Genomic DNA, 525,453 nt, shown 5'->3' on the forward strand with positions numbered 1-525,453 from the left:
ACAAAACATTTTCGTATCTTACGTTTTATTCGCGGGTGTTTATCTAAGTGCAATAAAAGTATTAAGATAGTATTCAAGTGGTCGAGATGAAAGTATAATTGACAAGAAAAGTGTTATCAGACATCAGTGATATCGCGGGTGTGACGACAGAGCTCGTGACAACGGACAAATAAAGAGAAGACTGAAGATTACCTACAGTTGTAATTACTTCGTTTTTTTAGCATTAGAAAAAGGTAAACAATCTTGACGTATGTTCATATTAAAAAACGTCTTTATAAAAATGAATAGGTAATTAGGTACTTAACTATTAAGTACTTATGAAAGCAAAAGACATGATTTATAATACTGTACAAAAAACAAGTCAAGTTCACTTACCTTTTTTCTAATGTTAAAAATACATAAAAAATCTAAGGGCCGGTTGTATCAAACCGTTTGTCACCGTTAAAGCGTTCGTACAATTTTATTGTATGGGAAGTTTCGTAGACGTCTGCTGCGTGAGGTTGATGTGTCGGCCAAATGTGGTTGATGCAACTGGCCCTATTTGTTTTGTTGCTATATTAATCATGTTTCTATCCCGGTTCGATATGGCCGGCCTATAACCGTCAACCACTTTGTTTTCTCTATATCGCTCAAGTATGCAATAAGTAGTTATTTGTTTTACAAGGGGACAAAGTTGTTGTTTAACCGCACGTGCCAATATTGATACCCAAAGCAAGCGAAAGATTCCAATATTGAACCGCTAGCGTAGCGAGTGGTTCAAAAAGTGGAATCTTGAGCGTTGCGAGGGTTTCAATGCACGAAGGTTAAACAAACTTTGCCGCCGAGTGAAACACAAAATTTTTCACCACACCAACAACATACTGACCTTAAAACATCAAACTAAATCAAATGCATCAATTAATTCAATATTTAGGATTAAAAATCATCATTTATAAGTAAACTACCAGCCAGCTTAAGTCAGCCAGTCAGCTACATCAAGTTAAAAATTTGTATGAAATTACTTTGCACTCTTGTGGATAAAATTCAATTTTCTGTTTTCGAATAGCAAAGAGAGCCTTTACCAGTTGGTGTGGAGAAAAAATAATTATATGTAGCGTTTCAGCGAAAAGGGACATGCTTCATACTAGGTTATAAGTTATAAGAACCTTTATATCAGTATTTGTGTTAAAATTTTATAGTTATTTGTTATACAAGGGGGCAAAGTTGTATTTTAACACACGAGAAGTAAAATACATTTGCACCCGAGTGTAATACAAAACTTTTCCCCTCACTATAGCGAGGAAATTACAACGCAAAAATTGCGTTTATCACTGCTTACAGTAGTTCCACAGGTGGTAAATCATCTTTATTACTAGATTCACCTACTTTTATAAATTTTAAAGCAGTTAATTTGACTTTATTCAAGGTCAAATTACTTTACCCACTAGTGGATAAAATGCGTTTTTACCCGCTGGTATTAAAGGACAAAACACGTGTTTCCGAGCTAGTGAGGGGAAAACATACTTATAGCTTAAAGGTTCTTGAGGCCGGATAGCCACAAATTATTTTCTCTGTATTACTCGGAAACGCCATGCGTCACGCATGATGTGCGTTTTCCTACACGAGTATGTTATTTTTTGCATCGTGTATAAATAAGAAATGCTTGGCATTTTGATATCATTATTATTGTAATTTTTAGATGTAATAGGAATCGTAATGTTTGTAAGAAGAGGGGTAAATAAATATTAAGTGGGTAGGCGTTCTAACTACCACAACACGTACAATTGTGATATTGTCGTTATTGTTTCTTTTTTATATTTATTATGAATTCAAAGGTCTTATTCTAAAATCATTCCATATAAATTATTTTGGTATTAAATTACGTGCAAGTATGAATCTCAGTTTTTGTCTATCAGTTTATTGTAGATATTTATATTGTTTAAGTGTTAATTCTTTAGAGAACATTGTATTACTATTACATAATTATAGTTAAGAAAACATTATTATTTATGTTGTACAAGTTTAAAAGATCGTAAACTGTACTAAAAATATATGCATGTACAACAGGGCTGGACCTACAAGCTAGTATAACAGTACAAGTTTTACTAATAGGAAATATGTGCCGTTATCTGGGTAAAGGGACGACTTTCGATCCGGAGGTCGCGTTTTCGAACCCCGGCTTGTACCAATGAGTTTTCGGAACTTATGTACGAAATGTCATTTGATATTTGCCAGTCGCTTTTCGGTGAAGGAAAACATCATGAGGAAACCGGGCTAATTCCAATAAGGACTAGTTACCCTTCGGGTTGGAAGGTCAGATGGCAGTCGCTTTCGTAAAAACTAGTGCCTACGCCAAATCTTGGGATTAGTTGTCAAAGCGGACCCCAGGCTCCAATGAGCCGTGGCAAGTGCCGGGATAACGCAAGGAGGATGATGATGATCTCGGTAAGCGCCATTGACAATAAGGTCCCTTTACCCAGATAACGTCACAAATTATGGCAATGTTCTGCCGCTATAGGGTAAAGTCACATCTATGAGCATCGATCCCCATTTTGTGTGTGAGAAATCGCTCGTTAGTATCAAAATGCGTTTCGTTTGACGTGTTGCTTCCCTGTCATACTCGTACTTACGTGCGAATTTACATGTGCAACAAAGAGGCAACATGTCGAACAAGGTTCGCGGTGGGCCCTCCCAACTGTCCTATATTTGGCGACATACCAACTACCTAACGCTGAATCCCCTTGCAGTTTATGTTACCTCAGTAAAGTAAAACAGATAAGTGATATTGTTTACGTTGTTTAATGTCGTCACAGTTAGACATAAATAAAAGTGGAAAATTCACCTTCTTGGTCTAAGTTTAAAATTGCCCAGATTGCTGGTGAATTTCTAAGGGTACACACGTCGCCTGAGTGTGGCTTGCCCCTAATATGACTTGGAACTTCAGCAAGCGTTTCAGAAGCATAAAACTTTTACAATAGATGTCGCTAAGATACCAAATACCTATAGGTCCATTCGCCGTATTTGTTGGCGTCTTGGTAGCTCAGATATCAGATGGTTGGGTCGAGGGTTCAAGTGTCACACAGGACGATATTTTTTATTTTTTTATTTATCTCTAAGCCGAATAACATCGTTTGCAGACGTTTATCAATCTTCGTTCTTAAATCAGTTTTTATATGTTGCAAAATTAAAATTGAATTTTTATGAATTATAATAAAGACTGTCGTGAAAGTTTTCGTATTATTTTAACACCTATTATTAATAATTCCAAATTCTTGTGTTGTTCATCATTATCGATAATTGCTGCGTAATTCGAATCCTATAGGCCACGAAGAGAGCACAACCTTTACACAGTAATCGTCAATGTATTTTCTATGGCAAATAGAGCAGGGTGTCAATAATACAGGGTTCTAAAGTGGCCTAAGATTCAAATTGATTAACCGTTCGTACTCGTAACTGGGGGCGATTTTTGAATCTCGCATACGGGATTTTGTCACTAAAATACCGGTTGGAAACGGTGACTTGCTTATTATTTTCAGTGACAATTTTTTGAATTCGTTCGAATTGGAACGTGTGAGATTCAAAAATCGGCCCGCTGAATCTAAATAATGTCGCCGTCAATATTTAGAATTTGTAAACAAACCTTGAGAAAATGTCTTTAGTTTCCATTCTAACTCATCAGATACTGGCTACATCCATGTGTTATTTAATCAATTCATCTCACATTATGATCCTCAACCTTTGATATAATAAAATTTGGGGTAAAATTATTGATATTTTATATAATAGTTTGTTTACATTGTTGACAATTTCTATTGACGGCGATTTTATGAGAAAATTCAGGTTCAAAAACAATGAAAAAGGTAAGACGGTATCTCTATTAAGTCTAGTACCTAATAGTACCTAACCACAAAGTTTAAATTTTGAAGAAAACCCCGACATTGAGGACCGATTTCCATCAAACATCCTAAGAACACCGACAAATTCATCAACTATCAAACAAAAAAAAAAACTATATTGAAATCGATTCATCCGTTCGGGAGCTACGATGCTACAGACAAATTTTATACAATTATATACACAAAACGCCAATTACCTAAGGAAAGACCTAAGCCCTCCTACGTGTATACATACAACACGGCTGGTCAACTGTACTGCCGTGAATGTGGTCTAATTTTTAAGAGCAAGTTTGGCCTGGCTAGCCACATATTTAAGAGCTCACAAGAAGGAAAACTCTTAACTGCTGAGGTCGATCGAGGTGACAATCCCACTTCTGATGTCGGATCGTGGGCGTATCATACCAGAACCGTTGTCAGGACCTTCCGTAGTTGTTTATGAGAGCTTTCAATGAAATACTATGTCCATATCATAGAATTTACTGCACAAAACCGATTACACATTGAATCATATGGTTAGTAATACATTTCGCCTATTATTTCGAGCAAACCGACGGATTAGACCGATGAATTTCCAGCAACGCAGCACTCCTCAACCATTTCCCTTGCAGATCGATTGACAGCCTCCAATCATCTGTTCATCATCTGTTTTTCGATTCTGTTCTTTTAGACAGTAGCGTCCTCTCCTCTCTGACGTTTTGGCAGAACTCAGTCGAATACCAGCCAGGTTGTGCAAAGTTGTAAAATATTTGTTTGTTTGCTCTATTTGTCAAATATAGCGTTATAAAACGTATCTAAAACCACATTTTAGTCATTCTCCGGCATATATATGTATACACGTACTCAGGTCTTTCCTTACGTACTTAATTGGCGTTTGTTGTCTAATGTCGTGAGGCGATTTTCCTCAAACAATTTAATGGATTCGAAGATGGTAGACCGCCAAGATGACCATTTAACAGGGAGCTTCTCCCAACGTGCAGGATCGATAAATTTTTAATGCGTGTCAGTGGCGGTACAGCCATATAAGCCCAAAAGCCGGGCTTGCCCTAACATTTTTAAAATCGCGCGCTAATATTAGATATTATTAAGTTCTCCATAAGTGAAGCTCACGGCCGACCGACCATACGGTACAGACCACAGCATGTTGCCATGTTTTGCCGTGGCGCTAGTGCAGCGCGGAAGAGCACGTTCACTACGTTCAGCTATATCTTGCTCGCTCGCACTCGTTGGCTTGCAATGGGGCTTGCTCTTGCATCCTTTTTTTCCTAGCTTTTAGCCTACATTCTGCCTAGCAACTTATATAACTATTTGTAGGTATATATAGAACATTTGTTCCACGATTTAAGCCGGGCTTTTGGTATGAAGTGAGGAACAAGATTGAGCGCGCGTTTGATTGACAACTTCAAGTGTATTATTATTTAGTCGAAAGTTTTATTTGCGTTAAGTGAATGTGCTCTTCTTCGTTTTCTTGTTATTAAGTGTTTAATTCGTTTAAAAATCCAATTGACAATGGATGAATTTGTTCCTTGTGACGGTGACAAATGCGTGGTACACATATTACTCGACGAAGGCAAGGTAAAGTAGTTAAATTTTGCCCAAAAACGAGACATTATTTCCGCGCGAAAACCAACGCCCGGCTTGTGTATTTCTCAGAAAAGTGCGGCGCGTAATAGAACATTTTGTAGGGCTGTGAGTTCGAAAATTGAAGATTAAGTAGTTAGATATTGCCAAAACGTACCTTTCGGCTTGCCTCACTTTGAAACCCTAGGCACGCCACTGATGCGTGTGCTATCGATTATATTATATTAGGAATGGCAGGAAGATGTGATCACTAGATAAAGTCTTTCAGATGTTTATCACCCATGTGCCAGCATGATGCCAACACGTGAACGTACTCTGGAACCGTAAACCTTGATAAAAGGATTTAGCATGTTATTTGTATTGCGCGCGGCATAAAGAAAATGTTGGCAACTCACTTGTAAATAAAGGAAAATTGACAACGAACGTTCGTCCTTTAAAATTTTATTAAGTACATTTGGGAACATTCATTTGTTTGTCAAAATAATACGTATCCTCGTAAGGCCAAATGTACATATTCTTGCAATCGAATTTGAATCTTTCATGAACCAAAAAAAGTAGAATTTCTATAGATTTTTGAAACAAACGAAATTCGTACCAATTTACTTATAGAACAAGGTTCAAATTCAAAAGGGGAAAACTAACTATGGTGTGTATATGTATAATGAGGCTTTATGCAATAAATAATAAATAAAATCATTTATTTCGGATAACAAGACCCATTACAATCACAATATTTACAAAATCAAAAATCTATTAATAAAATTCAACAGCACTCGTATTGTCCATCCATGTGCAATTGTGCATGGCAGTCCACTTATCAACTATTGGACTATGGAAATCATCAATAAGGGCCCATTTAGACGGTACGAGAACTCGCATACGAGTTTTATTATTGCTGTATTTGATGGCAGTGCAAAATTGTATGTAACCTCAACAGCCCGCAATGCAACTAAAATCGCATGCGAGTTCGCACGCCGTCTAAATCAGGCCTAACGGTGTTCAGAAGGTTGCAATGCTCCAAAAGGATTTTCGAAATTTCGAATGAATAAAGTTTTTTTTTTCATAAGTTAGTCACGATGAACACACTTTACAGGTGCGTTTCACTGTTAGTCCGTTGTCACATTATCCGATCCTATATCGGATGTCGAAAGGATTTCAATGATGGGGAAATTCCAAGATGGCACCTGTAATGTATGGGATATCGGTCCGACATCCGATATCCCATATATAAGCCTCTACTCATACATGGGAAAGCGTAGTATATAGTCCCTTCACTAGCTAATACTATCAGCCTACGCAGTTTGCGTAATACAATACAAGTATTACAACATACATACATACATAGATACATATAATCACGCCTGTATCCCATAAAGGGGTAGGCAGAACACATGAACTACTAAGCTTCAGTGCCACTCTTGGCAAAAAGGTTTTTTTTTATGAAATAGGCAGCAAACGAGCAGACGGGTTGAAAGAAATCACACGCGGACAGGTTGCCAGCCTCTCGCCTACGCCACAACTTAACCCATATCCCACAGTCGACTTCTACGACACGCACAGGAAGAAAGTATTACAACATTTTCTTACATATGTCAGAGGTGTCAAAAAGATATCTGCATTTTGCACCACGCGTGTTAATTGGCATATTTCCTACATATTTTACACCACTGCCAAAACCAAATTTTAGGAATGTTTGACAGTCGTTATGTACCTAGAAAGTTCTAGAATTGTTTACTCAGCTCAACCTGGCAAATGTTAAGGCAGATACGTATTTATTAGAATTTTTCCTACATTTTCACTTACTAGTGGGAGCTACGGACAAAAGTCGGACCACTACAAGGTTGTATGCCAAAGTGCTATAATAATATGTGCAAAGTGATAGTATGAAGGTTAGAATCAAATGTGTACTTTTATTGGGTTCAGAACTAGGATTTGGATTAAATATTGACCTTAAACTTTTAATGAAATCCGAATAAGTACTTACTCCTATCAGGAACCTTTGTGAAAAGTTACTATGCCCAGTGTCTGCGCTTGTAGTCCATATGTAGCGTTTTTCCTCTACGAATATAAATACCGCTTAATATTTTGAAGGTAGAAGCCAGTGAATGTGTTCAAACTGAGTTATAATAAAAAGCAACCCTAACCTCAGCAAAATTACAGAACACCATTTATATTCATGTTATGTTTATTGAGTTTTATCCGACAATTTCGTTGAAGGTTGGCGGACACTCGAAAGTTTTTACCTTTAAGTTAGCCTTTCATTCATCATCAATATCATCATCCTCCTTGCGTTATCCCGGCATTTGCCGCGGCTCATGGGAGCCTGGGTAACTAGGCCTTATTGGAATTAGTCGGGTTTCCTCACGATGTTTTGCTTCACCGAAAAGCGACTGGCAAATATCAAATGACATTTCGCACATAAGTTCCGAAAAACTCGTCGGCATATTTACCTCTATAGAATACTACGTAGATATTGTCAAATTGCTAACTCGCAAAAATTCGTAGCATATAATAATTTACATTTTTATTTCGTACAATACAGTTCGTGTTCTTTCACTTATCTAGTTCTATATACTTAATTTATTTTCAACAAACCACATTGTATATTCCAGCATCAACTCACTTATTGCTTTGGATTTCAAGTCCAAATTTAAATATTTTTGTTCGTGACGATGTCTAGTTAACTATGCTGTGTTAACTCATTGTAAAGATTCACGTGCTAGTGCCAGAATGAGAACTAAACTCACGAAAATTGGTAATGAAAAACATTTATATTTAACAACACTTTTTCTGGGGTTTTAGGGACCTGTGTTCCAGCAGTATTTTAAGTCTGTTATTCTCGGCCGACTTTGAAAATTATTATGAAATACGTAACCCTAAAAAAGAAAATTCAGCGCTTACAATTTTTTATGACAGTTTCCTTTAAGTTTAAATTACTTGTTTAAATCTATAAATAAAAGATGAGTCAGTTCAAGATCACTGTCACTGAATGCCAGTGAAAGATTGGCATTGGTCCTGTAAATGAGCAATAATATCGCCAATCTTAAAAAGAACAGAAGTGCCAACCCCTGTGTTTGTAATTTATACCTAATTTGAACTTTTGTTAAAGTCGAAAATAAAATGGCGTTGCAAATGTACTTATTGCGGTATAGTTTTGACGCGAGCGTTTTCCCGCCAACTGAGAAAACCATATATGCATGAAAACATCGCTTATCAACGCAGTCCGCGATCGCCCGGCGGGACAACCGCGCTGTGCCTCATGTTTACATAACGTTTTCAAGTTCACATAAAGTGACATTAATTATGTGATAGTTTTATAAGAAAAACCTGTGATATTGTTTTATTTTTATTTAAAGTGAAATTTTCAGTCATAAAATGGCTAAGGAGGCGTGAGTAATTTTTGATATGTATTTGTTAACTTTTTTTAATTAAGCTGGTTTTGTCAGCTTGTTTATCTAGTTGTCGGTCACTATTCTTGCTGTTTTAAACGAACTTAACTCAAATAAATATAATTTAATAAAATAACTATTAATAATCTTATATAATAAACGACATCAATCTGCAAAAGTAAACATGCATTATTAAGGTCGTAATCAAGTGTTTATTTATTTACGCAGAGTGAAGTAGCATTAAACTGTGTTTAACATGTAATAAACTCTACCAATCTTGTTTTGGGGTTAATATAGTAGATATTTATATGTAAAAGTCACGAGTAATAAGTATTTTGGCACTAGCGTTGCAAGGAGAGTCTTCCTACGCAAATTTTATTATTGTTGTATGCTTTATCTCTTCATTATCATTGCATATCCTATGCTAATGCTGGACGTAGATTTTGTTTAGTTTGGTTAGTACGTGTTCCCATTTATGAGTACTAGGTCGTACTAAATTCAGCATCAAAACAACAGTTAGTATATTTTATAGGTCATAATTACGATTAACATTGACAATAAAACACCAACAACAATAAACCAAAAAAAGGTTTGACGACTATAAAGCAACTTATAACTTTACATATATTTAAAATTGCAAACGAGACTTAACGAGACTATAACTATGTTTTTAACACAAATCTCCGACGTTAAGATTAAGTCCAGTTTGCAATTTTAAATATGCGTACAAATCGAAATCGTGAAAGTTTAATTCAGCTTACGAGTATACTTAGTATATTAGTTATAAATTATAATGGTCTCATCGGAAGAACAGCGCTAGAAGTTACTAGCAACATTATGACTTAAGATGAGATTATTTCTAGGCACTTCATTACGTCCATTACGTACGTACATTAGTTAGGTATGTGTTGATAAATAAAAAATAACTATTCTAATTCTATCTTGTTCAAAAATAGTGTATAACACGTTAGCTTATCACCTATCAGTGAGTACCGCTGCAGTGACGATTGTTTACATTATTCATTATTCAGTTGTTTCTGTAGTTGTACGGTAACCGCTGATTATATCGTTCTAATTCAATTATTCCGATTCGCACACTGTCATCTGGTTTATTCATTTGCGTTTTACGTAGTTCACCTTGGAAACTTTATATTTAATAGCCAAATGGTAATAGTTGACAAAGTATTGTTGAAAAAATCTTACACATCTCTTCCTATATTATGCTAAAAAATAGAAATGCATGAAAACTGTGAATTTCACGAAATTTATTCAAGAAAACTATTAAAAACTATGTGTACCTATGGTCGTACAAAAACTATTATATGCAACGGTGTTTAACTGAGTCAAAAAATACTCGTGGCGTCTTAATAACAATTTTCGGCTTCGCCTCAAATTGTTACCCACGCCACCCGTCTTTTTGACCTCCTTTAAACGCCTGTTGCATAAAATACCTACAATAAGTTCCATATATGAATAGTAGAATGCTTTTACCGGGATTCAGTTCGCCCAAACCCAAAACAAAACCTGTGCCGACGGCTTCATAGGGTCACTTAGTCACTACCGATCATCCCACACCCGTCAACTTGTCAGTGCAAAGTCTCTTGTTAACTAAAAGGTTATTTTAGGGTTTCCCAAAACCTATAGCCGCGGAATCGGCTCTATAGCCGTCGTCGTCGCTGAACGCATGCGTATTGCGTAGGCATGTTCATACTAACGAGCGAGTTTTGGCCGATTCGCGATTCGACGGCGCCGGCGGATTTGGGGAGATCCTTAATTTCTCCGAGACCGCGAGCAAATCGTCCTTGAAATTTTAATTATCTGTAAATAGTAACAGTTTCAATCCATGTTAAAAAGGTTCTTTGTCAAGCACGGGGAAGGAAAATTAAGTTTTCCTAGTGACAAAGCTACTCGCCAGGCGAGACGTGTGTGCGCGAAGGGTAAGGTCGCGGATCTGGAAATGCGCCAGCGCAACCTTTGCGTCTTCAGGTCAGAACGATGTCAATAACCTTCTGGGAGTGTTTGAGACAAAAGGAAAACTTTATGATTGAGACAAATATACTAAAATTATTGTGTAAATAATTAGAACAGAGGAGTCAAAGATAGGTGCGCATTTTGTTATTCGTTTGGTTTAAGTGTAGGTAAATAATTGTCGTATTCTTGCATTTGTTTTTAAACAAATGCTATTCACGTACATATACCTCAGTACGATTATATTCGTATTAATTTTAAAGTTAGTAATATAATAATACTAGCTTTTGCCCTCGGCTTCGCTCGCGTTAGAAAGAGACAAAAAGTTGCCTATGTCACTCTCCATCCCTTCAACTATCTCCTCTTAAAAAATCACGTCAATTCGTCGCTTCGTTTTGCTGTGAAAGACGGACAAACAAACAGACACACACACTTTCCCATTTATAATATTAGTATGGATTACTAATGCGCGAAGGTGGAAATTATTATTAATTAATTTGACTCTAAATCAAACACGCATGAAATAAAACTATGAAAACGGATTATATCGCGTATAATTAATTTATGCCGACGTTTGGGTTGTATTACAAATTAATTATACGCGATATAATCCATTCTCATAGTTTTATTTCCTATGTGTTCGATTTAGACATGGCTTCAATTTTATTCAAAAACAATTTCTACCTCCGCGGCCATTATCCGAAACGAATTAAAAATGAGCTACAATTAAATGCAAAAGCTTTGATGCTAAACGAAACGACGCTTTGACGAAAAAGTCCCGAGTTTCTCAAAACGCGCGAGTTCAAAGTCCCGCGGGTCCCTGCCAAATTTCCGAGATAATTATATCGGGTTGCACGCGTCTGTCGCGTGTCTCTGCGTGGGGATTGCACTTCACTACAACTATTTATAAATCCTAATCTGTGTTTGTCAATTTGTTAGGTCGAGAACTGTAGTATCGTTTAATCTAATAGGAACCCAGTACTGCAGTTACAGAGGTCAGATTAAAAAGAAGTCACGCTAGCATACCTAAATACTTCCTATGAATACACATAGCATTAGTAAGTAGTACTCGTAGTACATTTGTAGGATAATCCCTTCCTTTGAGTTCCTATGAGTTACCTACAGCTAGAATTTGGGAGCATCGTAAAAATAAAATGCATGATGCTAACTTATTGTATAATAAGGTACAGCGGGGACAAATCTCGACTGGGGGGCAATTGTAATTAATCACTTTTTTCCATTATTACACTATAATGTTGAGTTCTACATGTATCCACTGAACACGCCTACCATATATAACCGGTGGATACTCTATTTAATAATGCAAACATGGAAAAAATGGACCAGTTATATTTGCCCCCCAGTCGAGATTTGCCCCGCTGTACCTTATTTATGGGAACTGCAAGTCGACGTTGAAGTGGGGTTGCAGTCATCGGCCCTTACTCAGTCAACCAGTTTACAAGTAAACTTTAAAATATATTTAGAACCATGGCACATACATTGGTTGGTACAGAGATTTCCCGGTCATCTGATTCCAAAAATTCAGCCGCACTCTTTTCAGTATCAGTAATGTATCTGCGAGATGACATGACGCATATAAATAAATGCTACGCCCACATCCTAATTCATCATAACATCATTTAGGTACTGACAGTTCGTTCAGCTCTGTCTGCCCTGTCTGGAGTAATAATGAAATTCCAGTTTCGCTATTAAACTCGGATTAAAACGAGAGCAAATACGTCATTCAACAGACGTGCCATTTCTTTTACAAATAGGCAAGTTCAAACAATGTTCTGCAGCTGTGTAAAACTCCGGCGAATCACATGATTTCAGTAAATATTAATAAATTGTAAAACATATGTTTGGCTGGTTCAATAGCATGCGTAGTTACGTAATTTGCTAGAAACTAAACCTTATTTTATTCCTATGTTGGTTTTAAAATTCGTCCGATAGAGGCGTAAGTATGGAAGAAAAAGACACTGCCGACCTCAAGTAATTGGGACAAGACAAGAGCGAGCGAATGATGATGTTGGTTTTAAACGACAGATGTCGTAGATGCATGAGGCCTAATAATTGGTGAGCTTAAGATAAGTATCAATCGCTGATTGTATATCTCAATGACGTCTTCATCACTAGGTTTAATGATGACAGAGGAATCGCACTTAACATTATCACATACCTTCTCAAGATATGGGCTCGTTAAGACATTAGCTTATAGCTGCATTATCTATCTTCAGTTATTAGATTTTTATCGCAATCTCTTTAACAAGTACCTATAGATAGTCCAATGCAAAAATATATAGGTAAGTATATCGAAAAAATCGTTTGATTAAACATGGTGCAACGCTCTTATTACTCTGGATGATCGTAACTTTAATTATGGGAAATATAAGCTTATACGATTATAAATATAAAATACTAGCTTTTGCCCGCGGCTTCGCTCGCGTTAGAAAGAGACAAAAGTAGCCTATGGCACTTTTCCATCCCTTCAAATCAATTAGTCGCTCCGTTTTGCCGTGAAAGACGGACAAACAAACAGACACACACACTTTCCCATTTATAATATTAGTATGGACATAGGTTTATTTCACGGACCATCTGACCTAAGTATTACTCATATAATATGAATAATACAAATATAACATAGTCATAATCATGAATGATATCATGCTTTCTGGGGATGGTGTCCTAGCACCCCTGCGTGTGTTTAACTAATACCTACTAATAATACGTAATAATACCGACGACTACAAAAACTACATAGTAGAAAAAAATTAACTTACCTGCGAAACTTGGATTATCTGTACCATCTGTATGCGTTGCTAATTACTATCCGTGCGCCCTTGTTCTATAAGCATGTGTAGTTGTGTACATAAAGCTTAAACGTTATAAAGAAAATAACTTAATTGTTTGTCCTATCTCGACTCATTCAACCTGTCATATTTCTAATCTAATTCAAAACAAACACATTGTTATTTTTATTATCTATCACGCCTCACGAATGTAGCTGTCATGTGCTAACAGACGACAGACATTTTTTGATCATCGTTGTTCCTTATATCTCGGGTATAGGGTTTATTGTGAGTTTACAGATAGTAGGTAGTAACATGGCGGTAGACTCGTTGAGTTTGTATTTTTATCAGAGATAACAGTTGTGACGGAAATGCCATCACACTTACTGGTAGTTTAAGTCTGTGCATTACGTATATGCGGGGTGTATTAAAGACTAACAGATAGGTACTTTATTCTTTTTGGTCGTTAGGTTTTTTATCAATTTATCATTTATTTTGATACAAAAATAAAGTATGTGTATAAAATAAAAACCTAATGAATAGAGTACAGCTAGCAGCAGTCATGTCAGAGACACAAAGAAAGACAGGGAATATCGACGCATATCTTATCTTATCCAATACTGCCATCGGCATCTGCATCAGACTCTTGATCTTACCCAATTTCCGAGTCCCTTCTCTTAATTTCAGTTCCTTGAGTTGAAAATGTTGAAACTCATACTTAGTATTAAATAAACCACAAATACATATAAAAATCACAATATAATTTTAAATTATGGCTTAGGCCCTGTACCAGTTGCAGTCGCCACGTCTGTAAAGCCCCTTGTAGTTTCTTTTAAATGGAAAAATACCTAGATGTCATGTCATACACATCTGTGATGTAACTGAAAATTAAAAAACATCGCTTAGAGATAAGGTTCAAATTAGCATGGCAAAAAATACAGTGCAGTCAAAATACCATCAAAATACGAAAAAGCATATGTCAATGTCAATATCACTGCCGTATGCCGTATTTCAGGCCATAAGGGCTGTTTTCTCAAATATGAAAAAATCTCAAAAGCAGAACTTTAAATAGTATTTTATGCAACAGGCGTTTAAAGGAGATCAAAAAAGACGAGTGGCGTGGGTAACAATTTGAGGCGAAGCCGAAAATTGTTATTAAGACGCCACGAGTATTTTTTGACTCAGTTAAACACCGTTGCATACAATACTTTTTCTACGACCATGCACTTAGTTTTTAATAGGTTTCTCGAATAACTTTCGTGAAATTCACACTGTTTCCTGTATTTTGACGCAAAGGTTTGCACTGTCAGCTCAGCTGCCCAAAGCCTTCCCGCGCACGCGCGCCGTATCGTTATAAGGCGTTGCCATGGTTACAGAACAATGCGTTTTCAGTTTTTTCGATACTGCGCGCATGCGCGGAAAGCCGGCGGACACTGGCTTTGGGGAATAGACTTTTATGTAGGGTTTTAAAGATCTATGCACGACCCTGTAAATGACGAATAATAGTTCGGGAGTAGAAAAAAGACTTTCTAGGAAAATTATTTTGAACTTGATAGGTAGAACAATTTTTAAAAGTTGTACAAAAAAAATCTGAACTAAGTTTGTAACTATATGAAAAGCATTTTTTATCTTAGATTGCATATTTTATATACATATTATCGTAACGAATTTTCTTTCAAATAAAAAGAGAATTATTAGAATAGGTTGACGGTGTCTACCGTAAACTGGGGTTACATTGACCAATTTGGGAATTTAAACGTAACGTAACTAAGGAAGAAAAAAAATGGGACCATCAACTTTTTCAGTCTTTTCCTGCTAAAAAGCTAACAAGGTAACAAAATAAGTGATATCAGGATTATTGTTTTCTGTCACAATGCCTGCACGTATGAAATGTTTCTTTTTAACCCAGTGGTTGACTGGTAGAGAATGCCTTAAGGCATTATGTCCACCATTTGTACTTATTTTTTTATGTGCAATAAGGAATAAATAAATAAATAAAATAATGTACGCAGAAAAAAAACGATGTGATCAAACATAAACTGACATTGGGGTTACTTTGATACACTATATATTTTTTTTAATGATAATCGAATGTAATCCCTTACAAAAGTATTTTATGTCAAGAAAAGATAAAAAAAAATGGTTCGCAGTCAAATATTACAACTCTTTAACGCTATTTTGGGGTTACTTTGATCAAGAATAAAAATTAACATCTTCGAAAAACCAACTTTTTTTGCAATTATTTCAATATTTATCACAAGAAGCGATCAAATTATCAGCCTCAACAAGTACCGTGACAAAATCAGACAATAATTAACTATGTGTCATTATGGTCAATGTTACCCCATGCAAGTGATCAAAGACACCCCACAGAGTAAATCATTACTTAGTAGTAAATACCTAGTTTGACTTTATGATACAAAATTCAATACAATGGTATAGCTAAACACATTTCTGGCAACCTAATATTCACTGTGAACCTTTTACTTTAATACCCACTACGTTAGTTTATAAGTTTATTTAAACATGAAAAATAGCAATAAACTATGCTTATATTTTGACACGTTATCCGCACTGCCCACGACCATACTTACTTATTCACCGCGTCAGAGCACCATCTAACTATAAAGGTTGGTTAAGGGTTATCATAATATGTGTAGATTTCATTACCGACCACTCATAACATATTTAATCCTTATTTTTTGGTAAAATAAATATAATACGCTCGTGACAGGTCATATTTTGTTCGCAATCCGAAAGAGTCAACCCTTTTCCCTATTCACCCCCTTCCCGACCCTATTCACTCCAACGTTAGGATGAGCGAAAATTACTAAATAAAACGACATATTTTCAAAGACAAACCGAAGTTCACACTGCCGGAAGATTTTTTTGTGTAAAAAATTAGCATGGCACATATAAAAAAACGGCTATCGACGTTCAAAAGTCGGTTTTGGCCCAATTCACCATAAATTACGTTAGTTATACCCGTTCCGACCCCATGAACCCAAAATCTTCAGAAAACGATGTACTATGTAGCCCAATTTTATTTGGTATTTTGGAGGTAACTAGTAAAAATAATTTAGTTTTACAATTGTGCGAAAATAAATTCTCATCTGGCCGGTTTTTTTAACCTGGCCTGGTGGCCTAGTGGTAATAACGTTAGCTGCGTAAGCTGAAGACCCGGATTCGATTCCCGGCTCAGCCACCGTGGGCCTTGTCGTTTTTTCTTTCGTGTATGATATCTATTTCAATATATGTATGTATGTATGTGAACACTTTATTGTACATAAGACAAGTTAGGACATAAAAATACAGTATAGTTATGATGTACAAAGGCGAACTTATCCCTATAAGGGATCTCTTCCAACCTTTGAGCGAATTGAAAATGTATTATTTATATAAACTTGAAAAAGAACAAATCAAAAATGATTCAATAAAATAATTTTATTTCTTCCCTAGTTGTATAGTTTCATACTTATGATTTTTATTTTAAAGTAATCCGTCTATATTATAGCAACCATGGGTGATTTTTGCGGACTTAAGTAGAAACGTGGAGGTAGACAGAAGTGTGATTAACATTTCTAAGTGTTAATTTCTTGTATCTAGTCTAACTACGAAGCAATACATTGACGTATAAATTGCGTCCATATACAGAGAGGTCATTCATAAAAATACCACTTTAGGTAAGTTATTGTATACAATGTGACAATCATTGACCACACATCCCAATTCACCCCTCTTCCGACCCTAATCAGCCCCTTCGTAAACCTATTCACCCCCTTTGCGACCCGATTCCCCCATTCCTGATCCCATTCACCCCTCAGGCCGCGGATATTTATTCATCCCGTAAAAATTCCCCAACACAGTTGCATCGCTTTCTTCATGAAAACCATTATAAAAATGAAAATATGTCTTATGATTTTCTGTTATACATAAACTTTAGAAGTGTATACACATTCAAAAGGATAATGAACGATTAAAATGAGTAAAAATCCAATAAATTTGAACGTCAACTTTGACAGACATGAAACTGTAAATAAAAATGTGTGGCTTGCACATTTTCACTGTAATTTTAAATATGTAACACATTTTTTTTAGTAACATATTGTGTATAATACTTTTCATTCAACAGATAACTGTTATTGGCCTAAGACTATGTAAAAATACCTATGTAAGTTGAATATTTACGGCTGTTGTCCTAAATACCAATAATAATAATAAAAAAAAACATAATATATTATTTTCCTACTTTGATTGCGGAAAATAGAAGGAATATGTCAAGAAATATAATAACATTATATACCCCCGGAACCCTTTTCGCCCCAAATTACGGTATTTATTAAATTGTCAAGAGTGAACAGGCATCTTCCGGGCGAGCTCACTCCATCGTAGGCCACGTCTTTGCCTTTGGCTAGTCTGTGGTCAAGAGTAAGCCCATTTATAATTTAAAAAAAAAACCGGCCAAGAGCGTGTCGGGCCACGCTCAGTGTTAGTCTAGAGCCAATTTGGCCACAAGTCGTCTCCTTCACGATTTTCGTCGACATCTCTTCTAAATACCTAAAACAGGTATGGATATGTTCCTCGTTCTCTCCAGATTACGAATTGACCTGTTTTAGTTTAAGGAGGGGGGGACGGGTCGAGAAAAAGGGGGGGAAAGATGGCGACCGACCATCATAGATATTTATTCACATCTCGAGTCCTATGGCACCAATCTGTTCGTGCGAGGTGTCATTTGAAAGCTTATTAAACCTACTTTAATTGTTTTCAAATAACTATGCTCATAAAAGTAACGGTTTAGGAAATATTTGAAAATATGTGTTTTTTTATCGCGCATGAATTGCACAAGTACTAGTAAAAAATACGTCTAACTCAATAAACAATAACTTTACCGCAATTGATGTTATTATAAAATTTTCGCGTCTATTCATGCTCTTTCTAAAAATATAAGTTTCATTGGTATATGATTATATATAACCATGTAATTAAGAATTTTGTTTGGCAGGGGTTATCCTACAGGTCGCATAAACGGGCGCTGACCGTAGTAAAGTATTAAATATTTTTGAGGTCTTATTTTACGGATCCATATGTGAGAGGTATCGTTTGAAAGATAATTAAACCTACTATAATTGTTTACACATAACTATAGTATTAAAGGTAGCTGTTTACATAATATTTGAAAATATGTGTTTTTTATCGGGCATGAATCGCACAAGTACTGGTAAAAAAATGCTTCTAAGTCAATAAACAATAACGTTACCGCAATTGATGTTATTATAAAATTTACGCGACTATTCATGAGCTTTCTAAAAATATAAGTTTTATTGGTAAGTGATAATATAACCATGAAATTACGAATTTTGTTTCGTAGTGGTCACTCCGCCGGTCGCATAAAAATGAGCGCTGACCGTAGTAAAGTATTCAATATTTTTAAGTTCTTATTTTACAGATCCATATGTAAGAGGTATCATTTGAAAGAAAATTAAACATACTATAATTATTTTTGAATAACTATAGTTATAAAGGTAGCTGTTTACAAAATATTTGAAAACATGAGTTTTTTTTTCGAGCACGAGTTGCACATATACAGATAAAAAATGCTTCTAACTTAATAAACCATAACTTTACCGCAATTAATGTTCGTACAAAATTTACGCGAAATTTCATGCGCTTTCTAAAAATATAAGTTTTATTGATGTATGATAATATATGACCAAGTAATTACGAATTTGGTTTAGCAGGTGTCACTGCGCCCTGTCACGATATTGGGTGCTGACTGACGTCGCCAAATTTTCTACGTTACTCTGATCCTATTTTACTGATAAATTTGTGAGAGGTATCATTTGAAAGCATATTATGCGTACTATCTTTATTTCTAATATTTCATGTCGAAACTGTAGAAGTTTACAAAATATTTGATTAGTAATATGTGTATTTTACTGTGCATGAACAGCATTGGCATTGATAAGACACGCTTCTAGGTCAATAAATTATAGTTTTCCGCAATTGAAATAATAACAAAATAAACAGAAAATGTATCACTTACACAAAAAATAAGTTTGGTTTGTATTGCATAAACAATTAATTTGAATTTGTTCAGCTCACCTACTGCGCACCGTCATATAAATGGATGTCCACCGTCGTTGCCTTTTTTCATGATTTTTCAGATTTTATTTCACTAATCGTATATTCATAATAAATATAATCTATCACGTATCGAATTTACTTACTTGATCAGTAAAATAAAATCTGTAAAATGATGAAAAAATTAAGGCAACGGCGGTGGACATCCGTTTATATGACGATTGACCGTGCGCAGTGGGTATGGTGGACAAATTAACATTAATTGTTTAAGCAAATCTAACAAAACTCATTTTTTGTAAAGGCCATACATTTTGCGGTTCATTTCGTTATTATATCAATTGCGGAAAAATATAATTTATTGAGCTAGAAGCATGTTTCACTCGTATCAGTGCGAATGCTATTCATATACAGTAAAAATACACATATTGTCAAATATTTTGTAAACTTCTACAATTACGACTAAAATTATTAAAAAGTAACGATAGTACGCATAATATGCTTTCAAATGATACCTCTCACAAATTGATCGCTAACATAGGATCTGAGAAATACATAAAATTAGGCGACGGTTAGCACCTATTTACGTCACGGGGGTGCAGTGACACCTGCAAACCAAATTCGTAATTACTTGGTTGTATAATATCATACATCAATAAAACTTATATTTTTAGAAAGCATATCATAACATTATTTGCGGTAAAGTTATTGTTTATTGGTCATGCACCAAGATACAATCTTAAAAATTATGAAAACGGCAACGAAAATGGTCATCCATGTATATGACGGTGCGCAGTGAGTATGATGGATAAATTAACATTAATTCTTTATGCAATACTGACAAAACTTATTATTTGAAAAGGTCATACATTTCGCCGTTTATTTTGTTATTAACTATATCAATTGCGGAAAAAAATATAATTCATTGAGCTAGAAGCATGTTTTACTCACATCGGTTCCAATGCATATTTTCAAATATTTTGTTAGCTACTATAGTTACAACTAAAATTATTGAGAACTAATGATAGTACGCATAATATGCTTTCAAAAGATTCCTGTTAAATAAAATAGGATCTGAAAAATATAGAAAATTTGGCGACGGTCAGCATCCATACGTGGCCGGGCGCTGTGGCCCCTACTTAACCCTATTTGTAATTACTTGGTTATATAATATCATACACCAATAAAACTTATGTTATTAGAAAGCGCACGAAATTCCGCGTAAATCTCATACTAACATCAATTCCGGAAAAGTTGTTGTTTATTGATTAAGAACCATTTTTTACCAGTAGGTACTTGTGCGACATGGTCTATAAAACACATATTTTCAAATATTTTCTAAACAGCTACCTTTATGACTATAGTTATTTATAAAAAAATATAGTAGGTTTAATTAGCTTTGAAACGATAGCTCTCGCATATGGATCCGTAAAATAGGACCTCTAAAATATTGAATACTTTACTACGGTCAGCGCCCATTTCTGCGACCGGGCAGAGTGACTTCTGCTAAACCAAATTCGTAATTACATGGTTATATATTATCATATACCAATGAAACTTATATTTTTAGAAAGATCATGAATAGACGCAAAAATTTTATAATAACATCAATTGCGGTAAAGTTATTGTTTATTGAGTTAGACGCATTTTTTCTAGTACTTGTGCAATTCATGCGCGATAAAAAAAACACATATTTTCAAATATTTCGTAAACGGTTACTTTTAAGAGTATAGTTATTTAAAAACAATTAAAGTAGGTTTAATAAGCTTTCAAACGACACCTTGCACGAACAGATTGGTGCCATAGGACTCGAGATGTGAATAAATATCTATGATGGTGGGCCGCCATCTTTCTCCCCCTTTTTCTCAACCCGTCCCCCCCTTCTTAAACTAAAACAGGTCAATTCGTAATCTGGAGATAACGAGGAACACATCCATACCTGTTTTAAGTATTTAGAAGAGATGTCGACGACTTTTTGTAAAATAGGTCGTTTGGTCCCTGACTATGTAGGGTTCCGTAGTTTTCCGTATTTTTCTCAAAAACTAATACTGAACCTATCAAGTTCAAAACAATTTTCCTAGAAAGTTTTTATAAAGTTCTACTATTGTGATTTTTTTCATATTTTTTGAACGTAGGGTTCAAAAGTTAGAGGGGGGGGACGCACTTTTTTTTCCTTTACAAGCGATTATTTCCGAAACTATTAATATTATCAAAAAACGATCTTAGTAAACCCTTTTTCATTTTTAAATACCTATCCAACAATATATCACACGTCGGGGTTGGAATTAAAAAAAATCTCAGCCCCCACCCTAATAAAACATTTTTTTTCATTTTTTATTTTTGCACTTTGTTGGCGTGATTGATATACATATTGGTACCAAATTTCAGCTTTCTAGTGCTTACGGTTACTGAGATTATCCGCGGACGGACGGACTAGGGTTGTAAATAGAAAAAAAACCAAATGTTTTTTTTTTCAGAATTATGAAAAAAAACATGAAAAAAAACCGAGCACCTTGGTTTTTTTTCTAAATATGGTTTTTTTTTTCAGATAAACAAATAATACGACAATAACGGTTTTTCGTGAGTTGTAACGTGTTTCAATAACAATAACGTACATTTTAATTCAGTATACAAACGTTTATTGGGGAATCCCCGATGCGGCGTGTAGCGTGGAGAGGCGGTGGTGTTGCCAACAGTAAATAGTGATAACTACAAACTACAGATTTCGTAAATGTTACTTTTATAAGACCAGAAATTAAAGTTATTTGATTAAATTCGTTTAATAATTAACATTAAGTCTAAAAAACCGTATAAAAGTATTAACTACTTTGCAAATTTTGAGATTTCGTACTTTAGAAAAAAAACATACTCCAGAAAAAAAACTGTTTTTTTTCACGGTTTTTTTTCATGTTTTTTTTCAAGCCAGAAAAAAAAACCGTTTTTTTACAACCCTAGGACGGACGGACGGACGGACGGACAGACAGACATGGCGAAACTATAAGGGTTCCTAGTTGACTACGGAACCCTAAAAATTGTCATTATGTAAAATCTCGGAAACTACGAAACCCTACATTGACGCGCTCTTGGTCGATTTTTCGTCTTAATGCTATGTAAGAGATAATAAAAAATTACACCTCCCAATTTATAATAAGTTTTTTTGCAAAAAAAATATTTTCACCACACCAACTGGTAAAGGCATTCTTTGCTATTCGAAAACAGATAGCAAAATTGCATTTTATCCACAAGGGGGCAAAGTAATTTCATGCAAATTTTAACCCGATGTCTTAATATGTCTGCTAGATTTTACCCTATAAATGATGATTTTGAATCAAAAATATTGAATAAATTGATGAATTTGATTTGTTTTGATGTTTTATAGTCAGTATTTTGTTCGTGTTGGTGTGGTGAAAAATTTTGTGTTTCACTCGGTGGCAAAGTTTGTTTAACCTTCGTGCCTTGATACCCTCGCAACGCTCAAGATTCCACTTTTTGAACCACTCGCTACGCTCGCGGTTCAATATTGGAATCTTTCGCTTGCTCAGGTATCAATATTGGCACGTGCGGTTAAACAACTACTTTGCCCCTTGTAAAACAAATAACTATTATTGCTCTCCGAGACATTTTTAAAAACCCCTGACTCAATGGGTATACGACGTTTCATAACAGAGTTCCTATGATCACCTTTCTGCTCCATCATCAGATTAGCTCCATGATACCATAATATTGCATTGTCACTTGATTTACATAGGTGTGCAAAATTTCAGCTCAATTGGAAACCGGAAAGTGGGTCAAATTTAGCTTCTACGTTTTGACTCAAACTAACATACCTACTAACAAGGCAAGTTGAATAAAAGCTTGTATAAAGGCTCGTTTTCGTGAACTGTCAAATCACCTCATACAATTTACGGCTGTAAGGCAACCAGGTAGGGTTTATTATTGCACTTTAATTACATATTAATGATTTCTAGCCCGTAAGATATATATTTGATTTAACAATGGATAGATATTTATGCGGGTGAAAGTGTAATTTAGGTTTTTATAAAGAATCAAATATTTTTAAGCGACCCGATCAGATATGTATGCGGATAAGGACCCTCCCACATCTACCGTCTTGCGATCGTAGCGTCGGGCCAACTGTATGGTTAAGCCGCGCTGACGCGGCGTCTTTTTCCATACAGTTGGCCCGACGCTATACGCTCGCGAGACGCTAGAAAGAGAGACGATGTTTTTGCCGGTCACGGAGCATCACAAATTTTTGCCGGGAACATGTCGTCATATACTTATGTTATGGCCCACTATAGAAAATCAGATATTTTTGCACGGCTGTTCATAGTCATTTATGCTGGTCACCAGCTGGTGTTCCATGAATATTTGGTTTAGTTGAGTGGAGAAGTGCCATTCAAAACAAGCGCTTTGTAAACAACGATGTATTTAGGTGATTTATAATTATTATTGTTTTTTAACTTACGGTTACGTGTTCGCGGTATGCACAGAGTAAATCTTTAATGAAATTGAGTCATTTTTTTTATATACACAATTAAATTTGAACCAGAATCACTATACCTATACCCGCTCGCATTCCCCTTTTTTCTATTCTAAGTAAGAATCGATTAATACGTATCTGAATATGTATGAATAAATTAAATTGTAATTGTTTACATACAATGCTGTGAAGTTTGGTTGACAAAATTTGACGTAGGTACTGTCATATATATTTTTAAAATGACGTACTGTTAATACCAGCGTAATGAAAATGTATTCCAATGAGTAAATCAAAACATTAAACTTTTTTCAATTTAACCGAACTAGAATGAAATCATTTATACTCATTCGGTTGTGTTCGTTATTTTCTTTGATAATGTGATATATTTTTATTTATTTTTTATGCACAAGCCATGCACCTTTAAATTTTAAATGAGATTGGATCTCCACCTGACATATTTGATTTACCCTATTTATTTTGAGCACAGTTTTACACTGGTATGGTTTTTCGTGTACGTACACTATTTTCTGTCAAAATATTTGTCAAATTTAATTGTCAACGCGGAGCGACCGGCGACACGTCTGCCTCCGACGAGCCGCTCACGGCATCTAATCGAAAGGAGAATTCTGACAGCAATGGCGAATGTATGGAAATTTTACGATAGTTTAAATTTAAGGTAAAATTTCTTTGTTGCCTTTGAGAGGAAAAATATAAAAAACCTCAAAACTTCTAGTCCATTTATCTGGCTTTTAGAATCACTTAATGTTATAACTAAAGTATTGAATTTTTTTAACAAAGTTTACTAAACGGCGACATACGTTTTTCTCATTTTAGGTCAACTTTTCCATTTATTTTATTTCATTTCATTTAGAATTAGCAGCATTTGTTAAACGAATGTTTTCGATTTAATAGGTTACAGTGGTAAAACAGTAAATAGTGTAGTAAGACTGCTCCTTTTCGCATATAATGTAAGTAGTTTTTTATCAATAAACATATATTTTTTTATTTCGATAATGCATTTATGTTATTGTTACCTGACTGCCGAGTAAGGGAGGTTATTGTATATTTTTTTAATAAGGTAGTGCTCAATTGTTTACCTATGGTTTATGTACAAAATCTTAACTCATTCCCTTTTACTTAAAAAATCCCTAATAGTTAGCTCCCATATAACCATAATCGGTCGCCGTTCCTACGCAAATCCTCCTATTTTGTGTACACACAGGTCTTCGGGTCTCAATGCTTAGTCGCAGTACGGTCGACGTTTAGTCGCGGCGACCCAAATGGGGACGATTGGTAACAGGCACAAATGGTCACAGAAGTGACAGAAGTGTGCACTACGCGTGCACACATTGTTACCGTTTGGCGACTACTTTCCCAAAATCATTCGTTCATTTCATTCTTTTCAAATGGCGACTGTCAGAGACGTCAAAGTAAAAAAGAAATAAAATCATTTGACATTAAAATGTAATGGCGTAAGAATTTGTTAAAGATAAATATTGTTTGCATTTGTAATATAATGTGGGCTAATTACCATGGCCAATTAAATTGCTCGAGTGATTTCATAAAATAAGTCTAAATTTATCAACGCGCCATCAATTTACCTCAGTTTAACTAGTAATAATATTATTGACTACTCGGTGTTTGCGTGTTATGTATATTGATTGGTGAAGTTTTAGTGCTCTGGTGCATATACTATACTGAAATAATAAAAATAATGCCTAGAAAACCAATAAAGTTGTTAAAATATGGATTAAGACGGTATTATTCCATGTAAAAAACAGTCGCCAAACGGTCACCAAACGGTCAACAAACGGTCGCAAAATGGTCGCAGCGTACACGCGTGACCGAAAGCAGAATGGCTTCTTGTATTCATTTTTTTCAGGTATCCTCAAACTTTATAAACAATTAAATATGCCGTCGTACTCAGTTGCCCTCACTAAAGAAGATTAAAAAAAAATTGTAACGTGCGTACCGAGCTGCTGGGTTGTAAAGGATCGGGGATCATATTATTATGGTCTTCTATAGAGCAACTAGTATTGTGCGGCATTTCACAATTGACACTTGTTGAAGTAGTCTTCATTAATATTACTATCAACATTCATTTCAGCGATCTGTACTTCTTTTGTCAAGATTTTTGTATAGATAAGTGTCTACAAATTTGTAATGTTAAAGAGACATAAATAAAACGTAGTAGAGTAAATAATGTGTTTTTTTGTAACCCAAACAAAATACTTGTAGATACGAGTGCGGAAAAGAGGAAAATCGATACGAGTAGCAATAAATTAATACACGAACGAAGGGAGTGTTTTAAATCGACACGAGTTGCGAATGTCCTTTTCGCACGTGTATCGTACGACGATTTTCAGTGCCTAAATCTAAGCTAAGAGTTTCGACCAGACAAGAAATGAATCATTGCTTGATTTGCTCGCACTACTGCGTTAAAAAAAAGCAGCATCTGTACTGAAAAAAACTATCATTGCGCAACAGAAATTCTATTAATATCACAGTAAATACTCTATTTCATTTGATTCCTACTTTTATTGTGTAAAGCAACACTACACTTCATTTTTATCAATAAGAATTAAAAATTATATATTTAATACATTAAGTAACTATAAAGTGCTTATCTATTTGTATTATCATTCTGCATTTTTCTCAACTTTCCCACATTTCTATAAAATGTCGAAGAGTGCTTAAATGGTCGTCGTCGTTTATTATTATTTAATTCGCTCATATTTAAATGATTCAAAGCAACCAGTCCACAACTTCACAAGACAGTTTGAGAAACCTTCGTATTTCAGATTGTCATTTGCGGATACAGTGGTTTAGGAGCAGTTCGGTAATCAGACCTACACATGTGTGTACAAATTCTGTCAATGTCACTGTCAGAAACCGTTCTGACAGTGACAATGACAGCCACAAATTCGTCCACATGTTGTTACCGTTATGTGTGCAAACGTCGACTAATAAAGTGTCGTTAAAAGTCATTCTGACAGTGACATTGACAGCCACAAATTCGTACACATTTTGTTACCGTAACGAGTGCACACGACGACTGCATTTTGTTATTGTATCAATACGGTCGCATTGTTTGCACGCCGTTACCACGCGTTATGTCACATTTGACAGTTAGTTACTGATTTGAAGATTTTGCGACTGAAATGGTTGTATGGGAGATACTTACAGGTCCTTTCCACATACTCAACGCTTTTTGTTAAGTACTTATCCGTTGTTAACCTAACCCCCATGTTGTTATTAGTTTACTACTAGTAGTATGTTTTATCTTAACTTTTTTAATCATACTCGCTGTGCCCAATAATTAAATCAGTAAGTAAACTTTTAATGAAGTTTCAAACCGCTACTTATATATTATTCATTAATTTAAAACTATTAAGATACAGTTACTTATTTTTCCGCTTTACTTCTATAGAATCCGTTGAAAGTGTTATCTTTTAGAAGAACCAAATCAAAACGGATAAATTGACCTACATAATGAACTAAATTGATTCTTCTCCACGCCTTGGCATTGGGTAATTACTAATAATACTTACCTATTCAGAACACGATTTGGACACGAGTACATACTAATAAAATTATATGAATATCCTAATGACAAGAAATATAATAGTTACCACCATCGAAGATAGACTTGAAAGAGCAATTTGTAACAAGTAGGCTTCATCTTGGTTTACCCTGGATTTACCCTGCTAAAGACTTAACTTAGTAGTTAATCCTGGAAATCTTTTTCGTGTCGATTTAAAACACTCCCTTCGGTCGTGTTTTAATTTATCGCACGCTCGTTTCAAACTTGCTCTTTTCCGCACTTGTATCGTTATATACTTACTGTATTCAATTACATAAAATCCAAATATTCACTTTGTAATAATTATGTTATCGTTGACGTAATTAAATCTGTGAGATAATCAATCATGTATATAGTCTGCTGAAAGCTTATCTCAAGCGTTCTGCCAACATTGTATATTTTAGTTTAGGAGATCGAACAGACCATGAACAGACTCAAACACGTCCGACTTCCGCATAGATGTTTCGTAATTCGATGAAGGGAGTCTTCATGTAAGTACTTATTGGGATATTTTAACGAAAAACGGGGAACGTGATATGTTATAGACACTGTGAAACATTACAGACAGATCAATATATACTAAACTTAGCAATTGGTAAATGAATTACCTACTTAGGTATTTTGAGATTGTGTTGAACATAAATAATAATAATAAAATAATAAGGCTGTTTAAATATCAATACACACGTGTCAAATGTATTTCTTTATCGCGTTGCCGATATACCTACATATAATTATTTACAATAAACATATAACATTTTATGTGTTTCTAACTTTAATGATATATAATGACATAATCTAGGTAATAATCAGGTTAAAAGGTTAATAAAAATACAAAATAGAAACTGTATTTAGCTGATAATAATACAACAGTATTACAACAGTAATACAACAGTACAACAGATAACAATCTGCGCTGATAACCTTTTTATCTAAACGCAGATATATTCAATTAAAACATTCTATATACTTACTGGAATAAAATGGATGATGGTAGTAGGCTTGAAATTAAGTAGGTACTCGTATGTCTATGTACATACCTAAATCTGCATGAGAGAGCAATTTATCATACATACCCTATGTACATAAATATACTGTAGGTATGTTACAAAAAACTGTCTAACTACTCTAACCAATACCCATCATTCATTATGTTGAATAGTGCGGGCAGAATTATTAGGTAACTATTTACCTATTTGCAATATATTCTGTGTCTGGAGCGTTGTGAGGGTTTCAAGGAACAAAGGTTAAACAAACTTTGCTACCGAGTGAAACATTTTTCACCACACCAACATGAATAAAATACCTACTAATTTTAAAACATCAAACTAAATCAAATCCATCAATCTATTAAACACCTATTTATGATTCAAAATCATCATTTATAGGTAAAATCCAATTTAAGACATCAAGTTAAGATTTGTATATCATTCCTTTGCACTCATGTGGATAAAGTGCAATTTTGCTATCCCATTTCGAATAATCAAGAGAGATATTACCAGTTGGTGTGGTGAAAATGGGTCTCTATTGGTTCCCATAATTTTTTTAGTCCGATTTTTACAATCCATAACGTTGTTAGTCATAATTTTTAATAGTCTTATTATCATTAGTCATAAAGTTGAATGTCAGAAATTGGAGGTCAGATTTTTGCAAGTCATCATTATTGTTAGTCATAAACATTGTTTGGCATAATAATCAAATTGCATTTTGTATTATGGACATAATGTTGAAAGCAATAAACATGTTTGTCATAATTGTCGTAAAGTATATTTTCGCAAGTAATAATGATTACTGTCCACATTAACTTTAATAATAACATTCAATGGGATCTATATTATTTTTCATTATAAGGAACACAAGGTAACTAACGAACCTACCCGAGAAATGAAAATTTTCTCGTTGGGCTCACTGATTTTCCCGCCATTTCGTCTTTTACATGTTATGTGTTTAATTTTTTCATGTCGCTTTTAAGAATATTAGGCCCCACCAGCGATTCGACGGGCTCCTATTTCTGCTCTGAATGACACAAGGTAACTAACGAACCTACCCGAGAAATGAAAATTTTCTCGTTGGGCTCACTGATTTTCCCGCCATTTCGTCTTTTACATGTTATGTGATTAATTTTTTCATGTTGCTTTTAAAAGTATTAGGCCCCGCCAGCGATTCGACGGAGCCTCGCTATGCGGGGCTCCTATTTTTGCTCTGAATGACACAAGGTAACTAGCGAACCTAGCTGAGAAATGAGGATTAAAATACTCAATGAGCTCACTGATTTTCCCGCCATTTCTTCCTTTGCATGCTGATTTTTGTAGTATTTGGCTTCGTCAACGGTTCTAATGGACGCGAGGTAAATGCGGACTACCAATAAAGTCATAAGGTATAATGTATCGATTGTCCACATTTTCGTTAGTCATAATTTGGTTTTTCTCAAAAACGCGTAACTTTTCAGGATTGCCATAAAACAAACCTAACCTAACCTATCTATAGGTGACCCTAATGAAACCGTTTCAGAATTATGACTAATGATAATCTGGCTAACAAAGGGATCCGTTTTAAATGTTATATTCATCAACTTTCGTGATTCTAAGATTATAGTATTCTATAATATGGGTTGTTAACGTTAGAACTATTAAACGTTATTCGTAACAAAGATTATGACTTATGAGGTTTATGCCTTAAAACTGTATGCAGAAAAATCAGTAGGGCTTCAAAAAATATGCCTAGTAATATTTCTGGATAATTATTGTTATGCCTTTCAATTTTATACTCATCAACTTTATGACTTTTAAGGTTATGGCATCCAATATTATGGGTTGTTAATGTTAGTACCATTAAGCATTATTCGTAACAAAAATTATGACTAGTGATGTTTATGACCACAAAATATATGAATAACAACTTATGACTAACGAAATTCTGACCAAAAAGTTTATGGGAAAGAAAGGGGCCCCGGTGAAAATACAATTTGAATGGCAACCTGCACAATCTTCACATCCGGAAGTTTCGTGGATCATTCACAGCGGCATGTGATTCGAGTCACATGTTGCGTGAAATTTACATATCCGAGAAATCATGTGATCAGATCACTAATTACAATAATCTCCTTTTTTATTGCAAAACATGTATTTCATTAAAATATCCGTAAGATACGGCAATAAGTGATTTTTCACATTATCCAATCCAATATCGGATGTGAGACAGATTATCCTGATACATAATAATATGGTCTGTGTCAGTCAGGTAACAATAAACATAGGTAAGGTGCATTAGGGTAATTCAAAAAGTCGTCTAATTACGAAAGTCGCATAAAAATCACCATTATTTCCATCATATCAAGATTCCCCTTTCGGAATTACCAGAGCATTTCTGTCATTCGGAATTACCCTAATGCACCTTACCTACAATTAATGTATAACGATAATCCGTTTCTCGGCAACTATTACGAATATTATAATCACGTGTTATACATATATTATAGTATAATAAATAACTTGATAAACTTAATGGAGCGTTTATAAAGGATTATTGTTTCTTTAATCATATTAGGTGGTTAATAACATAGTTTAGAATATGTTTCTTATAGTAAAATTACTATCGGAAATCTCCATTCACATCCTTTTTAGATTTACTATATACATAGATAACTGATATGTTTTTCCATTGTATTTTCGGAAGCATTTTTGCATTACTTAAGTGAACCTCAGTACTTTTCAGACTAAAATAGCATAGAGAAAATACGACGGAAAACATGCACGCACATGTAATATGCACTCCATCTGTAGCTAGGAAAGCTATCAGCTACTGGACCTATGTATCAGCACAATTTTCTTTTCCCCTCACTAGCTCGGAAACACGTGTTTTGTCCTTTAATACCAGCGGGTAAAAACGCATTTTATCCACTAGTGGGTAAAGTAATTTGACCTTGAATAAAGTCAAATTAACTGCTTTAAAATTGATTAAAGTAGGTGAATCTAGTAATAAAGATGATTTACCACCTGTGGAACTACTGGAAGCAGTGATAAACGCATTTTTTGCATTGTAGTTTCCTCGCTATAGTGAGGGGAAAAGTTTTGTGTTACACTCGGGTGCAAATGTATTTTACTTCTCGTGTGTTAAAAAACTCGCAAGTTCAGGATTCTATTCTCGAACCACTCGCTTCGCTCGTGGTTCAACTATAGAATCCTTTCACTTGCTCGTTTTTCAATTCCACACTCGGCGTTAAAATACAACTTTGCCCCCTTGTATAACAAATAACTATTTCCCCTCACTAGCTCGGAAACACGTGTTTTGTCCTTTAATACCAGCGGGTAAAAACGCATTTTATCCACTAGTGGGTAAAGTAATTTGACCTTGAATAAAGTCAAATTAACTGCTTTAAAATTGATTAAAGTAGGTGAATCTAGTAATAAAGATGATTTACCACCTGTGGAACTACTGGAAGCAGTGATAAACGCATTTTTTGCATTGTAGTTTCCTCGCTATAGTGAGGGGAAAAGTTTTGTGTTACACTCGGGTGCAAATGTATTTTACTTCTCGTGTGTTAAAAAACTCGCAAGTTCAGGATTCTATTCTCGAACCACTCGCTTCGCTCGTGGTTCAACTATAGAATCCTTTCACTTGCTCGTTTTTCAATTCCACACTCGGCGTTAAAATACAACTTTGCCCCCTTGTATAACAAATAACTATTATTTCGTTGACTATTCTCCCTTAAACTATACCCCCTAAATGTTAACTTTTCCGTGTCTACTTGCTTTTTCTCTTATTTATGTCTTCTTGATCAACTGCCAGGTGGAGCGACAAATCGTCACTGCCTTCCTATGGTTCCTTGGAGTAAGTGCTACTTACTTCTATTTTGTTTTGGGGATGTGTTGTAGTTCTATGTCGGTGTTGGGATGGATGTAGTAAAACAGGTTCGAGTCAGTGATCGATATTATACCTATAGATAGACAGAGAAAAACCACTTTTCACAAACAACGGTTCCCTGATTTTTGGCAAACTGGACCTTATCGTGGGTGTGAATATGCTTTATTGGGAACCTACGCATGGCATGAGAATTTGATTGCACGTTGGGTTTGGGTTTGGCTGTTTGGTGGTAGGTATTTATTATCTGTCTCATAAGTCGTAACGTAAGTGTAAGCTGTTGCTTTTAACGTTATTTTCAAGGAATCTTAATATTGATAAACTATAGCTACCGCCTTTGGAGAACGTTTTGGAGATCGCATCAGAGTGACCACTTACAAATGTATTAAGTATTGCAATCTTAGATCTAGCACCTCTTTAGAAGCGAAAAAAATCATATTTAATTACTTAAGTTCCCTAAATTATGCCGAGACAGAAGCTATATTGAACCATGTATGTTAGTCCTAGTGTTTTTCTTGTGTATCTTTTCTAATGTCATGGCAATATTTCATGATTGTTATTGTTAAGTAGTTTTAAGTTTCTTAAACCAAAAGCTGGATTTTATGTTTTTGTAACTTTATTTCTGTTATTAAATTGTAACTGGTACCCCGCGATACAGGCAAAGCCTAGTGCGGGGAGTCGGGAACCCCTGCTGCACTATGTAATTTACTTTTCTGGAAATAAAGATTTTATTTTATTTTATATAGATTTTGTATATAGCTTTACGAATGTTTGGTTAAACGCAACGCTTAAAATTCCGATTACGAAAATTAGCCGCATGATCAGGATTCTAAAACCAGACGTAACCGGCATGGTCCAGTTTTAGTATTCCTAATGGCTGACTTACGGTAATTGGAAATAATGACGGCTTCGGAATTCAATGTCCTTCATTATATGTAGGAGTGGTCAATTTGAACAGGTACTTTGGTATCTTAACATTAGCTGGTTTTCAATGTACCTTGATAGTTTTAATAATAAATATTACCAAGCGGAACCCACGGTAATGTGATAACTGAATGGCATTGAATGAGCAATGCATAATTCTGCTGAAAAGGGTCTTATGACTCTATGCAAAAGAAGCATGAGGACTAAGGACCTTTCTCTACTGGAAAGTCCTCCCTGTCATTTCTGCAAATCATATTCCTGAATACTGCCGTTTTTATCGTCAAAACAGTTACCTACCATCAAATGCTGTAACTTTGCCCACCCTGCCCAACATTGCCTGGTAATACGATGAGTTGTCGTTCATTAATCATTAGTACTTTTAATGTTGCTGTTGGTTAAAAGTCAGCATATGACAAATTGAAACAGCTAACTCGTAAATAGATTAGCTAGTAAATAAAATTACCATAAAATTATGAGTTGAAGGGAATATTCCGATAGAATATAAAGTGTGCCACGGTCGAAATTTAATTAAGTAAATAATGATTGATAAGAAACTGAATTATGCAGTTTAGTTACTTACATTGTTGTCTGTTCTGGAAAGTTCTACGGTCCTACCGATGTGTACCTATAAATAATTAAACAGTTTAAATTTTGAGTTAGTTTTACTGAAACTCAATGACACGCTTTATTTCCTTCGTACTAGCACAGTATAATAAAAGAGTACTATCGTACAGTATGGCCACTTTCGCTCCCCGCTGTAAGTGCCGCCCACTCCCTCTCGGTTACCTCACAGTTACCGCCTGTCAAAAACGCGAACAGTCGGCCTGTCATATTTCACTCAATTACAAGCATAGTAGTATACGTTTCTCCTACACGAGCTTAGACTCTTTCATATATTTGATCGCCAGTGTCCGAGGTGTAGTACTAGTAAAAACACATCGTACCTGGTGAGGTTTATTTAAAGGTAAAGATTCTGATGAAAATCGTGCCTTAAATTTTATGAAATACTCTCTTTATCGGAAAATTATTCCTATAATGAATACTTACATATTTATAGGTATTTATATAACCGCCTCTTTTATTTATTCGTTTTGCGTGCTTCAATAAACCCAAAAAGTACCCTATATTGATTTGTGAAAAATGAATTTTTGATTTGATCAATATCGATATCGATCAAGTCGATACAAAAAAAATAGGTATGTTAGGTTATTATAAAAGGGCTCACTCTTGGCCCCCACAGACTAGCCAAAGGCAAAGACGTGGCCTACGATGGAGTGAACTCGCGCAGAAGATGCCTGCAATTACTTTTTAAATAATCAGCGGTATCTTAATTATGTCCAATGAACAATGATGTACAATACCGAAATACGTCAATGGGAAGATATCTCACTGGGTGGTGCCGCACCTTCAGGTCACGAGACTGCCCCGTTTATGACCTATCAATTTGCCCCAAATGGTGAAAATGACATACGTTACATAATTAATATTATTTTTCTTAAGACGGTACAGGAGGAGTCAATTCTCTATACAAACGCTTTCGACTATTTCCTCCCTGGTTTTTGACGATAGAGCAATGTTTTTTTTTTCAACATAGATTATTATTATTTTTATCTGTGTCGGACCGTTTTGATTTTTTTGATATTCTTATTTTTAAAGTCGCTAGAGCCCATCAAAAATTTCCAAAAACGGCCTTATTGATTATGGCGCAAAAAAAGGCGTGGTATTTAAAATTGGTAATAATAAGCAAAAAAAAACTAAACGGCCCGACACAGATTATTTCATTGTTATTCAGATTCTCAAATTTCGTTACGATTGATTAAGTTTTGAAGGAGGAAACAGTCGAGAGCGAAACTTCGATTTTGAAGATTTTTTTGCAATATCTTTTAACTGAGTTGTTCTGAATGGTCAATTTTTTTTTTGATAAAACTAGTTAATGACACTAGTATATTTTACTAAAATTCCCAAATTGAAACTTTCCAATTATTTTTTTTAACACTTTATTGTACATAAGACAAGTTAAGGACATAGAAATACAGTATAGTTATGGTGTGCAAAGGCGAACTTATCCCTATAAGGGATCTCTTCCAGTCAACCTTCGCTTCGTCCATTTTAGTATTTTCGCTCCTGTAGCGTATTAACAGGGTGTTGTTTACTGGATGTCCACTATTAAAGTAGGTAATATTTTTATCTTGAAAACCATGTCATGTTACGGTCAAATTCGCATAATGTGATAGACTGATAGTTGTTAATTCACCCCTTTTCGTTTTGGCGTCGGTTTTAGGGACACCCTATATATTAGCGACCTGCCGGGCCGTGCCGGCGTAGCCGAATGGCAATCGTCGATACATTCTTATGGAAACGTTATGTGTTTAGTATGCATTCACCCGTAGGTTTTATCACTTTAACTATGCAATGACAATAATCAATAATTACTTGTCAATAGGTCATCTGGGTATAACGACTATTTTTTTAAAGAAACATAGAGGTAAGGTTGTTTGGGCGTAGCGGGGTCTCTCAGGGCATGTCAAGGTCTTGTCCAATTATTATTTTCCTCGCCATCAAAGAAATAAAAGAAAAAAAATTATAACGTACAGTTTCTTCAAGACTAGTTTTGGAACGCTGGTCCAATTATTCCGACCAAGTGAGGCCTACCATGAGGTAAAATTTTCCACTATTCCTTTAACAAATTATATTACCAACAAAATACGTGCTTTCTCGGTGCCTTTCCTTTCATATTTCCGGAAATAACGTACGTACAGACTACAATAGATTGATAAGAGCGTCTGTATTTGTATTGGGATAGCTAAAAATTACAGTTCATATGCACATGTAGGTAAATAAGATTGATGGTATAATACAGGAAGCAAACTAGGTACTTCGTAAGATATTAGCTGCCTAGTTCAGTAAAATACAGAATACCCAAATGGATTTAAAAAAATGTCCTATTTCAAAACTAAATAAATGAAGAACGTTAGACCTAAACTGTAGTACCTATTGGTTACTGTTTCAATCCAGATCAAGTGTCATTAGTTAAGGAAAGGATCAGGATGATAACCATAAGGATGGAATCCACATTATATAAAATCTCTTAGCTGTTTTTAAGATGACTTCTTTCCTTTCAGAAACGACACCACTCCATTCGTCTACAATGGCACAACCACGCCCGTCATCTCCAAAACCCCGCTACCTCAGAAGCCTAACAACAGCAAAGCTGGCAGAGGCAAGGCCCTCAGACAAATACTAGCGTCCCTGGTGGCAAATCTGGGAACTATTAATACTGGCATGGCGTTTGGGTTCTCCGCTACAGTGCTGCCACAGTTGAAGAGCAATGAATCTAGTATACATATCACAGAAACTGAAGCCAGTTGGATTGGTAAGTTTACAGCCCGTGAGTTATTTTCTCGTCACACAATTTAAACGACATCAAAGTAATTATATTTATATCGGCATATCATATACATATGACTGTTACACAAAATCTTTCAAAAATTTCTCCCGAGTGATGACGGATTAAGAATTTCACCACCCTTTTTCCTCCCGGGGGTCCCGTAGAAGTCCCGACGAGGCGATGGGCTGGAAACCTGTCACTATCCCAATTTCGTTTTCTTTCGACTCCATAACTGCCAATAGTGGCATTGAAACTTTCAGTTTAGTGTGTCTGCCTACCCCGTTTGGGAACACAGGCGAGAAGTTTATGTATATATTTTGATTGCAGCTAGTCTCAGCGCGGCTGGTACGCCCGTGGGCTGCCTTCTGAGCGGCTACCTGATGGATGTAATCGGCCGCCGTCTGACACTCCTCATCACTGAAGGTGCCGCTCATCCTAGGCTGGTTACTCATCGCGTTTGCTTCCAACATCCCCATGATATATATCGGTAAGTATATTGTCCATATCATTATAGTTAGTCTATCGCCCATGGGCTCTCTGGCCGCTGGATAATTGGGTGTAAGCTTTTGTTGAAAGAGCGAAATTTTGCCTCTCAACATTTGCAATTACGATAGATGAATGAAAGTACTAGTATAGACGTTCGATTAAATAGTAAAATACTAGTAGTCCTCTGAAACATAGTTTTCCCTTTTTTAACCCCCGACGCTATAACGACGGGGTGTTATAAGTTTGACGTGTCTGTCTGTCTGTCTGTCTGTCTGTCTGTCTGTCTGTCTGTCTGTCTGTCTGTCTGTCTGTCTGTCTGTCTGTGTGTGTGTCTGTCTGTGTGTCTGTCTGTGGCATCGTAGCTCCTGAACGGATGAACCGATTTCCATTTAGTTTTTTTTATTTGAAATCTGTGTTAGTCGGGAGTGTTCTTAGCCATGTTTCATGAAAATCGGTCCACTAGGTCGTGGTCGGGGGTTTTTTCAAAATTATAATTTTGTGGTTAGGTTATATTCGAGTGGTTTAGGTTACAGAATATAAGCAACACATTTTTTTATATGGATTATTCCTTTATTATTGTGAGATGAAATGTCAGGGACATTGTACCATTTGTACCGGCAATCCAAAAATGTGGGACATGTGGGTTCATGGTTCAAGTCCCACAATTCGCTAGAGTTCATCAATATAGATTGATTTTTTTCATTGTGATTGACATCTGTGTTTGTGTACATTTCATAAGAGGCGTACTTATTTCCGATACGCTCTATTATTGATAATTTGAAATCAATATAGAACCACAGAATATATAATAGTACAAGTACAGAAGGCCTACTGCTTTGATGTTCACGAAATGCCGCCTTTTTAAATGCCTACAAATTTTTTACAAAGAAACCAGCCGCACGTGCGCATCGTCGGATGATAGGGTTGCCTATGGATTAAAACGAATTAATTACTTAGATAAAATTGTATACTATTATATTTAAGTCTTGGGTACTTTCTAGGTATATATACAGTATTTTGGTTTAAGTTCCAACATCACAAGCCTTACTGAACTTTTCCGTGGGACTTAATCAATAGTAGATCTGTGTAAGAATGTCCTATGGTACATAGTTTATTCATGATGTCTATTTAACTTAGCATTGTTAGCCATTCCACACGCGGACATCGCATATGAACCTTAAAAAAAATTCGTTACGTAAAATAACAATAGAAAGTGCGAACGTGCGTTCTGTAGAACGCGCGCCACCCCTGATTAGGCCGCGAACTCGCGGCCGCCGGCATGTACTTGTAGCACGGCGATAGAATCGCGGAGTGAGCCGCCCCTGATAGAACATGATTCGTAGCTACAGAACTCGTATCGTGGAAATTCAAGAGAGCCGATAATGCAACGAAAGTCGCTATTTCGCGGATTTCAAGTTTATTTAACCACGATTTATTGTACTACTTATGTGGATTTGAAGAAAACATACCCACGTGTAATCTTGTAAAGTGTTGGATAATGCAAATACATTTGGCAATGGTTATCGTGGAGTCTGGTCTTTGGTATATTCGGATTTGGATTTACCTACATTTACTGAAATCGATTCTGTATTATGGACTACTTTATAATAAAGATGCATAGGTACTTGTATAGAAAAAAAAACTGTAAAAAAACACATAAATAAAACATTCAACTATGATAGGCTGATAGCGTATCTTCTGAAATCACAGAATATTAAATACTGTGGGTCTAGTGAAAAAGGTTATAACTCAAATTGACTCAGTGAAAGTCCCACCTCGGACTTGTGACTTTTTTCACCGAGTCAATTTGAGTTATACCCTTTTTCACTAGACTCACAGTTATAATATAATTTATAATAGTAGGTACCTAAAAGTACTATACCGGCATTAAAACTCGGGGGACGAAAGCGGCTGGTAAAAGGTTGAAACCTAGAGTAAATTACATGGTTCAGATGACAGAGAAAGGAGTAAAGGGGTAACAAACAACATTTTATTCCCCAGGCAGGCTGATGATAGGCCTCGGGTCCGGGATGGTGGGCGCCCCGGCACGGGTCTACACGTGCGAAGTCTCGCAGCCGCATCTCCGAGGCATGCTGGGGGCGCTGGCCTCTGTCGGGGTCTCCACGGGTGTCTTAATATCGGTAGGTACCTATTTACTGCTTCATCATCCTCCTTGCGTTATCCAGGCATTTTCCGCGGCTCATGGGAGCCTGGAGTCCGCTGTGACAAATAATCCCAAGATTTGGCATAGGCACTAGTTCTACGAAAGCGACTGCCATCTGACCTTCCCACACAAAGGGTAACTAGGCCTTATTAGAATTAGTCCGGTTTCCTCACGATGTTTTCCTTCACCGAAAAGCGACTGGCAAATACCAAATGACATTTCGCACATAAGTTCCGAAAAACTCATTGGTACGAGCCGGGGTTCGAACCCGCGACCTCCGGATTGAAAGTCGCACGCTCTTACCGCTAGGCCACCAGCGCTTATTACCTATTTACTGCTTATTTTATAAACAATAATCAATATACTACCTCTTTTCCTCCCGTAGGTTTTGTGGCTTGCCATCTGTAACTCAGACTTTTCCGAGATTTTCTTTTAAGATAACACGTAGACTAGTCTTATCTAACCTTTAGTAAGTATATAGTACCTACGAGTCTACGAATGGCACGATTTATTGTATAATTCCGATAATGAACACCCCATACACAGATCGTGATCTCGAACAAAAACGTCACAGAAACGCTAATTGTTCAACAAAACTACATCTGTTTTCATAATCGCCACGATATTGTGCACAATGGGCACGCCCACAAAACGGCTTTGTGTACATGCTAATGAAAATAGGTACAATGCTTGAATGTAGATCATCTTCGTAACGATGTGGTTAATAAACTTTTCAGTTCCGTTGAGTTACGGATATTCGGCCTTTTGTTATTGACATAGGCTTTTTTTCTATATTTTTGGGTAATTTCCTTAAATAGTTGAGTCATTTTTCGACGAAGGCTAAGGCTATTATGACGGCGGCGGAAAATAACCGTAATGACCATAGATTAAATAAAATCTCTTTTCCCCTCACTAGCTCGGAAACACGTGTTTTGTCCTTTAATACCAGCGGGTAAAAACGCATTTTATCCACTAGTGGGTAAAGTAATTTGACCTTGAATAAAGTCAAATTAACTGCTTTAAAATTGATAAAAGTAGGTGAATCTAGTAATATAGATGATTTACCTATCTGTGGAACTACTGGAAGCAATGATAAACGCATTTTTTGCGTTATAGTTTCCTCGCTATAGTGAGGTGAAAAGTTTTGTGTTACACTCGGGTGCAAATGTATTTTACTTCTCGTGTGTTAAAAAACTCGCAAGTTCAGGATTCTATTCTCGAACACTCGCTTCGCTCGTGGTTCAACTATAGAATCCTTTCACTTGCTCGTTTTTCAATTCCACACTCGGCGTTAAAATACAACTTTGCCCCCTTGTATAACAAATAACTATTTCTCTGGTAATGACGAACATTGAAATTGTTACGTTATGGCGTAGAGATGGGTAGTGAGTAAATACTCAAGAGTAAATATCGAGTAAATACTCAGTATTTACTCAAAATACCCGTATTTACTCGTTTTTACTCAAATTGGTGGGTATAAACTATTTAGCGTGCTGAAATGGAAATACAAATTAGAAATATTGGTGTATTTTAATATCGGCTACTAAGTTAAGTAATCAAATTTATATGAATTTTATTTTAAAGACGTGCTCTCCATACATGTAACTATTTTTCACAAAAATAAAATTCAGAAATTACCAGTGTGTTATACATCATCTGATAGGTCTTTAAAAATTAATTGAATGTTTCTAAAAAAGTTTTTTAATAATATGAACAGTTTTGGAATAAAACGATAATTAAGGCCGAAATAATGTTTATACCTTTATAACTTTCGAATTCGTTGATGGAAAAATATCCAGAAACCGTCAAATGATTGCCCATATAATACAAAACACAAAACTAGTACTTTAAATGTCATCAGCTGAACCATTTTTGAGTTTTCTTTAGAAAACCCTTAATAAAAGGTCGTAAGTGCCACATTAACAATCACTTCCGAACGTCATGCCGTTATCTAGAACATCAATTTAATTTAAGTCTCATACTTTTACTGTAAATACCTGCTTTTTTAAAACAAAACTGCTAACTAAACATTATCACTATTTTTTTCTCACAATGATTACCTCTTTTTCGACAAACTAAGACTCCCATAAGCTTCTAATAATATAAATATCATTTAAACATGTCCACACAGTTAAAATAAACACGACTAAGTACTTAAATCTCATTTTTTAAATTATTTTTAGGTAACAGTTTCTACTCACCCAAATGAGTAAATACGAGTATTTACTCGGTGCTTTGAGTAAATTACGGGTAAATACTCAGTATTTACTCACCCCTACCCATCTCTAGTTATGGGAAATTAAAACTTTAAGCTTTTTGATTTATTTGAACAGCGTAGTGGCATGTCAAAGTACTGGCTAAATTAATCTCGACTGACCATTTTGTTCGAAAATAACTTACCGAGAGAAACAGAAATATTTTTTCATATAGGTACCTAATACAGTGCCGTCAAATGCTGCAACTTTGCCTACCCTGCCTAACATTGCCTGGGTGCTAAATATGCTATATGCTATATTTTATATATATATATATATAAAATGCTAGTTCTAATCAAAATAGGTGTCTAAATCGAAGTCTTGGGAGATAGTGACCGCCTTTATAAAAAGCTTACTATAAACGGTTTTCGGCAACAAATCACAATTTTTTTAGCAAGGCAAAGTTGGCTTATAAAAATACAATTTTAAGGCTCTATTCTTAGCAATATGCTGTTTACAACGCTACTCACGCGGAATTACAAATACCTTATATAATACCCGAACGTATTTTTGGCTCTATTTTTAGCAAAGATGGATGATTTAGATAGGTACTGCCCAAGAAACCGTAGAAACGTAGTATACGTTGTTTACAACTCCACTCACGTGAAGTCACAAGTACCTTACATAAACTAGTAATCGAACGTTTGTAGGCCCATCCATTAGATTGTCATCCTATTGTTGGTTCAAGGAAAACTACCTTTACCTTAAAAATAAGATTCATGTTCAAGGCCAATTGTACGCTTCCGTAATTAAACTTTTTATGTAACATTTACCAGCTAAGTTATTTTATTAAGTATGCTAAAACTTTTTTTGTACTCTCACCACACACAAACAAAATTACTATGCTTATTTGTTAAGTTAATAAAAAGTATACAAGGTTCCGTTATATTGATAGCTTAAGTAGCTTAACCTACCTACCTACCCCTACCACCTGGTATTAACATTGTTTTTCAATAGATCTCTTGTATTGTTTTTAGATTCGTATGTGATGTGCAGTCACCAGTATTAATATGTGATGATTTCTGGACCTTGTCACTTTAACGTCGTGTTTCAAATGTCATACGAAATTGTAAAATAATTAACAGCGACAAGGTACAGAAATCATCACTTATTTATGCCGGTGACTGTGTGCCTCACCTAAATTAAAATTAGAATGAGTTGCGTGCATTTGACTTACCTATTTAAACTCAAGATTCTAATTGTATATGGATAGAATATGTCCTATCAGCTGCAAAAGTGCATGGAAAAATTATGAATGAATTCATTGATAAATTCGCCATCCACTTTTGCAGCTGATAGTACCTACTATTCAGAAGATATATTCTGCGATGTTATTAGTATTGCGAACAAGCGAAGATCGACCTTCGTATGTTTAGGTATATTGAGGCAAAGTTTTACACATATTTTCTTCACGAGAAACATGCTAATTTCCTTTGCGTAATGCTGTAAATCCTAGATAAGTATATTTTTATTTACTGTTTTTCACACGCAGTTAGGGCTTGCAATATCGGACGGTTTTCAATTCCGGAACTGGTTTTCGAGATTGGACTTCAATTCCGGAATTCCGGAACTAGTTCCGGAATTGAACAATTTTTTTTGGTTTGGTTTTCTGGTGGATTTTTGATGAAATAATACAATTTTAAACTGAAATTTGTTATAAATCGACGTTTAAGACAATAACTCCATACCTGAAAGGCGTATAACACTGAAATTTTCATTTTAGTAATTTTACAGGAAAGCCCATTTTGCGTCAAAATCGGTCTTGCAAGGTATTTCGAACTACAGTTAACGATACAAACGAGGTTTTAGTGCCAGTTTTCTGATAGTGGTCAACGTTAAAGTTATTTTTTATCCATTGAGCATCGAAATAATATAAAAATAATAATTTACCTACAAGAATTGCATAACGTCTTGTTCACATAACTGTAATAAAAGAAATATTGAATTACCTTTATCAGACTCGAGTAGGGACAAAAGATATCCAAGCTAGCCCAAAAAGACAGATTTTATGATTTATTCCTAGGTACCTACATGTACCTACACTTTAATTTTTTGTAAAAAAATAAATCATTCTTTTATATACATCATTTTCCATACATTTGCTTCTCACATCTTTTGATTTTGTGGTAAGTGATAATAGACTTAGATAGAGTTTAGTAAAATATGCACACGTCTTTGTGAAAAGTGTATAAAGTAACTACGACGTTATGCTTGTGAATGAATCTAATACTAAGTACTACGATTTGCTTCTGAACTTAAGACTTTATGCCTAAAATATTCAGTGCTATGAGAAAACAAGTAAAATTATGAGTTTATGCCGCTTTAATACCGATTAATTTAGATTATTACTGAAATTTAAGTTCGATCTAATAAATTGAGCATAAATAACGACAATAAAATAACAATATTAATAATGTACCTAATGTTATTTATGTTTAATTGTCCTTCAGTATTCGAGCATAACACTCAACTCCCGGCTAGTAATTTTAAATCATCACAAAACAAAACTTTATACAACAAATATTTACTTTAAAATGATTATATATTTCACTTATTAGCTAAAACAATTGAGAGCAAAACCAGAAAGTGACAATGGTATAATATTAGCGGGTTAAAACTACACTATCTCGCTCTAACTAGCCCTGGATGCAACCCTTTGGTCATAAAATAGGCACTACCTGAATCCGAGGAGTGTCTAACTTAATGAATTTACATATCTTTTATAGACGCGGTGGTAGTTTTGTAAAATAACCAGGCTGATATTACACGTTTTCGTTCAAAAATATATCTTTTTTCAATTCCGGAATTTTCGAGATTATGCGTTTCAATTCCGGAACTGTAATATCGGAAAAATTGTCCGAAATTCCGGAATTTCGAGATTCCGGAATTCCGGAATGCAAGCCCTACACGCAGTTCAAGATTATCTATTTAGCGAGAAAATAATAAAGACTTAATTTTATATGTTGTGTTAAAATGCAAATTAATACATACAAGGTTAAAGTGAATACATAAAGGGATCAAAACACATTCAGTGTTGTCAAGTTTATTTACCATTCTACCTACGTTATCTGTTATACTCGTATGTCAAGGATCTTGTCTCGATAATGAGACTTTAATTGTAATATGTTTACAATGCATATTATATTCCAAAAGTGCTCATTATATATGGGAAGAAAGTGATACATTTCCGCACGCGGATAGATTTGCATAATAATTTTCTGCACACAAACTACGCTGCAAATGTTTAATGTTGTATAATATTTATGTAGGATAACCTAACCACAAAATTAAAATTTTGAAAAAACCCCCGACTGCGATATAATAGACCGATTTTCATGAAACATGGCTAAGAACACTCCCGACTAACTCAGCTTTCAGACAAAAAAAAATCTACATCGGTTCATCCGTTCGGGAGCTACGATGCCACAGACAGACACACACACAGACAGACAAACAGACAGACAGACAGACAGACACGTCAAACTTATAACACCCCGTCGTTTTTGCGTCGGGGGTTAAAAAAGGCCCACTCCGCTGTTGTAGGTATTATATTTTTATATTGTTTCAATTGATTTCGTAGGTATTTTGTTCACTAACCCAATCTAGGAATTTTAATTGTACAATTTTACTGTCTCTGGAGTATAAAAAAATGTATTTGTGTGAGGTTTGATTTAGACGGCGTGCGAACTCGCATGCGATTTTATTTACAATACGGGCTGTTGAGGTTACATACAATTTTGCACAGCCATCAAATACCGCAATGTAATAAAACTCGTATGCGAGTTCTTGTACCGTCTAAATGAGCCCAAATCTCATCCTGTATAATCACAGGTTGCAACAAAATAATAGATACTAAATAGAACGTAACGTTTTCCTATTTAATCAATTCTAATGCTAATTGGATGACGTAGCATTCAGTATACAAAAATAATTAGTATAGACCTATAAAATAAAATTTGTCGCACACGTAAGCAAACAAAATCGTGTAAATGTTGTTGCTGAACTCTACAAACAGGGTATTCGTGATAACAACATTATGTGATTGTATTGGCTGTGATTACTAAAATATATATTATTATTAACAAGTCAGTCCGTCAATAGCAGACTATATTCAAAGAACGTAAACTCACACACCTCCCGAAAAGGTGGCCCACCATGCACTTTTCCATAATAGTACGAAGTAGATATTAAGCTGTTGTTTGCTAATGTAAAATACCCATCAATAATGGACGGTGATGCCATTATGGACAAAAAAACACAAATCCTTAAAAAAAAACAATCCTTTTGTTAAAATAACGCAAAGTAATTTTATTTGAGCTATATAAAATTGACTCATTGAGTATCAGTTGGCTTTAAAAGTAAAATTTTAAGCTTATTTCACTGTCCATAATGGGGGATCCAATACTGGAGAACTGCCATCCATAACTGGAGCAGAAAACACTTCGTTTTAATTTTTTAATTATGAGGAAACCAATAGCAATATCTATTCTGCAATATGCTTGAAATGTAAAAGAAGGAAGTTTTAACACGCTTAGCGGTAGAATTTTTATGTATCAGTGAAATATCAAAAATAGGCATTTTTTTTCTTAAACTGTCCATGATTGGGTCCGTTACCTTAGGGGGCATAGACTATTGGCAGCATGGCTAGGCATCCCGGATTGGGAATGCATTCGCATTGTGCGAGGCCATATGATGGAGATGAAAGTTTATCGATTCTGGATCGTTACGAGTGTCTTTTAATCAAACTGCCAAGGCCATGGCTTATATTAGAACTCTATTAAATAGGTACTACACAAGTACTCATTGATGATTTTGCCTATTTCCTACTTCTTGGAAATTCAACTTCTTATTTTTGTTTAACTGCAATAAAGATAATATGGTTATTTGCGCTGAATTTTGTCTGGTGTGATAATGTGTCCTCGTTTTCTTTCGCTTTTGGTGTCAATATCGAATTCCTGAAGTTAATTTTTGTAGGTAATAATTAGCTCGCCCCTATGAAAGATCGTATCCCTATGTACAATTGTACAGTCATGTGTAAAAATATGGGTGTACACCGTGTACACATCTTACTCAAAAATATGTCCCATAACATGTTAGTCCGGTGTAATAAGAGCGTTTAGTACCATATTTATGAGACGTATTTTTCGATACATATTTTTGCACTTGACTGTACAGTGAGCTGCAAAAGTGCATGGCGAATTTAGCAATGAATTCATTCATAATTTCTCCATGCAATTTCGCAGCTCATTGTACTTACTTATACTTACTTTGTTGCTGCGATGACCCAAAATGAGTCTTTGCCTCCACCTTAGGTACCTACCCACTTAGGTACCTTATGGAAAAAGTACATTACTTAGCCGACAATATTCACCAATTCCTTACACCATTCCAGTACGTGATCGGCAGCATGACGACGTGGAACATCCTGGCCGGCGTGAGCGCCATCGTGCCCATGCTGTCACTCCTCGGCATGCTGCTGCTACCAGAAACACCCAACTACCTGCTCTCTCACGGCAAGAGAGATCGAGCTGAAAGTTCGCTTGTGAAGTTACGTGGGTCGACTTGTGACATCGATGAGGAGATACAGAGGATGATCATATTCAAGAGAAGAACCATGTTGAACCGTAAGTTGTTTTACTGTAAAACCATAGAACATGCTGCCAGAGATTCCCGACTAGTTGATCTCCAATGGCAAGAGGGATCGCGCTGAGAGCTCGCTTGCGGAGCTACGTGGATCTACTTGTAACGTCGATGAGGAGATACAGAGGATGATAATCTTCAAGGAAAAGAATCATGTTGAACCGTAAGTTACTTTACTATCTAACCATTTAACATAATGCCAGAAACTCCCGACTAGTTGATCTCCAATGGCAAGACGGATCGCGCTGAGAGCTCGCTTGCCGAGCTACGTGGGTCGACTTGCGACATCGATGAGGAGATTCAACGGATGATCATATTCAAAGAGAAGAACCATGTTGAACCGTAAGTTGTTTTAATGTAAAACCATAGAACATGCTGCCAGATACTCCCGACTAGTTATCTCCAATGGCAAGACGGATCGCGCTGAGAGCTCGCTTGCCGAGCTACGTGGGTCGACTTGCGATATCGATGAGGAGATTCAACGGATGATCATATTCAAAGAGAAGAAGCATGTTGAACCGTAAGTTGTTTTACTGTAAAACCATAGAACATGCTGCCAGAGACTCCCGACTAGTTATCTCCAATGGCAAGACGGATCGCGATGAGAGCTCGCTTGCCGAGCTACGTGGGTCTACTTGTGACGTCGATGAGGAGATACAAAAGATGATCATCTTTAAGGAGAAGAACCATGTAGAACCGTATTTTACTATCTAACACCTGTACTTGCTTTCTCACATCAAGAAAGATCACGCTGAGAGCTAGTTTGAGAAGCTGCCTGGGTCTACATGGGTAAGGAAATACAGAGAATGATCACGTTCGAGATGCACCACAATATACCGTAAGTGATACTTGAATTTTAACTATGGAATATGCAGAAAAAGACGTTAATTTTCAGCTCATTAATCTAGGCCGTATCCAGAGCTCGCTATGAAAGCTGCAAAGGTCCATCTTTGGTGGCAAAGTGATGCAATGGATCCATCACTCTGAAAGATCAAACTGCGGAAAATACAGTTACGGGAAATAGCGAAATACACAATGATCATAACCGTGACCATGGAACGAATTGTGATTGTCTTGTCTCCATAGTGCGTTATCAGCTGCCTTTGTTTTGCATAATTTATGTACGCACGGGACACCTGATTAAATATGGGCACCTACACAAGCCGTATCACAAATTGAGTAAATGTTAACGGACTATAATTTATAGTCAGCTTATTGCAGAACGTTACGTCCTTCAATCTCAACCATGTCTCAATTTTTTTTCTGTCTCATCTTATTGAAATCAGTTCTCAAGTGGCAACTGGCATTTTGGTATTTCAGGTTGCGGGGTGTGAAAGAGTACATCAAGGCGCTTCTGTCCCCATCTGCCTTGAAGCCGTTCGCAATCCTGGCCGTCTATTTCTTCATCTACCAGTGGTGCGGCGTCAACACCATCACCTTCTTCGCCGTTGAAGTTTTTAGGGTAATTACTAATTTGTATATCAACTGCTGTCTGTTGTCTGCCCTAAAGCCGTTCGCTATTCTTTCCGTCTACTTCTCCATAAGTACCTATAACAGTAATGCGGCGTCAACATCATCACTTTCTTCTTAGTTGAAGTCTAGGGTAATAGCCGTTAAATTCCTGCAATAACATATCGTTTAAAATAGTGACACTGGCATAATTGTCACTGCTAAATTTCTGACCTACCTTTTAAGCTGTAATGCTTATATGTGATTGTGGATACTCAATGTATTTCCATAAAATCCGATACTTTCCGAAATCATCAACTATTATTAGGGTTTTTTTAAATGGTATTAGCGTAAAACTAATATTATAATTTGTGATTGCAGGCGTCAGGCGCAAGTAAGGAGAATCAGTATTGGCTGACGATAGCCATGGGCGTAGTGCGGCTCATATTCACGGTGATCGGCTGCATACTGTGTCGGCACTGCGGACGGCGCCCGCTAACTTTCGTCTCAGGTAAAGAATACCGTTTCTAACCACCCAGGCAATCATGGTCGCGAGATAAACAATAAGACATCGGGCCGTCCCTATCGCACTTACAAATAGTGCGATAAGGGCGGCCTGCTGTTTTATCATTTATCGCGCGACCATACTTGCCTGCCTAAGGTCCTAACCAAACTTGAAGAAAAGGTCATCCTCCCGAAACACAGAGAACCTCCTATAGAGTAGCATTCTTGTATATTTTGTTCGCGATACGAGTCACCAGTGCCAGGGGTGCGAGGAGCGGGCGGGGAATGTGTTAAGCGCGCTATGATTGGCCGTTTCAAGGACGGCGGGCAGTCGCGCCAGATGAAAGGGACTGTCCCTCTACTGACGCGTAAGTGGCCAATGTAAGTTGACCTATGCCGGCTCTGAATAAATTATAAATATGACTTTTATGTGGAATGTAATGACGTCTGTTTTTCAATTTGAGCTTCTTGTTACCTTTCCACACCATTTCACACTACAGGTGGACATCTTTAAGACATCAAAATACCCTTTTTCAATTTTTTTACTGCGAAAAACACGCGCTGCTTTTGGGGTCTGTTACTTGGTCGCTACTGATCGGGCACGGCGAGCGCCCGCGCTTATATCAGTGCAAATACTAGGAAGGCTGGCGACCGCGAGTCGTCTTGTAATGGATGTCTATAGGGGTTGGTCTGTGTCCCGAAAGAATAAATTTGGTAACTCAATGTATGCTTCTTTGGGACATCGAGCATATCACAATGAATCGATCAGGCACTATATTAAGTACCAGCTAGGGATCATATACCCTAATGCACAAACTCTCACAAAAATATCTGTTTCGTAGCTATCTACCTCTATCACTCTTGCGCATTGGCATGACAGAGCCAGACTGTATTTCTGTCAGCGTCCAACGTCGACGATTGCCATTCGGCTACGCCGGCAGGTGCTTTCTCCCGCCCTAGTCTATACTTGCAGTCGCGATTGATGTATGAGTTCGCGCGCGAGAACGCTAGGTGTGCTAAGACTGCTAAGCTGCCTTTAACTACCTCAAAATACATTTTTGTAATAGCGATCTATATAAATATTTACCTGTTGTGTTTAGCGGTGGGCTGCGGATGTACGATGATCGTCCTAGCAGTCTACATGTACTTCGTCGAGCAGTGGAATCAAGCCGGCGTCCCACCGATGTACGCCTGGGTCCCAGTGGCAGCCATATTTGTGTTCATGATATCCTGTACCTTGGGATATCTCATCGTGCCTTGGATAATGATTGGAGAAGTGTATCCCACGCAGGTGTGTACTCGTTTCTTCATAATGTTATTTTCAACTTGAGTATTTTTGTCTTTTAATTTGGTCCTTCGAACCGGATCCATCGTCTGGTTTTCTTTAATAGTTATTTGTTATACAAGGGGGCAAAGTTGTATTTTAACGCCGAGTGTGGAATTGAAAAACGAGCAAGTGAAAGGAGTCTATAGTTGAACCACGAGCGAAGCGAGTGGTTCGAGAATAGAATCCTGAACTTGCGAGTTTTTTAACACACGAGAAGTAAAATACATATGCACCCGAGTGTAACACAAAACTTTTCCCTTCACTATAGCGAGGAAACTACAACGCAAAAAATGCGTTTATCACTGCTTCCAGTAGTTCCACAGGTGGTAAATCATCTTTATTACTAGATTCACCTACTTTTGTCAATTTTAAAGCGGTTATTTTGTCTTTATTCAAGGTCAAATTACTTTACCCACTAGTGGATAAAATGCGTTTTTACCCGCTGGTATTAAAGGACAAAACACGTGTTTCTGAGCTAGTGAGGGGAAAATTACTATTACTGCTATATCTAGACTACGTAAAATTTGCACTGACCTGGCTATGATAATGTAAAAGTCTGTCATACTTGTTACACTCACTTTCGCACCAGCACTGTTTACGTAGCCAAATGCAGAAACGCTCACGATAATATAATTATCGCAGCTAGCTATCTCTATCGCTATTCCGTATTGGCACGACAGGTTGTCTAGCGTCAACGATTGTCATTTGACCTGTCTTATTTTTTTACCTGATATTAACCATACCTAAAGAATAACAAAAGTTGTCCTTTTCGGCCAATTTGTAAATATGTTCCGTACATTTCAGGTGCGTGGAATAGTGGGTGGCATGACGACGACAGCGGCGCACTTGTCCGTGTTCTCAGTGGTCAAAACATTCCCGTTCCTCAAGGACGCGCTCAACTACTATGGAGCCTTTGCAGTCTACGGCGCCATGTCTATTGGCGGTGAGTTTGTAACTATTTACGATACCTACCTACAAAATTATAGTACACTCAGTCACTCACGCTCATGAAGTGGACAACGGTAGGTATCTAAACTTTTCACTCGTTCATTAAGTCAAGACTTTGCCGTTGTTCAAAGATGCGCTCAACTACTATAACGCTTTTGCCGTCTACGGCGCCATGTCTATTGGCGGTGAGTTTTCTGAACACTCTAAATTTAAACAACTAAATGACAAAATACATCCCCTAAGAACAATTGAAATTATTTTCGTATAAGATATTTTAATTGTATTTTTAAGTAGTCACACTACTCGAACGAGCGTCCTCCGTTTACCGGACGGATGCCTAAACCGCTCGGCCATCGGATCACGAAGGCAAGGGTCGAAAATTCCAAGTATATGACATTTCCGGAGGCTCGTGGCGCCCTCTGCCATCCCTGAGGTAGAACAATATGGTTTCAATTTGACAAAATACATGTAAAGTATACTCTCGAAGACAAGACTAAAGTGGCACATCCGCCTGTGTGCTCTGTCGCCAAGACATCCTAGTTCCTCAAGATCGCGTTCAACTACCTACTTGTGAAGTATCTATACACAACCTTTTCTCCAGAAACACCTTGGGCACTGGTCCCACCGCGAGCTAGTGAACTATGAGCTATCGGCTATAAAAACGAACAAAAGATAATCACTCCCGTGTAAATAAAAGAGACACGGCGATGTTCATAGTTACTCGCCCAGTCAATATCGCCGTGTCTCTTTTATTTGCACGGGAGTGCTTTTCTTTTGTTTGTTTTTATTGCCGATAGCTCATAGCTTACTAGCTCGCGGTGGGACCAGTGCCATAAGTAGTTGTTTCTACAGCGCCAATGTCCAAGTATGGAATGCTGTCCATTGTCCAAAGTAACATTCACTCTTTCAAATAAACGTTTTGGCGTGTCAATATTTATGTTTATGAGTGTTTAAATATTGGGTTCAAAAGGTTAAATAGATGTATCGTCAGCAATTGAGCAGCTACAATTATTTTTCATTATAGGTGCCTATAGTAAACAATCACAGTGATGGCTATCTGCGTAGATGTATTAATAGGAAATGCGTACACCGAACATCACTGACGTAGATGTCAAGATAAAGTTTTGATCCCCAAATAAATTTTCAAGAGTGGATATCTCGAAAACTGTACAAGATATCGAAAATCTTTATAGAAACAAACTTCATGTGACTAAGATGGATAGTTTCCAAGATTTAACTAAAAACAGGAAATGAGAGACCTTCAAACCCCCGCCCCCCGCCAGTTCAAAGGGTAGGGCCGTGATATTTTGATATGTTTAGCTCCGTACTAGTCTAAACAAAGTTATAATGCCAAAAGTTTTGTTCCAAGCATTTGCTCTACCCCTTTTAACGATCCTTCATTTCCTGACCTGTCGGTATTAGTTAGATCGTATCTTGGCTATTTCATAATTTACACGTTTATTTCAGGTATCGCCTTCTTCTACATCTTCCTCCCTGAAACGAAAGGGCGCACCCTTCAGGAAATCGAAGACTACTTCTGCGGGAGAACTAAAACTCTCAAGCAACCAAACAAAACCGATGGCGCGTGATCAATGAGTAGCGCGTGACAAATATCTTATACATAGGTAAAATGCATTTCGTACGGTTTTTAGAGTCTACTCGCATACTAGTTTATTAATTGTGGCCTTAAGAAACCTACTAGTGCAACTAACGGTACAGGGTGGCTAGCCGAATGGCACAATCGCTCACGAAACGCTCACGAAACGAAGCGCTAGTAGATATCTATCTCTATCGCGCTTGCGTATTGGCGCGACAGAGCCAGCGGCGTATCGCTTTCGTTTGGCGTCGGAGAAATGCCATTCGGCTACGGGGCCTGGGTGGCTAGCCGAATGGCACTATCGCTCACGAAACGCTCACGAAACGAAGCGCTAGTAGATATCTATCTCTATCGCGCTTGCGTATTGGCGCGACAGAGCCAGCGGCGTATCGCTTTCGTTTGGCGTCGGAGAAATGCCATTCGGCTACGGGGCCAGGTCTGCAAAGGGTAGATAACTAAAAGGGTAATCTACGAAACGTTTAGTGCGTTTTTACATTATCCGATCCGATATCGGATGTAGGACTGATAAACTTATGTTCAAAGTTCGTCTTTGATTTTAGCCTTTGACATCCTTCCTACATCCGATAATGTGAAAATGCTCTTAAGTACGTAAGAATGAATGCCCACGAATTGAGATTTGTACCTTTTTTTATTTCACCTCAGTTATGTTCTAGAAGAAGGAAAGTTTTAAAAAGTTTGCTAGACTTGATGTTATTCTATGCATTTGTCAAATGATTAAAATGCACCAGCAATTTTAAAGGTCAAAATCAATCAACAGCCGATACAACGAATTCTAAGTGAAGTACTTATAATGTTAAGTACCTAATATCCACAAAATTATCTGATTCAGTCGGTAGCTGTTTTAAATTAATGGAGAAGAAGTACGAATGAAAATTTCACTGTGCCTTTAACACAAATCACACAAATGCCTCAGATACGTAAAGTAAGATCAACCGACATAAATGCGTCTGTTGGGTTAAATAAGTCTTGTGATGTGAATTTAAGATATCTTTTAACTAAACTAACTAAACGAAACATATTAGAACCATTATAGCCGGTTATAACACAGAATATATAATAGTACAAGTAATAGTGGTTGTAATATTCAAAGTTTGATGACCAAACTTTGAACATAGTTAGATGGTAACAATAAATCTAAAATGCGCCGTTTAGAAGATTCAAAAGACGCAATTACCCCACCAGACGGAATTATTCTGGTCTACTTAACGTTTAATACCTATTGTTGATAGCATAGAAGAAAAAGAGATGTAAGCAAGTATTATTATAGAAATACGTTTGAGTAGTCACTAGTCTAGTCTACTGGTACATCTTGAGTAGAGTTAGCAGAAATGTGCCATTACACAAATATTTTATGAAATTGTTATTTACAGCGTGTATTTGATTTGATATTAATGATAATAATTATGATACCGACGTGGTACATATTTCACACAGGGGCCCATCCACACTTCCATAATAATTTAAAAACGTTGACTTTACCTACACAACATCATAAATGATTCCTTACGATGTTAACTACGACATAGTTCAATTGTTTGCTGTAGTTCCCGCCCGAAATACACGCTGTATCTGTACGAGTATATTTTTTTACTAATTTTAACTAATTATTTAATTTTACACCAGTGTACATATTAGTATTAAAGAAAGTTTCAATGCATTCGAAAAAACTAAATGAGGAATGGAATCGTTAGCAGGTGCATATCGAATATTTTGGAAAATTATAACTTGAAATAATATACAATAGTAGATACATATATCGCGTACAAAAAGCCACTGAATTTCTATTCCATAAACTTACTTTACTTCAACAAACTTACCTATATGTAAAAGAAAAATATTAAAATGGTGCTTAAACATAATATTGTTAAGTTGTAGAATGCATTTTGTTGTAAATAAGAGCTTTGAAAGTATTTTGTGAAAATTATACAAGTATAAATAATAGGTAGTTAATTAATTGTAAATAAACTATTGTTATAATATTATTGAATCATTGTTGTATTATTACCCGACTACGGCAACGCAAAAGGAGGGTTATGATTTTGACCGGTATGTATGTGGGTATGTGTGTATGTATAAAGGTATACCTTTATAATTGTGGCATACGACCACGGTTATCTTCGGAATCTCTGCAAGTATATATAAAATTTACAAACTCATTATAACATTGAATTAACGTATTGAAAAGAATGCACATCTGTGAATATCATGCATGATAATTTCATAAACTAATTCTATCTTGTTTCATACTTTTTAGAGCACATTTTATAGTAGTCGGGTTTTAGTTTTTGAACTTATTTTTTATTTTACCTCCTAATCATACCTATTCATAATTATGTTAACATATATATGCTTTCATTCGGATAATTGACCACGGCGCGTAGACAAGCGGCCATTCGTTCACGCCCCTTAGCAAATCGTAGTTATTTATCTCTCTCCATCGATGTTCCGTGTTAGTGCGACACGAAGAGGTAACTAATGCAATAGGTTTCAAAGACTGGCCGCCGAGGAGGTGGCGTTTGCAAATATCTAACGTATCCATCTTAGCCGCCTCTTAACCTCGGAGTGTTTCACCCTCCCCCCCACTCTCAACCCTTCACACTGAACTTACTGACAAGACGAAGAAAACTCACCACCTTACAGACACTGACATACAAAAACAACCCTAACTCTAAAAAGAGTGAAAGACCTGACCCCCTTAAGGGATTAGGCATACCCCACCCCTTTTTCTCCCCGTGATGTCCCGATTCCGGGACATCACGGCGTCCGATTTGCGGATAGGATAGAGGATCCCTCTAAAATCCCAATTCTCATACAAAAAAAAATAAATGCAATAGGTACCATATTCAGAATAAACGAATGACCACTCCTCTATATGCCCAGGCGATCCAATTTAAGAATGTCAATACCTTTAAAAGAAAGGCACACTGGGGAGGGGAGTCTGTGCCCCCTGAAGCGAGAAGAGACGCACGCCTCTGTGGACGAGAGATCCTTTCTAATAGAGATGGGCCGAATATGGACTTTGCCGAATACGAATATTCGGCCGAACATTCGGTTCAGCTAAAAAAAAAAACTATAAAATGATTGATAATGGTTACATATGTTTAGTAGAACTACATATGTTATTACGATTTAGTGAATTTAACTAAAACTTAGTTAAAACAACTCTAAACTCTTCTCAACTCTTAAACTACGGTTTTTCCAACTTTGTATTTGTATTTTGACGCATAGGCAATTATCTCTTTCTAATAGTAGTTTCTTAGAAAGCTACTAAAATAGGAGCTTATTATCCAAAGGAATACGTAAGATCTTCATTATTTTTTTACTTTGTTTATTCGGTAAATATTCGGCAAAGCAACCGAATTATTCGGCCGAATACGAACATTGAAAAACTTGCCGAATATTCGGCCCATCTCTACTTTCTAATGTCTCGCATAGAACTGTTCAGCCATGACCGCAAGTTTGGGTCGTTATCGGGACGTTGCTTATAACATCCGAAACAGATTATATCGCATTACGAAATTACGATGTACAATAGTACCTTAATGCACCACGGTAAACATTGCAACTTCGAGCAAACAGTGCCGTTACGAACAATCCCTTATCAGTAGTTGACGGAAAGCGCCATTGTTCACATGGGACTCCACTTTTACTGTTTACTGGTCCTTACGTGGACGGTAGCGTATGCTGCAGTGCCGTCGTATTTGAAGAATTTAGATCTAGACCATGGGTATAAATCGGGTAAGTTTATACTAATATTTTCTGGATTAAGATACCTATACGCAATTTTCGAATTAATAAAAATCAAATGAGTAGTACCTACATACGAGTATTAAAATGACAGGAATAGTTTAAGCCTAGGTAAACCATTCTTTGAGTCGCACTTACATTGTCCACAACTTCAGTCAAGTCAATTATTTATTTAGTTAATGTAAACTTCTGCAACCGATGGTAGTAAGCTCAGAATAAATTCAAAAGTGGAAAAGATACTGCCTTGGGGGTCGACACTCCAGCGCTCTACTAGGTACCTGATTAACGGTAGAAAGTCTCGTTTGCCAGGAATGACCCTTGGTGGCTTAGTTGGTAGAGAGCTGTCGTATCAATCCATAGGTCGTGAGTTAGTCTCACCCAAGCCAGTAAGGATGCTGATGCGCAATAAAGTTTATCTCACGTGAATTTCGCAATAAGATGTCAACTCAAAAATTTGACGATTAAAGTTGACATTTTATTGCAAAATTCATGTGGGAGATAACACATTATTGCGTATCAGCATTCATTATTGTTCTACTTAAATATCCACTGATGTCTTCAAGGTACCCTATTCTGATTTTAAATTTAACTTCCTCAGTATGGAAACCGTCCAAAGGTCAAAACCCTTCAGGCATAGAGTTCGGCGAGATCTCCCGCGGCTCGCTGCTCAAGATCATGGCGGAGTTCGCGCAGAACGTGGAGCAGCGGCTGCGCCCGCGCCAGCAGGGCGTGAGGTTTGACGCGCACTTCGCTAATAACAAGTATACTAGGCCGTACATATACCCGAGGTTCGGCAGGAAATAAAAGCTTCGCTTTTTGTTTTTCCTTGGGTAGATTTAAATTTTGGTCCATCTTATTATTTATTCGAGATTCGGCGACTATTAGTCATGATATATACCTTGAACCCTACTCCTATCCCTTAAGCCCTTAAACTTAAGCAGAAAATTCCACACTCGCGTTTGCGGCGTCGCGCCGTGATTCGCGCGCACAGTTTGGAGCGGGCTTTAGATACCGTACCCGAGGTTCGGCAGGAATAATATGAATAACCTAATACATGATTATAAAAAAAATGCTATTTTCATTTTTCCTCAGGTAGGTATTGTATTATATACATTTGTAGGTTTTGGTCCTTCTTTATAGTCGAGAATCATTCTCTATTCGTCATTACATCTCTTTGATCCCTACTCCAATAGGTACCTAGTATTTTCTGAATTCCGACTATATGGTCGCAATATAAGTACCTAGTAAGTACCGAAGGCACAGCTCTTCCTTTCTTCCTTAGATCATGACGGAGTTCGCGCAGAACGTGGAGTAACGGCTGCGCCCGCGCCAACGGGGCGTGCGGTCGACGCGCACTTCGCTAATAACAAGTATACTAGGCCGTACATATTATTATACCCCAGATTCGGCAGGAACGGCGGGAGTTAATGAATTGAAGCAAAATCATAGTTTATTTTTTATTTTTCGAAGGCACAGCTACATTTAGTCAAGTAGACTCTGTAAATATTGTTAAAACATTCAAGTCACTCAATTTAAAGAAAACGGAAGACTTATGGGGAACATCAGTTAAAGTAATTAGTCATGTCATAGATATAATAGCACCTTACTTGGCCGTAATATATAATATTTCAATTTCACAAGGCACCTTTCCAGATCTTATGAAATGTAGCAAAGTCATACCGCTTTTTAAATCGGGTGATTCGAGTGATATAACCAATTTCCGTCCCATATCAATACTTCCTGTACTAAGTAAAGTCTTTGAGAAGCTAATGTTAAATGATCTACTGGGACACTTCAACAGACATAGATTACTTACAAGCAAACAGTTCGGTTTCACAAGGGGCCGTTCCACGACCGATGCTGCTTCGGTACTCATTAAACATATATATAATTTTTGGGAAAATTCTTGTGATGCAATTGGCATATTTTGTGATCTTTCAAAAGCCTTTGATTGTGTGGATCATGGAACGCTCATTTTGAAATTAGAACACTATGGTTTGTCTATAAATGCCCTAAACTTTATGTCTTCTTACCTTAGCAATAGAACACAAACAGTAGTTGTTAACAAAACTCGCTCTAGCGGGACTGTAGTCCAATTAGGAGTGCCACAAGGCTCAATTTTAGGTCCATTCCTGTTTTTGGTTTATATAAATGATTTGCCATGTATAGTGAAAAACTTTTGTGAAATAGTACTTTTTGCTGATGATACATCACTGCTTTTTAATGTTGACCGAAAATCTACGGATTACAATGTAATTAATAGCACGTTAGCTGATGTACTGCAGTGGTTTACTGTCAACAATTTACTTCTTAATTCTAAGAAAACCAAATGTATTCGATTTTCTCTGCCGAATGTTAAACCAATCGATACAAAAATACTTTTGAATGATGAATGCTTAGAGATGGTAGATACAACACTGTTTCTTGGTTTAACATTGGACAAAAATCTACAATGGAGTCCTCATATAAAGAAACTAGCAAGCAAATTAAGTTCAGCCGCATACGCCGTTAGGAGAATCAGGCAACTGACTAATGTTGAGACAGCTCGCCTAGTGTATCATAGTTATTTTCACAGTGTAATGTCATACGGTATTCTGGTTTGGGGCAAAGCAGCTGACATACAGACTATCTTTGTATTACAAAAGAGAGCCATTCGTTCTATTTACAACTTAGGAACACGTGAATCAGTAAGAGAACTCTTCAAAGAAATTAATATCTTAACTGTAGCTTCCCAATACATTTATGATAGTATAATTTATGTTGTTAAGAATTTAGACTGTTTCACTAAGAATTCTGATATCCATAATTATAACACTAGAAACAAAAATAAGCTTGCCATAAAGAAGTTTCGTGTCCGTAAAGTACAGAAGTCATTTGTTGGGCAATGCATTCATTTTTATAATAAGTTACCTGACACTGCTTTGAGATTGAGCTTCCCAGCTCTTAAGAACTACTTAAAAAAATCATTGATGTTAAAGGCTTATTACAGAGTCGAGGACTATTTGACAGACAAACATGCATGGCCCGAACCAGAAACTACAAAAAACGAATAGCAATTAAAATAATTGTATTATGTATAGAGGACACAGTTCAGATAAGAAAGCACATCAAATATTTTATATTTTATGTTGTGTAGGTAAATTACATATTTAATGATATTGAGATTCATATTATCTTTTTCTTCTATGACAATTTGATATGTTTTCTCTGAAGAAGAACGACGTATTATTAAGCAATAATATAATTTATTGAAATTGATTTCCATAGAGTACCTAGTCTGTTCATATTCTTTGATGAATACTTTTGCATGTTAAATTGTATGTTGTTATTTAATGCATGTTAATTATAAGATGTAATGTTTTGAAAAGAAGTTGCCCGCCGAGTTTCTTGCCGGTCCCATAGTGGATACCCCCCTCCCAACTGAGGGGGGACTGAAATCTTCTCGAGGCTGAGGCGTTAGGGTTAGAGCCGGCGTAGCTTTATTTGACGTTCATATGCGCATTGTAATATGCCTACTTGAAAAATAAATATTTCATTTTCATTTTCATTTTCATTTTCATTTTTTTTCATTAAGTCATATTTATACCTTTTTATGTGTTGGTCCATCTTATTGTTTCTGCGGATCGGAGACAGATTCTGCGACAGTGTCATACGTCATGATTAATGATATCTCTTTTAATCCCTACTCCTATATCCCTTAAAAATACATATTTTATCCCTTAAATAGCGCAAAAGAAGGAAGTTAGGTACGAGTATTTTCTGAATCCCGAGTTCCCGAGTAGGTAAGTAGTTAGGTAGGTATATCGCCGCAGTGTACGAGTAAATACCGAAGGCTCAGCTCTTACTTATTCCGGAACACCTCAATGTGGATCCTCTCATCTTGAGCGTGCAGCAATACTGGTGAGTTGAGTATCGGGGTGAAGTTGATGACAGGGATGCCTTGCTGACGCACGAAATACGCGTCCATGGTGAAAATATTTAATAAAGTAGGTATATGTCAATGTCCCTAAATGTTACCAACAGCTTCTACCACCTTCTCCATTATAGCAATTCGTCGTCGGAAAACCTCAACGTGAATCCTCTCATCATGAGCGTGCAGTAATACTGCCGAGTTGAGTATCGTGGTAGACTTGATGACAGGGATATGCCTTGCTGACGAAGTATCTGGTCCCTAAATGTTGGCAACAGCTTCCAACACCTTCTCCATAATAATCATTCCTCGTCGAAACACCTCAACATGGATTCTCTTATCATGAGCGTGGAGCAATACTGGTGAGTTGAGTATCGGGGTAAAGTTGATGACAGGTATGCTTGGCTGACAATGATGACGCACGAAGCGCGAGTCCGAGGTGGGAGTTTAGATACCATTTATTTTTACTGAAGTAGGTAATACCTATTTAATAAAATAATTACATTCTTGTCCTTAAATGTTTGCAACAGCTTCCACCACCTTTTCCATTATAGCAATCCCTCTTCGGAACACTTCAACATGGATCCTCTCATCATGAGCGTGCAGCAATACTGGTGAGTTGAGTATCGGGGTAAAGTTGATGACAGGGATGCCTTGCTGACGCACGAAGCGCGCGTCCGTGGTGCCGGGGCAGATCCTGCAGTGGATGTCGTAGCCTCTGGAATGAAAACCAATCAGACATAAGAGCAGTTAGTATTATACAGTCTTAAGACAAATATATGTTAGGTCAACCGAAGTATTTTGCATCTGGTGGGTTAAATGCGTCTTTTGAAGATAGGTATACTTAAACGGAACACATTACAACACTCTACGTTAGAAGTATGGTAACAAAACTTATGGGTATTTTAGTTCTAAAATTAGTATTAAATAGAAATTGGGTTTAAAAATAACTTCTGTCCATGTTTTTCATATAATTATCTGATGCTTTATTTCGTGCATGGTATACAATATTTTATTTTAACTACAGTCAAGTTCCCTTTTTAACCCCCGACGCAAAAACGAAGGGGTGTTATAAGTTTGACGTGTCTGTCTGTCTGTCTGTCCGTCTGTCTGTCTGTCTGTCTGTCTGTCTGTTTGTCTGTCTGTGTGTGTGTCTGTCTGTGGCATCGTAGCTCCCGAACGGATGTACCGATTTTGATTTAGTTTTTTTTGTCTGAAAGCTGAGTTAGTCAGGAGTGTTCTTAGCCATGTTTCATGAAAATCGGTCCACTATGTCACGGTCGGGGGTTTTTTCAAAATTTTAATTTTGTGGTTAGGTTATACAGTATTGTGTTCCTGCCGATGCCGATGAGTGAGATTGCTAGAGCTCATCGAAAGTGCCGAGTGTAAGGGTCGGCAACGCGCATGCAACACGGGAGTTGCAGGCACCTGTAGTATACGGAGACTGCTATATGACTGCCATAAGGCGAGCCGTAGGCATTAGAGGTACTAACCACCGATATAGAAAAAAATCTCTCAGTCAGCTTACTGCTAAACACCTAAGTACGAGTACAATACAATACCCATACAACATTTAAAAGGTACAGGCTAGTGAACTTACATTTCTCTAACTGCACCAAGAAGAGCTGTCCAAAACTGATTGGATTCGTCAATGTTTGTGATCTCGACCGAGGCGTTATTCCCGACATACTCGAAGGTAACATCCTCACCCGCTTCTCTACACCAATTCCTGATCTGTTTATTGGAAAACAAAAATCAGTATCATCTATATATAAGGCATCTAGACGAAAAGAGACAGAAAAAAGAAAATTTTAAACGGAACATAAGATTTCCTATTCAAATAAAAATTGTCCGAATATTTTGACACTGGCAAACAAACCAATAAAATAATGCCAAAAATCCATATCGAAATTGGAAAACGGATTACAATCTAAGAGCAGTTTCACACTGCGTTAGATCCGAATCCGATCCAAGTCCCTGAATATAAAATCCGTCACAGCCGTAGAACTATTTATTTACGCACAACGCATCCGTGAAAATAAGATCCGGATCGGATTCGAATTGCATGGAGTGCGAAACTGCTCTAAGGGGGAAAAATGCATCGAATGCTAGTAGATACTACTAATTACCATATTGTCAAAATCGTCGTGGTCAATTGTGGGCGGTATTCTGACATCAAAATAAAGACTAAGGCTCTCTGGTAACACGTTGATTTGAACGCCACCCTGAAACCAACGGGGAAGTTCTGGATATAGGCATAATGTCTACTAATTATCTCAAATTTTATTGTATCAGATGGGTTTAATACATTTTTAAGATAATAGTTGGTTCAAAAAGTGGAATATTGAGCGTTGAAACCCTTCAAGGCACGAAGATTAAGCAAACTTTGTCGCCGAGTGAAACACAAAATTTTTCACCACACCAAAACGAACAATATTTTTACTGACTATAAAACATCCAATTAAATCTAATCTATCAATTTGTTCAATATTTATGATTCAAAATAATCATTTATAGGTAAATGATATCAGATACCTCAAATAATCAAGTTAAAATTTGTATGAAATTACCTACTTTGCACTCTTGTGGATAAAATGCAATGCAGTTGGTGTGGTGAAAATATATTTGCAATAGGTATAAATAACACTTTAAGTTCCTGCGTTTAATAAATTTATAAGGCATAACGCGCCTAGAGACTACCAGTTGAGAATATTTGCAGGGTGCATAAAATAGGAGTTAGGTACTCATAAGTTGTAAAACGTTAGTTCGTTATTGTTTCGAAAGTTATTTCGCTGAGTAATCAGTAATCTTTATTGCTCAGCTATAAAACCCTGTAGGGCACTGCAATATAACTTAAATCTAACTTAACTTCTGAGCATCTGAGACAGATCTGATAATGCTTGGGTAAAAGAAATTAACAATAATAAAAAAATCAATAGGTATAAAATTATTCACTAATTAGTACCCTCCTAAGTTAGTTAAATAAATGAGGCAGCACTTAGGTAAGTATCATAATTCATAATTCATAATTCATTTATTTGCATAAGATAGTGTGCATGCAGGTTTACATATTTTTACATAAAAGTGAGTATCAACTACCTCGTCGCAAAGTGACATGCAAATGATGATCTTAATCTATAATATATACAAGTCATTTTTTCAGTTCACCAATTAGAGTAATATTTATACAGTATCGGAATAATCACGTAAATTAAAATATTATACCTATAGCAAATCATACATAAAAACAGCAATTGGAGTAAAAAGTCAATTCCAAAACATGATCATAAATAAAATTAAAATACCTAATAATTATTTTCATTAATGCAATCGAAAGTAAAATGTCAAAAATTTAAAATCTAGAGCAATATATAAACCTTTATGAAATGCTTGTAGGCAATTTCTCAATTTCCTTAGGTATCTGGTTGTAAATTTTGCTAAGCATATAATATGAGTTTTTCTTAAAAATTTGTAATTTTGCTACAGGTAAATTTAATGGTTTATGTGTAATTGTACGTTTATTCTCATTATTCATTGTAAGTAAGAATTTTATTTTCGCAAAATATTGGCTTACAAGATTCCAGTGGGTGAAGACCCCAAATTGCTCTTATGCATCTTTTTTGGGCTATAAAGGCCTTAAGGGCGTCTGGTGAGTTTCCCCATAAAACTAATCCATATCTTAGCGCTGAACACACGTAACTATGGTATACCAACAGAGCAGTTTCATGTGATGAAATATGTTTCATTTTCTTAAGCGCGTAGTTGAATCTATTCACCTTCGAACATACTGTCTTGATATGTTCCTCCCAATCACAGTTTTCATCGACCTTTAAACCCAAGAACATGGTGGTGTTAACTTGTTTGACACAGTTTCATTATACATTATGTTTAACTTTTTGTCTTTGCTTTGCTTGGTACGAAACTTAATATAATTTGTTTTGTCCATATTAATTTTTAAGTTATTAACAGTTAACCACGCCACAGCGTCGGCTAAAGCAGTATTTATATCTCGTTCATATGTCATAGGATCAGTACACTCAACTAATATAGTGGTATCGTCAGCAAATAAAATAGTCGGGAATCGTATTGCTTGAGGCAAATCGTTTATGTAAAGGAGAAATAATAATGGTCCCATTATACTACCCTGAGGCACCCCTGTTCTATGATGTCTGGCTAACGATACATAATTCTCAAATGTTTTCGAAGCTTCATTAAATTGAGCTATATCCATATAATATACACATAACTTACTTAATAACTACCTACAATGGAATAGTAACTTACCTACCACACATTCTTATCTTACCTCAATCTGAGTTAAATTGATGGTGACCAAGTCGCCGACCCATCCGCCTCGTGCTTGTTTTTGCATTTCTCCTGCTCTATACATCATAAATCTGTCCAACACGAAATGAAGCTAAAAGGAAAACAAAACATTAGGTAATAGTACATTACATCAGAGGCCGGGAAAATGAGGATTTCCGGCCAAGTGGGTATATAGGCTAGGGATACGAGGCCGGGAATCTGTTTTCACGCCGAGGCATGTATAGTGCTTTTCTCAAACATACAATGAAATAAAAAAAATGCTCTAAAGGACAATATTTTATAAAAAAAAGTTACTTTGCAGGCCTAGGCCTAAAAAATAATATGAAATCCCTTTACAGTCCTCTCGAGTTGTTGCGCCCAAAAAGCGATACTTCCCAGCCCATTTTAAGGAACGTAAAGACAATATTTCATTGCATGTTTGAGAAAAAGATATTTTCAAATAACTCTATGTATGTATATATTTGTACCTATAACCACAATAGGTATTAAAATCTTGAAAAAAAAAACCCGACATAGTGGACCGATTTTCATGAAACATGGCTAAGAACACTCCCGACTAACTCAGCTTCCAAACAAAATAAAAACTAAATATAAATCCGTACGGGAGCTACGATGCCACAGACAGACACACACACAGACAGATCGAGAGACAGACAGACAAACAGATAGATACGTCAAACTTATAACACCCCTTCGTTTTTGCGTCGGGGGTTAAAAATTACAAGAAAAACAAATGACAATCACATATTTCATCCGTCATTTTCACAGGCACATCTAACACAGCCATCCCTTTCTACCCGTGGGTGTAGTAGGAATCGACTTTGAGCTATGGGTTAAATTGTGTGTTCAACCTGTCACTGCAATATGACAATTTCTTTTACTTTCAACCCCGTAGTTGTTAAAAAAACCGGCCAACAGCGTGTCGGGCCACGCTCAGTGTAGGGTTCCGTAGTTTCCCGTATTTTATATTTTTTAAACTAATTGTTCAAAAGTTAGAGGGTCATTTTTAAATACCTATCCAACAATATATCGCACGTTATCGTTGAAATGAAATAAAAAACACTCCCACTTTACGTGCATGGTACCCTAATAAAACATTTTTTTCTACTTTTTATTTTTGCACTTTGTCGGCGTGATTGATATACTATACCAGTACGATTGGTACCAAATTTCAGCTTTCCAGTCACTGACGTCTTTTTGACGGACGGACAGACAGACATGGCGAAACTATAAGGGTTCCAAGTTGACTACGGAACCCTAAAAAGGCACCGAAATTTAAGCAATTTCACGTACTATAAATACCTAACATTTTTAGAAATACAAAAGTTTGTGTAGAGGTATGTGTGTATTTTTATTACCTTTTCCCCTGCTGTGTTAGGCTGAAGTAACGAACCATGTCCAGGCTTTCCTCTGCAGGTTACTTTCAACTCTGGAATATTCATTAAGTTGTATTATTCCTAAGGCCACTGATTAGATGATTATTTTAGGGGAATAACTAAGGACCAGTTGCATCAACGCCATCAACCACAGTTAACAGACACATCAACGTAACGAAGCAGAAGTGGAAATTCCCGTCAATACATGCGAACTAAGATTCGGTAACGAATGGTTTGTGGTTTTATGCAGTGCAACTGACCACAACACTCAAGGGCCTGAGACATATTTAAAATCACAGGCAAGTAACAACTTCAGGGGGGCTACCAAGAAGTGCTAAAGCCGTTCAGTTTAGGTTAAGAGAGAGGGACGGAGCTATGGAACTGCTATTCGTCCCTCTCTCAACCTAAACTGAACGCCGCCATCTGACACGCTCGGCCGCCATACAAATAGATGAACTTGTTTCTTCTATCCATCTAAATCTAAAGCAACCGACCCAAAATCGTGTGATATTGCCGCAGTACTCGTAGGTACAGTCAACCAATTGGAACCCTAGGCCACTCTAGAACCATGCCAAAATGACAAGCAATGAGAGATTTCTTACAATCTGATTTATAACGTGACTATGACATAGTTCTACGGTGGCCTAGGGTTCCAATTGGTTGACTGTACGTGTCATAATAGGCTAGTTTCCTGTACTTAAAATAAAATATTTTATGCAGTGCACGAAATAAAGCACCACATAATTAGAAGAAAAATATGGATAGTGGTTACGTTTAAACATAATTTCTATTTAATAAGTCAAAGTCGCGTCACAATTTCATAGTAATTCCATATTAGCAAATCGTTTTGCAGTTCTTAAAAAGAAGCTAATTTGACTAGTAGGAAACTAGCCTATTATGAAGTCGCACAATTTCGCTGTGCTATGTACACATAATTACATAATGTAGTGTATGCCTTTGAGAGGTCATAAAAATAAAATAAACACCGAAAACAATAAATACTATGCAGTATTTGTTCTCACAGCATTTGCTGCATAACAAACAACGATGTGACATCTGACATTTTTCTACTTAATGCAATTTTATTTTCCTACTAATGTTGTAAGTTATTTTAAAGCAAGTTCCTCATGGATTAACATCTCGACAGCCGAGCGCTGTGCTGACAGGTGTTTCTATTGCTAAATAAGTACATAAATAATTGTTATCTAGGTCTTACTCATACTTAGTTTAATTTTTCCTAAGTTTTGTCAACTCAACACATTATGTCAACTCGACTCATACGAATGTGATATCAAATGGGTCACAGACACAGAAAAAGGCCCAAAACTTTACTTAAAAGGTAGACTGTGTTGTGTTAAAATTCAATGCTTCAATTCCGGCAAGATCCAGCAGCGGGCCGTGGTTTCGACATCAACTGAAAAGAATTTCCTTTTCCCCATTTCGAGAAAAGACCACATACTTATTTTAACTGCCCCAAATTCCAGTCTAAAGCCCACTTGCACCAACCACTTAACTCAGGGTTAGTGGGCTGTCAACTGTCAAATGCGGTTAAAGATCTTTATTCCCAAAAAGAATTTACAAACTTCACTTACTTGAGAATACAATTTATCGTTAGTCTTATAGACTAACGTGCATTTAAAGTAGGTAGGTTTACAAAAATTACTCAATTATTAAGGAATATTTTTTCTGGTTTAAGACATTTATTATCTCATAAAGAATTTACAAAATACGCTTACATGAGATGTTAATTTTATATAAGTAAAGATATTTTTCCCCTCACTAGCTCGAAAACACGTGTTTTGTCCTTTAATACCAGCGGGTAAAAACGCATTTTATCCACTAGTGGGTAAAGTAATTTGACTTTGAATAAAGTCAAATTAACTGCTTTAAAATTGATAAAAGTAGGTGAATCTAGTAATAAAGATGATTTACCACCTGTGGAACTACTGGAAGCAGTGATAAATTCATTTTTTGCGTTGTAGTTTCCTCGCTATAGTAAGGGGAAAAGTTTTGTGTTACACTCGGGTGCAAATGTATTTTACTTCTCGTGTGTTAAAAAACTCGCAAGTTCAGGATTCTATTCTCGAACCACTCGCTTCGCTCGTGGTTCAACTATAGAATCCTTTCACTTGCTCGTATTTCAATTCCACACTCGGCGTTAAAATACAACTTTGCCCCCTTGTATAACAAATAACTATTATGGCTAGCGTGCAGTTCATACATAATACATATTTAGGTTTACAAAGGTTTGCAAGTTATTATTTGTTAACTACTAGTTACAATTTTGCATGCATGGCAAAAAAAGTGGGTAGAAATCGTTAATATAATGAACAGCGGCTTAGAAACAAGTTATTTTGACCGTTCTGTTCAGATTCGTCGCAGCGTAGATAACAAACAAGCAAGAATACGAATGTTAACGAGTTATTGGCTACGTGCACGACAATTACGCCCACTACCATGTGAACTGGAAGTGGAAAATGTCAAAAAATTACATGTAAACAAACATTATATTTTAACGATTTTTCGTTAATTTTAAATAAATCGAATAACAAGAGCTACTATTTCAAGTGTAATTTAGGTAGATAGATTATAAAGACATGGATATAATACCAAAAATCAGTTTCCAAAGCATTACTCACGGTATAAACTTCCAACCCCAGACTACAGAAAGAGTCAATAAATTGGTGCTGGCAGGGCATATAAGGAATCTTGAAGAACATAGGAGTAATGGTACAAGTTCTTCGAGCTAGTGATATGGTATTCGCTAAACCTCCGTCCCGTTAATGCCATATAAAACAAATCTAAAAGTAAGTACCCAGTCATGTCCGCGGCCGCAGAAATTTCCGACACGGGCCTATTCCCAGGCTAGGCCTGAATCTTTAAGCATAATCTTTTACGGTAGGAAAAATACTAACAGCGTATTGAACAATATTAGGTAAACAAAGCTTAAATATAATTTATTATAATGGTTTGTTTTGACATGTCACTTACGTTTTCTTTTCACCGTAGCTATCCATTTAGTTCTTTGATCCAATTTCCAGTGTGCTCTAAGAAACGCTTAGAACGTGCAACGACCATTTATGCCATTATTTTTACAATTAACAACGAAACAACATTGATGCCCCATATCAAACATTACACATTGTATTATACTTTATGAGTTTTGATAGATGACAACCACAATCAGTGTCGATTTTGACCACCGCAAGCACTGCGATCGCTTTGCTTACCCCCTCCATGCACTTCGCACGAAGCCAATAATGAATGCGATGTCAGTGGATGCGGACAATAAAATTAACGTGCAGACAATGTAGTAACCTATTAAAATAATCTAAGCTAAACAAACATTTCTTTTGTTATAATTTGTGTAGAAATAATAAGTTAGTAGCCGGCTCGCATAACTCAACTTTTATTATATTTTTTATATACAAATTCCATATAAAATGGTGGGTTAACCCTCCATTTTCTTTGGTGCAAGTGGCCCTAAGTGAATTTTCACATTATTTATCCGATCCGATGAACGGCTGTATCAAACCGTCTATCATTGTAAAAGCGTTTGCTAAAATATCGAATGGGACGTTGCACCTCTGTTGCGTGTCGTCGATGTGTCTGTTACCTGGGATTGAGGCATCTGGCCCTAATTAAATATCAATGAAAAACAAAAGCAATTGACAATGTGGCACCTCTTATGTGACTTACGTCGATTGGTTTTTTCCCCATTGAAAGCTTGAATCACCTTCGAGTTCGTAGTCGGGCAGCTTTCGTCGAGTCCAAACCCCACGTTCAAGGCTTTAAACTGCTCCGACTGAGCAAACGCTTTCATCCCATGCTCTCCACCAATCTCTTCGTCTAAAAAACAGAAACAATGGTAAATGGCGTTATTCCGGAAGCATTGTGCATTTTTCCGAGCTTTTGAACCACTTTGACTTTGCTAGCAATATTTTTAAGTGAATTCCGTAAGACTCGTAAGAGTCATACGAAACGCACAATTTAAGTAGAAGTCGCTGATTTCTACCAGAAAAAGGTATTGGAAAAGCTCGGAAAATTAGTTTTCTCTGGACTTAGCTTTTTTTTATTATTGTCACTATGTTCGAAGGTGTCAATGTTCTTCCGGGAAAGTACAGACACACTTTAGGAATTACCTCTTATTAGTTTCCCCGATTATTATATTATTTATTATGGAGCATTGATTGTAAATACACATTTTCCCTTGATAACATAATATGATTACAAAGAAAAAAAAATACTTTGGGATTTTAAACGTGCTTTCTTACCAGGAACAAAAGATACGTGGACAGTTCTCTTCAACCTGACGCCAGCTGCCTTCAGTCTCCGCACAGCCTCCAGGTGGAACATCCCCACACTCTTCATATCCTGGGTGCCGCGGGCGTAGATGTAACCCTCTTCGGATATTTTAGCTTCAAAGGGTGGATGAGTCCAGCATTCCTAGAAGAAGAATGCATCCCAAAATCATGGAGAACATAACTAAGATTTGCTGTAAAGCAATAGGTAAACAAAAAACTCATGTCTATTAATTAGTTGTCTCAATACTGAAGATCGAAACGTCATGTCTGAGTTAAAAAAGCTAGTAGCTAAAGCAATGTGCGAACTCAAATGACTGACTGAATGTCTTTACCATAGATTTACTGAAGATCTATTGACTAATTAATTTGTATTTAGTCCGTATGTCGCCGCCTGGGAGAAAAATCTCCAGCTTATGGGCCATTTTTTTACGCGATTAATACTCAGAATCGCGAGGTCTTTCGATCCTGGTAGGAGAAAAAAATGTCCCAAGATTTCCATACATTTTTTGGAACCTTCCAATCCGTTACCGCCATACAAAATGTATGAAAAATGGTAACGGAATGGGAAAAAAACACTTTTTTTCTCCTATTAGAATTGAAAGAACTCGCGATTATGAGTGGAAACCACATAAAAATTTCCAAATCCAAAAAAATAAGTGGGGTGGACAACTCTGAAAAAAATGGCCCTTATCCGACTGCTGCCGGATACCAGGCCGGCAGTATGCAATGAGGTACGTTACGACCAACTTCTGAAAAAGCCCACCTCATAAACAGACTCGATGTCCATGTATTAGTTGAGCACTGACTCGGGACCCCAGTGTCAGCTCGTGGACCACCGCCAGCAGGTGGAGCTCGCTGGCTTGCCGATTCAGAAATATCCCGCTGTGCAGAGTTGACTAACATGGCCGGCAGCTGTTGTGTCCGAGTCGTCTTACCTTGCAATGTGTCGTTACGGCGACCGAAAAAAATTGTATATACCTCATAAACAGGGACGACGTCCATATGTGAATTGAGGAGTATGGCCGGGAGCCGTGGGTCTTTGCCCTCCCATGTGATCACCACCACGGGTTTCCCCGGTACCAGCTCGTGAGCCACCATGGGCAGATCGAGCTCGTTGGCTTGCCGCTTCAGAAATTCCACACAACCATCTGCAAAAGATACAGGAACTTAGGCTGAGTATTTTTAGTTTCAGCAGAAAGTAGGAAATTATACAAGTTATGCAGGGTACCAGTTTACCGCAACTCGTTATCATTATGATTATTTCTATACTTATAACTTAAGCTATTGTGATATTTGTGATAAATAAAAGTAAGGTTAGAGAAGGCTGGCAGTCTATTTTTAAAAGCTAACATTATCGAACTAAAATACATTAAGTAACGAATTTATAAATAGCCTAAATATATAAAAGAAGAAACTGACGGACTGACTGACATATCAACGCACAGCCAAAACCGCTGGACTTAGAGATTCCAAATTTGGCACGTAGATTCCTTATGGGGTATAGAGGAGCACTAAGAAAGGATTTTTCAAAATTCACATCTTAAGGGGGTGTAATGGGGGACCCAAGGTTCAACGTTTGAATATGATTACTTTTATTACGCGGGCGAAGCCGCGGGAAAAAGCTAGTAGTAATATGTAGCAACAGGTAATGCAACATATTAAGTACAGTGTCTTCTTGTTTGTTTGTATAAGTTATTACTTATTGTTATTACCTATGCTGAAGTATACTTAGGTATTTTAATTAGTCGTACCTAATTATCCAACTTTTTTTTTAAATTATATACCTACATACTTAAGTTTCTCACCGTAGTTGACATCCGGGTGCACGCTAGGTATCTTCAAATATTCCCTGAATCGCTGTATAGCTTCATCGTTCTCCCACGAGTCCATTGCTCATTCAACGTGCGCACTCTATCCCAGACAGTAAACAACTGATCAACCGTATCTGTCACACTAATGCAGGTTTGTTTACATACCTACACTTAGTTATCATTATCGGCCGACGAATGAAATTACCGCAGAATTAGTGATAATTGTGATAAGACCTTAATCTTATTTGTTATTTGACATTCACCATTTGTCAATATTGCGGTAGCTAGGTCGGTACAAGATTTATATGTAATTGATAAGATATGTAGTTTAGAGACTTATAGTGTAGAGATGTAGCTTAACCCATTAACGGCTGATTTTTTTTCATGTCGCCGATTTTGATAATTTTTAAATATATTACTATATTTCTCTCCAGGATCAGAGACCGAAAGTTAAAATTTAAATCGGACCAATAGTTTTGGAGAAAAATACTGATGCCGTATGGCACCTCTAGCCTTGTACCGTGTCAACAATTACAAGTTGTTATTTTTTAAATATTTATGTAACTTGTAAGTTTTACGTACATTAAGGATAAAGGCCTAAATCGTACTGGCAACTACGTTATCTGGATTGTTTTTTACACTATTATAAGACCCATCTAGGAGGTACACCCTCAGCGCATGGTACCAGAGAATGACTGATTGTTTAGGTAGATTCCAGACATAGCCAACTGCTTTATATTGATCGCACTAATTTTGTTCTAAACCGTTTGTGAAACAGTCTGAATATATCTGTATATTATTAGTAACCACTAAGTGACCAAAATCTTCATCACAATGTAGCATTGACATCCTAATTGTTCTATAATGGCTAAAAACGAGGTATATGAAGCTCCGGTGTAAGGTTATACTATATGAAGCTTTTAATTAAATTGATACCGGTATTGAGATTTCTTAGCTGTAAAAAGCATCATCCTACCACGCCATCATCCTATCTTAATCTCAACCAGTGTTGTTAGAAATTAATTTATAACCAAGTGGGTTAAACCTTGATATACTGTATGGGAAAGAGGACCAACATAGATGTTATAACTCAAAACCTTACTTTTCTTGAAGCAATTTCACTAGATATGTTGAAATAGGACAATAATAGTCTAAAACTAATCAAAACGCTAAAACATAAGAGGAATTAAAACATAATACACGTAATATTATATCATTTGAAAAGACAACATACTCGGCTACTGATGCCGTACGGCATCGGCAAATTTTGCCGTGCTATACACGGAAAGTGAAATTAAAATTTAATAGTTTTTGAGTACCATCGGATCAATAATATATACCAAAATAGAATAAAATGCATTTAAATTATACTTTACTAGAAATAAAACCATTTTTGACCATTTTCCTCAGACCGAACATGAAGAATTTGCCCATTTTTAGATGCTATATTTTTGGGTACTCGAAATTAGTAGATATAATCCAAATTGCTACAATATATGTGGTTATAGTGATAACTGGTACCCTTAGGTATCTAATTCATCAAAAATCTGTTTAGTTTTTCAATAATTGTAACCTTAGCGAAATACTAAGCACAGGAAAAGCGATGCCGTATGGCACCGCTAGCCGTTAATGGGTTAATCAAATAGGACGTAGAATTTTTGAAGCCTACTAAATCTTGTGTACCTAATAGATATCCAATGTACAAGGTAAATTTGGTAATGTTTTCTTTCGACACCTATCATTGTGATGGATATATGTAATGTATGCATAGTGTGAAGTCCGACTGAAATCTAATTCACGTCGTCATTGCAGACTAGCCCACTAAATCATCAACTATCAAGCTGCCATAACGCGCGATCACTAGATATTAACGCACTAAATACTAATCCTGATATCAGATAAATTTAACAACACTACTTAAAATTTGCCAAGCGACCGCCAGTTGCTTGTAAAGGAACGTCGCCATACGAAATCCGCGGGAAGCCCTCCTACGCGCGCCTTTCAAAAATCCGCGCATATCGAGTTGCGTTCCATACCGCGGTCGGTCGCGCACCTTTCGCTGCACGTGCCATTATATCTTAAAAAAAAACTTTTAAAATATTCGAATCATAAACAGGTGTTCGTTTTTCAAATTGGTTGTGTGTGTGTGCATTTAAAATGGTTAGAAAAATCAGTGCGCTCGTCTGCTGCCTCTGCGTGTTTGGAATATCGCTTAGTGATAGCGCGATTTCGGCTGAAAGTGTAAGTTTTAAAGTAACGTGTTTTTGTATCGGTACATGAGCAGAAAAAATAAAACTGTCTTCTGTAGCAGAATGTTCAGGTTAGGTTTATACCCACTGCAGCCTAATAATTACTGTTTGTTACTTTACCTACTGGAGCCTAATTAGGTACTGTTTGTGATTAACATTCATCGCTTATAATCAGCGCCAAGATATTGTGGACAATGTGGACATCTTATATCGACACACTTTGGAAACAAAATAAAAATAATTAAACGCGTTTAAGAAGCAACCAGCTAGCAGCTTATGAAAAATATTAGATTATAAACTTCCAATATTAATCTACTATTTCAGTCCAGGGGTTGGTCACTTTAGGTTCAGATTCATTTTTGGTAAACAGCTTAATTCAGAAGTAGTACCTAACGTGTTATTTTGTACTTAAACACGCCTTATATTGTACCTTTTGATAGTTTTGATAAACTTAAATCCTTAAGACTAGATCTCGGGCCTTTGTTAGGCGTATAGAAAACTGCTCTAGTTTCTACGCCCGTTTCTAGTGTGCGACCTTGAAAGTGAGACAACTTAATTGTGACGCATGCTCATACACACAGTACGTGAGATAGTTAGAAAAACACTAGAAAGCTATTAATAGCAATCATAATAGCACATGCAGTGCATTAAAAATAGATCGTTTTCTAAAAACCTTAAAATAGAACAATATGTTCTAGGTACTTAAGAAATTTTGGATGGATTATAGGCATAAATCATAAATAGGGGTGCGCCAAAGTTCATATAAAATTGTTATACAGATTATTGGTAGTCCGAAAATGTTTCTCATAAAATTTTACATTATAACGATCATTATTTATAACAATTTTATGTTAATAACTATCGTAACTTCGAATGACTTATGTTCATAATGTCATTCATCATAAATACGTTTTATACTAATGTTTATGTTTATATACTTATTGATCATAACGATTGCGAGTAATATAATTTATCGTTATATTATTGTTAACAGAACAGACATCACATGTGACAGTCCAGTTAGGTGCGACGACGAGCGTAGCGAGGAGGAGCGTGTTAGGTTGACCGTGAGCGAACCAGAAACGAATTTTTAATGTAAATTGTATATGTCACTGTAAAAGCTTCAATCGCGCTTCTATAAATGGCACAAGTTTTTCATAGAACTTCCCCAAAACTTTTTAAATAATTTTATGATGAATGATTTTCCTAAACACAAAATTATGAATGTTATTAAATATTTGTATAGAATTTATGATTAAAAATTTTCGATTAAATGATTATTATGAACAGTGATAGTAGTACTATTGATAATAATGAAACAAAATTATGATAAATAAAATTATGAGAAATGATCATTCGGAGCACAAATCGGTATAAACAATAATTTTATAACAAATAATTTTATATGAGCCAATATGGACCCCATAAATAGATACCTAAGGAAATATATTTTTGTACCACTAAACAGGAATCCAATTTAAAAATGCAGACTTTCAATGAAAAAAAAGTAGCTTACGATATTTTCCAAACAACCTTAGGTATTTTATTAATGATGGTTTTTTTGTGGGTTGTTCCCAAGATTTAAATCAATAGGATAGATTAACGATTAATGAAAACAACATTTTACCATGGAACTCAATCAACTTTTATACTAAGTAAGATCTTAATGACTGTTAATAAAATTGAATTGTGTTCTTAATGAATAAAAAATGACTTACTTAAAACATTACCATTACAAGAAACGTATAAGCTGTTGGAGCGTAACTACGGAAGGTTGTTTACACTTTTTATCAGCTTCTTGTGACAAATGGCTGTTTTTTAGCTCGGAAATTCAATGTCAATGTTAAATAATGAATTTAAACAGGTATAACTTTAAACTCGGTTCAACTCAATTGTTATTTTTGGTACCCTTTAAGAAATAATAATTAATACATATATTAATCGACACAGTAGTTGTTTTGATTCTTTTTTACATTATTTTTCTCTAAACCTAAGACAAAGTTAAATAATATCAAAGAAAGGTAGATAAATCTATATTGTACTGATTTTTAAAAATGATGTGAATTGTGAGCTTGAACTAAAACATGTATTGGAAATTGGAAATCATTTCATAATCATTTTTATCATAAGGTAACGGACCCAATCATGGACAGTTTAAGAATAATTTTCGCCTGTTTTTGATATTTCACTGATAAATGTAAAAATTCTACCGCTAAGCGTGTTAAATCTTGAATGTTCTATCCTTCTTTGATATTTCAAGCGTATTGCAGAATAGATACTCCCATTGGTTTCTTCATAGTTAACAAATTAAAACTAGGTGTTTTTTCTCCAATTATGGACGGCAGTTCTCCAGTAATGGATCCCCCATTATGGACAGTGAAATAAGTTTAAAATTTTACTTTTAAAGCCAACTGATACTCAATGAGTCAATTTTATATACCCCAAATAAAATTAGTTTGGGTTATTTTATCATAGGATCGTTTCTTATAAATTTTGGTTTTGTAAATTGTTCCTTGTCCATCATAGGAGGTACGCAGTTTTTCGGTTCCAGTAATGGACACTCGCAAAATAACGCTATTTCTTTATATCTTTGGAGCAACAAACTAGTATGTTTTATACCTTATCTCATGCTTAATGCAGTAAGTAAAACTCATTCAAGTTTACACCGAGTATTATTTTTTTATTATTTTATACATGAACTCAACTTTCTTAGCAACATTACTAAGAATTCGTCTTCATATTTTTTTCAGTAAACTGGTGAATTTTATCTTGTCGCCAAATCCTTCAGAAATAACCGAATTAATTGAAACTTCGAAATGAAACAGCTCTACAACTCTAGTTTATGGTACATAGCCATCAGTTTTTAAAAACTAATTTAAGATACTTATTTTGAAGGATTTGTGTTTTTTTGTCCATAATGGCATCACCGTCCATTATGGGGTATGTTACCTTAGTCATCATGCCAATCAACCATTAAACTCATTAAGCATTTTTAATTCATGTACAATACTTTGTACAAGTTTTACGCAACTGATAACCAGTACACAAACGCAAAGTCAGGTGTACCCAACAATTGGTGCGTGGAAACAAACTCGAGAGAAAGTGAGCGCGATTCGTCGCGGTGCGTTTGGCGTATGCCGTATGCTAATTATAGTCGCGACGTGTTTTAGTGTTTAGAGCCGACAGCTTAATGACGTTTACATTTTTCGCTCTGTTTTCATTCTCTGCTTAACTAGCTATAAACAAACTGATATACCTGGCAAAATCCTTGTGACAGTATATTTTGTATGGAAGAGAAATGACAAAATATTTAGGATGTTTTTGAACTATAGGAGATTAATTTGTTTAAAAATGTAATATCGAAATTATAAAATCACAATATTTAGATTATTTAGCTACTCACAATCTCATAATAATAATTAACCTCATTGACTAAGTAAAATATATCTATCACAGGCTTAAATAAAATTTAGCACACATATTGTTTAACCTTTATAAAACGGAACTGTTATTCCTTAGGCGGAAGTTTTTCCGAGAAAGTTGCATATTTATATTTAATAATGATTAGTAGGTAAGCGGACGAGATCATCGTAACAAAAGCTAATATTGCCAAATGTTAAGCGGTATAACTCCATTATGTAAATTCTAAATACATAGCATTTATTATTGCTAATAATAATTTCCACAGCGAGGCTCAATACGTTGCACAATTTCTCGCTTCAGCGACGCTACCAGCCTATAATTTTGTGGTAACGCGCGAATAAGGTAATCATTAATAGTGGGTAACCAAACGTAATGAGCAATTTCACTGGCGACGAAAATGTTGCCGATCCCTGATGTAACGCGGGAAGCTTACGTAAAGGGTTAATCAATCATAACTTGGGATAACAAATTTTATATTTGTAGCTTTTATTTTTAAATGTCGTGTTGTCTTTATGTAATTACATCTTGCATGTTAAATTGACTCACTAGTCACTATCCAGTATCTAATGAGCTGGAATTCGGGATACGTAATAAATTGTAGGACAATGTAACATCACAATATCAATTGATTCGATGATGGAGAAAGGAGGTGGCAATAGGAACTCTGTAAAATATCGCCATATCGCCACCCCATTGCATATGGGGTTCATTGAATTGTTTCGATGAGTGATGAGCATGTATAACGAAAAGTACAGACAGAGACAAGTTTCACAATATTTCACCCCGACTGTACTTTTCAGACTTGTTACTTTTCGGGGCAAAGGGGCAAGGTCAAAAAATCCTTAAAATCATCCTACGCCTTCAACAGACGCCACCTAAACGATTGTATTAAAATGAAATATTTTGACACAATAGTACATTACGATACATACATACAATCACGCCTGTATCCCATAAAGGGGTAGGCAGAGCACATGAAACTACTAAAGCTTCAGTGCCACTCTTGGCAAATACGGGGTTGAAAGAAAACGAAACTGTGGCACGATACGATACAAGTGCGTAAAAAAGGAAGTTCGAAACGAGTCGCGATAGATTAAAACACGACCGAAGGGAGAGTTTTAAATCGACACGAGTTACGAATTTCCTTTTCGCACGTGTATCGTACGACGTTTTTCAGTACAGATGAGCCTCCGAAGTTTCGACCTGGCATATAATGAACCACTTCTCGTACTAGTGCGTAGAAAAAACACCATCTGTACTGAAAAACATATTTTCTCAAACATGCAATGAAATATTGTCTTTACGTTCCTTAAAATGGGCTGGGAAGTATCGCTTTTTGGGCGCAACAACTCGAGAGGACTGTAAAGGGATTTCATAATATTTTTCAGGCCTAGGCCTGCAAAGTAACTTTTTTTTTATAAAATATTGTCCTTTAGAGCATTTTTTTTTATTTCATTGTATGTTTGAGAAAAGCACTATACATGCCTCGGCGTGAAAACGGATTCCCGGCCTCGTATCCCTATCCGGCCTCGCTCGCACGCTCGCTCGGCCGTATATACCCACTTGGCCGGAAATCCTCATTTTCCCGGCCTCTGATGTAATGTACTATTTTATACAAGATGGCAGAAGAAACTGTCAAAGGAGTACGTGGCCACTTCGCCTACACAAGCCCATGTATAGTCCGGCGAGGCTGCACCCACCTCCGGCCGTGGTGACTCACTTCCACAAATTATCTCGTCACAAAGCATATTACCTAGTAACTTTGCTTCCAAATAGTGATAGCTATAGAGCTATATAAATGCCTAACCACAAAATTTTAATTTTGAAAAAGCTTTTCACCGATTTCCATCAAACATAGGGCTAAGAATACTTCCCGACTAATTCGGCTTTCAAACAAAACAAATAAAATATAAATCCGTTCATCCGTTCGGGAGCTACAATGTCAAAGACAGACAGACAGACACGTCCAACTTATAACACCCCGTCGTTTTTGCGGCGGGGGTTAAAAACAATTGAATATAGTTCGTGTGATTTTCTGTCCCCATAGTGAAGCATAGCATAGAACCCAAGCCATAAAGAAACTTACTTATACAGTATAACTTACAATTATAAGTAAGTTTCTAACAAACAAATTTAATATGACATTGATGCAGAATGTGGTTTGTTTACTATTGTGCTAATGCCAATGGCACCCACCAAGTATACGGTAAAAAAATCCAATCGTACTTAATAATAATATGTTCATGTAAATAAATAATTTACTAATTAATTAGGTGTGCAATTCCCGAAAAATTTGTACATTTGGATCACGTCTCCGATTTTGATAAAAATTGGTAGGCTGATAGAGTCCATGATGCTCAGCAAGATCCACTAGGTTTCCCAAAATGTCCTATGTAGTTTGTATGAAATATGAAATGAAATGTATGAACTTTTTTGTTACCAGATTTCTATACATTTTCGGTAACAAAAAAGGAAAGTTTCATACAATCAACCTAGGACATTTTGGGAAACCTATAGTGGATCTTGCTCAGCATCATGGACTCTATCAGCCTACCAATTTTTATCCAAATCGGAGACGTGATCCAAATGTACAAACTTTACGGGAATTGCTCAGGTATTGATTTGATGTTTCGATGAAAAATGATCTTAGTAGTTTGTGTATAATTAGTACTTATGTGTTATGCACCTAAGTACAGTCGACCAAAAATGTAGTTTACCACTCTACGGTTGAGGTTCGTTTGAACGTCATGAGACAACAAGGTCGATTTCCGATTGCAATAATATTATGTCAGTGATAATTGCTCTCTCTATATATGATATTTACGTCACGCCATGTGTGTCAACCTTAGCGATCGTTAGAGCTCACAGAAACATTTGTCAAAACTGGTAGACCACTTTCTTGGCCCACTGTACCTAACAAGTGTCGTGTCGAAACAGGGACAATTGATGTAAAATATTACCTAGGCTTTACTAATTAACTTATTAATTATTTTATAGGACTATTAAAAAATGACAAAGGTTGGCTAGGCTTTATAAATTCATAATTTTGAAACACTGCTTGCACGTAAATAGGCAGCCTAACCCGCTGCTTTAGCAATATCGCCATCCTCAGAGGGCTTTCCACATCTTTGCCAACCAGTTTCACCTTTCCTGACACCCGGGATGGTATTTAGTACGTCCACGACTTATGTAAGTGGTTGCATACCAGTAATCAGTATGTTTGGACTTCATTGAGTAAACAAACATAAAAGATAAAACTACATAAAAGACAAATACTTATAAGTAGGTAATCAATTAATCACGAATATTTGTTTACATTTATTGTATTGTTTAAAAGGTAAAATACTACCTCTACTTGGTGTAAGAACTAAGAGCGCTGAAAAACGTGTAGGTACGTAAGGTACCAGTGCTGGGCACAGTGTCCCAATAGATGCCACTTTCAATCTTAAGTAACTATCAATAAATGTGTGTTTTGAGCACTGTCACTTTTACCTTTATTATTTTATTGGTATTTTGTTATATCTTCTAGGATATTATACTAACTGCTACCACACCTAATTGATACCTACACAAAAAGTTTCAATTGAGATGTACATTTTTAAGTATAACTTTTATTTATGTTTTGGGATGATAGGTACCTATAAAACTTTAAGCAATCAACTTTTTTGTAGCCGGGAAAACCAAGCGACTTAAATTAAGTAATATAGATTTTTAGTACTATCTACCTATGTACCTATTGTTCTTACTCTTTTTGCGGTATTTACGGTTGTTCTGTACAATACTTATGTACCTAATTAGCATGATTCCCACATGATTTTACGACTCATGGAAAGCAGCTTTATCACTCGCCTACGATATGGCGAAAGTAGGACCACTGCTAAAAACTTTGGAGTTGCAGAAATCGAGGCAAAGAGGTCTTAGTGTTATATTATCACGAATTGAGATCATACCTACACCAGTAGGTATAGCTAATACACGACAAAAAGGGAAATGTTTAATGATATTTGGTAGATTGCATTGGCTATTTGAGTATAGATATCTTTGCTAGATGATCGTATACGTTCTCCTCAAGTACTACATACAGCTAGCAATCTTGAGAAGAATTAGTAGATGGTAAGTAATACCACACTGTTGTCAACAACACGGAAGTATAGGTCAACAATCAATAAAGTTAGATGTAACGCAATATGCATCAATTTTACGTGTCATTGAGTCTTTATTTACCCATAAACCTATTTATTTCAGCTTTGTACCTGTTTGAATTGGTACCTTACAAACATTGAAGTTTATTTTAGTTTAGCTCTCATCCTTAACTTGACTTAACAAAAACCGTTCAATATTCAGCGCACTCTTCTTCAATAGTGTTAGCAATACTTCCAATATTGTTTGCTATTATGGCAGGTCTGGGTCAGCCCCGGTTGCGAAAGCCCACATTCTCAAGTGGAGTGCCTAGCAATAGGGCTAACTAGTGTTTACTGCTTTACCTAACTGGCTAAATTATATGTGGCTATGGCGTGTCTGTTTAGAAAAAAAAAGTATACCTACAGCGCACTCTTCTTCGATAGTATTAGCAATACTTCCAATATTTGGCTATGGCAGGTCTAGTCTAGGTCAGCTTGGGTTGCAAAAGCATTCTCAAGTGGAGTGCCTGTTGCAACCGGGCTGGCCAGTGTTTGCCGCTTTACCTAACTGGCTAAATTATAGGTTGCTAAGGCGTGCCTGTTTACTATGCTATTTCGTGGTTCTACATTTTATAATGCAAGCAACCTGTTTTGGGTGAGAATTTTTATTTTAACATAGGTATGTCAGCATATAGCATCCAATACGAGTTAACCTGACCAGTCATAGTAGGTACATATAAATCTAGGGCCCGTAGTTAGGTAACTACTTATATATTTAAAATCTGCATAACAAACATGTTTTCTTTTGTTTCCTCAAGTTCTCTCAATCTAATGTAATGTTATGCAGGCAAAATATTTATTATCACATCTAAACTTACGATCAGAAGGTTAGACATAATCTCGAGCCGTTACTTAATACTTAGCTATTGTTTTAGTAGTTGCAGTGAGTATAAGACACAATGGGAAGACAGGTGGTCATTGTGCGCCCAATCTCCCATGCTAGATTGAATCGTAAACAAAACGGATATAGCTGTACAAACTTCCTAGGTATCAACGAATATTTCCGGAAGTCATTTTAAAGAAATTCCAGAAAGCCAAAAAAAAAAGAAAATTCAAAAAGCTAAAAATGAAAAAAAAAAAGAAAGAATTTCATTAAATAATTTGTAATAGTGGGTGAACACATAGGTAGCCTACTTTGAGATGTTTGCCTTTACTTATTATAAAAAAAAAATCTTCTTCATATTCTTTTTATACTGCCATTTTACACTCTCTAAATACCTTCCTGAACTTGTTCAAAGTACGCCAGTATTTAATGGGCTATATTTAAATTGCAAACTTTTATTCCAATCTAAAATTCATTAAGAAGTCGTTTATAAATTTCACATACCTAATTAGGAGATGGGAAAGGTCAAGGAGCATTTCCACATATTTGCAAGTTTACTAGATCAAATTAATGCGAATAAATTAACAAACTGCTCTTTAAAAACTATATCAATATCTAATATGCTAACCATTCAATATTTATGAATGTTATCAAAATTCACTAGCATTTCCACATATTTGCAAGTTTACTAGATCAAATTAATGCGAATAAATTAACAAACTGCTCTTTAAAAACTATATCAATATCTAATATGCTAACCATTCAATATTTATGAATGTTATCAAAATTCACTAACTAAAAATCTCTGTCACGTGAGGACGAGACTTGAGGTCACTTTCTGCAAATTATATAGCTGTCAAACACTGGGACGCTTGTTTTAACGCTCTATCTACATTTTTCACCAATTTAACCCTTTTAAGTCTATAGCCGTCGCCACATAAGCGTTAACTGCCTGTGCTTTCATTGTCGTTGCCTCGTTGCTCGCTTGAAAGGGATAAATAAAATGGTATATTTTCATTTTCAGTTTTCATGCATAAAATTTGTCATGTAAATGCTGAATAAACATTTTTTACGCTTTTATATTTTTATTATATTTTAAAAAAATTTTACGCAAAATTTATTTTATAAATTTCATAAATTTGTATTAATTAATAGGTCAATTAGGTATTGTATAATCATTTTTTAACGTTTACAGGAAACGAGATGCCGGAACCCACCAACGGCACCGCAAAAGATCGAGCGAGTCATCACGCTGTGCCAAGATGAAATCAAGCTCTCTATCCTCAGAGGTGAGGATAACTACGATTTTAATGTTTACAATCTTGTAAGGTGAGGTGCCAGTGCTCGACACTCTAATGTCCAATAGATGACACCCTTCTGTCACATTTATTGACAATGACTTAATTGCAAGTGGCATCTGCTGAGACGCTGTCGAGCACTGGTTACTACTTTTATCTTACGTTCTAGAGTAGACATTCATAACTTGCAACGGTAAACACAACTGCAAAATAGTTCGTATCAGTTCGTTCAAAAAATATCAGTTTTAAAATATTAAAAACATATTACCACCGGTGCGGTGCAAGTTTGTTGCGCTGGTCTAATAACTCTAATTAATTAATAGACTAGCTACTAAATCAATTTGTCTTATAATTCACTCCGATACTTACAGAAACTTTAGGTATTAAGTGCACAAGTACAAGTATTATTGTGGGTACATAAACCTACCGTATAGCAAAATATATATTGTACACTTAAAATGCCGTGTCGTTATAGTACCTAAGCAAAATAAAAATAAAAAACTTTTTTTGTTTAATATTGGGCAAGATTCTAAGATTCATATAATTGTAGGTACTATTTACATCTATGAATAAACAGTAACAATCTCATAAAAATATGTGTTGCCATTTTATGTTTTTATTGCAGCCAATTAAAATGAAAACAACATTAAAATAAATGCGAAGGTAAAAAAAATCTTGCGAAAATACAGAAATCGAGAGTGGATGTTGCTTCAACTTCAAGAATACGAAATGGTGTAAAAGTAAGAGTAACATGACGTGAACTTGGACAAGTAACCTTAGCGTCCGATAATCAGGTACAAGGTAAGCGTAGAATGCGTTTAGACTTCATTCGCATCTGAATATGCTAAGTGTTGGACTACGATTAGGGTAAGGACGCTAGTCATGAAACTTCCAAAAGAAAAGGAGTAATGATAATTAATTGATTTAATTTACACCGCTTTGCACGTTAAAATAAAAGTTGGATGTTCTATTATTCTTTCAAATTTTCGGCGTTTTTCATTTAAAAAAATACTGCAACTGGTTTAATTAGTAGATTTAAACAAAGGACTCTCGTATTTTTCAAGCATGAGCCCACATATTTTACAAAATTTATGTATTGTCCACCATTCCATTATAGGTACCTACTACGCCCATCACAGGAGCCTTTACTGTTCATTGTAAAAGATGACTATTCCTCCGAGCATCTATGTATATTCATACATGAATAGTGATGTTGTCCGAGTTGTTCCTTATTAACTAACATCTTTATTCGCTATTGATCTTTACGCTCAAGGTTTCTAGGTAACATTACATAGGTAATTCTAGCGTAGGTATGGATCCTAGATCACGAACCGATTTTAATAATGATTTCATTTTTTGCACAAGCTTTTATCGCCGACTGTACCTTTCAACAGTCAGCTACTGCTCTCCGAGACATTTCTAAAAACCCCATACTCGATGGGGATATTGGGGATACGACGTTTCATAACAGAGTTTCTATGACCACCTTTCTGCTCCATCATCATCATCAGCTCCATGATACCATAATATTGCATTGTCACGTGATTTACATATTTGTGCTAAATTTCAGCTCAATCGGAAACCGGGAAGTGGGTCAAATTTAGCTTCTACGTTTGGGTCAAAACCCAAACTAACATACCTACTACTTACTAACAAGGCAAGTTGAATAAAAGCTTGTAAAAATATGATTGATTCTCCCTTTCCTCTGCTATGGTATTTGAATGCTTATCAATTGACGGGTCGGTATGACGAGAACACAGTATAAAACCTATTCTTGTTCCTATTAATTTAGACAATAACTGCTTTGAAATGCCAACCAGAAATATTAAGGATGTACCTTTATAAGTGCACATCGAATTTAACTATATACTTACTTACCTAGAACCCACAACCCACAAGGTTAATTCCGCATGTTGAATGGAAGTGAAGTGTGAAGTAGACAACTTATAATATCTACGTAGGAGGTCGAATTTCTGAAGTCATAAGTTAAGTAGGTACTCTTCCTATAACAAGATGTTCAGTTTATTAAATTATCAAAGTAGTGAATTTTTATAGTATTTTATGCAACTGGCGTTAAAAGTGAGGTCAAAAAAGACGAGTGGCGTGATCGTGAGTAACAATTTGAGGCGAAGCCGAAAATTAACAAATTTCGGCTCGTTCTACGCCTCAAACTCATAGAGGCGCCACGAGTATTTTTGACTCAGTTAAACACCGTTGCATACAATACTTTTTCTACTACCATGCACTTATTTTTTAATAGTTTCCTAGAATAACTTTCGTGAAATTCGCACTGTTTCCTGTATTTTGTCGCTCGCACACCCCCGCGCCGCTGCCAGCCCCCGGCGCCCCGCGCACCCCCGCTATATCCATTAAAGGCTTCCTAACAATACTTTAAGAACTATATCGTATGCGTGGGTGCGCGGGGCGCCGGGCCCCGGCTGGCATCTTTTATGTAGAGTTTTAAAGATCTATGCACGACACTATAAATGACGAATAACACTATGGGAGTAGAAAAAAATGTTTATAATTTTGAAATGTTTATAATTTTTCAGCCGGATTCATTTTAATTAAATTGGGTATATATTAGGTATATAGGTATGCTTCGATTCTTACATGTTTTTTTTTAATTTACTTTACATATCGATGAAAAATAGTATAAGTATACATACTGCATACCATTCAATAAGTAGTAGGTAATTGTTACTAAAATTGCACGTTATAACAATATTATAGATACACCAAAACATTCAAACCCCTTGACCCCCTCCCTCCCCCTCCGTTATATACATCCCTGTTCGACATCATTAATAACTTTTCTAAATATAGATATTATAATAATAAAGATACCTATTTCGCGGCTATTAGAAATGTCTAAGTTTAATTGTTTATTCTATGTTTAGTCACACATCTTTTTATAATAAAGATTATTTCGAGCTTACAGAATTGTTTATTCTATGTTTAGTCTTTTTTTTGTTAGGGATAGACTTTTGAGATATAAGAGATAGAGATATTGCTTCCAAGTACAAATAAAATTTACATTAAAATGGTAACATGGACCCTAGTAGGGTATTGCAAAATCAGTTACAAACTTAAAACTAGATTGACCCGCTACTTTTGATGAGTGTACGATTTCGGCATATACAGAGTGGGGCCTGTAACAAAGGCGAAGAATTGAACTGTAGGCTGTAGGCTATTCTCCTTATCAACATTTGTTCAGTTCAGTGACTTTTAAAAATTATGAAGTCTTTAAATTTTTAATTATTCATACAAAATAAATATTAGCTTCAATGTACGCCATTATTGTTGTCATTGACATTGTCTGTCACACTTTAGACTTAACAGAATTCGCAATACATTATCTCTTAGAAAAAACTTTCAAGGGTGATAAAAATCAAAATACAAGTTATTTTTAAAAGCCGCCGAACAAATGTTGATCAGTATTCTTCGCCTTTGTTACAGGCCCCACTCTGTATATTCTGTGATTTCGGTTATTGTTGTACAGACAAAACGTAATATAGCACGATCTAAAAAAACGCAATATCACGTCGATCTGTCGAGTTACGTATGATTGCGCCCGTTACTTTCACCGGTGAGCGACCTTGTCCGCGCCGGAACCTGGCTCACCTTCGGAGTTCGGACTATAGCACTAGCACTATCATAGTGCCCTATTTTTTATACTACGTCGGTGGCCAACAGGCATACGGTCCGCCTGATGGAAAGCGTTCACCGTCACCTATGGACGCCTGCAACTCAAGGAGTGTCACGTGCGCGTTGCCAACCCATTAGAAGCTTGTACACTACTTTTTGCTGTGTTAAGTACACAGCAAAAAAGAGTGTACAAGTTCTAAGTTTATGTCATACAATTTTCCATACAACTATATTTTCAGTACAGATGGCGTTTTTTTTACGCACTAGTGCGAGAAGTGGTTCATTATATGCCAGGTCGAAACTTCGGAGGCTCATCTGTACTGAAAAACGTCGTACGATACACGTGCGAAAAGGAAATTCGTAACTCGTGTCGATTTAAAACACTCCCTTCGGTCGTGTTTAAATTTATCGCCACTCGTTTCGAACTTCCTTTTTTACGCACTTGTATCGTAATGTACTATTTCAGCACATATGGTGCTTTTTTTACGCACTAGTGCGAGAAGTGGTTCATTTCTGGTGTAGCCGAATGGCATTTCTACGACGCGAAACGAAAACGAAACGCCGCGAAAGATAGTCTGGCTCTGTCGTGCTGATACGCAAGGGCGATAGAGATAGATATCTACGAGCGTTTCGTTTCGTGAGCGTTTGTGCCATTCGGCTACGCACCCAGGTCGAAACTTCGGAGGGCCATCAGGGTGGCTAGCCGAATGGCACAATCGCTCACGAAACGAAGCGCTAGTAGATATCTATCTCTATCGCGCTTGCGTATTGGCGCGACAGAGCCAGCGGCGTATCGCTTTCGTTTGGCGTCGGAGAAATGCCATTCGGCTACGGGGCCTGAACTGAAAAACGTCGTACAATTCACGTGCAAAAAGGAAGTTCGTTACTCGTGTAGATTTAAAACACTCCCTTCGGTTCGCGTCGTAATTTATCACCACTCGTTTCGAACTTCCTTTTTTCCCGCACTTGTATCGTAATGTACTATCGGCTGTAAAAGTACATGGAGAAATTATGAATGAATTCATTGATAAATTCGCCACGCACTTTTGCAGCTGATAGTACTATTTCAACCTAGCTACCCGTACTACAAGTAAAATAGGTATAAGCGTGTGGTAAGAGAAGTGGGGTAAACATTAATGATATTTCTATTTTATATAGAGCCGTTACTAATACTTACGAGTTTGTTTTTCTAGTCTTTTGGCTGATGATTTAATTTAAGTACTTAACTACGATAATTACCTAAGGAATTTTAAACATAAGCATAGTATATTCGCGAAATTGTCATTTTTCGGTCGCGAAGTACTTACACGCGGCGCGTCGTATTACATGTACGGTCAACCAAGAAAGTGGTTTACCACTTTTCGACTCTTTTTTAAACAAAAAGGTTGAAAAGTGGTAAACCATTTTTTGTCTGACTGAACGTACTATCTTTTTTTTAGTATTTTTCTGACTATGATTATAATATTAACAATAATTTATCATATGAATCAGCGAAGAGTCTCGACCAACATCTTAAGAGACTCGCTAGGTGGCTGGATCAAGGGCCAGATGCAGAAGGCGGTGATCTTGGACACAGCGCGGATAGTCCGACGGTTCCTCTCTCTGCAGCCCTAACCACCGGCAGCTTGGGTCCTGCCCCGCTGCTGGCGGCACCTTGGGTTAGGTTTTTTATAATGCGTTTAATATGTTTTATATTGTTTTGTAAGTGTTTTTTTTTTTATTTTACTTTTATACTCATCTTGTAAAAAACCTAGCCTATAAATAAATGTCTAATAATTTATCACAATATCCGAATAAGCGTTGTTACGCAATATCAGTATTGCGTTACTAACAGTCGTACATTATGATTATTCGTGTTAATTATACTTTACGTAGACGTTCGTAGAAAAAATGGTTCAAACTTTTTTTTTCCTTTCAACAGCTTTATGAGCAATCATTTTATTGGGTTGGTAAGAAAGTAATGAGCGATCGATTGAATTCCACATAAAATTTTTGAGAGAGTTCTAGAATCTTCTATGGTCGAAAGTATATAAAGGGCGAGTCGCACAGTTTCTCGTCAGTCATTCACTAGCTGTCGCCGAGCTAATATAAGGAAGAAAATGGACGAATTAAAAGTGCATGTAAGGCATTGCTTACTATATGAATTTCAGTCTGGCCAGTCAGCCGCCGAAGCAGTGCGTAATATATGTCAGCGTGTTGCTCCTGAAGTTGTGTCTGAGGCCACGGTGAAACGATGGTTCCAGCGGTTTCGTAGTGGCGACTTTTCATTATCAGATCAACCTAAGTCTGGTCGACCGGTGAAGATTGATGTAGCCAAATTAAAAACCTTAATTGAAGGAGATCCGAGGCTAACGAGTCGTACTCTTGCTACCGAGTTAGGCTGCTCTCATGTCACCATAGAAACACATTTACACGAGTTGGGAAAAAACTACAAATACAGTGTTTGGATACCGCACGAACTTGATAGAGATCAACTAAACCGCCGTGCCGATATCTGCATACAACTTCCGTCTTTTCGCCGCACATTCAACTGGTTGGACCATCTTATCACTGGAGATGAAAAATGGGTCTTATATATAAATCACACACGCAAACGTCAGTGGCTAGCTCCAAACGAAAAAGGAATAGAGGCACCAAAAACAGAGCCTCACCCGAAAAAAGTTATGCTGTCCGTTTGGTGGGATATTCATGGTATTATTCACTGGGAACTCCTACCAAGTGGAATGACTGTTACCGCATCAGTATACTGTAATCAGCTTGAAAATTTAAACCAAAAAGTCTGTCAGAATCGTCCACAGCATGCTAAAGTTTTTTCTTACACGACAATGCTCGCCCACACATTGCAAAAGTGACTCGGCTAAAGCTATTGGAGCTAGGTTGGAAAGTGATACCTCATCCACCGTACTCTCCAGACTTGGCACCTACGGATTACGCATTGTTCAGATCGCTAAGCAATGCCTTGAATGAAAAAAAGTTCGATGATCAAGCCCATCTACGACAGTACATAGCTGAGTTTTTTGAATCTAAACCTAAGAACTTCTTCGCCGATGCTATTCATTTCTTTACCAGAACGATGGAGACAAGTAGTAGATAACGAAGGCCGTTATATTTTTGATAAATGATTAAAATAATAAATTAAATAAAAATTACAATATTGGTTATGATTCGCTCATTACTTTCTTACCAACCCAATAGTTTTTGTGCCTTTTTGCATTGTATTCAATTCATATTCAGTTATTGCCTATTTGAGGACTTTACGATCTCGTTCTGTTTGCCACTGTAGGCAATGGGCAATTTATTATAATTATAGGGCATAAAACGAATTTAAATTAATTTACTGTAGGGGATTTAAGGATAAGGTCAGGGGTTTTATATGATGATGCGCCTTATACTTACGAGAAAACAAACAAGGTAGGTAGTTTATCTTCACTAACTTTTATTATAATTAATTATAGTTCTTCACAATGGTTAGCAAATGGAGCAAATTTCATGTTCATTGTTCATAAAAATAATGATACCTCTATTTTAAAACAATTACTCAAGTTCTTTTAACTATTACTTCTTTATGGGATATCATTACGTCCCATAGTTAAGTTACGCTCATTATACCAATACGACTTTCGTTTAAAAACAGTTAATTACGAAAGGGACGGATATTGCGCGTCGCGGTACATTTCTAGAGGCTGGGCAGACTTTATTGGCAATAAGTTCAGTTTAGCAACTTCCCAAACCAACCTAGCGAAGTGGTGAACCAACGAGGGAAGCATACGCAAGCATCCTGTAATACTTGTTGTCGGCCTACTGGTAGATTGTTCTGATAGCTTCTAATAGGATCAAACATAGACGGTGAAGCAAATATTGGTACTAAAAAACGCGGCAAAAATAAAATGTAGCAGCGAAGGTTTGTTATCCCACAGAAGAATTTAATCCCGTGCCTGTTTTAAGCACTGGTTCCACAAGCGACGAGCTACCGACGATAGAAACGAACAAAGATAGAGCGACTACCTTTTGTTCTTTCTAAGGGCTGGTTTTTCAATCGCCAGATAAATAATATCTGTCAGATAAATGTTAGCTGTCATTGTCGTTTATACGTGTGATGAAAAGGATAGTGATAACTTTATCTGGTAGATATATTTATCTGACGACTGAAAAACCGGCGCTTAGTATAATGTAAATAAAAGAATACGAGATGATAGCGCGAGAGAGTTATAGTTCGTCGGCGAACGAGATTTGCTTGACCGGACTTGAGCTTAAGATTTAATAAAAAAAAACAAATATTTTTATATTAAATCTTAAGCTCAATGGGTTTTAAACCCATGCCCATTCCACATATCAAATTAATAATTTTAACTTGAACAAAAATGCTGTAATAGTCGTAAGCAGCAATTTATTGTGAGCTAAGTCATAACCACCTATTATACACACAGCACACAACTTTTGCAGCACATCTATTTACATACATACATACAATCACGCCTGTATCCCATAAAGGTGTAGGCAGAGCTTATGAAACTACTAAAGCTTCAGTGCCACTCTTGGCAAATAAGGGGTTGAAAGAAAACGAAACTGTGACATTGCAGTAACAGGTTGCCAGCCTCTCGCCTACGCCACAATTTAACAGCAGCAATTTATTGTAAGCTAAGTCATAACAACCTATTATACACACAGCACTTTCAATCCAGAAGTCGCGGGTGCAATCCTAATAGGTCCTTAAGGACTCTATTAACCCTCTAGGATGGAAGGTCTGAAGGCATCTATTATATTCCTTGACAAAAACGCTGTGATATCGATAGGAAGAAGAAGAAGATGACACATTTCCGGTCCACTAGTTTTTCCTTCGATTGCGCGCACCGTACATGTTCTTTGCTTGTTCCTAGCTGATAAGGCACACGGCACACGAACCAACCGCAACACTTGATTGGGCATCGCATGCTCGCTGCAACGGCAGTTATGCAACCGGCATATGGGTCACTAGGCATTGCACTCCGAAACTACATGAATTATCATGTCACTTTAGTGTTGCAGTGTTGGATGTTTATAGATTTGGTTTAGTGTTGTGTAAATAGTACAGAGCAGACGCAATAAAAATAAGTCATTAACTTAGACAGTTTCATTAGAACCACTCGCGCGTTCTAGGGTTTACTAACTATCTAGGCACTAGGGTATAAACACACACAACTCTGAGATAGTACTTAACCTTTATGGGATCAAGACAACACACCTAGGTCCAGGTTAGTAACTAAATCCAAAAGTTCAGATTACCAAAGGCCATTATTACAGGTAGATTATTACGAAAAGAGACGACCATTGTCTTACTAAAATGAATATATAGAGTAGGTACCTACTTACCTATAATGGATATTACACGTAACTTTTTTCATCTCCTACCTAGAATAAATGTGCCAATGCTCGACAGTGTTCCAGTAAATGCCAATTTCAATTGACTTAAGCGGTGTCATCCATTGGGCATTCGCGTTACATGGATTATTCCGTCATAGAAATTAAAGAAAATAAATATGGTTACTGCAATAACTAAACCCGTATTATCCATTACATTATTCATGGCATCCATGGATTTCATCTTGCGGTAACTGCATAACAGACGACCCAACCGCTTTACATAACCAAGTACGCAATACCTTCTGTAGAATCGTCGCAATGTTTTTAACAATGGCAATTAAATAATATTAAGGGATATTACGTGCTAATTGTGGCCCGGCCGGCGGACCGTTGTCGCAACGATAACGAGTTCGCGGCCGCTGCCTTTTTCGGCACAGTGTTGTGCATGACCTTTATAATTATGATTGGATAGTTTTTCCAATGGGAACATACCTTATCGAAAAAAAAAACTTGCACAAGTAAGTGTGGAAGTAAAATAAGGTGCACCATTATTTCCATTATATCAAGATTCCCCTTTCGAAACTTACCCGAGCATTTCTGTGAACCGAAATTACACCAATGCACCTTATTGCTAAGGAGAGACCGATTTAAAGACTCGAGTTTGCAATATTCTTAAAGTTTAATCAATATTATACTAGAAATTTCTTAACTCCCTAGGGAAAACGATTTTTCTGTAACTCCGGCGACTTGGCACGGCTCCCTTACTTATTCGTGACGTGAAGAATGTTTGTAAGTATGTTTAGTTTGTACCCATTGAAGCAGCAATTCAACTCGCTTGGTGGTTTGTTATGTTAGGTATGTCGTCCATGCATCTCTCCGACATTGTCAATAGTGACACTGATCAATTGTCCCCTGGTGAAATACCAATTTATTTTGACTCTCTATCTTCGCGTTCCATAGTAACAAATTAAAAGAGCCCAAACTTATATGACTATCGTGACTCGTTCACCCTTCTTGGCTTAAAAGCATCCCACATGAGTCAAGCGTGATCTCAGACGATACAGTTAGATCAGCAGCGACCTTCCTTATTTAGCCTAGCAGCCTCAAAGCCTTGTGCCCAAATTGGTGTGGGTTGTAGATCTTAAACGAGCCGTCAGTAAAATATCTCAACACAGTATTTTTCGACAATTATCTACTGTCAACTGAAGGGTATACCTTCGTTGTGTGTTTTGTTTTTTTTCTTGAAGTGAAACTTTTAATTGGACTTTCAACTGACAGCTTTCAACGCTCACTGACAGCGTTATACTTATAACGCTCAGTGTTGCCAACTCGAAGCTTCCACACACTATTTTTTATACCACATGATGGCAAACTAGCGCACCGGTCTGCCGGATGGTAAGCATTCATCGTAGCCTATGGACGCCTGTAACCTCATATATGTGACATGCGCGTCGCTTACCCTTTGGAATAATAATAGTTTAGTAGATATCCTGTAGCATGTTGAAAGTCTCTCATTTCTGTATTTACATGAAGTTTTTGGTATGTTTTTTGAAATGTATGAAAATATGCCACAGAAAAAAAAAATTCTAGCACTACAGGAATTACACGAACGTCGAAATCGTAAAATGTTTACATATCTTAGCATTGCAGCCCGGTTAAATGAAGTTAAACCGTATTCTAAGGTTAGCTGGAAGAGATCCCTTAAAGGGATAAGCTCGCCTTTGTACATAACCATTATAATTATTCACTGTACTTGTAATTTGTTCTGTGCAATAAAGTGTTTACTAACTTAACTACTACTACTACCGTTGGTATACCGCCCGCTCCAAATTTAAAGTTCGGAAGTTCTTCACCTTGTTAAAGTCGTTATGCTTTTGCAATTTACCACATGTTGTACGATTAAAACACCTAATAATGCAAAGTGAACTTTGAAACACTCTACAAGATCGATTTAAGATCTATGTACGACAAGTGAGTATGTCGCTGTTGGACAAAAACCCTCTAAAGCCTCTAGAAACGCAGAACGCATTAAAAAGTCTAAAATATATTTAATATTAGTAATAAACATCTGTTCAACCTCAAAACATTCTCGAAAAAAGATTTACGTACGATTAGTATGTCACTAGTGGTATAAGAAACGCCATGAAGCCTCCAGAAACAATCGAAAGTGAGCGCACAGTATGCCGCGGTCGTGACGAATATGCCCTAGTTGCACTGTAGATGTAGTGCTGCATTATTGACCACTTAAGCCGTGCAACTTGAATGTTACTGAGCTAACGACCGTGCCGCGATGTAGATACTTGTTCAGCAAAGCTAAATGAGTTGACCGGGCTAGTCGAGGTTTAAAAGCTTTATTTTATAATACCTACGTAAATGCGTAGAATAAAGGTATAGTCATCACCTACATACTTTGAGCATTAAAATTAATCGATAGATGGATGGGCTGTCAGTGACTTTATCATTGTAGATAGATAATCTTTTTTTTTTTTTTTTTTTACTACGTCGGTGGCAAACAAGTATACGGCGTCGGTAGTAGTAATCTTCTCTTTTCCTATACACTGGTACAATTTACATGGTAAAGTTTAGTGGCAAATATGTATATGGAAAAAACTATGAAAATATTTATTAAAAAAAAAAACAACTTGCGTTCTGACTCTGACGATATAGCCGTGCCCCAGTATGTCATACTGAATTGGATTACTAAATTTTTTTTATACTACGTCGGTAGCAAACAAGCATACAGTCCGCCTGATGGAAAGCGGTTACCGTAACCTATGGACGCCTGCAACTCAAGGAGTGTCACATACGCGTTGCCAACCCATTAGAAACTTGTAAACTCCCTGTGATAATAAAACATGTACGTACGTACGCACTTAAATACATACATATTTAGATCTAGACGGCATAGTTTATTAGGCGCAGGGCCTGCACTCATAAATAGTGTGATGCCATAAACTTGTCTTGCAACATGATTGATTTTATGTTTTTCATCGCAGGATTCGCAAACGACTAGCATAAATCAGAAAAACCGAGCATATTCGAGTTAGCTCGTGTTCTTTTAATTATTGTCATCTCTTAGTACGATTTATGACTACTTTCGCAGAAAAATACGACGTTAAATCCTAAAAAATATATACAACAGTTTTATGGTAAGACGCATTTGGGATTTATTGTATCTAATGGGCACCCCGAACTAGGCACTTGATACATACTATACCAGTATCACTAGTGTCTATTTTGCAACTGAAGTTCACATTTAAAATAATGCCAACACAAATGGCAAAAGTAAACCAAACAAGACTATAGTAGTCGTAAATTTTGGTTGAGTAACGAACGGGCATTCGGGCGTACAATTTTAATTGAAATCATAAAATTTTACGAACCTAAGAAATATAAGTTTAATTTATATCTACTTAAGTACTTAACATCGACTAACCGTGAAAATTAACTACCTGACATAACGCCACGTAAATTTTATGTATTTTACAATACTACGTGTTAAGACGTTCGGGCCTTATTCATTATCCGGAGCCATGTCAGCACTACACTTGATTTTAGTAGTAGTAGTAGTAGTAGTAGTAGCTTTATTGTACAAAAACACATTAAAAATAACCTACATTGAGACTACAATTACATTGATTCTATCAAATCTTTATTTGATCAACTGCTGATTTAATTAGAAACATAACTAAATAAACCAACTAATGGATAATTGTTTGAGTCATGATATTCAGTCAACAGAAGATCTGACGATTCGTTATTTTAGCCCCAATTATAGCCTGTTTAAGTTACCATTACTTATCAATTACAGAGTGTAGGCAGTTTCCTAGAGCGCCAACTTACATAGAAAACATTACTCATGAACATTTTTTTTAATTTCAGAGGCCCTGGACGTGATAAAGGAGGAACACACGATGCCAGCGCAGAAGCGGCGCAACAAGCGAGACGTCCCTTTCACGCACGACGAGAAACGGATCGCAGGGGTAAGGTTCAACCAGTTAACAATTACGGTGCTCCCACACTGGCTGTTATAAATGTTATATAACATGGTGTGACAGGGACATCGCGATGGCATTGAAATGACGCTGTCCTTGTCACACAATGTTATAAAACATAAACAGTCAATTTATATTAAGCACCATTCGATTCACCAGTACACTGGCGCCTCCCGAGCGTCGGCGCCTAGGCAACTCTTTGGCTAACTACTCGATTCTTCTCTTCTTTGACGCAACCGTTCAGTGACGCTGTTTCAGAGGTTCTGGTTCTGGAGGTGATAAAGGGAGAGCACGTGATGCCGCCTACACGATTTTATGTTATTGCTAGTCATATATTATGTACCTACCTCAAGTGGGATTGGGCAGGATTGGGCAGGACACATCTGTCGGATGCATCCAGACAGATGGGCCAAAATTGCGACCGAATGGGCACCACCAATTACTACCCGAGGCCGAGGTAGGCCAAAGATGAGATGGCGGAAAGACCTGCACTGGAAGCATGGTCGCGCTATAGACGATAAAATATCAGGCCGTCACTATCAGGCACTATCTGTAAGTGCGATAGGGACGGCCTGCTATTTTATCGTCCATCGCGCGACCATGCTTCCCGTGCTGGACTCATTTTGTGCAAACATGCACAAAGCCGTGACGAATGGCGAAAAACAGGGGAGGGCTTTGTCCAGCAGTGGGACACATTATAGATTACAAAAAATGTACCTACTTAATTGGAAAATTAGTATGAGCTCTGAGAAGAATTTAGCATTTATACAGCTAGAAGCGCTGGATATTTGGACTGGACTTGGTTATGATTTGTATGTAAATACTTTATATATCGGTACGTTGACAATAGTCGAGCCAAGCAAACATCTACGACGGTCTCAAGATAAGTTGTAAAAGAAAGAAAGCGTGCATTTATAATTGATGTTGCACCACGTTAAAAAGCGAAAGTAATCGAGTTGGTAATCAATCGTATCTATCTATCGAACAAGTTTATAACTTGTTTGCAAGAATAAGTACTTAAATAGCTTATATTTATTTTTAAACGTTTGCAATAGTTGTGAATGAAAACGTAAGTTATAAACAGTGATCGGACTTTTATAGCGTCACTTCTACTTACACAATGTACATTATTCGGAAAACTTCATATATACGGTTCCAATAGTCCGATCGCTGCTGGTTTTTATTATTATTATTTATATAATTATTTATATATGATTGACACAGTCCTATTTGATACATATTGATATCTAATATTAGAAGGAATAATTAAACCAAGGATGATTTATAAAGGATTGACAATGTTCATACTAAGCATTATCGTACCTCCATTTATTATCGCTATCTATTAAATACTATCATAACTACACTGATGAGGCCTGCAAATTTCTTTTTTTTTTAAATGTGTATCTAGTACATGTATTGACGTGATATCATGTAATTTTTTCAAAAGTAAATAAATTAAAAACACGTAAAAATATTTGGGGAAATATGATTTTTGCCACTTCCAGGCTGCGAAACAGCGCCATCTAGGTTTATTCATAAATGGCCCATACATTTCAGGGGTACCCTTTTTTGTATGAGATTGTTAATCCCGGTATATTATCGTCCTTGATCAAAGTATCCATTCTTAAAAATTGAGTAACATGAAACTTTTCTTTCTTATTTCTGGTAATTTATTTATCAATTTATTTTTTCAGTGCCTTCTACAATGCGTGTACCGGAAGGTGAAAGCTGTAAGTATCTGTTTTATATTATATTAATTACATTGAGATTATAGATAGACCCCGTTCATAAATTGATTATCGTAGTTAAATTACGGCAATTAATAATTATGTACTTGGCTAAATTATATCATTCTGACGCGTGCCCGTCGGTCAGCGCAATTAAGTCAATTATGATCATAATATGGTGCTAAATAAAACATAACGATTTAATCACACAGGTTAATAGAAATATTACCAACACGTTAAGAGGGGCACTGAAACTTGAGCAATTTCATGTGCTGTGTTACCCCGTTTGGGAGTACAAGCACGTATTAATAGCAAATTAGGACACATATTGTAGTAAGGGATAAAAAAAAACAAATGGGAATACGACAATACACGGTCATAATAACACAGCAAAAGGGAGTGTACAAGTTTCTAATGGGGTGGCAACGCGCATGTGACACTGTTTGAGTTGCAGGCGTCCATAGGTTACGGTGACCGCTTTACATCAGGCGGACCGTATACTTGTTTGCCACCGACGTAGTATAAAAAAAAATACCTACATAAATTGACTGTCTTGTTTACTGATATAATTGGATCTCAAGATTTTCAAAGAGTACTTAGTATTTAAAGTAATAGATAGATAGATAGATAGAATACTCTTTATTGGCACACCTCAGCAAGAGATACAGAAAAAAGATACAGCGGAGACAAAACAAATGATTATAAATAGAGGCAGACAACAGGCGGTCTTATCGCTAAAGAGCGATCTCTACCAGACAACCCGCGAGAGTAATTTACGAGTAGATCCTATTGATTCGACTGTAAGAAATAAAATACAAAAGTTACGATATCAATAATATTTTTGCACTATAAAATGCGTTCCACTGGAAAGACCTTGTTTATTTATTGTGGTTGAAAAAACCCTGCAGACGTAAATATAAAAGTCATAAACATTCTCCATTCTTGGCATTTGCGTTTTATTTGACCACTTTGATTGTATATGCAGTTAAAAAAACGACTCAATTTAAAGACCACCGCAGTTCAGTGTTATAATGTCCATCGTAAAACTCTTATGATAGGCATATTTTACAAATAGGTAGGTACTTAATCACTTCTATTTATATTTATTAATTTGAAAATAAACTGCGTACCTCATCTGGGTCTGGGATATTCAGAACTTTTATGAGGTATTTTAGAGGTACGACATCATGGGAACAAGTTTTGTGCATTGTATTTCAAAATAATTATGTTAACATTTAACTTTTGCTTAAGCACGTAAACTGAAGCTGCTTAGGTACGAAAAAAGGCCCTTTAACGCTTGGAGCCAGGATAACAACCCAAAGTATCAAATATTTTGCTATATCGAAGCCTTATAAATTTAAACGACGGTTAATTCCGTTTGTACCTTTTTGGTACGGAACCCTAAAAATGTAAAAAGGGTCACTCAAAAAGATTGCTCGTTTTTCGAAAATTCATTAGTCAGACATGACCGTGCGCGCTCAATGACAGTGCTCTTCGCTTCGTTATGGAGCGAAACATGTAGATCAATCTTCGACTACACGTACCACGCACACACGCACAAGGCTACACGTACGTGTGCGTGTATATGTACGTACGTACGTATACGTGAGCTTTACCTTTAAATAGAATAACAATACAGGAATAAGTCCAGTCAGTGTCCACTTTAAGATTACGTCCGATGTCACTTTTAAACCGTAGGCTTTTTGAAGTCTAACAGTAGTATGGGCTAGCCTAGGGATTGGACATCAGATTCCCTTGTAGGTTTATAACCTACCGACTGCGCCATGTAAGATTGTATGTTACATGTTTGTAACTAAGCCCCCCCCCCTTTATATTCCAGGTGGACGGCTATGGTTTCCCAACCCTAGAGGGCCTCGTGGGCCTGTACTCTGATGGCGTGAACGAGCGCGGCTACTTCATGGCGGTGCTTGAAGCCTCCAGAGAGTGCCTCATGAAGAACCACGACAAGTTCTCCAGGACCGTGCCCATGGGTAAGATTACTACAGGGCGCTACTAGTCTAGTGTTCGATAATTTGCAAAGAAGCCTGGTGGTAGTCTATTCTGATGGCGTGAACGAGCGCGGCTACTTCATGGCGGTGCGCGAGGTACCTCATGAAGAACCATGACAAGTTCTCCAGGACCGTACCCATGAGTAAGCTTGCTACTTGCGTATAGGGAGCTATTAAGGCCACTACGGCCACTAGTACTTGTAGGAATAGGAGAACTAGAGTCACTAACCAGGCATTCAATAAAGTACAAAGACCTCATGTTATCGCGAAAGCAAAAAGCAGCCAATCGTATCACACTGGTATCACATCCGTCACGGATGAAGTCACCACTAACACAGATAAAGGATGTGGGGCAGGGCTTCACTTTTGCCGACGAGTCCATCTCCAGGCACGCTGTTAATGCAGTGAAAGACCCTCCTCACCCAAAATGAGGGCCGTTTCGACTGTTTTGATCCATTAAGGGTAGCGTGGTCATCCTAGCAGCTAACACTCGATTTCTATTGTGATCATCTCTATTATCAGTCGGATCAGTCCCGTGAAATTCTCTTTGTGACAACTATCTGATTCTTTTCTAACAGTGCCTTATGTACCAACTTTCTGAATATTCATTTTTTTATTAACTTCAGTTTATTACTTATTTCATTTATTTTCATTTCATTTATTTTATTTATTATTTCTCCAGACAACGGGCGTAACTGCGACATATCGTTCGACATCTTCGAGTGCATATCGGACCGCATCGGCGACTACTGCGGGAATTCCGGGCTCTGAACCGAGACGAACAACACCATATCTTAGTTCCACTACACACTAGTGTCTCTAGCGTCCACGTCTAAACAACTATGGTATGTGGCGGAAGCTTGACGCAATGTTGGCGACGCCATTTTGTATTGCTACAGTCTGAGTTTAAAATAGTAGGCAGAATTACAAAAGTGGCGATATTGTGTAGCGGTTCCATTTTCCTACAATTATAATTGTTTTTAAGAGACGACACTACAGTGTCACTTCACTACTTTTTGATTCCTATAGTTTTTTGTCGCCGACGCAGACGCTGCAAAACTAGCATGTGGTGTGACTTTTAAAGCTTTATTTTACTTTTATGACTGTACTTTCTACTACGTTTTACTTTATTTTGCAATGATAAGAGTAACTGACTCTGTCCCAGTTGCAAAACTGTCTCAAACTTTAACAATAAGTAAAGAGAGAAAGGTTGTGTTTGTTTGCAAATCGCGCGCAGTTTATCATACAAAATTACTTGCTACTTTTACTTCCTTGCAAAAATATAGTAGTCGTCAAGAACTGCAGGCTAATTTAAGTTACCACTTATTTCATAAGAGAATGTGATAAGAACAGTGTACATAGTGATAAAACTTAATTTTACTAAATTCTAATGCTCAATAACATAGCTTATAAACTAATAAAACTCGATTTGATGCACTTCTGTGCTAAATATTAAGTACATATTTTTTCCAAATTTTAAGTGAATTTTATTAAAATGCAAATAAATAATTTTAAGTATTCAAATTACTTTGCTCGCTCACTGCCGTTTATGTTGTGATTAGTTGAATAAGACCACGATAGGTACTTTAAATGTGCTTTAAAAAAATCTTGTGTCAGTTTTGCACTGTAGATAATGTTATGAAATAATTGGCTTAATAACGAACTGATAGAATAATTAATTCATAAGTGTAACCTAATAAATGTAATAAATTGTATATATGATAAGTATTTGTTTTATTTTATGTAGCTTTTTCCATTTTGTCGCCAGGACTTTTATCAAACGCAACAACGCCCTGTGCTTTTAAATAAATTTTCAGCACAAGAACTGGTAAAGGCTCTCTTGATCCTTTTGAAACGAATAAGAAAATTGTATTTTATCCTCAAGAGTTCAAAGTATTTTCATACAAATTTTAACATGTTGCCTAAAGTCTTTTTAGTTGATGATTTTCAATCATAAATATTTAAGTAATATTTTTTTTTTTAACAGATGAACCATAATTTATTATAGGACCAAGTTACACAGAAACTTATATAACATATCTATAAAATATTTGTTTATAATATCTAATCTATACGTATACGTGGGAGGGCAGCACCGTAGTCAAAGCCGAGCCATCGGGTGATGGCCTTGAAGCGGTGGCGTGTGCCTCGGATGCACATGCTGGTCGCGCGTATTACAGCAATGTTGATGCGTGCACGAAGCCAGCCTAGTCGAATACTAGAATATAGTCGATAATGAACGGCTCCAACGTTCAGAAATGGTTTCGGCCATGTGTTTCACAAAATTTGACATTTGTGGTGCGTAAACTCCGTCTACTGAAATTACGAGTAGAGTAAAGGTTGTGTGTTGCATTTCGCAGGCGTTGTTGTATTTCCTTTGTTTTTCGGTTTCGGCTGTTTTCAAGACGGATGAGACGGGTTGTGAGATGTAAGAAGGAGCGTCGGTGTCAACAACACGGATGTCAAAAAGCGCCTCCCTCTGAGCGTCCCATACCCCACGGCAGGATAGGTCTGCGCGTATTAAGTAATAAATTAACGAATTTTATTTAGTTTCATGATAAAGTTATAATATTGTTTCTCGTGTTGGTGTGGTAAAAAATGTGTTTCACTCGGTAACAAAATGTGTTTAACCTACGTCCCTTAATTGAAACCCTCGCAACGCTCAAGATATTTTGAACGACTCGTTACGCTCGCAAATTACCTAATATTGGAATCTTTTGCTTGCTCGGGTATCAACAGTAACAAGTTTGCCCCCTAGCATGTAAAAAAATACCTATTTTAGCACACCAACTGGTAAAAGGTTCTCTATACATCCCTATACAGCTAATGAGAAAGTTGCATTTTACCCACAAGAGTGCAGGTAATTTCATAAAAATTTTGACTTGATGTCCGAAACTGGTAAAAATTAACAGCGCCCCCAACCGATTGCTTACTATCAAGGATGATTTATAAAGGATTGACAATGTTCATACTAGGCATCGTACCTCCATTTGTTAGCGCCATCTATTAAATGTTCATTATTTCTCGGTAAATTCTGTACGTAAATGTTAAGTTGTACAGTATTCCTACATGTGGCAATAAATATTATTCTATTTATTTTTTATTTTTAAACTTTCATAACGCCGCTGATGAGGCCTATAATTTTTTTTTAAATGTGTAGGTATTGACATATATCATGATATTAAAATAAGAAATATGTAATTTGTTCTTATAATAATTATATTAAAAACACGCAAACATATTTGGGGAAACAACGCCATCTAGGTTTATCCCTAAAAATCCCATAGATTTTAGGGGTACACTTTTTTATATTATATGAGATTATCAGTCCCGGTACTCCCGGTATAATATCGTCCTTGCTTACTATATATAATCAAAAATTATACATAACTAGCTTTTACCCGCGGCTTCGCCCGCGTAATAAAAGTATTCTTATTGAAACGTTTACAAAAAATAAGATTTTCATTTGGATCCGTAGGTTTCTTTGTAAATACATCATCACCATTCCCTTGCCCTTTTCACATTATTTGGGGTCGGCGCAGCAGATCATCTTCCTCCATTTCTCTCTATCAACCGTCATTTCCATACTAATACCTTTCACTCTCATATCGTTGTTCACACATTCCATCCATCTTTTTTTAGGCCTTCCACTACCATTGTATCCATCCACTTTCATATTTACCACTCGTTTTATAACATTGCTTTCATCCCTCCGCATTACATGCCCATACCATGCTAATCTACTTCCTCTCAATTTCTCTGTCACTGGTGCTACTTTCAGGCTTCCTCTTATATACTCATTCCGAATCCTATCCAGTCTTGTCACACCACACATCCAAATACATCTGTCCGCGATTATTTCGATTAAGGTAAAGCGGGGCAATTCTCGACTGGGGGACCATTGTAACTGATCTATTTGCTGTACGGTCCGGTTTTGGCTGACTGTACCTTACAATGAAATGAAATGAAATGAAATGAAATATTTATTTTCCAAGTAGGCATATTACAATGCGCTTATGAACGTCAAATAAAACTACGCCGGCTCTAACCCTACGCCTCAGCCTCGAGAAGATTTCAGTCCCCCCTCAGTTGGAGGAGGGTATCCACTATGGGACCGGCAAGAAACTCGGCGGGCCACTTCTTTTCACATATTACTATTGTTTTTAAATAAATTCTTGCAATGATTGTAGAATTGTTACACAGCGACCACAGCGTAGGTAGTAGGTACGAATATGTATGTCAGTTTAATATGTAGTTATACGCGATTAAGTCCCGGTTTTTAAAAATAAAAATAATTAGGTACGAATATGTATGTATTTTAAATATATAAATATTTATACCGGGGGAAACTTCATACAACCCACATAGCCAGTATCTCGACGCTATGGTCGGTAGGGTAAAAAGTACTTCCTTGCATTATCGCTTAATTTTTTTTCCATTTTGCTTATACTTATTGCAAACGTAAACATATAAAAGGCAAGCAAAACAACGATCTTCTCACAGCACATTGAATGTAATAGTTATTAGGGATGCAGGATACTCGCCGATGCCTACTTACTAATCCCTTCCCACTGAGCCACCTGCATTTTACACTGCCTAGATATCGATTGCAGACCGATTATTCCGACCCCAATCCCTATTCTTATCCCCGTTCCTATCTCTATCTTTGTCCCCGTCCCCGTCCCGTCCCTGTCGCAGTCCCTCCCCTATCCCGATCCCGATCCCGATCCCGATCCCTATCCCTATCCCGATCCCGATCCCGATCCCGATCCCTATCCCGATCCCTATCGCTATCCCTATCCCTATCCCTATCCCGATCCCGATCCCGATCCCTATCCCGATCTCGATCCCGATCCCGATCCCTATCCCTATCCCGATCCCTATCCCTATCCCTAACCCTATCCCGTTCCTGTGCCCGTCCCTGTCCCTGTCCCTGTCCCTGTCCCTGTCCCTGTCCCTGGACCTGTCCCTGTCCTTGCCCCTGTCAAATTATCATGCTAGGAGGTGAACTTTGAGAAATCCTTTCTTAGTGCTCCTCTAAGGAACTTCCGTGTCAATTTGAAATCTCTTGAACCAGAAGTAAAGCTATACTTATGGCTATTTTGGATATTTTAACCCCATTGCACAACAACAGGGGAGAAAATTTCTTTTCCACCTCATTAGATTTTAAAATAGTTGTATTTATCGTGATCAGCGACCCGATAAACCATAAAAACGATACACATATTGTGTTTTTGACTTTAGGGGTCAAATTTTCAAAAATCCTGAAACATGTATTTAGTCATATGTCTTTAGGAATCCTCCTGTGAAGTTTCGAATAAAATAGTCAAACTAATCTTGTTTCCCCATACAAACTTTGAACCCCCATTTCACCCTTTTAAGAGGATAATTTTGAAAAATCCTTTCTTAGTGCTCCTCTACGCCATATAAGGAACCTGTGTGCCAAATTTGAATTGTCTAGGACCAGCGGTTTCGGCTGTGTGTTGATATGTCAATCAGTCAGTCAATATCTTCTTTTATATATTCAAACCCCATTGCACCACAACAGGGGAGAAGGTAATTCACTTCCGCCTCGTTAGATTTTAAAAACGTTGTATTTATCGTGATCAGCGACCCGATAAACCATAAAAACGATACCCATATTGATTTTTTGACTTTATCACCCCCTTTTCACCCTTTTAGGGATTAAATTTTCAAAAAACCTGAAACACGTATTCAGTCATATGTCTTAAGGAATCTTCCTGTGAAGTTTCGAATAAAATAGTCAAACTAATCTTGCTTCCCCATACAAACTTTGAACCCCCATTTGACCCCCTTAGGAAGTGAATTTTGGAAAATCCTTTCTTAGTGCTCCTGAGACACTATATAAGGAACCTACTTGCCAAATTTGAAATCTCTAGGACCAGCGGTTTCGGCTGTGTATTGATATGTCAGTCAGTCAGTCAATATCTTCTTTTATATATTTTTTTGATATTTAAACCCCATTGCACCACAAAAGGGGAGAAGGTATTTAACTTCCGCCTCGTTAGATTTTAAAAACGTTGTATTTATCGTGATCAGCCACCCGATAAACCATAAAAACGATACCCATATTGATTTTTTGACTTTATCACCCCCTTTTCACCCTTTTAGGGATTAAATTTTCAAAAAACCTAAAACACGTATTCAGTCATATGTCTTAAGGAATCTTCCTGTGAAGTTTCGAATAAAATAGTCAAACTAATCTTGTTTCCCCATACAAACTTTGAACCCCCATTTGACCCCCTTAGGAGGTGAATTTTGGAAAATCCTTTCTTAGTGCTCCTCTACACTATATAAGGAACCTACGTGCCAAATTTGAAATCTCTAGGACCAGCGGTTTCGGCTGTGCGTTGATATGTCAGTCAGTCAGTCAGTCAGTCAGTCAGTCAGTCAGTCAGTCAGTCAGTCAGTCAGTCAGTCAGTCAGTCAGTCAGTCAGTCAGTCAGTCAGTCAGTCAGCTTCTTCTTTTATATATTTAGATATACATTTTCCGTCACGATTAGGCTATCTAGTGTGGTATTCTAAAGTAAAGTAAATATTTATTGCGAACCATGGTATTACAATTGGTGTTACAATATTTATAAAAAGTTTCAAATGGACTCCGTGGGGTGTAGCAAAGTCCTAAAATGTCAAGCTCACGATAGAGGCTCTGGACTGGCCCTCCTTTTGTTTTACTTTATCAAAAGTTACCGTATACTGGAGCCTACTAAAAATAATATCATATCAGTGAAATCAAGTTATTTGGCGAGCTGCGCAGTATTAACCATCAGGCGTTGTAGTATAGGGTGTTATGTTTTTATTCAGTATGTGCACGACTAGTGCTGCACTCACTTTGTGGGCTATTCTATGTTAAATCTTATGGAGTTAAAAACATAAGAATATATAAGAACCTAAAAAGTACCTAGTGACTTCATGACTATAAGGATTTTTGATGTAACTTCTAAGGGAAGCGGGAGGGTCATAACTTTATCTTGCTGCTAGGTCAAGTGTAGGTAGGTACCTAATGCTATTAATGTTTAGTATATTATTGATGCTGAATTATTTTTTTATGGCATAAGTAATACATATTATAAATATAAAATTACTTATAATTTCATCTCGCCTTTTTTACTTATAATTTAAATTATAAATTTGATCTCGCCTTTTTTTTTTCAAATTACTCTTTACGCTGCGATCGATCAAAACAGTTAGATCGCGATCGCGAACCCGAATCCCGAAAAAGGACTTAGGATACTTTTTACAATAAAGAAGTAAAGGCTGGTGTCGAACTTTTATGTGTGCTTCAACCTTTAATGAAAAATACTACTTAAAAACCAAATTCTAATCCACGTTACAAACTGTTATTTTATTACGTACGTAATAACTTCATTTTTTTATTAATCTACGTAGCTATGCAGATGACATATGGGTTTTCCTAATTAGAATGATTGTGGTTGGGTTTTAAAACATATCTTTAAGTAAGTAGGTGGTCCATTAATTTTACGACTAGTAGTTGCCCACTACTTGAAGCCACCTCAACAAATATATGTATGTAGGTATGTTTAATTAATTGTCACAGTAAATCCGAATCTACAAATCCGAACGTTCTTTTACTGCATTTTCTTCTTCGCTGGATTGATTATATTAAAAAAAGAACGTTTCGCCGATATACCTTTTGAACTGACGCATGAATCGCATGATAGACCCACACATTAGTTTTGCAATACGCCTGTTTGACGACTGAACATTTTATCACTGTAAAAACTCTCCGAAAAACTCGTATGGCCGTTTGGATGGAAACTTTTTAACTCTTTTATGAGTTGAAATTACCCGCCAATTGAAATTGCACCCTGTACTTTACCCACTTTTCATTAAAAGGGCTCTACGTTTTGGCTCCGGCTCCCCGCACGCCCCCCAAAGGTCCGAAATGCCTTTCTTCCGTATTGGGAATGACCACAGAAACATTTATTACATGTAGGTACTTATTCGAAGAAGAGAACCTACGCAGCTCCCTCGTGGGTATTGAAAAGGAGTCTAACATGTCAAGAGTTGGTCAAAGGCGCCTAGCCTTCAGAGATAATACACTAGAGAAATTTCGACGGGTACCTCGGCGGTCGGGGTGGTGTAGCGGTCCAACACGTCAGCCGCGTTAGCTGGAGACCCGGGTTCGTTTCCCGGCTTCGCCACCAGTGGGCTTGATCGCTTTTTCTTTAGTGTATGGTATCTATTTCAGTTTATAATTTATATATATAGTAGTGTTATTACTTAAAAAAACAAATCAAAAAATATTCAATAAAATAATTTGATTTGTTCCCTACATCGATGTCAAGAATTTGTCAAAATACTTGAATCCGTCACAAGTTCACATACGTACTCGTAAAGCACCTCCGCGGACAACTTCCTAGTCATAAAACACAAATACAAAGCGCACACAACGATCACAATCTGTCCGTCTGTTTGTCCCACGACCTCACTTACCTACTATATTCAATTGTCTGTTATGGACATGATAAGGTTCACCTCTATGTCATTAATTACTCATAGTATGTTTCTAATTAAGTAAATACGTTGGTAAAATCCGGGATCGGCAATAAAAGACAAGGCTCGGTCGTTCTCATATGAAATTAGCAAAAACCGGCCAAGAGCGTGTCGGGCCACGCTCAGTGTAGGGTTCCGTAGTTTTCCGTATTTTTCTCAAAAACTACTGAACCTATCAAGTTCAAAACAATTTTCTTAGAAAGTCTTTATAAAGTTCTACTTTTGTGATTTTTTTCATATTTTTTAAGCATATGGTTCAAAAGTTAGAGGGGGGGGACGCACTTTTTTTTCCTTTATCAGCGATTATTTCCGAAAATATTAATATTATCAAAAAACGATCTTAGTAAACCCTTATTCATTTTTAAATACCTATCCAACAATATATCACACGTTGTGGTCGGAATGAAAAAAAATATCAGCCCCCACTTTACATGTAGGGGGGGTACCCTAATAAAACATTTTTTTCCATTTTTTTTTGCACTTTGTCGGCGTGATTGATATACATATTGGTACCAAATTTCAGCTTTCTAGTGCTAACGGTTACTGAGATTATCCGCGGACGGACGGACGGACGGACGGACAGACAGACATGGCGAAACTATAAGGGTTCCTAGTTGACTACGGAACCCTAAAAAGTAGCAAATATTTACGAATATGTGCTTAAGCACTGCACACTGGTCCGTAACTTTTGATAGGACTACGAGCCACACAAAATCTTTTATAAAGGGACGCAATCGTTTATTTCAAGTTTAAAATATTCGCAAGGGGTCCGTTTCATGCAAAGTTCATTTCTTGCCGATGGCAATTAATTAAACTATGCAAATGAAATGATTTACTTAACAAGTGAATAACACCTACATATTATCTGTGGGTAAAACTTGTCCTACCATTACACATTTTTGGAAGCAATCGAAAGTTTTATTCGTTCATCTGATTTCCTATAACTAAATTTCTAGTAGGGTACTCAAATTCCGCTAGAGCCCGACCAGCCTGTCAGACCCGACCACGCTATACAACCTGTTTAAATTTTCTCTTACGTGAAAAGCATAAAACAAAAATAAAGCCGCATTTAGCTTAACAGATAATGCTGAGTCGACGCAAACGAGCATAGTCGGCCCCTATGGCGTTGATAAATATTTACTTCTAAGTATAACTCCTAGCTACCTAATATCTGGTTAAAATATGCATAAAGTATGCATGTCATAAATAACCAGTGATGTGCGCAGTAGCAGAGGTACTCGCGCGGGGCACTCACCGGAAAGATGCCGGAACGGCGATGCCCTTCGCCCTCCAATGCATTGTACCCTCCGTCCCCGCGGGGACCGTGTAAGAAAATAAAATTTTAACCGATATTGGGACAAAATATAAACTCGTATAACATAGCAAATGCTACCGTACATGTCCCACGCGTATTTGCGAGTCCTGCGGACCATAAAGATTACATCAAAGCGTGAAAATGTATTTTCTTCAATAACCATGTTAAGAAGTTTGAAAATCTATGTATGTAAGTATAGTTAGGCCTGATTAGCAGGAGGTTTGGTTTGGATTGTATTCCCTTAGATTTACAATAGCTTAGAATACAATCACGCCCTTAATGGGCTTCTTCATATTTGCTGCTGGTTCCAAGCTCGCTTATTCCGGCACTGATCGCATAAATACGAGTACATAGCGGATTGAATTCAACAGTCTGATATTTCAGGGAATACCGAAGCGAAGCATAATATAGGTAGAAGCGCTCACATGAAGGGAATTGAAAAATAACACGTTCACTGTCCAGTGCCCCCGGTAGGTACATATACATAGGTTACAGCACGTCTTATTACGAATCCGTAAGATTTCAGTTCAGAGCAGGAAAGTGAACGTAATAATTGACAACATTTCATATTTTTGAGTACTACTTTTTATTGTTTGGTTTGAAAGAACTCAATACTAAAATATACACGTATTTTTTTATTTTTCCAAAAACTGCTATTTTAATGAGAAATTCCCTTTTTATTACTGCTTCGAGCAGAAAGAGCGTAAGTTACAAACGTCAAGACACAGCTTCGTGACGTCACATGTGTTGTTTCATACACCTAAGAAAACGACAAAATCATTCCTAAAAAAAAAGTTTTAACAGTCAGCTTAAACAGTCTGGTATGTCTGACTGTCAAGTGTCACTGTCAACCACTAGTGAATGACTACGAATCATAGACTAAGCCATGATTTTTTTAATATCTTTGCTACGAACTGTGATAAGTTTCACTGTCAAACTCAAGTGACATCCCAACTGGAAGATTTTTTTGATATAGTGGCAGCTCTAAATCAGCTATTTGACGTCACTTCCCCTTTAAACTATTTTTAAGATTTTTTATACTAAAAATGCGGAAAAAAAATTAAAAAAATGATTTATGTGATCTACAAGCGTATATCTCGAAATGGTTTTCGATTTAGGGACATTGAAAATTTTGAAACGTTGTCAATTGTAGTTTTCCTCTGCAAGTATATTTGGCGTTTCTGGCGATATTTGTAATATACTGTTACATGTATACATTTTCAGGCCCCGTAGACGAATGGCATTTCCGCAACGCCAAACGCCGCAGAAATGAAGTCTGGCTCTGTCGCGCGAATAAGCAAATACAAGAGCGATAGAGATAGATTGCATTTGACAGAAATGCCAGTCGGCTACGGGGCTAGGTGTCAGCATTTAGCATATAGCCTGTAGATATTTTTACACTCACTCGTAGGTACTCCTTTAAGTAGGTACCTACATTTAGATTTCGGGTCAGTTATTGGGCCGCTAATAACCAGACGCTTCATTCATTTTCCCAAGGCTTTATAAAAATAACGAGATCCTTTCGTTTCGCCGCCTTAAAACAATAATGATTACAACGTTAAATGGGAAACGATTTATCATTTTTCAATCGTAGCTCATATTTGTATGGGGTTGTATGAAGCAACTTCCTCCGAAGGCAGATGTATGTAGTTACTCCCCATTCAATGTTAAACTAACTGCTGAACGGTTCGCTGGCTGCCGTATCACGTACTTTAATTCAATACAAGTTTGGGATCGACCTATTGACCTCAATTGGCAGCACACACTTGTAGAGCACTAACAAGTAAGTAGTAGTAGTACCTACGACCAAATATAAGACAAAGATTGCAAAAATATGGATGGATCCCTTCATATACTGCCGAGCTAAACTGCACATCACATCAACAGAATGAGTAGGTCCAGTATAAATAAAATACGAATAGATTAACTTTTTGTTAAAAAATATTTCAAAAATTATAGGCACCCGATGTTCTGCAAGTAGACAGCAAGTACCTACAGAGTAGTGTAACAGGTACCTGTACCTACAAGTAGGAAAGGAAGCTTCATGGCTAACATAAGTAGCCTCTTTGCAGATTGTATCATGAAGTAATTAATTCTAAATTGTGCTAAACAAATGAATAGTTCCACTTAACCATTCCCGTATATCATTAGCCCATCGTTCAGCAAAAACAAATAATATAAAGTCCGTTAAAACATAAACCCTGATGGTGCGTCACTCACCATCAGAGTGGCGCAATTGTCTTGTTTGTTACAACTTTCCTATCACAACATCTTCGGTAAAACACAACTAATATATCGCGGCGTTAAACAATGGTTTAGATGGAAGGACACATGCAAATGAACTGACTTGGCCACCAGCGTAGCTTGAGCTCTGGACCATCTTCCGAGTTTGCGTTTCGGCCAAAGGTGTGTGGCAAGGGATGTGTTTTTAAAAACCAAAACAATCACTCGATTTGTTTTCCTAGGTCAGAATACAGTAACTCGACTTCTCTGTCGTTTCACTCTTGACAAGGGTTGTAGTGGCTCCCGCATGTATAGCAGAGGCGGACACAGCTATTGGCGCTATCTATAAACACTTTCTGTTGGAAGATTTCCTGGCATAGTCAGATACGCGCTCACTTACTGCAGATTCTACTTAGTCAGTCCAGGGCATAGGTGACACATACCGCGTGATCTGGCAGGCAAGCATGGTCGTGCGATAAATGATAAAACATCAGGCCGTCTCTATCGCACTTAAAAGTAGTGTGAAAAGGACGGCCTGACGATATATAAGTTTATCGCGCGCCATGTCACGCCCTCGCAGACAAAGAGTGAAGAACTTTGGACCAGGCTACTGGTGCCAAAGGACTTCAGTGAGCTACCCACAAGCCTCATCATCCTATGCGTGGAGGTGGTCGAGAAGCTCCTGAATAGCTGAAGGATCTTAGGATCGTAGGGGGTGATTGCACAAAAGATCCCGATGGGTCGAAGTGTATCCGTAAGGGCCCCCGCAATTTTAAGATAAGATAAGATCGCGCGACCATGCTATCGGTTCTGGTTCCATCCACCCACCGCTGCACGACTCGTCGTCCTATGAAGCCGCTGTTTCGACGCATTAATTCGATTGATTCTTAAAAACACATACCTCGTAACACATCTTTCTTCTTTTTCGTCAAAACGGAGCATAGACGTGGGTTCTTCACCACAGTCGAAGAGGTCGAGGGGCCTAAACAAGTGGTCGTTCAGTTGGCATGGCGGCGGTCGGTACAATTCGACACTGCCTCTATAATTCGAGATGATCGCACCGGAACGAGCTTCGGTTTCACTGTTTCCACTGCACCTGGTAGTTAAACATCGAGTTATTTATTATTTTGAATCGTATGATTCTAAAAAGGAAAATCGTCTCATTTTCTTAAGGATCCAACCATCATTTAGCAGCCATCGTACATAGAATATGATGAAAGTAATCTCAATTATTTCATATGGTCAGATCAATATAGGTAGTACTTAGAATGAAATTTTCTCATCTGTACCAATAAAAATATGCATTAAATAAATCATACGGCATCCCGTGTTCCTTCCTGAATTATGAAATGGAGATGGTCCCTACTGCTAAAAAACCTATAATGCTAGTTTGGTATACCTGAATCTAAAATTAACAAATTCCTTCCAACGTCAAATACAATATATTATGTATTACACAGGATGAAACAAAAGGACCGTTCAAATTTTGCGTAGTGACTGTTGATGTGATAATGAACAACTTTTATTATGGGACAATGCTGTACTGTAATCACCAAAAAAAATTGGCTTTTCCATAGAAATAAGCGGTATCATGACAGTCGAAATGTAATATGAAACTGATGAAACAGCCAAATTTTTTTTTGCGATTTCAGCATTGGTCCCATAAAAGTTGTTTATTATGACCTCAAAAGTCACTATGCAAAGTTTGAACAGTCTTTTTTATTTCACCGTATATATTATGTTTACATGGTGATATTGCTGGGTAGGAAAAAAGGTATGTAAACATTATTCTAGCGATATGCGAACTCAGATAGCCAAATTCTCTCGTAAGTCAATGGAGCCGCGCGCCCAACCTCCATCGGATTTGGCCGTTTATGCCAGTATTGTGCACAGACGAGGAAGCGAACAAACGCAGGAAGCTGATATTAATTAACACGATAATGAATACCGGCCGAAGGCAGTCATCGCGGTCCTTGAGTGATAGCGATCAGGTAATGATCTATTGTTTATGAATCACGGTAATGATGCGTGAAGGTGGAAAGCGTTTCAATTTTTCAGGAATGCCTAAAATTTTAGTATTCTTAATATTTGCCACTGATTATCTTAGTATGAAAAGAATCCCAACTTATTTTACTGGATTCCGTTTAATTTTTAAGCATCTGTAGAAAACAAAGAGATTAATTTTAATGTGTTATCTCGGAATTCGTAATAAACCGATAAAAAAAAGATATATCGTTCAGCAGCGTAGTCCGCCATGGTCTAATGTTGTCCCATTTCATTCAACACTTTTGGGAACACGGGCGATGAGCTTTAAATTTGAAATTGACACTTGTATGAATTTGAAGTCGGTGCCCGTAACATGCATGATTGGCGCATGATTGGGAATTCAGACATGAATGAGGATTGAACGTTGTACTCGTATTCGTGTGACAGTAATCTACAAGTTACAACGCATTGCATACGTGTCATTTATTTCAAGGAAATTAATAGGGAAAGCTCCCCCACCAATGATGTAGCACTATAGCTTAGCAGATATCATTCAAATCCATACCATACTAATATTATAAATGGGAAAGTGTGTGTGTCTGTTTGTTTGTCCATCTTTCACGGCAAAACGGAGCGAAGTATTGACGTGATTTTTTAAATGGAGATAGTTGAAGGATGGAGAGTGACATAGGCTAATTTTTGTCTCTTTCTAACGAGAGCGAAGCCGCGAGCAAAAGCTATTATTACATAAAGTGGTCCTCTCTTAGGAAACCGTATTGCAACGAAAAATAAAATGTTGACGGTTCTTAGATACCGGGATCCGTTTCTCGAAAGGTACAAGCCTTGTATTATTACAAGGTGATTACAAGAGTGCGAACTGTCAAATCGTATGGGTTGTCATGGAAACACACTTGTAATTCAAGGCTTGTACCTTTCGAGAAACGGGCCACTGGTCCTATATCGTAACTTTTTGCTGATCCGGACTTACGACGACGACTACAAAACATTTAATCGGATTGAGAATCCGCTTATCAATTTCGTGAAGCCTGTTAAATTACAAAATAACAAAATGACTAGTTAGGTTACCTATGTTATTTACTAGGTTAACCGAGTAATTAGTCTAAATTTTCTGTTCCTGGTTGAGACGGAACACAGGATGCCATGGTCCTCGCCTATTAGCGCTGCATCTCAGCTTAGAGCTGGCGCAGGCTCGCGCACACTTCAAGCTATTTTTTTGTACGAGATGTCTGTGCTCGTATGTGCTATAATTGAATTCAAATTAGTTTTCGAACTCGTATCGTAATTTACATTAAGGTTAGACAACATAAATCAGCAAATTTAACATTTTTAAACTAATTAGACAAGTTGTGGGATATACCTATTATGAGAATCCTACATCACCTACATAGGTAGGTATCTTACAGTGGCGGAGCGTCAATACAACTCGATTCCCAACGGGTTCCCTAAAATTCTCTAGTATCTGTAGAAGTCCATACAAAGCAGATTCCAAAAACCCCTCCGGCAACCAACGAAAATTTTCACGCCCCGCCACTGGTATCTTATTTCAATAAAATCACAAATTAACCTATTAGGTATATAGGCGGTTCTCAGTTTCTCAAAATAAGGTCAAGTCTAAAATTAATTAAAATGGACGACGCACGAACGCCACGAATGTTCATAATAATAGTTAGATTTACGACTAGTCTGTCTTCATTTTATATCATTTTTAATATTTTTATATACGGCAGAATCTAGTGATCTTTAACTTATGACTTAGCATTTAAACTAATGATGCTTTATTTGATTATAAGTCATTATTTTGACTTTTATCGTGCTAGTTATGACGACTGACCATTCTTTTCTCGAAGCAGTTCGGGCTGTTTTCGACTCCCTTTATTTTCTTTCTCGATAAAACTAGAAGTCTGAATTTTCAGTAACCAAGCAGATCCAGGTATGGTTGCAGGCACTGCGTAAATTGCGTTGCTATTAAAATGATTTTTTATTCTAATAGGTACAGTCAAAGTCAAACAATTTGAATCCAAAGCCACTGCAAAATCTTTCCACAGTAAATGTCGAAGTGACTTCTATGACAAACGCAGCACGGTGTCAATAAGACAGGGTTCTAGAGAGGCCTAAGTTTTAAATTGGTAGACCGTACCTATTAAGCACCGACTTTAGGTTAATTTAATCGCGTAATTCTGTAAATCTCATGAGTACTCTAAGAATAAACGTACTGTGTCTTCGGAAAGCTGCATTGCTTGTAGTGCTTCGCAGGCTCAATATTAATAACAATGACGTCCGGGCGTTTTCACGCGGCGCGCCTCCGACCGCGCTCGTTTTGACCGCGGTATATAAGACCGCCTTTGTTTTTTACCTCCATAGTCAAACCCAATCCTCACACAGTCAACTGTGCAATGAGATATTAAAAAAAAAAAAAAAAAGTTCAAACTTCACGTAGGGTGAAGTGTTGCCATGTCTTGGAAAGTGTTTTGTGTGTTGTGTGTGTGTGGGCTAGCCCGGACTCAGGTGATCCCGGGGAAGTCCCGGACGAACGAGGGGGATTACAATACAGTGAATACTGATGGATCCTTTGATTTCGGGTGAGTGCTTTGAAACCGATTTGTGCACGAGAGCTTTAGAGATTACTTAGTGCAGGTTGATTAATCCGATTAACTACGATTGTGTAGATTGATACCAATTGTTTGTTGTGTTTTGATAGTTACCTATATTATATGAGCTTAACTTGAAAACTTCGATAAATATATAATTACCATTGTTTTTCTTACTTAATACCAAAATCGCAAAGCTGACAGATGAATACCTAAGTTTGAAGTTAAAGCGATATTTATTTTATGATATTGATGAATATAACTAGATAAGGTGATGTCAATATTACTTTTAGTCCTGAATATTACTTTAAGAAACGAGATAATATTGTCATAGTAAAAAAAAGTTATCCATACTTCAATTTGATACCTACTTAACGTGCTTTTTGCGACTTATAACTTCAAAATAATTTGTAAGTACTAAAAACCAGACTTTTCACTAAAATGCCTGTATAATATAAAATCCAAATATTTAGAAGAAATTGAAATGAAAAATACAACACGTATGAAATTACACCTGAAAATATTTCACAGATGTCGCATTGCCTTGCCTTAGAAACTTTAATCAATTTTATATAACAATTTCGATTGTATCACACAAACTATAATTATTTCATATGACTTAGTGCAAAGGTCACATCTTTAACCCGTTATGAAACGACAGATACGCGAATAAGGACCGGGGCAGCAGCTACCACCTAGCGCACGGTAACGCCAACAAGGTGGTGGGCGGGCGCTTCGGCGCTGTAGATCCGGCGTCCGGGACCGTCAAGGAGACCGTCTACACCGCCGGGCCTAGAGGGTGAGTCTACAATGAGTGAGGACCGGGGCAAGTCCCACCTGGCGCATGGTAACGCCAGCTTGTTGGCGCTTCGGCGCTGTAGATCCGGCGTCCGGGACCGTCAAGGAGACCGTCTACACCGCCGGGCCTAGAGGGTGAGTCTACAATGAGTGAGGACCGGGGCAAGTCCCACCTGGCGCATGGTAACGCCAGCTTGTTGGCGCTTCGGCGCTGTAGATCCGGCGTCCGGGACCGTCAAGGAGACCGTCTACACCGCCGGGCCTAGAGGGTGAGTCTACAATGAGTGAGGACCGGGGCAAGTCCCACCTGGCGCATGGTAACGCCAGCTTGTTGGCGCTTCGGCGCTGTAGATCCGGCGTCCGGGACCGTCAAGGAGACCGTCTACACCGCCGGGCCTAGAGGGTGAGTCTACAATGAGTGAGGACCGGGGCAAGTCCCACCTGCCACCTGGTAACGCCAGCTTGTTGGCGCTTCGGCGCTGTAGATCCGGCGTCCGGGACCGTCAAGGAGACCGTCTACACCGCCGGACCTAGAGGGTAAGTCTACAATGAGTGAGGACCGGGGCAAGTCCCACCTGGCGCATGGTAACGCCAGCTTGTTGACGCTTCGGCGCTGTAGATCCGGCGTCCGGCACCGTCAAGGAGACCGTCTACACCGCCGGACCTAGAGGGTGAGTCTATAATGAGTGAGGACCGGGGCAAGTCCCACCTGGCACATGATAACGCCAGCTTGTTGGCGCTTCGGCGCTGTAGATCCGGCGTCCGGCACCGTCAAGGAGACCGTCTACACCGCCGGGCGTAGAGGGTGAGTCTCAAGACGACTGATGAGTACCTAAGGACCGGGCGTGATAAGTACGAGTATAGGGTACATATTTAATTACTTATTTTTATATATTTAATTGCTTACTTACTTAAAAATATTATAAGCGGGTTACTCAAGTATTAAGTCAAAAGAACACTCGACGCTCACAGTATGCGTTGTGCTCTCGACGCGTAGAGGCGGAGTCGCTACTCTTGAAAAAGATCCTCGGAAATAGATCGAAACATGTCGAGCGTTATATCGACTTAATACGTGAGTAACCCGCTTAAAATATTTTTAACTATGTCTGAGTCTCACGGGAGTTTCATAAGTACTTAATTACTTATCAAGTGAGATCAGACTGATAATGAGGAGCTATTCAAACCTACCAAAATTTATCAATATCTATTATGATTTGAGACTTACATTTTAATTGATAACGCATAATACACAGGTGTAGATAGATCTCTCTATCATACATCTCGTGCACGGCAAGGTCAGGTGCACTAGAGCGTGCGGAAAGCGCCGTGAGTAAAAGGTGCATGAACCATACCATCTTGCTACAACTTCATTGTTATCGGAACATACCTATATGGAAATATAGGTATCCATCTAAGAAAGTAAACGAGAACTCTTTGCCAACGAATGAATGGCAGCATCAAGTAGTCTAAAAGTAAATAGTATTTTAATTAATCGTGATATAAAACTACTATCGTGATCTTGGAAATTGTAAAGTCTGGTCGTTATTTTATCAATTAACCCTAAATAACAAAAATAAAAAATTAGAATTCTCTCAATAGGTCCTACAAAAGACATCAACGCGCAAATATCCATTAAATAGTAGCGCGTTTATGTCTTTTTCTCCTGACCGCTACATGTAACTAGTGAAATCCATTATTACATCATTCTCCCATAGATTTCGGGCGAAAGGTCCCAACGTGCATCGCAAGATGGACCTGGACCAGCGGCCGCGCGGGCCTATAGGCAACAAGGACGACCCCTACTTCGACCCTAACGAGGACCCCAGCTACGCGTTCAAGTTTGATACACGAACCTACTCCAAGAATGAGAACGCTGACTCAAGGGGAGATGTTAAAGGTATTACTTAAAATGCCCATGTCTACATTTTTCTTTTACTCAGTGTCCGGTGTGCGTTGCGAGAAAAAATATAATATAATAACTTAATCAGTGCCCTCGCCTAAGACTGACCTCTTCAGGGATAAATCACGCGGAAGGAATTTTCTAAATAAAATACGTATTTCATGACGGATCACTGAGTTAGGAACTGAAGTATTACATAAATAATTCAGAGGTCAGTCAAGTCAGATCCTGAACTTTAATTAAATCCAAGTGAGATAGATTGAACTTAGCACCCACGTAGAACGCAATTTATTTTGTCGACGACGCATGGAACATATGAGGTACCTATATTATCATTTACAAAATTTATTTCAATATGTACAAATATCTGTTAGTTACTTTTAGCAAAATAAAAGTACCTGCTTTAATTACTTATACATCCTTTATGTCTACTTTAGGTAGTAGGTATTGTTCGCTCCGATTACTCTAAAGTGTTAAAATGAAAATGAAAATGAAATATTTATTTTTCAAGTAGGCATATTACAATGCGCATATGAACGTCAAATAAAGCTACGCCGGCTCTAACCCTACGCCTCAGCCTCGAGAAGATTTCAGTCCCCCCTCAGTTGGGAGGGGGGTATCCACTATGGGACCGGCAAGAAACTCGGCGGGCAACTTCTTTTCAAAACATTACATCTTATAATTAACATGCATTAAATAACAACATACAATTTAACATGCAAAAGTATTCATCAAAGAATATGAACAGACTAGGTACTCTATGGAAATCAATTTCAATAAATTATATTATTGCTTAATGATACGTCGTTCTTCTTCAGAGAAAACATATCAAATTGTCATAGAAGAAAAAGATAATATGAATCTCAATATCATTAAATATGTAATTTACCTACACAACATAAAATATAAAATATTTGATGTGCTTTCTTATCTGAACTGTGTCCTCTATACATAATACAATTATTTTAATTGCTATTCGTTTTTTGTAGTTTCTGGTTCGGGCCATGCATGTTTGTCTGTCAAATAGTCCTCAACTCTGTAATAAGCCTTTAACATCAATGATTTTTTTAAGTAGTTCTTAAGAGCTGGGAGGGGTAATCTCAAAGCAGTGTCAGGTAACTTATTATAAAAATGAATGCATTGCCCAACAAATGACTTCTGTACTTTACGGACACGAAACTTCTTTATGGCAAGCTTATTTTTGTTTCTAGTGTTATAATTATGGATATCAGAATTCTTAGTGAAACAGTCTAAATTCTTAACAACATAAATTATACTATCATAAATGTATTGGGAAGCTACAGTTAAGATATTAATTCCTTTGAAGAGTTCTCTTACTGATTCACGTGTTCCTAAGTTGTAAATAGAAACACAAACTCACCACAATATTCCACACAGGACACTACTCGTACGTAGACGACGTCGGGGAACGACACGACGTGTCATACATCGCAGGGCGCGACACCGGGTTCCACGTGTCATCGGCTCATCCGGATAGCCCCAATTTGATCGGATCGCCGTTCCATAGAGCCCCGCTTGTAAGAGGAGAGACCAGGCCTAGAGGACGGACGGCGGTGCAACGAGGGCTGGATGGATCCTATAGGTATAACACATCTGTCAGAATTAGTAAAGTGTAGATGGCCGGGTGAGAAACCGGCTTACACGTGTCGTCGGCTCATCCGGACAGTCCCAACTTGATCGGTTCGCCGTTCCATAGGGCCCCACTTGTAAAGAGGAGAGACGAGACCAAGAGGACACACAGCTGTGCAACGAGGGTTGGATGGATCCCACAGGTATGAAAGTTGAGTTAGAGTGATTCCCGCTTCCATGTGTCGTCAGCTCATCCAAACAGCCCAAACTTGTTCGGCTTAACGTTACTTCGAGCCCCACTTTAACTCTTTTGCGCACTTGTATCGTGATATACTATTTTGAATGGTTGCAGATTTATATCAGCGGGCCCCGATCAAAGGCGAACGGAGAGCAGCGATTCGCAAGGCAATGTCCGAGGCTCCTACACTTTTTTGGACGACAAAGGAGTGCAAAGGTAATCCATACAACTTAGTACCATATCAGGATAAATCGTGAGAGATTCAGAAGGTCTAACACAGGGTTGAAATTCTTTACATATAGATAAAATATCTTAGATCCATCGAAAATACAACTTTATAAAATTAAGATCGTCGAGGCAAACATCGTGTCGCATTGTTTGACGCGAGACAAATGTAATCAAGCTAACAATATGTATAATCAATTCACAGTAAGCTACAATAAAGTGATATAGCCGTGCCGAAGTACATTCCAAACTAAACCCGAACTATGCATTGCCCCTAAGGACCGATTGGTGATACGTTATAGTATGCACGAAACGTTATTAGCCCACTGTGACTATTAATGCACACTTAATCATTTAGGTAACAGTTATAATTTAGCACTGAATATTCATACATGTCCAGCGTCCTTATAACTAAACTGCATAATTATGTCGGCTTCAATTTTAAATTTAAGCCTTGATAAGTTTACACTGACAAATACATAAGTAAGCACCATAGAAGCACCTTACTTGTAGCACTTTTTATAAACACGATTCTCCCTCTCTTCAGCCTGATTCTACCCTTCGGGTGTAGGCCTCCTTTAACATGCGCCACTCGTCACGGTTTTGTGCGATCTGGAGCCAATTCTTCCCAGCAGTCCTTTTGATATCGTCCGCCCAACGCATCTGCGGTATTTTTGACGACGCTCGTCTCCCCTGGTCGCCATTCAAGTAATCTTTTATTCCCAGAGTTTTTTACGTGCTATATGGCCAGCCCATTCCCACTTCAATATAATTATGTAGCTACGCGTTTTATCACATCAGTGACTTTGCTGTCTCAGCCACCTGTTCGTTTTACGATCTCTTAATGTGACTCCAACCAGTCTTCTTTCTATCGCCCGCTGGGCAACACTATACTTGTGTAGTATTTCCTTAGTGAATCCGTAGTGATAGTACTCTTTATTATACTGTGCCGTGGTCCAACCCAACTTATCTACGTCACTCGGTAGCTCCCAAAAGATAATCTAAGAATTTTTTGTTCGCTCACTGTACTTCATTTCATGTTGTGAGGGCATTAAAGTTTCTTTTCATCATTTACATAGTAAGTATGACTTCTTATATAATATTTTCCAGGACAGTAAACTACATAGCCGGTCCAGGCATCGGTTACCGCATAGTGAAGAGCAACAAGGACCCGTACATCCCCGCCTACTTCCCCACCATTCCGAGCGCCTACGACTCCGACTTCGTAAGCGCGGGAGCTACTGGATTCTCACCAGACGACACTGGAGTCGGCGATATCTTCCAAGGTATACCAGCTACATACTTACTCTACTAGCCAAGTTTAAAGAGCAACAAAGACCGCTATATCGTCGCCTACTTTTCTACTATTCCGAGCGCGCACGACTCCCGACTTCGTAAGCGCGGGAGCCACTGGCTTCTCACCAGACGACACTGGAGTCGGCGATATCTTCCAAGGTATACCAGCTACATACTTGCTCTACTAGCCAGGTTTGGATAGAATGCTACATCCATCTTAAAGAGCAACAAGGACAGCTACATCTCGCCTTCTTTTCTACTATCCCGAACGCGCACGACTCTCGACTTCGTAAGCGCGGGCGCCACTGGCTTCTCACCAGACGACACTGGAGTCGGCGATATCTTCCAAGGTATACCAGCTACATACTTACTCTACTAGCCAGGTTTGGATAGAATGCCGACATCCATCTTAAAGAGCAACACGGACAGCTACATCTCGCCTTCTTTTCTACTATCCCGAGCGCGCACGACTCCGACTTCGTAAGCGTGATAGAGCCATAGATTCTCACCAGACGACACTGGAGTAGGCGATATCTTCCAAGGTATACCAGCTACATATTTACTCTACTAGCCAGGCTTGGATAGACTACCGCATAGTGAAGAGCGACAAGGACAGCTACATCCCCGCCTACTTTTCCACCATCCCATATAATTGTATAAAATATAGGTACGACAATAGGTAGGTGTATTTATATTTCGTTACTAACTTCACCTTTTACATGTTCTTATTGAATTGATCACTTACACATCTAAGTTCGGTAGTAGATTTTTCAGTAGATACGAAAATGTCTACAAATCAAACGGTGCCTTGTGTCGAACACTTAATGGAAAATATTAATATTGTTTCAGGTCCAGACGCTACAGCGGCTTCAGGCCACGTAAAGCCTTCGCCGTTCGATAAAGACAAGCCTGGCAAACCCAGCAAAAAGCCCATCAAGCCCACTAGACCCACTGGCTACACCGACGACGACGATGTCACCGGAGATGGCGATTATTCCCAGTCCTATAATGGGGATGACGACAACCAAGCCCCCTTTGACAAAGGCAGCGACGACGGTTCTTACACCCAAGACGGGAGTAACCAAGGCAGTGGCAACAAGGGCCCATACAACCAAGGCAGTGGGAGCAAAGGCCCTTTTAACCAAGGAAGCGGCTCAGGCAGTCAAGGCTCTTACAACCAAGGAGGCAGCAGCAAACCTCCTTTTAACCAAGGAAGTAATCAAGGTTCAGGAGGCAGTGGCGGAGGCCAAAGCGGCAGCGGCGAAGACTACGGCTTCGATGGGTTCGGGGACAAGCCCACCAAAGGAACAGGTGATGATGATGAATAGATGGCGAGGAGATATTACTGATCTTGTCTGATTTTTCAAACTGACAGAAATATTCAGACCACCGAAAAGTGAATCAAATTTTACTTATCACTTTCTTGTTCACTTATTTTAGTATAATCTATTTACCATTTTCTACAATTCTGGTTAAATCTTGGAGACCTTGTATTTAAAGTTCATTTTGTCTTTTGTCTATAAAAGAGATCATGAGCGACACGTACAATCACAGCAAACTAGCAAGATCAATCCAATCCGCTTATTCACATTCGATAGAAGAGTGCACTGGACCCCTATATATATCGCTTGATCGCAATAAACTTTATTCACGACCGATCTGGTTTTTATTACACCACACCTTCCGGCACCAGCACAAGCAATGCACAGCACGGACTTTAGAACTGATTACAAATTCCAGGCAAACCGGGGCGGCCAACGAGCAAGCCTTATAAACCGACGAAGAAACCTTATGTGCCACTAAAACCTTTCCAGCCGACGAACGATAGCGACAGGGACGATTACGACGCCGGGAAAGGCGATAAAGACGGTCCGCTGTACGGTATAGGATTCAATATCCACCACACTAAACCGGGGACCACCATAATTAGGAACATAGGGCAGGACTACTTCGGAGTCCCGCCGGGAGTGTCGGTCCGCGCGCACGTACAGAGCATCGACTTGTACCCGTACGAATCCAAACCCATCTCGCCGTCCGAAGCTATAGAAAAAGACAAGACGTAAAACTATTTGATAAATTATTGTCTACTAATATAAATTATTGTTACAACTGGCTATTCGAACATTTCGAAGACAACATTTGTATTAAACACACATGTATAAAAAATCACCTCGTACTTAGTTAATAAAGATTTCAAACCTTTGTAACTTTTTTGTTTGACTGGGTTGTTCTGTCAACACTATCCACATTTCAAGTAATCTGCAATTTTAACATAATAATAACACCCAATCGGTTTGATTTTTTAAAAATTTATTCGATTAACACGACTGTAAATATTTAACAAAATGCAAAATAGTAACTGTTACAAGGAGTCAGTACTAGCCTACAATCGGAAATCGGGAGAAAATCACAATTAATATATGTTCTTTTAAAACATGGCATGTTATGATCGTACTAATTAAATAATGAATTAGACATATGCAAGTACAAAGAAAATATATATTTTTATATACTTAACATTTTACATCTACTACACAGGACAGAAAACATCAATTTTAAACTATTTTATAATCTATGCTCAGGTTAGTATATCAATTAGAACATACAATACAATGATTGAGCAAATGCCCCCGATTTCAAATATGTAGGCTTTGACAAAGTTGTTAACTGATACCACCACATGTCTTCACTCCGTAAATAACAATTATACAATGATACTTAGTTTGCAAGAAGGCGTAACAAAGTTAACAAGAAATGTATTAGTTGGAAGGTTAAATTTTGGCAATTTTTACTAGTGAATATTAACAGGAAAGTTAGTATCTTGTTAAATTATTAGGCTAAGTAGGTATATAATTAATTATTAGTATCTAACTACTCGATTGTGAGATTGATCAAAACGGTATGTAATATATTATCAAATTAGAAAATATACTTTTTTTTTTTTTATTAAAAGTAGCTTATTTTTATTTCAAATTAACAATGTGTTTGTATACTTTTAGATTTCTAGGTTAATCAATAAAGTAGGTACATTTTTAGTGCAAGGAGTGTATATTTTTTGACTTATTAAAAATACATAAGAAATATAAACTAAAAAATAATATAAAGGCATACAATTAAATAAAGTAAATGAGATTTTTTTACATTGTCAGATTCGTTTTAAAAGAAATAAAATATAAATATCTACCGCACCCAATCACTCCCGAACTTAAAAAAACTACATAATTGGTATTTGCGACTACATAACAAATCTTGTTAGAGTTAACTTTCTAAAACTATTGCACACTATTGTAGACCTCCAAAAATAACAGGCCGATAATGTTTCCAACTCAAACACTTGTTTAAATTCGTAAATACAAAATTATTCAACCTTTCCGAATATAAACATTTGAACTACAGTAAATAAACTATAGTCACATCAACTGAAGCTTGGCTCCATCTTATTCGTTATTATATAAAATTCTATACCTAGGTTAGATAGAAAAAGATTCTAAAAGGCAAATTCGCAAATCACAAGAGAAAGCTAACTAGGTTGAGCGAAGAACGTGTGTGTGCGAGCTTACAGCTAGTTTTTAATACGAGTACAGTATATTACATGACGGGGTTTAGGCCCGAGCAGCTCCAGACAGACTTGTGCTGTTCTGGAACGTTCTCCGTTTTATATGGGGAATTCTCTCGCTCAAGAAAATGTTGTAGTACATCACAACTATAGCTCCAATAACTGGAGCGAGTCTTATGTGAGAATATTGTTCCATCATGAGTATAACAACGAGTGTGTTGCAGAATTCATTCAAATACCTTTATTGCAACATTCGAGACTAGTTTTAAAATGCACAAACGTTTGTTAATACTCACGGAGAAGTAAGTCTTAGTCTATGTGCGTGTTCTTATCTGAGCGACACCTTACTTGATGAAATCAGCGCGTAAAGAAAAGAGTCGTTGAATATAAGTATCTATTTTATTCTCTGACTATTCTCTTTCCGCTGAGACTCTAATTACTCTAATGTGAGGAGGTCGCCATAGGGTCCGTCTAAATCTGTACAAAATTGCTAAAATGGGTACCTACTACTTATGGAAATACGTTCATTACATACGATTTGTGCGTAGGTAGTAGCTAAATCAATCGTTCGTAATGGTCCTGGAAACATCATTTCATCTATGATGAAGCCAAAATATGATTCCTAAATTTATAATGAATAAGCTTGTGTATAAAAAATGTAAGTTGGTATATAGAGGGCATTCTAATGTGTTAGTGTAAGAAGCCATCGCAACTGGAAATAAATAATTTTCTTCTATTTATTAAAAATTCAAATACAATGTTTAAAGTTAACCCGCGACTTGATACACTAATGACTAAATGAGTCCGCTACGAAATACGGACAATAGTATGGACTGAAAAATGTATTTTTTACATTTACTTCACAGCCATTATTTAACCTACGGCGTGTTTTATTTTATAAAACTGGCTTTAAAGACACAATTAGTCCGACAAGTTACAGGTCTACCACTTAAAAAGATTACAAAATATAAATGATACACTCACTTACAAAAAAAAAATAGGCATTGACTACTCATACATTTTTTTTATTTTGCGCCATTTACTAGCGACAAAGTGGTTTGTTGTTGGTTACAAATTCAGTTAAGTGGTAGACCAATAAATATAAGCTTTTACTTCCGCGCGTATCATTTCCGTCGCGAAAGGAGGGAAATATAAGAATGTCAATTGAAAAACCAAATTATTTCCTAAGTAGTCCTTATACACTCCGGCGTCCGTGCTTGAAAGTTACTGGCAATCAGAATAAACACCAGCGTGAATCGACTTCATAAATGTTAGTAGACCTTAGCATTTTAGACGCACGAAACACAAAATAGTTTTTATAAAACTTTTAATTATACATTTTATATTATTTTATATTACCTAATTTTATAATTTAAATTTAATCATTCAATATTTTTAATAAACACTAAAAAGCTCCTTTTTATAAAATCAAGCATAACATGTACAAACTAATTTTGCGCGAATATTACAATCATCGATTCTTATTACATTAACAATATTTTTTTCGTAGGTCAAGGTGTCTTCACATGACTTAAAACATTGTCAATAAATGGTTCGATAGTTTTTGTAAGTCATGTGAATGAACCGTAAATTGTTCAGAACAGTATGGCAAGGGTCCTACATTTCGAGTACCAAAAAACATAGGAAGGTACTCAGATTATTATTTAAGGACTAGAATTCGATAACTTCACTAGCTACGTTAGTATGATAGAGTTGACTCAAGGAGACGAGAATTATAACTATTGGCACTGATTCAAAGTATGCCCTTTAATGGTTTGTGATGTGAACAATATTAGGATAAATATTTATTGCAACATTTTTCTGTTTAAATTCATGGTTGAGATTAAAAGATTTCACTAATAAAAGGTAATTCTAAAGGTTAATGTTTAAATAATGTAACTTAATTTAAAATAGGAAACAATTTCTGAGCATGTGAAACTAATTCGAAATACATATTTTTTCCTAGAATATTTCTATACATTAGGTAACGGGCGCCAACCAAATGATTTTTACGTCAGTTCCTGTATTACATTCATATACCTTAAGTCGTTACATTGTTCCGAAGTTCAATGTATTCACAATGTGCACATTAACTTTACACAAAGACGTCATTTAGTAAAGATCGCATTGACGATAGTCAGTAAAGGCAAAGGCCTTTGCAAATAAAATAATGGTCACTGTCGATCGTTTCGAGTTATCAAAAAGCAATAATCCAACGTGTACTTTATCGTTATACTTTGTTGCGAGTAATTGTTAATTGTAGAAGAGGTGTAAAAATAAGTTGTACCGCTTCTGTCAGAATAACTAGTCTAATAGTTTAGTGGTAACCGAAGTAGCCACATAATTATGGAGGGTAGAAGTAAAGAGATCACTCCGCGTATGAAAGAGCTTCTGCCGAAAATACGTTAAGTAGGCACCACAATTCCAAGAATGTTTGAAAGCGTACTTTACACTGTCGATAACGGCTAAGTGCCTCGCATGCCCCATAGCTTCTATAGCGCCACTCGAGAGATTTGAAACTGTTATTTATGGATGACAGTTGGGAACTTTTGCAACAGTTTTCCCATAAGATTTTCTCCTTTACTCTACCCTCTATACGCATGATTTATGATGCCGCACGGCGTTTCAGCAGCCAAATTAAAAAGGCTTGTTTAAGTGTTATTCGGACCAATCACGCGGAGCGATCCGCGCAACTAATTTGTATGAAGTTGTCGTCCGCGCGGCGCAGACCTGTCCGCTTTACTATAAAACGCTTCCTGAACTTAATACCTATTAGTCCGGTGCGGATTGCGCCGCGTGGTCGGTCCACGTGACGCTAAATCAGCCAAAGTTACAATTACCAATCTTCCACAATCAACTAACCATCGCCCTATAATAAAAGTACATATTACGTACGCGAGCGCCGCGCGAGGGTGAGCCAATATTACGTGATCTTCATCTTCTTGCCGGTCTCCTCGAGCATGTCCTTGATCTTGGTGAGCGGCGAGCGCTTGGCCGCGGCGTGCGCGTGCGGCTTCGGCGCGATGTGGATGTGGAGCGGGTCGTGCAGCCGAGCTAGGTCCTTCTGCAGCTTGTCTATCTGTAAGGCGGACGAAGACCGTTTTAAACATTCTTCTTCTTATAGTCGCTCCCTCATGGCTGAGCATTGTGACTAACAGTGAGCGGCCTTGCAAGGGAGGCCTTAGTGCACGTTTATATTGGGCGTGCAGCAGGGCGGAGCGAGCGGCAAGTCAAACAATTGAAGCTCATACAAGTGTCCTGAGTCGACGCTGCATAGGTTAGATGCACGCTCGCCCGCCCCGCCGAACGCTCCGCAACGAGCGCCCAGTCACATTAGTAGAGTTGGAACAAAATGAGACTCAAAGAAATCAACGTTACATGAGTCTATGTAACCGAAAGAATTGACAACACCGCTTCTTAAAAACGGAGATGTCAATCTAAGTATACCCTCCAGTCACAGTCGAAAGTTTACGACATGTCAAGATTCCGTGCCATCAGCCTGTTTTGAGCGGTGTGGTCGAACCTTAACTCTAAACTGACTTTGTAGTGAAACTGTCCTAATTATTTTCATAGGTAGCACTCAATATCTTATAAACTCAGTGCAGAGATATCTTGGACTAATCCTATGTAAGTATACCTATAATAATAAATAAAGGTTCCAGTCGTGTTTATTTTTTTCTTTCCTGAACAAGGTTACATGTAATATACGCATTTACGGTTGGCTAAACTTTTTGATGTTAAGATGGAAAAACAAACCAATTTAATATACCCATCGGCAATATTAGCTTTCTTTATTGAAATGTAATTTATCTTCACTTTGTGTAAGGTTACAAGATTGCTTACCTCATCTTTCAGATGATTGTACTGGTTGATGTCCAGCCCGATCTTTTTCGCCTTTTTGTGCAACGTCAGCAGGTGTTGCCTATCTTTCACATCGGGTAATATGTATTCCTGAAATCAAAAAGCGATAAACATATAAATAAACCCGATAAAACAAACCTTCATGTACCAACTGAGGGAGGGTCTAAGGGCAAGACAAATACGTTTGTATTAGTCACGTAAATAGACAATTTAAATTAAGCGTCTGTGCAAATTAAATTTAGAATGAATGTGGGAAGATAATTATTTTCTTCTTTATTGGAACCTCACGTGACATTAAATTAATCTGGGAAGAGATGGATTGAAAATGGAACTTGGGAGATACTGTAGCAATCTAATTTAAACTTGGAAATGAAAATTATCTTTCCAGGGCCGCTGTCATGAAATTGAAATGTCGGCGATTGATTAAGGCTTCAGTCCCAAAATTAAGAATTTGTTTGCTGCCAGAGATTGCGTCTTAACTGCGATAAGATAAGAGGTTTTAGACTATAGAAAATCCATTTAAAAGTTTAACATACATTGATAGGTCAATCTTGCAATTCGGGTGATCACTAATGGCACTGTTAATTGAATTGAATGAGATAGCAAAGTCTTACCTGCGAGATGCCAATGGATTTTTGCCAAAAGCGCATCAGTAGCGTTGCTACTGCTGTCGACAACGCAAGGCCACTAACAGTCAAACAAAATTCGATCGATTGGTAATACTAACAAACTTTGTGTAAAGTTATGCGTTTAACTACTTTTACAATAACGTCAATAACGCACCTGTTTCGTTAACACGAAGTAAGCATAAGCGGCCATTGCTGTCCCGTAGGTAATGAAGTACGTTACAGGCTCCATGATGTCTCAGGAGTACTCCCACCAGGTAAGCCGGGCTAGCACGGCACGGCCTTGAGACCGGTCACATCAGAGCGGTCACTTCAACAAAAGCCCACCTGTTTCGTTAACACGAAGTAAGCAAAAGCGGCCATTGCTGTCCCGTAGGTAACGAAGTACGTTACAGGCTCCATGATGTCCCAGGAGTATTCCTACCAAGTGAGCCGGGCTATCACGCCCATGAGACCAACTCACATCAGAGCAGTCACTTCAACAAAAACCCACCTGTTTCGTTAACACGAAGTAAGCATAAGCGGCCATCGCTGTCCCGTAGGTAACGAAGTACGTTACAGGCTCCATAATGTCCCAGGAGTACTCCCACCAGGTGAGCCGGGCTAGCACGCCGAACTGAACGCCCATGAGACCGAGCCCGACCCACGTCAGCGCAGAGGTGCGCCGGGTCGTCTCCACTTCTAGGCTTAGCCGCTTCTGTAAGTTAAAGAAGTAAAATAAAAAAAATGACAATTAAGTATAACGAACCACCTGTTCTACCCCACACACTATGTTAAACTTCGGGTGAAACACAAGTTCTAATGGAAAAGTTTGTGCATTAAGTTGTATCGCGGCAAGTTTTCCTTTGTCTTGTTGTGAGATATGAATTATAAACATATGTTGCCTGACTTGCATGTCTTAAAAATATGAAGAGCAAATTATTTAATTAATTTAGGTACTACTTATGCTTCTTGTTCAACATAATTATGCTTAAGGACGGGTTATTTTATCTGGCTTGTGACGAAGAAACAAGGCTTAGTAGCCTGTTAAGAAAAGTATTTGAATTAGTAGGTATGTTTTCATTTCTTTGAACCACTCCTAGAAGAAACTATAAGCTAATGTGGTCACCTCCTCTAGTGGCTGTATTTCCGCAGTGAGCTTCTCGAGTTGCGCACGAATCTCCCTCTCTTTACGGATCTGGTGCTCGCGCACGTTGAGAGCCTCATACAGTTGGTTCACCAGGTTCCGAACGTCGCTCAGCTGAGTTATCTCTTCCGTGCTTAGCCGCTCCTGAAAGATAACATTTTATGAACATCGCCAAGAAGGATTTAGTAAGTTGACCATTGGCGCCAAAGTGGGTTACTAAAGAAAGATGCAACTGAGATAAAATAAAGTCAAAAAGCTATCAGTTTATAAACGAAATACCTATATATTATATCATCATGTGGATGCATTTAAAAGTACCTAACACTATTTTTTTATGATATAGAAGCTAAACAGCCGCTGACGGACAACTGCAGCACCAGAGTGGGTTTGCTTTGCCTTCTAGATGTTCCCATTTTTCTATAAATTCTTTACTTTTATGATTTGAAGGTCAATAATAGGTACCAGGCCGGAAAAAACTGCAGGCGATAGTTCATATGCTATCGCATTACTGCTTACTGCTATATATCATAATCTATTTATAATATTACTTAGTCGAATTACGTCTTCAATGGCAAGACAATTATACAAAAAATGACAATGTCTGTGTTTTAACTGAACAACCCTCGGGAAATATTAAAGAACGACAATAATGAATGAAATCGCAGTTGACAAAGACTAACTCCATACCCTCAAAGCGAGAAATGTCTCCGCGCCCGTCGATTGAGCAAACTCGCGACACAATTATGTAAATGCGCCAAGTGGATTACCTCTATTCGCGGACTGTAAAACTCCCATAAATGATTCACCCCCATTAACAAAATCTTCCCTCTCAATACCAAAAAGTTCGTTCATAAGCTAATGGTCTTAAAGACTTAGATTGATGACCCAATTGCCCAGATTGGCGAGCCGCAGAATATACTTTTTAACTTGTTATTAAATTAAGTAGAAACTCACCAGGCGGAAATTTAAAAATATTTGTCGAGTAATTCTGTTTTTGCGCACGGGTCAGATAACTGTGGCACGTTCTCGTTTAGTTATGATTTATGGAGGTAATAAAGTATCAGATTCACCGGCAAGTGAAAATGTTTTAGAGCTGGAGTGTAGTCAGAATCTAGACTGAAGAATTGAAGGCACTTAACTACCGTTAATTTTGTGAGCGTCAGAATGGCGGGTGTACATCAAGCAATCCTGGTGTGGTATACGTCAGGAGTTAGTGCTAGCAATGTGCCAAATGTGCGCTAAAATTCGAGCAATGTGCTCTTTGAACTCCAGAGATATTTAAGAAATTAATGACACCCGCCATTCTGACGTCAGGTTGGCGTTCCAGTTCTAGCTAATGGCTCCTTACTCGAGGGTGAAAGTACTGCCTAAGGTTAGTGCTCGCAATGTGCTTCCACATGTATGAAACACACACTAATTCATAGAGCCGTTGAAGAGTAATATGGGATTGAATAAATATATCTATAACGCCTGCTGAAATAAAATAGCAATGTTCATTGCCTGCAATGCAGCATTAACATGCAGGCGCTTTTCACAAAAAAGTGATACTCATAGATATATTTATTCAATCCCATATTACTCTTCAACGGTTCTCTGAATTAGTTTGTGTTTCATACATGTGGAAGCACATTGCGAGCACTAACCTCAGGCAGTACTTTCACTCTTGAGTAGGCAGCTATTAGCTAGAACTGAAAGTACACCCGCCAACCTGACGTCAGAATGGCGGGTGTCATTAGTTTCTTAAATATCTCTGGAGTTCAAAGAGCACATTGCTCGAATTTTGGCGCACATTTGGCACATTGCTAGCACTAACTCCTGACGTATACCACACCAGGATTGCTTGATGTACACCCGCCATTCTGACGCTCACTTAATTTTTACCCTATTTACCCTAGAATGCACAAAAAATAAAGACATTAGTCCCATTATGCCGTTTGACCTAACCCCAAAACAAAGAAAACAAGTTTAATAAACATTTTAATTTAATGTATAATAAAAATAGAGAGTTTCCACTCAAAATACCTTCGGGTTGCGTGTGTTTAAAGAAAATTACTTGAAAAGTGACTAATATCAAAAACTATGGTATTCTGTTTTAAAATGTTATTTTAAATCTTAATGTAAATATAGTTATAAGTTTTGTAAATATAGTTGTAAGGTCATTAAATTTGTATGTCTGTAATAGGCTGAAAGTGGAGATACTTTTATAGAATAAGATCTTTTATGTACACCCATTTTTTTGACAAATAAATATTTCATTTCATTTCATTTCATTTGTCGTGAACACTGTTTTTGACTGCATAATTTAGAACCATGCCCTAACAACATTTTACGTACCTATTCTAAATGTAATTAAGAACTGCAATACCTCTTTGAGAACTTTGAAATTATCATTTCAGTAGAAATCCTTTCATATTACAATTTTAAGCAATGCGCTTGGTACCTAACGGAGAGTCGCTAAATATGTTACAAATACAAATTAATTTCAGTTGTAACAATGCACCGGTTAATTTTCTATTTTAATTTAAGACGTCTGGATCAAAATTTTCCTATTATTATTCATTGTTAGGCTACAGATAGCGGGTCCAGAGTTTCTTGAAAGTAATTAAAACCATCATTGTTCTTGATGGATGCATCGGGTTTGTCCATGCATAAGCGATAATTGCTAAACCATCAGGCGATTCGCACTTTCGTTTTATTTTGATGCCCAATGCACCTTATTCTTATTTCTTTTTCACATACTGCCCGGTAGGCGTTAGGATTCATAAGCTTGGTACGAAATGCTTAATACTGCCGAAACTACAAAATACTGCCAAGTTTAGGACAGGCAGAAATGTTGTGCACGAGGTATGTTTGCGCAAACATTATAAAGTTATTTGAATATGCAAAGTTCGTTCGCAAGCACTGGCGGTGCAGTCATCCACAGCTGCTGCCTGATATTAAACATCTTTATACTGACATTGATGTCTGAAATGGCATCAAAACAACGTACAACGTACCATATTCAAAGTATAACTTCTGATCAACATCCGTTACCTCATTCATAGTCTCTACCGTGAGATTTTGAAGTTTCAGAAAACGTAAACGTCATGGTAAATGTATTGTAATTTATAAATTCTATTAGGAAAGTATTTAACTTTTTGGGGGCGCTATTCTGTATCCCCATTAAAAAAACCGAGACGTCGAAATCGTCAAATTGTCATGGCGCTCATAGTATATTCACCAAAAGTATTGTGTCAATAATATAAGAATTGAGAAACATAATTATCGTGATATCTAATAAATATACATAGGTATATTTATTAGATAACGACCTACCAAGCTGATTCAAATATTTTATTTTCAGTAAATCAAAACGCGCGAGCACAGTCATTTTGGGAATCTCAATAAAATTTGTCAACATTTTCCCTTCACATCGTAAAAGGTTTTATTTTCTAGCTGAAAATCAGGCCCAACAGATAGAGACCATTACTAACTCAGGCAGTCCTAAGCCGCAAGATTATGACTAAAGACATTCCCGGTTATAAGGCGTACCAAAGAGCTGTCATTTCGAGACCCTAGTATAAAATTTGATTAAATTTTCAGCGAAGCCGCGGTGGCGGTGTGAAGCCAGCCATCCATTTTTTAAGGCGGTCCGTGTTGTGGCGCCGTGCATATTTGATACCAGCTTAATTGGCGACTGACGCGACATTAAGCCCCCCGCTTAGTGGCTTAAAATGGATACTGCGCTTCAAACTGTAAAATAAAACCAGCGATATTGCTTTTAGAAACATTAATTAGCTCATTAGACATATATTGACCGGGATATAGACCGTGATTACCTTTTTGATTTTTCCCGGTCAATATAAGTCTTCACGGTCTATATCCCGGTCAATATAAGTCTAATGAAAATAACCGTGAATCATTCAAAACTCTTATTAATTAGCTCGTTAAAATTTAAATACAGCTGAAGAATATTTTACACTTAGGTCATATTTAACAGGGACAATGGGCATGCTTTTAACATAGTGTTTTCAAACTGTGAGTCCCGAGCCCCTAGAGGGAAGGCGAAGCCTTTACCAGATCTAGTGCGTATATAAGCGAATTAAATTCGAGTCATGACAAAGAATTAAAAACACTACTCTAAAGAAATAGCAAATTCACTGCCAAGAATGCCAAGTGCTAGCAAATCGCTACACGGGCGGCGGGCGCCCAGTTCGTTTCGTTAAGCCATAAGCTCAAAACGAGGATAGCTCGATGGTTAGCGACTGAGCGAGACTTTTCGTTATATACGGACTTTCATATGACATGTAGTTGATGTAGTTTTTGCTCGTAGCGTGTAGAAAACGTTCTGGCACAAAACGGATATCGGACAACTTTGATTGTTCACATGTGATATGTGACCAAGGGCACACTCTCGTACATAATATAAAATTTCATGACACGTCGTGTTTACTTCCCAGCACTCTTTCTCACGCAGCTTTGTCAACGTGATTCATTAACACAAAAGACGTATTTCACAAAATTTACATATATTTGCATACCGGCGCCTTGCCAAATGAATACTTCAATTCGCACGTAATCACATTATTGCCAATTTCCATGTACAGGCGACAAGCTTTTAATGATGAAATGAATAGGGTATTTTGTTAACTGACGTCATTCCTAACCTTCGCTATTATTGTTCAAAGACTGTGATTATAAAGAAATAAAACATATGCATTTAACAGATATTTTGATGAGAACTTAAAACATAAGTAGGTAACATAGATAGAGACACTTTAACAAAGTAACCAAGTTTATATGACTGAAACAGGATTGGGTGTCGCTTAGACACTTGGCTATTCATAGAAAACCTTCCAAAAAGGGTTGAGTCGAATAAACAATGAAAGATCTCTGTAACATGCGGGCCATGCGGCGCACAATCTCAAATCCAATTTCTGGTCTAAACTAACTCTAAGCCTAGCTATGTTTGAGTCAGGAACAAATTAGATTATCTATGAATGGTAAATGATACTATAGTAGATATAAACCTATAATTTATAGTGATTCATGACAGAGTTTAGAAAGGAGACTACCATATTTTAATATCTCAGGTGAAATGTAATATAGCCGTGAAAAAAATATTTGTACAGCATAAAAATGGCAGAGGGCAGTATAAAAATGAATATGAAAACAATGTATGTTCATGGAATTACAATCTAATAAAACAGCACAAAAAGTAAAATATTTAATGGAACGAACCAAAATAAAATTAAAATCATTTGCATGTGAAAAGGTTGAGTAAACAACACCGGTTGGTTTTTGATTTTATCATTCGCTACATCAACATTTGTCTGGGCATTTTTAAATTAATTAATGTTCACAGATATTCATAATTCTTTTAAATACGGTTAGCAATTTACATTTGTGACTTTCTGTAAACCCTCCTTTATACTTCGGAATAAAGTAGGTATGTAATGTAAATAAATTGTAGTAGCAATAGCAACTAAAGCACTATTTTATTACCATTCATCAACAAATGAATTAATTAAATGATTCACGTATTATTTAATAAATTGTACCAGTATTCCCGTGCACATGCCTATTGCCTACGCCGCAATTAACTATGAATATCCCTAATGAAGTGCGATTCCAACTCGCGGTTAACCCACGCTCACGTGCGCAGTACATTACAAGCACCCAGTCCCTTTGAAACTTCATACAACTAATTATAGTTATTATGTACGTTGTAGCTGTCGCCGACAAAACATGTACTTATACTCTTAGTAAAGAATACCTTTTCATTCTTTAGGTACAATGCTAAACACTTAGACAAGCTTTGCATACAGTGATTCTAGAGGACATAGATAAAATAGATAAGAATTTCACGGGACGGGAAGTGAGATGGCAACCCGTATTCCACATACGTGAATACGTGCTTTACTAAGTAGTTATAAATAGGTGATTAAAATTGCCATCGGTTAAAAGTAATAAATTTAAAATGGCTAGCCGAAAAAAAAGGGCGGCAATAAAAATAGAAAGCGGGCTGTTTCCCATTCTCGGATTGCTCAATATTTTAGTTAAAAGATATTCTATAGAAATTTAAAAACAAAACCCATTATAAGATTTATTTATGAGTTTACTGGTACAACAGAAAAACCGCTATCGCACAATGCACAGTACGCCAAACCTATAACGTAATCATACTCTAATATGGTATATTATTCCATACAAAGTCTACTCTCCTTGGTAAACTGTTTCCAGGACATCTGGAGCCCATGTGTCGAGGCATTTGACCATGACCGTATCATTCGTTGCAAAAGTGACAGCGGGGGTCCCTCAAGCCCCTGACCACGCCGAGCGAGACAACGTGCACCGCTGCAGTAAGAGAGAGCGAGACAGCGCACCAATCAGAGCCTTGGAAGGGATAAGGTCCCATAGAGAAAGCGTGGGCGCAATTGGATAATTGTAGCGACGAAATCCTTATATCATTGTTAATAAAGTTGATATTAGCGTAACTAGAAATAAGTTGGGTTTGCAGGGACTCCAGTTGGGATGAAGGCCGGGAGTTGAGGACACTCTGATTTTTGACTCCAAGAAAGATCCAAGTCTTTCCAGCTTTGGTTAAATTTGTTCCCTGATCATATATATTTGTAATAATTGTTAAATATTAATTTAGTAGTTATAGTAGAAAATAAAGCCAGTGGTTCCGGATCCGGCGATAAACCAGCTAAGTACCTCTTTTATGCAAACAGCGTCTCAAGTTGTATTTTAAGTAACACAACATAAATATTTAATTATCTTTGTCAAGTGCAAGGCAAGTTCAATTCTTGCGTTATAATCTGGATTTATTGTTGGGACAGATTCTATAACCTTGTAACGGATATTTAGTATTAACAGTACTAAAGTAACTGCAAAATGCTTCTTCAGTTTCTTTCAGCTTTGTGTTACATATCTTGTATGACACTTTATTGATAAATATTAGTGCGAGTTCAAGCCTCGCCCTTATGTTAAATATTATGGTCTATAACATTTCTTGAAACCAGGATTCGAGCTCCTGATATATTTTTTTTATGTAAATCCCGAAAGTGATTGAAGTGAGACGACTGATATTTTATTGTTATATCCTACGGATTAACTAACATGTTCATTTATTATAACTCAAACTGTGTCTAGAGTAATCTGTCTTGGAAATTCTGTTATTACAATTCCTGACGAATTATTGTATTGTTGTATCAAATAGAGCCTATAGATGTTATGTAGACATTGTATGTAGACGTTACATTAATAAGGCGAAGTAAGGGTTTTAGCGGGTTTTCCCTTACTTCATGAGCCATTGATTTAATATATTGTCCCCGCAAAGGTATGGGCTATAGGTTGACTTGTATTGTATACACTTTTGTCTTATAATTTATATAAATATTTCAAGTGATGAAGGCCTAAATTGTTTGCCTCAAGTACGTATTTCTGTAGTGTATTCAAGTTTGCATTCATAGATGTTTGATTCAATTTTATATAACGAATGCCTTATAGATTTCTTTGATAGGAACGCCTATACCTTAATAAATTTGCGATAATATATTTCAATTTTATAAATCGCCATGTGCCTTTCCTTACAACTACCCCATATAGTAGCTCAGACTCCTTAGATTCATCTACACCTTAACCAATCTAATTTATTTAATTCTCTAAAGCCTTCAGCATGGTATTTTAGGTCCCCCAATACCATTACAGAAGGAAGGATACAGAACTAGACATAAATAGAAACAAGATAACACGAAATAAACTACCTATTAATATTTGCGAAGGTGTTCATTGAAGGTTTTTTATGCCGGCAAATTCTTTAGACCAAACTCATTACCGTTAACAAGGAAGATTAAATGAAATTTCAGCTCCAAGTTGAATACTTGAGGCAAAAATATAACATCAAATTAACATGAAATATCTTACAATAGCTTTAAGTATAAATAATTCTATATTCGATCTGTTGGTGTTTGAATTTTGATGAAATTCAACGAAACTATTGTAAGCATATAGAGATCGCCCGCGCGGCTCATGTACCTCAGTGAGCGTTATTGGAAATCAGTACATATACTTATTTGATATCAGGCTAGAGGTTCAACCAAAAAAATCTTGTATTTTTTAAAGTACAATTTATACACACGCTCTTGTTTATAATTTTGTTGAAATACCTAAAGGTGTCCCGACTACCCTGAACTGACTGATGTCCAGAATTTAATTTCAACATTATTAAAAAAGTTAATTTTAGTATATAGCCAAACAGCTTTAAGTGAGCTGAAAGTTATTTAAATGCATAATTAAGTCCTTTTTACGATGCTGTAATATTTTTATAATGTCACAGTTTCGTAGAGTTTGATTAAAGTTTGGTCATACTTTTTAAATTGGATTAGTTCTTTACACTTTTCTTCGCTTTTTATTATAATCTGTGCATACCTATTAACTTTCTGAGTATAATTTTATTTCTCATTCAAGAGATAACTTTTAACAGTATGTCGACTGATATAGGAAACACTGTAGAGCAGCGGAACATAATGTAAGCCATCAATAAAAAAAACCTACATCGCGACATGCCGGATTTTTATGATGATTGATGATGGAAGGGTCATTCACATCAATTAGGTTTATACCTCACTGGTGAAGTAGGTACACCTACGCAATGTTACGTGAACGTGACATACCCCTAGGTCTTATTTTTGGTTAACGTTCAGCATAAAAAGTTAGTCCTTTTTTATTAGTCTTTGTAACAAAATACCCACTCATACTTATGAAAACAAGCGGTTATTAATTTGTTGATTAAATGAATATTCTTACCGGTGGGCAGTCACGCTAAGACTGTTATTCAAGTGACATGGAATAATGATTGAAATCGATTAAACGCGCAACGGCGTTGAGCATATATTATATTACCATTAGAACGGAACTGCTGAAAGAAAACCATCACCCATGTTCAATAAGCCTCGACGCGAACGAGCCAACACTACCAACAGTCATGCTCAAGTGGAGCCCAAACTATCGGAACGTATTAACCGACCAATCAACTAATGTATATGTAGAGTACTGTGGTGCATGCAAATCGGGTTGAACATAGTTTGGCCGTGCATTGTGGTTGACACTGGGCGGTAATTTGGATGTCGAATCGATTGAAAGCCAATTCGTGAATGCGTTTTGATGTAATTGGGCCTGCATTGAATAGGAATTAGGCTAACATAATAGATGACAAAAATGTAGCAAATAAACCTGGAATATGCAGGCTCTAGAGTGGACCCCACAAGACAAGAGAGGATCGGGCCGTACTAAACAATCTTGGCAGTGCTAAGTGGCATCCTAGTTGATGGCAATCGGGGCTATCGGACTATCATGGCCGTAGGTAGAGCACGTAACCCAAGCCAGAACAAGATGTCGACACACTGGACACCTTTTGTCCTACTTAGGGGACCTAAGGGCAGTATGTTTGTCTAAAGTCTGACCTGCGAGGGGCTCTTGACGTAGTACTCGGTGTCGTTGATGATGAGCCGGAAGTCGTTCTCGAGCAGCGACTCGACGGTGTCGCTGGACGCGATGCGCACGCGCTCGTCTGCCGCCAGCGCCGTGGCTCGCTCCACGCCGCGGTCTTCTGCTTTGACCTGGGATTAAATAAAACATGTCACTATTATTTTCTGTCTTCCAACAAAGTAATTTTTGTTTACTAAGTAAGATTTGATTTAGGTACAACTGGAAGTGGGTACAAAGTCTACATACCCACCTGTAAGTCACCGATTTTGAACACACATCGAGCAGTCCCAAGTCTGCAAGCAACAGGTGTCAACTGTCGACATCAGCGATGGGCTACACACCTGCTCAAGAAGGTCGCCGACGGTCTGCGAGACGGGCCGCAGCGTGAAGCGGCATCGCTCGCGGCGCGACGGCAGCGGCACCGTGATCACGGGAAGTCCGCGCCGGTATGTTACCGTCACATCTGAAACAAACATGTTCTACGTTACTCACTTCATTCGTTTGTCTTACAAACTACAAAGGTATAAAGACAAAAGGCGACCTAAAAAGGTGAGAAAAGAATTATAAATTGGAATCCTGACTCTAGTGAGTATTATATATGTACTTTGATCCCAACTTTCACAAAGGTCTATAATTTACGACCTGGCATCGGATCCCGTAACCATAACGTAAACAAAGATAAAGCGCCCCAGCAGAACACTAATCAGCATACACTTGAATTGGAACTGCAGCCATTTCTGCAATGGCAGACCGTGAATCAAAACGTTCACAAAAAGGCTGGCGTGGCGCCGAGGGAAAATATTGCTTGTATGAATTATTACACAGTTTTAATGGAATTATTTTGAATGACAAGTATTTAACTAGGGTTTAATTACATTTTTCAACGGTAGGTACGAAATCTCACTGTCTAGGTCTACATAACGTTATGATTTGTGATTAAATGCGTTACTCAGGCAATGGTAAGTACCTAAGTACATAATACTTAATGTAGTTTACCAACAGCAGGCGAGCACAAGATGCGTTTTATTTGCGTAACATCGAGAGTTTCAAGAATATATATTAATAGTTCGGTCAGACTAAATAAGGCACACTGGCGTAGGATCAAGAACGTCCCGAATATCATAAACATGTTACATTTCGAGTATATCAGTAAGCCTACTGTTTCGTCTTGCTCGCTTCTCAATACTGCTCACAAGCAAATTGTTTCATCAAGCCGCGGACGCACCCTGATTGTCTCGCTCCACTTCGCTCACCAGTTTCTCCACCACTTATGCTAATATGCACCTTACCCGCTCGCAACAACCGCCATAATCACCCATTCATGTACACAGACAGTTTTGAATGGAAACAATTAAAGATTTACGCTATTTCTGATGTGATAAGATACCGCTACATGTGGTGAAACAGGGACATAAATGAGAAAGTACAGTGTACAGTGTGTCAATTATATATTTTACGAGAGACAACAAAGACGATGTGATCACGATTCTTATTCAGTAAAAAGTGCTCTTAGTTGTTTAATTAAAGAGAAAAACTGGCATTAATGAAAAAGTCAGGCAGTTGCATTCATTTTAAGTCCTGGATTTAACAGTATAAATGATGAAAGGAATATTAAAGTTCTATTGTGATTCGTACGTAATATCAACATTTCTTTGCATTCCACATTTCACACATGTGCTCGGGCGCTTCCGATTTACATATATTACCACGCCCCAGGAAATACAATAGTTGCCTTCACTACTGTTCAATCAAGAATGAAATAAGTATTTACTACCTACAGGAAAATATATATATGCTGTTTTCAGATTAAATATGTACTTCATGCTAAACGTAATAGCATTTTATGAAAATGTCAGAAAGAGACAAAAAGTAGCCTATGTCACTCTCCATCCTTTCAACTATCTCCACTTAAAAAATAACGTCAATTCGTCGCTCCGTTTTGCCGTGAAAGCCGGACAAACAAACAGACACACACACTTTCCCATTTATATTATTAGTATGGATTCCGTACTAGCTTCTGACCGCGACTTCGTCAGATGATTATGAGTGATAAAAATTTTCCTACGTCTCTTCGGGCTTTAAACAATCTCCATAAAAAAATTCACCTTAATCAGTTCAGCTGCACAGTGATACCTTTTTTTTCAACAGTGATACCTAACTTGTGCATATAAAAATACTCGTACTTACGACATCCCATCACCAGAATGTGCCAGGAGGTCAATATTTGGACAATAGGTAAATCTGCAATAAACAAACGCACACGTATGTCAGTGTTCGAACAACGCCCGCGGCTCGCATATCGCAGCGTTAGCACTAAACACAATTCTCTGGCTGTGTCACGAAATAGTGAAGTGTTTTTTTTATAAAAACAAACCCACTGCGAATAAACTGAATTGAAAATTTTGCTAGTCTCAAACAAAATCAGGAAATGCTACATAAAATATTATTTAAATACTCATGATACGACGCCGACGGCTAAGCTAAGATTTGTATTCTTATAAACTTTTGGAAATAAACATTATTTCCGTTTAAAATTCAATTGAAGTTGTCGCTTATTCTTACTAGGTTAATTTTATATTTCCACTAAATCCCTAATTTTAAATTCCCCCTTCGTCTAAAAATAAAATAGAAACTACTCAGAAAAGTCTCACTTAAATTTTAATGCTACTGATGCGTGGATGAGGATGTAAAATATTTAACGGATCTATATACCAGAAGACGTTTCACCTTCTCTACAGTATCCGCTATTGCTGTGCCCGTTTAATAGTTTTTATCTGTGAAATGCTTAGACTAACGGCAGGTCTATGGCTATAATTTCCAGCCCTTTGTGAGTGAGTAAGTATAACTAGTACCTATTTACGCTAGACTTTGCCACGCCTTGGTAGTCTTGCTACGCCGCGCGCGCGAGCGCAACGGAGGCGCGCAAGCGCTTAGATCGCGCTGTAATTGCCCTGTCACTTTCCTAATTATCATCGCACGTTTCTCCGCAATCTTTGATTGATAATTAACACATACTTTGTTACTTTTTTCAAATTATAACGATGGCATTGGCAGATTTGATGTTCTTACTTTTTTAACATCTGATGGAGTGCAAATGTCTATTAAGAGAGACACGATATACAAGTCGAACACGAGATCTAAATTAGTAGCTCTATGCACGCAAAATGAACATAATAAAAATTAACTGTATAAATAACTTTTAAACAAATAATGACTGTATTTCAATAAGAATCTGATATATTTTGCGATCGCACAAGAAATAATTTGACAATGTTTCCATTTCAGCCGTGAGATGCCGATTTTTGACCAGCTGTTTGTTTACTCCAATGTTCGGAATTTGTGCGAATACCTAGTGATCGAATCGAGCAGGGGTTAATGTATAACCTCTGTGAAAGCTCCAGTTCCATAATTGATACCAAATTATACTGTTTTGCTCTTTTCCGCCCTTAATGATCGTTCAAGTATCATCAGCAATGTCAACTTTGTCAAAAATTAAGAAAAGTTAAATTTGCCCATTTTGTTGATGAATTGAGATTTTATTAAGTTTTATTTCGTCATTAAGGTTCTCTAGTATCTATATTTTCTTAATTATAACAATTATCCTGTATATATCTTACGAAAGTCGAAAAAAAATTTGCTGTGGCATTGTACAAAGTTGACGGGATTTATTTAATAAAAAAAACTGTCCGTCCTTTTTTCATTTTCCATATCTCCCAGCCGTGATCGGCACTCGTTTATCATTGTACTAAATGTTAAAGTGATGCTAAAAAACGTAACTTTCGCTTTCACCTGTCTTAAATAGCAGAAATCTTCGCTTTAGATAACATCTCGTAACGTTACGCACTTGTATACTTAAATAATTGTTTTGCCTCATACTTTAGAAACTATTTCTATTGCACGTGCCATGATAGCAAGTACTTTGATTATCACATCACAAATGATCAATCAAAACTTGAAAAAAGTGTTTAAACAGTAAAGGAACATTTAGGTTTTTATATGCCGTCGATGGCAAACAATATCCTATAGGCAAAACTATATCCGCGTACAGTACAGCGGGGCAAATCCCGACTGGGGGGCATTTGTGCGTTGTGATATCGTTCCTATATTCGATAATATGAAAATAGTCTTACTCACCAACAGGAATGCAATATGAGTAGAATCTAGTGTTATTTGGCTGCGGTATTCTGTAAAGTTCATAGTAAATACATTTGCTATTTGCCCGCCAAACAAAGTACTTATCAACCACCAAAACTTTCTACAATATGCTCACCAGCTGGTTCTCACGTCGACATTTCTGGTCGAAAGAATTTAATTTAGTTGAACGATTTGAACAATCACAGACGATTCGCGTGTGGATAACCACAAAGCACGCTATTGTAAGCATGTTCCACAAGTTCCGCTGAAATTGTCCTTTGTTAAGAAATCTTGTTTGACAGTTCATTACGGACGACTATCGTTTAAATATCTTTCACGAGTTTATCTATTCGTTCGGATATTCGTACAAATTGTTAGTGACATTCAAGCTGGCCAAATATATCGTAACACACTTCAATAAATCCACCACAATTATGAATCAAGTTTGTTGTGCCCCGATATAAATGTGTTGTTTAACTTGTGTTTTTGGCTGAATGACTACCCAGTGAATTTGGTTATTTTGCCCGACAAGTCCGTCCTCAAAAAAGGGTAAGGGTCTTTTTTATTAAATCTATTAAATTCCACGTAACAAAATATGAATTTTAAAAAATACCTCCCCGTCTCTAAAATGTCAAACGCTCTAAATCGCGATACGAAGTTCCAATATCCGGCTAGAGAAGCTCGAGGTTGAGCTAATAGAAATTCTCAAAAGTTCAATATTATTCCCACCGCCCTCATAAAAACTTAAGTACCGTGCCTGTAATTCACAAAAGACTGAAAACAACATAGTGATATTGCAGTAAGGAGGGCTGGCAACCAAATAAATCTCTTATTAAATTCAAAGATTAAAAAAAATGACATTGTACAAATTTTACTAGCTATCGTTAAGAAAATGGTATAAGTATAATAAATATATATATATATATATATATATATTTTTATACAATAACCAACGTATTTCTATCAGTAGAGTAGTAGGTATATATTAAGAACCGAGGATAAACAGAAGTTCGTAGTCACACTCTTCTACAAAGCGAATCTGCTACAAGCGAGGTGCTACCAAATCGTTGTCATTGAATGAGTTAATAAAACATCTAGCAAGCAAAGATAGAAAAAGCTAATCTCTGCCTTTAAATGTAAAGCAGGCATCGTTAATCTTGTTAAGCAGAAAATTAAAGCCATTTTTCAATACTGCGGTGAACATTCGTCACGGGAACTAATATGGAGGGGGAGGGAGGTCTGAACCGATGAATCGGCTTTGCAAAACCGATAGCCAAATCATTTAGCTAATTCGATGTAATCTGAATGAAATCTAAACTAATCTCTCAAGGAAAATGCATGTATTTTTTTTTTATTGAAACGGTTTGGGAAAATTGTTCACTTTCACAATACAGTGACATTTTCCGTGATTTGTTCGATGTCGAGTAACGTATTAAAAAGTTATGGTAACTACATACATTTAATGAGAGTGAGGTATTGGTATTATCAAACAAGATATCCATTGGGATCTTCAAAGGCAGCTTAACGGAAATTGAATAGCTAGACTAGCTTTGTGAGATCTAATTTAGTCGTCGGGCGTTAGTACTACTAAAACTCTATAATATTAACTGAAAATTTAATGAACTAGGTATCTAGCCAATGTCTCAATTGCTGACGTTTTGTATGTGTTTAGTAGCTACCTCTCATCGCTATTCTTTAATGGCGCGACGAAACATGACTGCGTTTCGATTGCCTCAAATATAACCTAACCACAAAATTAAAATTTTGAAAAAACCCCCGACCGCGACACAGTGGACCGATTTTCATGAAACATGTCTAAGAACACTCCCGAGTAACTCAGCTTTCAAACAAAAAAAACTAAATCGAAATTGGTTCATCCGTTCGGGAGCTACGATGCCACAGACAGACACACACACAGACAGACAGACAGACAGACAGACAGACAGACAGACAGACAGACAGACAGACAGACAGACAGACAGACAGACAGACGGACAGACAGACAGACAGACAGACAGACACGTCAAACTTATAACACCCCGTCGTTCTTGCGTCGGGGGTTAACACTTTCGCTACCAAGAACCCGACTGTCGGGCACACCGCTCGTAGAAGCGTAGCCGATTACATGGGTTTCCCCGTATGTAGCGAAAATGTCGTAGCGCCGCGTAGAGCCCGGTTTCGAAAGTGTTAAAAAATAAGGTGAAGGAAATCCTAGGTCATAGCGTAAACGATTGTCACTTGTATTGCCGACTGCTCGGACAATATGTTAAAACAATTGACATAATATTTTCTAGTCAGACTGAGTTATCGAAGCATTATTACTAAGTCATGACGATAATAAATTATACACAAAAGCCTTGATATACGCAGACAGGTCAAAGTGTATGAAGAAATTACAACCTTTGAAAATACATAGGAAGTTACTGTAGGTATAATATTATAAAAAGGTACAATATTTTTAGCTTTAATTGAAGCGGTTTCCTAATAGTTTTTATTACATTAACTGCGAATTTAACTAATCTAAACTGTATAATTTTGTTAAAAATTAAACAACATATATTGAGAATACCAACGTGCATCATCTACACTGAAAGTCATTATTAATACGTATGTGGATTTCCTCAAAACCTGTAAAAAGTAGTTTCTAGAAATATTTTAAAGGTGTAGGAACAGCAGCAAACATTTATCAACGCTCACGCCAGTTCTTTTCGAGTGAAGCAAGATTGATTCTCATACAGCGCCGTATCCCAGCTCAGAGTTTGTGAAAGAACTCGAGACTTTTCAAAAGGATACGTACACCCCGCTGAATTGAATATGAACGCACTAGAGATCCAACTATGAATAACATCGTGTTATATCTACAGATACTTTGGTATTCCTGTCTTTCAAGATTACGTACTAAATGTTAACAGTCACAATAGGTATCAGTTATATCAGGGCGTTTTAAATAAATTTTAATTGAAATAGGAGAGAAAAAATAAATAGGTAAGAAGTATTGGACAAAATCGGACCAAGGACACAAATACTACCTATTTAAACTTGGACGGACTTCTCCAGAAGAGCTCTATTGAGTACATTCTCGTACAAACCTACCTAAGTACTTGCACAAACAACACAATTAGTCAACCAATCACCGACGAGTAACTTCGAAGCTTCCCGTAGTTAATAAGTACAATTTGGCCAATCTTTTAGCGATAAAAGATAGGTCACATTTTGACCTTTATTATTTTACCGAACTTCAAATTAGTTTGTTCCTAAAGATTATTATTTTAGCAGTATAATATTCTAAATAATATTATTGCTTTTTGTAAACTACCTACGAATTCCGTTCAAGGTTAATTCCGCAAGTCCTAAATCAAGATCATGTTACAAAGTCCTAATCCAGCAAAATCACGGGCAACTAACAAGGATATCCGATATCAGGGATCGCAAACTGTCGGTTCGGGTATCGGTGATATCACGACGCCCGTATTGTGGGCTAGGCGGCTGTGACAGCCCGTTACTATGAATGAAAATGGATTCACGTCTCTCGACTAACAAGACAGGATCATGTCCAGACGGGTTCATGTATCATTCTAGCGATATACCTAAGTAGACGTAAGTATATGAACGTGAGATATTATGAAAAGCACTTCTGTTTAAACACGAATAATATAAAATCAACAGTGACATGATGTTTCAGGAGCTGTAATTTAGATGACAGGTATTTATCAAAACTGTAACTGAAAAGTAAAAATACATTTGAATCTTAGATTTTGACATTTTTAAACACGTTACTCGATAGCGTAAACTCTATCCACTATATCAAGTTACACTGTTTACTTTTTTCCCTCTTGGTCTGTCACACTTTAGCATCACCCCGGGGGATAAAGGTCGTGGTATGTAGCTCCTGCGGACGCGAGAAACATTTCTCAGCGATATAACTAAATAAGTAAAGGTACACTGAATATTCCGACATAATATGTGACATCAGCATGCAACCATGCTACGAATGTAGCAGACAGCGCTACGGACAGATGGCGAAAGGAGCAGAAGTAGCTAAACTAACGGAGTGTTCAAAATGATCTGTACATAATTGCACCGACATAGACAACTATGTATTCATATCCATCTGACATTAATGAAGACTCTAACGTAGCTTGGTGCGACTCTACTATGGAGAGTAAGCACGAGTGAATTTCTGTTTAAAAGTGTATCAAACTTGTTTAATATTCTTCTAAGCACTACTCGTCCGCGTTATTGCAACTAAACTGCTGCCTCCCAAGTATATTTTCACAAACACACTGTAATATCACAGTCTGTTCATTTTCTTCATGAGCAGGGTCCTAATACAAGTTGTTTCAACCCTTGACACAACACTTGTACATGCTTGTACCACATTTGTAAACTGAATATTGTATCAAGCGTAAGCAATATTCACCGGTACACGAAAGATAACCAAAAGCTGCCGGGCGCAATTTATGTTACGTTTAACATTATGCAGGAAGTTATCAACAATGGTATGATATCCTTGCTGATCCATATAGCATGTTATCTTATAAGTTAGTGTTAAGTAAGAAAACATTGTTACTATGCCCTTACAAGGTTCATGTGGATCTGTAATAATCTTAAGAACTGTATAGGTACCTACTAACATGAATGCAATAAACAAATTGAAACTTGAAACTCGAAACATATGGAGGATCATGCAGTATGTACATCAAACTAAATATGATATATCTGGCGGTCTAGCCAATATGACAAAACGCTTGCGATACGATAAGAAACCGTTCGGTGTTTTCCATTATTAGTTCGCTACGAGGCTACGAACTTGGTAAGTTCATCTAAAAATCTTAATATAATAACGACAGAGGTCTTGACAAATTACTCACATAAAATTGATATAGAGGTGAAGATTGATTGTTATAAAAACCTTTTCCTCCAAGTGACGGACAAGAACATCGATCACTGGACACGGTCTTCGCTGATAAAATATTGTCTTGTCCCAATATTGACAAATCCCTGCTATGTACTAAGCGTTCACGCGTGTTGTTTCAAGCAATAAACAATCAGTAGGCTTTTACGGTGTAACGTTTCTTTTTCTTTATGTGAGGAATTTATGGGCTATAAAACTAGAACGGGAAAAGGGGCATTAGTGTTGTTTTAACGGAAAAACATTTATGAGTTTTAAAAAGCATCAGGTACGGACTAGCATAGAGTTACAGGTAGTAGACGAGGTATGTGTAAAAAAACTTCGGTTTATAAACGGTAGTTCTGGTTGACAAAACTAAGAATACTTATGGCGTCATATAACGGTTTCAGTTCACCTCTTCTACAATCAATGGCAGTTTCATAAAGAACGTAAACAAGTTATATAGTTAGGTACTTATATTTCCACCGAGTAGTGGTGCAGTCTCGGAAAATTGCATAATTTAATTTAAAACATGCCAATATAAAATTGTTTAATTTTAAATGTATAAAAGTTTACGGACCAAGTTAAAACTTACAAAATAACTGTAATGAAGAAGACATCGTCCGCGAGCACTTTAGTTGTCTTCGCGTCTTCGCTACTCCCTAGCTGGTTAATTAAGCCCATTTGTCAAATAAATAGCTTTTTGGGATAGACTTTTATCACTAGCAACCTGCCCCGACTTCGCACTGGTTACACAACTTAACAAATTTTACACCTGAAACTTATTTCAGGATACTCTACTGATATGTGGAAACCACCTTTTAGTATACGGCAAAAATAAAAACATCCGCGGGACGTACCCCATTATTTTATAATATATTGTAGTAATATTTAGAGATGAATGTGTGGATATAATTGTATTTAAAATCCATATCTGCCTAATGAAACGACTGAAATATAATTAAACTATGTACAATTATTTCGGCTCATTAACACGTCTGTGTTTTGTATGGAAAATATATTGTCAAGTATGATTGATTGGCACACAAGTAATTAATAGCAATGATAACGCGCAACGAATACATTTATGAAAATTAATCAACAATCTGATCAGTAGGGCTAAGATGGACGGCTGTCGTATCATTTTTCACCATGTCTATCACGCTCTAACAAGTATGTAAGTGCGAAAGTGACACATAATATGACAAGTGACAAAAACACGACTATGATACGACCACTGATTCATTGTTCTTGATACTTGCGATATATACATAAGCATCGACAGTTTGATGACACCACACAACACAAGCCTGCTGGGAGATAATTAACGCTTCAGCCGAATTATAATATGAATTGTGTGGTCGATTATAGCAATTACAAATTCTGTTTCATCAACCAATTGTTGTATAATATTTTAGGATTTTTTATATTTATATTTTTTACTTAAAACGTTACAGCGAATATTCAATTTAAAATCTTTCACAACTTTTCTCAGAAATCATTATTTCTCGCCCGTACTGAATATCCACATCGTAACATACACAACCTAAACGAGAAAAGTTTAGCTCGTTCCCCCTATAAGCCTACCAGGTTTATATTGAAATGTTACAAAACATGAGTTTTCATAATGCTCACATTCACTACACTTGACCTTTTTTAAGTAAAAATATTTGTCCATTCATTACATTACATAAGTAGGTATTATAAATTTAATTGCAGTGAACATTATCTAAAAATATTTTTTTTTTGTTTGAATAAGCCTACTACTCATAAGTTATATCAAAATAACCAGCATTTGTTTACATGTTAGCAGTTCGTAAAAAATAAACTGTCAAACAACTTTGTACAGTCAACAGACTAGGCCTTTTTAAATTAACTTCCCCGACGAATACACTGTCCCGACAATTCTATTCTATCCCGCCGCGGCTAGCTCTGGAGATAAATTGGTAGTTTTTGTCAAGCTACAAATGCAATCTGAGTTCGAACTTATAATAAATAAATAAATAAAAATCATTTATTTCGGACCACAAAATCCATACAAGGTTAATACTTAAACCTAATACTACCACTATGTTAATTTCCTTAGTGCCTAATTACTATACATATACTATTTTTCAAAATTGGCTAGGGAGAGGTGCAGGTTCGACCAGTGTTGCATATAGCGACTATCAAGCCGGCCCGCTATCGCACCCAGGATACCGTTGCTGCTGCCAAACACTCTGCTACGCGTTGCTGCGGCACGCTTTCTTAATGTGGCATAGAAACCGTCTACTTGAGCGTCCGCAAACATACCAGACGCGCTACAGAAGCGTGGCAGCCGCAACAGCACCCTGAAGGCGTTGTTATACTGGACCCGTAGAGCACTGATCGAGCTTTGCGAATAGTTAGCCCATAGGCTGCAAGTATACAGAGAAGTACAATAGGCTCTAAAAAGCGTTATTTTCACCTGCGCTGTGCATCCTCTGAACCTATGTGCTATCATATTCGCCCTTATCGCCAGCGCCCTACGCTCCCTATCTATGTCTGCGTCATCACGCAGATTTTCATTTACAATATGGCCAAGATACTTGACACAAGTCACTCTTTTAAGGGGTGTCCCATTCAGATACAATGGTGGTACAAAAGATGGACATTTTGACCCTGATTTAAAAACCATAAGTTCACTCTTGAGAGCATTATATTTGAGGCCATGATTACAAGCATATCTCTCACATACTTTAAGCAACATTTCAAGTCCACAAGGCGAGGGACTGAGCAACACCATGTCGTCCGCATAACTAATATTATTCATACAGACACCACTTATATGACAGCCGACATGCATGCTGCTCAGTTCCTCGATGAGCGCGTTGACGTACAGGTTGAAGAGCTTCGGAGATGATCTCCCGCCCTGTCTCACTCCGCATTCCAACCTGTACTCCTCCGACACTTCCTTGCCCCATCGGACAACATTAACTTGAGACAAGTACCAACTCCTAAGTATATGCAGGATGTCCTTCGGGACCCCGGACGTTTCTAACTTGGCCCACAGTAGATTGTAATTAACAAGATCAAACGCTTTGGAGAGGTCCAGGAAACATGCATATACAGGCGTCTTCCTATTGGTATAATATTCAACGGTGTGCTTGAGGCTAAGTATTGCGCTTTCAGTAGATAGTTTGGGTCGAAAACCAAACTGCGCATCACTGATCTGTATGTATCTATCTAACTCAGCATCGAGCACCGCATCAAACACCTTAGCCACGGCCGTTGCTAGAGAAATGGGCCTATAGTTGGCCAACTTAGCTATATCGCCTGTTTTATTTTTTACAATGGGAACAACCACAGTGCGAATCATATCAGGTGGTAGGTAAGCATGGCTGATACATAGTGAAAAGAGCATTGCAAGGACCCTGGGCAGATGGGGCCCGGCATGTTGCAGGTGCTCAATGCTAAGCCCATCATGCCCAGGGGACTTGCCGCCCTTCATATTCTGAATTATTTTAGTTATTTGATTTGCAGTAATTTTAGTCGTACACACAAACCCATGTGCCCTAACCACCTCACTGCTGATCTCAGTACTAAGGGCAGACTTGACAGAAAAATGATTCTTAAACAAATTAGCTATATTAACAGGATTGGTCTCATTATCAATACTCACAGAGAGCCCAGGCCTGTGATTTAATCTGTTTGTACATTTCCAAAAGTTGCGAAAATCATTTTTACCATGAAAAGAGGCCAGCCGGTCCATTTTAATTTGGTCCTGATGTTGCTGGCACCATTTTAATCTGGCTTTAAAAACTTTGCGACTCACAGACATGGAATCATACAACTGACCCGAACGGGGTTTCCCGCTAGCTACCCATATTTGAAATCTATGCCTGGCCTCTCTGTGAGCCTCACTCACATGTTTATTCCATCCCATAATTTGTTTATTCTTCCTATTACATGGTTTGTTACTACATGAAACAGAAGCAGAACTAAGGGCACAAATTATATCATTATACATCATAGAAATTACATCCTTATGAGAATTATTATTACTTTCATAACAACAGCTGTCAGCACACTCTCTAAGCTGTGTAGGGAAGTCAATAGCTTTTAACAATTCATTACATTTATTTTTATAATTAATAATATCATTTGGTTGTTTGTCACCCCAGAATACTTTAGACCTGTCAAAATTACAATTATATGTTTTATAGTGGGTCACATCCAAGTTGCATTCTATCACTAGAGGATAGTGGTCTGACCAGTAAACATTATACAAAACACACACTTTGGATATAGTAGACCAGGCCGCCTGAGTCACCACACAGTGGTCTAACCAGCGCTCACACCCATGACTGTCACACCTAGATTAACTAGCATACGAATAGGTATGCCTAAACAGGTGTCGACGAAAATACGCTAAATTTATTGTTATAAGTCAACCCTCACGCCGTCGTCTTACAATTGAAACTAATAAATGCAATGCTTAGGTATACCTCTCGTCGGCATATACCTCTATTTGAACGCCGTGCGGCACACGTGTGACCGATTTTAGTATGCAAAATTTTATTAAGATTACGGCGTTCAACGGGTAAGGTCGTTGGTTTTAATTATCAAAGTATTTCATGAAATACCCTAAAATATGACACACTGTTACACGGTACAGCTGTTTCGGTGATAAAAGAGGAAGACTTCGACACATTCGGGCATGCCAGGACTGCCAAGTCTTCATTGACATTGATGGCTCCATTCTGAGGAATCCACTTAAAGCCGGAGAATGCCCGTCGCGTGGCGAAATGAGCTTTTTTAATACGCTAGAGTATGTGCAATTTTGCAGGTGACAGCAATTTAATGCGAGTTGCTCGAGAAAAAATATTTTGAGCGATGTAGGTACCTAAATCACTTACGCGGCAAAATTCTCAATCCCAATTCCCAAATAACCTGCATTTTCGTACCTTAGCTGGCTTAGGTATTTCAATGACAATGATCATCACCTTTTGATATTTTATATTTAATTGTTAAATTGTCGATTGTTTTGAATTGACTAAATTACATCAAGTTTATACTTTTATAAGGCAGAACATTAATTGTGCTGATTGTGCATAATTATTAAAACAAACACAGTCAAGAGTGTCCATCTTTGGCCACGTCTTTGCCTTTGGCTAGTCTGTGGCCAAGAGGAAGCCCATTTATAATTAAAAAAAACATTTTCAAATATTCCTCTTCAAAAAATAGTTAATTAGTTAAGTGTAAGTGTCAGCGTGTCTCTTTAGCAAATTAGTTAAATTCTAGATGATTACATTAAGGAAAGCCTTAATGGATCGTCCGAGGCAAAGTTTTAGCTATGGTGAGCTACAGAGTCTGCAAATATTTGTTTTTCTCTTACCAAAGTATACAGACTGTCGAGCAACTAAAAAAGATCACTGTTTATCTGTATAATGAATGACATTTCAGTGCTTTTCAATGTCCAGTATTGTGTATTTAAACATTTCAAAACTGGAAAATTACTGCATTGGGTGAGATTTGAACTCACGGCATCTGGATGAAGATCGAGTTCAAGACTCACCCAAGGCATTAATTTATTAATTTTCCACTTCTAAGCTTCTGGCATCGCTTGCAGATTTAGAAGTCATCATTCGCCTGCCCTTATCCCTGCGGGTCGGCGCAGCATGTCTTCCGCTTCCATACCTCCCTATCGTCCGTCATCTCATCATTCACTTGCTTTCGCTTCATATCATCTCTCACACAATCTATCCACCTTTTCCTCGGTTTTCCCTCCCGTTACTTCCTTCCACATTCATTCGCAATGTTCTTTCTCGTCACATGACTTTCATGCCTAGGATTTAGAAGTAAATAACGAATTGCCGTCCGAAGAGTCATCGCCGGGCCCCTATGCCACGTTAGGTTTGGTTAGGATTTTCATTCACTAAATAAACTGAATAAAAAAATCTAACAATGGTACATGAAAGGAAATGTCGCTAAGTACTTAAGTGTTTTTGCTGCCATGCGATTTATCTCGCAAAGCTCCGTAACACCACTCGTCTGATAAGTGTTTGAAATGCTCTTTCAGTAAATATTTTAAGCGGATTTCACTTTTGTTTTCGCCTAAATATATCTCTTCAAGGTAAGATGTATACGGGTGTTTTCTTTGTATACCTACAAACTGAATGTAATATTCTAAAGGTTTGATTGAAAATTTATTGTAATACACGTTTGTAGATACAAAACAACGATGATAAAGCACATTCTTGTTTATTTTTGAGTTTTTGACTAGTCTATCAATTTTATAATTGGATTCGATCACTGAAGATGTTACTGCTGATGAACCGTAATAATTCCTGTTCAAAAATATATTGTCAGGCATTGTATGAAAGAGGACAGTCGCTTACGCTCCGTGGCGAACGAAACGCAACTCTGCTACTAAAATGGAAGAGTGATAGAGATAACTCAGATACCTACGCTACCGAGCGAGATTAATTGGCCACTTGTCTACTCCACGTGGGCATAAACCATATTACAGTCTGACCAAAAAGAGTAAAAATTAAAAAGTGGTATCGTAGTGTTGTCCCGTTTCACACATATTGATTTGAAAGGGATGACACTACAATGTTGCCACTTTTTAATTTCTACTATTTTTGGTCAGTCTGTACAGCTTGGCAAAGAGTAGAAATTGAAGTTTTTTATCATAGCAACACTTAACTGTTCACATTCAAAAGTGTCAAAATAGTTGCCACATGCAAAACGATTTACATAGACGGTGGCGCCCTATTATTTTCTACTTTTTTTTTTGCCAGGCTGTCAAGCATAAGCTTGGCAACTTCAAGGATAAGTACGACCTCGGTATGAAATCGGAAGTAGCGACTTGCAGACTTGCATTGTCCCGTGCCCATCGATCAGCGCCCCTTCCGCGGCGTTTTCCATTGGGAAAGCAGAGGCGTAATTAGTAGAAACGAGAGCGAAGCGATTTCCGAGGCGGAGCGGCAATTAGCGCCGGCGGTGCAAGCCGCAGGAGACTGCGAGTGTACGACGGATGCGCCAAATGGACATTTCTTAAGTCGTTCTCGAGTTCTTGTAGAGATATTAAGGATTTGACAAACAGACCGACGGGCGAACGGTTTATTTCTACTTAGAAAATCCGGTCTAGTGCCAGATACTTAGTTTAAATCGTGAAAAAATAAACATGAATTATTTATGATCAAAAAGTATACCCGTACCAGACAGGTTTACTTCGAAGTCGGATAAAAATGAAAAGCAATAGTGTCGTAGAAACATTCACAATCTTCAAATTATTTGTGATAGGTATCTACCCTATACTAGTAAAATGAATTCATTCGACACCAATAGTTAGAAAAAAAATAGGAAATCTTGGAGGGCTGCCTTTTCTAAACATGTTTTGTCGTCGTCAAGGGTCGTCAATTTAGTAGGTAGCATCTTCTACCACAAGAGACATGTAAGTACTTCAGCCATGTAGATAGAGAAAATAACGAAACATCGAAAGAAAAGATATCGAAACGTGCGTGTCGCAATAAAGTTCATAATATGCTTTCATGCATAAATAAATTATCCCATTTTGATTAAACTGTCTTCATATTTCACCATTAAAGTATGTGATTTAACAGTTTCTAGTCAGCTTCAAGCAACATCTTAATTTATGGATTTACATGATGAAAATGGCAAAAAAACTTGTCTGTCAACGTTATTATCGCTTCAGATCTCTCGGTACTTGCGCCAACAATTAAGAATGTAAGGCGGGCGCGGGCTGCGCTTGCGACGGTACGCTTCACATTCGCGTCGCGAACCGCCCGGGAACAACGCGGCGGAGAAAACCTCGACACCCTGATCTTTCTAACCCTTCAATTCCAAATTCAAAGTGACTTGAAAACTAAACTGTACACAGGCCGAAGAAGCTTATTTTTTTTGACACGGTGTTTTTGTTGCGTGGGTGTCGCAGGTGGCCTGTGTTAGTGACGGTGTGTGCTGTGGTATGGGGTAAGATGGGGGCGGGGCATAGTGCGGAGGTCGAGGGCGGCGCGTACGCATCCGACCCGCCGGCCCACGACCGCAGGAAAAGCTACAGCAGAAGGCGAAGGTAAGTTTAAATATAACCGTTATAACATGAAATAGCATGAAAAGACAAATAACTGAAATAACTCAAGCCTGCGCATTATACTTGGATAAAATTCATCTCTCAGATTTAGCGCTTTTGCTATGTAAGTCGCGTTATCTCTACACACTTACACAAACAAAAAAGATACAGACGCTTATATCTGAAGACGCTTTTATGCTCATAATATTACAGTCGTGTTCAAATATTTTTGCTCAAGAGTGCAGTGTAGATGTATTTGACTGAAGGCGACTAAATTAAGAAAAATGTAATACGGCAGATGTTCATTTCAGATTTTCAAGCAATGCTTCTCAATTGAATCATAATGACGCAATACTCGTGTAGTTAATCTTCGAGATACTTACTTATTGACCTCTACTATGACTTCATGATTAATAGCTGCATGAAGCATCATAATTCATGTTAAGTTTAAGGGCTACGAATTGATATGCCAAGTTTCCAGGGCAGTCTGTTGACAATATACACAGCCAATAAACACAGGAGGCATATGTAAAGACTGTACACAGACATACATACAGTCATGATGCCTGTTGTGAGGAGGGATAGTTTTCTAACACAGATTTCCACTTTCAACGATCAGGCCATTCCTTTTCCGGTAACCTTATTTTCATAATCATTACAATTGACCGCGGCGTTGCAATGCCAAAATCAACCCGGACTCATAATGTAAAAAACAGCACTTGATAAATATCGAGAAAACTATAAATGAGTATTTAGGGGAATTCCGTGACTGGTTAAAATAATCAAACAGCTGATTTTCACGTAAAATTACCATACAGATAAAAATGTACCTTTCGCCAACCGATTACATTAAGAAAGTAGCATAATGCGCAGTGTCGATCGACACAGATTACCCCGCTGGCCGCTGCGCATAACAATGACAAGAAACGTGGAGCGTCTGCCGTGACGACTCCGTATGTTTTCACTTTGAAGAAATAGCTTTCGACCGTTATGTATTATGTATCTTTACTAAACTAAATGTAACCGTGTTCGGAAAAGGGGCGTTAGATGAGCGGTCAGCTGTTGAAAATTCGATAAGTACCTAACTTTTCCATGTCTGAAAACTGAAGTTAACTTTATGCGGACTCCAACCTTCTCCACTTTTTTATACACGTCGAAAACATGACTGTGAAGGCAAGAACAAGGAAATCGATTAATATATTCGAAATGTGATGCTGGCGGAGAATGCTACATACCGGGCCGACGCACAAACGAATCAATACTTAATCAGCTGAAACGGGAAGTCAAGAATCGTGGAATGTATTGGACCCCATACATTTCACGACTCGAATTTCCGAACAGACTCTATGATTTGCACACAGTACAGACCCTTTAGTACCTACAGATTTTTCAAATACGGTGCTAGACGGGAAAATATTCTGGAGTCACAGTCAAGTGAGTCAAGGCATATAGCATATGTAGGACCTAAAACTCAGGCTTGCCTGCAAATACAGGAGGATAAGAGTATGTATCTATGCATATCTACATGATATCGTTAGTTTGTCATAGGTTCGTCATAGTAGTTTTAAATAAGTATATAGTCAAGTATAGGTATCTTTTTTTTACCTTATTATTTATGAATATAATATATATCTAATGAAATAATATAATACACGCGGATAACATGAACATCATGCACGCGATATTAATATTTATTTATCTACTATAAAAATGTAATTAAACTATAAAATCACTTCACGTAGCATTATGTACCGCATTTAATTTGTGTCCCTCTTACGGTAGCTGACTCGTTAGAGAAAGAAAGAAGCCACGAATATCTGAAGAGCGTTGGATTCTTGAGAACATTGATTGAATGTTCTCACGCGTTACATAAATTGGGTTGCTATTTTATTGCAGTTTCCGTGTGCGATAAATATTGCGTTCACGTATTTCTATTTTTAAAGATTTTCATTGAACCCTAAAACCACCAGATATCATTCATAAAAATGTTTTATCTCCATGCGTTTGTTTATCCCTATGTCAGGTGTACGTCAAAAAGTGTACGATAAGCGGCTCATCGGGTCACAAAATGTTACAAAGGCCATTTTTATTTCACGTTTACGACTTGAGAAAGACCATGAAATTGTCTGAAAAAGGGATGAACAAAAGTGGGCTCATTTAGATCTTTTTGGTCAGCAATAAAAACTACCGTTCAAGAACATATAACTTGGATATTTGGTGGGGTACTTGTCCTGTCCCAGACCATATTGATAGTCACGCATATGCTTTCAGTAACTGTGGAATGTTCTGTGCGGAAGAAAAGAGTTATCCCAACATTCCTAACATTTCGCAACTCTTTCTTTTTTTTAGCATTGCTTTACCAGCTATTATTTTTAACCGAATAATAAACCATCGAAAAATATCAATTAGGTACCTAAGTGGCTAATGATAAACGGCAAACCGGTAGAATTAACACGTTCGCTGCGGCAAGCCAAAACCTTAACCCAAAATCTAGTGCGTTACGAGGCCCAATCCGCCCCGTAATAGTTTACACCGTAGTGCGTTACGGGTATAAAAGTGCCCCGTACGCCTAAGTCTGTTAAAAATGCTGTAAATTCCTGAAATATTAGATTTTCCAATATTTTTTTCGACTAACTGTAAGAGTATGAAATTTCCTACGTCTCATTATCCCCGCACGTGGATACGATAAAAACTCACAAAATCATATAGGAAAGAAAATACGGGGTTATTTTATCCCCGTATCGCACTAAAATTAAAAAAATACGGGTCTTAGTACACCCCGTAACGCATGTAATATATTAAGGTCGATAAATTAGTAGTGATGGGAAATAAAAATATCGATGTATATGCTGTATTAATAAAAAAAATACACATCAAAAATATGATACTTCGCACTCTTGTATTTTTGTGAAAGTAGTTAATATAATTAAGTAACAAAGATACATAAAATAAGATAAACCACCACCGTTTTTACATATTAAAAACATATATTTAATTACCTGCCTGTAATTAGATGTCAATTTGTGGTGATTTTGACGTTTATTGTGTGGGATAACCTTTGTTTTTGGAATATAGTAGTTCTAACGTGTGGTTCGAGCGCTTCATTTTTAATTTGCCGATAACAAGTATTTCAGTAAGCACTGCACTAGCGATACTGTGCCCACAACCCCGTACGGGCCAGCAAATCCTTTTACGGGGTTCACGGAGACCCGTATCGCACTAGAAGGTAATTTTTGTCCCCTGGTCGGTACGGGGTTCCTGAGACCCCGTATATAATTAATATATCAATAAATAATACTTTTGAACAGAAATCCAAATGTATATTTGTCATTTTCGTAGTTGTAAAAATGACCAAAATACAGCTTCCGCACCAGCGGAGTGAACACGATTTTTCTCACCCGCACTGAGTGATGACAGTGTACGGGGTTCAAAAACCCCCGTAACGCAGTGAACGTGTTAAAACATTTTGCTGCCTCAACAGTATGATTTGGTTACTAAAGTGTAAAGTCAAGATCGACTTCTCCAGTTCTGGGCACAATATTGCTGCAATAATAGTTTTCTGCGTGTTGCCCCGTTTAACAAGTGAGTTTGGAAACAGTTGCATTCTTTTCAAAGCTTTTATTTATCGTGATAGAGATTATCTCAGTAGACTATTATTAAATTACTTAACTGCGTTGGCGCTACTGTAATTGATACAAAGTTAGAAAATCTAAACAAGAGTAATTTGGGTTTATGGCACATGAATCTAATAAAACAGCGGATTTGCCCAACAAAACGCCTTCAAATTTCCTAACAATAAATAAGGCGAGTTTATAAATTTCAAGTTTTAATTGGGTTCCGTAAAATAGGATCACATAATTTTAAATCAAATTTCAAAAGTACTAAGGTACAAACCAAGGTTTCAGTTTTATCAGTATCCAACTATCCAGCGATGTCAATGACAATATTTCACACGCTTGGACTTCGCCGGATACCGAAGGAAGTTAGGAACATTTTGCAGTTTCATCCATAGTTCAAATCGAGAGAACTTTTAACACTTTTGATATATTTTTCTGTTATAAATTTCAACGTCAAAAGTATTGTTCCCAAAGTAGAAAATGTTAGATACTCATTCTATTTGTACTTATAACGAAATTCGAATAATTATTTGAGGTATTTCCTGTCGGAGGCCAAGATCCACTTCAAGTCGTTGCGCCACAGCAATGCAGACGAGTAAGTAGCCATTATTGGGATATTCATATTCATTTATTAAGATGCAGAAAAGACAAATTCATTTGTTTGGAAAAGTATTACCTAGCAAGGGCTCTAAACTGTTGAATTTTGCAAAAATATCTGTTACGATTTGCGACGTTAGTGCATGTTCATCAATCATGACCAAATTAAACTTAATAGTAACAATGTGCTGTAAAAATTACCACACAACTCGATATTCAACCACAAAATAAATTAGTGAATTAATGTGCTGTAAAGACTCCACAGGTTTAAATCTCTAAGGGGCTTCTAGATTTTAAACCTAGTCAGACCTATGCCAAAATACCATGAATACGAATCGACTAAGATTTATTTTGCAAACTTAGAGAATTCGTTATTTGTGTAAAAACACTGAAGCTTCAAAATAATCCAAAAGTCCTTTTCTCCAGCTGCTTCTAGTAATAAATACAACGCGGAAGCTGCAGCAAGCGCTGCATTAATGTGATGCTTAAGTACCTATACAAATATCGAGATTTGAAATCCAAGTCTTTACTTATTTCGAACTGTTTGTAGCAAATTTAAATGTCTAAATCCAGTGTTCGTTCTTTGAACTGTTAATATGTATGTAATTTTGCACGCTGTCTACTGTTGCGGCATTCTTTCTTGGACATTATGTAAACAGATGCGTATTTAGTCACTTAAACGTAATATCAAAATGGATCGATATACATACAGTATTTATCTGAGCGAAAAGCAAACACGCGTTATGTTACGAGTTTCTTACATTTTTGTCGTGTGAAGCAGAATTTTTCTATGGAAGTATCAATATTTTTTTTGCGATTTCAGTCTTGGTCCATAGCAACATTTATTCAGTGTGACCTAAACATTAAAGGGGTTTAAATGTTATCTCGTCGTTCAGATACATACTGTATATTAGGTACCTATAAGACATTTAAAGAGAAGGGATTGTCACTATCTTACATAATATAGCCAACAGATTTTTATAACCTAACATTCAAGATTATATCGCGTGTATATTACGGAACAATGTTCGTTTGTACCAAGAGAAACGTTACAATAGAACGGATGGTTAATAGATTAATGAACAAGAATTTTAACCGCAATTTCCAAACAACCAAACACTAATTAAACACAATTATTACACTGATCAAAACCAGGCCATTTTGGTGTAAAGACGGCGTAGACTTAAATCTTAGTCTGAAGCCATAATTCTTGTCGAAGAATTGATTAAACTGAGAAGACAAACCAAGCGGTAGCGGACGAACTAGAGCATATCACTAACTGGATGCGATACAGCTGGAACTCCGTTATTGGCTTTTTTACACAGCATGGAGGATGCTGGCCGGCCATAATTGCCAATTAAATAATACCATGTTTATGTAATAGCCGGCTTGTTTACCGGCCAACATGCGTAAACGATTTTATTATGCGGAAGATACGACATATATGGCAGCGGGTGAAAAAAATCACCGCCTTGTAAGGCTTAGAATGTTGGCGCAATGATGCATGAAGTCATTGTCCTAAAATGAAACAGAAGTCATACACTAAAGAAAGAATGAAGAAATATAGGCACAAGAGTGTAACTATTTCAAATGAATCAGATATACATTTCATTAATTTGTTCTCGGGGGCATTCACTCGCTAACTGCTTCCGTGCGCGCAATAGAAACGTGACAGCTCTAACGGCCTTTTGCACCTAATTTTTTGTCACCTGCTTGCGCCTTTTGGAAACACTTTGATGGTCTACCTACATACTGAGGCTTAAACTACATTATTAAGTAAACCCATAATTAAATTAATTATAGAATGCTAATCCTTTCGACATTGAAGCGCAGGTACATAATTGAACCTAATCCACGCAACATGCACGCCAACGCAACTCTTAATTGTGTGATGTCAGATTACTAATACTTTGCTAGTACAAAGGAATGCCGGCGCTTATGAAACCCTTTACCAGGCTTATACTGTGGTTCGCACTTAGCAACCCTTTCAACTTTGATATTGTGTATCGAATTCCTGAAAACCCTCTCACCTCAAAATAGTCAGCTTAATACGACAGAGTGCTGAAAATTGATTCCATCCTGCCTAACCGTTTGTCAGCAGAGCTAGCCATGCGGTGAAGCCAGTCCGTCGGTGTAGTCTTACCAAACGTCAACAATTTCGGCCGTCAGTCAGGAAAGCGGGTAGCTATGGATTCTAGTTTCAGCGTTTTGCGCCAGTCTTGTCCTACGTAACCTAAGTCATCGTCCATCTTACTTTTTACATTATTTATCTTATAAATGTCCATCTTGAAAAAAACTGATATGGTTTTTTTTAATAATCAACACTGAAACATTAATTATTTCATAAATAATATAACCCTCCACAAAATTTGAAACAACATTAAAATAGCCACATTTACCGCTCTCCCTAAAGTTTGTAAATTACTAAGCAATTCCAGTAACTTTCCGGAAATAGAGATGCGAATATTAATTCTGCCTCTACTTAAGTGGAATGGTTGTGTAATGGTAATGGCGGAAGCGTATATATTTACACGACTGCCCAAAAAAGAATACATTGTGTTACCTAACTTCGCCTATATCTTCGCTATATCACTGTTTATTTTAATGATACTGCACATTACATACTTAAGTCACAGTATAATAAAGAGCACTATAAGTACAGTATGGCCACTCCCGCTCCCCGCTGAAAGTGCCGCCCACCCGCTCTCGGTTACCTCACAGTTACCGCATGTCAAACACGCGTCGACCTGTCATATCTCACTCATACTCGTATCATGTATGAACAGAAGCATGGTACGCGTTCATCTACACGAGCTTAAGACTGTGTGCGTAGGAACGCGAAATTAATTCTCGCAACAACCATGCTACTAAATTGAGAATTCTTAGTTACTCTTCCAACCATGTAGAATATATATCAATTTTATAGCATAAATCACTCAATTTTCAGTTAATCGACCACCGTCACGATACCTAAACATTAACCGCAAATATTTTATTAAATAAAATAATAATCACTGTTTCCAGCCAGCATCGTTCATCGAGGTAACAATTTTGTTTTTCTTAATACACATTATTAATTTCAAATACAAAACAACTAAATTACAAATATTAGTATAAAATCGGCACCAGTTAATGCGATAACTAAATTATACTTATTATTACAATAAAATGTCAGCAAATATCTCGGACATTGTGAAATACTTCAATTAATAATATGTGTAAGACCAAGATTTTCACGATTATTGCTCATCGAGCGATTAGCAATTTAAATGGCGGTCAGGGAGAAAAATTTTAATAGGTGTTTTTACGCGAACGCAAGCGGCGGCGCAGATCGCCTCCGCGCAAGCTGATAACCGGCGCGTGCGCCACTGCCAGCGGACAAGTTTACCCGAGGCTTTATACATTCTGGGGTGTGAGAATTTGAGAATATGGTGTTGCAAAATTAAAAACTTCCCAAATCGGTTAAAAACTATCACAATACGTTATCAAAAGTATCATGGTGCTTGCATTGACTTGGATGCGGCAGAAGGCCTCAAACGCTACAGATACGCTAAGTAAATGGAAACGAGGGGGTCGTGGGAACTAAGGGCGCGCGGCTAATAAGAAAACTTCACGATGCGGCTCAGAGACAACATAAAAAAATTCGAGGAATGTCTTTGCAAAAAGGCTTATTTTCTATGTCAACAGGTTTTTTTTAATGTTTTCATAGAGAAATACCCCTGTTGATGAAGAGAAATAAGCCATTGTGAAAATACTCTCCCCACTTAATAAGCAATACAAAAGTAATTTAGAAGCTATATTATCTGATGTTTATGACTCATGAGCTCATGACCCAACGGCATTTCACCCGCTAACACAGGGCCGCGCCGTGCGCGGGCGCTGGACGCGTAAAAACGCGCTCAGCGGACCGTGCGCCGCTCTCGCGTTTCTCCACACTACATATTTCTCGATGACACACTACTCCAAACGGCGTCACGCCACCTCAACTACGCAACACTAAATTGCTAGTTTATAAGAAAATCACGCATTAAAGGCTAATATTAACGTTCACCCGTTATCTTACGAGATCTTTAATGAAAACGAAAAGAATGGAATTGCAGCATCAATTAGGATTGAGTCTGGCAGTTAAGTCTCGTTCGATCTATTAGTATTAAGCGAGTCTGCTTTACGGCTTCTATAACTTCAAACTTTTATGTAAAGCTGTTTTATAATTTCCATTAGGCAAACCAGTAATAATGAGAAATATCCTGGAAACCAGGAAGCGTCACGTCCATTTCACGGAAACGAGTGTAACCGCAAAATCCGCTATCAGATCATTATGGCCCCATATTAATACGAAATGCGGCTGCGGTACTGTCGGGAACAGGTGACAGGGGGCCTTATTCGACGCATATAAACGTTTCGTTCTTGGTTCGTTTCCATGACGAAACCTTTGAAGAATGCAGAATTAGGTAGGTAGTCTTTTTTCAGCAAAATACCCTATCTATTTCCTTTCATGGCTCATAGTCTTAGGAGTTAGGACGCCCTGTTTAAAGTCTTGATCCGAACAACTAACTGTACAACCAAAAAATATTTATTGTAAAAATATTGTAACTCAAATGAACTTTGTTTCATTATTACTACACATCATACAATCATCCCATAAAGGGGTAGGCAGAGCACATGAAACTAGTGAAATTACTATACGGTTTATACATTTTATAGTTTGGTTTGTTAAGACACTGGTCACCTAAAACTATGGATTGCAAATGTCTAATTATGACCCTTGTCCACGACAACTCGCGATTTCATCTCTCGCGAATCGTCAGTTTTGGCAAGTCGAATAAAGCTCCAGGAGGGAGAGACGTTCAAAGCGCTCCATTTTCTGCCGCCTCTTCACAAACTCGAGCCGAATAATTATATTTTGCTTGCCTAGGCTTCAAAGTTTCCCAGACAGCTTAATACGCTTATCTGACATCAGATAAGCCGCAATATAAATGAGGCATCAAAAATCTATACATACGAAATTGCTCCTGGCGGGACTTCGCGATCTACTTGCAGATAAGGGAAGATTGCAAATCAGCCGATATAGATATTTTCGTGGTATCAATGTTTACTAATTTAAAAAAACTATAGTTCTGAAACAGAACTTAAAAAAAACTTTTAAAGCGCAAGGTACTGCGGTCGACGCAATGTTGAAACGTTATCATTTTCCCCAAATTCCATTTTCCGTCCATCGTATGCGTTGAACGCATACAACGATCGCGCCATTAAGTAGATATGTCGCTCTTTACCTTATTATCTTGAAATGTCAACTTTGGAATGGTGGTACGTGTTAAAGTTACCGCAGCTATCTTCAATGAGCTCAGAACACGGAGTGAAGTTCTCTTAACAATGAGGGATCATAAACAAACTGAAGTTTCGAAGATCGCTGGAGGCTACGTTCCGGGAGCTATCTTTATGCACGTACCATTAAAATATACAGGGTTTAATCACTTGTAATAATTTACTGTTGAAATCATCTGCCCCGTATGTGCCCCAGAATTGCTAAAATAAAATGAACCGTCCCAAATCTCAGGGTTAATGTGAGGGGCAGTAATTTTTTCTCGCGATATCGGCGTTGCTCTCATCGTAAAAGTTGCTTATTATCATCATCCTCCTTGCGTTATCCCGTCATTTGCAACGGCTCATGGGAGCCTGGGGTCCGCTTTGACAACTAATCCCAAGATTTGGCATTAAAGTTGATCATTACGATGTATATAATCCTGTAAAAAATTGCAGATTAAATAAGCAATTTGTATCGGCGAGAGAAAAGCCACCGTTTCCTTTAAATTCCAAATTAAAACTGTGGTAAAGATTTAAACATCCATTGCAGTAAAATGCAGTGGTCAGGCGATTTACCACTGCAATCTGTGTACAAAGGATTGTAAAGCATTGTAGTGAGATTTATGGGACTTCGCGAACCGCGTATTGGGGTCAAGTGGGACCGCTCGTTATCGCCGGCGGTATGAGTGCGAGGATCGACGGTTCTCATCCCAGTGTAGTGCATATGACAAGTGCCAAAACACAAGATCGAAGTTCTGAATGTATAGAGCGTTAAATGATAACATGACGAATGATTGACTTTTATTAATACGCTAAAAACAAAAAATAACCTTTAATTTAAATTCTAATAGTTTTATTTTGTGGATTAGATGAACTGTCTACAATACTATTTCTTTTCCTAGAAATAAATTAAATTTGGTCTTAGTGTTAGCTGGCTCGTAATCAGCTGAGTTGATTCAGTCAGGACGTCGAAAAATACTATTAAATTTGATAAATGCATATGCCCAGTAACCTTCTTTGCCCAAAAGCGCTAGCCTTCAGAAAAGTTTCATATATCGACTTGGAAATATCGACCCGTTACTAGATGACCGAGCGGCCCAAGCATCTGCCACGTAAACAAAATACCCGAATGCATATCCTCAGTCCCTTAACCTCTGCCTATTTCTGATAATTCAGTCGAATTAGATGCACCTGCAAATGCCTAAACTTCTATGGGATGGCCCATGGGATCTTACGCAAATCTATATCAACATTAACATTTTCCAATGTCGCTGATTACACGAGTATGTAGTGACATTGAACTGGGTATCTGTCATGTCCTGCGAATAACAGAAATCTCTTTTACAGCAAAACACCAGTAATTTAAAATACATACAACTCTTTCATAAGCAAAACTAATAGTAAGTGTAAACGGTAAATCGTTTATCGAACACCTTTTAAGCTATCTGCTGTCGTTATAAATAAAGGCATCGCTCCGGCAAACTACTTGTATTTGCACGTAAAACAAATAAAACGGAGAGACCGTTTTATAGACGCTCGCAATATTTAAATATTTATAACAGTGAAACGTTTCGTTCTAGCGAAAAGCTATGGCAGTTTTTTAAGAAACTTGTCTAATAAATCCGCTATAAAATAATCAGCGGACGTACAGTTACCGGCATAAAGAAGTGATGATTTCTCTACCTTGTCGCTTTTAATCGTTTGTCAATTTCGTATGACATTTCAAACAAGATGTTAATATGACAACTTGACAAGGTACATAAATCATCACATATTTATGCCGGTGACTGTACCACGGTCGTGTTTTTGTCACTTTCACACTTAAAATACGTACTTGTTAGAATGTGACAGATATGATGACAAATGCTAGACAGCCATCCATGTTCGAAAGAAAGGCTAATAATAAACGAAAACATAAAATGGCATAAACATGTTTTCAGTTTATGTTCAAATTCTTATCTTGCACTGTACAACATAACTTATCGCAGCGAATACTTAACTACTGTTCTTTTTTTTTAAATTAATGGAGCTTTTAAGCATAGGTACATTTATAAATGCTTTTATTTGTTTAATATCCTCTAAATGTCTATAATCTACAGCAAATTTAATAACCAAGTGACAGCATCTTAAGAGGTCAGGGGTGGTGCATACGGTAAATACTTACTTAAATAAAATAAAATGATCATCTACTTCTAATGGGCGAGTTCTACAGAGTACGTGATGTGGACATAAGTACCTAATAAGGAACGCCATAAAGGACTTATATTAAAATTGCTCAGTCCCTGGGAATTTCTAAATATCTAGAACTCTCGCACGCACACATTTAATAATGCATAACAAACTTTAAAATGAGAAGATATTTTATTAGGTACTGAAGCTAAAAGTTCTTAACGGATGATACTGAACAAATAAAAACAATAAAATACTTCCCTGACTTTTAGTACTTTCTACCATTAATTATGAACTTGCCAGCATACTTAATTGGTTTTTCTGTCTAAACATTCATTTATTATTCACGCAAATACCTACGTAACATTCTGTTATATTTATTTACTGATCCGCATTTCACGATTAGTAAAGAATGCTAAGTTATTTTTATTTTCTCTGATCTTATGAGGCAGAATTTTCAGCATGTTTTCAGTTAGATGTTGGAAAATTGGAGAATTCAGAAATTTTGTTAGACCTGTGTTGTTTTGATTGAGTGTTTATTCTCTTTTTTCTCGAATTTACTCGTTCTTCAAAAATAAATTTGTTTTTCTTTTATAAAGCAATAACCTTTAAGTTTCTAAGTAATTTTACGTGTAGGTATAGTCAACCAATTGGAACCCTAGGTCACTCTACAACCATGTCAAAATGACAAGCAGTAAGAGATTTCTTACAATCTGACGTGTAACGTTACTATGACATGGTCCTGCAGTGGCCTAGGGTTCCAATTGGTTGACTGTACTTCTTTTACAGCCCTTTGGAAAATGTATCTGAAATGAGTGTTTTGTTGATTAAGCGTTCGGGCGTGAATCACCCATTTTATTTTACGACCTCCTTTAATGAGAGCATATGTGACATGTGATACAGCTGTGTGTGTCGCCGCAACAAGTGACGGTCGGTGACATGTGTGTCGTGTCACCACTAATGTCATAACAAATGATGTTTCAGATGATCCGATTATAACGGTTTATTGGACGACAGATAGCTAGTTTGACGTTTAGAGGTTTTCATATATTGTGACAGCTATCACTATAAAGTGACATAGAGAACGAAACGCAACCGACTCTGTCGCACTAACGCGAAAGAGTGATAATTATGACTAAAATAGATACACTCCTAAGCGATAAATCGGCACGTTGGCTAGTGTCTCCGGAACTATATGCGTTTTGAAAGCAAAATAATCATAACATTGACATGATAATATGTATAAATGAAATATAGAAAACTAGCACGCAATACTTAACAGATTAACAACTCATAAATTGAAACTAAGTGCTGTTATAAACACATTAGAACACGAGGAGTCAGCCTTTTTTATACGGTAAGTACGATCAATTATAATTCAATATTTTTTAACAGCGCATATTGTTAGACTTAATAAGATGTATTTATGAATGAAACTATCTTAAACGTATTCTAACATTAAAAATTTATTCTCGATTTTTTTCGAATCCAATATTTCATTTCATTTCATTTCATAATCATATTGTCACTGCGAAACAAATCGGCTATGCTACGCCGTAGCAACTCATTCCGTAGCAGACAATCGTCGTAGCATTTCAGACGTTCTTCGATTTACCGTTACTTTTTTAATGTAGGGCCATTCATTTTATTGATAATAAAAACCATTTTAAAATCTTACAATAAGGCCAATACGGATAAGTGTGTCTGGCCTTCACATTTGGCCTGTGTAAACAACAATCAGCGTTTATTGAGAGTTTATACGTTTGCCACTAATCGTGAGTAAGAAGTAGCAAAAGTATGAACTGGTAAAAACACCTGTGACATAAGTAATAAGGGTTCCTAGTTGACTACGGAACCCTAAAAAGGCCATCGCTTACTTTGCTGGTAAACACTGGTCTTTTTACTTTAACAGTGAATTCACAATTTAATTCCGCCAATGCATTAACCCCTCGTATGCGGCCTGTCAATTTTGATCATTGAAAAAACGACCTTGACCTTCAAAACAATATACCGTGTCTTTTTTGTTTTCCGTTAAATTCGACACGTAGCTAGGTTCATTATCAGGAACCATCCTGTATATCGCTTTTAGTTAAATTCGCAAATTTTTTTTTTCCACATTTTCATACATAATACATGAATTTATTAGTGTGAGAGACCCTTAAGAATAACATTCAAGTCAGTGTCAAGTGATTGACGGCACATGTCAAAAAAAATAACATTAGGAATTGGTAAAGGCTGTCACACACGTGTTCAGTAATTATCATTATTTTTTTAATAACTCGATGACCGTAAGAGTTAAGACGCTAGTTTCTTAGAGAAATTAATTGTATTTGATCTAAAGAACCATCCCTTAAAGTTAACGGAATTTAATAAAATCAGGGTGTAGACTAAAATTCCCACTCACGGATTTGTGTCTAAGCATACGAGGGGTTAATTAATATATATTATATGTAGTGTTTATTCATGTACTGTTATAATTTTCAGTTTTTAAAAGTATTTACAAAGAAAGAAGCATAAAACTTGTTAAAATTTCTCGGCTAATAGAAACAGGTATATTGCCTTCATTGCCATAGAAACCGACGGACCCGGATCCCTAACATTAAACAACAATGTTTGGCCGGCTTGTCCTAATTACTAATGTATACAAGGGAAAAGTTTAGGCAAGATTTATGGGACTTCGCGAACCGCGTATTGGGGTCAAGTGGGACCGCTCGTTATCGCCGGCGGTATGAGTGCGAGGATCGACGGTTCTCAATCCCAGTGTAGTGCATATGACAAGTGCCAAAACACAAGATCGAAGTTCTGAATGTATAGAGCGTTAAATGATAACATGACGAATGATTGACTTTTATTAATACGCTAAAAACAAAAAATAACCTTTAATTTAAATTCTAATAGTTTTATTTTGTGGATTAGATGAACTGTCTACAATACTATTTCTTTTCCTAGAAATAAATTAAATTTGGTCTTAGTGTTAGCTGGCTCGTAATCAGCTGAGTTGATTCAGTCAGGACGTCGAAAAATACTATTAAATTTGATAAATGCATATGCCCAGTAACCTTCTTTGCCCAAAAGCGCTAATAGCCTTCAGAAAAGTTTCATATATCTACTTGGAAATATCGACCCGTTACTAGATGACCGCGCGGCCTAAGCATCTGCCACGTAAACAAAATACCCGAATGCATATCCTCAACCATCCGAATGCATATCTAATTCGACTGAATTAGCAGAAATAGGCAGCCTAACCTCTGCCTATTTCTGCTAATTCAGTGGAATTAGATGCACCTGCAAGTGCCCAAACTCCTATGGGATGGCCCATGGTATCTTATTACGCCACTTAAATCAACATTTACATTTTCCAATGTCGCTGATTACACGAGTATGTAGTTACATTGAACTGGCTATCTGTCAGAATAACAGAAATCCTCAGCCGCACCGTAAGCATACACGCATCTCTTTTACAGCAAAACAAATACAGTAATTTAAAATACCTTTTAAGCTATCTGTAGGGCAATCATGGTCGCGCGATAAACGATAAAACATCGGCCCGTCCCTATCGCACTCTTAGTAAGTGCGATAGGGACGGTCCGATTGAAATGAGTGTTTTGTTGATTAAGCGTTCGGGCGTGAATCACCCATTTTATTTTACGACCTCCTTTAATGAGAGCATATGTGACATGTGATACAGCTGTGTGTGTCGCCGCAACAAGTGACGGTCGGTGACATGTGTGTCGTGTCACCACTAATGTCATAACAAATGATGTTTCAGATGATCCGATTATAACGGTTTATTGGACGACAGATAGCTAGTTTTACGTTTAGAGGTTTTCATATATTGTGACAGCTATCACTATAAAGTGACATAGAGAACGAAACGCAACCGACTCTGTCGCACTAACGCGAAAGAGTGATAATTATGACTAAAATAGATACACTCCTAAGCGATAAATCGGCACGTTGGCTAGTGTCTCCGGAACTATATGCGTTTTGAAAGCAAAATAATCATAACATTGACATGATAATATGTATAAATGAAATATAGAAAACTAGCACGCAATACTTAACAGATTAACAACTCATAAATTGAAACTAAGTGCTGTTATAAACACATTAGAACACGAGCAGTTAGCCTTTTTTATACGGTAAGTACGATCAATTATAATTCAAAATTTTTTAACAGCGCATATTGTTAGACTTAATAAGATGTATTTATGAATGAAACTATCTTAAACGTATTCTAACATTAAAAATTTATTCTCGATTTGTTTCGAATCCAATATTTCATTTCATTTCATTTCATAATCATATTGTCACTGCGAAACAAATCGGTTATGCTACGCCGTAGCAACTCATTCCGTAGCAGACAATCGTCGTAGCATTTCAGACGTTCTTCGATTTACCGCTACTTTTTTAATGTAGGGCCATTCATTTTATTGATAATAAAAACCATTTTAAAATCTTACAATAAGGCCAATACGGATAAGTGTGTCTGGCCTTCACATTTGGCGTGTAAACAACAATCAGCGTTTATTGAGAGTTTATACGTTTGCCACTAATCGTGAGTAAGAAGTAGCAAAAGTATGAACTGGTAAAAACACCTGTGACATAAGTAATAAGGGTTCCTAGTTGACTACGGAACCCTAAAAAGGCCATCGCTTACTTTGCTGGTAAACACTGGTCTTTTTACTTTAACAGTGAATTCACAATTTAATTCCGCCAATGCATTAACCCCTCGTATGCGGCCTGTCAATTTTGATCATTGAAAAAACGACCTTGACCTTCAAAACAATATACCGTGTTTTTTTTTGTTTTCCGTTAAATTCGACACGTAGCTAGGTTCATTATCAGGAACCATCCTGTATATCGCTTTTAGTTAAATTCGCAATTTTTTTTTTTCCACATTTTCATACATAATACATGAATTTATTAGTGTGAGAGACCCTTAAGAATAACATTCAAGTCAGTGTCAAGTGATTGACGGCACATGTCAAAAAAAATAACATTAGGAATTGGTAAAGGCTGTCACACACGTGTTCAGTAATTATCATTATTTTTTTAATAACTCGATGACCGTAAGAGTTAAGACGCTAGTTTCTTAGAGAAATTAATTGTATTTGATCTAAAGAACCATCCCTTAAAGTTAACGGAATTTAATAAAATCAGGGTGTAGACTAAAATTCCCACTCACGGATTTGTGTCTAAGCATACGAGGGGTTAATTAATATATATTATATGTAGTGTTTATTCATGTACTGTTATAATTTTCAGTTTTTACAAGTATTTACAAAGAAAGAAGCATAAAACTTGTTAAAATTTCTCGGCTAATAGAAACAGGTATATTGCCTTCATTGCCATAGAAACCGACGGACCCGGATCCCTAACATTAAACAACAATGTTTGGCCGGCTTGTCCTAATTACTAAAGTATACAAGGGAAAAGTTTAGGCAATACAACAGTGTGTTTTCCCGGAATATTAGAACGAATGTAGCTAACTTAGTATTCGTACAAATATAATTTTCAAGACTTGTGTAAATGTTCAAACTTATTTAATATTATAGAGGCTAAATAAACTTTAGTGCAGGAGATGACGGAGAGACTTTTATAAATCAACTTTTTGTGACAAAAGAACCAATTACAATACTTCTGGTATCCATAGCAAGCGGTGATCGCGTACGTTTGTCTTCTATATCATAAAAAAAATAAAAATCGGGAAAAGACACAGAAACAAATATTGTTCAATATCGAAAAAAAACAATAGAAAGGGAGCAGTCACAAAGGCTGCCGGAAGTGAAAAGATTAATTTCCCGTCTGGGTAGTCTTTTTCATTTCCTGACAAATCGAACATCTGATGATATTTCTGATATGACTTAATATATGAATCAAATAGGTAGACCCACGATTTATAATCGTTACCTAACACAAAAAAGACATTAATGACGCATCGCAAAAGTTCAACCATTTATTTGGTAAAACATCAGGGTGATCCAAGTACCAAGTAGTAGTTGTACTCATTACTCACTTCAAAATACTATCTGTAATCTACATAGGTACTTACTATAATAATTTCCCTTTAATATTGTCAAAATATACTATGACGTACATACTATTTTTATTTTATTTTATAGTTTGAAATATTTAAAAACTGACGCTATATAATCAGTAATTCTCATAATAATGACAGTGGTAACGTTTATTTTAACACACATCAAAACTGACACCGGAATTCGAACAATTTAATTAGTATTTTATATGCCCGATCTACCCGCACGATTCTGAACATATAGTAACAGTTGGAAAGCGATAAAATTTGAGTTATGTTACCACCAATAATGTGTATAGAAACCAATAATGCAATATGCTATTCAGGAATTAAATTACTGGCCGCAATTAAAGTAGTCAATAGCAATATGTATGTAAGCAAGTATAAGAAAAGTCAATTATTTTTCATCAATTACATACATGTTCTTTCAATGTTTTAATCTGTCAAAGAACTTGAACTTGTAGGTTATAGTTTTACAATTTGAGTTTTCGATATAACTGAAAAACCATGTTTTTTCTTTCTTTAACCTCCTCTTAATATTAAGGGTCGGTTGCATTGCATTACCCATAGTTAACCTTATAAGTACATAAAAGTCACGCAAAAGTCTATGGGAAATCCCATACAAAGAAATACGAACGCTAAATTCGGTAACAGACGGTTAGGTGCAACCATCCTTTAAAGTGTTCTGCGATAACTCAACAAAGGAATCACTGAATCCTAAGCTTAGCTTTTAAATTAGCTCTCTTATCTTATTATAAACACACTTGTACGTGAATTAATGCTTGACATTTGTTTTGCTCTGCCAGAACCTTTTTGTTAAGGAAAATGTGTTTTAAAAATGCTTAGTTTCCAATTTATCTAATTTGAATAAAGCTGGCTCATGACTGTCAATAACGATTGTGTACTTGGAACTTAGGTAGGTACTGGATATTGGCAAAAGTGCCAAAAGGTCACGCGTCACGCTGATATAAGCAGATTGGACCGACGCAGATATGTAACTTTATAAACAGTACTCAATACTCAGCTTGTAAACTTTATTATTTAAACTAATGACGAAATAGGTTTTCATTTTATTTTTATTATTTTATGCAGTTTGTAATAAAAAAAATGTGTTATATTATTGGATTTTCTTAATGTTAGAAAATCCAAAAATATTTGCCATTGACACCATCATTCCCCACGTCGCGTATAATTATTATGCGAAAGTGTATGCAATCAAAAAATGTTCAAGTTTTCAAACTAAAAGAACCAAAAGTTCACAAATCGATAAGAGAGCACCTGTGTCTACCTTAGACTCTAGAACTCACAACTAGTTGCCGTCGACTTAGCAGACTGCCAGTTGCCCGGCAAACTTACCTGGAAACAAATTAAGAAAGAATTAAGTCTTATTTAAAAGTTAAAGTTATGTGTCAAAACGACAAACTCAACTCCTAGCTTTGTCATGAAGTTATTGCATAATTTACACTTCTATTTAGCTACCTATTGTACTGTACCTAATAGTATATCTATCATATCAAACTAGGCATATAAATGTCTTTTCCCCTCACTAGCTCGGAAACACGTGTTTTGTCATTTAATACCAGCGGGTAAAAACGCATTTTATCCACTAGTGGGTAAAGTAATTTGACCTTGAATAAAGTCAAATTAACTGCTTTAAAATTGATAAAAGTAGGTGAATCTAGTAATAAAGATGATTTACCACCTGTGGAACTACTGGAAGCAGTGATAAACGCATTTTTTGCGTTGTAGTTTCCTCGCTATAGTGAGGGGAAAAATTTTGTGTTATACTCGGGTGCAAATGTATTTTACTTCTCGTGTGTTTTTAAAACTCGCAAGTTCAGGATTCTATTCTCGAACCACTCGCTTCGCTCGTGGTTAAATAACTATTAAGCTTCTGTACCGTTATTTGAAGCCTATTTAATATATTGAGACAGCGATACTGCTTGTAGATGCGTAGCGGTTCACAGCAGGTACCTACAGCTGAACACCTGTAAACAACTTGCAACTCCAGTTTTACGATTCAGGTTTCCCCTTCCACCAGGCGACCCGTGCCGTAGGGACGGCAACGATGTTTCATCATTGGCGTTCTGTTTGTCGGAACGTTCGGTTCACTACAAAAAATTCTTAGAATTCCTTAATTCTTGGAATTTTTTGTAAGTTTAATCAAAAATATCGTTTTAGAAAACGGTTTTACCGTTCGTTTACTATTATAAATTAAATGTTTTAGAAGCTGAGCACCTGATCGATTCACTTTGAGCGCAGCGTGTCGCGTAAGTAAGCGATTTTTTATTATTTCTTCAGTTATTTTTTACAGTGAATCGATTCGTCTTAAGCACGGAACAGGTCAAGAAAGTAAAAATTGAAAAATGATCTCCTTGTCCTCTTTGAGACTAAAACAGTCCTAATTAAAGTCGTAATTGACGCGATTAGTGTTTGTTTTGCCTTGCGACCGAAGATGAGCCTGTGCTGTGACCTGATAATTTCCGTGCGTGCCCATTGTGGTAGGTACTGTGCTGCGGGATAAAATTCCTTTACAATCTCTTTAAATAGATCGATATTCTGTAACGGAATTCAGAAATAGATCAAAAGTCGAAAGTTAAAGCCTATAGCCGCCGGACTTGGCAAGGGCGTCAATAAATATTTATTGATTCTAAGTATCATGTTGGCTTTTATATCCGATCCCTGTGCGCCTTAAAATCGACTTTCCGCTCTAAAGAAAGGTAACTAACAAACCTATATCATTAGCGTCTTTGGGGAACATGTTTGTGTAATCCGAAAAATGTTCCGTAAATAAATATGGGCAATTTTAAATGCACAGTACGGCATCGTCAGGGATACCTCTGAAAAATGTAGTTTGGTAATGTTCTTATGCCTTAATCAAATCTAAGCCGCTTGCCAGTGGAAGTAAAGGATTACAAAGTGAAACTCAGGTATGTGGAGAGTTGTATTAACTACCAAATATAAGTTCCGGTTAAAGATAATTGAGAAAATCCGCATACGAGAGAGTCACTCTTTAATCCTTAACTATAATAATAGCGTTTAATAACGCAAGGCGAGCGTATTTGATTAATTTGATTACTTGGCTGCTGCGTAAGCAGAGTAAAAGGATGCATCATTGCACTAGCTTACTAAAAACTTCTTACCTGCGCAAGGTGTGAAGAAATTTACAACCAGTATGTTTTTATTTTGTGTATAGTCCGCTTAAGGATATTAAAGGCTAGTATAATAATTATTATTCTGTGGAAGCAGGCATTAGTGGAAAAAATATCAAGTGTTAAGACGGTGTAAAAGCACTAGTCTAACACAGTAGGCAGTGACCCTGTCTGCAGAGCCTATGGTTCTGGGTTCGAATCCCAGTATGGGAATATGTTTGTGTGATGCACACAAATAGCGGGACGTAGTTGAACGAAAGAGAGCCATCCTCTGAAAATAGCCTTTTATTTGAATGGCTTTTCCCTTTTTACGTTGAGATTATATTCAAATAATTATGTTTATATGAATTGGATCTTTTTCCTTTTACTACGTCCATTTTTTCCCGAGTTACGGTTGTGTTATTATGTATTTAAGTATACATATGTCTATAATAAGAGTAATATGTCGCCTTGCTACCATAGTACAAGCCTTCCTCAGTTTTTGGCAAAATAGATTCCCCAATGTCTATTTATTTTGGTACCGATAATAAATTTCCCGCTTATTAAGGCTTATGAGTATTACTATTTATCTAGATAAAAACCAGCCGTCTGCGCAAGACGTGCATCTTCCCATTTTCATAATTCCCGCCTGCGCAAGGTGTGTGAATAATATGATTGTTAAGACAGCTGAAAATTTTGCAGTCTGCGCAAGGCTTGCAATTTTCGTGACTCAATTTCCTGCCTGCGCAAGGCGATTAAATATTTTATTTAGCCTGCTGAAAACCTGCCGCCTTCGCAAGGCGCGTGTTTACATATCCTGCGTCACAAGCAGATCAAGCAGATGTGGTATAATAGGTATAATACAATTAGCATGGTTCTAAAGCGGTTTTTGTCGGCCTACGCAAGGCGTTTTGAAACTTACGTGTGATGGAGGAAACAACACAATATGATAACGCCTCCTAAGCTTAGTACCAAGTGCTTACTTTGTTAATTACAAAGTCATTTTGACAGGGGTTATATATTTCTACTGCGGAATCACTTCCCAGTAATCATTAAATAGTCTCGAGAAGACTTGTCAAAGCGGACCCCAGGCCTTCACAGGCCGGGGCCGGGGCCAATGCCGGGATAACGCAAGGAGGATGATGATGAGTCTGGTGAAGACTAAAAAGATTATCACAGTTATTGCTGGCGACTTGATAAACGTGGTTTCTTTTTTTTGTGGAAACTTTTTCCACTATATAGTTATCTACTACATATGTTATCTTTGTCGTTAACGACGTTTGAAACACCTAGCTCACGCTGACGCGGAGTGAGTTGACACGATAATATTCAAAATTAACCACGGTTTTATCAGCCTACTTATTTAGGTTTTAAAGTGGGATTTGTGGTCATTTAATCATTTAAGTAAACCTTTTGATAGTGTTGATGCATATCAAGGCCGCAGTATTCTTTGGTTCAGGATATTAACCGTTTCCCAAACATCTTAAATGGGTTATTTATTCTATTATTTTAATCAAATAGTTATCTAGCCCGCTGGCCGCTCCGGCGCCACATGAGGCCAATAATCTAAAGATCAGATTGCTTTGGACTGTTTTAGGTCATTAATTTGTTCAGTTAAGCCCACGTGGGCTGAACACATTTTAAGGAATTGGCTATGTGGATGAAATAGCAAACATTTTTGCATAGTTTTTCGCTATGTAAGAATGCAGTTGTGATATGTTATTACATATTTTGAGGCTCCAGGAACGACCTGAACCAATGTTACAAAGAACCATTACATTAAAATGTGTTCACATCCTCATAAAGTAGCACGGGGTGACTCGTCTACTCATTATTTAGTCCGAATGAAACAATACGTATTTAAATTATGAGTTCTAGGTTAAGATTACCGCCATAACACGTTTTTAAAAATAAAAGGGGGAAAAGGACACCTACGTAAGAAGTGATGAAATGTACGGGTTAATAAACCCAACTACAAACTTAAAACGCTGTCATATTACAGTTTTTAATCTGTTTTTTAAATAAAGTAACCTCTATGGTTAATAAATATATCACATTCATGGGGTATTCGGAAAACTATTTCTCATACCTAATCATTGTTTTTGGTAACAATATTTTGCAAGATAAGTACTTGATGTGGTTTCAAAATGATTTTAATACTCATATAAAGATGGACCGTCAAAACAATTTTAAAGCTATGCCGAATAAGCCCATGACCCATGGGGTTTCATGAGTGTCTCAAAATTTTGTTTGGACCTCAGATCTCGGAACTACAGATCTAGGTACCTTAACCTCAATATCATATTCTTCATTACAAAACCAGAAGGCTACGTCATGCCATATAATGGAATGATTATATATCTTTATGCTTCCAACGAAAATCACGGGTCTTACCCGCATACATACGTATCCTTAAGGAGAAAAATATTTGATTGTAACATCTTGCGCTTTCATAAGCTGGTTACCCAAAACAAAAAGGCATTTATATACGAAGAAAATTCTATCATCAGCATTGGCTTAACATGTGTACAAATTACAAATAAAACGCTTCGCACATGTGCGTCTAGCCGCCTAGGCGTTGTTAGCCTATGCCAATCCTTGGCTTAACAGAAAGTACATACATATTGGGTAAATAACTAACAAAAAATATTAGGGAACTGGGAGAGAACTCTCCAGACAAAAAGTCTAAGGTTAAGTTGTAGCCTGTTAACCAAGGCAATTAAAAGTTGAACTGTTGTAGTACCACTACTACCAATTGCACAGGAGGTACTTTGTTTAGGACTGTATTCATACATGGATTCAATGACCTTAATACGTATACTCATAATGTATAACGAATGACTAAGTTATACTTATACAAAGCCTCAATAGTCTTGTTACTTGATATACTTACACTTCCTTCCTGGATGATAGATTCGTTTACCAAAAGAGTATCTTATGCTTAGGAGTTTTCAATGATGAAAAATTCACAAGTGTGCTTATCCTCAATATATGATAATAAGACTTTTTAGAATGATTAGATTATTTTTTTTAGCACTTACCAAACGTGCCCAGATTATTATTTCCGTTAATAAAATTGGAACCACGTTACACATGGGTTCAGTATGGGTTATACCCAAGAGGCCAAGAATATTTCCGGCATACTAGAATGCTCGGGAAAATTACTAAAATTAGATTTCATAAAACGAATTAAGTACATCACGAAAGAACCATGATTGTCGGAACATTAGTCATACCATGGGTATTAAGGTTTTCAATAGCTGCGCACATTAGTGTTATACACTTTTAAAGTTGTAGCCGATTGAGCGAAATTTTTCTTCGCTACCAAATTTTGCCATGTCATAGCCATAAGGCAGTAATTATAATATTCACTGTCTATTATGTAATGCTGTAATTGCCGGAAATAAATAGTGACTATTTGGATAAGGCATTAATGAATGGATCAGTTCCTTAACTGTTTTCTATAATATCATATGTAATAATATCATGTCATGCAAATCAATATATCAATATAATGTACCTATGTCATGTCTATTATTCTATGATACTGAAAAGAGATAAACGAGTTGCGAGGAATTTGACACACAATCCAAAACTTTTTTTTTTCGCTTATACCCTAAAAGTAATAATACTGCAATAACCCTACTTACTGGCAATTGCAGAGTCGGGGTCAAAACATTAAAAACATACTAAGTGTATTAAATTAAATATTATAATGAAATAAACGTAAACATAAGTCATGACCTGACCTTGTTAGGGGGATGAAATAAAAAAGTAACAGGTTTTTCATAATTTATTTTAATATCATTATGGGTATATACATAATAGGTATATACATAAAATTTAAAAATGTTTCAAACTTTCCTTACCGACGAATAATAAGTTACAATAGAAAAATAGGTCACTATGCACTTATCAATTCAGTCACTGCAGCTGCTGTCAGCTGCAATTCACATTCCTCCATATAGGTACACAAGGTACCTATCTGATGTGTGAAGTGCACTTGAAGTTGTTATTTCCATTGGCGATTCAATTAATCACATTGGCGTTTCTTGACCACCAGGCGAATACAGACACGTCTCAATATATTAAATAGGCTTCAAATAACGGTACAGAAGCTTAATAGCAGCGTTTTACCTTACAATAAAACGCATATTAAGCGAAATACCTTATTTGAAGCCTATATTTTTAACTACGCCTGTGGCTACAACACTCAGTTGCAATAAACCAAGGCACATTTATTTTTCCATTTGAGGGTATTTGTTGTTCGCTGCTAGTAAACAACATTTTTAGACTATTCAGTTTCGAAGATACGTCTTTATTTCAATTCACATTTGAATTCATAAATGATGCAACTGTTTGGTAAGTGGTATATTGCAACTTCGGTTAAATTAATATTTTGAGAACCAATGATGAAACATCGTTGCCGTCCCTACGGCACGGGTCGCCTGGTGGAAGGGGAAACCTGAATCGTAAAACTGGAGTTGCAAGTTGTTTACAGGTGTTCAGCTGTAGGTACCTGCTGTGAACCGCTACGCATCTACAAGCAGTATCGCTGTCTCAATATATTAAATAGGCTTCAAATAAGGTATTTCGCTTAATATGCGTTTTATTGTAAGGTAAAACGCTGCTATTATTTGAACATTTAGTAACGGATTAACAACGCATAAAAATAACAGAATCTTAATACATTGGGTTTACTATGAAACTCTCACAATATGTACATGCACTGAATGATATTCTAATATCATTCAGTGCATATAATTATTACGATAATCATGATAAAGTACTTCATGCTAAAATATAAATGCTTTTAATTCCTCTCGGTCTTTTTAAAAGGATTAAAACGTCAACGTCATGCACCAGTAACGGACGCCGTTGGACGCCGGGCGAATAATTCATTGCAACTCGGAGCACAAGCACTAAACTTATACTCGTATCACCTTTACCATGAGATTTTAACATATTTAAATTATGGATGTACTCACGTAACGCGTTTGGCGACATATTTCGAGTCATATGCAGAGCCATCATTAGGCATGAGTGTGCCCGGCCCGTGCACGGAGTCTAGCCATGATGGGCCTCCAATCTCTCTCTCCATATGACTCGAGACATATCGACAAACGCGGTATGATTTTACGTGAGTACCGATCCGTATAATGTCTCAGGAAAGTTTAACGTCTATAGCTTTTATGTGTTTAAATGCTTAATTGTAACGGGAAATTAATGTAATTTTTGGTTCCAGCAGGTTACCGTTTGGCAGCGTTGCGCGTTGTTCAATTTCTTCATTAGTGAATGTATTTTCCTTGACGTTTGCGCTATCGAGTAACGTATTCTAGAACGTCAGAAACTCATAGTACAAGCTTAGCACACGACACGAAATCCTTCATCCAGTAATTTTAACGTCAAGTTTTATAAAACACATTACGTAAATTGACTTGTAAATGTAACGTTACGTGCCTACTTAAGGCACATGCCTTAATTATGTATAGGTAATAAATAGGTATACATTCTGTATTTTCTCGTAGTAAAAGTCAGTGAATATATTCATTTAACATATAATATTTATATACTAACATTTAGTAAAAAATAGGCCAACCTACCTCTATAAATATTAGATCACCTAGTGACGTATTAAATTTTTTACAAATAGTTTCTTATGCTCACTCAATCCACACACTTTTGAAAAGCCGAATTTTGATGAAAAACATAAGATTTAGACCGCTATTATATGTGTATAGTTTAGTAAAAGTGAAATGGGAATTTGTAAAATACAAAACGAACCACTAACGTGTCAGGTTTTTTTATAATAAATTTTTGTAAGTGCTCACTCAGTCCACACGTTTTGAGAAAGTTAAAAATGTAAATATCTTACGATTTGTAGCACCTAAGACACTCGAAAGTACTTCAACATTTAGTAAAAATTTTTACTAAATATCCACCATCTAATATTTTATATTCGTTGTCTGGTTTTAAAGATATTCAGACATAACTTTTCTCATACAAATGTATCAAGTAGGGTGACTACACTATGTCGGCTCCTGATTTTCCCCACCTTCCCATTGTCATATTGAGATTGGGGAGTTTCGTTCGTTCAATTTTGATAATATTAAACTAATACCATATTAATTATCCATCTGCAAACTGTTTTTAGGTTATGTTCTTGGCCTAGTGATGATGTGTATTGTGTAATTTTTATCGACGTCAGGATAATAACCATATCGACATGCATGCATTAAAAAGGACATGAATGATAATTGGTAAGAAACAAAGAATATAATACTTCACTAGTAAGAAACCAGAACCTGGTAATCTAATCGCGCTAACAGATGAGCGTACCGGATTTGTAAGTGGGAGCGAGAAATAGTTATTCTTTTCTCGCTCCCACTTACAAATCCGGTGAACTATTATCAAAATTGAACGAAACTCCCCAATCTCAATATGACAATGGGAAGGTGGGGAAAATCAGGAGCCGACATAGTGTGGTCACCCTACTTGATACATTTGTATGAGAAAAGTTATGTCTGAATATCTTTGTTAGTATATAAATATTATATGTTAAATGAATATATTCTGTATTTCTCTTAGTGATTTCATGGTGAATTTTGAAAAGCACGGTTCTACTAAATAATTATGTGTTTACCATGAATAAACTATTGAATCTTGAATCTACTCACGCATATTTATTATGTTGCCATTAGCGACATATTTCGAATCAAATTTGGTCATAATCTCATAATTTATGCAAGCACTTCATGGTGCGTTGCAGGTCGATTAAAAAGTGGCGACACAGTAAAGTAGTGTCATCCCTTTCAAACATGTAAGAAAACGACACTTCGATATTGCCACTTTTTAATTTCTTCAATTTCTTTTCGGATTAGAACTGGTGTATTTACCATTTGGTGGTCGGGATTTAACCGCTCAGGGCTAATCACGAAACTTGGCAAACCTCTGCGGCCAGAGTGTCAAAGTGATAAACTACGATCTACGATTCCTATACAAATACAATAGGACCCAGTCGCAAGCGCTGTTTGTTTGGAAGTGTCAAACGAGCAAAGCACGACGACAGATATCCGTGGACCGATTAAACTTATTTCAGTGTTAGTTTGTGGTATGAAATGTCGCGGCTGCGTTGCCAGCCGTGTACATGCTACTGCAAAAATATGTATGCAGAAAATATGTTTCATAGAATTTATGTTGGGAAATTAAAAACTATGGGGCGTATTTTTGAATAGTTAAGTTACGTGGACCCACATATTAATTGAATAGTACCTAATATGTTATCAGTGTTATCATACATAGATCAACCTGCTGATTTTATTTGTAATATAAATTAATAATTATTTAGCTTGAAGCCCAGACTAAAACAAATCCTAGTCTCTTAAGCGATATCTGCCTAGAGTGCCTTATGGTACCTTTTCCTAATACTAAATATGTATTATCAGTTTAATTTATTTGAGTTTAAAATTAAGCGGATCAACAGAAAACTAATAAATAAATTGTGGTGCCCATGTCTCAAAAGGACATTATGCTTTGCAATAAGGATGAAAACGTCCTTATTTCACATGAAATGCTTCAAATAAATAAGCCTCTTAGGGGTGATAATAAAGGTCCTTCACGACATTTATCGATCAGGAGACCATCTTTATTGTCGTGTCCAATGAAAATGGAAAGTTCGTGTAGAATGTGGAGCACACCCATTAAACTTGTGGTTCTTGTTATCGACTAATCGCGGAACTCGCTAAGTGTTCGTATAGGTACTTAGACAGACAGGCTGGCGCCTAAGACCGCCTAGGATGTGAGCACCTACTTATAAATAAACCATCGATCTGGCTAGGTTTTTTTCAATTCAAGTCGTACTTAATTCTGCGTCCCATCCTTAATATACGCTTGATCTTTTATACTGAACATACAAGTGTTATCGACCTACTTAAATAAGTAAGGTACAGCGGGGCAAATCTCGACTGGGGGGGAAATGTAACTGGTCCATTTTTTCAATGATTGCATTATTAAATAGTGTCTACCGGTTATACATGGTAGGTGTGTTCAGATTTTTTACAATTACCTCCCAGTCGAGATTTACTCCGCTGTACCTTTTATATATTTTCCTGAATGAAAATTATTCCATTTGTCAGTTCAAAATAAACGCTCCGCCATCAAATCCCCAACACAAACGGCTTGTCTAATAAAACGGTAGATCCCGTGCGGTAAATCATCGAATTAAGACGAGGTGAAGACTCGCGGGCGCCGGGGTCGAGGTCGTGATACATAATTTGTCATTGTAGACCTCATTCTCATCGCTTACCGACGTCTGTCAGATAAATTAGGCCAGCCAGTCTAGACAATCGGACTATCTTTTGTACCAACACGCTTTGTGTCGTTCTTCTCTTCTGTATTGGTGCAACCGCACTGCAACAGTGCAGTGTCAGCTGCGGGAGTAAGCGATTGCGACATTTGCGACATTGGCTATGGGTCCGAGTCCAGACGGTTGCTAGCGAAGTTGTGGAAGAGTATTTCGGAGTTCCCTATAGCTAAGAGAAGGCGACAGAAGGGTTTATCGTTCGCCAAGGAGCGTTAGCTATTGGCGATTTGTATGTATACGGCCCTAAGATCCATCAGGCATAATCAATAAGACTATTGGAACTCCTAAGGCGAGTTGTAGGTAGGTAAGCGACAAGTGTACGAGTATCTACAGGAGCAGGACCAAGGTCGGCAACAATTAATGGCAATTAGTGACTGTCCGTCTCGTCAGTTCAAACGTACGAATAAAATCAGAAAAAAATTGTTTAGTGTAGTTCAAAGATTAAATATTCGAAGAGTTTAAGGATAAACGATTTTTATGTTAAATATCATACTCTTTGTGATCATTAATAAGAAAGAAAGAAACAAAGAAAGAAAATAAATTTATTCAGGACGTTAACAATATTCCTTATGTCTTATGATGATACACATAGATATTATATTAACGTCACTGAAAAGGTCTCCCCTCAGCACTTTGTCAAGTTGCCTTGACTACCAGGTAACTTGACTCTGGTCTTCCGTGGAAAGCAGTCCAAGCGATCGCGTCAGTACATATATAACAAAAATTAAACTAACGAGTTCTGACCCATTAGTACAACTTGCCTTGTCGCGCGCGTATCCATACATCAAGTGTCTTCTTCTTCAAGTATGGACTCGCTCGCGAAAAGGCAAGTTGTGCTAGAGGGGCTGGAAAGAGATTATAAATATTAAAATAATTACTCAGATTCAGACAGATACTGACTATTTGCAACGAGCCTACTAATAATGCTCTTTTAGTGACTAGATCTACACTTCATACTACATAGTCAGTAGACACAAAACCAACACAAACATTTACACAACAGAAAGAGGGTATTAAGTAATACAAAGGTGAACTTATTCCTAAGAGGATTATTCATTGTATCAGATCACTCGACAGAAAATCGAACGGAATTCAACCGTAATTTCCATGGACTTACCTCGTTTTAAATATTTATCTTGTTTTCAAAAAGAGATCCAAATTGCTTTTATTAACGCTTTATTTATACTCCCAGGCATCCATGCGATTAATGAGAAAAACAACGAACAAACAAGGCTAACACCATTAGTGACCCATTTTCGAACAGAGCCTCTACAAAATATTTATATACTATATTTTGCCCCCGGCTTCGCTCGCGTTAAATTCGAAAATAACGGAATGCTCTATACAAACTTCCACCCCCTATTTAAGGGAAGCGGGGGGGTTAGAAAGAGACAAAAAGTAGCCTATGTTACTCTCCGTCTCTTCAACTATCTCCACTTAAAATGTCACGTCAATTCGTCGCTCCGTTTTGCCGTGAAAGACGGACAAACAAACTGACACACACTGTCCCATTTATAATATTATAATAGTTATAGATATGGATGTACTCACGTTAATATGTCGCGATTGGCGACATATTTCGAGTCTCCACCAACCATGAGTTTTGAAGATATAAAATGCGTTACTAACTTAAGCGTCACGAAAATTTTCATACAATGTATAAAGCATACAAATCGCCCTCAAACGGTTACTTATTAGAACCAAAAATTCCGACACGTTTACGTTATCGAGAAACAAATTTAAAAACATTCCAATCCCATGGTAGAGCCTCACAACATCGGACAGAAAATCCCATTTACGCATTAGCGTAATCATATGCTGCGGCGATGGGTAGGGTACAGTCAACAACACACAGCTGTGAATACAAAATCACAAAAATATGTATACAGAACTTTATTGCCTGTACATTAAGGTGAGTATACATAGTTTTGGCACTTTGTCTGTATTCACAGCTGTGTTGACTATATTAGGGTAGCCAAGGGGTAGGCATCGTTAAGGATTGTTATCGGGCAACAACATAAAAGGGTCATGTTTTGTGAACATAATTACCAAAAATATCCGGATTGATGTTATTAAAAATAAAATGTATTTATTATTGCACATAAAAAAAGTACAATTGGCAGTAAAAATGTTTCGAGAAATTTTATATCTGAGACAAGACTTTAGTTTGATTACCTATATATTAAGCCACTTAGATATGTGAAAATAATAAATATTGCATATGTCAGTCGTCGATATTTATAGATTGCTATAATTTAAGCTCAATCGAACACTCGAATTAGGTCACCGAGACAGACAAATCTATTTAAAACACTTGTAGAGATGTGGGGTTTTAATTAAAAATTTACAAAACGAAACAGTATGACATAAATTAAAATCGAAATAAATGAAACAAGTCGTGAATATTCAAAACATCTAAAATATTAGAAAACAAATGTGTTTTTTGTATCCATTTTATTATAAGCTTTGGTATCGATGTTTGTGATCCAAACGGACGTAAGTAAGTATACAATAAAATCGATTGTAAATTCGCTTGAAAATCCCTGCCTTTTCGTTGCAAACCCCATAAAAGATTTAATGACGTATTTAATGCCTACCTCACCTGATTTTCGAGGGATATTCTAGCACTATTGGTAGTATTGGTAAATAATAAATTGAAATTTAAACGAGGACTTTATTCTGCTTGCGTATTATCAAATTTTGTCACTCAGCCAAGGCATGAATCCCATCAGAATAAAATTGAATTATCCAAGTCAAGTATGAAATGGGTATGTTAACTGAAAAGGGTCAAGATAAAACAACATTTGCAAGTAAACTGCAGAATTGGAACAAAAAAAAACAGTCCTGTGTTCGAATAAACTGTTATGATAATGCCTTATTGTAAGGGTAGGTTTTTTACTCCGCTTACAACAGTTTTATTTAAAGGTTTGCCAACTTTAGAATTGAAATCTGCTTTTAAAAGGTTGTACTTTTACATAATAATACAATACGTAAACTATACTCTTATCTAGACGTAGAAACTGCGTTATCAGATACTCACTTATTGTTGGTATGTGTAACCGCCTGGGTTGATTAACATGTAACCCCACTTAGCATTTAAAACGTATAGTGCGCCAGGTAAGTAGATGTAATATAAATATATCTCATTTTGTAATTAGACCGATTAGTAGCCATTTATAAATACCGTGGAGTATATAACAGTTCGGTGAAATTGATTAATTTGATCATATGTAGATTAACGTAGTTCCAAATGTTACAACGAGAGAAATTTTCATTGTAAAATACACAAGTTCGACTTGTTGCGGGTTTATCCGTTTGAAACAAAAGTATTTTAGTAAACGGAATAAATCACAATATTGATGATACAAGTCGCATTTGTACGAACAAGATCAAACTTGTTAAAAGATATTTGATTGAATCATTCAAACATATATGTTTGAAACAATATGTGTCATGTTGCTTTTATAAAATCGACTTGTTGATTCAAATATAATTTTGATTTAAATATTTATAGATTATAGTGTTTCAATAAAGCTGCCAAGTCCTGCAAGAAGGTTATTCAGAAAGCCCGATTCCTCCACGTTAGCCGCATTGGGACCAAACTATCCTCGTACCCGTCAGGGAGTAAGGCGTTCTGGTCGCTTGCGAAATCGGTGGAGTCGAATTTCTGTCGTCCTTCGCTACCTCCCTTGCTCAAGCCGGATGGGTCACTGGCGCACACTGCGATAGAGAAAGCAAACTTGTTTGTCTCCCTATTCGCGGAGAATTCACGTCTAGACGCTGGTACCGCTATTCCGCCCTTTTTGCCGTATTGCGGGGCTTCAATGCCCGAAATCAAAATACACCAAAAAGAGGTGTTGAAAGCGATGCGCTGCCTAGACGTCAAAAAAGCTAGTGGCCCAGACGGTATTCCAGCTATCGTGCTCAAAACATGTGCCCCAGAGTTGTCACCTGTTTTGACGCGCGCGCCTGTTTAGGCTTTCTCTCAATACGGGTTTTGTCCCCGAGACGTGGAAGCTTGCCAATGTGCAACCAGTCCCTAAGAAAGGGAGTCGTGCCGACCCATCGAATTATAGGCCCATCGCAATCACCTCCATACTCTGTAAGATTATGGAGCGTGTATTGAACACCAAGCTTCTGGCGTATCTCGAAGGTAACGATCTCCTCAGTGACCAGCAGTACGGGTTTCGTCGTAACCGCTCCACCGGGGACCTTCTGATTTACGCCACCCACCTTTGGGGTGAAGCCATCGAAAGGCATGGTGAGGCTTTGGCTGTGTCCCTCGACATTTCCAAGGCCTTCGATAGGGTTTGGCATGACAGTCTTATTGCCAAGCTTTCCGCATACGGGCTCCCTCCTGGCCTGCGCGCTTGGATCACTGATTTTCTGAGGAACCGATCCATTCGAGTAGTCGTTGACGGCTGCTCGTCCGATCTTATGGAGATTACTGCCGGGGTTCCTCAGGGGTCAGTTCTCTCCGCGACTCTCTTCTTGCTGCATATCAATGATCTGCTCAAGCCCGGTATCTTGGGGTATGCAGACGACAGCACAGTCACGGTGAGATATTTGTCCGATGCACGGGCCAGTGCCAGTGTAACCCAATCCCTTAGAGAAGGTATGTTGGAGGAAACGAACTCGACTCTGAAAGCTGTATCCGATTGGGGCCAGGCCAACTTAGTCGAGTTCAATGCCTCAAAAACGCAGGCGTGTCTCTTCTCCGCCAAACGGAGTCAGTTCACCCTGGCTCCTACTTTCCGGAATGTATCCGTGGCAGTAACGGACCGCCTAGAGTTACTCGGGCTAACGCTCAACTCAAACCTGAACTTCGGTTCTGCTATTGAGGCCAAGGCTAAAACTGCAGCAAAAAAACTTGGCATCCTTTTTAAAGTGAGGCGGTATTTCTCGTCGGAGCAACTTCTCTCCTTATACAAGGCGCAAGATCGCTCGTGTATGGAATACTGCTGCCACTTGTGGGACGGCTCTGCCAAATACCAGTTGGCAGCCTTGGACTCAATAGAACGTCGAGCTCGAAGACTCATTGGCGACGTTCCGGCAGGCAAGGCAGGATTACAAATCCTCGAGCATCGCCGTCGAGTTGCGTCCTTGTCCGTCTTCTACCGGATACATTCTGGAGAGTGTGCACAGGAACTGCATGACCTGGTTCCTCCTTCCCCGTTCCATCACCGGACAACCAGGCGCGGGGAGCGGTTTCACCCTTACGTTGTCGACCTACCTTTCATTCGCACGAAGAGGTTTGCCTCTTCTTTCCTAATGCGAACTGCTAAGGAATGGAACATGCTCCCCTCATCTGTATTCCCGGGCGAATACAATCTGGGTGAATTCAAGTCAAGAGTGAATAGGCTGTTACTGAACCAGTGAGCTACAACCTCGGCCTTGTCGTCACTTTCCATCAGGTGCGACTAAGGTCAATCACTGGCCAGTTTATAATAAAAAAAAAAAAAAAAATGACAAGTAACTTGTTGAGTGTACTAGTTACATTTAACAAAATCTAACTTGTTGTTTGAACCAAAGAGCACGGTAGGCGCTATTTTAACCAAAAAACTTGTTGAACGAATCAGAAATGGTTGTTTCTTTTTCTCGGTGTACGCTTCGACCATAATGTTAATTTGTAGCCATTTTGATGTATTAGTAACAAAAGTTCACTGTCAAGTATCATCAAGTATTTACTCACCGTGTTTTGGTACTTGCGAACGAGAAGCCAGAAACTTCCGAAGCTATCATAATAGGCTAGTTTCCTACTAGTCAAATCAGCTTCTTTTTAAGAACTGTCAAAACGATTTGCTTATATGGAAATACTATGAAATACTGAGGAGTGACGTCACGGTCAATTCATCTACTTTATATCTTTCTCTTTGACTTATTAAATACACTATAGGTTTTTTATTTATAAGTTATTTTAATTTAATCTAATGTATTTTATTTATTCCTTATTTCTAAGTTTATTTATAGTTGTTATATTGTTTGTTTTTCATTAAACTTGATTAATAATTGTATATTAACAATTGAACATCTGAATGTCAGAGTACGTCCGAATTAGCCTCGTTGTTAAAATTTTCACCATTTTAATTAAGGACACAAGCGATTTTAAGCGTCAATGTCAAAGAGTTTTGTAATTAATAATTATTCGGTTAACCGTCTCGCAAAAGGGGCACTTAACCTTTTATTTGATAAAGTATTAGATTGTTCTCAGTTTTATTTCAGTGTTATTATGAGTTGTTGTTATTAATTGGGTAGGTAAATTTACAGCGGAAAGTCTGTTTGTTTTTGCTATGTAAGTAGTGATTTGTTGGTAAATATGATGAAATATAAATACCACAACTCTGTTAACTACTTTTTTTACATTCGATATGACATGACAAATGATTTAACGGCATATTATTCTCCAACTGATTGATGGTGATGTGCTTGATCCAGTTATTATAGCGTGAGCCGAGGAATTTTAATACATTCAATAAATTCACTTCACGTCGACGCGTGAAAGGAATGACTCGATTAAAATGACAAGTTGATTTGATCCTTTGACGTAACTTTCTAATCCATTAACAGACCGTTAAATAGTATCTCTCTTTATACTTTTTTAAACCCCGACGCAAAAACGACGGGGTGTTATAAGTTTGACGTGATTTTAATTTTTGTGGTTAGGTTATTGTGATACTAACACAATGACTATCTGAAAGTTCTGTTAAATTGATAGAACAAAGTCAAGGCTCAACAGAATTAGCGAATAATTGGCGAGCCCATTGCAACGATCCCTCTGCTCTGTTTACACGGAGAGTTTACCCCTGTGCTGGCCACAATCCTGCTTGCTGCCGACGGCCTTTGCGTTGAACCCCGGACCTGATTACAATTTTTAAGCCCATCGAGTTGGGAAAACGTGGATAGGTACTAGCGATTTTGTAAGAGCTAGTTCATCTAATTTGCCAAAATGTGGAACAGCGACAAACACAATGCCTGTGAAGAAGAAATTGATGAAAGATGCAGAGATATTTTGGACAGAGAATGTGTATCCCATTAATTTTGAAAAGTGCAACTACATGTTATTAGAGTGTAATAAACATAAATTTGTCTTGATCTATATTAACATTATTACTCATTTTAGCACCCATAAGTACGTTTTCACATTATTCGATCCAATACCGGATGTTGGACCGATATCCCATACATTACAGGCGTCGTCTTGGATTTTTTCCATTGAAATCCTTCCGACATCCGATATTGGATCAGGTAATGTGAAAACAGGCTAACTCCTAGTAGTGATTCATAAGCGCACCTGCCTACAGATGAGAACTAGAGAAGGACCTGTGCCCTAAACAAATAACTTTAGATTGTTGGTTTATTGTCTGCTTTAAGTAGTTAGTGCTCAAAAAGGAAATGAGTTTGCGATGTGACGCCTACTGCTTTTCACATCACCCATTCAGAAAGGGTACTTTTCGGCCCTGTTAGGAGGGAATTAAGTGACACTTTTCTGTTCAATAACTTTGTCTGGCCTGTATAAAATATTAACGCCACGGAAAGTGTTTGCACATAAGTAATAATCAGTAATCAGTAATTCTTTATTGCTATCATAGGTACATAAGTTGTTACATTTCAGTAGGTATAGCACAGCTATGAACCCTGTAAGGGCACTGCAAATATAGTTCTTAATAACTAAAAATCTTAATACTTATAATCTTATAAATCTTAATACCTATATTGCTATGAGAACATTTTTATGTTGCAACATATTTTAATATTATGTATAAAAAAATTGTGTCGATTAAGTGCATAATATTTTTACAACAGACCTGATTCATATTTTAGTATTTTGCTTATATGATATGAAAAAAAAAGTGTCAAATGGTAGCAATAGTAGATTGTGCAACAAGGGAGAAAAATGAGATATGGGTGAATCAACTTTTTCTTGCTTTTTGCAAGAATTACCCTTACTTATTATTAGGTCTACTTTTGTGATTTTTAACCTTACCATCGTGAATAAAGATCCTTATTTCACGTATACCAATTAGGGAAAAATTTAAAAACGATTCATTTTTAATTAAAACAATATGTGACCCAGTGGAAGAGACACTTTTTTCATACAAAAGTGAGGGACAGCTATGTCCACTGGGTCACTGCTCGAAACAAAGTTATAAAATAGGAAATCCTATAATTACATGTTGTATTGCGTAGCTAGTATATTTGTCTTTAATATAATAAGTATACATTAATTAGACTAAATCCCAATTAGATTTTCTGACCACATGTAGTCGAAGTATGCGAAATTTTGCTGGCAAAGAAAAGTTGATTCACCCATATATATCTTGAGTGTAGCAAGGTATTCTTAAATTTAATCCTGAGCGTAGTGAGGGATTCAAGTGTTAAGACACAAGGTGGAATTAAATTTGCTACACATATTAACATCAACTTTTAGGAAATTTATATATAATGATATGTTATATGAACTTTTAGGAAATTTATATATAATGATATGTTATATGAACATAAAAAATGGTATGTTATGTAACCATGTAAAAAAATGTGTCCTTGAAGGGAAAAGTATCACTTTGGTCCCTAATAGCAAAGAGGAAAAGTGCCTCTTTGCACCCTCCTCGCAGTGCAGGGAAGAAAATAACCCTTTCTTTTCGAATCCCAGTCACTACACTCAGTATTCAATTACATATAGAATACTTCACTTTGTTCACAATTCCATTTATATCCTCGCTATAAATATGCAATTTTGCTCCCTCGTAACACAATCTACTATAGTGCTGTTAATCATGCTTTAACAGTATGGAGGGCCATAGAAGAATATGGAAAGCCATAGCCGACTGAATTTGATAGTAACTTGACAGTAACTCGACACACATGACACACCTACAACTCAGAAGTAAAATAAAACAACACAATAAAATAAATCAATTGTATTTTATTATAGGACATTGCAAATTATAAAAAAAAATGTATTTTACCATATTTTTCCTATTGGTCTATCCAACAAAATACACATTTTATAAAATGCCACCGTGTCAGATATTTATGGCTTTCTTTTTTATGATATTATTGCCAGCGTGTAACTGCATTTTAAGGTTGGTAAACAAGACACGGTATCTTACACTCAGGTGGTCTTCACAGCAAAATCACACTCTGGTTGGGCAGTTCCTGCCAACCTATTGAGACCAACTTTCCTTCAGCTCCTTTCTTAATATGAACAATTTTAAATCTGGGTTTTTCTGGTTGGTTTTAGAACAAGTTGGTATAAAGCATGTTTTGGGATCCTTATATCGTGTTTATGTACTTGTATTCATTATAACAAATAGTGTCCGGAACTTAAAAGCGATGATCGTCCTTATATCAAGCAAAATCAGAAGTCAGGGAGGCAAAACGGATCGTAAACAGTTCAGCAGGATCAGGTCCAGTGTTTAAAAGCAAACGTCTTCGTTAATGCAAGCAGAATCAGGTCCAGAGGTTAATATCAAAGGTCGTCGTTTTAAGCCAGTAAAATCAACGTCCGGGGTTCGAGAGCGAAGGTAGTCGTAGAAGGAGGCAAAATCAGAGGCCAGGGAGAGAAAATGAGTCGAAAACAGTAATAAATAGTTCACCAGATATGGTTATGAATTCTCCGAGAAAAATGTCAAGCTGACAATCAACTGTCAGTGTCTGTGGCCAGCACAGATTCAAAATGGAATTTTTTTAAAGACTAAGACAAATCTCATAACTGCCGAAGTGTGTCGTACGCGCAGTCGAGCAACACGTTTTTATTTTTATAAAATGTATGGTGCTACCAAAAAATCTGTAACTTTTTTCTGTAAATAGAAATGCTTATTCCTATCACCAGAAAAAATATCAGGCGATTTTAAAATTTTCAGACATCCCCCATTGCGGCCCAGTCGACACGGCGGCGCGGCGCCTACGAATGGCTTGACCACTACATTGTATCTGCTATAAATTAAAGCGTTTCTCAACCTTTAAAGAGCATTACTGTGAAGTGAACATTGTAGCAAAGCGTATACTTGTTGTTATTTTTGGTACTAATGGTTTGGCGATTCTAGGCTTCATTTTCATTTGCAGTTCGTATGAATTCGATATGGAAAGGTAGAAAAAAAATTATCACTCTGAATTGTTCAGTTCAGTTCAGTTTTAGCGCTAGAAGTCAATGTTCCTAGGATCGATAAACGCATGATTTATAGTTTTGCTATTATTGAGGTCCCAAAGGAGTAGGTACGTATATTTTTATGACCAATATGTTATACGCTCGCAGGTGGGACAAACATCTAGGAGGAACCTGACGTGCAGAATTTGATATTGCCCAAGAAAACATTTTGAGTAGGTACTAAGTATTTTTCTTATTCCGATTACATCTTAACTTATAGTAGTTTAAGTATTTACTCGTACTTCACGCTCGCAACACTTAGTTTAGACAAGTAAAACGTATAAAGGGGAGTAAGTTTCAAAAGACTCTTCGCATATTATGTAGGTAAACGTTACTGGATTAGCGCTAAATGCAATTTCCGTCTTGTTGTCGGAATTTATATTACTTTATATCGTCTTATAAAGTTTAATATGTTCCACCACCAACGTTCACAGTGTTCATACATGTTTGTATAATTGTTCGATTCTACTCCATGCAACTCGTCTGTAATTCTGTATGGATAATATGAATTTGCATACTTGCAAAGCTAAACATATATTACGTTTTAGGATTCGTAAATTGCGTAGATTAAACATTTCATAGAAAATATAACATTAACACACAATATTTTTAAAATTATAATACCGATGATTCAGACAAACCTTTAGTATCTACGCTACGCATTTGTTCCCAACGTATAACGAACAACTTATTCTCCTTGTTTCTAGAGGTTTCACCGAAAATATATCCTTTTCCGCATTGCGTCTCTATAACAAACTTTTAAGCTGTGTTTTGTCCTCTTTTCCGAGTAACATCAACGTTTTGGTGTGCCCTTTTGGTACAATAGTATTGTACACCGAATTTCAGACAACCGTTTTGTGTTCAGGGCTTTATTTGTAATATTCAAATATTATACTTAGATAGCACAAAACCCTCAACTATTAAAAAACTGTTGGGAAACCGTATACCTTATCTAGATTTAGAAGGATAAAACGATGCATAGATGAGCATCACACTCATACAATTTAAGGAAAGTAGGACGCGGTCAAACACTTGGCGGGCAGCGGTACGCATTGCAGAGATAGCGTCCTCGATGCGTTTCGCACCACTGTTCAGTCTGGAGCCAAGTATGCTAGAACAATAGATTAAACTAGAACTAGTTTGTACTGTACTGACTTTTCCATTCCGAGACAAATAAGAAATAGGTAATTCTAAAAGCCTGGAAGAAAAATCATGAACAAAAATTGGCTCCGATTTTCCAAATGACATAAATCAACAAGTACCTACCTACCTAGGCAGTAAATATTCAATAACCATCATTCGCAACAATAAGCAACATTCATTATAACCGCAATACAGAAATAATTAAATTCATGTTGGATATAATGTTAAATCAGCCGTAAACCTCAATAAAATTCGGGCAATGTAAACCGACATCTCTATATGTATACAATAAATATGTTCATATTATTTGTGAGTTTTCATGAAACGGGAAATGGAACATTTACCTTGAGGCTCCAATGATGTGGAAGGGAGTTTCGTGTAATGGCACCCTTTGTTTCACGTATGTAACAATAGGTTTAGCATATAAATATTAAATAATATGGTATACGATTAATTTCATTTGCAAGTTAACTTTACTTATACAATACGTTTGTATGATACATGACGACAAACGGCTACCAAACAAGTAACAATTTAAAATCGCCCGGAAAAACCAATGTTTACTAAAAACTGCACTGTGGAATGCATCAACTTGCATTATTTAAACAGCTAAGTTTGCTTCACAAACCCAATAGAATGTAAGGCAAAAAGTCCGCATGTTTGCGACACGGAAAATTAGCGCCATATCTCATACAAAAGCACTGTATTTTGCGTTCGAAATGGTTAACAGGAGACTAAAATGCAAAACTTGAAAGTGATTTAAGAATATTGTCGGAGAAGATTGTCATGTAGGGCAGGAACCCCTATTTTCATCACTGCTTATTGCGGTACAGACATGTTCTGGCTTTATATCACCCTCCGCAGGAGGTATATTGAAGAACCCGCTAGCAAGGGTGTGAAACAACTGACAAACTTAGCAAAAGAACACTAAACTAGAGTGCTTTATCTGAAATAAACTGAGCACTCGGTACTGACAACGTTAACACTAGAAAACACAATAACACAATTTGTTAGACGTATTTTCTTTCGCCTCGCCTTTCGACCTTGCCAATTCAATCTGGACCATTTTATAGCAAGAACCCGAATCGTGCTTCCGTGTCGAAGGACGTGACGTGACGAAGGACTTGTAAAATAAAAAATCTTATAAAAATACATGTCAAAGGAAAAATACAGTGAACGTATACAGAGTGGGGCCTGTAACAAAGGCGAAGAATTGAACTCTAGGCTATTCTCCTTATACTGATCAACATTTGTTCGGCGGCTTTTAAAAATAACTTGTATTTTGATTTTTATCACCCTTGAAAGTTTTTTCTAAGAGGTAATGTATTGCGAATTCTGTTAAGTCTAAAGTGTGACAGACAATGTCAATGACAACAATAATGGCGTACATTGAAGCAAATATTTATTTTGTATGAAAAATTAAAAATTTAAAGACTTCATAATTTTTAAAAGTCACTGAACAAATGTTGATCAGTATAAGGAGAATAGCCTACAGTTCAATTCTTCGCCTTTGTTACAGGCCCCACTCTGTATAATAAAATGTCTATAAACACGCATGCTTGCCTGCCCAATAAAGAGCAGTTTTTCCTACGATCGCTTTCGACAATAAATATGCACGTAACGTCCTTAATTTGTTTAAACTTATTTTAGCCGTTTTGTGGTAGAAATTCTTTACTACGCTTGATTATAATTCAATGTTTTTTTACCGTTTTACTGAGGAAATCTGGTTAAATGCTCGCAAGCTTCACAACAAACGGGTTGATAAACGATTTGGTCAAAAACAGCGAGGTCAATAACTAAGCCATTTTGGTAAAAAAATCGAAATGGAGAAAACAACGAGAGTTCTCTCTTAAAAAAATACTAAGTTTTCAGGCAAAATAATATGAATCAGTACCGTCAGTACGACGTATAAGTATTATATTTATGCGATTTCCGGGTCTGCCCCATAGTATTAACTCGTTACCTTAGCTATATGTTTTCCTTACGATACGTACAGCCAACTGGCCCCGTAGCCGAATGGCATTTCTCCGACGCCAAACGAAAGCGATACGCCGCTGGCTCTGTCGCGCCAATACTAAAACAATAATGCGCTACGAACCAAACAATGGCGATCAGGAAACGGTTGTTAATGAGTTAAGCAGTAAGCACTCACGTAAGCGCAATTACGACATAGATATCTACTAGCGCTTCGTTTCAGTGTGAACAGCGTTTGACATGTGGGAGCGATTGTGCCGGTATTTTCGGCTAGCATTTTCACCCTTTGATAAGTAAACTTAACAAAACTACTTGTGACGATAATGCATGATAACTATTATTCGGAACTTAAAACAATGGCGATCAGGAAACGGTTGTTAATGAGTTAAGCAGTAAGCACTCACGTAAGCGCAATTACGACAAATGTGTGACTGCTGCGATATGTCACGCTATTTGTATGGCTGCACCGAGGCGGAACAGTGTGCAACAGATATAAATGAATGACATGGAAACACATCTTGATGACAAAGGAGAGAAGTTGGAACGGATACCGCAGCAGGGCGGTACTTTTCCAAGTGTTTTCGTTCACGGGCATTTTCAGAATTTGGGACCCCCCCCCAATTAGCGTAAGTCGTTAACAAAAAATAACTCACTGTCAGTTATGTGACGATAATTACGCTCTGGTCCCAAAAACCCAACTATTATTCGTAATTAAAGGTGAAGTAGCACTAGACTAGACGGAACATACGTAGGAGTTTTGCGAGTCTCACAAAATTGCCCTCAGCATTTGTAGGTAATTCAATTAAATAGACAGTAGACCGAGTATTTACTTTCCTCCACTGATGTTTCCGCCATTTTCATTTCTCCTCGGCGTCCAAAGCGAGAGTTGCGGCACAATTACAGCTATTAAGCATAAGCTTTGAGGGCTTTGACAAATACTTCGACGGTCAAAATTTACCGAATGGAACGGGGGAGTACAACGGTCTGTTTATTGCTTAGTTTAAGAATTTTTTAAGGGTGACAATTTAACTTTAATAGCAACTGTATACTTCAAGGCGATCGTTCGTAACATACTATTTGGCATATTTAATAAATAAGGAGCACTGTACAGACAAGTGAAAAAATATATTTCGAAAAAATCGTCTCATAAATATGGTACTACGCTCTTATAATTATTACACCGGACTAAGGAGCTATGGGACATATTTTAGAGTAAGATACACACTTATGTACAAACCGAATAGAAAAGTTATTAAATCCAAATAGAATTTCTTCAAATGCTTATATCAACTCCGCTAACGACAAATCTCGACGATAGCTTAAAAAGCTCGAGCGCTCAAAAGCTCGTAGCATCCTTAAGTCGTCCTCTACGCCTCGTAGCCTGCTACGATGCGCGACGTAGCTATTCACATAGTAAGATTTACGTCAGGAATGTCGAGAGCTAAAAGTTGGTACAGCTGTGAATAACTGACTTAAACTTGGACGTAGTTACGCAGAAACGTTGCAATCCATCTGAAATTGTCATTGAAATGAAAGACTTTTGTTTTTCATACAAGGTCTAAAACTTAATGACAATTTCAAGTGGATTGGAACGTACTACGTCCACTTGTCGTTTATGCGTGTAAGCATATTTTATTGCAGTCAATATAATGGAAAACTTTACAGCATAATTTATGATACTAAAAATATTTGATATTATTTTAGCTGTGCCGGGTATTACCTGACCTTTTCGGTTACCTGGCAGCGTGTATCGAAATAGCACTAATTTATTGGATAAGGTTAATATTATATCCTCGGAATATTATAATATTTCAACGCGAACCATGAAATCTTCCTGTTTTATATTTTGTGGATATTACTTTAGGTACTTATAAGTAGCAACAGAAAGTCTTGACTGTTGGGTAAGCCCACTGCAGCTGCACCTTGTATGACTCTTAGTTTTATTAAGCATACCAAGATGTGTATACGGATTTTAATAATAACTTTAGAATTGGATCTGAATTAGGAGTGATTATTTTGAACCAAAAATGTCAGTGCTTTTAATACTGGCATATCAGATCCATATCTAACCGGACATTTTTACTATAAATGCGCTTACTCGTGGCCACAGCCGAGGCAAAGACGTGGCTAACTATGGAGCGAGCTAGCCTTAGAAAAAGCCTGCTCACCCTTGATTTGAAGGCTGCTGGGTTATATGAGCTGGGAAATATAGACGCCGGCAAGGAATTCATGTCACCACAAAGAAGTGAGGAAGAACAGTTTCGGAATGTAATAGAATAAAATAAACGTCTTATCTAAGAAACTATAGCGTTATTAAACTTCTTATTCAGTCTAGATACTAAAACTTGTCTGGAACACAAAACTATGTTCACAACTTCGCTAATTTAAAGTATAAGTAACGGGACTTATCGAATTCGTATACAATTATTCTTCTTTTTCCTATAGAGTTATCCCGACAATTTGTCACGGCTCATGAGAACCTGGGGTTCGCTTTGGCAACTAATGCCAAGATTTGGCGTAGACACTAGTTTTTATGAAAGCGATTGCTATCTGACCTTCTAACCCAGATGGTAAACTAGGGGTTATTGGAATATAAGTCAGGTTTCCTCAATGTTTTCATATAAACTAGCGAATATAAATAATAAAAATAAAATCTAACATATTAATTAAATATGTTTATGTCATTGCAAACAATTCTCTCGCACTAAATTCACAAAACCATTAAGGCGTTGATAACAACAAGATAACAGTTTTAGTTTAATGACATTCCGAAACCGGCAAGTATAGTTTCAAGAGAGCCAATAAACATTTACTGTAATAGCTGAAGTTTGGTGATTAAACTGTTAATGTATCTGATAATTGGCGTCTATGATAGGCCATAGACCATAGTTCGAAATAAATCTAAAACTAGTTTTATCAGTAAGGTCGGGATCTACTCTAGTATTTCAAACAAGTAGGTGTACTATGTGCAATTCTTTGTAACTCGTCGAGGGCCGCAAAAATGTGATACGCCCTGTTCAATGGGCTCTAAAAATAAGTTCGCAGCACTATACTGTCACAGTAAGAAACTCGTCACTTGAGTAAATAAATAACAAATGTAAAAATTTGTGTGTGTGTGGATTGAGTGAGCACCTTCCGAAAATGAAAAAAAATATGCTGATCATTTAGTAAAAGTTCTAAAACAATTGTAAAACGAATCTCTGAATTTGTAAAAAGATAAATCAAAAGATACAGCCATTAACATGTGCTCACTCAGTTCTCACAAACTACCAACGAAAACAGTGAATATATTCATTTAACATATAATATTTATATACTAACATTTAGTAAAAAATAGGCCAACCTACCTCTATAAATATTAGATCACCTAGTGACGTATTAAATTTTTTACAAATAGTTTCTTATGCTCACTCAATCCACACACTTTTGAAAAGCCGAATTTTGATGAAAAACATAAGATTTAGACCGCTATTATATGTGTATAGTTTAGTAAAAGTGAAATGGGAATTTGTAAAATACAAAACGAACCACTAACGTGTCAGGTTTTTTTATAATAAATTTTTGTAAGTGCTCACTCAGTCCACACGTTTTGAGAAAGTTAAAAATGTAAATATCTTACGATTTGTAGCACCTAAGACACTCGAAAGTACTTCAACATTTAGTAAAAATTTTTACTAAATATCCACCATCTAATATTTTATATTCGTTGTCTGGTTTTAAAGATATTCAGACATAACTTTTCTCATACAAATGTATCAAGTAGGGTGACCACACTATGTCGGCTCCTGATTTTCCCCACCTTCCCATTGTCATATTGAGATTGGGGAGTATCGTTCGTTCAATTTTGATAATATTAAACTAATACCATATTAATTATCCATCTGCAAACTGTTTTTAGGTTATGTTCTTGGCCTAGTGATGATGTGTATTGTGTAATTTTTATCGACGTCAGGATAATAACCATATCGACATGCATGCATTAAAAAGGACATGAATGATAATTGGTAAGAAACAAAGAATATAATACTTCACTAGTAAGAAACCAGAACCTGGTAATCTAATCGCGCTAACAGATGAGCGTACCGGATTTGTAAGTGGGAGCGAGAAATAGTTATTCTTTTCTCGCTCCCACTTACAAATCCGGTAAACTATTATCAAAATTGAACGATACTCCCCAATCTCAATATGACAATGGGAAGGTGGGGAAAATCAGGAGCCGACATAGTGTGGTCACCCTACTTGATACATTTGTATGAGAAAAGTTATGTCTGAATATCTTTAAAACCAGACAACGAATATAAAATATTAGATGGTGGATATTTAGTAAAAATTTTTACTAAATGTTGAAGTACTTTCGAGTGTCTTAGGTGCTACAAATCGTAAGATATTTACATTTTTAACTTTCTCAAAACGTGTGGACTGAGTGAGCACTTACAAAAATTTATTATAAAAAAACCTGACACGTTAGTGGTTCGTTTTGTATTTTACAAATTCCCATTTCACTTTTACTAAACTATACACATATAATAGCGGTCTAAATCTTATGTTTTTCATCAAAATTCGGCTTTTCAAAAGTGTGTGGATTGAGTGAGCATAAGAAACTATTTGTAAAAAATTTAATACGTCACTAGGTGATCTAATATTTATAGAGGTAGGTTGGCCTATTTTTTACTAAATGTTAGTATATAAATATTATATGTTAAATGAATATATTCACTGTTTTCGTTGGTAGTTTGTGAGAACTGAGTGAGCACATGTTAATGGCTGTATCTTTTGATTTATCTTTTTACAAATTCAGAGATTCGTTTTACAATTGTTTTAGAACTTTTACTAAATGATCAGCATATTTTTTTTCATTTTCAGAAGGTGCTCACTCAATCCACACACACACAAAAATTTGCATAGCGTCTGTGGTTTGTAGAATCATTGATACTAACGTATGCGGAATGAAATCTGGACAAAATTCAATGTTTTATAAAATTAATATAACATAGTTTATTTTTGATATCTTTCGTGATTTTAATTATGTATTGAATATCGATAAATAAAAGACTTAGTTTTCTCCAATATAAGGCTTCTAACAGAACTTGTGATACTTTATGTCCATCGGTGTCGATAAAACCAATGTTAGCATTTTTAAGGTCCAAATTTATCTTCCATATGATAACTTTTTAAAGAAGCTTCGTATGCTCGACATTTTTCACATTCTTGTCCGTAGGATCATTAGTGTTCTCAAAATAATAGTTTTCTTGTCGTGAAATTCCATTTACTCGACATATCATTCACGACAGTCATTCATAAACCCAAAAATGCAAAAACAGCTGTTTTTTACATTTTTTGACTTAACGGCGTAGCAGCATTTTCAAAGTTTTTTATTTTATTTTTGAAGACTATAGGCCTAACCTTTTTTTAATGTGTATCGATACTCATGTCTTCAAGATATTTTTTATCGCTTTCGCTGCCCCATTCGAATGCTGTCTCGAGCTCTCTGTAAGATTTTGTGCCTTAGGAGGCCGACATTTCTTTTAATCAAATCTCTCCCGGAAAACTTGCCAATGCTGTAATGTTTTCTTGAACCACGCTTTGTTGCAGTAGTTTTTGTAAAGAAAAAGGACGCAAAAATATTATAAATTGACTATTAGCTTCTAACCCTTCCTACAAAACTTTCCTCGGGCTTTGCATTCGGCCACAGAAAATTGGTATGTAGAAATTACAAACAGTTTCGCTAGGTCGTTCTTCTCGATTGACCATAATTTCGAGAAAAGGAATCCAATACTCATGAAACTTACCAGTTTAAATGACAGATATGTAAACTTTAATCTGGCATTTATACATTATTTTAGTTTATTTATTTACTTACCCTGTACGATATCAAAACTTTGTCCAGATTTCATTCCGCATACGTTAATGTGTACACACTACTACTCATACCATGTGTGTAGTGTTTGTGTTTCGGCTTTATACCGCATCCATATTGCATAATTACTAGTATCAACAATTCAGATATCCATGGTTAGTTTACACCTAATTGTTTACGATACAAACAACATTAGCAATCGAATGCTCACTTACCGGGTTGTATAATCGATTGTAACATGCAGGTAGGTAAGCGATTTTACATTAGCTCGTAGATTTGAGAGTTGAGACTACCGAAATCGCTTAATATTCAAACCACGGCTTGTCGTAAAGTTGATAAAGTGGAGACATGTCTAAACGTTACTCTCGAGATTACTAAACTGCCCCATCGATTTTAGTTTATCCCCCTTCGGTTAAGGATGAAAATTAGTACAGAAAAGGTATTGGCAACGTACGGAGTAGCTCTGATTAACAAAAATTGGTACCCCTGATACATGGAAAATTGGAAATGGAAAGTACAACATTTATGCTAGGCGGCATCTTTTGGAACTAATTCAACTCCATAAAATTGAAAATGGCCGAGATAGATCTCCAGTCAACAGTATTAATGACATAAGGACACATAGGGTCCATCATTTGTCCTCATAAATAGGGTCCGTTTGTCCTTAAAACGGTTTCTGAATTTCGGTTTCAGTGGGACGTGTTTAATGGAAATACTCAAAGTGAAGCATTCTATTTAATGTAAATAACTTGAAGCCAAACAAAACAATCAAATACGCATATTTAAGACGATACGATACAGGTCCATTCTCCATACAATATCTCTCGACTATTTCCTCCCTGGTTTTTGAAGATGATAGAGCAATGATTTTTTTGCTATTTTTATTTTAAAAGACGCTAGAGCCAATCGAAAATTCCTAAAAACGGCCTTTTTTCCATATGGCTCAAATAAAGGTGTGATACTCAAGATCGGTAACAATTAGCCAAAAAATCTAAACGGTTCAACACAGATTATTTCATTGTTATTCAGATTCTCAAATTTCGTTCCGTTTAAGTAAGTTTGGAGGAAACAGTCGAGAGCGGAACCTCGATTTTAAAGATTTTTTCGCAATATCTTTTAACTGAGTTGTTCTTAATGGACATTTTTTTTCGATAAATCTAATTAATAACTAAATTGAAAGGGGACTCCTTTCCATTTTAGTTTTCGCTCCCGTAGCGTCTTAAAAGCACTACGTTTTTCATGTACATGCAATGACACGAATAATAATTGGATTGTGTTATTTTCACGATCGTGCAGCTCGATTATTTTATGACACAAACACAAATGAAAACAACCCGGGTGGATTGAACAAATTGCATTTCACATAATGGTGTCATCTCTTTTATACTTCTATCCTTAGCCATTGTTGGAGAGGGAGCGACGTATTTGCAGTCCAAGAGGCGTTGTTAAAAACTCGTGGAAGTACATTTTCAAACAAGTTTCAATGCAATTAGCGAGCGAAAAGAGGAAACTGTTGAAACTACAGACTGTTGGGTAGAAGTGGAGGTACTTACGTACGTTTTTCAATGTAAGTTTTTGTAATATAGCGAGTTCTATGTTGTGTATTATACGTAAAGTTGGGGTCTAAAAGATCGATGCGAAATTTCATATATTCTGGTGTGACATAAGTATATAGAATAATGTCGTGATCGTCTCTAATAAATTTAATTCTAATGCCAAATACTCAATATCTAATAGTATACAGTTCAACACAAGCCTATCGTTAACTTTCTAGTTAGCCCATACACTTTGCATGTAACTTTCTAATATCCTCAAGGGCCACTTGCACCACCCGCTTAACTCAAGGTTAGTGGGCTGTCAACTGTCAAATTCCATATACAATGGTGGGTTAACCTCTGGTTAACCCTCCATTTTCGGTGGTGCAAGTGACCCCCATATAGTTTAATGTGTTTATATCCTCTAGGGCCCAGTCACGTACAAAAAGGCGAAGACCTTCCATCTAATGTCCGAGATGAGAAAAAATACAGTCCCAGTGAATCGAACATTGCTCGTGTTACTAGCGTACTATCCTTAGTAATTGGTATTCACGAAGCGGGCACGAGTGAAACGGTGACAACTTATTTTCAGGGCCGGGTGGGGGGAAAATATTTATTCCTGTTTACTTCCCAGCCTGTTCTTTAAAACAGTGTGCTTGGAGCACAGATCAATACAACAAGATGGCCCTTACAGGGCGACTCGCGGTCACCAAGCATACGACAAATCAGGTTTATAAAAGTTTGAACGCGTGCGACACCGATCAGTAGCGCCCAAGTATACGACCCGCTAACAGTGTCCGTGTCCGCTCGGGAAAAAATCTTAAATAATCAATTTTGGTTGCAAACAATGGTCTCTTACAGCATAAAGTGGTGTGGCAAGTCTTCTAACACTTCTACATGTAAAAAAGATGGAACAACATTCCACAGTTAAGTCAAATTAATTATTTTGTTGAATATTGTTTATTGTCCGCGGAGTTCATTTATACTGGTCAATATGGTTGTGCTGAGCGGCGCCGAGGCGCGTCCATCCCTCTTTACCGAGTTAACAATGTGATATGCTATCCCTTTCACGTAAACGACTAGGCATGGGGCCATGTTAGTTTATGTCTGTTGCGGGAACTTCGTACTGCCGTTCGTACCATGTGCTACCATTTTATGAAATATAAAAGAAAGCAGATTTGTAATAGTGAATAATTATCTAGAATCTGTAGAGTCTGTAGTGGTATTTAGTTCATTGATTAGTTTAGAATATTTAGTTGGTTATTTAACTTAGTAAACGTAAGTAAAAATGCACAGTTTAGTTATTAGTTACTAGAATGATTTTTATTGAGATGCTATCACAATTATCATCCTCCTTGCGTTATCCCGGCATCGGCATTCGCCACGGCTCATGGGAGCCTGGGGTCCGCTTTGGAAACTACTACCAAGATTTGGCGTAGGCACTAGTTTTATGAAAGCGACTGCCATCTGACCTTCCAACCCGAAGGGTAACTAGGCCTTATTATAATTTAATTATAATATTATAATTTGTTGCAAAACAAATTCACCACAGTACTGGTACCGGTACCATTGTCTATAATAGACATGTCCCATTCCCATCCCTACTGCTAATCATAAAGGCGCGCCATTATTTGAAACCACCAATGGCAGCACCGTGTGCGCCCGCCTCACCCCGCAAGGATTGGTGATTTGCGTCTCGAACAATATCGCTTGCATTTGGCTTCTAGTGGGGTGTTCTGTGGCTTGGAGTGAGAAACGATTAGGTAGATTTATTTTATAATGTTTTCGACGTATCCTTGCGCCGTATTTTTTAAAAGTTAGAAGAAACACATGGTATAGAGAGTATGTTCATTCCTATAGACGGATAAAGTCTAAGAAAAAAACGTACCTCAAAGCCCTAGAGAAAGAGGTACGGTGGCCTAGATGGCGTTACACCTTTGGGGAACGCTCAGCTAGATGGCGCTAATATTAATATTTGACATTTTAACTCATATCAAGCTAACAATATGGGCCAAATTGTCAAAACTGAGGTTCAAAAGTTTTAAACTTGTGTCGAGAGATGGCAATCTATGCACTGTGATAACACATTTTACTTTGACAGTAACTCTCTATAATACTCGATCCTCTGTGGTTATTATTAGCACTAATAGCAAATTAATTTCTAAAAACCAATACAAATCTGTAGAATGTAGATATATTATTCATGTTTCTGATGAAACATTATGTTTATTCCATGAAACTAACTAGAAACGAAACCGTGCACTAAACTCGACCCAAATCCAAGATTTTCTGTTAAAAACTCGTTTTTTTTTTCACCGTCCGTACGTAAGCGGCACCTGTTGTTTTAGAACACGCAAAGAATCACACGCGAGGTGCGGCGACGCCCGGCCCTCTCAGCAGGCGCTTCGTCTCGTTAGCGAGAAATAAAAATACTCGCCGGGAGTTCTGCCAAGAACGCTTTACCGACTACCGACTTATCTCCTAATCGTAATTCTACCGGCAAAAGAGCGAATTTCCTACGTAGAATTTAAAGTAGCTAGCATGAGTGTAGAAATGAAATGCATGTCACATTAGTACATTTTATTTTAGACATGGCACAGTTTTTCGACTCACACACGTATACCTAATGTACAAGTACCTTTAAAATCTATTTAATTTCATTAACTTTCATAAACGAAATATATTTCGTAATAAAAATGTGTAGATTACCTTTTTGTTGTCAAAATACTGACAACGAAAATTATGACTTTTTTTACATAAGCAATTTTTCGATAATTTATGTCAACGGCGAAATTACTTACTGATACTGTACTTTTAACACTTAAATAAAAATTTGATACAATAAATATTATAATCTAGGCAATCAAAAAAAAAAAACTAAAAATCTAAGTCTAAAGAGGGCGGGCCCCTGACGCATAGCGCCCAAGATGCTGGCAGCATTTCCTCGCTGAATCGCATTCGCAATACTTATACGTTAAACGAGGAAGCTGCTAGCTCTTTTGTCCCCCGTAGTATACTGTACTTATATTAGAAACGTATAGTTTTATCTCAATTAAAGTCATCATAAGCGACAAATGAAATTCATGACAGGTGGTTATTTCTATCGCTTATAATAAATTCTATGTTAGATCCAGCTTAAGGCTTGATTAGCCAGATAATATCTGAAGCAATGCACGTACCAAACGCAGCACGTGACTGACACTTTATTTCATTTTAGAAGAATAAAGACTAAGGAATGTTTTCAATTACCTTTTATATTACTAAATTCAGTACTTACACGCCAGATTCAGATAATGCTTGGAAGTTAACCAGATGTGGGCTAGGGTTTGCTATTTTTTTTCTCCTAATTTGACATACTTATCTGACGTCGTATTAAAAGGACAAATAGCTCACCCTTTCCGATCTCTGATAATAACAATAACTGGACATAACATAATTAGGCGTTCAGTGGTAAGCAGACACATTGTTGAGTAGGTAGGTACTTATCCAGATAAATGACAGGTATCTCAATAGATTCACCTAGTTTATTCGCATCGGGTATTCCCAAAGGCAATTTTCGTCACAAAATAACTCTTCTCGGAATTGGGCATCGGAATGTTAATGTAGATGCCTTGATGTTGAATAAAATGAATCAAGACCTTCACTTTAAATACTTTTTCTCGAAAAAAAAAAAAACAGCCTCTATCGTGATTTTTTTTACGGACAATTAATTTTATTTTTTAACCCCCGACTCAAAAACGACGGGGTGTTATAAGTTTGACGTGTCTGTCTGTTTGTTTGTCTGTCTGTGGCATGGTAGCTCCCGCACAGATGAAGCGATTTATTTTTCGATTTTTTTCTTTGAAAGCTGAATTTGTCGGGAGTGTTTATAGCCACGTTTCATGAAAATCGTTTCACTATGTCGGGGTTTTTTTTTTTTCAAAATTAAAATTTTGTGGTTAGGTTAGGTTATGGCTAAAATAGGTAACCGTCTGAGGGCGCTCTTGTCTATTAGTAGAAAAACAAATGTAATTTTCCGACATTTACACTGACGAGTAACATGTTCTAAACTGTCAAAACCTTATAGTAGAGGCTCAAGTTATTTGTCAACAAGTCTCAAAAACCTTATTTGCCAGTATCACTAAAACACATTTTATGTAAAAACACAATCACGAGCACGCTGACAATGTCGCTTGCTTGAATATATCATAAATATTCATGAGACGTCACTTTTAGTACCCCGCGCGGTTTGTTAGAAGAATGCCTCATCTTCGCTCATTTGTTATAAAATACAATAGGAGTAACGACAATTTTATAATAGTCATGCGTCAGAGCTTCAGGCCCGATTGGCCAAGCCTACTGAATGTTATCTTTACAATTTTACACGCATAATATTCAAATTATTAAAAATTGGGAAAACCATCAGTTAATTCAGCATGCACGAAAAAGTGATTTACATTTATGTTACACTCGAGCCAGGTTGAAGTGTAAATATTGAAACAACGCCCAAACAGCGCCGCAGTTTGATTTGATGTCAACATTTTTTTAGGCATTCAAAATGGAAATGAGTTTCCCATTTATTTCACATGTTGAATGTAAATACAATACAGTGACGTCAGCTAAGTCATCGCTATAGTTGTTCATTTTACTACTGTGCTAGAAAACATCATGAATAATCTAAAATCTAAACCCATTCCTACAAAATAAAATGACGCCTCTTTAGAAAGTCAAATAAAAAATTACCTGCGTTAATTCTAAAGATTTCCTTTCCGAGCGGTCTAAAGGATCATTTAGGATGAACAAAGTGTTAAAATGGGCGTTCTGTTTCTTGAACCAGAGCTTTTGAACATAACAATACAGCCAATTAAGTACAATTTAATAAGACGCGAAATGTTTCATCGCGGCCAATTTTGAAGATTAAAGCGTCCAGGCATTTATTGTTTATATTGAAGGCGCAGGAGGCTTTGTAAAATTGTTGAAAAGTATTACCGCTTTTCGCTTTTTTAGATGATGGCACAAAATGATTACAAAAAATGTATTAGCCATCTTGAAGCCTTTCTCTAAGGACTCCAGCTATTGGACTCCTCAGTATTTGATTATGTCGAACATAGGTCTAAAATAAAACGTACTTTAAAAACATGTAACAACTTATGCATGGACCTTAAAATAACGATCACGCAACCCGCTGACGCTTACCCTCAGTAAGAGGGAGAGGAGAACAACCTACTCGTACTAGACCTTCAGTCAGACTAGCTTTGTGGTCCCGAATAATACCTACCCGTTGTAACTTGTAACACTGCCGACTACACGAAACAATCTAGAGGGATTTCCTGCAAATGCCTCTTTACATCTGCTTGGAAACAATCAAGATTGAAGTACTTTATGTGGCATTAGACGCGTTTCATACACCGGAGTAATTTCATGTGAGAATTGAATATACACGAAATGTACGTTTGCGGTGCTAAATAATAACATATCTCATGATCCCTCTAGAGTTCTGCTTCTGTATTTAACGACGATTGAAAACTAGTACAAAATATATAAGATAGACTAAGCTAAGTAAACAACGATTTTGATAGGCGCCTATGAGTATATGTCATAATGTTACCATTTACCAACGGAGCTATTCAAATCGATACCAACTTGGTATGACTGTACGAGTACCTATTTCATATATATATATACCATTGCCCATTAGAAAAACTTCAACTTGTACAATGCAAATTGATTAGTTGAATTTATTTTGGTCGACGGCTGTTGAAGTCTGAAGCAATCGTCAAATAATCAGTTTCGTTTTTATTAACCGCTGGGGTTAATAATGGCTCGGAACTGGTAAAATATAACATTCTATTCATAAAATTTAGGTCGCGTAATGATTAATGAAACACGTTTCTGTAGTAAAATTAATAAAACTCTACAAAATACTAGGTACAATACATAATATGCTACTGTAAATTCATCTGTATGTGTACCTATTCACCTCAAACTCGATACCTTATAGGTATACGACCTGTTACGGAATAGTAATTATAAGAACAGTAAAGATTGTCCTATTTATCAATAATTTTATATACTACCTGAGTACCTGACTAGCAAATTGCATCACAAACCACAATGCCATGCACTATGAAATGACAGTATTTATTTTCCTTATCAACTCCACAGTTGCAAAATTTAATTTTGCATAAATAGTTCCCGATTGTGATCTTTCATTCTATCATCCATCACTTCAAGGTTTTTTCCGGTTGCATCCCCACTAACAGAAGTGAAGTCTTATAGTCTGCTTGGTTATTATTACCTAATTCCACGTTCTAGCATAGACAATAGTCTATAAAACAAATAAAATTTTTTTTATAGCGAAGAGGCTTGAATGAACACACGACCATGAGAATTCACAAACATCACATCGACGATGACAATGAGGATTTTAATGAATGACGAAATTTATTATTTGTTCCAGGTAATGGTCTCGTAAACCTTGACCTTCACTTGCACCGAACTGCAGAACGTAATGAGTAGCCGAATGTCCGGGGTCAAGTGTACAACCAGTGAGATGATTGTAAGGTACAATTTGGAATCCGACAGCAGACGACGTCTTGCTAAGATCAGCAGGGCTCGCCATGATTGGCGCGAGATAGACGTGTAGTCCTCCTTAGACTTATATTGACCGGGATATAGACCGTGATTACCTTTTTGATTTTTGTCGAGCTCCCGATATTTCGACGCAGTTGCATGCATCATGATCACGGAATCATGATCATGATGCATGCAACCGCGTCGAAATATCGGGAGCTCGACAAAAATCAAAAAGGTAATCACGGTCTATATCCCGGTCAATATAAGTCTAATGAAAATAACCGTGAATCATTCAAAACTCTTACACGTCCTCCTGTCATTTATACATTGAGAAAAAGATGAATAATGTATTTCGCGGTGAGATACTGCAGCGCCAATCATGTGATAGTTCGTCTGCGACACTGTTATTTCTATGAAGTTATAAGTGTTACGTATAAACAGTAGTGTCACTCTTTTGCATCCAACTTAGCAATCCGGTTTAAAACGGTAAGTGCGATATAACTCGAAAACTATTTAAATGCTGCTGTCGTCTGCGGTCGGGTTCGAATTTGTACCTTTACTTTACCTACCGTTGACATGAGCACGATGGGACTTTTGTATGACATGATAGACAATCTTTAAACTCAGCCAAAAACTTTTGGTAAATCTTCGAATATTTACAAAAAAAGCAAGTATAACAATTAAAGATGTTAACGCGTTTCTTTTCTAAAAATGTAGAATAATTGAGGCTAATTGCTACGAATTTGCTAATAATAGAGCTTCCCTCGCGGCTAAAATAATAAAAAGAAAACGGTCAGTTAAACCAGTTTATTCAGCTTGTAGGCCGCAGTATAAATGTTAACGATAAGGTATCACTAGTTTCGAAAATCTTAAAGAAACCGAAAGACGGTCCCTGCTAAGTTCATTTTAGATTGCTACAACGTGTACCTAAAATGTACCATGATAATGGAATATTACTTTTTATTTCAGCCGTTTAGCCATTACCGTACAAGGGACGAAAGGGTATTTATTCTCACTAAAAATAATTTATCCTCATTTGATGTGTTATGTCACTGTGATATACCAGAAAAGTACATTACAACGCTACATACCGGCCATTAAAATTAATGATGCACGGTGTATTTCACAAAAAAATCCGTAAGTCGTGCTTACAGCTTATGAGGTCGTGTTTTTACACACTGTAAGCATACATGTTGTTTTAAGATTGAGGTAGCCTCGGTAACCGAGTAATATATCCCTATTACCAACTATTAATAAGCATCACCTTATGAGAGACGGTTCGTGACCGGAAAACATCTACCTATTTACCCAGTTAGTTACAGAATGACATGAACCGTGAACGTTCTAGGCAAGTCTAATGATATCTTGTAATACGCTAGTCGACGAGAATAAAGGATCCCCAGCGGCGCTTGTACTGAAATTAATATTTATGAAACGGACAGTATATTGGATCAAACAGTTAATTAAATCCTAGTCCCTATAGATTAGCTTAGTTTATTGAATCATATACACGGTATTTGATATATAAAATAAACTTAATCAAGCAGGAATTTCCTTTGCTGTCCAGATCGATAAAAACATACCCTAATGAAAAACATAAATGAACAACAATTTTTAAATACCTATTATGAAATCTAAGCGCACGGTAGTGCGCAGGCCAAGTTCCAGCAACAGGCCTCGCGCATGCCGTGCACTATTTAAATACACGAACTGTTTTGACTCACTTTTGACCCCACTGTGCACTGCAGCTCAGTGCCTATTGCAAGTACAGAGATAATGTTTGTAGAATAGTATAATCTTTTTTTATAAAAGCACACTCAAAGATAATTTATTTATTGATAATTTCAATCCTCTGATTTAAATAATTAATAGCATTTACTTATTTGCATAAATACTAGGACGGCCGAATAAAAAAAATATTTTCCATGATTTTTGGTTGCAAAGTTGGTTTTGCGCATGTATCACTTCAGGTGTTAATAACGTTTGGTACATTATTTTACGGTAAAGAAAACCTCTGACATTGTGATATATTTTTTTAATAATTATACTGTACTGTACTTAACTTGACTTATCAATGAAATTGTGTACATCGCGTTTTATGGTTGTCATGGCCGCTATTTTTTTCGGAGGCGGCCATGATACCATGGTTTGTCACTTTCATCAACTTTCATTCATTTTTGAATATTTTATTGTGCTCCGGGGTGATTTCTGCCTTGTTGAGTTTTTGTTTTTTGTTAAATTTTTGTTTCCTGTTGAGATATCGTGTGACTAATTTAATACACATGTGCAGAAATTGCACCGGGCTGACAAATGCCATCTTTAGTGCATAAATTTGTGATTTATTTATTCATTATCTTAGGTGTAAGTAAGTTAATTATTGGAAACGTGCATGAAGGAGTTAGGCATTGTCACAAATACCCCTAATCTAAATACCAATGTCCAAGATTCATAATTTGTGGCGGACGTTGCCACTAATTATACTGATAAGATTTAAAACAAAAAAAAACACACACACACAACAGGGGAAAAAAACATCAACCACGCATCACTAGTCGCGAATTTAATCATAATTCTAAAAAGAATGTATTTATTTAAAAGGTTGACGAATCCTGAATAGTATTTTGACGGTGACATAAGTGAAATTGACAGCTATGACATTGACTTATCTGTCGTAGTTTTTTTGGACTCGAATTCCCGTGGCGAGTATACCTACGTAATCATATACTAGTACTAAAGCAGTATGCCAAATTTCATAGATAAAGTAATTTGTGGCGGACGTTGCCACTAATTATACTGATAAGATTTAAAACAAAAAAAAACACACACACAACAGGGGAAAAAAACATCAACCACGCATCACCAGTCGCGAATTTAATCATAATTCTAAAAACAATGTATTTATTTAAAAGGTTGACGAATCCTGAATAGTATTTTGACAGTGACATAAGTGAAATTGACAGCTATGGGATGATCCCGGATGACGTCCTGATGTCGGCCACGCGACTGATGCCATCGGATCCAGGAATGACGTTGACGATTCTGCCGAGCTTCCATTTCAATGGAGGCAGGTTGTCGTCCTTAATAACGACCATGGTGTCGACTGCAAGTTGACCCTTGGCTTGCCTCCATTTGGTGCGCTCCTGAAGTTCAGAAACGTATTCCTTGTACCAGCGGACCCAGTAGTGTTGTCTTAATTGCTCAATCCTCTGGTACCGTGTTAGCCTCAAAGGAGGAATCTCTGTTAGACAGGGAGTCGGAAGAGCTGTAAGTGGTCGTCCGATCAAAAAGTGACCTGGAGTGAGTGGTAACAGGTCAGAAGGATCGCTGGTTAAAGGGGTAAGAGGCCTAGAATTTAATATTGCCTCTATTTGACACAGTGTCGTATATATCTCTTGGTATGTTAAGTGACAGTTACCTAGAACTCTAACTAAATGGTGTTTGCAGGATTTCACCCCCGCTTCCCACAACCCACCGAAGTGCGCTGAATATGGTGGAATAAAGTGAAACCTAATACCGTCATTTGCTGCAGACTCAGATAACGTCTTTGCATTCGTGCTAAGGAATCTTTTTAAATCGTTATATGCCCCGACAAATTGGGTTCCATTGTCGGAGTAGATGTCAGAAGGCAGTCCGCGGCGGCTAACAAATCGCTTCAACGACGCCATATAACCTTCTGCAGTTAAGTCGCTGCATAATTCGAGGTGCACGCATTTAGTTTTAAAACACACGAAAATCACAATGTAGACTTTCATTGTTTGACTACCACGACCTTTACGAGACGCGGCCAGTATTGGACCGGCATAATCTACACCTACAACCTCGAACGGAAAGCCTGGTGTTACTCGCGGGGGAGGCAAGTTGCCCATGAGTGGCGCTATAGTCGCACCGCGCATGCGAGTGCATAGGACGCATTTGTAATACGTTGACCTAGCTTGGATACGACCACCGATTGGCCAATACGTAGATTTGATATATACTAGCATGGCTTGAGGTCCCGCGTGTAACAAAATTATATGAACCGAGTTAAAATATGTCACCGTTATAAAATGCCCTTTTGGCAAGATAGCTGGGTGCTTTTTGTCAAAGTTAAAAGGCCCATTTCTAAGTCTACCGCCTACACGCATAAGTCCTTCAGAATCCACGAAGGGATCCAGTTTTGTAAGCGGGTCTTTGGCTTTGAGCATAGTCTTATTTTTAACATCGTCATATGAGTGAAATGATTCTATTTGTGCTAATTTTACTAATGTGTTCATAGCCGTCTGTAGCTCTGTAGTGCTAAGGAACCCTGAACGTTTAACACTACCTGGTCGCGCGTTGTTAACGAACCGTAAAACGTAAGCTGTGACACGTTTAAGTTTAGTAAAATTAGAAAACTTCGTAAGTTTCAATTCTGATAAAGGTGATAGTGTGACATCGACCGCTACATGAGCCGTGATTACCTCAGCCTTAACCTCATCACTATCATTGCTCGCGTGGTGATTTTTGGGCCAGTCCTCTTCGTCATTACATAGGAATGCTGGACCATTCCACCAAATATCGGCAGCAGCAATAGACCCCGCGTCAAGTCCGCGTGAGACCAGATCGGCTGGATTGTCGTTAGTAGGTACGTGTCGCCAAGGCCAACCACCGGTGATTTCGAGTATATCAGCTACGCGATTTCGTACGAATACCTTAAGTTGGTTTGGTAGCATCCTAAGCCATCCTAAGACGATCATGGAGTCGGTCCAAAATGTGCAGCTGTCTGCTTTCATGCGAAGTGATGTTAGCGCTTTCTGGTAAAGCTGCGCTCCGATCAAAGCTCCGCACAATTCCGCACGGGGAATAGTTATCGGCCGGAGTGGCGCTACTCTACTTTTTGACATGAGTAACCGAGTAACTACTCCTGAACTAGTGATTGTGCGTACGTACAAACAAGCCCCGTACGCTGATTGAGACGCATCCGTAAAAATGTGGAATTCCACCCGCGATGCGTGAATTCCTATGACCCTACGCGGAATGCGTAAGTGGTTTAACTCTGGTAGAGACGTGGTAATATTATGCCACTTGTTATAAATCTCTTGAGGCACTTCATCATCCCAAGAGAGCTTTGAAAGCCATAAAAGCTGAAGCAGGATTTTGCCCTGTATTACAACTGGTGATAGAAGACCTAGAGGGTCGAATATCTTTGCTATCGTGGAAAGGATGTACCGCTTTGTTAACTTATCTGGGGATTTCCCTAAATCGATGGTAAAGTACAAATCGTCAGTTCCACTTGTCCAACCTAGCCCTAACGTCTTACTCTCATCCAAGTTACCCAGATTAAGGTTTGTAGAGTCATCACTATGCTCATTTATGAGTCTAGGTTGATTTGAACGCCATTTGCGTAAATGCATACCGGCACTCTTAAGTACTGCGCTAACCTGAGCTATAATACTGGCAGCCTGTAGCTCAGTATCAGACCCTGACAAAAAATCATCCATGTAAAAATCATGGGCAATGATTTCAGCTAGCTGAGGCTCTGAGCATTCCAGTGCTAACTGTTTAAGACACCTAACAGCTAAGAACGGAGCACTAGCCGTACCGTAAGTGACCGTATTTAATTGATATGTGCACAAAGGATCAGATGGATCCTTGCGAAAAAGGATTTGCTGCAAATGCCTGTCGTCAGGATGCACGACTATCCTTCTATACATTTTCTCTACGTCAGCCGTGTACACGAAGCGATATTGTCTAAAACGCAACAAGATAGCTATGAGATCATCCTGAATCGTGGGTCCCACGTGCTGAATATCGTTCAGCGTTACTCCGGTTGACGTACGCGCACTAGCGTTGAACACGACACGACACTTTGTCGTGAGGCTAGATAGCCGTAACACGCAGTGTTGAGGTAGAAAGTTTCCTACGTTTTTATCGGAAGTAACCTTGGACATGTCTCCCAAAGTCTCGTATTCATTCATAAACTCCATGTACATAGACTTCAATTGCGGCTGCCGTTCTAGTCTGCGCTCTAACGACAGAAAACATTGCCTAGCCCGCTCGTAAGAATCGCCCAACAAAGATGAAGGCTGCTTTAAAGGGTACCTAACCATAAACCTACCGTCCGGTAACCGAGAGGTGTTTTTAACAAAATGTTCCTCGCAAGCCCGTTCATCGTTGGAATAATAAGCCGTCGCGGGTTTTATTGTGGCTTCATCTAACTTCCAAAAACGCGTCAATTCGTCGTCTTGATTATTTATTTGAACAAAGTTGCAACAAATATTTTTTGAATAATAATTATCCATACTAGGACCAGACACTACCCAACCTAACTTGGTCTCGTAAACCACGGGCTTGTTTCGTCCCAATTTAATCTTGTCCCTACCTACTAATTCCCAAAAGACTTCGGCACCTAGAAGAATATCGATAGGGGCCGGCGTGTGGAACTTAGGATCCGCCAAGACTAAATGTTTAGGTATGTCCAACATTGATTCATTTACCTTATACATAGGTAAGTCGCATGTTACTTTTTGTACTACATAAAATGACCTTTTCATGGTAAAACTTTTGTCCAATAAAGATGAGAACTTAGCATTACATATTTTACCTACGTCTGACTTTATATCTTTAATGCCAGTTAAAGACGCAGCTATATCCCTAATAGGTAAGTTAAGTTTTTTACAAAAGTCAGCTCTAATAAAATTAGGTGAAGCTCCGTTGTCTAAGAATGCGCGTGCCGTATGTGGTTTACCATCACGATCATATACTTGTACTAGAGCGGTAGACAGTATGACTTGCCCTTCGCCTGACTCGACAGCCGGAAGGGCCGGCAACAACACGCCGCTACTAGCACTGCGACTGGGCCCAGGTTCATCATCGTCATGCTCACTAGGGTCGCTACTGTCGCTAGGACTCACTTCTATGACTGGCATTGCTACGGGAGCCGTCGTCGGCAACATATCTATATGTAGAAGCGAGTTGTGACGTAATGAGCATTCTTTGCACGGACCACGCCTACAATACTTTGCTATATGACCGGGTTTCAAGCAATTGAGACATACTTTCATCCCTTTAACCTTATCTGCGCGTTCTTTATTCGATAACGCGAGAAAGTCGGGGCACTCAAATAGCCAATGACCACGCTTACACAACGGACATTCATATGAAAAAAGTGGGCTACTCACAGTATTAGTTTGACGTTCATCTAGTCCTACGAAACACTTTTCCTTAACTTGTCGCACAGCGGAGCGCGCGTGCGCAGCGGAGGCAGCGCCGGCGCCAGCGGCGAGCGGCCAGGACGCGCGGCGCCCGGGCCCGTCCATCGCCATGGTTTCCAACAGATCCGCACGGTCGCTGAGGAAATGTATGATAGCATCGAAAGTAATTGTTTCGCAACTAGGCACAAACTCCTCCCACTCTCGTCTAGTAACATTGTCAAGTTTTTGACATATTATATAAACTAATAATGTATCCCAATGGGTGGTTGGTTCATCAAGGGTCGCTAACGCACGTATATTTTTACATATCGTATCTATAAGATGCCTAATAGCTGTCGGCGACTCCTTGGTAATTGGGGTTAAATTAAATATGGCCTTAATATGATTATTCACCAATAATCGCTTGTTATTGTACCTATCGCATAATAACTGCCAGGCTATTTTATAGTTACTACTAGATAAGGCTAAGGATTGTACAATTATCGCGGCGCTTCCTACTAATGAAGCCCGCAGATAATGAAACTTATTTACATCATCAATGGAGTCGTCATTATTAATTAAACTATCGAATGTGTCACGAAACTCAAGCCATGTATCATACGAGCCTCCAAACTTCGGTAAAGAAATGGTAGGTAACTTACATTTTACATGTGGATGGCGCCGCGTATTGTTGTCGGAACCCCCATCGCTAGGCGCGACCTTGGAATGCATGGTTACCAATTCCTTAGCCGCCGCGACTGACGAGTAGTATAAATCCTCGAACTCAGACCTCTCGTCTAACTGGGCCTCGTCATCCTCTGCCATGTACTCCAACTTGGTTTGAATTTCATCATACGTGTTGTAAACACATTCCAATTTAGCAATCCGAAGTTGAAGTTCCGTCACCTGAGCCGCACACAACACTTTTTCGGCTAACTCGCGTATATAACCTGAAAATTTAGTTAATCGCGACTTAATATGACCCCTTTTTTTAATTAACTCTTTCATCACGGCTTCTGACATCTTTAATTGTACTTAATATTTACCTTCTTAGCACTTAAACACTTTATTTCACCATAAACACCAGCACAATAAACCAGGAACGTAAACTTAACCACTTTCTTATGAATTTAATCCTAATTATTCCAATGTTGTTTACTTAATGCAAGCCGGCTGAGTTATGGCGATAAATACCTATGGCGGCCGGGCGTCCCGTTAGATATAGCAAAAAACGTTATCAGCGCTCGGCCGATTTACCTATGCAATTTTAAAATTGCAGATTTATTTGAGTTTTGAGTATGATTTATTTGTATAGAAATCGTAAATAGGTAACGGTTATGGATGTAAAAATAGGTATGTATTGGGTTTTAAAGGATAGGTGATTAATTGATTATCTTAATACGCTGTGTCAAATAGAAGAATGTTTTAGAAAATAGGTATTTGTAGAATTTAGGATGGTAATTAAGGAACGGACTCACTTTTAGCTCTTCTTAACCTGTTCACTCCTTATGGACGTCGTCGAATACGGAATAATTATATGGGTCGTCGTATCCGGAATATAGGTAGAACAGTTGAGCACTTCGTAGCTGGATGAAGATATAGCCGCCTCGGGATACTTCTAGCTGCACTCCTCACTGGAAAGCCGGTATGTTGGATGGGCAGGAAATATTCCACACGATGCGTTTCTCCTTTGTCTCAGCCGTAATGGAGGCCCTTGGTCCTTAATAGCTCGTAGCTCGCTGATTCCAAATTATCTGGCATCGAAGACCATTGTTGTGGATTGGAGAAGGACCAGGCAGAATAAAAAAATGTTGAAAAATATAAAAATCCTCTATTCTGCCACAAAATACAAAATAGTAAAAATAGGATATCGGTTGCTCGAATACGAGTTCAAAAACGAAAGTCACGAAGATGGCCAATGCGCAAATTAGAGCGCATATTTTAAGGCAGAGGTCGCTCCCGTCGCCGTAGTGATGGTTGAAACTTTGCGTTTAGTTCCAACAGCTATGACGTTGATTTATCTGTCGTAGTTTTTTTTGGCCTCGAATTCCCGTGGCGAGTATACCTACCTAATCATATACTAGTACTAAAGCAGTATGCCAAATTTCATAGATAAAGCTTCAGTAGATCCTGAAAAATGACCCTTGACCCTGTGAAAATAGCAAATTTTGGCACTCACTCACTGACCGGTAATCAAAACCTTTTAGCCACTTGCAACGCATTATTTTTCATGGGGCGTATTTACTCACGGTACGCATGTATTTTGTCTAGCTAATTTCTTTGAATATGTTATAAAGGAAGTAATTTCATTTTCCCCTCACCAGCTCGGAAACACGTGTTTTGTCCTTTAATACCAGCGGGTAAAAACGCATTTTATCCACTAGTGGGTAAAGTAATTTGACCTTGAATAAAGTCAAATTAACTGCTTTAAAATTGATAAAAGTAGGTGAATCTAGTAATAAAGATGATTTACCACCTGTGGAACTACTGGAAGCAGTGATAAACGCATTTTTTGCGTTGTAGTTTCCTTGCTATAGTGAGGGGAAAAGTTTTGTGTTGCACTCGGGTGCAAATGTATTTTACTTCTCGTGTGTTAAAAAACTCGCAAGTTCAGGATTCTATTCCCGAACCACTCGCTTCGCTCGTGGTTCAACTATAGAATCCTTTCACTTGCTCGTTTTTCAATTCCACACTCGGCGTTAAAATACAACTTTGCCCCCTTGTATAACAAATAACTATTCCAGCGCCTAGTTATGCCTCTATAATAAATACAATTAAAAAAAACGCTTTAAGTCAAAACACACTTAGCCGTAAGGAACTAAAGTAGTAATTCGCTCGAGAAGTGCATCGCATAATTATTCCAAGCCTCCTGGCGCTTGGGGTAATCCTCGAGATGATTTCTTAATAAAGTTTAACAGGTGTTTGTTAGTGAAGGGTTAACGAACCCTTAACAGCTTTCAAGAATTTCCGCGGAAATTTCGTGTAACTATTTCTGAGGTGCAGTTCAAAACAGAACCATCGAGTAACTAAGCGGACGAAGACTTTTAAATACTCGTTAACTTAGAATAGAAACTTAGATCCATAATAATATTATACATCGCTAGGCAAAACAGTACCTACATAAAAGATAGTTGAAGGGGTGGAACATAACTTTTTGTTTATGCATTTGATGGAGCATTCCGCCATTTTCGAAGTTAACCAGTACATAAATATATGATAACTAAGTTTATGCTTCGACTAGCCAATTATCCATTATTCATGCGATTTGAGTACACTATTATTTAATGTATTTATCAGCGTACAGCCGCATTCGGACTTTTCATTGTTGTAAAAGGTTAATAAATAGCGATTAATAGAACTTGTCATCCCCATAATTTAATTATTTATATCGTGTTAGACCCATTTTAATCACAAATGACTTTAAAGCGTAAATTATACCAACAAATAATAGTAATCCGAGACTGAATTATGTAGCCTATGTCACTCAAACTATCTCCACTTAAAAAATTACGTCAATTCGTCGCTTTTTGCCGTGAAAAACCAAATAAACAGACACAACACTTTCCCATTTATAATATTAGTATGTAGAGACAGAAAAGGTAGAGAGATAAGAAGTTTAAAGGGTTAAAGTGGAGTAGTAACTTCCAGCTTAAGTGGGTTAAGTCGTCTTTAAATGCCTATAGATTAAAGGAGCAAGCGGTTCTTTATCGGTTTTATTTCATCCCTGAAGCCAAATAAATTTCCCAAAAGTATATAAGAAGACACTGAAGAGAATTTGCGTCCCTTAAATTGCTGTGTTCGTGATTACGTTTGCAAGTTCCCGTTCAGTCTTTTATAGCCGTGCCTTCCCATGTTTGAACTGTAAAACCCGCGATGTGGAGGCTAGGAAACCAATAGCATCCAAAGACAATATTGAAAACGCGAGCCCCGGCTGTAACTCCAATTTATGAATAGACAATTTCCCGAACACGAATTCGACGGGTTGTGTCAAGAACTTGAGTCTAATTTGACGTGTAGTGCTCTGTGGTTTACGAGGCATAAAAAACCTTTTTTTTCTCGACATATACCTATTGTGAAGAGTGCCGGGAGTGTGCATTGGATAAGAGACAGGAAACAGACGTCCTTTGCCAAGCAGCAAGGACACTTTTCCAGTGTAATATTTTCATCGATTTTTTTAAGCGCACACGAATAGATCATCAACCATTTTACTACTGTATAAATACCATAATGAGAACCTCATTACAATGTTAACCGTATTAATCCCACACTGACCTTATCTGACCTGGCAGGAGATATCCCAGACGATATTATCGTAAAAGAAAGACGTGACAAGGACTGTCTATTATAGCTCTAAGCAGGATTAAACTTTTCTTTTTCGCGTTTCTGTTTTTTAAAGACTAAAGTCTGAACGACTAGCGCGTTTGCGAATTTACCTTAAATGACTTAACTGCTTTATCATCATTTTATGAAATCAGTAAGAAATAAATTTGTATCAAACCTTCGTTTCGTGCTGTACTTAAAATTAAATATTACCAGAATAATCAGGCCGTTTGCCGTATCGTTAGCGTATTTACCTGCAAAAAAAAAGAAAACACAATTTAGAAGTTAGCAAGTAAAATTATCAAGAGTTTCTTGGGATACAAACGTTTAACTTTATTTCAAGACAGTGGCGATAATTGTATACGTACAAAACAAGTAACTATACAGATAAACAAATTAATAATGTTACGATAATAGCAATGTTGTCTGTCAATCAGTTTCCGTCACTAGATAAAGCGGCAAATAGAAAAATAGCAGGCGCAAATATTTATCATTACATATTGCGCCTCTTTCTAGTGACTAACTTGTTTGAGCGGTTGTACCAAAAGGCAGTAATTATTGTAAGATTATTGTGAACATTTGTGTTATTATTATAACAATTCATGAATTAGACATTTTACTATGTTATGCTAACAAAAGTTGAATAATTACAGCTAATTTAATTTTCGACTAAACAAACCATTCAAGCTGTAGCTAGAACAAATCAAGCCAGCAGTAATAGGTCGAAATGGCCGCTTAAATTGGACAGATCTCATTTGGACCGGGCTCGCCGTAATGCACACATTTGTCCCACTTGTCGAGTACTTTGTTTATCGAGTAAAAACTAATTAACATTGACTCAATGTTTCAATCAAGTTAATTTGAAAACTTAATTAATAAACTTATAAAATACTGGAAAAACTTTGAAAATTTGGAATTTAGCTTATAAATTATAAATTTTACTTGTGCAATCAACTTCTAACATTGCGAGTTAGTTCTGATTAAAAATCTTTAAAAAACCCTAGCGGCTGAAATTATAAATGTATAAGCACAAAATGATCTTTCGAAATCAAAAAATCTGATTGATTAATATAATGAGTGAGTCACTGACAAAAACTTAACATATACTTAAGAGTTATATCCTCGTTAAGTATTTAAATAAGTCACCGAAAGTTAATGACTGCTTAGAGTAATATAATAAAACTCCCTGTACAGACACGCAATACTTACGCACGCATGATTTACTACGATTTGACTCAACACGCATGAACCGACACGCAAAGTACTCGCATGTAGGTAAACAAATCAATTTACACAACATGAATTAAAATAAAACAAATTTGAATATAATCTCTAGAGTCTTTGGGGAAATTATGATCATTGAATGAAGAACAATTTAGATTATACTCATATCGAAGCCCTCCAAAATTCGTTGGGTTTTAGTTAGGATTCGTTGAATTACGTCTGGAAGCAAATCCACCAGAAGAACAATTTAGATTAGTCATATCGAAGCCCTACAAAATTCTTTGGGTTTTATTTAGGATTCGTTGAATTACGATCCGTAGGCAAATCTATCAAGAAAATTGAACTGCGTGAGAAACGGACATTTGGGATCCCACTTAGAGATCCCAGACAGTGTACCTTCGGAATTTTGGCCTCCATTTATAATTTTTAGCAGTATACTTTCGTCGATATCGCAGCAGATGTTAACATCACCGATCATGTTATATATTGTCATAATACGTATAAAAGATTTCTCCAAATATTTTGATGTCAACTATACTTATACGGATACCTAAGGTAGTCTTCTCCGAGACCACGGAGACGCCGCTGTCCTCAAAAAGTCGAAGGTAAAGTTCAGAAATGAACTATACGTAATTAAGTACCGTGTAGTTAGTTATAATTTGACTGTGTAAAATCGTGAAATTTAAAACCAGTGTAATGTTTTTTTTACATTTTAATCGAATGGCAAATAAGACAATATCTTAACAGTGTCAGGTATACCTATTTATACTTTTATTAGTTATTCAAAAGTATCCCTTGTAATTTATTACTCATTGTTTTGGTTTTTATTTCTCATCGATTACAGCCTTGAATGAATAGTAATTGCTCACAATCTCTTGGCAAGACAATCGGCTCCAAAGAGAATATAATCACTACGTGATCGGCTCTTCCTATATTTTTTACACGTTGTGTGAAACTGATATTTAACGATAGCAAAAATTTGAGAAATTGTAGGATATTTAAGTATACACTATAACAGCTACATATATTATTAAAACATGTACTTGTACAACCATCATAGTACCTAATGTACCTATTCACTTCTCTGTGCATAAATTGAATAAAGAAGGTGATACAACAAAGACTGCAAATACGAAGAAAATGTTAAATTACGATACAAGTGTGGAAAAGAGCAAGAGAATTAAAACACGACCAAAAGGAGAGAGTATGGGCACCACCCTTATCGCAATCTAGATAAAAAGGCATGAGTTAACGGTGAGAGACAGAAAACTTAATCCAGACGAAGACGCGAGAAATTGACAGTTAGTAAATATTCGTTTGTTACCAATTTATCATTCTAATCCAAGAAAATATGCTCCAGCTATGATTGCAATCATTCATTGTTACATTCTGCTCACAAACAAACAGTGATGAATTGTTAACTACTGCTGTTTTGTTTACTGAACGGTTGCTAACTATGCATTGATGATATAACCAACACAACACACTCGATTTAAGATTAGTGTTCATATCACTGCTCTTGTTGATATACAATATAAAACGAGCGGTAGCATAGCCTGTCCGATTTATAATATCAAGTTCACCATACATGGCGAACTTGATGTTAGAAAACTGTATAAAATATTTTATAATAGTTCGGTAGTTCCACTCTATTCTTTAATAGAGCGGAAGTACAACACCAGAGAGTTTAGTACTTTAGTATAACTTGCATAGTCGCGCGCGAGTCCATACATCAAGCGCGACTTCCAAGTATGGACTTGCGGGCAAGAGTGCCAGTTGTGCTAGACCGCCTGAAGTGCTAAATTAATCTCCTTGCGTATCTATTTGCACACGACAAATTTAAAAACATAATCTGAATCCAAATTACTTCTCCAGAGTCGGAAAACCCTGATATTATTTTCGGTAAATGCTCACTGTTCAATTTACTTTTTTTAGACTTTTGAATAAAAGAGAGTTCCATGTAAGCTGACATCTGACCCGTCTAAATATTTATAATTTACAAAAGCGCTAACAAAGAAGACCAAGATTTCACTAAAGTACACCTTTACCTAACCTATTGTTTAGTAAAACGAAACTACATGCCTTGCCTAGGCATTACTTACTAAGCTAGGTCATTGACCGTCCCTGACTGCCCCGTGAATACTTATTAAAAGCTAAACCCTAGGTTTACGTTATCGGATAATGTTTTCCAACAACCTTCTAGCTCCACGATTATATCGCATCAAATTGTGTCCCCATTCAGTGCGATAGTTAGCGACTTGTTCTATTACATAAGTAAGGTACTTAAGTACTAATGCTAAAGTTGAATGGATGGTATTAAGAGCATATAAGCCCGAATAAGGAAAAGAGGGAGTGGATAAATCCAATAAAGTTCGTCGGGAATCAGTCAGTGAACATGGATTACTTTTCGGTTGTTAACGAATTCGGAATAATCCTCTTTGCTGCCGGTATTATACAAATATACACGACTTAGGTAGGTACATATATCTGCTTTCAAATATAACAAAAATACATGTAATTAAAATGAAGAAAAACATAATGCAAATAAAGGATGAACACCTTGCCAACGCAAAGTGTAATTGAGCAAGCTTCTTGTGAATAGTCATTATTATAATAAGTAAGTTAAATTTGACAGATTGCCGGTGAGATCACCGCCATTTTGTAAGCGGTGGAAAACAATTGTATAATTCCAAATATATGATTTACTTGATGATATTACTTGATCTGAACTGTTGGACACTCTTCTATCGAACGCTCCAACGCCGACAAGGCTTAGACAAAACTTAGAGTATGACGTAATTTAAAGTTTGTAAACAAGAAAATAAGGTAACGATAATGTGTTCTTTAAGTTTAAATGGGCAGTTTAAATGTAACGCACAAAGATTCGAGCATTTAACTAGTATGATGGTAATCTACCGTAATGGTCTAGCCGGTAATAATACAAACTCATTGTGTCAAGTTGTCTCAGGAATATTGCTATTTCCTAAGTTTACTCCTGGAACGTGACTTTGGCAAATATACGGAAAACGTGACACTATCCGGCAGAGGTAGGTACACTACGTACTGATATTTAATAGTTCATAGGTAAAATCGTTTCTCCTGATGATCAATGAATCATAACAGTTACATTGGTCTGTATTGACATATGTCTACATTGCTAATAATTGATGGAACATACCCATGTTCAGAGGTTATTTGCTGCAAAAATGTTAAAAGATCATGTATCTAGCCCAACATGAAGTTAGCGGCACCAACTTTATTTATTATTCTTAGATACAGGACATGAACTACCAAACTTTGTTGACATGCATCACACGAAACAGTTTACCAATGCAAATATTTTATGTAGTAACCAAATCCATGTCGCAAAAAGTTCCGGTTTCAAACAGGACCATGAATTCACAGGGCAAATGTTCACTCGTTACAGCGAAACAGGAGCCAGCTAGCCCGTGTTTGCTCCCTGCTATTGACACAGTCTGACTGAAAGTACATGGAGTAGTTTTGTTTGACTAGGGATTTTGTTTGCCTCTCTTTAATCACCGTTTCTGCCTGAAACCTTTCGGGTAGTATAGCGTGTAACAAAGTGTTCTATTTGTGTTTACGGAGTAAATCAGATTTAACTTTATGAAATTTTATAAAGTGACACGTAGGGTACATATTCAACTGCAAAATATGGACGAGAATAACAAAACAACGAATAACACAACTATCATCAGATTGAATTCAACTTCAGTTGGTTATCGGTAAATGTAGGCCAACGAACAGACTTCATTTTTAGTGTACGTGTTATTCCATATTCTATTCAAAAGTTACCGTAACTTGATAAAAGTAGAGCTACCTAGTCACCTACTTCCTTTCTTCAACTCCATTCTGACGCTCTTAAAAGCGCTTCGGCGCCAATCTACAAGTTATCATAATGATTTCGTCAGATTGCAACCATTCAAGTCATTCAACACTATAGATAACCATTAGACCGTGGAAAGCCCCGTTAGTTCCACACTTTGCCACAGCTAGCCGGCGTTGCGGCGCCACCGTCACGGATGCACGTGATGTATGCGCGCACGCAACCAAACAGACGCGCCGCCGCCGCGCGACAGCCTCCCGCATAACTGACGTTGCCTCCACACTTATCAGTACTTAACGCGAGTGACAAAAAGTGAATGGTATAATTTTAATATTTTTTGTGTCGGAGTTTCTGTGAATCGCGATGTTCCTCAAGGTAGGTTGTGTAAACAATACTTAGAGTAATCTAGTTAGGTATCAGTTGTAACGATGTTTACAAATAAAACTGGGAATAGTTGCGTGACAGACATGGTATCATAAAATAATTTGAGAATCATCCTTAAAATTAAATAATTTAACACAATTGAGTTACTTGGTGACGACTTAATATCAAAACATGACATTTACAGGATTTTATTTCTATTTTTAACGTCTTTCACTCTCAGTTTTATTTACATAGATACAGGCCCGGCCTGAATTAAAATGGAAATATTTATCTTGAAATATGTGGTAAACTTTAACTTAAGTAAATACGTACGTTAAATTACAGGTAATTTAAGGTTATTAGAATAAATTGAAGTTTGTTTAATTGTTAAATGACGTAATTCTAAACAATATAGCTAACAAATTACCGGCAAGTATTCTTCAACAATGTGTTAGGTATCTGCGGCACATGTATTATTCTGTAATTGATTACCGTGTTCGTGTGGTAACTTATAACAATAGGGAACGGATCATTGTTTGTAGGAAGGAATCTCTGCAATCTTGAATTACAAACTCTACACCAGAAATAGCAAGCAAGTTACCTTAAAGCATGCTATCCGTCTTGATATTTTTAGCAATAAGAACAATCAATCATAGCGACGATTAGTAAACTAAAGACCTACGCAATAGCCAAGACAGTCGAGTTAATTTTAAAGGTGTAAAGTAACTGCGGACAGTTTCATATCGGTCTTAGTTATCTTTGACTGATAATAGTGATAATATTTAGATGTATCTACTATCGCCGCGGGAAGCAGATATTCTCGTCGTTTATGATTAGCATAGAACTATGAGAACAACTATGAAAGAAACATAATGCATTACGAGATTTATGAGTAAATAAAGAATACCGAAATTTGGTATAAAATAACCTACCAAAATTATGATGTTTCAATATATCGACGGCCGTGATTGATAGGTTCTCCACTGATAATTAACTTAGCAAAGTCGCATAATATCGCTAATATTTCAAGAAAACCGTATTCAAAGAGCATTTTCTTACTTGTCTCAAGGATAATATCAAGGACTTGATATTTTGTCACTTGCACGTTCTACTTCCCCTGAGGAAGTCGTAATATGGAGCTAAGTGACGTGTTTTGGTTCACAATTACCTGCAAGCCCATTTCGTATGTGAACCTTCGTGTACTTGGGCATTTAATGCCCTTTTACATACTAAGTTGTGTAATTAGTAGTACGTGAGGTTCATATATAGTACAACAGAACCTTTAGAAAATCTAACAGATTACGGTGGCTTTTTGTTACTTGAATCCTAATTTTATCTAATTATGTAGCCGCTTTAACCCTTAAATGCATGAATTTTTCTTTTAAACAGATATTAATATTATGTGATAAAAAATGGCTTTCCGACTCTGGGAAAAATAATAACAAAAATATTTAAGATCGATTTTTATACTAAATCAGTGTTAAAAGTTAAATAGGCCAAAACTTATTTATATAAATATATCGTAATTGCGATAAGTTTTATACCATAGTTAATTAAAATGTGATGTAATTACTAACTATTAAAAATATTTGTATTGTATTGTATTGTATTGTATATAAATATATCGTAATTGTAAGTACACTATTTGTGAAACCTTTATGATAAAATGTTTAAACATAAACTAATTACTAACTCCGAAAAAATCAGCCTAAATCACATACTAAAAATCGCCAGCGTCCTGTTTTTTCACACTTTTCCGCCATTTCATCTAATCCTTAAATAATAAATATTATATTATTTAATTTATTTCATTGTATATTAAATAATAATAAATAATGAATAATAATTAAACAATAAATGTGATTTCGGCATATCGAGCCACGGGCCATCAAATATATGATGCATATATACATCACCATGCATTTAAGGGTTAAGGCCTTGAAGTTTTTGCAACTACCTTTTTGTGATGATTCAATATATTTTTTATATAACGTATCTTAATCTATTGGCAATCCAAATGTACATTCCTTTCAACTCGTTTTGTCAGTATTTAAACTGCAGTATTTAGGTAAAATATAACTAGTCAAGCGCAATATTGTCTTTAGAATTGACAAGGTTCTGAACGACTAATATTTACTTGAGAAGACCACAATAACATCAAGATCAATCAGCCATCTTTAGTCAGTCTTGCAGAACGTGACCAAAGTGTTTTTCTTCAAGATTGCTATACCAATATATGAAGAGTTATTACAAATAACGGATCGTCACAATTGGTCACGCTCGGGACAAATTACGTCCCGAGTAATGAATAGAGGTATTGTCTGAATACATAACAATAAACTTCATGTTATTATTTACGACATACATACGAAAGATGCCCTAGAAACGGAACACAACAATATAAAGGGCGTCTATCGGAGATTGAGAATATTAATGTGATATTTCAATTGAGATTATAGTACGTTTTTGGTCTAGTGTAAAGAACAAAGCATAAAAACGTAACAACAGCATGACTGTTCCTGACAACTACAGGCGGAATCTTTCTGAAGGTCTCAAATCTACATTTTCTGATCGAAAAACAAATAACGTTGATAGAAAATCCTAAAATGTGCAAATTTTTCCGCCAAAACAAAAGCAGTCCGGCGAAAGATCAACGTGATATAATTTCGACACCAAAACAACCGTTATCATAACACATAATCGAACACACGGGGTTTTGTCAGAAACAATGTGGCAGGAACTACGCTTTGCAAGCGGGGGGATAATGGTAGAGTCTTTGTGAGAATATTCAACTCTCTTGAATAAATGAAAGGGTTTATATTCCCTTGCGCTAAAGGGTGCCATTCGTTAGCAATTATTTATGTTAATAATTTCGTCCAGGTATTTGGACGTCATGTGCTTATCAGTCCAATTAAGTAAGCGGCTTTGCACTACTGAACTGATGAATTCATTAATAGCATCACACATATTACCATTATTATTACCTACTTATTGGATGTGAAATGTGGATGAAATTAACTTGCTTTAAAATACATAGCTGTATTATAGTTTATAATCATTATATATTAATACAATTTACATGCAAATGTTCCGTTATTGAAACTATTTGTTCAAAATGCATGAAGATCGTTTATCATATTTATTAGCATTATTACCTTCTGTACTACGAATCGTTAACTCTTTGACAGACCGAAGCTAAGCACGAAAGTGGACCAACACCTGTGCAATGTGCATTATTGCAGCATATGCTGTGTGTTAGAAGACTAATTGTTTCGTTGAGATGCACAATTTGCAAATACTCCTTGGAACATGCATCCAGCTTTCATCGTTCGTTTACATTTTTAATAGGTACAACTACAGGTTAATTTTATTTAAACTTGCTCATGTTCTTCCCGTCTCACAGATCGTAAACGTGAGCGAGATGGTTATGCGTGCTGAATGTTATCAAAATTTTGATTTGTTTTTTGCGTCCAAAAATAGCAACAAGTATACTTTATGTACAGGTTAGTAGTTTTTTTAAGAGCACTTTGTGGTATTTTTCTATCGCGAAACTCAAACCTCAGGATTATAATAGCTGAAGTCCCCTGAGAAAGGCCTGAATATTTCTAATTAAATTTATGCCAAATGTATTATGAATTTATGATCGAAGAAAAGTCAACCGGCATAAATAAGTGATGATTTCTGTACCTAGTCACTTTAACGTCGTGTTTGAAATGTCTTACGAAATTGTCAAACGATTAAAAGCGACAAGGTACAGAAATCATCACTTCTTTATGACGGTAACTGTACACATAGGTAATCACGCCTGTTGACTTGATTCGAACTAAATTCAATCACATAATAGATATGTCAGTGTCAAAAATTAAGTATTTGTTTGATAGTTCGCCCAGATCGATGTCATATCGCATTGCTTACTTAGAGTCGTGCATTCTCGAGTACCACAGAGGTTCCCATAGGCAATACAAAAGATACCGATCTACTCAGTATCGTATAAAGAGAATCGGTAAAAAAACGAAAGCTATGTTACATATTTAATTCAACGATGGTAATAAACGCATATTATATGAGCAATTTCACATTAACAAACCAAGTAAGCTCAATGAGGTATTGTGAGCAAAGTATGATATACGTATGTATATATGTGACAAATATTTATACATCGATAAATTAAAAAAAAAAACAACTGATGAATTCTACGAATTATACAAGTCGACTAAGAAATCGATTAGTCGATCGATTCTGCTTTTGCCTGATTCTTATTTCGCCATTTTTTCTTTAATAACTCCCTATCCGACTAAAGGAGAATTCGACATAAACAAGAATCTGACAAATCGGGAACTAATCAGGAAATCAACCTTCGATGTCACAGACTTTAGATATATAGATCAAATGTTGTTATACCGAGCGTTACCAGTCCGTCTCGCATCATTACATGAACGAGAATAACGTTCTACCGTCTTCTATGATGAAATTAGAATTACAAAACATTACGGGGAAACAGAGATATTTAATGATTGAAGCGTTCTTGCAGCGGTAAAGTAGGACTTATCCTGGTTAACCATAATTAAATGTCTATTGTTTAGCTCAAAACAAGGTGACAAGACATTTATTTCGATAAAATTTAGTTAATCTGTACATTTGAATGTAGACTTCCTACAAAACCGAACTTTGAAAGCAGTTTAAGGTCGAATTGTGTTGTGCCTTTCTTATGCATGGCCCCTTTCGACTATTTAGGGTTGTCACATAGTGCACGCAAAGGGACGTTAACCATCATGTTGGATGTCAATCAAAATTATTGCTACGTAGCAAGCAATGCAAGCAACCCGATCGGGAGAATGGTCGACCCCTGACTCAACTTACAATTAACGAAAAGAGCATACAAGAATTTAATGGTTCATCCTACTCAACAGCAACACGAAGATAAATTTTAAAGAGGTAACAAATAACTAGGAAGCACTTAGTCGGCACTTGGGGACAGAGGCAATGAGAAATGTGCAAAAGCATTCGAAACTCACATTTATTCTAGAATACTTGGTCGCTTGAGAGCCGTGTATCAGTGAGCTTTTAGGATTGGCAGCGCACGGACAGGCAATTGAAAGTCAACTTTTTTAGAAGACTGCTATTTTGGCGCCTGTTTTGTTAGCATTAATCTCTTACACTTCCATGCAAAAAACTAGTAGCGCTTTCATTAGGTAAGTTCCAGCGAAAGTGTAGACCTTAACGTAAAGTTAAGCACGGATTGTTCTTTTAAACTGTTCGTAAGCAAAAAATATAACAATGGAATGTTTTTCCGTAGGGGCCATTTACACGAGCGCGAAAACTGTACTTATCAATATCGGTATTAGCTTTAAAAGACTTAGGTAGGTAGCAGCAGCGGCTGGTCCATACAAGCCGATTCCCACCGGCTTGCTTAAAATTGATTACTAGTAAAGTCTTCTTCTTCTTCTTTACATCCTGTGACCCTGTGGGTGTAGGGCTCGAATCATATTTCTCCATTTACTCCGGTCTTGGGCAGTAGGTTTCTTTTTGCTCAGTGTTGCCTAGAAGAAATTTTCACCAGCCGCCACTGGTAGGTAGGTATAGATAGAGCTATGTGAATTCAAAATCTTCTCGCCTTCACACCTTCAATCAATCTTGTAATAAAAATTTTGAAATACCCCCGACCGCGACATAGTAGACCGATTTTCATGAAACATGGCTAAGAACACTTCTGACTTACTCAGCTTTCAGACAAAAAAACTAAATCCAAATCGGTCCATCCGTTCGGGAGCTACGATGCCACAGACAGACACACACACAGACAGACAGACAAACAGACAGACAGACACACACACAAACAGACACGTCAAACTTATAACACCCCGTCGTTTTTGCGTCGGGGGTTAAAAACAATATAAATCATAACACTGTTTAAAATAACCGTCATATCAAAATAGACCCCAATAAATTTTACAATGGGCAATATGACAACACGATATCACTTTCACCGTTATCGTGACTCAATTCAATGAAACAATGTTGTAAACAATCCTTAGACTAGACCTTATCACGATCGTAATGTACATAGAACGATGTGGGCGCGACGTGATATATCATGTTATAGAATGGAATGGAAAGACTCTGCAATGTGCGAGTGTGGCGAAGAAGTCCAAACTATGGAGCATATATTTCAGCGATGCCCTCTGAACTCATACTCGGGACCACCAGAAGACCTGGGTGGCTAGCCGGATGGCACAATCGCTCACGAAACGCTCACGAAACGAAGCGCTAGTAGATATCTATCTTTATCGCGCTTGCGTATTGGCGCGACAGAGCCAGCGGCGTATCGCTTTCGTTTGGCGTCGGAGAAATGCCATTCGGCTACGGGGCCTGCTGCGCCTAACACCCGACGCAATTGCGTGGCTGAGCTCACTGAATGTTGACATTTAGTTTAAATTGTAATTGTATTTTAATGTGTATTCTCTGACATTCATATAACTGCCTGCCTGTTTTTTTGTGTATGCCATACGATTAAATAAATAAATAGCATCTGAGATAAGCTTTCTATCTTTATTCATTTCTAACCCCTTTAGCGAAATCGGGCATCGAAATAAATGCCTGAGCTCTGAGTTAAACTAAATTTTCCTCAGTCACCCGTTGACCACGAATTCTGTAAAGTGTTCGAAACGTCGGGATAAATTGTACGCGATTTAATCCGTTTCCATGGTTTTATTTCATGAGTAACTATCGTGCCAACCGAAGACAAGCCAAATTTTTCTTCGCGATTTCAGCATTTGTCCCATAATGAATGTTGTTCACTACGTGTACTTAAAATACCTACAAAATCAGCCTGTATACCTTACCTATCATAGTAAACATATATTGAATGTGCTCTAATTGAAATTACCTATTTCGTTTTTTTTTTATTGGATGGGATTCCGCAGCTATTTCAATTGCTATTCCGTTTAAATACAAGACTAATCAAAATAATTTTTGTTCCTTTTTTGTAGCGTGCGCCATAAAAAGGATAGGTAGAACGGGTAATAAGAAAGCCAATATCGAATCTATTTCCTGCGCTTGACTTGCGGGACCGTTAACTTACCTAAGCTATTGAAGTTAAAGGCTTTCTTGGCATTCTTCTGGGATATTCCCTATTGATTCCTTCACGGAATAAATGCGTTTCAACTCAGCGAAGCGCCGAATACTGGATTTAGAAGGCTTGACCTATAAATATCCGGGAATTTCAAGTAGATATAAATTCTTCGTTACTTAAGTTACGTAATAGACAACTTATATTTTATTGCCTGATATCAACACGTCAGTAAGTATGTTAAATCAAAAACAGCGTGAACGTTGAAACTCCCAATATTTGGCTAACTTATACCTACTCGATATTTACTTGACTACGACATATGTATTAATACATATTATTTCGCGTGACTACGAACATATTAACAGCCTTGTAAAATCACGCTTTCGCTAAACGTTAAGCAAATTCACGACATGTTTCAAATATAGATTTCAGTGCATTTATTTGAATGACTAAAGTATATAAAAATTTAAATATGCCAAGGTTTTCGGCGCAATTTGTTATTAGTTGTCAATTCTTATCGGAGTGAAGTGGAAGTATGACTTCGTCTGTGAATCTGAACGGAATCATCAGGATATTAAATTCAATGAACAAAAAACGTAAATAAACCTTGCGCAAGTAAAGTTGACCTTAACACCGATGCTGGCTGCGACAACGTTCAAACCACTGATGCGGGCAATCGAATTCGCTGAAAGCATTAAGATCATTTCATGGATTGCTGTACAATGACGTTGACGTTTAAATTACATCGCATTACGATTAAATTGACAGTATTATACTGAATTAGTGACAGTCAGGTGTGGTTAATCAAACTGAATAGGTTTATGATCTTGGCACACGATGCAATCATATTTTAAACTATTTATTGATACAAGCAAAGTCAGACAGTTATCAACTTATCAGAAACTGCAGCGATATAAATGCCAATTTAATCGACTGGCTAAAATTTATTCATTATAGGTTACTTCTTAATTACTATGTTATCTCTTTTAAAGGTTAACGTAACAACGTCGGGCTCATTATCCACATCGTAAACTATAACGTCATTTGTAGAGCCTAAAATATAAGTAACTAGCTTTTACCCGCGGCTTCGCCCGCGTAATAAAAGTATTCTTATTGAAACGTTTACAAAAAAAATAGATTTTCATTTGGATCCGTAGGTTTCTTTGTAGGTACATCTGTCCGCGATTATTTCGATTAAGGTAAAGCGGGGCAATTTTCGACTGGGGGGCCATTGTAACTGATCTATTTGCTGTACGGTCAGCCAAGAACCTTACACTGCTTTTTGGCTGACTGTACCTTACACATATTACTATTGTTTTAAAAGAAATTCTTGCAATGATTGTAGAATTGTTACACAGCGACCACAGCGTAGGTAGTAGGTACGAATATGTATTTTACCTATATAAATATTTATACTGGGGAAACTTCATACAACCCACATAGCCAGTATCTCGACGCTATGGTCGGTAGGGTAAAAAGTACTTCCTTGCATTATTGCTTACAATTTTTTCCATTTTGCTTATACTTATTGCAAATGTAAACATATGAAAGGCAAGCAAACAACGATCTTCTTACAGCACATTGAATATAATAGTTATCACGGATGCAGGATACTCGCCAATGCCTACTTACTAATCCCTTCTCGCTGAGCCACCTGCATTTTACACTGCCTAGATAGCGATTGCCGACCGGAATAATTTCCGACCCCAATCCCTATTCTTATCCCCGTCCCTATCTCTATCCTTGTCCCCGTCCCCATCCCCGTCCCGTCCCTGTCCCCGTCCCTCCCCTATCCCTATCCCCGTCCCCGTCCCCTATTTTTATCCCTATCCCTATCCCTACCCCTACCCCTACCCCTACCCCTACCCCTACCCCTACCCCTACCCCTATCCCTATCCCTATCCCTATCCCTATCTCTATCCCTAACCCTAACCCTATCCCGTTCCCGTCCCCGTCCCCGTCCCCGTCCCCGTCCCCGTCCCCGTCCCTGTCCCTGTCCCTGTCCTTGCCTCTGTCAAATTATCATGCTAGGAGGTGAACTTTGAAAAATCCTTCCTATAAGGAACTTCCGTGTTAATTTGAAATCTTGAACCAGAAGTATAGATAAAAACTAAACCTACACTTATGGCTATTTTGGATATTTTAACCCCATTGCACAACAACAGGGGAGAAAATATCTTTTCCACCTCATTAGATTTTAAAATCGTTGTATTTATCGTGATCAGCGACCCGATAAACCATAAAAACGATACCCATATTGTGTTTTTGACTTTACCTCCTTTAGGGGTCAAATTTTCAAAAAACCTGAAACATGTATTTAGTCATATGTCTTTAGGAATCCTCCTGTGAAGTTGTCCCTGTCCCTGTCCCTGTCAAATTATCATGCTAGGAGGTGAACTTTGAAAAATCCTTCCTATAAGGAACTTCCGTGTCAATTTGAAATCTTGAACCAGAAGTATAGATAAAAACTAAACCTACACTTATGGCTATTTTGGATATTTTAACCCCATTGCACAACAACAGGGGAGAAAATATCTTTTCCACCTCATTAGATTTTAAAATCGTTGTATTTATCGTGATCAGCGACCCGATAAACCATGAAAACGATACCCATATTGTGTTTTTGACTTTACCTCCTTTAGGGGTCAAATTTTCAAAAAACCTGAAACATGTATTTAGTCATATGTCTTTAGGAATCCTCCTGTGAAGTTGTCCCTGTCCCTGTCCCTGTCCCTGTCCCTGTCAAATGATCATGCTAGGAGGTGAACTTTGAAAAATCCTTTCTTAGTGCTCCTCTTATGGCTATGTTGGATATTTTAACCCTATTGCACTACAAAAGGGAGTAAAATTTCTTTTCTACCTCATTAGATTTTAAAATCGTTGTATTTATCGTGCTCAGCGACCCGATAAACCATAAAAACGATACCCATATTGTGTTTTTGGCTTTACCCCCTTTGCACCCCTTTAGGGGTCAAATTTTCAAAAAACCTGAAACATGTATTTAGTCATATGTCTTTAGGAATCCTCCTGTGAAGTTTAGTATAAAATAGTCAAACTAATCTTGTTTCCCCATACAAACTTTGAACCCCCATTTGAGCCCCTTAGGAGGCGAATTTTAAAAAATCCTTTCATAGTGCTCCTCTACAATATATAAGGAACCTACGTGCCTAATTTGACATCTCTAGGACCAGCGGTTTCGGCTGTGCGTTGATATGTCAGTCAGTCAGTCAATATCTTCTTTTATATATATTTTTGATATTTAAACCCCATTGCACCACAACAGGGGAGAAGGTATTTCACTTCCGCCTCGTTAGATTTTAAAAACGTTGTATTTATCGTGATCAGCGACCCGATAAACCATAAAAACGATATCCATATTGATTTTTTTACTTTATCACCCCCTTTTCACCCTTTTAGGGGTTAAATTTTCAAAAAACCTGAAACACGTATTCAGTCATATGTCTTAAGGAATCTTCCTGTGAAGTTTCGAATAAAATAGTCAAACTAATCTTGTTTCCCCATACAAACTTTGAACCCCCATTTGACCCCCTTAGGATGTGAATTTTGGAAAATCCTTTCTTAGTGCTCCTCTACACTACATAAGGAACCTACGTGCCAAATTTGAAATCTCTAGGACCAGCGGTTTCGGCTGTGCGTTGATATGTCAGTCAGTCAGTCAGTCAGTCAGCTTCTTCTTTTATATATTTAGATTATACTATGTCAGCGTTCTTAATCACGTCGTTGACGTAACAGGAAGGACAAGTACCTAACTATATGGATTTTATATAGCCCTGAACCTAATACAATATTGATTTTGGTAGAACCTAGATAAACTTATATATGACACGACGTACTTAAGCTCGCGTTTAGTTAAAACATGTATGTAGCAACCGATTAACTAGATTATCTTGTAACAGTTGACATACAAGTTAACCTACATGTCGAGTTAAGAAACAGTTTAATATTAAATTAGTTTAATATAGTTCACGGAAAGTCACTGAGAAATGACATTTGTCACAAGTGCACTTTAATCTGTAGACTGGTTCTTACCGTGAAGGTTACTATTAATTACAATTTTTAAGTATTACCTACGTTTTATGGTCACGAAAATTAAGCGATCCTTTTTGAATCGCGTCATTTAATATGTAATGTAGGCATGTGCTTAGTACCACCGCCCTAGATATTTGACTTAAGGGGCTGACAACACCCAATTGCGCAAATTGATGTTACTTGCGCAGTTTTTTAAGACAAACTATTAGTTTTAGTAAGGCAAGTAAATTATATGTTATTATTCATTATATTTCAATGAACATAGCCGTACTCGATACACGATTTAATGAAATCAGGTCGATAGAAAAAAATGCAAAGAATGGGTTCTTTAATTAATTACAATAACAAAAATATAAATATTTAAAACACTAACGAAACATATTGCACAAATAATGCATCTTTCTATTTTATTTTAATATTTTTCCGTATTTTCGTACCTAACCCTCTTTTAGTGACATCGCGCTCTCACTTTCTCCCATACGAATAGACAGTGTCCGCTAGCGTCAAGGTCATTGGGTGTTGTCAGCGTCTTAAGACGATACGGTAGGGGTCAATTCTCCATACAAACGCTCTCGACTATTTCCTCCCTGGTTTTTGAAAATAGAGCAATGATTTTTTCAACACAGATTGTTATTATTTTTATCTGTGTCGGACCGTTTTGATTTTTTTGATATTCTGCTTTTTAAAGACTCTAGAGCCAATCAAAAATTTCCAAAAACGACCTTTTTCATTGTGGCGCAAAAAAGGTATGATACTCAAGATTGGTAACAATTAACCAAAAAAGCTAAACGGTCCGACATAGATTATTTCATTGTTATTCAGATTCTCAAATTTCGTTCCGATTGATTAAGTTTTGAAGGAGGAAAGAGTCGAGAGCGGAACCTCGATTTTAAAGATTTTTTTGAAATATCTTTTGACTGAGTTGTTCGTAATGGACAATTTTTTTCGATAAATCTAGTTAATAACACTTGTATATTTAACTAAATTCCCAAGTTGAAAGGGGGGCTCCTTTCCATTTTAGCATTTTCGCTACCGTATCCTCTTAATTGGTGTCTACAGCATAGTACCTAATAAAATAAAATGACTATGCAGAACTAAGTATTTCATCTGATTACATCTTAGGTAAGTAGTGTAAGTACATTACTTTAACTAAGAAATATAGACAGGTCCAGTATTGCGCAAAATACATGTAATGGCTGTTCTAATACATGTTGCAAAGAACGACATACGCGTAATGTAATTACGTAATGGATATCATTTCATTCGCGTACAGTGTATTGATATCACTGTAATTATTTTGACACAATAAATGCATAATACAGTTCTTACTCGGTAGATATAGTATATTACCGGCGTATTGCAGAATGTTATGTTAACTTTAGTTACGGGATATATAAAGACTATACGAGCCTCTAAAATCGAAGATCGAAGTAGGCTATTCATATACTGATCAACATTTGTATTACTTTTTAAATTATACTTTACAAATAATTTTCATACAACAATGTATTAGCAACCCATATCCTGTTGTATGACGTAGTCGGATAGATTGGACTGTCCGTATATGCGACACTGCTGTGAAAAAATGCAAAATGTTTCCAGTAGTGAATATATCATATAAGTAGAATAGCCTAGATTATTATTCGTTTAAGTACTAACATTTTAAACGTAAGCTTACTAACAAATTGTATGAGTCATTAGTTACTCGAAATAAACAATTTCATTTCATTTCATTTCAATGTTTACTTTTATTTATACAAATATTGAACGGATGCCAATAATAGTTGCGGGCACTGTCGTAACTATTTATTTACTCGGCACTATTTTAATTTCAACTGATTCAATTATTTGGTGTTTCGGTTTATATTTCACGCTTTATTGTGTCAAACCTCGTTAGTAACATGAAATAGGCGTGGCATAGTTTTGTGTTAACTAAACTAAATGTCAAATTAAACATGAAAATTTACCTAGTGGATTTTATTACTGGCCTAACGGCCGGGTCGTGATTTTGGCTTCTATTATATGTTCGCCGATTTTTTTAGCGTCGGTGTAATTATACGAATTTATACAAAAACAGCGTAGTCAGGGTAAACTTCTTACCCATTGTCAACATGCACAAAGTGTTCAATAAGATAATTCAAGCGAATCGAAGTGGTTCGCAACTTCACAAACTAATCCGGGTCGGAAGTTTCCATAATGACGGACGGTCCTCTATCTCTACAGCATAAGAGCTTCATTTAGATCAGGAAACTCTACAGAAGTAGAGTCACGACAGTTGATATTGATATTAAACTTCCAATAGCTACATTTTCTTAATCATTCATGTTAGGTAGTGCAAAAACTTAAACAATTGTTTACCTAAAAGAATACAACTTGAACAAAAAATCCTTATTAGAAATAAAGTAAAACGAGAACTAGACCGAAATACAGCTTTAATTTAACTTTTGGGACACAAAAATATAATTATGGAAAATAGAAGCAAGAGAGGGTTGCATTTTATAATGGAAGCGGCTGCCGCAGCCTCAATTTGCAATCCTTTATGACCTTTACGGTAGAACCCATTTTAACAAGGACCTTTTGTTACAATTATTTTTATGCTCTTTTCTGTTGCTCCTTTTGTTAATCTGAATAGTACATTATACAAATTAAACGATAACAATTTTATTTAAACACTAATGCTTGTGCATATAAATAGTTATTTAATTTAAGTATCATTGTTACACCATCTATAAAACTATAACACATGTTGGCATAAACACAGATCGCAACTGGGGTGTCACGGACGGACGGAAGAAAGCGGCTACCGCGGATGTGGATAAAAAGTTAATTATGTGCCAACTCGCACTATGTTCCCCACATACCAACAATACACGCACTATCGCAAATTACAAACGTATCATTACGGGTCAATGTCGAATATCAACCTCGATAATGAAAACCAGTTTTTATTTACATTCAGACGCTGGCGAAATTATAGTGAAATGTTTATATGAGACATTTACGCCCCTCTCAACATGGTGACCTAAAAATATCTGACACTGAATCACAGACACTGTTCTATTTCAAATTTTCCGTAAAAATGCGGTGCGGTTAGCTACGAATGCAAAAATAAAAGAAACATTTTAACGATGCTTTCAAGAGTAGGCGTCATGAACATTTTAGATGAAGATGTGATTAAACAAAACTACATGAAACAATTCTATTGTTAGCATCGCCTGCCTGTGTACATCATCTCACTGTAAGCATGGCGATTTGGGCCATAGTCTCTATGATAACTCCAATGCAGATCAAATTAGAGACTTCTTTTAAATTTCTTGCCGAGATACAGATGTGCAGGTTTCCCCGCAAGTGGATTAAGATTAAGTAGAGAGGTTATTTGTATTAACTGGTCCTTGAAACAACGACCTTTTTAATAAATATTACGGACAACGAATAAGACATATCCTAAACCTTGCAAAAATATCACGAGTTAAGGAAAATTATGATGAATTATCTGAGACAGCATCTACCGAAATTACAGAATAATAATTACAATGGAAAGATGAATCAAAATACATCAACACACGACAAGGCATGTCAACGGACTAAACTAAAATTTATCGATACGATTTAGAGAGACGTTACATTAATATGGCTTTCATGTGAAATATAGTGAAATCGCAACCGAGCGCTCACACGGAAAAAAAATATTTTAACAATACTACCAGAACGTTTAGTAAAATAGATTTATCGTAGCTGATACTACAATCTCGTAATAAAAACAACTGTATTGTTACGTTTACTATATCTTGAATTCAATAGAACTAAGCAAACATTAATATGCACTAAACAGTTCTGTTTGAATTACATATACGAGAACTCTAGTTTTATTTACAACTAATAGAATAAAGGTTACGATAATTCTATTAACAAGAAGCTTCTTGTAATGCCAAAAAAATAAAAATTATCTTTACAATCTTAATCTTAGCGGTTACTATCACAGTATACTTCCTGTAACTTTTTTATACGTTGCCATTACTTTGTAGTTCTCGTAAAGAAATAAAAAGAATATTCTTGTAATGTAAACTCAACGAAGAGTTATATTTAAAAATATTAAGTTTGTATAAATATGTACGCATCGCTGTCAACTCTATTATTTGCATCGTAGCGAATGCCATCGCAGTATAGTTGATATGACTGTTTTATAAGTTGGTATTACTTTGCAGCTCTTGTAAATAATGACAATAATATTCTCGTAATGTATACTGGTGAACAAATAGTTCTGTTGAAAAATTATTTAGTTAGTATTAATATTGTGTTTCGTTTTTGTAACGAAACGCCATGTTTAAGTACCATTGTATATCTTAGTGAATGCTATAGCAGTATAGTTGATTTTACTTTGCGCCTCTTGTAAAAAAATAACAATGATATTCTCGTAATATACACCGAAAAATAATTGTTATAACAAAAATATTGTCCGCATAAATAAATGTTTTGCTTGTGTAACGAAACGCAATGTCAAAGCACTCGCGGCGTGGTCGGCGGCCATTTACGTGTCATGAGAGATCACGCGTGGACGCGGATCGCAATAGGTTACCTATATTATTTATCGTTAAACGTACTCACTACGTATTATCCATTCGTTTGGTAGTTTCCATTTTAGGAAATGGATGAAGAGGTGCAAAAACTCTTGCAAGGATGGGAGGAAGCAGAGTTGGCAAAAGCAGGTGAGTCATGTACCGTACATGTAGAACTTAGTAGATAATTAGAACAAAAAGGCATTTAATGTTGTATTCATTTTACATTGCATACAAATTTATACGACATTACGTGGGCAAAATCTAAATACTGAACTAATAAGGACTATCCACGATAAAAAGTGGTCATACATAACATGATAAATTTTTCTTCCTGAATGCACATTTTGAAGCAATATTATATTTTGATAAATCTGTATACATAAAACTATATAATAATTAAAGCTATTCCTTATAATGCTTTAGTGTGTCTGAGGTTTCGCCGAATGTATACCATCAAGCATTTCATTTCTTGTACAGTGTTTTTTAACAAACTTCACACGCTTCCTGGCACAATTTTATAAATACTTATATTTTTATAAGCTGTTTTACACACATTAGAATGACATCTTAGCAGACAAAAAAATACTTTTTGAAACTCATTTCGACTTTTGGGAGTCAGGAAGACTTTCTACTCCAAGCACTGACAGTTGTTTTTGTATGGAGAGCCAAAAAGTGTCAAAAAGTCGAATTCAGCAAAGTTAGAAAATCTCAGTACTTTCTTAATCTGATTACAATCAGAAAAATGATTACTATCGTAAAATCAGTATGTAATAGGGTATATTTTGGCTATTATAATTAAACATTAAAAAAATATTTTTGTCATTAAAACTGTTGTACTTAAAGACTGCAAGAAGACACTGTACAAAAAAATATTGTTATCATGAGATACATACTGCTAAAATTCATAGGCCACCTAAAGTTTATAATTTGTTTGTATTTTTATAATGTAGTTTGATATCTACAAATTATTTGACAAACATGCTGCTTATAAATTCTCATTGTATCAAAAGATTTACCATGTTATATATGACCACTTTTTATCGTGGACAGTCTTTATATATATCTGAAGTGGACGTAGAATATTACTTATTGTAAAATTTATTCATAGAAATTTTAATGTCTTTTTCAGATGATTTACAATGGTTGCAAGTTTCCTGTGACCCATGCCATACTGTGGAACAAAAGTGGAAAAATTCTGCAAAATATAAATTTTGGACGAAATGAAGGACGGTTCTATTAACACTGACGAATATATGAATAAAGTCTTGCACTAAGGATCGTTGAAATATATTTTTTAACAAATTATATAATTATTTTATTTACTTTCAGATTCACCAATTTTCACCGCTCATGGGTGACCCAGGTTTCCGGATCCCAGTTTCAACTCTAGGCTTCTGTCTCTTGGAACTGGTCCTAGCAACCTGCATTTTTATCGGTAGGTACCTATGAATTTGTCTGTCCACTGTATAGACAACTAACATTTCTAGTAAATGTAAGAAAAGGTTTGTTGTCTATACAAGGTGGTACAGTAGCATTAAAGGCTGAGCCACGCCAGATACGTGTACGTAGACGTGCGCATAGCGTACGCGGTGTAAATGACGAATCCTCATTAGAGATTACACCGCTTGTGTGACGTGTTTCCCGTGTGTGTCTAACGGTGTATCATCTCTTTTGAAAATTCGTACTTTACAGCGCGCACGCCACGCACACGTCTACGTACACGTATCTGGCGTGGCTCGGCCTTTAATCCTACTGAACCACCTTGTATAGACAACAAACCTTTTTTTACATTTACAAGAAATGTTAGTTGTCTATACAGTGCACAGACAAATTCATAGGTACCGATAAAAATATAACACGTTAACGCAATTGTATATTTATTAGAGAGTACCATAAATGCAGTTGCTGTAACTAACTTTCTTGTTCTATCAACCATTTAATGAAGTTTACATAAATGAAGAGAATGTAATATATATCAGATGACTTGTATTCTTAACGATACCTATTAATGGCCTAACTAAAGTTTTATAACCTTTACAAGAATTTCTTGTGGAGTTTACATTATTTTGTTTATTTAGACACTCCATTTGTTATAAATACTGAATAATCTAGTAATACACACAATTTGACTGTGTGACCCTTACAATATTTTTATTTTATGATACGTAATGTATATATTACCTTTACAAGAATATATTGTCAAGGTCACATTTCATTTATTAAGCTTTGCAAGAAAATATTATTTATTTGTACGGTCCACGTGTTATGATTACTAAATATTCTAGTAATACACGCTATTTTAATGTGTAGCAATTACAAGATAACTAGTTCACTAAGCTCAACGCATTTAAACAGACTAGTTTAGTTATTTATACTATGTGAACAATTGTCCCAGAATTTACTAGATTTTCTCGTTCAGATTACACTATTCAGGTATCATGGACGAGACTTTTTTCTCCGTGCAATCATAATCATACTGTGTAAGGTATCAAATTAAAGGGCTTTTTGAGTAGTTTACAAATATATAACATATATTAGGACTTTTTCTACTTGGTCTAACAAAATATGAGAAAATGTTCAGAAGTGGTAATAATTGTGACGGTGAAGGCTTGTTTTCAAAAAATTGTCAAAAATGTATAATAGAAATTTATAGTCACTAAGGCATAAGAGCAATTTTAGTAAACGTTGCAGATTAATTTAGTACGAAAATAACTTCTATGTAATGTAGATTTTCAAAGAAATTGTCACTTGATTTTAGGTGATTTCTGAAAAAAAGTTAATTCGTTAAGACCTTTAGGCTAAGGCCCCGTTTAGGTACTCTTTTTCAAAACCTTATAATAAAAATGTAGTCTGAAAAGTTTGTTGTACAGGATATACGTAATTCAGTATTTAAAATTGTCCAAATGTCAGTATTCAAAATTGTCCAAATTTTTAGTGACAAATAAGATCAATCACTAATTAGGCAGAACTCTATACGCTTTCCACTAAACGTGCATCAGATAAAATCCCATAGTTCATAATTAATTTAGTGAGTCAGTTTTCAAAAATCCAGTCTTATAAGAATCAACATAATAAGATTATCTAATTGAAACTTGAATTAAATATATCTGTTAGATAACGGAAAGTGTAGTATTTCACCGACTAAAACTATCAATTTTACATTATTTTGACGTTTTTCTTGAAAGCAGCCTTAACACATAGTGAAATGAAAATGTATTTTGAAAAGCGCAGTATAACATAAACACGTCATGTTGTGCTGATAATGTGCAAATACGAAATTTTTGCCTACACCGGTAGGCAATTGATGCAATGTTTTTGATGTATTTTTTTTTGTCTCAGCTAAGTGTTTCATCCGCTATTAGATATTTAAGACACTTGTAGTTCACTAATCACTACTCATTACCAACTTTATTGCAATCAAAAATCTAGACAGTTTTGCGTCCAACAACTGTTTCTTCTTCTTCATCCTAGTCCTCAAGACACAAAACCGAATAGGCGCCTAAGTTTATCCACATGCACTTTTTTTGGTTTACACCTTTGCCACCAGGTTGTCATGCTGGTTGTCGTTCATATGTCACTTGTAAAATTAAGGAATAGGATCATCAAAATTGGTTTACTTTTAGGCCTCTAGATATAATAAGAACAGCAGGCCTAGCATCAAAATTCGCCGCGAGATAGACTACCTGTCCTTACATTAATACAATTAGACCTCATCTATCTCGCGATATACTCCCGCGGCCATAAGAACTGGTAACACCATTGCCATCATTTGCGTCGCGCTGTCGAAAAATCTGCGTTGGTTCACGACAATGTTGTCTTTTTATTTATCTCGTATTCATCCAACCAAAACAATCAGATTCACTTGACCGCGAAGAGGCTGAGTAAATCTTTGTCTTTTATCTGTCATTCAATACAATACCTCTTACGTTCTCCAAATTACGTAATATTTCCCATATTCAAAGTAGCTAATTTTATGGTTAACAAAGTATATAGCTTTAACTACAAAAGTTTCATAAATTATGGCTTTTACTAGTATTAGGAACATATTATTTATTTATATGATGATTTAACATTTCATTGATCATACTCGTAACAATGCGCAATAAAGAACAGACCGACCGTTTTTGAAATGAATGTGTGATATGAATATCCAATAATTTATGTCTACAAACGTATTTAATAAGAAGATTAAGAAGTAATATTAATAATGTTCATGTAAATAATTTATTTCCTAGTTTTAATTGTTAAACTAATGTACTTATGTAACTAACGTATGTATGGGATTAACAATGAATAAATCAGCTTTAAACGGATCCTAATCTACAAAGATAAAAAAACGCTTGATATTTTTAGAAATTGGTCAGGCTAAGAAGATCTGCAGCATCGGGGTAGCATGGTCGCGTGATAGACGATAAAATATCAGGCCGTCCCTATCGCATTATTAGTAAGTGCGATAGGGACGGCCAGATGTTTTATCATTTATCGCGGGACCATAATTGCCTGCCTGGTCTGACTTGTATAAATGTAGCGCGGCGCGCGGCATAGCGCTAGCCAGCTTCTGCAATAATAAATGTCCCCATTGCTACTACGCCACGACCAAGGCTTATTTACAATAATATGCATACCGGAAACAATAAACAAGCACACAGTGCGGAAAACGACACATCCTCCGTTTTAAATATACCATTGTTTTATACACACGCCGGATGCGCCAAGAAATTGGGATCGTCCTGTGTCCACTAATTGTTGTCAGATGCCTCGACAGTGCACTAGTAACCCGGCCTTCTCAGTTTAAATTAGACCGAACAAGAAACTTACGCCTCTTTGAACTAATTCTCACCGCCGTAGTTTTCTTAACAGACGTTGGTAATAGGAGGGATATTAAATTCCTACAACCCGAACTTGCTCTTGTTTTTGTTTTACGTATGAACTTTTAAAAGATCGATACAGTTGCTTAGGTAGGCATTAGATATCCAAAAAAAACATAAGGGCTCTCCCTTAGGGACAAATGTCAAACTTACGAAATTTAAGCACATTATTTTGAGAGGTTTTGATTATGACATTGATGCATCAAACCAGTTTGCTTTCCTGATAAACTTATTAATCTTATTATCATACTAATTTTTAATTATGTGAAAAAGGGACAAGAGGCCAACACAGGAAGGTCTGTGTAACCCATTATCTACTAAACTGAACTATTCAACAAGCAACAACCTAATTATAAGAGCCAAGAGACATGATCACGATTTATCTTGATGATTAAAAGCAACATATTAATATTAAGAGAGAACAGTCGAATCGATTTTTATTGCTGACAGACAACTGTTTGGTATACAGCCAAATGCTCATACACATTTAGTGAGGGCACATCCTCTTCAATTGCAATTATTGATCATTTCAGATAGGTACTTTAATCAATTAACAAAGCGTTTAATCACAAACAATGCGCATTTTATATTATGAAAACAAATATGAGTCGATCTCTAGATAGACAGGAGTGGGAGAAACCTGCATCAAAGATTGGATAACTAAATTCACCATGATGGTGAGAACAAAACTAAGTCACATAACTACATTTTATTGTTTTACTCGGTTGCAATACTCCTAAAGAAGCTCGTTCAAGATTTAAAAAACTTCGGACAGTCGTATATTACTGTCAGCGCTAAGGTGTAAACATAACTAAAGTTCTGGACACTCCCGAGAGGTGAAATTCACGGCTTGCCCAAAAAGGTCGACACATGTCCCGCGTCGTCTCTGGAGCGTGAATATTTATAGACGACGCTCTTAGTAGACGATACTGAAAGTGATAATTTTTAGGGAACTTGGTAGGAGGTAAAAAAACTATTTGTTTTCTGTAGAAAATAAGAGATCTTGGTACGACGACGTAAGCATGCTCTATTGCTGTAGTTTCTTGATACATCTTGAGTTAATTTTCTACAATGGAATCGTGGTATATTTGAATATTTAGTATTAGAGAAAAAGTGTAATATTCCATACCTTTTATAGAAGAATTATAAGATTATACGGTAAAGGGGTTTTAGAGGTAGTCACTACAAAGTGTTTTATATTTAATAAGGAAACAAACATTTCCTAAAAATACAGTTTTTCACTTTTATCTTTAAAAATAAATCAAGAGGTTCCTCCAAACTTCGTCGACATGAATCGTCGACAAATTATACCAAAACAAGAAAACAATTTCTATAAATTATTTTTCTTAAACGGCTCAACGAACAAACTTTGTTACGTCTGCGCATGACGTTCGTTTTATTTTAAACCCGTATACCAACGACGACCGTATGCAGTTTTTTGCGGGCAAAAACTATGATGGTGCAGCCAAATGCCATCTCATTAAATTCCGTTCCAGAATAATAGGCGCCGGGACTAAAGACGCGGCTGTTTTGGCATGACTTCAAATAGTTTCTGTAAATGTTATTATCCTAGGCGCTTAACTTATGATTAAGAAAATCTAAAAAATAATTACTTAACCGATCGGTTAAAGTATAATTCAAATAATGCGGAGCAGTGAAGAGATGAGGAATTCATTAAACCCTAATTACAACCTGGCAATCTGGCTAAAAATTGTATAAAATGTAGAGTCTATTAACTTTTAATATTACGTTACCTATACTGAAACTATAACATTATAAAAGGGTCAATTTAAATCCAATCGTATTACATATAATCCATACTAATCCATACTAATATTATAAATGCGAAAGTAACTCTGTCTGTCTGTCTGTCTGTCTGTTACGCTTTCCCGCTTAAACCACGCAACCGATTTTGATGAAATTTGGAACAGACAATCTTTAGACCCTGAGACAGAACATAGGCTACTTTTTATTTCGAAAAAAAGGGATGAAGGGGTTGAAAAAGAGGTTGAAAGTTTGTATGGGATTTCTTAATTTTAAAAGATAAAACCATGAAACTTTATATTTTAGCACTTGATAAGAAATCATTAAACATCTTGATAAGGTCGAACGCGATTAATTAACATTATTTTTACCTTTTTTCTTTTTTTTTTTGTGTGTCGTGCGGTGGGAAATAAACATTAACTAAAAGCGGGTAGATTATATTTATTTGTCTACCCCGAACATTTATATAAATTAATATCGGGTAGTTTTGTGTTGATTACATCTCCGGTGACATTTTGCTGGGACGTCAGTCTTCCGCGACCACGGCCAGTGCAACCTGGACGAAACGTTGGGAAAAAAGGTATAAATAATGTTAATTAATCGCGTTCGACCTGTATGTGACTTTAAATATGTGTACAAAGCGCGAGAACTTAAAGTGTTATCTTAATAAGGGATAGGGATAGGGATAGGGATAGGGATAGGGATAGCGATAGCGATAGGGACAGGGATAGCGATAGGGATAGCGATAGGGATAGCGATAGCGATAGCGTTAGCGATAGCGTTAGCGATAGCGATACCGATAGCGATAGGGATAGGGATAGGGATACGGATGCGGATAGCGATAGCGATAGCGATACCGATAGCGATAGGGATAGAGATAGGGATACGGATACGGATACGGATACGGATACGGATACGGATACGGATAATATGGGTATCGTTAGAGGGATACGGATAATCGGTCGGCGGTCTCTTACAATCAATGTGCTCTAAGACGATCGTTGTTTGCTTGCTTGAAGATTACGTTTGCGATAAGTATAAGCAAAATGTAAAAAATTGTAAGGGATAATAGAAAAAAGTACTTTTTACCCACCGATCATAGTGTCGAAATACGGGCTATGTGGGATGTTTATAAAGGTTTCCCCAGCGTATATAGAATTACCTACGCTGTGGTCGATGTGTAATATTTCTACAATCATTGCAAGCAAAAGTATTAGGGTAATTCCATGTAACAGAGTAATGTAAGTGACCAATTATTTGAATGTTTTTTTATTTTTGGTGCTAATTTAAATATCAATATATCTAAGGATTAAAAGTAGGCTTATCTAGAGATAAATTAAGACTTCAATTTGCATCATAAATAAAAAAACATGCAATGAAGTGGTCACTTACATTACAGTTACGTGGAATTGCCCATTATGTGCAATCGAAATAATCGCAGATAAATATACCTACAGAGAAACCTAAGGATCCAAATGAAAATCTTAATGAATACTTTTATTACGCGGGCGAAGCCGCGGGTAAAAGCTAGTACCAATATAAAATAAATTATAATATGTAGCAAAAAATAATAGCTTGTCAGTGCAAATAATAGCTCAGTTTTGTATACAATAACTTAATCAGTGTATTTAAGTAAAAATATTAGTAAGGTACAACGGGACAATTCTCCACTAGGGGGCAAATGTAACTGGTTAATTTTTTCTCTGTTTTACAATGTTTGCATTATTAAATAGAGTGTCCACCGGTTACATATGGTAGGCGTGTTCAGTGGATATATGTATAACTCAACATCATAGTGTAATAATGGAAAAAATGGATCAGTTACAATTGACCCCTAGTCGAGATTTGCCCCGCTGTACCTTAGGCCGTTTAAGAAGTATATACCTATTACTTTCTTCGTTATCTATTCTGCTTCAATAATCGAGGGAAATACGATATCTGTATTTGACAAGACTTGTTGTCATAATACCGCTGTACGGCCCTGGCAGATTGCCAACGACCTACGGCTATAATAATGCCGTTACCGGGAGTCACTTCAGAATAATCCTGAGCTAATAATTAATACCTCATAAGCTCATGTCACGAAAAATAATTCTGCATACAAAAGCGTATCCTAACTCAACATTGGCTTTGACGTCATCTAGATATGAGTAGGTACTATGACTCAAAAAAACCACACCAAAAGCGTATATCTTAAGCAAACACGGTTATCTTAGCTTCACACGGAGGAGAGGATCATAATCTAATCTATTTGTGTTTTGCGTTTCAGGCATTCAGTGGACTCGGTCGCGTCGTATTCTAGTCAGAATCACGTTGACCGCATAAGGACACAGAACTTCTCAGCGGCTTCTTGTCAAGACGAAGGCGACTTCGGATCGATTAAGACAAGCCTCTTCAGGCGCTCTTCATCCAACTTGGAGTACCCTCACAAAAGACCCGAAAGTGTCACGTCCAACACCAGCTCCACAAGAAGCCGCCTTCGAGAACTTGTCGAAAGGAAATCGAACCAGGAAGAGCACAAAAGCGCAGCAAACACCGTCGGCGACATCCAATATTTTGAAAATCCTACGGAAACTTTAGAGTTCGATAAACGGAGAAATTCACTCGAGTCCAAAAAAAGCCAAGAAGAACGCCCCAAGAAACGGAAGCTTACTAAATCCAAGGAAAAGGATAAGGAAACTTGCGAGAATAAGAACAAAAAACACGAGAAATACCAAAGTAAATTAGCTGAATATTATAAACTTCCTGTGCAGTTGCCACAAGACGAATTTTACCAGCATCTGACAAGATCGAAGGCCGCAGAGGAACTGCTTCAGAAACGATTTTCGAACTCGGATACCGAATTCAACGGGAGTTACGGTAGATTGTGTAAACACAAAGAACCAGAAGGCTCCAATTTACGCCGTAGCCGAAGTTTAGCAGTTATCCGAGAAGAAACCTTCACTGATTTACAGATTCAAAACCACGCCAAGAGCAAGCGGTCACAACTCATACCTCGAGCTCGATTATTCGACAAACCTTGCTTTAAAGACAGGTAAAATTCATTATTAATTTATTACACTTGTACTTATCATAATCAATAACATTATTTTACAAATTTCACATACGTAGTCAAATTGTCTGCACTAATAAAAATGTGAGATTTGTGTGTGTGACGGACACGAAATACTAATTGCAAGAAAATATTCATTTCATAAATCTTCTACTCCCATAATTATTATTTAATCTTTCTTCTATTATAATCATTTTACAGTATATAAATATAGTTTTACTTTCTCGCACTAATAGAACTTTATGTGCCTTTGTTGTAACTTCAAAAGGTCATATGTGCAAAACGTCGTATGATACTCGAAGCGACGAGTGCGAGGTGGGAATTCGTCGTCGAAAATATAAACCTGCATAGTTCGCATATTTTCTATCGTTCTATTAACTAAATTGGTCGTCTACAGAATTCATACGTGTGCAATAATAAAGTTTACAAACCAAGTTAACATTTGCGATCACGGTATCAGGTTAAATGCGTATTAAATTGCCTAAACACCAATTTGCAGAGCTTATACAAAATCAATTTAGTTCTGCTTAGTAGTAAGCGCGACATATTTTCACATCTAAATAAGAATAAGAAATTAATCGATTTATTACCGATAATATAACCGTTTAATTTCAATATTGTAATAGATTCAATACCTAGCATAATTTAGATTTAAGACTTGCTGTACCCTGTCGGGTCCATGTGAAACCAATGTAAATATGTAACACCTATATGTAACCATGAATGCAATAAAGAAATTATGAATTATCCAGAATGGAGTAACAGGGGGTTGAAAATGGTCTGAAATGCTTCGAGAAAAGGATGGTACGGCCGTGCCTCTTTTTGCTCGACATAGATTATGAATTTAAAATTTATACATAGCAGCAGCAGATTTTAAAGAGGAATTCATCTTATTACGTTCTTTCAAGACAAAAATATGATATAATTTAAACTTTTTTTCTTTTCAGGTTGCCAGGACGTGCTAAATACCAAACCAAAGAAGAAGTATTGGAAGGCATTTACATAGATAGCACAGCCTCTTGTTTTGGAGCTATAAACGGTCAACGAGAGAGCGATAGTAAAGTTGAAAACACAGTTCGAAAATCTGAAAAAGAAGACACCGTATCAAGAAACGAAAGTCATCATTCAAGGTCAATTAGTGGTAGCTGGCCCAATTTGAACGACGACTTGAAGCCAACCAATCTTTCTGAAGATAGTATTGGCCACTCTCGTAATCCTAGTGAGATAGATAGCTTGGATTCAAATTATGTAAGAAAGCATTACAACTTTGAAGCACATCTTAAAAATTACAAAGACAGTTCTCCAGATTCTGAGCGGTCGGTTGTCACACCAGATCACAACAAGCCTCTTTACATAACTGATCACGAAACAGACCAAGAAGACAGAGATCGATCTAAAAATAATACTCCTAAATCATTTACCAACGACAGCTTGTCGGTCACGCATAGTGATAAAGATAAAAAGGAATTAGCCGAGCTTGATCATGTAAATAACCCAGACTCTTACGACGAGATTTCCATTAAAAGTAAGAGGAGTGAAGCCCCTAAAAACCCTGAATCTGAAGATATAAACTTCCAAATCAAAGACACGCAAAGAAAAGAAGCAGAAACGCAATCCGTTGTATCAGAAAACGACGGCACAATATCAAGTCCGCCAGACAGCATCACTTCGTACATATCAATTTCGATAGCGTCGTCTACTGATAAATCGCATAAACTAGAATACTTAGCTAACTCGCTAGCAGAAAAGATCGACGAATACTGCGAGTCACAATTTAAAGAAAACGCATCTGTCGCTTCACATACTATAAATTCAGAAAACAATAATACTGAGAGTGATCCTATATACACCCAAGTTAATAAAAAGAAAACATTTGCTGATATCCGGCGAGACTCATTCTTGAGCAACAGAAGTAACATATTTAACGAGATCCCGAAGAAAAGCAACAACGAAGTATTTGTAACTAACACATACATAGAGAGCGATAGCTATTCTACTAAAAGCAACTGCACTTCATCCAAAAATATAACTACTGAACCATTCGTAACAACATTAATAGAAAACCAATATTATTCGTTGCCTGATATTAATATAGGCAAATGTTTGAGAAAATCAGAAAGAATTGATGCTCAACTGCGGAAAGAAGATCAAGAAGATATACCTTGTGAAAACACGTACGAAATTGCCCAAACGCATTTCCGGGAAATTTTGTCTACTAAAGGTAATGACAATTACGGTCAGTTGAACAAAACGAATGTAATTAATAATCCCAATCTCTCAAATAAAACAAGTATTTACCTACCAGATTATAGAGAGCCACAGATAATTCAAAGTTTTACTAAACTCGAAGACGACTTGAAGTCTATAATTACTGTAGACAGTTCAAACGCAGATGATAAAGACCCGAATTTCTTTAGATCAGATTCTCATCAAAACGAAAGGGAAATAAATGAAATCGAAGGTACAATTCGAAATAACAAACTTATCACAAAGTCAGAAAGTCTAAAACTGACATCGAACTCAATATATAGACCAGAAATTAATATAGCAAAATCATTTTCACACGATAATATCAACAAATCTGCTCACGAAAAAAAAGGACGACAAGGGATACGCAAACATTATTCATTACGACAACGTGAACCTACCGACGATGACATTCATCGTCTACCAAGCCCAAGTACCGTTGAACGGCGTGTAATCAGACCCTGTGATTCAACTGTGAAAAGCGTAACTAGTGTTGGAGCAGGTAACAGCACTCCATTATTATCTCGCGTCCAGTCTTTCAAAACATCTGCTGAATCAAACATAGCTATCGTGCCATTGAGTGGTCACCAAACTATTGTGATCGATCCGCCTCTCACTCAGGATTTGAAAGACAGCACTGTAAAACCAATCCCGAAGTTAGAAGCGAAAACAACTCAAATAACAGCCAATACAGAAAAACTGTCAAGAAAGGAGTCTATTAAACTGCCCCAAGAAAATCTAAACGATAAAAACAAAGAAGGAAAATCCAGAAACGGATTAGTAGATAATTCTAGCTACTGGATTCCTAAAGATCCTTTCATAACAATCAAATTAAATAAAGTAGTGAAGACAACCATACCGAAACTAAAAAAAGATAACTGTGAAAAAATTTCCAGCGTGCAATATAAGTTTGAAAAACCACCTCCCAGATTAATAATTAAAGACAGTAAACAATCAAAAGGCAAGGAAAACGTACACTTTAATAAGGAAATCCCTAACATGACCCGACCACAAATTTTACAAGTGACAGATTCGAAAAACAAAAAGCAAGGTGACTCAACAAAACTAGAAAGTAAGAAAAAAGTAATGCCAGAAAATTTAGAAGTGGGGCATACACCAAATGGAGAAATTAGAAGTGACTATAAAGAAGAAATAAGGGAAATAAAATGCGACAATACAGCAAAAGAAAAACTAAATAATGCTATTAGACCGACATTGAATACCAGGAAAAACTTCATTCAGTCAAAAATTATTGGTCAAAGCTTATTGATAAATCACCGGAAACTAAAGACAACGGTAGAACCGAATGCAAGCTTAAGACCAACGAAAATGTTGAAGTGGAAACTGCAGTTGAAAGTGAGAAAGCTACTCTAGAAGAGCCTGATTGTTCAACTGAAATTTCAGTCGGAAACATCATAAAGTCTTTGGAAAGCGTCAAAATTGTGGACAGCATTCGCAAATTGAGTCAAACAAAAATACAACTATGGAAAGATGAATCGGAAAAAGTCAAAAGTGACTCTGAAATTGAAGAAACAGCTGTAAAGAAGATTGTTAAGGATTGTGAAAATAATGTTTATGAGAAACCAATAGTTAAAAATAAAAAATCTGAACTAGATTTGTGTCGAGACACTCCTGAGATCGAAATCGTGGAGTTGAGTTGCGATGACAACCAAAACCAAAAGACTCAAGCAACGCTTATAAAAGCAAAAGGGTTTGATAAAGAGTGTGATGATTTCGATCATGTGCGATATAAAGTAATGAAATCTGAACTATTTAAAAATAGCATGATCGCTAATTACCGAAAAGAGGCTCAATTTGACGGCTTACTGCAATACTTGCAAGATTACAGCTTTCAAGAATTATTGGTGAACAACAATATTGTTATTATTGAACCTGTCAGAACTAAAATTGAACCAGTACCAAGAAATCAAAGCAACTCAGATACTCGTAAAATACCGCCAACGTTACTGAAGAAAAACGACAACTCTTGCAGTCATGTCGACCGTTCTAAAAATGCAATTCGTCGACATTTCTTCTATCACCCCATACGTGTCAACAAAGAAATCATTGAGGAAGAATTACCAAATCCAGATACAGTAAAAAAAGTACGGAACTTATTTGAGGATACTCTTAAAATGAAGAGTCCAATGACTATGACACAAGATCCACCTTTAGTTGACGAGACTGTGGGTTTAACAAGACGAGCAACCTCTTACAGAAACCTTAATGAAGAATCGAAAAACAGCAAAATCGGAGGCAGAAAGAAAGTTATACGACAACTTACAATTGAGACAAACTTCGGTAACAAAAAATGGGATAACGCCAGTCTTTCGAGTGGAGTTTCTAGCGGGGATCTAAGTTCAAACAACGACTACGAAAACGAAGGATTAAGCCCTTACTCAAACAAAAATTTAAAGGACAACGTATATAGTTCCAGTGATGAATATCTTTGTGATTCTGTCAGTCACGATTTCTGTTGTGAAAGCCAATACGTAAGCCCGGACATTATGAAAAAGATACGAGAGTGTGGTACGTCTGTCACGTATTACGGAGGAAAGGTATTAAACTCAAAACCTGGTTCAACAGTTAGTCCAATGACTAAAGCCATAATGGAAGAAATAAAAGGATTACAGAAGAATTGCAGCCGAGACTGTTATTCCTGCCAAACAAAATGCAGGGGAGACAAATGTTCTTGCTTAACGGCTGATAAACATAGACCAGCAGTTTCAGACAAGCAAAGCTCCAATGCGTCATCGGACTCTGGAAACCCCGATCATGACAAGAAGCGGTCAGAAAATTTCCCTGGCTTTAAATTCAAACTAGTAAAATCGAACAGTTGCAGCAGTAGACTTGAACTGACTGGTACCGACGATAATAAAAACAATCGTATGAAATACAGATCACCAAGCAAACAAAGAAAGGCTGATGACCCTCCACTTATGAATGACGACGAAAACTCGGTAAAGAATAAAATATGTCGTCTCGAGAGCTATAATAAGGGTATCGTCAAAACTCCATTCGAAAAAAAAGACAACGAAGACAAAAAAATTAAGCACGCTCCTTCAATAAATAGTAAATTGAATGAGACTATCGTAAAGCACAACATTGTACATCCACAACAAGTTATGCAAGCGGTCCCGCCCAAAAAGGAGCAAGAACCTGAGATTTTAGATAACAAAAATGTAACAACTCTCGACTCAAAGCCCGCAGATCCGCACAGTTTTGAAAAGAAGTATTATTACGTCAATGAGAATTTAGAACAGAGCAAAATTACACCAGGGAAATTCGGTGAAATGGTATTCGAAGAGTTCGAAGTTTTAGAATCCTGTTACGATAGTTTAAATAGCAATAAATCATTAAAATGATTAACTTTTGCCTAAGATTTTGCTTACATACATTGTGATCTGTTTTCGATTAATGCTATTAAATTATTGCTTGTAAATTTAGTACATTGTTATAAATAATATCTAGCTTATTGTGTATTTAATTTAGTTTATGTCCCCTATTATGTAAATGCGTCTAATATAACATTTCGAATTGAAGAATACCGTAGTTCTTGGTGATGGTTTCTTTGTATTAAAATAAAACTTTGAGTAGTTTCAATGTGTTTTCTTGTCCAGATTCTATTTCGCTACAGGAAACCTTACCGTCAGATTTCTCGTGATCAACTTTTGAAGGAGTTTTTGATCCGTGAGCGCATACACTTGTGAAAAACGACCTCCGAGCCGGTCGCCACCGCCGGCACCATGACTCCTGCACAAAAATACACTCTTCAGAAAAATAAGGCAAGTACCCGTCAAATTAAGGTACCTGTGAAGTATACGTAGGTACAGCTGAAACTTAGCATTAGGTAGGCATTAGGTAATGACTCTAATGAAATGCGAGAAGTACCGTCATAGTGTGTAACTAAGTGAAAAATGCTATATATCAGGGCCCTTCAGGGCTGCACTGTAGTGTACTTGGGCCAGTTGAGGGCCAAGCCAAAGGCCTGATATCTGAATAATATTTAAATCATGTTATTTAACTGTTGTGTATTTCACTCCTAGCTATCCGCATGTTTGGCGCGCGCGGGACGGGACGCACGATAAGTAAATAACGTTGATTTAAATATAATTTGTATGTCAGTGTACCTACGTTTGCATTGGCCTAATATACATACTCATTATATATACACTACAAACAACAAATTGAGCTAGTTTAAAGACCGGCCAATCATTTTAATTTGGTTTTGAAGTGTTCCAAGTAGGCCAAGCAATAAAATATAAGACTGAAATGCTTAAAGCCCAACTTTTGTCTTTGTAGCTTTATTTGTGTTAGGTGTGCTTGAGGCGCGCGCCGCGTCGCTTGGGGCGCGTCTTACGTCTTTCCTATACAAAATGTACTGAGGAGACGTTTTTTATTTAAATTACACTCGGGAGGGGCAGGGCGGCGCGGCGCTGGCATCCGTTCCGCGTCTTACGACGTGCGTCGCCTGAGTGTGGATAGTCCCTTAGCATTTAAGCGGTTAAAAGAAAACGAAATTGTGACATTGTTGTGACAGATTGCTAGTCTAATGCCTACACTACATTTGAATCCATACCCCACAGCCGACTTCTACGACACCCACGGGTGTAAAGAATGGTCTGTAAATTCATTGATAAGTATTTATGTAGTTACTTAGAGGTCACCTAATTAGGTATGTTATGTTTTGTACATTGAGTTCATGTACTGATAAAGCAAACATACACGTTGTTGGTAACAACTGTGCCTAAAAACCATTGATTAAATTGGGTTACTTAATTTATGGAGGTATTTAGTTAACCAAACCATTACTGTCTCTAATTACTTTATATACTTACCGTACCCTACAGTTGCGTTAATTCCTCACACAATTTTACAGACCTTTTGATAAAATAAATAGGAATACGTAGCCTAAGAACCCCTACTATTTAAAGATTATGTTGTTAAAGATAGTTTAATGTATAAATATAATGTACCTATACCTACCTGACTGAGTGGCATCAGATTGCACAGGATAGGAGCGAATGGCGGAATCTAGTGTCGGAGGCCAAGATCCACTTCGGGTCGCTGAGCCATCGCAGTAAGTAAGTAAGTATACCTACCTAAATGGGATCTTATCTTATACCTCTTAATAAGTGGCAGTCACTTTCCAATAGGAAATTCTCGTCTAAGAAAAGTCCAAATCTAAATAAAAGTACCAATTATTTGATGTCAAATGAAATTGAATTATAAAGGTACATCTTAACATGTAGTTGATTTGAGATTTCCATAAGTAATATAGGTAGGTCCCTAATAATAATAATTTATATGATGCGCCCACCTTACGTTAAGGTCGGTTTGGAGCCATTAAAGGAGTCAATGAACTCTAAATTGTTTTGCATTGTATGAATCATGACAACATTTTATAAGTAATTTGAATTTATTTTGTGCCTACTAACTACATATACCACAAAGCTTAGAAATAAAAGAAAAGTGAGATCTAACTTTTCGATTGTTTTCTAATATAAAAAATAAAACTTTAAAAAGTATGGAATAACCATGAAAATGCGTGTACAATTGAAAACAACAAATTTTAAATTTCTAAAAACAGACAAATTTCTGAGGAGCAAAATGAGCCTGAGGCAATAAAGTTTTAGGAACTCTGAGTACCCAATAAAAGCATACAAGCCTTAATCATGTAGACAACATTGTATTGTATGTTTACATTCTAACTAGCAAAATAAAGTGACAGACAGGTAAACAAGCCAACATGTAGATAAATATTATGTATTTCAGTGAGAGTGATCTCATAATGTGTTTGATAACTTAAACATATGCTTTAGGCTGTCAGAGTACATACTTGGAGTAACATGAGAAAACCAGAATATTTTATCCATGCATTTCTGAGGTCAAAACAGGGAAAAAATAGTAAGTATGTGAGCTTAAGTAAAATTGAAAAAAATTTTTGGATTTTAATTATGTATACTACAAATAAAATATCATTCGTAAAACAAGCTCTTCATATGAATTTAGTTTATCTTTCTTAAACTTACTTTTTGCAATGCTACTTGAACTTGTCTCTTTTTAACCCCCGACACAAAAAGAAGGGGTGTTATAAGTTTGACGTGTCTGTCTGTGTGTATGTCTGTCTGTCTATCTGTCTGTCTGTCTGTTTGTCTGTCTGTCTGTCTGTGTGTGTGTCTGTCTGTGGCATCGTAGCTCTCGAACAGATGAACCGATTTTGATTTAGTTTTTTTTGTCTGAAAGCTGAGTTAGTCGGGAGTGTTCTTAGCCATGTTTCATGAAAATCGGTCCACTAGGTCGCGGTCGGAGGTTTTTTCAAAATTTTAATTTTTTTTTTCGATTCAATTTGACGACTTCTATCTGAGCCTTGAAATATGACCAGGAATATGCTGTTTAAATTATTCAGTTGCCTCACGTTACACAATGTACAGTTTTCAATATTACAATATTACTATTGTAGATGGCTAACTACATCAAATGTTGGGTCAAAAAAATGTATAAAAGTGGCCTTACTCTAGCATACATACATACATATAATCACGCCTGTATCCCATAAAGGGGTAGGCAGAGCACATGAATTACAAAGTTTCAGTGCCACTCTTGGCAAAAAGGGGTTGAAAAAAATCCAAATTGTGACATTGCAGTGACAGGTTGCCAGCCTGTCGCCACAATTTAACCCATATCCCACAGTCAACTTCTACGACACCCACGGGAAGATAGGGGTTGATGAATTTCTTAAACCCGTCACCACACGGGGGCCACGGGAAGGAAGGGGCTTACTCTAGCATTCCAGTCCTAATATTAGTATCAACAACAACTGATCTCTTATTTTATTAACTTACATGACCATTACTTTATGAACTTACAGTTTTACTAGTAATTATATATAAAACTATTAGCATAAACTTGTGAAAAAAATATTAAAAATATACCATTGTAAAAGGAAATAGTACTTTTGTTTCACATGGTTATTAAAATAAAAGTTAAATACCCGTTGTTATTTAGTATTAATCTAAATCTTTAGGCATTTTAACTGATATAAATTAGCCATAACATGATTGAGGATCACGCTTGGGATCAATGTACTTCTTATCTTGGCTGTCCATAGAATGATTTGTGTGGCAGAACCATTTTTAATTGCACACTAATTAATGACTTACTCAATCTTTACATTAATTGCAAAACTTATTAAGATTTTATCAAAACAGACAATTTTAAAAATACAAACAGTACCTACATACTAGTTAATAAAAGTTTAAAAAATGTATTTAATAGCAATAAGATAGGTCGGTAGATTATTTTATTCTTAGGTAGTTCGTTACTTATTAGGTACCTAATTTCTCGAGTTTATTTACTAACTAAAAAGGTACTAGTTTTACCGTCATTTTCAAAAAACAGCGAAATCAATCGTTTCTTTAAGGAAAGTTTAAATTAAGTATAATACATTCCATGTTTTTGTTTGAGCACCTTAAGTGCATAATGTCATTTATTAGTTAAATCATTTTGTGTAAGTAAATATTATTATTGATGGTCTCCTATGAAAATTGGACAGGAAATCCAATAAGAATAAACAATCTAAGCGAATAACAATAAATAATCAAACAAAATTATTTAGTAGAAAGTTATAAAGTTAAAATGGTAAAAAATTAAACCGCTTCGGTGACGTTTCACAGCTGCTTTTGAATCCAAACATATACCCTATATAAGTATATCTAAATTTACTACACGTGCATAATGGAACAATCTTTCAAAGGAATACTTTGGGAAACTGTATGTATAGCAAATTCGTAAATTTTGAAAACAGCATTCTGATGATAGGAACTCACCCTGTTATTTGAAAAATCCCTAAATATCGGCGACACACACAAACCACGATTTAATTCTAATTTTGCTAAAAGTCGGCACCTCGAAACACACACCGTCGACGCCATCTTTGCACTACGTATGTATAAGTACTAAATATGTGTAATGGCTCGCACCGAATTGTAGGCGCCACAAAACAACGGTGATATGAATTTAAATTTTTACCTGTAATAATTAATTGTTTTGTTTGGCTTGGGCAATGAAATAATATGTATACAATGTTTTATTTATTCTACTAAGAACATTTTCAGAACATCCCATGAATATCCTTTGAAACTGTTCTAGTTTTAGGAAGACTTTAGTACACAATTCAAATGAATCACTGTTATGAAGATGCTTTAATTAAGTATAATTAAATTCTAAACTCATTAAAATATAATTTATGATACAGCATTGAGCGTATCTTCTTATTTTTATCAATCAATCTTCTCTATTTTACTTCATTGACAGATTGAATTCGTAAAACCCGCCAAGTTCCATCTGGGTGGTATTCTGACAGCTGCATTCTCGCTGCGTTCACTGTATGATTTGTAAACCATAGACTTTTTGTATTTTACTAATTGTAAAGCTTTATTTGCACGAACAAACCAAATGCACTGTGTTATTGTACGACTCGACGGACGTCCGCGTAGTATGTTCCTAGCTTAAAGCTAGGAACACACTACAGCCATTGCTGCAAATAAATATATCTTCAACGGTATCGTACGTGACAATCGAATCGAAACAATCGCGGTGAGAGAAGTTGTCATGTCATGTCAATTTTGATGTCCTAAACTATTTGAGGCATACTGAAAAATGCAGAGATTTAAGCTAGGAACACACTACGCGGACGTCCGTCGTGAAGCTAGGAACACACTACGCGGACGTCCGTCGTGAATCGACCGCGGACGGGAATCTGGACAATGACATTACACCACAGAATTACAGTTAAACCAGAATGAGTAGTTAGGTCAAAAAGTGTGTCCACATGAGAAGTCATTGTTTGGGCTGGTGTCCCTCTCGCACTTACTGACAATGTCAACATTATTCAGTGACGTCATCACTGTCATACATTGGGGATACCAGTCAATTTTCAAAGTTACTACCAAATCTACTAATACCCATTTGAACATATTTTTTAATTATACAAATCTTTGATTTATTGGCATCAAAATAATTACATTATAATTATTTTCCAATTCTTTGAAATATATCGAAACCCTAGTTTGAATATAACCCTAAGGCTCCCCACAGACAGTCTTAAAAATTCATAATCTTAAAAAAAACTTGTATGCAATCTGACAGTTCAGATCTGTCAGTGTCTTGTCAGTGTCAGTTTGAACTGTCAGATTGCATACAAGTTTTTTTTAAGATTATGAATTTTTAAGACTGTCTGTGGGGAGCCTAAAATAATATAAGAAGTTATAAAGTCAGGTAATATACAGATAAAAATACTACTACTATGGTAACCTCATTATCACTGGCAACACGTGCGAGAGGGACACCAGCCCAAACAATGCCCTCTCATGTGGACCGTTTTCGCTAGTCTGATACGATCACCTTTCTGTCTCAGTGATAAGGTTCAATTTAGTATGGCAAAAAATGTGATTCCACAATCTAGTTTAATAATTCTAAATCTATGCATTACACATAACCGTGCAAACTATCGGCTAAAAAAGTATCTCTTAGAAACTCTATAAGGGATCGTCTTCCTGCATTTATGTTTATGTTATTTTAATGTTTCTCAAATGTGAATTTTGATGATATCTGATTGTTAACCTTAGAATTATTTGATTTCTTGACTCCACAGTCAAACTTATAACCTAGTTTTGTGGAGCACTGTATATTTTATACCATTGTTACCTTTTATTATAATAATTAAATAAATAAATAAATAATAATAAATAAACTATCGGTCGACGGACGCGGACGTGGCCTTGAGCGCACGGACGTCCGATCGAAATCTGGCTCTCTGGATGTTTTGTTCCGTGCACACTGATAGGTCGCGGTCGCGGTCGTTTTACGACGGACGTCCGCGTAGTATGTTCCTAGCTTAAATCTCTGCATTTTTCAGTATGCCTCAAATAGTTTAGGACTTCAAAATTGACATGACATGACAACTTCTCTCACCGCGATTGTTTCGATTCGATTGTCACGTACGATACCGTTGAAGATATATTTATTTGCAGCAATGGCTGTACCGGATTATAAACTTAGTGCAGTTTTATATGGTCATTCCTTAGACGTGCGATGTGTGGCGAAGACCAAAGAATGTTGTATATTATCTGCCTCTCGCGACCGAACCGCTAAATTATGGCACCCTGAAGGGTTAGTGTTTTTGTACAATCATCTTATGACTTAAGTGCAAATTCTGTATGAAATTGAAATTTTGTGGATTAATTGGGATGTTTTCTGTTCATTCTGATCAGGGTTAAGGATTTCGTCAACGCAGTCACTTACAAAGGGCACAAAAACTTCGTTTCATGTATTTGTTGGTTGCCGCCTTGCGAAGCTTTTCCGGAGGGCATCGTAGTGACCGGCAGCAACGACAATACAATTCTAGGCTATAACTTACAAGATGGCAGCGTCGTGTTGACCCTGGAAGATCACGAAAATGCCGTGTGTAGTGTTACACCAGGTTCTGATCCGGGAATTTTGTTGAGGTATATTATTCATCAGTTTCATGAGTAAGGTCATGATGGTGGGGTTAATTTTGATATAATATTTAACGTTACAGTTCAAGTTGGGACAGCACAGCTAAAGTATGGAATGTGAACAATCCCCATGCCACTCCATTAACTCTGAAAGGTCACCAAGCAGCAGTGTGGGCAGTTGTGGAGCTGGGTAACGGAACTTATGCCACAGCCTCTGCTGATAAAACTATTAAACTGTGGAAAAAGGATGGATCTCTTATAACTACACTGACAGGTAATCTTATTAGATAAAATATGGTTTGAAGCTAACCAGGCCCAACAAAACAATATTTATTTATTGACTGATAATATTTGGAAAATATAGGATGTTAATTTAGTCAACCACTTACATTTAATTTAGTTACAACTTTTAGAGTGAGATTATCTTCAAATGAAAATATTTTAACTTTTGTTATTTTAAAGTAGTCACAATACTATCTATATAAATTAAAACTGAAGAAAATCACATATATGAAAACTAAAACAATCTCCAGTAGCAGGCACTATATATACAACTTGGTTGCTTTTTCTTTCATATCACAAACCAAGAAAATTTTATAATTCAACGATAAAAAAATGTTTTTTTGATAACTCACAAACCAAAACTTATTAAACTATCTGTTGAGTCTAGGATACTCTGAGCAATGTCCCTTAAAATAGCTTTGTTTACCAGGTCACACTGACTGTGTGCGAGGACTGGCTGTGGCTGGCCCAGACTCGTTCCTGAGCTGCTCTAATGACGCCTCCATCAGACTGTGGGCTAACAAAGGAGAGTGCCTTAACACTTACTATGGACATTCTAATTATATTTATAGGTAAGAAGCTTTACTCCAAGAACTTATTTGTATCTTTAACCTTTCAACCTAGAGACCAAGACCTGTAGGACAAAAATTAACACTCAATTTTAAATCATGCCAAAATTAAGGAGTTCTTTAAATGTTCAAGGTCCCAGAGAGCTTAAATAGGCTAGTTTACTTAGGAATAATCTACTTTTTTATGCAGTGCACGAAATAAAGCATCACATAATTAGAAGAAAAATATATACAGTAGTTATGTTTAAACATAATTTCTAAATGACTTGACCATGTCACTCCTCAGTATTTCATTTATTATTAGCAAATCATTTTGACAGTTCTTAAAAAGAAGCTGATTTGACTAGTAGGAAACTAGCCTATTCTGTAAGGCAGCGTTCCCACTTATACGTCGCGTGTCTCGGGGCGCGCAAAGGGCGTCCGCGCCACGCCACCTGAGTGTAATTCAAAAAGCGTCTCCTCAGTACATTTTGTATAGGAAGGACGTAAGGCGCGCCGCCAAGCGGCGCGGCGCGCGCCCCGCCGCCGCCACGCCACCTGGGGCGCGTCTTACGTCTTTTCTATACAAAATGTACTGAGGAGACGTTTTTTGAATTACACTGAAGCGGCGTGGCGCGGACGCCCGTTGCGCGCCCCGAGACACGCGACGTATAAGTGGGAACGCTGCCTAAGTTTATCGCGGCTGTTCTTGATGTCACTTAATCATATTTCACTTCTGTTACCAGTATAAGCATTCACCAAGGCCTGAACGGCTTTGCAACTTGCGGAGAGGACGGCTCTGTGCGCCTCTGGTCCGCCGGCGACTGCGTGCGAGAGATCCGCCTGCCCGTGCATTCTGTCTGGAGCGTCATTTGCATGGACAACGGGGACATTGTTACTGGTAAACCTTCATTTTTTTTCATACTATGTCGGTGCCTGACTCGGTGGCAAACAAGCATACGGTCCGCCTGATGGAAAGCGGTCACCGTAACCTATGAACGCCTGCAACTCAAGGAGTGTCACATGCGCGTTGCCTTCCCATTAGAAGCTTGTACACTCCCTTTTGCTGTGTTAAGTACACAGCAAAAATGAGTGTACAAGTTTCAAGGAGGGTTCGGGTTGCTGACGACTCAAAGGACAATAGACGGAACAAATTAGTTCCGTAGACTTCCGTCACCAGCACACCGCACCCTCGTTGAGCTCTGGCAGCCTTACTCACCGGCAGGAACACAACACTATGAGTAGGGTCTAGTGCTATATGGCTGCGGTATTCTGTAAGGCGGAGGTACTTCCCCAGTTGGGTTCTGCTGTAGATTCGATCAAGATGATATCTGCTGTGCTGTGTCCTACCACACAAAGCGGAATATCATTCGCTATGCCCTACCTCCTACTAAAATTTTTATTTTTACCCAAAAGTAGTTAAACTACCAACATTAGGTTACAATTTATTGACTAACAGCGCAAATTAGTTTTCTGTTATTTCGCATCTTTTATTACATGAACTGAAATAAATGTCATATACAAAGAAAACAAGTCCAAGGCCTCCAAGTCCAGAGGCTTTGGAAGTGACTACTAAGAAATATCTACGACATCATCTCATCATTAGTTTTCGTTATGCTGCATCTAAATGCTGGAACAATTTGCCGCCACCCATAGTTAACTGTAAGTCCCTGGCGGTTTTCAAAAAACGTTGTAAGGCTTATTTACTGGACCTCCAGAAGGATAACATACACTTTTGGTTGAGACTTTTCTCTTTCGCGCTCTTTACATTCAAAAATATCACTCTACGACATCATCTCTCTTTTTATCATCTTAAGAAAAATATTTTTAGATAGTACCTAATTCCACACACCTTGCATTTGTTCAGTTTATGCTATCCTGTCCGAAATGGCGTTAATGTTTTTACTGTTAGTTATTAGTTAGCTAGCTATAAATCTGGTGGTGGCAGAATAACAGCGTCCGTTGCTGGCAGTCCTTGTGGCCGTTGCGCCTCGAAGCCCTCTGGCACAGACATTAGCTGAGCCACTTACCTCTTCAATTAGTTTGTAAGCATACCTGTGTACTTTTATTATGTACCTGTGTTCAAACTTTTGAATAAACGTCTTTATTATTATTCTCAGTATTTATTTTCATTCTTAGGCTAGGTATTTTACAATATGTATATAAAAATAAAATATAAAAACATTTACAAAACAATATAAAAACATATAAACAGTTCTTAATTTGTTCTTAGAGTTTTATTACATGCTAAGAAGACATAAAAACAGGCTTTATATATATCATGTTTATCATTCAAATGTATTTTTAATGGCTAGGTTCCAGCGACGGCCTAGTACGTGTTTTCACCAAAGACCCGGCTCGCTACGCTGACGAAGCGACGCTCAAGCAGTTCGAAGAAGATGTTGAGAAGCTGGCAGCTGCCTCACAGCAGGAGATCGGAGGATTCAAGCTCTCTGAGTAAGTAGCCTGTAGCCTGTAATCTTATGTCGTGATGGTGTAGTTTGCTTGCAGTTTGTTTGTAGTTTGTTTGGTGTAGTTTAATATTTTTTAGTTATAAAAAATAATTTAAAAGAAATAAAAAATGATACATAATCAGCAAATCCCTTATTAATGGATGGAGTTATTATTTGCGTCGCTTAACTTCAAACTTGGGTAAAGCCATTCTGCTTTAAGGTTGAATATATAAAAATATATATATTGATCTGAAAGATAATCAACCTTATAGCAGAATGGATTTACCTAAGTTGGAAGTTAAGAGACACATTTATTTTCAATATCAGAATGTAAAAAAGGTGTTTATATCGTACATATTACTACTGCAAAATACAATCTTGCAAACATATCAAATCCAATTGCACTTGTATGAGTAATTGAAGCAGAAATCTTTCATAATCATGTTTCTATTAATTTCCAGATTGCCTGGCCCAGAAGTCCTTCTAGAGCCTGGCAAAACAGACGGGCAGACCAAACTAATCCGTCGTGGGACAAACGTGAAATGTTACTCGTGGAACGCGGCCGCTTGCAGTTGGGACGAGGTCGGAGACGTCATGGGAGCTAACCCACCCACTGAGGGCAAGACCATGTTCCAAGGGAAAGTGAGTCAGCTAAACTACTCTAGGTTATAGACTGTCAGACTTAAGTGGTTGGTCGTGGCACCAATCTCAAATGTTACTTGTATCATGGGAGCAACTCACCCACTGAGGGCAAGACTAAATGAGGCACTGACTAGTATGGTATTAAAGATCTTCAATTTTGGGAGTAAATAAAGTCTTTCTTATAAACATTAAATAAGGCAAAATAACTTACTGCCAGACTGCGAGCCTCTTCCTTAGACATCCATTTACTATTATGTCCATTGTGTCCATGATCTATTGCTCTGTCTAATGCATACTAGTATTGTTTATTTTATTGAGTTGTATGGCATCAGTTTGAATTTTTTGTGCTTTACAATGTTCACACAGTATTGTGAGAAACCTGTGTAATAATATTGATGTATTTGCAGGAGTATGACTTCGTGTTCAGCGTGGACATCAAGGACGGTGCCCCGCCACTGAAGCTGCCGTTCAACAAGACTGAGGACCCCTGGGTCGCCGCACAAGCCTTCATACACAAGTTAGTTCCTGAACTAATTATTCTTACTTACTACCCTCAGTTACGGGCATGTTTAACGCGAGAAATCTTCTCCTATGCGAGTGAGATCCAACACGATTTTCATCCGGACATGTCGGCTGGCAAAACGTTCGACATTTCTTGTCGGCTCCGACACGAAATCGCCAGAACGTCCAATTAAAATAAACTAAACTCGACACCCGACAAGTGTGAACCGGGTCTTAAGCTTGTTTCATTGTACATTGCAGTATTTGGTTGACTAACGTGGATGTACTGTCTGGCAAAAATTAATTAAATTACATGTCCGTCTTTGGGTCACAGGTTTACATATGTGTACCAAATTTCAAATAAATCGGTCCAGTAGTTTCGGAGAAATCGGCTGTGACAGAGGGACAGACAGACACACGAGTGATCCTATAAGGGTTCCGTTTTTCCTCTTTGAGGTACGGAACCCTAAAAAGAGTAGAAATCAAAAAGTGGCAACAAAGTAACAAGTTTACAAGTCATCTTTATTTTACAAGAACAAAAGTTTACAAGTCATCTTTATTTACTTTATGTAAATTATTTAAAATAATTTTTTTTTTTTTTTTTTTATTATTATTTGTAAAGCAGGCAGGCAGTTGTAGTAACTGATAAAGCCTGTATCCAGTTGTCGGTAGAGGTTTCAGGTGTTATGTGGAATTAGCACTGTGCTTGTCTAACTTATTCTTGAATTCGTTTACACTTTGGGCCGATATTACATCCTCCGGGAGCTGATTCCAAGCTTTTACCACTCTATTACTAAAGAAATGTCTATGAGGATTGTTGTATGACCTGCGAGAGACCAGTTTATACTGATGACCTCTCAGACGGGTGTTGTTATTACGTTCTAGCATTTTATGAAAATCTTTGAGGTCATAATGTTGGGTTAGTATTTTGTATGTCTCGATCAGGTCTCCACGCTCTCTACGCTCCTTCAGGCTTGTAAGCTTTAGGAACTCCAATCTTTCCTCATAGGACATTTTTTTAAGTTTCTTCGGTATTTTGGTGAAGCTGCGTTGAACCTTCTCCAACAAATCGATGTCCTTGATAAAATAAGGGCTCCACACTTGAAACGCGTATTCTAATATAGGCCTAACATAGGTTTTGTGAATTTTGAGCATCATATCTGGCGTCAGATTCCCGAAAGCTTTTCTTATGAGGTAGATGAGACTCTTTGCTCTCTTAACGATCGATGTTATGTGTTCTTCCCATTTTAGATCCTCTGTGATTTTGACGCCCAGATCGGTTTGTGTCTTGACAGCTTTTAGGGGAGCATTGTCTAAATTATAAACATAACGAGGGTTATTTTTGCCTATGTGCAGAACAGTACATTTTGAAATGTTAAGGTTTATGAGCCATCTTTTTGACCAGTTCCATACTTTGTTCAGGTCGTCTTGTAGCAAATCAAAGTCAAGCAATGGGTTGGCGAATAGTTTAGTGTCATCTGCAAAAGTACTGATGCTGCAGTTTAAGCAGTGAGGCAAGTCAAAAGTGTATATAATGTACAGAACAGGGCCCAACACTGAACCTTGTGGAACTCCGCTGTGAATATCTCGTTGCAATGACATCGAATCACCCACTCTCACTTTGAGTGTTCTATGACGCAGAAACGCCTCAATCCACTTTAATAGCTTCCCTCTAATGCCCAGGTGCTCCAGCTTAAAAAGAAGTCTTGTTGTGGGGACTTTATCGAAAGCTTTTTCATAATCTAAGTAGATTACGTCGGTAGGCTCCCTTACATTGAAACTATTTGTCCATGAGGAAAGGCAGGATAGTAAATTGGACACAGTCGAGCGGTGGGGGCAGAAGCCATGTTGTTGGTCACCTATAATAGTGTGCTGGGTAAGGAATCCTCTAATGTGTTTCACTATTAATTTTTCCATGACCTTGCAAACTACACTGGTTAGGCTTATTGGTCGATAATTTGCTGGCTCCAACTTGCTTCCTTTCTTGAAAATCGGGGTCACGTTAGCGGTTTTCCATTGCTCCGGCAAGATACCAGTGTCATACGATAGCTGCATCATTATTGATAATGGACTAGAAACTGCGTCACATTTCTGCAAAAGTATGACAGGGACGCCGTCTGGGCCTGGTGATGAGTCGTGTTTCATTTCTTTGATTGCTCGTTGAATTTTATCTGCCGAGAATGTTATGTCCGAAATACAGTCGTTAATTCTACAGGTTTGTTCTAGGCATGGCAATTGACCCTGTGGCTCTACTTGGTAGATACTCGCAAACTGGTCAGCGAAAGCTTCGGCTATTTCAGGCGGGCTGGTTACCGCGTTTCCTTGTCCATTGTTTAGAACCGTGGGTATACTGACCTTTGAACTTAATTGCTGACGTATATAAGAATAAAACTTTTTCGGCCCAGTTGCTAGTAAATTAGTTTCATAACTCATACGGGCTGCTCTAATACAATTTGTTATTCTGTTATTTATTTTCCGGTATTCTTTGTAAGAATTTTCCAACCCAGTTAACTGATACTTGTCCCAAAGCGCTGCTTTTTGTTTTATTAAGTCCTTTATCTGTTTGGTAATCCATGGCTTATCATTAGTAATTGGTTTAGGTTTTATTCGAGGTACAAACTGGGAAACAGCTTCATTCATCGCGGTAAGGAACATGTTATATTGTTCTTCGATGCTTACCACACCAGTAATCTTTTGAAGTAGAGTTAATTTTAAATGCTCATTAATTTTGTCATAGTCGGCTTTCTTATAGTTGTATCTAAGTTCTCTTTTCATGCAAGGCTTTTTAAATTGTAGTTGAATGGTAGCTTCCAAACAGACGTGATCGCTTTTGCCAATTGGTGCCTGATGATCAATGCTAGCTATTAAAAGCTCGTCACTTGTCAGAACAAGATCCAAGTATGATGGCTGATTCCCTTGACGAAATCTAGTAGGTTTGTCTATTAGTTGATAGAGGTTACCATTTTTGTACCACTGTATAAAGTTATCTTCCTTTGGCGTTACATAACCAGAGTTTTCGAGAGGCCATTTCACTCCACCATAGTTGAAGTCTCCCATAATAATGACTGAATTCATTTCTGAAGCCTCACTCATTTTGTCGAGCAATATGTTGTCTTGATCTAGCGACGAGTCGTGACCTCTGTACACACCACATAATATGAATTTGCAACTGCCAATTTCCACATCCAAAAAGAGGCATTCAGATGAGGTATGTTTCGTGTTATAATTGCTGTTTAATTTTGCCGTGACATGTTCAGTTTTAGTAACATATATAGCCACTCCACCACTTCGTTTTTCCACTCGATCATCTCTATATAGGTCGTAGCCAGGAATCTTAATCAAGGAATCAGGTATGTTTGGTTTGAGCCAGGTTTCTGTGATCACAATTATAGTTGGTTTGAGGACATTAACTTTTGCAGTGAGGAGATCTATCTTAGGAGAAACAGATTGGATGTTTGTGTAAAGTATGGTGACTGTAAATATTGCTGGCAGAGATGGTCTTCCAACGGCGACACCAATGTCATTTTTCAGGGCCGCGGCTTGAACACTTGTAAGGCAGTTGTTTGTTAGATCTAATGGTTTTTTGTCGGTGTAGCCTCCACTATGGTTGGGTGGCCACGAACATATTTTATGGTGATGCCTGTTTCGCCCTCGCTGATGCGCTTATTAAGCTCTTCTCTCAAATGTTGAAGATATTCCCTTTGAAGGGGTGTAAGGTCAGCTTTGACAGATGAGGGTTTTGACAATTTCTTTTTGTTGCGAAGCACCTCCAGCGCGTCACTCTTACTGCGTAAGACTACCTTCAACGGACGCGGCGCCGCACGGCCACTGGATTTAGCGCCTAGGCGAAACACTCTCATGCCAGTACAACTTACTTTGCTGGAAACACTGCTTATTATACTAACAGTCTCTTGCATGTCATGTTCTTTCCTTTCATCAGCTTGCTCACTCATCGACTCGGGGATATCAAATATAATGACATTGTTTGCCCTCTCATTCCTTTCCGTTATTTCTCGTACTGCTGATTCTGTTGCAAGCATGCTCTGCCGCATGCGAAGCTTATGAACCTCATCAGTAAGCATGTCCAGCTTTTTCATAATCGTTGGTAACTGAGCTATTACAGACCTACACTCGGGGCAGAAGAAGTTCATAACCCGAGAAACAGTTTTCAATTCAATCACCCGGACCTCAGTTGGTGATAGCCCATGACAATCTCCACAAAACAAGTTTTTGCAAGAATCACAAAGGACTGATGTTTTCTTCTCATTTGGTATTTTCTTGCAGTTAGTGCATTTTTCTGTACTTTTTCCAGCCATTTTTGTGGGTTTTTTTAACTTTTCCACTGGCAACACTATTGATAAAAAATGTTGTGGGTAGGTTGATAAATTTAGTTCAGATTTGTGTCAAGTGGTAATGTTTTGCACTGTTTTTTGTAAAAAGTACTTAGTTTTAAGGAAAAATAACACTATCAGAAGTTCCGCGAATAGTCACAACCACTTTGGTATAGTATTCACTTGAAATTACACAGTTTTAAGGCCGACATATGCTAAATAACACGAGCACAGTTTCACCCTGACAATCAACTTTGACAACGTTATATTATTTATATTTACACATAACACTTACATTTAACAACGTTATATAATTAAATTAAACACAAAATTTTAGTCAAAATTTTAACTTTATTAAACAACTAATTAGTACCAGTGTGGGCACAGATATTTCATGCCATTTGAGTGATTAAATACAGTCTACCTACCAGTTGACCTTTGCACCCATTACTATCACTTGACACTCAAACACTTTCTTCACATAAACACTGTTGACATGGACGCTATGGATAAAATCCTGGATGGACAGAAGAAACTGGAGATCACCGTCGCCAAACGGTTCAGGGAATTGGACATGGCACTGAAGACAGCGTCACCTACTCATACCACCATCGCCAGCCTCAGCGCGGAGGTGACATCATTTAAGGAGCAGGTGTCAGCTATGCTTGAATTGCTCAGCCAGCAGATCCTCAGTGTGACCAATGCTGTGGATACTCTTGAGATGAGGCATCGCAGGAAGTTTCTGCTCTTTGACGGTATGCTTGAGGAGGCCAATGAGAACATCACAGATTCTGTAGTCAAAATATGCCAACAAAACCTCCAGTTACCGGAGGTAACTAGAGACTCCATCACCGTCTGTCATCGTCTTGGAGTTAGAGCTGACGGCCGCCCCAGATCTGTTCTTGTTAGGTTCACAGACCAGCATATGAGGAATACTGTGTGGCATAAAAAGACATCACTGAAGGGCTCCACTACTGTCATTTCTGAGTTCATGACCAAGCGGCGGCGAGCAGTGTTCATCTCAGCAAGAAACCACTTTGGGATGCGCAATGTGTGGAGTCTTGACGGCAATATATATATTAAGCTGCCTGGTGGTAAGAGAGAACGTATAACCACAGCAGAGCAGCTCGAGGACCTGTCGTCTAAGTATGAGTCAGTTAGGACCACGTCCGCGCCGACCCCCACGGCCGATGCTGCTGCGACTGATGGAGCTTCTGCGCCTGCGCCGGCGGTAATTACTACTCCGGCGCCTACAACAAACACTCTGTCAGCGCCACAGGCAGCCGCCGAGCCGCCTAAGGCTATGAGAAGTGCGAGACGAAAGTGATTTGTATCCGTAGCGTTATATTGTTGTTAATCTTGTTGGGCATATGTTTCCTTTTTGCAGAGCGCACTGATAATTTGATCTTCAGGTTAGATCTACCCACAGATCTACTCTTTTGTTCCTTTAAATAATTAATTCAATGATCTACCGTAAATACGTCACATAAATGCGCAATCGCAAACACCAACTACTAAGATCGCAAATCAAAACTGACATTGACAGCTGTAGCTGTCTGTCATTCATTGCGTTCTGTTACTGCATAGTGCGATCTCTGTTAATTTTAATTTCTTGTTTTTTTATCATTTTATCATTTTTTTTTGTTCTTTCTATGCCTACTCTTAGATTATATATGTCTACGTTTATTTCCTGTGTCATGTATCTTAGTTTTTATTGTTACATACTTGAATTATTCATTGTGTAAACGGTCAACTGGCGGGTCAAACCGAAATAAGTTTTGCGTGCTTCATTGCGTAATTTGCATGCTTTATTATATTAGTTAATGTTTATATATATTTATTTATAGCTATATAGTATATTTTTGTGTACCTATTTCTATAAACTGTTATGTCAGATGACGAAACATACCATTCAGCCTGTGATTTGTCTTCTTCTTTTCACTCTCTTGATTGCTCAATATCCACGCCTGACACCCTTGGTGACTTCGTAACACGCACTTTCCAAAATGCTCATAAACACTTGAATGTCTGTCACCTTAATGCCCAAAGCATTCCTTGTCATTACCAAGACCTACTCGAAACTTTCTCTGGTTCAAAGGTACATGTAATTTTAATATCTGAATCTTGGCTCAAGCCTAGTTTAGCTTCTACTCTGTACTGTCTACCCGGCTATGTGTTACTGCGAAACGATCGAGTGGGCAAAGGCGGGGGAGGTGTTGCCATCTACTTGCGTAGCGAACTGTCCTATAGAATTCTCTCCTCGTCCCCTACACAATTCTCTAATTCTTTGGAACACTTGTTGATTGAGGTTACCATGCAAGGAGCGAATGCCGTCCTTGGTGTTGTGTACTGTCCTCCTACTTTAGACTATTTTTCAGACTTCGAGACACTACTTCACACAGTCAGCACTGAGTATGAACATATTTTAATTATGGGCGACTTTAATACCGACCTTTTGAAAAGCAATTCTAGATCGCGTAAGTTGAGGGTAGCTGCAGAGTCTGCCGATATGTCAATTCTTCCACTCCAATCTACGCATCATAATACTGACACAACCGATACTTGGCTAGATCTCATTCTTACTGCTTCTGTGGATCATGTGGATCAGGTTGGTCAGTGCCCGGCACCCGGTTTCTCACACCACGATCTAATTTTCGTCAGCTATCGTGTTAGGCCTCCCAAACTGAAACCTAAGACAGTAAAACTCCGTAGCTTTGCGAAATTAATTATCGATGCATTAAGACGTGACGCGGGAGCTCTTGACTGGTCTACCGTTTTAACTGCTTCCTCAGTAAACGATGCGACTGTTTCGTTCAGCAAGCTAGTTTTAAATTTGTATGATTTGCACGCACCTCATCGTAGTGTCAAGCTGAAGCGTCCACCTGTTCCGTGGATTACAGAGGCTGTACGGATGGCAATGACAAGGCGGGATCGTGCGTTCCGTAAGTTCAAACGCGAACGTTGTGAAGAGAACTGGGTGACTTTCAAAAAGGCTAGGAACAAGTGCAATCAGATGGTGAGATCAGCAAAGCGCAAATAAATGTTCACGACAATATTGCTTCTTCCTCCACAGCAAATACCTGGAAATTTTTGAAAACTCTAGGCATTGGAAAGCCTGTAAACCAGACTAATTCCTCGTCTTTTTCTTCTTTCTCTATTAATGATATTAATTCGCATTTTGCTAAATCTTCCAATTTAGATCCCTTTACAATAGATCGAAGTGTTTCAGAAATAAATGCCCTGCCTCTTAATTCCATAACTCAATTTACTTTCACCCCTGTCACTGCTGATGAGATAAGTAACGTTATTTCATCTATTAGATCGAATGCTACTGGTCTTGACGATATAAGCCGACTAATGATTGTTCATATTTCTGAAAGTATTCTACCTGCTCTCACTTATATTGTCAATCTATCGATGTCTACTGGCACTTTTCCTTCTTTGTGGCGGAAAGCGTACGTAATTCCATTACCTAAGAAGGCTAATCCTAGTGAAATGAAAGACTTTCGGCCTATCTCTATACTACCTTTCTTGTCCAAAGTTTTAGAAGCCATTGTCCATAAGAAATTGTCTGCTCACATCTTCAACAACCAGCTCCTATCTCCTTATCAGTCAGGTTTTCGCTCTGGTCACAGCACGACTACCGCATTGCTGAAAGTTGTTGAGGATGTTAGATCAGGCATGGAGACATCTCAGTTAACAGTGCTAGTCTTGATCGACTTTTCCAATGCTTTCAATGCAGTTAATCATGACTTGTTACTTGCTACATTAAGACACCTAAACATCTCATCAACAGTGACCGAGTGGTTTTCTTCCTATCTTCAGGATCGTCATCAGGCGGTCAGGGCGGATGATGCTATCTCCGATTGGCGTGAACTGACTTCTGGCGTTCCTCAGGGCGGCATTCTGTCTCCTCTCCTTTTTTCTGTCTTCATAAATCTAATCACTTCTAGGATCCTCTGCTCTCATCATTTATACGCTGACGACCTACAAATATATACGCAAACTGATTTACCTCGTTTAAAACAAGCAGTGACGAAAATTAATAATGATTTGGCCAATATCTCTACCTGGTCTCGTAATTTCGGCATCAATGTTAATCCGGACAAATGTCAAGCCATCATATTCGGAAGTCCTCGCTTGCTTTCTTTAGTAAATGTCGATCAGTTGGCTCCGATCCTTTACGCGGGCAGTGTGGTTCCTTACGCGCCGGAAGTGAGAAACTTGGGTCTATTAATGGATAGTGGTCTGTCTTGGGCTCCGCAAGTCTCGGATGTTTGTCGCCGGGTAACGAATATGCTGCGGTCTTTTTACAGGCTTAAACACTTTTTGCCGGTTAGCACGAAAATGCTCCTTATTCAGGCGTTAGTATTGCCTGTAATAGATTATGGTGACGTATGTTATTCAAACATTACGCAGGAATTACTAAATAAATTGGATCGTTTGCTTAATAACTGCATCCGATTCATCTACGGGCTCAGAAAGTACGACCATATTTCCATCTTCCGCCGAAAACTAAACTGGCTCCCGATCCGCGAGCGTAGGTCGTCTAGAATACTTTGCATGCTCTATACTATCCTGTTTGATCCAGCTGCACCAGATTACCTTCGATCTAAATTTCAATTTATAACTCCTCGTCCCGATTGCGATCTTCGTAAGTCTCGGAGCCTTAAGCTCGCTATCCCCCTCTATCGCACCGGGTTCATGTCCAACTCCTTCGCTATGCAGGCAATTCGTCTTTGGAACGATCTCCCTCTCGCAATACGACAAGCACAGAGCAAGTTTTCCTTCAAACGTCAATTACGTAAACACTTCTCGCAGGTACACCGTTGTTAGACAGTAATGGTTAAATGGGTACTATATATATGTATATATATGTATATTATATATTTTAGTTAGTTTATGTATGTATATGATTGTACTTATTTATGTATGTATATTGATGATGCATATAGTATTTAGATAGTGACTTATATCTATTTAAATTTCTGTTTTATTTTCCGCACCAATTGTAAGTTTCTGTTTGGTCCAATGGTTGACTGGTAGAGAATGCCTTAAGGCATTAAGTTCGCCATTTGTACTTTATGTTGTGCAATAAAGGTTAAATAAATAAAAAATAAATAAAGTAGTGTGGTCACGTTTTTTCACACATATTGGTAAGAAAGGGATGACATGACGATGTCAATTTCTACTCTCTTTTTTGCCAAGCTGTAATTTAATTTTTTTCATTGTTTCAGACATGATTTGCCTCAAGTGTATTTAGAACAAGTTGCAAACTTCATCATCACAAATGCTAAGTTGGATTCGCTGCCCGCTTCAAGTAATGGGTAAGTTTTAACTACTTCGAGCGCCAAAGAGTTAGAGTGCATTGAAGACACTAGTCTAACATACAAATGTTAATCTGAAAGTTTCTACTACTTTTTAATTTTTTTCGAAAAAAAGATATTCAAATTTGGGAAAGCCAACTCTTGCGCTTACTTTTTTTTGACGAAGTGACTTTCAGACTATAAAACCAATATGCCCCGTGTGGTGACGGTTTAAGACTTTCACCACCTCCTTTGTTCCCGTGGGTGTCGTAGAAGTCGACTGTAGGATCTGGGTTAAATTCTGGCGTAGGTGAGAGGCTGGCAACCTATCACTGCAATGTCACGATTTGGATTTCTTTCAACCCCTTTTTGCCAAGTGGCACTGAAACTTAGTAGTTCATGTGCTCTGCCTACCCCTTTATGGGAAACAGGCGTGATTATGTGTATGTATGTAAAACCAATATATATTTACACATTAGAAGTCTCGGCTTGAGCACAAATCTACAACAATAAGATCAATATGGGTAATTGTGTCATAATGAGAAGTGTGTCGGATCTTCAGATTTGGCCTGTATAAACCGATGATCAATGTTTATTGAAAGTTTTTTTTTTGTATGAATAGGTAGACGTTTGACCACGATCACACCTGATGGTAAGTGATGATGCGGTCTACGGTGGAGCACGCTTACCTATGTCAAAGTGTATACGTTTATTACTGATCACGAGTAGCACTTAGCAAAATATAAACTCGCAAAAACACCTGTGACAATGAGTAAAAAGGTCAAATATAAAGGCCAGACACACTTCTTCTTATGGCACACTTATCCGTATTGAATTTAATCGTATCGCAGATACTTCGACCCTTTCACCGGGGAGTCCCGCTACGTGCCGGGCACGGAGTCCCGCGCCGCGGGGTTGCCCGCGCCCTCCGCCGCGGACCCGTTCACGGGCGCCGGCGCCTACTCCACCGCCGCCACGCAGCCCGCCCCGCAGTCTGATGAGAAGCCGCTCATACCGCACGACGCCTACATCAGGTAATAATTGGTCTAAGCGCGACAGCGGTGAGCGGCGGCCATACATTGGAGCGAGACACAGCGATGGAACTTTTCATTCGCACGTATAATTGCCGCTCACCGCTGTCGCGCTTAGACCAATGTCGTGGCTGGGCCGTAACAGTTCACATCCCAACAGTAGTGGGCTGTTTCTGATTCACAAACACGGAACTATCTAAAGTATGATTATCGTTTAACTCGGATCATCATCAGTCATGAGTGAAGAGTCGAATCAGTCATAAAAAGTGGGGGGGTAATGATCTAACGGATCCAGACCATCGGGAAGTCTTAGTGAGTGACAGTGGAAGAACTTCTTCACCATACATTGTAAGTACAAGCGTCAGCCGTCGTGAATTTTTCCGACTTGATGAGTAAATATCGCAATTTTCCGACCAATTTACACAAAATCTTAACAAAGTACACATCTAAACCATCCTCAAGAATTCCTCCCTTCGTAAATGGAAACCGCATAAAAATCCGTTCCGTAGTTTTTTAATTTATCGCGAACATACATACAGACACACAGGCAGACGAGGCCGGAGACTTTGTTTACTTTTATAAGGTACTTATTGGGTAAGCGAATTAATTTCCTTTAATACATTCCAGATTTGACCAAGCGAACCTGACAGCGATCCATGACAAGCTGAAAGAATTCAACAGCAAAGTTGGCGATGGGCTGAGCGCTCTGACTGAACAACAATTAGCTGATATTGTCAAATTAGGCGAACTGGTAAGTAAGATGTACCGATCCTTATTTGAGGTTTTCAAAAGAGCTTTCTATAAAAACTACAAAACTAAGCCTTTAAATCCACCACCACGTTAGTCGTGTATGTCCCAGACCCAGGTTCGATTCTCGGCTTCGCCACCAGTGGACTTGATCGCCTTTTCTTTGATGTACGATATCTATTTCGATTTATAATTTACTTACGTATGGTAGTATGGACATTGACTACAAAAAAAAAACAACGCAATTAAATATTTGATTTGAACCCTAATTTTGTAAGATAAAAACGCATTTATCTTATAAGTATACACTATTTGACAAAGTTTTTTTTTTGTTTCAGAATAGCACTTACAATCCAGAAACGATAGCATTATTAAAGAAAACTTTAGAATGGCCAAAAGGTAATACCACTTTTCTATCCATTCATTTTTTTTTTTTCAATTAATGCTTCATATAAAATGGTGTATTTTGATAGGTATTTTGACACGGGGGCTGGTGCTGCTCTAAGTGACCCCTCTATCAAAATGCACTCTGTATAAAACCTATAAACGCTTCGAATGTTTTAAATAATTTCATTATGCAACTGTGCAGAGAACAATAATGTGGCTCGTGTAAAAGGGTACAAGTCTCGCGGAGCGCAGGTGAAAAACGGCATAACTCATATATGGGACATACGCCGTTTTTCACCTGCGCTCCGCGAGACTTGTACCCTTTTACACCAGAGCCTCAATAACATCCATTTAAAGTTATTTCTTTACACTTTCAGAAATCCTCTTCCCAGTATTGGACGTGACGAGGTTAGCGGTTAGGAACAAAGAAGTGAACGGTCAAATATTCGACACGACCTATGGGCCCGACTTCGTCAAATACTTAATGACTTTATTAGCTCCAGGTGTGTCTTAAAATATAAACATACTAGCTTTTGCCCGCGGCTTCGTGCGCGTTAAATTCTAAAATTGCGTAATGCTGCATACAAACCTCCAACCCCCCCCCCAATGGGTGCGTATCGATCGATATAACTTTTTCTGATATATTTTTAGTCGTTATAACGATCATTTGATATAATTATTGAATCATATAACAACAAATAATATACTAACAAATTGTATAATTCTTATTTAATATAATGACCATTTTTTCGAATAACATTTATTATAACATACTTTGAGTATAATGCTTATTTCCGATAATAAACAAATTGTATAACACAAATTCTTTCTAAAGCACAGTTAGAATAACAAAAAATGTACAATAAATTAAATCCATCACTTACCAGAAAAGTAAATTAGGTTAGAACTGTGACCCCTATACAGAACGCGCTGCTACCAGAAAAATAGGTTAGGTTAGAACTGTGACCCTTAAACATAGGTACTGCTATCAGAAAAGTAGGTTAGGTTAGGTTAGAACTGTGATCCCTTCAAAAAAGAATAAAATTAATTCATGAAATATTTTATACTGTTTGCTAGTTATATTATACTAGTCGTATATCAATAGATAGTTATACCATATAACGGTTATTATAAATAAGTGTTATACGAAATAATGATTATACAAAATAAAAATAGATATTTTGTGGTTATACCAAATGTTAATTATGTCAAATGAGTAATTATATCCTTTAAATATACACCGTGTTTCACTTAACACTAAAAACCTGAAAACAGTTTGTTCAGAATCGAGAGTAGAATCGATTGAGCTATATCTTGATGGGGGTAATATTTTTATTTAAATTTGTATTATTAGTTATTTTTTACGTGCCTATTCTATTGTACTCGTAAGACAACATTGTGTATATCGCATTGCTAGAGGTTGTTTACCTTTTTCAGTATTTAGGGGTATAAATACTGGCTGGTTACTTGGACGATTATTTTTTCGCTACGAGTTTGACGTTGTTTGTCAGTTTAATCTTAATGTTTATCATAAGTCATAACAAATTGAACTCGTACCTAATTACAACCTTGTCATTTTAAACATTGGGTTTAAATTTGCTTACTGCGATTACCTGTCCAATTTGAAGTTTACTGTGACAAAGCTTTAAAGTGTTTTACAGTGACATCTTAGCTGTCTATTGGTAAACCTTATGTCGTTGCAGTAACGTACACAAATAAATAGTTTTGTGGTTTATGGTGGAAGTTAGCAATTATTTTATTGAGTGTAGAGCTAAAAGTCAAGTAGAGCTGTACAAAAAATTAAAAATTCAATTAAAAAAAAAGTAACCATCAGATTAAAAGATGAATACTCTAGATGAGTTTAAAAAAATAAAAATCAGTTGGGGTGTCGGAGGTTTTGAGTGTTACCGGAAACACGGTGTATACCAAATGTTGTTATATCAAATGTTACTATACCAAAAAAAGTTATACCAATCATTACACCCCCCCCCAATTTAGGGAAGTGGGGGATTAGAACTAACAAAAAGTATCCTACATATGTCACTCTCCATCCCTTCAACTATCCGGTTTGCCATGAAAGACCGACAAACAAACAGACACACACACTTTCCCATTTAAAATATTAGTATGGATACCTATTTGTACTATTTTGCATATAACAGCATGTTTCTACCAGTCTGCAAATAGTGCCAAAATTGTCTTGAGAAGAATGTCCATTTCTTAAAATTTTCCGCTAAAGTTCTCAATTATTTAATCTTAAATCGCTCGTTTTGGCCACAAATATTAGCACTTTGTCTTTTCTCTCAATTTCCTTATGCCCTAATTTGTTGGGCTACATAATTTTAATGGTGTAGTTGAAATAAGGGACTTCAAGACTTTTATAGTTTCAGATCACCTTAATCTTGGACTTGATTTAAATGTTTATTTTCAGGCAATATCCCAGCGAACCAAATGCTAGCGATGCGCGTGCTAGTGAACGCGTTCAGCGACCTGCCCGGCGAGATGCTCGTGCTAGCCGCGCGCGAGTCATTAGTTCACTGCATCATCTGTCTCACGCAGCTCAGCGCCAACGCTCAGGTAAGATAGAGACAGATATAGTAGCTCAGCACCAACGTGCAGGCAAGATAGAGAAAGACAAATACACTAGTGACAGCGTCTGACTGGCGAAATGTTGGTCCTAACCGCGCGCGAGTCATTAGTTCACTGCATCATCTGTCTCACGTAGCTCAGCGCCAACGCTCAGGTAAAATAGAGACAGATATAGTAGAGAATGTTCAGCATCTTCTGTCTCTGGCAGCTCAGCGTCAACGTACAGGCAAGGTAGAGACAGATATATTAGTGACAGCACCTGACTGGCGAGATCTTAGTCCTAGCAGCCCGAGAGTCGCTCGTTCACTGCATTATCTGTCTCACACAGCTCAGTGCCAACGCGCATGTTAGACAAGGACAAGAATATAATATAAACATTTTGATTTACAAGCGACCGTAGTGATTCACAAGAGATCGTAGCTCCTATCAATCTACGAAGAAGTTTATTTGAAATTGATATGTTGACGTTGTTTTAACCGTGTTGCCATACAACAAAGCAAACTCAGCCACTCACCACAGAGCGTACTTGTTTGAATTTGTATGAGCTCGTAGCGATCTTATTCGACGCGCCGCGTATTACTTACGCAGACATGTCTCTTAAAGCCAGGTTTAGACGAGCAATTAAATTTGCAGAAGTTGACTTCCACGAGTGACTTGCGTCGTGTAAACAGCTAACTTCTGTATTTTTTCAACTTCCGCTAGCTTGCTGCAAGCTCTGCGTGTAAACATCAAAAAATAGACTTGGCAAGTAACTTCTGCAATTATCGTAGGTTGTACAACTTGCACGTTTAGACGAGCAATAAAACTTGCAGAACAACACTTTTGCAATGTAATGTCCACATGTAAACAGTCGCCGCAAGTTGACTTCTTGCAAGTTTTATAACTTGCAACACTTGCCGCAAGTACAACGTGTAAACACATTTTAGATATCCCTGCAATAAGTTCTGTGTTTATTTTGTCGACGGAATAAAGTTTTCTTGCTGGTATGTCGGATAGGAAATTTTAGACCCGTGACAAAGTCATCAAATTGATATCGCACTATGAGCAACATGGAGAATTATGGGACACAAAGTGTAAAGATTATCGAAACAAAATTAGGAAAAAAACAGCTTTGGCTAATCTAGCCGTAGAATTCCATACTACGAATATTGAAATAAACAAAAAGTTTTTCAAATTTGAAAACCCAATTTGGTCAAGAATTAAAAAAAAAGAGGAACAACGTAAAAGCGGTCAAGGATCAAATGAAGTGTACACAAGCAAATGGGAATAAAAAAAATACTACTGGGCAACATACACACATTCGTCATTTACCTACCTGTCGCTAGATATCGAAGTGTGATGTAAAGTCGCACCCTAGATGGAAAAGCAGCCCGCATATTGGTATTTTGTTTTTCAATACTTGGTTTAAAAGTTTCAAGAAAAAAATTAAAGTTTTCTTCACTCATTCTTACAATTTTTTTATACCGTGAAGGTTCTTCGATTAAGAAATTGCGTTGTATTCCTATAAAATCTCGTCTTAAAATCCAATATTTTACCCCCTTCCGATTCTTCCGTGTTTTCCCCACTAGGTACTATTATTATCGGCGCAGATGTACGCATTTTACTATGAGCGGGTATTTTTAATTTGTAAATACTTGTGGTATAATCGCCAACATAATTCTCCCATTTAAACACGGATGCAAGAACTTGCCAGGAAGATCTTGCTATTAACTTCTAAAAGAGACTTGCGACAGAAAAATTGCAGGTAGTCTAAACAGACCAACGATTTGATGCAACAAAAGTTGCCACAAGTTATTGCTAATATAAACAGTCCTGCAAACTCTTCCAGCAAGAACTTGCTTGTCAGCTTGCAGATGTAACTTGTGCTACAAAAATTGCATATAGTGTAAACAAAAACGCAAGTTATTGCTCAATTTATTGCAGCAAGAACTTGCTCGTCTAAACCTGGCTTAAGCCAGGTTTAGACGAGCAATTAAATTTGCAGAAGTTGACTTCCACGAGTGACTTGCGTCGTGTAAACAGCTAACTTCTGTATTTTTTCAACTTCCGCTAGCTTGCTGCAAGCTCTGCGTGTAAACATCAAAAAATAGACTCGGCAAGTAACTTCTGCAATTATCGTAGGTTGTACAACTTGCACGTTTAGACGAGCAATAAAACTTGTAGAACAATACTTTTGCAATGTAATGTACATGTGTAAACAGTCGCCGCAAGTTGACTTCTTGCAAGTTTTATAACTTGCAACACTTGCCGCAAGTACAACGTGTAAACACATTTTAGATATCCCTGCAATAACTTCTGTGTTTATTTTATCGACGGAATAAAGTTTTCTTGCTGGCATGTCGGATAGAAAAGTTTAGACCCGTGACAAAGTCATCAAATTGATATCGCACTATGAGCAACATGGAGAATTATGGGACACAAAGTGTAAAGATTATCGAAACAAAATTAGGAAAAAAACAGCTTTGGCTAATCTAGCCGTAGAATTCCATACTACGAATATTGAAATAAACAAAAAGTTTTTCAAATTTGAAAACCCAATTTGGTCAAGAATTAAAAAAAAAGAGGAACAACGTAAAAGCGGTCAAGGGTCAAATGAAGTGTACACAAGCAAATGGGAATAAAAATAATACTACTGGGCAACATACACAATACACATGCTGCGGCTGAAAACTCCATGGTAACTTACAATGAGGGTTCATATGCATTTTAATTGAATTGTCAAGTTTAGAAGCTACTTTAAAAAAACGACTTAATTCACTTCATATGGGTACTTATTTAATTAAATTTATTGATTATATTAACACATTTATTATTACCCATATTGGTAATTTGTTTTTCAATACATGGTTTAAAAGTTTCAAGCAAAAATGAAAGTTTTCTTCACTCATTTATACAATTTTTTATACCGTGAAAGTTCTTCTTTTTATCGTAGTTCGATTAATAAATTGCGTTGTATTCCTATAACATCTCGTCTTAAAATCCAATCTTTTACCAACTTCCGATTCTTCCGTGTTTTCTTACCCACTACTATTATTATCGCCGCAGATGCACGCATTTTACTATGAGCGGGCATTTTAAATTTGTAAATACTTGTGGTATAATCGCCAACACACTTGTCCCATTTAAACACGTATGCAAGAACTTGCCAGGAAGATCTTGCTAATAACTTCTAAAAGAGACTTGCGACAGAAAAATTGCAGGTAGTCTAAACAGACCAACGATTTGATGCAACAAAAGTTGCCACAAGTTATTGCTAATATAAACAGTCCTGCAAAATCTTCCAGCAAGAACTTGCTTGTCAGCTTGCAGATGTAACTTGTGCTACAAAAATTGCATGTAGTGTAAACAAAAACGCAAGTTATTGCTCAATTTATTGCAGCAAGAACTTGCTCGTCTAAACCTGGCTTTACGCTTAGTGCGTTTTCGCATTATCCGACATCGGATGTAGGACCGTTATCCCATAACATTTAAGCCGCCATCTTTGATTTTTGCCTTTGAAATCCTTCCGACGTCCGATATTGGAACCATACAATGCGAACAATTTGGTAAAATTAATCGTAATTCTAAATTCTTTTTATTACTAACAGATAGCAGCGGCGTCTCTCTTATTGAACTTGTCAGTGGCCCTCGCGCAACAGAGCGACTCGGCCGACCTCGCAGAAGGCATTCTGAACCTGCTTAGCAAGATTACAGACAATGAAGCTTATTTCAGGTAAATACACAATGTTGCTTTATCAGTAACAAATAGCAGCGATTAGTTCTGAAATAAAGTCTATTTATTTGTTTGTAATTAGCTTGGTCGGCGGGGTGAGCTAGTCCCATATTAATATAACGTCTGGTGCTGTAGCCGAATGGCATTTCTGCGACGCGAAACGAAAACGAAACGCCGCAAAAGGTAGTCTGGCTGTGTCGCGCCAATACACAAGAGTGATAGAGATAGATGTCTACGAGCGTTTCGTTTCGTGAGCGTTTGTGCCATTCGGCTATACGTACCCAGACATGTCAAATTATGTCATGTTATATAACACTAAAGTTCTCGCGCTTTGTACACATATTTAAAGTCACATACGTTGGGAAAAAAGGTAAAATAATGTTAATTAATCGCGTTCGACCTGTATGTGACTTTAAATATATGTCATGTTAAAAGGAGAATAGCTCACCCCCGCCGACAAGATTTGTTTGTAAAATGACATTAAGGGCCGGTTGCATCAAACCGTCTGTCGCCGTTAAAGCGTTCGTTAAATTTTATTGTATGGGAACTTCCACAGTCGTCTGCTGCGTGACGATGATGTGTCTGTCAAATGTGGTTGATGCAACTGGCCCTTAAACTGTTGCACTTTTGCACGTGACAAAGAGTCTACGCGCCGTCCTCATACAAGTTTTGTTTACAGGGGCCTAGTCGGTCTCGGCACGCTGCTCGCCGAAGCGCCCAACCGCCTCGTGATCCAAACCAAGATTGTCTCTAACCCCGCCGTGCACAACCGACTCCAGAAGGACAGTGGCGACGCCAACAAGATCGCAGTCTGCTCCCGCCAGATACTCAGCCTTTTATAATAACGACTTGCATTAGCATATGAAGAAGTTTCTACATCATCGGTTTTCACTAAAATCCGATTCGCACAATTTGTTAACGAGAAAAACAGTCACCGTGTTCTCAAGGCAAGTCCCTGGCCTTTAAAACGACTCGCATTAGGAAATACAAGCAAAATAATACTATATAAGTTGGGATCTACGATGTTTCTACATTATTTTCTCAAAAATCCGATTTTCAGTTTATGTTATAGAGCGAGAAATGCGATCGGAAAGCATGACAGAATTTCTTCACAATAAAAGGGCCTGATGCATTGGTATAATTTGAGTAGTTTATATCTTGCGAGGCTCGGATCGCTATAATACGTGTATCACCGCCGTGCAAATCCGTCTCAAGGACTGGCGACGCCAGTAGATCGCCGTACAAGTGTAATCAGCCTTTTATAATGGCTCGCACGAGAAAAGATTTTTATAAAGACAACGAAGAGAGTAATATGTATTAATTTGTGTGTTATTTACTTTATTTAACTATGTACTGCCAGATTGTGATATCTTTTATGAAACAGTTACAATGTTCATTACCTCAAAACGTACAATTATTACGCTTATATTACTCTTTTCGCTGTAAGATACTCTCCATAAGGCTGTTAATTAGCGAATCATTTTCGCTTATTCTTACTTAGGGCCGGTTGCACCAAACCGTCTGGTACCGTTAAAGCGTTCATTAAATTTTATTGTATGATAAATTTCATAGAAGTATGCTTGTGTCGTTCACGAACTATGAACTGTTAGGAATAAAATCCCATCAATGACCGAAATGAACTGAATCTTTCCGTGCTCTGAGAATCGGTCTTTGCTCATTTAGTTCATTATAGGATCGGCGAGCGCGAGCGGTTTGGATCGAGAACGAGTGTGTGACTGCGCCGACCGAGAGCGAGAGCTACTTAGCAGAGCATCAAAAAAAGTCAAGTTTTCATATTAAACTTCGGTTACTTACAACCTTTGGGCCCGGAATGTTACTATCTGTGGACTATTCGTATCATTTTGACACTATTCGGTCCCATTCGTTCTGATCTTTCCGACCGCAGTGGTCGCTGGTCTGCTGAACTAAATGAGCAAAAGACCTAAAAGAGCGAACTAGTTCGTGGGAGCGATTGGACGAGATCGGAGCGATCCGATCAACGAACGAAACGGCACAAGCCTACATAGAAGTCTGCTAAGTGACGATGTGTGTGTCTGTCAAATGTGGTTGATGCAACTGGCCCTTAGTGTTGTGTGTTGACGTCTTGTCAAAAGCAATTAACCGTTTCTGTGCGGATGACACGAGAGGCGTGTCATCGAGTTTTTTTTACGAAAGTTTCCGAAAATGGACCACGCTACGAATCGGTTAAACAATTATATTTGTCTATCTATATGTGGGTCACAAACTATTCGCCTTTTAAAGCAATAATTGTCGTATATATATCGGTCACGTGCCCAGTTCCAAGAGAAACACAAACTTTATATAAACACTATTTAATAATCTTATTTTAATATGTAATAAAGTTATTATAGTACATAATTTACAATTGAATCGGTTAAATACTTATATTATTATTTATCTATCTATATGTGGGTCACAAACTATTCGCCTTTTAAAGCAATAATTGTCGTACATATACCGGTCACGTGCCCAGTTTCAAGAGAAACACAAACTTATATAAACACTATTTAATAATCTTATTTTAATATGTAATAAAGTTATTATAATACATAATTTACAGTTGCTACGTATCGATAACAGCGGTGTTTATGTTCAATAGTAAAGATTAAATAATTTTAATATAAAAAAATAATTTTATTTTACAACACTCGAATGTACCTTTCGGCCTGATTTAGACGGCGTGCGAAATCGCATACGATTTTAGTTACATTGCGGGCTGTTGAACTACATACAATTTTGCACAGCCATCAAATACCACAATGTAATAAAACTCGTATGCGAGTTCTCGTACCGTCTAAATGGGCCCTTAGCATTTAAAGTATATTCATATAGATTACATTATCAATATTATCATTTTATTACAACTAAAATGGAGAACACTAATGAGAACTTCGAATGCACAATCGCAGGTGACATTCTCAAATAAGAGGTACCGCATTGTCGCTTACCAAGTTACCATAAGCAGGGGCGGCTCACTCCGCGATTCTATCGCCGCGCTACAAGTACATCCTGGCGGCCGCGAGTTCGCGGCCTACTCAGGGGTGGCGCGCGTTCTCACGGAATGCACGTTCGCACTTTCTATTGTTACTTTATGTCGCGAGATTTTTTAAGGTTCATATGCGATGTCCGCGTGTCGAATGGCTAATAATACTTAGTTAAATAGACATCATGAATAAAATAAATACCATCGGGCATTCTTACACAGATCTACTACTAATTATGTCCCACGAAAAAGTTCAATAAGGCTTGTAATGTTGGAACTTGAACAAAAATATATAAAAACAGTATATATACCTAGAAAGTACCCAAGACTTGAATATAATAGTATAACATTTTATGTGAGTATTAATTCGTTTTAATCCATAGGTAACCCTATCGCCGGACGCCGCGCACGTGCGGCTCGTTTCTTTGTAAGAATTTTGTAGGTATTTAAAAAGGCGGCATTTCGTAAACATCAAAGCAGTGGGCCTTCTGTACTTGTACTATTATATATTCTGTGCCATAAGGATGAAGTTTAGTTGTATCTATACGAATTACCTGTTACAGTCCTTATGCTTAAGCGACATTTTGGTACTTTTTCATAAAAACGTCACATATAGTCTGGCAAAAACAACTTGTCAGACAGTCAACTGTGATTGCATAATTCGAATGTAATGGATAACGATGAAATATGCGACAAACATAATGTATGAAGTGTCTTATAAAAAACATAAAATTCATTAAAAAAAATATTTTGAATATTTAAGAATAAATACTTGTGACATGGATTTAACGCGTGTGGCGTATCATCAGGGAAAATACAGCAATACTGCAATGCATATGAATTGCGCAAAATGAATAATTTCTTATAATTATTCATTTCAACAGACAGTTATGTTATCTATAACAAAAATACAAAAGCATAAGAAAGCTATATTTTGATTTTGATATTACCTCCAAGTTAACTCTCACAGTTATAATTATAAATAGCCGTTTAAGTGCAACCAATGAGATTACTGTTAATTATGTTTGAGGATTTTGAGATTCCTCTATGGAATTGTGTCACATAGATATCACAGAGAGGGCTATACGTAATGATGGAAGAATTTCGCTTTATATATGTAATTACATTTTTTGTCGAAGGTAACCCTTCGACTATAGTCTGTTCACAGTTACATTAAATTAACTTGCTTATGTATATGACCCTTTAGCGCAGCGGTACTCAATTTTTTTTAGAGCCTTACTGTATGTCTTGTATAATTTGCTAAAAAACTTTCGACGGACTTGGTACTCCAGTAGGGCTAGCACATGATTATCGCGAGAGTATATCGCCGCGAGATAGATGACGCGTCTTTGTCTAATTTTATTAATAACATAAGGACGGGTAGTCTATCTCGCCGCGACATACTCCGCGGCAATCATGTGCTAGCCCAGTCCATACATCAAGCGCGACTTCAAGTATGGACTCGCGCGCGACAAGGCAAGTTGTGATAGAGGGGCCGGTTGTCGCGCGTCGTATTGAAACGGTACCAACTATAATCAACGTGAATTATTATGACGAAGCGGATCTCAATTTGTTCAGCCCTACCTAACTCTCCTGACTACTTCTTCTTCTTCAACTCCTCGAAGCGCCGGTTCAAGTCCTCGAAGTCGATCTCGTCGGGGGCCGGGGCGGCGGCGTGCGGCGCGCGGGGCGTGGCGGGCAGCGTGTCGGACGGCACGGAGGGCAGCTCCGGCAGCTCCGGGAAGCTGTGGGAGGGGGGCATGCGCGCGCGCGGCTGTGGCGTTGGCGCTGTTGGCGGCATTGGGTTCGGTACGTGACTGGGCTGAAAATTTTAACGTAAATTAGTAGTGCCGTAGCCGAATGGCGTTTCTACGACGCGAAACGAAAACGAAACGCCGCGAAAGGTCTGGCTCTGTCACGCCAATAAGCAAGAGCGATAGAGATAGATATCTACGAGTGCCATTTGACTACGCACGCTGGTCATTTCACGAAAGCTGGCACAAATGGAAACAATAAACTTTGATTGTATAAATGACACCTGTATAGCTACTCGATACAAATCTACTTCATATATACATGTCGAGAGCCACTATTTTATTGGATAAGCTGTCATACATAGATATTTTGATTCACTTATTCCACCTCATTCGTTCCATTCGTGCCAGGGGGCCTATTTTTGAATGTCGATCATTTTTCATGAACTTCGTTTAAAAATATCTCCACTACTAGCGATTTAAATTCTACTAACATAATCGAAATCGAGTAGTCACTACCACTAGATTTAAAATGGCAGTCCGTCTTTCAAAAACAGCGTTTCGTCATTATCCAGAGATTTTCGAACGGCGAATTCGTGCGTTCGAAATTCAAAGATCGGTCCCCAGCTCTTGTGAATTGGCCCGTATTTAATTTATGAGAATAGTCCAGTAAGCTGTGTTATAAAACAGTTATAGAATAAAAGCTGCCAACAACGAAGGGCGACCGACTGAGACGGCAGACTACAGAATTGCATCTATAACTAGCATCTGTAAACAGCAGCTTGTAGAAGTTATAATAGCAAAGCGAGACACATTTCTCTAATAATCTCTTTCTTTCCGAGAAACCATGCTTCGGATCTCTAATCAAACTTATTATAACATTGAGTTTATGTATTGAAAAGAATACACTCGGCATAATTTCAAAAACAATTCATCTTGTTTCATACTTTTTAGAGCACATTTTATGTCTACTTATTTTTATAAATACTTTCGTACAGACAAAAAAATTAACCGATACAGTTACTTTATGTGTAGCCATAACATAACTACATGCAAACACACATGCAATTAAAAAAATAAAATTAAAATATTACCAAATCATGATTAATGCTGTCGTAAGCAGGAGGCAGGTTGTGCATCTCTTCCTGCAAGAAAAGGTAAGAGTAGCATACTCGAAAAATATTACAACACTAAATTAAAAGATTGGGAAAGGTAGGCTCATCACAAAAAGGTTTCAGTAAACCATGGATCACAGTAAGATGTGCATAAATAATTGTAACCTGTATTGTAAATGGAGCTCATTAACAAAGTATGTATTTAGATTTAGTGACCATTTGATTGTAATTATGAACAGACCCACTTATATGATGGTAGGAATGGTGAATTAAAGTAACAGCCAGAACAAAATTGACGCATAGAGCGTCAAGTTTAGAACATACAGGAGACAGAAAGAAAGATACAATTATTCAAAAAGACTAATAACGAAGAATGTTGCATTTAGTGGTTAATTAGGTATTTATGTGTGACAAAGCATTCAAACTAGACTTAGAATCTAGAGTGTTGAACTAAAACACAAACTACACAAAGCAAACAAAATTAATCATAGAAAGCAACCTATTATTTACATTCTAAGTTTCCAATAAGCTTGTGTGTAGATATGTTAGTTAATAACTATGTCAGGCTGAACTGGCCAAACAAGACTTTACAATCTAGACTTCTAGCGTGATGACGATGAAGGAAAACACAAAGCAAACAATGTTAATGAAAGAAAAGCAAACTATCGAGTATCTGTTTGTTTTAGTCCCAGTGTGAGGTTGCACATATTACTGTACCTGTAAGAAGCTGTTGCTGAGGTCCTTAGAGTCGACGCCGGGGGGCAGCGCGTACCCCGCGGGCCCGCTCGGGCCGGGCGGCGCGATGAAGCCGCCCGCCTTGCCGCCGGACGGACCCTGGTACATAACATATTACAATCAATCATTTTGATAGCCCAAGGTGTTATTTTAAAACATCAACAGGCGCCATAAATGGCACGAGAAGCACGTCTGTCTATGGAAACGTGGTAGCCAGCGGGATTACTTCACCCGAGATACGTCTACACATACAGTTTGGCAAAAAAGAGTAGAAATGGAATGGTTATTTTTTATCGTAGCAACACTTATCATAGAAAAGTGTCAGAATAGTTGCCACATGTAAAACGGTTTACATAGACGGAGGCTTTTTTACTCTTTTTTTGCCAGGCTATACCAGTCACTTCATGCGGCGGCTTGTTCTATGTGAATGATTACGAACCTCAAAAGTAATTAAATACCTACTTAAGAAACTCAGAAGCAAGGACTAAAAATGATGAGTATAAAATATTTCAATTTAGGCTAACTACGAGTGTACTCACGGAAGGATAGCTGAACGGAGTGACAGTGGGCGGGGGCAGGTTGGGCAGCTGCGGCAGGGCGGGCGGCTGCGGGAAGCCGATGAACCCGGGCGGCATCGGCGGCCCGTTGATGTCGATCAGCATCGCGTCTCGTCCTACTGACACATGTAGTGTAGTCAAGAATAATACAACAAATATATACCATGGTGGTGGCCTTTCAATACAATTTTTTCTATGATTTATTAAGGAGGCATTTATGACAGCTAATATTGAACTTATTTTTATCATGCAGAAACATATTTCCTATACATATAATAAAATATTTTATGCAGTGCAAGAAATAAAGCACCACATAATTATAACAAATATATGGAGAGTAGTTTTGTTTAATCATAATTTCTATTTAATAAGTCAAAGAGAAAGATGTAAAGTAAATGAATTGACTGTGACATCACTCCTCAGTATTTCATAGTAATTCCATATTAGCAAATCGTTTTGACAGTTCTTAAAAAGAAGCTGATGTGACTAGTAGGAAACTAGCCTATTGAGGGAAGCATTGAAAAATTTGCCTATATTCAGCAGGGCTCTGTGACACAGTTAATCATCGACAGAATCCAGGTCACAGGTTTGCATCCTATCAGAGGTGTGAATTTTTAAATTTGAAAATAAGCTTATATCAATAGTTATCATTAACAATTGGTAGGTATGCTTGTCTAATTTATTTTTCAGTTAGTTGACACTTGGACCTAAACCACAACTTCTGACAGTTTTTTTCTGTTCCTCGTCACTCTTTGAAAAAGACTGATAATTGTTTGACTATAAATTGGTGATTTTTAATCTGGGTCTATATGCAAAAGTCAGCACCAAATGGAAACTATCATTTCCTTTCATTACAACGTCATTCACATAAAAAAATCAAGTAATTCATGTAAAATATACCATACCTTCTTCTTCCCTCATCACTTGCTCATCCGGAGTGTACTCCACATTGTAATTCTTAGCAATCTCTATAAGGTACCGCTCCACAAGTATCTTCGGAGGGCTCTGAACTGACAGCTTGTGTTTCAACTTCTCGCTTATTGTGTGTACACTTTCATTTCTGCATGCATCTGCATATATTTTGCCATATTTGGCGGTCAACAAGTCAGATATTATTTTGAGCTCCTAGAACAATTAACAAATTATATTTCAATCACACTTTTGGGTAAACAATGCTATTTACATTTTTGTTACATAATTATGAATGTACAGAGTTTCTCTGTCCACACTGCTATGCAGTTAGAAATGTTTGTGAATTTTGTAAAATTTCTTAAAGACCTTTTTTGGTCATTTTAGATTATTTTAACTGTAACTGCCTAATAAAAAATGATTTTTATGGAAATTCAATATATTTTTTTTATTTTACAGTATTTTAAAACACTCAGAAAAAGATCATCATTAGTATGAAATAATCTGAAAGGTTTTTTTAAGTTTAGACAGTCTGAAGTTAGAACTAAGCTTAAGAATTTAGGACCTTTCTCTAATTAATTGTTTAGTTAGAACTTAGTTAGTATATAATAGTTCAATTGTAATTTCAACTCAATTTTAAATATTTTTTTAAATACCTATGTACATGTAAAAAGTGCCATTTGCTGAATAAATTATTTTGATTTTGATTTTGGTTGTATGACTTCTTTTATTATTACTGTATAACAAACCTGGACATCAGTGTGCATCCGTGGCGCAACCCAAATGAGGCTGGAGATGGCCTCGGCCAGGCCCTCGTCTAGCTCCTTCATCTGCGTCACCAGCCCGAAGCGGGCCAGGATCAGGTCACAGTACATCTCTACTATCTCCATGGCTTCTACCATGTAATCTTCTCTGTAAATAATTACACAGGAATGGAATCGATTGGCATCAGAAATTCACCATATATGAAAAAAAATATTTTTTCATACAAATTATATGGGAAAAAATTTTCGCGATTTGTGACTTTTCTAGCGGGAAATTTTTTTTTGGTCCCATACAAGGTTTTGATCCTGGATAGGAATGGGATCGAAGGGCGTCAAAAAAAAGTTTGTCAAAAATGCACTTTTTCTCGCATCCTGTATGTTTTTTCCAAAATCTGTAAATGCCATTTTTCATCAATTAGAAACCTTAGACCATTTTCGCGTAGGACCACGGGATCTCATAGCTGATATATATATAATATTGCACTAATTTCTGTGTACTATGAACTTAGGTGAATCGTCAAAGTACCATTGATATTTAGTTCGTCAAGGCCATACTAATATCTCAGCTATCAATGCCAACTTAATACACGTTATGTGTTACCTTATAATATGCTCCACCCGGATCTTGGCTCGTTCACTCTTTCCCGCAGCAATATATTCAGCTATTTCCCTGCGAGCCTTCTGCGCCAACTCGGTTTTCTTCTTTTCCAACAATTTCAGACGATTTATGGAAAGCCTCAGGTGAGTTTTTAGTTTAGTGTAATTGGGATTTGTGGAAAACATGTTTGTTTTAGATCTCTTGGCCTGTATCAAAAGCAAACTAGTATTATTTTATACAAGGATGAGTAAGTAACACAAATAGTTGTTTGTGAAAGATGAATCACAATTCAGATCAGCTGTCAATTTCAACAACGGTGACATGACGTAAACATGTCAAAATCAATATGCTGTTTAAGGCACTGATTTAATCGTGGAATAAAGTGTGCCAAAGATTTCTAATACATGATCGCAACGGACAAGAGTCATCCCGAACCACCTGCAAGTAAGAGATCGAAAAAGTTACTCTTTCTCGCTCTCACTTCTAGGTGAAATGTTTCAAAGTTGCAATGCGGTGCGGTCGTGTATTAGCTACTTTAAAATAACAAAAATGTCTATGACTGAATACAAACGAAGTTGTCAGTGTCACTGTCACAATCACAAGTGTCAAAATTTGCTTTTTAATTCAAAGGACAACACGTGTTAGAAATAGTAGAAAAAGCCGATGTTATTCGGACTAAGATACATACATCAACTCGAAATGCTAAATGCTGTTACCAGCTAACATAATTTGTAAATATTCTGGAAGATCACTTTCCACCTATGGTCAAAAATGGCTATGTTTTACGACGATTTTAAACCACTAGTGGATCTGGTCCTAAACAATTGGACTGCTTTACAATTAGCTATAGATCATGGAATGGGATCCAGCGGACCGAAAACAGGTCAACTCGTATCAGACTACATAACCCGGTACTGTGTTGAAAACTTGGGAGGAGACGTTGATAACCTGACTGAAGTGTTGGAAGATTTGATGGATGAGGAATTCGATACTATGTGCGAGGATAATTCTCCTAAGGAAGTGGCAATAGTACTGCTGCAATACTTCACACTTCTCAGAGAGGGTAAACGAGATGAATTACAAGCAAGAATTGCTGCAATGCCTGTGTGCCAAAAAGGTTTGAGCCAAAATGTTAGACAACCAATGAATCCTGGTGAGGATTCAGACAGCAGTAGTGAAGATGAAGGTAATGATGCACCTACAAATGGCACTGTACCACAGTTAGTTGATAGGCAACAACAACCTGAACCGGAACCAATGGATGAAGATGTTGACCCGGGCTGGACTGTAGTGAGAACTAGGAGAAAAAAATAGTGTAGTCTGTAAATTTTATAATCAGCAGCTACAATTACATAAAAGGATAAAGTTGCATTTCAATATTTATTTATGATATTGAAAATAAGAACAGATATTTAAGCATAAATATACATCTGTTTATTTTGTATTTGATTACAAAAATTACTAATATAATAAAATAAGTTTTGTTATGTTTGGCATATTATTTTACTACCCATGAAAATATATAAAAAATGTACCTCCTGGCTGTTGGCATCAGGTGTATTCCAAAAGGTACATTTATAATATGAGTAGCTGTGTTCACACAGAGCTAGCAGTATTTTGAAGAATTTTCCTGTCACTACAAAGCACAATGAGGCTGTCCTTTAGCTGAGGAATATCATAATTGATAAATTATCTCAGAGGACTTTAATAAACATGGTAATTATTCTTGTTTATTCCGAATTTTGCATTCACAGGATAATTAAATTTGATATCTAATTAGCAGGACTGTAATGCCACAGTATAAACCAGTGATGCATTAAAATCAATAAGGATTTACCTGTAACGACATTAATTACTTTGCAACCAAATACTTGTTTTTTATTTAGGTAGATGATGCGATCTATCTTATCTCGAAAGTTTGGTACCTACTTAAATATTGTGGAATCATCTATTCAGACATTTTATGTAAATACTATTTCGTCAGTATTTAAGAAAAAAACACGTACCTACTTGAATGGTACGTAGTAGAAAGTGCGTTTTTGTTTTTAGGGTTCCGTAGTCAACTAGGAACCCTTATAGTTTCGCCATGTCTGTCTGTCCGTCCGTCCGTCCGTCCGTCCGTCCGTCCGTCCGTCCGCGGATAATCTCAGTAACCGTTAGCACTAGAAAGCTGAAATTTGGTACCAATATGTATATCAATCACGCCAACAAAGTGCAAAAATAAAAAATGGAAAAAAATGTTTTATTAGGGTACCCCCCCTACATGTAAAGTGGGGGCTGATTTTTTTTTTTCATTCCAACCCCAACGTGTGATATATTGTTGGATAGGTATTTAAAAATGAATAAGGGTTTACTAAGATCGTTTTTTGATAATATTAATATTTTCGGAAATAATCGCTCCTAAAGGAAAAAAAAGTGCGTCCCCCCCCTCTAACTTTTAAACCATATGTTTAAAAATTATGAAAAAAATCACAAAAGTAGAACTTTATAAAGACTTTCTATGAAAATTGTTTTGAACTTGATAGGTTCAGTAGTTTTTGAGAAAAATACGGAAAACTACGGAACCCTACACTGAGCGTGGTCCGACACGCTCTTGGCCGGTTTTTGTTTTAAATAATATCTAAGTATAACATATAAATTACCACATACGTGATGTGAAAAACCGTCCCCGTGAATATCTCATTTTGCTCGGGATCGTTACACAATCTAGTATTGCGCTTATGAGACTAATATATGAATAATATTTTTTTGTGTATTCAATATTGACTGGTGTGGTATTGTTATACTAATACTTACAGTTACCTAATAGTACCAGTAGAGACCGCCCGCATCTACCTGCCGGAGATTAACTACTGAATATTCCTTATACTGTGGTAATGCTTACAATTTTATCACTTATCTACGTGGATAAAATTTTTAATTTTCGCGATTTTTAACCCCCGACGCAAAAACGACGGGGTGTTATAAGTTTGACGTGTCTGTCTGTCTGTTTGTCTGTGTGTGTGTCTGTCTGTGGCACCGTAGCTCCCGAACGGGTGAACCGATTTCGATTTAGTTTTTTTTGTTTGAAAGCTGAGTTAGTCGGGAGTGTTCTTAGCCATGTTTCATGAAAATTGGTCCACAATGTCGCGGTCGGGGGTTTTTTCAAAATTTTAATTTTTGAATGATAATATTTATTTGACAGACTAGTCTAGGCTTTGTGTTGCATGGAAATTAATTCTATAAAAAAAAAAAGAATAAATTCTTATAAAAATCAACATTTTATTCAATGTTTTACATTCATTTCTTATCAAACTATACACATAGTATTGTAAACTACAATCTTATATTAAACAAGTACATATATTAAAACCTAACACTGCCAAAAATAAACAATTACTTGTAAACAACCAGAATTGATAAAACATTAGTAACATTACGTAAATACCTAATATCAAATGTTTTTAAATACTGTTGTTTATCAATATTATCACATCATATTGTATGCTGGTGTAAGGATGGATTTAAAACAATAAGGGTAAACAAGCAACCTTTAACGTCGTAGATGGCGCTGCATCGTTTAATGGTTTTTTTTTTCATATAATCCATAATAGTTATTTGTTATACAAAAACAAAGTTGTATTTTGGAGCCAGGTTAGGCTGTGGTTAAACTTGAAAAGAGTCAGGCCATGAAAGTTTTCAACTACTTTGAACCACGAGCGAAACGAGTGGTTCGAGAATGTCATCCTGAAAATGAGAACCTTTTTTAACACAAGTTGTAATAGTTATTTGTTATACAAGGGGGCAAAGTTGTATTTTAACGCCGAGTGTGGAATTGAAAAACGAGCAAGTGAAAGGATTCTATACTTGAACCACGAGCGAAGCGAGTGGTTCGAAAATAGAATCCTGAACATGCGAGTTTTTTAACACACGAGAAGTAAAATACATTTGCACCCGAGTGTAACACAAAACTTTTCCCCTCACTATAGCGAGGAAACTATAACGCAAAAAATGCGTTTATCACTGCTTCCAGTGGTTCCACAGGTGGTAAATCATCTTTATTACTAGATTCACCTACTTTTATCAATTTTAAAGCAGTTAATTTGACTTTATTCAAGGTTAAATTACTTTACCCACTAGTGGATAAAATGCGTTTTTACCCGCTGGTATTAAAGGACAAAACATGTGTTTCCGAGCTAGTGAGGGGAAAAATATTTTTTATATATAAAACACTATTAAATCCTATTGTTGGAGTCAGGTTAGGCTGTGGTTAAACTACATAGTTTCGTAATAGAGTCAGGCCATGATAAGTTACAACTATTTTGCCCCGCCTCTGCAAGGGTTAAGTAAATGTCATCCCGACAAATTGAGAACCTCCTTTTTTTGAAGTTGGTTAAAAATAACATTTGCACAGGAAAAGCTATCAAAATCTTTGCCAACATATCATATCTTGGACTGACTCGAATACAACAGTCAACAATAGCGATAAAGAGAAACGATAAGCAAATGTGTTTGACACTAAAAAAAGGCGGGAAATTTGAAAAATTTAAAGGCGCCTTTTTTAGTGACCAAATTTGCTTGACCGACTATAGATCATTTTTGTTAAACAATTGCATAAAATAAATGAATTGATAATTGTTATTATAACAATTCAACTAGGAAGTCAAATTTATATTTCAGGTATACAAGCCAAAAGCTATAAACCGTTATCGAGTCGTCACAATAAGTATTCAAACAGTAATGACGGCTTTTAATTTAATTTTATATCTGAAATAAATAAGGAAGTATATAAATTATACATATTCGTAATTTTTTAGAAGGAAATGAGATTCATTTATCTACTACAATAATCAGGACTATCATCAGTATCATTATTATTTTTTACGAAAGCAAGCTTCTTTTTAACTATACTATATCTAACTATAAATGCATTTTGTGCACATTTGGAAGGAAACATATTTTTTAATCACTTAAAAAACATTATACATATGTATAGGTACGTCCTATACGTACCTAATATCCATCTATAAATATAATACAAATACATTTATTTATTTTTTCCACGTGATATCTTAGTGGTTTTGATATACTTAACATCATTTTACATAGCTCTAACACCAATTTTCTAAGAAAACTGTAAATTTATAAAATATCGTTCTGACAAATATGAGAAATTTCGATGGGTTATAATTTCTTGTTAATACCAATTGACACGTATTACAATTAAAGTATTTGTGATTCAACACAGGCGGATTAGTATCTACTGAAAATATAATCATATGCGCGAGTCTGTGCGTAAAGATAACACGGAACCCTAAAAATTAAGTAAGCAAACTTATGGCTAACAAATTAATACCAGCAGTTAACATTCAGTCCGTGGGTAAAATAAAAACAGTATTAAAACACGAATAAGAAATGCATTGGAATAAATATTTACGTGTACTTTGTAGCTTTTTGATCGAGCGAGTTAAATACTTAGGAATATTTTTTATTCCTATGATCAATCTGTCTTTATTGAATATTTTAATCCTAAACATCTAAAAGTTTGATAAAAACATATATTGTAGTTATACAGTCGTCATTAACTTAACGTAACTAAAACAATTTTACTAAGCAACACATTGTAACGTTCAAGCTAAGCTCATTTCAATTTATATTGTCGTATATGAATTATTTATGTGATAATTATTGTCACAATAATCATTCGTACGTCTTGCATTTCGATAGTGTACAATATTTACATACCTAGCATGTATTACATTAACATTTTCAAGACTAAGAATCAATAAAAATCCTGGGATATACTTAACTGATTTAGATGTATGCAAAAACAAAACAGAGAATTAGTGTAACTAAATACTTATTCGGCTTATTCCTGAAAAGTATTTGTTTCTGTACAGTTAAGCCAAAAAAGTGGTTTACCACTTTTCAACCGTATGTGTTTAACGTAGAGTCGAAAAGTGGTAAACCACTTTCTTGGCTGACCGTACCAGAAAAGCATACGAATTTGTATTTATAAATTACAAAAACAAACAATAGGTATTAGAATTATTTTAGAAATAAACCGAAATATAACGGCCTAAGAAGTATCAATTATAATTGCAAAGTGGCATTGGGTGTCTAAGTATCTATTAACTTAAGCGTATTCCCTTGTTATATCGGATTATCAGAATAGTAAATACGAGAATATGAACCTATTCTTCTTCCAAGTTATAATTATGATTTATTAAAATAACAGGAATTATGCTATAAAAAAGTTGCATTTTTAGGGTTTTATTGTCGAAATGTCGACTTTAGTGCGTTTTCACATTATCCGATCCGATATCAAATGTATGACCGATATCCTATACATTACAGGCGCCATCTTGTTTTCCATTGAAATCCTTCCGACATCCGATATCGGATCGGATAATGTGAAAACGGACTTATAGTTCCGCCACGACCTGTATGCCGTCCTGCACGGGAAGCATGGTCGCGCGATAGACGATAAAATAGCAGGCCGTCCCTATCGCACTATTTGTAAGTGCGATAGGGACGGCCTGATAATTTATCGTCTATCGCGCGACCATGCTTCCCGTGCTGTCTGTCGGTCTGCCGTCTGTCCACATGTCCAGTGGAACATGGGAACTAATACATCTAGGACTTATCTTTCAGCGTAGACTCAAACATGAATTCCTCCCCTCTATCGATACCCATTGATTGACGCTATCAAAAACCAGACAAACACTTCCAATCTCCGATACAACCAGGAAATTCCGCCAGTTTAGTTAACGCCAAGCCACAGAAACTTTTTTAAATTTCATACATTTCAATATGGAATCTTATTCAAATACAAATTTACCTACTCATAATTAGATCAACATGTATTAATACTATAAATACTATAATTGTAAAAAAATACTCTCAAGAGTGGCCAGTAAGTTAAGTACTTAGTTAATGTATATTTAAGTACATTCAGTCATTGTCACAAGCTAAATTAGGCGTAATACTAATTTTTTTGTCAACTTTACTATGAGCGTTGTCACAGTCGTCGTGTAACACGACAGTGGTAGCACTCCAACTGGAAGGACTGTGTGAATGTGTGAGATTTGTACGATTACTATCCGCCAAATGCTCCAGTTCGTGGCTTTCTAAATTAGGAATTCCCGAACATATAGAACTTACTCGGGAAACTGTTTTCCTATCTTCTGATGGGAATTCCTTAGACGAATTGCGACCGACTATACAGAACAAAGAACACAGAAAGAACGTTGCATATGTCCAACTAACAGACATAATCAAAGCTAAGAAACATCCGATTTGAGAGTAAGGTAGCAAATTAGATCTCAGCAAAAATATACCCGCAAACCCCGTAGTGAGCGCAGCGGCTGCTGTTGGTCCGGCTGATGTTGACAATGCTGTCTTAACCCTTGAAGTTTTGATGCCGTTAGCGTTAGTGTAACTGAGGGCATAATGAAGACTGAAGTCAACAGCGAGTCCTGCCGAGGTCGATATCGCAACACTTTCCAAAATATTTAATTTCCACCCGCTGAGTACTAAGATCGCTATCGTAACCGTAGACGAAAATACCATTGCTGCTAGTGCACACACGCTCACAAGGAAACTCAAAGTTGCTGGAATCAGTACCACAAAACCTAACCCAGCCGATATCAACAGAGCCAATACTGTACCGCTGGCTAAAGTGCGTTGGAGATCAAAAAATTGCAAATCGGATATAAACCAACCACCCTTCATGCCCCGAGGTGCTGATTTCAACTCATGTTCCGTCCAGTTCTCAACATGCGAAAAGAATTTGTTCATTGCTAAATACGACATAGAATATGGCACCACACTTTCGAAATCAACGACGATAGACGCTATTTTCGGGGGTCTGGCACTGCGGAGAAATTTTGGACCGGCCACGCCAGGCATGAACCATTCTCGAGAGGTCTGGTATAATGACTCCGTGGCTAGTATGATGCAACGTTCAAATACTTTCTTTTTGTAAGGGAACCGGGAAACTTCACAACAAGGCTTTCTATCAATTTTTTCTGTGCTATCATAACATCGTCTATTCATAAATATGTTCTTAAAATTTTCTATAAAACAGTTTGGAAGTAGAAAGCCTGGCGTATGTTGATAAAATGGTTGGGCTTTGATTCTTGTACAAAACTCTAGTAACCAAATTTGCGACTTGGGCTCTGATATCGAAAAAGTATCATCAAAAATTAAATTGCCTCTAGAATTGGGATCCATGTGGTTCCCATTGTCAATAGCTTTTACACCCCATATCCATCTGAGAGGCATGTTGCTACCTGTCCCTATATCCTTACCGAGTCTTTCAAAAAGGAACTTGTCTCTGTATCTCATATCATACTGTTCAAACGGATGTGAAGTTTGAAATAGTTGGAACTGCTTAGAATCAGGAAGTTGAAGACCTGGAGTGTAAAACACTACAACAATGCTGTAAATCCCTAAACCACCTAATCCCAATACGAAAACTATATGAAACTTTGTTACACATGTGATAATAAATCTATTCATAACTATTCTAGTATCATCCCAAATCTCATTAACAGAGTTTTTCAGCACCTCTACAAATTTTATATTTTTTTGGCACATCTTTACATCCAATATAAATACTGATACAGGTAACCAGGTTATCATTAGTAAAAAGTTGACTAGAACAGCTGTTCCAGCAAATATGCTGAAGCAGTTAATAGCAGGTATGTAACTTACGTAAGATGCGTAAAATGCTACAGCAGTCGTCAAGGTTGTTATGAACATTGTCACAACGGAATGTTTGAGAGTTTCCTCAAGTATTTGCACAAGTATGGTCTCACCTGCACTTGAGACATTCTTTATATCCCCCATATCCCCCAAGCCGCTGTCCCGACTAGCTACATTATCTCTGATAAGTTGTTTACTGACCATTTTCCACACTTTAACATAAAGAAATGCATCATCGGCTCCAATCCCTATCACAACAACTATTACTAATAAATTCATAAATGGGAAAAATTCTAAATTGAACACATATACATACAAGAAATATGATACTCCAAGAGAATATGTTATGGCTGTAAATAACATAAGTGTCAATATAACGGACTTTGTGTAAATCCAAACACATAAAAACACAAACACAGCTCCTAAGCCAACTAGCCAAGTATCTTCAATAACCCAAATGTCAAATAGTGTATTCTTGAGCCCAAAATCCATTGCAGGTATAAAAAGATTATCATAAGACATATTTGAACTTTGTAATTTTTTATAATATGGCAATACTGTGCTACTACTTGGCAGTGGTAAGAAGACCATTACATTTCTAACATAGCTTTGAGACAGGTCAGGCGGAGCAAATGCATTTGAATCTATTAGGTAGAACAACATGTTGTATATTGCATCATACTGGGAACAATATTTTGGTACCTTACATCTGTCAAACTCACATGAAGCCATCAATGAAAAGTTATGAAAGTAGACTGCACATTTTTCTAAAATCACAGAAGTTTTGTCAACATCTTCTTTAGTTAAATTCTCACATGATTGTTTGCCAGAGATTAAAGCTATATAGTTGGGAACACTCCATACTGGACAGCAAATATCTTCAGCGTTGAAGGGTCTTTGACACAAATTGAAATATTCCATGGCTCCCAGTTCAAGAAGATCTATTTGCCAATTACACATTTTTTTAACATTTTCAAATGTAAGTAAAGATGAATTGTCAGTGCTTTCTATTACAAAATGTGCATAATTTGATAAAGGTGCTCCACAGCTTCCATAAGCATAGTTTCTGTGGATTGGTGTATCTGGCTCACGTTGCATGTTCTTGAGTGAAACCCATTGTTTCCGTACATGCTCCCTCAAGAAAATATCATTTTCACCTTCAAAAGTAACATTTCCATAACCCCAGTGTACATGATCAGAGGTAGAAAAATTTGATTCAGGTGAATTATACCTGATTTTTGTAGCCGTGCTGTGTTGCGTGCTATTGGATAATTCCTTTCTTTTCCGGAGTTTCTTTTTCGAGGGGACTCTCTTTGTTTTGTATTTACTTTGGGTTGTTCTGTTATAGTAGGTAAAATTTAAGCGAATTTGATCTTCAATTTCTTGAGGGTCAACAGCAAGCCGCCGGGACGGTCGTGTCTCGTCATTAAGGTTTTCCCACGCGATGAAACGGTGGGCTAACGTGGTTCCGCGAGTCTCGAACCCTGTGAGAGGGTCGGAGAATGATGGTAATTTGTGGCATACCAACGGGATTACCGTAAGGATAGTAGAAATCACACTACTTAAAAATAGAAACAGGTAGGAGTGGCGAACAATAGACCGGGCGTAAGCGGACCACATCGCGATGACTTTTCAGGCTTCATAGTTTTTATTCTACTCCATTTCCTAACGTTAGTGCAACTCATGACCAATAAACTAACGTCGACGGACACTTTATACAATAATTATCGTCACATCTTGATTAAGGAAATCCAAACAAATATTTAACTGAGGTTGGAAGAAGTGTCTCAACAATCACATCACAGGAATCACAATCAATCACCAACACAATCTACAAATCCAACACAACGTGAACACAAACATAAATTCGCGGAATAATTGGCACACAAGCAAAGCTGCCATAGAGCATACAATACAAAATGTCTGTTTCTTTTCTAAAGTGGTTTTTGCACGAACGGACCAACTTACTTGTGTTACTGTGATTGCAACCCTTTGAATCACAAGAATTTAATTAGCATCTAGCAACACTCTTGTTGTCTCTGACATCTTGTGATCACAAGACTACTATCCTCTAGTTTTCTGTCAAGGCAAAAATTGGGCGAGAAAAACCCGTCCCTGCAGGGATTCGTGTGTAAAATAGCTCCAATTTAGTGCAACACAACATCAAGATGAGGTACTTCTTAACTTATTTGGCTGGGCTCATAATAGTCCTTGTGGTTCCCATTTTCTCCATGTACTATTTATTGAACGGAAAGGGTGAGCAAATCAGCTTTGGATGGTTCCTGGAGAATACGTCGCCCTACATGTGGGCGACGTTGGGCATAGCCTTTGCCGTGTCACTGTCCGTGGTCGGCGCAGCGGCGGGTATCCACACCGTTGGCGTGAGCATAGTCGGTGGAGGTGTTAAGGCGCCCAGAATTAAGACCAAGAACTTGATCTCCGTTATCTTCTGCGAGGCCGTGGCTATCTATGGACTAATTACTGCCATCGTCTTATCCGGTATGCTGGAAAAGTACCCTGAACCCCTGACAGACTTGAGTATCAAGAGTCAAAACTTCATGGCTGGCTATGTAATGTTTGGAGCTGGATTGGCCGTTGGGCTTGTAAACTTATTCTGTGGTATTGCTGTGGGCATTGTTGGATCTGGAGCGGCCCTGTCTGATGCAGCCAATGCAGCGCTATTCGTGAAAATCCTCATTGTTGAAATCTTTGGATCAGCCATTGGTCTATTTGGGCTCATTGTTGGTATTTACATGACATCAAAAGTCAAAATGGGTGCTGCTTAAGAAGACAGAGCTTAAAATTAAGTGTGAGTACTAATATACTTGTAACTTTTGTAATCCTAACTATTGGCTATTATTACCATAGTGTGATACTGGATACTAGTTTGAAGCACAATTAGATATACAAATGTAAGCTCTCGTAGTGTGCAATAACATACTAGATACTGATTAGTATGATACACAATTTTGACTGTGGTTTTGTTTTCAGTATGCAACAGCACTGGATGGCCTGTAAAACCAAGCTTGAGACAAAGAGTGCTGAGAAAAGTATCCAATCAATGGTAAATTATTCAGTATAGCTTGAATTCAATACTACCGCAGTGTTACTTATATTACTACTACCTAACTTTGATGTGTTATGTGATGTTTAAACTTGTTAAATAGATAACTTCATATTTGTAAAAGATACCTGACATTGGCACTTTTACAAGATACAATTTTAATATAAAACCTCATCTTACTTAAGTTGTTGCATTTAGTGCCAAGGAATCAGGTATCTGCCAGACCATTTTGTTTGTGGATAGAATCAGTATTTAGTTGGAGTGTTTTTTGACAATTTAACAGTAAACTTTTGAGTAACTAAGCTGACTCTTAGGGGTTATAGTGACTGGATTCACATTGAAATAGAAATGTGTCATATCAAAAATGATATCAAACAGATGTATAACTCTAACTACACCTTATGAACCTGCATCGATCATGGGTTTGATGATTCATTCAATGTGGTATCTAGTCACTTTGTTAAAGCTTAACATTCCATGAACCTCGTGCAACTTGAATAAGTATTTATTGGCCTCCCAGCAGCCTCCCATATGTGTACTGTACATAACTAATTGGAGTATATATCACATTAAAATTAAGGTTGTTTTCCAAACACTTTGTTAAGATATAATAAATGTATTTTCAATATAATATATTGTATTGTATGAGATTATCACTAGATTTATCAGAAGGTGTTAGAGAAGTTTCATATACCTGTTGTCATTAAAATGTACTTTTTTGGTGTATTTTTGTTTTGGCTTCTTTAAACTTTAGTTTGTTACCAGTCACAAAGTGGAAAAGAACCTTAATGCAAGAACTAGTTGTTTCAATGCAGTTCAATATTATTTTATAATTTATGCAATCAAAATAATACTTCAATTGTAAATATGTTTGCTTTCCTATTTCTTGTGAACACACTAATTTATTATATCTACTTGTAAATTTGTATCCCTTTAAACTTAACTATAGGTGTTGAAGTTAATGCCATAGATTGTGTATGAGTATTGAAATTCAATTTTTATTGATAACTTCTAAGGCACAATGTCGTGTATACACAGTTTTGGAATTTAAAAAATCGAAAGTATTATGTCAGTCCTAAGTAAACTACTGATATGATTCTAAGTTAATATTTTATTTGTGCAAATGTAGATATTATGTATGTTGATGAATAAATAGATAAAAGTTGTTGTTTTTAGTTTTTACTGGAAATTGTAGTTAAGTCCTCTAGATTCTCTAGAATATGACTCAAAATGAAGTCAAATTCCTTTTAAACTTGAAGTTGTAATGTATGACTACTGACTGCCTGCTGAGCCGCGGTCCCGGGTTCGAATCCCGGTAAGGGCATTTGTGTGATGATTCAGATATTTGTTCCTGGGTTATGTTCTTTGTGTTTATCTATATAATTTTACGTGAGTGTGCACGGGAAAACGTCCCACTTTGTCGATTGCTATAAAGCCGCTTTGTCAGTTTATTCATATAAAGATACAAGTAAATCTAAAACTGAGTTAAATTTTAAACTGAGTTTACACCAAGTTTTGAAACAGGTATATACAAGAAAGAGATGCAGATATTTGCCCATAGTTGCGTCTCAAAACTTGCAGCAATAAAGCTAGGAACATACTACGCGGACGTCCGTCGTAAAACGACCGCGACCGCGACCTATCAGTGTGCACGGAACAAAACATCCAGAGAGCCAGATTTCGATCGGACGTCCGTGCGCTCAAGGCCACGTCCGCGTCCGTCGACCGATAGTTTGCACGGTTATGTGTATTTCCATTGTCCAGATTCCCGTCCGCGGTCGATTTACGACGGACGTCCGCGTAGTGTGTTCCTAGCTTAACTTGCTGGTGTAGTACCACGCGTGTAAACTCAGCTTTACTAAACAACACACTCACATATCGTCGCCTAGCATGCCGAAGTCAGGATTTTAGGAAGAAATGCGTCTACTGCCACTGTCAAATCACATACATAATTTTTTTAGAATATTTCTTCCAGCCGACGTATTATGCTTCAAATTTTATCACTTATGCACGTGGATAAGATATCTGTCACTCTCGCACTGACGTACATGCCAAAATGTGACGGATGCTTTATCCACATAGTTAAGTGATAAGATAGGAAGCATAATACGCCGGCTGGCTTGATATTTAACACAGTCATTACAGTCATGCTGTCATGCTGTACAAACGGCGGTCGCAGTAGCGACATCTGTCTTTAGACAGAGCCAAAAGTTAGAGCCTGCTTTAGCAGGCTCTAACTTTTGGCTACTTTCGACTCCTTAATAGCTAAACTTGAACATGTACAATTTCATGGGCTCTACCTACTCCTTATGGGAATACAATCATGTGTTTATGTTGTACGTACAGCCCAGCAAAAAAAAGAATAGAAATTAATAGAGGCGCCACCGTCTATGTACCTAAACCGTTTTGTAATGGCAACTATTGAGTCATTTTTGTATGGGAAAGTAAGTGTTATAATCAGATAAGTCTAGATCCATTACCAGGGGCGGCTCACTCCGCGATTATCGCAGCGCTACAAGTACATGCCGGGGGCCGCGAGTTGGCGGCCCATTCAGTGGTGAATGTCGGCTGCTCGCGTGCAGTACCTACGTTTTGTAATGTAGGTAAGAATTTAGAATGTGAAAGTAGTGAGCCTTCTGTACTTGTACTATTATATATTCTGTGCCATTACTCTATTTTGAGTATTTTGCCAGGCTGTATGTCTGAATCCCTTCGCTGCGTGAAAAAGTTAATCTATCTTTTGTCATGGCCGCTTTCAATGATCTAATTTCACAGGCAGCATTCGTATGAAGGGCGAGGTTTCAAAGTCGCGGAACCAATTCATATTAAAACTGTCCTCCTCTCCTCTTTCTGCACAGACTAATAGGTTGTTGGTAGATAGCGTCCTCTTGAAGCATTTTATGGAAACTCATTTGAGAGCGCCATCTCTAATTTGCTTCCGATTCTACAGCTTGGCAAAAAAGAACAGAAAATAATAAGAGCGCCACCGTCTATGTAAACCGTTTTGCATGTGCCAACGGTGCCAACCACGTGCCAACTATTCTGACACTTCTATGAGAAGAATTAGTGTTGCTATACAAAAAAAATTGTTCCATTTCTACTCTTTTTTTTGCCAAGCTGTAACTAAAATGGAACCAGACCAAGCCAAGTTGGCAGACATTTTGATGGTGTTGAGTATGATAGGCATATGCAAAGAGGATCGAATATTATAGAGAGTTACTGTCGAAGTAAAATGTGTAATCACGGTGCATAGACTGCCATCTCTTGACACAGCCTTAAAACTTTTGAACCGCAGTTTTGACAATTTGGCCCATATTCTTAGCTTGATATGTTTTAAAATGTCAAATATTAATATTAGCGCCATCTAGCTGAGCGTACCCCAAAGGCGTAATGCCATCTAGGCCGGACGGACCGGACGACCGGTCTGGCGCAGTCAGTAGTGACCCTGCCTGCTGCGCCGCGGTCCCGGGTTCGAAACCTGGTAAGGGCATTTATTTGTGTGATGAGCACAGATATTTGTTCCTGAGTCATGGATGTTTTCTATGTATATAAGTATTTATATATTATATATATCGTTGTCTGAGTACCCACAACACAAGCCTTCTTGAGCTTACCGTGGGCCTCAGTCAATCTGTGTAACAATGTCCTATAATAATAAATAAAATAACATCTTACTCTTGACAGTAACTCTCTATAATACTCGATCCTCTTTGGTTTGATGTTTGAAATAACACGCTCGGCCTGTGCTATTAAAGTTACTTACAACTTAGCTTATTCTGACTCTTCACGTGACGAAATAACTTGAATACCTTGCCTTACCTACGAGATTTTACTTCATGGATGGTCTTATGCAGGATGCTCAGGGTGATAAAAATAAGCGAACATTGCTTTAGCAATAAAATATTTTATTTTCATATAAAACAATTTTATTCGGATGCGATGTTTGTACCTTTTTATAAAATACTTGTATGTGTTATAATAAATTAAGTGCGAAATAGATATCACAAAACTGGAATGTGTAAATTCTAAATGAGCTAAAAATTGTAAAGTTATGTGATATAAAAAAGATATCAAAATTAATTTTGGAGCTTATCGTCTACCACATAAAGCATATAAATAAATTGTCACGAGGGAAACATGTGAAACAAGCAATCCACTTGTAATGTATTGAACACTAAGTCTAACGATGTACCTTTCCGCGTATATTTGAGCAGGTTGATACATAATTAGGTACAGTAAACCAATTGGAGCCCTAGACCACTCTACAACCATGTCAAAATGACAAGCAGTAGAGATTTCTTACAATCTGATTTATAGCGTTACTATGACATAGTCCTACAGTTGCCTAGGGTTCCAATTGGTTGACTGTACCTACTACAAACGGGCAAAAAAAAAATTATAAGTCACATCATAGTGCCGTCCTGTTTAATCACACATATTGATTCGAAAGGGACGACACGACGATTTTTAATTTCTACTCTTTTTTTAGCCAAGCGTAAAATGACATTATTTTTAAAATTTTATTAGTAGGTACTTAGGTAGGTAATATTAGAACGTTGTCCATTTTTAGGTATCCAATACTCACCATTTTCTTCTGGTGATTATTGTGATTTTGTACACAAGGAAACGTTTAGGTACCATTATAAAAATAATACCGCAAACAGGATGTTTATACTAAAAAGAGGTATCTATAATAGGTACCCATCTTCGGATTTTTACGTCATAAATGTCATAATGCCTGTTCCCAAATGCCAAACAACCTGTAGGTAACATACATATATAACTCTTGTTATACGTATCACCTTTCACTGACCATAGTGATCAAAGGTGATAACAAGAGTTATAACTATAAGGGTGAATCAACTTTTTCTTGTCTGTTATTGCCATGGTTACAGTCTCCTGAGTCACGCTGGTTTTATGCGAAAATACGCTACTTAAACTATGCAAAAGGACATTCAAGTGGACATACTTGTTACTTGATACAAAGACAGGAAAAATTCTTACATATCAAACATTCTACAAGTCATTGCCGGACTACATGAAACACTGTGCACTACAAACTTATAAGTTACATTTATGGCAATTATACATTAGAAAATACCTAAATAAAGCTTTTTTCAACATTTAACTATTACTAATAAAATGCTACAAAGTGTAAAAATCTATTTATTATTTACAAAATAGGTGGACTCTTCGTAAAACGTTCCAAATTCACACAAACCAATATTTACATCAAATCCAAGTATTCATTCACTATCACACTAGGTTATTAAAACATACCTACTGTAATTAATTTGCCATCTACATAGGTAGGTACACAAGTTGTTGCCTAATTTATTTTACTGCATTGAAATTATCATAACTATAACCTAATTTATAATAGATTTGGTTTCTTATATAAAAATACATTATTATTTCATAACTATTCCTAAACTATAACTCTAGATATTTTAAAAACCCGTGATAGTTTAATAACTTCACTACTCAGAGGGCGCCTCTGTCCTTGCAATCTAGAGTAATATGTATTTTATTTACTTATATATAAAAACCACACTGGTGACTCGTGAAGTCACAGCAACGCCATTCGCTTGATTTTAAATTCAAATGAAAATGTCGTAGTTTGTTCATTGTTTACATTAAGATTGCAATATTTTCAATACAACTTGCATAATTTTACCATAACACTTATTTTATTTACAAGACTAAAATAGAGATGTCACTACTGTTCAATAATGTAAAAACCTGTGGATTTCATCAAATTATTCAAAATATTCTTCATCTAAAGTACCCCACTAGCTTACACACTGTAAACGAGATCCTAGTGAGTTAAAAACTTACATTTTGCACAAATCCCGTCAGCCCCACAATCCCTCAGCATTTTCAGACAAAAATATTGAAAATATGATTATAAAAAATGTGGTTTCTTGGGCGCATTTATGCAATATCGACAGACAGACAGACAGAATATACATATTCTACCATTAAAACATATGTCCCAAGTCCATTTAGGAACAGGTCTGTCAGAGAACCAGGTTTTCAATATTTCTCTAATAATTGTCTTTCAGACACCTTCACCTTCATACATACAAAATGCAGGCGAGCGCTTAACTGAGTATTTTACAAAAACGATCGGAGTATTTGTGATTAAACTTACTTAAATTAGTCTAAGTGAATTGTTAATTAAAATAAATAGCCGTTAGTCTACACTATGGCAGTGGCGTCTAAAATTATGTTTAGATTGTTTACGACAGTCTTATTAAAATTATAACTAACAGCGTACGTAAAACAGTACCACGTTAAAAATTATAAACTAATTGAGATTCATTGGAAATCTTGTACTATAGTGTTGTCTTTAAACTCTTGTTTCTGCGTCATCTTCAGTAGTAGATTTCCTGAAAAATTAAACAATGAAAACGTTACTCATTGTCATTTTTTTGTTATGTGGCCTAGAACGACTAAATTGCCCTTTTATTATAACATTCTATATCTTTATTACGTAATTACAAAACATATACGTATCAGCAGTAATTCAGTGAAGGCAAAACGAAGTGCACTGTAAGTATTTGTGTAAGTTCCTTTTGTAGTGCACAATTAACTATAGGTATATTTGACCATAAAGATCATCATCAGAGAAACTCTTTATTACCTCGATGATCTACGCGCACGGTAAAGTGTGCAGGCCAATAAGGTTTACTTGAACAGTGGATAATTTTAAATCATGCCATAATATGAATTGCACTACAGAATAGCCAATCTCTATCATAAAGTTAGGATGATAATAAATAATAGAAATTGTTATTACATAAGTATATTATATCTTTTGGCATTATGGCCCATTCCCGTCGACGAAAGTTTTTATTTATCAGAGTTACAAACACATGTCGCAGTGACAAAGGGTAAAACCCTTTTATTCAGCAATCAAAAGCAATTAGGTCGTTGTCGTTGAAAAAAGTTAAAAACGCGCGCTGAAAAGTCGTCATGGCGTAACGTAACTAACCACATTGAGCCAACGAGAATAGGAAATATGTTATTGAAGCAAACTGTCCCTTTATGAAGTGATAGGGTAGTCGTTTATGTACTTATCAACCTTACTGTCACAAAGCAAAAAGACAACATTTAACGATTTCAAGGTAGTACTTAATAAACGTCCGAGTGTCCTAGTATCTAATCTACATGTAATTTTCTTACGTCATTAGCAATAGAGGTGCCAGAAGGCGAGCATTGGGACATTTACCTTATTGCACCTCGTACGTTACCGTTTCATTCAAAGGACAGAGCACATTTATAAATGTAGGTTAGGGGTTTCCAACATTTTTTGTAATAAGCCCTCTTCTTTCTAAACAAACCGTAAAATATTACCGTAAAAGGTAATTTAACATGTACAAATCTCTCCCTACATTTCTTGTATTTTTATGTACCAAAGGGGCGTACCTCAATGGTTGGAAACTCCTAATACATGCATACTATAAAAAGTGTTTACCTCCTCCCTACGATGGATGATCGCGCGCGCGGCAACGCCACCGTTAGTAAAGCAAAAGATGATTTACAATGAGTGTTTCTCATACAACCGCCACCATCTAGTAACAATTTAGTTGCGTTATGACTTAACAGCGGATTCAACGACGCATCTTTTTCAATCATAGTGTTAAAATCTAAATATAGTTTATTAACTCTGTAATGTAAAATGTAACTGTAAGTAATTACGTAATTACCTATATGTATTTTAACAGGTATTTTTAATAGGCAAAGAGAAGCCCTCTTGAAGCAGTGTATGGAAACTCTTTTGACAGCGCCATCTCTGATTTGGTTCCAAATATTTCTAATGCCGATTTGACACAAAAGTTTCACTTCAAAAAATCAGGCGGTACAGTCAAGTTCGTTAACATGTACACACTTGTGCGAACAAACATATGTAAACACGATATTATGCTTAAAATCAAAAGGTCGCGTTCAGATATTTTTAGGGTCAGTTTGGAAATGTGTACAATATCAAGTGTTTCGTCTGTACGGCGTACGTACACCGTCAATATTGAAAAAGATGCGAGCTTAGTATTCTAAACACCTTTACTTCTCCACGTTTTAATCTCTTAGTAGTGCTTCAATGATATGTAAAAGGAAATTCGTTAGTAAAATGATTAAAAATCAGGTAAATATTTATTTCAAATTTAGGTTTTAAAACAGAAGACTTAAATAAATTAATTGTTTAAAAAACTGTCCTAATACTCCTTCGTTATTATATTCTAAAAGGTATAAAAAATACAAAATAAAATAACTTGATTTGTCTAATAAACTAACAATATATGTTGGAATTTAAGTGAAAGGTTTTTAAAGAAGTGAGGGTGTTTTAATTCAAATGTAATTTTGAAGTTATAATAACATAGAGAAAATAATTTAAGTATGGACACATGCAAATTTGAATTAGTTTCATGCTTTCGAAAAAGTATGGCATTTGTAACTCACTCGCTTGTTTCTCCCATGCTCGCTAAAGGCGCTCCTATTGTCTGCTGGCCTTCTCCTGGATAAGACATCAAAACGTTAATTTATATAAATATCCTGACATTTTTGCTAAATAGTATTTTTTAAATACTTATTGCCTAGTATATAGTTTTATGTTTTTCATGAATTTGAATTAGATCCAACTGCGGTGTATACAATTATGTATGTCAGGGAGATGACAACGACGCGACGATACAAATTGTCCCCCCGAACGTAACGCCTAGACGATGTAGGTACACATTGAAAATTAAAATCGATGATCAAGTGTAAACCATGTATTACATACATGTAAACATTACATTAAACACACACACACACACACACACACACATCAACCACAAGACTAGATACACAACACAAAAGGAGTACACGCACAGGTATTTTGTGGTAGGGCACAGCACAGCGGATATCGTCTCGCTCGTATCTAGAGCAGAGCCCAACTGGGGTAGTACCTCCGCCTTACAGAAGACCGCAGCCAAATAGCACTAGACCCTACTCATAGTGTTGTGTTCCTGCCGGTGAGTAAGGCTGCCAGAGCTCAACGAGGGTGCGGTGTGCTGATGACGGGGGAGGACTTACGGAACTAACTTGTTCCGTCTATTGTTCTTTGAGTCGTCGGCAACCCGAACCCTCCTTAGAACTTGTACACTCCTTTTTGCTGTGTACTTAACACGGCAAAAGGGAATGTACAAGTTTCTAATGGGGTGGCAACGCGCATGTGACATTGATTGAGTTGCAGGCGTCCATGGGTTGCGGTGGCAGCTTTACATCAGGCGGGCCGTATGCTTGTTTGCCACCGACGTAGTATAAAAAAAAACGTAAAGATTTGTTCATACAAAGAATTTTCTGTCTGCGTTGCCAGTTTGTTATGGGTTTTTATAACCGAGTGCACACAAAGTGGTGTTTGCTTCTTTCCCCTCCATTAAAGTATAAGTATGGTAAATTGAATGTGCTGACCAATAATTAAAAACACGGCAACCAAAATAGTTAAATACGGCAAAAAAAAGTTGCATTGCGGCTAGGTTTACCTGGGTGTGCATCGCTACTACGGCCCGACGGTGGCGCCACTCCGCGCAAGCTAGTGTGGTCTTCCTCCGCTAAAGCAAAACAATGGGTCAAAAGCTAGGTAAAGTCCGACTAGAAATATATGACTATTGTCAAGAGGGCGCTGATGTATGCGGTGATTGTTCAGTATAGTATGAAGAAAATAATTCCAATGAAATTCCGTAACATGGCGCGTTGTCATATATTTCCGGTCAGGCATTATATGTCTGGCAAAACAATTTGTCAGCAACTATTAACCTGGGAAAATTTAAAATTTAGGAGATCGATTCTCCGCGTCTAGATTTTTAGTTGTTTTATTTTAAGTTGTTGATGTTTTCTGCTGACAAAATTGGTTTGTCACACTATATTGCAACGCAAGCGTGCGGCTGCTGGTATATATTGGTCAAGCAAGTTGAAAAAAAAAGTAATAAAAAAAATGTGAAAAGGGGGTTAAACAGCATTTCTAAGAAGGTAATTACGTAGGTACCATGAAACCCTGCAATTTTATTTCAAATACCTATAAGGAGAGTTTTTTAATAAGTACTTAATTAAGTTGTTTTCATTCCTTTCTTGTAGAAATCTTACTTTTATACATACATACATACATACAATCACGCCTGTGTCCCATGAAGGGGTAGGCAGAGCACATGAAACTACTCAGGTTTCAGTGCCACTCTTGGCAAATAAGGGGTTGAAAGAAAACGAAACTGTGTCTGTGTCTGTGTTGTGTGTGTCTTACTTTTATATTCTTTTAGAAATGCAGTCGTGTGAAAAATATTTAAATGAAAAATATACCCTCAAAGGCAAAATTGAAGCGATTTCGTTGGCACGAAATATACCACAATTTCCACACGTTCGTTAATTAAATTATAGTCTCATTTCTAGCTATAATTGTAATGTAATTTGACATGTAAATATTTACATCATAGAAAGTTAACAGAGATCTTGATAATTTATTTTACGAGAGTCAATGCCATTGAAAACTCCACACATTAGGTACATAAAATCTTAAATCACAACAACACACTATCTAATCTAATCAGACGTACCTGTGAAAGGGAACAAGTATTTGTCGTGCGGGTGATGTTTATCTGATCCTTCAGACATCCTGTCGTTATACTCTCCATACTCCATTTTCCTCTGATAATCATTCTTGAGCATAGTGGCTATGCCAGAGTCTCTGAAGTCCCTAGGCGGGTAGCCGTCGTGTTCTCTAGTGGTCACCAAGTCTCTGGATCCGTAGACATTGTCAGTGTTTAGATATTTGGTAGGGCTGTAGCCGTAGTCAGAAGTGCGGGACGAGAGGTAGGTTTTGGAGCCGTACGGGTTACCGGGTAGTCGGTACATGGTGGGCGATATCGGGTAGTTCGGGTCGTAGGGAACTTGTTTTTCAGTGTCGGTTGACATCATGCCGTACATAAGCTCGTCTTCCATGACTCCATATCTAGAAGGGATACACGTTTATTAAAAAATAATTATTAAATAAAATTGCTAATGCTATTTTAAAGAATATTTAAATTAATTCTAAAACAGGCGGTTAGAAATCTGAGCATTCAGAGCTAGAACAGTGGACAACCGTACTCTCAGGTACACGCTTGAGGTATGTAAGTGTGTGTAGTAACTCACCTGTTGTCGAGAGGCAGTCTGGAGGCGTCGACACTGGCCACATATGTGTCGTGCACGTTCTCGAGTATGGAAGGCTTGACCCGCCGCCGACTCAGCTGGTACACGTCCGAGGTGAGGTCGGGCACGGGGAGCGGGTTCGGCGAGGGGGAGGCTAGCGGGCCCTCCGTGTCTGAGCCAGGTTCGCCAGACCATCGGATATCGGGACGGTTTGGTTCTGTAGGAAACGAAAGTTGATCTAGTCTTGAACTGTTGTCTTTTCACACAAGTAGGTAAGTAACGAATAACGCAAATAGAAAAGTGTGAATGTATCGTGACGGGGTGACAGATATATCATGCGTATTGATGTCTCTATACGAGAAGAGACATTTTATTAGCTGTTAATAGAGTTGAATATTACAACGGGTGTGTTTAAAAATCGACCGCATTTCCATTACCTACTTGCTAGTTAAAAGGTACTTACCTTCGCGTATGTGTGAAGGCCATCTGGGCGAGATGCCTAAAGGTGCACCTTCAGTGATATTCGGTAAGTAGCTCCCGCCGTTAGTGCTCGGAGCGCAGTCTCCTAAAAAACATGTTTTAATTTTACTTTGTTCTTTTACGTATCGAATAGGAATTGAGCGCATAACGTCAGCATGAATATTATTTATCTACAAAAAACAGTTATCAAACACTTAGTAAGAAGTAGTTAGTAGTTCTACTAAAAAGTTACGTGGCTAGTGTTAAAGCGTCTTTTTTAATATCTGGGGCCCATTTCTCAACTGAAAGTTACAAGTTACAAGCGGAAGTCTCTTTCCAACTAGTCATATTCGATATTGGCTACCACTTGTAAATTGTAACTTGTAGCTTCGAGAAATGGTCCCCTGCTATTCGAATTCGAAGTAGTACGTAAATCGAGAAACCGAACGAGCAGAGTGCACGCGATGCAACGCGTGTAATTTTACGTCGACTAATAGGTTGACTATATTATATTGAGGTATTACAACTAAGGACCAGTTGCATCTACCACAGTTAACAGACACACCAACGTCACGCTGCAGAAGTGTACGGAAATTTGCATACAAAGAATTATCAACGCTAAATTCGGTGACAGACGGTTTGGTGTAAGGGTGTAACCGATCCTAATTAACAGAGTGTGACATGAGAGTGAGTGACACTAACTAGGGTTAGAAGGTTGCTCGGAGCGACGCGTGCTGGTCTCGTCGTCATCAGAGGAGTGGCTGGAGGCGAGGTCCAGGCTTCGCGCGCTGCCGTCGCTATCGCTGTCCGAACCTTCGCCTTCTGCACCTGTGGGCGCTCGACGCCGACGGCGACTCTCATCTATATTTAAGTACACTTATGTTAGGCCCTGTTCTCCGGTTGTATCATTCATTAATATAGATTTAACTTCATATTAAAAAGTGTTTTCTAGTAAAATGTACCAAACTGTGTCAAAATAATATTGTACAATTAGTGAAGTTAAAAAGATAAATGTTTTTTGATAAGATAGTGTATGAAGTCTTACCACCTCTGCGCGTATGTAGGGATGAATCAAATCCTCTAAGGTACGCAGGCATGTCACTTGCACTTGTGTTGTAGTTGGACGTCGAAGTGCTTGTATGACGAAGTTGACCGTCACTTCGGCTATAAATAACATACACGAATAAGATTATTCAAAAGTTGAAACAGGATTATAAAAATATTTAATCGGTATGAATCCTCGTCGCCAATTTAATTCACGTTTGGCGCCCAACGTGGGCCAGGTGGTTTATCTACCTGTAAGGACTGGAGCTAGTTTTCGTTGTCGACCTGGATGTTGTTGAAGAAGCAGATATTCCGATGTTTCTCAACTGGCGTCCTGGTTCTGTCCCACTGTGATACGCCAATGCGGACCTGATATTAAAACAGTCAGGTAATCAAATAGCTTGTCGTGAGTATAATTTTAAATCACATTTGTAAGAACTTAAGGACTAACCTGTTAGTTGACAAATTCTGAGCACTGCTGCTGACTATAACTGAAGTGTCAGCCAAAGGTACTTTCTTGCCCATGCATCGTAGCATTGTTCTGAAATGAAATGTTATATTTTTTTGTGTTACTTTAGTCATGTATTTTTGACGAGCCGCGAGGCCGTAGACAATGGCGTACGACGTTTACGCCTAACACCGGCAGTATTGTGGTACTTATGTACGTTGACAATTTGAATGACTCTTTTTAAAGCTTCTATCTTCTATAAGATGTGATGATGACTCACCTTCTGAGGTTGTCGCGCACGCGAACGTTGAAAGCAATATAGCCAAGCGACGCGGCGGCGGCGTGAAGCACGACACAGCCGGCTAGTACGGAGCTCAGCAAGTTGCGACGGGAGCCCGCCTCGCTGCCGAGGATCAGGCCACTTGCCCACGCCATGCAGAGCAGTGGCAGGCATACCACGCTGACGGCTAGCAGCATCCTGAGTAACAAGGAGTTAGTAAAATACTAATAGAAAGCAAACAATAAAAAATCTGTAGAATAATGACAGTATCCATATTATAAATGGGAAAGTGTGTCTGTTTGTTTGTCCGTCTCTCACGGCAAAATGGAGCGACGAATTAAGTGAAGATAGTAAAAGAGATGGTGAGTGACATAGGCTACTATTTGTCTCTTTCTAACCCCCACCCCCTAAAATAGGGGATGCAGTTTTTGTTGAGCTTTCCGAATTTAACGCGAGCGAAGCCGCGGGGAAAAGCTAGTATTCTATAAAATAAACCACTATAAATATTTGGTAGTTCAGGCAATACCTCTATATAAGTACGAAAAACAGATTAAAACGAGAAGTTACCAGAGAAAAATCTTGTTCGCCTTATTTACTCGTACAAATCATTCTAAATTACTTATAATGGTACAGAAGCTACAGATCTCACGTTGCAAACTTCGTTGATATGTTCGCACGCTTGTTTTTCGTGTCAGCTCAAAAGTGAGCTAGTCACAGCTCACCCTACGGTGACAACTATGGTATGGTAGCGTACCTCAGGTTGCCGAAGCCGGTGACGTGGTCTCGCACGGTGAAGGCGGCGCGCGTGGCGCCGGCCAGGCTGGCCACGGCGGCGCCGGCGTACACGGCGGCCGGCACCACCACCCACCACACCACTGGCTCGTGGCAGCTCACCCAGCAGCTGTGGGAACATGATACAACGTTAAACATCTCAATGCTGACAAGGGATGGCGCACGCGCAAGGGTAGGTAGGTAGTTATAGGAAAAATCCATTGCACTGTCGATGACAGTTCAAGTTATTTTTTGTTAATCCGTTCGCCAGTTCCGTGTAATCTTGCGCGCTTGACAATATAGGATAAATTTTTAGCCACCATTTTTTTAAATACAGCAATAAGTCGCCCCATCAATATTGACCAATGGTCTGAATACTCGCAAAAGTGCGTGGCCGTACTGCTGTTGGCGATGAGAGACAGACAGTGCCAGGATTACTGCTGGTGCGGCATACGCGGCAACTAGATGTGCTGCCAATCCTCCATGATTCACATCCCGTAGCTCTCGTAGTCATCGTACGCCGCTAGTAACCCATTAGAACAATGGTCTGAACACTCACAAAAGTGCGTGGCCGTATTGCTGTTGGTGATGAGGCAGACAGCGCTAATATAACCGCGGCATACGCGGCAGCTAGATGTGCTGCCAATCCTCCATGATTCACATCCCGTAGCTCTCGTAGTCATCGTACGCCGCTAATAGTAACCCATTAGAACAATGGTCTGAACACTCACAAAAGCGCGTGGCCGTATTGCTGTTGGTGATGAGAGGCGGAAAGCGCCAGGATAACCGCCGGTGCAGCATACGCGGCAGCCAGATGTGCTGCCAATCCTCCATGATTCACATCCCGCAGCTCTCTGAGTAACCGTCGTAGCTGCCACGCGTCGCACGCGGTCCACGCTAGTGCTGCTACCCACCAGTAGTGCAGTGACATGGCGATTATTTTGCAGGCAAACTGAAAAAGAGACGAGTTACGATTTGCAAAATGTCAATGAAGACGCGGTTTAAAAAGATTTGGAATGTAAATAATCTGACCTTCAAGCTGCTAATTTTAAATTTGTGACGCCTACAATTAGTGACGACTACAAAAAAGCTGAATCGACCCCAAATAAATGAAAACAGTTCCAATTTCCTTACCTCATTCTGAACCAAAGAGCTTCTAGCCTTCAACGCAATGAGATACAGCAGCTCAGCCATAAACACACTAAATATGAGGTGTTTATGTATAGAGTTGGAGACGGTAGCTGCGCCACCGCGCATGAGACAGAGAGCAGCCCACGTCGCGAGTAAAAGCGGGAGGGAGATACTGAACGCTGTGTATGACGTCACGGACTCCAGGAGTGAAGGTTCGGGTATGAACTGGAAGAAAAATTATAGGTTACATTTCAGTTTTTTTTTCTACTAGGCTACTGTATTAGAGTTGTTTATCTGCTGAGTTTTACTCCTTACCTCGATGTCAACTTCGTCGACTAGCACAGCGAAGGTGGAAAGATGGTTGCATGTGCAGTTGATGAGAAGGGGCTCATTCGAGTATGGCGACCAGTCGTAATCGATCTCTGTATGGCATCCGACGCGTGACCATTCACCCGCTCTGTGGAATGCAAAAACATGACCCATATCAATACACACTGGAAGGGATCCCTTAAAGGGATAAGTTCACCTTTGTACACACTTTCTTCAGTCATTATATTCTCTGTACTTTATGCCGGTAATAATTTGTTTTTTGCAACAAAGTGTTTTACTACTACTACTAGTAGTTACCACTACTGCTGGGGGGGAGGAGGAAGTAGGTACGCTTAGGTATGCGACGTTAAGCTATTGGCCTGCACCTCAAGTCCATCATACACGTCCCCGTCGTTCCTAGGTCTGCCGCCGCGGACCGGGTTCGAGCCCACCCAGGGCTCCATTGGTGGGTGGGTCGTCTCCCCTGGGCAATGCTAGTGGTCGGTACGGGCGTCGCTATATTTACCAACATACCCCGGACCACTAGTAGCCAAGTATGAGGGCCTCGCCTGGTGTGGGCCACGCTTAACAGCGTGGCATCCCCACCCGCCAGGTGTTCCTTTCCCTTACCCTTTAATTTCCTTCAAACAAACTCCCTTGATCCTTCAACTCACCTCCTATCTCTTTCTCCTGTCTCATCTTCCCTTTCTCCCTCTTCCATTCCAAGAGGAGTCAACCTCTTTAAAAAACCCCAATCTAATATATGGTCCACACCGTGCCGATAGATGCGTGGCTGAGGGGGAGCTCAGTCGCGAACGGTGCCCCTCGATACCGGGCAACCTCGAGGGTGTAATTGCCTTATTCTGGCAAGCGGGGCTCTGTCGGAATGGACGTATTTTCCCTAGCTTCTCGTGGGATTCGTATGGAAGTTGACAAAAATAAAAATAATGAAGGTACCCTGGAAGACCTATGCCAGGAACTTTTGCCACTGATGGAAGGTGCGGATAACTCTGCCCAAACATCAGAGCATGCCATGGAGGGAGTGGAGAGTACCGAAACGGTTGAAAGGAGCGATTCTCATTGCCCAAACAACCAAACGGAGACCTCCAACCCTGATGTACCCAGATCCGTCAAACAACTGGGGGGATCTGCGAAGGGCCGCTTCAAAGCTCTTAAAGGATTAGGCGTACCGCATGATGAAGCGTTACGACTATCCACGAAGAGCTTCGCGGAACTTAAAAGGATGGGGTATAAGTTCGGGACCTCACAATCCAAACCTGAGCCAAAATCGGCCAAACGGCCACGCTCGGAGGAGACCTCACCGCAGGGTAACTCCAACAAGAACCCAAGGGTGAGTGAGACCCCCCCAACCCAACCCCAACCTTCACAACCCTACAACGAGGTCCTGAGCCAAGTCCGAGTCGGAATCAAGGACTCCAAGCCGATGAGTATCGCGCAACAGGAGTCCCTATGCAATACCATCTTGCAAAAGATTGCGACTTTGGAAATGGACGCAGGACCGAAGTTTAAGGGATACGCTTACAAGCCAGGCTGGTTGCTCATCACTTGCAGCGATCAAAGATCCAAAACCTGGCTTGAGGAAGTAACACCCTCCCTAAAACCTTGGCCGGAAGCCAACCTCAGGGTCATCCCCGAAAATGAGCTTCCCAAGCCAAAAATTGGGATGGTGTTCATTCCTGGGACGCAAGATGTCAAGCAGTCCCTTTCTCTACTCTATGCGCAGAACCAGGGTCTGCACACGGAGTTGTGGAAGATTCTCCACACCAAGGTCGACAAGAGTGGTGTCATGGTCACACTCTCTCTAGACGACGAATCTGTGGAGAACCTTCAAAAAAAGGACCTAAAGGCTAACCTAGGTTTCCGCGAGGTCCAGTTTCGGCTAAAGGGCCACTCCCAGGCCCAACAGTCCGAAACTCAAAACACCCAAACCCCACCACCGCAGCCTGAAATCCCTGCAACACCCATCCCACAAACACCCGCCCGAAAGGTGCCTCCGGGCCCAAAACGGTCGGCTCCGTCCACCTCCACCACCGCCAACCCAACACCGGGACCTTCGGGGCTACAGCGGTTTCTCACCACCAGGGGAGGCAACAGGGGCAACAACCGCCCAAGGGGTAGGGGGAGCAGAGGCGGCCACCAGGGGCACAGCGGTGCCCACCGCCGCGGCAAGTAGGCAAGACGACGCCAGCAGGGGTAGGGGGTGAAATTCCTCCAGGCCAACCTCCACCACGCCGTAGCGGCCACAGCGGTCGTTGAAAAAGTATTTGGCGAAAATGGCCTGGACATCGCCCTCATACAAGAACCATGGATCAACACCAAACACATGGCATCAGGTCTCAACAGAGCAGGAAAGGTACTAATCTACGAAAAAGGTGTTCGACCAAGAGCCTGCATCGTATTTAACAAAAACATTAACTTCTTGCCTGTTACAGAACTATGCAATGAAGACATATCAGTCGCGTATGTCGATCTCAAAGGGAGAGGAGCACTCAAGGTAATAGTCTGCTCCGCCTACCTTCCCGGAGAGAAGCAAGATCCCACAGAAGAACTGACTAAAGTGCTCGAGTACGCTCAGGCACAAAAGGCGGAACTCATTGTGGGATGTGATGCCAACGCCCACCACACCATCTGGGGGAGCACAGGAATCAACAAAAGAGGTGAGTTACTATCCCAATTTATTTTTACTAATTGTCTGCACTTGTTAAATAATGGCAACACGCCAACCTTTGTAACTAGGGCCAGACAAGAAGTATTAGATATTACCTTCGCTACTGAAAAGGCAGCAAACTGCCTAGCCGATTGGCGCGTCAGCAGCGAAAACTCAATGTCGGATCACAGACATATTTTGTTCAGCGTTAAAGGATCAATAGACACGGTACCACTTATGCGAAGAAATCCAAAAGACACTTCATGGGAAGCCTACAAGGCAGACCTTGAAACAAGTCTAAAGGATGTCCCAAAATATGTCAAAACACCAGACTCTCTCAACATGGCGGTCAACCAAATCTCAAAAGGCATGATTAGGGCCTACGAACTAAACTGCCCGGTGAAGGAGTCAACCTGCAACAGGAAAACGACGTGGTGGAACAAAAAACTAGAAAACCTCCGTAGATCTACACGTCGCATATTCAATCACTCGACCACGCCAGAGGAATGGAAAAGGTATGGTAAAGCTCTGACTGAATATAACAAACAAATCAGGAAAGCAAAAAGGAAGTCCTGGAGGAAATTCTGTGAGGAGATCGCCCAAACTCATAAAGGAGCGAGAATCCACAAGATACTCTCCAAGGCACCAACAAACTATCTCGGTCTTCTTAGGAAACCAGATGGCACATTTACGAACACAAAGGAGGAAACCTTAGAAGTACTAAGAACCACACACTTCCCCGGTTCGTATACAACCAGTAACAAGCTATTATGCGCCCAAAGGAATATTCAAATACACAGGGCACGAAATATAGACTGGAATTTGGCAACTAACATTTTTAGACCAAACAAAATTAAATGGGCACTTAGAAAGTTCCAGCCATTTAAGTCAGCAGGAATGGATGGAGTGTTCCCAGCGCTACTGCAGCACGGACAAGAACTCCTCCTCCCGCATCTGGCCAGAATATTCAGAGCAAGTTTTGCAATGGGAATAATACCAGATCAATGGACTAAGGTCAAGGTACTTTTTATACCAAAAGCAGGGAAAAAGGACTACTCACAGCCCAAATCCTTCAGACCGATCAGTCTAACATCGTTCCTACTTAAAACGATGGAAAGAATCATTGATCAGCACATTAGGACGGCATACCTGGCGGATAGACCGCTGAGTGTTAACCAACATGCTTACCAAAAGGGAAAATCCACGGAGACTGCCCTACTCGACCTGGTAGACAAGGTGCAGTCAACCCTAGAGGACAAGCAAACCGCTCTATGTGCGTTCCTTGATGTAGAAGGTGCTTTCGACAACACGCCCACAGAAACCATACTTAATGGTATGAAATCAAAGGGTGTAGACGAAACCACCACCAGATGGGTTCACAGCATGCTCTCAAACAGGGTAGCAACTCTGACGTTAAACCCGGTAGAGCATGAGTTTCATACCACTAAAGGGTGCCCGCAAGGAGGCGTCTTGTCTCCGTTACTATGGACCCTAGCAGTGGACCAACTTCTTGCAATACTGTCAGGCCAACATTATGACACACAAGGATACGCCGACGACCTTGTGATAATTATAAAAGGCCCCTGTCTATCTACATTATCAAATCTAATGCAAGGAGCTCTTAACACAATAATCAAATGGTGTAAAGAAAATGATTTGTCCATTAATCCGAGCAAGACAGTAATCGTTCCATTTACAAGGAAACGGGACCTCGGAAAACTAAAAGAACCAAAACTGAATGGACAAATAATACCATTCTCGGTCGAGGTCAAGTATCTAGGGGTCACTTTCGACCAAAAGCTGACTTGGAACCCTCACCTGAGAAACATCACTCAAAAAGCAAAGATGGCCCTGTGGTCATGCTGTCGAATGGCAGGAGCAAGATGGGGCTTAAGACCCAACATTGCTATGTGGTTATATACAGCGGTAGTGAGGCCCATAATCACCTACGCCTCCGCAGTATGGTGGGACAAAACCAACCAAACGACAGCAATACAAGCTTTAAACAGCCTGCAACGCACTGCTTGCATTACAGCAACAGGTGCCTTCTCCTCGACACCGGGGCGGCCCTCGATGCACTGCTTGACATTTTACCACTCCCCTGCAAGTGCAAAAGGAGTCCAAGCAGTGTGTCTACAGGATATGCACTCTAAATAGGCCAAAATGGCGCTCCCAAGCACTAGCCAAACTCAAGGCCTGGGTATTTGCAAATAAAACACTTAGCATGCCCACCGATGACACATACACAGAGTGCAACTTTACCAAACTGTACACGGTGGAAATACCTCCTCGAGACAAATGGACTAACGACCAAATGTACGTCGAAGAGGGAAGCCACATATGGTACACGGATGGTTCCAAAAAGGAAATGATGTAGGATGTGGGATCTATGGTGAGAGACCCAAGCTCAGGGCCAGCGTCAGCATGGGCAGACAGGCCTCAATCTTCCAGGCAGAAGTCTTCGCCATTAACAGATGCGTGGAGATTAACCTGGATAGAAACCTAAGACACCAACATATCTACATCAACTCAGACAGCCAAGCTGCTCTGCTGGCACTAGATTCTCTAGAGTCCAACTCAAAGCTAGTCCAGAACTGTAAAACAAACCTAAACGCACTGGCCAACTCCAACAAAGTCACACTTAGATGGGTACCAGGGCACTCCGACATTACCGGAAACGACGAAGCAGACGAACTTGCTAGAAAGGGCGCAGACACACCCCTGATCGGCCCCGAACCGTTTTGTGGAATCACAAAACGAGAAGCATATTCTCTGCTAAATAACCTGGAAAAAAGAAGGGCAATCGATGGGTGGAAGTTCGTGAGAGGACAAGAACACTCGAAAGCCCTAATAAAACCGTTCAACAGCAGATATGCTAAAGAGCTCATAGGGCTCAAAAGACACAAAATCTGCGCGGTATCCAGAATATTGACTGGACACTGCAAGCTGAACAAACACATGTTCCAATTGGGGTTGAAACAAGAGGCGACATGCAGGTTCTGCCAGGAAACGGAGGAGACTGCAATGCACATCCTTTGTTCCTGCGGTCCACTAATGTCAAAGAGAAGTATCTACTTAGGGCGGCAGGTACTGCAACCCTATGAGGTACAAGACCTTACAGCCCAAAGAATCTGGAATTTCCTGGATTCAACGGGCATAAGTAAGGATATATAACCACAAAGGGCCGTCACAATAGATCTCTCTTGGTCGACGTGACACACAAAGGCCCACTATAACAAACAATAATAATAATACCACTACTGCTGATACAGGACAGCGGACTGTAATTGACTGGCAATTTCACTTTATTTAGACGGAACAATCATTTGATTCATTTATTCTGAACAAACTTACCCTCTTAATGTAGACCAATGCACACACTGCGGGTTAGTCCTCGAGCCAAACGTCTCCCTATTAATGTCCAACCACATCTGCAGCCGAATCGGTTTCTTCAGCCGAATTCCGCCCATACTCTTGTATATCAACTTCTTTCCCAATCTAGTAACATTCTCATCTTTGAACTCAGGGTCCATGGTCAATGCTAAGACTTTCGGCCCATCTTGATTCTCAGCGACGTAAGTAGACTCGTTGTCTTGTAAGTTGTCAGCGTATTGTTTTTCTTTTTTCATGGCTGGCTGGATGAGGACGGGCCCGTGGGCCTCGTGTTGGATCTCGGGCTCGTTGGAGTGCCATTTGGGGTCGCTGTGGGGTTGCGACACGTGGTGGTGGCCCTTGTTGGTGTATGTTATGCCTACAAAGAAGAACACAATTATGATCAACTAATCATCACTTTACGCTTCTTGCGCGCGGTACGAACTTTTTACCTATATTTTTATTTTACATTTAACCCGTCGTTTGTGTCTGTCAAAAAATTGTCATAAAATAATTAGCTTTGATATAAATTTTTAAAGTCCAACGCCTTATGTTAGGATCCTTATCAAACACAGACGAAGGGTTAAATTTCTAGCTCTTATCTTACATACAACTTATCTGCAATGTACGTTCTCAACTGTCTGCTTGACTCGACAGTCTGTTTCGGTATCAAATGAATAGATACACTAAGTGCGTTTCACATTATCCGATCCGATATCGGATGTAGGACCGATATCCCATACATTTAAGGCGCCAATTTTGATTTTTGCATTTGAAATCCTTCCGACAACCGATATCGGATCGTATAATGTGAAAACGGCCTAAGGGCCAGTTGCATCAGTCACAGTGAACATACACATCAACGTCACGCAGCAGAAGTCTATCGATATTCCCATACGAAAACGCCAATTCGGTGACGGATGGTTTGGTGCAACAGACCCTAATTAAGCATTACAGAAATAACTCGCCTTCCTCCTCCACATTGACATCGACCACATCGTCTCCATCCTTGGACTCTCTGTACCACACATACTCAGGCACAAACAGCGCGACTTGCAGTATAGGCGACCTTAAAGTTATGTTAACTGCCCAGCTGCCCACAACCGACCTATTTTTATTATCCGTAGCGTCTTGAGAGGCTTACTTACCTCTGCCACATATTCGACGAGCGGCGTGTGAAGTAGCGAGAGAAGTAGGCACCGCTCCCTATTTTGTCGGTATTTTGATGCGAGTCGTCGGGCAGGACACAACCCAGTGCGATTAATCGGGCAGTATGTTGCCGGAGAACATTGCGGCAGCGCGAGGAGCATAGTGTGGCTGAGGTATAAGATATAATATAACTGACCTTCTTCCTCCACATTGACATCAACCACATCGTCTCCATCCTTCGACTCTCTGGTACCACACATACTCAGGCACAAACAGCGCCACTTGCAGTATAGGTGAGCCTATAGTTACGTTCACTGCCCACAACCGACCAATTCTTATTCATAGCGCCATAAGAGAATTACATAAGAAATAACTCACCTTCTTCCTCCACATTGACATCGACCACATCCTTAGACTCTCTGTACCACACATACTCAGGTACAAACAGCGCGACTTGCAGTATAGGCGACCCTATAGTTATGTTCACTGCCCACAAGTCCCACAACCGACCAATTCTTATTCATAGCGCCATAAGAGGCTTACACAAGAAATAACTCACCTTCTTCCTCCACATTGACATCGACCACATTGTCTCCATCCTTAGACTCCCTGTACCACACATACTCAGGTACAAACAGCGCGACTTGCAGTATAGGCGACCCTATAGTTATGTTCACTCCCCAGCGACGACCGACCGAATCGTCAGTCCGTAAAGGCATGAGTTGAGAGGTGTTCCGTGAGTATTGGAAGTAGGAGAACACGGCTCGAGATTCGGGTTCTGGGTTGTCTGGAAAAAATATGAAAATTAGTTTTTTGGCACTACAGTATGATAATATCACGTGTAAGGAACAATTTGTAACCGTTTTAATAGACTTGGCCCAAAAAAAAGTACTTTTTTAAACGTCAACTAATTTGACTCCATTAGCAGATAAACAGTGAGAATGACTACAGCATAAGAATAAGAATTGAATTTAAACAGAAGTGGCAGTTTTATGCCTGGATTTTAATTTGTTGTCGAATCTATGTTTCACACTTATATTCGTTACAGTGCGATTAATATCAGTTAACGATTCGGCTTTTACTCTTCGGCTTCAGTTCTTACCGGGATCGCATAAGTGCGAGCAAGATATATATAAAACCCGAATCGTTAACTGATGTTAACTTGTGTTTTGCGACTGAATACTGTACACCATCCTACAATAATAACACCTGTGTATTCTAGAAATAAGTATTCTTGCACACAAACGATTTATCTTATCTTAATCGTGCTGTAAAAGGATCTCACCTTGTCCATTGCTATTAGTAATCCCCAACAAATCAAGCGGCAGCAGTATCCTCGTAAACTTATCGAACTTTGATCTCGTCTTCACATAGTTGTTGTACTTCGGGAACGAGACAGTGGGGCTCGAGGGTTTCTTCCCCTTCCTCCCGTACCCGGTGAGGGGGGAATGTATGAAAGCAGATGTGTCGGGGAGCACGACTCTCTCGGTGGTGTAGGCCTCGGAGGTGAAGCGTGTCAGCTGCGTGGGCTCGAAGCCGTAGATGGACTCAGAGGTTACGATGTCCACGCCGATCACTGTTGAATTAAGATTTTATTAGAATTTAAGAGTTCATTATATATCAAAGAGCTTCTTGAAAATAGTTTTAAAATTACAGATTTGTGTCAAGTCTATTTTTTGAGTCGTCGCGAGGTCCTACAATATGGTCCGGGCGGAATTAACGTCCCGTCCCGTCGATTATTTAGTTCCATTATTTTTTTAGTCAGCTCATATTGGGTGAAGTAGTTCAAGGGATGTAGAGTGACAGGTTACTTTTTGTCTGTTTCTAACCCCTTACTTACCTAAAACGGAGGAAGGAAGTTTGTCCGCAGTTTTAGAATTAAACACGAGCCTAGCCGCGGGCAAATGCCAGTAATATTAGTGTGTGTGTCTGTTTGTTTGTCCGTTTTTACGAAAAATCGGAGCGACGAATTGGCGTGGTTTTTTAAGTGGGGATAGTTGAAGGGATGCAGAGTGACTTCCCTAAAATGGGTGATGGAAGTTTGTTAAGAGCGTTCCGCAATTTTCGAATTTAACGCGAGCGAAAACTAGTACATATTTGTATAATTTACCGAGGTTGCTGGTGACGATCTCGAAGGGGCTGGTGTAGGTGTCGTGCTGGCTCTCGGCAAGTACGCTGATGTACTTGTCTAACGTCTGCAGCAGCCGCTCCGCGCCGCGTCCCGTCAGCTGCCGGATGCGGCGCCATTCGAGGAGTACTTCAAGTTCAGTATCGTGTTCGCGGATTTCATTATGTTCTGAAAGTATAAAATGGTTTTAGCCACAAATAGAAATTCGGGTGAAAAGGGAAGGAAATGAGATTGATGTCTCTCGAACGTCTGGTCCTGTATCCGTCACAGACAATTTCAAATCAGATCCAATAGCAAATTTACACATCGTCGTTTTACGGTTAAGTCACAAATTAAATATGGATGAAAAACATAATCATAGCTTAGCATCGAGATTGACTGGTAGTGTAGTGAATGCCCTAAATCATTAAGTCCATTTATGCAATAAAAATTGAATAAATAGGTAAATAGCACAGGTACTTACTCGCACATAGTCCTTATCTTGACTATGCGTAAGATTCAACCCCGCTTGCCGCAGTTCATAGCGCAGCAACTCCAGTAAAATGCCCTCGGCAACCAGCACATCAGCTCCGTACAGAACGGGCGTGTTGGAGCAGGCGGACGCCAAGTCATCCGCGAGACGAACGCCAACGAATGTGTTTACCAGAAGTTCGCCTGATTCGATCTTGCTTAGCTGGAAAATAAAGTTTTATGTACCTACTCACCATTTCATGACACATAATCATATTTACCAAGTATCATGCACTTAAAAATTGTGTGGGTCTACATTGAATTTATATTTATGAAATATAATAGTTTACACTCTTACTCAAATGGCACCAACTTGGCTTTCCCTGAGAGAAGAGTCCTTACAATTCAAGTGGTATAAGGTTCATTCCATTTGAAATTTCAACAGAAATTTGATGAAAGGTCCCTGTTCCATAAAGAACCTTTCCTTACAGTATTTATAATCGAATGAAATAGTTAGTGTGATCAAAATCTACCTGTTTCCGAAGTTGATAAAATGTGGAAGTGGTACAGTTGAACATATCTGGCTCCTGCCACGGCACGACTTGCGTCTCGTCGCACATGCGCGTTGCTTTTCCACTGGTACCCGGCGGGCAGTCCGCGTAAGCTTCTATGCCGAACTTGGTCCGAGGCCACCAGACGCCGTGAGAGAACGAGCGTGGGCACCCGTCGTATACCACTGAAATATAATAAGTGCTATTATTATAAGTAATATTACACATGTTTAATTAAAAAAAAAAAAACGTAACCGTTTTGACATTTCAATCAAAATTTTGTTTTAATAGCGCAGTAGGCAAACGAACTCATTAATCAATCCAGCAATTGCCATCGTTCACAGAAACAATAGGGGGTGGAAAAATAATCTCTGACTTATAAACGATGTAAGGTCAGACTTATATTGACCGGGATATAGACCGTGATTACCTTTTTGATTTTTGTCGAGCTCCCGATATTTCGACGCAGTTGCATGCATCATGATCCTTTCCTTAGTAAGTATATAAAAAAACATGAATTCTTAATGAAACTTGAACCATTTTCAATTGAATGTGTTAAAAAACACATCCAACGTATTAAACGTAAAGATTCGAGGGACATAAATGACATGTCTTCTCGGCTACTTGACATATTACCTTATTTTTTATTTGACATATTATGTGACCTAATTAATCGATGCCTAATAAGTGGTACCTATCCTGATAGTTTAAAAAACATCAAAGTCCAGCCTATTTACAAAGGTAAGGGCGACATGAATTCATTTAAGAACTTTAGACCCATATCTCTAATCCCACTTTTTTCGAAGATCTTTGAACACCTTTTAAGCAGTAAAATTATGTCACATTTCAATGTAAACAATATCCTAAACAAGCAGCAATATGCATATCAGCGCGGAAGGTCGACAATTGACGCTGCGCGAGACGTGGTCACCAGGGTGTCGGACCACCTCGATGGCGGGCGACAGGTCGCAGCCATATTCTGCGACTTGTCGCGCGCCTTCGAGCTGGTCAGCCATCCACTCATATTAGCCAAGCTAGAACACTATGGTGTCACAGACGGCTACCTAAATGTAGTTGCCTCCTTCTTAAGGGGCCGTAAACAGCTGACGTCGGTACGCGGTGCAAAGTCCGACCTTCTCGAGTTGGGAGACATAGCGGTGCCACAGGGTTCTGTAATTGGTAATAATCTATTTTCGATACTGATGAACGATTTCACAAGCGCTACGGACGATGCCGAAATCGTAATGTTTGCCGACGACGGTTGTGTGATCGTTGCGGCCGAAAACCAGGACCTGCTTAGAACTAAACTAACGAAAGTAATGAATCAAGTCGCATCCTGGTTTTCGGTCAACGGCATGATACTCAATATAGACAAAACAAATATAGTTTACTTCTGTCTGCGTGGTAAAAAGGACCAACCATTGCTTATTAATTGCAACGGACAACTCGTCCCACAGGTCGATGAGGTAAAATATCTCGGTCTTATTATAGATAGCAAACTGTCATGGCGGCCACACATAGACTGGTTATGCGATCGCTTGGCGTCTGCCTGCTTTGCGTTAAGTAGACTACGACCTAGCCTAGACCCGGCTAATGTCAGAAAAGCCTATTTTGGCTACGCCCATTCCCTGCTTTCATATGGAGTTGACCTGTGGGGGGATGCGACCGACCGCATGAAACCATTCCTTATGCAAAAACGCGCGATCCGTTGCATGGCAGGAGTCTCTTGGGACCACCCTGCTCAAGAACTATTTAAAAAAATAAAGGTACTTACCTTACCATGTGTATATGTCGCAGTAAGATAGATAAAGCCGTTATATAGTTATAACCCTAGGAATATAATTATACGTCGTAACATAGTTAAACGAAAGCGATTAATTGCTATCTTACTAGGAATATAACTATAATACTAAACTAGTTTAGTCATATAGTTATATGACTGGATTCAGTTTAGTGAAATGATTGTAGGCAGGAGTGCAGCGGTGCGGCGGAGGTATAGTTATAACCCTAGGGATATAAGGGAGCGATTCAGAACCATCTTACTAGGAATATAATTATAATACGGTATTTAAAATTGCAAACGGGACTTAATCGCGTATTAGGTACTATGTATTAAGTCCCGTTTGCAATTTTAAATATGTGTAAAAATCGTGAAAGTTTAAATCAGTGTTTTATAATACGTATAGCGGGACGATTTGGAATAACAACACCGTCACTGACGTTAGAACAAAGTTTATTTTGTATCGATCCGAACATAGTACACAAGGTTTGGTTACTAACCAAACGAATCCAAGCTATATTAGTTAAAACGTAACAGTTAGGGCATGCTCCCGGTATTTCCCGGTTCTTGATTTCCCGGGAAATCCCGGTAATTTAATCGCGGTAAGCAAATTTAAACCCAACATTCAAAATGACAAGGTTGTAATTAGGTACGAGTTCAATTTGTTATGACTTATGATAAACATTAAGATTAAACTGACAAACAACGTCAAACTCGTAACGGAAAAAGTATCGTCCAAGTAACCAGCCAGTATTAATACCCCTAAATACTGAAAAAGGTAAGCAACCTCTAGCAATGCGATATACACAATGTCGCATTACGAATACAATAGAATGGGCACGTAAAAAATAACTAATAATACAAATTAAACAAAAAATATTATCCCCTTCAAGATATAGCTCAATCGATTCTACTCTCGATTCTGAACAAACTGATTTCAGGTTTTTAGTGTTAAGTGAAACACGGTGTATAACTATATTACTTAACTAGAGACGTATTATAAAAATAAAATAAAATAAAATATTCTTTATTGCAACTATAAGGTTACGTGTATATACAAAATTGGTCCCTGGCTCTCAAAGTAGGTCTCCCTGTGTCTCAAGAGCCATTATATCCCTAGACTAAGTTTAATCCAGTGATATAATTATATAACTAAACTAGTAACGTATTATAATTATATTCCTAGTAAGATGGTAAGGAATCGCTTTCGTTTAGCTATGTTACGGCATATAATTATATCCCTAGGGTTATAACTATACCTCCGCCGCACCGCCGCACTCCTGCCTACAATCATTTCACTAAACTGGATCCAGTCATATAACTATATGACTAAACTAGTTTAGTATTATAGTTACATTCCTAGTAAGATAGCAATTAATCGCTTTCGTTTAACTATGTTACGACGTATAATTATATTCCTAGGGTTATAACTATATAACGGCTTTATCTATCTTACTGCGACATATACATCCTCGAAATCGCAAAGTATGTGAGACGTAATCTCTCGCACTTTCCTACACGGGGCGACACACGGGGGGCGAACAGCAGGAGGTGTGACGAACTGCGACCTCCCCGAACAAGGCTTGTGGCGTCGAGGAAGTGTATGCACACGGTAGGACCCAAGATATATAACGCATTACCGCATGATATCAAAAATGCTACATCTTATTACTTGTTTAAAAATAAACTTAAAAATAAACTAGTATCTGAAGCTTACTACTCCTTAGACGACTATTTTCAAGTGCCAGACTGAGCTATATAATTAAGCCACAATACGTCCATTAATAAAACGTTATCTATGTAAAAAAAAAAACAACTGGTTGGTTAACCAAACGACTGATACTATGTAACAGATTTGTTAGCATAAGTACTTAGAATTAAGAGAATGACATGTAAAATATATTTTATCAATAAATGATCGTATCGTATCGTATCGTATCGATCACGGAAAACTGACGAAGGCGGGTGGATGTTAAAGTTGCATAGACAGCGCGCGATCTACCCTCCTCCGCGCGCGTCGGCTGCGTTCACTTTCAGCGTTACCACTGGACGCATTCACACTCGATGGTCTGTCCAAACACACTACACTCACAGTGTCACTACGTTTGTTCAATTCTGACTTCACCGGTTTTTTACACAAACAAATCACTGGATTCCATACATTAGATAGTTTGAAGCCATCCTCACGATTGAAATTTTTATATTTGTGAATCTCAATGGCTTCTCTTACCAATCTCGGTATGTACCCACCTTCCACCTGCCTTCGTCAGTTTTCCGTGATCATGATGCATGCAACTCCGTCGAAATATCGGGAGCTCGACAAAAATCAAAAAGGTAATCACGGTCTATATCCCGGTCAATATAAGTCTAATGAAAATAACCGTGAATCATTCAAAACTCTTGATGTAAGGTCAATACGGGTAAGTGTGTTATAAGGAGAAGTGTGCCTTGCCTTCACATTTGGCCTGTTTAAACGATTATCAGTGTTTATTGAGAGTTCAATTCGTTTACCACTATCTTGACTACCAAAAGTATGAACTCGCAAAACCACCTGCAACAATGAGTAAAAAGGCCAAATGTGAATGCCAGACAGTTTTCCTTATGACACACTTATCCGTATTGACCGTAGTTTCCGGAAATTACGTGTCAGAGTGTTACAAAGAGGTCCAAAATTTCACTTCAATTTCGGCCTCGCTAGAACTATCGACGTAGCGTATTAGTGTTAGTTACCTTCGCAGCCAGCGTTTGGCTTCACCTCAGCGTAGAGGTTGGCACAGGAATCACACGCGCGGCCTATGACCCCGCCGCGGCAGTAGCACTGGCCGCTCTCGGCTTCACAAGAACTGTTGACGGAGCCGGCTGCGTAACACTGGCATGGGAGGCATTCGTTGGAGCCAGGGAGTTTGTAGTGGTTTTCCTGCACAAGAAATTACAAGGGTTATAAGCATCCAATGAAAAACGGTTGTACAGGCAGCCACGTTACCACTTATATCGCGACTGTGGTAAACCACATGTTTCTCACGGGCCTGATTTAGACGGCGGCCCCGTCGTCAGGTATACAAATTCGCACAGCCATCAAACACCGCATTGTAATAAAACTCGTAGTGCTTCTCGTACCGCTACACTTCGTGATGTGATGTGATGTGCACAGAGTGTAGCCACCGCGGCTACACTCCGTATGTGATGTGCACTGAATACTGAAGCACTCTATATTATGGGCCGAAGACTGGCCTCCTAAATGGGCCAGGATAAAATAACGTGAGCAGATAAAACCGTTTTTCTTTAAATATTTGAATATGTCTCAAGAAAGTTTAACATCTGTTAAACACCAGTATAAGCACCAGTCAATTCTTCAGGAGAAAAAAAAATGTCATTGATTAATTTTATGACCCTTCCGAGTGCCGCGCCTCACCATCCGCCGGAACACTACTCCCCTCGATACAGCCAGAATCTGGACGAAGAAGCCTGGTATATATCCAGGTATATTTATAGTGTAGTGAGACTGACCTTGCAGTGGCAGTGTCCGGAGTCGCGGTCGCAGTGCGGGTGGTAGCCGGCCGCCACGGCGCAGGCGCACGGCCCGCACGCCGCCGCGCCCCACCACCCGCCCGGACACTCGCCCACCCCCTCCTCGATGCAGCCGGAACCTGGAAATACCACTGGTTAATTTACCTGTATTCGCGTCTCAAAACTTGCAGCAATAACTTGCTGGTCTAAACTCAGCTTTAGGGTTAGTTGCATCAACCACAGTTATCATCAACGTCACGTACGAGTAGCAGAAGTCTATGGAAAATAATATTATTTGTGCCGTTTGTATATCCGAGGTCTTATATAGAGAGAGCACGTCGTAGACGTCGCATCGGACCGATAGATGGCGCCATCGTTCGTTGCAAGTCGCTCCGGCGTCACACCGCCGCGATGTTGGTAGTCCCGTTTTCCCCACCTGCAACATAAGGCTCCTACGCGCCCCCACCCGCCACCAGCCACCCTCATTGTTTCGTCGAACGCCGAAGTGACCGGTTGTCGCGTATTCCGTTCGAACATTTTTACAGCATGGTGTCTCGAAATTAATCTTTTAGTTTCTATTTCCTTGTTACTTCTGGTCAAACCAGAGTTATTCGTGTTTTTATTTAAAAAGTGGCTTATAACATTTCGGAATTATGAAATTTTTCAATTTCATCCGTCAATTCTTTCTTCCCTTTTAATTTACGCTCGTTCGTCTTGAATAATGAGATATATTATGCCTCGCTAGCGATCATTATTCGTCTTTCGGGGTTCTCACGATAGAAATGAACGAGCGGTGCTTTATGATTCTACCCACTTTTTTTGTAAGAAAGTTCCATGCTGCAAAAATCGTTACCGTTAATCAGTTTTCTTTTTAAAATTCGCATTTCCGAGACTAAAGTAGGAAGTGTTATCCGCGTATTAAAAGTTTCGCGCGAGAATATAAGCGGTAACGTAGGTAAGTTGCTCCGCCGGGGACCACGTGCTCCGGGGACCACGTGCTTCGCGACCGCGGGCTGCGCGACCTGCGGGCTGCGGCGGCGGCGGCGGAGGGCGCGGTGGAGGAATACCGCGCTCCAAGGAGGTTTGAATTTCTCCGACGAATGGGTGAGCAGCTTCATATTATTTTAGAAAGAACATGTTCGGTTTCCGATTCGGTGCGGAGGACGGCGGACACGTGTCGGCGCCGAAACTTACTGTAGCGCTGCGATAGCGCCACTGACCGCGGCAGTGTTGTCCGCCGCGTCGGCGCCGCCGAAGTTGCGTAGAAGTTGCCTCCTCGTTAACGATGGCCATCTCTGCGGTGCCGCCGAACAACGTTGTGGCCGCCACATAGGCGTCGCGTGCGACGCTGTAAGTATGTCTGCTGCTGCCCCGACGCGAGCGCCGCGCCGTTAGTGATCTGTCGTCAATATGCAGGCTACCAGCGCGGCCACCTGCCCCCGCCACAACGCGGCGAGCCTGCTGAAGCTGTCCACCAATATCGCTGGCCGCCACGCTTATGCTGGCGCCTCGATGGTGATGCAGAGCGTTCGTCTGCCGTGACAACGCCGCGATCCTGTTGAAGCTGTCCACCAATATCGCTGGCCGCCACGCTTATGCTGGCGCCTCGATGGTGATGCAGAGCGTTCGTCTGCCGTGACAACGCCGCGATCCTGCTGAAGCTGTCCACCAGTATCGCTGGCCGCCACGCTTATGCTGGCGCCTCGATGGTGATGCAGAGCGTGCGTCTGCCTTGACAACGCCGAGAGCCTGCTGAAGCTGTCCACCAATATCGCTGGCCGCCACGCTTATGCTGGCGCCTCGATGGTGATGCAGAGCGTTCGTCTGCCATGACAACGCCGCGATCCTGCTGAAGCTGTCCACCAGTATCGCTGGCCGCCACGCTTATGCTGGCGCCTCGATGGTGATGCAGAGCGTGCGTCTGCCTTGACAACGCCGCGAGCCTGCTGAAGCTGTCCACCAATATCGCTGGCCGCCACGCTTATGCTGGCGCCTCGATGGTGATGCAGAGCGTTCGTCAGCCCTGACAACGCCGCGATCCTGCTGCTGCCCACCAGTATCGCTGGCCGCCACGCTTATGCTGGCGCCTCGATGGTGATGCAGCGAGCTCATCTGCCGTGACAACGCCGCGATCCTGTTGAAGCTGTCCACCAGTATCGCTGGCCGCCACACTTATGCTGGCGCCTCGATGGTGATGCAGCGCGCTCATCTGCCGTGAAAACGCCGCGACCCTGCTGAAGCTGTCCACCAGTATCGCTGGCCGCCACGCTTATGCTGGCGCCTCGATGGTGATGCAGAGCGTTCGTCTGCCGTGACAAGCCTCAGTGGTGATGCGCAGCGTAATACTGTTAACCGCTGCACAGGCGTCGCAATCCTTCTGCTGCGTCTGCCGTGACATCGCCGCAAGCTACTTGAAGTTTTCCACCGGTGTCGTCGGCCGACACGCTGATGCTGGTGCCTTGATGTCGCCTCGATCGCACGAGGTAAGATTGCAGACGCGGCGACCTTCATCGCGCCACCGAGCGCAATACTGCGGCTGCCGCGAAGGCGTCGCTAATTTTCCTGCCGCGTCTGCCGTGACGACGCCGCGAACTCTGTTGATGCTGTTCACCGATGTAGCTGACTGTCATGCTGGCGCCGGTGCCTCCCGCGCTGACGGCGGCGACCTCGAGAGGGCCACCGAACACGATACTGCGTGACGCGACAGGGGCATCGAAGACGCCTTTCGAGCTGACGACGGCCGTCTCAATCTCACCGCCGAACGTAACATCGTCTGCTGCAGTGACAAGCTGGTAAGATTGCTGATGTGGTCCCTTGGTACTGCTAGCCGCCACGCTGATAACGTCCGTCGCGCCTAAGATGTCACGCTCACCGCGAGCACTGTCTTCCCCTACAATGGTGCCACGACCATATCCGGGCTCCGTCTGCTACGGTATCGTTGCAGACTCTGTTGCTAACCAGGCTGATACTGCCCTCCAATGTGACGCCGGGCGCCGCTATCAGCTGACATCCCGTACACTATGGTATCCACTCTTCTCTTTCCAGTTCCCGTGAAGTACTTCGACAGTATTTACACTCTATTTTGACCAATGACTCCTCCGTCGCCGAAGTGAGAACAGATAAATTCTAAAGATGCTACGTCCTAACGTGGCTTGGCCACCCATAGTTGAACGAGGTAAGACGTCAATAACCGGACGAGGAGCCGCACTGCTGCGAGGGTGTCCTGAAGATGTTCGCGAGCTATCTAATCGGAGAGGCGCCTCGCGAGACGACCCTGTGATTCCTGTACGTCGCTCATTGTGTAGGTCAAAGACATCGTAAAGGTTTGCGGAATTTAAAAAAAAAAAAAAAAAACTCTTTCAGAATGTCCAGATCTGAATTCGAGCCAGCGTGCTGCATCCTGAGCGTGCGTCTGTTTACCGGGCGGACACCAAAACCGATCGGTAATCTGGCCGCGGGGTTCCAAGTACACGACGATTTCCCGGAGGCTTGTGGCGCTTCCTGTCCATTCGAGAGATTAACTTATTCGCCGAGCCTCTAATAAACAAATTGGGAAAAATAAACCCGCTTCGCCTTAGTGAACTTGAGATTCCAGCTCAAAGCGAAAGGGGCCAGGAACTCAGGAGGACTTCAGTAGTTATCATCTGGCTCGACTATACTGAATTAATATAGTGCTTGATTCGATCGTAGAACCTGATTTCATCAATTTCACAACTTTCGTAGTCTACAGAGGAAGGTTGCACCGCTGCAGTTTCCAGCATTACCTCGTACAGCTGCCGATAGCTGTAGGCCAATCGCTCCTGTTTTGCTTGCATTTGCAGCCCGATAAGACCTTCAATAATCGGAATATTGTACAAAGTAAAGCTCTTCCGATGGAAAATAATCTTCAACAGGCGGTGGCGCTGGCGACTGAAGTGACATGCAGCCGGATTAAGGTTCGCATAGCACTATATGCTATGCACAGTTCGGTTGTATGTTATGTTATGCTGTACGATGGCAGGACTACATCTCTTCTGTTACGAGTAACTACGACAGTAACTGCTGACTCCAACAGACTGTCGTACGAGGTCAGTATGCACCCCCTGGGAGCCAAGTAAGTGACCTTCGGTGACCTCGCCTTCTTCTGCTTCGCCCGTCATCGTACCTCTTCGTCTGCGAGAGCCCTGCATTACGCCGTACAACGGTACGTATTAAGCCTCCGCCACACATAAAGCGCATTCCGCTTCGCTAACGCTACGCTATCAGCGCGCTGAATGCGCGCGCATTCCGCTCGCGTCCCGCGCGCGTTGCGCTCGCAATCCGCGCTCGTTAGTTCCCGCTAGTGCCCACTGGGCGCAACGCCAGCGTTTGTGCGGTGCACCGCCATTATTGCGCTCCGCCTACGCTCTCAAAGCGCGCATGTGTGGCGGTGTTTTAATTCACTCCTTGACCTGCTACCACGACGTGTTCAGCAACCACCAGCGATGCGACACGGACGTCACCTCTCAGTCTACACTGTCGACCTTCATTGCACGAAGTAGAAATACGTCGCATCGGGTTTTGGATTAGGTAATGGATTACCCTAAGAGTCAATGACTGACTTGAAGAAATCGACTGATACCTCCGTCCAGTGTAGTAGCAATCGACAGCGCTCGTACTTTTCATCTTCTAGGCTAGTTTTACCGAGCGATCAGTATCCTCAAATGCCCTCACTAAAAAGAGTTCAGAGTTCAGGAGTCTCGCTTGTAACCGCGCTCGCTTGACGCGAAATAGTCTGATCGAAAATACCAGTATCGTAACAAATAGCCCTCGGGCGCGTCAGTGATGACCTTTTTCTGTGTTTGATATGGACGTAAGACGTTGGACTTTAAATAGTCATATCAAAGCTAATATTGATTTAGATAATTTTTACAAAGGGTTGACAAAAGCAGTATCAATTACGTTACCCTGCTACAGTACAGATAGTTACACTACTTTTACAGTTAATTTCCACACTTTGTGTCTGAAATTGGGTTTATAATAACCTGATAAAATAACGTGTCTGTTAATAATAAAAGTGTATCTAAGGTTTTTGTATCTTGTTCAAGTCAGCCTCGCCTACAATGTATAATAATGTCATTTCTCTAACTATTCGCTGACTAAAGCTAAACGTCATCACGAAAATCTCTTTAGGCGTTTCTGGCACCGAGATATTCGCGGATCGAAGGCGATTTCGACTGATACATCTGTCAAATCGGTTCAACAACCGATTCACTTATTCTTCTATGCTATGCCAATAGGGCTACCAAAGGCTTGCGCGCCAGCTGACTCGCCACCAGGAGATAATAAACAGGTCTCTATATAAGACCTCGGATATACAAACGGCACAAATAATATAAAAATTTTACCTTCCAATAAAATTGTTATTATTTTGCCTGGTATATCCGAGGTCTGAGTGATGCCTTCCTGGTAGGCTTAATATACCGTCGGCACTTCTCCTCAACAATGAGGGTGGCTGGTGGCGGGTGGGGGCGCGTAGGAGCCTTATGTTGCAGGTGGGGAAAACGGGACTACCAACATCGCGGCGGTGTGACGCCGGAGCGACTTGCAACGAACGATGGCGCCATCTATCGGTCCGATGCGACGTCTACGACGTGCTCTCTCTATATAAGACCTCGGATATACCAGGCAAAATAATAACAATTTTATTGGAAGGTAAAATTTTTATAATAATAACGAACGCTAAATCGGTGACAGGTGGTTTTGGTGCAACCGAGCCTTATAGCGATAGAATTTAACAGAGTTCAAAGCGAAATCAAAGAAGCTTGCTGCAAGCAGAAAGAATGATCTCGCTTGGGGCGAAACATAGCTTTTCAACTCACCATTAATAGTATTTTATACAATCGTGATATAATACAAAGCTTTTCAGTCAAGTACCATGTTTAGGCCACAAAGCTTGCTGAGTGGCCTAATAGTACGGTACGAGAGTGAAAAGCTTAATTATATCACTATTGTATACAATACTTTTTCTACGAGTCATCATCTTCATCATCAATGGACGGAAATATCATCATTCATGCAAGTTAAAATTAATGTTAATAGAGTCGTTCACCGTTGTATCGACATCGAATTACCTAGCAACCAATTGTTTGTAATAACCGTCTCTGATTGGCCGATAACGCGACAGATAAAAAAAAATGTGTTTCAGATGCAGGAAAATTTGCCAGGTATCGCAAATTAGTATAGAAATTGTATGAAGTTCTATTTTTGAAATTATTACAGTTAACTAAAGTCAACTATAATGAGCTTATTATAATTGAGTCAGAACTGCCATAGAGTATCCAACACTGAAAAGTTAGCACTTATAGTTTAGTCTGTGGTGCCCTAATTGACAGATTACACACTGCACACTGATACGTCCTTGTGGTTGCCTGTGAATTATCTTACTCTAGTGCCATACTAGTTCATTATCAAACTCATTACTGAGGAGTCACATTAGTAGCCCCTTCTTAGGGTCCCCCCACATCTAGCGTCTCGCGAGCGTCGAGTCGGGCCAACTGTATGGGCAAAGCCTGACGCTGCGTCGACGTCGCGTCGACGCGGCGTCTTTTTCCATACAGTTGGCCCAACGCGACGCTCGCGAGACGCTAGATGTGGGGGGACCCTCAATGTCCGCAGTTACGCAATGAGCACGGTCGCCGCGGGGATTCATAGCGCCCATATCATACTTACCCTTATGTCATACTAACTAGTTAATATCTTCTTAAAAACTCACTTGTCGCCTTTCTCTGTGTCCTCAGATTCGCAGCGCGCGTAATCCCCACAGGGATGGAGGTCGCACGCGGCGATACATTGAGGTCCGTAGCTTATTAACAAACTCACTTGTGAGGATATATCCCTCGTCGCAGACGCATTGGTAGCCTTTCTCAGTGTCCGCAGACTCGCAGCGCGCGTGATCCCCACAGGGATGGAGGTCGCACGCGGCGATACATTGAGGTCCGTAGCGCCCGCGGGAGCATGTGCAAGTTGTCGCGTCCCAGGATGACTCGCATTTGCTCTAAACAAGTAACAAAAACGTAGTATAACACTTTCATATTTTTTTTGTTATATTAATAGTTTTAACTATTGACAAATATATTTCGTTAATTCGTGGCTGTAAACAAGAAAAAACAGTGAATAAATGTACTTACATAAGGAGGACAGATAGACAGCATACAATCAGCTCTAGACTGACATCCATCCTTCACGTTCTCTATCGTAGTGGGTCGGTTGAGTAGGTTTTGATTGGTCCCCACTCTCACATCCTGAAATGAAACCCTAGTCATCAACACTATACCTACCTACTACATGACAATCAAGAACAAAACAATTGAACAAGTAAAATCCTTAAAATGCAAGTTTAAGTCATAAAGCCATTTTGGACTACGTAACTAAAAAGTTTTGCGTAAAATATTAGAAAGATGTTTCCAAAATGTCTTTTAGAGATAAAGGCAATGACAACTCCTTCAACTAACCTGTATGCAACCTTCAAAGTATCCAACATCCGAAGCCAACAAGCCAGCCGTGCTATCCGGCCCACCAATCAGGATCTTCCCGATATACTGTCCCTGGACTTTATTAGCTAACATCGGCAGCAGCGCAGTCCTGAGGCCATAGTCTATGGTGACGGAGATATCGGTTCCTAGCCACGTGATCTCGACGCGGTGCCAGTTGCCGTCAGCCAAGGTCGTTGTTGGGAGGAACATTGTTTCCCCGTTGTATGAGTAGTGGAGGAGGCCAGATTTCAACTGTGGATACACATTTGTTGTTAACTTTGAACATGAATCTCGTCTGTGAGAGATCAATAATAGTGTAGTGTGACAGGCCACATTCACACTACAACTCCTAACCATACTATATTTAAGTTGTCGCAAACTGTAATCATAGGCGGAATAAACCTATATTCGATACACATGGCGACCCTGTCAGTGTGGACTCGCGCTGCACTGGCGGCGCGGCACGCCAGCGATGGAAAAAATAGTATGGATTATATAGTATGGTTAGGGTTTATAGTGTGAGTCTGGCCTGTCACACTACAAAAGGGGCAGAGGACGAATACTCACACTAAGGAACACGGAGCTGTTCTGTCCCACTTGTATGGACATGAGAAACGCGTCCTGTTGCCTTGTTCGCAGTGATAACGCGTTGAGCCACGGCAGCTGTATAGGCCGCAAGCAGCGGGTTGAACGACAACATGCCATCACCGCTGAACCGCCATGGCGGTGCCGTTGCTATAAAGAAAATAAATGTTAAACTTATGCTTCTAATAATAATGCCGCATTTATTTTGAAAATGAGCTGACACTCTTTTAAGAGCGCTTTCAAAAAATCTGCTTGCTCGAATTTCGACGCCGGCGGCGCTGGCGTGCGCCTGTGTGCAGACGCACACTATAACCAGAAGCATAACGATTGTAGCCTGCGGTACAGACATAGCGTGCGATCCTCTTCGAACCAACCTTACGTGCGGCTAGAGCGAAAGGGATAGCATTCATGGTCGGTACCGCCACGCCGTCAGTAGCGTTGCGGACTAATCATTATTGATACTTGCGTAAAAACACCACCATATATATTACATATTTGCATACATGATTTTGTGCATAAATACTTGACCTTTTAGTTTAATTATTAAACTTATCACAGTTTTTAGGGTTCCGTAGTCAACTAGGAACCCTTATAGTTTCGCCATGTCTGTCTGTCCGTCCGTCCGTCCGTCCGTCCGCGGATAATCTCAGTAACCGTAAGCACTAGAAAGCTGAAATTTGGTACCAATATGTATATCAATCACGCCAACAAAGTGCAAAAATAAAAAATTGGAAAAAAATGTTTTATTAGGGTACCCCCCCTACATGTAAAGTGGGGGCTGATATTTTTTTTCATTCCAACCCCAACGTATGATATATTGTTGGATAGGTATTAAAAAATGAATAAGGGTTTACTAAGATCGTTTTTTGATAATATTAATATTTTCGGAAATAATCGCTTCTAAAGGAAAAAAAAAGTGCGCCCCGCCCCTCTAACTTTTGAACCATATGTTTAAAAAATATGGAAAAAATCACTAAAGAAGAACTTTATAAAGACTTTCTAGGAAAATTGTTTTGAACTTGATAGGTTCAGTAGTTTTTGAGAAAAATACGGAAAACTACGGAACCCTACACTGAGCGTGGCCCGACACGCTCTTGGCCGGTTTTTTCTATTAAAACGTGTGTAGCCTTGGAAAAAATAAATTAAAAAACCTTTTATAATATAATAAATTGTGTATATAATATTGTCTTCTGTCACCGCGATAGTTACTCATGAAATAAATTTATGGAATGAGATTATATCGCGTATAATGAATATAATCCGTTTTCTTAGTTTTATTTCATTTTGTATATGATATGTTTTCTAGGTTTTCTTTGGTGAAGGAAAACATCGTGAGGAAACCGGACTAATTCCAATAAGGTCTAGTTTACCCTTTGGGTTGAAAGGTCAGATGGCAGTCGCTTTCGTAAAAACTAGTGCCTACGCCAAATCTTGGGATTAGTTGTCAAAGCGGACCGCAGGCTCCCATGAGCCGTGGCAAATGCCGGGATAACGCAAGGAAGATAATGATGTTTTCTAGGTACATATATATAATGGAAGTAAGATCGGTTTTCTTTAATTTTAAGTAGTATTTTTAAATTTAAAATGTGTTTTTAGGGTTTCGTAGTCAACTAGGAACCCTTATAGTTTCGCCATGTCTGTCTGTCTGTCCCTCCGTCCGTCCGTCCGTTCCGTCTGATAGGTTCTGTAGTTTCTGAAAAATATGGAAAACTACGGAAGAGCCGAGCGGCTATCTACCGGCCGAGAGCGTGGCCCGACACGCTCTCGGCCGGTTTTTAAATATTATGTTGTTTTAATTGCATGGAGCACAGGAAGGTCCACATCTATGTATTAGTTTTTGTAAGGAAATACAACTCTACGCTACACCTACTCGCTTTAGTTGACTGTTGACACACTGAGACAGTGGATGCGCCAGAGTATAAAAGAGTGATTACCATCTTTTGTCAAAGATCTTGTTGAGACGAATCAAACCAACCCAAACACGAAGTGGTTTCAAAACCTGGTCGTGGAATACTCTTGACTACCTTCCAGCTTCATCATTAGATCCTGGGTACCATTTCTTGTCAAAGATCTTGTTGAGACGAAGAAACGAGCCCAAACACAGAAGAGTTTCAAGACCTGGTTGTTGAATACTCTTGACTACCTTCCGGCTTCACCATCAGATCCTGGGTATCATCTCTTGTCAAAGATCTTGTTGAGACGAACCAAACGAGCCCAAACACGGAGTGGTTTCAAGACCTGGTTGATGAATTCTCTTGACTACCTTCCAGCTTCATCATCAGATCCTGGGTACCATCTCTTGTCAAAGATCTTGTTGAGACGAACCAAACGAGCCCAAACACGGAGTGGTTTCAAGACCTGGTTGATGAATTCTGTTGACTACCTTCCGGCTTCATCATCAGATCCTGGGTACCATCACCTCTTGTCAAAGATCTTGTTGAGGCAAATCAAACGAGCCCAAACACGAAATGGTTTCAAGACCTGGTTGATGAGAACTCATGGCTACCTTCCGGCTTCATCATCAGATCCTGGGTACCATCACCTCTTGTCAAAGATCTTGTTGAGGCAAATCAAACGAGCCCAAACACGAAATGGTTTCAAGACCTGGTTGATGAGAACTCATGACTACCATCTGACTTCATCATCAGATCCTGAGTACCATCTATTGTCAAAGATTTTGTTGAGACGAGTCAGTAACCTAAAATTATATTCAATAATAAATAATACTTACTAAAAATATTAGTCAAGTTAATTAGTTAGTTACCAAAGTCGTCAACCCAAGGATCAAAGTTTTCGGTCGCAGTATACATGCAACAGTACAGCCAAACACGCACACAAGTGCGGTTTTGGACACGGCGGGTGCCGCACACAATGACAAAATAACTTCGCGATCGTCGAGCCGCGTGCGGAGCGGACTAACATACGTCCTGCCTCTACAAGCTCTGCCGCGGTACTGACATCGCAAGCGCGCGTAACCGGTAATAAGGAGGCATTTTTAAAAAATCGTCAAAAATATTAAATTGCAATTAATAGAAAACTTTTGCATAAAATCTGTTTGAGTAAGCGTTGCAGATTATTTTTATATTAAAACTATGACTCTTTAAACTACTAGATCGATTTCTGTAAAACATAGCTCAAACCACCGAAATAAAGCTCCCTTTGCGTAAGCGTAAAAGAAGTGGCATCTAAATCGTCTCGGTCGAGAGCTACAATGCCATAGATTACATTGGCGTCTTTTAACACCCTTCTCAACAGAAAGGTAAACGACCTCATGGGTCATCTAAGTATCAAAAGAATTCCGAAAACCTATGTAGAGGTAGATTGCTTTATACTTACTTTCAGAGCAGTCCTTGCCGGTGTGTCCCTCGGTGCACTCGCAGAGATACGTGTCCCAGAGATCTCGGCATACACCGTCGTTGTGGCAGGGCCCGTTGTCGCAGTGGGACCGTTTTTGTGAACAACCGGCGATGGTGCCGTTGTCTGATACGAAACTGTAACATTGGCAAAATATTCAAAATCAAACAAATACTTAGGTAAAAGTAAAGAAGTTTTTTACTTTGAATAAATTTCATTTCCACGACTGTTACGAGTACATTTCTGTAAGTTTGAGATACTCCACTTTTAATATGCTTGACGGAAGTTAAGATGCTGACAGCTCTAACCTTTAATCAGTGCAAATCCGTAATCTCTTTACCTGTTGAGGTCGATAAATCGATGATCAATGTGGAAATCAGAGATGCATCCGACGAAGTCCTTGTTCTTCACTTGGAAACTGCTGGGAATGTTCGGCAGCCCGCCAACTTGAGCGGCCCAGTTAAATCCAGGAATCTATAAGAACAAAATATTGACATGAGTATAACATGAGTATTACACTCCTGTCAAAAACGCAAACAGTCTACCTGCCTAATTTCACTCATACAAGCATAGTATGTACGCGTTCACCTACACGAGCTTAGACTGTGTGCTAGGAACGCGCCTCTTTCATATATTTGATCGCCAGTGTCCGAGGTGTGGTTGTGGTATATTGTTCCAAGCATATTTCGAGAATAGAAGGCCCATTTTATCTAAATTTCAGCAGGTTCGGAAATTTGATATAATTTTGGAAAATGTTCAGATGTGTACGAGACTTAAGACAAGACCACCATGATTGGTGATCCGATAATAACACAGTACGAAGTCATTTAATTTACATATACAGGGTTTTTATATTTTAATGTGTACAGCCCATACCGACGGCTTAGGCCGAAAGTACCTACACTATTTATCATAGAAATATGATCATAGGTCTTATGCCTTCCTTTTACTCCAACGTGACGAAAAAGGAAGGCATGTTGCCTATGATCATATTTCTATTGATAAACATATGATAGTGGACTAGCGGCCTTAGGATGAGATGGCAGATGTTCGTAATCATACCTATGGCACGTTTCCGTAGGAATGTCACAGCGAGGAGGTAGTATTTTGGTGGTCTGGTTGGCGCACGCGTATTTGATGTCGAAGTCTGCGGCACCAGCCAGGGACAAGTCCTTATCGCAGTCGTCCAGTATTAGAGTTGCCGTCTGTTGAAAATAGAAATTAATAAGTGATTATATGTATTTGTATTTGTCTTAAGCAGCCATAGGTAGTTGTTATTGTTACTCAACTTGCAGCCCACTGGTATTTTTAAGTGCCAGCTGCGTGCGTAGCCGAATCGCCCAAAAAAGCCCAAACGCTCACGAAACGAAACGGTCGCAGATATCTATCTCTATCGCTCTTGCGTATTGGCGCGACAGAGCCGGACTACCTTTCGCGGCGCTTCGTTTTCGTTTCGCGTCGTAGAAATTGCCATTCGGCTACGGGCCTGGTCTGGTTGTAAATACATACATACATACATACATAACGATCACGCCTGTATCCCAGGGGTAGGCAGAGCACATGAACTACTCAAGTTTCAGTGCTGGTTGAAATACAATCGAATTAATCTAATTGTCAGTCGCCGGGGTACGCTCGCTTGCCTTGCGCAGCGACTTTCGTGTGCCCTATTCAGACTTATTAATAATGCAATTTATATTTATACTATTTTAGAAATAATTTAGTGTCTGTTTGCGGTTTCATCATCATCCTCCTCGCTTTATCCCGGCACTTGCCACGGTTCATATGTCCGCTTTGAATGCATTAATTTGACAAAGCAAAATGCTACAGCCACAATGTCGCTAACTGTACTCACCCCGTTGAATCCCACATCCTCAGTCACGGTCACATCAGCCGAGAGCGAACGTGAAGCGTACACCCACCCCGCCAGCGCGACCTCCCCCGCCACAGTCGTAATGTCGCTCACTGTACTCACCCTATTGAAGTAGTCCACCTCGACAGTGTGCCACATGCCATCGGCCACCTCTCCGGCCACGGTCACCTCTGTCTTCCCTCCGCCGAGAGCGAACGTGAAGCGTACACCCGCCCCGCCAGCGCGACCTCCACCGCCACAGTCGTAATGTCGCTCACTGTACTCACCCTATTGAAGTAGTCCACCTCGACAGTGTGCCACATGCCATCGGCAACCTCTCCGGCCACGGTCACTTCTGTCTTCCCTCCGCCGAGAGCGAACGTGAAGCGTACACCCGCCCCGCCAGCGCGACCTCCACCGCCACAGTCGTAATGTCGCTCACTGTACTCACCCTATTGAAGTAGTCCACCTCGACAGTGTGCCACATGCCATCGGCAACCTCTCCGGCCACGGTCACCTCTGTCTTCCCTCCGCCGAGAGCGAACGTGAAGCGTACACCCGCCCCGCCAGCGCGACCTCCACCGCCACAGTCGTAATGTCGCTCACTGTACTCACCCTATTGAAGTAGTCCACCTCGACAGTGTGCCACATGCCATCGGCAACCTCTCCGGCCACGGTCACCTCTGTCTTCCCTCCGCCGAGAGCGAACGTGAAGCGTACACCCGCCCCGCCAGCGCGACCTCCACCGCCACAGTCGTAATGTCGCTCACTGTACTCACCCTATTGAAGTAGTCCACCTCGACAGTGTGCCACATGCCATCGGCAACCTCTCCGGCCACGGTCACCTCTGTCTTCCCTCCGCCGAGAGCGAACGTGTAAGCGTACACCCGCCCTCGCCAGCGCGACCTCCACCGCCACAGTCGTAATGTCGCTCACTGTACTCACCCTATTGAAGTAGTCCACCTCGACAGTGTGCCACATGCCATCGGCCACCTCTCCGGCCACGGTCACCTCTGTCTTCCCTCCGCCGAGAGCGAACGTGAAGCGTACACCCGCCCCGCCAGCGCGACCTCCACCGCCACAGTCGTAATGTCGCTCACTGTACTCACCCTATTGAAGTAGTCCACCTCGACAGTGTGCCACATGCCATCGGCCACCTCTCCGGCCACGGTCACTTCTGTCTTCCCTCCGCCGAGAGCGAACGTGAAGCGTACACCCGCCCCGCCAGCGCGACCTCCACCGCCACAGTCGTAATGTCGCTCACTGTACTCACCCTATTGAAGTAGTCCACCTCGACAGTGTGCCACATGCCATCGGCCACCTCTCCGGCCACGGTCACTTCTGTCTTCCCTCCGCCGAGAGCGAACGTGAAGCGTACACCCACCCCGCCAGCGCGACCTCCACCGCCACAGTCGTAATGTCGCTCACTGTACTCACCCTATTGAAGTAGTCTACCTCGACAGTGTGCCACATGCCATCGGCCACCTCTCCGGCCACGGTCACCTCTGTGCTGTCTTCCCTCCGCCGAGAGCGAACGTGAAGCGTACACCCGCCCCGCCAGCGCGACCTCCACCGCCACAGTCGTAATGTCGCTCACTGTACTCACCCTATTGAAGTAGTCTACCTCGACAGTGTGCCACATGCCATCGGCCACCTCTCCGGCCACGGTCACCTCTGTCTTCCCTCCGCCGAGAGCGAACGTGAAGCGTACACCCGCCCCGCCAGCGCGACCCGCGCCGCTATTGATAAGCTCGAGGGCGACGAAGTCGTGTCGCTCGTTGTATCGACCGTTGTAAAGAAGTAAGCCAGATGTGCCTTGCGTTGCGAATCTGGAAGAGATGAGCGGTTAATGTTTGTCTAAGATATACTCAAAATTAATCATAAGAGTCTAGTGGCCGTGGCCGTATCATGATTCATGGTCGTGTTTTCGTTATTAGTCATATCATGCGTCACTTTCCACTTTGAGACTTATTAGAACGTGACAGACATATAATAACCATTAAGGCGAGATTTACTTGTATCTTTATATGAATAAACTGACAAAGCGGCTTTATAGCAATCGACAAAGTGGGACGTTTTCCCGTGCACACTCACATATGGTGACAAATGATACCGACGACCGGTCTGGCTCAGTCGGTAGTGACCCTGCCTGCTAAGCCGCGGTCCTGGGTTCGAATCCCGGTAAGGGCATTTATTTGTGTGACGAGCACAGATATTTGTTCCAGTCATTAACGTTTTCTATGTATATAAGTATTTGTATATTATTCCGTTGTCCGAGTACCCCCAATAAAAGCCTTCTTGGGCTTACCGTGGGGCTCAGTCAATCTGTGTAAGAATGTCTATTTAACATTTACTTATTTATAAACAGCCGTCTCTCTTAGCCATTCAAGAAATAAAGACAATCAGACTAAGTGTCCTGTCCTACTCGTATCACTTACTTCAGTTTCAAATGCACTCGATGCCGCCTCTTCAGCCCAGGGAACGTCAAGAACGAAGATTGCGGGAAGCTCCGAGCCCTCAGTTCGCACATGGCAGTCGTGTAAGCTGCGTCGATAGTGCAGCCCTGGCAGAGGATTCCGCCTTCCCGCTTGGGCACACATTGCGAGCCGCCGCGGCAGACGGTGCCGTCACCGTTTAGGTCGCAGGAGGCTTTGGTTAGGATCGTCTCGCAGTTCACACCTGTACAATATTTAAGTGTTTTTTAACATTTTTTTACGACCATGGTTCGTATTTTTCCGGAATCTTTCGTATTTGTCATGCTAGTTCAGCCAATGTCAGTACGTCTTGTACTGAGACTGACTGAAATAGCATGACACGTTCTTACGTTTCCGTAACAAGACGAAGGCAAATCTCTTCGCACTACATCTGTATCTTAGTTTGTGACTTAGCTCTCATCATAATCTTTGCCGTTCTCAATTAGACCACATTTTATAAAGAAGTTTCTGGGACCTTCAAGATTTATATTTCTTTAGTTTGATATTGTATTCTGAGGAGTTAGAGGTAAATGAGTAGGAGGTGTAGGAGGTAGGGCATAGCGAATGATATTCCGCTTTGTGTGGTAGGGCACAGCACAGCGGATATCATCTCGCTCGAATCTAGAGCAGAGCCCAACTGGGGGAGCACCTCCGCCTTACAGAAGACCGCAGCCAAATAGCACTAGACCCTACTCATAGTGTTGTGTTCCTGCCGGTGAGTAATGCTGCCAGAGCTCAACGAGGGTGCGGTATGCTGATGACGGGAGGACTTATGGAACTAATTTGTTCCATCTATTGTCCTTTGAGTCGTCGGCAACCCGAACCCTCCTTAGAACTTGTACACTCCTTTTTGCTGTGTGCTTAACACAGCAAAAGGGAATGTACAAGTTTCTAATGGGGTGGCGACGCGCATGTGACACTCTTTGAGTTCCAGGCATCCAGGTTACGATGACAGCTTTCCATCAGGCGAGCCGTATGCTTGTTTGCCACCAACGTAGAAAAAAATGTTTTGCTAGATCAGTATCGCGTCTGCGGGGCCCAGGTGGTGCTATGAAAAATATTAGTTGAAAGCCTTCTACCAGAAAGTTAAGATTCATAAATAACAATTAATGGAAACTTACCAGTAAAACCAGGAGCGCAGACACAAGTGTATCCACCCTCGCGACGAATGCATGTTCCGTTGTTGGTACACGGCGACGAGTAGCACAAGTCCACCTCCGTGTCGCACATGTAATGTTCCCGGGACCCTGTAAATAATGAGGGTTCTAAATGGTTGGCACTTTCAACTGATATTTTAAACTATGTAAATGTTCACCAGGAATAAAGAAATAAATTTTGAAAAAAAAAACCCTTACTGTGGACCGATTTCCGTCAAACATGGCTAAGAAAAATCCCGACTAATTCAGCTTCTAACCAAAAAAAAATCAAAATCGGTTCATCCGTTCGGGAGCTACGATGTCACAGACAGACAGGCCCATCAAACTTATAACAGTCCGTCGTTTTTGCGTCGGGGGTTAAAAATAAGCCGGGTTATTCTAGAATCGGTGAGAGGTGGCACTTGCACAACTTACTCTTCCTTGAACGAACGCACATTGATGGTTACATGGAACCGGTGTGACCTGACTTGCTTTTAATATAAATGTGGCACTTGAGACTCACCTGTGAACCCCTGCGGGCACTGGCACGTGAACGTGGTGACGGGGTAGATGGGCCGGAACAGCACCGAGTCGCTTGCGATGAACCCAGACGCGTTGCCAAACTTGAGCACCGTCAGGCACTCTTCGTAGTTCAGGCACGGCTCGTGGACGCATACGTTGTCGTCGAATGGCAGAACCTGAATAAAAAAAAATACATAGAATTCTTAAAGATAATTAAAAAAAATATATTCATAAATGCATAAATATGACTAACATAACACGAAAGGAGAACAGACTTTATGAAGCGCCACAAAAACGCTTGGTGAGTCCCGTATAGGTGGAGGAACAATGTTCCAGCACTTCGTGGCAGAATATTTATAACTGTAACGTAACAAAGTGGTAGGACTCTCGTTTCTCTCTGAGGACTATAAAGAGAGATAATCGAATAACTATAAAACGATAATAAAGAGTACTATCGTAAAGTATGGCCACTCCCGCTCCCCGCTGAAAATGCCGCCCACCCGCTCTCGGTTGCCTCACAGTCGTCACCGCCTGTCAAAAACGCGACCATATCATATCTCACTCATACAAGCATGGTACGCGTTCACCTACACGAGCTTAGACTGTGTGCGTAGGAACGCACCGTTTTCATATATTTGATCGCCACAGTCCGAGGTGTGTTTCAAAGGGAAACTTACTTGTACAGTGGCGAGCCTGGCGAGCGTGGCTCGGTGCAGGTAGACGCGCTCGCGCAGGTGTGTGGGCGAGTAGTGCGCGCTGTGCCCGTCTATACCGAGCTCGGCTTGCGGCCGCCGCGCTGAGAACGACACGTTCAGGATGTTGCCGTGCACGTCCGTGTCGTCCTGAGGAATGGAAATAAAGAGATAACACCTTCGCTGCGGCAATTAACATATCTTGTAAACCATAACAGGGATGACGACTACATTAGAAAAATGGCATTCTGTTTAGTCCGTTAGTTAGATCGTTCAAAAATACTGAACACATATTTTTAGTTTTTTTTAATTAATGAAAAAATAGTAAAAATACAAAGATATAGAGCATCAAAGTTCCGGAGTCCGCTTATGACGCCACTTCTATGTAAAAAATGTACCTAGGCGTGACGTCACGCGAAAATACAACGCAATGTACCGTCGTCATTTTTCGTTTACGAGAAAAAAGAAAAAATATGTGTCCAAAATTTTTTGATGATCTAACTGACGGACTAAAATTTTTTTTTAGTCGTCTCGCCTATTCGTAATAGGTCTTTAGGTCCCCCTACCGCATTGAATGTGTTAAGGATTAGTTTGAAGCGTTTTTCACTCAACACCCAGATAACGCACTGCGTTGGTTTCTTTCGTGAGTGTGAAGCGTGTAAGCTTCAAAATATTTTTTTTTTTTAATAAACGAAATACTAAATTGTTATGACAATTTCTGAATTGATTAGTTAAAATGTGTGTCGTCTCTTTCTCACAAATACATAAGTCAACATGACGAAAAGGGACAAACACTTTTTAACTAATCAGTTCAGTAACTTTTTATGAATAAGGGGGTACGCCTTTAGAGGTATGTAGCTCCATGTATGCACTTTATGTTTTATTAAAGAATAAAAAGAAGCTTATGTTTACAATATCTTACCTGTATACTGAAGATATAGATGTTCTCCTTAGGGCAAGGTATGATAGCAGCCAGGCCGTCTATGAAGAAGCCCAACAATGGCGACAGGAATCGTTCGGCCGTCATGTCGTTGAGACGGATTGTGATCGAGTTGAATAGCATCTCTTCGGTGACTAGCCGGACGGAGAGTTGCATCATTGCTTTTATTTCGTTGACGCCATCTAAGAAATAAGTTAATGTCCACTGTATTTCGCGGCATGTTTGTACCAGTGGCGGGGCGTGAAAATTTTCGTTGGTAAAGCCGGAGGGGTTTTTGGAATCTGTTTTGTATGGGCTTCTACAGATTCTAGAGAATTTGAGGGAACCCGTTGGGAATCGAGTTGTATCGACACTCCGCCACTGGTTTGTACAGATGTAGTGCGACAAGATTTGCCTTCGTATTATTGCGGAAACGTACGAACGTGTCATGCTATTTCAATCAAAGACATATGTAACTCCGTATAGACAGCTACAGTCTAAGGAAAAAACGTACCTCAGAACCATATAAAAATAGGTACGGTGGCCTAGATGGCGTTACACCTTTGGGGGACGCTCGGCTAGATGGCACAAATAGGTATTAATATTTGACATTCTAAAACATATCAAGCTAAGAATATGGGTCCAGTTGTTTTATCAACCACATTTGATTACAGACAGCAACTCATCGTCACAAGATGTACAGTTTGACTGATGTCTTTCCGGAAAGATGGAACTTCCCACTACAATAATGTTGAACGAACGCTTTTAACGAATGACAGACGGTTTGATGCAAAACATTTATTCGCCAGGCAAACAAAATACATATCAACAAGACAGAAAGTCTTGACTTTCCTTTGCTGACTGACTGACTGACTGTCAGTTGCGGGACTTCGGACCGTCAACATCAGCTCCTGAGGATGCCTCGTAGAGAGGCGAAACACGTGTCGAGTTTTGTATTTTTGGTGGTGGGTTGTTATATTTATTTGCGTATTTATTTTTATTTTTGCGGTGGGAGGGTGGGAAAATTAATTGCATGTAAAAAATACGCAAGTAATTATAACAGGTTAGCACTGATTGACTTGCACGTTATCTATTCGCGGATTAGCAAAGGAAAGTTCTAGTTTACGATTAACATGGATTTCCGCAAAGTAACGCCTGATTCCATCGATTAAGAGCCGGTTGCATCAAACCGTCTGTCACCGTCAAATCGTGATGAAGTTCCACGACGTCTGATACGTGACGATGATGTGTCTGTCAAAGGTGGTTGATGCAACTGGCCTCATCTCAGCGTGTTGCTGGTGACTTCCGGCGCTGATCTTCCGATGAGACCGAATTATTCTTATTTTTATCTGTATCGGACCGTTTCGATTTTTTTTTTTGATATTTTTATTTTGAAAGACGCTAGAGCCAATTAAACATTTCAAACATTTCCAAAAACGGCATTTTTCATTATGGCGCAAAAAAGGAGTGATACTCAAGATTGGTAACAATTAGCCATAAAAACTAAACGGTCCGACACAGATTATTTCATTGTTATTCAGATTCTCAAATTTCGTTCAGATTGATTAAGTTTTGAAGGAGGAAACAGTCGAGAGCGGAACCTAGATTTTAAAGATTTTTTCATAATTTTTCTCGATAAATCTAGTTAATAACACTAGTATATTAAACTAGAATTACCAAATTGAAAGGGGGGCTCCTTTCCATTTAATATTAATATATTGATATTATCGTTCGCAGACGTTTCTGCATGATAAAAAAAATATTGGTTTCTTACATCAAGGCTAAAAGAGAAACGTACCCGTTACAGATATCTCCATAGTTGCCAGTTTTGGCACGTTGGTGTTGAGTTGAGGCGACAGCGTCATGGAGCCAGTGGTTTCATTTAACAGTACCAGGTTTGCGTTGTTCCCAGATAGTATACGGTATTGGAGCTGTAACAAAAAAAACTTTTGTTAGTTAGGTTACGCTTAGGTTACTTAGGTAGCGTTAGGTTATTTTATTTGTGCGGGCATTTGATTCTAAATATGCCTCTTGTAGTGAAATATAAACCCTTTGGTAAATTTCATACAAATAAAGTCGACACCCTGCTAAACTAACTTGCAAAACAGAAATCCGTAGTCTCAAACCTTGTCCGTAACATCAGCATCGTACGCCGGCAATTTCTCTTCCGAACGGTCCCCTTCATCATAGGCGCGTTATCGTTCACATCCGTAACCAGTACCTATCTCTACTCTGACGTCATTCCACAGCGGCGAACTACTGCTGAACTCTTATAAGTACCTTAGATACAGAATTTTTGACCTACCTTATCTGTGACGTCAGCGTCATACGCCGGCACTCTTCCAAACGGCCCCACAGGGAAGCAGTCCTTATAGTTATTGAATATAATCTGGAAGTCCTTCATCATTGGCGCGTTGTCGTTCACATCCGTGACCAGTATCTCCACTCTGACGTCATTCCACAGCGGCGGGCTGGCCGCTCGGATGATGAGCTCGTACTTCTTGCGCGGACTCTCGTAGTCAAATCCACCATTGTGACTAGTTCCGCTTTGTCAGAGCCTTGACGGGTTTCGAGGGAGAAACTGCTGGAGTCGTCGCCACCTGGAAATATCCGTTGTTGAAAACTCTTTAACCTCACAACTCTCAGTTGAGCCATCGCGTTATCAAAGCAAATTTCATAGTAAGTTTTGACTTCTCAGCGGCAACCTACACTCAGGCGACGCACGTCGTAAGACGCGGAACGGACGTCAGTGTCGCGCCGCCGAGTGTAATTTAAAACGTCTCTTCAGTACATTTTATACAGGAAGGACGTAAGACTCGCCTCAAGCGACGCGCCCTGAGTGTGGGTTGCCGCTCAGAGTTTAAGTTTATTCCTGCTGGGCGACTTTGGTTGTACAAAAAATCATAAAAGCTGTTCAATATAAAGTGAACCGTGAATTGCTGAATATCGATTTGTTCGACTGTAATTTCGGTCATTTCTACAACCGAAAACAATATTGTCTGGTTGAGGTTGGCAGATTAAATCGTCGGAAGCGATAGTAGGTACTTGGGTAATAGGGTCAAATCAAATGAAGCAGGGAACATACAAAATGAATAGTATAATAATAGTGTGTGTGTGGATTGAGTGAGCACCTTCCGAAAAAAAAAAAAAATATGCTGATCATTTAGTAAAAGTTCTAAAACAATTGTAAAACGAATCTCTGAATTTGTAAAAAGATAAATCAAAAGATACAGCCATTAACATGTGCTCACTCAGTTCTCACAAACTACCAACGAAAACAGTGAATATATTCATTTAACATATAATATTTATATACTAACATTTAGTAAAAAATAGGCCAACCTACCTCTATAAATATTAGATCACCTAGTGACGTATTAAATTTTTTACAAATAGTTTCTTATGCTCACTCAATCCACACACTTTTGAAAAGCCGAATTTTGATGAAAAACATAAGATTTAGACCGCTATTATATGTGTATAGTTTAGTAAAAGTGAAATGGGAATTTGTAAAATACAAAACGAACCACTAACGTGTCAGGTTTTTTTATAATAAATTTTTGTAAGTGCTCACTCAGTCCACACGTTTTGAGAAAGTTAGAAATGTAAATATCTTACGATTTGTAGCACCTAAGACACTCGAAAGTACTTCAACATTTAGTAAAAATTTTTACTAAATATCCACCATCTAATATTTTATATTCGTTGTCTGGTTTTAAAGATATTCAGACATAACTTTTCTCATACAAATGTATCAAGTAGGGTGACCACACTATGTCGGCTCCTGATTTTCCCCACCTTCCCATTGTCATATTGAGATTGGGGAGTTTCGTTCGTTCAATTTTGATAATATTAAACTAATACCATATTAATTATCCATCTGCAAACTGTTTTTAGGTTATGTTCTTGGCCTAGTGATGATGTGTATTGTGTAATTTTTATCGACGTCAGGATAATAACCATATCGACATGCATGCATTAAAAAGGACATGAATGATAATTGGTAAGAAACAAAGAATATAATACTTCACTAGTAAGAAACCAGAACCTGGTAATCTAATCGCGCTAACAGATGAGCGTACCGGATTTGTAAGTGGGAGCGAGAAATAGTTATTCTTTTCTCACTCCCACTTACAAATCCGGTAAACTATTATCAAAATTGAACGAAACTCCCCAATCTCAATATGACAATGGGAAGGTGGGGAAAATCAGGAGCCGACATAGTGTGGACACCCTACTTGATACATTTGTATGAGAAAAGTTATGTCTGAATATCTTTAAAACCAGACAACGAATATAAAATATTAGATGGTGGATATTTAGTAAAAATTTTTACTAAATGTTGAAGTACTTTCGAGTGTCTTAGGTGCTACAAATCGTAAGATATTTACATTTTTAACTTTCTCAAAACGTGTGGACTGAGTGAGCACTTACAAAAATTTATTATAAAAAAACCTGACACGTTAGTGGTTCGTTTTGTATTTTACAAATTCCCATTTCACTTTTACTAAACTATACACATATAATAGCGGTCTAAATCTTATGTTTTTCATCAAAATTCGGCTTTTCAAAAGTGTGTGGATTGAGTGAGCATAAGAAACTATTTGTAAAAAATTTAATACGTCACTAGGTGATCTAATATTTATAGAGGTAGGTTGGCCTATTTTTTACTAAATGTTAGTATATAAATATTATATGTTAAATGAATATATTCACTGTTTTCGTTGGTAGTTTGTGAGAACTGAGTGAGCACATGTTAATGGCTGTATCTTTTGATTTATCTTTTTACAAATTCAGAGATTCGTTTTACAATTGTTTTAGAACTTTTACTAAATGATCAGCATATTTTATTTTATTTTCGGAAGGTGCTCACTCAATCCACACACACACTAATAATAAATAGTGGCGTCCTGTTACCTTTAATAGAATAATGCACGACAGCATTAGGTCCTTCATCAGGGTCGCGCGCATAGATCTCGCCCACCGTAGTCCCAATAGGACTATTCTCTGGCACATAGAACGTCAGGCAGTCGCTCTCAAAGACGGGCGGTGAGTCGTTAATATCTTCAACCTTTATGTGGACAATAACCTGCAAGGAAAGGAAAACATGGTTTCGATTTCTTAAAAACTCACACAAAAAAACAGAAAAAAACAAATAGGTACTACAATAATCCCAGGAACAAGTTCTTAAAAGTGCTGAAAGGTGTAGCATGGGTTCCTTTGGGTTCTACTAAATACAGAAAATGTCCCTCTAAGAACAAATTAAATCATTTTTATAGAAAATATTTTAATTTGTATTTTAAGTAGTCATACTACTATTATCAATACTATATACATATTATAAATGGGAAAGTGTGTGTGTCTGTTTGTTTGTCCGTCTTTCACGGCAAAACGGAGTGACGAATTGACGTGATTTTTTTAAGCGGACATAGGCTACTTTTCGTCTCTTTCTAACGCGAGCGAAGCCGCAGGCAAAAGCTAGTACTACATAAACATGAAATAAATGCATATACAAAGAAATAGTGACCAAGGCCTGGCCTCCAAGTGTCCCGAGCTGGAATCACTATTTCTTTGCATATGACATTTATTTCATGTTTACAGAAGATGTCTTTTTCAAACGAGCATTCGGATCTGGCTCTGCGTACGTAGTATCGCATTAGTTTAGTACTGTTGCGCATAATATTACAATGAGATAATTATTGTATCTGCAGTGTATTGCTAACGCTAACGTAACGTTCGCATATCGTCTTTTGCTGCTAATTGGGTTACTAAAGTACAACTATTGTAAGCAAAGTGTTACGATCGATACATACCGTAGAGCTTTGCGGCGGTGTGCCGCCATCTATCGCCAGCGCCTTGAGATCGTAAGTAGCCACCGACTCTCTATCCAAAGCCTTATTCGTTCGAATGACCCCCGAGGCGGGGTCGACCACGAACGAGCCTTCCTCCCTGTCCTTAGGGTCCAGTTCGTAATGCACGCGCCCGTTCAAACCGACGTCCGCGTCTGTTGCTGCTACCTGGGTTACTGAAGTGCCTGGAATAAGTGTCTAATGTATTAAGAATTCCTTATACCAACTAAACTAAGAGAGCGAATGAATTGATTCCTTGACATTTATGATGTGAACTGTGTTTCATGTTCCGTAAAGTCATGGGGCATACAACGAACACAATGTAAAAAAAATTAGAAGGTGTTTCTAAGTATACCATAAGTTTCAATGTTTAACCTTAGCGGCAAACTTGTAGACAACTTAATAATAAGTTGTCTACAAGTTTAAAATGGTTAAAAAACATCAAAACAGGAGGATGAAGTTTCTAACTTGAAAGCCATATGATCTTGGTCAAATTTCAGGAAAGATTGGTCGTTTGGAGGATTCTCAAGAAACGCGGTCGAAGTTGTACAACAGTTTTTCATAAGTTAACGGAGGACGCTGGTTCGATTCCAGCTTGGAACACTTGCAGGCCTTGGTCACTTTTTCTTTGTATATGACATTAATTTCATGTTTAAGTTAAAACTGTTTTTAATTTTGTACGTACCAACTAAGGCGTCTTCCATGATGCTGGCAGTGTAAAGTTGTTGCTTGAATATCGGTTCATTATCGTTGACATCCACGACGGATATCTCTATGTCCGTTGTGTCCGACAGGGACGGCACGCCTCCGTCACGCGCTGTTACTGTGAGAAGGTATCCTGAAATAAAATAAAAAAGTTACGTAATTGCCCAAAAACATATAATCGATACTTGTATATTTTAAATCTTTGTCTCTACCTATTTAACACTCCCGAAATTTAAAACTATTACTGTGAGCGTAGCACAATAGTTACATAAACTTTATCGCATCACCTCGCATCATCACCTAATTGTTAATCTAAACGGTAACACATAGTGCAAGTGCATGTCTATCAATCGTAATGTATACGCTCGCGCATATACTGGTAGCAAAATATCCCAACACATAGTGCGAAGTCTGTCACACTTTAATGTACGTGCAGCAGCAGAAGTCTCGGGCAAAACGAACTTGACACGAACTATTTTTAAGACAATAAGAGCGTGTATCAATAGTGGCATCCCTGTCCCTCTTGCGTATCTTCACACTAACCGCTCATAGTTTCTCTGTCCAACAAGTTGTTGGTGGTGATGGCTCCGGTTTGCGAGTTGATGACGAACTCCTGGTCGTGGTGCGCCACGGCCTCGTTGGAGATCTCGGAGCTCAGGCTGTACGACACCTGCGCGTTGACGCCCACGTCACTGTCCGTCGCAGATACGACTAGCACTGTGGTGCCGATCGGGGCGTCTTCGAATACCTGCGGAAAAATAATGTGATATTAGAAACCATTTTGAGTTTTTTGACATTCGATCTTGAACACTACATTGAACTAAATCTTGAATTCTAACTATTTTGGGCTACATTTTGATAGCTGTAGGAGAAAAACCTACCAATATAAAGTGCATTCTGAAAAACTGCCACAATTATTAGCATCAGTGATGTTGATATGGACCATCTCTGCTTCCGATAGATGACGGTTAAGACTTTATTATCTTCGGTGCGTTGCGACCGTCGACCGTTCTAAAAGCTATAGGAGAAAAACTAAACAAAACAATATCCTTACCGAGGCGGTGTACGGTGCATTCTCAAACACAGGCGCGTAGTTATTCGCATCAGTGATATTGATATGGACCATGGCAGTGTCTGATCTGCCGCCATTGTCCGTAGCAGTAACTGTAAGGACGTATCTTCGTTCTTGTTTGAAGTCTAACGGTTGAGCTACGGTGATGAGGCCGCGTCCGTTTTGAGAGGTTATGGCGAAGCGGCCGCGAGTGTTGCCGCCGGTGATTTCGTAGTGCAGCCTGTAAATAAAATTATGATGTAGAATAATATTGTATATTGCTTGATACAGCGAAGAAGTCGACTGTTATTACATTTAAAGATACATTTGAAATTGCAAGTAAAATACTAGATACTGTGCGGCAATCACTGGACAAGTGGACATTGACATGTCGTGGAACCAGAAAGATGTCGCAAACCTTTCAAGTTAGACCAACTTTACTTTACCTATTGTCTTCATCAGCGTCCGTAGCAGTAACAGTAACTACTAGCGTGGCGTTCCTGGTGGTTCGTCTTCCGCTAACTGCACGTCATACTGGGCTGGTGAGAACACTGGGTCGTTGTCGTTAACATCTTGGACAACTACGACAACTGACGCAGTAGCGGAGCGTGGTGGAGTGCCGCCGTCAGTCGCTGTTACCTAAAACAATCGAATATTTTTATACAAATGTGTGTAATGGAATAAAGGCTTTCATGGAGATTGACTAGGTGGTAATTTATAACAATGTGCATGCAAATACAATGTATTTTGTTACTGAATAAATAAAATGAATGAATAAAGTTGGTGTCTGTAATTTGTACGTTTTCGGACAATTCTTTTCCTTATGTAGTGTAGTCGTGACGTAGCTTGTTTATCATTGTAAAGGCTTGACCTAAATGAACCATAATTAATATCTATGTTAAAACAATACTTAAAGGTCAGCCTAAATGTCACGCACGTAGGCATCAACTATATAAGCCTAACCATCTGTAGTGTAGTGTGTGGTGTATTTTTTCGCACTTTCCTATGTCCATTGGTGTAATCACAGCCAGAACGTAGGTGGATGGTGATGGGTATCTCGGCACGGCCGAATTGTTGGCCTATTCAGACGTAGCGTCCACTTGAACAGCGGTAGGTAAAAGTGTTACTTGTAGTACGTTTACCAAACCAGCAGGCGGGTCCGAATTCTTCTTCTATTAGTAAGTACGTCAATAACACCTTTATTGAACAACAAGTTACTTACTTGCAACTGGTACTTGGATTGCACCTCATTGTCTAACAAGCTGTTGGCGTATACCCAGCCAGACCGCGAGTCTACGGCGAATATTGTGATAGGTATTTCAGCGCGGCCAAATTTCTTGTCGATCAGTGTGTTATACGTAACTTTTTGAGTTCATTATATGTATAGGCTACTTGCCTCCTAGTCAAATCAGCTTCTTTTTAAGAACTGTCAAAACGATTATGAACGATTTGCTAATATGGAATTTATATGAAATCGAATTGAGTGACGTCATGGTCAACTCACTACTTTATATATATAGAAATTGGATTTGAAAATAACTTCTGTCCATGGTTTTCTTATACTTATCTGATGCTTTATTTCGTGCTTGGTATAAAATATTTTATTTTAACTACAGTCTAGTTCCCTATTATGGTTGCCCGTTGTTCAACCATTATAGGGAACTAGACTGTAGTGTTACTTACTTGCAGCTGGTACTTGGATTGCACCTCCCTGTCTAACAAGCCAATGGTGTACACCCAGCCAGACCGCGGGTCTATGGTGATAGGTATCTCAGCGCGGCCAAATTTCTTGTCGATCAGTGTGTTCTACGTAACTTTTTGAGTTCACACCGTTATATTATGGTTGAACAACGGGGTGCGAGTGTTACTTACTTGCAGCTGGTACTTGGATTGCACCTCCCTGTCTAACAAGCCGTTGGTGTACACCCAGCCAGAGCGAGGGTCTATGGTGATAGGTATCTCAGCGCGGCCGAACTCTTTGTCGATCAAAGTGTACGTCAGTTCCGAATTAACGCCTTCGTCTGCGTCGTACGCTTGAACCTGCAATTAATATTTATTATTAAAGATTTCCACTTACTACAAATAGTACCTACAAATTTGAATACTAATAGGTACGAATTACTCCAGATAACTAAAAAGTTCGATTAATTTAGCAACAAACTACAAATAATTTTCAATTTCTTATTCTTAAAGTTCTAATAGATCACTAATAGAATAATGACTAACGTGAAATAATTGAAACTATATTTAGACCGAACCTTATAATTGTTATGTTATAAGGCGCAAATGTTCGAAAAAAAAACCGGCTAAGAGCGTGTCGGGCCACGCTCAGTGTGGGGTTCCGTAGTTTTCCGTATTTTTCTCAAAAATGGACTAGCGACAAGTTCGAACACTTTATTTATACGAGTACTTGTTAGGCCACCTGCGGCTGATCAAGTTCAAAAGATAATTTCCAGGAGCCTTGAAAGTACGCTCAGGGCGACCACCTGCATATTTATAAATGTTACTCGTACTTTCACCACGCTGTGGAATACCATGATTTTTTGGGTACCGCATATTTTTTAACAATATGGTTCAAAAGTTAGAAGGGGCTTTTTGGCTGCCTCGAGAAAAACGCCATTAATATTATCAAAAAACGATCTTTGTAAACCCTTATTCATTTTTAAATACCTATCCAACAACATATATCACACGTTGGGGTTGAAATGAAAAAAATATCATCCCCCACTTTACATTTTACTACGCCATAACTGTACCGTGGGCTGGGAGACGATACCCCACCCACCTTATTCTCCAGGGGGCACCCTAATAAAACATTTTTTTGAAACCATTTTTTATTTTCAATGCACTTTGTTGGCGTGATTGATATACATATTGGTACCAAATTTCAGCTTTCTAGTGCTTACGGTTACTGAGATTATCCGCGGACGGACGGACGGACGGACGGACGGAAAACGGACGGACGGACGGACGGACAGACAGACATGGCGAAACTATAAGGGTTCCTAGTTGACTACGGAACCTTAAAAAAGGAATGTAACATATCTTTACTTGAAACATGATTATGTTATTTATCGTATCACACAAATACTTAAATAAAATTCCATTGAAATTGGAACATTAATTTCCCGCCATTTGATTCCAGTGCTTTTTGTATTATACTTTTTTAATGAAATCGGCGTTGCAAATGGCACCCATTAATCGCGTTGGCCAGTTTTAACGTTTAAATTGGTTGCCAAAGAGGTTCGGGCTTAATTAACTTACTTTAGTTTTTTGCCACAAAAATAAAAGTATTTTCCTTATTTACACAGCATTAACCTAAATTACACAATAATTGTAATTGAGGAAAATACGATAATTGCAACCTTTTTAAAGTAATCATTTCCACGTGTAACATGTTTGATATATTTTCGTTATCATAAGAGAAACAGATATTTTTCAACAGAATTCAATACTTAATTACTTACGATTTATAAAATTGTCGTCACCTTAAACTTATTCGACATAATTTAAGAAAAAATGATATTTGGCTGTAGCCGGGTACGTCTGTTGACGTCTTTGGCGGAAAGTGCGATGCTGTAGGCGGAACGTGCGATGCTGTAGCCGGAAGGAACGTCCTCGAAATATTATTCAAACCGTATATTTTTAAATTATCGCCATCTTATACCTATTTATAATTAAGGAAGATTGATATTTGGCTGTAGCCGCTAACGCCAGTTGACTTCTTTGGCAATCAGCGTTAAAGTTACAGCGGTTGGACGTACCCTAACGATGCTGTAGCCGGATGGAACGTTCTCGCTGACAGACTCTTGAAAGAGCGAGGTGTAGAATCGAGGCGAGTTGTCGTTCACATCTTTGACGTTCACGAGCAGCTGCGTCGTGTTTGATCGGGAAGGGCTACCGCCATCTGAAATGTAATACTTTATTTAAATCTATGCTTTAATCATTGGCGAAGGCAGCAAAATACTGTAAGTAAATAGATTAATGCTATAGTATAGCGGCGTATTCGACATTAGAGTGCAATTTTAGAGCTCTATGCAGACTCCTATAGATAAGTATTGAAGCTGTTTGTTGGACAAATGAAATTTAAAAAGCCAAGAACCTTATGCCCTGATGACCAGACGGTAGTTCCTCAACTGTTCATAGTCCAGGGGCTTGACTAGCGACACGATTCCACTCAGACTGTCGATGGAGAACTGCATCTGTGTGTTACCTCCATGCCTCCGATGATGTAGCGACTCCCTGCGTTACAAGACTAGTCTAGGGTTTTGTATGGTCATACCTTGAGCCCTGATGACCAGACGGTAGTTCCTCAACTGCTCATAGTCCAGAGGCTTGACAAGTGACACATCTCCGCTCAGACTGTCTATGGAGAACTGCATTTGTGTGTTGCCTCCGATGATGGCGTAGCGAATCGCTGCGTTTGAACCCGCGTCCGCGTCAGTTGCTCTGAAAATACGCAGAATGTTTAAGAAACATTCCGTGCACTGAAGTAATAGGTATCTATCTATTTATAGGAAATCTAGTCGCATGTGTACCTACTCCGTATTTCTTATAACTACAGGTAAACACTAGCCCCCTTATTCATAATCGTTCAATAAAGTTATCAACCCGATAAAGTTCGTTTGTCCCTTTCTATCATACCAATACGTCGGAAAGGGACAAACAAACTTTATCGGCGTGATAACTTTAGTGAACGCTTATGAATAAGGGGTAAGGTTTTAATACTTTTGGTTGAAAACTAGCAGACTGATTTTGGATAGCGTTTTCTCTTGTCTCTTTTTAAGTTCATGTACACTTAAATCATTTACTTGTATAAAAAATCTGAATTCAACTGAAAAGTCACATTCGAGAATTATATATTTATGAGTATAAGCTTTATTTACAGCATAAATATACATCAAATGCGGCTCTCGTAGATTCTAATCATACAGGGATAATGGGCGCCGCAAATAAAACAAAACCCACGTATGAGTAAATAACAATTTACAGGCACGAAACTAAATTGCGGGAGCCTCGACGGGCGGTCTAACTACGTAGTGGAACAAAAGCGTTATAATAAAATATATTGTGAACTTATAATCGTTTATACCTAAGCTGTTCTGAAATTACAAATGGTTTTCCATTTAAAAGCACGAAACTCGAAATTGCTCTGCGTGCCACGGGCAGGTAAAACTTTTAGGTAGGTACCTAGTAGCCAGGGTACGTAGCCAAATGCACAAACGCTTGCGATAATATCGTTATTGTAGCTAGCTATCTTTATCGCTCTTCCGTATTGGCGCGACAGAGCCAGATTGCATTTCGATCGGTGTCTAACGTCGACGAATGCCATTTCGGCTAGGCCGAAAGTACTAGTTTTTTGATTTCTGATTTGTTTCGTAGTTAATGTAATTAAATAACCTCGATAAGGGATCAACGTAATAAACTTCAGTTCAATTGAGCTCTTTACGAGAGGTACCTCATAAACCGGTAATTTTATTACGACTTTATGAGGGCCACGAGTATGATCATGATTCATGTATTTTAGTATCCTGCCTCGTCAGCTAAAGTAAGCTACTTAAAAGCCTGGATTATATTAAATCATTGAGGTGTATATTCATTTTGAAATTTTAAATTTTATGGGTCAATAAAATAAAATTAGGTTTATTAATTTTATATAGTTTAATAAGCGGTATTGGTTAATAAGTATGTGTTAAACGAAGGTAAACGAGAGCCACGTGGATATTTTGGATTGCGTAGCGTAATCTAGGATGTTCATTATAAAAGTACTCGTATGTGTTACATTTTGTCATTCATTTCCTTCCAAAATGATTTGTAAGTTCTTGACAAGTGTCATTTTACCAAGGCCTCTCTCCACGCGTCTCTATAGGAAGATGTGGGAGAGTTCTCTCACTGACAAATTAACATAATCTCTCTCTCAAGGTACGTTGACGAACCGTGATGGCGGTACTAGAAGGTATTAAAGCACGCCGCTCAAAATACGTTAGATAAACTGTTCATGCAAGAAGACATTTAGTAAAAACATATCTATAGCATAAGACATCACTGCGTATAATGCGTAGGTATACCATGTTTCTTGTTTCGACATAAATACCTAGTTAATCTTATACAGCTCGTGTGAATGATGAAAGCTTTTAGCGAGTCAAACAACCTCGGTATTTTTGAAACTAATCAACAATCTTAGAGTCTGTGCGGATGGAGAGGTTTATAATGTAAGGGAACCTTATATTACATTACTTACGTCTGTTTAACTACTTTTTTCTTTTTCCGACTACAAAATAAAGTTGAACTCACTTGATCCTCGCGATAACCGGGTTGTCGCTGACATTGATGTCCTCATCCACGGTGACAGTGTAAGTCTTCTCACTGAACTGCGGGTAGTTGTCGTTATCGTCCAGCACGTTCACGTGCACTGTCGCACTGGAAAGAAAAATAAAAACGGTGCATCTATGGCAAAATAATAGTATTTTATGCAACTGGTGGTTAAAAGAGGTCAAAAAAGGCGAGTGGCGTGGGTAACAATTTGAGGCGGAGCCGAAAATTGTTAATAAAGACGCCACGAGCATTTTTTGACTCAGTTAAACACCGTTGCATACAATACTTTTTCTACGACCAAGCACTTACTTTGAAAGAAAATTATAAATTCAATAAATACCTACTTTCAGTCATCTTAGTTATCTAGTGGACCACCTACCATTTCGAATATGCAGTTTGAGTACAAACATGAAAATAAAACTGTCTATGGTACATGGTTCTTTGAAGCCTGGCCACTAAGACGAATCGAGTCGAGTTGAATCGAGTTCTCATACATTTGAATGCGATTCGACGCGTCGCCAATGATCGCAGCAGAAAACGAAAGAGTCTCGACTCTGCGAATGCCAGGCTTTATCTGACATTCTAAGGTTGGCAACAATGTACCTATTTCATACAATATTTTAATTTTCTACGATGAAGTGATTGGTTTGTTAAGTTGGTAGCAATGTATTTACTGAACTGTAACAGCTATATCGTGCTACTGCTACTAAATGTTTTCAGGGTATAGACTAGATAGACTTGTCCTGACATCTTTTATGTAGGGTTTTAAAGTACTATGCACGACCTTGTAAGTCACGAATAACAGTACCTACGGGAGTAGAAAAAAGAAAAAAAAACGACAGAATATAACATAGGTCCACGAAATAGTCGAGACTTAGCATGGTACTAGACTGAATGGGCAAACGCTGGTCTTGAGTCCCATCGGAAGCATGAGCGTGTACCTAATATGAAAACACAATATATGACTAAAACCCTGGACGTTCAAACGTAAGGATCCATTTTGATTGTGCAAAAGATGCGCGAATTGGTTGCACTGAGAAGGAAGACGCATGAAATCCAATACCGACACTTAAAAAATATTTTTTTCCACTAATTGCCATATGGCGTGGATGCTGTAGGTTGTCATGGTATGGTTTCGGAAGTTATAGAGGTTCGCATGTTTGTTTTAGCTTTATTTTAATGATAGAACTGAGTTCCCCATATTTTACTTTGATTAATTACAAACCGTAACTTTCAATTGCTGTTACAGATAATACTAAGCCCTTTAGATAGTATTTACGGGCTAGACAGCCTATGAGACACAAGACTGGCCTAATCTATGACCCTATTTTCCCCTATATACAGAAAAACAGAAGTGCCGCGCTTCAGCCGTTCACTACAGACTTCTTGAGAACGTCTTGTAATCTATTCGTATACGGGGATCGTGTAAGAAGAGCCCCGATTCGAGCGTCAACTTTAGAGACCTCTCCCTAACGCCTTGCTTTCTATAGTTCAAACTTATCAAAGACTTGTTATAGGCTAAGAAAGCTTCCGAGAGTACTTACGTGCTAGACAATCTATCAGACACAGGGCTGGCTTGATCTGTGGCCTTCACTATGACCGTGTATCTCGACACTTTCTCTCGATCCAGCGGGGATCGTGTAAGAAGGGCCCCACTTCGGCCGTCTACTCTGAAGACCTCTTCCGAACGCTCTGTGTCAATGGAGTCGTTCGAGTCGTCTGATTGGTCGGCTGTCACGGACTCTATCGAGTATTCCACCTAAAACAAAACATTTTGTGAGATTTTAAGTAAATGATAGTGTAAAAGCACAGATTAATAATAATTTACTATGGTAGAAGATCAAAACTACTAAAAATAGCATGTTACTCTTCAAGGTCGCAATACTATGTGACTCATAAAAAACTCGTGTGTGAAAAATGTGGCAAATAAGATATTATGGCGGCTTTCGAAAAGTAACATAAATAATTGCTAGTGAATGGACAGTTTATTTATAATACATTAGTTACACAATAACACACTAATGAATAATGATTATTAACTACACAGATAAGTAATAATTGAAAAATAATAAGAACTTGGCTATGCCAAAATATTTTTGCAACTATTAAAACAAAAGACGCGCGCTTTGCGCTGGCCGCTGAGGCGTCCTTGATTTTCGGCCAGCACGCGACTGCCCGGTACTGCTATCAAACCTCGTTGGTGCTTAACACAAATGTTTTTCTGTATCCTTACACACACATAAGTTATAAGTATAGAAATATAGAGAGAGAGAGAGCACTTCGTCACGCAGGTTTTAATTTTTAATATTTCATATTTATAATATTCTATATTACCTCGGCATTTTTCCCGATATCCTGATCAGCCGCCTTCAGCGTCAGAACTGTTGTGCCGGGACTGGCGCCCTCTCTGACCGAGGCCTCGTACTGCTGCATCTCGAATACCGGCGCGTGGTCATTGCAGTCCAGAACGTTGATCTAGAAAGAACGTGGCACTTTAGTACAATATACTTTTTATTAGTATTATATTATAACTATTTTCCTGACGATTCATACAATCCCGGAATGAAAACAATTTATATTTAAATATTTTTCAAGAAGCTCCATAGAAAACTCCATACCTGCTATAAAAGCCGGCAAATTTTCGATCACTGGCTTGGCTTGACTTGCTTGGTTTAGTTGGTAGGAGTAGGAGTGATGAATGATGACTATCCTAAGCCGTTGGGTCGTATCCCAGACATCCCAGTATGTGCATTTATTTGTGTGATAAGAAGACGTAATAAGTTAAAAGGTAGGTAATTAAGTGAGAAAAATAACCAAGCAAAAATAAAGCGGATAGTGAAATGGACGGGACGAGCAACGCTTAAAAATTGCTTGTAATTAATTACTAATTTTAAGTTCTTTGTTAGACAACTCTTTTATTTGTTAGAAGCCCAGAGAACTGGCTTCGAGAAATTATCTTTTAAAATTAAAATTGGGAGTGTTTTAAAAATAAGCTGTTTTTTTGCTAGATGTAATAATGCTTGTAAAATTAAGCATTGATATACCTACTTATATGTATAAAGCCTAGAATACAAGCCTCCTCCCACCTCATAACATTTACGAAGTAAACGCGAATCATAGTTAGGTACACCAGTGTTTAAATGATTTAGAGAGAATATCGTAAATGTTTTATGTCTGTACCTGAATGCGAATACATGGCAGCATAATTATATGTCACCAGGAGTGTACATTTAAGACGATACAGGAGGGGTCAATTCGCCATATAAACGTTCTCGACTATTTCCTCCCTGGTTTTTGGAGATATTAGAACACTGATTTTTTCAACACAGATTATTATTATTTTTATCTGTGTCGGACCGTTTTGATTTTTTTGATATTCTTATTATTTTTAAAAACGCTAGAGCCCTCGAAAATTTCCAAAAACGGCCTTATTGATTACGGCGCAAAAAAGGAGGAAACAATCGAGAGTTAGAACCTCGATTTTAAAGATTTTTTTGAAATATCTTTTAACTGAGTTGTGAATGGACAATTTTTTTCGATAAATCTTGTTAATAACAATAACACTAGTATGTTTAATTAAAATTCCCAAATTGAAAGGGGGGCTCGTTTCCATTTTAGCATTTTCGCTCCTGTAGCGTCCTAATACCTATAAAATTCACGGAAGGAGTCTTCGATTACGAAAAACCATCTTCTTATTCAATAACACCATTGCAATAATGTCTAAAAGACGCTGGATTGTTAACCTTTAAATGTTATTAGTTAGGTTTGGTTATTTCCTTCACAGTGTAAATTAGTAAGCTACTAAATGCGCTTTATTTTGGATACACATGACATTTCTTTACGGGTACCATGTAACCACTAATTACAGGACATAACTTATTACCGAAGCTCGTAACTTTGAGTGCCCAGACGTATGGTCCTGGCAGGAAGCAACATTGTAGTTAATTTTTCCACCCATAAACCGGATAACTTCCTTTTTAGGATTTTTAAAGTACTCTAAACGAAGGGTGACCAACGGAAATATTACTCACTAAGTATAAGCCTCATAGTTATCACTGCATTCATTCATACATGATCCGAAAAAGGTTTGTAGTTCAGAAGGAACTACTAATTATTAAAATATTCAGTATCAAAATTAATAACAGAAAATACAATAAACGTACCAACAAAAAGTGTAGCGTCGTAGCAACTTGGCCTGTGTAGTGATCTTTCTGCCCAACTTGGCCTGTGTAGTGATCACCCTGACCGCGCATCCACCGTGGAAGAACATAAGGGGTTCAGTAGGGTCGATTTATAGTTACCAGACAAAGCGTTGTTGTCCCACTCCATGGCGGGAACGTATCAACCTGCGCCACAAGTCTGAAGTAGTGCACATCCATGTCGCTCCCTGTCCTGCTTGGCCTGTGTAGTGACGACCCCTGAGTGAGTCCATAGTGAATATGCTACCAAGACAAGTATGCTGCTTAAAAAGTTACCTGAAGCGTTGTAGTGCCACTCCTTGGCGGGAACGTATCATCTTGTGCCACAACTCTGAAGTAGTGCACATCTAGCCGCTCCCTGTCCAATTTTGCTTGAGTAGTGATGACCCCTGACCGTGCATCGACCGTGAACATGCCAGCCGATCGGGAGTCCAGCAGGCTGGACATGGAGTACGTCACTGGACTGTTTTCTGGGTCCCTGGTGAAATAAAAAGACAAATGAACATCTGAAAATCTTAATTGATCATTGACGATGGGTATTTTTCTCTAAAGTGCACCAATATAATTATGAGAATCTACCTATTTTGTATCCGACTTCCTTATACAATCCTTGTAGTAAAAAGCTCATGGTTTGAAGCGTGGTTTTTATTAAGAAAAGATTTTAGCCTTTTTATGGTTTAAGACTTTAAGTATACGTAGATCAGCACAGTGTAATACTTTTGTACTTAAGGACTACCTATCCACTTTTCACGGCAACTATTAAAATTTTTCACCAGCAGAAACACTTGAAAGATTACAATTATCAATATTAATGACTATGGAATTATTCCTTAGCTAATCCTACTGTTAATTATCTAAGTAGTCACTTAAACGGAATTCCGCACGCCTGTGACAATTAATTAAACACCTAATATTTGTCTGGTTCTTAATATTATAATTCTTGTTCGGTTTAACATGGGTACCTATAATATTGTCGTGATTTCACGTTATTTACATTAAGTATTTTAACTTAATTGTTAAAAGAGTTTTTAATAAAAAATATATAATTTAAAGTAGGTATATTTTCCGGTGCTCATAGCTAAATAATTTTTGATATAAAATAGGAATTTGAAGTATCAGAACATAATTATGCATTTTTCTTAGAGAGAAACATGTGTTAAATGTATATAGAAATTCTTACTCATTACCGAGTTCCAAGAAGAATATTGTACGGACAAATAGTAGTTGTTAATATTTACGCCCAAATAAATACGGTTGTAAACGATCGGTTCGCGAGTTTCACACGCTCTATATCTTTTCATGTTTAAATTACAATATTTACACTTCAACATGATAAATGTAGCTTGTCTGAACATCCCATAATCGCTTTATACTCTTTATAGGAGCATGTATTCATCATATGTTAATACGAGTGTTATGTGTGTGTGAATGTGGTCAAAACAATAGGCTACTTGCCTCGTAGTCAAAACAGCTTCTTTTTAAGAACTGTCAAAACGAATTTGAACGACTTGTTAGTATGGAATTTATATGAAATCGAATTGAGTGACGTCACGGTCAACTCAGTTACTTTATATATTCCTACCTGACTTATTAAATAGAAATTGGATTTAAAAATAACTTCTGTCCACGTTTTTCTTATAATTATCTGATGCTATTTCGTGCATGGTATAATAGTTATTTGTGGAATCTTGAGCGTTGCGAGGGTTTCAAGGCACGAAGGTTAAACAAACTATGCTACCGAGTGAAACACAACATTTTTCACCACAACAACACGAACAAAATACTGACTATAAAATATCAAACTAAATCAAATCCATCAATCTATCCAATATTTATGATTCAAAATCAACATTTATAGGTAAATTCTACCAGCAAGCTTAACACGTTACATCAAGTTAAAATTTGTATAATAGTTATTTGTTATACAAGGGGGCAAAGTTGTATTTTAACGCCGAGTGTGGAATTGAAAAACGAGCAAGTGAAAGGATTCTATAGTTGAACCACGAGCGAAGCGAGTGGTTCGAGAATAGAATCCTGAACTTGCGAGTTTTTTAACACACGAGAAGTAAAATATATTTGCACCCGAGTGTAACACAAAACTTTTCCGCTCACTATAGCGAGGAAAGTACAACGCAAAAAATGCGTTTAACACTGCTTCCAGTAGTTTCAGAGGTGGTAAATTATCTTTATTACTAGATTCACCTACTTTTATCAATTTTAAAGCAGTTGATTTGACTTTATTCAAGGTCAAATTACTTTACCCACTAGTGGATAAAATGCGTTTTTACAAAATTACTTTGCACTCTTGTGGATAAAATGCAATTTTGCTATCTGTTTTCGAATAACAAAGTAAGCCTTTACTAGTTGGTGTAGTGAAAAATATTTTATTTTTACTACAGTCAATTAAGTTCCCCATAGAGCGACATCGGGGCGTCATCAAAATGATAGCATAAAACACAACAAAACTTTATCCATAATGACATAAAAAGCTCTTTGTCGTAGTGCAAAAGAACATCATCATGGCTAATATACAATACAATACAAATACTCTTTATTGCACACCTCAATACACGAAACAACATAGCACGTATAAACAACAACTTAAGAGGTAAAACAAGAGACGGTCTTATCGCTAAAGTGCGATCTCTTCCAGACAACCTAGGTAGTGGAGAATTATAAATTTAACCTTGTTAGTAGGTGTACTAAATGTAGACTTAGAGGAAATCTAGCACAAACTATACTACGCAAAACAATATACTACACACATAAAAATAAAATACAATACATAAACATACAAATACATATATAAGTAAGTCTATCAAGGTATCATTGATCAATGATCAGATAAAAAGTGAAGCTTGAGAAGTATCTTAAAAGAATATGTACAGAAGCCTTTTATAATGATTACATAAATAGATTAAATCATATATAGGAGTTTAACCAACTTAGCTCCGCTCGTGACAAATCGTCAAAATAAATATTCACGCCGGCTCATTTATTGTGGCGTCCGTAGTTATGAGATATCACGATATAAGATTAGCCATGGCTATTTGTTTGGAAGACGAATATCCACATATTGTATTTACTATCTATGAGTATGTGGATGAAGAGCTAAATCATGTGTCACGGATTTAGACATAAGTACCTAATAATGTTTGTCAATGTTATTCAGCTTACTCTGAGCAGACACAAGAGCTGCAAAATTCCATGGAGAAATTGTGAATGAATTCATCGATAAATTCGCCATGCACTTTTGCAGCTGAGTTCATAAGACCTAAATTTATTCTAAAAGCTTAGGTATTAATATGTAGCACCTATCTGCGTAAACGGAATTCGCTTAATGGAATTCGCATTTTTTCATTATTATGAGAAAAAAGATTTAGATTTGCAACCTTTTAACCTGATTTTATTGCATACTTTTGAGAAAATGAATAAATAAATAAATAAATATTGGGGACACCTTACACAGATCAACTTAGCCCCAAACTAAGCAAAGCTTGTTTTATGGGTGCTAAGCGACGATATACATACGTAAATAGATACATACTTATATACAACATCCATGACTCAGGAACAAACATCTGTGCTCATCACACAAATAAATGCCCTTACCGGGATTCGAACCCAGGACCGCGGCTTAGCAGGTAGGGTCACTACCGACTGAGCCAGACCGGTCGTTAAATGAATAGTAAAATGTGACCAAAAATTTCGACTTTAAATACGCTATCGAACAAAGTACGTTACTAAACAAAACAGCATCACTGCTTACCTATAAAACAAACATTCGTTCACTTTAGCGTCTAGCAACATCTCCATAAAAATGTCATCTAGTACCTACAACGATTTTGTTTTCGCCTATTCATTCCTCGAAAATCGAAATGTGTAGCCCTATTCGAATCACTAAACTATTAGATAGCAATGACGTGTACATAAAATGTAGTGCGTCTTCATTACCGCCCCGCCCCCCATAATAGTTGTGGCATCCCCCTTTACTCACTCCAGAGCAATAACGTCACTTATAAAGATTATGGTGTGCGAATAATTTATGTGATTGTAGTGTATTTCCGCGCATGGGGAGCGAAGGAATCTGGCGTGGCATTCCAAAGTGGCATAGGATAACCATTATAGCGGTTGTGTAAGAGTTTAGATCTTTATTTTCTGATTTTTTTAAATTTTTTTTTTAGTGGAGATTTTTAGTGGTTTTTTATTTGAAAGGATTTTGGTGAACCCAATGACCAGCCCGCAATTTTGTAGGGAACGGATTCAGCATTGACCGATATTGGTACCTACCTACTTGAGTAAAATTTAGATGCTTATTTAAATGATTCCGTCTTTATAGCCAGTAGAAATAGTATATAGTAGTAGTAAAACAATTTATTGTACCAGAAATTAATACAACACACAAGAAAAAGAGCTTATCACTAGTACAAAGGCGAACTTATCCCTTTAAGGGATCTCTTCCAGTTAACCTTTGAGCAATAGAGTTTACAAGCCAATCTACAAGTGTAATTTAAGAGTCACTTCACATAGGGAAAATGTGGAATTCAAAGCCCATTGCTTTATGTACGATAACTAATGAGGATATTTTTCAAGAAATTGTATTTTAATTTCGGATAGTAGGTAGCTTAGGTACTGCACTAGAAGCAGGACCCTTTTTAGGCATGGAAAATCACAAATACTCGTTAAAGTCGATAACTTATGACTGGTTAAATACATCTTAAACTTCCCTTTGGGCTCAAGTTTTGATGGTTATTTTGAGACGAACACGCGCCACCGTTCGAAACGCAATGTAAATAGCACCTCAGATGAGAAGGGCATGTGACAGTGACAGAGTCAATTGACGTGAAAGGCATCTATCTCAGAGGGCTGCATTACAAATCGAGGATCAGTAACTTACATGCGACGTTTCGTTTAGTTCGATATGTTGGTGTTCCGATCCAATTTAAACTAATGCAGTTTGGAGATAAATTGAGGAGATTTTCAGTGGGGACGGGAGTAGGGAAACGTATGTTTCTTGTGTGTTATTGTTTTGTATTGTATCGGAAGCGGATCCATGGAGTTTCTACAACTTTTCTAGACCTCGTCGATTCAATGGTAGCTGAGCCTTTCGGCCGATACTTATTCTTAAACCAAAAGTCTACTTTGTTACCTTTCAGGTTTCTAATACTTCCGGTTATTACGATTTTTTCCGGTTACTGATCGACATGCATGATTTTCTCATAAGTATAACAATGCAGTCGATATGATAATGTTCACATTATATCTCCGCACAATATCAGAAAGTTGTTAACGCAAAGAATGCGTCCCACAGGCTAACAGCTATCATTATACGACGTAACACGGACAAAAACCACGTAGTCATCTGTATAAATTACTTTACCGTAGTCCGTGGTGCCACGGACATATACTAAGCAGATCATACACAATACACAACCAAGAAGTCCACGGTCAAATTGCAAGTCTGTAGATATTCCGTGCATTGGTTATTCAATACCCCCGGGTATCCAAACAGAGCAAAGCACGTCGCGAGGCAATTTCCTCGCACGGCAAACGTGCTATGTAGACGTACGTTGGCTGAAGCAGTGCTCGTGTTTTGCTCGGCCGTCTACATTGGACGTTTGCCGCGCGAGCACATTGCCTCGCGACGTGCCTCACTCTGTGTGGACCCGGCTAATTTTGTTGTGTTTTATTTACCTGCGACAACCATGGTCATAAGCAGAGTTCTTTAGGCTGAGATGAAGTTTTGTTTTTATGTTAATATTTAGTACTTCTGTCCGACTAGTAAGTCATTGACTACACTTCACCTTTAAATAATGCCTATTCCATGTTTTAGTTTATTATAAAAATCTAAGCTACCACTGTTCAAATAAATAAATTAATTAAGGGATTGTTGGTCTCAACCAAACACATTAAGTACCGGAATAGACTCTCAAAACTGTCAGTAAAAAAGTCGATTCGCTTTTTATATCATCCAGATATTAGCCATATATGTCTGTGGATGAGGCATTGTCTGCCGTCCCGGCTGGCTAGGACGTAAAACAGACGAGTTCATAAAAGCTCAATGAACCCCCACAATTAAGACAGATGGTTTATTACGGACCCTTTTATTTACGAGCCCTCTGATTAACAGGTTACATTAATAATGTGAATTTTATTTATGTAGCAGGTTTCAGTGGGTAGTTTAGGTATTTTTGTGTCTAACTAATGTACAGTCATAACCACCAAAAACATGTTACACAACAAATGCTGCAAAATATCTGACACCATATTTTTGGAAGAGCCTTAAGAGCGTGTAAATTAATTGTAAAATGGGTAAATCAAGAGCCGGAAAAAAGCGTTCCAAATTTATTTTTTCCACTTTGTTACCATTTTTCAAACACTTTGTACAGCGGTTACAAAGTGGAAAGCATGCAAAATAATAAAACATTTTGGGACCATTTTTTGTCTCTTGTTTTTGTCCTAAATCGAAAGTGCTCGTGATTCTGAGTAGGAAAAACATCAATTCAACCTACCTCAGAAAAAATATTTTTGGTGATTCTTCTCGAGAAAATGCCCATTTTTCCTTCGAAGAGTACCTAATATGTTATTTCTGGTGACTGTATAGAGTGTATAGTGATATAGGAAGAATAAGTGATAAGAAATGAGTCTACACTATCTTATGGTCGTAGTTACGGAAAAACTTTCCACGTGAAAATGTGATTGAAATTAACGACATTTGTTTTGATAAAAGGTTGAAACTATGCATGTGAGTTGGAACTTGGAACGTTATCGAGTAGCAAAATTATAGCTCAAAATAGAATAGAATAACATTTATTCGTGAACACAGGCAAGACAAAAATACACATAATAACAATAAGACAGAAAATAATGAAGTGCCACGAAATGGCCTCATCTCGGCGTGTTGCTGGTGACTTCCAGCACTGATCTTCCGATGAGACCATCAAGTGAGAAAGATTCACGGAGGGTAACAGACAAAAGAAATGCAAAACACATACAAGAAAAGTGGTCAAACAGTTAAAAAGAATAAATTGTGTCGCTTAACTTCAAACTTGATGGGTAAATCCATTCTGTTACAAGGTTCAAGGTTCTTTCAGATCATAATATAGTTTTAAGCAGAATGGATTTACCCAAGTTTGAAGTTAAGCTACACAATTATTCTGAAGAACAGAACAGACTCTTAAACAGAAATATATAATAGTGTAATATTACAACTTCAATATAAATCTCTAAGTCGTTTGATTTGTTAATAATCTGCATATCTGGAACGTAGTCTTATGTAAACTGTCTCACTTAGCGCAAAACACTGAATATTCAAACACTTGCCGCTCATATAAACGTATTCGAAATACAGCGAAAAGCAACTAGTGCCAATGCTAACTTCTGCGTTGCTGAGGAGTTGATTTTCAAAAATATAGCACAAACGCATTGACCCTTATTTTGTCTCTGCATAATGTTTTCGTTCGACAGAAAATATTTATTTTTATTTTCATTTCGAGCAAATTACGATAACGAGCTTTTCATCTTATGGTTATATCGTTTGGTACATCTGAAACTTAGGTAAAAATATGATAATTGGAATCTGATCCTAATGATTTACCTACTGGAAAACGAAAGTTAACGATTTACAGACGATACAGTGTGCGTAGCCGAATGGGACAAACGCTCTAGAAACGCTCACGAAACGAAACACTTGTAGATATATATCTCTATCGCTCTTGCATATTGGCGCGTCAGAGCCGGACTACCTTTCGCGGCGTTTCGTTTTCGTTTCGCGTCGCAGAAATGCCATTCGGCTAATTTACAATTACAAAAAATAAGTTTGAAAAAAAAATGTTAGCAAGATTTGTGTTAGTGTTGCTACCGTAACGGGTTCGTGTTTTGCTTCATTAGGGATCTTCATTCACGAGCAAACGCTATCTCAGATGTGGTTACTAAGCAACCACACCTTACGTTACGACCTGCGTGTACCTTCAGGAGTTAAATAGGTTCCTTTCATTTTGTTTAATGAAACTTTTCGAAACGGTAAGCCACAGAAACCGTTACTGAGGGAGCAATTCTGGCTTTGAAAATTGTTCAGTTGGGATAAATTTTTAGTTCAAATTTCCTAAATGGCTTTCAGCGCTCTTGGCTTCGTTAGGCTTAAAAATGCTCTGTGAATTTAGTAACAAAAGTCAGAACGTAGCCACTCACCGCTAGTATGTGGGTCGCTATAAGAGTGACTCACTTGGCGGGATTATTAAACTAGTCTAGTGTATTATAAAGAGTGAAATATCGTGTAAAAATGTATTGTTGTAAAACATGGAACACCGTCGAGCGTCCGAGCGTTGACATGGTTTTATTTTCGAGCTTATTTTCCTTCATTATTTTATGAGTCACAATTTTAATGTGGTGCACTTTAGTTGAGACTTTATTTGATGAATATGCTTTGAATAGTGGACTAGTGGAGACAGTTAAAAAAATAGGGGGAACACAAAAAATCAAAAAAGAATTCAGCATTCGAACCTACTATTCACCATACTAGTAGAACTATTTCTTGTCGAAAATGGAGTGTAGGAAAATCGATGGAATGATGGACTCACCTTGCTCTCACAGTGGTGACGACGACGCCAGTCGGTTGCTCCTCGGCCACCGAGGCCACGTACAGAGCCTGCTCGAAGTACGGCGACTGGTTCCGTAGCTCTCGCTTCACTCTCCTCGCGATATCAGTGTCATTCAACTCCTGGTGGTGGTAAACTATCTTCAGCCTATGGTCCGAATCCACAATGTTAGTCCGGTTACAGTTAAACGTAAACAGCACAGACACTTTCCACATAGGCTCCATTATGCACTCGTCGTTACGCGCCACCAGGTCACCCTGGCTATTCTCGATCACGAACCGAGGGTCACTAGCGTCCAAGAACTGAACGTTACACATTTTCTGCACTGTCCGTGGCAAGAATGCTGTCAGTGAATTCACGAACTGAGACTTCTTCAGGCATATACCTTGCCACCGATCTGTAGTCGGTATAGCGAAGCTGGCGTACGTTTCAGATATCCACTGCTTGGCTTCAGCTATTTTTACATCTATGGCCATGTCGAATGGTACAGCGAAATGAGATCTTTTCTTTCTACTTTTATTTCTACTAGCAAAGTCCTCGAACATAACGTTCGACCACGGGTAGGCCGTAGATAAAACATTGTATTGACTAGATATCAGCTCCTCTCCCTCTAGTAACCTCCAGTCTATATCTTCTGGATAAGCCACTGCTCTTTTGTCTCTCGTGACCGTTTCATCTTCGTACTGTAAAGCGGAGTCACTCTGATCGTAGACTCGATCGAAATCGATGTCGTACAGCTCAGCATGCCTTCGACTACAATCTTCACCTGTGACTAGGATTCTGACAGGCAAACTGTAGTAGTCGATGTCACGGATTCTTTCGGAAGTGGAGTCGACGTAAAAAGTGAAGAGGTTAGGGTAGAGGACGCCATCGCACCGCAGCCTCTTGCGGAGCGTGACGAGGCCGGTTGTGCGGTTGACGCGGAGCACGTGGTGCACGAAGTTGGCGGTGCGGTGCACGTCGATGGTGTAGACGCGCTCGGAGCCGAGCTTGTAGACGGCGGCGTCGAGCACGACGTGGCCGGCGGGCGCGGAGTCGGGCACGAGCACGAGGTAGGCGCGCGCGGCCGCCAGCAGCGCGCCCAGCGCGACCAGCGTGCGCCAGCTGCCCATCGCGGCTCCGCTCACCTGCAGCCCCGCCGCCTCACACAGCTACCGCTCTCGCTCCCCATCCTGAAACAATACAACACGTGCATTTAGAAAACTCATCATCACATCCGATAATTTCTTATCTCTAAAGCTTTCTCTTGTAAGTAGTAAAAATAACAAAGTAGCAGCCCTTGGTCTTCGACTTGTTTCTAGAAATATATTTGTTCGAGCAATCCTATATCCATACTAATATTATAAATGAGAAAGTGTGTGTGTCTGTTTGTTTGTCCGTCTTTCACGGCAAAACGGAGCGACGAATTGACGTGATTTTTTAAGTGGAGATAGTTGGAGGGATGGAGTGACATAGGCTACTTTTGTTTCTTTCTAACGCGTGCGAAGCCGCGGGCAAAAGCTAGTATATAATAATAACATTCATACTAAATCTACCAATGTAACACTGAAGTAATACTAATATTGTAAATACCTACGGTAGGTATTCACTATTCATGTTTAGTACCTACGAAATGCGCATATTCAAGGCACTTCTAAATTCATGACAATGCGAACGCTGACGTTATTACTGTTTCATGGAGCAATAAAACAGTTCCACTTCATATTCAACATAATAGTCGACAGTCATAACGTTAATTTACTACTTCTCATATCAGTGGAGGAGCAAAAACATTAATGCCATATCTTGTCATGTAATGGACTCCATAAAGAGCGTTTTGTGACAATGTACAGCCAGCGCATCCTATTCCTATAGTAAAGTTTTCAAAAGAGTAAGTGTTTTACCGGCAAAGGGAACACGAGAAGCGTGCATTTATAACGTCCAAAGTTTCAGATTCGGCATAAAAATCATGTTTCAGTTGAAGGTTCTATTTACTGGTGAGACTTTTGGTGCCAAATTTTTTCTATTGTAGTGTCCGATCGAACTATGACTCGACAAGTCGACATGAAGAATATGAAGATAATCAGTCATCAATGATCAGATCTAAATCGTTGAAATTGTTACAAGTTACATAATTGTATATAACCATTAGGAGCACTGTAATTAAATAAGCTATGCATGTAAATATTTACTATTTTTTATGTAGTTCAACATGAAATCCATTCCATTTATTAAATTATATTCGTCTTTCCTGACAAAGTAGCGTTTTCTAACAAAAATTATAGACTAGAACGCGTCTACAAATGGTCGGTAAATAGGCAAACAATGTAATAGCACAGTATTCGAAACAACGCCGGGGGGCGCAAGTTATGGTGCACAATAAGTAGGGTTGTTGCGGATAGCTCCTGATCAAAAGCGAGTAGTAGTCTGTATCCAAGTAAGCATGACCTCCGCTTACAGATTGCTATTACACGAGTCGAGGCCTTTGCTACACTGGACTTCCTCGGTCTTTGCTGAGATGCTAATACAGAGCGCTGTTCATATCGCTTTCTGAAAAGAGAAGAGCTGATCGCTCGGGTGGGACCAGTATAAGATCGCCCGCCGATTGCTCAGAAATGTTGAAGACATTGCTCCCGTTTATACTGGTTCTTGTGTGAGGACTTAAATCGCCAAACCTTACATATACAACAAGAATTCATAGCCAGAAGCAGACGTCGAAGGCGTCAGCTAAATCGCTTAGAAATATCGTAACGGCTGTGTCTGAGTTGGCTCAACTTTTGTTTTTGTTTTCGGCCGTTGAGATCAGGTGGCGCACTTCGGAGCGGGTAATTATTTCGTCCATGCAGTCTGCGGAATTTATGATGCAGACTTAAGGGTTCGTGCCATCGGTTCAGTATCGATTTTACCCCATTTTGATAAATATAGAATAAGTAATATTATATCCTAAAAGTTTCATAAGTGGTTGGTATAAAATAAAGTAAAAACTAGAATTCTTATGAAAAAATCAGATTCGGGAAAAATTCCGCCTGGAGCCTAGGGGTAGGTAGGTTTAAGGGAACAGGAACAAGAACATATACAAAAACTCATAACATTGTAAATTATACATTGAAACCATATAGGATTAAGCAAAACAGATAATATTGATGTTATCAAACAAGCATAAACTTTTACGGCCATTTGGCTTTACGAAATTGTTCCATAAACGTATAGCAAACACAACAGCGAAACATAACACGAGATCCTTCTAATAACCGAGGATCCTAAACAAGCAAACTTAAGCTGGATTTACCGTTTGAACCCAATTTCGACGCCGGTATGCAGCGAAATGATCAAATACTGTTCATTTATAATTATACAAAGATAATAAACGGGGATTTAATGAAATTTAGCGAGGGAAATTAGAGCTTCATGTCGTGTAATATGATTTGAAAACTCAGCTATAAGAGCTACGAGTAACATAGGTATGTGAAATATTTTGTGCCTATTCACGTAAGTTAAGTATATAAAAATAGAACCTGCGTTCATCTATGTATCACACAAGCTCATGAAACTGTAATTGCATTAGCATTAAGTTCACTTGCAAATATATTTGCTGAAAAAGAAAAATTTTGCTCAGTAAAAAAGTCAGTGGAATTACGGAAAAGCTTATTTCATTTCAAATTGTACACACAAGTCAATTTGGAGATGATGATGGTACGTATAATAAAAATCTCAAAGCTCGTACCCAAACAGGTAGTTGAACTAAAACTGAACTGCACTACCAAAATTGGGATTATTCCGATTGTTAATAAAATTTGTTAAAACAAGTGATCTCGGGAAATTTACAGCTGTGTGCGTAGCCGAATGCAAAAACGCTCACGAAACGCTCACGATAATATCTCTTTCGTAGCCATCTATCTTTATCGCTCTTGCGTATTGGCGCGATAGAGCCAGACTACATTTCTGCGGCGTTTCGAGTCGCAGAAATACCATTCAGCTACGGGGCTTGGTGTTATGGCACGCTCAAATTTCCCGGTACTGATAACGGTTTTCCAATTTCCCTTTTCCCTTGGTTTTCCGGTATTCCGGTGTCCCGGGGCGAGGTCCGCTTCACACCTGCCGATTTAAACAATGTTGACAGTGCATAATTAATTATCACTCTGATTAAATGCTGTTGGATTATAGGACAATTTAATGGGGTTTCAAAAATATGTGATTTAGTTTTTGTATCAAACAACATTTAATCATCTACAAAAATGGCCCTTACGCAAACCACCCTGTCTGTATATTGACAATAGAATGTTAACAAGATTTATAAAATAAATCACAAAACATGTTACATCAGCACTTTACAAAATACATCCACAGCGCAGGCTTCGTCAAAAGGGTTCGTTTTTGTATTAAGTAGTTCATTTTCAGTAAATTTATAAGGCCCACTTGCACCAACCACTTAAATCAGGGTTAGTGGGCTGTCATCTGTCAAATTCCATATAAAATGGTGGGTTAACCCTCGGGTTAACCCTACATTTTCGTTGGTGCAAGTGGCCCTAAGAATGTTTTATCTCGAGTACATAACAAAATGAAGCTGGTATTTAGTTATTTATGCTCTCAAGAGTCGGCAACGGTTAAGTGGCTCCTATGTTGTTCTTTATGTCCATTGGTATCGATGTCAGCATTCCATCAGGCGGCTAGTCTGCCCAATTGCTACTCACACAAAATAAAAGGCGATCGTTGGAAAAACTTTTTAAATTTCAAGAAGAAACATAATTTCATAAAATTAATGATCACAATCGCCTCCGTTGCAAGATGTGAGAAGGTTCAAAATGTTTTAGTCATTCAGTAGGTAAGTACTAAGCATTATTTATGAAAAATAGCCGTTGCTCCTTCTAGACATAAATAACTTATAATGCTTAATAAGGGCTTTTCCTTCAGGGGCTTACCTTTATAACCGAGAATTAGACCGTCCGCAATATTGTAGCCACCTCATTTTTACTCTTGACTAAGATTTATAACTCCCGTGTCACATTTTCCTTTGTATCCAAATATTTAGGTTTCACCTTATAAAAATGATGTCACCTTAAAAAAATATAAAAGGAAAACAGGCCCCGTAGCCGAATGGCATTTCTACGACACGAAACGAAAAATAAAAGCAGCGAAAGGTAGTTTGGGGGCGTAGCCGAATGGCACAAACGCTCACAAAACGAAACGCTCGTAGACATCTATCTCTATCGCTCGTGCGTATTGGCGCGGCAGAGCCAGACTACCTTTCGCGGCGTTTCGTTTTCGTTTCGCGTCGCAGAAATGCCATTCGGCTACGGCACCTGGCTCTGTCGCGCCAATACGCAAAGACAACAGTGAATGTCATTGTTGCAGTGATGTGAAAACCACGTCCTCTCCGGTACAAACAAACAGTACCAAGCAACACCAATAAAACAGCTGTCAAAGAACAAAGGGTTATGTCAACTCTTGCTACGATGCTTCTAATAAATCGAAGCCAACCAGTGAATGTCACTGTTGCGGTGATCTGATAACCACCTCCTCTCCGGTTCAAACAAACTCCACCGAGCAACACCAATAAAACAGCTCTCAAAGAACAAAGGGTTATATCAACTCTTGCTACGATGCTTCTAATAAATCGAAGCCAACAGTGACTGTCACCGTTGCGGTTATCTGATAACCACCTCCTCTCCGGTACAAACAAACAGCACGGAGCAACACCAATAAAACAGGTCTCAAAGCACAGACACCACGTTAATGGCGCTATCAATTAAATCCAGGAATCGGTCCGATCCCTCCCGGTCATTACATTCCGTCTACTATTCGCCATTTATACCGGCCATAAATTTACTAGGTACCCGTTTTCAATTTATTTGTTTTTGAATCTTGCTCCTATTGGAGGTGTGCACGGTCCTAAAAGGCTGTATGGCTGATAAATTTTTCAGTACAGATGGTGTTTTTTTACGCACTAGTGCGAGAAGTGGTTCATTATATGCCAGGTCGAAACTTCGGAGGCTCATCTGTACTGAAAGACGTCGTACGATACACGTGCAAAAGGAAATTCCTAACTCGTGTCGATTTAAAACACTCCCTTCGGTCGTGTTTTAATTTATCGCCACTCGTTTCGAACTTCCTTTTTTACGCACTTGTATCGTAATGTACTATTGTGCCAGACCATTTAGTCTGCTGGTGGAACATATGCGTTAGTAAGGAAAATCGTATAATATTATAGGTAACTAACGTACATTTACTGAATTTGGATACAAATATTAAAGTTTACTACCTACTATGAAATATTTGTGCATTCCGCGCTCGCATAAATTAACCGAATCCAATGACTGGCAACATATAGCGGCAAGCTTTTGGTCACATCACATTACGTACGAAACTAGACCATAATAACACAAATAGAGCAAAATCTAAAATGATTATCTCTCTTTCTCCGCCAGCAGTACCTAGTCAAACTTGTGCAATAACTTTTTGTGATTAATGATAATGATCCTACAGTTTACCCATTCTCCAGTAAAATTTTGAGTTTTTCCTATTCATTTTCCTCAAAAGTACTGATCTGACCAAGTATATCTCACCATTCTCACCTTAAAAACAGCTAAAAATAAAATGTAATATATCATTAAATATGAGAGTCATGTTGACATTGTTGACCCGTTACTTACAGAACGATCAAATATGTATAAAAGTTTGAAATATTTGCGAAGTCGATCGGTATTCATGCTCGCTGCAGTTTTGGCTTTTAAGCCTATTAGGCTAGTTAGGAGAGGTGAGCGCTTCAGCTCGTTTTCAATAGTACCTTTGTCTTTTAATTCTTCCTAATGAATAGAGATTAATGTGGGAAACTAAATTCTAGTTGTTGACGTCAAACAATATTTTCTAGTTTTATTGTAATTATCATAAACACAAGATTACGTAAGTGTGTGTGTTGTGGCACTTGTAAATGATTTACTTAAATTGTCTTTATAAAGTGCGAATAATATAATCCAGTATGCATCCCTTTCATTACAATCGATGAGCTAATAACGTAGACGTTATTAGACGTTTTTCAGTACAGATGGCCCTCCGAAGTTTCGACCTGACATATAATGAACCACTTCTCGACTTCTCGCACTAGTGATGCGTAAAAGAAAAAACCACCTGTACTAAAATAGTACATTTTAATACAGTTGCTCAAAAAGTGCCCGTTTTTTGGCTGTTAAGCGTGCGAGAAGTTGTATTTTACGCACTAGTGCGTAAAAAGTATGCGTTCCATTTTACGACTACACACATACCGAGCTTTTTTAATATTAGTCTATTTTACTAAGACTATAAACATACTATTAAGTGATTAATGTTTAAAACATTGATATTTCATATGTAATTGTTTACTTTTAGTCATAATTTATAAAATGGTTTATACTTTGAAAAAGTGGCTCATAATGAGTGCCTCATAGTGTTTCAAACAGAACGTGAAATGGAACGAAACGCGTCGTCTGTCATTTAAAGTAGTGGCGTCTTACATGCGTCTTACCAACTTAATGCAAGCACGTTCAAAAACCTTCATATGTTACGCGATTTGTCATAATTATTTTATGTTATTTGCAATACTTCGAGGCATAAATCAGTCGATTGAATTAAAATGTAGGTATATATTAAACAATCGTCCCAAATCGTAAATGTTTATGTTTTTATGGCACACAATGAAATAAATAAATTGTGTTGGATGGATAGTAAATTCGAAAATATGAACAAAAGTTTAAAAGCTTCAAAGATAGGTACGCTTTTGAATTGCCAAAAAAATTACAATGTCAATGCGAAAATTGGGAGTTCGGATTGTTTATCGTTTTATTTCGTTGTAGTAGTGTTTTTACGTAACTGTATTAAAAGACGTCGTTCGTCACACGTACGAGAATGTCATTCTTCACTAGTCTCGAGTTTTGCCACTCGCGTGCCGCTCGTGGCAAAATGTTTCGTGACTCGTGGTGTAATGACATACTTCTCGCACTAATAACGAAATGTAATATTAATCAAGAAAGGTGCCCATTTAAGTTGTTAAGAGGTGTTTTATGAAGCCTCGTTTACCCACTTGCTGCTACGTTAATGGAATGATAAATAAACAATACGCCCAACCAAACACTACTTACAATTTTATTTGCCATTTTAACAATTCTTGGAAATATTGTTCTCGGAAAATGTCCATAACTTGCGTACGGACCAAGAAGCCGCTGTCTGACAGGCAGGCGGACGGTTCACGGAGCCTTAGGTAATGGTTCTAGTTATAACACCCTTGGCGTGAAACCTTTAAAAGGGTGTAAAAAGCCAAACACCTCTGACCACTTAGACTAATCTTTTAAAAGCTTAAACGGTGTTGAAGATAACAGATTAGTAGACGTAGGTTTAGGTAGAAGAGTGATTATGGAAACATACGAGTCTTTACGACTAGATAACCCGATACTCAGTTGCTCTCAGATATGTTTTACAACTTTAGGCGTAGGCTTATGAAATAACATTAATTAACATGATAAAATATTAATAAAAACTGTCATGAAATGGATTTAATCTTGACAAGAATATATGCGTTCATTAAAATCGTGGAGCCAAGCTATCGAGTAAATTGTGAGGTTTCACTTCGCTTCAAATTGGTAATAACTAATACGCGACCGAGTGTGAAAATGCTGCCTTAAATGTGGAATCCTTATGAAAATATGTGGTATTTGCTATTGGAAAATCTATGCATAGTTATTTCACTTAGCCGGAAAATTAAATCATATTCTACATAATTACGTTAACTTATTTTGCACGAAGAAAACGAAAAGTATGAACAATTATATTGAATATGAACCACATGAACCCTCTTTTCTTCATCAAACCTATGTTAGATTATTCATTTTAAATATATATAATAATATTTAGCGTACATGGCAATCCCATCAGAAAAGAAGCTGAGTTTCATAATGGATTACTTTAATGCATCGATATTCAATCGACAATTTTATTCCAACCAGTTGTAATTAAAGTTTAAAGGTAACTGATGTTGTATTTAACTGAATAATATCATTAATTCAAAGACATTTCAACTTACGTCGTACCCGCGCAATAAAACGGGAATTATAACACGGTATCACCAATAATTTTCCAGTTTACGATCCCTGACAACATTAAACGATACCAAGTCAGTTATTCAATCTCCAAACTGTAGCATTAAATAAACTAACTAATAAGCTACTGGTTTCTAAAATTTGTAGTAGTATTTAGTAGTAATAATACACTTTATTGTACAAAAGATAAGAACACACACAGTAAAGAAAAAAGAACACACACATCATTTGTACAAAGGCGAAATTATCCCATTAAGGGATTTCTTCCAGTTAACCTTGATACTATTGGATACTATTCTCAAGCAGAATCGATATAAAATATGGTTAAAGGCGTGAGAGCGTAGCAGGAAAGATAGTCAGCGACAGTTTGATATCTCTTCGGTTTTATCACCTTACCTTTTACGACACTGACGCGGGAAGACTTCACTTCATTTTATCGTCATCTGCAACAAAACATAAATATTTTACTGACAAATCCATAGACCTGTAGTTAACTGTTTCATTTTAAGAGTTAATGAGGTGGAAAATGAGCGCGAAACGGACAAAAAGCCAGTGATTTTGACAAATGAGCCCATCCCGGCGCGGCGGCGGGGTGTGCTGGCGCATACGAGTATGAATGTAGATTAATGGCTGCTTTGTCTACACAATATTCACTGAATGTTTAAAGACTGTTCATTTAATTAGGCAAATTACACAAAGTCTTGAAAACCGGTTTAAATATTCTGTTGAACTTAATGAATTTGCATGCAATGTACTAGGATACAAGGAACGCGGAGACCGGTCGACAAGGCTTTAGGGCGTGACCGGTTAGGAGCCCGGGGTGTCCGTGTCCGCGGCACGAGTGCCACTCGCTTTGAGAGCCTCGAGGGCTGTTCTACACCGCTAGGAAATGATACCAGACTTGTTATGTGAGCCTGGTGCACCCAGTTATTTTTGCTTGTAAGTGGGCTAACATTATTCTGTATTCACAAGTTTTATAGATAGAACTGGTGACTGAAGCATTTATCTTTGTAAACTTGCGATCCATTTTCAACTTCATCCATCATTCTGGCATCCTAAATGAATATCAAAATCTATAATGCAGACCGTATCAAAAACTTAATAAGAAATGTAGTAAAAATATCGCAAACGTAAGTACGTTTAGAATAATTATTTTGGCGACAATTGCTTTCATCTTTCGCTCCATATAGCGTAATATGGAAAGTTTGGTTTGAAAAGTGAAATAACTAAGTACATATTTAAAACTATAGGTACCTAGCTACTTTTAACATATTGCAAACGAGACATTAAATAATCCCATTTAATCAGCGACTATACACCAATGTGATACTGTCGATGTCTCTAACTACCACCGATACGACTTCATTTCCCCGCAGAGGAGGTAAATTCCCCGAAAAAGAGTAATCTGCATGCCGAATGGCAGGCATCATGCGTTATTCCGTTTGAAGATAAACGATTTCATTTGCTAGTGGATTTCTTTTGGGCGCAGCTGCCTGCCCATTTTGATCAGGTTCTGTACAAATTGTGAGGGTTCCCAGTAAAAAAAATCTTTCTTCAAAACTAATATCAAATGTTTTTCAAAATGTGACAAAAACAAAACACTTTTGTAGGTATATTTATAGTCACACTTTTATTTATGTGTCACTTTTTATGTAAAAATACATCCAAAAAAACTAAAAAAATTACAAAAAAAATAATTGCCAAAATTTGCTTGACGTCATATAACATTGTATCTTTATTTTGCCCTCCGAAATGCGTAGTTAAAATCTTTCGGTTCCCTCATGTTACACCGTGTATAAATGGCCAAACCATTAGGAATCCATAAAAAATAGTCCAAAATCTCACTTCAGCATGCAGCTCAGCCGCACCTATTTTATTCGCTATTTTAATAGGTACTAAAACTTCACGTAACCCCAAAAGTCCCGATTTTACGATTTAGTTGTAAATCAGCTCACGCGTGTGACGCGTGGCTTAGGCCTGACGAATAGGAGGCTGCGGCGGAACCCACTCGTTTGTCTCCGAGTCGATCTACTTTCCTCAATCCTCATTGACAGAAATCATGGCTTGGTGGAACGATAATAATTTACGTTGATGTCTTCTCTTCACAATTCTGTTGCTTTACGTTGATACGCAATATACAACATGCGACACCATTCCTAAGTATCTCTTTAATAGGGAATTGGCAATACTTTATGTATATAAAACTCCGATTGTAATAATAATTGTAAAAACATTTTAAATTAATTACATTATTGAACTTCAATCCGATTCGAAAGTAGCAATTAAAACGACCTTTTTAAAAATGTGTTTATTAAAGTAAATTCTCAAGCAGTTAAAATGTACAGCAGCCATAAATGATCCGATAACGTTGACATTGCATTGCTTTAAACAACCCACTCTAAAATCGAAGTTTCGATGCAATACAGGAAATGAATTAACTTCACACAAACAGTAAACACGCCGCTCAATTAAACTTTAAGAAAAATATACCAAATGAATACCAGATGAAAGATAAACAGCCGAAAGGAAAACTAATTTTCCGTACTTTTATTGACAAAGCATCAGTTAAATAAAGTACTCTATTTTGTTACATCCCGATTTCCTGCGTGACAGGTGCCGTTCCAAAAAAATCTTCAAGCAGGGAAAATTCCCTATGGTAAAGAAATTGCCTTTACCTATAGGGAATTTTCCCGGGAACACCACATCACAAATCCTGTGTTACCTTGAAGTGGAATGTGGGATGTACTGAGTAGTGAGTACATCCATACTAATATTATAAATGGGAAAGTGTGTGTCTGTTTGTTTGTTCATCTTTCACGGAAAAACGGAGCGACGAATTGACGTGATTTTTTAAATGGAGATAGTTGAGGGGATGCGATAGGCTACTTTTTGTCACTTTCTAACCCTCCACTTCCCTAAAATGGGGGGTTGAAGTTTGTATGTAGCATTCCGTAATTTTCGAATTTAACGCGAGCGAAGCCGCGGGCAAAAGCTAGTCCAGAATAAAACACCATTAAGATAATACATGTCCGGAAGCTACTTATTTTTTATTTACGTCGCTCCTTGGAATTGAGAATTATTTTATTATTAGAATGCTGGACTGTCCTACTTGGTCCACACCTTTTTGCTAAAACACCGTACGTCTAGAGTCTGTTCGGAAAGAGAAGAGTTGTGAAATGTATGGAGTCCAATACATTCTATACGACCCTTATCTTTCCGAAAAGGGTACGTAGCCGAATGGCACAAACTCACAAAACGCTCACGAAACGTAACGCTCGTAGATATCTATCTCTATCGCTCTTGCGTACTGGCGCGACAGAGCCAGACTACCTTTCGCGGCGTTTCGTTTTCGTTTCGCGTCGCAGAAATGCCATTCGGCTACGTCACCAAACTCTATGTATCATTGCCTATCTATTTACGTAAATACTTTTAACATCGATCTATATAATATGTACTGTATTCTTCCATACTGCATTACTACCCAAAACGCTAAACATTGTAGGTATGACCTAAAAAACGTAATATAAAAGGTTACGAGACAGATATGCATTATTCCTTATTCCTAACAGTCGTCTCAAATTCACATGTATTGACAAATATTGATGGCATTACTGCCACAAAACGAAACTCGATAGGAAAGGAACTGTAATTATATGTACCGACTTTTAATCACAGCCGCCGACTAAGTCAGATTAAAAACGTATCAGAAGTATCAGAACCCCTACCACGAGTCCCTAACGATTTAGAACACCTAATATGTACATTATTCGTTAGTTCACGTCACGTGTCACGGAAATAGTTATTTGTTTTACAAGGGGCAAAGTTATTTAACCGCACGTGCCAATATTGATACCCGAGCAAGCAAAATATTCCAAATTCCAATATTAGTGAGTGCAATAGCGAGTGGTTTAAAAAGTGGAATCTTGAGCGTTCCGAGGGTTTCAAGGCACGAAGGTTAAACAAACTTTGCCGCAGAGTGAAACACAATAGAAATTTCACGAAATTTCATTTCACGAAAGAACTATAGAAATTTCATGTGTTGAATTAGACAGATATATTATTGTATGTGTTTATAGACCACCATCAGCTGACTTCAGCATATTTGAATCTACAATGGAAAATGTTTTGAAGTTAGTGTGCAAGGGCCAAAAACATGTTATTGTATGTGGAGATTTTAATGTTAACTTGCTCGAGTCATCTAGTAATACTGTTAAAATGCTCTGTTTGTTTAAATCATTTAATTTATTTAATTTATTTCTTGAACCTACCCGGGTAGGTGTGACTAGTGCAACATGCCTAGATAATATTTTTTGTGACTGTGAATGTATAGATAAGAAATTATTTAACTGTTTTCATTCCGATCACAGCGGCCAAAGGGCAGCTTTCTTAAACGTTATTCATGATACTCCACAAACAATAACATATAGACCCATTACTGGATCTCGCTTGGAATCATTCAAAAATGAAATTCAACATAGTTTGTCTATAATACCATTTTCGCATTATGACTGTAATCATTTGTATCAAGAAGTTTTCAATGTAATTCTGAATCAATTTAATAACAATTTCAAAGTGAAATCTATTAGTGGGTCAAAAGTTAAAACAAAGTTTAGTGAATGGGCTACTGTAGGTATTCACAAAAGTAGAAAAAGACTTTATGAACTTTATGGTGAGAGAGAGCTGAACAAGAATTCAGAATTCCTGGACTATGTAAGAAACTACTCAAGAATCTTCAAGAAAGTGTGTTTAACTGCCAAGAAAAACTTTATTAGTTCTAAATTGAAAGTGTCGGACAACAAAGTGAAAACAACTTGGAGTATTATAAATAAAGAAGCTGGTAAATGTAAATCACGCGATTGTCAAGTCAACATTGTATCAGATAATCAACAAATAGTGTCGAACAGCGATGTTGCCTCGGCATTCGAAGATTATTTCTCAAACATAGCCGTTAACACCACAAAATGTTTACATTCTTCTGCGGCTCAAGCCCATTCATTACTTTGTGCTAATGTTAAGAAATGTAATAATTCATTTGAATTTAGTCAAGTAGACTCTGTAAATATTGTTAAAACATTCAAGTCACTCAATTTAAAGAAAACGGAAGACTTATGGGGAACATCAGTTAAAGTAATTAGTCATGTCATAGATATAATAGCACCTTACTTGGCCGTAATATATAATATTTCAATTTCACAAGGCACCTTTCCAGATCTTATGAAATGTAGCAAAGTCATACCGCTTTTTAAATCGGGTGATTCGAGTGATATAACCAATTTCCGTCCCATATCAATACTTCCTGTTCTAAGTAAAGTCTTTGAGAAGCTAATGTTAAATGATCTACTGGGACACTTCAACAGACATAGATTACTTACAAGCAAACAGTTCGGTTTCACAAGGGGCCGTTCCACGACCGATGCTGCTTCGGTACTCATTAAACATATATATAATATTTGGGAAAATTCTTGTGATGCAATTGGCATATTTTGTGATCTTTCAAAAGCCTTTGATTGTGTGGATCATGGAACGCTCATTTTGAAATTAGAACACTATGGTTTGTCTATAAATGCCCTAAACTTTATGTCTTCTTACCTTAGCAATAGAACACAAACAGTAGTTGTTAACAAAACTCGCTCTAGCGGGACTGTTGTCCAATTAGGAGTGCCACAAGGCTCAATTTTAGGTCCATTCCTGTTTTTGGTTTATATAAATGATTTGCCATGTATAGTAAAAAACTTTTGTGAAATAGTACTTTTTGCTGATGATACATCACTGCTTTTTAATGTTGACCGAAAATCTACGGATTACAATGTAATTAATAGCACGTTAGCTGATGTACTGCAGTGGTTTACTGTCAACAATTTACTTCTTAATTCTAAGAAAACCAAATGTATTCGATTCTCTCTGCCGAATGTTAAACCAATCGATACAAAAATACTTTTGAATGATGAATGCTTAGAGATGGTAGATACAACACTGTTCCTTGGCTTAACATTGGACAAAAATCTACAATGGAGTCCTCATATAAGGAAACTAGCAAGCAAATTAAGTTCAGCCGCATACGCCGTTAGGAGAATCAGGCAACTGACTAATGTTGAGACAGCTCGCCTAGTGTATCATAGTTATTTTCACAGTGTAATGTCATACGGTATTCTGGTTTGGGGCAAAGCAGCTGACATACAGACTATCTTTGTATTACAAAAGAGAGCCATTCGTTCTATTTACAACTTAGGAACACGTGAATCAGTAAGAGAACTCTTCAAAGAAATTAATATCTTAACTGTAGCTTCCCAATACATTTATGATAGTATAATTTATGTTGTTAAGAATTTAGACTGTTTCACTAAGAATTCTGATATCCATAATTATAACACTAGAAACAAAAATAAGCTTGCCATAAAGAAGTTTCGTGTCCGTAAAGTACAGAAGTCATTTGTTGGGCAATGCATTCATTTTTATAATAAGTTACCTGACACTGCTTTGAGATTACCCCTCCAAGCTCTTAAGAACTACTTAAAAAAATCATTGATGTTAAAGGCTTATTACAGAGTCGAGGACTATTTGACAGACAAACATGCATGGCCCGAACCAGAAACTACAAAAAACGAATAGCAATTAAAATAATTGTATTATGTATAGAGGACACAGTTCAGATAAGAAAGCACATCAAATATTTTATATTTTATGTTGTGTAGGTAAATTACATATTTAATGACATTGAGATTCATATTATCTTTTTCTTCTGTGACAATTTGATATGTTTTCTCTGAAGAAGAACGACGTATTATTAAGCAATAATATAATTTATTGAAAATAATTTCCATAGAGTACCTAGTCTGTTCATATTCTTTGATGAATACTTTTGCAGGTTAAATTGTATCTTGTTATTTAATGCATGTTAGTTATAAGATGTAATGTTTTGAAAAGAAGTTGCCCGCCGAGTTTCTTGCCGGTCCCATAGTGGATACCCCCCTCCCAACTGAGGGGGGACTGAAATCTTCTCGAGGCTGAGGCGTAGGGTTAGAGCCGGCGTAGCTTTATTTGACGTTCATATGCGCATTGTAATATGCCTACTTGAAAAATAAATATTTCATTTTCATTTTCATTTCATTTTCATTTTCAATATTTTTCACCACCAACATGAAAAAATATATTTTCACCATACTAACTGGTAAAAGGCTCTCTCGATTCTTCAAAATCAGATAAATGAGTGCAAAATAATTGCATACAAATTTGGCTGGTAGAATTAAGTTTTAAATAATGATTTTAGATCATAAATGTTACATTGTTAGATTTGATATTTTATAGTTAATATTTTCTTGGTGTTGGTATGAAACATTGTGTTTCACTCAGTGGCAAGTTTTGTTTAATCTTCGTGCCTTCAAGGCACCTTCGGAACGCTCAAAATCCACCTTTCGAACCAAATTAAATCTTTCGCTTACCTACTCCCGAGTATCAATATTAGCACGAGCGGTTAAACAACTTTGCCTTCTTGTAAATCAAATATCTAAAAAAATGTTGGTTCCGGAAAATAGCCGTTTGGGGACGCTGTTTTCTCCATACAATAAGTCATTGTGCGTGACTCTGTTGAGTAGGTACTAAGAGTACTAACGTATTCTAAACCGTTACAATCTCATGGTAGGGGTCAGATTAAAAACGTATCCGAGCCAAGAGTAAAACCTCGATAATCCACAACAGGTCGTTGGGGGTTACGTCTTAATTTGTTCGGAGGCGGGCCTTTTATAGCCCACAGTATTCTGCTGAAGGAGTGCAAACGTAATATTGCTCTACTCAAGTGACTGGTAGTAAACGGTTTATTGAAACGAAACTCATTGCAGAAATATTAAATACTTCATAAAACTTATGAGGAGCCCTGTTTTCTGTTTACGCATTTATATGCATAATGCTTTACAAGTTTTTAAGCAATCATATTTGTAATCAAAATTAAGAAACAACCATCACGTCGGCTACAGTTTAACTTTACTGGTGACGAACGAAAGGCTAACAAACGTTTGGTAGAATCTACTTATTGTATAACTGATAGATATTCCCCTAGAATTAGTATTAGATTTAAATATACATACTATTTTACTGATATTGGCAGACATCATCAAAATTACTACTCACTTATATACCTAATTACGAATATAGTTCCTCCATAAACGAACTGGCAAAAGAATACCAAGAAATTGTACTCGTATTGTTTAAAAATGTGGAGCTCCAAATTGTTTTCCTCCGCCCGGAAGACGAAGTATCCAGACGTAGAAAAATTGAGAGATCTTGGAATCTCTTCGAAGCACGTACGCGATACAATTATGTGTATTCAGAGGTTTGGCTGTTGCTCTCGTGTGCTCGATCTCGATCTGATTGGAAGATAATTGCTGAGTCATGCCGCAAACTGACTTGTCTCTTGTCACATCTTTTGTCGTTTGTTTTTGAGCCTTTTTATGGGAAGAAAGACGATGTTTCTCGCTACTAGAGATAAAATTGGCAGTGTAACTTACAGGCACCTAAATTAAAAGCTGCAATAGTAATATAGTTGTTTCATCAAAATTCTAATGTTTCGGAACAGAAATGTAATCTTCTTACACTATTATTTACAAATTGTTTTGATAATATACGAAAGAAACAATGCAATATCTTTTTGGCACAGTTGCCAATGGCCTTTGTTTTCAAAGGTTGGAAATCAATCTCCATTGGACTATGGACTTGTTTCAATCGACATCGACATTTCAACAAACTCCAACTCAAAGGATACATATTATAAAAAGACGTGCATCTAGTTTCCCAGCTATCCGTTCTAAATAAACATTCTAAACTAAATGTAAAGCGACTGGTCGATGCAAAATATATATAAGTAAAGCATTATCGACCGAGGTCGGTGCCCTATGATTGCAGTATGACGCACTAGCTAAGTCAGCAGTAGCAAGAATTTTAAATTTACCCCATTAGAATACGTTAAATGCCTGCAGGCTGCCCGACTTGCCAAGTTTCTTATGAAACTTGCTATTCATTTTACTTATGGCTCCAAAAGCCTAATTTAACATGGAGATAATTCAAAATTGTTGAAACATTTGGAGAGAAAGTTTTTAAGACGATTTTAATTCTGTTTTCAGGGTCTGAGTGCACAAAAAGTTATGGACATAAAAACACGTATAGATTAAATAATGTGCATTATCCTTTTATCCAGACTGACTAATAGGTACCTCTCTTCGAATTTTAACCCGCGGCACTGCCGCAAATCTTTGACAATTACATTACACGAAAATTAACAACAATGATCGAGCTATTAAAAGCAAAAAAAGCACTTAGTGGAACTAGCGGTTCAAAAAAAAAAAGAAAACTTAATAATGTCACCTGAAGAGTGATAGAGAATTCGTAATTATTTCTGTAAAATATATTCTCATCTTGGTAGACCGACTAGGAGTAAACATCATAAAGCTACTTCTAAAAAACTCAAACATGCGAGTACACAACTACACATTCATTCATAAACTCTCAATACAAACACGTGCTGTAGTAAATATACCTAGCATAAAAGATCTCAATAAATCTATCATCATACCGTTAGAAGCCTTGCGTCACTTAAGATCAAGGTAAATAAGGCGCGCGCGCAGGCCAACGACCGACAGTCAAAGAATGGCCGCCGACTCTGCAGTAAAAAAGCTTAAAGCTCGGTACAAATTATTACAAATATGTACGCAGAGTAGTACCAAGGTAAGTTAGCAGCATTTTGATGGCCGCTGAAATTTTAATTTAAATGTCAAAACTTGACAGAAATTATGATCTTTACTTAACCCTTGCACCAAACGAGGCAGTCGTTGATAACTTTTAGCTCGGTAGATTTTTTGTCTAGCCATAATCAAAAAGAAAATATGGGTAACAAAAGTAACAAATATCACAGCTTTCGCGTACATATTATTTTGAGCGATATATAAGCACATATAAGCCGGTAGCGAGACCTGAGTAAGTTGCAGAAGACTTATATTGTTGGTTAACTCTGATGCTGATATTTGTAACAGACAAATAATTAAATACATAGAAAAAAAAAACCTGTGACTCAATATAACACCGGTTGTCCCTGTGTGAAGAACAAATTTTTGTGCTCTTCACACAGGGACAACCGGCTGAACAGGCAAGGTCAGTACAAGTAGTACAACTACCCATACCCACTAAATACTCTGCTCTATTTAATTCATCTAATAGTAAATAATGAATATGGCACAAAATTATTCAAAGTGTTATGCCCAAATCCACAATTTGATGACGTTTTAATTAGTAACGCCTAATGTCAATATGTGCAAAGCAGAGTTTTTTTTTTCATGAGTGTCAAGTTAAAATTAAATTATATTTTGTACAAATATGATATTAAACTGTCAATATGTTAGAATAGGAAATAAATTAAGTATTTGTCAAATAATTTTATACTGCAGAGTTCTAATAGGGAAATAAATTAAGTATTTGTCTAAATAATTTTATACTGTTTAATATCATATTTGTACAAAATATAATTTAATTTTAACTTGACACTCATGAAATATGTACCAAAAGTAACATTGTACGACATACTTATGTACGATCATAAAATTAAAACACGAAACAAATATTATATGTAGAAAAGTAATTGGTTTAATTAAATTCTGAGATCAAGAAAAATAATTGTTGTTTAGTATTGTGAGAGAGTTCTCTTACCACGATCAAACAAAATAAAGTCTGTTTGTGTTTATTCTGTGCTTCAATAACGTACTGCTGTATCTTGATATTTACTCTCTTTATATTTTGATATAGAGAACTTTTGTTTCTGAATTTCCGAGGGTAGGTATTTCATAGCTTTCGTTACACTTGAAATATAATTACTCATGCCTAATTTCTTGCCTATCGATGACGCTATGGTTATTAGAACGGCAAAGAAATGCCAGTATTCAAATTAAGAAATTTCTCTCATATCAGATACATGGAATTCAACAGAGTCGAAAAACGGCGAAAAGTTAATACTTTTCGCTCGGAGAACACAAAAACTTTAACTATTTACCACCATTACAAAACATGCAGAAACATTAAAGGAGTAGATCGATTGACAGCATTCATGCGTATTACTAGATTTGCTAGTACTAAGATCTCGTCTGGTAAGTCTTGGCATGGCGACTATGGCAAGGCGATGTAACGGTACTTCGTCCATCGGACCTTAGGCGTAAAGGCATTAAGATAGCTGCTAGATGCAAGTGTACAGTTTTAGAACTTTACTATTGTGTTTAACAGCAAAGTTGTACACAGTTCTAGTATTATATTACATGATGTTTAGTAAAACGAATACAATGTTGAATTAATTAGGCACATTAATGGTAGGTAAATTCAAGTTCAAGTTCCGCTCTTCAATCCAGACAATATAATTGCATCGTGTAGGTATGTGAGATAAAAGAAGCCTCGCTCCGGCAACCGTTATCCAAGGAAAAACGTCTCCATTATCCCAGCGCAATCATCTTTTTTCATACTCATTCCGCGGAGGCAATGGTGCAAGCTCTCTCGAATAATTTAATCAAGCGAATTTGTCATCGTACACGGCGGAATCGCACAGAAATTGTCGTGTACGGAAAGAAACAGAAGTGTAATAACCGAGAGAGCTTCGTTATCTCATCGCAGACGGCACACGTCTGAATGGGGCCATTCGGCGAGGGCGAGAAGCATTTGAGGATTGCCCCCCCTTAATTAAGAGGAACTTTGAGTGGTCTGAAGCGCCGGCGTCGCACAATGCCTAGGTATCCTGCACTGGTTATTTTGAGAGCCGGTTATTGTTCAAGGATAGCTTTTGTAATTCCACCTGGAAAATTGCGAAGGGTTTTAAAACAGTTGGATTTTTAGCTCAGTGGCACCTGTCATGCTGCTTTTCTGTTTCCGCAGCGAACTATGATGAGCGTTGAACATTCTGAACAATAGACTAGCGACGCTTGTTACATTCTTTCTTTATAGTTACTGATTTATCTTTGTTTCTAGATTAATTGGTAGTATGGGATCTTTTACACTAATAAGAGTGTCTGCATGTTTTAATTTAAAATATTTCTATAGTGCGATTATATAAATAGTGTATTGTTTTGTAGCAGGCAGTCGTGTTGTGTATGTGTGTGTGTGTGTTGTGTTCAATGTGTTCTCCAAATATATATTAACAACCGTTATCATGTATCTATACCTACTCCTTTTGTGTTAAGCCATTTTGCGAGAAACTCACGTAAAAGGGGATGCTTTCAATAGAATGAGGGATTGGTGATCCCATACATACACCTTAGTTACTTTTCATAGCCCAAAACCGCAAAGGAGGGAGGGAATTCAATAGAGGAGCTTTATTTATGCCGACGTTCAATAATATTGATTTACCAGTAGGATTATAGTCTGATGCCTTTCATCTTGGAGGGTTTAGAATTTGTTCATTCAGTAACTTGCAAACTCAAAGTGATTCAGCGTTTTAAATTAGCATCGTGGTATAGTTTTATTGTTGGGTTTCGATAGTAAGATATTACTCGGGCAACGGATATATGTAACACATTAATGTGAATAATTTAATTGAAGCCAATTTCTTTACTGATATACAAGATCAATCGACCATTTTATTGAGTCACAGCCTCTCAAGCCCAAAAAAACTTTCAGAGTAGACCCAATCAAGGCTTTAAACGGATCCCAGCTCGGGCCATTGTGCGAGGACTTCCATTCAATGTATTGTCTGCTAAAATAGAAGCATGCAATACCCCCTCCAGTTAACCTGACCTACCTCGCCCCTCTTTATCCAGTGCCATTTGGACAAGATGAGAGGTCGCTGGCATCGCCAGTAGGTCAAGAAAGACTGGTCAGTATTATGAACGTGTAATTTGCTCAATGATCGAGGATATAGAGGTGTGAAGATTTATATTGGAGAATCTTTACTGCAAATTACGTTTTCTTTCTTTGCATTGCGGTTATTACACAACGTGCCGTGGATATATCTCGGTTATAGAGTTACAGTGATTTTATGGGCCCATTTGTTGATTGGAAATTATTAAGGATACCTTTGCTCCGCCCATGCCCTACCGTCTGACGTTTATTGTTATTATGCGATTTGATCGAGGCTTCTTATGAAATACGGCTTCATTTGTTATGAAATGCTTTGATTTTATTGCCTTTTGATATAAATTAATACATATTTAACATATAACATACCTTTACCATGCCTTTGAGATTATATAAATCTATGAGATGGTATTTTCTCACTCGCTACAACTACTTGATGAACTTTAATTAAATATATGAACAATGCTAAATAATTGTAAATACAAGAGATGTTTACGATCGGCAGAAGCGCCCGATCTTTCAATAAATTAAATTGTTAACGTTGATATAACGTTTATTCACGGGACTTATTAAAGCTACTGCAAACAATAATGTGTGCTCAAGCCAGCCCCTTAAATCATCAAGTATCAATTTATGTATTAAGAAAATTGGCAAGCTTTAAATATTCGTTACTGCAAACAAACAAAACTCTCAAATACTGGAATGTTTGCGTTTGTATCTCGTAACTAAATTTTGATCTTAAGAACAGATAAAATATGTTTGCGGAATGAAGGCAAGGGAAGCTGCTTGAATTAATTTAAGAATTTCGGTACATGATTGTTCCAAACGTTTAGCAGTACAAAATTAAATAGACATTACGTCACGCTTGGAAGATTCCGCATCGAAAGCGGTTGGTTACTGAGTTCCTCTTAGGTTTTCTGTACCAAATTGTTTTCTGTTACTTAACTGGCTAAAGAAAACTTCACATACCTATGTAGAAAGGTACAAGGATTTTTAAAGTCACTGACGTTGGTAAAAAGGTAAAATAATGTTATTTTATCGCGTTCGACCCGTGAGTGACTACAAATGTGGACAAAACGCGAGAATTTAAGTGTTATGTATATGTACATACTTACGTAGGTACAAGGATTCCGAATAGAGGTTAATTTCATCAAATCGAAATGTCTTACATGTATGACATTATTAATTTCAGTGCCATGTGTCCACTGAACATGCGTGCCATGGTCACATCACATTCCCTTGCCTTGCACATTATTTATCTAAGATTATTTCCTCAGTCAAATAAATCTTTGTTAACAAAAGAAACGCGATTTGCAAAATACACCATAAAAAGTAAGGATCGGCAAAACATCCAAGACACTCTTGACTCAAGGAGGTATTCTTCCGAGGGTAAATTCGCTGCGAGGGCCCTCGAGCAGTCAAGAGCGGGTTCATACCGAGTCAGGTCACACGTGATGTAATGTTGTTACACGCTGTAAGGTATTGCCGCTTCATTTGAAGATATTGGCGAATTAAATCTGGCAATATTGCTGTGCAGCCCACAGATACATTTCTAGCGTTCGATTTCGTCACTCGAAAATCTTTGAAGAACGGCGAAATACCATTTTGATATTACAAGCGATATAATTTGGATTCTTTTTTTTTATTATTATAAATGGGCTTACTCTTGGCCACAGACTAGCCAAAGGCAAAGACGAATTTGGAAATCTAATTGTAGCGCCACTATAGACAATATAGAAGTGGAGGTGGAGATAGCATTGAAGGAAAAACACGAAATCGAGCGGTTGAAACTAAAACAAAAAATTAGACACCTGTAGGAGGCTAAACTCTAAACTTTGGAATAACAAAAGGGAAGGTTACTGTATATTTAATACGTGAACAGGAAGTCGGTCAAGAGGTTTTTGTCCAAATCCGCCTTAGCGAAGCATTATGGTGTTCCGGAAAGGCTTCTTATGGTCACGTAATGTGAGAACAAGCGGCTTACCTACATAGGTGGCTCCTATCAAAATATTTACTTTGACACGACACGTGGAGACGATGTAGTAGGTAAATTGTGGTTTGTTTATCGAGTGCTTTAACTAGCGGTTTGCTTATGTACCTTAGTCGCAGGAGCCTCTCCTTTTCCTCAGTGATTGTACCTATTAAATACGAAATAGTTAGGTTCTTTAAAGCATTATAGATTAAGTGTATTTTTGTTTTTCAGTAAATATATCTTGTGCCAGTAAAACTTATCCTGTCACTGGTTAAATACATAAGGCCCGTTGGTGCAAGTGGCCCTAAGACAATTCCCCCGCTGTGTCTGTATATGTTTGCGATAAACTTACAAAAACCACGACAGAACGTACGTATTTCCTAGTCTAGATTCTTATAAGGGAAGATTAATGTGTCTAAATTTGTGTGCATTAGTTGAACTACCCACGCAATTTATGCAATACCTTATTGATCACAGGACTGATACCCTGTAAAACCGTTTCCAATATTTCAAAGACATTTTTCATCATAACCCTTTTCCTGTCAAATTCTAATTGGTCACATACTTACATATTACTTTGGCAGCATCCGCGTTTCCACGGAAGCTTGACAAATTGGAGTAGGGATTATCCCAGCTCTATTAGATACAAGTTCGGCCGCGGAATTATATCGCGCGGGTTGGGGATCTGGCAGACTTACATTCACGGAGATTATTTCGATATGTGGATGGAAAACTATTCTCACAGCACGATAGTTGTCAAACAAACCAGCGTTCGACGATCGTGAAAATATAAATTAGACATACATGTACACAAATTACTTTGATATTACCCCCTCTGTCATTTAAGAGGGGGTCGTACGAAATCCTCGAAAAGTGCATTCGGCGTTTAACAAATGCTGCTCACATTTCTAAATTAAATGAAATAAAATAAATGTAGTTATTATCTTAAAGAGTGTGTCTACAAATTTTGACTATTCACAATCTCCAATTATTAACGGTGTAATAACTAAACCCACACAAAGTTGACCTAAAATGAGAAAAACGTATGTCGCCGTTTAGTAAACTTAGTTAAAAAAATTCAATACTCTAGTTATAACATTATGTGATTCTGAAAGCCAGATAAATGGACTACAAGTTTTGAGGTTTTTTATATTTTTCCTCTCAAAGGCAACAAAGAAATTTTACCTTAAATTTAAACTATCGTAAAATTTCCATACATTCGCCATTGCTGTCAGAATTCTCCTTTCGATTAGATGCCGTGAGCGGCTCATCGGAGGCAGACGTGTCGCCGGTCGCTCCGCGTTGACAATTAAATTTGACAAATATTTTGACAGAAAATCGTGTACGTACACGAAAAACCATACCAGTGTAAAACTGTGCTCAAAATAAATAGGGTAAGTCGATAATGTCAGGTGGAGATACAATCTCATTTAAAGTGTAAAGGTGCATGGCTTGTGCATCAAAAATAAATAAAAATATATCACATTATTAAAGAAAATAACGAACACAACCGAATGAGTATAAATGATTTCATTCTAGTTCGGTTAAATTGAAAAGAGTTTCATGTTTTCTTTTACTCATTGGAATAAATTTTCATTACGCTGGTATTAACAGTACGTCATTTTAAAAATATATATGACAGCACCTACGTCAAATTCTGTCAACCAGGTTGTATGTAAACAATTATAATTTAATTTATTTTTACATATTTAGATACTTCTTAATCGATTCTTACTTAGAATAGAAGAAAGGGAAATGCGGGCGGGTATATAAGTACCTATTTATTAAATACAATATTCCGTATGGTGTGCTTCTGGTTCAAATTTTTATATAAAAAAGTTTTCATTTCATTAGAGATTACCCTGTGCATACCACGAACACGTAAGTAACCGTTACGTTCATCGTTGTTTAGAAAGTAACGCTCGTCTTGAATGGCACTTCTCCATTCAACTAGTCCAGATGTTCATGGAACAGTCACCAGCATACGTATATGACTATGAACGGCCGTGACAATATATCCGATTCTCTATAGAGGCCATAAGTATATGACGACATATTCCCGGCAAAAAATTGTGATGCTTCGTGACCGGCAAAAACATAGTCTCTCTTTCTAGCGTCTCGCGAGCGTAGCGTCGGGCCAACTGTATGGAAAAAGACGCCGCGTCGCGTTGGCGCGGCTTAGCCATACAGTTGGCCCGACGCTACGATCGCGAGACGGTAGATGTGGGAGGGTCCTTATTCGTATAAATATCTGATCGGGTCGCTTAAAAATATTTGTTTCCTTATAAAAATCTAAATTACACTCTCACTCGCATAATTATCTATCCATTGTTAAAGCAAATATATATCTTACGGGCTAAAAATCATTAATATGTAATTAAAGTGCAATAACAAACCCTACCTTAGTTGCCTTAGAGCGGTAAATTGTATGAGGTGATTTGACATCTCACGAAACACGTGCAGTATTATATTGTCATTGCATATGTCTGTCTCATCTGTTCTTAAACTATGACAACTAAACTTATTACAAATCTGATATCAGAAGCCTTTTTTACAAGCTTTTATTCAACTTGCCTTGTTAGTTTGGGTCAAAACGTAGAAGTTAAATTTGACCCACTTTCCGGTTTCCGATTGAGCTGAAATTTTGCACACATATGTAAATCACGTGACAATGCAATATTATGGTATCATGGAGGTGATCTGATGATGGAGCAGAAAGGTGGTCAGAGGAACTCTGTTATGAAACGTCGTATCCCCATTGAGTAAGGGGTTTTTAGAAACATCTCGGAGAGCAAAAGATGATTGTTGAAAGAAAGGTACAGTCGGCTAAGGTAAAGCTTGTGCAAAAAATGAATTTTTTGCAAAAAAAAATATTATAAATTGGGAGGTGTAATTTTTTATTATCTCTGCATTTCATTGAGAAGAAAAACCGGCCAAGAGCGCGTCGGGTCACGGTCAGTGTAGGGTTCCGTAGTTCCAGGGAAAATAATATATTTAGTTAGGGGCATGAAAATGTCTGTCAAAGTTGGCATTTAAATTTATTGTATTATTTACTCATTTTAACTTTATTTTTGTGTAAAATTTTGCTCAGAATTGTATATACCTTTGTAGAGCATTGAATGTAGTGTATACCTACACTTCTAAAGTTTATGTTCCATACATACTTACTACAATTTTCTTTTCATTGACAGACGATTTCAATTTCAATTTGATGGATAAATATCCGCGGCCTGAGGGTGAATAGGATCAGGAATGGGGGGAATCGGGTCGCAAAGGGGGTGAATAGGTGTACGAAGGGGGTGATTAGGGTCGGAAGAGGGGTGAATTGGGATGTGTGGTCAATGGTTGTCAAATTGTATAAAAGATATATAACTTACCTAAAGTGATGTTTTTATGAATGACCTCTCTGTATATGGATGCAATTTATAAGTCAATGTATTGCTTCGTAGTTAGACTAGATACAAGAAATCAACATTTAGAAATGTTAATTACACTTCTGTCAACCTCCACGTTTCACCCATGATTGCTATAATATAAATGGATTACTTTAAAATAAAAATCATAAGTATGAAACTATACAACTATGGAAGAAATAAAATTATTTTATTGAATAATTTTTGATTTGTTATTTTTCAAGTTTATATAAATTCTCAATTCGCTCAAAGGTTGAAAGAGACACCTTATAGGGATAAGTTCGCCTTTGTACACCATAACTATACTGTATTTATATGTCCTAACTTGTCTTATGTACAATAAAGTGTTCACATACATACATACATAAATTGAAATAGATATCATACACGAAAGAAAAAACGACAAGGCCTACTGATGGCCGAGCCGGGAATCGAACCCGGGTCTTCAGCTTACGTAGCTGCGTAAGTCATTAGCTTACGTCATTACCACTAGGCCACCCGCCCGCCGTGTGGTACCCAACGAAATTTCTCTAGTGTATATTATCTCTGATAGGCACATTTTGACCACCTCGTATATGAATATTATAAGGTCCATTTGCACCAACCACTTAACTCAGGGTTAGTGGGCTGTCAACTGTCAAATTCCATGTAAAATAGTGGGTTAACCCTCAGGTTAATCCTCCATCTTCGTTGGTGCAAGTGGCACTTAGAGGATTACGGTATAGCGAGAGACATGGCGGGTTCGATTCCCGGCTCAGCCACCAGGGGGCCTTGTCGTTCTTACTTTCGTGCGTGATATCTATTTCAATGTATAAGCATGAAAACTATTGAAATATTTTCAAATAAGTAATTTTTACTGATAAACTTTTTTTTTGGCATTTAATTTTGTAAGGTATGCTCCCAGCCGAAGATCAGCACTGATGAAGAGGCACCAAAGAAAACACGTCCGTTCCATACAAGATTTATTAGCAGAGAGCGAAAATATAAACCTATCCACAATCAGTCGGTGCCTATAATTACTAAACTACCCACATATGTCACAAATTTATTTCAAAAAAACTTAATGTCATTATCAGTTTGCCGTTAATATTTGTGGGGTTTGAAATTGGACCAGAAGTGATATTAAAAAAAACTATACATTTATAACCTTTTGAATTTTGGAAGTCGGTTAAAAAATCTGGCCAAATTAGAATCTTTTTTCGCACAATTGTAAAACTAAATTATCTTTACTAGTTACCTCTAAAATACTAAATGAAATGACATCTATTGCGACTTAAGTAGTTTGCATAAATTAGTAACCCAATTCATCTAGAGACGGCGCTGCAATTTGGGCTACTTAGTACATCGTTTTCTAAAGATTTTGGGTACATGGGGTCGGAACGGGTATGAACTACCTCACTACCGTAATTTGTGCTGAATAAGACCAAAACCGACTTTTGAACGTCGATAGCACTTTTTTTATATGTTCCATGCTAATTTTTTACACAAAAAATCTTCCAGCGGTGTGAACTTCGGTTTGTCTTTGAAAATATGTCGTTTTATTTAGTAATTTTCGCTCACCCTAACGTTGGGGTGAATAGGGAAAAGTGCTAGGGTTGACCCTTTTGGACTACGAACAAAACCTGACTAACTAATATGTTATGAGTAGTCGGTTATGTATTAATAAAATAAATTTATCGAAATCTACACATATGATAACCTTAAACCAACCTTTATAAATGGTGCTCTGACGCAGTGAACAAATAAGTATGGTTGTGGGCAGTGCGGATAACGTGTTAAAATATAAGCATAGTTTGTTGCTATTTTTCATGTTTAAATAACTTCTAAACTAACGTAGTGGTATTCAAGTAAAAGGTTCACAGTGAATATTAAGTAGCTTGCCAGAAACGTGTTTCTGCTTAGCTATACCTACCATTGTAAGTATTGAGTTTTGTATCATAAAGTCAAACTAGGCATTTATTACTAATGATTTACTCTGTGGGGTGCCTTTGATCACTTGCATGGGGTAACATTGACAATAATGACACATACTTAGTTGATTATTGTCTGATTATGTCACGGTACTTGTTGAGTTGAGGCAGATAATTTGATCTCTTCGTGTGATAAATATTGAAACAATTACAAATAAAGTTGGTTTTTCGAAGATGGTAGGTAATTTTTATTTTTGATCAAAGTAACCCCAAAATAGCGTTAAAGAGTTCTAATATTTGACTGTGCGAACCGTTTTTTTTATCTTTTCTTGAGATAAAATACTTTTGCAAGGGGTTACATTCGATTACCTTTTAAAAAAAACATAGGGTATCAAAGTAACCCCAATGTCAGTTTAAGTTTGATCTCATAGTTTTTTTTTCTGCGTACATTATTTTGTTACTTTTCTACATTTTTAGCAGGAAAAGACTAAAAAAGTTGATGGCCCCATTTTTTTTCTTTCTTTACATTTAATGGATAAAAATACCCATTAAATGTAGAAGCTAGCTATAGCTACCCATTACATGTAGAAGCTAGAGAAGTTTAAATTCCCAAATTGGTCAATACCCCAGTTTACGGTAGACACCGTGAATCTATTCTAATAATTCTTTTTTTATTTGAAAGAAAAATCGTTACGATACTAAAATATGCAATCTAAGATAAAAATGCTTTAAAAGCATTTTTCATATATAGTTACAAACTTAGTTCAGAATTTTTCGTACAACTTTTATAAATTGGTCTACCTATCAAGTTAAAAATAATTTTCCTAGAAAGTCTGTATAAAGTCCTGCTTTTGAGATTTTTTCATATTTGAGAAAACAGCCCTTATTGCCTGAAATACGGCAGTGATATTGACATTGACATTTGCTTTTTCGTATTTTGACTGCACTGTTGTATTTTTTGCCATGCTAATTTGAACCTTATCTCTGAGCGATGTTTTTTTAATTTTCAGTCACGTCACAGATGTTTATGACATAACATCTAGGTATTTAGCCATTTAAAAGAAACTTCAAGGGACTTTACAGACGTGGCGACTGCAACTGGTACAGGGTCTAAGCTATAATTTAAAATTATATTGTGATTTTTATATGTTTTTTTGTGTTTTATTTATTACTAAGTATGAGTTTCAACATTTTCAACTCAAGAAACTGAAATTTAGAGAAGAGACTCGGAAATTGGGTAAGATAAAGAGTCTGATGCAGATGGCGATGGCGGTATTGGGATAAGATAAGATATGCGTCGATATTCCCTGTCTTTCTTTGTGTCTCTGACTTGACTGCTGCTAGCTGTACTCTATTCATTAGGTTTTTATTTTATACACATACTTTATTTTGTATCAAACTAAATGATAAAAAAACCTAACGACCAAAAAGAATAAAGAAAATATCTGATAGTCTTTAATACAACCCGCATATACGTAATGAACAGCACAGGGCTCTGAAGACCTGCAGGGCAATCATAGTCGCGCGATAAATGATAAAACATCGGACCGTCCCTATTGCACTTACAAATAGTGCGATAGGGCTGAATGTTTTATCATTTATTACGCGACCATAATTGTCTGCCTGGAGGTATCGGCCTTCACATACGACTTTGAATAATGTTTGCGGGGATAGGCAGGCTGACGATTTTTAATCTAAGTAAGTATAGAAAAGTAACGCAAAATGAAGTGCAAAGTAATTTGAAATACACCTAGATAAACAATCAACTGAGTAAGGAACGTTATCTACATATTTAGGTAAATTTAAGTCACATGAGACATGAACAGAGAAGGAAAGCTAGATGATGCGAATTTTTTCTCTGTCTTCTTGTATGCTACCTTTTTTACAGTTTAATTTCTCAAAGGAGGTAAGTAGTTGACTACCAACTCAAAATAACACTCTTGAAAAAAATTAAGGGTCACTGACCTTTCACAGTAAATTGAGGTAGTGTGAGTGAAGGGTGTTTGTGTGTGTAATGGGGTAATTTGACAGATTCTGAAAATTCTCCCTGCTCTACCCCCTCTTAATTCAATGTTCGGCAAATAGAGTTAAATCGGATTGTAGCTTTTCATTGATATGACATCATATTTACATGGAACAATGGGTAGCTTAGCCAAGATGAAAATCGTTTCCTCCGTAGGGAACTATACGATAGTGTAGTCTCTCTCATAACTCATAACAATCTTCCATATTCGTTCGTCACTGGCACTTCATTCGCTACGATTGACATGCAAATATATAAACGTCTATATTTTCTTCATTTTCACATTAATATTAAATAATAGTGCTTCATATTACAAAACCGTACATATTTCAATTAAATTTCACAAATTTCAAAGGCGTTTTAACTCGAATCCGCTTTTGTAAAACAAAGAATGGGATATATTCACACGCCCCTTATAAGTATTTTGAATAATTTTAATTCATGCCAGGTTTGCTCTCTTTTCAAATTCAGTAATAAAACAGCGAGAGAAAGTCCTTACGTTTTCAGTGCTGAACTGCTGAAGCGCCGACATTGTGTCCACGCATGCGTGATTTTTTAATTGCTGGCACATGAATGGCATCGGTGGCTTTGTGAAGAAGTTAAACGGGTTTGTTTACTAACGACGTTAAACAGACTTCTAAAATGCAGACAACTACAGGTTTATTGTCCAAACTTTTTGACATTATACTAAAGATTTGACGCCAAATCTTGGGATTCGTTTGTCAAAGATCCCAGGCTCCCATGAGCCGTGGCAAATGCCGGGATAACGCAAGGAGGATGATGACTATAAAGATTTGACGCCCAAAATTAAAATGTTTACTTATGTACTTATCACATTTTTCCTCTTGATTATATCTAAGTCTTGAACCGATATGTTTGGGGCACTCTTTTCAGCGAAAAGGCATTGCTTAAAACAATAACTGCATTAATCGCACTAAAAACAAATTCAAATGCCACATTTGCGATGAAACAAAAGATTCTTATTACATTTTGCGAAAGCCAACATTACTGAGCTAACATTGCCAAAGTACAAAACCCGGAGTCCGGAACGTACTGTGTCAAACACAATGAGGGGCTGGAATAGGAGCATACGAGTTTAGACTGCTAACTGGTCTGACAGGCTCTTTATAATGCAAAATAGGCCACGGAGGACTGCGAGACTGGACCTAATTCATTCTGAGCTGAATTAATAATGAGGTATTGTCTCATGAAGTCAAAAAATTAGGGGAATAAGCTTGTGTGAGATTTCATACTTAGTCGTTTTGGAGATAAATATTTCATGTAATAAAATTATGAGTTAATTAGTTATTACAGATCGTCGAATTTCTGTTTCAAACTTGTTAAAACTTTGACCAAACGCTATTCATTTTCAATTTACAAACGCTACTTACACAATAGTTTTGGTTATAGGTAGTTAAGAAGTTGATACAATAATATAGGAAATGTCAAGTATAACCATAAACTGTTCATAGCCATCAAAGAGTATGAAAAATATTTTCCACAAAAAATCTCTCGACGAGAACGTTCATAAATAACGTGTAAATATTGCATGTCGTATCCGCTTGTATCATGGACCAGTGGCCCACTGACGGGGGATGCAGGAAATTAACTGAACCCTTCAGGAAATTCAGATAACTCGCCCTAATAACGTCAACGGGATATCTTCGTTCCGCTTTCGTAAGAAGCGTTTACGCAGCTTTGTTGTAGTGTTAAACGCAATACTAAACAATATTCTCGTGCGTTCTAAACGACCGCAGGTATTATAAGTTGCCGTTTAACTTGTACTTTAATGTAGGTACTTACTAGTGTTTCAGCTATATATATTTTTTACTCATAAATGGGCTTAGGTACTCATGGTCACAAACTAGCCGAGGCGAAAACATAGCCTACGACGGACCGACCTCGCCCAGAAGGTACGTTCACTCTTGATTTTCTTGATTTGTTTCCAGTAGCAGGCTAGGCTTCCTTGCTGCTCAACTGTATATCATTTATGATTTAGACATAATCGCCAATGAAAAATAAGAGTACACAAAATAATAGTATGAAAAAGGGGTTCTATAAATAAGGAAATAAACTGTATCCTATAATTTATTGCTACTTACAGTGAAGCTGGAAGAATTATATACGTCGCTAGTTATGAAATATTGCGTACAAACGCAGCAGGCAAATTTATACTGAAAATTTTTAAAATACTCAAACGATAAAGGGTTCCCTGAGGATTATATTAGACCACTTTGTAAGGTGCACGCTAAACTCTATTAAATTATATTCGAGAATACAATAGTCTTGGGACAAAATATTATTTTTTTCGTCTCAGTTAAAGTCCGTGTTTGCGTGGCAAGGGTAAAAAGGGGTAATTTGGTGAGCAATCTGCCTTAATGTAAGGCGGAGGGACCGGTTGCGCCCGCGTTTACCTGCACGCACCTATACTTTTTACTAGTTTTTTGTTTTGGCTAAGAATGCTGAGATGAAGAGGATCCTTAAAGAAAGTCTGAGTAAGTCAAGATTTTTTGTGCGCGAGTTACTGACACGATGAAAGGTACCAAAATTTCATACGTTATATTGATTTTACTCAAAAAACAAATATGATGGAAGCTCATTTGTCATGAAACCACAGCACGTAGGCAGGGGTGCCCGTAAAAAAATGGTGAAATCCACAGCCTGGGATCTTATTTTGCCCAATTAAAAGACGTTACTTTAAAATTACAGCATCGCAAATTAACCCTGGTTATCTTTGTAATTTTAGTAAGTAGTTTTGTGAAATTCAATCTCTAACATTGAATACCGTGGCAGTGGCACCAAAATTGAACAACTGACGGCATGTAAACTGACGTCCGGTAAGTAGTTTTTGTGGTAGTGGGTGAACTGTAAATGCTTTGTTGACTGTTGACGTTACTCTCTGGAAATTGGATTGCTTTATCGACTAAGTGCCGTGAAACATTGTAACGAATGATAAGTGACCTGTAATATTAGGTTATTTGATAATATTATAAGGTACCGTAGAACGAAACGTAATGACTTGACTTTGAGTTTTGAGTTATGGATATCTATTTGAGTAAAGAAACTTTTGAACGAAGACTGTATTTTAAATTTAATTAGAAAACAGGCGGAAGAAGACTTCAATCAATACGCAAACAGCTTAGAAGATTCTAATCTACAAGTCGCAGTACTTCACTGTTTAAAATCCTTGGAGGAAGCTGTTTCTATTTTGTTGATATCTTGTGACGAAGAAAACTTCTTAGACGCAATGTCCCATTTAAAATACCACAAGTAGACCGTGAGTATGGTAGTCATTAGCACAAGCGTCCCGGCTTAATCAAACGTACTGCTATAACCACATTATGGGCGGGTCGGGCCGGAAATGCGCCAGTCTGCCTGCGTCCTGCCGCGGGACGTCGATTGATAAATTATATTAGTATTGAGCCTTTGTTTTATTGTGATTTGTGTCCGACTGTAGGCACTGGCCGGCAGGTGTCATGCTCTGGAATGTTAGGTTTGTCTAAAGGTTACTGCTTATTAAGCATGGTCGCGCGATAAATGATAAAACATCGCACATATAAACAGTGCGATAGGGACGCCCTAGTGTTTTATCATTTATCGTTCGACCATACTTGCCTGCCTGGAGTATAGACAAAGCTAAATAAATAAATAAATAAATAAATATTATATAGGACATTCTTACACAGATTGACTGAGGCCCACGGTAAGCTCAAGAAGGCTTGTGTTGTGGGTACTCAGACAACGATATAAATATAATATATAAATACTTATATACATAGAAAACATCCATGACTCAGGAACAAATATCTGTGCTCATCACACAAATAAATGCCCTTACCGGGATTCGAATCCGGGACCGCGGCGTAGCAGGCAGGGTCACTACCGACTGCGCCAGACTGGTCGTCGTGGAAGCTATGTTTTTCTTTCCCTTAGTAGGTAATTATATTATCATACAATACAGAAACGGGAAGTGTCTATATTTTTCGTTACTAGGTATTATATTCTATAACCCAAACTAGTGGCAAAGTAATGCCATGAAAATTTTGAGTGGTTCCTTGTGGTTCCTTTTGTAAATTTCTCACTGTCGAGTTTGATCGTGATATTAAATGAGACCCTTTCAATGCTATAATTATTTTATCATAACATGTGTTCTTTTTAATTTACCATAATGTTCTGATATCCGCATACATGCGCATTTTATAACAGTAGCGTAAGCAGAATGTATAGGGCCCCATACATTTCACGACTCTTCTCTTTGCGAACAGAAACGTTGTTTACCAAACACATTTTACGGATTAATCACGATTAACTAAACTAACCCATTTAATTAAAGGCGCCAAAGCTTCCATTGGATTGGCTATCCCAAACTCTACCTACAAATTAAGTCCAATCATGTGTGATTATAAGCCTTTGCTATACAAATCTGGAAGCTTATAATTACTGTAATTGAATGTTATTGTTTGTATAAGTTCCAAAAGTTTTATACGCTGGAGTAGATTAGCAATTCTGGATAAAAATGTTAACCTATCAGTTTCAACATCACATTCTATAAAACCAAAGAAAAAGCGACCAAATCTACTGGTGGCCGAGCTTCCGCGGCTACTTAACGTCTTTACCATTAAACCACATGGCCGGCAAATATTTCATACAATAATTTAACTGTATTTCAGTTTTTAATTAAACAAAATGGTATGTTTTATTCGTATTAAGTAGGTACCTATATAAAATTTCTTTGTTCGGAATAGTATTACTTTTCTCGCAAAGCACACGAGAATTTCTTTAGGTACTCTCTTATTGGAATCGGGCAAATGTTCAATATAAATAATACGTTCGGGTATCGGAAGCTAATATTAATATCGTATCGATACGATACGATACGATCATTTATTGATAAAATATATTTTACATGTCATTCTCTTAATTCTAAGTACTTATGCTAACAAATCTGTTACATAGTATCAGTCGTTTGGTTAACCAACCAGTTGATTTTTTTTTTTCAAGCATGTACCTACAATTGTACAGTCGTGTTCAGTTACATCAATGTACTTACAACAGTATCAGAACACGGCTCAAATAGTATGAGCATAAAAGTTTGTTTGCTGTCAAAAAAGCACACTGACATTTTATCCTGCCAGGCGGCGCCTGTGCAAGTGTCTAGGCATGTCACTGTCATTCATATGTGAGAGAGAGAAAAAATATATTTTTCTCGCTCTCACGTATGAAATTCTTTATCTGTGCAATGGACTAATGAGGTGGCGCCATCTGTCATAATCTTTGAGTGTGCCTTCTCATTGTTAATAACTAGGTAATGAAGCTGTTCAAAAGCGATAATATCAACAACATAACGCTTTGTGTTTTGTGCTCTCCGGTGAGATAATAATTAGGAATTAATTTCACACAGCCTGCGTCTACTAAACGAGAACCACAGCAATTTTGCGCGCGGTCCATACGGGCTAAATAGCCTAAATACGGCCGAGCAATAATTTAGACATTTTAGAGTCCTGTGCACCATGCCAAACAAAAGGCATTCCATGTTTCCGTACCTAATATAGGAAGGATATACTGCATGAAACATATTTTGTTAGTAAAGAATTCAAAATTGTTCGCTTACTTCCAGAACCTCGTTCCATATGATGCAATCATTCCAGCTACAAATGTTACAACATAGAGAGCAAAGCTGTTTTTCCAATGCACATTTTCCTAAGTTCAGAGGACGATAAAGAAAATAGTAAATGTAGCAGGTTTCCAGTACATTAGACGTAACATATTATGTATGGCGGGTATAAAACATGGCTCCCAGTCAAAGGTCGACGGGTATAAACTGCACAGTTACACGGTGTGTACGTATACGGCTGCAACTAATAGGTATGCTGTTTATTCGCAATATTAAATTCCTTAAAGGTTAAATTTATTCAGCTTCGTAAGTGGCACATAAAACTTGACAAACTTAGCTTTAGTTATATGACATGGTAGCTATTTAGTATCTGCTGCCGGCTGTGCTTAAAATATTGGAAGTTTTTTAACCTCAAGCACAGTATAATAAAGAGTACTATATGGCCACCCCCGCTCCCCGCTGAAAGTGCCGCCCACCCCCTCTCGGTGACCTCACAGTTACCGCATGTCAAAAACGCGAACAGTCGGAACCTGTCATATTTCACTCATACAAGCATAGTACGCGTTTTTTTATTAAAGGAAAAAATGGAAAAATTTACGCTTCCGGCGGGACTTGAACCCGCACCATTTTTGCAATCCGTGCAATGCTCTTACCAATTGAGCTACGGAAGCCACGCCGGACTTCGCAAATCTTTCCATGCCTTTCCTTTTGTACACACGTCTTGGGGTGTCCTTTAATAAAAAAATGTTTAGAATCGTTAGCAGACGTTTCTGCTTAATAAAAATTAATATAGTACGCGTTCACCTACACGAGCTTAGACTGTGTGCTAAGGACGCACCTCTTTCATATATTTGATCGCCAGTGTCCGAGGTGTGCCTCAAGCTTGATGCCTGTTAATACTGCTGAGCATGTTAAAATAGGATCTCTTCGAAAATTGAATAGTCGAATAGAAATGTCGAACATTTCGTACGAGAAATACTTTTTAGCAATAACAATGAGGGACGTTTCCAGGGAGTAAAACGTTAGGTAACGATTGTTGCCTTGGAACATTTGGAAATAGTAGTTACTGATGAGGCATTGATATTCTGGAAAGGAGCAGCTATCCACGTCAGAGTTCGACTGGAGAATGTATCGGTCGAAATCCCGCCCGTCCAAACAGCTGAATAAACAACACACTTTACTGTTCAGACAGCTCTCGTTCATGCTGCAATACTAAACACTCCAAGAATCGCTAAAACACTAAAAGGTTGTGCGACCAGCGGTAAGACCCCTATATCATAGCAATTTCTCTACACCGGTTCCGACGTTCGATCATAACTTGGTTTGTGGGGAGATCAGGTTACGCTGGTGACATGGCGTGGTGGGCAGATATGTCGGAATTGGTCTGAGAGCTTCATCCGCAAATTGCCTCTATAATTAAGTAGCGTTGCAAAGCAAACATGGGCTCAACGTAGGCTTTGTAGACTAATTGCGACGAACGAGCCGACACGACATTGGTAAGTGTTCTGTTCCCACTTGTTAGCGTTGCTAAGATTTAACTTAATTCATTTGAGTTCCAATTAAATAATGTTTCCCATTTTAATTAAAACTGTCAATCTCAGTCATTCCATGGAATAAGTTTTGTCAATGAAGACAACTTTGCAATCCTAAATATTAACTTTACAATCCTAATTATTAGAGAACATCTTGATGTGACGTGTCTGTAACTTGAATAACATTTATGAAAATAAGTCACAGCAAATAAATGTGTAAACTTTACTACACGTTAAAATTGTTTACCTGGCAGGCAAGCATGGTCGCGCGATAAATGATAAAATATCAGGCCGTCCCTATCGCACTATTTGTAAGTTCGATTAAGGGGCGGCCTGATGTTTTATCATTTATCGCGCGATCATGCTTGCCTGCCTGTTCACTAATAAGAGATAAAGACAAACAATTAAAAGCTTACAAAATGTTTAAAGTAATCATATAATTTACTATCCAGCAAGATCCTGTTCGGCTCAAAGCCATCAAATAATTAAAACGTCGTCTTGAGCCGAAGCGTGAAATCGTTTTAACCGTGCGTCATGTCAGTTTATTGGCTAAATGCGTCTAGGAGAAGGTAGACAACTAGTCAGGCTAGTACTAAAAGGTACTAAACACCTATGAAGAATGCACAGGCATCAGATATATCTAAACTGGCGAGGTGTTCAAATAATTGAAATTGAAATTGAAATTTCTTTAACGCCAAATTGAGGCGTGTTAATCTAAATATAACGCCTTGAAGTGTTTAGATATTAGTAAACACCTGTGCGGGTCCGATATATTTGATGGCGACTGTACCTAGTGTACCTACTACGTTTTATCTATTCGGTTTGTATTGTAAATAATTTGGGCGGTATTCGGCGTTGCATCGTCTGAAAGGCTTTGCACGCAGGCGGCGATGCGTGTGATTGCACCGACTAGTTCTGAGTGGGATGTTTGCCGGGTTTATCGAAATTGTACAGTGCGGCTAGCCTGTCTGTTTAATTTACTTTATTGGGCATGTAGGCATAAACAATTGTATAAAATTACACGTATTAGGTAAGTATGAATTTTCTTACGAGGCTGACATCGGAAAGCGATGTACGATAAAGGAGAATGACCCATTTATATAGCAATGAACCGAAGTGCACGACTTAGTACTTATTTAAAAAGCTCCTGGACCGCACGAAATGGTATTAGCATTTAAATTACGTTAGTTGCCTTAATTTTATCGAGTCTGAATATCAATGATTCGATATTTATTTTATTGAATCTGCCGATGAAATCAATTCGGTACGATAAAGCCGGTTCCGCAGGTCAAGACACTTTTATTTTATGTTTGAGGACTCCATAATATCTTAATCTTAGAATAGTTTATATTACAATACTATACGGGTCCACAGATTTGGTAACGTTTTGGATCGTCCCATTTGCTTTTTGATCTTTCGTCACCACCTTTTTCTTTAGTCAGTAGTATTTGTCCTCTATGAGTTGTTTGCCTTTTTCGTATTTAGACTCATTTTTTTCTTCAACAATATTTTCTTACTAGCGAAGGTAAAATGTATCTGCTAGTTAAACTATACTAGCGAGATGAAGCAAATCTCATTAGTTTGCAGCTCTAAGTTCAGCTTGAAACATTTAGTATTGTTTAAGCTGCTTTCTGAAAGATGCATTACCTAACGCAACGCAACTTACCTATACAGTATGTAAACCAACGAAAACCATTTACTGAAGCCTGTTAATATTTAAGTTACACAGAGCAACTTTTGCTATGGGACCAACACCCAAAACGCGAAATAAAAATTTACTCTCCCATAGGAAATACTTACTATAAAATAAAACTACCTATGAAACTGTCAGAAGATATTTTCGTGATTTCGGGGTTGATCCCATAGTAAAAGTTTCTCAGTATCACCTGGACATTTACGGGTTACAGTAAATGGTTTTCGTTAGTTTACATACTGTATGTAATGGAAGCAGACTTCTGTATCGTGCAGACTGTGTTCTGAATCGTGTAAGCTTAAAAGTTGGAATAATGTACCTCTATTAGTTTCTTAACATAGTTCAATGTTCAAATATAAATGCTAGATTATCACTTATAAGTAATAGTATTTTATGCAACTGGTGGTTAAAAGAGGTCAAAAAAGGTGAGTGGCGTGGGTAACAATTTGAGGCGAAGCCGAAAATTGTTAATAAAGACGCCACGAGCATTTTTTGACTCAGTTAAACACCGTTGCATACAATACTTTTTCTACGACCAAGCACTTATTTTGAAAGAAAATTATAAATCAACAAATACCTACTTTCAGTCATCTTAGTTATCTAGTGGACCGCCTACCCTTTTGAATATGCAGTTTGAGTGCAAACATGAAAATAAAACTGTCTATGGTATGGTTCTTTGAAGCCTGGCCACTAAGACGAATCGAGCCGAGTTGAATCGAGTTCTCATACATTTGAATGCGATTCGACGCGTCGCCAATGAACGCAGCAGAAAACGAAGGAGTCTCGACTCTGCGAATTGGTTTGTTAAGTTGGTAGCAATGTATTTACTGAACTGTAACAGCTATATCGTGCTACTGCTACTAAATGTTTTCAGGGTATAGACTAGATAGACTTGTCCTGACATCTTTTATGTAGGGTTTTAAAGTTCTATGCACGACCTTGTAACTCACGAATAACAGTACGGGAGTAGAAAAAATAATTAATGGTACTTATATGAAACTGACTTTATTCGTTTTAGTAACTATCAAAACACATAATGATCAATGTTCTTTTCGCTAACATGATTACAATAAGAATTGTCTGACATGGATTTCTGCAGGTTTCCAAAAGTTTTATCTTGAAAAAATGATTTGAGAACCTATAAGAATTTATAGTAGGCGCCTATTATGTATATTTGTGTGATTAAATACATAATAACCTACATGGGTACAGTAGTTTCTTGTAAGTCAGTGTTAAATTTTAACTATAAAACTCCCGTGAGACTCAGACATATTTATAAATATTTTATAAATTAATAAAATAAATAAATAAATATTGGGGGACACCTTACACAGATCAACTTAGCCCCAAACTAAGCAAAGCTTGTACTATGGGTGCTAAGCGACGATATACATACTTAAATAGATAAATACATACTTATATACATAGAAAACATCCATGACTCAGGAACAAATATCTGTGCTCATCACACAAATAAATGCCCTTACCGGGATTCGAACCTGGGACCGCGGCTCAGCAGGCAGGGTCACTACCGACTGAGCCAGACCGGTCGTCAAGTTTTAAGCGGGTTACTCACGTATTAAGTCGATATAACGCTCGACATGTTTCGCTCCATTTCCGAGGAGCTTTTTCAGGAGTGACGACTCCGCCCACGAGTGTTATATTTAGCTAATTCCACACAAGCTTTACCTAGAAATGAGTTAATAACACGGCATATACTGCATGCTGTGCTATGATATGAAGCGCCTTTGTCACCACAGTTGACGTCGGTTAAAGCTTGTCACTGAGTTTATACGAGCGTATATCTAATCTAGGGCTTATTTAGACGGCGTGCGAATCTGCAAGCGATTTTAGCTACATTGCGGCTGTTTAGGTTACAATTCAGCACACCATTAAAATACAGTTCTCCATCGTATTTCACGGGAACGCACGAACGTGCTCATGCTATTTCAGCCAGTCTCAGCACAAGAAGTTGACTGAAGTAGCATGTTAAATACGAAAGTTTCCAAGAATATACTATATATAAAGAAAAACTATTACCTAATGATACGCAATGTATTGAAACTCGCATTTAAGATCTCGCTTAGCCCGTTTTTTTTTTTTTTTTTTTTTCACGGAGTGGGAATGCTAGCCTGCCGGCACGGCATGCGAGCATGCGCCTAGGCGTGTTAACACTGGCGTTGATCCTTGGCTTTACGCATATGTGGGATTTATATTCAATTATGCTTGTGTATACAGAAAGGGATCAAGATAAGAATGAGGGTAAAGGGTATTTTCCCTACTTATTTAGTTACTTTGCCGAGAATGCTGAGATTTCTGAAGTTCTGTTTTTTACCTTGCAAGGAAAGTTGTATGTGCGGATTCGCAGGTAAGATTTTATTCACCTCAATTCGTAGGTTTTTAGTTACTCTGTCGTTTCCCAAATCGGTGCCAAATTTTGCAGAAATTTTAAAAGTCTATTCTCAAAAATGATTTTGATGGTGTTACTTACAATGTCTATTTTTTCGTGAAATTTTCCCTGTTCCCGCTTGGAAGTTAAGCTTGGTGAGCAGCAAAGCACACCGTTACTCACGAGCAGAAACTTCGCTCATCCCCGTGAGTGTGAGCACTCGTAGTAAATCGCCAGTTCACTTCCTAATGGCGCCATTTTGTGTTTGATGGCACCGATAGTACTCGCCAGTGTATACGCGCAAGTTTCAATTACAGTGCCGTGCCACGGGAGCCATGGGTGTTGTATTGGACTTAAATACTGTTTGGTCAATCATAGACTCGCATTCTACTTATAGTGTTGACTTACTGTCAGTGAGCTAATGCCCATAGAGTTTAACTAGTATGCAGTGTGTTAGGGTCAACGCACATGAAATCTGGAGTTGAAGGCATTAGGGTTGATGGCTTACCATCAGGTGACGTGACAATGAGTGGAATATGCTGATCAATGATGGCATTACCACTCGTTCACAATAAAGTCTGTTAAGAGTTACAGCTTGGTCCAAACCAAGTATGTACTTCTTATATTAATATGTTGGTCTGCTAAAATCAGGAGCGTAATATTCTTTCGCATCTTTTTTTCTCGTCTGGAACTGGAAGTATGAATCGCCAATAGTTGTGCACGAAAAATTGCCCAAGTGGACATCACATATTTGAATTTCAAATTTGAACAATATTTAAATAAGCATATATTACAGAGAATTTAGATAAAGACTGCATTCCTTTCCACGCTACCTATTCTCCTGTCAACGCGTTACATATGGACCCTGTCACTATCACTGGCCCTCGCTAACGGCCTCTACACACGACATGTACAGTCAGCAAAAACCGAACAGAATGCACAAAGTGAACATTGAACTAGAAAATGTAAGTAACAAAAAATAAACTTATTTGTAGCGCGAAAAGGTGCAAGTGTCGTGAAGAAAATAAAAGATATCGCCCCATGCGACCAACACATGATCGAATTTAAACTATATCACTTAAGGTTACGGATTGGATTCCTTAGCATACAAGTTAAAGTGGCTAAGATACGAGCTTGCTTTCCATAGGTGTTGTGGTAGTTCGATTTTATCTAAAGTAGTAGGATAGTAGATAAACTATGCTGTCTAACCACAAAACATTTGACGGTAGAGGGCGCTTCGTAAAAACGCTTTATCGTGATTTAGTGGACAGTAGTCGGGTGACAAACTATCGCATTTTGGTAAGAAGCTACGAAAATATATGAGGTACATTAGTATTTTGATGTCGTAGATAAATGGAATGTTATACGAGTATCTTATTTTAGCCATTGAAATATGAGCAACGTTTTGAAATGTATTAAGGTGGCTCGCTTAGGTTACCCGAAGCTCAGGCTGCGTTAGATGGCGTTAATCTGCAAATTACCAGTCTTATTTTTTTTGTGGAGTCGTACAGGCATTTATATACTTTCAATTATGCTTCGCGAACATTTAATATTAAAATTGACGTATTACAACAAACATTCAACTTCTCATTGTAAAGTTAATCCCCTTAATGTAGATAAATTTACTATTTTGCACTATTTTTAAGTACCACTCACACATACAAACAGTGTTTTTGTATTCCTTCTAGTCGATAATTTCACGCGGCGACAGCTTGTTTAAATAGCCTTGCGGTAAATACGTGCCATCATCATCACATGATTTGCATGAAAGTACTGGGTTCGAGTCCAGGACTTTTTCTCTTTTTTTTTAATACTACGTCGGTGGCAAACAAGCATACGGTCCGCCTGATGGAAAGCGGTCACCGTAACCTATGGACGCCTGTAACTCAAAGAGTGTCGCATGCGCGTTGCCGCCCCAATAGAAACTTGTACACTCCCCTTTGCTGCGTGTGCACAGCAAAAAGGAGTGTACAAGTTCAAAGGAGGGTTTGGGTTGCCGACGACTCAAAGGACAATAGACGGAACAAATTAGTTCGGTAAGTCCTCCCGTCGTCAGCACCCCACACCCTCGTTGAGCTCTGGCAGCCTTACTCACTGGCAGGAACACAACACTATGAGACACTATTTTTTGTTTTATTATTATACATAAATGTATATGTACTCGTACAGTAGTTACTGAGCGTTTTCCACAAAAAAGATTAAAAACCTATTCTCTTACATGGTAATAATTTTTGGGTTCGTCGAACTCAGAATTTCTAACATAATTATCCTAATCTGATATTTTAAAAAATTCCAAAAAGTATAGATAAATTTTAGTTTCTAAACTACGATTCGAATGATTTTTTTTTCTAATTGTTTATTTTCGATGGAGCAAGGGTATTCAAATCGCTTTTGAAATCTTAAATTAGTAAATGAAAATGCAATAGTTAACTGAGTAACGTAATGCTTTAAAAACTCAAGTGGACTTTTTTTATCTAAGGAGTAATTTCGATAAAATATTATATTTAGCGAGGGTATTAAAAGTTGTGTTTTATATCTCAACTTAATAAATAGAAAATCAAAATGACAATAAAAAAATCAATATGTTCTCTGAGATAAAATTGATACCTTCGGCTCTCCATTCTTGCTCGGTCAGTAAAAAATACGAAATTTATATCCAAAAAAATACAAAAAGTTTATAGAATCCTGGGAATCGAACGCACCTTCACGGCGTGACAGACGACTGTTCTCCAACGACGCCATTACATAACACGCTGTTACCGACGAAATTGGGCTATACATATATAATTATTTAAATATAAATAATAATGTCAAATCCATACTAAACTTACAAATGGGACAGGGTGTGTGTCTGTTTGTTTGTCCGTCTTTCACGGAAAAACCGGAGCGACGAATTGACGTGATTATTTAAGGGGATTTAGTTGAAGGGATGGAGAGTGACATAGGCTACTTTTTGTCTCTTTCTTACGCGAGCGAAGCCGCGGTCAAAAGCTAGTTTATTATAAATGGGAAAAGCTGGTTACTCTATAATCTGAAGTGGAAGAATTCGTTGTTTCACCAAAGATAATGTGTGTTTGTTTGTTTGTCCGTCTTTCACGGCCAAACGGAGCGACGGATTGACATGTTTTTTAAGTGGAGATAGTTGAAGGGATGGAGAGTGACATATGCTACTTTTGTCTCTTTCTAACGCAAGCGAAGCCGCGGGCAAAAGCTAGTACAGCACGGGTAGCATGGTCGCGCGATAGACGATAAAATATCAGGCCGTCCCTGTCGCACTATTAGTAAGTGCGATTATAGGGACGGCCAGATGTTTTATCATTTATCACGCGACCATAATTGCCTGCCTGGACCAGATTATATTGATGATAATTATTATTTGTAACCATTTAGTTAATATTGTCTTCAGTTACCGCGATAGTTACTCATGAAATAAAAACTATGAAAACGGATTAAATCGCGTATAATGAGTATGAGTTTAAAATTCATCCCGATGTTTCAAACACTTTACAGCGTTCGTGGTCAACGGGTGACTGAGGAAAAATTACAATGTGCAAAAGCTACCCATATTCTTGTATTATAACCATTTAGTTGTTGAAGAAAAACATTCACACAACAATAACATAGGTCAACCAGCTCAGTAAATGCAATACTTTACTAATACTATGCCCACACTATGACCTATGTACATAATGTATTATACCAGACGTGTAATATTTTATTTTATCAACAAAGGCATAATAAAGGATTGTATTGTATTTTTGTATGAAAATAAAAAATAGGAAAGCAATATAGTAATAGTCAAATATTCCATTAAAAAAATAAAAAATACTTAATAAATCCATAAAAGTTCAAATGATTAAAAAAAACTTCGGACGAAAAACGGACTCGAACCCACGATCTTCTGCATCATAGTCGGTCGTTTGACCGAGACGCCATTTCGATTTACATTAGCAGTGTCGAAATACACGATATGTATCTTTGTTGACAAAATGCGTCATTATTTCTGAGTCTGCTTGAGTTAACTAAACCAATATCTTTAAATAATTACTTGTCAAGAGCCAAATGTCACTGATGACAATGTCAACTAAAAATGCGCGAAATATGACGGCTCTGTGTCTGTACACAAAATTTGGCACGCACATTTACGTAAAATTAATAAAAAATTCACATGGATTTGTCCATGATTTCTGTATGAAACAATGTATTTCATTCACTACCGCGACGACGGATAATGTATAGTAGATGTATGCGCATATTTTTATTTAGTTGTAGTGTGCGGTGACTAAATAAATGGTAGATGTTTTTTGTATGGAAAGCGAGCCACCTTAAACACACATAGATACAGAGGCATCTTAGCGTACCATAATTTTGATTCAGATTCTTGAGGTTAGAATACATTTAAAAGAAGAGAATTGTTTTTGCCGAATCTATACCTCCCTCCTCCCTCCTGACTTGGGGTTTTTTCTAAGCATTAAAAATAACAAAATTAATTCAGTTACAACCTTTATGTATTTTTCATCATCACATTCCCACAGTTAAATGTGCACGGATGCGGGTGTTATAGAAAAATCGTTCTCCCTCGAGAGTTATGAAAAATTTGTGTGTTGTTTGATTGTCTTCCGCCCTTCCGCCCACGTTGCACAATGTACTTAAGTACTATAAATAATTGTATAGACAAGGGATAACGATCAAATCACTATTAGTTTTATTTCGCAATATACGTTTTCTGCAGAGCATCGCATCAACAAAGCAGGTGAGATTCTATCGGAAGCTTGGCGGAATTTTTAATTTCGGATTTCATAGCTCTTGGTAGCGACTAGCGACAGAGATAGAATAGTCCATCGAAATATTTGCAGCACTAGTTCGATACAGGTATTGGCGATCTTGGAATCTACGACTTATAGGGTTAGCAAGTAACGGTCGGAATAAATACCTTGAAGTTATAACAAAGTTTCGAATCACTAGAAGTATATAAGTATTAGTTAAACATTGAGATTGTATAATTGAAGGCTAGTAAATAATAAAATATGAAAACTGATAAATTGGAAAACTGATGAAATGGTTTATCTAATCTGAAAAATATATAATCATTAATTATAATTGTTGATTGTTGAATCGTTTTAAATCAGTAGGTGACCTTTGCTGCTTTGCTCCAAGAGCAAAACAACCGTTACCGTTTTGGAAATCTCTTTATCATTTATTGCGCATACTAAATAAAAAGCGGTAACCCTAAAATGCCAATACGCAGTTTATTTATATGTAAAATATAAATAACGTCCCCGTAGCTGACAGTTGAGTGCATCCCTCGCTACCAGGATTTACTGAGAATATTCTTGCCGACGCAGGCTTGTCGTAGCTAAATTACAATACGCTACCAGACCCGTACTCACGACTTACTGGTACATGGAGATGGTGGTGTAAATCTAAAGCTTCGCGTGTATTTTGACTTTGTATAAGCGGGAAAAGTATCGTTAACTATTTTATTGGAGTAAGTAAGTACCTAATCTGAAACCTCTCGCGCCGCGTACGTAACTGCCAGTTCGTAACTAGTTGCGATCGAAGATTTTATTTATTCTTTGTACGAAACCTTGCGATCATATATTTCGAAATATGACTATTTTGACGGAGCCTCGCTGTACAGGGCTCCTTTTTAGGGTTCCGTACCAAAAAGGTACAAACAGGAACCCTTATGGTGCCGTCCGTCCGTTTGTCACATTATTATGTACCTATCTCGAGAACTAGGTTACTTACGCGGCCGAAGGGTTCCTCTATTTGTATTTTTTTATTTTATTTGACAAGAACAGAGTAAACTTTTAATTAATATCTGGTTCAATTGATTAAATGGGGAAGATGATTAAGGTCTATTCCAGAGATTCGATTTAAGATTAGGGCCGTCAAAATTAGATTAGATGGATTCATTTTCCGATCATTTGATTAGTTAATCTAACAGTCTTCCCTTTTTAAATTGAGATCTTTTTGAAGTAATGGACTGAAAAATTTTTTGTTCCATACAAATTTCTACTATCGTTCGCAGACATTTAAGCATGTTACTTTTTCTGTTACAAATGTTTGAAAACATTGTGTTATTAGAAACAAACTAAGAAAGAGTACCGATATTACGGTGATAAATATCGATATCAGTAGTTAAAGCTATTATATATTCTGTGGTTAAAGTTTAAACAACCGAACCGCTCCCTCAACTTAAAAACCCTACGTAAATTCGTGCAGAGCATAGCGCCACTACTTTTAAAAAATCTCGTATCTCACGCTGTTCCTCAAAGTTAAAACGCAGTAAGTCTATATGCATTCCATACATACTTACTACAATTTTCTTTTCATTGACAGACGAAGATACAAGTTTTATAAAAGTAGTGACGATATTACTATATCTATTTACACGCTATATACGTAGGTTAGGTACAGAATACCACACGAAACGAAAGCGCTCCTGAAAATAGGTAAGCGTAGCTTGATAAATTGCTGTAATATAACGGTGACGGTAAATTTAATTTCTGTTGACAAAGGACTGGAGATAAGACCCACATAAGACTGAGAAGATAATAAAAACGTCCAGAAATCCAGGCTAAGAATTCCTGGCTACTTTTCATCTAGCGAGGGACAGGAATGCAACGCAACTGTGTCTAGTGGGGTAGATATGGGACATATAAATAAGGTAAGTGTGAATAATACAGTGCATGCATCGTATACAAGGCAAGATTGATTTATTGTCCTTACGCGACCCCTAACGCGCTACTCGGTCCCCTGGATAAGCATAAGAGAATACTTATAAATATACCCTCGCTATTCGAATAAGTTCGTATCTCATACGAAACAGATGAAGAGTAAAATGAGAAACTTACAAAAAAGAAGTAAAATTAGACTATACATTTCTACATATAATTAACTATACTTAAATGGAATTATTAAATTACTTATTCCAAGTTTGATTTCAGAAATTGGTCATTGACAATTTAGACATATCGGAACACCCAAATACGTTGTACCTATTCATACTATACTCGAAGTCTAAAGTACCTAAAAGTATTTGATTTACTACTAGACATTCCATTAATCTTAATACTGTGTACTTAGTTGCAATTGCTGGAGACATTTTCCACAGTCATTAAATTAATTCGTGCGTTTTATCTAAGACAACTGTCTCATTTAACGGATCATTCAGACTGACATGCTTGATGAATTGGACCAGTGCTTGAAACCCGAGATTGTAACTAGTTGGCCAATTTCAGAGTGTTTAGCCAATTATTAGCATATCCGGCACTCTAGTACCCGCAGCTAATATTAGCTAAAGTTTGTCGACGATGGCCACTTGTTTTCGTATACATAATAAGGATCTCTTCATTATTCTACAGAGATTATTTCAATGAATACTACATATTAGTAGTGATTATTTCCTGCTAAGAGGAGCAGGGAAATGGTAAGTTGTAATATTTCTTTTGCAGTAAAGTTTAGGGACCGCTATAGACTGCCTGTAACTAGAATTAGACCTGCACGTCGACGTGATCGTTAGTCCGTTTTCACAATAGCCAATCCGATATCGGATGTCGGAAGGATTTCAATGGAAAAAAGATGGTGCCTGTATGTATGGGATATCGGTCCTACATCCGATATCGGATTGGATAATGTGAAAACGCACTTAGGTTGCTGTCTCTCTGTATCGGCCCTAAAAGGTATCTACGGGCTATCCACTCAAACTAAACTATGAAGGCACTTCCCACACAAAAGCGGCTAATATGTAAAGTGAATTGACCGCAAACGGGAGGAAAATAAACGAGCCCGATCGCCTGATTCGAACGCGAATATCGAAAAAATAAACCGGAACCCGCGCAGACCCATTACTGGGGGTTTATGCAAGCGTCGGGTAACTATCTTTTTTTAAATTCGTTTATGTAAATCGTGGAACAAAAGTGGAATCTATCGACAAGAGCATATTTACACTTACACATTGATTATAGTGCGATTTTAGTTATTGATCTCGCAATAAACTCTTATCAATGTGCCCGTACGTATCGGTCAACTATTTTTATTTGCATTTGTGTTTACATTTTCCTATTCAACGGTGGTAAAGTAGAGCCATCTTCTCTATTAAAGTTTCTAATGTGTTGTTTCTGAAATTAAAGGTTTTAAATTGAATTGAATTTCTTATTCTTCTTCACCTTTTTCATTTTTACTTGAGGGCGGTCTTTCTTGTCCGTTTCCTCCATAAATAATAGACGATTTTTGACTATTTTGGCATTTGTACTCTGCATTAACATCAACAGTTTGTAGACTTTGTAGCATGCATTGCATTCAGTGTTAAGTATCTAATTATTTTAGTTGCTTACGGTTTTGAGAAATAACATAAAAAATTTAATAATCTTCAACAAGTTAAGATGATGAAGAAATAAGCGCTCGATATGTAGTACCCGGCCAAGTTCTGATGGGGTCTAATTTGCATGTAATTGGGAAGCGGTGGCATTTATTCCAGTTTGGCTAAATTCATTTTGTTCGGCGCTCCTTAAACTGTCGTAATTTTGGCGAGTCGAGGAATTGAGTGCGCCCTCCAGCTCGAGATGTTTTGAGGAAACATGAAATTAACTTAAGGATATTGCGTGTACTATGTATAGAAGAGGGGTTCAAAACAAATATCAATTTAGCGCTTTATGTTTGAAATGCGTTGATGAAAGCTTCAAGTGCGGTGCGTACGTGTCTCGTGGCGCATACTCACAGTTTTATTTCATTTACATCCATACTAATATTATACATGGGAAAGTGTGTGTGTCTGTTTGTTTGTCCGTCTTTCACGGCAAAACGGAGCGATGAATTGACGTGATTTTTTAAAGTGGAGATAGTTGAAGGGATGGAGAGTGACATAGGCTACTTTTTGTCTCTTTCTAACCCCCCCACTTCACTAAAATTAGAGGTGGAAGTTTGTATGGAGCATTCCTCAGTTTTCGAATTTAACGCGAGCGAAGCCGCGGGCAAATGCTAATATCTAATAAAATAACAGTGCGACTTACGAACATTAACTGATAACACGAAGAATCTAAAATAGTAAACGGGCCGTGCTAATATCCCTCGTTCAGTGGTGCTAGAAAGTCGTGAAAAGCTTGTGTCGGACATCGAGAGGATTCTGTCCGGAGTCTCGGTGTGGGGTCGGGACAACCTAGTCTGTTTCAATCCCACTAAGACACAGGTGTGTGCGTTCACCGCTAAGAAAACCCCATTTACTGTGGTTCCACAGTTTCAAGGCACAGCCCTTACCTTGTCAGGAAGTATTGGGATCCTTGGAGTCGACATTTCGAGTAGCGTCCAATTCCGTTGTCATTTGGAAGGGAAAGCTGCGTTGGCATCCAAAAAGCTCGGTGTGCTCAACAGAGCGAGGGGATACTTTACTCCGGGGCAAAGACTGCTCTTGTACAAGTCGCAAGTTAGACCCTACATGGAGTACTGCTGTCACCTTTGGGCAGGAGCACCTGAATACCAGCTTGGACCCTTTGACTCGATCCAGAGACGCGCTGTACGAATTGTCGACGATCCCAAACTCACAGGCGGTATTGAACCCTTAAGTCTAAGGAGGGACTTCGCCTCCTTATGTGTGTTCTATCGCCTGTACAATGGGTTGTGTTCTGAAGAACTGTTTGACATGATGCCAACGGCCACTTTTCATCATCGCACCGCTCGCCATCGACAGGGCGCTCATCCACACACCTTGCAACCTAAATGGTCGCGCACCGTGCGGTTTTAGAGGAATTTCCTCCCACGAACGCTCCGGCTGTGGAATGAACTCCCTGTCGAGGTATTCCCGATGAACTACAGTATGGGGTTCTTCAAAAAAGGAGTGTACAAGTTTCTAATGGGTCGGCAACGCGCACGTGACACCCCTTGAGTTGCGGGCGTCCATAGGTTACGGTGACCGCTTTCCATCAGGCGGGCCGTATACCTGTTTGCCACCGACGTGGTATAAAAAAAAAGTTAAGAATTGACACTGGACTAGTGAACAAAAACATCACAACAACTATTAATAAGAAAACTTGTCTCTTGTATTTCACTTCTCGACTACCAACTCCTGCATGACCCAATCATTTGAACCATACCATGTTAAAGGAATAAAATGAAAGTTCACTCAAATGAGCGCCTGAACTGGATTATATTTTACAAAAATAAAACTCAAAAAAATCCTTTTCCTAATGAAGAACGAATTCATTTTCCCGCAGAGCGTACGTTCTTTGACGAGCGTTGAAATCTTATAAGGGTTTCAGAGCAGTCTGGATTCTAGCTCAACTCTTCTTGTTTCCTCCACTTTGCATTCGAGAGCTGTTTAAGGAGGTTTTCCTCAATGAGATTACGTAATGAAGTCCCTATTCATATAATAAGAAAGAGTTTTTACTAACTGCCATTATACGTTCTTGAAGCTTTTTATGTAGTCCATGGGCATTAGACCACCGTGATCGTTCTATGATTACTGTAATTAGAGTTCCTTATCTGAAAGGCTTTATAACGGGAACTTTACTATAGACAAATGGGCCATAGTATTATAGGCACTAGACATAAAACTACAACAAAAACATTATGTCGTCAGCATCAAAAGTCAGCAATTTATTCACCTCTCATTCTTTAATTGCGCGACCAAATTATCCATGTATTTTACAAGTATTATCTGCGACAGGAGTTTAATTTGTCGCTCACAAATGAATAATTAATAAATGCAAAAGACAGCACATTACCATTTGTCGACTTTATGAAAGCTATTGTTTTTTCACACGTCGAGTGCCGTCTCGACAAGCGTTTGTTATTCGAAACTTACAGGAACCGCCTCACCAGCTAACATAAGGAAGATCTCTGTTTACGTATCATTCATATAACAATCGAGATCGAGTTATAATAGTAGTAACAGAGGAGCTATATTGTATTAAAAACTATAGGTAGCAGCCGTCCGGCATCATGAATAATGTAGGGGCGAGTCAGAACTGTGCCGTGATACTGCCTGTAGAAATACCTAAGAAAGTTCCGACGATATGCTTTCTTATTCTGGGAGCGATGGAAGTGTTTTTCTTCTGACTGTTTTAAGGGGCAACAGTTGACTTGAGGCCATTTACTCGTAGCATTTTGTACTTTAGGGCAGATACTGAAGGACTGTAACCCGACTGCTGTAGTAGTGATAGTAATCGCAGGTTTACTTGTACAGTGAACTGCAAAATTACATGGAGAAATCATGAATTAATTAATTGATAAATTCGCCATGCACTTTTGCAGCTCACTGTAGATAGGTAACTAACAGGAATAGATGTACAACTTGTCCATAAAACTGCAACGCCGGTGTGCAGTTCCTAAAAGTTTCGGTATGGTATAGTTCAGTTCTGGATGAGATTAGCCCAGGACCGGGATAAGTGGCGTACACGAAGGGAGGCCTATGCCCAGCAGTGGGCGATTAATGGCTGAAATGATGATGATGATAGTTCAGTTCTGTATAGGCCCTTAAAGCAGCGGACCATCAACACACCTGGGTGCGTATATAGCCGAATGGCACAAACGCTTACGAAACGCTCACGAAACGAAACACTCACAGATATCTATCTCTATCGTTCGTGTGTATTGGCGCGACAGAGCCAGACTAACTGGCGCGGCGTTTCGTTTTCGTTTGGCGTCGGAGAAATGCCATTCGGCTACGCACGCTGACAAGAAAAATGTGTGATGCATGGCATGTATTTTTCACATTAATATTGTTTTTCTACTCCCGTACTGTTATTCGTGAGTTACAAGGTCGTGCATAGAACTTTAAAACCCTACATAAAAGATGTCAGGACAAGTCTATCTAGTCTATACCCTGAAAACATTTAGTAGCAGTAGCACGATATAGCTGTTACAGTTCAGTAAATACATTGCTACCAACTTAACAAACCAATTCGCAGAGTCGAGACTCCTTCGTTTTCTGCTGCGTTCATTGGCGACGCGTCGAATCGCATTCAAATGTATGAGAACTCGATTCAACTCGGCTCGATTCGTCTTAGTGGCCAGGCTTCAAAGAACCATACCATAGACAGTTTTATTTTCATGTTTGCACTCAAACTGCATATTCAAAATGGTAGGCGGTCCACTAGATAACTAAGATGACTGAAAGTAGGTATTTGTTGATTTAAGTATAATTTTCTTTCAAAATAAGTGCTTGGTCGTAGAAAAAGTATTGTATGCAACGGTGTTTAACTGAGTCAAAAAATGCTCGTGGCGTCTTTATTAACAATTTTCGGCTTCGCCTCAAATTGTTACCCACGCCACTCACCTTTTTTGACCTCTTTTAACCACCAGTTGCATAAAATACTATTTTGTTAAATCAATATTAAATCATACCTTATTCAGAAATGTACGCCACTGCTCGTCAAAATCTGCAACAAGAAGAAATATAATCAGAAACAACGTACAAGAACAGTAAAAAGGATTGTTAAATCCACCAGGGTACGGAATTAAGGATTCATTAAAGGGCCGTGGCCTACCGGGATTACAAATTAAATATTACACGGCTCATACCTACATACTTGTAATGTGTGCCTATTGAACAGATCCTAAATAAACAATTGCTTTGTAATCTGTGTAGGTATAAGTTAATTGCACGGCTTACAGTGTACGACCTTAAATATATAGTTTTTCTAACTAATGTAATTAATATTTGACTTGTGTGTGTTTGACAAAGTAGGTATACCGCGTCCTGCTAGGCATCATCATTGGCCACAGCATCTGTTGTAGATGTTTGTTGCAGCGCTTGTGAGTTTACGGGGTTCTGCATCTCTGTTGATGACTATACAGTCCTATAGCAGCGCGGCACTTCTTGCCACAACGATCACACACAAAACGTGAGTCCGCAGGGAGTGATAGCGCACGACGAATTCTTTTCTGCTTTAGATTCACAAGCCAGTCACCTCAGCAGTACTATCGTGTTGCGGTGATGCCATTCAAGTCTCATATCGGTACGCTGCTAGCCGCGTTAACTGAAAACGCTGGTTTGGGTGTATGATATTCTTTACCGACAAACCTTTCTTTAAATGATAAATCGAGCGACACCGACGATAAAACGCGGCAGTAATTATAGCAGTAAAAGAAAAGACCAATATAATTATTGCTGATTATGTTCCAGTGAGGGCGACCAAGTTAGTAAAATATTCATTGATTCTTTGATTTCGGGCTTGGATTTCTATAATAAATACGTTACATTTAACGTTTACCTAATAATTCCTAAGAAGCTTAAATTCAAAAAACTACCTAGACGTCTTTTGCGAACTGTGTAGATACAAAATATACCGGGTGCCCGGTAATTAATGGACAACCTTTTAACCATCAAGAGGGCACCTTATACTGGTCCAGAAAATCGACTTTAAGGTTTAATAAAAGTCGCCTGGTTTTCGAGATTTTCACTTTTTAAAATTTTAATACTACCTAAAATTATAAAAAGTGTGAAAATCTCGAAAACCAGGCGACTTTTACTAAACCTTAAAGTCGGTTTTCTGGACCAGTATAAGGTGCCCTCTTGATGGTTAAAAGGTTGTCCATTAATTACCGGGCACCCTGTAGACCTACAAATTATTTCAACCTTTATTAAAGTATGGAAGTATTATATTGAAATAATATTCAAATTTACATTCACCCCTGGCCATGTCTTGAACATAATGTAAAAGGTTAATTCCTTAATTAACGTCTGGGTTCAACAAAACTGGAGGTTTCATGGACAGGAGCTGAATTAAATGGCTCAAAAAAAAAACATTCAACCTTCTCTTTTTAGGGTTCCGTAGTCAACTAGGAACCCTTATAGTTTCGCCATGTCTGTCTGTCCGTCCGTCCGTCCGTCCGTCCGTCCGTCCGTCCGTCCGTCCGTCCGTCCGCGGATAATCTCAGTAACCGTAAGCACTAGAAAGCTGAAATTTAGTACCAATATGTATATCAATCACGCCAACAAAGTGCAAAAACAAAAAATGGAAAAAAATGTTTTATTAGGGTACCCCCCCTACATGTAAAGTGGAGGCTGATATTTTTTTTTATTCCAACCCCAACTTGTGATATATTGTTAGATAGGTATTTAAAAATGACTAAGGGTTTACTAAGATCGTTTTTTGATAATATTAATACTTTCGGAAATAATCGCTCCTAAAGGAAAAAAAGAGCATCCCCCCCCCCTCTAACTTTTGAACCATATGTTTAAAAAATATGAAAAAAATCACAAAAGTAGAACTTTATAAAGACTTTCTAGGAAAATTGTTTTGAACTTGATAGGTTCAGTAGTTTTTGAGAAAAATACGAAAAACTACGGAACCCTACACTGAGCGTGGCCAGACACGCTCTTGGCCGGTTTTTTTTAAGTCGGTTAAAAATTCTGTTTTTAAATTTTAAATGCAATACACTGTTCTGATGTAAAGAAAGGCTTTTAATAATGAAGAAAAAATGAATAAGACACGCGAGACGGCAGACAGCTGGATTGCTTAGACATGAAAATAATACATTTCGGAGCTTTAGGCAACTTTATACAGAGTCTATTGTCAAAAATATTTTCTAAAATATCTTAAAAACGAGATGCTCTTTTTACTAGGCTATTAATAAAACTAGATCAAAACAACAACAAAAATACTACCAAAGATGTAGGTAGATCAAAAAAAAAAGAATCTTAGCTTAACCACATATTCATATTCATATATTTACTAGCTTTTACCCGCGGCTTCGCCCGCGTAATAAAAGTATTCTTATTGAAACGTTTACAAAAAATAAGATTTTCATTTGGATCCGTAGGTTTCTTTGTAGGTACATCTGTCCGCGATTATTTCGATTAAGGTAAAGCGGGGCAATTCTCGACTGGGGGGCCATTGTAACTGATCTATTTGCTGTACGATCCGGTTTTGGCTGACTGTACCTTACACATATTACTATTGTTTTTAAAGAAATTTTCGCAATGATTATAGAATTGTTACACAGCGACCACAACGTAGGTAGTAGGTACGAATATGTATGTATTTTACCTATATAAATATTTATACTGGGGAAACTTCATACAACCCACATAGCCAGTATCTCGACGCTATGGTCGGTAGGGTAAAAAGTACTTCCTTGCATTATCCCTTACATTTTTTTTCCATTTTGCTTATACTTATTACAAACGTAAACATATAATAGGCAAGCAAAACAACGATCTTCTTACAGCACATTGTAATAGTTATTACGGATGCAGGATACTCGCCGATGCCTACATACTAATCCCTTCCCACTGAGCCACCTGCATTTTACACTGCCTAGATATCGATTGCCGACCGATTATTCCGACCCCAATCCCTATCTTATCCCTATCTCTATCTTTGTCCCCATCTCCGCCCCTATCCCTATTCCGTCCCCGTCCCCTATTTCTATCCCTATCCCTATCCCTATCCCTATCCCGATCCCGATCCCGATCCCTATCCCTATCCCTATCCCTATCCCTATCCCGATCCCTATCCCTATCCCTATCCCTAACCCTAACCCTAACCCTATCCCGTTCCTGTCCCTGTCCCTGTCCCTGTCCCTATCCCTGGCCCTGTCCCTGTCCTTGCCCCTGTCAAATTATCATGCTAGGAGGTGAACTTTGAAAAATCCTTTCTTAGTGCTCCTCTAAGGAACTTCCGTGTCAATTTGAAATCTCTTGAATCAGAAGTAAAGATAAAAACTAAAGCTATACTTATGGCTATTTTGGATATTTTAACCCCATTGCAGAACAACAGGGGGGAACGTTTCTTTTCCACCTCATTAGATTATAAAATCGTTGTATTTATCGTGATCAGCGACCCGATAAACCATAAAAACGATACCCATATTGTGTTTTTGATTTACCCCCTTTGCACCCCTTTAGGGGTCAAATTTTCAAAAAACCTAAAACATGTATTAGTTATATGCCTTTTAGGAATCCTCCTGTGAAGTTTCGAATAAAATAGACAAACTAATATTGTTTCCCCATACCAACTTTGAACCCCAATTTCACCCTTTTAAGAGGAGAATTTTGAAAAATCCTTTCTTAGTGCTCCTCTGCGCCATATAAGGAACCTATGTGCCAAATTTGAAATCTCTAGGACCAGCGGTTTCGGCTGTGTGTTGATATGTCAATCAGTCAGTCAATATCTTCTTTTATATATTTAAACCCCATTGCACCACAACAGGGGAGAAGGTATTTCACTTCCGCCTCGTTAGATTTTAAAAACGTTGTATTTATCGTGATCAGTGACCCGATAAACCATAAAAACGATACCCATATTGATTTTTTTACTTTATCGCCCCCTTTTCACCCTTTTAGGGGTAAAATTTTCAAAAAACCTGAAACACGTAGTCAGTCATATGTCTTAAGGAATCTTCCTGTGAAGTTTCGAATAAAATAGTCAAACTAATTTTGTTTCCCCATACAAACTTTGAACCCCCATTTGACCCCCTTAGGAGGTGAATTTTGGAAAATCCTTTCTTAGTGCTCCTCTACACTATATAAGGAATCTACGTGCCAAATTTGAAATCTCTAGGACCAGCGGTTTGGGATGTGCGTTGATTTAAGTCAGTCAGTCAGTCAGTCACTCAGGACTTTGCCGTATAGATTCATAATAGTTCATATTATACATGTCACATACATTACATCAAGTGTTACAGGTAAACATTTGAAAAAAAAAACATTTTCCACGAACGCTGTAAAGTGTTCGAAACGTCGGGATGAATTGTAAATTCATTATACGCGATTTAATCCGTTTCCATAGTTTTATTTCATGAAAAACATTTTATTTATAATGTGTACGGTTCACATGAACTCGTGGTGGTGATTATAATTAAGTTTTGTTGTGCATGTGATGAAATGGCATACGATTTTAGGTTTTAAGTAACTCTAATTTGCAGCCTTGGCATGCATTTAAACGGCGCGCGAACTCACATGCGATTTTGTTTTGCGGACTATCTCAATGTGTAAACGGGCCCTAAAGGGCACGTTCACAAGTTTCACAACTCACGCCCCAATCAGTAAAGTGCGAGTCGCTTATTACTTATTATAAATTTAAATGCATTCAGTAGAGCAATTAGTGGAGCATCTGTGCAGATGGGGCTACGTCGTTTGTCACTGTCGCACGACATTACTCCATTAGTGATTGCTGAACAAAGATTGTCATTTACTGATTGATTCTTGTTTAATTTTCAGTGATTTGAACGGGATGGATGACTTTATTTAGGTAAAAATAATATACAACCAGGAACAAATTATGACGTTAGCCGTGTAAGCTGAAGACCATGGTTCGATTCCCGGCTCGCCCACCAGTGGGCCTTGTCGTTTTTTCTTTCGTGTCTGATATCTATTTAAATTTATAAAAATAATATACTTCGCACGCATTGAAGACTTCATTGACGATTTGACGTGTTCATATTATACTTCTACATAAATATATGGTATATATATGAAAAAAAAAACAGTGAAAGAGAAGCACTGACGAACAAGAAGTGTTAAGGGTATATTTTTATGAAATGTAATATATATAAAAAAACATAGTTATTATATGTCCTACGCTCCGAATAAATTCTAGGGTACATCGCAAAATAGATGACACGAAACTAACTGAACTAGGAGCTACAACCTCGTATAGATTTGCAATTTTAACTATAAAACTCCCGTGAGACTCTCTTTTTCATAAATATCTCTAAGAAAACATAATGTCTAAAATGAATAAAATGCATTTTTTTTTCACATACTTTAATTTATCATAGTAGGTAAGCTCAAAGTGACCACTGGTCTAGGTAACGATCTTACTATTGCATTTGACTATTTAACAATATTTTAAGCAGTGAAAGAGAAGCACTGACGAACAAGAAGTGTTAAGGGTATATTTTTATGAAATGTAATATATATAAAAAAACATATTTAGTTATTATATGTCCTACGCTCCGAATAAATTCTAGGGTACATCGCAAAATAGATGACACGAAACTAACTGAACTAGGAGCTACAACCTCGTATAGATTTGCAATTTTAACTATAAAACTCCCGTGAGACTCTATTTAACAATATTTTAAACGGGTTACTCATGTGTTAAGTCGATATTATGTCGAACGTTATATCGACTTAACACGTGAGTAACCCGCTTAAAATATTTTTAAACTACAACCTCCTTTAAAATATAGATATCATTAATAACGCCGACGACCCAGTCGTTTACCACATTACATTGTATAACGGAACGACATCTTTACGTACACGGAACGGTTCCGTGAAATATTGCGCACAACTCGCCTATTTGTCTCGTAAAAATTTTGTTACTTCCACAGACACGTTTCCCCTTTTATGGTGCTTTGTCTCTGTCCGCGTTTCCTGTCCGCATTTCGCTGTTTTAAAATATTTTCTAGTATTCAAAAAAGATTAAAAAAATAGCTAGTTCAAAGAAAATTCAGCATACACATGTACCTACATAAATAAATATATCTATAATACCACGTTGGAATAAAATAATAAAACCGCCTTCAAAAATAAGCGCATTACAAAACACGGAGAAACTAAAAAGCAAAAAATAATAAACCTTTGAATTCAGATTTCTTATCGGATTGCAATAATCTAAACATCCAAATTATAACCAAATCAATTATTTTTGTAGTCGGTACCAGCCCTGTTCCTCGTCTTGCTATTGCCTGTTTGCCCCACCCAACCATAAGCAAGCTGGCCCCGACTCCAAAAATAATTGATTTGTTTATAATTTGGATGTTTAGATTATTGCAATCCGATAAGAAATCTGAATTCAAAGGTTTATTATTTTTTGCTTTTTAGTTTCTCCGTGTTTTGTAATGCGCTTATTTTTGAAGGCGGTTTATTTTTTTTAAAGTTTATTTATTTCTTGATTTTTAGTGGTTCCTATTGATATTATAAGCATCAGTCCGAATACGCGTACAGTAGTGAAAGAATTATCCTTTAACTCCTAACCATTGAGGAGTTGACCTTCCATCATCAGCTCAGCTACATAAAATTATTACCATCAGGCGTAAATACTGGTGTAAACATTACAAGTGCCTATAACATTTGAAGAGTTCCCTCGATTTCTCCAAGATCCCATCATCAGACCCTGACTTGGTGCCAATGGGACCATCTCGGGGTTATACCCGCTCGATTAAAAAAAAAATTGAAAATCGGTTCACGATTCTCGGAGATATCAGGTAACATACATACAAAAAATAATAAAATAAAAAATAAACATTCAGTCGAATTGAGAACCTCCTACTTTTTTTGAAGTCGGTTAATAACTTACGACAAAGTTAAAAATTAAAATAGGTAGGTAATTAAACTTATGTATAGTGAGCTGCAAAATTGCATATAGAAAATATGAATGAATTCATTGATACATCCGCCATACACTTTTGTAGTTAGTTTTGTACATATCATTATTGAAATACAGAATCACACGCCGAAATGTATCATACCAACGTCAGAAAAGGATGCCTTTGCGGATACTTTTTTTAAGAAGATTCACTGGATTCGCAAAATTCACTGGATTCACTGGATTTTCAAAAGAATCGGTAACGCGCATGTTAACACGATAAAGCCTGTTCTGTGAGTTTTTCAAGTTTTAGAATACGTTACTCGACATCAAAAACATCACGGGAAATATATGTATATCTTGCGCCAGTAACCATTTGGTGGCGCAGCATGTTGTATGTTTTCTTTAATACTGTCATCACTAGAGTAAAATCACAGAATATATAATAGTAAAATTAACCAACTAAACACCGTGCACCGGCTGGCACAAGTACTATTAATTAATAAGCAGAAATGTCGCGTCTGAATTTGCCTGTAAATAGGTACTTGCTCGAGACTCGAGTAGCCAGGGACGGGATCCAGTAACTTGCATATTTTAATGACTTTATCTAGTATTTCGGGCCATAATCACCGTCGCGTCGTTTGTAAGTGTACAGGGGACACACTGACGTCGCTAATGAGCCGGGAACATTATTATATTTAAATTTTTATTATGTTAGTGCTACAGTATCAAAATAAAATGGGTTTGTAACACCAGGGGATATCGCTTTCGTTTCAAGATATGGGCCGGCGATACACATTTCTGTAGCTTGCACAACTGGCAAGCCAGCCATGTGGCAAGACAGCTAGTATAGGCATGTGCTGTGGGCATGTGTATCGCAGGCCTTTTTAATCTATCAGTGTTATATAAGTAAGTGGTTTGTTTCTCATAGCAAGTCTCTTTTTTATAGTCGATCGACAGTATGTTGGACAGCACAGGGAAGAGTGATCAGTACAACCCATCGTACATCCATACTAGTACTAGCTAATATTATAAATGGGAAAGTGTGTCGTGTCTGTTTGTTTGTCCATCTTTCACGGCAAAACGGAGTGCCGCATTGACGTGATTTTTAAGTGCAGATAATTGAAGGGAAGGAGAGTGACACAGGCTACTTTTTGTCTCTTTCTTTAACCCCCACTTCCCAAAAATGGGTGGTAGAAATTTGTATGAGGCATTCTGTAATTTTCGAATTTATCGCGAGTGAAGCCGCGGGCAAACGCTAGCATGATAAAACTATTAAACATCAGGTTATTGGAGAAATCCGATCAGTTTTAAATCGTGTACATTTTGTGGCACGATACCTAGGGGCGTAGTGTAGTGGTAAGGTAACCGCACGGGGACGTAGAACTGACTGGAGACGCTACGTGACTCGGTATAGCCTGACCGCAGGACTGGACTGCACTTAAGCGATAAATAATATATGTGCCGTCAAGCAAAAGGTATGTATAAAAATACGACAAAATTTCGTTCTTATAGTAAGAGACAATGTGGTACATAACCATAATCAAAGGAAAATCTATAAACTTACTTTGAGATTTGAATAAAATTTAGCTGAAATTTGATTATTGACTATTATCAAGAGTTGATAAGCTAGGCAAGAGGTGACAGGCTGTTGTAACTGGCTGGAGACGCCACGTGACTCGGTATAACCTGACCGCAGATCTGCACCTATAAGAGGTAATAGTTGAGAGAATCGAATCAAGCGGGAATTAGTAATGAAGGGAAAATCGGTAAAATTAGAATAGGTAATTGCAGCTTGCCCAACATTTATACTACTTAGACAGAACCTTACTCAGTGGCTCAGTGGACACTGACCCAAAAGGATCATAACATTTGACAAAGTTGGTCTGACATCAGGGTTATTACCTATAACTCACTTATTATCAACTCAACATCAGGCGAATACACGGAACAGAAGTTCGGAGCGGATTCATCATACCATTAAATATTGAGATCAACAAAACTTGGGAAATTTCAATATTCCTTAGAGCCGTGTGTATCGTTGTTATCAAACCCGAGCAGATACCGTGTCCCCCGAACGATATTTCATCCTCGAATGTACCCTAATGAAGGTTCTACTTCCACAGCTTATGGGCACGTGCGCCTTTAAGGTAAGGAAATTAGACTATTCAGCCTTATTTATCACTACAACGATTATGTTCCAAAGCCTGAAAGCTCCTATACAGGGAGAAATAAAAAGAACCAGCCAAACTTTGCATAGTAAATTCGACTGATGATTGTTGAACCATGGGAAAATGAAAATGAAAATGAAATATTTATTTTTCAAGTAGGCATATTACAATGCGCATATGAACGTCAAATAAAGCTACGCCGGCTCTAACCCTACGCCTCAGCCTCGAGAAGATTTCAGTCCCCCCTCAGTTGGGAGGGGGGTATCCACTATGGGACCGGCAAGAAACTCGGCGGGCAACTTCTTTTCAAAACATTACATCTTATAATTAACATGCATTAAATAACAACATACAATTTAACATGCAAAAGTATTCATCAAAGAATATGAACAGACTAGGTACTCTATGGAAATCAATTTCAATAAATTATATTATTGCTTAATAATACGTCGTTCTTCTTCAGAGAAAACATATCAAATTGTCATAGAAGAAAAAGATAATATGAATCTCAATATCATTAAATATGTAATTTACCTACACAACATAAAATATAAAATATTTGATGTGCTTTCTTATCTGAACTGTGTCCTCTATACATAATACAATTATTTTAATTGCTATTCGTTTTTTGTAGTTTCTGGTTCGGGCCATGCATGTTTGTCTGTCAAATAGTCCTCGACTCTGTAATAAGCCTTTAACATCAATGATTTTTTTAAGTAGTTCTTAAGAGCTGGGAGGGTAATCTCAAAGCAGTGTCAGGTAACTTATTATAAAAATGAATGCATTGCCCAACAAATGACTTCTGTACTTTACGGACACGAAACTTCTTTATGGCAAGCTTATTTTTGTTTCTAGTGTTATAATTATGGATATCAGAATTCTTAGTGAAACAGTCTAAATTCTTAACAACATAAATTATACTATCATAAATGTATTGGGAAGCTACAGTTAAGATATTAATTTCTTTGAAGAGTTCACTTACTGATTCACGTGTTCCTAAGTTGTAAATAGAACGAATGGCTCTCTTTTGTAATACAAAGATAGTCTGTATGTCAGCTGCTTTGCCCCAAACCAGAATACCGTATGACATTACACTGTGAAAATAACTATGATACACTAGGCGAGCTGTCTCAACATTAGTCAGTTGCCTGATTCTCCTAACGGCGTATGCGGCTGAACTTAATTTGCTTGCTAGTTTCTTTATATGAGGACTCCATTGTAGATTTTTGTCCAATGTTAAACCAAGAAACAGTGTTGTATCTACCATCTCTAAGCATTCATCATTCAAAAGTATTTTTGTATCGATTGGTTTAACATTCGGCAGAGAAAATCGAATACATTTGGTTTTCTTAGAATTAAGAAGTAAATTGTTGACAGTAAACCACTGCAGTACATCAGCTAACGTGCTATTAATTACATTGTAATCCGTAGATTTTCGGTCAACATTAAAAAGCAGTGATGTATCATCAGCAAAAAGTACTATTTCACAAAAGTTTTTCACTATACATGGCAAATCATTTATATAAACCAAAAACAGGAATGGACCTAAAATTGAGCCTTGTGGCACTCCTAATTGGACTACAGTCCCGCTAGAGCGAGTTTTGTTAACAACTACTGTTTGTGTTCTATTGCTAAGGAACTCACAATATGGACTAGCTTACTGCACGCTTCATGCCGTATCCTTTGCCTAAGCATTTAAGTGTCTTCGAGCTAGGTAAATCTGGCTGCCGACACACGCATCCTCCTCTGCTGGGTCGTGTAGGTTCAATAAGCAATCTCATACTTATAACCGAGTTGTATAAAGTAAAATTTCGTACCTAATCTCTTTTTCTCTTCTCTCCGCCCTTCGCCATCCCGCGGTTCAATATTTATTTATAGCACGAAAATTACAGTCCATGTAGCCAAAGGGATAAACTTAAATGCCCGAACTTCTAAAGTAATTCGCCATGTCCGTTGAAGTAGCTAAACTAATCCGACAAGCCCTAGGAAACAGTATACTCAGACGGCTCCAGTTTGCTTCGTTACCGTAATTAACTCCATAAACAAAGTATTATCTCAGACCTCATGTTAATTACTCTCAACACCGCTTTTGGATTCTATTTTCGTACAGTGATAGATACAATATAACCTAGGTAAGTATATATGTATTCCCTTAATTTCTGTCCCTGTAACCAAAGGCTGGAAGAGATCGCCCATAGCCGATAAGACAGCCTGTTGTTTGCTTTATCTAATTGTCATCATTTGCGTCAAGTGCTAAATGTATCTAGGATCTCCACCTAAACTGAGGCAAATGTTACATAAATAAAGAAGTAAACTTAAATTTTGAGTATCTCTGAGGTCCAAACTTCCCTCGTATCATTTGTCCGAGAATGTATCTCGTTGACTTCGAGAAACTATATGACCAAATAGTCCCAAGAAAGGTCCTTTCATTAGCCCAATAAACGTAACATTAAGTCAGATTAGTCCATTTATCGCCCCAGCTATCGATCCATCCAAGGGACATGCAGTGTGAATACAAATTTTATTGCAAAGTGCATTTGCCTTTTTTTGCCGACTTTACGACTGTAATCTTGCCTTCGTCCGTAAAACAGGAATGAAATTGGACCGAATTAAATTGGTAGTAGGGCTTTACTTTTATTGCATGTGAACTTGTAATGAAGGAGTTTAATGATTTAGTTAGCAGAATAGGGTAGCCTAATATTTAACATACTCGTACATACAGAATGTAATCTTAGTCCTAAATACATAGGTAATTATACAGGGTGTAAACCTAATACGGGCGAACCTCTTAACGATGGTGAGTATAGGACATAAAAAATGGAATTAGATAACTTTTACTTAAAATTGAAATATTTTTTTATCCATACAAAATAATTCGGCCCGCAACGTAATGCAAACACTCTCGCGTTAACCGCTCGTTGACAGTTGTCATTGATTGTCATCGCAACCACGTTTACAGTACATTGATGCTGGGAAATTTTTCAAAAAATCATTATGGGGTGAAAATTAAAAGCAACTCAAAAACACCTCTTAATTAATGATAACAATATTGAATTATATGCCTGGTTTCATTTATCGCCCTTATTAGGTTTACGCGCTGTATTACTGATATTGTCAACACCATAAGAAATTATAAGAAATTAAAATCGATAAACAAAAGATCTAATACGATACCGAGTAAAACGCTCTAGATTATTATATAAGATGCTAGAAAACATTGCATTAAATATGTTAGGCAGACCAAAGAACCCTAGCGAAACAAATTTATCATTCAAATATCTCTAATTATTTAACCTTTACTGGATTGTGGTCACAACACAAATAGTTAACAATTTCAATGACAGAGTTGATGAAACTCCAAATAATGGTTTTGTATCGTGTGGACTATATTCAGTCAAGATATTGATCGACATTTTCCAGGTATTGGATGGAATATAGTTTACGAACTGGCTCTAGTTAGTTGCTGGCTTTAACTTTAACCGTTGAATTAAACGTCTAGACAATATCGATTTTTACAACACAACATAATAAACATTTAACAACCCGAAAACTAAGGAGTCGTTTATGAATGACTAATAGTTTAGATTTTTTTGCAACTATTATTACTTTCAAACCGCGGATCCGGCAGAAGCGTCTGCGATGGCGGGATAACTTGGACTCCTTTTTGAAAGATTGGCCAGATGCTCCAAACAGGGACGAGTGGAAAAAGAAGGGGGAGGCCTTTGCCCAGCAGTGGGGACACATTACTTTACACTTACGTAAACCCAATATAAAGGTTTTTAGTATAAACTAGTACGGTTGTCTATTGTTTGTCCGACAGTCATTTAACATAATATTCATATGCCCGAATCTAATTTGCCTGAATTTCATTTACCCGAATGATTTGTTTACCATAAAAATTGTATGACATACTGGTTGTTTATCCGAACATTACCTTCCATAATCATACAATGCCATACTATTTGTTAGCCATATTATTAAGTGCAATAATATTCAAACGCCATAAGCAATTATTGCCATATTAATTGTTGCTCATATTATTACCTAACCTACTTTCTGATAGTAGTTTCATTTTTCAGGGGGTCACAGTTCTAACCTAACCTAACCTACTTTTCAAGCAGTTTCATTTTCCAGGGGGTCACAGTTCTAACCTAACCTAACCTACTTTCTGATAGCAGTTTCATTTTCCAGGGGGTCACAGTTCTAACCTAACCTACTTTCTGATAGCAGTTTTATTTTCCAGGGGGTCACAGTTCTAACCTAACCTACTTTCTGATAGCAGTTTCATTCTCTAGTACTTCTAGTAGTGTCGTCTCTGTGATAATTACGCATTTCGATGATTCTGCCAAATCACATTATGGAAATTGACTTTTCTGGTCGCTAATTTGGATGACAAATGATGTTATGGAATGTGGTAATTACTGATTTCGATGATTCTGACAAATGGCATTATGGAAACTGACTTTATGGGAAACAAAGTTTCTGGCACTTGATTAATATAGTAAACAATGATTATGGCATAAGATGTTCTGAGAAACATAATTATGATTGTTGAATAGGGTGGCAACTCCCAACTAGTACAATATTACCCACTCTCCTCTCGTCTTTATCTTAACTAAGTTAGTAAGCTTATCTTCACTCTACAGATACACGAACTAGGTGTTCTACCCGTGGATGTGTTAATTAAACTTCTTCAGCCGAACTAAATCCGTCAATTAAAAGTGCGAAAACTAACGTGAGATACAGAGTTGTGGAGTTTGTATAGAAGGTAACTTGGGAACGAAACGAAAGTAACTCGACAACTTAGTTTACCCTACTCACAAAACTATACTAAAAGCATCGCTGGCATCTCTAATAATTATTTGACCCTTATAGTCGCCACTGTTATAAGACCAAGAAACAGTTTATGCCCACGATACCGTAGACACAATTTCCATACTTCGAGTTGAAGGAAGTTGCGAAAAATGTATAGTCGTTGGTATCACTGAGGGCAACAGATTTTCGATCTGCTGGGTTGCGTTCTCGCACTTCTAGCTTGTGGAAATATCAAATGTACAATTTCCTCATAATTTTAAATTCGATTCGGAACTGGAAAATCTAGATAGATATCTCAGAGACATGATCACGATACGATACGAAGATATTTCCGCAGTGTGACGATTCGATAATTTTTTGTGGGACGATCGAAGAAAGCAGAATGAAAGTCTCAACAACTGTACGTAAAGACAGTCACACATGCACTGGTCTGTCCAAGGGATGGACGTAACGATCTTCATGAATAACAGCCCAGGTAGCTTGAAAGTTGTAACTTTGCCATCGCGTTCTCGCAACTCATTAACCTAAACGCTTTATGCATGTGTTGCTAAAACTTGGTAATTTATCGTGCAGGAACTTTGCAGATTTATTATAGGTACACTGGTGATAAATCTTTTTAGTAATACTTTCATTAAAGTTAACTTATTGACTGTGATATTGAATAACGGTACCTTTTAGACTCAACTTTATTGAATATTGTGCTATTTATTAATGCCGTGAAAACAAAATGAGCGACTAATTTAATTTGACATAGGAAAATACTTCATTAAATTTGATTTTATGTCATAGTAAGTCGACTTCTTCACAGAAGATTTTTTGAGAGATCAGACAAGCAAATTATTATTGAAATGTTTCTTAGAAATACAATTCCATGTCAACGGGATGTCTGCAAAACTGTTATTGAACAATGTACCTAATTGTCTCTTAAAGTGTCTTTTTATTTTAATATCAGCATTTATTTATTACACGTTTAGGCACAAAATTGATGTTTGGCCGTTAGGTATATATTTTCAATACCCTTATATTCTATCATTTCTTACTACTTAAGGTGTCAGTCCCGTGGTGCACTATGAACTTTATTACTATTTTAGAATCCAGTAAGTGCAAGTAATGTCGTCTGGCCAGACGAAGACATTTTGGCCGCCCGCCCGGCCGACTAACGCGTATTGTGGTTCGAACATATCGCAGCTCACAGGAGCTATTCAACAAACTATCCTGCGCAACGCAACAAGCAAACCAGAGTAATTCTGGTCATTATGATATAAGTACAACAGACACGATGAGAATTTTCTTCTTCACTTGATCCATGCAGCTGTAGACCCTTTCTTATTCCCTAGAACTTCCTTTCCAAGGTAGTAGTAGGTAGTAGTTTCCAAAATCATGTTCATTCTTATAATTTTAGATGGTTTTTGTAAAAAGAAGGAAACTTCAAGAGCGATTTCTTACTCTCACTCTCACTGAAACCCATTTAGCATACTGTAGCTAAGTTGCCAGCTATTTGCTGTTGACGTACTTAATTTTTACTAGTATCTTGAATTTAAATTATGGGTTAGTAGCAACTGGTCAAAACGCAAAAAATCCACAATACTTATTTTTTCCAATATCTTCTGTGCAGTTATACCTATCGAGCCTTTATACCTGGATATGGATATCATGCTTTTTACACCAGTTGCGACTATACGTTAATTCTTAGATCAAACTGGGATAGATGACATTTGCTGCAACCTGGTTGTGAATAGGCATAAAGCGCACCGTGTTAGCACCGGCTTTACATATAAACGGCCGTTCATCGTTTTGGAATCCAGACGGCTAAATGCGGTGTCAGCAACGACCTTTTGCAGCTGGATATTAAACTGGGAGGTTCTAGTATATTCTAAAATGTAAATGGCAAGTTGAACCGACAGACAAGCCAAACGAAAAATGTCTTAATTGTTTTTTTTTGTTTTTTTTTTATTTATTATTTATACTGATCGATGATTGACCATAGTCAGATCTGATGGAAAGTGAAGGCAGAGTCTCAGATGGTTAGTTTCATCGGAAGACCAGTGCTGGCAGCCGCCAGCAACTTGCTGAACTGAGATTTCGTCCTTGCTCTTCTTGTTTTATTACTAAGTAGTACCTGCGCGACCGAGCTTCCCTCGGATCTATTTTATTATACCTTTAGATAAAAAAAACTCTTATAAATAAATAAATAAATAAAAAATCTGGCCTGGATTGCACCTACGATGTGCCTACGCGCCGCTGATGCACGGATGACGAAATTAGCGACCATATTTTGCGTTTACTAACGCGAAAGAAAAACGCATGAAAATTCGAAAATTCGCGTTTTCCGGGACCTAAGGCTAAGCTGGATCGATTTTTCACCTCCGAAAACCCTCACATAACAAATTTCAGCGAAATCGTTAGAGCGGTTTCCGAGATCGTCGGTATATAGTAAATAAATATGTAAGAATTGCTCGTTTAAAGGTATCTATTGTATATTTATGCCTACTCATGAAATAATTCCTTATTTAGTATTCATTTAATTGAAAGAAACTTCTATATCCGTAAGCTGTTGATTTGGATAGACGTAGTTGGGCAAAAATAGAATTAGATTATCGTAAATGACTAAATTAATCTTCTTTAAATTTAATTAAAATCTTATTTGACTTATCACAACAACAACAAATAAGACGATGAATTTAAATAAGTCATAACTCCAAAGTCAATGCAAATTGGTTTAGGCTTTACGACCGAGATAATTTCCTGGATTTAAATTTCTTTCCTTAAGTTCATGGGGTCGACGGGAAAATTGTTTTTGCACCTTATTCTTTCGCATTAGATGATTATGCATAGTATTCTAACTTTCTCATTATGCCACCTAATAGTCTAGTCCCGAAGCTATTTAAGTATTTATCTTTGATCAGTGTTAGTAGTTTTTACGATTTCAACATAGATTTCGATAACAATATAGAAATATTTCAGCACACAGTTCAATTATAATCGGTTTTCGAAACCGAAAGTAATGTCCCATAAACATAGTATACTCGAGTCAATAGTTATTTGTTTTACAAGGAGGCAAAGTTGTTGTTTAACCGCACGTGCTAAAATTGATACACGAGCAAGATTCCAATATTGAACCGCGAGCGTAGCGAGTGGTTCAAAATGTGGAATTATGAGCGTTGCGAGGGTTTCAAGGCACCTAGGTTAAACAAAATTTGCCAGCGAAAATATTAACTGTAAAATCAAACTAAATCAAATCCATCAATCTATTTAACATTTATGATTCAAAATCATCATTTATATGTGAAATCCTACAGCCAGCTGTGGACATCAAGTTAAAATTTGTATGAAATTACTCTCGCACTGGTGGCTATTGCACTCTTGTTAAAATGTAATTTTGCTATCCGTTTTCGAATAGCAAAGAGTGCCTTTACCAGTTGGTGTGGTGAAAATGCAATAGCTTTATGCTGCGCTCGCGTTAAATTTGAAAATTGCGAAATTGTCTGTACAAACTTCCACCCCCCATTTTAGGGGAGTGGGGGCTTAGAAAAAGACAAAAAAATTACGTCAATTCATCGCTCCGTTTTGCCGTGAAACACGGACAAACAAACAGACACACACACACTTTCCCAGTTACAATATTAGTATGGATTATATAACTAGGGTTGGCATGGCAACTCGGCACTCGCAAGTCGCAAGATATTGGAATAAAATAGCAATAGTAATAGTAATCCAATTGGTACGTGGCAGTAAGTTATCCGTGTAGGAATGGATTGGGCCGAAAAGGTACAGTATCTAACATCGTCGGTCCCCGGACAATGGCGCCGTTATTGCTGTTCCTGAGATATGGAGATTGCTCTATTTTTACGGGATTGTTTTTAGTTTCAGGTATATTTTCGTATAGGTAGGATTTCTGTACGCGTCCTTACTGGGCTAGAAAGTGTAACTACATTTATTTATTTTGACCTTATTAGTGTTAGGGCTTGCTGTTTCTGAAAGTGTATTACTATACATTGCATTCCGGATTCAAATTACATGGAGGGTTCGAAGAATCCAAGTTCACATATCGTCACTACTTTGAAAAAATCTCGTATCTCACGCTACTCCTCAAAGTTAAAACGCAGTAAGTCTGTGTGCATTCCATACATACTTACTACAATTTTCTTTTCATTGACAGACGAAGATACAAGTTTTTTTTAAAGTAGTGACGATATGTAGTACGTGTAAGACTAGATATATACGATATAATTTTGTTTTTCAAGGGCATTTTTTGCTCTGTCAGTGTTAACCAAAAAAGGGTTTAATTTTTGACACGTTTATATATACATATATATACCCACATATGACCTAAATATATCAACAGAACCGGACGGTTAATTTTAAGATGAGTTAAACTTTTCAAATGCTTGCAAAGATCACTTTCATCTGAGCATATCTTACTCTTAGCATCGCTGGTTCAATTCAATAAATGTTTTCATAGATAGATTTTCTTTCCAATATCTGAATGCAAAGTGAAGATTGAAAGGATGTCGCCGTATAACCATACTCAGCGTAAGAGTGTTATTGAAACTATTTATTTAGATGTGACAGGCAACATAGCCAGGCAGGATACTGAACACTAATCCGAATAAGGCCTAGTTACCCTCCGGTTGGAAGGTCAGATGGCAATCGCTTTCATAAAACTGGTGCCTACTGCCTAAGCCAAATCTTGGGATTAGTTGTCAAAGTGGACCCCCATGCTCCCATGAGTCGTGGCGAATGTCGGGTTAGCGCAAGGAGGATGATGAGCTCTGCGCACAAAGGAAATACACAAGGCATAATCAATGAAAAGCGCAAAAATACACAAAATAATTGCTGTAGTTAGTATTAAGTTATCTCATTTATAAGCACAGAGAGACGTGGAAAGGCATACTCATAATCTAATGCAACTGGAACAACTAACAGCAGATAATCATAGCAATAAACATCGGCAATTGGAATGGTTTAAACGTGGCGGTATTATTTGCTAAAGACAGCAATCTTGCGCAGGCGAGTCTGCTATTATCATCACTTGCAGATTTACAGCTTTAGTGGAATCAATTTAGATTTATTCGACAGACACCAGTAAAACTAAGACCTAGAATTTTTCCCTTGCTATACAAATTTAGCTATTGCAACAGTGCTTAAATACATTACATATTTAATTACTTTTTCTTCAAAAAGTCAACCCGTCAATATAAACAAATATTACACCATTTTTGCCAAGAAGGAGTGACTGCCTCTTTTTATTTTTTTCTTTTCACCACGTAAAATTAAGTGAGTTTTGGCTAGACCCATCAGATCATTGGCCTTAGACTGTAATATTACAGACTAATCAAACAATGTCATTTAGGAAGGCAATATTTTTCGCGGCTGTGTAACCCCCACTGAAAACTGAACACATTGATTAGTGGAAACCAGTCGCTGTGGAGTTCAACTTGGTATTTGTCTGGTACGCCTGATTGAACACTACGGACCAGCATTGAGAATAACCGTTCGCATCGCAGGGACCGGTTACTGTAACTAACGCTACATTTACGCAGGGAAGGATTACGATACACTCCAAACTATCTTTAGGTTGCTGTTAGGCTGTTACTATTTAAACCAAAACCGTTCGATGGCATCGATCAACTTCGACATGTTACGGTCAACGTCGAAGAATCGACATGATGCGGTCGATGGCGAACAATCGACTCATATTCGTAGAAACTATTGATCGACGTTGACATGATATCCAAACATGACAGATTGGTAATTAACAATCAGCAGTTACAAATCTTCTCACAGGAATAATAAAAATTAGTTAAAGTCCAAAGTTCGTAAGGATCATTATTTATGTACATATACCTTAGGTAATTCTACTTTTAGGTAATTGCCTACTCAGATATTACTTTAGCAAGAAAAATAAAAACGGATAAAGTAAATACTTATCAAGTCAAGTCTGGTGACATTTATGAGAAAAGTAATAACAGTCAAGTAACAAAGTCTCCTCTAAGGCAACAATATCATGTAAATAAGTAAGAGCTTATGAAAAAGACCTTTTTCGAGAGTAAAAGGCGAAGCCTACTAGTGGCCGACCTTAATAAAAAGTTTCATAACTGGCAGGAAAAGCGTTGAATGCCTACTTAGACAAAATGAGTGTGTTGGTTGTGCCAAAAATCTAGTGTCAGGGTAAATCTAGTGACAGCCCTGTTTTTAGGACTGGAGTATAAAAGAGTTAAATAGTTGTTTATAATATGAACGGATTACATGACACCTAACGTTTTACGGTTCTGCGCACGTTAAGCACAGCACAACCATTCTCCAACTTGGTGCTCCAAAATATAACGTGGGTTCCAAACAGGTAAAACCTATAAAACTAGTTTTACCCAGCGTGAATAAATTTCACATTACAAGACTCAATCGAACACTGTCGCCTCGATAACTGTAGCATAAAGGGGCATGTTATACGCCAGGACAGCCTGTCTTCGCAGAAAAGGGTCCGACTAGTCGTTAATCAGAATCAGGGCCCTACGACCCATTGGTCGGATGTGCTACGCATCCTCCACTAAAGATACTACTCACGGCTTCTGAGGTGTCCGAGGGATCGCATGTCCTCGGGATTGATATACGTACATGTGCAAAACTGCATAATTATAGATGTGTATCCCCTTTTGTAAGGAAGGGATGTTTACTTCAATAGGTATGTTGGCGTAAGATGTTAATATAAAGGGAATGAAAGGAGCGCGAATTCATAATTTACATAACATAACCCATGTCATGCTGACAGAAAGCAGGGCATGAATATTTAAGTAAGTATATTTTTAGATACTGTTGGGAAAGAGCTACTTTCTTACATGACATATGTCAGACCCTTGGATAAGTTCCTGAATTAATTTGCTTTGAAAGTGGGTACAGTCAAGTGTAAAAATATGGGTCCTCAACATCTTACTCAAAAATATGTCCTATAGCATCTTAGTCCGGTGTAATAAGAGCGTAGTACCATATTTATGAGACGATTATTTCGATACGTATTTTTGCACTTGACTGTACATATGAGTCAAATGTGCCATTTTACTATTGCCACTATTGTTCAGCAGTAGTACAACTTTCTGTTGTATATTCTACGAGTGAATCTTGGACACACTGCTTAGAAATAAGTCGTATAAGTTAGTGCCCCAAGCATACCCTTATCCTAATAGGATTTCCAAAGGGTTTCAATTCAATTTCAAAAACATAACTATGAACAGTGTGAACATTTATTGTCCGGGCTTAACTATTTACTATTATGTGATTTTCTATGCTTAAAGAGTTCTTATTTCATCATACGAAATTACAACAGAATTTCTTAAATAAGTTAAATAATAATATCTAACCGTAACGAAAAAATAAACGTTGAAGACCTAGTGTAAATAAAATAAACCGGAAATTATATTAGTACCTAAAAGGTGACAATACGAAAGAATTATTAATATTCCGCAAACACTTCAAAGCTAGATGCAGGTCAGACGGCTTGAAGCAATTACAAACGAACTTAAGAATAAGAAAACATTTATTGACACACAAATAAAAATTGAACATTTACACAAAAATATTAAAAAATAAAATAGACAGCTAGCATGCATGTCAAAAGGAACGGGCTCAGCATGTTATGCTGCGCAGCCATTGTGTTACAAATTGACGGCGCAACGCTGATTTTCAGTCCGTCCCCTTTTCTGAACCTCATTAACAACTATGCGGTGTAGTAGTAGGTATGTATTTAACACGAACAGTATTGATGCTGAAATACGTACTTTTACATAATTAATAGGCATAACTTACACATTTTGATGTCGATTAGAGCAAAAAAAAGCCCCGGCAGAAGGGTTGCGCGGTGCGCCCCTGATAACCACATTTGGATAGTTATTCTCCGTCCGGGGAGACGATTCGTCTCGGTAGTATGATATATTATACTTTTGGTTACACAAAGTTGTTTCTGGGTTGTTACAAATTCGTTGCCAGATAAGACCAACAAAGCAAAATCAATTTCTGAGTCTAGAGAATCGAGCAGTTGCATAGTTGATGAAACTTGAAAAACGTTTTAAAGGAGACATAAGTTTTAGGCAAATGGATTTATTCGTTTTTTACAGCACTAAAGCACATGTGCTTACTATGATTCTCAGCAAGACTACTGATGTGGCAGGTAAGGTCTCTCTATTCTGACCAGGCTAGGACGCCGTCCGTGTCCTCGAATCACAGGTGCAGTGTACAGCACACCATCCACCCAGTGGGCTTATCGAAAACACCAAATTTTGTAAATGACTGTAGTTACATCATAACTAGAGTAAAGAAAAACAATGGTGTCCACTGTCTAGGGTAGGCCCTCGAGACTGTGTCCCTACTGTTGGTCGCCGAGGCGATAGTTCGGCGGGCTTAGGTTATGTCATCCCTGCTGCTCATCAACACCCGCCACTGAATTATTCATGGCTTGCATGACGGATTTATTTTTCGCGACTCAACTACACTACACCTCTTCAACGGAGACCAACTTCTAGAGCTCTATAAAATGTGTTGCTCGGTTTAGTTACAACGAAGAGAAATGAGAGATATTGAAAGAGAAGAGTTGTTTATTGTGGTATTTTGTAGCGTTATCATCTGCCCCTTTAGCACAACTCGCCTAGTCGCGCGCGACAGGGCAAGCTGTGCTAAAGGGGCAGAAATCATGTCTAAATTTTATTTATCTGTTGAATCTACTCCAATTAGTTTTCCACTTTTTCTTTGATCTCGAGAAAAAGAAAATCGAGTTACATAAATATTGTCTACTTTTTTTAGAGAAACTTTTTCATTATTATAAAAATACTTCCTATTTTTTTGTTATGAACTTTCTTCATCGTATTTCGTTGTATCGGCACATGTTGAGCGATCAATGTCCATAAACGGACCCTAATACATACTTAAAATAATTTAATAGCGTTATAAAATAAAAGTGATATAAACAAATTCGATGTGTTCCCTAAGTGAACGTCAACCCGCGGGGGGTGTTTTTACTACGGCACTAAAAGTAATACCATTAACTAGTTAAATATAGGTTTTACGTCTTTAAGATACGGTTTACAAATGGTCAGTCTACAGTGTGGACGATGGTATTTGAAAAGCCGGAGGGAAAATAGGAAATTACTTAATTCACTGGTCAGAAAGTTGGAGTCACGAAACTTATTTGCTCGGTGACTGGAAGTTAGTTTCATCCATTATTTAACTTATTAGCAAATTAGTCCCCATGCAATTGTATGTGTCGAAATCGATAAAGCAAAGGAAAAAGTTTATTTTCTAGTATTCTAAACTTTTTTCTAATAGACAGGTTTGTTTTTAACCAAAAGCCATATTCTACGTAAGAGTATACTGAATTTATATTTTATACCAACGTAACCACTTTTCAATTTCTGCATGGTCCAATGAAAATGGTTGTTCAGTAAGTCACTGTTCACGCAGATGTATGAAATTATGAATTGCATTACAAAATTAAATTTTAAATTAAAACTGTTTATTTCAATTAAATAAATATGTTACCTACGTAGCAGACGTGCAATTAATTACATATAAAAGTTTGAAAAAAGGTAATAAAATGAAATAAAAAAAAACAGTTCTAATGAAAAAAGTGAAAAAAAAAACAGTTCTTAAATTAAATTATAATGAATAAACAGGTCCTATTTCAATTCAAATTTACAACAATCACGTATCGGCACAATGTAATTTATGTACCGAAATTGTATAATCTAAATTCCATTAGAGTGACACAGGACACGCATTCGAACGAGTGTCTCCAACATTTTGGAATATTGAAACGTTTCGCTTCCGACGCGGCACATTCGGTACATTTTATTATTACATTTATGAAATATTGTGAGACATTCGAAGGATGTACGTGCGATTTCTCGAGTTTGGCTTTATGCTTCATGCCGTTACTTTGAGAATGTAGATTAAATATAATACAAATGTAACGTATTATTAATATTAATGGTAATGGTATAAAAATCTTTGAAAAGATTCAAAGATTTTTATACCAAATGAATGGTATACTAGTGCTTAAGCCAAATCTTGGAATTAGGTGTCAAAGCGGACCCCAGGCTCCCATGAGCCGCGACAAATGCCGGGATAACGCTAGGAGGATGATGATGACAAATGATATTATTTGGAAGCGGGAAGAAGTCAAGTAATTAATCGTGAATACATAATATATCATATGCAGATGAAGCAATAATAGCTGACCAGAAATTTTTGATACATCTATCTTCCATGAATCCATTTATAAAGTAAAACATTTGATATTCGCCTAGCATATGTATATATCGTTGTCGCGTCGAATCATCAATTGCACCCCTTTACACCATTCTTATTTCGGACTTTATATATTTCAAGCATGCGTACTATTAGTTTTACAACCGCAAACATAGATCCTTCCTAAGATAACTTTGTTATAACATTTGCCACATCCGAATAATTTTGACGCACGTGTCATGTTCCCGCGTGGCCACACCGACCGGGCCAGACGGCCGCCCCAATATATAAAATTCAACTTTACGCCCCCCACAGGAACACGGTATTGGATACATTTCAGTTTCGGTTTCGATGAGTGGAGTTTCGCGTGAATTATTTAGCTGTTGCAGTGAAATCGAATGTTGTGCAATAAAATACACGGCAATTGATATAAAACTGATAAGTAATACTTATAATATTATAGTGCCTACAATAATATGACCTTTTAATGAAATTGGTATTTCTGATGTGAGTAGCAAATTCAAAATAAAGTACTTATATCGACTTCATATCATGACATAAGTTGACATAACAATTGCAAAACATGTCCCTAAACCAGTTTTACTTTTCCAATGTGTAGGTAGTGTAGGCCCACTTGCACCAACCACCCACCATTTTATATAGAATTTGGCAGATGACAGCCCACTAACCCTGAGTTAAGTGGTTGGTGCAAGTGGGCCTTAGTGAGTTAACTTTACATTCATGTTGTTGCTTTAGCTTTGTACTAAAGATAGGGATGCAAACAAAAAATCTGAGGCTGATAAATATACATAACGAATTAACGTCCGGCTTTCTTCTTTATGTTTATCCAAATATCTTCATCCAAAACAAGTTCGCATACCTCATTTTTACCTCCGCGAATGGCTTTATAACATGCAACGCATTTCATTTGGATTCAACGCATTTCATCAGTCACAATATTTTTACGGTTGGAATCGTAAAAATGCGAAGACTTTATTAAATTCAGCTCTGGAACCTGTTCTCAACGGTATCGCTTCGTTCTGTGCCGACGCCAAGATTCTCTTTTACGATCACTTAAAAATCACAAACACGTGAATTTAAATACAGTCGTGTTACAGATAAAAATAGAGTTTAGTTTTGGGTTACAACACCAGCGGAAGCTGTTGTAGTTTTTCGATATAATACAAAAAGCGGTTGAAATCAAAAAAGGATTTATGCAAATGATCAGCGCAGCTTGATCGTAACGATAAAGGCAAGGATAGTGCGGCGTGCCTCGTGGCAACAGCCTTGGTCGTGGTCATTCAACCTCTGCAGTTAGAATACAGCCCGATACTCGCATTGTCTAGTAACTCGAAAGATAAACCGCAGGAGTAAGATTTGTGGAGCATAAATCAGGTAGTAATCATGGACGAGTCATGCAGGTACCTAAGTTATAATCATGGTATTGTGTGGCTGCCTAAGCGTTTGAGTTAGGACTGAGGCATCATTCTCTAGAAGTGTAGATAGAGCGTCATTCAAGAACTACTTAGAGCCTATTAGTCGAACGACTTTTAATTTTCACATGAACATTAGAACGCTAAGTACTTTAAGCACGTGTTTGGTTATGCAGAGAAGTGCATGCAACAGGCAATTAATGGAAAAGCCTTTTATTGTGACAATTGTATATGTATACAAAACAATGTATAATTGCATAGGTATGTTACTAATAGGGTTTAAAAATCCATCCTTTTTTGAGTTTTTAGTGACTTTATTTGTAATATTCTATTGGTTTAAATAAAATACCTGATTATAAATTTAAATAGATATCATACACGAAAGAAAAAACGACAGGGCCCACTGATGGCCGAGCCGGGAATCGAACCCGGGTCTTCAGCTTACGCGGCTAAAGCCCCGGGTTCGATTCCCGGCTCGGCCACCAGTGGGCCCTGTCGTTTTTTCTTTCGTGTATGATATCTATTTAAATTTATAATTTATATATAGTAGTGTGACTACTTGAAAAAGGAACAAATCGAAAAATATTCAATAAAATAATTTGATTTGTTCCCTAATAGTTGTAAAATACCTGATGTTTATCAAACCTTCCGCGTAGCTATTATCTACCCAACGCTAGTCTGTAATGTTAATTAAACTAGCTATTAGAAGCTCCTTGCACAGCTTACAAGTCAAACAAAGCAATCCGATATACTGAGTCCCATCACATTAGCGCCGTCTCTATACGGATTATCTGCAGCCGTGGAGTTTATTGCACACCGCATCACGTGCAGGAGATACGAAGCATCAAGAGACCAGTATAAGCAGGCCCCAGCGTAAGTAGATCGACTAGATTAGATGCCACGTCTAAAGAAAAACTTGTATCCTTGGTTCGTTCCTTTGGTGTTTTTACAATTTTTTAAAGACACACTACGGGTCGAAGGCGATAAACTAACATTAAATATTACCTTTTACCAAACGTTTCGGCCAGGTTGCACTAGCCGTGGTCGCGGAAGACTGACGTCCCAGCGAAATGTCAATGGAGATGTACTCGTGTGTGTCTTTAAAAAATGTGTACAAAACGCGAGAACTTAGTGTTATTATAACTCAAGAAGTCAACTCGCCTGTAGTCACTAAGTAAATATCCAGCAAGTGGACTCCCGATGCGATAGTCTTGATCTATGTCCTAAAACAATATTTCATACAAGTTCACGATTAGATTGGTTCTTTTGTTTATTCATTGGTTCCTCAGTGTCTTTACAACTTAAAGTCAATTAAACTCTACTAATAATGGCCGACAAAGGCACCCCCGAATTCCGATATCCTCAAACCAAGATTTCGTACACAAATCGGATCTCTAGCCTCTCTAGGTCACGACAAATTGGAGTTTATAGAACCTGACTCTCGAACGTTAGAGCAACATTTCGAACCCCGGACGTTCAGCCGGTCCGGTGGAGCTGATTAATCACATATCAGTTACAAGGATCGGCTTTCACGTAAGCCTAAGTGTCTAATTGAAGACGTGTTGATTTTCTTACTGAAAGCAATGGGGCGATGGCGCGGAAAATGCCGGGCCGATCGATCGGAAGATTACCGGGAATCCTGGTAATTAAGTTAATTATAGGTTTTAAGGGGTTTAAGCTACTCCGCGTCCGACGCTGTTCTAAAACGATGTTGTACCTGTACAAGCGAGTTTGACTCGATTGTTTATTGTGATACTCGATTTTTATGTACTTACTTGTACCTATAATATTTATAACTCCCAGTGTTTGAAACTGGAAACTTACACACTGCGAATCAGTCATGTCGCTCGTAGACACTTCAATATATCTAGACGACTTAAAATCATAACTTGCATACCGAAACATTTTGCTGCCAACTCAGACACAAAAAAAATACGTCTAAACTTAACTTAGTCATTTAAAAATGACCAACGAATTTTTTAAGGAGCCAAGCCGACGTAGACAATATTTAATTAATCTTTATTTTTATTAGAGGATCATGGTATTCAGTTACACAAGAACACAAGTGCCGATGCCGGCTCAAAGAAAATATTATGAAAGAGGTATTAATTACCGTTTATCCACTCGAGACTGTTGAAGGAGGCTACTAACAAAACGATAAGTATGAAAACAGGATCTATTGAACAGAAAACAGGTTAAAATAAACATAATATTTATTCTATATTTTCATTTAGCTTGCTATGTTCTTATGTACCTACGTCTGTTATGTATAATATTGTATAACTACATATTTACGTTCCGTAAGTACCTAAGGGTACTAAGGTTGCTTTATAATTTTCAAATCATTTTATTTTCCACTTATTGATATTTTGATTTTCTCTGACACCACGGTATTGCGATTTTCTCCGACAACGGAGACATTAAATCACCGCAATACAAACAACTACTATGGATGATTAGTTCCAGTACCGCTAATAGTGGAAAAAATAGAACACGCTAACGTTTGGTCAACTCCGACAACAGTAGGAACTAGAGATTAAATAAATAAATAAATAAATAAATATTGGGGGACACCTTTTCGTTCCGTACAAGGGTACAAGATCAACCTAGCCCCAAACTAAGCAAAGCTTGTAATATGGGTGCTAGGCGACGATATACTTACTTATATAGATAAATACATACTTATATACATAGAAAACATCCATAATGACTCAGGAACAAATATCTTTGTTCATGACACAAATAAATGCCCTTACCGGGATTCGAACCCGGGACCGCGGCTTAGCAGGCAGGATCACTACGCGCTAGGCCAGACCGGTCATCAAACTAACTAACTATGAATATTCACAAAATTTCGTGTACAACTTATTACAATTCGTTTTATTACAATTATTACTCAGAACTCCATTTCTCCTTCTCGTGTTTCGTGTGCGAATAGGTTTGTAACCGTTAATTAATGATGTAGATGTTGCGATGCCTACTAATTTAAACAATGTGAAATTAATCTTTTAATCACCTATTTATGATTTCCCTACTTCCGACAGTTCCCACTTACTCCAAGAATTAATTAAAACCGAAATGCGACCTTTTTACAAACCGAATCGCTACGAATAAATCTCGAAGGGAATCCGCTCGGTTCTAATTCACTAATTGCCCAGGGTACCAATTTGTGGGAATATCGTCCCAGCCTGCTAAACGGCCACATCTCAAAAATGTTTATTTTTAAGATTTTTGTAGACTCGGTTTCAGAATCATTCAAATTACGACCTGAATTCGGAAAAAATAAAATGTCTCTTTTATAGCCTTTTTGGGAGATGCATACAGATTATGGCAACATCTTCACAAAAATTGACAACTATTTTCCTGCAATACAGCTAGAGATGGGTAGGGGTGAGTAAATACTGAGTATTTACCCGTAATTTACTCAAAGCACCGAGTAAATACTCGTATTTACTCATTTGGGTGAGTAGAAACTGTTACCTAAAAATAATTTAAAAAATGAGTTTTAAGTACTTAGTCGTATTTATTTTAACTGTGTGGACATGTTTAAATGAGATTTATATTATTAGAAGCTTATGGGAGTCTTAGTTTGTCGAAAAAGAGGTAATCATTGTGAGAAAAAAATAGTGATAATGTTTAGTTAGCAGTTTTGTTTTAAAAAAGCAGGTATTTTCAGTAAAAGTATGAGACCTAAATTAAATTGATGTTCTAGATAACGGCATGACGTTCGGAAGTGATTGTTAATGTGGCACTTACGACCTTTTATTAAGGGTTTTCTAAAGAAAACTCAAAAATGGCTCAGCTGATGACGTTTAAAGTACTAGTTTTGTGTTTTGTATTATATGGGCAATAATTTGACGGTTTCTGGATATTTTTCCAACAACGAATTTGAAAGTTATAAAGGTATAAACATTATTTCGGCCTTAATTATCGTTTTATTCCAAAACTGTTCATATTATTAAAAACACTTTTTCTGAATTTTAGAAACATTCAATTCAATTTTAAATAAAACCTATAAATTTGATTATAACTTAGTAGCCGATAATACAGCCACAAATCCAAATATCAACATATAAAGTTTCGAGAAAGTTTTTGAGTTTTGTCCTCATATTATATACATATAGGAAAATGTGACATACTTATGTATTACAATTATCCTATAGAAACATTTCTATTATGAACTTGAACTGTCAGTTTCATTAAATTTGAGGAAAAAACCAAGCCCAAATTTATAACATTATTAACCCAATTAGAGCTAAATTACTGACGCACAAACATAACTGTGTCAAAACTTTGATATGCGATTTCTCGAAAAAATTTTTTTTTGAGATGTGGCCGTTTAGTAGGCACGTGACGATTATGCCTTTGAATTAAACGGCTCGCTTCACCGCACTCCGTCGAAGGAAAACTTCGACATAAATTGCTTTGGATTTATGATGGTTTTAGTGTTACACGCGGTTTGGCGAGGAACATCTATCGTGCTTTTCCCACGGGTGCTAGGTTGCTAGGATAGATTGTCGAATGATTTTCTACGGTTCATATATCTCGCCTTAATGGCAAATTAATCTATGAGGTGGGTTCATATTGTGTCAGTTATTTCCTCTCGAAAACCTATAATGCTGTTGCTTGGAGAACTCTTAATGACAAAGCCCCGGGAAGTTCAACTTTGGTGGTTGATTGAGGAGCGTCGTGATAGAAACCAATAGGAACTTCTGTGACGACCCGAAATCGCAATGTCCTCTGAACAACACCAAAGACAATTGCTTTGCTTCCCTATTCAAAGTTTTTTGGTCCACGACGCCAATTTCGATATAGGAACTTGGTAATAGAAATAGATCATCAGGGGGTCATCGATCATAGGTCTCATGGGAGCCTGGGGTCCGCATTGACAACTAATCCCAAGATTTGGCATAGGCACTAGTTTTACGAAAGCGACTGCCACCTGACCTTCCAACCCGAAGGGTAACTAGGCCTTATTGGAATTAGTCCGGTTTCCTCACGATGTTTTCCTTCACCGAAAAGCGACTGACTAATATCAAATGATATTTCGCACATAAGTTCAAAAGGTAATAGAAATAGGTACTGTACCAAATTGATATCCCATAAAATTTGATATGGAAATTAAAATTTAAGAATCAAATTCTTAATCGATTGTAAGTATTGTAACTTGTAGCCTAGAATGGTAAGTTTATCTAATTCTAAAGGTTACTTGTTGACCATCGGTTACTTACTCTTTGCATTCTAAGGGCCGGGTGCATCAAACCGTCTGTCACCGTTAAAGATTTCGTTAAATGTTATTGTATGGGAAGTTCCATAGACGTCTGCTGCGTGACGATGATGTGTCTGTCAGATGTGGTTGATGCATGATGGCCCTAATTCTACATATTTAGTCTCGGTTACATTGCTATTCACACTGCGATTTGTTATTGTACGAAAAACAAGCCATTATTGAGGTCAATATTCATAAAAGGTAATTAAGACTAATTTATTATAATAACATTAATAACTTATATTAACAGACTTTCCCAGTATTGGATACGTAATTACTAATTAAAACAGTTAATTTTGTGCATTGCAGGAATTCCTTGAAAAACATAATTTCAGTTGCAATTGCCATCCAACGTTAATATTCAATATGTTTTAATGAAGTATAATATTATATCAATAAATTGCTCAGAGGTATGTACAAAAAGCTTTGTAAATATTAAATCCATACTAATATTATAAATGGGAAAGTGTGTGTCTCTGTTTGTTTGTTCGTCTTTCACGGCAAAACAGAGAGACGAATTGACGTGATTTTTTGAGTGGAGATAGTTGAAAGGATGGAGAGTGACATAGGCTACATTTCGTCTCTTTCTAATCCCCTACTTCCCTAAAATGGGGGGTGGAAGTTTGTGTGGAGAATTCCGCAATTTTAGAATTTAACGCGAGCGAAGCCGCGGGCAGAATCTAGTTACTATATAAAAGTAGGTTTACCTACTCCGGCCTCGGATGAAAAAAGGATTTGACTTTTCCATCAAACCTATTTCTTTTGATAGCCTAACGCAGTGGAACCACTACAAAACGAAAGTAAAGTCTATCCAATCCGTTATGTTTGTTTACGTAACACAGTGTGTGTGCGGTATGGCCCGCTTGGGCGACAGACCGCGTCGGTTCACTCTCGATGGCTCGATGCATCAGACGTCTGGCGTGAAGGACGTTTGGAGACCTCGGGTAATTAATGTAAATGTCGGCGACCAATCGGAAAATCAGACTGATTCGATAGTTCCTGTATTCAGTGTAATGTTGTGAAGGTAGTTACATACCAATAGATGGGTAGGGTTTCAGATGCCCGAAGGACAAACTGAACAGAAATACCAATCCACCGACCAGCAGCGCAAGGAGTGAAGTTACAGCCCGCGTCGCGGAGCTCCGACGAATATGGGAAAGAGACTTCTGCCCCTTTAGCACAACTTGCCTTGTCGCGCGCGAGTCCATCCATACATCAAGCACGACTTCAAGAATGAACTCGAGCGCGACAAGGCAAATTGTGCTAAATGGTCGGATTTTACGTTACACGATATGCCTGTTAATTTCATAATATAGCGGATATTACAATCGGCCGCTGACATAATATCAAGCTTGTCTTCTGTATAATTGATATCGGCTGTGTGATATGTTGATGAGCGAAGCTCCGGAAGGGTTGTCATTATTAGCAAGGGAGGTCTAGATTGCAAGTCTGAAGCTGAAGTATCTCTGAGGTTACTAGTGTTATTACACTTAATACCTATACACTGTCATCCTTTAGGTTAGGCACTGGTCCCACCAGAAGCGAGTAAGGTATGAGTTATCGGCTATAAAAACGAACACAAGATAGTCGCTCCCATTGTAACTAAAAGAGAGAGCGAGCGATTTGTAGTTCATAGCTCGAACTACGAACTAACTCGCCCGCGCTATCATCGCGTCTCTTTTATTTACACGGGAGCGGCTATCTTTTATTCGTTTTTATAGCCAATAGCCCATAAGAGGGAGGGAGGGAGGGAGGGAGCTGAGGGGGGACTGAAATCTTCTCGAGGCTGAGGCGTAGGGTTAGAGCCGGCGTAGCTTTATTTGACGTTCATATGCGCATTGTAATATGCCTACTTGAAAAATAAATATTTCATTTTCATTTAAGTTCTTGCTCGCTTTTTTGGTGGGACCAGTGCCTTAGACGCGGTTATTGTAGGGTTCCTCCGGAAACCTGTAAAGCGAGGTTTACTGTAATTAAAACTTTTCGTAGAAATAAGAGATTTGATTTCGTCAGTATGATTTAGAAGCAAGAATAATGGTATACCTACTCTATGATGTCCTCCTGCATTGTCAATAGTCAAAGATTGTTTACCTTTCCCGTCATTTCTCGTAGGTGGGTAACATACGGATTTCGTCGACTAGCTGTGACTTACCTGAAACAACACAAAATCTGATTAGATAAAAATGAATAGGTATACAATCAGGTACTATATTTATTTCATGAGGATTTGCTCAATTAGCTAATTAGGGCACAGCCTACTTGCACTAAAATCCTGTTGTTATTGTTTTACTTACTTCTAAGTCTTCTAACATCGGCTTGTTAAGCCATCAAAAAAGATTCATGACTGTTACCAGTGTTACCTACACTATACCACAAATTGTCTGCTACAGACGATAGCAGTGATGACTATTTTACTTTGGCTAATCATGTTATTAAATTAAAGAATTTACATTTTAACCAGAAGCTTCTAGATCCAGCCAGCAAGTCAAGTACAAAACGAGTTCCGAGCAAAGCCTGCTCCAGGTTGTCCGTAACGGGGACTGGAGTAATTTGAGCCCGCAAATAGACCCCATTACAAGGCGCAGACCGGCTGGGAGTCAGCGCAGCCTGTTTTACACCTAGTAGGTAATATACTATTTATCTACATGAGCATATAATAAGTAATCAGTGTTCACTCTATATGGGCCCATTTACAAGACGCGCGAATTTAATTGCATTGCGGACTGTTGAGGTTGACAATGTTGACATACAATACAAGTGAGCAAACATCAAAAAATATTGCAATATAATGAAATTCGCATCGCATGAGAGTTCTAGCACCGTGTAAATGGGCCCTATTAGATAAGACTCGTATATAACACTTTATAATCTAAAAACTACATTAACTACACCCTTTATCAGTTACCCATACTCGTACATTTTAGGCAAATTAGGTATATTTAACTATAACTTTTGAATTTTTAAACTGTGTATTAGCTTCGTACAATCAGTGGGCTATTTCACCACAGTGACATTGACACTGACAATTCTGTGCCTATTTCTGGGTTGATAAAAATGATAAGTAAAATTGTTATTCAGCGTCAATATTTCCTTGTTGAACACGAAATGAACGGCGAAGTGTAACTGTCAGGCGACAATTGTCTTTGAAATAGGCCACAGAAGTAAACAAGAATATTCTGTAAAAGGAATGGAAATGTGTTCTAGAAAACCGAGATATGACAATGTGTGCGACAACAGTACCTTTAAAGACTTAATGAGCCTTGATTTCCTTATACGGAAGATCATACTTAGGTGAAAGCCAGGAGAAGAAATGAACATTAAATGGTGACCATTTGAAGTCCCATTAAAGTGACAGTTTTAGTACGTTAACAACGGATAAAAGTGTCAACTTCACATCAATTTGCGATTGCGATGCGAGCTTAGTCTATATAGAAAACGTTACGAAAAAACTGGCCAAGAGCGTCTCAGGTTCCGCAGTTTCCCGTATTTTATTTAAAAACTGTTCAATCTATCACGTTCAAAATAATTTTCCTAGATTTATAAAGTTCTACTTTCCGATTTTTTTCATATTTTTAAAACTTATAGTTCAAAGGTTAGGGGGAGTTGTGTAGGTACACATTTTTTTTACTTTTGGAGCGATTATTTCTACTTATCCAACAATATGTCACCCGTTAAGGTTTCAAGAAAAACACCCACTTTTTATTTTACCACTTTGTCGTCGTGATTGATATACATATTGGTACCAAACTTCAGCTTTCTAGTGCTAACGGTAACTTGAGATTATCCACGGACGAACGGACGGACAGACATGGCACATGGCGAAACTATAAGAGTTCCTAGTTGACTACGGAACCCTGAAAAAGTATCGGTTAAGTTGTATGACATTTTAAATCATCTGTAATGTGTGCTGAAAATCGTCCGAAACCATCAGTTACCGAATTTAGCTTTCGCAAAATTTTATGTACCTATGGGAATTCCCATAGACGTCTGCTACATGACGTTGTATCTATTAACTGTGGTTGATGCAACTGGTCCTTAGTTGTTGTAACAAAATAACACAAAGTTATAAAGCCTGAAAGCTCGACGACTCCTCAAACGACTACAATGTCCACTATGTCCAGTGTCCAGTAACGGCAACAGTAATTGTCACATCACAAAAAACAAGACCTGCCCGTTTTGTCTTTAGCAAGCCCGTTCAAGGCAATTGAGTTGCGTTCATTGGACCCGTAAACTAGCTATAGTAACGAGATAACAGAAATTCGGCTATTTTTGACATTAAAAAAAATCATTTTGTACCGATTTATTATGTATTAACTTATTAATCTTTATCGTACATCATAATATCCTTAATCTTGTACAACTAACCACTTAACCAATTATAGTTATAGCGAATCATTTTCACACTGGTTCAGAGATGCATTCGAGATGATAAGTGTTATAACATATACCTACTTATGACACGTTGAGACAGATAACTGGCAAATAGGCAGTAAATTATTATTAGTACAGATACGATAAAAATATACCACTTGTTAGGTAAAGATTTGCTGTTATACGAATAGAACCATCTTTATTTTTTATTCGTACTGCTTTCCAAGTAAGACATATCAGCAATGGTTATCAATAAAAAGGCATTTGCCCATTTAGCGGATTCCTCATAGCTAATGTGTGGAGTATCTCGACACAGCTTTAAAGTAAATGTGTTTACTACTTGCGTCGGACAGTGTCCAGCACTGGGACATACGCTATCGATTCTCTAGTCTAGAGCGGTGCAGTTTAGCAATAAAAATACAAGACCAGGACACACCAGCCGACAGCACAAAGCGTACAAAAGCAAGGGCCGTATCCATTGATCTATGAGTCTATAAAGTTGGAAGACAGCTGAAAGGCCTCTCCGGAAGCAACAGTAGATTCCCAACAAAGTTTTCGTAGCGAATTGGGATTCCATTTAATTATTCTGAAGTTTTCGAATAATACGCATGGGGCATTGTTATTCGAAGGGCACGTTTTGCGAGCCCTTTTCGTATTTAGTCATTTTAATTGAATTTTAAAGTTGAACTGTCTACTAATAGATTAATTTGTCTACTGAATCAGTTTATGTGATAAGTATCAAAAATATGTCAGTCTTCTATTTACCAATGATAATAAAGTTTTTACTAGCTTTTATTTAACTTGCAATGTGTGTTATGTATGTTCTGTTCCCGTAGTATTGTATTGGTCATTGATTATTTAATTACGGTATCATCAAACTGGTCTGATAGTGCCATAGAAACTTCATAATATACAGACTACAGTGACCTAAAGTAATGAGTTTGTTAGAACAATATAAATTACGACAAATATTGTATTTATTGGATGAAAAGTATAGTCACCGACTATCAAAAAGGAAACTTAAAAACAAAATTGTTGTTTCTCCACACGAACATTTTTCAGGAAGCGCAAACAAGATGTTGCAAAGAATCGTAAAGTGTTTTGCCATATAAAGTGGTTCCTAACATCCAGTACCCACTAAAAGTACAGTTTCGAAGAGGCATCAACTTAGCGAGTCCGCTAAAATTACGTTCTAAAATTACATATAAAATGGCGCTGTAAAATGGAAACTCGTAATGTGAGATATACGAGGGCCGTAAAACCGGTTTGGCTGGATGCAAATCGAATACGAAACGTCCTACCGCTTTGTACCTTATTGCCAACACATTACAAAGCATATTGGGTTGGATAGGAACAAAAAACATGTCTTAGGGTAGAAGTTAAAAAGTGTTAAGTATCACTTAATTAAAGAGAAGCCTTTGGTAGCGAAGCCTTAGATGGTCAGATAGAATCGAATCTTAATTGCAATTGCGTTCTTATGAACCTAGAAAACGTTTACGTATATCTCCGAAGTATAGAACGGAAATCTATTAGACACATGCAACGAAAAATTGGAAACCAATAAGTATGATAAAATTTCAATTCATTTAATTTCAAAAGTACTTGACGAATAATGAGAAAGGTTACTTTTAACTTTTATTTTACTTTTAGGGCATTTTCAGAATTTGGAACCCCTCAATTAGCATAAGTTGTTAACAAATATTAACTCACTGTCAGTTTTGTGACAATATAATTATGAAGCAAGAAATTTTTTTTTTGTGTTAGTTACATACGGCCTTATTCATAAAAAATCCTTAAATCGTTGATGATGTACGTTTTAGTTAAACAACTGTTTAGGCTTATTGCACGGTTGTTATGAGGTTGTATTCATAAACCCATTTTAGCGGTGGTTTAACTAATTTGCACTTGATGAACTGTTTAGGCTTATTATGTTGGCATTATTGACAAATCATAGACAAAAACGTGGCTGAACACTACATTAAAAAAAAGTTTGACAGCCATTTGACAGCCGCTCTAGAAGGGAAATCGTAAATTTAGGAACTAGATGGATGGTTTTATTGTTTTATTTAACCTGTGATCTGAATTCATATTAATATTTGAATAGGAATAGCGTCTGTGGCACATTCATAAATAAAGATCGTGTGACGGGCGATTTTATTTTAACCTCGGCGACCGGCGACCGGCGACCACCATACAATTGATACAATCCGCGCGTTGTGAGCCTTTCTTAACTTTCCAACATTGACAATAATATAATCCGCATCTATGATCCATGAAGACAAACCAGGTAAGCTTACACTTGTATATTTATTTCTTAATATACACTGTTGTAATGGTACGAGTAGTGTCCCTTGTCAGTCATGTTTGTATGAACTTGAGTTGAACGATAACGATACCTAGACCTACTCTAATAGTAATAAATCAAACCTGCTTGTGGTTATTTTGTTCTTACTAATATTATAAATGGGAAAGTGTTGTTTGTCCGTCTTTCACGGCAAAACGGAGACAAATTGACGTGATTTTTTAAGTGGAGATAGGTGAAGGGATGGAGAGTGACATAGGCAACTTTTTTCCACTTTCTAAGCGAAGCCGCGGGCAAAAGCTAGTAGGTACATACGTGTCTTGATGTAGTTTACTCATGAACAAAACTAAAATGTAATTTTTAGGTTATCTATGTTATTATAAATCATGCTATATAAAGAGAGTTAATAAGATTGTCTTCTGTACTGTGGAGTAAACACTCCTAGCCTAGTTTGGGCACTTGTCCACCGGACATTGCCCGTGTAATATATAAAACTTGTGTTTCTTCTTAAATAAATTTACTTACTAGTACAATCTATAATTAAAATTAGGACTATCACATAAATAGCAAGAAATGAAAGAAAAACATCATCATCATCATCATCATTCCCTTGCCCTTTTCCCATTATTTGGGGTCGGCGCAGCAGATCATCTTCCTCCATTTCTCTCTATCAGCCGTCATTTCCATACTAATACCTTTCACTCTCATATCGCTGTTCACACATTCCATCCATCTTTTCTTAGGCCTTCCACTACCATTGTATCCATCCACTTTCATATTTACCACTCGTTTTATAACATTGCTTTCATCCCTCCGCATTACATGCCCATACCATGCTAATCTACTTCCTCTCAATTTCTCTGTCACTGGCGCTACTTTCAGAAATGAAAGAAATGAAAGAAAAACATGTTCATTAAAAATATTTTATTTATGTCTGATGTGTCTTTTTCAGATTCTGACAATTCCATCTTCAGCTTGGGGCCGAGCCAGCAGAGGGAGGCAGCAAACTGTAACAAATGAAAACTATAAACTACCATGATTTTGAGCAAATGTAAATAAATATTTTTAATAAGAGGAAAGTCTAGTTTAATTTTCCTAAATAAACATTATGATTTGTTTTATTTGCCCAGTTGAAATGTACATTACATTACATACATTTTTTATATGAAAAATTTATGTAAAAATGTCATTTGAACTCACTCCAGTTGGTTAGTGAAGTGAGTAGGCAGTAATCATTTATCTATTATTGCAAATTTAATAGGACATAGCAATTCTATTTTTACTTACATTCCATTCCATTTTGTCCTTGCCCGATGCATGGCAGCAAGTCAAATGTGACAGGGACGGGCTAAATGAAAATTAACACTTTCGAAACCGGGCTCTACGCGGCGCTACGACATTTTCGCTACATTACGCTTCTACGAGCGGTGTACCCGACAGTCGGGTTCTTGGTAGCGAAAGTGTTAATACTAAAGGAAGCTCAGGTAAAATATAAAATTATATACAAATAGGTACATCCATGAGTGTAAAATGTACCTAAACCATACATTTTTGTGCTAGGTTCCTTTGCATATTATATTGTAGAATAAAATGCTTACCGGAGTAATATAAAGGACAGTTGAGTGGCAGTAAAAAATACAATTGTACTTACCTATGTTGTTATGTTATTTGTGATGGTCGGCGGGGTGAGCTACTTTCATACTAATATGATAAATTAGTAGGAAAATAGCTAACCTCTGGCGATGAGATATGGGAAAAAATTGGTACCTAGGTAAATAATACAAACATTTTACCTGTGATGACTTTTTTTCACTTGATGGCCAAATTGGACACAACTTTTCCAGTAACATGCCAGCATAGGTTGCATCGCTTCATTGAAAGTTTCATTACTGCCAGACAACATTTTTACCTGAAAGTAAATTATAAACTGATAAAAATATAATTATAATAAAATAATTTGATTTGTCCCTATATTGAAAGTAAATTGTTATTTTTAATTAACATCAGGCTGCAAAACATGACATATTATATATTTCAACATTATAATTTTGCAGCATGGTAATCAAACAAACATTGCAGTATATCTACAGGTAATAACATGAGGGTGACTGTAATGCAAATACAATAGGATTGTTATTCATCTCCAGATGGAGACCATATTATTATGCTTTTGATACCACCTTACTAAGCTAAGGTATCTTATATTTAACCTGTTTGTTGTAGAAATAACTTAAATTTAAGTGGTCTAGCACAACCGTGCGTTCTCACGCGCGAGTCCTTTCCTATATCTAGTACGATTTGAAGTTTGAAGTACATATGGAAAGGACTGGCACGCCTGATAAGAGACGTCGGCAAGTAGATAAGTAATGAAAACTAAAGGGTTTACATACCTATTTCTGCCACCTCGCCTCTGAACTCGTTCCCTATATAATGCACTTTTTCTTCGACACGATCAAAAGTCTGTTACCTCCTTCAGTTTAGGTATATAAGTAGCTCGCATTTCACACAACACATATTATTTTGGTTTTGCGCCACTTCATAATAATTTTAGCTTGTCAATTTAATTACACATAATACATTTTTCTGAGAAAATGTAAGAACAGGCAACAAACACTCGTCTCAGAGGGTTCATGAGTTGCTGTCAAAAGCCAGCTGATGTGAGGCGGCCATCTTGTATTATAGCGCTAAAATCCCGTTAAACTGGGGTCGGGCTCATTTTAAAATTTCGAGGATTTACACAACAGATGATGTACTGTTTAGCGCTAATGTGCGTTTATGAATAAGGTTTTTTGACATCCGCACATCAACAACGTTTTAAATAGGTTGTAACTTTTTATGAATAAGGCCGTTAAACTTTAAGCGATAATCTACATTCAGAATGTAAAAAAGTAAATTTGTAGAATGCTTGATTGTTGTCCCAAAACTGACAGCGAGTTATTTTTTGTTAACAACTAACGCTAATTGGGGGTTCCCAAATTCTGAAAATGCCCTTAAAATAAGCAACAAACCCTGTTACACCCAATGAATGAATATGCCATAATATGTAAGAATAACAATTTGTTATACTCTCAAAATTCGTTGCCATTGGTGCCACGAAAGTGTGAATAACAAATAGGGAAGGTAAAGCGTTTTCCGCAATTTCGGAGGAAAAACTGGCAGAACCGAATAAAGCCGTCGATCGGCGGAAATCAAAGCGCGCGCTGTCACGGCCACGACACGTTATGAAAAGACTCGTTCATCATAATTTATCATGTCTACCCTCAAATCGAATGAAAGGCTTCGTTTTCACAAATTCTTCAGTTATTTGGTTTCGGAAATATTCTTTTATATTTTATTTGTAATACGGCCAAATGCACTTTTTGCCAACTCGGAGCTTTATAGGGTGAGATCGGTCTTTTGACAAAAAAAAATAAAGGGAATTTCTTCCTGATTAGGATTCATCAAAACCGCGAAGAGGGTTCAGTACTAGTATGTGGTATTATTTGAGATTTAAACTAATACTTACTTTACTTACTTGCGTGGGCACCGGTCGCGCGATGGTCGCGCGACGGCGATGCGACGCATACGAAATCAAACCTTATCGATATGGAAGTATGAGACGCGACGGCGACGGTCGCGCGACCGTCGCCCACGCAAATCACGGCGATATATAGTATAAGCCGATTTCAAAAGACACTTTTCTATTGTCAATGCATGACTATTGTTTTGTTGTCAATTGGAAAAAGTCCTAAGCAGGTAAATTCCGTAACTATATCTCTAAAAGTCCATTAATAATTGTTTAATTGCTTAAACGTTCGAAAACAAATGCGTGGGAAGTGTTACAACAGATTCTTGACAGTCAGATTTAATTCCACGACAGAAATAAAATGTCTCTGCCAGTTTCAGAGTGCTATTGTGCTGAAATTAATTTCCTGACCAGGTACGGAGAGCACTTTTCGAGATGAAAATTAGTTTGCGCTCTAGAAAATGTTTCCTGCATGAAATATTGTAATGAAATGATAAAGTAGTTGTTAGGAAAGTTTGCCGCTCTGTGTTGTATCGTCGTAGTTATTATGGTACATGGTATAATTTGTGACGCTTATTAAAAATATTTGAGAAACGTATTTCACGAAGGGCTGAGGATGCAAAATTCTATAATAAATAGAGGAGTTCATATTAAAAATCGAATAAGAATACGACGCTCGTAAAAATCGCGACATTTAAAGTCAATAAAAAAACATTCTGGTTTCAAATGAGAAGTGGATAAAACTTCACGACCGTTAATTGTACCATTTATTGGCATTTAAACAATGTTCGAGCAGAAAGCAACTAGCAAGTGAAAACATTTCAATTGTCCTGCTTGCCCTTTGATCTTCGTGTTAATTGGACATTTAAATGCTTTAGGGCGACTATAACAAAACCTATTATGTTTCATACATAAATATACTCCAGTAAGCGGAGTACTATCAGCCGTAAAAATATCCATGACTAATTTGGAAACACCTTATATAAGGAAGGCTCGCTTTTATCCTTCGCGTGGCCCTTGCTCAAGAGACCCGTGCACGCCGCCACTACAAAAAAATATAGGAACCATCATCGCCAAATGCTGTTACAAAAATCAAGTGAGAAAGCGATTTTGCAATTTGTAGAAACTTTGTCAGAATGACACAGTAACTGTATCATTTTACATTGAGTTTATAGATTACACTGGTTGCCAGTAGTATCTTCGTAGAGTCTGGCTAATGAAAGTTGAACCCAGTATTTTTTTAAAACAGCAACTCTGGATGTCATACCGTCGATTGTCATCTGTCAGTGTGACTGTCACTTTAACGAATTTCGGTAAAAGTTAACAGCGAAATCTATAAATAATAATGAATAACACCATAAAAATTAGTAAAGTAAGTGCTGTAAATTAATTAGAATTAATAAAAAAGAAACCATGTTATCAATGTGTTGCCAGCTCCAATATTTTTGAAATTGCCACGTTTTTTCGGGCTCAACTTTCATTAGCCAGACTCTATATTTTTTTGTTTCAAATTTCAAGGGGCGAGCGATAAACTGTTAGATAGTATTAGGTTCAGTGTGCGTAGCCGAATGCACAAACGCTCACGATAATATCTCTTTCGTAGCTATCTATCTCTATCCCTCTTGCATATTGGCGCGACAGAGTCAGATTACTTTTCTGAGTCGTTTCGGCGGCGTTTCGCGTCGCAGAAATGCCATTCGGCTACGGAGCCTGGGCTATTCCATCTTGTAAGGATTCGCCTAGCGAAGTAGGACCATGCCAGAGGACATGCCTCACAGACCAACCCCTATAGACATCCATTACAAGACGACTCGCGGTCGCCAGCCTTCCTAGTATTTGCACTGATATAAGCACGGGCGCTCGCCGTGCCCGATCAGTGTCGACCAAGTAACAGACCCGAAAGCAGCGCGTGTTTTTCGCACTAAAAAATTGGAAAAGGGTATTTTGATGCCTTAAAGATGTCCACCTGTAATGTGAAATAGTGTGGAAAGGTAACAAAGAAGCTCAAATTTAAAAACAGACGGCATTACATTCCACAAATAAGTCATATTTATAATTTATTCAGAGCCAGCATAGGTCAACTTACATTGGCCACTTACGCGTCAGTAGAGGGACAGTCATACTTCTGTCCCTTTTCATCTGGCGCGACTGCCCGCCGTCCTTGAAACGGCCAATCACAGCGCGCTTAACACATTCCCCGCCCGCTCCTCGCACCCCAAACACTGGTGACTCGTATCGCGAACAAAATATACAAGATTGCTACTCTATAGGAGGTTCTCTGTGACTTGCCTGAACGGATGCTTAAATACAATCTCGATACTGGTTCTACTGGGAAAATGAGATTACGATTTATACTGGGTTTACTTGGAAAATACTAGAAGTTGGGGGCAAGAGCATTATTTATATTCACATACGGCTTCTCCATGACACTTTCCTGATAAATCAGAAATTGCATGTGTTTTGTCTTGCTTAAACTTTGGAAGGAAGCGCGAATCGATCCAATGTGGTATGATACTGGTAAGCTGAGTAACATTTCTAAATCTATTGTACAGACTTTTATGGAATACCCCAGCTTAGCTCGAAGCGGATATTACTTGAATTTATCTTTTCAATTTTAGTGTGTGGCGGTTCTGAGGATTTGATACCGAGAGACTGGACCTGTGTACTTTACAAGATAAGGAACTTGAATTCAATAGAATAATGCACGAAGACATAGAGGTATAAAATTGTAAGTGTATCTCTGACTTTATATATGAAATTATATATCCTATATATAACCGCGAAACGAAAACGAAACGCCGCGAAAGGTAGTCAGGCTCGCGCCAATAAGCAAGAGCGATAGAGATAAATATCTACCAGCGTAACGATTAGTGAGCGTTTCGTGAATGTTTGTGCAATTCGGCTACGTACACAGGACATCGTGTCAATTAAGTACCTACAACAATTAATAAGCTTGAAGTTATATAACCATTATTAATGAAGGTAATAAAGATTTTTTTATGGCAGCCATATTGTTCGTACAATTTCCTAGTGTTCGTGTATGTCCAATTCGCATGAAATTTCTAATGTCACGGTCAACTGAGTTCATGGTCTTGTGTTGCGGTCATTCCATACCTATTCAACATAAGAGAGTTCTACAGATTGTAATTTAGTGTTGTAATTTTAACCTCCTGAGTCCTGTGGCCCGTTTCTCGAAAGGTACAAGCCTTGTATTACAAGTATGTTTCCATGACAACCCATACGATTTGACAGTTCGCGCACTTGTAATAATACAAGGCTTACCTTTCGAGAAACGGACCCGCGGGAGTATGTCGCCGCGAGATGACCTGTCGTGGTCATAATACAATTATCAAAGTTATCACCGATGGCTGCAACTCCAGTGGTCATAATACTCATAATTGCACGATGCAGACTGCGGCGATGCCGTCGATGGACACACAATGTGGCATATAAAGTTGTAATAAACACATTTTTGGGCATTTTATCAGAATATAAGGAGTAAAAATAAGTTTTTACGGCATACAGAAGCTGTTTGAAAGAAAATAAAAATACTTTCTTAAAGCAAGCAAAGCAGTAAGCAGCTACCGTGCGGCGTGTGTGAACTTCCATTCACAACAAAAGGCCGAGCGCACACTACGGTGGCCTTGGCATCGACCGCTGTCAGGCCCTTGAACCAGGCTTACTTTGCACGCTTTCTTGCCGTCGCGTGAAGATAACTTTTCTCACCGTTACTATGACAATTGCTTGCATGTATCGTATTTTATATTACATCAGACAGAATAAACCTATAAAATAATAAGAGATTCTACAGTAACTAACTGTTCGTGTTTTGTTTGTTGGGTTTGGTTACGACTATTTTATCACGTTTTTTAACTTGAGCAGTTTCATGTGCTCTACCTACCCCTCTTGGGAATGCAGGTGTGAGCTATGTAATTTCATAAAAATAGGTTAGGTATTTTTAAGTGTAGGTAAATCATCTTATAATAAATTTAACTGGCCATTATAGGTATAGCCTTGTTTAAATATCTTAATACCTTTAATTACTGATCGCAATGTGAACTCTTTTCTAATCCAGCACACAATTTTCTAAATTCCCTTTCATTAAGTTCCAACGAAATACGTATAAGGGCTAAGCAAGATAGAGCAATGCACACAATGTTGCGTGAACCTAAAAAGGACACGCAAACCGCACGATTAGAATTGTACAGTCCGTTGCAATCGATATAATGCCGACCGGTCTGGCTCAGTCGGTAGTGACCCTGCCTGCTAAGCCGCGGTCCTGGGTTCGAATCCCGGTAAGGGCATTTATTTGTGTGATGAGCACAGATATTTCGTCACTACTTTTAAAAAATCTCGTATCTCACGCTGTTCCTCAAAGTTAAAACGCAGTAAGTCTGTATGCATTCCATACATACTTACCACAATTTTCTTTTCATTGACAGACGAAGATACAAGTTTTTTTAAAAGTAGTGACGATTTGTTCCTGAGTTATGGATGTTTTCTATGTATATAATAAGTATGTATTTATCTATTAAGTATGTATATCGTCGCTTCGCACCCTTATTTAGTACAAGCTATGCTTAGTTTGGGGCTAAGTTGATCTGTGTAAGGTGTCCCCAATATTTATTTATTTATTTTTTATAATGCACAGTGATGTTTTTAGCCTAATTTAGTGCCCACTGCTGGGAAGACACCTTGAGCTGTTGTATTGATTTGATACGCACTCACCCACTCGGGTAAAATGCGAATGCCTTTGATATAGATTCTAGGGTGCCCCATGGTTTCTATGCAACACCTAGATTGATTGCCAGTTGCCACTTTTTTTTAAACTAAAACAGGACTTAATAGCATAACATGTTTTTCAGCACAGATGGCGTTTTTTAAACGCACTAGTGCGAGAAGTGGTTCATTATATGCTAGGCCGAAACTTCGGAGGCTCATCGTTGAAAAACGTCGACGATACACGTCGAAAAGGAAATTCGTAACTCGTCATTTAAAACACTCCCTTCGGTCGTGTTTTAATTTATCGCCACTCGTTTCGAACTTCCTTTTTTATGCACTTGTATCGTAATGTACTATATATTATTAAGCCCTACGTTTCGAACGTCAAGTCACGTTCATGGTCACGGGCAGACACAAAACAAACAATGAAATAAGTGTATCGCTCAATAATATAAGACCTAAGTATCATACTCTTCTGACACTGACCGTAATACCGCATCTTATCCAAGTCTGCAGAGATATAAGAGGGAAAGAAAAAAAAAATTAATTCGACAAAGTTATAAAAATAATTTTCGTTTCTCCCACTCCATAAATAGCGAATTCCTGAAATGCTTTAATTCGCTGAATTTTAAAAATACCTATCTGAATTTATTGAGTTTCAATTTGTTCGTGGCTTTTGGAAAAATCATACACTAGAAATTATTCTGTCAACTTAATTTGGTTTATTTTTATACCTACAAAAATTTTTAGATACTCAGTTTTCCTGTGACATTAAAACACTCTCGAAATCGCTGGCCTATTTTCTGAACTTGTAATATAAGTTGCATATCATATAACTGACCACACAATATATGAAAAGGCTAACTTTTGCCCGCTGCTTCGCTCGCGTTAGAAAGAGACAAAAAGTAGCCTGTGTCACTATCCATCCCTTAACTATCTTCACCTAAAAAATCACACGTCAATTCGTCGCTCCGTTTTGCCGTGAAAGAAGGACAAACAAACAGACACACGCACTTTCCCATTTATAATATTATATAGTATTAGTATGGAAGTATGGATATGGATATCTGGAATAATGTGAAAAATAAATACACTCACTGACTGTACCTTTAGGTCCACTATACACAACGGCGCCGACTCTTTCATTAAATTTTCAAGTCAGTGCGAATTCGGCAGCATAAGCGGCTTGCCAGTGTTTGGAGTTTCCACCACTTGACTTGGCTACGGAATGAACTCGGCTTCAAAGATTAAATAAGTTTCTTTGTTCGTACTGTCATTTTTGATACAAGTTGTTTTCTTTCTTTCAACGAACAAAATTAACATCAAGTAGTTTAGTTTCGTAGATTTATACCCATATTAAGTATTTAAAAAATCGCAAAACTTTATACTTAAACAAAAAAATCCAAAGCACCTCAAACATTCTTTAAATATCATCTTCTGCTTTTAGTTAAGTAGCTCATCTTTAAATAAAGACTAAGAACCAAAATTTTGTAACCCTGCTAACGGTAACTCGTATTCTGTTATTACCTCGTCACGAATTCGAGCCCTACAAATATTTAATATTGATCTCTTGTGCAAGATTCCATTCACTCTATCGAAAATCGTGTTTGTTAACAAAAAGTGGCAGGTGTGACAAGGGTCCCACCAAGGCCGGCCAACCGTGAGGACGATGATCGACTTTGTAGACTTTTCGACTTCCACGGGTTCCCGCTTAATTATTTAGAGAAGCTCGTAAGTTCTTTAACTATTCATTTCTAAAAACAACGCAAAGGTGCAAGTCATAAAGGTTGATTTACAAATCACGTGTTCTCTACAGAGAACACGTGAGATCAAGAAGCGAGTTGAAGAAAAATATCGTTACATTTATGAACTCAAACGATGAAAATAAAGGCAAAGTACCGTCAGTTTTTGTAGAAAGGCTATCAGATTAAAGAAGGCATCTTCGTTTAATGGGTATAAGGGACAAGTCCGTTCTTAGGTACTGCCAGCTTAGCGGTATTAGGAACAATGGCTGTATTATTGTTGGAAGTTTCTATTATTTGGGCAATCTCACACTTTTTATAACAGCTTTAGCTCAGCATGACGATTATCCTATTATGATTTTGAGTGTTTTGATTTAAGTATAGTCCAACTAAAAAACTTTACTGAAATAATATATATGATTGTCTCTATGGTACCTAATAACGCAATACCTATACATAGTGAGTGTATTTAAAATAGTGTTGAATTTATTTTCTATTTTATTCCTCGTCTTGCTATATATATATTTCCATTTTTGATTTATTTTCCTAACAATCGACATACATTTTGTTTGTAAGAATCAATTAGCTTCGATTATGCTCGGTCATTAAAATATTTACATGTTACTAAAGTCTCTCTATCTAGGTAGTCGTTAAACTTCGTGCCTTAGTGCACAATATATCAACATAAATGCCATAAGTCTACACATAAATCACTAAGCAACTTAACAATACAGAAGTTTAAAGTACTACTTTTCCGACAAGTTGTCGCTCTCAACTTTCGTAGTTTCTCCCTAATCTCCGGGGTCGACTATAGAAATACATTGTGCTTGTTGGTGTATTTAAGAATATTTTCAAACTTTTACAATAAATCTAATATACAAAAGAGCTTTGTTTCTTAGATACTGACAGGCAACGCATAATAGCCTTAAATACTCATTTAGACGGCGCCTGAACTTGCATGCGATTTTAGTTATATTGGCTGTTGAGGTTACATAATACAATTCAGCACATCAATCAAATAGGTACCTCAATGTAATTAATGAAACTTGTATGCGAGTTCTCACACCCTGTACCTAAATAAGCCCTTATAAAAAGAATTTGAATTAAAATAATTATAATCAATATTATCGAGATCCGCTAATGGATATTGTTCTACTTTCTCTAAGTATGAGTGGGATTCTGGGGTTTAATATTGTTAGGGCCACTTACTTGCACCAACGAAAATGGTCGGTTAACCCATGGGTTAACCAATTTTATATGGACTTTGACAGATGACAGCCCAGTAAAGGGGAGTTAAGTGGTTGGTGCAAGTGGGCCTTTAAAGTTTATTTTTATTCGTGGGTTATGTTATGAATACCAAGGCTAGTCTTTCTTCAACACTCACAGTGAAGAAATTGAATCACTACTCAGGTTCCATTTTCTCCGCCCAAAACTACGAAAATTACCACATTGTTATTTGTATTAAATTTGGAAACTAAGAACAACTGGTTTAATGTTAACTATAAGTAAAGTAATTCCATTCCTTTGCTCGAGAGTGTAACGTATAACGTATTCTTACTTATGTTGCTCTCGAACTGTACCTAGCCGGCACGCATCATTAGGGTTTCAAGTTTTCTCATCAATTGATACTGGTTACATAGCTTTATTGGATGGATGTTAGAATTTTCGGTCTAGTAGAACTTTTTTAAGTAATAAATTGGATGGAGAAATGAAAGGGTCTATCTTTAGTTTGAGTTTGGATGTTAAATAAAATTTATGAAATGATAGGTAATTCACTGATTTAAACTTTCACGATTATTACACATAATTATTTTTAAAATCGGGACTTAATCGCGTATAACTACATATTAAACTGACCTCCAACGTTTCAAACACGGCGTTGTCCCCGTGGTCTCGGAGAAGACTGGCTTGAAATGACATCAACACCTTCTGACAGCCGCGCGAGTTTTTCGAACTACCCGCACTTGGTTTTGATTATCAACTTGAACTGTTTGCGCACTAGGGATGTTACTCTGTCGACAATACTCGACATACAACACTGACGATATTCGATTTAATGACTGTCGATATTATTTTCCGCCTACACTTATTAATGACAGGATTCCATGTGGATGAGATCCTAAAACCTTCGTCTCGATTGAGACGCAAAAAGGACGGCGTGTTATAAGTTTCACGTGTCTGTCTGTCTGTACGTTTGTCTGTCTGTCTGTCTGTCTGTCTGTCTGTGTGTGTGCCTGTCTGTGGCATCGTAGCTCCCGAACGGATGAACCGATTCAGATTTAGTTTTTTTTTTATATGAAAGCTGAGTTAGTCGGGAGTGTTCTTAGCCATGTTTCATGAAAATCGGTCTACTATTTCGGGGGTTTTATCAAAATTTTAATTTTGTGGATAGGTTATTCAAAATAATCACAATAAAATAGGAAATCTTCGTGTCACTTTAGTCACACCTCGGACAAGTTGGCGATAGTGACGATCAAAATAAATGTATGAAAGAGGGTGCTCGCGTGAAAGCGCGTTCCTAGCACAAATTCTAAGGGCCTTATCACACTTGCGATTTACAAGCGAGGCGAAAGCGAAGCGAGCGCGCAGCGAGTTCGTCGCGAGCCCGTTACCAATTCGCAGCGAGTGCGTCGCGACTTCGCCGCGAGCGCGCAACGATTTCGTAGCGAGTTCGCCGCGTCTAGATATGCTGTACCTTCGTCAGCAAAATTCATTTCTACCCACTTTAGTTTAATCCTATCATTTGTAGTAGTTTATTATCTACGAGTGTGAGCGGACAGTAACAATGGCGGAACAATCAAACACTGTTGGAATCGATATCGAGGCATTTATAATCGAAATTCAAAATCGTCCCGTTCTATGGGCGCATATAGGAACGAAATATTTTGGGATTATTTTTGATTCGTTCACAAAACAGCACATAATAGTCGCTCTCTTACAGTCGATTACTTAAAAATGGATCCTCCCAAACACGCCGTTTCTGCTTTAGTTTTCGTTTCTTACTTCTTCGAAGCAATAAAGCTAACAGAAGTGTTTCGTCGTCGGAATCCATTATGTAAGCGACTGTCTAAGACGCAGATCACTTTCAGCGAATACGCAGCGTATTCGTTACGCGCTCGCGGCGAATTCGCGACGCACTCGCTGCGAATTAGTTACGGGCTCGCGACGAACTCGCTGCGCGCTCGCTTCGCTCTCGCCTCGCTTGTAAATCGCAAGTGTGATAAGGCCCTAAAGTCGTGTAGGTGAACGCGTACCATGCTTGTATGAGTGAAATATGACAGGTCGACTGTTCGCGTTTTTGACAGACGGTAACTGTGAGGTAACCGACAGCGGGTGGGCGGCACTTTCAGCGGGGAGCGGGAGTGGCCATACTATACGATAGTACTCTTTATTATACTGTGCTCTAGCGCTATTGTGTCCGATCGGCGATCGGACAGACTCCATTAGCACAACCACTTCGATCTTACAAACAAACTAAATGCACTTCCCGAACGCTTAATGTTGCTTCAAAAAGTTCCTTGGACAACTTGAAACTACTGCCGAGATGCTCACGAAATAGGGCACAGATAATAAACATTTCATGCCTTATAATGAAAGACATAAGATGCAATGTCATACACATTGAATTCTACGATGTCTGGACACAGTCGCCATCAGTGTGCGTAGCCGAATACACAAACGCTCACGATAATATCTCTGTCGTAGCTATCTATTTCTATCGCTCTTGCGCATTGGCGAGACAGAGTCAGACTACATTTTTGCGGCATTTCGGTGGCGTTTCGCGTAGCAGAAATGCCATTCGGCTACGGGGCCTGAACACGGACTCTGAAGCCCTAACAATATAGGCGTGTTCAGATATTTGTGAGCACCCTGCCTGCTCCGATATTTCTGACGGCGACAGTACACTCAGTGCTGAATTGTTTTAGAATAGTTGCATAAATTTCGTAACTGGTCAAGTTAGTTCTAGGACAATTAGAATAGCTAACTGGATGAGTTTGCTTTAGTTCGGCAAATGCAAACTAAATATTAGGACACTGGGACTATGCAATTAAGTCCTATTTTCACTGTTCACTATATCTAACTGCTAGCTTTATAGATGGATATACTGATGAAGTGGATCTCTTTTTTTTCATCCTGCTCTTATTTCACGTTATGTGGCGCCAGCACAACATGGATTTCTCTTCCAGTCTACCTTTCATCACCTCACCACTCACTCCTATCCATTCACACAATCCATCCAACATTGACTGAGTCTACACTTTGCTCTCCATACCTAAACATTAATCATTAACTTTCTTTTGCCTATATAACATTCATCGCTCTTCATTTCACTTAGGTGAAACACTAGACGAGTGGCATGGCAAGATTGGCAATATTTGAAAAGATTGGCAAGATAAATACTGTAAGTAGGTATACTCTCCGTATGTTCATTTAAAAAGCAGTTATTGGATTAGGCTACAATATAAATGTGTTTAAAATACTTAAATAAACTTTAAACCACGTTACAAGTTTCATACAAATGGGTTAAATTGTGGTGTAGGCGAGAGGCTGGCAACCTGTCACTGCAATGCCACAGTTTCGTTTTCTTTTAACCCCTTATTTGCTAAGAGTGGCCCTGAAGCTTTAGTAGTTTCATGTGCTCTGCCTACCCCTTTATGGGATACAGGCGTGATTGTATGTATGTATGTATGTATATTTCATACAAAAATTAGAACTCACGTTCAAAAACCTTTCTCCATTAACATTTTTCCACATATGTTTCGAATTGTGCCTTTCACGTGTATTGGCTTTACGTCTCCGCTTTGCTCGATCCAATCAAATCTTCGCCACTGACCCACACAAGAACTCATTATCATGTATCTCGGCCCCGAACGATGCTGGGGTTCAGGCTTATCGGTGTTTATGGGGATTTCAGCATTCCGAAACAGATTACAAAAAATAGCATACGTGAGCAATTCCCGTTAAGTTTGTACATTTGGATCACGTTTCCGATTTTGATAAAAATTGGTAGGGTGATAGAGTCCATGATGCTGAGCAAGATCCACTAGGTTTCCCAAAATGTCCTAGGTTGATTGTATGAAACTTTCCTTTTTTGTTACCGAAAATGTATAGAAATCTAATATATCCACCGTATTCTATGCCCGCCTGTACCTTTTTTCTTCTTTGCAAGTATATTGCAGATTATTAGTTGTAGTAGGTACCTGTGGCGATAGATACAGATAAAGAAGCGTCAACTGAACATTCAACCACAATTGACAGAGTAATCAGCAATTAGCTACTATTATATTAGTGAACGGTGTCAGACAAAGTGGTGCAACTGACCTTACTGACCCTTTAATCCCTTCCTTTACACTATTACGCTCATTAACGATTATTTAGTTCAGCATGTCTGCCACGATTTAAACTCATTCCAAAAATCCTACAAGCTTGTTTTGAGGTTGAATCTTTACGTACTTACATATTTTACCTAAATGTAAAATTTTACTTCAATAATAAAATAGCAATAGATTTAGGTGGATTTGACAATCTTCGAATTAAGATCTTCTACATAGCTCCCAAGGTGTGCCACTGATAATACTAAAGCACCCAATAATAAGATCTTTTTATGACGCGGTGTTGGTAACACATTTATATTCGACGCGTGCTTTGCGCGACGATGGCAGGCTATCTGTGGTAGACAGGCTGTTTAACAATAAACACTGTAGGTATGTGTTTAAACGCATAATCAATATATATTATCAATATATTCAAAGGCTGTCTATCGCAATTCAGTGTGGGAACGCATCGAGTGTGATGGGCACCTTTGCATCTGAGAGGGCCCGGAACGAGTTTTGTTAATAGGGTTTGGTTTTATAGAGTATGTTAGTTTTAATAGAGTAGTATTAAGTGAAATAGTATTTTTTAACCGACTTCAAAAAAGGAGGAGGTTCTCAATTCGACTGAATGTTTTTAAGTTGTACCGAGTTGTGTCATGTACCGAAGTCTTTTGAATAAAGCTGTTTTGTATACTATATACTTATATATTAGCTATTATTAAGACAACTGAGAGTTCGATGTAGGTACATTACATGAATAAGTTTAAGATTTCATAACTAGATATACCTAAACGAATGTAATGATATAACTAAATGTTTGATCAAACTTTTCAAAAGACAAAAGTCTTGTGATTCTAAATAATCAAAGCAAATGCAAAAACTTTGATATCAAAAATATGTTAAAGAAATGTGCAATTGTGCATACTGCTTTCAATTATTTACTCCTAAAGTCTTCCGACCGTACTGAAACGAAATATGTCACCGGTTTAATTCAATTGCAACTTCTACATTCTACGTTTAGTGCCAAACTTACCGTGTCTGCAAGTGTGTATCCTATAACTACCTGCTACCAACAATACCGTAATCGAAATATCGCATCCTCGCAGCACTGGGTGCGTAGCCGAATGGCACAAGTGCTCACGAAACGCTCACGAAACGAAACGCTAGTAGATATCTATCTCTATGGCTCTTGCGTATTGGCGCGACAGAGCCAGACTACCGTTCGCGGCGTTTCGTTTTCGTTTCGCGTCGGAGAAATGCCATTCGGCTACGGGGCAGCGTGTTAAGACATTATGTTACATTCCTATTCAAAACTTTTAAGCAGCTTCTCTAAGCGTTATTGGTTCGTCCCGGAATTCCCATCATAACAACACAAGAGCACTTCTGTATGTAAATGCGGCCGGAAAACGACGTTCCTGGAGTCAGTAACGACTGTAAGGACGTTTAATGTTTCTTTCATGTATGGTACCGAGAAGTTTCCTATTTATACACCGTGTTTTTTTTGTTTGCCGTCAAATTCGACACGCAGTTAGGTTCATCATCAGGAACCATCCTGTATATCGCTTTTTGTTAAATTCGAAAAATAACTATTTTTTTGGTTTCCATATATAATAAACGAATTAATTAGTGTGAGAGGACCTTAATCATAACATTTCAGTTCAGTTCAGTTTTTAAAATTAAATGGCTTCAGTCCATTGGGACTATTTCGCCAGTGTCAAGGTGATATGTCAATATTAGTAATTTTTGTACGGTAAGTACGACATTGTACGGTGACTTAGCACTTGTAAATTGATAGCTAGATTTTACAAGAGCACGTGGACACAGTATAAACCAGTAATAACTCTTCTTACAAACTTCACGCCGCGCGGTGTGTCCCCCTCCCTCCCCTCGCATGCAGCGAAAACATGCGAAACTGGTAATTATTGGGCTGGACAGTCGGGGCCGCGTTTGCGCGCTGTTTTGATGTGTGTGTGAAAATGACGTCAGTGCCGAGGTCATTTCGTTACTGTAGTGTTTATGGATGTATGGAGAACAGTTCTAAAAATCCGGATATAACATTCTTCACAATTCCTAGACTTCCAGAAAAGTAAGTGGTTTTTATACTTATATTTTTGCAGCGTTAGGTAAAAGTGAGATATAGTGATGCATTAAAATCAATAAGGATTTACCTGTAACGACATTAATTACTTTGCAACCAAATACTTGTTTTTTATTTAGGTAGATGATGCGATCTATCTTATCTCGAAAGTTTGGTACCTACTTAAATATTGTGGAATCATCTATTCAGACATTTTATGTAAATACTATTTCGTCAGTATTTAAGAAAAAAACACGTACCTACTTGAATGGTACGTAGTAGAAAGTGCGTTTTTGTTTTAAATAATATCTAAGTATAACATATAAATTACCACATACGTGATGTGAAAAACCGTCCCCGTGAATATCTCATTTTGCTCGGGATCGTTACACAATCTAGTATTGCGCTTATGAGACTAATATATGAATAATATTTTTTGTGTATTCAATATTAACTGGTGTGGTATTGTTATACTAATACTTACAGTTACCTAATAGTACCTATTAGATAACAACAACTTACTTTGTACGAAGTTGATTGATTAACTTTATAGTAATTTTGTTCAACCCTGCGTGACCTTGCGCAGTAGAGACCGCCCGCATCTACCTGCCGGAGATTAACTACTGAATATTCCTTATACTGTGACGTGGACTACCGGCCGTTTACGACAAAAAAGAGGCTAAACGCGTTTCGAGAACAATTCTTCATCAGCTTCTCACTACACCATTAGTTTACTGCATAATACGCTATCAATATTACACTTTAAACAACATTAATGAGTAAAAGAAAAATAAATTATTCACGACACGAAACCGCTATGATGGCGTCCCAACCGGAAGTCATCATAACATTTAAGTCAATGTGAAGTGTCTGACAGCACATGTCAAAACAAAAAACATTGGGAAATGGTAAGTGATGCCTCACACGTGTTCAGTTTTTTTTTTAAACCTACCCTAAAACCTACCTACGACCTATAAAGAACCTTCCCTTAAAGTTAACGGAATTAAAAAAAAACACGGTGTATTAATAGTTACATGCGTTAACATATTCGTGCATCTTCTATGCATTCATGTATCGGAAACATTTAGATTTTAGTGGCACTTTTTACCGCTACACTAGTCACGAGCACGACTTGACTGTATTTAGTCTGGCAAAAAAGAATACAAATTAAAAAGTGGCAACATTGTAGTCTTATCCCATTCTAATCAATAAAAGTAAACAGGACGACACTACGAGGTCAGCGCGTTTTAATTTTTAGTATTTTTTGTCAAGCTTGATAGACACATTGACACATCTGGCAGGCAATTATGGTCGCGCGATAAAGATAAATGATGCAACATCTGGCCGTTCCTATCGCACTTACTAATAGTGCGATAGGGACGACCTGATATTTTATCGTCTATCGCGCGACCATGCTACCCGTGCTGATCTGTGCTATGACGCCTATGACACAGTAAAGTTATAAATAAAAGTTGTCAGAATTATATTAATATTTATTGTATGTCTAATTTTTGATTTATATTTTCTTGAGATATATTTATTATTTTCAATATAAAATTAGTAAATGGCATATTCTGAATGAAACTTTCATCTGATAAGCAGTGTTGCCAGATTAATGTTGGCAAAACACTGATTTAAACTTTCACGATTATTACACATCATTATTTTTAAAATCGGGACTACATTGGAGAAACTAAGCGCACCATAGAAGAAAGGGTAAAGGAGCACATCGCGGCTGTGAAAAATCGTCAGGTCAACAAGTCTGCCGTGGCTGAACATTTGTTAGAGTCAGGGCCAAACCACTGGATCGAACTACATGACCCTAAAGTCCTTTCCACGGAACGCCATTTCTACAGTAGAAAAGTGCGTGAAGCCATTGAAATCAAAAAACATCGCAATTTCAATCGGGACGAAGGTTTTAGGATCTCATCCACATGGAATCCTGTCATTAATAAGTGTAAGCCGAAAATAATATCGACAGTCGTTAAATCAAATATCGTCAGTGTTGTATGTCGACAGAGTAACATCCCTAGTGCGCAAACAGTTCAAGTTGATAATCAAAACCAAGTGCGGGTAGTTCGAAAAACTCGCGCGGCTGTCAGAAGGTGTTGATGTCATTTCAAGCCAGTCTTCTCCGAGACCACGGGGACAACGCCGTCCTTGAAACGTTGGAGGTCAGTTTAATATGTAGTTATACGCGATTAAGTCCCGATTTTAAAAATAATTAATGTTGGCAATTTGTCAATGTTCCATTGTGAGAGGAACGTTCTACCGCTATATTCTCTAGAGCAACAGACCTGAGGCTATACTTAACTGCACTGTAAAAGTAGTTTTCAAAACACGAGGACGACCAAAGGAGAGATGGCGGGACGATCTCGACGTATTTTGCAGTGACTGACAAGAGCGGGCATCAAACCGTGAGGACTAGAGAAAGGAAGGGGAGGCCTTTGCCCAGCAGTGGGACACCATTTAGGCTCATAAAAAAAAACAAGTTGCTTACCTTTGTTTATCGAGAGTAATACCTACGTGAGTGACACTTTGGAATAAATGTAATATTTTGCATAACTGAATCCCATGAACGGTGGTTACCAAATTCATAGCTATAGTTGCTTTTTACGTAGCACTCTTTTGAAGCCGTATTAAGTATGCGCATAATGTAACTACTTAATTATTCATCTGGTCTCTAGTATGCGGTATGGTTTTTATTCACCGTTATGAAATTATATTAGAAAAAATAAAAAATCTAAATCTTTTTCTGCAAATAAAATTATACTGGTAATTATGATCGGACATTCCTCATACAAAATTCAAAGGTGAACGTCCTGTCTTTCATTAAGCCGGTATACGAAGGTGTTAATTGCTCAGCCCAAACCAGCCCATGGGAAATATAACGCTGTTGGAACGACAATGCAGCCATATAGCCATTAGGTTTCAATGGAGACGGTAACTGTTCTATTAGTCGCTTTCGTCAATACTGTTTCAAAGTGTTTGTTGTGTCGAAACAACATTTGTCAGTCAAATAAAGTTGATGGTTTCGTTGTCAGCAATACGATGAATTCTGTATACGACATACTATTATGCTATCGTAACATCGTAAGCATTCCAAGTTTTGTTTCTCAAATGATCATAACCGTTGGGGATCTTCAGAGTTTTTCTTTTTCGTATGGCTTTAAATGTCCAAAAATATTTTAGAACCATCTTTGTTAAAAAAATGTCGGTCTGACATGTGTTCGATGTCGGATGTCGGAAGGATTTCAAAGGTAAAAATCAAAGATGGCGGCTTAAATGTATGGTATATCGGTCCTACATCCAATATCGGATCAGATAATGTGAAAACGCACTTACTCCTAGACATCAAACTCCAGGACTTAAATACGATTTTGTATGGAGACAGTTTGAGGCCAGAGGAACGGAATGGGATATTTTTAATCAAACCTTCGTCCCACGCAGTCAAACTCGTAGACTAAACTAGTTTTATCATAATCTCGTATACCTAATATTATAATAAGTTAAGTAACATCTGATGTTCTGACAAGAGGTATTCGGCTTTAGTATCTTTTGAACGGATTGGAATGTTTTAAATTTTCTATCATTATCTCTTAAGGCCGTTGCATCAACCATAGATAACAGACACATCAACTACATGCAGTAGCGGTCTATGAACATGAAATACTATTAAAAAAATCCGAACGCTTTAATGGTGACAACATTTTTGGAGCAACCAACCCTTAAATAATCTCATTTTTGTCAAAAAATTCTATACATAACTAGGTTACTTTCAGGATTCTAATCATTGTAATGACCAGACTCATTGACATGTCTGACGTTAGTTTAGGAAAATGCTCACCCCTGCCGATCTCTGCTAATGACACATAATTTTCTATTACGGAATTCAAATGGAAGATAATTTCCCTAAGCCAGCTAAACGGGAGTCGGGAACAAAACATTATAGAACTTGGAGATTAATATTCAACACCGAACTAACACTGTCTTCCCCGTACTTCACATATGCATTCATTAATAACATATGAGTAGCTAGACGCGACAGCTCGAATGCATCCAAGTCGGCAAGTGACAGCTTTGCATATTTAACGAATTATCTACTTAAGAGAATCGTATGAATTGATATGTGTAGGTATATACGGCGACTACGGCGTGAAATTATTTCTGAATATTTTTGTGTGACAAATGTTTTCACATTATGTCATGACGGAAAACCAAACTTTTAACGAAAATGGACTCGGATTCTGTCGAAATACTCGAAATCTATGTTACAATATCGACTATTTGAAATAATGATACCTACACATATCAATGAGTTGTAGATATAAACCAAGAATAACCTTTTAAAATATGGCAGTTTTTTTTAAATAGCAGTTTGTTATTGCTACTACCTACTACTTTACATGATGAGGGGATAAGGGGGTCAACCCAATCAATATCGGAAAAAGCTGCGTCGTGTTGCGACTCCTGCAGCTGTCGGTACAGTTGCATTGACCTTAAACTAATTAATTACACGCGTCCCTACACGTTCATACATATTCATACAAAGGTCGTACCTACAGACGACGCCCGTCGCGGTTCACTGCGTGAGAATCCCGCGATTCCACCCAAGGCTTCGCGGCATCTGAACTATCTTTAACAGGTCATGGGTAGTGGCCACGCTCCCTTCTGAGGAGGAAACGTTAATTGAGTAATTACTAATGTTTTTAAAGGACCTTTAAAATTCTGGAACTTTGACGATCAGTGTTGTCATTTCAACATTATACAATTCAGGCGGTAAAAACTAAATGTAAAATTGAGTTTCGCGAACTGAGTTACCATTGTTACCAACGTGTCGAATTGTCGATGCCTCCAACAGACAAGGCAAATAGCAAACAAAGCAAAGAATATTTTACAAAATGTTATGTTTTTCAAAACGAGAGAAACTCCCACTGACAACAGTGATACTATCATTAGTAGACAACCGCTCTGTGATTTCACTTTGTTTATTTATTTCTTTGCGGCTCTCCTAGCGAATAATACTTTTGAAACTTTATTTGCGGTTGCGGTCTATCAACGTGGTTAAAAATCATACTTTTAATAGAAAAATACTATAATTGTTAAGATCTTTCTTTATAGACGTCGTGTTTTCTTTCTAAAGTGTCTTATAATAAAAATTAAGTACCTAGATTTTTATTTGCATTTTAATACCGACTGCTGTCAGATGTCTTGAAAAATTACTACCAGCGTACAGACCAATTAACTACCTATTGATTTTTTTGAACAGGCATCTCAATCAATAAATAGTTCCCAGGACTTACTCAGGGAGCAACAACATACTCCCTCCATGCCATATCGGGCTAACAAGCGAGCCATGTTCTTACTAACGGCATCGGCATGAGGAAGATTCTAATTAAAAAGATTCTACATTCAGAAACGTAGGCCTGAGGTCGAGAAACGGCCCTTTCAACCTGCAATTGCGGCTATTTAAGATATCCAAAAAAGGACTTAGATGAGTTAATTCAAGTTTATTATAGTAGGGGTTTTTGATATCTGATTATTCAATTCATAGCTACAGAGTACAGACTAACCGAGGACAAGACATGCCCTACGATGCACCGAGCTTCCCAGAAGGTGCCTGGACAAGGGGACACCCTTCAAAGATTTATCAACACTCTAATCTGGTTGCTTTGGATTGTTTTGTTTGCAGTTTGCACACTGCAATGTGTGAATTGTGTCTTGTATAGGTTACTTTCGTTTTAGTCAAATCAACTTGTTTTTAGAACTGTCAAAACGAATTTGAACGATTTGCTAATATGGTAATAATATGAAATTGTGTTGAGTGATGCTGACGGTGACGTCACGGTTAACGCATTTACATTTTTCTATCAGACTTATCAAATGTAAGTAAGTTTCATAATAGCTACTGTCCATGTTCTTCTCTCGTATCTGATGATATATTTCGAATTTTCGCGCATGGTAAAAAAAAAAATAATTTTAAGGACAGGCAAGTTCTTTATTCTAGCTATAAAAGTTCACCGCTGGGCGAACAACTATAAACATCGCCGTGTCTCTTTTATTTTTTACACGGGACTGCTATTTGTAATACGTGAATGACAGAAAAAAAGGCAAATTATGAAACTAATTATACAACAAAACTTTAAGCACTAACATCTAGCACTCAAGAATTTCTAGTAATATTCCCACAGAAGCTTCATAAACTAGTTTTATAAAGAGATGTCATCCGATAACGTCACCCCGCGCCGTCGCAACACAGTTACGATCACGTTCAATGTTGTATTCCCATCGCCTAATATCACCGGAATAATTTTATAGGTACCATACCTAGGTAGTCTCCTCTCCTCGGTACCCATCAAGTTCGAGGGCCTACCGCGAACGACGTCAAAGGTCGTAAATTGCGGAGATCTAAAAAGTAATAAGAGTGACAGAGAGAGCTTTCCACATGTCGAGAACTTCGGCATTCTCAGTAGGCCCTCTGATTAGACATTTGACAAGGAAATCAATTGCACATTAAAATCGGTTCGCCGGGTTCGACTAAACCCACGTTCGCGAAGCAGAATAACACCCCAGAAAAACCATCGCGTGTAGCAAAACTCTCCTTTTATAGCCAACTAAAATAGCCTTTACGTCTATATGGATAAAGTTATGTGTTAGTGAATAGGTAGGCGGGGGCGTGGGTACAGAGAAGTGCTCTTTATGGTCGTAAGAATAGAAGTTAGTTGATTCGAGTGGCGTTATGATTCATCCGGTATCTCGATCAGCTATTTTCTGATGATCTACGAGATTTATAGGAACTAGTTTTGCTATTTGCTTTTTTACGAGTTTTATGTGTTTCCGGACTAGGAGAGCTTTTTAGCATAGTTTTTATTGCACACTTTTTATATTAAAGGGACATCGACATTCCAGTGCCGCCCTCGTTAGGGGGAATATAATTAATTATATTGTTAACTACCTCAATTTTAGATGTATATGATATATGTATACTATACATACTTTGACTTTGTTCTTAGTTATCACATTTCAAATAAATACATTAGTCGTCAATTTTTATCGTGTATTACTTCAAATACAGAGTCCATTTATTGATAAATAATACGGCTTGAAATGTGAAACGTTAAATTATTTGATTTGTTTTTATAAAAAAATTTCATTAAATAGTATTGTTAACAATACAAACAATAAATGCGTAGAAAAGAGAATTCCGAAAGCACACCATTTCTTGCATTCATTACCACGCAAAGAAATTCATAACTTAAAATGATTGATGACTAATGATTAATAATTTACAATAAAACAATTTGTGCTCACCCTATATGGATGACAAAATTGATGTCATCGGCACTAGATCACAATTAAATAATACACATTTATATTGATAATTGATATACGGCGATACGTTAAATTAATTTCAAGATAAAATAAATTGGAATCCGATTTCAATTTATCGTTTTACTGAAATGATTTAAGGCTTTATGGGATACAAAATACAACTAGAACACGCATTTAATATACAAATAACATAATTCAAGCATCAGATACGTTCTCCGTTTCGAACCATAAAGTCAGTCCAGTCAGTTCAGCGATTTTGATACAAACTAAAAGTACAAGTTTTACTTTAAACGTTCAATTTCTATACGAAATTATGACGTTTATTTAACGCTCATCTCAAAATCGCAGCCAAATGAGCTTGGTCTTAAGTTCTTAACATAACAAACTGTCTACAAGTCCAATATCTCAAAAACAAGTATTGTCTGATTCATGAATAAAGAGGCAAGAACCTATACAGGGTGTTTCAATGAACGTAATACAAAACATGTTTTTCAAACTCGTGTTCCTATTGCTAAAACACTATGTTAGGTCGCGTGTTGTTAAACTACTTAGTTAATAATCATTAATATCATTGTTTTCCTAAATCCTGTTGTTTTGATCACAACATGGGCACCCTACCCAGGTTGTTAAGAGAAAATAGTTCGAAAGTAGTTTTGTAGTATAAACTCACCTTTTTGTTTATCTAGACTGACATTTTATGAATAAAATGCATTCTGACATGGTACCTGTCACAATAATCAACACCTTGATACTTAACTGATAAGACACCTACAACTGACTTCATGCCATGACGTCACAATGAGTGACCACACTTCAAGAATAGGCTACTTGCCTCCTAGTCAAATCAGCTTCTTTTTAAGAACTGTCAAAACGAATTTGAACGACTTGCTAATATGGAATTTATATGAAATCGAATTGAGTGACGTCACGGTCAACTCAGTTACTTTATATATTTCTACCTGACTAATTAAATAGAAATTGGATTTAAAAATAACATCTGTCCATGTTTGTCTTATAATTATCTGCTTACTTCGTGCATGGCATAAAATATTGTATTGTAACTACAGTCAAGTTCCCTATTGAATTTATTTATTTTGTTAGAAAATTAGCAAAATTTTATTAAACGTTCATTGAAACACCTATTTTTTTTATTACAAACCTAAAACAATATTTCAATTTGTTAATAGTTGCCAGCCCCAATTTATACAACAGAGAGTGAAATTGTCCCCTAACATTGGATACAAATATTCCGTCCGCGTATCGCAGATTCAAATGTAACGAACATTCGCCAAGGGCACGGACATTAGCATGCGAGGCACGCATATGCGGATCTACGAATATGCGAGTATGTGAGTATGCGGACACGGGAGCATGGAGCGTGCATTGTTCGCCGTGTGTAGTACTTACCTACAGTCGGCAGGAGGAGCTTCATAGAATTATTGTAAACACCATGAACAGACATGAACATAAAGCGACCAGTTATTACAAAAATCTTGCTGTCTTTCTTAATGTGAAACTGAAATGGAAAAAAAATGCCTTCGTGTAATAAATAATATAAGAATGCGAGTTCTTATTTCTTTACAGGTACGAGTTTAGAGCACCTATTCATCGAAAGAGTTATAAATAGTCTCACCACGTCTACGGTTAGCAAAAGCCGTCTATTACCAACGTGTCAACCAGACATTTCACCCAGTTGGACGGTTAATAGTTTTTTTTCCCAAGCCTTAATCTGGTTTGTCGGTTAGTAGTAGGCTTTCCTGACCCACACCCTGGTTGTAACGTTGGTACTTTTTTTCTTAACTAACAACCTGGCTGGCAACTAGGTGGTCAGTTAGTATTTTTTTCCTAAGTAGCTAATTTATTTGCCAAACAGGTGGTCAGTTAGTATTTTTTCCTAATTTTCCAATTGATTTGCCAACCAGGTGGTCAGTTAGTACATTATTCCCAGCAAACCAACCAGACATGCCGACCAGGTGGTCAGTTAGTACATTATTCCCAGCAGGCCAACCAGACAAGCCGACCAGGTGGTCAATTAGTACATTATTCCCAGCAGGCCAACCAGACAAGCCGACCAGGTGGTCAGTTAGTACATTATTCCCAGCAGGCCAACCAGAAAAGCCGACCAGGTGGTCAGTTAGTACATTATTCCCAGCAGGCCAAGCAGACCGGTTGACCAGGTGGTCAGTTAGTACATTATTCCCAGCAGGCTGACCAGACAAGCCGACCAGGTGGTCAGTTAGTAGATTATTCCCAACAGACCAACCAGACAAGCCGACCAGGTGGTCAGTTAGTAGATTATTCCCAACAGACCAACCAGACAAGCCGACCAGGTGGTCAATTAGATGACTGTACAACATTCATCCAACCACTTTTGACTTCCTTTGTACCGTTACGAAGCTATGGCAATTAAAAAAAAACTCTTATATTTATACCATACAAATTTCAATTGGCCCTCAAAAGCCGCCATTTTGAAATTTTAAAAATTTTCTTTTCCGTGTGGTGACGGGTTAAGAATCTCACCACCCCCTTTCTTCCCGTGGGTGTCGTAGAAGTCGACTGTGGGATATGGGTTAAATTGTGGCGTAGGCGAGAGGCTGGCAACCTGTCACTGCAATGTCACAATTTTGATTTCTTTCAACCCCTTTTTGCCAAGAGTGGCACTGAAACTTGAGTAGTTCATGTGCTCTGCCTACCCCTTTATGGGATACAGGCGTGATTATATGTATGAATGTGTGTATGTTTCTTTTTGAATACTAATCTTGGAGCGGCCGTTAACTCGTGTGCCAAATCTCAGCGCGCTCGGACCATTTTGAAATAAAAAAAAAATGCCGGCCATTTTGATTTTTTTTTAATGCAACTATTTTCTACTCGGAGACCTGTATGACATTTGGTCGAGCACCCTCTGGCTATCTTTACGGTTTAAAAGTTGCCATACATAACAAAAGGGGCCACATTTGTAGCATTTTTCAATTTTTTTAAATTTCATTCAAATCAAGTCCCCCTGGAGATCTACGACCAAAATTTGAGCGCTCTACGACAAACTTGAAAAAAAGTATATTTTATTTTAATAAGAATGTAAAGTTATGTTTTTCCTTACCCATGCGATCTATTAAATGTTGAAAAATGATAATTGGTTATTCGTTTAATTTTAACCTATTACCACCACGTCAGAGTTCGTAAGTCGTGTTTCCCACGCCAAAGTCTTTTTGTAGCAAAGGACTAAAAAAAAATGAACTTTAATTGATGGCACGTAGCTTGCATTTACATTGTTTACGTCGAATTGATATAATGGGAATAATGTACTAACTGACCACCTGGTCGGCTTGTCTGGTTGGCCTGCTGGGAATAATGTACTAATTGACCACCTGGTCGGCTTGTCTGGTTGGCCTGCTGGGAATAATGTACTAACTGACCACCTGGTCGGCATGTCTGGTTGGTCTGCTGGGAATAATGTACTAACTGACCACCTGGTTGGCAAATCAATTGGAAAATTAGGAAAAAATACTAACTGACCACCTAGTTGCCAGCCAGGTTGTTAGTTAAGAAAAAAAAGTACCAACGTTACAACCAGGGTGTGGGTCAGGAAAGCCTACTACTAACCGACAAACCAGATTAAGGCTTGGGAAAAAAAACTATTAACCGTCCAACTGGGTGAAATGTCTGGTTGACACGTTGGTAATAGACGGCAAAAGCCATACATATTATATTTATACTCGATAATCTATAGACAATGTGAAGCGCTAAATTGCTGCAGCCAAGTTAGCTATTTGTGCTGCTGTCTGTACTTGTACTACATGGACCGGCGGCTTCCGAATATGAAGTTCGTTAGGGTCTTGTCAGTTATGTTATAGAACAGGTATGGCCGATGAATAGGGCATTGTTCTATGGGCAGTGTCCTAAACTTATTAAATGACAAAATAACACAATGTCGAAAAACGTTCTCAATGTTCTAATAGGGAACTTGAATGTAGTTAAAATAAAATAAATATTTTATACCACACAAAATAAAGCATCAGATAATTATAAGAAAAACGTAGACAGAAGTTATTTTTAAATCCAATTTCTATTTAATAAGTCAGGAAGAAATATATATAGTAACTAAGTTGACCGTGACGTCACTCAATTCGATTTCATATAAATTCCAAATTAATAAGTCGTTCAAATTCGTTTTGACAGTTCTTAAAAAGAAGCTGTTTTGACTAGGAGGCAAGTAGCCTATACTCGTATGATGGACTGTACAATGTATTTACATATTATGTATGTTTTTGCATCTTGGTTAGGGACCGTGTACAAATATCCGAGAAAATCTGCTGACTTCACTCGATCGATTAATATTGCACAATACCTATCTACCGCATCGAATAACATATAAATGTTTCTTATCTTATATCTGAAAGGCTCATGTGCTAACCGTAATAAATTTCTAAGAAATTAATTAATCTTAGATCACAATAATTAAAAACGTTCTCAGGCAGCCATTTTTATCTTGTATGTCATATTGATTCATTATCGTCTTGAACCAGTGAACCCGTTGCTTTAATGGAAATTGTTTTGTTCTATCAAATAGAAACCGTAAGGTACAGCGGGGCAAATCTCGACTGGGGGGGGCAAATATAACTGGTCCATTTTTTCCATGTTTTACAATGTTTGCATTATTAAATAGAGTGTCCATCTGGTCTATATGGTAGGCGTGTTAAGTGGATACATGTAGAACTCAACATCATAGTGTAATAATGGAAAAAATGGATTAGTTATAATTGCCCCCCAGTCGAGATTTGCCCCGCTGTACCTTATATGGGGAGAATTTAAAATTAGACTGAAAATACCTGATAAAAGTGCAAAAGGCATGTTTGAAATGAAATACATGCATTATATACTTACTGATTTCTAAATACATAAGTAAACTAAGTACTTAAGTAATTTTAATTACGTATGCGCCTTTAACATCGATACTAGGTATTTCATATTAGGAAAATTCTATTTATTTTCATATTGAAAAACATCCTTCACTCTCTCTTACATTCAAACTGCGAATTTAGTAAATAAATATTTGTTTTCTCTTTATAAAGTATAATTTATTTTTGATTAATAATACTGTACCTACTGTGACTTTGTGTACACTGCAGCGATATGGCGACTAATTGACGCGATTCAGAACTAGCAGCGTGATTGATTATAAGCGGTATGGAAATTAAAACGCTCCGGCTTTTACTGGCGCCGGCAAAACGCTCATTATGAGGGATTACTAAGTCCGACTCGCATCTACAATTCTACATGTTTAGCCAGCGCTTAGTATTGTATTGTACATTGTATGTGTAGTTAGCACTTCAACTAATTTGTATCTTGTATCTACTATACATATCGAATATCAAAGGCGGTGCACTCAGGCGTATTCCAATTCTGTTAACTCCGGTTAAACTAATATTCTCTGTCAAAGCCCCTAATCTAACTAATCGATATCAACCTTATTTCAGTTGATGGGGAAACAATAAACGGTTTTCAAAACTATTGTCTTGTAACCTGAGTCTTAGTTGACTACATCTGGACAGTCTCCCTTAGGGCTTCTGAAGGATCCTACAGGTAGGATGGTCTTTTGGTTTAATGAGGTGACAGATCTAGACACGCAGTAGCGTGTCAAGCCAAGTTCAAGTAACAGAACTGGCGAGCAGCACCGTGTGTTATATTACACGAACCATTTGGAGCCACTTTTGACCCCCTCATAACTCAAAAACTATTTGACATAAACGTGTCAAATTTGGCTCATATATTGAGATTTGCGAGATACATATGTGCTTCAAATTTCATAAACACATTTCAAACAGTTATTTAGATAATAACGTCCAAAAATCGACATTTTTATCATATACCTATAGTAATTTGTATATGAAAACTAACCAAGTCAGACCTCAGGCTACAATATATTACCCTAAGTAATAAGAAATTATATTTTATGTTGTTATAAATAAATTTCAGGACGGACCATTGAACTTGGCACCCATTTAGATCTCACTTCTTTTTTCGTTGAAGTCAACAACCAAAGGCATTTAGGTATCATATTATTGAACTTGGCTCTCATTTCACATTTAATGTTTTTGATGGGATTACAGATTACATTAAACATTAGACTTAGTGAGCGGCTACCTTCGACGTTTGGTTGAGAGACTTGAGAGTTGTTTTATTTGCGGTTTTATAAAATGTAATTCCTATTTCTTTCCAAAACGCATAGAACAGTCGCTTAATAATAAAAGGCAATTAATTAACTAAAGAATATCTAACAATAAAATTCATAACGCTATTCGATTAGAATATGTTCGACAGGACACCACCCAATATCTGATCATTACAGGCGTGCCATATTTCGAAGGGCGTGAGTAGGAATTTTAATTTTAATTCGGGGGTCGTAATCGCACCAACTGACCCGTGCCTCCCCCTCTCCCCCCTCCCACCAATGACTCACCGAACACTGAGTGTGGGGTGAATCTTTGCCACATTTAGTTTAGATCAAAAATGTATAAATCACGATTTTAAAATAAGTTGTTTCGAAAAGGTTGTTTTGGAGAAACGGTTCTCAGCAATTTTTTCTATTATTATGGAACTTTTTATTTATTATTGGTGCAATCAAGATATATATTTACAAGATATTATTAGTAGAGTAATTATTTAATTAACTTAAGCTCAAAACTAGTGAGACTACAATTGCAATACTTTTACACGATTAAGCTCGCTCCAAATAAATAAATGACTTTGGGGTCTGAATGTAAACTGATGTTTAGTTATTCTGTCACATAAACACATACCTTATTATCCTGGGATACGATTAGTTTTCACAGGGCCTCGAAATCTGAAACAATATAAATATTCATCAATTTACAAAAAAAAATATTTTGAGAATATGATATAATTGTGTGAAAGAGGCTAAAAGAAATAAATGAGTTAATGTTGAGGTATAAAGTCTATTTTATTTTTTAGAAAACCACACGTTATACCGCCTCACTAAAGTCTGTCAAGCTATTTCCGTCACTAGAAAAAAACATTTTTTTTGAAATCCCCGACTAACTCAGCTTTCAAACAAAAAAAAAACTAAACCTAAATTGGTCCGTTCGGGAGCTAAGATGCCATAGACAGACACACACACACACACACACACAGACGGACACAGATACGTTAAACAACACCCAGTCGTTTTTGCGTCGGGGGTTAAAACGTAGAAAAATGTAAAACTACCTATAAAAATACTCAATGTAAGTTAAGTTGCATATTGCCACAAGGCATAAATATGTACTTATGTAGGGTTACCCTCATCTGGCAGAATAATTTTGGCCAGAAAAACACTTCGCATAACATGTTTCGCAGAAAAACATACGGTCGAATGGTAATTTTGCAGAAAACTTAGTTGGCATCATTAACTACGCAAACGACACATTTAGCAGAATATTGTTTCACAGCACATTACTTTGGTCGACTTTGATTTAGCATACTATTAGAAGAGCAGAATTATGACACGCTATCGAAAAGGAAATACTGTCTCAGAGCCCCCCCCCCTGTTAGGTACGACGACGAGCGAAGCGAGGAGGAGTGTTAGGTATCTTGCATCCCCAACACATCTGACTCACTATCAAAAAGCAAATTGCAACTTTAATGCCGCCTAAATATTATGCACAAATATTATCTGCGAAGGTACCTACTATTCGACTAGAAGAATGCTCATCATTATGCCAACGTACGATTCGGTATTATAAAAATCTGCAAAATGATTTATGCCAAAGCATATTCTGCGTAAGGTATTTCTGCCAAACGTGACTTCTGCCAAGAACTATTATGCAAATCAAATACGAGTATATGCGAAAAAAGTTTCTGCCAGATAATAGTGAACCAATAGTGCCAGATAATAGTGCAGTGAAATAATAGTGCCAGATAGTAGTATGACTTCAGAACAAGTTGTTTCGCGAACCGATGAATATGCCACTAAGTTTCTATTGTTGTTGTATCTCGTTGCTGGATCTAAACGATAACAGCATTCTGTTACTGGTGTTCTTGATGGTAAATAGCTTTGTTATTCTATTCATTTCGAAAGAAATACTTTTATACAATAAAAGCAAATAACTTGTCCTGTACTATCAGAAACATAGTTGGCATGAGACTTCAAAAATCTAATTAAAATTGATAAAGCTTCATCATTATTTTAAAGTTCAGAGGGAAGGTATGGATAAATTCGGACACACCCAGCAGGCCTCCGTGGCGCAGTTGGGAGAGAGGCTGGCGCCGGCAAAGCCAGAGGTCGCAGGTTCGAGTCCTGCCGGAGGATGTGAATTTTTCCTTTTATTTAAAAATATGTTTTTACTTTTAATCATGAATATTTAATAGACTTTTAATATAAAATTATTATAGTAGAAAACTTACACCGATGAAATAAAAAGGTGACAGAAAAATCTAAATCCAGATCATAAAAGAAATAGGGAAGGACAAAAACCGCTCGCAGCGCCCACTTTTTAAAATGCATCAGACATTTAGGTAAAAGATCTCGTACATTTTGAAAGGAGTCTTTGAATAATGAAATGTTTGATGTACACAAACTATCGTCACATCGTCGGTTATCTCAACTAGCAGCGGAACGCAACTAAGGGGGTGTATTCCATAACAACGTGTCATTCGAACCATTCCAAGCGTGTCGCGACGAAGGGGTCTATTCTGCTAATGAGCTGAGCTGCGATATTCTCGCACTGGGAAGGATTAGCGGCTGGGGTGTTATACCACACACAATAGTCGCTTTAGACGACCAGTTTAAACACGGTCTCTAAACACACATACTTGGAACTAGCAGAGGTCACATACTCGGCTTCGCATACGGTAAATGCTCGTGGCTACTCGAGAGCAATGGGGAAAGTGCCTGGGGTGCCATCTTGAACAATAGCCCGGAGTCCCAATTATTAATGCAGATCAAGTTGCATTGTGTGCTTAGTTTGACCTATTATAGGTCGACGAACTGTAAGCTAGTTAATGGCAAATCCTAAACATATGTGGCCAATAATAGGGAAATTCTGTATTCACGCGTAATCGCTACAGACTAAAAATATTATGCATTGTAAGATTCCTAAAAACGCTCCTAACGCTCCTAAAGGCGCTCTGGTTACTAGCCCACGACCTCTGGTTACTAAGCTGCAACGCGGTCCCTCTCCCCTACCTTAAATTGGCAATTTATGGCGAATTGTGTACAGACAAAAATGACCCTTTTACCTAAAAACCACGCCTAGCGTCTTAAAGTTTAATTCAGCAACCCCTGCATTCCATTACGGCCCCAAACTCTGAAATAATCTCGTTTTAAGTATACGAAACGTGAGTCACTGTGCGCTGTATCGGATAAATGTCCCAAAGTTGGCGGAGTTTTAAAAAACATCTACGAACTTGTAAACTCTTTCCGGCGACAGAATTATGAGGCAAGTTCGGCGCGAGACGTGGACGGGCGGTGTTTTATATCGGGATTACACTGTGCGGCAATGCGACATTGTATTACAGTTGCGAACTAAAATGCCAACGAGACTGCGTTCCGGGGAGACACATTGACTCACAGTGTTCTAAGTATAAATTGTGGGTCTTTTTAGCAGACAACTGTGCCGTAAAATAGCGTAAATGTTTTTTTAATATCAAGGATGATAGGACAGGAAAGGATTCCTGCAGTACAATAAGTTTTGTTGTGTGCGATTTTATAAATATAGAAACGCTTGCCGATCGATTTAGGACACCATATGATGTATTTGTTCGTTTACGGCTTTTCCCGCTCGAATATTAGGTTGTCCAATTTTTTCATGTAATAACAGAGGCTCACACCAGCACACGTCACACAGCGTCTGTAGAACAGTTAGGATTTTTTATCAAAATATAATATTATTATCCTGTCACTTGTATGTATGTGAACTCTGGTTTCAAAAAACATGACAGTCCAGAAACCAGTATAACAATACAATTTTGATCTCACTATCATATCATAACCCTGTCTGCCAAAAGAGCCAAACAAAACATATCCACTGACTGACTAGACTTTTTCTTAATGGTCCAAACTATAACGATAATCGTTTCTCCAGGTCTATCCCGTCGAAAGTTTTATCTGGTTGATAGTTACAATCAAAAGCATAGTCCTTCTGCGGTCGGGCTAATTTACTCAGAGATATCAACGAGATTCTTAAGACGGAAGACTACGTTTTAGTGAAAATTAAAATGTGTAAGTATCTCAGCATTGAGGCATGCTACAATGCCGCACAGTATCGTTCTCAGTAAAATCTCCTTACGAAAAACGTGCGTTTGAGAAGCCAACAACATGGCGTCTGTTTGTGATTCAGTGTTAACTTTGTTAATGTAGTAAATAAATCACTTTTTACTCCGCTGGTACCTACTGTTAACTGTACAAAAGTTATTTGGACTATAAGTTTTTGAGTTTTGCTGTCTTCTCATTAACATTGTTTCTCCAGATTAATTTTACTATAGGTAATTAAAACATGGTTTTCGTTAATGCATTCTTCATCTATGTATGCTCATACTCAACCAAAATCATTCTTAATATAGGCGTCTACTAACGATAACTCGAAAGCGCGCAGCGATTTCGTACAAAAATTCGCAGGTTGTCGCGAATTCGTTTTAGTTTTCGCTGAATATCTGAATAGAATAGAATAGAATAGAATATTTTTTTATTGCTTCGTAAGCACTTAACAACGACGATAATCAATATACTGCATATACAACGAAAAAAAAATTAACGACACAAAGTGTTTGATTGTTCAAGTAACCATACACTACAAATGATAGGATTAAAGGCTAACAGACAAAAATTTTGTGCGAAGGTACAGAATCTATGGTCGTTGCGCGCTCGCGGCGAAGTCAGCACTGTTGGTAACTGGCGAACTTGCGCGCGCTGGTCTTCCGATGATAAGGCCATAACTCGGTTTCGTAAAAAAATCAATCGGAAAGGCTCAAGGCACGGCGGCGGAGCGAACACAAACAGCAGATTTACTGAATTGATGGTATTTTACCTACTTACAATGTACCACATTTTTGGAAGATTCCAATGTCATTACCAAACCCAAGTCACCACCACTTGTTAACAACTCAAAGTCTAGCCTAAAATTGGCAAACATCCCTCCCAGACAGACCTCCAAACGCATACAAATCATAAAGTTTTCACAGGCAAATTCAAATTAACTCGCCTTCAGAAATAGCGTACGTTATTAGCCAACTTTGTAAACAAACCTTGCACACGAGAAACATTGGGATGCGCTTGCAATACAACATTACATTTAAACCCTGTGCAGTGATGTGTCTAAATGCATAGTGGATTAATTGAACTCAAAGTTAAAGAGTTGGTCAGTTGTAAGTTGTAAATGATGACACGTTGAAATTTCATCAACTTTAATGGAGTCTGACGTCAGGGTAAGTATAGAATGTGTTGTCCAGTGCACACTGTCGGCATGACCCGGTACGGCAAGGGTTCCTTCGGCATATTACACCGACAATACCGATATGCACGAACATCCTCAGTATATTTCTGAATGCCTTAATGGCATGCTTGAGGATTCCTCGGCAATAAATTTAAGCCATGTCGATAATAGGCGCATGCGTTTTAGTAGGAAAGCGTTGCACTAAAAAATAATATACAACATTTTTGTCGCCAAACTATGGTAATTGACAAATATGCAGTTAACAGCTCTAAAATTCGAGCTTCCATACCTTTTATATAAAATTACATATATCTCTTTAAACGTAGAATTACGAAGCGTTTTTTCCACAAGAGTAAATATTTATTTAAAAAAACACGCGGAGTTCATATATTCAAATCAAATAAAACAAGTAAGATCTCAAAAAGTGAGTCCAAAAAACACCCTCCCTAACTCCCTATTTATAATAGACTGGAAATCAAATGGCAATACACAAGTCGGCCATTTGTAGTAACGCATTTAAATTCGTGAACGCACATGGAAATGCCTAATCGACTGTGACGAAACAAAATGAAGGGTAAAACATGTTGAGAGTTTAAAGTTAAAATATAAATATACTACGTGTATAGAAGGACAAAAAATATATCGATTTGTTTGAATATGTAGGGATTTTTAGATGTCTTCTTACTATACTTAATTGTGATATCTTTTTGGAAAATGCATAGTAATTTATTTAAAAACAAACGAATCTATATTTTAATTCGATGAATTAATTCACACTATTATATCAGTTCAAAGAGATTCGGTCTAGTACCTTCATTATCAATTATCACATTTATCACTTTTGAATTCATCATTTAAGATTTATGCGGCCTAATATCCTAGCGACTGCGCCAACTCGAAGGCAGTGCATCTCGCTTGCATCATTGTTAGTACGAGGCAAATACATTGATAGTTTACGCAGAAACTAGAAAATATGTCAACCATCAAACAGCAATTTTAAAAATGTAGGCGCGAATGTTTACCTTCCTATAGAAGATTTTAACTCTGTGCCTTTTTCTAAGGACAAACTTGATTGACCGGCTAAGCAAATCTTACTACCTAATACTTGTCTATTTCTGTCATTAACAGTTCAGCACAAATCGCTTGAGGTTGCTGCAAGCGCTGTTAATTACAGCGCAGTGGGTTCGAAAGAGCTGTCAACCCCTAACAAAATATATCTATTTCGAAACTGATATCTGATTGACCCTAGTCATATGGAAAGTGAAAACACAACCTAAGATGAATAGCTGACACCGTACATTGCAGAAAACTACAAAGCATCTTATTATTATTTACAGTTCAGCACAAATCGCTTGAGGTCGCTGCAAGCGCTGTTAATTACAGCGCAGTGGGGGCCGAAGGGGCTGTCAACCCCTAACAAAAGATGGCACGCGTTTGTATCGATTGCGTGCACTAAGCCGGGTTTAACCTTTACAATGCACAGAGGATGGCAAACCATTATCCTTTAACAAATGTAGCCGTTACGCAAAAAAAGAAATATATATTTTAATTTGAAATAACTATTGCATCACAGGTGCCTACACTGCCTATACGCATCGTCGAGATAATAAATTTACGGCTGTTGTTGTCCTAAATAAATAAATCTATTGCAACAGGTGCCTACACTCTAATAAAATAAAATGACCAATCTAATAAACGACCAGCTTAAAAAAAATAACTATTGACAATATCTAATAAAACGATATAGATTTTTAAGATAGTTGAACTGTAGAACGAAATATATTAGACCTTTGACCTCTTGAGTAACTCTCAAAAACAACTTATATATTTATTGTACTCCCGCTGTTCTAAAGGTACATAGTTTTTTTATGTGACTATACTTGACCTAGACGAGGACACAATAATAATAGTCCACGAAGGCGAAGAACCCCTACATTTAAAATCTCATGGTATCAAAACGTCATAAGTCAAACCAGTTGTCACCCTTCGTGTTATTACCCATTTGAGTTTGGCACGTGTGTATTTCCGATTGTGACATTTGTGACGCAATAGTACATTCATCGGATATATCGAAGCTACCAGAGCACTCACAAATATCAGAACATGCACTGTAACGTCTTGATCTTGACATTAAAGGCGTGTTCGGATATTTGTGAGAGCGTTGACTGACAGGTCCGATATATTTGATTGACTACCGTACAAATATTGCTCAAGTGATAAGTGTTGGAGTTAAAAACAGTTTTATTGAGGATCCTGCTATTACAAGTGAATGGATCTGACAAAAATAACTTTTTCATCACACCCGCAGTTTAAATGTGCTATTGCACGCAGGCGGAGCGTGAGTTATAGAAAAATCGTTCTCCCAAGGGAATTTTTACATCTATTTACTTACATATTTTTTACATTGCGAGTGTGATGAAAACATTATGGATAACTCGGGAGTCGGGAGTATGAATAAAAAAAAATTACTATCGAGTCTTTAAATCGCTCCGGCAAGCCGTCGCGATTTAACTTACTCTCGATAGTAATACTCAACTTCCTCCCCTTGTTGCACAATGTACTATTGGACTAATTAAAAAAAATAAAATACTTATACGAAGTTCCACTTGTTCGTAAACTGCAATTTGCTAGTAATTTGATGGATAATTGGATATATAATAAATAATATTCCTTAATCTTTATAGTTTCTTATATAATTATGTAAATATGTTCATGTCAATAACGAAATTTTAAAAAACATTTATAAAAATTGATGGAACGCGTTCAAAAATTATTACAATATTTGGCAAGAATATTCATGAATAGGTCTTCCCTTTATTGTGAGTTCTTTATACATAGAAAATATCATACTTAAGCAAAGCAGTCAAAATGACAAGTTACAGTGTGAATCAGTGTACATATCGATTAACGCTATAATATGAAGTTTTAACTGCATTCGAATTGACCCAAGTTTTTAAAACCGTCTTCGGTCCAACAGTTTTAATCTTATCATTGCAGTAAACGACCAAAAGACTTAACACTTTAAAAGTTTGAAGACCAATCGTAACTTCAACTTTTTAAGCAGACAAAACGAACTAGTAACTAGTCACAAGTTTTATAGGTCTCCAACTTCAGATCCTAAACCTTTTTCAGTCTTTAAGAAACAGGCAAATTAAGTAGGTACAGGGAGAGTATTCTGCAAAATATCTACTTCGGAATGATAGCACGCTACGCCACTCAATTGCAGCCTTATGTGCGGTTCCCGGGACTTTTCACTGTGAACGGAATAATAGAAGGAATGTTCCTTCTGAAGGGAATCTGCCCCATGGAAGGAAAATTTCCCTCATAGGGTTTTTTTTTTTCAACTTTCCCCAATTACCGAGAACGGCACATCACTAAGCCCGCCGCGCCTTTATTTAAGTTCTATGATTCATCAGTTTCCATTATGGAGGAAATCTACCGAACATTTATCAAGGAACAAAATAACATCAATCGCGAGGCAGTCTTCGCTTTGGGCCATCAAACTGTCAAACTAAATTAAGATAATTATTCAGAGGAGACCGCTTGAGATAACCTTATACTTTAATGTTTAAAAATATAATTAACACAGGCGTATTATTAGGTTACAATGTTTGCACTACACACTACAGTACCGTAGTAGTCAATGAGCTTTCAAAAGGGCCTGGTTTTCGGATGAATCGGACTCATTTAATCGTAAAATGGAAAAACCCTTTTAAAAACCCACGCAATACAATATACTATACGCAGTACAATATACTTATGGTGATATGAACGTTGGATTCACACCAGATGCAAGAAGACAGTTTAAGGAACCGTAATAATATGAAACACTACATATAAACTGTCACTTTATGTGTATAAAATATTACGTGATCATTGTTACATCCAGATTGATCAAACTCAGACTTAAAAGTGATAACTATTGAAACCACACTCAAACGACACTCATAAGTGTAGGTAGCGTAGGTACTTACAGTACAGTACATACCGTGGCCACTTGGCCATTGAAATCAAATGTTGAAATTAGAATTTGTAGTTAATGTATTTGAAAGCAACATAACGACAAAGGTTTTAAATTAGAATTTGTAGTTATTGTATTTGAAAGCAACATAACGACAGAGGTACGATATAAACAATCAACATAGTTTTACGAGTAGGTACGAGTATTTCAAATGCGAAGCGAGATACTGTTTCTCCCGATTCTCGCCGCGATTACTTCGCTATCCCTTCTTGATTAATACAAATGACCTAAAGATATGAAAACGAGTACTGTATCTCCTAAAATAGATACTGTCGCGGTGCACTTTATGCTATTGTTGGCACGAGTCACCTGTCATTGTAAATTAAAGTACGTTTGAGACAAAGGGTCAAAGGTACGTAACAACAACAATCGGAACAATACAGATTACGCAGGTCCGGAGATGAGCTGATTGTCCAATTGCAAGGTCGTGGATAATGCGGTGTAGGCGGCTATGACGGACATTCAACCATATAGACGCCACATGTGTCAACAGTTTTATGAAAAATATGAAAAATAAGGGTTCTTGGGGGAAAACTCGCATGCCAATAGTAAATATTAAGGTGCTGGTGAATAATAGGAAAATGCAGACACTAAATACGGTTAGTGGTTTCTATTTTATGTCGAATCGATTTTTGTTTGATCGATTAATTGAAGCCGTTAAAATAAGGTCCAAAGACGTATCTATTTAGAAAATTGAGCTATTTCCGATAGTTTGGTCTAAAAGTTTCGAAAGAGAGCTGGCTGTTTATGATCAGTAGATTTTCAGTTCACCTGTAGAATTTAATTTACCTACCGCTATTTTACAAGAGATTAATTATGTTCTGAGAAACGGGCGGTGGTACAGAAAGTAGTGTAGACTACACTACATTTTTGTCGGAGGTGTGAGCGGACAACACTGTAAATATAGGCACAGTAGGCAGAAGAGGGTGTTATAGCACAGAATATATAATAGTACAAGTACAGAAGGCGCACTCCTTTGATGTGTACAAAATGCCGCTATTCTAAATTCTTACCTACAGTAACAA

The 525,453-nt window shown here is 37.8% G+C and overlaps 14 protein-coding genes across 18 annotated transcripts; 8 read left to right on the forward strand and 6 right to left on the reverse strand.

Moving 5' to 3' along the window:
* Positions 1–25,114: 25,114 nt before the first annotated feature.
* On the forward strand, positions 25,115–53,410 carry LOC125226461 (facilitated trehalose transporter Tret1-like). Its single transcript, XM_048130446.1, is given in 12 exon segments — positions 25,115–25,131; positions 32,535–32,576; positions 36,653–36,903; positions 37,246–37,340; positions 37,342–37,405; positions 39,406–39,545; positions 47,216–47,451; positions 48,784–48,925; positions 49,294–49,423; positions 50,517–50,707; positions 51,548–51,686; positions 53,159–53,410. Coding segments are annotated over 12 exon segments (1,554 nt in total). The 5' UTR covers positions 25,115–25,129; the 3' UTR covers positions 53,281–53,410.
* Positions 53,411–56,902: 3,492 nt separating this feature from the next.
* Positions 56,903–58,146, forward strand: LOC125226641. Its single transcript, XM_048130676.1, has 2 exons — positions 56,903–57,047; positions 57,655–58,146. Exons 1-2 carry the CDS (start codon positions 56,942–56,944, stop codon positions 57,858–57,860), a joined length of 312 nt encoding a protein of 103 aa, XP_047986633.1. The 5' UTR covers positions 56,903–56,941; the 3' UTR covers positions 57,861–58,146.
* A 2,874-nt stretch (positions 58,147–61,020) lies between these two features.
* On the reverse strand, positions 61,021–72,905 carry LOC125226640 (aminoacylase-1-like). 2 transcript variants are annotated; one of them, XM_048130674.1, is made up of 9 exons: positions 72,778–72,905; positions 71,951–72,120; positions 70,943–71,114; positions 70,368–70,517; positions 66,651–66,721; positions 65,273–65,383; positions 63,096–63,191; positions 62,567–62,700; positions 61,021–61,684 (listed from the first exon to the last, which is right to left on the reverse strand). In XM_048130674.1, exons 1-9 carry the CDS (start codon positions 72,860–72,862, stop codon positions 61,480–61,482), a joined length of 1,194 nt encoding a protein of 397 aa, XP_047986631.1. In that variant the 5' UTR covers positions 72,863–72,905; the 3' UTR covers positions 61,021–61,479. The 2 variants fall into 2 exon arrangements, with proteins under 2 accessions (XP_047986631.1, XP_047986632.1); XM_048130675.1 differs by having other exon boundaries at positions 72,765–72,892.
* A 1,890-nt stretch (positions 72,906–74,795) lies between these two features.
* LOC125226577 (general odorant-binding protein 70) lies at positions 74,796–103,204 on the forward strand. Its single transcript, XM_048130576.1, has 6 exons — positions 74,796–75,024; positions 84,655–84,748; positions 97,628–97,728; positions 99,438–99,473; positions 101,311–101,461; positions 102,162–103,204. The coding sequence occupies exons 1-6, from the start codon at positions 74,941–74,943 to the stop codon at positions 102,248–102,250; spliced, it is 555 nt and encodes a 184-aa protein (XP_047986533.1). The 5' UTR covers positions 74,796–74,940; the 3' UTR covers positions 102,251–103,204.
* Positions 103,205–117,943: 14,739 nt separating this feature from the next.
* On the forward strand, positions 117,944–126,399 carry LOC125226546. The gene is made up of 8 exons (XM_048130537.1): positions 117,944–118,141; positions 118,812–118,949; positions 120,664–120,845; positions 122,247–122,451; positions 122,791–122,892; positions 124,012–124,187; positions 125,047–125,508; positions 125,938–126,399. The coding sequence occupies exons 1-8, from the start codon at positions 118,014–118,016 to the stop codon at positions 126,258–126,260; spliced, it is 1,716 nt and encodes a 571-aa protein (XP_047986494.1). The 5' UTR covers positions 117,944–118,013; the 3' UTR covers positions 126,261–126,399.
* A 792-nt stretch (positions 126,400–127,191) lies between these two features.
* On the reverse strand, positions 127,192–268,797 carry LOC125226547 (calcium uniporter protein, mitochondrial). Its single transcript, XM_048130538.1, has 8 exons — positions 268,693–268,797; positions 264,511–264,616; positions 143,179–143,300; positions 142,813–142,968; positions 133,349–133,510; positions 132,734–132,937; positions 131,597–131,704; positions 127,192–130,832 (listed from the first exon to the last, which is right to left on the reverse strand). Exons 1-8 carry the CDS (start codon positions 268,795–268,797, stop codon positions 130,677–130,679), a joined length of 1,119 nt encoding a protein of 372 aa, XP_047986495.1. The 3' UTR covers positions 127,192–130,676.
* On the forward strand, positions 159,776–264,462 carry LOC125226545 (uncharacterized protein DDB_G0283697). The gene is made up of 3 exons (XM_048130536.1): positions 159,776–159,921; positions 257,834–258,598; positions 259,564–264,462. The coding sequence occupies exons 1-3, from the start codon at positions 159,827–159,829 to the stop codon at positions 262,235–262,237; spliced, it is 3,534 nt and encodes a 1,177-aa protein (XP_047986493.1). The 5' UTR covers positions 159,776–159,826; the 3' UTR covers positions 262,238–264,462.
* LOC125226548 lies at positions 219,369–224,761 on the reverse strand. 2 transcript variants are annotated; one of them, XM_048130540.1, is made up of 3 exons: positions 224,163–224,761; positions 223,489–223,657; positions 219,369–219,489 (listed from the first exon to the last, which is right to left on the reverse strand). In XM_048130540.1, the coding sequence occupies exons 1-2, from the start codon at positions 224,521–224,523 to the stop codon at positions 223,515–223,517; spliced, it is 504 nt and encodes a 167-aa protein (XP_047986497.1). In that variant the 5' UTR covers positions 224,524–224,761; the 3' UTR covers positions 219,369–219,489; positions 223,489–223,514. The 2 variants fall into 2 exon arrangements, with proteins under 2 accessions (XP_047986497.1, XP_047986496.1); XM_048130539.1 differs by lacking the exon at positions 219,369–219,489 and having other exon boundaries at positions 223,217–223,657.
* A 2,054-nt stretch (positions 268,798–270,851) lies between the features above and the next one.
* Positions 270,852–294,802, forward strand: LOC125226048 (phospholipase A-2-activating protein). Of its 2 annotated transcripts, XM_048129877.1 has the most exons (16): positions 270,852–271,036; positions 271,138–271,371; positions 271,446–271,636; positions 272,075–272,216; positions 272,939–273,093; positions 274,508–274,649; positions 275,107–275,287; positions 275,695–275,804; positions 285,357–285,446; positions 286,277–286,459; positions 287,084–287,207; positions 287,542–287,602; positions 287,968–288,093; positions 290,022–290,167; positions 293,767–293,891; positions 294,571–294,802. In XM_048129877.1, exons 1-16 carry the CDS (start codon positions 270,900–270,902, stop codon positions 294,731–294,733), a joined length of 2,310 nt encoding a protein of 769 aa, XP_047985834.1. In that variant the 5' UTR covers positions 270,852–270,899; the 3' UTR covers positions 294,734–294,802. The 2 variants fall into 2 exon arrangements, with proteins under 2 accessions (XP_047985834.1, XP_047985835.1); XM_048129878.1 differs by lacking the exon at positions 271,138–271,371.
* Positions 294,803–298,394: 3,592 nt separating this feature from the next.
* Positions 298,395–303,603, reverse strand: LOC125226049 (IST1 homolog). 2 transcript variants are annotated; one of them, XM_048129880.1, is made up of 7 exons: positions 303,331–303,603; positions 302,715–302,877; positions 301,962–302,181; positions 301,039–301,172; positions 300,482–300,598; positions 299,744–299,794; positions 298,395–298,717 (listed from the first exon to the last, which is right to left on the reverse strand). In XM_048129880.1, exons 1-7 carry the CDS (start codon positions 303,510–303,512, stop codon positions 298,493–298,495), a joined length of 1,092 nt encoding a protein of 363 aa, XP_047985837.1. In that variant the 5' UTR covers positions 303,513–303,603; the 3' UTR covers positions 298,395–298,492. The 2 variants fall into 2 exon arrangements, with proteins under 2 accessions (XP_047985837.1, XP_047985836.1); XM_048129879.1 differs by having other exon boundaries at positions 301,039–301,175.
* A 319-nt stretch (positions 303,604–303,922) lies between these two features.
* LOC125226566 (pre-rRNA-processing protein TSR2 homolog) lies at positions 303,923–304,814 on the forward strand. The gene has a single exon (XM_048130566.1). The coding sequence runs from the start codon at positions 304,099–304,101 to the stop codon at positions 304,639–304,641; it is 543 nt and encodes a 180-aa protein (XP_047986523.1). The 5' UTR covers positions 303,923–304,098; the 3' UTR covers positions 304,642–304,814.
* Positions 304,815–309,886: 5,072 nt separating this feature from the next.
* LOC125226657 (protein dispatched) lies at positions 309,887–313,862 on the reverse strand. The gene has a single exon (XM_048130704.1). The coding sequence runs from the start codon at positions 313,633–313,635 to the stop codon at positions 310,261–310,263; it is 3,375 nt and encodes a 1,124-aa protein (XP_047986661.1). The 5' UTR covers positions 313,636–313,862; the 3' UTR covers positions 309,887–310,260.
* Positions 313,863–314,046: 184 nt separating this feature from the next.
* LOC125226594 (V-type proton ATPase 21 kDa proteolipid subunit c'') lies at positions 314,047–316,246 on the forward strand. The gene is made up of 2 exons (XM_048130599.1): positions 314,047–314,824; positions 315,007–316,246. Exon 1 carries the CDS (start codon positions 314,184–314,186, stop codon positions 314,799–314,801), a length of 618 nt encoding a protein of 205 aa, XP_047986556.1. The 5' UTR covers positions 314,047–314,183; the 3' UTR covers positions 314,802–314,824; positions 315,007–316,246.
* Positions 316,247–318,963: 2,717 nt separating this feature from the next.
* Positions 318,964–393,195, reverse strand: LOC125226081 (protocadherin-like wing polarity protein stan). The gene is given in 57 exon segments (XM_048129932.1): positions 318,964–321,471; positions 323,540–323,594; positions 324,604–324,672; positions 325,669–326,063; positions 326,246–326,459; positions 326,706–326,807; positions 327,404–327,562; positions 327,747–327,865; positions 327,998–328,114; positions 328,197–328,286; positions 328,474–328,671; positions 329,228–329,374; positions 329,976–330,196; positions 330,379–330,600; positions 330,691–330,832; positions 336,707–337,103; positions 338,433–338,660; positions 339,159–339,449; positions 339,984–340,124; positions 340,127–340,169; positions 340,465–340,674; positions 340,985–341,187; positions 345,513–345,699; positions 346,290–346,429; positions 353,130–353,304; positions 353,438–353,551; positions 353,762–354,034; positions 354,350–354,460; positions 354,462–354,517; positions 357,704–357,858; positions 358,062–358,173; positions 358,176–358,195; positions 358,784–358,926; positions 361,177–361,399; positions 362,009–362,249; positions 363,166–363,291; positions 363,704–363,878; positions 364,380–364,544; positions 365,317–365,516; positions 367,112–367,244; positions 367,619–367,836; positions 367,839–367,913; positions 370,231–370,402; positions 371,127–371,347; positions 371,848–372,000; positions 372,411–372,615; positions 372,922–373,159; positions 373,365–373,405; positions 373,408–373,557; positions 374,791–374,958; positions 376,683–376,825; positions 377,201–377,367; positions 379,213–379,338; positions 380,778–380,992; positions 381,568–381,708; positions 383,709–383,910; positions 392,012–393,195. Coding segments are annotated over 57 exon segments (10,317 nt in total). The 5' UTR covers positions 393,142–393,195; the 3' UTR covers positions 318,964–321,431.
* Positions 393,196–525,453: the final 132,258 nt, after the last annotated feature.

This window comes from Leguminivora glycinivorella, chromosome 5 (genome assembly GCF_023078275.1).
Source record: "Leguminivora glycinivorella isolate SPB_JAAS2020 chromosome 5, LegGlyc_1.1, whole genome shotgun sequence".
Lineage (NCBI taxonomy): Eukaryota > Metazoa > Arthropoda > Insecta > Lepidoptera > Tortricidae > Leguminivora > Leguminivora glycinivorella.

Bases quoted from the DNA above. Each gene is read 5' to 3' on its own strand.
- LOC125226048 (XM_048129877.1), top strand. From the start codon at position 270,900: ATGGCTGTACCGGATTATAAACTTAGTGCAGTTTTATATGGTCATTCC. The intron at 275,805-285,356 runs GTTAGTTCCTGA...TCATTGTTTCAG, and splicing joins GCACAAGCCTTCATACACAA to ACATGATTTGCCTCAAGTGT. The intron at 287,603-287,967 runs GTAATACCACTT...TTACACTTTCAG, and splicing joins AACTTTAGAATGGCCAAAAG to AAATCCTCTTCCCAGTATTG.
- LOC125226547 (XM_048130538.1), bottom strand. From the start codon at position 268,797: ATGGCGTCGACGGTGTGTGTTTCGAGGTGCCGACTTTTAGCAAAATTA. The intron at 142,969-143,178 runs GTGTGTAGCCCA...ATTTAATCCCAG, and splicing joins TCGGCGACCTTCTTGAGCAG to GTCAAAGCAGAAGACCGCGG. The intron at 133,511-142,812 runs GTCAGACTTTAG...GTTATCTTTCAG, and splicing joins ACGTCAAGAGCCCCTCGCAG to GAGCGGCTAAGCACGGAAGA.
- LOC125226545 (XM_048130536.1), top strand. From the start codon at position 159,827: ATGGGGGCGGGGCATAGTGCGGAGGTCGAGGGCGGCGCGTACGCATCC. The intron at 159,922-257,833 runs GTAAGTTTAAAT...TTTGCGTTTCAG, and splicing joins AGCTACAGCAGAAGGCGAAG to GCATTCAGTGGACTCGGTCG. The intron at 258,599-259,563 runs GTAAAATTCATT...TTTTCTTTTCAG, and splicing joins AAACCTTGCTTTAAAGACAG to GTTGCCAGGACGTGCTAAAT.
- LOC125226657 (XM_048130704.1), bottom strand. From the start codon at position 313,635: ATGTGGTCCGCTTACGCCCGGTCTATTGTTCGCCACTCCTACCTGTTT.
- LOC125226566 (XM_048130566.1), top strand. From the start codon at position 304,099: ATGGCTATGTTTTACGACGATTTTAAACCACTAGTGGATCTGGTCCTA.
- LOC125226049 (XM_048129879.1), bottom strand. From the start codon at position 303,512: ATGTTTTCCACAAATCCCAATTACACTAAACTAAAAACTCACCTGAGG. The intron at 302,878-303,330 runs GTAACACATAAC...AATTATTTACAG, and splicing joins CGGGTGGAGCATATTATAAG to AGAAGATTACATGGTAGAAG. The intron at 299,795-300,481 runs GTACAGTAATAT...CTTTTCTTGCAG, and splicing joins TCAGCAACAGCTTCTTACAG to GAAGAGATGCACAACCTGCC.
- LOC125226641 (XM_048130676.1), top strand. From the start codon at position 56,942: ATGGGACTCCACTTTTACTGTTTACTGGTCCTTACGTGGACGGTAGCG. The intron at 57,048-57,654 runs GTAAGTTTATAC...TAACTTCCTCAG, and splicing joins AGACCATGGGTATAAATCGG to TATGGAAACCGTCCAAAGGT.
- LOC125226594 (XM_048130599.1), top strand. From the start codon at position 314,184: ATGAGGTACTTCTTAACTTATTTGGCTGGGCTCATAATAGTCCTTGTG.
- LOC125226548 (XM_048130540.1), bottom strand. From the start codon at position 224,523: ATGTCAGAAGCCGTGATGAAAGAGTTAATTAAAAAAAGGGGTCATATT. The intron at 223,658-224,162 runs GTAAGTTACCTA...ACATTTCCTCAG, and splicing joins GCGCCATCCACATGTAAAAT to CGACCGTGCGGATCTGTTGG.
- LOC125226640 (XM_048130674.1), bottom strand. From the start codon at position 72,862: ATGGACTCGTGGGAGAACGATGAAGCTATACAGCGATTCAGGGAATAT. The intron at 63,192-65,272 runs GTAAGATAAGAA...CGTTGGTTTCAG, and splicing joins TCAATTTAACTCAGATTGAG to GGTGGCGTTCAAATCAACGT. The intron at 62,701-63,095 runs GTAATTAGTAGT...TCCAATAAACAG, and splicing joins ACGACGATTTTGACAATATG to ATCAGGAATTGGTGTAGAGA.
- LOC125226546 (XM_048130537.1), top strand. From the start codon at position 118,014: ATGTCTTGGAAAGTGTTTTGTGTGTTGTGTGTGTGTGGGCTAGCCCGG. The intron at 118,142-118,811 runs GTGAGTGCTTTG...ATGAAACGACAG, and splicing joins GATGGATCCTTTGATTTCGG to ATACGCGAATAAGGACCGGG. The intron at 118,950-120,663 runs GTGAGTCTACAA...ATTCTCCCATAG, and splicing joins TACACCGCCGGGCCTAGAGG to ATTTCGGGCGAAAGGTCCCA.
- LOC125226577 (XM_048130576.1), top strand. From the start codon at position 74,941: ATGGTTAGAAAAATCAGTGCGCTCGTCTGCTGCCTCTGCGTGTTTGGA. The intron at 84,749-97,627 runs GTGAGGATAACT...TTTTAATTTCAG, and splicing joins CAAGCTCTCTATCCTCAGAG to AGGCCCTGGACGTGATAAAG. The intron at 97,729-99,437 runs GTAAGGTTCAAC...TTATTTTTTCAG, and splicing joins ACGAGAAACGGATCGCAGGG to TGCCTTCTACAATGCGTGTA.